The 561,208-nt window shown below is 37.5% G+C and overlaps 11 protein-coding genes across 22 annotated transcripts; 6 read left to right on the forward strand and 5 right to left on the reverse strand.

The window, feature by feature from the left end:
* Positions 1-10,209: 10,209 nt before the first annotated feature.
* On the forward strand, positions 10,210-32,446 carry LOC119779764 (retinoic acid receptor beta-like). Of its 2 annotated transcripts, none has more exons than XM_038279543.1 (8): positions 10,210-10,816; positions 15,313-15,473; positions 17,292-17,433; positions 22,059-22,231; positions 28,769-28,945; positions 30,836-31,040; positions 31,125-31,283; positions 32,142-32,446. In XM_038279543.1, the coding sequence occupies exons 1-8, from the start codon at positions 10,648-10,650 to the stop codon at positions 32,300-32,302; spliced, it is 1,347 nt and encodes a 448-aa protein (XP_038135471.1). In that variant the 5' UTR covers positions 10,210-10,647; the 3' UTR covers positions 32,303-32,446. The 2 variants fall into 2 exon arrangements, with proteins under 2 accessions (XP_038135471.1, XP_038135472.1); XM_038279544.1 differs by having other exon boundaries at positions 10,213-10,816; positions 22,059-22,225.
* Positions 32,447-40,622: 8,176 nt separating this feature from the next.
* On the reverse strand, positions 40,623-56,715 carry nek10 (NIMA-related kinase 10). Its single transcript, XM_038279577.1, has 34 exons — positions 56,432-56,715; positions 56,286-56,346; positions 56,036-56,166; positions 54,260-54,355; positions 54,091-54,175; positions 53,922-53,963; positions 53,747-53,828; positions 53,583-53,650; positions 53,285-53,364; positions 53,124-53,210; positions 52,782-53,006; positions 51,043-51,176; positions 50,537-50,598; positions 50,383-50,454; positions 50,239-50,303; positions 49,674-49,776; positions 48,891-49,019; positions 48,656-48,793; positions 48,520-48,565; positions 48,320-48,441; positions 47,638-47,740; positions 47,467-47,542; positions 46,516-46,645; positions 46,355-46,425; positions 46,065-46,266; positions 45,897-45,984; positions 45,189-45,213; positions 44,996-45,033; positions 44,545-44,645; positions 44,294-44,404; positions 42,299-42,404; positions 42,088-42,131; positions 41,735-41,790; positions 40,623-41,463 (listed from the first exon to the last, which is right to left on the reverse strand). The coding sequence occupies exons 1-34, from the start codon at positions 56,527-56,529 to the stop codon at positions 41,415-41,417; spliced, it is 3,126 nt and encodes a 1,041-aa protein (XP_038135505.1). The 5' UTR covers positions 56,530-56,715; the 3' UTR covers positions 40,623-41,414.
* Positions 56,716-57,167: 452 nt separating this feature from the next.
* On the forward strand, positions 57,168-82,821 carry sept7b (septin 7b). 3 transcript variants are annotated; one of them, XM_038279564.1, is made up of 15 exons: positions 57,168-57,312; positions 58,275-58,276; positions 58,931-59,033; positions 63,450-63,556; positions 65,637-65,737; positions 65,866-66,000; positions 74,085-74,202; positions 75,596-75,688; positions 75,802-75,898; positions 76,001-76,052; positions 77,594-77,722; positions 78,170-78,190; positions 79,544-79,679; positions 80,310-80,452; positions 81,684-82,821. In XM_038279564.1, exons 1-15 carry the CDS (start codon positions 57,309-57,311, stop codon positions 81,721-81,723), a joined length of 1,281 nt encoding a protein of 426 aa, XP_038135492.1. In that variant the 5' UTR covers positions 57,168-57,308; the 3' UTR covers positions 81,724-82,821. The 3 variants fall into 3 exon arrangements, with proteins under 3 accessions (XP_038135492.1, XP_038135490.1, XP_038135491.1); XM_038279562.1 differs by lacking the exons at positions 57,168-57,312; positions 58,275-58,276 and adding an exon at positions 58,711-58,764; XM_038279563.1 differs by lacking the exons at positions 57,168-57,312; positions 58,275-58,276; positions 78,170-78,190 and adding an exon at positions 58,711-58,764.
* A 3,906-nt stretch (positions 82,822-86,727) lies between these two features.
* On the forward strand, positions 86,728-97,600 carry si:dkey-256h2.1 (uncharacterized protein LOC337520 homolog). Its single transcript, XM_038279565.1, has 12 exons — positions 86,728-87,283; positions 89,122-89,264; positions 89,346-89,521; positions 91,019-91,179; positions 91,386-91,526; positions 91,959-92,080; positions 92,758-92,926; positions 94,221-94,366; positions 94,529-94,653; positions 94,742-94,868; positions 95,677-95,810; positions 97,387-97,600. The coding sequence occupies exons 1-12, from the start codon at positions 86,844-86,846 to the stop codon at positions 97,510-97,512; spliced, it is 2,010 nt and encodes a 669-aa protein (XP_038135493.1). The 5' UTR covers positions 86,728-86,843; the 3' UTR covers positions 97,513-97,600.
* A 2,155-nt stretch (positions 97,601-99,755) lies between these two features.
* Positions 99,756-126,659, reverse strand: col28a1b (collagen, type XXVIII, alpha 1b). Its single transcript, XM_038279578.1, has 34 exons — positions 126,650-126,659; positions 126,125-126,328; positions 123,142-123,707; positions 121,455-121,475; positions 121,322-121,372; positions 120,847-120,900; positions 120,719-120,763; positions 120,613-120,639; positions 120,489-120,533; positions 120,363-120,407; positions 118,322-118,375; positions 114,836-114,904; positions 114,452-114,520; positions 113,841-113,909; positions 112,402-112,470; positions 112,130-112,198; positions 110,490-110,558; positions 109,976-110,044; positions 109,590-109,661; positions 109,417-109,485; positions 109,266-109,337; positions 109,031-109,099; positions 108,883-108,951; positions 108,732-108,800; positions 108,580-108,648; positions 108,351-108,419; positions 105,805-105,873; positions 105,599-105,667; positions 105,422-105,502; positions 105,257-105,292; positions 104,731-104,767; positions 104,063-104,617; positions 101,038-101,225; positions 99,756-100,216 (listed from the first exon to the last, which is right to left on the reverse strand). Exons 1-34 carry the CDS (start codon positions 126,657-126,659, stop codon positions 99,989-99,991), a joined length of 3,426 nt encoding a protein of 1,141 aa, XP_038135506.1. The 3' UTR covers positions 99,756-99,988.
* A 3,671-nt stretch (positions 126,660-130,330) lies between these two features.
* Positions 130,331-151,321, forward strand: mios (missing oocyte, meiosis regulator, homolog (Drosophila)). The gene is made up of 12 exons (XM_038279566.1): positions 130,331-130,444; positions 133,564-134,430; positions 135,500-135,989; positions 137,008-137,106; positions 137,188-137,442; positions 143,451-143,620; positions 144,127-144,192; positions 144,291-144,449; positions 148,348-148,500; positions 148,692-148,896; positions 149,061-149,190; positions 150,624-151,321. The coding sequence occupies exons 2-12, from the start codon at positions 133,612-133,614 to the stop codon at positions 150,712-150,714; spliced, it is 2,637 nt and encodes an 878-aa protein (XP_038135494.1). The 5' UTR covers positions 130,331-130,444; positions 133,564-133,611; the 3' UTR covers positions 150,715-151,321.
* A 2,676-nt stretch (positions 151,322-153,997) lies between these two features.
* LOC119779785 (glucocorticoid-induced transcript 1 protein) lies at positions 153,998-186,089 on the forward strand. 2 transcript variants are annotated; one of them, XM_038279567.1, is made up of 9 exons: positions 153,998-154,158; positions 154,302-154,680; positions 160,755-160,903; positions 173,850-173,939; positions 176,864-176,989; positions 178,653-178,790; positions 180,961-181,153; positions 183,693-183,813; positions 185,628-186,089. In XM_038279567.1, exons 1-9 carry the CDS (start codon positions 154,114-154,116, stop codon positions 185,977-185,979), a joined length of 1,593 nt encoding a protein of 530 aa, XP_038135495.1. In that variant the 5' UTR covers positions 153,998-154,113; the 3' UTR covers positions 185,980-186,089. The 2 variants fall into 2 exon arrangements, with proteins under 2 accessions (XP_038135495.1, XP_038135496.1); XM_038279568.1 differs by having other exon boundaries at positions 176,867-176,989.
* Positions 186,090-189,389: 3,300 nt separating this feature from the next.
* ica1 (islet cell autoantigen 1) lies at positions 189,390-200,371 on the reverse strand. The gene is made up of 13 exons (XM_038279554.1): positions 200,215-200,371; positions 197,808-197,834; positions 197,546-197,717; positions 197,381-197,453; positions 196,953-197,076; positions 195,679-195,877; positions 194,584-194,709; positions 194,133-194,228; positions 193,941-194,041; positions 192,954-193,000; positions 192,468-192,671; positions 190,069-190,158; positions 189,390-189,959 (listed from the first exon to the last, which is right to left on the reverse strand). The coding sequence occupies exons 2-13, from the start codon at positions 197,819-197,821 to the stop codon at positions 189,838-189,840; spliced, it is 1,368 nt and encodes a 455-aa protein (XP_038135482.1). The 5' UTR covers positions 197,822-197,834; positions 200,215-200,371; the 3' UTR covers positions 189,390-189,837.
* Positions 200,372-225,525: 25,154 nt separating this feature from the next.
* On the reverse strand, positions 225,526-238,396 carry LOC119779770 (neurexophilin-1). The gene is made up of 2 exons (XM_038279550.1): positions 238,051-238,396; positions 225,526-228,837 (listed from the first exon to the last, which is right to left on the reverse strand). The coding sequence occupies exons 1-2, from the start codon at positions 238,153-238,155 to the stop codon at positions 228,046-228,048; spliced, it is 897 nt and encodes a 298-aa protein (XP_038135478.1). The 5' UTR covers positions 238,156-238,396; the 3' UTR covers positions 225,526-228,045.
* Positions 238,397-242,001: 3,605 nt separating this feature from the next.
* Positions 242,002-484,011, reverse strand: LOC119779786 (thrombospondin type-1 domain-containing protein 7A). Of its 8 annotated transcripts, XR_005280288.1 has the most exons (32): positions 483,077-484,011; positions 396,173-397,007; positions 387,108-387,356; positions 383,327-383,511; positions 364,009-364,077; positions 357,033-357,188; positions 352,456-352,659; positions 340,476-340,670; positions 340,100-340,138; positions 339,786-339,821; positions 335,639-335,879; positions 319,743-319,858; positions 318,847-318,982; positions 318,409-318,512; positions 316,711-316,905; positions 313,501-313,767; positions 302,277-302,455; positions 301,735-301,740; positions 301,234-301,367; positions 300,988-301,141; positions 299,193-299,334; positions 286,214-286,329; positions 285,775-285,892; positions 284,433-284,578; positions 282,729-282,903; positions 272,099-272,272; positions 266,772-266,870; positions 254,806-254,888; positions 252,835-253,048; positions 249,782-249,869; positions 249,328-249,603; positions 242,002-243,777 (listed from the first exon to the last, which is right to left on the reverse strand). XR_005280288.1 is itself a non-coding variant. In XM_038279569.1 (31 exons), the coding sequence occupies exons 1-31, from the start codon at positions 483,222-483,224 to the stop codon at positions 243,687-243,689; spliced, it is 5,094 nt and encodes a 1,697-aa protein (XP_038135497.1). In that variant the 5' UTR covers positions 483,225-484,010; the 3' UTR covers positions 242,002-243,686. The 8 variants fall into 8 exon arrangements, 4 of the variants coding, with proteins under 4 accessions (XP_038135497.1, XP_038135499.1, XP_038135498.1 ...); XR_005280289.1 differs by lacking the exon at positions 364,009-364,077 and having other exon boundaries at positions 483,077-484,010; XM_038279569.1 differs by lacking the exon at positions 249,328-249,603 and having other exon boundaries at positions 483,077-484,010.
* Positions 484,012-545,514: 61,503 nt separating this feature from the next.
* Positions 545,515-557,550, forward strand: tmem106ba (transmembrane protein 106Ba). Its single transcript, XM_038279574.1, has 8 exons — positions 545,515-545,632; positions 547,311-547,536; positions 548,411-548,474; positions 548,624-548,783; positions 554,226-554,366; positions 554,970-555,019; positions 555,104-555,157; positions 557,289-557,550. Exons 2-8 carry the CDS (start codon positions 547,338-547,340, stop codon positions 557,407-557,409), a joined length of 789 nt encoding a protein of 262 aa, XP_038135502.1. The 5' UTR covers positions 545,515-545,632; positions 547,311-547,337; the 3' UTR covers positions 557,410-557,550.
* Positions 557,551-561,208: the final 3,658 nt, after the last annotated feature.

A 561,208-nucleotide genomic window follows, 5' to 3' on the forward strand; every position in this document is an offset into this window, starting at 1 on the left:
ACAGATTTTAGCAGAAGGACATGAGTTCTCATGTAAGCCAGTGGTGAAGTGGGTTTATTTTTATCTTGTTTAAATATGTCTGCTTCTACCTCATGAAACCATCTTTCAAGAAACTATGTGAAACTGTTGCAAAGAGGAGTGGTCATTTACAGTTGAACACTTTTTTTCTCTGTCTTTACAAAATGACACATTTATAGACAACTTTTAGACAACATGTGTGCTTCATTTATATATGTGGTAACTAGATCAGCATAAATAAGCAATATTTGCAAATCAGTCTTCTTCAAGGAGAAGATCATCCTTTGTGAGGACTAGTGGATTGGTTAGATATGCAAAACTGTACTGTCTCATAATGACACCTGAGTAAGGAACAGAAACTATTTGGTATTAACAAAGACTGCCAAAATGAGCTTGCCCCTTATTAGATTGCTTTCCAAAAAATCTTTGATTCAATTCCATTTCACTTTCTACTGTGATGAAATATACAGCGATTTGACAAACTATTGGCATTGCTTAGTGTTTTTGTTTTTTTGCATTATAACAACGAACCTTGATGCCAGTTATATGGGTTTTATGTGAAAAAGTAATACAGAACTTTTAAGTGGAAAGAAATAAAATCATTTTTTTCAAAGGTTTCATCCAAATAAATTAATTAATAAACAGAAATCTAAACAATACGATAAAATGCAGCATTACCAATAGCTTTTATAAGTGAGCTCATAGGTAAATAGAGCCACGCTCTGTGTAATCTAATCAATATAACTATAATTGTTCTAGAACTTTGTTAGAGAAACATTAGTGAAAAAAGAGCATTACAAAGAACAGCAAATGAGACACTTCTAGCAATGCACAATGATGGCAAATAGATTGATGAACTTTAGATTGTGAGCTTTCTCTGTGTGAGTCTCTTCGGGTTGAAATACATTTGCTTAAAAAATGTAAAAACTGTACTCACACCAAGCCGTTCTCTGTAGTGGAACAGGTTGTACACTGCAAAACATTTAAATCTAAATAAATACATTTTTCTTAGAATAAAAGCATTTTTTCTGGAAATCAGTAGGTAATTAAGACAGATTGCCAATTGAACAACATAATTGACATTTAGAAAGACGTCAATTATTGCATACCAATCCATTCATTTTCTGTCACGCTTATCTCATTGCAGGGTTGCAAGGGGTGCTGGTGCCTATCTCCAGCTGCCTACGGGCAAGAGGCAGGGTACACCATGGACAGGTCACCAGTCCATCGCAGGGCAACACAGAGACATACAACCATTGATGCACACCTAAGGAGAAGGTGTGCAGAATTGGCATCATATTGCAGACTGTGGGGGGAACCCACACATGCAAACATGCAAACTCCATGCAGAAAGACCCGGGGCCAGGAATCGAACCAGGAACCTTTTTGCTGCAAGGCAGCAGAGCTACCCACTGTCCCACTCATCAGCTCAATTGCATATCTTCAAATCATATAATTTTAAGATTAAAAATACTAATTGCATTGGTAAATCATCATTATTTGCCTAATCAGATAAAGGGTTATTACATCTAATTGAAGAGATTTTTAGTTATTTCTAGATTGTTTTTGCAGTGTATGACTATCATGACTATCAAGCGTGCGGCTGCTCGTCAGCTGGGGCATATAAACTGGATCCACTGTAGGGATGGAAACTCAGGTTAGTGACTAGAATAAGGAGCTGATCACCACTATGAAAAAAAAAGTCACTGACCAGGTTCAAAGTTCTGTCCGATCCCAGAGGAAGGAGGTGAATCGGAGAGGGAGATTGTGCACTGCTCGCAGCAGGTTCCGCTCCCAGAGTGTCTGCAAAAGAGCAAAAGTGTCTGTGAGGGAATATCCATAGCCGAAGTTGAAGCAGAACCAGGTTTGCAGACCAGATGATCAGGGAGCTGAGGAGGTACCGGAGGAGAATCCAAGCCGAGGTCAGAAGAACAGTCCAAGTTCGGTTAATCAGCAGAATCCAGGAATTAGTCCAAAATAAACAATACTGACAGATACGACAAGGGCAAGGCCTAACTCTGTTATCCAAATGCAGAAACAGGTCAGAATCTGAAACGCTAGAGTTACTCTCACCAACCAGCTCGAATAATCTGGCACCGATGGTAGGCAAACAGGCAGCATAAGTAGCAGCAGGAACCAGGTATACAAGATGAGCGTAATGAGCTGCTGGGCCAATTAAAAAGGTGACAGGAGCAAATGATAATGATGCTTTTTGCAAATTATTTGCATACATTTTGCATGCTTTAAAAAAAAATATCAGCCTTTTAAGGAACGAAATAGTTTAATTTAAAATTTCCTCTTCCTAACTGCCACTCATACTAGTTAAAATCTGAGACACAGAAACAGGGTGGTAGAATGGCCAATTTCCAAATGTCACCACATGCATATGTTTGGTTATAAATCACAAGGCATGATCTGATTTTCTTCGAGCTAGATATGAGCAATCAATTGGTCACTACTAAAAATTCAGTAGTTTGATAGCCAGCATTCATTTTCAATTGGTGACCACAGTCTTTGCCAGAAAGGTAATACTTGTGTCGGATATGGTCTTTAAACTGTAGTTTAACCCTTCCTGACGAAAGCTGTGGTTATCCACTGCTTGTCAACTAGTCAAATGTGAAACTTCTCAGGTGAGGCTGCGGCACTTGACTTAAATGGCGGCGCTGAGCTGCAGGGGCTGTCCAACGCCTCTCGTGTCTTTACATAATATTAAGCTTGTTTTTATGGCGTGTATTTACTTGTGAAATGCAATAGATGTAGAGCAGCAAGAGAGCAATTGATCACTGAACATTGATGGGAGTCACTGGTGTTACAGGGATATATATTTTAGCTCACCCAAAATTTGTCTTTCTTCATTCATCTCAATTTTTGCAGCCGCTTAGCTGTGATTAAAGGCAAACCTCTTGAACATGTGGTATGCCAGTCCTTAAATAATACCATTACCAACCAGTGTCCCAGAACCAATGGGCTCTTTTCCTTTGGCTACTCAAAATGGAGCAGTTCTATAGATCAGCTACCCTGGATTACAAAGAGGCTGCTTAAGTAATTCCTCTGATTCAGATCCAGGGGTAACATTTCCCATTGCAGGTCCTCATGTTTTACTTCATTAGAAGTGCAATGCTTTTGAGAAAACCATCTAAGAGGAGTAAAGGACACCAGAGAAGTCTGTTTTTTGTGAAATAGATCACAGGGCTTTACTTTCATAAGTATTAATGTTTAACTATTCGTGTGCAGAACTTTTTTTGTTTTACTCACACTGAGTAACTTGAGTAAAATCAAGATTAGCATATTTCATTTCATAGCACACCCATAAACAATTTGTTTGTTGTAACATCTCTTTTCTAAATTATGTTTAGTTCATAAACAGATAATTTGATTTTTAGTTGTTTGAAAAATGTGTTAAAGCCAGAGTAATACAAAAATATTGAGACCTTTTCCAACTTAAATCAGTGGTTGAACAAAAATATACCCACTGTTGATTAAAGAGGGCTATATCTACCTTTTGAATTACAAACTGCTTTAGTTATCAGGTTCCTCTGCTGTGAAACCAACTACCAGTTTTAGTCCGTGAGGCAGAACGTTAACAACCGGATCCAGCAGGGTTGTTTGCCCTTGAATCGACCTTGGCCCTACTGTGGCTCTGCCTTTCGTATATCTCGTCCAAAACAGTCAGCCTGTCCTGAGCAATTTTCTATTTTTGTGCTGCTATATGTTTAAGCTGCTTGATCACATAGGGAAAACTTTTTTCTTATTCTGCTTAATTCTATCTTTATTTTCCCATTCTGTAGTATTTGTCAAGTTATAATAACTTTTTGTTCTCTGTGCTATTTATCTTCATAGTAGGCTGGTTTGGTCTGTTCCTTGTTGGCTGTGTAAACGCCTTTCTGGAATGAAATATCAGCTGCGCTGCTGCCGTTGACACCTCTGCTTATAGATGTTGGAGCTTGACCTGTTTTTCAGTGTAGTCCTGTTTCTTTTACTTTGACTAGCAGAATGGGCTTGGAGCTCGTCTACCTTGCTGTGTCTTTCAAGGACCACATGTGGAGCTGACGGACAGTTACCTTTTGTATGTAAATAAATAAAATAAAAAATGTCTGCTTTTGTCTCTTTGAAACCCAGTCGGCCTTGGCAGATGGTCGCTCACACTGAGACTGGTAATGCTGGAGGTTTCTTCTTATTAAAAGGGAGTTTTCCCCTTTACTTTCACTTTATGCATACTCACCTTGCGGGATTTTGAAAGAGTAAATGACAAAATGCAAGCGAAGTTCATTGCAGATGTTTCCTCCAGGAGGAGAATATCTAAAGACTCAATGGCTAGATGCAATCAACTGGTTTTCCAATCTGAAAGTATTATCTCTGTAAAGTGCCTTGAGATGACATTTGTTAGGAACTGACGCTATATTGATAAAGTGAATTGAATCAAAACTGAATTTCTGGACTTTTGTTTTGAGGTGCATCTGTCACAGAAATGCTCTAATTTTAATGTTAACAAATATCTAGTGAGGTATCTTTGACAAAAAAAAGTATTGCTCTGTTTACTTTGTGTTTTTTTTTTTATATATATTTATACTTTATCATTTTCAGGGGGTTGGTGCCTATGCAGTTGTGAATGGAAAAGTTATGGGGTACACCATGGAGAGGTCACCAATTCACTGCACCAAAGCAATGGAGGAACAGGACATACAACCCTACAAGCCCACACTCACAATTTAGATCTGGCAAACAACCTAAAAAAACTGGTGCGAGAAAGCTGAGGATTCTAGATGACATGTGTATAATTAGGGAAAACATATTATTTAATCTATATTAAGTCCAAGAATCTGGCAAAGATGTTTAAATCCGGAGTCTAAGCTTATTGGGTTACAGACATACTGTAATAAAAGAGAAAAAAAACTTGAATATTGACAAAAAGATTTGTTAAACATGTTTATACTGAATAAAAACTAAACACAAATTAAAAAGATACAATCTAAAATATTTGAAGATGCGAAACATTTCTTTCCCTCAGCTTTTTGCCCACACCTCACACTGTCAGTCATCAGTTCCATTGGCTGGTTTATATTTGTCTTGCACAAGATCATCTAAATCCATTCTTCCATTGGGTGCAGGTTGTTCAGTTTCGTTGATATCAACGTGATTATATTTTTTTCCTCTTAGTGAAGATAAACTGAACCAGTGAAATAGTTTTAGATTTCATCAATTTAACAACCCCGATAAAAACCTGTAGGAAATAAAATCCATCTTCACAGAGGAGTTCAACTCCCAAAGAGCCCCTTTTAAACCTGTCACGTTTGTGTCGTCCGGTGAGACAGTAAAAATAAGGAGATATATAGCACTAATAAATAACTCCACCATGGTGCCAAGCCCCAAGTTAAGGTTTACAACTGGCTGTAAAAACAAAGCAAAAGGAAGGGTAGGAATCTGTTTAGTGAGGTATAAATGGCCAACGGCGTGCCATTTGGTACATTGCTGTTTTTGGACAAAATGCTGGGAACGCAAAAATGAACACAAAGAGAATTATCCTAAAGGAGGAAGAGAGTTCAAAGCTACAAATACACTAAGTTCAAAACCTCCATAATAACCTTTAAATGCTCTTCACTGAATACTGCAAGGAAATGTAAAGTGTTCTTTTCTTTATTATTGTTTTCATGCAAAAATAAAAGGTAACATTTAACAAAAAACAAACGATATAACTTATCCTTCGAAAACACTGAAGGAATGATCGTGTTTACCTGAAATATTTCTGCTGTGTAATTACAAAAGTTGAATCCATATATCCATCTTAAGTGCTTTGGCTACAACAAATCCTGTCAAAAAGCTAATATGAAAAACTGTGTTCATCTCAGAAAGCAAATATTACAAAATGTTTTATTTAACATATTTTTTTAGAGTAAGACAATGACATTTATCCAGGACCCTAAATACAACATTGCCTCTTTCTTTGTGATCTTAATGCCAATCAATAGGCAACCCCTTACTATTTATTAGTTTAAAACATTTCTACCAACCCACATGGCCTTTTGAGCATTATTAAGCATCCAAACAGTCGGTCTTATTTAGTGTGACAAATAAATTTGAGGAAAATCTAATGCCAGCCTCCAGAGCAAGGGTGTCCAAAGTGGGGTCAGGGGAACATCTGTCCCTTTTTCATGAGCTTTTTCTTTAATTTACAAGAAAATACAAAAAATCAAGCTGAATCAAAATGCAAGATTAAATATTGCTGCTATAAAAAAACATATTTTTCCTTGGCTCCAAATCATGCATGTATATATAGAGATTTATTTATTTGTCCTGTTTATCGTATATAAGTCATAACCTTAGATACTGGGTTATTTGTTAAAATCTTAATGCAATAGAAAAATTACATTTCTATTCTTTGATCGTGAAAACAGGTTTAGGTCTGACTACCCCTCTTGATTTGGTTGCAAAAAATTTTATTTTTTTCAATCCCATTTTTTGCTACCATCATCTGACTTTTGTGAAGGTCGTGAAACGATCTTTCCTCTGATGTTTTCCGCCTCTACGTAAGGTAATGTCACTGCATTCCCACAACAAAATGCAGAACCACAAAGGTTTCAGAACAATCTAAGCCAGTTCTTACCCTAGAGAAAAAACTAATAATATTAGAACTTATAGTTGTTAGCCCTAAAATCCCCATCTTTGGAACCAGTACATTGTTTAACAATAACTAGATTTTTTTTAAATCAGCTCAGAAAATAATGTGTGGAATTTATCAAATTCATTATCTTAGCTGTTGTGGTCGTTTGCAATATTTTTTCTTCTTTTTTTATCTTTATCTTACCTCTGACTTATTGATATCGGTAGTAAGTTTAACTAAATATGAATCAAAATATACAGTATACTGTAATCCTTTTGGTATTGTTTTTTCAAAGGCTCAACTATACAGAACTGTGTAGTTGAGTCTACATTTGTTTAGATACATGTTGATAGAGATTTTTTGTAAGGAGGACATAATTTTATTTCTTTTACAGACACATTTGTAAAAGATTGTAAACTTGATCACATGACTGATTTATTTTTATCAGCATGGTTTTAAAAAAAATTCTGAAAACTATTGTTCACTTTTTGGGTCAGAATTATTTTCACAGTTTATGGGGAGAGGAGGTATTCATGATCAGCAGAATTAACTTAAGTCTACAAGTTGTCAATTTAAAAAAACAGCCTTTTATGTTGTGTTGTTAGTCTGGTAATGTCTCCATGTTGATGTCTCATACCCTCAGATAACCATCAGTGAAATTTAAATTACATTATATTATAATCCAAGATAAATTGATCAGCATTCAGGGATTCAAAAACTCATAATAGACTGGGCAGAAAGGACTGAATTTATAGAGATGACTGAACTTGTTGGGGCACATAAAAAAATGGGATTCCTGCCAAATGGAAAGAGGAGAGGGAACGAAGAGGAGCTGAGGGAGGATGAAGATGAGGAAAGAAAAAAGGGGACGGGGAAACACTGAGCTGGGAGGGAGGTCCATCAGCAGCGGCAGGCTGCAGGAATGTTTCACATGCCTGTCCTCTGTATGACCTCGCCTCCCTGTAGTGTGGGAGATACTGGGAGTAATTAGCCTCTTTTAACATTGGAGCTGGGCCGCCTTTCCGCCTCAATGGGGTTAGCAGTGGCATTGAAGGAGATCAAGTGTATAATTTCAAACAAAGTATCTTCAGCTTTCATTTTGGCCACTACAAGCAATGCATATGCAGATTCTTCTTGTGATTGTTTTTGTGTTAGTAGTTTTCAGTCATTTCCAGTTGAAAAATAAAGTGAAATTACTTCAATTAATTGAAAGCAGAAGCGATTTCCTTCCCCCACCCACAGAGCCATCTTGCTGCTGACCTACTTTATCTTTTGTTAGATTTAATTATGAACTCTCAGACTGAAAATATTTCTTACTTAAAGTCAAGGATTAAGGATCAAAACAGACATAAATTAAGAAAAACAGGGTATAAACTGTATTGATTTTTTGTAAAAAGGCCACGTGGTTCTAATCAAGAAATGTCAATACAGGAACACAAGAGTTACCTGCTTTACCTCAGTGCCTCCCGTTAAAAAAGAAATGTCTCCTCTTTAAACTTAAAATCTAAATTCAAGACCCCCATACACTCTGAGGTATAAGTATGAAAGTTGTTAAATGGGGAAGTTATGTCACCTAAAAAATGATGTATAAAGAATAAACCTAACAAAGTACAATCTGTTCATATCAAACAAATTGTTAAATTCCTATTATTTAAGATTTCATTATTTTATTTTTTTACATTTCATGAACCTGCAGTTTTTTTTTATTTAAATGATACTTGCAGCATTTAAATCAATTTTAATAATACTTTCACTGAGAAAAATCTGATCAAATCTGAGCTTTTAGCCAGATTTACTGCTATCAAATAAAATAAGAGCTTTCAAAACAATTTCAAAATGGATAACTAAAAATGATTACTATGTATGATAACCCGCCTCATCAAATACCATGCCTTTAGGTTGATCTTAGACTTAGCAGCACCTAAACTCTTAGAAACATTAAAATTTTATCTTTGGACATTTTTAAGCTGCATAATTGATAGTAAAGAACTTCAAAAGTTAACTGTATGAAACTTTATATTTAGGAGAGCCTTGAGTTACACTAATTTATTACTGAGTCCTTAAAACACACACAGTGCTTTCTAAGGTACACCCCTGATGGGCTTTACAGTTTAGACTGGCTTATATTTTTCAGCAACCTATATTCATCTTATCTTTTACTCAAGGTAACAGGAGCATTAAAAAACATATACCTGTGCATGAAATGTTTCAGTTTTTAAGAACTCAAGTGCAGGAAAGCAGGGATGTATGTTCCTCCTACTGGAGCATGGAAAAACTGGAAGGACTTCCTCAAAAGCCACACAGCAAATAAGGGTTCTGCCTAAAATATATATAAAAGTCAATCTACAATAACATTGTCATGTTTTTCTTGCTTTAATATTGATGTTAAACCTGTCGTAAGTCCTTTTATATATATATACATATATATATATATATAGTCATTTAATTATGAATCAATATAAATCATTATAATAGGGTGAATAATTTGAAATGTTAGGCGTGTTTTGGAAATAGTGCAGCACAATTCTAGTTATGATAGCAGTTTATGGATTTATTTTAATTTATTTTTTAGCTTATTTAGCGTACATTTAGCTTAACAGATGACTAAAGAATACAAAATCTGTAGCACTGGGCGTTATAGTAAATCCAGAAAAAGATAAAGTGGGGCTTTAAATACTGGTCAGTTTAAAAACATACCGTACTTGTATTTCATATATGTATCTTAATAAACTTTGTAATTTATTTGTGTTTTTAAAAGAAAAAAAAAACAATAGAATGATCAATTAAAATGCAGTTTCTTTTATTTACTATTTATCTTGTATTTCATTTACAAATAAAATAGAAAGGGAAAAATAAAGATATGTAAGTCTACATATGCACACAAGGATATAAACTATGCAGGAAAAAAAATAAAAAAAGTTAAGAACTTTAGACTATACAACAACACAGGATTTGCTGTAGTATCCTGCTTTCAGTAATAACAATTATAAAACTTTTTTCATTTTGTATATTAGGTTCATCACCTTCTATTCTATTCTCAGAAGCTGTAACCTGAATAAAGCACAGTATAGCCCACAACGAGATTGAACGTGTTTCACTTTAAATAAAAAAAAAAAATAGTGAAGAACTGGAGTTAATGGTATCTTAGATTCATCCTTTCTAAAGCATCTATGTTTATTTACAAAGTTATCCAATTAACCTCCTTTTGGCTCAGATATTTGTTTGTATTATTTCCTCGAGTCAATTTTCCAAGATTTTTCATACATTTTTGAAAAAAAATTGTGGCTCCTCCTAAATTAGAACCTGGCTTCTCTAATTCCAAGCTCATTCTGAGATCCAACATATAGCAGCAGCTTTATTGTTAATGCAGTTTGTAATGTAGGCGTTAGATTTCCCTGGTTAGTTGTTGGTGTTGTCTGATATTTTAAAGTGTAAAACGCTTAAAAAATGACAATTTAAAAAAAAAATGTTTGATGTAAATGGAGGAATCTAATATTTTTATCTCACACGACTGGTGACTGGAGGTTTGTTACTGGTTTTCAGAGCTGGTGATGATGTCACAGTGAAGCTGGGTCATATGAAGGGCAGCAGTGGAGGAGGTTCACGGAGAGTTCAGCCGCATACATTAGGTAATACCACCGCACGCCGTGACATAACTAGTGCGGAGCATGTGAAGTTTAGGCATTTATCAATGAAAAAGTGAAGATAAGAACAAATCGTTCAGTAAACTTTGTTATGCAAAACAACCCGCAGACCTGGATGCGTGGAAGCGCGCGGACTTCATTGCGCACGCGGCGCGCCAACAGTTTGTGAGCTGCGGTGGAAGAAATTAAAGGTCTGTTCCGGCGCGCGCACGCCCCTCATGGTGTGATGATCCTGCTGCCTGGTCTGCTGTTAAACAACCGGTTGTAAACTATAAACCTGGCAAAAGCGGACTGAAAGTGGTTATTCTCAGGAGGAACTCCTTTTTGTTCTTCTTCTATCTTCCATGTGGAGGACATCCTCTCCAGCAGGACTCCTCTGGCCAGGTCATGTTTGACTTCATGGAATTTCAGGTTTTCGCTCCAGGAGAAATCATAGATTTTTACTCGGCTTCCAGTCCTGGCTGCGCGCTGCAGGATCTGGACCAGGACCAGGATTTGGCAGCATTCTTCCCAGAGCTCATTGGGTCGGGCTGGCCGGAGCATCGCTGCTCGCAATGTAGGTGGAAACGCACAAGTGCCTGCATGTGTGAATAACATGGAAAATAACCTCTAATCTGATGCTTAGAAGGCTTTTTGGAATTGTGTTCTATTTTTTTTTTGCAATTTAATCCGTGCTCCCTCTTTGCAGAAGCGTAGGCCTATTATTTTAATAAATTATAGCACTGATGGACTAACTTATTAATATAACTGACGATGAGAATTCGAAATAATGAAGGAAAAGGTTGGATGTGCATTCATTTATTTGTTTGTTTAACTTTTGACCGCTTTCTGAAAACATAATTGGGTAAAAATACACACAAATTGAAATTTTATTTTCTGTCATAGGGGATGATAGCTGGTCCTGTATGTAGAAGGTCCTGTCTATGTGGTTTGGTGTTTCAAGGCCTTTTAAAAACTCCTTCGCTTTATTATTTTTATTTTTTTATTTTATTTATTTTTGCAAAAATAGGTTAACATTGGATGTCTGTGTTATATATATATATATATATGCTTATAAAGTTAGTTATTAAGAGAAAAGGTAAAACGTACAATATAATATGATGCTTTGAAAAAATTAAAATAATGTGCAGATAAAACACAAAGCACATTTTAAAACAATTAGATGACAACAAAAATTGTTTTAAAAAGATCCAAACCACTTTAATAACAAAATAATCATACAACTAACATACTGCAAAAGTGTCTATGTCAATTATAATATTTTAAATTTTAAAGTGAAGGATTTTAAGGTGTGTATTTCATGTTTTTCTTTTTCTTCTTCTTGGCTTTAAAGGGGTGAAAACAAGTTTCATTTAATTTGTGCTTTAAATGTCAGCTTTAAGCTCAAAGAAAGAAAAAGCTTCTCTGATTAAAATCTATTATAATACATGGTGTTAATGTGCACCTAAGCATCTATGAGCGAATGTGATTATGTAATAATATAAACAAGGTAATAAACCTTCCAGTGCCTTATTGCGCAATACAAGTCTTCAGAAGCATTGTGGTTGATTTTTAAAGCTAAACAGGAACCAAAGAGTGGATTTATTTGTTGTCCAGGTTTTTTTTATCTTGTCACTGTGAAGCTTGTCAACAACTCTCTTTATCGGATAAAAGATAGGAGGGAAAAACAGAGCAAAGAGTGAGAATGCAGTGCAGCTCGTGTCCATGTGGTGGTCTGCGTTCTGGATGGGGTTGAGCCGGTCAGTTGGGGGTCACCAGCGGGTTCACGGGACGGTCACTGGCTCAGGAGGTGAGAGGAGAGAAGAGACAGACTGCTTACCAGTGAAGGTGGAAGAGAAGCACCAGTTCAGTACCAGTTCACCATGCGTCAAGAGTAGAAGCATATAGAGGGATCCCATTAGGGAGTGACTTTCAATGTGAGGCACAGTCAGTGTTTTATTTTTATGAGACAGGGAATAAAGGGGTCCTTAAGCTTTATTATTTGGCTTTAAATTTTATTAAGATAAACCCTGCTAAAATAAAGTCAACTTTAAAAAAGCATAAATTCAGTAAACAGAGAAAGAGTTGAAAAAACTTAAACATTTCCATTATTTGCAGATGATTTTAAGATTTCACTCAGAATAAACTTGTTTTCATTTCTGTTTATATCAGATATGTTTTTTTCTTCTTTTTCTTATTATTTATTTCAATAGTGTTGAGTAAAACCTCTCTTTTTCCAGAGAATCATACTCAAAAGATGGTAAAAGTAGATGACAAAAATAAAATTTCTTTGCAATGAAATTAAATCTTTGTATCTGAAATGTAATTTAAACTATTTAGGTTAACAATTTTTCATTATTTCAGTAGAGGGATAATAGGGGGATAATAAAAAAAGGAAATCACAAATACTTTATTATTTGGGATTCCTTTTTAATCCCTGAGTATTTCATTTCATAATTAGTCACATTTTAAAATCAGTTCATATCAGGAGCATTTTTTTAATTCTATAAGATACGAAAATTCTTCAATTCAGTTGGATTCAGTTTATTTATATGGCCCCAATTCAAAATACATGTAATCCCAAGGCTCTTTACAAAGAATTAAACCAGATCATACAGTCAAATTGGTTCAAAGTTCTCTATCTGCGGAAAAGTTTATTTTGTTACAAATTCTTTTTTTTAGATTTCCTTTCTAATCTCATTCTTTTTGGAAACTGATATTTGTTTTATTTATTTTAAAAAGCCAGTCGTCTTACCATAGAAGATGTAATTAGTTTTTCTCAAAGAGCCCTTTCACTTTAAGTAAGATGTCTCATTTAATTACCAATAAGGTAAAGTGTTTGTCTGAGTAAACTTAGAGAAAAAACATTCTTCCCATGTGGTGAAATTTGATTCTTTAAAAAACGAACAAGCAGAAATATTGTATAGGTTTCTGTTTAATACATTATAAAAAAAAAAAAGGTTATGTTAATTTAGAGTTGTAAATATGTTTTGCCAGCATAAATGAAGCTACCGCATGTCCTAAAGTTCATGCAGCAGCACCTAACCCAACCAGAGGGGGTGTGATTGTTTACCCCCCTCCCTGATCAAATCACTAACCCATGCTCTCTGTGCCTTCGTCCTCTTCCTCATCAGTCAGCTCGGCTCGTGGCATCTTCCTGCATTGTTTGGTGTTGGAGAAACCATTGGCCTTATGGGGGTTCCCTCATTTAACCCGCTGTTTGTAGGTTCAGCCAGAGGTTCAGGGGGATGGAGATGAGCAATTTTTCTCATTTTGTCCTCCTTTTCAGAAGAAAAAAAGCTTTTCTTGGTTTTCTGGTGGGGAACACAGCAGTGAAGGTGATCAGACGCCCACTGGATAGGTCAAACCAAGTGAGACCCAAACTCTGGTAATCCCATTAGAAAATCAGTCTATTTATTGGAGGGTTGTGGATCTGAGTAATGCAGCAGAAGAAAGGTCCAGATGATACACTCAAAGTATTTTTCAGAAGAAGTAAAATGCAACCAGTCTGTGGTTCTTCAAATGAGTGATCTATCATAATAGAACGCTCACTCGGCTGGATTTTCTAAGTCAGACTTTGTAGTTTTATCTTTCTTTGTGTTTCAGATAAGCAGCCCCACATCTAACGTGTTTATGCTGGGCTGTTTGTGAGCATTAAGGGTGGCAGGAATGTCCTCCTCTGTTTCTGCTTCAGGACAAGAGATAAAGGCTGATAAGATTAGTGTAGATTTACATAAGATTTTTGTCATGATAGGTAAATAAAACCTCCCACATCAAAAAATGCCAAACTGGAATGTGTCTTTTCAATAAAAGCCAAAAGCAGGAGAAATGTTTACTTCACAGAGCCTCATTCAGCAGAAATAACAGTCATAACTTCACTTTTTCTTTTTTCTTTTTGGCTCAGCTCTTCTTTTCCTCTTTACATTTTATTTTATATAACCTCTCTTAAGGTCTGATAATCAACTTGACGGCATTTTATTTAGATTGAGGTTGCCAATTTTTTTTAACAGATCTGTTGCATGTGGTTTGTTCCAAACATGGCAGTCTTTCCGAGCATTGCATGGTCTAATTCTTAGTTCAGTTTTTGTGCTTGTGAATCAGTCTGGTTGTAGAAATATGGACACAAAGTAGCTCCTATAAGCATCCCCTGACTGATGAAAGAGCTAATCCTCTAAAGTCACTGCAGAGCACTTTTACGAAGTTATCATAATTCCTGATTTCAGGAAACTTTAAAATATTAACACTAACAGATGGTCTAGTAGTTAAAGCTATGATGGGGGATTGCCTGGTTGATGGTTTATTAATATTTGTGGAAGAATATATATTTTTTTGCCTTTTATAAAAAAAAAAGCAAAAACTAAAACTGATATTATACATTACAGACTTTGTTCAGCTGAGATTCTAGTTATCTTTTTAATGTCCTTTCTCTCCACACCAAAACAGAGTCTGTATGTACTTCATGTACTTCAATCTCAGCAGATACCTTTGTAAAGTAAACCCCAAAGGGGCTGGTAACCTTTGGTCTAAAAAACTGTCTCTAGTTCTAACTAAATATCCATGTGGGAATAAAACAGCCCTGAATGTTCACTCTTATGTTTGTCCTCTTGTATAGCACTCCATGCTACTGTGGCTCAGCTGGCAACTATCAAAGTTATTGGTTCGATTTCAGCTCTCTCCTGTCTCATTTCGTTGTGCTTTGGGCAGGACACTTCACCCAAACTACTAATTAGGGCTGAAATAATAATTGTGATTAATCGATTATTTAAATAATCGTCAAATTATTTATTAATCGTTAACTAGAGCCTGGAGACTCTAAAACATGCCTTTAGCTGACAGAGCGTCCCACTTACAGCAGTAATTATACCAAGATTGTAAAAAAATACATACAATTTTTGCATTTAAAATAGATTTTTTTTCTGACCGTATGCTCTATCCGGAAGTCCTCAAGAGGAAAAGTCTGAGTTTCACCTGGTTTAATTTCATAAAGTCTTCTTTAACAAATCTTTGGCTATCCCTCTCTTTGACATGCCTGATTGTCAGTGTTTACATCTTGTGTTATTTTTGCGTTTGTAGCAGTGGAAAGCCAGAGCTCAACCTCCAGCTCTAGCTTGGACGACCTATTTGCCAGCCCACCCTCCCCACCTCCACCTCCGCGCACATACAAGCCCTGTTTTGTGTGTCAGGATAAGTCCTCGGGCTACCACTATGGAGTCAGCGCCTGTGAGGGCTGCAAGGTAAAGACACCAGACCATTCTGATAAAGGCTGTGATTTATTTCAAATAAGCAGTCATCAAAGTCTTCTCTGAAAGTTAATTATATAAATGAATTACTGATTCCTGTACTTATGTTGAAAGGTCCCTCTTAAGCATAATATATTTCCAGTGGATTTGTTTAGAGCCTGCTCAGTCCTGTTAAAAGGCCTGGTCTATGTGATATTTCAATGTTAAAAACAAGAAAAATTATTTAAAGGGGTCATAGAATGCAAAACTGAGTTTACATTTTCATAGATGAAAAACGAAAATTCAGGGGGTGAAATAGATATACAGAAAAGTTCAAACCCCATCGACACCTCGTTTCTCTGCAAATCTCACAATTCTAAACTTCCACCATAAAACGGGCGAATTCAAACGAACCACCGAATTGACGTCAATTCGGGGATGTTGCCTTATTTGGTTCTGGCTTGTACTTTTGTCACGCCCTGAATTTGACAAACAGACCAGCCCACAGGTTCACTGGCCCAAGAACATGAATGTTTAACCTACAGTTGGGTTTACTTCTACAAGAATTACAAAGCAGGCAGTTTCACTATTGAAAATGAGCCAGAACCACAGGCATAAATGAAGTGTTCCAGGTTGCATGGAGAAAGGGGAACATTTTCACAGTCTTCCCAAGGATCCGAAGACTTGACAGGGATGGATTATTTTTGTGTATCAGAGGATCCCTGCAAAGTTTTGGGTGGCGTGGCTGGGAATGGACCGAGCATTTGAACTGAGCTGTGAGCTCCAGGGCTGGTCCAGGAACCCCAGTGACCTTACCGTGCCCTGAAGCACGGGGCCACTGGTGTCCAGGCTACCGTCACTGGGTCAGTTTTGGTCGCTCCATCCCTAGCCCCGACCAGTCCCGGAGATCACGGCTTGGTTCTGCTGCACTGTAGTCGACCAAAATCCCGGACGATTTTGAAATTCCCCCCAGACATTTTTTTAGGTATGAAAAGTAGGACATGTCTTGGAAAAAGAGGACGTCTGGTTACCCTACCATATCAATAATTTGATGTTTCAGTGAGCGAGTGCTTGTTGCTATGATGCGTCTTTGCTCAGCAGCTTTGCTCGTTGTAAACCAACCAATCAGCGCAAAGCTCATCTAAATATTCATGAGGATACCATAAAAGGAAGAAAACCTTTCGTTTCATTCTATGGCTTTTAACCAGGCTTGCATTAGGGCTCATAGAACAGCAAATATGCCATTTTCCGCCCAACCAGTGTTACACACCCTATTCAGAGACCTTAAGGACCAGCAGCAAATACCCTATAGAATCATTCTATGACCCCTTTAAAACTTATTTCCAACATTTATTTTTTCAGGCATTTTAATAAAAAGAAAGAGAATCTTCATCCATTTAGAGAAACTCAGGGAAAAACATTGACCTTACTAAGGACAAAAAATCTGGCAGCGAATGATGAAACAACAGGAAGAAGGTTAAAAAGGCTGCTAAGAGGGCCTACAGAACCTTTGAACAACTATGAACAACTACGTCTTGCCATTTTTTTTCAAAACCCCTTTGAAGTCCCCTAAGGACATGAGGTAATATTTGTTTGTACTGATGAAACCAAGATTTAATTATTATCTGTACAAATCCAAAAGCAAACTGCACATCACCAAATAAAAGCACATCTGCTGTAAAGCAAGGTGGTGGCGGGAGCATCATGCTTTGAAACTATAACAAAAACCCTGCTGTGTTAATGGTAGAGAGCAGATTTTTTGATCCACTGTAAATAAAATATGTCTGGGGTCTTTCTGAGATGTCCTCTCTGTCTCTGCTGATGTCTCTGCAGGGTTTCTTTCGCCGCAGTGTGCAGAAAAACATGGTCTACACCTGTCATCGTGACAGAAACTGTATCATCAACAAGATCACCAGGAACCGCTGTCAGTACTGCCGCCTGCAGAAGTGCTTTGCTGTGGGAATGTCCAAAGAGTGTGAGTGTTCATTTTAACTCTGATTCCTCAAGAAATTATTAATCTATCTTCATAAAATGCAAAATATCTATGAGAACACAAAGCTATATAAGAAAAATTAAGATATAAAATGCAAGAGCTTGAAGGGCTCTAATGTTTAAGTTGATAACAAGGTATATATGGAATTAATATAAGGGGAATTAGAATAAGCTTTGACCTATCACCAAATATTTACGTCTTACCTTATGAAATGTCTCATGTAATATTCAGCTTTTGTATTTTTTTTTACTGGTTCCAGTATTGTTTTTCCTCTGGGTATTTTGGTTGGGGATGAGGTTGGAGGTGGATCCATGAAGGCTACTACATAACACGTGGATTTGTACAATTTTAAGGATAAGGCAGCTTCAAAAAGGAAGCTGTTTAAACTATCCGAGGAATCGCCAATGTCCCAGGATCCATGTTGAAATGTGGTTGAACTTACTCCGGATTTGGCATAACTCTAAATGACCAGCTCAGTCCCTGTGCCCCATTTTACACCATGGACTCAAATGAAAATAAAAATGATCCATATCAACAACAAATCTTTAGGCCAGATTTGTTGTTGTTATTGGTGTGCAGTGGTTTTTAGGACAAATAAGGAAAACACAGAATAGCATCTTTACCTTAAAGATTGAGATAAAAGAATATAGAAATGAGACAAATAAATCAAAGAAAATAAAAGTTTCACTTTAATCTGATTTATAATGCTTAATATTTCAAGCTCTGTTGTAAAAGTCACAGAAATCCTAAACCATGCTTAAAATTAATGCCTTTTTTTGTTTGTTTTTTGATCCTCAAATTACTTAAAACAACTTAAATGCCATTAGTTCAGCTTTTCACCAACACTGATTGGTTTTTACTAAATAATTGATTTTAATGGATTTTGAATATTTATGATTGGTATCAAACAGTATCAAATTTAAAAAAAAACTTTCAAAAAAGGGTTTTTAAATCCTGGAATTGTGCAAAACCCCATTAAACATTGATTTTATCAATTAGCAAGTATGATTTTTTCCAGCATTTTTAATTCTCATTACATTGTCACAAGTACAGAGCAATGAAATCCACTCTCTGCATTTAACCCCTACCCTTTCGGATGCAGTGTGCCCGGGGAGCAGTGAGGGGTTAAGGGTCTTGCCAGAGTGGCAGTGGGTTTCAACTCACAACTTCAGGATTCCAAGCCCTATGCCCTAACCACTTGGCCACCACTCCTACATGTGTTTTTTTTAAAGTTGTAATTTTCTTGAAGGCAGAACTCACTCATGTTCTTCAGTCTGTTTCTATGCATCCAGCCAAAGAAGTGGATCCTTTCAGCTTCTATTCCAAATACACTCTAACTGTGCAGGCTTATGTAATCTGAACAGTCCTCTGAGCAAAAAGCGAAGTATTTTCCTCTAAAACACTCTGCCTGGGTGAAAATGATCAAACATTCATCTGAGTGGCCTATTTATCCCAGTGCATTCAGGGTAGGAACATGTCAGGGGAGCTTTTACCCTCGGTACTCACATTTGAGACAGAATTCAGGCTCTCATGTGATTTTCTTTTGGTTGAGGGTATAAGAGCCGAATTTAGCTAAACATAATTATTCAGAACTGAAGATGGCTTCCTTTATATCTACAGTCTAGATTAAAAGTGTTAGTTCAGTTAGGGACGTTGGTGGGTCCGTAATAACATTCATTATTACGTTGAGATAGAGGCAACACATTGGTAATATTAAAATATTGTTTTTAAACCTTAAACCCTATGAATAACTCTCAGCTAGTGAAATGTGTTAGCCCTCTCAGAGATCTCTGTTTTTACTTCAGACACAGATGACCAGAGTTAATGCAGTTCAAATTATTTTATTTATTAATGGACAAAAGTTACTGAAATCAAAATAACTAAGTATCACACTTGGCCAACAACCCCATCAAGCAGTTAAGATAAGCATAAAAATGTCTTTTAAGTCACTGTAAAAAATTTTTTTTTTGCTTTTTTGCTTTTTAAATTATTGTATTCCAGCCACAGTTCTAAAGAACTTTCAGTTTTGGTTGATTTTGGCAACAATCAGTGGACAAAAGCTGTATTGTTTTGCCTGAAGGAAGACAGTATTGATCTCAGTATTGCCCACAGGAGCAGACAAGTGCGGATCGCAGGAATTTTAAGATGAGCTTTGGATGCCAGTTTGCTTTAGTGGAGGTGTGGCTCAAAACTGATTAGCTGTGTCGCAGGTGGATGAAGGAGAGCAATCAGTTTCTTCAGTTGAACTTCCGCCTAGGGTCCATTTCCAAAACCTTACAAATAGCTTCAAACCCTTTCTGGACTGATAGGTGTCAGTAAATTTGGATTTCTTACTTCCAGGTTCATGTTCTAATATACAGCTAGTCTCTGTTAAGTTGATATCTGGATTCTACAAGGGTCTACAGTCATCAGCCCTGGGTGTTAACACATAATATGACAAAACCTTGGTTGATAGCTGAAATAAGTGTGACAAAAAAAGGAAATCCTAAAAGAAAAAATAATAAAAAGGGGCAAATAAGTCTTCACAAAAAGATTTCCTAAGTAAGCCTCTGCAATGGTGAACTGCTGCCTGGCACCCTACTGAAAGACCAAAATGCCATGCTATGCAGCGACCTAGATAAGAGGGAATGTGCTATTTGGTTTGAGCCACAGGACAATGCTGGAGGATCCACCCAGCTACAATTTCTCATTGTTACTCACCCACATTGAGACATTAACACATTACATAAATGCATCACACGTATCAGACGCTTGCATGTAATGTAACTGCTCCCAGGCCGCTTCAGTAAGCATGTGATACGATCACTGTCTGTTTACAAAATGAGTGCCTGATGTAGGGCAGGAGGAGGAGGAGCAGGAAGGAGGAAGGTAGAGGCCAAGCTGTTGCGTAATCCTGAGCTCCCTTGACATGTGCGTAGCTGCCTGAGCCAAGTCAGTGGGACGCACCAAAACGTGTTGACGCATTACCAAAATTATTATGAAAGGCTAACCTGCATTTTAAACCTGGTTCACATGTAACCTAGACTAATGGATGACCCACACAGATACCTGGTTACTGCTTTAATCTGAACAGAAAATAGTTTACTAGGTCGGAGTGGGTCTATGGAGGGGAGGGAATACATATTACAAGAATTAAGAACCTCATTCTATTGTAACAAGTCACAAGGCTTGTTGCACTGCTGTCTCAGGAAATTTCTGAATAATTTGTGAATTCTCTTTTTCTCCCTAAAATGTGATGCGATTCATAATGACAAATGCTTATAGGCAATTGGTTTTTCTGCAACAAGGAATAACATGGTTTTATTTTGTTTTAAGGGCGATCATCTAAATCTGAGGTTTCCAAACCAATTTTTTCTTCTTACCCATAAACAAAAGCACCAGAATGAACTCATGACCCAAACTATTGGTTGATTGCACGAACATTTCTGCAAAAATCAGTTTGGCCTAACCCTGGGTATATTAGCAATGCAAACAGCAGCAATAAACATTATATTTGGTTTTAAGTACTTTTAAGTGATGTTTTATCTCTCTGAACTAGGGCTGGGCGATATGGCCCTAATTTTCTCGTGATATTGTGTCGTTCTATCGTATTAATGGTACAAAACCACTTTTCATGAATTCTTTGAAGTCGTTCTAACTGTATACCTGTGAATTCATGCCACAGCCATTATAGGCCCATAATCACAAACAGCACTCTTGAAGAATACAAATCAAATATAGGCTTCTTCAGGACACCACTTAGATAAAGAAGTGTGATTTATATCACAAAAAATCCTGTAGTAACTGCATTTAATAATGTATTTCAAATTTCCTAAAGCCCTAATGAGGAAAAAAGTGAAAGCAAACATCCATCTTCTCCTACTTATTCCTTCGGGTTGTTTTGGGGCCAGTGCCTACCTCTATGTGCAAGAGGCAGGGTACACCTTGGACAAGTCGCCAGTCTGTCCAGGGCAACACAGAGAAATATAAAGTCCTACAGCCATGAACAAGCACTCACACCTAAGGGCAGGTTGTAGAGATGCCAACGAACCTAACAGTGATGTTTTGGACTGTGGGAGGAAGCCAGAGTACCCGGAGAGAACCCACGCATGCACGAGGAGAACATACCACCTCCATGCAGAAACACCACCTTCTTGCTTCAAGGCAACATTGCTACCCACTGCATCACATTGCAGCAAACAATATATCGGCATAAAATTCACATTTCATAAATTTTTTGGTCACTAATTCTAATTTATTGCCTTGAAACTGATAAATAAAATAATGAAATAAAACTAGTCGAAATTGTGATGACTACAGATTTTCAGTAAATGATGCAATACATTTCCACCCTTACTCTGAGCACTGTGACATAAATACATTTCACCATATTATGTTTTATTTCTGTAGCAGATATTTAGACCCTATAGTACTTGTCATCAAAATAAACAGGAAAAAATTCTTGAAACGCATGGAATCAATCTGCTTGACATTGGAGTTTTATCTTTTGAATCTTATTAAGGAAATGAGTTAGATACACGTTTGCAAAGTCAGAAAAAATATCTGAAACTATTTAAATGCCTTAATGTCGTTAACATATTTTTTACCTACTTCCTCCTTTTCCCCAGCGGTGAGAAACGACAGAAATAGAAGAAAGGGGAAGAAGGAAGCGGTAAAGATGACCATCATGGAGACGTACGAGCTGACAGCAGAGCTTGGACTGATCGTGGAGAAGATCTGCAGAGCTCATAGAGAGACATTCCCTTCCCTCTGCCAGCTGGGAAAATACACCACTGTGAGTGTAAGCGGAAGACCTGACTGCTAAATTAATACTCTTCAGAGATAAAGACCTGTGCTCTTAAACTAAACTTAATCTAAACATGAATGACAAAATAACAACACATAGGAAAAAGAAAACACAAAGCAGTGAAAATAATCAGGGATGAGAGTTGCTGACCTTGTAACATATAAGTAGTCTACAACAGAGCTTTTTAGGGGGGCTTATGGTGATGGGACGTCTGCTGTGATTTAAAATGATCGGTTTCTCGGGGGAATTTAAAGCTCTGCAGATCATATTGTTATTCAGGCAGCTTCTAGTTTCTAAAAGGTCAGAGCGGAAAAGAAGAGTGGCTGAACAAATGCCTGTTCCTGTTACTTTCTGTTTGAATCATCATGTGTGAGTAAACACAACATTCAGCAGGTACAACACAAGTATGACTGCAGAGAAAAACAAAAAAAGGGAAAAATGCTTGATTAGCACTAATATTTAATATTGATCCATAAGCCTTCTATGTTTACTGAAAAGGATTTGATTCTGAGGTGAATCGGGTTCGGGGTTTTGTTAAAAGACTATGTGGTTAGCTGATGCTGTGAGTTGGACAGCTCCAGCTAATGATGTCTGTGGGGGATGGTATTCGATCGTCTCTCACCTAAACAATGGTTTCACAAATGGAAACTCTGTTGTCCAGGCAGTGGAGCTAGTCACTCTGGTGGCGCTGATTGGTTGTTCATTAATCCTCCTGTGGTGCTCATCAGACCGATTCCTTCTTCTGTCAGGAAACTGCTGATCCACGTCACGTCTGCAGATGAAACTGTCAGCTCAGTAAACTGGACGGATCGCAATTGTTTCTAAATCCTAGGAAATGTCTCCTGTTTGTTAACTAGAGTACTGAAGTCTTTAGAATAGGCAATCAGGTAAACACAATCGTGTAGAAAAATAGGAATTGGTGTAAGACTGTACAATTATTCATATATGACTGCATCAAGTCAGAGTGAGTATTTGCTGACAGTTGACAGTCGCTTGCATTGTGTTGACTCTGCAGCAATGACTCTAAAGCCTGGTTTATGTTCAGAAACAGGTCATCTGTAAGTGTGTCGAAGCTAACACAGATATGACCCCCCCCCCCCCCCCCCCCCTTCCGCAGACACTCCAGTGCACCTCCCCAAAATTGTAGGTGACCGCAGAAGGTGCCGTAGATAGCGTCACAGGGAGGAGAGAAAAGAGGTCTCTGATTGGTCAATTTTGCATCCGCTCTACACTATGCATATTTCCTGTTTGGTACCCAATGGCAGAAACTCTGGCTGTTATGCCGTCCACAATGCCTGGCACATCTTGGACACTATCCTAGACACCCAACAGGACGCTAGTTTATAGCTCTGTGCGATTGTCTGTTGGTTTACACCCAAAGCCAAAACACACAGCGCCACAGCTCGTCCATGTGTCGGCTCGTCAAGCCGATACATAGACACTCACAATCCTAGCTAGTTCGTGATGCGTTGTGACGTGGAATAACAGCGCCGACCACGCTTCAAAATTGGGCATAAATCAAAAATATCTGCGTCTTACCTGCGGAAAGCGTACTGTGACATACTGCTGTGGGAGTATACACACCCCTAAGACACTTAAAGACCTTTATACTTTCAGTCATTCAGTGCAGTCTGAGATGATTGTTATATTATTAGCCAGTTTATGTCGGGTTTCAGATATGGAACACAACCACATAATCCACATAATGCAAAACACACCTGCAGAGCAGACGTGTGTGTGTTGGTGCTATATAAATACAATGAATTTAGTTGAATTAGAGGGCTTCACATCTGATCCAGGTTTGCAGAGTAGATCTTAGTTTACTCAGTGACATTAAAAACAGGCCCACACATTCGGCCCTCCATCACCATGCCTGACAGTGGCTGATATGCTGTTTGTTTTTCTCTAAACATGATTGATGATGATGATTGGTCTGTTTCTTCTACAGAGAGCATTATTTCTAAGGGCTCAAGATACATTCAGATTCATTCAACCCTTAAAGCCCAATGCATATTGCCTTTGAGATAGCAGAGATTTTCCTTATGCAATGCTTTAGGCCAAGGCATGTTTGCTTAATGCTTTACTAGTTGTCCTTTCCTAAATGCTATTTTGTTAACTGATATCTGTGATGTCTGAGATGAAACTCCATTTATTCTTTACTCGTATTGTTGCACAATCTGACATTTGATTGAATTTGTTTAAAAGTCTGTTAGCAAGATTGATGTTGTTTAGATTGCATTTATCAAGCATCAAGACATAAACGTATTAGAAAATAATGTAAATGATGGGGGAGTGCTGGGGTAGTGGTTAGGGCATAGAGCAAGGAATCATGAGGTTCCGAGTTCGAGCCCCCACTCCTACTGACTGCAACTCTGGGTCTCTGAGCAAGACCCTTAACCCCACACTGCTCCCTGGGCGCCCCATGATGGCAGCCCACTGCTCCCCAAGGGGATGGGTTAAATGCAGAGTTAAATTGATCCAATGTGAGATCAGTAAAGTTCAATTATTATTATTATTATTAATTTAGAAAAGAATAGCTGTTGCCTTTAGGGTGTCTCCCAGGCTAAAAGCTCTGTTGACATATTAATGCTTGGTATCAGGGATTACTGCCATGTTAAAAGGACTTGATGCATTTGACTGTTCACTGTTGCTTCCTATATGTTCAGGAGGAGGAATTTCTGCAAAGGCGATGGCCCAATGCAATTTTTTTTTTTTTTTACAACTGATTAATCTGACCTGGAAATATCTGAATTGTGGTTTTCTAGTTCCAGAAATAAAACTATCAAACAGTACCACACATGTGAACATGTCAACACATACTCTGATCAGTTTACTATCTGATTATACTTTATTTATTTGAGATGGGATTTTACACTTGGATTGGATTTTGTATTGATCATAGGACGACAGCAAACTGGTGGATGTAACAGATCCGGTCCATACGCCTCATACAAGGAAGGGAAAGCATCTGTGTAATAATGACTTCCTGTTTACTAATTATAGGGGTGTTGTTTATTCTAGATTGCCTTTTTTCCAAAAAAGTATATGATTATATAACTAATGAGTCACAGAGGGATCAATGCTTAGGAATAACCTTAAGATTAGTAAGTGGGATGCTAATAAACGTACACCTCACTCTCATGTTGAAAATGTAAAAAATGGTAATGCTTTTAAAGATGTCTTCTAGTTCATGTTTCTTGGCAGATTGTGAACTAATGATACAAGCAGGAAGACATTCACCCTGCTATAGTAAACACTTTGTGCGTTTAGCTCAAACTGTCACACACACCTATCAGTAATAGAAACACATGATAGCTTACTGTATTGTCCTCTTGGTTACAGGACATATTCTTGTATGTCCTGGAGCAGAATTATTAACCATCTAAGTTTTCGTTTGTTGATTTCAGAAAATAACTAGAATACTCGATGGCTGAGAGGCAGGGCCGGTTCTAGCCCTTTGGTTGCCCTAGGCGAGATTGAGTTTTGCGCCCCCCTGTGCGGTGAATTGTGCCTACAGCTGTGCAAAGTGTGTGTTACAAAATTGCTAATTGAGTGCAAAGCAGTGTTTGTTCTTTTAGTTTTGTGAACTCAGTGAGTGGATTTGCTTTAAGTAATAATAGTTTTAGAAATTGTGCTATAAGAATCAAGGTTGTGTTTAAGCATTCAGAAAAAACTGTAACTTAGCATGGAGTGATGCATAGACAAATACCAGAATAGGTTGCAGTACCTTTTCTTTTTTATTATTTTAAATAATTTATTACACATTCAAAGTTAGGACTGTGCAAAAACACTTTTAACCATCTGTAAGGACACTTAGGTAAAGTATAACTAAAAAACTGGATTGAATCATTGAATGAATTTATTTCAGACAATTAACAAATTTAACACACATTAAACAAATATTAAATAAATCAATTTCAGAAATTACCAAATAACAATAAAAAATAATAAATTTAAGAAATTCTTCAACCAAGGACTACATAAAAAAGTAATTGATAAACATTAAATTAAATTTTCTGTTCCAGTTCAATTAAATCATTTGAACATAAATAGAAATGAGATAAACAAAATTTTCCTCTAAATAAAATATATCAGGTATATTTACCCTGATTTCTGACATTGATTAGTGATTAAAGAAAGGATTAACCCTCTACAAACAAAAGTTCTTTTATGAATACCATTACAAAATTTGTAATGGTAAAGTTTGAAGTTGTTGTTTTTTTTTGTTCACATATTCTATGATGAACAGCCATAACTTCATATATTTTGATGATTATTTGTACATCCCTTTTGAATACTCAATGCAGATAATCACTACAAAATATTTTATTTATATTAGTATCTTCTACCCATTCTCAAGCTAATAATATAGCACATAATTCTGCTGCATATATACTGAGAAAAAAATGATGTCAACATTAGGGATGGGGATCGTTAATATTTAATGATATCGATACCTTTATCGATACTCCTTATCGATCTGAGTCTTTATCGATACCACTATCTATACTTTTCTGTTATTTGGTGGAAAGACGATGCAACAAAATTTTATTATCAGAACTGGTATTGCTTCTATTGCTTAACAAGTGAGCATAACAAAAACGTTTCTAGCCTTCAATAAACATGGCTAATGTAATAGGCCACTTGGAAATGACATAAAACTAACTAGAATATATTTTCACAATTGTTGGTTAATGTATTGTCTACTGTCACTTTTCATCATGTTTTTAGTGATTAGGAAAATATTTAACAAATAAATAATTGTATTTTAAATTAAATGTAATTTTTAATAAATGTTGGCATCAGTAGTTTAATTATATATAGAGCAATGTACAACTGTATTACTCATGTTTCTCGCCAAAAACTAAATTTCCCGTTTTCTTTACGTTACACTTGAATGCATCATGATAACCTAATTATCGTTTTACTGAGCCAATCTGAACGCATCATCACGCAGCACGTCTGAAACTTTATTTACTTTTCAAGCTAACTAGCTTGTATGCTTCCGATTACAAGACGGATTTCACAATTAATATTTTTAACTGACCGGACAAGCTACAAAGTCTGTGTGCGCTCACCAGTGGTACTCTGAGTGGATGATTAAGACGGGCCGACTGCAGCTGGAGGAGGAGAGGGGAGTCTTTTCCGTTCAGCCATCCTCGAGTCGCGAGCAAAGTTAAGTGTCAGACTTCACTTGTTTTACTTTTAATATCTGTTTGCTTACAATTTCATTCCAAAATATTGGTGTACATGCTGCAGTGATTGACGTCACGACTTCCGGGTTGGAGGGCGCTTGAAAAGTGATCAGAATCTTTTCCGATTTTCTCTTAAATGTGAAAAAAAAAATAAAAAAAACGGTGGTATATTTATTTGTTCATATTTTGCTATTTATTTATATATACGTAAGGTTAAGTCAAACTGACGGACGCTTCATAACCGGTTTAATTCGCTTTTTTTTCTAATTCTATGATTAATGGGAAGTAAGCCTAAGGGCGACGCTAGAGGGCGCCCCCAACACATTTGTCGCCCTAGGCAATTGCCTAGCTCGCCTGTAGCAATCGCCGGCCCTGCTGAGAGGAATAAATCCCAATTTTATCTCTTAAATTATTTGGAATTACTTTTATTTGTGGGAAATGTTCAACAAACTTCAATTTTAGAGACAAAAAGAAATTTTAGCGTGCACTTATAATACATATTGTTATTTCTTATTGATTTTTATTGATATTTATTTAAATACAAGTTCAAGTAACTGTTCTGCTCACCTTTGCAGATACAGATATAGCATAATGTAGTTTGTTTTTTTCCCTCTCGTTTTTTAAAACTATATTATACAAGTATATATACTATATATACAAATACATTATATATTTCTTCTGCACTGACAATTGGTAATAAATAAATTTTCATGTTTCATGTTCTAAACAAAACAAGTACCTTTATATAATATATATATATATATATATAATGTTTTATTTTTTTTTTTTTTTATTACAGAAAATAGTCTGCTAGCATAACAAAGAACTTTTACAAGATAGTAATGCTCCCATAAAATAAAACATAAATTTTTTTGAGCACTCTTGTCTTCAGATTTCTTTAGAAAAACCGGCAGAAATCGTTCAGAGTTTCTTCAACATCTTGACATTTTTCACAGATTACAAAAACAGAGTCTGTTGAATTTTTGTGTCATAGCAACAATCATATAATATCCATGTTATATGATTGCTGCTAACCTGTTGATGCTGACCATGGATCATCTTTTGAAATCCAGCTGTACCAGCCCTCTACCAGACTAATCTGCCATGTATAAGTCGAATCAGTCTGGTTGGCCAGGCTGATTTGAATTTGTTATTTTTTTTTTATTATTATGCTATCAGTCTAAATAAGGGGGCTACATGGATTGTTTTGTATTCTAAGTAATATTTACATGAAATGCTGCAGAGAAGCTTAAAATATATCAGAGTCTCTGTCACAAACAGAAATCATGTTGAGATAAAGACCGTTTACATCGTTTTTCTTTCCTTGTCTGTCCAGAATTCTAGTTCAGACCACCGGATTCAGCTGGACCTCGGCCTGTGGGACAAATTCAGCGAGCTCGCCACTAAGTGCATCATCAAGGTGGTGGAGTTTGCCAAGAGAGTGCCGGGCTTCACAGGCCTAACAATCGCTGATCAGATCACTCTGCTCAAAGCCGCTTGCCTTGACATCCTGGTAACCAAATTACTTCTGTTTTTATAGTTTTTCCCTAAATTTCACTCCAGGTATTTTTGGCAGAAATGGTGGCCCTGCTCGTTCTGGCTGGGAAACTGGTCTAAATATATATATATGCAATATTTAAAGGAGGCCTAGATGCATATATGCATTTATGTACTTTCAAATCAAGCATTTATCTTCAGTGTCCTTTTTGAGCCTTTGAATAATTTGTCCAGACTGATCCCTGACACTGAGCCTGGTAAAAAGGAGTTTTTCCTTCCCACTGATGTAATACATGCTTGGTCTGAGGGATTGCTGAAGAGACAAGAGAAAAATGCAATCATAAATTGTTGCCTCAAGCTCATACAGGAATTGCAAGTCAATGACTTAATGCAATAAGCAAATTTTCCTTGATATAAACTTTTAACCAATCTGACTGAATTTTCTCTGTAAAGTGTCTTGGAATGACATGTCGTTTTATAAATAATCTAAATTAAATTGAGATTAAATGGATCAGCAGACATGCTGAACAAAATCCAGAATCCATTAACTTTAATATCAGCAAAAACATTTTCTCAGAGTTAGGTCAACGTTTATTTTGTATTTCAAGCTCTTCTCGTTTCTTTTCCCTTGGTATCAAATACCTTTTTTTCACACTGGATCTAGAACCTTTTCACTTTCTTTTCATGCCTCCACTGGATGTCCCTGACTCGTTTGGCTCCATTGCATCTTTGTTTAGGCATACACAATATCATATCTCCGTCACTTTCTTTTGTTAGAGCAAACATACGCAAAGGGCATTGTTTACTAACAAATACAAGTAAAGTGCGATACACAGAAATAAAAAAAATAACCCAACATGTGATAATATCTTTTTATCCAACCAAAGTTAGCTATTTGCATGGAAATTCATAAAGTCATAGTACTTGAATAATCCCCTTTAAGCCTGAACACATGTGAAAAGTAAAATTGTAATATATGCCCTTTAAAGCACAATATCTGGATTCATGTTTACATCCAAGATCAGTAAATATTTCGAAACAGAAAAAATAAAAAAAAAGAGAAAAGAAACATGGCCCATATTGGCTAGGGAGTATTGATGATATGCCTAGAACGCCAAACTCTGACAGCCTTGCACCATACCATTCAAAGAAAAAGGTAATGTTTTTTCATTAATCAAAGCTTTCAATGGTAATTTGAGATCAATCAAACAAGCAGCCTACCAACAGATTTAAAAGAACTCTCTCAGCCAGCCTGGTATTCATAGTGGTTATTGGATGCATGTGACAAAATATATAATTTCAAGAACTAAATAATGAGCAGCATTGTTACTCTAATGTATTTCTTTAGTCTTTATCAGAATAGCGAGCCATGTGCAGTGGTTAAAAGTTGCTTTTCTGCAAGTTGCAACATGTTCAAACAAATGTTGCACACATGTTAGGTGGAAAGTTAGTTAAAATACTGATAAATAGAGACTGCAACAGTGGTAAGAATGAATTCATTCGGGTTAAGAACAAAAATTGTGCCAGTTGTTTATTTACTCTGTGAATTTCGACAAAAATGTCGAGGCACTAAATTGCTGTCCTTGTTTTCCTGCAGACATTTGTATTAACAGAAGACTCATGAAAAGTAAAGACAACAATTGAACAACATATTACCCCATGAATTGTCTGCTTTTCAGTTTCCATCTTGGTCTGGCTGTTTCCTTTCTGCTCAAGTAGACTATTCTTTCCATGGAGTGAACTGTTCTCAATCTTCAGCCTTGAGTTATTAATTCCTTTAAATCCAAAATTCCAGTAGATTCTTAATCCTGAGACTAAATGTGTTTCCAGCAGACAGTTTTCATTGAGAAAGAAATCTGTTCTTCTCAAATAGCAAATGTTAATAGTTTTATCTTTCTGCTTTCAGATACTTAGGATTTGCACTCGCTACACTCCTGACCAGGACACCATGACCTTTTCTGATGGACTGACTCTGACCCGCACTCAAATCCACAATGCAGGGTTCGGACCGCTGACGGATCAGGTTTTCACATTTGCTGGACAGCTGCTGCCTCTGGAGATGGACGAGACAGAGAGCGGGCTCCTCAGTGCTATCTGCCTCGTGTCCGGAGGTACTGGACATGTCTCTGAAATGTGACATAGATTTTGCTGCCGCCGGCCTCTAAGGTTAACCGCTTTTCTTTGTGTGGGTGTAGATCGGCAGGACCTGGAGGAACCTTCTAAAGTGGAGGTGCTGCAAGAACCACTGTTGGAGGCGTTGAAGATCTACTCGCGGAAGCGACGACCCAGCATGCCCCTCATGTTCCCCAAAGCCCTAATGAAGATCACTGACCTTCGTAGCATCAGTGCTAAAGGTTAGTACTTGGGAAATAATATTTGATTTTTTTTAAGCCCACCATTCTACTAAGAAAAAAAGAATATATGAATATTTTCTGCATAAGTAGAAAATACTTAATAACAGCAAGTCAGACCATATAATGCACAGGATTAACATAAATTCAAAAACTGCAGGTCTCACGTCCATGACAGGACAACTAGAGAAACACTTTTATATGGATGAATTAATTTGAAGGGTTTAAGGTAGAAGCCTTTCCTGCCTGTAAATAATAAAGCACCGAAAGCTCCCAAATAATATTCTAAGGACAGATGAGACAGATGTAGAGATGTTTGCACATTAGCATGTCTGGAGAAACCTTGAGCTTAAACCCGCCTCACTCAGTGTCAAGAACAGCAATGAAAGAGGGATGATTTTCGCTTTTTCTGCTCCCAGAAACCAGGCACCTTGTAGCCTGAGAAATTATTCTAGGCTGAAATGAATAAAAAGTGGCTCACTGCAGGTTCAGGTTTTGACTTAGATAGAGATGCTGAGGCGGGACCTGAAGAGAGCCTCTTCCTGAACCCTTTAGGAATGTCCAACAACTGCAAATGTAACTAAAACTTTGATAACTAAAGGTAAAACAGATAACCTATTCCTATAGGGACATCTACTGTTTAAAAAGATGAACTGCATTTAGCAAAATGGTAGCTTGCTCCAAGTTAACAACCGTGTTATGCAAACCGCCCACTGATCTGATACACAGACAGCTTAATATTTCATGAGAACTCTTTAAGTGTACATCTTTTTAAAATGCAAAACACTTCTTAATTTATGAGGATTTGTTTCGCCTTATTCAATATCTTTGGAAATTAAAACTTTGTTGGCATTCCTGTAGGAGCTGAGCGGGTGGTGACATTGAAGATGGAGATCCCAGGCTCCATGCCTCCTTTGATTGAAGAGATGATGGAGGATCTGCAGAACCTGGAGAGAAGCCAGCACTCACACACCATCTCCTCCCACTCTCAGCGTACAAACCATCCTTGTCTCCCAGTCTGAAGCTGCCCGGAGAACTTTTCTTCCTTCCGAGAGAGATTACTAATGATTTAAGTGCAGATGCAGTTTGGACGGTCACTAGTGCTTCAGAGTTTGAGTTAGATCTTGAGACATATAAAATGAGATTCAGCTGTCAGATTAACAACATGGAGGTTTCATTGAGATGCTATCCTACTTTGATGAAAGAAAAAAAAACCTAGAATGATGCAGTAATATGCAATGCTGTCGCTGGCACCTCATATCCACTGAGAATCACTCTCAGCTTCTGTTTACTACATCTGGTTCTTGCTGTATTTATATTTGCATGAGTTATTAATTTTTACCTCATTGAATAACGCCATCCGTGTTAGATTAGGAAGAAAAGGCACTCGTGGGACAACTTGTTAAAGCTTTTTAATGTTATTTTTAAAACCTGTTAGCTGCAGTGATGGATAGATGTTACATGGGAAACAAGTAAAGGGAAAAACAGAAAATTGGAAACAAAAAACGTCAAACTTTTATCAGAATTGGTCTGATATCTTTGTACGGAAGTTAAAGTCAATTGAATAGGGGACATAAATATGTACACAGCCTTGTTAAACTGCCAAGTTTTTTTTATGATCTAAGAAACAGGATCATTATAAATCATGTCAAAACTTTTAGCATTTTAGAACCAGAAGGTTCAGCAACCTGGTTGTATGTGTGTGCTTTCTTTCATCAAATAGTTTAAGTTCATTATGTCAGCATTCAGTTTTCTTTTGAAGAAGTTGATCCGCATCCCATAATTTGACCTGACAATATTATAAGTCCTCAGATTGCAAAAGTACCTCTTGCCCATCATTGTCTTCTAGTTATTCTGTCAGGTTTATGTCTGAACTTCCCAAACTTAACTTTTTTCTAGAGAAGACATCATTCCATTGGATGTATGAACCATGTTTCAGTGTAGGTATGGCTTTCTGTAGTAATGTATTGGTCCTTTCTCCTCACACCAGAATAATCTACAATTTTCTATGAGATTTAAGCTTGGCTTTGATGTTTTCTCCGAATACAAGTCTCATTCGTTTGCCGGTTTAAAAACCACAGGAACTTGCTTTGTTTTGCCGGTATTGCCGTCTGCCTCCCAATTGTTTATTTTGTTTTTTACAGAATTTTTGAGAAAAAAAAAAAAAGGTTCCTCTAATATCCCTGCTTTAACATATTTTATGCCTAGAAGAGGTGTGTGATTGGCTATGAATGTACCAAGATTTTTTTAATAAGATATTTTCCGTATATTGGTCAGGAAAACATTTTGGTAATTTCTATACTTTTTTTCCCAGCTAACATTTAGAACAGTTTAACTAAGTAGACATGCCCTAAGCTGCTTTTTAGGGGAGGCAGAAAACCAACTTTGCAGGCAAAATTATTAATAAAAAAACCTTTGATGAATTGCTCAAAGTGACCCGTCACATGGACAAACCAGTGCGCTTAAGTTGGTGCCAAATATTTACATTTACATGCAAAAAAGTTTTTTTACGATTTACTTTTTTTCTATTATTTTTCCATTGCGAAGAGCTGACAGTTTAATAAATATGTTTTACACTGTAAGTATAAAAAGCTGTAGCCTTGTATGAGCTCGTTTAGTTGCTGGCAGTCTGTTGGATCGCTCTCCAACAAAAGATTTATCACCATCATAGGGCCGGATTTATCAAGATCCAATTTTGCGTGCAGTAATTTGCGCTCGCAAAGTGGAATTTTGCGCGAGGGGCTGAACCATGGTTTGCGGGTGATTTAACAAGAGCGATTGCGTAACTGGTGGCAGGCGCAAAACTGTTGGAGACGCCCTATTTAAATGATGGTTTTGCGCGTTTTGTGGTTTGCGGCAAAGTAGTTTGTAGTTTGTGCAAACTAGTGCATTAAGAAATTTTAATCTTACAGTGACACCACCCCCTCCAAAAAAAGAAATATATATATATATATATATATATATATATATATATATATATATATATATATATATATATATATATATATATATATATATATAAACTTTGGCAACCTTTATTCCCTAAGGTGGTATGTGGCTGAATTTCTACTTCACCGCAGTAAGAAAAAAACACACAAACAAAAATAAAACAGGTGTTTTTTATCGGCCTGTAGAAAAATGCACATACCAAATGGCTCACAAGAAGTGACTGTGGATAAGATGACTGCATTGGCATGTTGCTCCACAGGCGCAGGGTGTCGGGGTTCTCCGGTAGGGCGTCAGGGCGACATGGCATTTAAAACGTCGGACAGCACTTCTGAAAAACGAGATTGGGAGATCCCAGATGCAAAAAAGTGCAATGTTGCAAGGAGTTTCGTGATATCTGGTATTGCGTGGGTCCTCCTTGTGCCTGGCTCCAAATCCATTCGGAGTTCCCCCAACAGCTCCAAAATGGCAATGCTGGATAAACGATATGTTTTGATGATCGTTTCCTCGTTCATTCCAAAAATATTCACACGGAGTGAAAAAATGCGTTCTCTGCGTCTCCTTGCTTCATTTCGATTTCTCCTTCTTGCGACAGTAACCGCTGCCATGTGTGCGCAATTACGCATACAGACCATTTGCACCTTCTTTTGAAACGTGTTAAATATAGAGTCAGATACCGTTAGCAAAATTGCTTTCAGGTTTGATAAATCACTTTGCGAGTGCTAAATTAATATATTTACATGTTCTCCTCCCACAAGACGCACTTTTGCGTGTAAACGCCCCATATTGAATATTCATTGCAGAAAAAGTACTAAATGGATAAGAGACGCTATTTAGCACGTTTTAAAGACCAAATCCTTTTAGCACGCTGTTGATAGATCAGTTTGTACATTTTTTTGCGTGCGCAGTGAAATAGCTCACGTTTTAATACACGCAAACCTTTGATAAATCCGGCCCTTAGTAAGCTAAAGATTATTATTTCTTCTTAGACTTTATGAATGAAGATCATTTAAATACAGATTATCCTAAATGAAATTGTTCCTGAAAATATTTTTTTCTATGTATGAGACATGTAAAGTTTTACCACAGACTGATTGTGTAGCCTTTGTTGCGCCGTGGCACAGTGTTCGCCTGCAGGTGCACCATTCGTTCCCCTGTAGTGACATCATCTTGTTACTTGATCTTTGTTTCCTGTATTTGCTTTCGTAACACCTGTAAAATTAGCATTGTTCTTATAAATCTGACCTTTTCTTTTGTTTTAATGTTGTTTACTCTGCAGTTTTTTTATGCTGACAAAAAAAATTATAACAGCCTCACACAGCTGCGAGTATAACTTTAATATAGTGATATGAATATCTAGTAAAAATGGCATTTTAGTAAAACCTAAAAAACATTCAAAATTCAAATATAAAGAAAATGTCATCATGAAAAATAAATTCTGTAAAAAATGACTGACTTAAATTAGAACTGTTGAATGAAAGCAGCTCAAACGCAACGTTTGAACTGTAAAGATTCACATGTGCCTGCCATTTATGTGCCAACATTTTCCAAATTTTAAGTTTTTTGAGTTCATGCCACAAAAAGGCACAATGCGATTATACTGTATGTACATATCATTTTTCATCTGTGAAATTAAACATTCATTGTTTTGTTGCTGTCTATTCATGTTTGTTTACTGAACTTTCATAGTTTATTTTTGGTATTCTTTCATTGTCTTTCCTGAGAAATTAGTTATCAGTTTATTGAATGGATTGTGCTGCCCCCTGTTGGTGCAGTGAGAGAGTGCTCACTTCAGTCCTGAATTAAAGTGTCCAATAATCTGTCAAGCAGTGAATAAATCCCTAAAATACAAAGTTATTATTGAGCTGTTCCAGATATTAACAAGTATTTTTTTTATTGTTGTTCTTTTAGAAAACTAATTATTTTTGTTAAATATCAACATGTAGGTTGAAGCCAAACCTTTCGTTGCAAAGGTTTTATAATGTAGAATTTCTCTCAATCAGCAAAACTTTCTTTTGAAGTGACCTTGATCAGATTTATTCTTCAGGGTATTTTTTATTTAAAAAAATAAAATATATACATATATATATATATATCTGTTTATATCTGAATATATTCAACAATGTACACAGTACAGGCCAAAAGTTTGGACACATGTTAAAGAGTTTTCTTTGTTTTCATGACTATGAAAATGTAAGATTCCCACTGAAGGCATCAAAACTATGAATTAATTATATACTTGACAAAAAAGTGTGAAACAACTGAAAATATGTCTTATATTCTAGGTTCTTCAAAGTAGCCTCCTTTTGCCTTGATTATTGCTTCGCACACTCTTGGCATTCTATTGATGAGCTTCCAGAGGTAGTCACCTGAAATAGTCTTCCAACAGTTTTGAAGGAGTTCACAGAGGTCCATGTTTGCCCCTTTGCCTTCACTTTGTAGTCCAGCTCACCCCAAACCAGCTTGATTGGGTTCAGGTGTGGTGATTCTGGAGGCAATGTCGTCTGGTGCAGCACCCTATCACTCTCCTTCTTGGTCAGATAGCCCTTACTCAGCCTGGAGGTCTGTTTGGGGTCACTGTCCTGTTGAAAAATAAAAGATTGACCAACTAAACCCAAACTGGATGGAATAGCATGCCGCTGCAAGATGCTGTGGTAGCCATGCTGTTTCAGTATTCCTTAAATTTTGAATAAATCCCCAACAAAGTCACCAGCAAAGCACCCCCATACCATCACACCTCCTCCTCCATGCTTCACGCTGGGAACCAGGCATGTAGAGTCCATCAGTTCCCCTTTTCTGCGTCGCACAAGGACACAATTGTCATGATCGGGCAGGATTTCTAGCCCAGATGCAGAACTCACAGACACACAGGCAGGATTTAAGTCCAATAATTTATTGGATTCATTCACACAGGGTTCTGCCCTGGAAGGCAGAGAGGACAGAGCAGGTTAGGTTCTGGTACAGGTGACAGGTTCTGACTTACAGGTTTTCAGGTTTAAGACAGGCAGGGTGGCTCAGGCTTGCTAGCATGGAAAGGACAACAATCCGGCTCAGAGGGAAGCTCTCACTCAGCTTATATAGGGAGAGCTCTTTAATCAGCAGATGGGGATCAGCTGCTTCTAATGAGCACCAGCTCTCAGGAGAAGATCCACAGCGCCCTCTGGTGGGCAAGCCACTGGATCCATACCGACAGCAGAACCCCTCAGAAAGGGATCCACGTCGCCCTCTGGAGGGCAGACCTCTGGATCCCAACAACAATGGTTCCAACCAAAGTTCTTAAATTTGGACTCATCAGACCAAATCACAGATTTCCACTGGTCTAATGTCCATTCCTTGTGTTCTTTAGCCCAAACAAGTCTCTTGTGCTTGTTGCCTGTCCTTTGCAGTGGTTTCCTAGCAGCTATTTTACCATGAAGGCCTGATTCACACAGTCTCCTCAGTTTTTCTAGAGATGTGTCTGCTGCAAGAACTCTGTGTGGCATTGACCCGCTCTCTAATCTGAGGTGTTGTTAACCTGCGGTTTCTGAGGCTGGTGACTCGGATGAACTTATCCTCCACAGCAGAGGTGACTCTTGGTCTTCCTTTCCTGGGGCGGTACTCATGTCATCCAGTTTCTTCGTAGCTCTTGAAGGTTTTTGCGACTGCACTTGGGTACACTTCCAAAGTTTTGCTAATTTTTCAGACTCTCTGAACTTCATTTCTTAAAGTAATGATGGCCACTCATTTTTCTTCTTAGTTGCTTTGTTCTTGCCATAATATAAATCCTAACAGTGTATTCAGTAGGACTATCAGCTGTTTATCCACCTGACATCTTCACAACACAACTGATAGTCCCAACCCTGTTTAAAAGGCAAGAAATCCCACTTATTAAACCTGACAGGGGACACCTGTAAAGTGAAAACCATTTCAGGTAACTACACTATATTGCCAAAAGTATTTGCTCACCTGCCTTGACTCACATATGAGCTTAAGTGACATCCCGTTCCTAATCCATAGGGTTCAATATGACATCGGTCCACCCTTTGCAGCTAGAACAGCTTCAACTCTTCTGGGAAGGCTGTCCACAAGGTTTAGGAGTGTGTTTATGGGAATTTTTGACCATTCTTCCAGAAGCGCATTTGTGAGGTTGCACACTGATGTTGGACGAGAAGGCCTGGCTCTCAGTCTCCGCTCTAATTCATCCCAAAGGTGTTCTATCGGGTTGAGGTCAGGACTCTGTGCAGGCCAGTCAAGTTCATCCACACCAGACTCTGTCATCCATGTCTTTATGGACCTTGCTTTGTGCACTGGTGCACAGTCATGTTGGAAGAGGAAGGGGCCAGCTCCAAACTGTTCCCACAAAGTTGGGAGCATGGAATTGTCCAAAATGTCTTGGGATGCTGAAGCATTCAGAGTTCCTTTCACTGGAACTAAGGGGCCAAGCCCAGCTCCTGAAAAACAACCCCACACCATAATCCCCCCTCCACCAAACTTTACACTTGGCACAATGCAGTCAGACAAGTACCGTTCTCCTGGCAACCGCCAAACCCAGACCCGTCCATCAGATTGCCAGATGGAGAAGCGCGATTCGTCACTCCAGAGAACGCGTCTCCACTGCTCTAGAGTCCAGTGGCGGCGTGCTTTACACCACCGCATCCGACGCTTTGCATTGCACTTGGTGATGTATGGCTTGGATGCAGCTGCTCGACCATGGAAACCCATTCCATGAAGCTCTCTGCGCACTGTTCTTGAGCTAATCTGAAGGCCACATTAAGTTTGGAGGTCTGTAGTGATTGACTCTGCAGAAAGTTGGCGACCTCTTCGCACTATGCGCGTCAGCATCCGCTGACCCCGCTCCGTCAGTTTACGTGGCCTACCACTTCGTGGCTGAGTTGCTGTCGTTCCCAAACACTTCCATTTTCTTATAATACAGCTGACAGTTGACTGTGGAATATTTAGGAGCGAGGAAATTTCACGACTGGATTTGTTGCACAGGTGGCATCCTATCACAGTTCCACGCTGGAATTCACTGAGCTCCTGAGAGCGACCCATTCTTTCACAAATGTTTGTAAAAACAGTCTGCATGCCTAGGTGCTTGAATTTATACACCTGTGGCCATGGAAGTGATTGGAACACCTGATTCCAATAATTTGGATGGGTGAGCAAATACTTTTGGCAATATAGTGTACCTCTGGAGCTCGTCCATAGAATGCCAAGAGTGTACGAAGCAGCAATCAGAGCAAAAGTTGGCTACTTTGAAGAACCTAGAATATAAGACAAATTTTCAGTTGCTGCACACCTTTTTAAGTATATAATTCCACCTGTGTTAATTCATAGTTTTGATGCCTTCAGTGTAAATCTTCCATTTTGACAGTAATGAAAATAAAGAAAACTCATTGAATGAGAAGATGTTTATAAACTTTTCGCCTGTACTATATATACACAGCACATTTCATGTAGCAGGACAGTTCAAAGTGCTGTAAATAAGATAAACATAAGATTTTAAAAATCTCTGGCTATGTTTAAACTAAATAAGACAAGAAGGTTGATTATGACCAAAAACTTTTGCAAAGGTCATTAAATCAAGTCATCTACAATTAAATCAAGCAAAAAAATCCCAAATACAAATTTGCCAAAAAGACATTTCTCTAGATAATTCTATGAGATTGGTTTTACAATGACTCTTAAATCCAATCTCTTGTACAAACTTAAAAATTGATACCAGATAAGATCAAGGAGGGATATAACCTACTATTACACAAAAAGTGTCCATACATCCTTCTGCAAACATTAAAGGTGTTAAAAGAAGTAAGAGCATAAACTCAAAAGACATCATTAATGAAGTTGATTCTCTTTGTTGGAGGCCTACTGTCTGGCTGAATGGTTTTCTAACCTTTAGACCTTAAAAAAACTTTAAAGAAAAGGTTGTTTATAGTGAATAACTTGTATAATTCAATAGTGGATGGTACAGAATATGTCTTTTTGTATCACAGTGCAGAAGAAATATCCTCCTTATTGCTTAAGATAATTACATAAACTTTTATACAGCACATTTTAAGAAGAATTTCTTCAGGTCAAATTTAAAAGTGGAAAAATGTACAAACCCCCCCCCCCCCCCATTTTCATTTTATCTGCAGCCACAAACTAAGATATGCTTAATCAAAATGAAAGCTTTTATCAGCTCTTTGACAGATATACGTGGAGGAAATTGTGGGTTGAAGGTAAAACAAACATGCCGTCACATGCAGCTCTGCAACAATGAGTTAAAACAGTTAGACCACGCAGTCTGTTCCTGAGAATTTAAAGCGGTACGGCCCGACAATTGAAACAGAAAGCTGCAAAACACAGGCTGAAACACATCAGTGAGTTTTACATTAATACTCAGGACAGCATTAAGTTGGTTTTATACTTCATTTTTTATACATGTTCAGTTAACTTTATTGGTAAAGTCACATTTCTCACATTTGTACAGACAAACAATATATGAGACAAAAAAACAGTTGAAAGTTGTCTCTGTGGTATTTCTAAACCTGCTAAAGTTGAAACATACATGTTTGCACTTTTATTACAATATTTCTTTCTAAATAGGTGAAGGTACTATACTTTTCACAGCAAATGTTCATTTCAGATTTTAGCATCATGCTGTGGAGATGCTTTTAATCAGCAGGAAAAAAGGGAGATAAAGAACTAGGCAATCCTAAGAAATGTTAAACCTGTTTTCAGACATTTCACATCTTGATTTGTTTTGGTTGATCACAATAAATTCTAAGTCAACATGTTGACATCTCTGGAAAGGTTGAACCGGTATGAAGGTTTGTGTTCTCTAAAATGGATTAGATCTTTATTTAAGTACCGTATAAATAATATTCCCATTAAAACGTATTTTTAAGAAAGTTGAGAGATATTTATTGTAGGATTATGGTCCCTGAGCAGGTAGATGCTAAAATATTATAGTCCTAAGACAATCACAGCTGTTTTTTTCTCCAAAACTGTAAAACCATGTGAAACTCAGAGACTCATAATGAAAAATAGCTGACTCGTGTAAAGGTCAGTTTGTATCTTATTAATACATACCACTGTTTTTCCCTCCTATGTCAACATGTAGCTGTGAATTTTCTTTGAGCTTATCAGTACATTTACAAGTCCTGCTGGTCCTGTTTTCTGAGTAATGTTACTCCCTGAGCCAGTTCTGGGCGAAGTGGAAAGCAGCTAAATATTGCTGTCAGTTCCTTTTTGGGCTGTTTCATTGGCTTTGGTCCTAAAATAAAAAAGACCAAATTAAAGGAGCCTAATATTTGTCCATTCAGGAGAAAATGTGATTCTAACTACTGGATGAGAATATCACCTCCAACCTACAAGCACAGAACAAACAGTCATGTCTGTCCATTTAACTCTAGCAAGATACAGAAACAGTTATGTTTCAAATGAAACACATCCGGGATTTGAAAAGGAAATGATCAATTGTGATTTTTAATGCTTGCCTTCTCTTTTCATTTGTAAGGATTGTAATGTTCTCATTTTCAGTTTACCTGCTGCTTGTTGCTTCATAGTAGCCATTCTCCTCCAGGAGCTCCTCAATGATTCCCTGAAAAGTACAAAATATTTCACTAGAAGTACAAGGACAACCAGCAAAACAACAGAATAAAAATAAAAATGATTTATAATACTGAAGCTCACTTCCAACCAAGTTTGTTCAGATTGTTAAGAGAACTTAAGCATCATATACCATTGCTTGCATGCATGGTTGTGGGACAGATTGCTGTATGTAACTAGAGATATCAAAATGTTGTGTTTTTGATATTAGACACATGTGAAAGATGTCGGGCTAGGGGGGATGTGTTTTGGGGGGTTATTGGGGAAAGGTAGGTCTGGAGAAACTGACCTGCATTTGCTGATATGTGACTCCATCACTGAGATTCTCATCACCTGTCAGGAAGGAGATACAATCAACTTTCCTTACCTTTGGAGTAATTTGAATAATTTAAAAACCTAAACAGCAACCATCGGATGCCAAACTGGCTGTAATAAAACAGATCCTATACATTTTTTATTATTCCTGCAGGAGCAGCATTAATTTATTGCTATTATTTTACCTGGATTATCACCAGTAACGTGTTCCACTCTGAAATGCTGCATCACGTGTCGCCAGTCTAAAGTAGTCGAGTTTAACTCCATCAACTCTGATGAGGCCTGGATCAGCTGAGAAAATAAAAATGAAGAGAATGCATTCCTGGTTATGAGTCTTGCTTCAGATAAAACTGAACAGGAGAAAATATGCATGTTTTATCCTTTATGGAATATAAATTCTGCTTCTTTATACAGAATCAGTTAACAAATTTCCAATTAGAAAAAAATCAAATTTATATAAAATTAACAAAACTCAAACCAAATCAAATTATAATACTATATGGTTAACCCTTAGTGCTAAAGTAAAACACTACTGGACTTATTCTCATGTTTCTTGGAGATGGCTCACCTTTCATATTAAAGCATTTAAGTCTTTGATAACTGAAAATCTGCTCAACATATTTCTATGTGGTTACCGGTAAATCAATTTGATAGAATGCCAGTTGAGAATATTTGACTTAATTTTTAGATTAGGGGCACAGGAACATTTTGAGGAAATATGTCTGGAAGAGACACAGAGATGGCATGTTCTCCCTGAGCATGCATGGGTTCTCTCCGGGTACTCCGGCTTCCTCCCACATTCCAAAAAAATGACTGTTAGGTTAAGATGCTTCCCTAAATTCTCCTTAGGTGTAAGTGTGTGTGTGTGAATGGTTGTTTGTCCTGTTTTCTCTGTGTTGCCCTGCGATGGACTGGTGACCTGTCCAGGGTGTACCCCGCCTCTCGCCCATAGACAGCTGGAGAGGCACCAGCACCCCTTGCGACCCCACTTGGGATTAAGCGTGTCAGAAAATGGATGGATGGATGAGACACAGAGATTCTTTTAAATCTGAAGGCCTTATATATCACCTGTTGAGCATGGTAGTAGCAGCATTATGCTTTGGGGCTGTTTCGCTGCAAGAAGAATACTCCAGCTTAACGTAAATTCACAGTGAGGTTATTTCAATTTAGGGATGCCTGGAATTTCTTGGATTTGGAAAGGAAAGAGATAAAAAACGTATCAAAACTGGATGTGAATAAAATAGACTTCTGGAAGGACCGTCCTGATCCCCAAACAAACCTTGACATTGTCTATTATAAGTGTGTAATTAAAGCACAACTTGCTCTGAGATATGCAATCAATCAAATATTAAGAAGCTTTGAGATTACAGTCAATATTGTGAAACTATTTAGAATAGAGACAATCAATTACAATTTGTGAAAATAATTCTTGAGTTGTAAGCATTATCCTTTTGTCATGGAAAAATATAACTTCAGTCATAAAATTAAGTGTATGAAAAACTTATTTTAGTGGAGAAATTTTAACTACTGTGGTTCAGACTAAGAAATGAGAAAATAATTTCTATAAAGTGCTTGGATAAAAGAATCTTACATGGCTTATAAATCATAAATGGTGTGACCAATTAAAAACACATTTTAAAGCTGAAGTCTGTAAGTTTTTAAAAATCACTTTTTTGTCATATTGGCTAAAACTGTCCCTATGCCCAGACAGCAGTACATGTGATATGTAACCTGTAAAAAAAACTGCTTCAATTGGTACCCCGCCTACTGCCTGTATTTCAATCTGGAAAGAATAATTCGGGACGAGTCAAAACAACCAATCACAGCCAGAGGAGCGTCTGATGGAGTGTCAATCACAGCTCACATACGCTGAATCCCGACCCCCACCCCCCCCCCCCCCCCCCCACCCCACCCCCCCCACCCCCCTCCTGGTCGCATGCGGTAGCCGCGCAGATGCTGTGAGAGGGGTGGAGCTTGGAGGTGGGGCATGAGTGAAGCAGAGAGGGTGGGGGAGTGGAGTGAAACCTGTTTTTCTTCAAATTTTCAGTCGAAGTCCGCTCTCTCCTCAATGTTACAGACTGCAGCTTTAAGGTTTATTTAAAAACCTGCACAATAAAAAGTTTTGTTTTTTCTTTTGTTTAAAAATACCCCTGAGACTGGACATGTAAAACCTTGCTAACCTTGCTAAGCTCCACCTTTAAGTTGTACGGATCACTGCCAAGCTGAAAGAGAGCCTTTTTGAATCTCTCAACAAGACGCCGTTTGATGTTGTGGTGCAATGTTGGTGGAAGCTGGAAATGAAATAAAACCCATAAAATGTTAATATGCTTCCATAATATCTTGTGGACTAACATGGATTTAAAGGAATATATAAGTAGCTTGTTTTTATTTGAGCTGTTGTCTTAATAAAATAAACCAAAATGTACTGTACTTGAGTTATAAAGATGATTTTGTGCAGCTGCACAAGCAGCCGCTGGATGGGATCATCAATCAGTCGCAGTTTCCTCTGCGACACACAGATTCCCACAGACACTGAAATTAAAGGAAAACAACTCATCTTGGCTGAGAAAATAAACACATTTTATATTACATGACGTAAACATGTCAACTGTTCCTGCACTCCTGATGTCTTTGTTACCCTAACTTCTATTCTAGTCCTGAGGAATAATCCTGCAACTTTTTGATGCACCCCATTTTTAACACACCTGAATCAAATGAGGCTCTGCTGAGCTATATGAGGGGATTGAGCCTTTAGATTCAGGTCTGTTAGAGAAGATATGCATCTAAAAGTTACAGGATGGCAGCTCTTGAGGATTAGACTAGAGCACCCCTGCTCTATTTTATGTCATAAATGTATTTAAAACCAGATGTTGAAATGGTACCTTTTCTCGGTTTTATGTTTGAAGCAGTAAAATCACCACTGAAAAAAGGAGGAAGTGAGAGAAGTATTTTAACAGAGTCATGCACCTATGAACAGGCAGCCATCTACTGTTGCGCTCTAACCAGAGGAGGTTATAAAGGTATGTTCAGTAAATGCGACACAAATGTTAAAAAGAGTGACATGTCCATTTTCACCTACCCGGCTTCAGTCTGATCCATTCTGACACAAACACAGGGCTCTTAGTTTAGATTAAACAGAAAAGGGTTGGTGATTAAAATCCACATAAACTGCAAAAAAAACCGACAGTAACAAGATAACAAGCTGTATAAATACAAAAAAAAACGATACTTGGATAAGAATAAGGACCTCTATATGACATCAATGAACAGCTACTTAGAAATGTATCACTACAAATAAATAAGAATAAAAAAAACGTCCTTCAGAGCAAAGGTAATCAGACTATATAAAACCCTAGTTGAAGTGAGGCGGTGTGGTACTGCTAGCGTGAGGCCAGTTTGGCCGATTACTAAGTATCCCTGGTGCATGCACGCTCCACTTTATCAATAATTCTGCTACCATTCTCCCTAAGCTGCACTCATGACTTCAATTTGCAGCAAGGCTAATCTCAACAGAAGAGTTGTTCCTACTTTGAAGTGCATGCTGGGAAACCAACTCCGGTCCTGAAAACAGCAAAACTTTGCTGCATTCTGAGTTACTTTGTCTGCTATTGGTCATACAGTTGCTGTATTTGGTCAGAAATTACAGCAAACATTAGTCGTAAAACGCTGTTTAAAAGGTCCATTTACATAAAAAGTTAACTCCTCTAAGATTCTCATAATAAATTCTAGAATCAGTAATCGACTGGGTTTCAGAATATCATCAGATTCTAAGCAGTGCGTCACCTTGACTGTTTGGCTGCATCATTTCTCCAGAGCTGCAGCCTGCAGAGGAGTTTTGAGCCAAATATTCTGACTCTTTTAGTCGTTTTTCCTACAAAAAAAATAAAATAAAATCCAGAGCACTTCTCAAAGCTATATGTTAAAAATATAGCTCTTAGAATCCAGGTTTACCATGACTGAGTGGCAGTAGTTTTTCTTGCTTTGTAGCCTTTCCATTAAACACTTCTGTGTTCTTTTCCTGTCTTTATCGGCTCTTCGCTGCAGTGCATTCTGGGAGGTGTAGAGTCCATCCATCAGCCTCATCATAATGTCAGTAATCTTGGAGCTGACGGCTACGATGTCCGGCCGCTGGTCTGCATCTGAACTCAAACACCTAACGGATTAGCAAACAGTAATTAAAAGTGTGCAAACTTCAGCTGGAGGACACTTGACAACTTCTGGGCCTTCAGCTGAAGTCTCACCATCTGATCATATCTGTGAGCCTCGCTGTAAACATTCCCTCTTCAACTGGCTTATAGGCCCCTTCAACAATCTGTCAGTACAGACCAACCAATCAAAGATGAGCTACTCAGAATACAAATAAAAGCATTTGAGGTTAAAGTATGTGACATATTCATGCTACCATGTTTGCAAGGGACAGCATATTGCTGCTGTAGAACGGAGGTTGTAGAGTTGCCATCTGGTACAGGAGGCAGCCCAAAGCCCAGATGTCAGCTTTCTCTCCATATGGTTTGTTCTGCACCACCTCTGGACTGTCACAGCAAGCACCAAAACATGAACACAATTGCAGAAAAGATAACTTTTCGCTTAAAAGCCTAAACTTTATCACAAGCAGCACTTTAGATTTTCAGAGTTTAAAGTGTTTCAAAAGAGTTGGGATAAAAACATGAATTGGAAGGCATAAGAGTGGAATTAGAATTATTCTTTCTATTAACACTCCTATTTGAAAAAGTCTGAGGTCTCCAAACCAAAACTTATCAAAATGAAAGCAAAAACTATTGCATACTATGATGCATTCTTTCTTACAGTCAATACTTGACAAAGAGTATTTCCCAGTTGAATATTTTTTCTTAAGAGCAGCTGTCATTTTGTGAGTAGGAGATAAGAGTACTGCAATAAACTGAATATATTTAACCACTTGTGGTTAGAACCAACACATTCTAACCACTAGTGCAAACAGTGCATGTGTAAATGTGATGGTGCTGTATGTCTGCTGCAATAGATGATCCAAACCAGTTCCAGAAAGACACTGACTATCCATGAACCTTCTAGACGTTGTTACACTTGACTCTTTATTTATTTTTATTTTTTTTTACTTGGCTCTATTTGGATCATGTTACATTTAATGTGGTTTTAAAATAATAGTAAAATACCGCTCTTTGAAGTATAAAAAAAGTTCACATCAGCATTTTGATTGAATTGATTATATTAAAAGAGCTCATACTAATTGGGTATAGGTTTGGTAAAATGCCATTTTCAGCCTATGAGCTGAGTTCGCTGTATCTCTAAACTGCCTCCAAATGGCAGCAAAAGCTCCATTTGGAGTGAGTGATTTGCTGAGAAGTATTCTCACCAGGAATACAGGATGGTACCAACCACTGACGTCAGCTCAGTGTTCTCCTGTTTCTGCTTAGCGAGCCCAAAATCAGCTTCAAGCAGAGGGACATATAAGGGTTTAATCCTTTGAACAAGAGAGGACAGGACTGCGATACAGAAAGAGGATGTGGTGATCGCTAACACTCACTGATGGTGACTTTATCTTTCTCCCCCAGCATGATGTTGTTTGGTGAGAGGTCACGGTGAATTATTCTCTTCTCTTTGTGCAGGTACCTTAAAGCCAGGCACATCTGAGGGGAAACAGAATTGATTTGACATTTAATCTGGATTTTAAAATGACTTTGGTGAGATTAGAATAATTCCACTCATTCAACCATCTCCACTATGCCAGAGGGGAATATCCACATTTTATTTAATGGGTTACATTCAGACCAAGAAAAAAATATGCACAGAAACTGATCAGAAAGAATTAGATTCAATGCTGAATTTTGTATCAGAAAGCATAAATAAATCAATTTGAAAATGTTGTGATATTTTGATGAAAGTGAATTATATTGTAGTGCTTCTAAGCTGGGAGTGCATTTTCTGTCACTCTAATTTTTACAACCCTTCTTGTCCCTCAGGTTCTGACTTTACCCCATTTAGTGAACAAATTCAGACCTTCTGTTTCATATCTTATTATTCCAAAAATTATGATTTTCCTTATTGATGTTGTTTCTTCCACACTACTCCTCTTAAGCTAAGATTTCATCTTCTTAAATCACATAACTTATGGGTCATAAATGTGTTTCTTTGTTGCTCAGATATTGCTGTAAAACAGGAACTTATCTAATAAGTTTTTCATGGAAAACTAAGTTCAAAACTTGTACCTGTATGAATATGTTCCAAATTCTGTCTTCAGTGAATGTTTGTTGTTTGTCCTTCAGTGAATTAAAATGTTGAGCCAGTGGCACACCCTCAATCAGCTCCATTACAATGTAAAGCTTGTCACCTATAACATAGAGCATGAAGGGTCTTTTTTGGTTTGAATGAAAACAGTCCTGTTGGTCCAGAATGCTATCATCCTCACCTTCCAAAAATGCTTTATAATATTTAACTACGTTTGGGTGCATCATCTAGAAACAAAATAAAAAAAAGATAATTACTTCTCAGCCAAATAAAATATATTGAAATATATCTGAACAGATGTTTACTGCGTTGTGTACCTGTTCTTTGATGATTGTAAGCTCAGAGATGATCTTTTCCACATTGCTGTCTCTGGATTTCTTGTCTTTGCCAAACACAGGATTACGCAGGTTTACCTCCTTTAGAGCCAGAAAGTTCTGCCCGGCTTGCTTTTGGACCTGTCATTGAGAGCATATTAGGTGAAATCTACACGCTCTGAAAACATTACGAGAATAAAAATACAATCAGCAGATTCTGATGGAACATTTACTGAACTTTAAAGACACTTCCAAAAGCTCCAGAGCCCAGGTGGTCCAGTATGGAGTAACCACCAATCACTCTGAGCGGAGGCCGGGTCTCGTCCACAGCATCAATATTCTCTCTCAGACTATTCAGCTCCTCTTCCTGCAATTAAATATTATTTATATGTTTGGAAAAAATCCCGCAAGAGTCAGCAAATACAGCGCCCTATGGATATACTAGCTCTTCTGGTGAAAATGTGTAAAAAACCTTGAATTAAACCAAATCTATTGTTTATTAAAGTCGCATGAATTTGTACTGAAATATCTAATAAGAGGGAAAAAAACTCTACTGAAAAAATACACATTTTAACCAATTCTCAGGTAGCACCAGTGACCTTTATTTATTTTTTTTTTCCTTTTATAATTCTTACCATCCTCATCATTCATTTTAAAGGGGCAAAAGTAGGTTCTTATCCGATCTGGTAGACTACTAGCAGGAGACTCGCAGAAAGTATAATCCACTAAACAAAGGAAGGTGCTAACGAAAAATAGTGCTTCAGTGAAATTTATTTTGGAGTTCTTATCAGATGTAATGATGACAATGGTAAACAAATACATATCTCTTTATACAGGGGATATTTTCCTGTAAAAAAATACTAAAAGGACAGATTTGGCTTAAGCACTGTGAGATTATGCTGCTGTAATAAAAGTTCAATTTATTTCAAGGTTTATTACACATCTCTGTCAGATGTTTCAACGATTGAGACATTATTATCACCTCATTCTAACCCAACAAACAATAACTCTTTGTTCTTACAGAGTATAGTGAAACTTTGGTCTGCAGCTCCTCGTAAACTGTGAGATCTCGCACATAATGCCCAACATCAATAAACAATTCAAAGAGGTCTGTGGGAAAGAGTCTGAAAGGGATAAAGGGTTAAAGAACAGCTGTCCATGATCAGAGTGTTTTTTCTGACAAATATTGAATACTACAGTTTAAAGATTGCATAAAAGTTTCTCACAATTTTTTTTTTTATGAAAAAAATGGTTCCAACAGACTCTACAGACTAATAGTGGATGGAAGATAGGAGCATTTAAAAGACAATTGTGCACCAATTATGCTACGTCCAAAGAAATACCCTCAAACTAGCATTGTAGAAATACTAAACTAAATTAGTAGAAATCAATATCTTGTCACATGTTAATGAAACATAATACAGACAACAAAATCTACAAGAAAGACCAAACAAACAAGTTAAATTACTGAAATTAACAGTAAAGTTGATCAGTAACGGAACATTTGACATTTGAAACCAAGAACCCAAAATGCAAAGTCAAAACCTGAAAGCAAAACTTGACCATGAATGTCACAGTGGCATTACCTTTTAAACAGATATCTGTTTCTTTCAACGCTAAAGAGGAATCTTAGAGCTCGGAAGGCATAGCACTGCAAAAACAAAAGGTTAAGGTTTCATTGACTGAATAACGAAACACACACCTCTTGATCTGCTACATGAATTATTTACCTGTAAAGAAATGTCTTCCGCTTCACAGTTTTTTGGCAAAATTAGGTTTGCAATGATATAGATACCATTTTCCTAAGAAAAGAAAAAATGCAGTTCCTTAAGAAAAAAATTTTTATGGATTTTTTTGTGTGTGCACTTTGCTTAAGAACTCTACCTGCACAATGTGGTGAGCAGACATGTCATCCAGACTCAGCTCAGTCAGAGCTGTACAGCAGGCTGAAACAGAAGCAGGAGCACAAACATAAACTGTTTGGCAAATCTCACACACAGCGACATTTACAACTGTTTAATTCTCAATAACAGAGTAAATCTTAAACTCCAGTCATGTACAGACACACTATTATAGTAGTTAATCAGTGTGTTTATTCCTAAATACAAATTCTGAGACAGGAAATGTACAATCAGCCTGTAAAGCTGTACAGTTGAAACAGCCTCAAATGCCTCAGGAAATATCTGTTTACATTCTCAACTACTGATAAGACTTCCCTACAGGGAGAATTATCCTTATTGTGCAGTAAAAATAAAAACTAGAGCTTTTTTATATCATTTTGCATTATTACCAGCCTGCTATTTTCCTTGGTAAATTTGAACACAATTGTTTTTTATAAACGATTACTGTGGGGCACATTGTGTGATAATCTACGGAGTAAGGTCACTGACCTGACTGTAGAGCCGCCATGTTCTGCACCTTCTCATATGGTCCAAGCTCCTCACTTGTAAGTTCTCTGGAGAACTGAGGGGGTTTGCTGGGAGCGGGAGGCATCTCCATGGCTGGATGATCAGAGATATGCTGCCTATCATTGAGAGAGTTAATTGCCCAGAGATTAAAAAAGAGACATAATGACGCTATTTTCTCCATTTTTGTACAACAGGGAAAACCTCTAAAAATTATGTTATAATCATAGCAGTATTTCAGTTTTTAGTTCAGTAAAGTATATTCTTTTACATTTGCTAGTATTGATAACCTATCCGATGTAGAACATCACATAACACAGTTTATCAAACCTGGTAAAGCTACTTTAAAGCCCTCAAATAATTACTTTTTATTACAATATTATCATTTTCCACTGAGAAATCTGTATATACCCTATCTTTAATTTGAGTCCATTGATTCATTAGGGTGAAACATCACGTTATAGGAACAATTGTTTTCAACAAATTTGTACCTCCACTTTAGACATCCACATATGAATACATGTAATTGAGCTTTTATTGTCATTACACTGTCATAAGTACACAGCAACTAAATTCACTCTCTGCATGTAACCCATGCCCTTGGGGAGCAGTGGGCTGCCATTCTCAGGCGCCCAAGGAGGAGTGTGGGGGTTAAGGGTTTTTGCCCAGGTACCCAGAGTGGCAGGCTGTGGGAGTGGGGCTTGAACTCAGAACCTCTGGATTCCAAGCACAATGCTCTAACCACTAGGCCGCCACTCTCAAATAATATGCCTTTTAAGTACTCAGTTTTGTGTTGATCTTGTGGGTTGAGTAATGAATACAAGAATATAGCTATATACCTTAATCTTAACCTGTATACAGTTAAGGCAGTAATCAAAAGTTTAAAACTATTTAAACTGTGACAAACAAGGCTGAATGAGGAACTGAAGTTAACTTGCAACCACACAAACCCCATAACAGCCATAAGATGGTATCTATGGCATCCAGATGCTAAGTGACCATTGGCCAGTGTGGCCAAATAAAAGCCTTTTTACATCCTTCTACCACAGACGTAAACATGCAGAGTCTGCTTAATACCTTCGAGGCTTTAACTGGTATGCATTTTGCGAGCGTTTGACCTACAAACATTCGAGGTAGACCTGGTGGTGAAACAAGAGCTAAATATGAGGAAAAGCACCTTATACCAAAGTATCTACTCAACAGCTGGTTTCACTTTCATATGAAATGGGCCGTCTTTCGCAGCATCAAGCATCTGTGAGGTCATAGATTGATGTTGGTAGAAAAAGCCTGGCTCTCAGTCTCAGCCCAAATTCCTACCAAAGGTGTTCCATCGGGTTGAGGTCAGGGCACTGAGCAGGACAGTCAAACTGACAAGTACTGCTCAGATATAATTCGTGCAACAAGACTCCTCTTGCAATTCTCAAGTGATAAGTTATGTGAAACGTTGAGAAATTTGTCTATACTTCATAAAAGAAAAAAAACAGCATAGAGTTAGCATGCTGCTTTTTGGCCTTTTCTCTGATATTAATTTCAATATTTCTTCACATCAGTTCTGCAGCAGTTTGAGTTTGCTGTTGGACTAACCACAAACCTTTATAAAGCAATCACACTTATAATCAGAAATGACTGCAGTGCTGCAGTACTAACTATAATCTTTGATCATAAACTCCTTGAAAACATAAAAGATTGCAATAAAATCTCATTTAGAAATTTGTTTCACTTACATGTTGAGCAGACGGAGGAGCTGCTGCACTCCCCCCCAGCTCCGGATCTCAGCCCTGTTGTCTGGATACTCGCATAGCTGGACCAGGACCCAGGTGACGCTCCACAGCAGCTTCAGGTTCCTGCAGTGCAGGAGGCTCAGCAGCACCGGTACTCCCTCCAGCTCCTTTAACTGGTCCCTCACATGTTGGTCTGAAGACAAAAGCCTCAGCAACTCAGCACTCATTCTGCAGGAAACACAAAGTTTTAGATTATTTGGTTCATAACTTTGTTACAATGTTTCTTCAAAAATGTTTCAACACAGAGCAAATTCATTAATAAAGATATTTATTAAAATGTCTCACCTCTTTAAGATCAGGTCATATTCCTGCAGTATAATAAGAAGTCTTTCCACGATTTGTAGCTTTCCGATTTCTGTCCTGTATTCAGAGCTACAGGAATCCAGGATATTGGAAAATTTATATATATTTAATATCATTAACTTTGATTGTAAAAGTATGCATACCTCTCAGCCAAAGCTGTAAGTGCAAGAATGGCTCCCTGTAACACACCACAGTCTGTCGAGGAGAGGAGTGTCGCCAGGGTCTGACAATATTAAAAGTAGAAACTCATTTTCCACTCTATATATGAAGTTTTTGTGTAGATATACTATTTTTGTTGATGTTTAGGTTGAAAGGTGTTTATATAAAGTCAGTCTGAGTCTAGCAGGAAATGACTAATTATGTTCAGTGTTCTAAAATGCAACTGTTAATCCACCTAAAAATAAAAATAGGCTTTCCTGAGCATATTGAAATAAAAATTACCCTGTGTGCACCACTCTGAATGACCCAGGACCTTTGATTATTAGCAGATGACAGCTTCTGAAATATGTCTGTAAAACAAGCAAAATCAATGATGCTGTTGTTTTTGAGAACAAACTCAGCCCCAGTTGTCAGCATCCGTGTAATTCTGCATTCAGAGCACTTACAGGTCATTGTAACCAGCCTCTGAGTATCATACACCACCTCCTCACCACATGATATGTACTTGGCTGTCACAGACTCCAAGTACTGCAGAGAAACAGAAGGCCAGTAAGCGTGGTATGAGATATATTTGGATAAAGAGGTTGCTTGAGGTTATAAATAAAAGCTTAAGGCATTTACCCTCGCAAGAAATCGGGTGCCGTTGAGCTCATGAAGAATTTTCTTTAAAAAAAAGAAGAAAAGAAAAATAAAGTCAAATTAATAAATAAAATAATCACATTAATTTATATTACAGTAAATGTTTTATTTAAAAACAACAACAACAAAAAAATTATTTTCTGGTTTTTACCTGATAGTTGGGATCTCTGATCAGCAGTCGAAGGCAGATAAGAACTCTATGAACCGCTTCAGGAGGTGCATGGTTGATCCACTCACTTTAATACAGGAAATTATGATAATCAATTAATGTCTTGAATATGAATAGCTATGAAAAGGTCAAGTATTTCATTTTAATTTACCTGCAGAGTCTATTTTTTACCAATGATGTAAGAATGTCCAGGAACAGTTTACTTAGAGGGTGACTGCTGAAAGATCTTTGATCTTTGAATGCTATGCTGGAAATAGAAAGTTTTTATCAGTAGCACTACAGGTAGACTGCATACAAAGATGGATGTTTGCTTTTAATACTTTAAGAAATTAAAAAGTAAAAGAGTGTGTTAGACAATTCAAAATATTATAGTTGTAAATGTAAATCCTTTTTTTTGTCCCACTATTGGGAAATTCATTCTGCAATTGACCCATCTCCTTGGGGAGCAGTGGGCTGCCATTGTGTGGCACCCGGGGAGCAGTGTGGGATTAAGGGTTCTGCTCAGGAACCCAGAGTGGAGGTTGTGGGGATCGCACCTGCTACTTGCAACCTTCTCAGAACACAAGCGTACTGCTCTAACCACTAGTCCAACAGTCCCACAAATATTATAGCTGAAAATTATAATTTGATGCAGGAGTTTTTTTTTAAGCCTAATTGTGCCTAGGCTGCTCAGGGGCGCAGTGGGTCGCACCGCTGACTTGCAGCAAGAAGGTTTCGGGTTTAATTCCTGGCCCAGGGTCTTTCTTCATGGAGATTGCATGTTCTTCCCTAGTACTCCAGATTCCTCTCAAAGTCCAAAAACATGATTGTTTGGTTAATGGGCTTCTCTAAATTCTCCTAGGTGTGAGTTTCTGAATGGTTGTTTGTCCTGTGTGTCTCTGTGTTGCCCTGCGATGGACTAGCAACCGGTCCAGGGTGTACCCTGCCTCTGGCCCTTACACAGCTGGTAATAGGCACCAACACCCCTCGTGACCCCAGCAGGGATAAAGCGTGACAGAAAATGGATGGATAATTGTGCCAGATTTGTACATGTTGCAACTTAGGTTTATAACACATCAATAAAACATTGAAGAGCTCCCCAAGTGTACAAATAACTCAGTTTATTAAAATTCTTGTATGGCTATTTTGCTAAATAGTTTTTATTTGATATTGAGTTTTTAGCTTACTAATTGTTTTTTTTTTTTTTTTTTTTTTTACTTTTTCTTTACATGTATGCATCAAATAAAATAACATAAAATCATGTCTAACTATTTGCATGAGTTTTTTCTAAAACAGAAAATTTTTTTGCAAATATTTGTTTATTCACTTATCTTTCTTTTGCTGAATTGGGAAAGGGCAGTTTACTGTCCAACCAAGCAAAGTGAAACCATTAGCTATTTGGGTAGTTTTAAAATCCTGCAGACAATGAAACCAGCATCTAAGTAAAGCCTGCCAGTACATCAAAGTACAAAGGGCTCAGCTATTGAACTAACTCAGGACTAAAGAAAACAAACTGGACCAAAACGTGAATTATATTACTCCTCAAATCTTTATTGACTGGAGAAACTTCAAGGCCTCAGCATACCTGAATTCTTACTCTCCTCTCTTTTTTCATCCTTTGATACCTCAAATAAAAATGTTGTTTTCACCTGAATAGAGAACTTTAAGCACCACTCCAGTTCGCTTTTCCTAAAGCATTACCCCCAAGCTGGAGACCTTCCCTAGTCTGACTCAAACTTTCACTTGTTTTTGATTCACTGTGCTTAGTTATTCCAGATTGGCTCCTTCTCCCTCTGTACCACTGTAAATAAACATTTACATACTTGGAAGAAGCACTCTAACTTTAAATTAAATAGTTTGATTTGAGTCTAAAGGCAGTATTGTGGGATAAATTTACACGTAATTGAGAGATACATATAAATGTATGCTACACATATATATATAAAACCTGAATTTTTCCAGTTGAGTCACTTCACTGCTGAGGTCGCTGTCATTCCTGAGCCTGCTGATGTGCTTTGGAGAATGTGAGGATCTGATGGTTCTGCTGCTGACGGCTTTACTATGAGTCGGTGATGATACCTTTAACACAAAGAAAATCTCACAGCTTAAAATATCTGACAGGAGAAAAATTAACTTATGTATATTATGACAGTGTTAAGACACGCTTCTTCAATGTGGTGTCATGTGCTGCCTTTCACCTCCTGTCTGGGGCTGCTTTTGGCAAGCAAGGATTGGAGCTTCCTTAGATCATAAGATGCCCTAGAAAACATGCTTATCAGATGATTTGCTCCTATCAGATCAGGAAAATAAAATTATAATTTGTTAAAAGAGAAAATAGTCTTACTTGCTTTGGATTAATGAGGATTTCAGGGGCGGCTTTTCTTCTTGTCTTACTTTCCTGGTCAAGTTGAACATTTTCTGCGTTTTACATTTTATTTCCATGAGCAGCACATGCTAAATTTAGCCAAATATATATATATTTTTTTATCTGGTCTGCTCAGCCAGACACTTCCCACTTCATCAAATAAAGAAGCCCCGAATGAAGGTACTCTCAGAGTTATCTACTTGGTCAAACAAAACGCAGTTTTCTGAAAATCTATTGCTGTCGAGGAGATTCTTTGGTTTCTCGCCGTTAAAAACACGGACTGTAAATTCTAAGAAATCCAATTGCTTCCTAATCAAATATCCCGGAGTTACATGGGCTATATTTCGTATTCGTAGTGGATCTCACGGCAAAAATACCAGTTAATGTAAAAGAAATGCATTTTCATCTCCAAATAGCCGTGGTTGCCATGGGTACAACTGACGCTGGCAGCTGTCTGTAAGCACTTGGCTGGTTCAACGTTCAGTTGTTGTTTGAGTTTATTAATTTATGAATATTTTTGTTTCAAAGTCTGTAATAAAAGAAATTAGAAAATATACGTTTTTATATACGTTTCTGAAAAGTTGCCAGTGCTGTCGTAATAAAACCATTTATTTATTTTCATGTGGTTTATGACCTATCGCGATAACGCAGTTCTACTCAAAGGAATTTTAAGATATCACGAGACTTATAATGCCTCCCCACTGCCTGTATTCACGTAGAGTTTACGACAGATTCTTAGCCGTAGCTGCGTTGGGTGTGAAGGCTCCTGCGTGACTCATTGTGCGTAGGTTAAGCAAAAGTTGCGAGGGGGAATGTCGGCTTGTGAATGATCGGTGTTTGAGGCGGCAGGGACGTTATGGGTGAGACTACACTGTTACCTGAGGTTACAGCTTAGGAGAAAAACTCCTTTTAAACGGTTGTGTGTATGGTTTTACTTAAAATTCGTTGCACTGTGTGAGCAATTTGCTACTGTTTAGCTACGACAGTTGTCGGAGCAACCAACGCCCAGTCCGCCTCCACTTGGATGGCTTGCTATGCTAGCAGGCTAGTTTTAGCTTCTGCTCGCTGTATAAACCAACGGGAGTGTCATTTCCTGTCGTTAGCTTTGTAGCGAACTATTTTAGCAAACGCCTCCTTCTGTCCTTTATCAGTTGTTTGAATAGTATAACATAATCATTGGTTTTACCTATCTGCTTTTGAAATTTCCTCTAGAAAAACAGCAGTCAAAAAATAACTAATTTGGTTCAATGTCGTATTTTGGATGAAACAGCTTGCTACAATGCTAAGTTTTATGCCCTGAAGTTACGGGTAAATGACAGGAAGCGTTTGCGAGCTGCTGTGGGTTACTGTAAGATTAAATTCACCCATTTAAGGTCCCAAAGAGCAGGAATTTGTTTTTAGATGTATGTTCAAGTTCTACTTCCATTAAGCTGATATGACTGGGTCATTTGTTTTAGCCAGGCAGAATCAGACCTGATGTCAGGTTAGACATAAGGAGGTTAAGGCTGCCATCTAATCTGGATTACAGTGGATCTAGCACCTGAGTGTTTATGCTTTGACTTTAAAGTTAGTTGCCTTTGCATTGAGAGCCGGTAAATTAAAGGACTGCATTTGATATATTGGTTTACTTTTAAACTGAACATATTTGTTAGTCAAGTAATAAGAGGCCCTCTAACTCTGCACAAAGACTCTACAGCTAAACTTATCTTCCACCTGCCACCACTTCCTCTGGTAGAACCCCGAGATTCTACCGGAAAGGAAACACGGTTGTGATTTGAAATTACAGCTATCTTTTTAGGTAGGTCTGGAACATCACGATTAGCTGTCAGGTTAACTAGTTTTAGAGCTTAGTTAAGTTGTGACCCCAGCCTGATACTACTAACACTGAGCTACTCACCCTGGAGACAAATCGGTATTATCATGTCTTAGAATCGCACTTGAGACGAGTGGGCTGGTTTTGGCAGGCAGAGGATGTTCTGGTATAAGAAGCAAAAATCCTCTTCTAGCCACAGGCTTACAGAAATGGCTGTATAAATGTACGGTGCTTGCTTTATGGTGCTGTTGACATTTAAGAAGCAAGTGAAGTGGAAAAATGTAAAAGTCTGGCCAACTGTATGTTTTTACAGTTGCTTGGATCATGAATATATTTACCCCAAAGCCCCAGAGCCTAAAACTCAAAAGTATGACATTTGTTTGTCAGATGATCTGATATTGATTTAGCTTTTTCTTTTGTTTCTTTTTTTGGTGACCTTGTGGATACTGAATCTTTCGGCATGCTGCAACCACATGATGATGATCAACACAATGCAGCTGTAAGTATACAATGGTTCATGATTTATGCTTTATATTACTGTTATTTCACAATAGTAACTATAATGCATAATGTGGAACAGCTGCTTTAATGTAGGGTACCATGCATAACCTCCAACTTAAGTGATGAATACTATATGATTTAAAACAGATAAGCTTTTCTTACAGCAACAAAAGAACCTGGAAGGATATGTTGGCTTTGCAAGCCTCCCCAACCAAGTGTACAGGAAGTCCGTCAAGAGGGGCTTTGAGTTCACCCTGATGGTTGTGGGTAAGAACACTCTCTGCTTGGCCCTCAGTTTACTCTTGTATTAATTGAATAATCTTTTTGTTCCTTGTGGAAGACATTTAATGTTGTTTTGTGTGTCTTTTTGTTTGTGTTGTTGTTTTTAAGAGAATGATGCTGATGTTCATGTCTCTCACAGTGCAGGACCACATCTTTGTCATCTCAAATAAGTTTTAGTCTTTGGATTTCTGCCCTGTTTTATCTTTAACAGATTCTTAAAATAGTCGTGCAATAGCAAAACGTTTGGTTTGGAGTTTTCTAGAACTACAGGTGCTGGTCATAAAATTAGAATATCATGAAAAAGTAGATTGATTTCAGTAATTCCATTTAAAAAGTGAAACTTGTATATTATATTCATACATTACATACAAACTAATATATTTCAGATGTTTATTTTGTTTAATTTTGATGATTACAAATGACAACAAATGAAAATCTCAAATTCATCATATCAGAAAATTAGAATATTGTGAAAAGGTTCAAAATTGATGGCCCCTGGTGCCACACTCTAATCAGCTAATTAACTCAAACCACCTGCAAAAGCCTTTAAATGGTCTTTCAGTCTAGTTCTATAGGCTACACAATCATGGGGAAGACTGCTGACTTGACAGTTGTCCAAAAGACGACCATCGACACCTTGCACAAGGAGGGCAAGACACAAAAGGTCATCGCTAAAGAGGCTGGCTGTTCACAGAGCTCAGTGTCCAAGCACATTAATAGAGAGGCGAAGGGAAGGAAAAGATGTGGTCGAAAAAAGTGTACAAGCAAGAGAGATAACCGCACCCTGGAGAGGATTGTGAAACAAAACCCATTCAAAAATGTGGGGGAGATTCACAAAGAGTGGACTGCAGCTGGAGTGAGTGCTTCAAGAACCACCACACACAGACGTATGAAAGACATGGGTTTCTGCTGTCGCATTCCTTGTGTCAAGCCACTCTTGAACCACAGACAGCGTCAGAAGCGTCTTGCCTGGGCTAAAGAGAAACAGGACTGGACTGCTGGTGAGTGGTCCAAAGTCATGTTCTCTGATGAAAGTAAATTTTGCATTTCCTTTGGAAATCAAGGTCCCAGAGTCTGGAGGAAAAGAAGAGAGGCACTTCATCCACATTGCTTGAAGTCCAGTGTAAAGTTTCCACAGTCAGTGATGGTTTGGGGTGCCATGTCATCTGCTGGTGTTGGTCCATTGTGTTTTCTGAGGTCCAGGGTCAACGCAGCCACATACCAGGAAGTTTTAGAGCACTTCATGCTTCCTGCAGCTGACCAACTTTTTGGAGATGCAGATTTCATTTTCCAACAGGACTTGGCACCTGCACACAGTGCCAAAGCTACCAGTACCTGGTTGAAGGACCATGGTATCCCTGTTCTTAATTGGCCAGCAAACTCTCCTGACCTTAACCCCATAGAAAATCTATGGGGTATTGTGAAGAAGAAGATGCAATACACCAGACCCAACAATTCAGAAGAGCTAAAAGCCACTATTAGAGCAACCTGGGCTATCATAACACCTGAGCAGTGCCACAGACTGATCGACTCCATGCCACGCCGCATTGCTGCAGTAATACAGGCCAAAGGAGGCCCAACTAAATACTGAGTGCTGTACATGCTCATACTTTTCATGTTCATACTTTTCAGTTGGCCAACATTTCTATAAATCCTTTGTTTTTATTGGTATTCAGTAATATTCTAATTTTCTGATATGATGAATTTGAGATTTTCATTTGTTGTCATTTGTAATCATCAAAATTAAACAAAATAAACATCTGAAATATATGAGTTTGTATGTAATGTATGAATATAATATACAAGTTTCACTTTTTAAATGGAATTACTGAAATCAATCTACTTTTTCATGATATTCTAATTTTATGACCAGCACCTGTATACTCAGCATGTCAGAAACGGTTGCTTCTTTTCTTAAATGCCTGAATGTGGCTGTTGCCTGAGCCAAGATGTTCCTCAGCCATATTTGGAGGGAAAAATGTGTCCCAGGGTCACAACCACTTCCTGTTGCGGGAATAACATAGTTTGTGCTCAGCATGCCTCTAAAGAACACTGCATCATGTTCACAACGGACAGTTATTTCTAAGTGACTTTGACCTTTTTTATTTCGGTTTTTGGGGTCATAAAAGTTCACTTTGAATTTGCTTTCACCCAAACTTAGAGATGCATCCATCAGTCTGCTGTATAATGGAAGTGGTCATTGATTGTCTCCGACTGCTAATTGGCAGGTTAAATACAGAAAAAACATTCAATTAAGGAGTCAAAATGAGCTACCCTAATTTATAGCTTGAGCTTTGATGTGCTATATATTAAAATAAAGTGACGGTTTAATTCATATTCTTCTCTGCACAAATGAGGCAAATTCTCTTATTCCCTTGTTTTGTTTTTGATTTAAATCTGCCTCCTATATCGGATAATATTCTCTGCATTTTTATTATCTATTTGTTGTCTTTAGAATAAATTTAAAAAAATCTCTGAAAAGATAAAAATCTGAATTCACAGACCTCAAAGAAGACCAGAAACTGGAATGATTCAAGACAAGCCTGATTGGTGCATCTTTACATGCACAATGCTTTGTTCTCTGTTTTTCTCTATATCAATATTTTGAGAATAATCCCTGAGAAGATTAAAAATGTCATGGCAACAAGGACAGAAAAGGAGGTCCTCTGGGCTTTCTGATACTTAAAGGTGGGGTATATGATCCTGGATAAACGGTTCCTGCCAGCTACATTTTTGAAAATACACACCTTCAGCCCACCCCACGAAACCACGCCTCCAAATTACATGAATGCGCCTGCTGTCAGTCGAGAATGTTCGGATGTTCCCGAGAACGAGAAAGAAACAGGCCGAGACCTCGCGAGTGCACGTGACTCGGGATGAGGCGAGAAGCTCATGTCTATTACTAGCTAACCACAACATAACAGGCTAACTTCCATGATGGCGTCGTCTTCTCCTAGTACGGTAAGAGTGTTGAACAATTCAATATGGTCGTAAACAAGTTGTCACGGTTGTCATTTCAAGAAGTATTGATTAGGGTGACCAAACGTCCGTATTTCCCGGGACATATCCGTATTTCACGTCCTGTCCCGGGCGTCCCGGGTTTTTTTTAGAAAGTGAGGAAATGTCCTGATTTCACTGCGCACGACGCTCCGTGTGACGTAATCCCTGAGCCGCGTCAGTGCAGGCAGCCCTGTTCTTAATCAGAGGCTCTGTTCAAAAACCTGGGCTGCATCCTCCAAGGACGCGGTCTACCTAGACTGGACCCTTCGAAGTCCTTGAAAATAAGGAGACCACAAGAGTTCTGTCTGTAAATTCGAACAGGTCCTCCCTTCAGCGGCACTTGGGGGGGGGGGGGGGGTGTCACGAGTCTGTGAACGCGCAGGGGGGAGGGGTGGGGAGAGCTCAGAGCTGACGGTTGATGGGCGTGCCAGAAACCAGTAGAAGTAGGGATGATAGTTACTTCTATTGGTTTGCGTTTTCCTCTGACTACGCCCTCTACACTGGACTAAAAGATTTCGTTTTTTTTCCAAACATTCTATCTCAGTTGGCGCAATGGGCTCGTGAGGAGGTTTTCAATCAGTATGGTAAAAACATGCTCCAGAAAACATCACATACCCCACCTTTAAATGCATGCCATTGTTTTCGCACACACTCATACACATAGTGTTCAGCTGTTCTTGGCTCTGATATGCCGCAGGCCCACATGTCCTGCCGTTCCCACATGCGATGTGTCACTTGTTTGGTATAAAAGTGGAAAGGAGGAAGAGAGATTGGTACTGCATTACCATCCCTGACTGGCACATCTAACATGTGACCCACAACCTGTTCACACATTAGCGAGCTGCTCTTTTTAGATTTTTATAACAATTTCCTAATGCATTAACTAAATTAATATACCTATGTTACACAGTTATAGGCTTAAAATGATATGTTAGGTACACTTTCAGTTAAAGCGCATCACGTTACACTTTAACTGTCACTGTGGGCGTAAATGGTGCTTCGTTAAATATTGACTTCTGGCCGACAGCCAAGCCAGCCTGTGCCAGTGGTCATTTCAACTAATGATCCTTTTCACTGGGATCCTGGAAACAGGGCACACAATGGTCGGCCAAGTTTGAGAGGGCTGAGACCACACAGCCAGTCGTTGACGCATAACAAGAGCCATTGTCTACATTGTTTTTCTAGCCTTTTAACTGTTTAACCCAAATAGATTGATACCTCTAGAGAAAATCAGTCTCTGGAGCCAAATTGCCCAGGATTGTCTGAGGGAGATGGGATTGAAGTTTGACTTGAACATTTTATTCAAAAATAATATTCTAATACTTTAGTTCTATTTTAAGGCATACATGCGAGTATCTTCAAATACTGATGCATTTTCCCGTTTTGTCTTTTTGTTCCCAGGTGAATCAGGACTGGGGAAGTCAACTTTGATTAATTCACTTTTCCTAACAGACCTGTACTCAGCAGAGTATCCTGGACCTTCGCACAGAATCAAAAAGACTGTACAGGTACAGTTCTTAGAGAAAATATGTCAGTTGTTTTAAGATAAGCAAAATATGCCTCGCTATAACCTGTAAAAAGAATAGAAATCTAAATCAGCCAATTTTACTTTACTTTTGATTTTATTTATCTGTGACTGGATAATCAAATATTGAAAAAAAGAAAGTTCAGGGACTCATGTTTAGATGTCTAAAAGGGATAATCTTTTAATTCTCTGCTCATTTTAAGCTGCTGCATGTCTAAGTATTCCAGTCCTTTCTGTTTTACGTCCTCCAGTCTTGAGAAAATAAATCTGATTCAGTTGGTCAGACCCCATAAAAAACTGTTTATCGGTATTAACCAGGAAAAATATGATCTGTCCCCCTTTTAATTTCTGAATTTGGTTGAGTTGGTTGAGTTTTCAGCTCACAAATGCTAATCGTATGCAAACCTATAATATATTTATAGGTTTCTTAATATTCATAATTTCTCTTTGATCATGCAGTTTAGGGACCCAGTTATGGTGAATAAGAGTCGCTGCTTCTTTTTTTGTGGTATTATTCATGAAACACATGAACGTAAAGGGTCTTGGACAGTAAAGCTGATTTTACATCTCACTTTTTGAAGTCCCTGACCTAAATATCCATGAAACAAATGGCAAAAATTGATTTGTAAGAAAAGCAATGCATAATAACAATATATTTGCCCATCCAAATAGTTGAGTTAACACAGCTGGTAACATCGACCATTAGTCAAAACACAAGCGGAAACATAAAGAAAACTCATTTGAATCTCAGGAATACTGCATGGAGAGAGGTGTTGTTTTTTTTATTTTCATAATAATGTTTGAATTTGGGTTCATATGTTAAAGCAAGGTCCAAGTTGTGTATAGATGAGATATCTTTTTTTTTACTATAAGGATTAAGTCAATGCATTTTGTTTATCCTTTGTTGTTTTAAGTAGCCACTTTTATTTCTGTTTTATTTACCTTTTAGAAATTGCTGATCAATTCATTTTATTTATTAATTTGTCTCCTTTGTTAAGGATTTCTGCCACTTTACTCTGTCTTGGTCTTTAAATTTAGGTGTCAGGTATAAATTAGGGATGAGAGTAGTTACATGAATAATCCCAAAATTCAGCTTTTTTTTGCGCCACCATGATTTTAAGTATCACTCTAAAAATAAAGATGCAACTGAACTATTGGGTAACCTTTGTCCTACTTGGCTCTACAGTGATGGGACCAAACATTGATTTACAGCATTCACATTGTTCAGTTGGATTGAGGAACAGATTTGTTTGGACACTAAATTTACCCCGTTTCACATGTCGAGTGAAAAACAGAAGCAGAACAGATTTGCTTAGTGTCTTTTAAAAAGCTCTCTGTTATAATCCCCTCATAAAATAGATGCAATCAAATTTATCAGCCCCTGAAAAAGATGTTTTTATGATCATGCTTCTTAATACCGTCTTGAATTTTAAAGACCTGTGGTGCTAATTCCATCTGACTCATTTCTGAAAGCATTGCTAGCTCCAGGTGCTTATATGTTTTGGTGGTTTCTCAGGCTAGTTAAGCAATACCACGATATAAGAAGGCAGGTTAGTACACGTCGTTGCTGCTAAATATTTTCTGCTGCACTTGTAATATTGCTGTCTGTAAAGATACTGGCACATGATGACTTTATTTCCCTGCTTATTGTGCTCATGTCTTTAAAGGTACAGTGTTTTGGTTTTTCATAGCAGTGCTGTTCTTGTTATGCTCACTATGAGATAACTTACCTAGCAATTGATTTTGATTTAAAGAGCTTAGATTTCCAGCTAATCTTGGTAATCCTGAAGGCAATTGGTTGCAAAGGATTTTATTTAAATCACAATTATAGGAGTTAAAACGAAATTAAGACTTCAGGATAATCGTTTGTGAAATAAATGAATTCATAAATAGGTTCACTAGGTTTAACTTTGTGTTATAATTATTAATAATCTATAAGAGGGGAGGTCTTAAATACTTTAAGGGGTCTGAATACTTTTACCTGACAACTATGGTGTTTTAATCTTACAGAACAGGAGCAGAGTATAAAATGGGGTAATCTAAGATGTCCTCTTCTGTTGCAGGTGGAGCAATCTAAAGTCTTAATAAAGGAGGGAGGTGTCCAGCTGCTGCTCACAATAGTTGACACCCCGGGGTTTGGGGACGCCGTCGACAACAGCAACTGGTACGGATTGCCACAGCTGCCCCCTCTGGCATCTCTGCTCCCACATGTTTTAGACGTTTGTCACACTTTAGCAATATAAGCCATACAGTTGTTCCAAACTGAAAATTCAAGTTCATGTTTTTCTGCAGCTGGCAGCCGATCATCGACCACATAGACAGCAAGTTTGAAGACTACCTGAACTCAGAATCACGGGTGAACAGACGACAGATGCCTGACAGCCGAATCCACTGCTGCCTTTATTTCATCGCTCCCTCTGGACACGGGTGAGTTTAGAAGACTGGTCACTTTTTATTTCTTAGATCGTTTTATTACAATTTTCCATTCAGCTGCTAAAATATATGTTTTTTTTTTTTTGGAAAGGCAGCGAAAGGAATTCAGGAATACTACTTTGGAGAGTAAACTACTGGGGCAGGAAGGGTGTTAGAACAGTGATAGGAAATGAAAACAGAAATGGAGCAAAGGGGAGAATACTAGATCACCCGTGCCACAAAGGTCAGAGCAGCAGGTTTTTGTTTGGTTGGGTGACAGAATTAAAATAATTTCACCACTTTAACCATTCGTACTTGAAGTTAAAATGCTTGAACCCCTCCTGGCCTAAACTGTAATTATAGTGTTAGAAAACCAGTTTGTCTCGTAAAACAGAGCTTAGAATGTGAAAGGAAAAAAGAGATGTTCTGATAAAATGCCTAAGAAAAGATGCTGACTACCATCGGGTTCATAAAGAGGACTGTGCATGATTTTAAAATGTGATCTGGGGGTCCGCGACCCCTAGGAGGTCCACGGAGGTACTGCATGGGGGTTGCAAAGGTTTTGGTTGAAAGTTTTTTTTTTATTTTTTATATTCCCCTTTGCAATTATTTCCACTAATTGAAATGTCTTTAAATACACATTAACATGAAGTCAACACACTGTAGTAAGCAGATACATGGAGGCAGAAGATGTCGTTCAGTCATCAATACTCACATTCAGCGACACACAGGAGCTCTTTCAAGCTGGGCACTGTTTCATTCACACCTGTCCCATCAATGAGGAATCTGAATCAGAAATATTTTAATAATCCCAGGGTGAAATTACTCTCGTTACATGACTCCATATGTAATAGAGTGACTATAGGACCAGTTTGATATAACACAATTTCATACTATATATATATTTAGGCGGTCCCAGCTCCATCTCGCCAATAGTTTGGGCGTTCTCGGCCTGGAAAACGTTAAAGACCCCTGCAGTAGACAGTCTGCTGATGGTTGATGGCCGATATGAGCTTTTGATCTCTGTTGATGAAATCAATTTCCGTCAAATTACCAAAATTGAGAAAGTTAAGTGCTAATTTTCTTCCTTTGATAAAATCTAGTCTCTGCTAGAATGATAGTATTTTTTCCACATATGTTACTGTCAGAGTTCTGCATAAGAGTTTGCTACTGTAGTGTGGGCTTTTTTATGCCAGACCTCATATTTAAAATCTGCTGTTTGTGCTCATGCCCTTTATTTGACGGCTGTCCTTCTGTAAACGGGGAAAAAGACGCCGTCTCTTTTCTGTCCTTCTGTTTTCCCGTCTCTCTCAGTCTGTTCTCTCAGGGAACATTGTGTTTGTACAAGGCTGTGCTCTGTATGCACACAAGCATTACTGTATCACTGGAGGATGGGCACCGTATGCCCTCTCAGAGCATCCCCTCTGCACAACAGCCTGCTGTTCTCACACAGCAAACACTGACCTCAAGGAGGTGACTTGGGGGGCCTTCCAGCTCTTTCCTTAGATAATTTTCTTCCTCCTCCATACACAAAAGCTTAACTATAACTGTATGTAAACTTGACAAGCTTTTGCAGTTAAGGCCCACAGGAATACTTACGTCATGATACATCAATAAAAAAATGAAGCCACTTTACTAGAGAGTTGAGGATGATTATGGATAAACATGAAAGCCACAAAATGAAATGTTCTGGTTTATAAATACAGCTGTATTCTCAGTTCTGGCAGTATTGTAAGATTACTTCCCAATTGGCCCCAAGATCACAGACTCTTTCATCCATGCATTTTTTTTCCGCATCGCAAAGGGAAGCCATTTTAGTAGATGCTGTAATCCTTTCATGACTGAGAGGCCTCATCCGTCACTGAGGTCAGGCTTGAGGATGACAGAGCAAATGCTAATATATCTAAAGACCAGCTGAGTCAGACAGGAAGTCACACAATAGAGTTAAACAGATCTGGACCATTTCAAAATAAAAGGGGTTCAGAGGTATGAATGGGATCCTACACACGTTCAGTGAGGATGGCTGCATGGCGTTGCTCGTGATGGATGACAGCCATCACAGAACATAGTGTGAACTCAGAGGTTTCTGTCCAAACACTGTGGTGTAAAGCCTGGGATGTACTGTGCATTATTTTCAATTGTTGCTTGCAGCCCGGACTCAAATCGTGCAAATCAATCTCAGGTTTTAAAAGTTTGCAGCTTACGATGTCCTCACTGTGCAAACCGCTACTCGGATGCGATCCGACTACTAACTGTGCGCTCTCAAAGACTGGTCGGCATCTTGAACAATGAAACAAATGGGGGAGAGCTAGTAACAGAAGAAGACACTTCACTTAAATTTTTTGGTTATCTTTGCATCCGTAACATGAGAATGAGGAAAGAGTTCTCAGTCTGGATGTGTCAAGATGCGATTCACTCACGAGCTACGACCAAAATATTGAACAGGTTTGATTTTCTGGCTGCCCACAATTTCTGTCCAGGAGCTGGTTGTGCCAATGTCCTGTGATCCCCCCAAGTATACTGCACAACATGCGATTTAGCCAAGAGTCAGCCTGATCCCCAAACTTCTTGCATGGCTTGGGGAAAAAACAACAAGAAATTGCAGTGTGTGTGCAGGGCTTAAGGTGACCTTCCAGTATCTGAATTCGATCTTAGGAGAAACATCATACTGCAGTACTATTGTTTTATATTTATTTTTTATTTTCATAGCACCAAGAAACAAGTCAACTTAACAGGTGTGCAAGTGGAGCAGTGGTTAGTGTGCACGACCAATGTACAAAGACCTTAGTCCTCGAAGAGGCCGACCCTGGTTCAAATACGGCGTGTGGTCCTTTGCCGCATGTCTCTCCCCCTCTCTCATACCCCCTTTCCTGTCAGCATACTGTCAGAAAAATAAGCCACTAGTGCCGTAAAAATTTAAAGAAAACAAAAAACAAAAAAACAAGTCAACTTAAAAGGCATGCATTTTATAGTTTAGTCAGACAGTTTTCTGACGAAAGAAACTTGGCAGATTGCATGAAGTCAATGACTAATGAAATGAACTCATCCTGTATGTGAACGTAGCTACAGTGGACATTGTGATGTTTGCTTTGCTGCTATTCTTCACACTGAGGAAACATTTATCAACAGAGGAGAGGAAAGCTCCCCTTTAATGGGAAGGAACCTCCAGTAGAACCAACCAGGCATTGAGCAGGCGGAACGGAAACAAGACTCTGTTGATGATTAGGGCAGTTTGATATGGTCCCAAAATAATGTTGTTTTATGATTTTGCCTCTAGGATTTTTATTTTGATTGTCCTCTGCATTAGATGGTTACATGTCTGAAGCAACAGACATGTAACCTTTAAAAGAGGTCAGCCTTACTTCCCTGCCTTGCTTAGCTTGGACCTGAGAGGTTGAGAGGCCAGATTCTTTCCTCAGTCTACTTCCCTCAGAATACACTGCTTTTCTGGATCGGTTTCAGTGAAATCATAGAACAGGGTTCTCGCCTTCGAGGTATGATTGGTATCCTGCCCCCTTTTAGATCTTTCTGCATCAACACACCTTAGTCAATCATTAGAAGGACTGTGGAGAACCTGACTGCATACTGAGGAAGTAATTCAGGTGTTATTGATTCAGGTTTGGAAGCAGAGACACATGTAAAAGATGGCAGTGCTCTGAACCTCAAGGCCTGGATTTGAGGAACGCTGTTAAAGAACAGTCTGTCGGACACATTTTTGTTATTATCATATCAGTTGTCCGTGCAATACCTATTGTTTTATTGCCCAGGCTTACCTGAAGATAAACATTTGTAGACGAGGTCTTATTAGAAAACAAAAAAATTAACATTTTTCTTTAGTGATTGATTTGTTTTAGGAGAAGAGCTTGGTAAGTTAAAAAGTGTTCCTAGTTGAACATAAAGTGCAGAGTTAGTTGCTTTGGATGCCCTTTTGTCCAAGGTCCATTGCTGCTGGACTTTACTGCTTCCTTAAAAAGTGCACGGATCCGAACATTAGCTGCCACCCCCTTCGTTTTTATGTCAAGGCAAACCCACTTAAAGCGTATTATATCAGGTTGGAGTGAGAAAGTGTCTTAATTTTTTGAAATGTTGTGGCCAAAAATGTAGTGCCTTTGTAATTTCAAAATTCTTCTTTTTTGTTTTCAAATTCAGATAATATGGGTAATAACATTAATTATGCAAACCTAATTATGATGTCCCAACTTTTTCCACACCGCTGATCCTTTTTATTGTCATGATTCCTCCACCCGTCCCGCCGTATGTTAAATATTAGTCATTAAGACTCACATAAGAGACGGACATAAATTTCAGAGGGAGCCCATTTAGTCGTAACCCATCTAATATGGTATCAAGTGAACACTTTTTAATTGTCATACTGTGATGATTTCATTCAGGAAATGCTAACTGCTGTTTAAGTTGTAGAACAATTTATGTAATACCGTATTTTTATGACCATAAGGCGCACCGGACTAAAAGGCGCAGTCTCAGTTTTGTGTGCCATTTCTGTAATTAACACACACATAAGGCGCACCGGACTATAGGGCGCGTTTTTTATATACAGGTACATGTCCTCTACTACCTTTAAATAGCTCTACTGCGTATTTAAAAATAGAGCGGGAGCAAAACTGAGTATGATTGTGCTTTATTCATGTATTTATTACAAAGTATTAATCAAACCTGGGAGCTGGCCGTGAGACAGACACATCGCAGATGACAGTGATCACTCCTAAATTAACTTAAAATCCTGAAACCTGCCGACGGAATATGTTCGCTTTTATTACCGGTATCCTGGTGCCTGCAGTTTAAATTATTTAGATGAAAAACACCTGCCAGCAGCCGCGGTGAACCCGCAGGCTGCCCGGCCTAGAAGCTGCTGTTGAAGGGATTTCTACTGTAGTCGCACCGCTGGTATGTGGAGGTCTGAGCGGCTCCGACAGAAATAGTATAGGCAGGATAATAATCTGGATTAACTGACTGCAATTATTAAGTTTTCAGGTGGACTTTCTCACTTAAAAATATATTAAAACTACTTTATTCCCACTGATCACAGCAAATATAGCTGCAAAATTTAGATTATTTAGATGAAAAAACACCTGCCAGCCACCGCGGTGAAGAGGAGGAGACCCGCCCAGAGGCTGCTGTTGAATTAAGTTTTCAGGTAGAAAAATAGAGCGGGAGCAAAACTGAGTATGTTTGTGCTTTTTTCAAGTATTTATTACAAAGTATTAATCAAACCCATCAAAGTCATCATCCTCTGTTTCTGAATTAAACAGCTGCGCTAAATCAGAAATGCCAATTTCCCCTTCTTCGCTGTCAGAGTCACTTTCCGTGCCGGGCGGCTCCTCAGAAATAATGCCGGCTTTTGCGAAAGCTTGAACAACAGTGCCAGCAGACACGTTAGTCCAAGCATCTACAATCCATCCGCAAACTGTGGCTTTAATTGCCCGGCGCTGCCTTCCACTTTTCGTGAAACTGTGGTCTCCGTCTGTCATCCATCGCTCCCACGCCGCTCGCAGCCTTACTTTGAACGGCCGGTTCACACCGATGTCGAGCGGTTGAAGTTCCTTTGTCAGACCTCCCGGATAACAGCAAGAACAGCGTTTATTTGTTTCACCATGTTTTTCACATCGGCTGTGAGATGGGCACGCATGGAGTCACGGATTAACGACGATGGTGATGCGTGGAAAAAAACCACCTGGTCTCCTCATACACCTGCCTCAGCCACGCTTTCATCATCTCCTCATCCATCCAGCCCTTTTCATTTGCCTTAATATCATATGTCATCAGAGCGATGTGTCTGTCTCGCTGTCAGCTCCCAGATCAGCTTCTCTGATTGGTTGATGCGGCGCGTCCAGCAGCAAAACTTAAATTTTTCCATCTCGAGCTGCAGCAGCGCGTTGGCGGCGCGTCAGATAAACGCTCCCGACGCGCTGCGCCTGCTGCATGACCTTTTGCTGCGTCTATACGCGCGCCAACCATTGACTTTGCATTTAAACTCGCTGCTTCTGCTGCACCTGCTGGGTCCGGTTCAAGCCGATGTTGAGCAGTTGAATAACAGCAACCACAGTGTTAATTTGTTTCACCATGTTTTTCACATCAGCTGTGAGATGGGCACGCATGGAGTCAGATTAACAGCGATGGTGATGAGTGGAAAAAAAACACCTGGTCTCCTTACATTCAGCCACTCTTTCATCATCTCCTCAATGAGGTGGTCTCAAAAGTCCGCAGTTACAACACACATAGGGCGCACCGCACCAAAGGGCGCACCGCACATTTTGAGGGGAAAAAAAGACGTTTATGTGCGCCTTATAGTCGTGAAAATACGGTAAATGCTAGACCACAGTATGTTTTCTTTATGTGGACAAACCAACAGTTGATCTTGGGGCAGCTGGCTTTTTTTCCGAGCTCAACGACATCTGAATTTAGTTTTGTTTGTGCTGTTTTATAGGACTCATATTCTGTAAAGGATGTCTCATTTAACGCTCAGTCAGGTTCATGTTAAAGTTAGTTTATCAGTAATGTCATAAATCTTGTAGCCAGTGATAGTTTCAATTCTAAATTCACTTAACTTGAATGTTTGTTAGAGCTGAAGAATTTTCCGGTTCCACTAAACGTTTGTGGGGTGCTGTAATTTCAAAGACAGTGACTTATTTGTTAGTTTTTTTGTACATGTACACACATGCATAGGCTTCTGGCCCTAACTGCTGCTCTGTCATGAGTATACTTACAATTATGCTTAATGCTAGGAGCTATTGCTTTTTCTGTAAATATATCTTAAATTCACTTTGTAGCCCATTTTACCTTGTATAAGGTTAGCCGTCTCTGAAGGAGACGGCTAACCTTTCCATCCAAACTAATTGTTGATGGCCACATTTTCCATCTGCATCTGAAGAAAAGCTATCTCTGGCTACAGCTCGTCAATTAAGGCTAAAGCGCCAATGCATCTAGAGCTGCAAAAGAGGAGCAATAGTCATGGTCAGGAAGTTTGACTTCTGTTTTCTCTTCCTCACCATTGTTGGGGGATCGTTGTGGTGTTTCTCTATTCCCAAACACCAGGGTAAGGGGTTGAAATACAGAAATAAATTCAGAAGGAGCAGGAGCAGCTCTGCTTAGCAGCCAGCGCTGTCCCTGTTGGATTGCCCAGCCTCACTTAAACCTGCACAAAATGGTGACTACAAACTAAAGTGTGATCTGCAGTCAATTTTTTCCCCCACAAGAGTTGATTGTCCACTTTTTCTTAAACTTATCCTCTCAAAGGAATGAAAAAAACTTGAGGCTGAGTTCCATGACAATTAAAAAAGCTGGTGATGCAATAATAGTAGCATAATAAGCTATCCTCTCTTTTCTGCAAAGAAAACAAATTTATTTTGCATGCCACACCCTGCCACATCTAAATAATAAAACATTAACCAAAAATCCAGCTCAAAACACTTAACTTTACTGACGGTCGAATGCTAGTCCCTTATCCTTATTTATTATAGTGTAACAGTTTATAATACTCATTATAATAATACGTATTAAAAACTTTAATGCAAATTCCCTATGTGGTATTTAATGTCGGTATTTGCTACCTTTGAAAGTTTTAATGCAGTTGATTACACTTAATTTTCTTATTCAGATTTCTTGTTCAATGTCCTTACATGGTTCCTCTACATTTAAACAGCTCAAGTTGTAGATTAGATTTGATCTTGGAGACATTTCTAAGGCTACCTCAGACGGATGAAAAGAAAATCTAATTTTATAGGTAAATATGGGAAATTCAAAGCTATAACTCAATAATGCTTCTCATCAAGTGTTATTTTTCGAGCCAAGAATAGGAATTATTTCTCATGACTTTAAGGTAGTTTCTTAGATGTAAGAGTCAGGCATCACAGAATTCTATTTTTAGCTTAAGTTATTTTATCTTACCTAGTTATGTCTAGGAAGAGCGTTTCCAAGAATGCATGTTCCTTTTGGGTCTTAAAACCAGTCCTTCAATAAAACAAGAGAAGATCCTTTAGAAGATTGATATATTTTGTGCCTTCTTGCCATGGTCACCCAGGCTGATTCAGCACAGTTAATCAGATCAAGTCTCATTGACTGTTTGAACTTTGTTTCTGCAGACTAAAGCCCTTGGACATTGAGTTCATGAAACGGTTGCATGAAAAAGTCAATGTCATCCCCTTGATCGCCAAAGCAGACACTCTCACCCCAGAGGAATGCCAACAGTTCAAGAAACAGGTCAGTGGTTTCCACAGCTGCTTTTTTTGCTCTAAATGGCATTCTTTGGAAGGTAATGACATTGGATCAGTTACTCTGCTATATTTAGAATAATTATTGTTTAGAGCACTTGGCAAGTTTTGGTGGTGAATTTTTCAAACTTAAATTGTTTTAAATTAGAACTTGTTTTATATAAGAGGTTATTTTTAAGCCATAAGCTAACCAGTGGAAATAATTAAAATTTTATTTGTAATTTGCTTTGTAATTAGAAATGTTCAAAGGATTTAATGCAAATTGTGGTTGAACAAAAGCACTGAGATTTCAAATTAAGAGCAGTAAAGAACACTGAAAATGTATGTCACCAGCAACAGTCATGTTATATGCCTCTAAAAAAAATGATCATGATAAAATAAGGTTCTATACACCAGGTGTCTGTCCTTTTTTTTTCAGCACCAGGTGTTATAAGCATGTATAAACAGACATGGTGCCATCTGCTGACAGTACCACAGAACTACCTAATAGAGCCGCACCGTCTAGCTTAGTCTTGCAGTAAAGCCACAGCTTAGTGTAGTTGAAGACGAACCGATATGAGTAAATAAACAGATCTACAGAAAGTCTTAACTTCTAGTGAAGGAAAAAGAAAAATTACATTTCTTAAAAATGCAATCAGGGACAGAGTATCAAAGTAAGAACCAATAAATCTATCAATCTTTTTTAATTAGATTTAAACATGGACAGTAGCGCATATGAATAGCATTGCTATCGCTAGTATCAGTAAATACGTTTATTCAACTATCAAACTTATCAACCTTTGAATGCCTCAGAAGCTTTAGCTTCCACTTTAGTCAAAATCAAAGTTCATGCTGTATTCCAAGCACAATTCCAGTCTTATCCCTCCTGGAATTTTTTTGTGGCTTTTTTAGCACTTGTTGTTGGACTTTTCTTAAATATTTCTACACTTTGCTGGGAGGTGCTAACTAACTTGGCTGCTCTAGGCTGATTCCTTGTTTACCGCTGCACACGTGCGGTGTTGTTCCTCTGGGTAGACAAAAAAAATTGCATTTTTCTTATGGAGGCCTGAACACTTGGACCGAATAACAGAAATCGGTAGCAATAGTTTATTCCCACAACATAACGGCTGCCAACTGGTTTAAAACCCAGGAAAGATGCATTTATCAACAATATCAATGGTGGATTGTAGGGTGCTTACAGAGACGGGGGAGAAAATCCCATTTTCAGTGGATTATGTCATATCAAAAGGCTTTGTTTGTGGGAAAAAAAACTATGACTAAAATTAAAATATCTTAAGTTCCATTTATTTTCTTTTGTTATTGCGTTGTTTTTGTCTCTGTGTTAAATGCTCTGTTAAGCGACTCTGCAGATGGTCCTCTTACACCCTCCCTTTTTCTTCTAGATTATGAGAGAAATCCAGGAGCACAAAATCAAGATATATGAGTTTCCTGAAACAGATGATGAAGAGGAGAACAGGCTGGTGAAGAAAATAAAAGTATGTTGCCTACCAAGTTCTCATGTTTGCATCTCAGGCTGTAGCAGTGTGATGCAAGCTTACATTTACAACCTTGTAATAGTTTTAATAAACTCTCCGCCTTCCTTGTTCAGGACAAGCTGCCATTGGCTGTTGTAGGAAGCAACACCATCATTGAGGTGAACGGCAAGAGGGTGAGAGGAAGACAATACCCCTGGGGGGTTGCAGAAGGTGAGGCAGTTTAGTTGAACATTAAACACCTGAATGAAAGTTGAATAGCTTTAAAGGGTTTTTGCATCCTGATCATTTAATGATTCTATTGTTTCATTTTAGTTGAAAATAGCGACCATTGTGACTTCACCATCCTCAGGGACATGCTCATCAGGTACTGAAACTTGCACATTAGAAACATGTTTTATTTAGGGCTATTGGGTTATTTAGGCTTTTAACCTAATGCATGTGTTTACAAAGAAATGTTTGGATGCATATATTAGTGATTTGATGCTACATGTATTTAAATGGAAACCTGATGGTACAACAATATTTCATATGTACATACACTAGGACTGGCATGTCTACAGGTGCAACTCGAGGACCGCTGTCCATAACTGATTTCTATTGATAGCTGATTAATAGGCTGTTGCTGAACTGCAATCATCAGAATCAGCTGTTTAAATGGAGAAACGTCTAAAACCTGCAGGCCAGCGGCCTTCTAGCACTGACTTTGGACATGCCTTCAGTAGGATGACAAATAAGTTATTAGTTATTAACTTGAGGCCTAACAAGAATAGAGTGTAAAATGTTTTTCCCATCACACTATCCAGTTCTTTTTACACTGCACCTCATTAGAATCAGAGTCCTCCATTTTTATGATTTAAGCTCGGTATGAATTCAACTGTTCAGTTGAATGTCGCAGAACATTATTGAAATGTATCATGAACTCTAATGAACATAGAAGATAAGAGGTTTAAATGGTTTAATCCATACAGAAAGATCCAGAAGTTTCAACATGCAATGTTTTAGTCGTGGACCTTCATCAGACAAATATCTTCCATTGATTGTTTTCTTTTTTTATTGGAAGCTGTTCTCTCTCTCTCTCAATCCCGACCAATCATCATTAAGGGCTTTTAAAATAAATGCCTCACATTCTAAAAAGTAGAAATATTAAAATCATATATCTAAAATCAAACACTTTGTTATTCACATATCATTTAATAATATTGAAGTCTAGTCTTCATCACCCCCCTAAAATGTTTCTATGTTAAATAAACCTTAAATAACCCTTCTGGCCGAATGTGCTGGTCCACATGCAAAAGGAAATGTGTTCCATTGCTAACACCGCACATTAGCCTTAGCCTACCATCCCCACACTGAGGAGGCAGCAGCATGAATTCTTCTGAATGGATGAGGCTGAAGGCAGGGCAGGATAAAAAATAATGAGACTGGACTTATGTTTACCTTTCAGCAGAACAAAGAGTGTAAACTAACTGTCAGAATTAGGAATGATATGGTTTCCATCGAAGCTTTCATTGATAAATCATCTCTAGCTGCTTGCTCATGCAGAGCTGCTGGGGTCTGGTGCCTCGTTCCAGTTGATATTGACCAAAGGCAGTAACTTCAGTCTGGTTTCCAGTCTCAAAATAGAGCAGCACAGATAAAATCAACATTTCATTTGCTGGAATAATCTAGTCCCCATCCAGACCTAAATCCATTTGAGAATCTGTTGCAAGACCTACAATTTTCTGTGATCCATCAACCTCTGTTTTTCTAGTTAGTCAGTTTGTTTCAAATATGGGAAAAGAAACCTTAAAACCATCTGGCCTCTTTTTTTGTGTCAATTAATGCCTTTTGAGGCTTCGGGTCTCCTAAAAAAACAGTGTCTGTATTTAGTAGATCACTGATATTCTTTTCATTGTCTGTTGTCAGAACTCACATGCAGGATCTGAAGGATGTGACAAACAACGTCCACTATGAGAACTACCGCAGCAGGAAGCTGGCCGCTGTCACCTACAACGGAGTGGACAACAACAAAGCTAAAGGACAGCTGTCCACCAAGTAAGTCCTAAGTTCATTCACGGTCCCACAGCCGTGTGATTGTAGCTAAAGGAGAACTGTTTAGTGCTACCCCTGACCTGAGCAGAATTTAGATTTCTGGTCAAAAGTGATTCCAGTTCTTCATTCACATCTTTGAGGTTTGAGAAGTCTTTTTCTTTAGTTTCTTCTTTTTAACGCTTTGCATAAAAATGCCCAGTTATGCCTTTTAATAGTTGAAAAAGCACAGTTGAACACCTAACTGACACTAAAGAGCACTGAATCTAACTCTCACCTGAGTATCTTAACACTGCTCTTAATGTGACACAGCCCATAACATCCACTTCTTCTGTTTTTCATTTGTAGTAAGAAAATAGCTTCATGTCACAGATTATTTTAATGTTCTGGTTTTATCTTAGTGCATGGCCTCATCATTGCATGCTGTGTGTGTGTTTTTTTTTTTTTTTTTAGTATGGACACAGTTGATGGAATGTAAGTGAACAACTTTTTCACCTCATTTTTGCACCGTTTGTTTACACGTTCCTCATCTTTCCTCTGTGCTCCTCCAGTGGCTGCCTTCAGGTGTTTTCTCCTCCTGTCTGCTCCTTCTCAGATGATGACTTTCATATGTTGCGGAAGAAAGCTGATTTGTTTCTATCTAAGAAGCTGTGTTTTCTGGTGTTTTGATTTGTTTTTCAAAGGGGGGGAATCTTTCCACCTTTCAAACAGACTGAGAGTCCTGTTTTATTGCATTCAAGGCCTAAGCATGGGATGTCTGGACTGGTTGCCAGTGTAAAACACACTGAAACATAGTAAGAAAAAAAAGAATTCAAAAACAGTTTGGCTCACGGAAAGCCTGAAGATTACTGATTTAGAAAAAATGACATTTTGGCTGATTTTAAAGCTTTTAAGAGAAAAGGTAGACTTAGACAACTTTTATTGTCATTTTATAAACACAAAGTGTACAGCTCTCATGAAATTTCCATTTCTTAAAAAGCATCAGTGATCAAATGTAAACAGTTTGGTAGCCCTAACGAGATCCAGTTAAACTGCACTGCAAAAAATTGAAATCTAAATAAGTAATTTTCTCAAAATAAGTGCATTTTTCTTGAATTGAGGAGTTAAGTTAGACACTTTGCCAATGGAACTAGATACTTAACATTTAAAATAAGAAAAAAAAACTTTTGCATTGTTTTATTTTAAGTGAATATTATCAAATTATCTTATTTTAAGAATAAAAAACTCATTCCATGAGAAAATCATTTGATTTACCTCCACAAATTAAGGGCAAATACACTTAATTTAAGAATATTTACTTATTTCTAGATCGTTTTTGCAGTGTGTTTGCCTGTTTTTATCCATTGTTGATTTTCTTACTATTCTCTTACTTCATGGCAACCGTTCCACATATTTCATGATGTTTCTTTAAAATTTTCAGCACCAATTGAGCTTTTACTAACTTTTCTTAATGAACTACTTCTACTAAAAGCGGCGTTAACTTTTCTCCCATACCTTGTGGTGCATTTCCAGTTCCTGTCTTTATCCTGTTGGATTCAGTCATTCCTAAAGCTTTTCCTCTTATTCCCGCCTGATCCTCTCATGTGTTGGATTTCCATGTCAGAAGATAATTGTTTTAAAATGTTACAGACAACTGCCTGATTTTGCTTGTAGTAATTATTATAAGACATTTTCCTCGTTTAATTTGTGGAATTACTGGTTTGTAGACATTCTTTCATCTTACTGATGAGTACATATTTGCTGCTGATTCATCTCTAAGTATTTCTGCCTTTTTGCTTTTTTTCCCCTCCTTATTTTCTTTTTTCTGCGCTTGTGGTCGCTCCACAGGAGTCCCCTGGCCCAGATGGAGGAAGAGAGGCGAGAGCATGTGGCTAAGATGAAGAAGATGGAGATGGAAATGGAGCAAGTGTTTGAGATGAAAGTCAAGGAAAAAGTGCAGAAGCTCAAAGACTCTGAGGCAGAGGTAACACACTCAGACAGTAATACTGTTTCAGTCTGGCTCCGGGTGTTCACTTCCTTAGTGCTGATGTGTGTTTGTGGTTAAAGGTGTGCATGAATCGTGTGAGGCAAACTGTCTGATTAGAAGCTACAGTTTGATCTGCTATTTGTGTTTCTGTGCAGTGAAACCAATTAACACTACAAGTACTGACATGAAATGTGCTGCACACTGTTTTCTACTTTCTATTTCACAATCTTCAAACATCCAAGTATGAAAACCATTTTGTTTTTCCATAAAGAAACATCTCTAACTTAAAATGTATGACATTTATATCACTTTTTAAAGACTCCTTGGCCGCACTGATTAGCGCACACGACCCATGTATGGAGGCCTTGGTCCTCGACGTGGGCGACCCAGGTCCAAATACGGCCTGTGGTCCTTTCCCGCATGTCTCTCTCTTATCCCCTTTCTTGTCAGCCTACTGTCTATAAAAACGAGCCACTAGTGTCTTAAAAATTCAAAAAAAAGAAAAAAAAAATCCTAATTTTGGAAAAACATAACTTCTTTTTTTTTTTTTTTTCTGTTCATCCAACTGACGTTAAAATTTGTATTTGTAAACATGAGTTTAGCTTAACCGCCTCTGTTACATTGCAGCTTCAGCGACGTCACGAACAAATGAAGAAGAATCTGGAGGCCCAGCATAAGGAGCTGGAGGAGAAGAGGCGCGTCTTTGAGGAGGAGAGGTCAAACTGGGAGCTGCAACAGCGGCTGGAGCATCAGAAAATGGAGGCTTCCAGGTAAAGATGACACTGCTTACTACACTGCCTTGGTTTCTGATTGAGGTTCCAGACTTCATATCTGGAAAACCTAAGTTGTTGCTTAACCTTTGTTTTTGTTTTTATTTTTAGACTTATTCATTTTTTTTTTTGTATTGGCTTTATTTTACATTAAAGTTAGCATTTTACATTTAATAAAATCAACAATTATTTATTCTGACTAGTAAATGCTTCGTACTTGCATCTCCAAATTGTCAGGAAAAAGAAACTCAAGTTAGAATAGAATACAACAGATTTTACTGACCCCAAGGGGAAATTTTTCAAGTGCGCAGTGCACAGTAGTGTATGCCATCAGAAACATAAAAACTAATACCAGCTAAAAATGCACACATAGGCTACCTACCGTCCATGAGAATAACAAATAAGTAAAAAATAACATACAATACTAAATATTTCTCCCTTACAGATCTATTTAAGAATTTGATTTATAAGGTTTGATCGCGGTGAATATAAAGAAGTATTTAAAGCAGTTCTGTTTGGTTTTTGGGATTTCCAACCTTCAGCTAGAAGGCAAGAGCTGATTTCAGTTATGAAGGATGTGGGAATAGGTCCAGCAGTACTCTCTGCGCCTGCCTGAGTACAGAATGCTCGAAGATGGACTGAAGGGAGAGCTTTTCAAATTGAAATGAAATATTGTTGTAATCTTGGTCTATCATTCCCTCCACCCATCCTCTACATAATTGATTGATTGATGATTGGTTGATTGCCTTTATTGATCTCACAGTAGAGAGATTTACTCGTTACATCAGCTCAAATAGTTTTGTTTTTGTTTTTTTAACAATAGTATCATTGTACAAGGTTACTGCACAGGGTTTACTTGGGTATTTATATAGATGGATATTTATATATATATATATATATAGTTTTCGCATTGGGATATAGAGAAATGTGTTATTTCACAGGGTATCAAATAGTAAATTGGACATTATACATTGCACAATTTATTGCCATTGTAATGTCGCATCGTAACTAACTGAGACATCACAGTGGAGAGAAATCCATCCATGTTTTCTCCAGGGACCCTCTCAAACTCTCCAAATTCCAAGCACCTCTGAGACCAAAAAACAAAATGCTTACTCTTGTGAACAATGCGTTTCTCCAGGGTGTTATATTAGTGCTGGTATTTGATAAACTGCTTTCAGTTTTCTTAAATATGCATTGCTTTATTGTTTGTGTGTTTTCTGTATCGCAGGACTCTGGAAAAAAAGCAAAAGAAAGGAAAGATCTTCTAAAGACAGTCAGCAAGGCCAGCCCAGATCCAGTTACTTTTGTTTGCCAATGTTGCCGGTCAGACCACCAGAATGTGGTGCTCTGAAACCACCCATGTCCTACCGTCATCCTCTTTTTTTTTTTTTTTTCTCCTGTGCTCTACCTGCTCCCAGCCACTAGAGGTCATACTTGGACCAGGTTTTTTTTTGGGGGGGTTTTCTTTTCTTAAGAAAGGCCAGAGGGGGTCTGAGTGTACAGCCAAAACCGCATCCACAGAGCCCCCTCCCACTGCTCCAGGACCCATGGCCATCATTAAGGACTGGGTTTACCTTTTTCAAGAATAAATAACTCCCTTTCAGTAAGGCCAAACCCAAATCATTTTAATTATTGATGTTATTATTGTTGTTGTTATAACTCAATACTGTCACCATCCTCAGCTACTGCTCTTCTTTTTTTTTTTTCCAAGGTGGCTTTTAAAAGACCAGTGTGTACAGATTTATGGAGAGCAAAAACAAATTCTTGTGAATTGTGTTTAACAGTTAGGTGAACAATCAGTTTCTGTTGAATTTCATGTTTACAGGAAAGAAACAGTGTTTAAAAATAATCTGATCTCACAACTAAAAAATAAAGAGGACAGGGTTTTTAATTGAGACTCGCAGACCTAGCCTCTTAAATAAAACGAGACGGAAAACATGAGATCAAGAGAAAATAGAGCATGCACCTTGGGCCTTTTTTATAGACTTTTAAGAAATGGCTAAAGTTCTTTTCTTCTGAAGTGTAACAAGTTCCTTTTCCTCTGTGTTTAGCTATTTCCTCTAGCCTTGGACCATCATTTATAAGTGTTATATTTCACTTTAGTTTATTTTTATATATATATACCGAGCCAGCTGAAGTTATAACTTTTGTATGTTTATTAAATTCTCACAGACTGACAGCAATGTCTTCTGTTCAACTTCGCATTTAAGTCCTGTGGGTGCTTTAAAAAGAAAAATTGGCGTCACTGTGGAAACGGATTAGTGGAAAATGAAGTCGACACCACACTTTGCTTTGGCTATGTACTCCATCTGTATTTTTAATTTTATTTTTCATTTGTAATGTCACTTAATAAACATGTGATGGTATTTACAAGTGTGATGATTTGTTATGAAAATATGGAACTCCTTCCAAACAGCTACAATGCTTTAGGGGTGTTTTTTTATGATCCATCACCAGATGTCACCATTGTACTTTAGGTGCTCTGATCTTTATAAATGGTTTTAGTAACACTAAGAGTAGAGTGACTATCGACAAAAAGTACATTTTTGTAATTTATTTCTAAGTTATATTTGTATAAGTGAGCTTGTATAATAACAGTTAATACAGCTAATGATGTCCCAAACTTTTAGAAAAATATATACCATCTGACCAATAAAAAAACTTAGATATTGATATAAATGGCTTATTAGAAAGTAGGTTGAAGTAGTTCATGTTATAGGAACATAGCATGCATCAATGCTGCATGGCATGGAGGTAATCTGTGACTTGAGCTGTTTGCAAGACTGTTTTACATTGTGCTCTATACGGAAGTACATGGATTCCCCCCCCCCCCCCCCCCCCCCCCCCCCCCCACCCCCCCCCCAGGTTTTGGTCTAGCTAGTTTGTTGGAAAGTTGAGCCTTATAGGTGTGAATTGTTTTTTTGTTTTTTTTTATATAGATCTTGTAAAATGAAACCAACCTTTACGTTGAGCCTAAAATAAGCATAAAAGGTGCCAAACATCCTAATAGACAGCTATTGTGGCTTTGGACATACACAGTAGAATACCTTGCTAAGTGCTGAACCTTACTATGGACCTTAAGGAACTGGGATGTTGAACCTCTCCTCTATTCCTAGACACTTTTAAATTGATTTCCAATCTGAACTTTGAACTGTTGAGTGAAAGTCCTGTATTACTTTTGCTTTTCCCAGTTAAGAACTTTCTTATTTAGTAACCTGTCCAGTGAGACAGTTGTAGAGCATGTTATGAAGTTTCCCTGTTGCAGCATTCTGATGCAATTTTTGACTTTCAACTTTCCATTAATATGATTGGATGTAGAGCTCAGCAAACTGCTAGTTTCATTCAAAACTGTGGAGGGTGTCATCGTTGACTGCTTTACTTAAACAACTAATGGATTGTGCTGGCCATGTCAGTAAAATTGTTATATTGGGCTTATAACATATTTTATCTTAGACTTATTTTTATTTATTCTTTTGTACAAGTGGGAGACATAAGCATCAAATAAAACAAGTAAACCCTGGAAATATACCTGGTAATAAATCAATACAAGTTTAATTTTTTAACTTAGCCGGTCAGTTTGTTTTTTAATATTTTTTGGTATGTACCTATAAGATTGACTGTTAGCATTTAATGAAATTTGTATAGAATAGAATAGAAAAGAAAATCCCTTTATTGTCCCACAATGGGTAAATTATGGTGTTTACATCCGCAAAAACATAAAAAAAAATGGTCACACAAATGTGGACCTTAGAAAAGTGTATAAGAATAACATAATAGTGAAGAGTTAAAACTTAAACAATAAAATACTGTACTATAAAGTGTTTCAACAACAAAAATTATTAAAATTAAACTGAAACAATTTTTTTCCTTTGTGTTCCTCATTCTGACACTCACAGTGCTTCTGTAGGCAGAGTGTCATCAGTTATTATTAGGTAGGTTATTTACCAAAAACTCAGGTTGTGGTATCTGCAAAATAATTACCTTAACTTTCAAGGCTCCTTTTACATTACAAGATATGTCTCACCTGTTTGATTTCTAAGCTCTAGTGATATCCATCCAGTTCTTAACTGAAAGTGTGTTTTTTTTTAAACAGGTGATCCACAGTTTGTATGTGGATAGTTGTAGGTCTACAGAGAGGCAAACATATTTGCATGCTTTTACGCACAGTCACAAGGTTCTACATTTGCATCTGTTTAGTGCGTGATTCATCTTGTTTCAATTACTCTATTGGCCTGTACCTACATCTTCACATCTCTTTCATCAAATATCATGATGGAGTTGATGCACATTAGATTAACATTATCTGGCCTTGTGGAAAAAATACATTTTGCCTCATTATTTTACTGTAGCCTACTTTGTTTTGCGTTATTTATTCTGTTAAATTTAAAAACCCACAAGACAAAGTTGTGTACAGGTGCTGGTCATAAAATTAGAATATCATGAAAAAGTAGATTGATTTCAGTAATTCCATTTAAAAAGTGAAACTTGTATATTATATTCATACATTACATACAAACTCATATATTTCAGATGTTTATTTTGTTTAATTTTGATGATTACAAATGACAACAAATGAAAATCTCAAATTCATCATATCAGAAAATTAGAATATTGTGAAAAGGTTCAAAATTGATGGCCCCTGGTGCCACACTCTAATCAGCTAATTAACTCAAACCACCTGCAAAAGCCTTTAAATGGTCTTTCAGTCTAGTTCTATAGGCTACACAATCATGGGGAAGACTGCTGACTTGACAGTTGTCCAAAAGACGACCATCGACACCTTGCACAAGGAGGGCAAGACACAAAAGGTCATCGCTAAAGAGGCTGGCTGTTCACAGAGCTCAGTGTCCAAGCACATTAATAGAGAGGCGAAGGGAAGGAAAAGATGTGGTCGAAAAAAGTGTACAAGCAAGAGAGATAACCGCACCCTGGAGAGGATTGTGAAACAAAACCCATTCAAAAATGTGGGGGAGATTCACAAAGAGTGGACTGCAGCTGGAGTGAGTGCTTCAAGAACCACCACACACAGACGTATGAAAGACATGGGTTTCTGCTGTCGCATTCCTTGAGTCAAGCCACTCTTGAACCACAGACAGCGTCAGAAGCGTCTTGCCTGGGCTAAAGAGAAACAGGACTGGACTGCTGGTGAGTGGTCCAAAGTCATGTTCTCTGATGAAAGTACATTTTGCATTTCCTTTGGAAATCAAGGTCCCAGAGTCTGGAGGAAAAGAAGAGAGGCACTTCATCCACGTTGCTTGAAGTCCAGTGTAAAGTTTCCACAGTCAGTGATGGTTTGGGGTGCCATGTCATCTGCTGGTGTTGGTCCATTGTGTTTTCTGAGGTCCAGGGTCCACGCAGCCACATACCAGGAAGTTTTAGAGCACTTCATGCTTCCTGCAGCTGACCAACTTTTTGGAGATGCAGATTTCATTTTCCAACAGGACTTGGCACCTGCACACAGTGCCAAAGCTACCAGTACCTGGTTGAAGGACCATGGTATCCCTGTTCTTAATTGGCCAGCAAACTCTCCTGACCTTAACCCCATAGAAAATCTATGGGGTATTGTGAAGAAGAAGATGCAATACACCAGACCCAACAATTCAGAAGAGCTAAAAGCCACTATTAGAGCAACCTGGGCTATCATAACACCTGAGCAGTGCCACAGACTGATCGACTCCATGCCACGCCGCATTGCTGCAGTAATACAGGCCAAAGGAGGCCCAACTAAATACTGAGTGCTGTACATGCTCATACTTTTCATGTTCATACTTTTCAGTTGGCCAACATTTCTATAAATCCTTTGTTTTTATTGGTCTTCAGTAATATTCTAATTTTCTGATATGATGAATTTGGGATTTTCATTTGTTGTCATTTGTAATCATCAAAATTAAACAAAATAAACATCTGAAATATATGAGTTTGTATGTAATGTATGAATATAATATACAAGTTTCACTTTTTAAATGGAATTACTGAAATCAATCTACTTTTTCATGATATTCTAATTTTATGACCAGCACCTGTACATGAATAAAAAAAGTCTTTTGAAGATTTAATGGCACATAAAATTAACAATAGTTCTATCTATCTATCTATCTATCTATCTATCCCCTTTGTTGTTCAAGCATGACACTGGTTTCTTACATTAAATCAGTTCCATCAATTAAAGATAATACAAGGAAATGAATAGCAGAGATTGCATTATCGTCAGTATTTTGTCCCTGCAGGGTAGCCATAGTGAGTGGCTTGCCCCGCCTCCAATTTAAAAGAGAAGTTAAAAAACGTCTGTTTTGGTCTTAGAGGAATTAATCTCAGGTTCAGTTTCTCGGTGATGAGGGTTCGGAGGTCTTGGTGGTGAGTTCGTGGTCCTCGTGCGGCGGTGGGAAAAATGGCTTTGCGGTCTGCGCTGCTCTGGTTCCTGTTTGTTGTGAGCGCTCATGTGACTGACGCTCAGTGGAGACCGAGGAGCCGGATGATCCTAACCGATGCCTCTCACCACCAGCCGGTCCAGTGGGGATTTAGTAGCGCCAGTCCTCAACCCAGTGCTGGCCCGGAGCCTGGTGACCGGGCCCCTGCCTTCCAGGTCCCCACTTTGGACGGGAAGTTTTCCTACGAGCCTGCAGATGCCCTGAACGGGTCTGTGGTCATTCACGCCTTCACCAACAAGTCCGGGTTTCTGGAAAGCCTTTGGAGCTCTGAGTCCTCTTTGAAGAGTCTGGTTGAAGGTCTGCCAGGTCGCACACAGTTGCTCTTCCTGTCGCTGGATGACTCAGCGGTCAGTGATGCTCTGTGGATGCGGGAGCAGCTGCACCGGGCCGCGGCGGACAGGTGAGCTGGGAGGACCCTCTGCTGGTGGGGATGGAAAAAAACAACAACTGCAGATTCAGTTTTACTACAAATTCTGCAAAATAATGCTCAAAATAAACTTTCCTACGTTACTTTTTTTCTCTTGCTTGTTACTTTTTTTCTCTTGCTTGTCCTGACTGTTAAAGATATCGCTGAGGTTTACAGTAAATTAATATCACAAACTTCAATTAATTTAATTGTATAATAAGGCAGATGAACAGAGATAGAATGGAACATTTTTAAGGTGAAACATGATTTTAAAATAATTACTCATTTGAAAAGTCTGGTGTACATTTGGCATGGACGCAGAGGCGTAGCCAGAAAATGTTAATAAGGGTGGCCAGGCAATAAGCAGTGTACACCAGAACCTCAGGGTCAATCAACACTGTTCCAACAGGACAATTAATGAGCAAAACATCCATACTTTCTAAATAAACTATACTTTCCTACAGCCTTTGCTAACCAATAGACGCATATATTTAAACATCTGTGCTTTCTAAATAAAAGGTACAGTGGATACAATTCTTTCAGTTTTGACCAATGGCGTAATGACACAACAATATGCCCGTAAGCAACATTATCTGGGTGAGCTCCCTATGAAGCCCCCATATTGTATGAGTGTATTAATTACCAATAACATAGTAATTAAAAGTACCACTGTCTGCTTTGCTATTGGTGTCGTGTATAAACAGCTCACCATCCTGTTGAAATCTGCCATATGTTGGGGTATAAATTCGGTCAGTCGGATCTATTATCAGGTCGGTTTACAACAAATTTTTTGCACCAGTATATCTGCAAAGAGACGTCCTAGTCCACAATTGCGTACTGCAATCTCTGCTTACCAATAGTTCTGCCATTGGTTTTGAGATCTGGGGTGTAAATCTTTTCCATTGCCATTACTTACCTACTTGTATCAATAAACATTCTGCATGAAATTGATATTTACAAGCACTAATATCTACATAATATGATTATTTGATAAGTTTTTATTAAAATTGTTATTTATCTATGAATTCAATGAAGACTCCCAGATGACTTGCAGAGACACATTTCCTCTTTACCCCATATGACACAAAATCTAGCTCTGAAAAGAGCATTAATTCTGTATTTATCATATTTGTTAGTATATTGATGTGTATAATTAACCACAAACATTTTTAATGTTTTGAATACTCCACTTCAGAGAGTATTACTGCTGCCACCATCTGTCTTAGAGGGGGAAAAAAGGGTAGGGGTGGCAAATAATTGGCTAAGGCCCTGGCCCCCCATCTAGCTTCGCCCCTGCATGGATGTAATTTTGTGGGAGGGACGAAGGGGACATGTCCTCTGCACTTTTTCAAACGTCCATTTTTGTCCCTACACAGACAATCGTCGAGCACTAGGAACAAGCAGAAAATGGCAGGTCAAACTGAAGCCTGCTTCCTGAGTTTAGACCGCCCACAAGCTCGTGATTGGCCCCCATCTTTTCTTGTTTGATTGACTGTCACCGCTGTCACTCCTGAGAAGCTCACTTAAAAACATCTAATGTGTCACTAAATCGGGTCTGTGATTGGACGCTTAAACACGCTGAAGTTATTTATATTAAAAATACTTTCATCCCCACCCCGACTTCTGAAATCAAAATTTCGTCAATGGTATTTGGCACCCTGTTAACACTAAAGAATTAACAAAATCATGTTTGTTAAGAAGCAAAATGTGAAACAAGTTAATGTGGTAATAGTTTTAATGCAAGTCTTCTTATGTCATTCTCACTGTCTGCTGAATAAAAACTGATAAATAAATATTCACTGCGATTTCTTTCCTTCGTCTCTTTAAACCAGTGCCAAGAAGGAGGTTCTGACCCGACTGCACTTCTCCCCAGTGCCGGTATTCGCTTTAGGTAACTGGATCCCCAATGTTCTTTACTACTGGGGCTGCATGGGACACAACTGTGGCCTCTCTCAGGCTGTTTTCACCTCTGATGGTAAGAAGACGCAGATTTCCTGTTAGTTCTCAGGCTTCTGTAGAGCAGGTCCCTGATTGCCGCCTCTGCTAATTCCTGCAGGGTGGAAAATGCCAATCGTTATTAAGAGGCTGGATGCCAGGTATGATTGGCTTATGGGGCGCTGGAGCACCAAGACCTATCAGCTGGTTGATGCTGGAGATGGCTGTGAACCCTCCCCATCGTTAGGGGGCGCTGTGGCCTGGGTGTCTGAAGGGAACTGTTCTTTCTTTACAAAGGTCTGATGGGCTGGGCACAGGTTGCTTCTCAGCTGATTTCAAAGTTTTTAATAAAACATTTAACTGCAGCATGATAAGGTTTTGCTAGCCTTAATTAAGCTAACTGGTTCAGAAGTTTGTTTCTATCTGTTGTTTAGTCGCCTTTAAGAAACTTAAATAGTATAATGGTGGATTTTCGCAAATATTTGAAAAGACTCTCCACTTAAAAAAAAATACACATGCACAATGCTGTACCCTCTCACGAGAGGGATCGCCTATTAAACGTGTGCGAGAGCATGCACAAGCCTATTTCTCCATGTGCACACTCTGTTTTAAAGTTGCTGTTTGCATCGCTCATACAAGCTTACTTTCAAAAAGAAGATTTGCAATTTTTCTATTATGTCAGACTCACCACCGGTAAGTGAAAATGGGGACGAGCATGTAGGACAGCCATACATAAACATATCACCATAATGATTAGGGCTGGGTAAAAAAATCGATTTTGAATAGATTCCTTTACATTTTTGCAAAATCAATGTCTAGGTAATGTGATCGATTAGTTCTATAGTGACGCGTGACGTTCACATCAAATCAGCAGGAAAGATGCTCTCAAGATGACTTCAAGCCAGACAGCTGCAAATATAGCCAATAGGTTGACTGAAGACATTAACAAATGGGGTCTGACCAGAAAACACCCTGTAGTTGTTACAGACAACGCTGCAAATATGGTTTGTGCATTGAAGATAATGCAGCTCATGCATGTCTGCTGTGTCACGTCTACTTGCTCAAGTGAGGCTTCACTTTTTGCACTTTTGAGACAGTTTTGTTCACATCTCATGTTTAAACAGTCTGATTTACAAGTTTGCACTTTGTGTTTAATGTTACAGGAAAAAACAAAATACATGAGTATTTTGAAACACAGTTGAACCACTTTCATTATTGTAAAAACAGATCGAATCGAAATTAATCGATTTAGAACTGCATGAATCAAAATCGAATCGACTTTGGCGTAAATACCCAGCCCTTATAATAATTGACAATTAGGAGGACCACTTATTTTGATGATCCACTCAGAAAATGAATACCCTCCACTATATTTTTAAGATAAAACCCAATGAAATATAATATGATTACTAAATATTGACTTAAAGGGATATCTGTATTTACCAAGGTACATTAATTATTGTTTCGAATTTTCAGACTACCTCTAATTCCCTTCTATTTACCTCCAGTTTTAGTGGTCTTGGGTCAGCAGCTCTACAGGTTTCTGGCTTATTCCTCATCTTCTGTGGCTTTAGCTTTAGCGTTCAATACTTTTAGCTTCATTGGAAATTTTGTTCTTCAATCTTACCTTTTCGACTTGTACCTTTGTAAGAAATTAAGCTAAATTGGTTTACTAATGCACTTTGAAAGGAGATAAAAAAGAATATTTCTATTATTTTCTCAGCTGAAATTGTTAATAACTGTTTGACTAATGTGAATTGATGAATGAAGTCATAGATTGATTTGTTCCTCCAGGTTCACAGCATGGCTAAGTCCAATGCCTCTGGCGTCCTTGTGTACTCGCTCCCTGGAAATCCCATCCAGGATATGAACTGTGCTGGAGATGAATGTTACTTTCCTCTTGGTATCCCGGCTGCCATGGTCCATCAGGAGGTTTCAGTCACCCAGGCGCTCTTGTAAGACAACTTCTTCATTTGCTCTTTTTTAAAGTTCAATATTTCTGATGCCTGATTTAGGCATCATCATGTCATTTAAACCAGCTGACCTAATTTAAACAGAATTTTTATTTTAAACTTTTTTTTTTTTTTTTTATTTAACTGCTACTACTGTTTTTAAAATTGTCTTTACTTTCTTTTTCTAATTTTGTGGTTCTGTTTTGTAGGTCCGGACAGGCAGTCAACCTTTCCTTCCAGACCACCCCTTCCCCAAATTTCTTCATCGGTATTGACCAACAGGGGGCGCTGGCTGAGATGGGCTGGTTTCTCTACCCATCATTTAGCTTCGTTAACTGGCAGGCTCAATGGTGAGGATGAGAGAAGGGCTCTTCATCTGTAAATCATTGAGCGGCATTATGTTTCATTGTTTTTTTTTTTTTTTTGTGTGTGTGTGTGTGTGTTTTTTTTTGTTTTGTTTTTTTTTTTGATAAAATCTTAGAGCATTGTCAGATTTTTCCTTTTATGGATATTTTGTTGTCCATTTTTACATGAATAACACCAAAATCCTATCCTAACCTATAGGAATTGGTAGATTTATTTAAAAAAATCAGATGCTGAAAATATGTTTCCCTTGGATCAGATCTCGGCCATGAGCTACCCAGTTTTGTTAGTCCCACAGTTCCACTGGCAGCTAAGAAACCCCATAGTATAATGCTACCACCTCCTTGCCTGATTGTCGATCATGTCTATATGAGCTCCAAGAAAGCCTCGTAATTTTATTTTATTGCTTTTGTCTCCAGGTTTGAATTCTCTGCTGGTCTGCAGAGCAAACTCCAAAGTCCTGCAAAAGTAATCCCAGTGTTTGACCAAGTCACAATGCAGGGAGACAAAGGAGCTGTTGCCACAGTCGATCTGCCATCAGGTAACCTAATCAGCTCTATTCATGAGATACCAAACCCACTGTTAGATGTTTGTTTAACTATCAGATAGTATGACTGGTCATGAGTAAAATGATTTAAATTCAATTCTCCCAATAGATTAAGGTTCGTTTTTAGGTCACATAAGAACAGTGGAGAATGAGGTGAACGTTTTCTGTAGAAAACGCTGTCATTTCAGCACCCATTTTTTGTCTGCCCTTATGTTGACCCATAGCTCCAAACATTTTAAACCTGTATTTAATGTTGCAAATTCTCACGTATCCATGCGATGAAAACCACAGATAAGGCAAAAATTCTTTCAGTTTTTTGAAGATTATCTCTTATTTTCTCCTCGTACCTGCTATGATGCATTAGTAGATAAATTATTATTTTCATGCTAATCGGTACTACTGTGCTTCTACCCTGTGAAGTTACCACCTTGCTTTTCCTTTGGCTGGAAGAAGTAGGCAGTATTTCCCTAGAGAGTGCTTTTGTAACTTATCTAATAAAATGTTATCTTTTTCCATTTCAGCAGTGATGATTTCTGTTATGTTGCATTAAATTCAGTTTATCCATATAGCGCCAATTCACAACACATCATCTTAAGGCTCTGTACAGACAAAACAGTTGAGTCAGACATTGAGGTTGGCTAATTTTCTATTTATGCTATTTTTGTCTGCAGATTTAGGGAACTTTGATATGCTGGAGCTGGATGCGTCGCTGTCATGTCCTGGCAAGAGGGACTCGTCCTGCGCTCAGTGGGACCACACCGTCCAGCTGTACGTGTGCTGCGATCAGCTGAGTCAGTACTGCAACACAGAGCTGGGACGGTGGATCACTGCGTTCCGAAGGTGACTGCTTACAGACGCTGCCGCTTCTTGTCATCTCCTCTTTTATTAACACTCTGTTTAATAGATGCATATAATTTCTCATAATGCAATGACATTTTGAGATGCCACACATGCTTTGAAGAACAGCTCTTTTTCTGCATGCTGTTGGCAACTTTTAACAGCTAAAATCAGATGGATCCACTTTTGACTTTTTTTTTTTTTTTGCTGAATTAAATTAGAGTGGACACAATTTGGGTCAAAATTCGGTTGAAATATTTCAGAAGTTCTTCGATTTTTATTCAGACTTTCATGTATTTAAAGAAATAATATATCGGTTCTAGGAAGCACAAACTCTAAACACCTATCCGTCCATCTCTGTATTCTATATTGATTTCTCATTTTAGGTAAATGGAGTCAATGAGGCTCTTTTAATGATAATTTCTACAAAAACGTCTCAAAAACAGTGCATAACTGTGGAGATGAAAGGAGAAGGTGGATTTTTTATTTTTATTTTTAATCAATACAAATTTAAAAGGTTTTCCATAATATTCCTCTTTTCTATTATTTTGCTCTTAGATACATTTTGTTCCAATTAGTTTTTGCTGTCAGAGTCAAGCTGTGTTTAATGTGAATCTAAGTGTTCTTTTAGGGTTGTTGGAGAACATATATGAATGAATAAGATCATGAGAACCAACAGGACACAGAGGACAGGCTCTGGAGAAATGTGTGGAGAAGCTGAAAGCCAGTTCTGGGTATAAAACAACTTCACAAGCCTTAAAAAGCTCAAAGTGGGCTATTTACTCCCTAATGTGAGAATGAAAATGACCAGAGAGGAGGAGCATTAATCAGAAAGAAGGTCCTGTAATGAGCTGCAGAGATCTTCAACAACCACAGATGTGAGAACCTGTTGACAGGAAAACAGTTTTTTGTTCCCTCCGTACCTGTGGCTCTGTATGGTGAAGTGGCAAAGACAAATTAATTGTTAAACAAAAGCCATAAGAATTTGATTTGAAGACACTTTTCACCTAGTCTGACTGAGCTTAAGCTTTATTTCCAAGAGAAATGGGCTAAAGCTTCAGTCTGTGAAGCACTGGTAGTGATATTGAGACTTGCTCAGCTCTTTACTCTGACCAGCTGAAAAAAGCCATGCTGCCCCCAGTGTTAGTTCTGTGTTTCCTACATGGCAAATGCACCTAACTGTTGTTCTACACATTGTTTTTTCTATGGGAGCTTAATACAAATTGAAGCCATACTTTTAAGGATAAAAAAGGCTAATTTATAAGCCATAGTTGTCTGTTTTGTTGTGTTTTGGCAGAGGGACCGGACACTGGCTGACAGATGTGTCCCCTCTCATCCCGTTGCTGGACAGCAACAAATGCACCTTCACGATGAAGACGGTCCCCTGGGCCATGCCTTGGGTTGTCTCCCTCAACCTTCGATTTAGTGCTCGCAACCAGACAGGTAAACCCTGTGGAGAAATTTAATATCCAACAGAAACTGGTCAAAACAAAAAGCCTCTTAAATGCAGGTCCTGAGCTAAAAGTATTTCTGGATGATGGAAAACATGTATTTGTTGTTTTTAGACATCAGTTTGTTGAAGCAGACAATTGTTTTGTGTCAAAGGTGAAGGTTTAGAGAATCTTCGTCCCTTCAAAGTGACGCCTCTTTACAGCGGGGGAACCTTCGACAAAGACTACAATAAGAGATACCAGCCGATGAAATTCGCCATCCCTTCCTCCACGAAGAAGGTAATGGAGGCTTTTGAAATGATCAGATGGTCACATCCTTCTCCCTCCTGTCTTAGGAGCATCTCACCAGCTGTGTGGACACTTTCAGGTGGAGCTGTTTGCTGTCATCACTGGGCACGGCAGCGACGAGAACGGCTGTGGGGAATTCTGCGTCACCTCGCATCATTTCCTGATAAACGCCATCTATAACAACAGTCAGAAATTTGACTCCGCAGGTGAGGAACGCTCACATTTTTTAAACAAAATTATCATTTTGATTATTTTTTATTGGTGATTCAACAAGCAAACTATTTTAGCAAATATCAGGGACTTTTGAACTAACAAATGTATTTTTAGGGTTTCTAAAATTCCTTAAAAAAATCCCGTTTTATGTTTCAAAATCTTTGCAGGTTAAAACCAATATTTAAAACAGTCATTTCAGGTAATATTTGGGGATATTTTCATCATAGTCTTTCTAAAGATTGGTAGAAATCTACTTCATTTGTTAAACTAATTATAATGTTTAAAAGTTTAAATATGTTTATTATATATATATTATTAATAATAATAATGATAATATAATAATAATGAGGATGAGAAAGATAAGGAGGCCGATGATAACGAGTATAATGAGGTTGAGGATGATGATGATGATGATGATGATGATGATGATGATGATGATGATGATAATAACGAGGTTGATGATGACGATGATGATAATGATGATGATAATGATAACGAAGATGATGAGATTGAGAATAATAATGATCACAAGGATGATGATGATAATGAGGATGATGATGATTTTTTAAAGTATGAGGAAATCCCTAAAGGACGTTTTCTAAACCAAATCTAAAGATACTTTTTGTAGTAATCTAGTCTTATTTAACTAATTAGTTTGATTTAAAGTATCTTCCATCGTTCCAACAAATTAAAGATAACAGTCAGCCAGATTTAATTCACCCTAATACCTTTCAATTTGATCCAATGCACTGGTTGTTTTTTGTTTTAATACGTTTTCTATTTTTACATCTGGATCAACAGGAACAGCCCTCGGCTGCACATTGAGGGTAAAGGAGGGCGCCGTACCAAATGAGCACGGCACCTGGCTTTACGGGCGAGGAGGCTGGTGTGATGGGCTGCAGGTCGACTCCTGGAGGATCGACATTACTAAACAGGTTTTCTCATTTTTACAGCATGTAATAATAAACGGTAGATGTCATGAAGACCTCTTGGTCGGGGGCAGTTTTACCACTAATATCTCTTTTGGTTACAAAGCTACTTTAGACCCTCCTTGGTTGTCTAATAGGAAAGCATTGTTGGCCCCTTGTTAGTGTGGCTGGCAGGAGAAAGCCGCCCCTAAACTTACAACAAAACACACAAGAAGACTTTTGGGACCAAAGAGATTGTGTCCATAACCTCAGCAGCATATTTGAAGAAACCAAACTAAACATATGCAGAGCCTGTCAGGCCTGAAGTTGAGGAGATGAGTAATATTTGTACAGTATCAGAACTGGTGTCTATTTAGGTGCAGATTTGATCACATGCAGTTTCACCTAGGATCCATCTGTTTGGTTTGTCCTGTAATACATTGATCACCCTTCTATCACAAGGCAACATCTCCTTTCAATAAATAACTACTGAAGACATTCACTTCCACATGTGACACTGCATTCATTAAGCAGGTGCTGAAAACCTGATGCCTTTGGACTCATATCCGCTCATAACACTGCAGAGCACCAAGTAGCACAGCTGTCTGGTACAGTATTGAGTCCATGGCTTAAAATGATGTCACCCAATTTCTTAGGCTATTCTTCCAGCAGACCCATCATCTATATGGGAACCAGGGCCAAATGCACTTCCCCAAAAACTCTGACATGAACAGCAGTTTAAGCAGTTCTGGACAAAAATGATTTTCATTTGATGAGCTACACACATAGTCTAAATGAAAACCAGCCCAAACTAGTTGGTTTACTGGAGAGTTGACACCAAATCTACTACAGGAAATGCTGTTAAGATAATAAAAGTTCTGTTAAATGTCAAAATTCACCGGATTGCAATGAGGTGGTAGAATTTTCGTTCAGGAATCGGTATCTATAATCGCAACGAACTAAAGCAATACTGTAAATGAGATTGGGACAACATCCTCCACAGTAGAAGGAGGGAGTCATAAAGTCATTTATAAAATGACTTTTTACAATCTTCTTTCTACAATTTTGAAAAACAATTGATGTTTGATGAAACTATTAAATATAAGGAGTCCCTAATTACAATGAAGAGAGACGGGGACCTCTAGAGGCTCTTCATGTAATTACATTAATTCCTGATGATCCTCAGTGAAAGCACTCTCAGGCTCTCAGTGGGTTTTTCAAAGACACTAAAGTCTCCTTCAAGGGTTTGATCAAAGATGTCGGGTGGATTTTATAACACATTTAATAATTATATGTTATCATATCAGTGTGGTAAAGTGAAGATGCATTCCTTAACCATATAGATGAATAAAAAATTCAGATTAGATTTATAAGTGCTGTCTGTTTGTTAAAAATAAAAACTATTTGAACCAATGTCTGCTTTTACACAATAATTAATAATTTATTAACCGTATAGTGTTGCTGATTAGCATCTTACCTGTATTTCAGTTGTGGCATTGGCTGTAAGGGTTTGTATGTGTGAGATCTTGAACGGCACCCAAAAGTAAATATTCTGTTGCTAATTCTTGTCTGTGTGTTTTTGCCTCTTTCTCACTTTTTTCAGGTGAACATGAGCGACTTTGAATCCAACACCGTTGTCTATTTTGGCTTGTTTAATGGACAGGATCCAAATCCATCTCAGCAGCCTGGATATATCATCATGTCGTCTTTTCTCATCTTTTACAAATGATTTTACTTGGAAAATTTTTATTTTTATTAATTTTGATTAACTGTAACTCAGAATGTGCAATCACTGAATAAATCTCTTTTTTACTTTTTTTTTTCAGTCTTTCCTTTACCCTGCTATCCTAGTCCTTAAAAAAAATAAATCCCTGACTAAAGTAGCAGGGCGCTATTTCCAGATCTTTACTTCAGATTCAACAAAAAAGAGCCTTTTCTATGTTGGTAGGCTCTTCATGAATCTGCTTTGTGTCTCAAGGGAAAGCTGTATTGAGGACATCCTCTTTTCCATAATTATGTTTAATTTAAAACTTTTGGTCAAAGATGGTGTTTTTCAAACCTATTCGTGATGCTGGTGTTTTTCAGATTAAAATCTGATTCCACTTCTGCTTTTCTGCTGATTCTTTTTATCATTATTTTCATAATTGAGTCCAAATAGTTTTGTTTTAATCAAACTGCAAAAGTAGTTTATTTTGACCCGGTATCCAGGGTCCATTTATGTTCAGAAATGTTCCTGAATGTTTAAACTCGCTTGTTATTAAACAGAACAATTCACACGTCAAATAATAAAAATGTTTTATTGAACCACTCCACTGTGATACAGATGTACAGGAGAAGGATTTATCCAAAAGGATTTGGAAATTAAAAAACCATGATGATCCAAATAAAAGTTTGATAGTCATGTATGGTAACAGTTTGATAAAGATCGTAATTTTTTTTTTCTTAAAGCAGACATTTCTGTGGGATTTTTTTCAATATAAACTACCCATGCAACAGTTGGGTAAAACAAATGATAATTTTATTTATGGAATAGGCTCTATAAATCACTGTAAACAGTTTTCGTATATTTGTTTAATAAAAGAAAAAATACTTTCCAAATTTTGGGGAAAGGTTGGCAAATTATTTTATTGTTTTGTCAATAAACATATATATATATATATATATATATATTGTGGGAAGTAGCTAAATATCTTGTGTCAGTACAGGCTCTGTATAGATCCAACACAACTTAATAAACTGATGCTGCTACATATTGAATCACTAGAAATTTCATTTTCAGATGTTAAGCATAGGATAATCATATGCATAGAACAGCTGTTGATATAGTGAATCAAACAGGATAGCTTTTAATTACCCTTCAGATGCTGAAGGATCTGACATTTACATATTCAAAAGAATGGGGACCTCTTATAATATATATTTTTCTGTCACTACATATGTTTAAATATCTTATAGTTTGATATCTAAATAAAACCCGTTAATTTTATAAACTTTTGGATGAATCTTTATTCAAACAGTAAAAGTAAAATATTAGTAAATTATAAAACACCTCTCCGTCAGACAATTAACAAATTAAAAAGAATATATATAAATGTAGACATACAGACAGGTAGATAAGTTTCAGAAAAGAGAAGCAGATTTTGAGTGTATTTCCTCCTGATTTAACCTTTCATCAAGTAAACACGCCTGTTGAAGGAGCTTCTATGAATTAAAAGAGCTTTGATTTTTCTTTCTTCTTTTTGTTTATTTCTCACATAAGAGGCCTTGAGTTTTCTCACACGAGCCTTCAGAAAATCTCCTGGTCAATTATTTACCCAGCAGGTTTACTTTTTCTGCCCTGGTTAATTTTTTCCATTCTAATAGGAGTTACCTTTTTCAATAAAAAAATAAAGACATCAAGCTACTGTGTCAGCAGGGCAAATAGATATGATATTTGAATTGCATCCCTACATAAAGCAAAATGAAATTCTTTACTACTATGAAAAAGTGTCAACTACGCTTCTTATTAAGGCAGCAATAGAAAAATCCTTATGTTTATTACTCAGTTTGATATGTTTAGGCCTGCTGTTGGTGTTCAGTTATATAACAAGCAAGAGTAAATCCTCTGTGGGAAACTAAGATTGGTCCCAGGTGTTTTTAAAACAAAAATAACTTGCTGACTGAACCAGTAACCATTTAAAACACCACATTTCCTCTAAACTGAGGAGAAATATATTACCTGTTTTAAGTTCCAGCTGAAGTTAACTCTGCTGTTGTGCTAACAAAGTAAAATTCAGCTTACATTGTATAATCGGGACAAACAATAAGGCTGATACAATTTCTACAAACATTTGATTTTTGCTTTCTTGTATTTTTGGAAGCCATTTTTCCTATTTAGCTTCTGTTTGTGTAAATCCACCAACAGGAGGGGCTGTAGTTTTGGCAGATTCCTCCTTTCCTGAGCTAAATTCCAATTCACACAATACACCAACCTTTCCTGTCAAAAGTATAAAAGAGACATTTATTATTAATGGTAAATGTGATTATATCCACTGGCGATTACAATCAGTTCATTTAACAACACAAATAGTAACGGGTACTAAAAGAGAGATGAAAGCACTAAAACATATAGTGGTACATTTTATGGAGCAGTCGCATATAAAGTTAGACCAAAAATGTTTTACTAGCTTTACTTAATAACATATATTTTGTTATTGTTAAGAGAATTAGAACTTTTCACAAGTCTCTCTACATTTCTGCTCTGAATCAAAGCGGTTTTGGTTTCCTTGACAGCCTCCAAACCAGAACTGGGCGCAGGAGTTCGACTTGGCATCATAGTACCACTTTGCGATGTAGTCCCGACATGGGCCTGGATCCAGGGACTGATTGCAGCCTGTTTCCGGTCCCTGTGAAAGGACCAACTCACCGTTGAAATGGGATTCTGGAAATCCTGGCTGTAAAAAAAGAAGTCTCTTAAAAAACAAAAACAAAGTAACATCTTGGTGTTATTAATGAAGTACATCCACTGATCTTTATTTTTTTCATTAAATTGCTGAAAAAACTGAAGTCACCTGTCGACATCTTAGTATTCCCTACTCTTACAGAGTTTAGCCATGTAAATGCCTATAATGTAATGTAATGTAATTATGATAACTATGTAATCAATACATGTATATTACATTTGCATCATCAATTTAGCATGCTTGGAACAACATCAGATAGTGTGTGTGTGTGTAATATTCTTAATATCTGACTCCAGTATTATTAGGCACCATCAACACAATAGTTTTGTTGTGATGGATTTGTATTATATGTTATATTACATGATTTATAGACTTTATACTGAATATGCACTGTGATGTACCTGTTTTTTCACCATAAATTCAAGTAATCTACTGATGCTATGAAACAGCAGGTGTGTCAAAGTAATAAATGTATTTTTATTTTAAAAGTCTTTAGCCTCCTCGTGGTTCGATGCTGTAGCACACGTATTGTTTACAGGTCCAACTACAGAATACCAATATGGCGGCTGGTGACTACTAACGGCTAATCAGCAATCCAGTGAATAAATATAGATCAGTGAGTACGCCTCATGATCTGCTTAATTCTAAGTGTTACTGCATCCACAAAAGGGGGGTCTGTTAGTGTGCTTCTTCAGAGATCATAGCTGTTGTTAAAACGTTTTCAAATAGGAAAGACATTAGCATTGATTTGGTTGATTTTACATATGCTGGATTGTCATAACAAAAATAAAAAAAATGTGTCTGTCTCTCACCACTATTTGAACACTCCTGAACTCTCCTGGGAAGGTCAGAGTGTCTCCATCCACCCAAAATGGAAGTTTATCATTGTTACTGATGTCTTCTGGGAGCCCAGGAAGAAGTATCTTGCTGATTGTTACTGGGTCAAACAACACAGCCTTTCCCTCTTCAAAGACGCAAGGCAGGAGTCTCATTTCTAGAGCTGCAGAACCAGAATATCACAACAGTGAATGTAGAGTTTTGTGGGGTTTTAAACAGTAGGCAAGTTTCCACACAAAAATTCTCTGAATCTGACATATGCACAGAAGCTTTATGTTTATATACTCTCAAAAAATAGAAAATGTGTACCGGAAAAAAAATCAGAATCTAGATAAGTATTTTTTTCTTAAAATAAGTGCATTTGTTTTTGGATTAAGGAGGTAAGAGAGACATTTTGCCAATGGAACTAGAAAATGTACCCTTAAAATAAGAAATCACAATTGCATTGTCTTATTTCAAGTGCATATTATTTAATTATCTTATTTTAAGAGTAAAAATACTAATTCCATTGGAAAATACTCCCATTACCTCACTCAAATTAAGGGTAAATACACTTAATTTAAGGAATTTTTTAATTATTTCTAGATCGTTTTTCCCTTGTGAGGACTTTTTATGTCTGTTTTGTATTCTATTCTTAACCACTGTGTAAAGTAAATATCAATGGACGCTAAAGCTAGTATGGCCATGAAGGACAAAGCATTGCCCAGCTCCAGCAGCTTATTAACAAGGTTTTTGTCACATATCAACAGCAACACTAAATAAGTCTACAGAATAATCTATTTACCATAACCAGATACCTAAGATATCCTGTCTTTGCTCTTGATCTCCACTTTAATCTCTATCAGAAGTAGAGACCCCAACCCATAAAGATTGTAAAAACAATGCTCAAAGGTGCATTACAACAGCTGCAGTACTGCTTTGATAACACAAACTGGAGTTTTGTCAACAGTATAGAAAGAGGGCGAGAAAGGCGTCCTGTCCAACTCATCATGGGCCTTTGCTACTTGGCCAAGTAGGCCTTTAACTGACTGGTCAGTGCACATAACTTTCACCCGGGAGTCTGTTGTGCATAGTAACACCTACCCATCATAGTTGGGTGATATGCAACGCATATGCAGTTATGCAGCAACGTACTGTACATGCTGGTGTGGTGGTGTGTCAATAACAACTTGTGCACTAACACAGCTAAGACCAAAGAGGGCGTCATTGACTTCTAATAGAGGAGTTCAATGACCTTTAGTCCATCACCATCACTGGGGTTTATCTAGAGGAGGTGTCCAGCCACAAGTTCCATAAGTGTGCACATACAGGCCTAAAATTGAACTCTTAACCACAGAGATTATACAGAAGACCTAGCAAAATCTCCACTTTCTGAGGATCCTCAGAAGACTACCTGAGGCAAGAGCTACTGAGTGTCTTCTACCACTGCTTCAGAGTGTGCTGACTGCACAATCTGTGCCATGGCATACAAAAGTGCAAGGACCATCAACACCATCCAGAAGATCAATGGCCATTCTTCATAAAAGACGTCTTAAGAACTTGTCTCAGGAGGGATCACAGCCTTCCCAGGGACTGTACACACCAAAGGTGTTTGGGTGAGTGGCCACTTTATTCCAATAAAAAGTTATGTGGTTCCAATCTAATAGACTCAGGAACAATTTGAACAATAGTGCTATAATTTCAGTCATCTTTGAAGTGGATCATATGCATACAGAGATGCATATTTATATTTTTATTTTATGAATGCACTGAAAATTTATTCTGTACATAGTTTTATTAGAGTTCTTCTGCACCTCATGACGGTCACTGGACCAACGTTGTTGCACTGCTACAGGTTGTAATTTAATACAATGGCAATATATATCTATCTTATCTAACTTCATTTTCACAGCTACTTATGCTCTTCAGCTCCATCTTGTGTCAAAATGATACTTGTATATTTATTCTCTGAAATATTCCCACACCGGACAGTCCGGATTACCAAAATTATTCACATTTGGTTAATGTTTGAATAACATTCACACACTTTTTTCACCTCTATAGTCACACGTCCTTTTGAATTGAGATGTTCTGTGGAGGCCAATCACCATCATTCTCTTTTTTGTGCTATATTCCTTTTTTTACTTATTTGGACCCAGGGTGTAATTTCCTGGTTAATGTTCTTAGATGTTGATTTATTTTTTCTACCTTTTTCCCTTATTTTTTTAAGGATTTTGCAAAAAGTATCAAGCACTCCTGCAGAAAAGCATCCCCATAACACGATGTTGCCACCCCTACATTCAACAACTAAGGTTCTCAGGTTTTCAGCTTTACCCTTTTTTCCACCCAAACTGGGATGGTCAACATGACACAAAACTATTTAAAATTTTGCCCTTTAGTGCATCTTGTGTTTTAAATGTAAAGCACTTAAATGCTTTAGAATTAATTGCTTTAGAATTAATTGCTTTAGAATTAATTGCCCTTTTCTCATTTAAATTTAGCCCATGTTGGTCAAGAGGAAATTGTTTTACTCTTTTACGAGCCTTAGCATCTTCACAAAGTGTTGTAGTTGTTGTTTTAGGGTTGATGTGCACATTTTACACCAACACCTGTTAATTCCTAGGACTTGGAAGTAGGGCTGTTTGGCTTTCTTAGACATCCTTAAATTGTAAAGCAGGATAAAACACATTTGTGAGGTCCCTTAATTCTCTTTGATCATTTTCATTGATGTTTACAGAAAGGCAGAAAAAAGAAGCAAATTAATGTCTGCTATTTAACTCAAATTTGTGGATAGGCATATTAAAAGCCTGCAGTGCCATGACAACCCAATCTAGACTTTAGTGTCAAACTATGATCTAAATAACTTTGGTAAACTGATCTGATTAAATAGGAAAGGTTTAGAATGATTAATAGATAATAAGAGAAAATGGTTATGTTTATATAGTGTATTGTAACCTCTGCTTTCAACTGTAGCTAAATGTGAAGGTTTGGAAAGATGTCATGAGAGTATTGACTTATCACCTCGAAGCTTATCGAAGTCTGTGATCAGGAACATGTGATCGCTGTCAGGATCTGAGGCAATGAAGTTGAGCTCCTCAATAAACTTCTTGGAGTTAGAGTCACTATTGTTCACCACTCCAATTACAAACATCTCAACATTACTGTCTTTAGCCTTTGTCACAGCACTCTCCAAGCTGACAGCATCTCTCATATCGGTCTGTCCATCGGTGATGATGATAGCCACCTTCCTCACATCTGTCCGTGCCGCTTCAAACACCTGGAAGGCTTTTTCAATAGCACTGCCGGTGTAGGTGCCCTCACCCAGGTAGGTCATGGCACGGACTTCAGATTTGACCTCATCTCCTGTGGCTTCCTCCTCAAGGCTGAGCACAACTAAATTACTGTTGCTGTAGAGGACAACGCCGACCCGCGTGGCATTGGGGCTGACCGTGGTGCGATCCACCACCGAGTTCACAAAGTCTTTGATCACATTAAAGTTCTGAGGGCCCACGCTCTCTGAGCTGTCGATCACAAACACCAGTTCTAGCGGTTTTTGGTGACAGGCTTTGCTGCAGTCTGAAGAAGAGGCAGACAATAGAAAGGAGGGCGGAGATGTTTATATTAACAAGAGCAAGTAAATCTCAACATTACTGATTGTTTATGAGATGGACTATTTACAAACTACTTACTGCATATGGACCTGATTAATTCTATGATCTCACTCCTCTGTAAAGAAAAGATCAAAGATACAAACACTGTTATTTGCAATGCAACAAACTTCTACAACAAGGTGCTTAAGTTTCTGATAAGCCACATAACTTCAAATAGTGTACTACCCAATAATACTACCGAATTGTTAAATAATAAAAACAGTAAATATTTGAGGATCGAAATACCTGCGGAAACATGCAAAAGTTGGACAGGAAGTAGCCTAATGTATTATTGTTTCCAGCTGCAATGCCATTAATGTTGTTTCTTCTCCGTTGATGATGGCAAATGTTAAAATAATCCTCACCTCGCCAATTGATAACATGTTTAAGACTTATTTTTCAAAATAAACACACATTTTACATTTTTCCTATCTTCCTGTGTTGTTTTCCAGGAAAAGATGTTTCATAGGCATAATTTGGGGCTTAACTTTTGTTGATTTAGGGACCAAATAGCTTTGGACTGGATAGTTTTAAAGATCTTTTATTACTGAATCTTTACACTTACTGTTAATCCCGGCTCTCCTTTCTGTCCCATTCGGCCCTGTTATTCAAAAACAGGTAATGTAAAAAGAGAACTATGATCACTTTTAAAACCTTAAATACAAAAATCACATGCTGTGGTCCTTAATTATCCACCCATGGTAAATTCTCTGGAAACAAAATGCAGTACCACAGGGCCAACATCTCCTGGCTGTCCTGGCAGTCCTCTGTCTCCTTTTTTCCCAGCCTCACCTCTGAGTCCTCTGTCTCCCTGCAGGAGCAAATTAAATACAGTTGTCACCTTCTAGTCAGGGTCAAAATAACCAAACTTTCACTCTAAAGAATCTGTCAGCATTAATAGTAACACCTTGTCTCCCTGCAGACCTTGTCCTGGAGGACCTCTGGGTCCAGGAATTCCCTGAAATCCAGGGTCCCCCTGGAAACAGACAAACACCCTTTATTTTCCCACTATATAACCTTATAGGAAGGATCTGGTTATGATTAAATGACTAAATGATGATTATTTTAGCTGCTTGTTACATATTTGAATGAATCACAGGAGAAATTTGGTACCTTCTGTCCTTCTATACCTTCTCCAGGTAATCCCGGTAGGCCAGGGGGTCCAATTGGACCTGGAGAACCCTGGAGAGGAGAACACTTTTTAAATTAGAGACATTAATTGGAATTCTTATTCATAAAAAAAAAAAAAAAACAATTGTGCAAACATTTTCCACCTTTAGCACCATTGTACATATTGTTTTTTTTTGTTTCCACTATAATAAAACATATTTCTGAATCAAGATCTACGTTTATCTCATTTTCTTGTTTAGCTGTAGAGGCAGAAAGAGTCCCAGGCCATATAATGTCACGATTTGGTTAAAAGGTTTAGATTGGACCCAAAAGCAGAAGCTGGGAGGCAGAGGTGAATTCTTGGAGGGTTTATTGCAAGATCAGGCAACAAAATCAGGTATCCAAAAATCCAACTTAAAAAATGTTAAACAAAAACAGGAATCCAAAAATCTAGTGATGGGCTATCTGAAGCCAGGCTTCGAGGCTTGTACCGAGTAATAAGGGGGCGTGTCAATGAAGCCCCGCTTCGAGGCCTGTGTTGTCTTGTTGAAAACCACGTGACTGGCAACAAACGAGGCCTCGCATTGCATTGGTCACGTGACTGCTTCATTTTGCGTGTCGGTTTCCAAAATAAAAGCGCGATGAATCCTGTTTCTTCGTGGGTTGTAGTAGGTGGTTTGGTATCAGCAGAACAGTTTTCATCAGTAGTGGTTGTAATGGAGCCGTCAAAAAAGAGAAAAACCTCTCATATGTGGGAGTATTATGAGATGACAGATCACAATCACAACCTGAAACAGTGAAAAAAGTCCTATTCCTAAATAAAAAAAATTAAACCTAAATTCCGTAAAAATTCAAAAAATATCAACTGGACTTGGTTTTCAAGATTTGAAGACGTTTCGCCACCTCTCCAGGAAGCTTTCTCAATTCAAATGTCTGGATCCGCAGTGAGTTTGAGTCTTATATAGACAACGGCTTGTATCGCTTGGAAACATGCAATAGAAACCGATGAATGGGTCGTTAGTTCCATCGTTAGCCTGTAATATCTGAAACTGTCTATGATTCTAGGGGTCGGTCGTTAAAGGGGGGATTGTCATTAAGGGGGGGATTGTCTCCTGTAATACCTGAAACCTGTCTATGATTGTTAAGGGTTGGTCGTTAAGGAGGTATTGTTCACCTCTCCCCCTTAATGACAATCCCCCCTTTAACGACCGACCCCTAGAATCATAGACAGTTTCAGATATTACAGGCTAACGATGGAACTAACGACCCATTCATCGGTTTCTATTGCATGTTTCCAAGCGATACAAGGCGTTGTCTATATAAGACTCAAACTCACTGCGGATCCAGACATTTGAATTGAGAAAGCTTCCTGGAGAGGTGGCGAAACGTCTTCAAATCTTGAAAACCAAGTCCAGTGGATATTTTTTGAATTTTTACGGAATGACTATGACCTGGATGACTGAGAACCTTCATCAGCAAATTAAACCTAAAATCCAGAAATTTCTATATTTTCTTTTGTTTAATCAGGAGATGCATCAGAATCACACATCAAAACCAGACTAAAAGCCATTAGAAGAGGCAAACTCTATGTGTAACTTAATATTAAGAATCAGAACTAGAACTCCTAGGAAGAGATGATTTTAAACAAATTCTGTCTTTAAGGACGCAAGTTTCAAGCTCAAAGTACACAGAGTCTGCAGCAACAGTCACTCAGTTCTCAATACATTAAAGTAACACATATCTTCATTGTCTAATAAGTCCATGACATAAAAGAAAACCCAACACCACCACTGATGGTCAAGGATTAGATTGGCTACAAATCATTTTAATCATTAAAACATGACAATTGAATAGGATTCTCCTCTTACTAAACATGAGTTTGATGAAAACTTTGTGACAATATTGCATTTCCTAATATTTGGAAGTATGATCCAACTGAGTAACAAGGCTGTTACAGTTTCACCAGCAGATGTCACTAGTGAGTGATGAATGAAGCATCGAGTAATGAACTTTTTTCAACACTTTGCGTTGGAAAGCTTCATTGCTTCATGAGGCTTCACTTGCCCATCACTACAAAAATCCAACATAAAAATCAAACACTAACCAGAACCATGGAGGCATCAGGGAAAATCCAACAAGGAGCCAGGGTGAGGAAAGGTAAGACGAGGAACCAGCAAAGAGGGACTGCAGAGGGAGTGTATTTATGGCTGACTGAACAAAGGTAGAGCTAATGAGCTGATAGGGAACAGGTGTGATTAGAGCTGACGAGGAAGCCAAGGGAAAAGAACACAAGGAGGCAGCAGGGGACAGACAGAAAAACCTAAGCAACTTAAATGAATCCAGACACCAAAAAAGCTAGAAAACAATGAAAAACCTGGCTAAACTTGAAACAGAAAACTTAAAGAAAAACAACAGAACCAAGATCATTACATATAATGGGAGCTCGCTGCTCCCCAAGAGAATGGGTTAATGCAGAGAGGGAATTTCACCATTGTGGGACAATAAAGGGATTTATTTTACATTTTATAAACAACTAATCAACCAATTACCTTATGACCTATCAGACCAATTCCTGGAGGTCCAGCAGGACCAGGTGGTCCTGGAAACCCTCTGTCCCCCTGCAAATCAAATGCACTTGTAAGAGAGCATTTAAAATGAATTTGTGGACTTTTATTAAACATAAAATTTTATATATTTCTATGATCTGTACTCCCATGGTAGATAAGTGGTATTATATGTATTTTAGATGCTCTCATTCTCCAACTTTAAGATGTTTACCTTGGATCCAGGCAAACCAATTCCATCCAGTCCAGCCTCTCCTGGAACACCAGGAGGTCCAGGAAGTCCCTTTTTTTTTTAGAATGACACAATTCAGATCTTAATTGATCAAATTGGCTAAATAAAAGGTTCTTCAGTTGTTTGGTACTCACTGGGGGTCCAAAGAAACCTTCGCCTTTCAGTCCTGGTCGCCCGACAGGACCGGGTGGTCCTCGATCTCCCTACAGAAGGAAAGTACACGTTTTAACTGCGCTCACTTTAAAATTCCTATTTGCAGATTTTAACAACCTGAATGGGTCTTACCTTGGGTCCAGGTAAACCAATCCCAGGCTCACCAACTGCTCCAGCTGGACCCTGTGGACCTTGGTCTCCCTGAGTAAAAAAAAAAAAGTATCTAAACTGTTGTTTGGTTGAAGTATGGATATCTTTAGGGTTAGCGTCACCCACTCACCTTGGCACCTGGAATCCCCCTGCCTGGAGGCCCAATTGATCCTGGAAGTCCAATATTTCCAGGTTCCCCCTTAAGGTAGAAATGCTAATCAGAGGCAAATCTTATAAAAGAATAAATTTTTTTTTTTTTCATTTCAGGATAAGGATAGCAATGATATTTAAGTTTAAAACAGCTAATTAATGGATAGGTGACACCATTAACAGATTTTGGAGCTTTCTATTCGGACATTCTATACCTTTGGACCCATTTGCCCCATTGGGCCCGGTGGACCTGATTGGCCTCTGCTCCCTCGGTCCCCTTTGTCTCCCTGCAAAGTTACATCAAACTGTTCAGCTCATCCATCTCACAGCATTCTAGATTGTCTACAAATTTTCATGAATTGTTACCTTCCCTCCAGGAAGTCCTCGACCAGGAATCCCATCAGGTCCTCTGGGTCCTGGTAAGCCTACATCACCCTGTTGTTGTTTTAATGGAAATTTAGAACAAAAGAGGGAGAATTGACACATTAGTAGGAATTGTTTACACCTATCCTCACACAGAGAAAAGTGCTCGATGGTACCTTTTGTCCCGGGACTCCGTCCTCCCCTGGTGGACCAGGTAACCCTGATAAACCAGGAACTCCAGAATCACCCTACAGAAAGGAAATAGAAAAACTGACAATAATACTCTATGTGCAAACATGTACAAAATATCAAATTAGAAACACATTGATATAAAAAAAACAACAACAAAAAAACGTTAACACAGGAACTTTCCCTCTTAACTAAGAAATCCTTTTCTTTCTTAAACTACCAAAATATTTTACTGTTAGTTGTGGGCAAAAACAAAGTAATAAAATACAGATTGATTTTTAGAGTCCATAAATACAAAATACAAATGGTCAATTTGCTGAATACTGTGGATTAAATGGAGAGCAGCTCATTAGTGCCCATATTAAGGCCCTACCTTCGGTCCCGGTGCTCCCACACCTCTCTCCCCCGGTGCTCCAGGTGCACCAGGGAAGCCTTGGTCGCCCTGGAGATAAACATCACATAGTCTGTGAAGTATCGCTTTTACATGACTACAACTGATGTAACAGTCTGAGGTATCCTCATTGGTACAATCCTTACTAGCTCACATAAAGGACCCAATGAGACCCAAATAAAAAATACAGTTTGTGAAAGGTAGACATGTAAGCTGTTAATTTCTATGAAAACAAAGTTCATTTTGAAAATACTCTTTAAATTAGAGTTTGGATTTAAATGGAGGTTCTCAATCAAAAAAGTACACAGTGCCATAATATAAATTACTATAGGTTAAACTAACTAATCTTGAACTAAATGTAAAACAATATATTTATTTTAAAAGTGCTTTATCAATTGGGGTTTGTGAAAATTTGTTTTAGCTCCAGGAAAAATAACAATGATAGATAGAGCTAAAATGAATAATCTGCTGATGGACATCCTCTGGGCTTCCTCACCTTTGGCCCCATGATCCCAATTCCTGGAGGTCCTCTAGACCCTGGAAGCCCAACTGGGCCCTGGACTCCCTAAGAGACAGAATATTTGGATAAATACATGAAAAAGTAAGGAAAACATTTTTGTGTATTTCATTTAAGGCCATTATTTCTGAGTGCACAGATTTAAATAAGCTTTCTAACAGAAATGTTCTAATAATGTCACAAGGCATCAACATTCACACGAAAGAATAGACTTACAATCAAAGGACTAAAGAAGACCCTCATTTGTATTTAAAGATAGAAATAGATACTCCTGAATTAGTCATTAGTTTATTGAAACAAGCATAGTAGGCGGATAACTGTTGAAAATGGTTCTGTAAATTATTGTGGGCATTGAATGGCTTGTTATGGAGGATGATTGTCATGATCTTGGCACTGATGACTGGCTTAATTACTCATTCCTGCCTCTATTTAAGGTGTTTGAATCCGGTCATCACAGGGTGATCGTTCGTGTTCTCTCTAGCCTGTGGCTAGCTTTTAGAGCTCCTTGGTGTTTCTGCTTTCCTAATCCTGACCTGTTCTGTCTCTCAACCACTGAGCCTGCCTGTTCCCATTTAATCGTTTTGGCTGAGCTTGCTTCAGACTCCTGGACCACTGAGCCTTCCTGTTCCTATTCTGATCTCTTTCCCTGACCTGGCTTGGGACTCCTGCATGTTCTCCAGGGCTGAAGCATCTGGGACATGCTGGATGGCGCCCGCCGCATCTTGTTTATCCTACCTCGTTCTCTGGGCATGGACTGAACTTGAAAACTAGGTTAGTGACTCACATGGATAATCATCCTCTGTCAGATTATCATGGTCACTAACCTGTGTTTCTCTCCTGCAGAGGTTCCACCCTTAGGTGCCCTAGCTGCTGCTACTCAGATCAGACAGTTTTAAATAAACGCTTTTTGAGTGATGCCACTGTCTGTCTTGCCTGAATACTGGGTCGTCTGTTCTGTGTCGTGACAGTAATGAGTGCCACAATTCAATTAATACCCACCATAGATTTTGAGTTCGGCTGATTTTTGGTTTTAGAAATATAAGAATGTTATTGATGATCTAAGGGGTAATTTTTTCCAGATAAAAAGATCTTTGATGCAATGAAAACAAATTTTCTCCCATTAATTTACATACTTGTTTGTCATTTGTGTATTGGGAAAAAAAAACAAACAAACTCTTTGTTGCATCACTTTTTCCTTTTCCGTCTGAGCTTTTCCATATTAGATTATTTTGTTTTTTTTTTTACCTTCAAGTTTTTCCTACAATAATTCTAAAATTTGTTTATTATAGTCAAACTGAGGGAAATTAACTTTAACATCACACTATAAAGAAGTTATCTCACTTAGACAACATGTGGACTAAAAAGACAAGTGCATTGTTGCAAAAAATTATATTACATTCAAAAAGGCATCACATAAACACTTTATTGGACACAGATGGATAGAAAAGAAAAAAAATGATTTTGGATAATGTATGTTGACATTTTGTGAACTGTTAACATTTAGTTAACTAAATTGTTGAAGTTGCAACACTATACATACAGCATAACCATTGAATAGACAAAGTCAAGTATCACTATGTTTGTAAATCAGCACTTTAAGTAAAAAGATATCTTTATACCTTTTCCCCTGGAAGTCCAATTCCAGGATCACCAACTGGACCTTGGAGTCCTGGAAGTCCATGATTACCCTGAAATCAATAAGAGTTGGTTCTAAGCTATGTAACAGTAACATGAACAAAAACATACATACATATATATATATATATATATATATATATATATATATATATATATATATATATATATATATATATATATATATATATATATATATATATATATATATATATATATATATATATATATGTATATATATATATTATGTCTTTACCTTATCACCTTTGATCCCAACACCAGGAGGCCCACGGTTTCCTCGGGGACCCTCAAATCCTCGGTCACCCTGCATTAAATTACAGTAAATAACAGTCTCCAAGTTATAAACATGTATACTTTTGATTATAATTATGTTGCGAAAAAAAAAAAGAACATTTGCTAAAAAGCCTTTTTTTATTGGTCAGTTGTTATATTTTCAGCAGAAACTTTAGGCAAATTTCGGTGGGGACTTTTTACAAGGACTATTTGACTGCATCATCGAACAGGAATATAAATTTAGCATTAGTATGATTCAATAGGGCAGCACGGTGGTGTAGTAATTAGCACCAGGTTTCTGGGTTAGGTTCCCAGGAGAACCAAGACCTTTCTGTGTGGAGTTTGCATGTTCTTCCTGTGTTTGCGTGGTTTTTCTTCAGGTTCTTTGGCTTCCCCCACACAGTCCTAAAACCTGCATGTTAATTCGACTGGAGATTCGAAATTGCCCTTAGGAGTGAGTGTGAGTGTGGTTATTCGTCTTTGAGTGTCTCTGTGTGGCCCTGCAATGGACTGGCGGACCATCCAGGGTGTACCCTGCCTGTCGGTCATTGAATACTGGGATAGGCTCCAGTCCCCCCGCGACCCCATAAGGGAATAGGCAGTTAGGGTAATGGATGGATGGATGGATGGATGGATGGATGGATGGATGGATGGATGGATGGATGGATGGATGGATGGATGGATGGATGGATGGATGGATGGGTGAATCAGTAAACATGTTCAGTGAAATTACTCATAGAATTCCAATCTATCTGTTAGAAGTTTCCATGAAGAGCGGGGCAACTCTCAGCATCAAATGACGAGGTTTTTCTAACAAATGACGACATTGGCTTTACACAGAAAAGGTACTTGAAATCCATGGATGGTTTAAGCTCCCATTTTCCCTGGGGGAGCAGCTAGCTCTTTGAAAAGACCTCAACTCTTTCTTAAAGACATGCTCTAACAGCAACTATGGTTAATTGGGAGTAATGGTTGTCTTTCAGAAACTCAGTTTATTGTGGTTTTTAACACTAACATTTTTCTCTGTGGGTGACAGTGGTGAAGGAAGCAGTAATTTGTTCTGAAACTTAATTTCATTTTCCGTCGGTGTGTCCCATGGCAGCTGTGGCTACAATATGGCTTGTCATCAGTGTGTAAACAAAAGGGTGAATGATTGACATTTGTGTGTAGTGTTTACTTTGAATTTACCCCTGATAAGAGCTTAATTACAACTGCTGGAATGTTGTTCCAACTCTTCAGGCACTTTAAAAGTGTTTAATTTCACTTCTCAGGCATTCAAAAAAGATACTCAAAAGTCTCTGTGGAATAGTAAATAAAAACTTGTGCCCAAATGTTTTTTATCCATAAATATGAAAGATGGACATATATTCACAAAAGGGTTTTATTCAAGGAATTGCTCACCTTTGGTCCTGGAAATCCTTCTCCTTGGGGTCCAGGCTTTCCTTGGGGTCCAGTTGGTCCTGGTGGACCCTAGACAAAAAAAAAGGAAATCTTGGTCAAAACATTTGTTTATCAAACTGATTTGATTTTGAAAATGGGAAAGTAATCCCTTCTATTTTTGTTTTCTCCTTTTAATTATCCAAACTTTTGAGTTTGTTCAGACTGCTTTTTGCTAACTTCTTTTGGTCAGGAAAATACTATTTCAGAAATATTTTATTGTCTGTTAAGCTGACTGGCATTCACCATTAAGTTCTGCACATATCCTAAAATAAAATGGAAGAACCTGCAATCTATACATTTTGACAAATGAATCATTCAGACATGAAAATGATCCTAAATTCAAGCTTCAAGGCTCTTCTGTGTTGACGTAGTACATGGAATTAAGCAAAAAAACATCCACAAAGTTGGATCACTACGCTTTTTGCTACTAGTAGCCTGTCAAAGTACCAAAAGCCTAAAAACACTGTAAAGCATTACAAGACATGTCTGACAATTCAGTGTTACTGCTCAGAAAATGCAAAAATATTTAGTTAATCAAATGTTTCTGATTAGGTCAGTATATTCATTCTTACAGGTGGTCCAATGTCTCCTTTCCCAGTTGGACCCATTGGACCTGGTCTTCCTTCAAAGCCCCTTTCACCCTGTAAGCAGGCAACAGCATCAGGCCCCATTCAGTTTCACAATAAAGCCATACATTTTATGAAGCAAAACTTATTGAAAGAAGCAGGATTACAGTTTATTTTACCTTGAAGTTAAAATGTTATTTCATATTTTTCAGTGACTCACAAAATCTTAGCAGGGAATCTCAAAATGCACAGTAAAAACTGAAGTGTCATTCTTATTATACTTCATAATGAAAGTAGAAAAACAGGTTGACACATGATTTATACATTCATGTATTTAAAAAAAAAATCTAAGAAGTATAGATAGCATAAGGATTTAAATAAAGATGTCACCTTAGGTCCTGGACGTCCAATCCCAAAGTCTCCTGGTGGTCCACGTTCACCAACGGGACCTCTGTCCCCCTGAGGTTTGCAATGTTGCATGAAGATAAACAGACAGGGATGGCAAAATGCTACATAACACGGCAACCAGTAATCACCTGCAAGCAGCACTACTGATAAACCTAACCAGCACCATTTCGATACTGAAAATATAAGAATATACAAAAAATTACAAACTTTCTCTTTGTCTCTAGAATCAAATCTGTGTCAAGAGATTTAAAATACAAACTTTGAAAAAGCTGTTTAGGTACCAGCTCTGAACATTTTTTACATATGTAATATCTACAATCATGTGAAAACTCATATGCCATTAAAAATAATAGTTATATAAGGGAGCTTGGATAGACTTAATATTTTACAGATTTGAATTTTTCACATATGATAGAAAATTTTGCAAATTTAGAATTTTTCCATTTATTTTCTATTTACTACTTCTGTCAGAAAAGTGTGAGAAGACCTTTAAAACCATGTTTCAAATAAAAAAACATTATACGCAAAATTACATTTTCCTCATGCAAAAAATGTTTGTTAACCCCTCTCTTCCAAATGTGAAAACTATTCAAAACAATGTTTATCATAAATATACATGGGAACTTTAAGGTATTAAAGTTTATATTTACCAGTGTCACTGAGATTTGAGTTGTAATATTCTTATAGCAATTGCGCAATTGCTATGACCTGACCTGATTTCAAGATTTAATCATGAAATCAGGTCTAATATGTTTTTGTACAATAGTTAGAATTTTTATAAATAACTAAACAAAAATATATAAAGCAGGTAAAATAAGTATTGAACACATCACTATTTGTCTCAGTAAATATATTTCTAGAGGTCCTATTACCATGACATTCACATTCACCAGATATCTGTTACAATCCATATATTCAAAGAAATCAAACCATAGATGTCCAGAAATTAAGTTATGTGTACTAATGGGGAATGGCACAGGAAAAAACTATTTTAACACATGAAGAAAGGGAGGTGCAAGAAGGCATGGAAAGCAAAGACACCAGCCAAAATCTCTTAGAAAGCAACCCTGCCCCTTGTCAGTGCAAAAATTGATTTAATCTGGTTCATTCTGAAATGATGGCCTATAAAAAGTGTCTCTGGTATCATACAAGAAACATCTCATAATGGGTAAAAGTAAAAAGCTTCCTCAAGACCTTTGCATGTCATATACGGAAGAGTTGTACCCAGCATTCAAGGTGAGACCATCAGTAGGAACGTTTAAAACGATTATTAAAACAAATCAGAACAGAGCAGAAATGGGCTGCTGTGGGTCTTTGGACCTGCAGCAACTGCGGGGAAAGTGGGGCGATCAGAGGTTCCGACCCAAACGGTAACAAAGGGATCCAGGCTTCCACGAATCCTTAGAGTGTGAAGGCAGGTTCGGATTCAGACGGGTGCAGAAGCGTGCCCAGATGGACATGAACAGATGCAGACAGGCGGAATCCAGTAGGAGTCCAAAGGTGGTTCAGGGGAACAGATCAGACGGGGACAGACAGGGCCAGTGGATGAGAGGGAATGGATTCAGGAGATCAGAATAACTAGGGAAGCGCTAAAATGTTCTCACAGCTGGTTAGAGAATAAACTCGCCTGAAGACATTGGCTCCAGAATAATCTCCTCACTGGAATGGGGACATGAACCTCGGACCATCTTAAACTTATGAAAACAGAACATACTGTAAAGACTTCTAACAGGGAACAAACAAACAGCAAACAATGATCTGGCCCTGATAGCTGGAACTAAGCCCAATATAAAGAAACAGACGCAGGTGGATGAGATCAGTGATAATTACAGACTGGGCAGAGTTAGGTAGATGAGTGAAATGAACATTTAATGCCAGCTCTCAGGGCAGATCATGACATTGCATGATCTAAACTTCTCAATGTTCCAATGAGCGTTGTTGAGGCTATAATCTGGAAGTGGAAAGATTAGCCCATTCCAGCCAATCACCTGATTTGAATCCACTAAAAAATCAGAGTTTATAGAAGAGGCCCAAAAAACCTTCAAGATTTGAAGACTGTGTGGAAGAATGGGCCAAAACCACATATGAGCAATGCATTCAAATAATTTCATACAGGAGGCATCTTGAAGCTTTCATTGCCAACAAAGACTTTTGTACAAAGTATTAAATACATTTCGATAGTTGTGTTCAATACTTTTTCCCTGTGCCATGTTGCGATACATTGTCGCCGATCTCAACGGAACTACGCATCTCAGAAGACACAGCCCTCCAGCGTAGGTTTTATAAACACTAGCTTCACATATTAGCGTCCTATTTTGCCGGTGGCTCTGCACCGCTAACGGCTAGACAAAAGCGCTCACAGCTGAAGGCTACATAAAGTAGAGATAAAATCCCTCCGGAGAAGTCGGCACTTGCTGAACCGAGTTGCACTGCCTTATTCCTGCGATTTAGAAGGAGTTGAACACAGTGTTTTTATTTTTCCTGCGATTCACAAGGGGCTGAACGCTGTTTTTTTTTTTCTTCCTGCGATTCAAACCGAGTGAACTCAGTGTATCCAGGATCCTGCTGCAGCAGAGACAGAAGAGCTAAACCAACTCTGCTAACCGCCGAAGGAACCATTTGAAGCTGCCAGACCGTGACCACCTGCGTGCTAACCAGCGTAGCTAAATGGGAGATGTCCCATGCTACTGTAAGTTATAAAATTAACCCCCTTTCAAATCGCCTCTTATTCTTGCATCGGATTGATTCAAATCTCTTTGATTTGCTGTTGGACGAACTGACTAGACCAAAGAAACCGGACCGAGCCGAAGGCCTTCACTCCACTGAACCAAAAACAGTAACTGCACCCTTCCCCCTCCTTTCCATCTGATGCTTAATAAGTGCTCTGATCGGGTGAACTAGGTCGAATAGATAGTCGTGTTGGTGTTTTTATTTGAAATAAGTTTTCTGATTCAAGTGCTGATGGTTAAAGTTTTAAATGAATGCTAATGCTCACTACCCAGAACCCCTGGGGCCAGCTAATCTAACGGGTCTTTCAGCCTCATTATAGTTTAGTTACAGTTATAATTATTCAACTGATAATAAGAACTAATTTTACCCTTGATTTGAATAACCTATTAATTAACTAACTTTGCAGTTCTAGTTATTTCTCATTATCTTCTGGTAACCTGGCACAACAGCCATTTCACTTTATTACACATAACTTAATTTCTGGACATCTATGGCTTGATTTCTTTGTATGTGCGGATTGGATGGGTTGTTACCAACATCTGGTGAAAATGCCATGTCAATAGCAACTCTAGAAATATTTTTACTGAGAAAATGGTGTGTTCAATACTTATTTTACCTGCTCTATGTTTTGTCTTCATTCTTTCATCTTTTTAATTGTTACAAAAAAAAATATACATATATATGTCCAAAAAGGAGAGTAACCTTGATCACTGAATCTTAAGTATCTTAAAGTCTTACTTTAGGTCCTGCTGGGCCCTCAGGACCCATGTCTCCTACTGGCCCTATTAAACCCTGCAAAATAAACAAAAGAAAAAATGTCAGTCCAGTGTGGGAACATTCTTTAGCATCACCAAGAACGTTCTAGCAAGTTATTTTTTTGTGTTGGCTATTTGATATGAAAAATTAAATGATTTCTTGAATGAGTTTGGAATTGGGAGTTTGGTCTCCAACCAACATCAACTGGTATAGTTTTCATTCCAACTGATTCTCAGACCATGCTCATCAAATAACAGAGCTAGACTGACTCTTTGCCAATAGCATTGGGGAAAAATGACAGAATCCTTCAACTAATCTCATTGCACAAAGTTTGATCCTGCAAAAGAATAACATCCTGCAAGCCTGGGGTCATAGCTTTGGTGTCAGGATTACCTATAATCCAGTACTCACATTCCATTTGTCCAGGCAGGAGTAACATTTTTCAGGTTGAACGGATTGATAACAAACTGTCTAATGAGACCAAATCCTGATGTTTTTGTTTTAATATGGCTGCATGGTAGCAGACTACACATTAAGTATGTGTAAAAGAAAAGAGAAGAAACCAGAATTTATTCTGACATTAAAACATATTTGTTTCATTAAACCGTTTACTAGACTTCATTCCAAAGGCCTCAACACTATGAGAGGAACATTTGTAGAAAAACTAGCAGTAAGTTTGAAGACATCCTTAAACCCCAAAGATGACCTAAACTGGCTTGTAAAATACCCAAGGACTGTATTGTGCTTGTAATGGAGATTGTGGTAGCTTGCAGAACAATCCTCTAAATCAAATCCAACCCTACTGAATGTCAGTCAGGTGGTTGGCAATAAAGGTGGGATAGGAGTGAGTCGGTCAGTCTGAGGTCAGAACGTATGTGATCTTTGACAAGGGACCTCACTCTGGGCCAGGCGACACATTTTCTAGATTCAGAAAACAGACTGGATCAGGCTGAATGTTAGTATACTATATTATTGCCAGTGAATCGCCACAGACTGTGTATTTGGTACCAGTGTTGTGGTGAGCTGGGCTTTGGACAGTTGTAAATAAGCATTGGGTCAAGGGACTGGCTCTAGAACGGCAACTATACCGCATCATAAGATCCTTTCATTAGTACTTCTTGTCTGTCTCACTCAGCTACAGAAAAAGCTGGATCCCTTTAAAGGATGGAATAAATTGGACACTCCACACTTTACATGAATTATCTCCTGTCCAATGATTTTTATCATTTGCTCTGCCAGTTCTGGCTCCAGTGGTCAACATATTGTACTAGCTCAGCCTCAAACAGGTTTGCACATAGGGTATACAATGACATTTTGCATATTATAATGGGTTTTCCTGAGCCGTTGTAAGTAAGTGCACCTCCATTAATGGCCGACCTGATCATATCTTTAGAGGTAGGGGAAATCAGAACACCCAGAGAAAAACCTACGCAGAGACGGCGATAACATCCAAACCCCACACAGAACGGACCCCTTTAAAGCCCGGGACTCAAACCCGAAACCTTCTTGCTGTGAGGCAAGATTGCTAACTGCTTCTTCCACCATACTGCAGGACAGAAACAAGAGTTGATTATTTCAAATCAACATGAGCAGGTCAAGTTTGAGTTTTACATCAAAAAGTACAGTTATATACCACGGATTTGGCTCTAAAACCAATTGAAAATCCAAAACCATACTTCCATAGAATGACAAAATTGATCCTAAGGAAGAAGAAACTATAGAAACATTTGGCCTTTGGAACTGAGGGGAATATAAAACAAGACTCTGCTCTTAAGGGCTTTAGCCTTTTTCGAAGATCTCTTACAACATAGTGACCTTTTAACAGAAAAAAAAGAACCAACCAAACTGATTAATCAACCTACTAAGTTCTGTTTAGGATATCTGACAGATATATGAGAAAGAAAATCGAATGTCTTAGCAGCTTAAACCTGTTGTTGTGGCAGACCAAGTATCAGGTGATTTTTTGCATTTTACCATATGGATAGTGAAGTTAATCAGGCTTCAAACCCCATTATAGCTCTACCTTCTCTCCTTTCAATCCTGGCAGGCCTGGAAGTCCCTCACGTCCCTGCAAAATAAGACCAAATTCACTACAAAGCCACAATGTGTATGAGGTTCCTGAAAATATTCAAATAAACTTGAACCATACAGCTTCACCCTTTTCTCCAGGAGGACCACAGTCTCCTTTATTTCCCTGCAAGATAGACGCAGCTCCTAAATACTTTTGGAAAATCACATTATCAAATAAATAAATCTGTTTAACCGTCAGTTACCTTGTTGCCCTTAAAACCTGGAAGTCCCTGTGAAGAGTATTGTCATAAGTCATCCATCATGATGGAAATTAGAAGCTGAACAAACAAAGAAGGAACATATTTTTACCTGCGAACCGTCACTTCCAGGTTGACCATTTAATCCAGGCTCACCCTTAAAAACAACCCACATGGCCTTTAGTTACATAGTAAAAAACACTGAAACATTTGAAAACACTTATTTGGCCAATACTAAACCTTCTGTCCTTTCAGACCAGGTGGTCCTTCATCACCTGGGTCTCCTTTCCTTCCCTGCTCTCAGAATAAGCATAAAAATAAAGAATGAAGAAGCAGAACAAACACATTCTCCATTGATACTTACAGGGGGTTATTATTTCAATGCATTAAATTATTTATAAAACATTATTTTAATGTTATTTTAATGCAAAAGTTTGCTCTTTAATATCACTTTACAAAACAAAATCAACTCCCCTGAAGTTGCAATATTCACCAAGTATAAAGAAAATTGGATGACATTGTAATTTAAAGCTGGGTTCTCAGCATTTAAAATAGCCAAACAGAAAGAAGAATTGCTCTTTCACAATTATCAGATATTTGTGTTTTCTTCTACATGTATTTTTTTAAAATAAAGGTTATTCATTTCAATTTTGCATTCAACATTCTTGGTTAACAACAGGAACATATGTTGGTAATCAAATGAAAACAAACTCACAGAAAGGCCTGGAACACCTCTCTCTCCTTTTTCACAGACACACGGTGGGCACTGAGAATGGAATAACAGTCAGGGAAGTTTCCATAGAGGAGATTTAGGAAAGTAAGAAATGTTTAAATCGGTCCAAACTCACTTCTTCAAGTGCTACAGCCCCCTGCAAGGAAAGCAAAACAAAATCTCTTAAAAGTGGTTTCATACAGTGTTATTTATGTTCATCAGCTGGGAATTATGATACCTTTTTGCATTCTATTATTTAAATTATTTTTCTAATCTCTCCTCAGGTGTACAAATAAAGCCATAGATCCTATATTGTCACTGTTTATGAAACTAAATAGTGAAATATAAATACATTGTTATGTGAGAAACTGCTACATGAGTTTTAAAAATTGGAAGTAAGATCCCCCTATCATTTTGTTCCTCTGTGATAGGGGGTGTGGTGATATCTGGAAGGGATCATCTCTATAACTGAATTGTAGAGATGATCCCTTCCAGATATCATCACACCCCCCATCACAGAGGAACAAAGTACCTCCCCTCCTTAGGCGGTGAACAATACCTCCTTAACAACAGACCCTTAACAATCATAGACAGGTTTCACATTAGAAATGTATTAAATGAGACAATCCCACCTTTTAACGACCCCAACCCCCCCCCCCCCCCCCCCCCCCCCCCCCAAAAAAAATGACCGACCTTCAGAACCATTTATCGGTTTCCATTTGCATTTTTCCAAGCTATACAAGGCCTTGTATCTATAAAGACTCAAACTCACTGCGGATCCAGACATTTGAATTAAGAAAGCTTCCTGGAGGGGAAGCGAAACGTCTTAAAAACTTGGAAACCAATTCCAGTGGATTTTTTAAAAACTTTTATGGAATTATGAAAGCTTTATATTGGTTCACAGAGGACATTGTCTTGCTGGCACATCTACATAACATACCATTACTGTAAAGTGCCCTGAACTGTGTTTTTCAAGGCAGGCAGGAAATATTTTATACACTTTGTTTGGTTCCTCCTTCTTCTCCTCGCTTCTGTCTGTGTGCCCCATGGCAGCTTTGGCTATAATGTAGCTGGACATCATCAGAGAGTGAATGTGTGCATAAAAGGGTGAATGAATCAATACAGTATAATCTGCTTTACTGTCTACTGACTAAAAAAAAATATGTTATGCAAATCTCCAGCTGAGATTATTCACGGAGGGTTAAGTTGTTTAATGTCTTGGAGCATTTGTAAATAATTAAAGCCAATTAATTGTTCCACAATGGGAAAATATTTCTCTGCATTAACCCGTCTCCTTAGGGAGTGCACTGTAAAAAACGATCTAGAAATAAGTCTCCATCTCTTAAATTAAGTGTATTTACCCTTAATTTAAGTAAGGCAATGGGAGTATTTGCCAATGAAATGAGTAGTTTTACTCTTAGAATAAGATAATTAGAAAATATGTACCCGAAATTAGACAATGCAGTTGTTTTTTTTCTTATTTTAAATGTTAATTGTCTTGTTACATTGGCAATATGTCTCACTTACCTCCTTAATTCAAGAATAAATGCACTTATTTTAAGAAAATATGCAATGTGGCACTGGGGAGCAATTGGGGGTCTCGCTGAGGGGCGCTTAGTGGCAGGACGTGGGGTTTAAATAAGGGTCTTGCAGCCTTTCATAGAACAAAAATTCCTCTCAATTCTCCTCTAACTATAGGCCACCACTTCCCAAATCTCCTTAAGTAAAGAAAATTTATTAATTATTGTTTGAAAACAATAATATGTGTTAAGAAACATGCATCTCACAGGTAGGTACCATGTTTACCTGACCTCAGCACTCACCATCTCTCTGATCAGTTTCTGCTCCAGTTGAGGGTCCTCCAGATAATGAAAAAAACGTCCAGGAGATATGCTCGCGATGGCCTGGAGCTTCTCCTTACTCTCTCCCTGCATGGCGACATTGGACAACCCTATAGTGAAGACCTTGATCCCATAGCTTTTGGCATCTCTAGCAGCGGGTATCACTTTAGGGTTACGGGGATGATCAACTCCATCAGTCATGAGCACTGCAATCCTAACTGCGTCCTTCGATGTTTCTTCCAGCAGCATCTGTGTAGCGTTCTTAATGGCATAAGTGGTGAAGGTTCCTTGTCCAATGTAGCTCATGGAGTTAACTTTGCTCTGGAATGAGTCCAGGTCTTTCCAGTTGGTAAACCGCTGCTCTATGGAAACAAAGCTGCTGTACTGAAGTGCAGCCAGTCGAATCTTCAGCGAAAAGCCTTTCACCTGGAGCATGGACAGCGCTGTGCTAAATCTCAACACAAACATCTTCTCCTCTGTAAATAGCTCAGCGGTTGCACTCTCGGAGCTGTCCAGAATGAAAACCACTTCCAGAGAACATTTAGTTCCTGTAAGTAAAGCAAATGACAGATGCTGAAGCACATTACTTCTAATAATGGCTATTTCTAAGACCTTGCTCAGCTACACAACCTTTTAGGGAGACCAGAACACAAGCAAGTTAAGAAAACATCCTTTGATCCTGAGACATTAATGATACTTCTACTATCTTATAACTCCTCAGACATCTTTTTTCAGGGTATTACCCTTCTAAGATTCTGCTTTATGCGTATAGAAAATCTTCACATTGATGGCATTGCCTTAAATTCATGCAAATAAATGCTTGCTCTAGAACAACTTTTTCAGATCATGTTGAAGAAACGATCTAGAGCATCTCGCAATGTTACTACAACATTGCTGCCACTGATACCATGTTCCTTGCTGTTGGTTTATCTGCTAGCTGCCACATTTTCAGATCTGCCACACTTCTCTGGGCCTCCACTATCAGTTCTAGAGGATTGGATTGAGGGGAGTTGGCAGGAACAAGATTAAAAAGGCAAAAAAAAAAGTGGTTTTGGTTCATCTTTAAAGCTCAAAGGATTATGCAGAGCAGGCAATAAAGATTAATAGTGAACTAAATTTGCCTTTTTTGTTTCATGGACCTATTTAGTGCTAAAGACCAGCCCAAATAAAAGTATGGTGGACCTGAATAGTGGCTTTGGTTAAAAGTCATTTTGTGAAAAGTCATTTGCATAATTTTGCAATCATCAGCTTTTTGCTGTGCCAAATGGTATGCGCTCTTTTTTTTATCCTTTTTGACATGAAAACCAGCTGAGACCTCATCTGCTTTACTGCTTCTTTCCTCGGCAGAGGGCAGCTCAGTCTGAGCCTGGTTCTGCTGGAGGTTTCTACTGTTAAACTGAGTTTTTCCTCTCCACTGTTGCTGCATGCATGCTTTGTGTAAAGGATTGTTGCAGAGTTAACGACTCAAAGAAACCGAATGTCTTCTGTCACCACATGAAGTCAGCTGGGTTTCTTTAAACAGAAAATCTTTACCCAATTTATTTTATTTAGTGATTTAACTGTAAAGTGCCTGAAGATGTCGTGTCGTGAATTGGAGACTTATAAAAAACTTAATTAATTTGAGTATTTGAGTTTTTCCTTTCTCACATTCCCAAGGGATGTTTCTTAACTTCTCCTTGCAGTTCCCTCTGTTGTTTTTAGATTAGCATTACTTCCATGTTTAATATATTTCACCCAAATTTGAAGATTTATATAGATTTATTACAATATAAATTACCACCCACTTTTTTTAGAAATAAATTTAACACAAAACTATTAGATAAACCTTATATGATGCATATTCATTAATGTAATATAGATTATTTATTTAAAATATCTACATAAATGTCAGGTGTACAGATTTAGGATTAATAAAGTATAATTATACTTACGGCATACTAAAAACAAATACCAATAAGTGTATTTATTTCAAATTCATAAAGTTTATTTTTTTGAATTGCATAATAATCAGGCTACCTTTAAGTAGTTAAAACGATAAACTTTATGTATTTGAAATAAATAAACTCATTAGTATTCTGTTGGGGAAAGCATACTTTATTCTTACTAAACACATAAACCTGATGATTATGTATTTCAAATGAGTATGTTTTATTATACAAATGAATATAGATCATGTAAGGTTTGTTTATTGGTTTTATGTTTAAATTATCTACAGAAAGTGAACGGGAAATGGTTATGTAATAAATGTACTCAAATCTAGGAATTTGGGTGAAATATTTCAGTGATTGTGGCCACTTGTTTTTGTTTCCAGTTTCGAATCACAACGATCCAACAAATATTTTCTGGGATCTGTTCACCAGGTCCGCACACATGGGTTTAGGTTTTCCGTACATTTTGAGTGTGCGAGATGCTACAAATTAAACTCCTTTAAAAAAAAAAGAGGTCTTCTGCAACCCAAGACAGGACACTGTTGCAGATCACATGTGCTTTATATAAACAGCTCCCATTAGTTTTAACAAAGAGTTCAAAATGTTCACCTGACCTAAAAGGGAAGAGCAAGAAAAACAAGTCTGATCCATGTGGGCTCCTGTCTGACAGTTTAAAGAACATAAAGGATTTATTTAAAAGTCACAGTAGGCTATGTCTTCCTGGGAGTCATGAAATCCATATCCTGATGGTTCATGACTGTTTTTTAAGATAGTGTGGTAACTGGAATATTTTTGTCCAGAATTATTTTTTTCTTTGTTGTCTAGTTAGAAGCTATAAATGTAAAACATTGGTAAAATGAAATAACACCCAAATACATTTAGAGTTCATTTAGTAAAAAATAAACAAGAGGTATTAAAAAAAAAAAAATCAAATAATACATTTTAAAAGCTGTGCATTACTTGAACTCATCAGTCACCACCCTTGTTATAAAATGTGCCCTCAGTGATCTGACAATAACGGAATAAAAAGTTCTCACCTTTAGCTTGTGTAGTTCTGTCAAAAATAACACCATTCCCTCCATCATCACGCAGTTTGTAGTTTTTCCTGTGTGCCTCCTTTTTCCTCTTGCCTGAGGCATCCTGTGTGAGCGCTAACACCAGAAGCCAAAGCGCCAGTCCTCTGATTAGGCTTCTGTGCAGGAACATTTTCACACTGAGCTGTTGCAGCAGGTGGAGAGATTCTTACGGAAAAGAAGTTCCCTAAACACAAAACAAGAGCAAAATCAAAGAATCCTGACAAAAATCTATACAATAATTCAACAAGGTGATTAAGGTAGTAATGATTTCATAAAACTTCATGTAGATAACTCAAATTTCAAGACCAGAGTTTACTTCAGTCTTCAAACACTGGAAATATAAATACAATCTTTTAAAGTCCATGGCTGCTGTATATAAACTGTATATGTCTCTAAATAACTAAAAAAAAAAAGTTTAAACAAAATTACAAAATATTTTAGGTGGACTGGAAGGTTATTTTACCTCATTTAGTTATGGTCGGTTACTCTTGTCCATTCAGCAGAGGCTCTTTGGGAGGCATTTCGCTCTCCCTGCAGGATCGGATCTTTATAAACCCGGCTGAGATGATCAGAGGAGCGGCAGACGAGCTGATACGTTGTGGCTTACTGCCAGCATTTTCATTTTGGTCGAGATACTGTCAGGTTGGGCTTTGCTATTTAAGTAGCAAATATCACTTGATAAAATCAAATTATATTACATTTAACCATATCTAAAGTGTGAGTGCTACTTCCATCTGTATTATGTAACCATTACACTTTTGTGAAAGAGGTAATGAGACCGAAGATCCAAAATAATTAATATCAATGAGGAGGAGAACACATATGGACACATTTTTGTTGTTATTGTACTGAAAAAAACTAATTCTTATGCTTTAACAAGTCCTGTGTTCCTAGTTAAAATAATATGAGCATCAAATCAGTTTTTTGTGGAAAATATCTCTGATTCTTTGGTGTTCAACAAACACAAAGCTAATTGGAACCAACAAGATATGATGTTTGGGATTTACTTCTTTAAATTTTGTAATCCTGTTTGTAGGCAACTGTTTCAAAATTTCTGTTCTGGATTTTTTTTTTATGCTTTTGAAGAAAAACAGAATTTATATTGGTGCTGATGTTTGCATTTAGTTGATTAGTTTAATTATCTGCCTTGGTAGTAAATAATTTACAGATGTAGATGATGAATCCAAATGAGAGATATAATAGTAACTAGTTACAATTAATCAGTTAAATTTACTTTAATAACATTTTTGGGAAAACAAAAAGAAATAAAACAGCAGCAAAAGCTTTTCTTGCTTATTTTTTTATCTCTAGTTGATAAACATTAGTTTGAAGTAACACTACTCTGGGTTTTGGCTTTACATTCCTTAATTACCTTCACCTAATCCAACCTGTTTTAACCAACAATGCATCAGATACACTTGGATATCTACTATTTACTACAAGTATCAAGCATCCATCGAGAAACCATGCATTTACAAATAGTTCATGCAAACTCCATGAAGAAAGACTGTGGGCATGGATTTAAACACCTGCAGCTGTCCCACTCTGCAGCAAAACTCAGAACCACATATCTAATTCCCTGTACCTCCAACTTCATGTTTTTCCACAAGCTATTGGTCAATTGATCGTGAGTTCCTAACTTAACAGCCATTTAAAGACTTTTGCAAATTAAAGAGTAATTCTGTGGATGTCTACCTTTTACTATGGCCTTAGTACATAAATAAAGTGGATTGGATTAGTACAAACAAACTTTGTTAAAAAACCTGGGCTATTTTAAGGTAACGGAAGAGATAAACCGCTTTCTTTTATCTATATGGAATATTTAGGAATGGTTCAATTAGAATAGCACTGAAAAAAGATAAAGATATCTGTCTTTTGTCTAAATGAAATGCAAATGTAGTTTGTATTTATTAGATTAGTTATTTTTTGCTTTCTAACTTTGGACAAAGGATGTGGGCTGACATTTTTTATTGTTAAACATGTATATTGATAAATAAGTAAAATGGAAATGAGAAGATGTACTTAGATATTTATTTTAAGATTCTGTAAAAACCAGTTACTATTTCTAGGTTTTAATTGAACAAAAAATTCATTAACACCCCCAGTACATTTAACTTAAAGTTATTTTTAGTTAATCATTAGGTTTTATCTGGATTGGAACTGACACATGTGTCTTGTCAGGAAAAGACTATAAGTCTGCATCAGATGTTTTCTGGAGTCTCAGAGGCTACAGAACAAAAAATTATTAAAAAAAATACAAATTCCACCATCTTTGAGGATGGTTTGTGGTTGGCAGCTAAAGGTAATCCCAGTGCTGGCCAGGAAGATAGTGAAAGAGAGGAAAATAAATCCAAGGATCAGCACCCAGGCAATGGTGGTAATCAGTTTTTTTCATTTATTAACTCTTCAACAATACACAGTTTGTGAGAAAGATTATTCCCCCTAATGAAGTACCTATAGTTAGTCATTGGATAAAAATTTGAATCACACTAGAGATTAATTTTATTTTTTGGATAAACACAGGACAATAATTCTACCTCTGCTATTTTTTACATGTATTTGCATGTTTGTAATAAACCATTAAAATTAACACTGTAACACAGGGCCCCAAAAATGTTACAATGCAACACCTCTAATAATAATAATAATAATAATAATAATAGGTATTCGGATTATTTTATTTCTACATTTTATTTCTGCCTGCAGCGCCCTCTAGTGGTAAAACACATCACATCTGAGAAAGAGAGGAGAACCGTTACATTAGTAAATATTCATGAATTTGCTGTTTTACTTCATACTTTGTAGTGATTGGTTAATGAGGCATCATGAAGTACATTCGACATATTGCCAAACTATTGTAGCTGCCCCGCAGAATACCGACCCCTGCTGGACATTTAAAGACACAACAGGCTTATTTGACAGACTAATCTGAATTGATTTGATGACCTTGTACAATAATATCATTTAAATTGTTGTAAGTTACATTGTATTATTACATATCAATGTTTAAATTTAAAATATCTTTGATATTTTTAGATGCAGCCAATAAATAATGTAAAGATATATCATAACGTGAACATTTAGGGGAAAAATTTAAATGAGGATGCTTGTGGACTAGGTTTTTAAATCGTGATTTTAAAACAATAAGTACAGTAAAAACAGTACATAAACTGAGAGTCAATTTGAAATAAATGTTTATTCAGATAAGAGTGATCACTGGGAGGAAAAGTATGATACAATGAGAAAATTAAAATAAAAACGCAACTGCTGAAACGTTCCTGTTCATTTTTGGCTTCTGCAGAATTTTTTTATAATTTTAATGATAAACCGCAAAAGATTAGACTTTTTTTTTTTAGCAGATGCATCATGTGGTGAGATACATTTTTAAACACAGCTCCTGTATCTGTCACATGACTTTCTTGAAACGTCACGCGCACAGATACAGTGTTACACTCTATGGGCTCCACGCTGCACACATGCATCGCATTTGCTGGACCCATCACTAATATTTAGCATTAACAGACTACATAAAAACTAAAAAACTATTTTAGATGAGTTTTGCTACAAACTCTTGACAGGATTAAGATTTCTGTTAAAAAATAACTCTGTTAAGATTTCAAAAAAATGTGTTCAACCCTATAGGCTCCTCTGCTTGGACTGTAAAGATTTCTTTCCACATGTTTCACTGTTGCTGCATTTGCAATCAGTAATAATAACCTTTTTGATATTATATATTCTTCAGATCATATTGCATTAGTTCAAACAAAAAGAGATACAAAATCCAGTTTACACGCAAAACCTTTTTGATTATTACATAGAAACTTTTTTTTTTTTATAGTTGCTTATTAAAAAGAAACGTCAATAAAAATGCGAACTTGGTCACAATCTCGTATTACTTTACATGTGCCGTTACTGTAATTTCTTTTTAAGTCAAATTAAAAAAAAGCTCTACCTTATCCTGGACAACCGTTCTCTCAAATTTATAAAGTGCACTTTCCAAAAAAATACGAGACAAGTTTACAAACCTCTGATAATATGGCTTTATTTACAACTCACTATATTAACATCTAAATTTTACAATACGCAATACAGATACAGAGTTGTTAAAAAAAATATCTTTTGTTACGTTGTCATTCTTCTACAAGCGGAACCTGAAGTCAAACCGTGTCACGACACGGACTTGTTTTGGTGTAACCCATAACATATTTGCGGCTGCAACCTCGCTCCCAACGACATGTGTAAATCTAAACGTAAAGCTCTCTGTCGTTTAAGCTTTTTTGTGTAAGTACTGTTGTTAAATGTATCTTGTAACAATATTTTAAACTGTTATTTTAAACTGCTGCATTTACCGGTCACAGAAAGGCGGCTCATTTCACTTAACTCTGCAGTATTAGCTTAAATATGCTAGCCTGTCACCAAACTTGTTTAAAAAGTCAAACATCGACTTTTCTACGACTTCTAAATCATTTAAAAGCACAAAGATTGAGGACATTTTTTAGGAAACCTAGTCATATTAGTCAGTTATAACCCTGTAGAAGCAATCCGTTTGTTCAATGATAGTTCGGCTAATTAACACGTTGACAGTGAGCGCTGAGAGGTCTGTGTCACATGTCTAAAACCCTGAGTAAACCAACAGCCAGGATATCCTTGTTTAGCTCTAAACTGACATACAGAAAACGTCGTGTGTGTTATATATATGTGTGTATTTTTATATATATGTATGTATATATGTATGTATATATATATATATATATATATATATATATATATATATATATATATATATGTATATATATATATATATATATATATATATATATATATGTATGTATATATATATGTATATATATATGTATGTATATATATGTATATATATATGTATGTATATATATATGTATATATATATATATGTATATATATATGTATGTATATATATATATACATATATATGTATGTATATATTTGTATATATATGTATGTATGTATGTATTTATGTCAATATATATATGTATGTATGTATGTATATATGTATGTATATATGTGTGTGTATATATATATACATATGTGTATCGCAAGTAACCTTTCCCCGCAGTAATAATGTGTTAGAAGTAGGTGTAATTTAACGAATACATTTGACTGAAGATTTCTTTAGCTTCCTATGAAAAGTGCGTGTTTACATTAAATGTAGGAAAATCGCAACGCTTTATTTTCTGTCCAAATATAAAAGTTTTATCTGAAAGTAGTGTTGCGCTGATGCCATTCTTTGGCCCCGATACCGATACGATACCAGGCTGTGCAGTATGTGTCGATACCGATACCATTTGTTGATGTGTGTGTGCTTATATAAAGAACTGCATACTACTCGGATGTAAAATAATTGCCATCATAGCTTTGTCAAGCTGCTGCCTACCTTTGTGAAGCAGGAAAAAGACTAATACAAAGTGAACAGTAGAACTTTTTATTGCCTACCTGGAATGGGTGACAATAGTTGAATAAACTTTTGGCTCTCACAATGGTATCGGTGCACTATTTGTTGGTACTCGCTGATACAGATACCACCATTTTAGTGCTGGATCGGGACCCTGCCCGATACTGGTATCAGTATCGGTGCAAAACTAATTGAACGAGCAATAAAAAAAAGCTGATTCACTGATTACTCATGTTTGGTGAGAAGTGAAAGTAACAGCGTTTTAATTTAAAATCTTTTGAAATATTGTGTCTTCCTGCATTTACTTTAAAACTTGACTAAACCTAGGACCTGTTTTTTTCTTTTTTTTTTGCACAAAAAATGCCTTTATCTCTAGATTTTGATATAGTGATGTCCCAATCGGATATCAGCCTAAAAAATATATATGTATTTATAATGATATCGGATTATGTCATCGTGCACTTAAAATCTCATGTCATACAGTGCAAAGAGGCCCAGTTTAAGGGAGCCTCTGCTTTTGAAATGAAAGTTCATAAAACATCAACCAAGAAACTCTTTGATTAATAAAGAAAGACATTTCTCTGTTTTGGATAAATAAATAAAAATTAGTTGAGACAATGTTCATTTCTGAAGTTAGACAGAATAACGGAGTATGCAGGTTATATTTTTCATGGTACAAATGGTTCATTCTATTCCATAACATGAAAGCTTCTTTGGTAACATATGTTAAGATTTTGTATGATTCTTTCAGATTATATTAAGATATTTAGTTGCACAAAAAGAAGTAGATTAAGAAAAATAATCATTTATTCCAGCAGCCACATAATCTCTAAGAGAATAGTACCATCTAGCTGTTTATTGCTCTTTATTAAGTTTTAAGTCAGAGGAGGGGGACAGTAATTACTGCCTGTTTATTTTTTGTCTGGTATCCACTTCTGAGTTAATCTTAGCATCCTTATGTACAACCCTATGATGAGTCTCATCCAGTTTTCTGGCAGAATATGCTAGATTTATTTAAGTTGTCCTGGTATTTTAAATTTGTTGTAATGACCTGCATTTTAACAAAGCCCTGGTGTCTTTGGAAGGGAAAGAGGCCCATAACATCACAGCTCCTCCACCATACCAGGCTTTAAATTTATTGTTGTCTGTCCCACCTAATATTTTTGTTGCAGTTTTCAAAACTTATCTGTTAATAAATTTTTTTTATTTCGCTGGCAAGCCCTACATACAAATACCTGTCATGTAGATGGAATCCGATGATCGTCACGGGAACTCGGTGACCCCATCATGCCACTGTGCGATGCAGTTCTCTTACTGCTTGGAATTTACCGTCCTGCCACTAAGTTGAGCAAGATAAACTTGACTCTTCATGCAGCCTTTGTTGTTACTGTTCCACATGGTTTAAACTTTGCAGTTGTCATTCTGTCTTTAGATGCCCTGATTTGCCTTACATGAAAGATCTGTTCTTTTGATTCTCCCATTTTGTAGAGCAGCTAAGACAAATCAGCCTTGTTGTCATTTAATATTTATGCCCCAGGAAGCAGGAAGTCGTGTATGATAATAATAACTACACCAAAGTCAAGTTATAATATAGATCATAAATGTTAAAACAGATTCAGTTACATTTATTTTATAGGAATCATTGTAATCAGTAATTATGAGACTTGATTTTGTTCAAAACATTTCCTGGTGTTTTTTTTCCCACCTGAATATTTAGATACTGAAATGAAATGTTCTATTTATCTAAAATTGTCTGTGAGGTCATTCTTCTGCATTAACAAAAAAATAAACAAATTGTAAGGCCTTTTACACACCTTTTCAATGATGAATCCTTATATATTCCAGTTGCTGTACTTATTTAATATAACTTAGGCAATTATGTCATTTTTATGTCCATGTGAACTCAACTTTGTAAAAAATGTAAACGATTTTTATTGATAAATGTTTGATTTATCTGTATCTATATTTTTAGGTTACTAAAGGCAGACTCCCTTGAAATCCTCCTTGCTGCTTCGCGACCATGAGTGGCTCAAAGCCGGACATCCTGTGGTCTCCTCACCACCCGGACCGATATGTCATCTGTGACTCTGAGCTGGGCTTGTACAGCATCGGGCCTGTGGGCAGCACAGAAACCAAGCCTGGCACTCTTTCTCTCTCTGAGGAAACTGCTGCTACATTACTAGCCATAAACTCTGACACTCCTTATATGAAGTGTGTGGCCTGGTACCCCAAACATGAGCCTGAGTGTTTACTGGCTGTGGGACAAGCTAACGGAAGGGTTGTGCTCACCAGTTTGGGCCAGAACCACAACTCCACATGTAAAGAGTTGGTTGGGAAAGAGTTTGTCCCCAAACATGCTCGTCAGTGCAACACTTTAGCCTGGAACCCTGTTGACAGCAACCTACTGGCTGCTGGGTTGGACAAGCACCGCGCAGACTTCTCTGTTCTTATATGGGACATCAGCAGTAAATTGGCCCCTGAAACCGTCGTAGCAGCTGAGAAAATCCGTCTGTCCTCTGTCGATATGGACTCCAGCAGTGTAGTGACTAAGCCACTGTACGAATTAGGCCAAAATGATGCCTGCCTGTCCCTCTGCTGGCTGCTCCGAGACCCAAAGCTGCTCTTGGCTGGGATGCACAGAAACCTGGCAATATTTGACCTGAGGAACACAAGCCAGAAAACCTTTGTGAACACTAAGGCCATCCAGGGGGTGACGGTTGATCCACACTTTCCCGACCGTGTTGCCTCCTTCTTTGAGGGGCAGGTAGCCATTTGGGACCTGAGGAAGTTTGAGAAACCTGTGCTCACGCTCACAGAGCAGCCAAAACCTCTGATTAAGGTACGCTCAGGCAAAGTTCAACAGCTAACATCAAACTGTATAAACAAAATTGAACAAGTCAGAGTAAACGTAACAAAGGTAAAAGGTCCAGTACAAGAATAGCAATTTCCCTTAGCTGAGGTTTTAAAAAGAGCTTTGGACTGGGGGGTCGCAAGTTAAAAAGTAAGGCGTGTTTAAACCAAATAATAAAAGTGGTCATGATAAATGCATATTTATTGTGTAAAGCACTTATACATAGATTAAGAGAACATATTTTCTTTTGATGTTCTTGGTTTGCAATCATGCGCTTTGTGTTAATGCTTGTAAATTACACTGGTGGTCAAAGCCATGAAGTCAGTATTATTTTAAAGCTTAAAGGCTGAAAAGAACCTGCTGTTTGTCGTGGCCACAGGCTTAATGAAAGTGGAGGAACCACGTTATACTACACAGTGACGCATTGTGTGTCATTATTTAGTTTGGAAAAATAAAAGAGCAGTAATACAATGAAAAGGAGGATGTAGAATTATGCATAATGTGACCATAGTGTCTGAACGAGTTTGTTTTTTTAGACTTACAAAATTGATAAAGAATCAGTTTCTCTTTTTTACTAATTGCTTATTTTGTATTCTGAAAAAGAAAGCCAGAAGCTGTTATATATCTGTTTGCTAATACTCTCTTGGTTGAGGCTAGGAGGTGGAGATTTATAGAACACCATTTGAGGAGTTTTGGGTGGAGCATTTTTGCAGATAAAGATGGTTTTTCATCTTAAAATGCATAATATTTATATTTTTTGTCTATTACTGCTCTGACTGGATTTTCTTTTTTAACAGATGACATGTTTTAGAGTCTGTATGCTCCAGTTAATGAGTATTTGATCACCATTAATTGCAGATAACAAACAGATTGAAGTTAACATTGGTTACTTAAAATTGGCCTAGTTGTACATATTCGACCTAGGATTGTCTTTAAAAAACTGACCAACTTTGGCCAGTACTGATTTTTAAGCAGATATGTAGTGTTTTCCTTATCATGTTTGTTTTTTAGGATATTTCATTCTTTTGATCCCAGTTTTTCCTTGTCTTATTCTCAGGTGGCGTGGTGTCCGACTCGCACCGGCCTCCTGGCGACCTTGACACGTGACAGCAACATAATTCGCCTATATGACATGCAGCACACCCCCACTCCTATCGGCGATGAGACTGAGCCCACAATCATCGAAAGGAGCGTGCAGCCCTGTGAAAGCCAGATAGGCAGCTTTGCCTGGCACCCCTCCTCACAAAACCGCATGGTGGTGGTCTCTGCAGCCAACCGGGTGATGACCGACTTCACCGTGTTTGAACGCATCTCTTTGGCCTGGAGCTCCACCGCTTCGCTGATGTGGGCCTGTGGCCGACACTTATACAACTGTGTGGAGGACTCAGCTGAAAGTGCAGGAAATGCAATCGATAAAGACATCGCCACTAAGATGAGGGAAAGAGCTCAGTCCAGGTACGGACACGATACTGTCCAGGTATGGAGGAACCACCAGCTGGCTGGAGGGAATGATCCCCAGCTCAGGTCTTTATGGTTTGACCTGTCCTATATCCTTTCAATATAAATACACTTGAATCATGGATGTGACTGTTTTTAAGGTCCCATGTTATGAAAATTTAATATTTGAAACATTTTGTAACAGTCACGGATGTATAAGGTTCACAAAAGACCACCAAAAAACCCTTTACCTTCTCTCACTGCCTTTCTCCTCCTCTTAGCTAATGCGTGCGTAAAATGCTCCATTTAAAAAATCCTTCCCCTTATGATGTCAGAAGGGGAAATAAGTAGTCCATTGATCAAGCTACAGCTTTCATCTAATTCTTTATTCCACATCCTGGTCTATCTTTACAAACTCTGTCTGGTTGTCATGGTTGCGGGTTGTGGGGGCGTGGCCTTCGGGAGGCCAGGCACATGGAATCCAAAATGGCTTTTCCAGAGGAGGGCTGAAAGAGATTTTTTTGGTAAAGGCTGTCCGCTTAATCTGAGAGGTATTTTTCTGCACAAATGGCATAAACTTTGGGGCTCTCATTGTTCATATTCTTTTTTTTTTTATGCAGATTAATTTGGGACCTTTAAGCTGCAGGGTGAATACCAAAGGTGTAAAAAGTACCTTTTTAAAAAAAAATGTTAAAATCATGTTTGGGCAAGTAGGTAAATTCAACGGTTTTTAAGCCTTTTTTTTCCCCAAGTTAAAATCTGATGTACTAAGATTATTAGAAATCCTGCTTAGAAAATACATTAAAAACTTATTTTGATTTCAGGTAATTGCTTTTCAGTGTTTATTCCAGATACTTGTTCTGGAATCTCAAAAAAGTATGATAAAACTAGTTTTTCACGTTTCTAAATGTTTGTTTGATCATTTTTCTTGTGTTCAGTAAAAATGAGCAAATGCTTCATAAAGGGAATTAAAATGCATTGCGAATTTATTCTAATTTAAGAAATACAGTTTTGTCATTAGTGCATCAATGGGGAAAATGTGATCAGTTCCAGATATTATTAGGTTTTTTCCAGAGTTGCCACTTATCATACTTCTTTATGAATTTATGATTCCTATGTAAATGTCACATATGAAACAGTGTGCAGAAGACATGGAGCTAAAATTGCAAGGAAACAAACAGTCTGTAGTTTGTTCGGGCATTAAGAACATTGTCAAGACAAGTTCAGGTAAGAAAACAAACCCTGAAATCGAATCATTCAGCTGTTTTCTCATTGTCATTGAAGTTTGTGTTTTCCTGATACCTGAAGGCACCACAGAGACCCGCAGGTGTTGGAGCGGCTCGGACCGGCAGACACACGTAACCCGCTTTCACAGTGAGGAGCGCAGCCTCGCCCTCAGGCTGTGTGGCTGGATCAGCCGGGGGCCCGACATCGACGTGGAGACTTTCCTGCGCTCGCTGGAGCAGGAATGTGAGTGGGAGCGAGCTGCTGCCATCGCTCTCTTCAACCTGGATATCCGCCGTGCCATCCAGATCCTCAACAAGGGAGCCATTACTGAAAAAGGTGAGAAAAGGCTGAATACCTCAAGAGAAACCCAAAGATGTTTCCATTTTCACTCTGTAGGATAAATTGTTTTTTTTTCCTAAATTGAATCCTAAATTTCATATGATGAGGATATTTGTTTTATTCATTTTTTATATTTTTGCCTTATTAAATGCGTAACAAAGGTCCTCCAGCAGGGAGATGGAAAACTCTCTCATCAAATACTCAGATTTATTTCTATTTCAAGACAGTAGATGGCGATACATTCAGCTTTAACAAAAAACAATAAAACCTGTGTTAAACTGTTTCGTATAATTAACATTTTCAATTTAAAAATAAAGAAAAATAAAACAAATAAAGAAATATATTTGATGCCTATACTCAAGAAAATCCTTTTTTGTTTTTAAAACTGCTTAAATCTGCTTTATTTGATATGTTTTTGATATTATATGTTTTTGATAGGGTTTATTCAGTTGTAATTTGGGAAATGGTTTAGTTAAAATGCAACAAAAGAACAGCTCCTCTGCTCGCTCCAGCCATCTAGCTATAAATGGACCCAAAGATATTTATCTTATCTAATAGGATTCAGTTTTTCATATGAAGGCTTTAGTATACTCTTAGCTCACCTGATGCATGTTCAGCTATTCTGGGAATGTTGTTTGGAACGTTCAGGAATACGTTCATGGAAATTTTTGACTGTTCTTCTAGGAGTGCATTCATGAGGTCAGGCACTGATGTTGGACTAGGCTTGCCTCACAGTTTCTTCTCTAAATCCACCCACACTAAACTCTAATCTATATGGATGGATCTTATCTCATACACTGGTACCCAGTCATGTTGAAGCTGGAAGACGCCATCTCTAAACTGCCACACAGTCTGTCTAAGGTCTGGATGTTCTGCAGCCGCTCACTCAAACTGTGAGGTCAAATCCAGAATCTGAAAAATAACAAACAGTTAAAACAGGTACATTTAATGGAAGGACTTATTTCACAACCTGCTGGCTGGAATTCGCTGATCCGCCTGACGGCGAGGCAGTCTGCAAGACCTACCTGTCGCCATGAAAGGGATTGCGACACCTGATTTTAACGACTCGAAGGGCTCACACGGTACTTTTAACGATGTGGTTTATCCTGATGAGCTGTGGTGTTACCTTTTTAGAGTAAAAATATGTAAAAAAAAATTCTCTTTTTTACTGCCTGGAATTAATGACGCATTTACCTTTGTGTTTTCATTGGAGTATTATTACCTCCTAGGGTTGTCACGATACTAAACTTTTCAACTCGATACCGATACTAAGGAAAATATTCGATACTCGATACCCTTTTCGATACCACAAGAATAAAAACAAAGACTCTAAAATTCAACAGAAATATTTTCATTACTAAAAAAATACAAGAAATAAAAAAAACAACAATAAGAAATTGAAGTCTTATTGTCTGAAACTGAAAAATGCACAGAATTATTCAATCACACAGTGTTCAGAAAGTGCATTTTCCTCTATTCTGCACTTTAGATGGCTGTATCGATACTTTTGAAAATGAGTATTGTATCCGGATACAACGTTTCAGTATCGATACTTTTTTGAGTATCGATACTTTTGACAACCCTATTACCTCCACTAATGATCAGGTCTTAGGTAAAGAATTTTATATCAAACTGCACACACCACAATAATATAAACAAACATATTTTGCCGGCAGGTTTGAACTGTTTCATTGGAGTGATCATAGGGTTCTGCATCAGCAGTGCTGTGTCTCTCCCTACCAGCTCCCAGATCAGCTTCTCTAATTGGTTGATGTGGCAAGTCAAGCAGCAACAGTTCAATTTTTCCAACTCCAGGAGCTGCTGCTTCTGAAACGCATCATGCACGTCAGATGCTCAGAAGGCCATGAGGCACTGCTTCGCCTTCTCTGATGCGTCATGATGAGCTGCTCCTGCTGCTCGAAACGCGCTGCAGGACCTTTTGATGCGCCGTGATGCACGTCAACCACAGACTTTGCATGTATACCAGCTGCTTCTGCTGCTCCAGCAGTGTGCGGTCTGAACGTAGCACGCTATCCCTTTAAATAAAAGTTAAAATAACACTTTTAGCAGAAGTAAGAAGAAGCTAAGATGTTCTTTCTTTTGGTTTTAGTCTGCCCAGTATAGAAGATGGATGCATGGATGTTTTTGAATTCCAGTTTATGAGGAGGATACTTAAATTAATCGTTGCATGTGTTTTTTGGGGTTATTTTTATTCATCATGGAGATATCACTTGTAGGTTTGGGTGATTGGATGAATTTAATGAGTAAAGAGGATTTTTTTTTGAGTCACCGATCACTCTTTACTGATTTGACTGGTGTAAGTTTAGGAAATAAAATGGCCTTTTACCCAACTGTATTTCCCTAGAAGAATAGAAACAGTTGTAGGCGCCTGGGGCTGCCTTGCAGGAAGACATGTAACACAGCAATGTAAAAATTTAGTTCAAAATAGTTTTTTTCACCGAGAAGTATTTTTTAGACTCATTGTTTAGATTTAGAAGAACCATCTTTGGCATTACTCATTGAACTCAGTGTAATGTTTTGTATTGAATGCATTGTATACTGGATTTGTCATTTATATAACAAATATTCTTTCCAAAGTCCATGTTAGTGTTGATATAAATGTTGTTGTTAATAACCAGTGAAAAAACATCTGCTGAACCCTGCAACAAAGCAGCCAGTGTCTCCAAATGTGCTATGAATACTGGCTGTAAATAAGGTCAGACACCAAGCAGTGTTAGAATTTAGTCCAATAAAGTTTTTTATTCCAGAGAATAGTGATTCAAGGATAAAGGAAACTAGGGAGAGCAGTCTGCTGTTTACACAAGTGTGACAAGGAAAAAATTCACTAATGTAGGTCAAGCATTTCTCTGCTGTTTTCTGAGTGCTTCCTGTGCATGACTGATAGTCATTCATTAGATAAGGTGTGTCAACAGAGACATGTCAGCTTGAACCGTTGCTTTATTTCAAACGGAATGTGTTGATTCCTCTGCACATATCTGGACACAATTAAGAGGAAATATGATTAAGTATTTTCCAACCAAATGAACAACTCAGTCATTGTCAAAGCATAAGTCAACTACAGATTAGAGCTTTTTTTCAAAACAGTTTATTATTATTATTAGTTTTGCTTGGTTAAAATATGAGTTTTCTATTTTAAGTGCAGATGAATACATGATTTTTTTTTATATCTATGTGGTTTAGGAGCCAATTGATAGATCAAACTCTTGCCGAAACCAGTCGGGAGAAGAGCAAAAACATCTTTTCCTCTGAGAAAAGCCTCCAGAGCAGTGTTTTGCTCTTCTTTCAGTGAAGAAATACTCTGTCATTCCGATAAAACTTGCTCGATAGCCACGCTAACGCTAGTTTCATCGGCTGAAGCCGCCATGTTCTTTAGACTAAACTGTCGCGCTTCTCGTTGCGTCGCACCTCAACCCGACCGGCTCCAAATTTTCTTCAACGGAGAGTCTCCAGACTGATTAGCGAGTGAAATCTTGAAAGCTTGCGAGATCAGGATGGTCTCACGAGGCTAACAGAACATCAGTTCAACTCTAAAAATGATAAAGGATCTAAGTAGTTTATATGACAGGCCATAGGATTGAAAGGTAGTTTTTTTCCTCATACAGATAAATGTAAGTCCTGCACACACATTTCAAAAGAACCTTCTTTATTAAATAATGCAGCCACATTCAGTTTATTATTTTAAATATCATTAAAAGTCCTTCCTCCAAACAAAGATCAAGGATTTCTAAAAAAAAGAATTAGGTACACAAACCTCTGTCATCTACTTAGTATCAGACATACACATGCCAGCTCTAAAATGGTTAAATTCCCTCTTCTAATATTTAGTTTGATGTCTTCAGGCTAGTTGGAGATGTCAGACGAACTGCACACCTTTTAGAGCCATCAGCAGATTCTGGGTGGATGCTGGTTGGAATTTTAACTGCTCTTCTTGAGACAAGTAATTTATTTGAACTGGTTTGCTTTCAGCCTCGGGCCAAGCTGTTAAACATAGTCCATCAAATTTCAAGGTCAGGCTGTTGAAAAGGCCTTTTCAGGAGCTTATTGTTACACTCCAGTATTTTATCCACAACCAGGCTGGATGTGTGTGGCGCAGGTTTCAGGAGTTTGTCACGCAGTTGGAGAGTCGCCGGTGCAAAGCCTACTTCCACTCATCTCAGTCAAGCCTTGAGCAAGAGACTTCTCCTGCTTTACATACTGATGGTGGTCAGATGGCCCAGTGGTGACTCTGTACACCAGCCGTGCTTCTGTTATTGAGCCAAAGGGCCGCCATTGCTTAAATATACCTCGCCATCATCAGTATCTAAATGTGTGAATGGATGGAAGGCTGAATGTTGGCCCGGTCTAGACAAAGCTGGGCTTGAGTATATGTGCAAAGCTTCTTTATTGGTTCGTTCCATCATGAAGAATCGGCCTTAAAACAAACAATAACTTCAGCAAACTTTAGTGTAGCAGTTCTGTTTTAGAATCCGTGATTTACAAACTATTGTATTTATTTGGGATATTAAACATTTTACTGGCTGCTCCTCTTTGCAGGTCTCATGTTTTTCTCTCTTCTGCATTTATTCTATTTATCCTACTTCTACCTTTTTCACCAGTGTGACAGCACTAGTCTGCCACCAACTGGTGTGGCATAAGTATAATCACACCTATTACTGCTTTGTCAGCTTTAGGCAGATTCCTCTTTGCACTTAAAGGAGATATGTACACGTTTAACTCCTTCCAGTCAGTTAGTGCTACAGTTGGCTCGCCTGTTCTCGTTTCATACTGTTTGTCAGCCAGTTTCCAGGTCCACCTTACTTACCTTTCCAGATGGAAAGTGTTTACCGTTGCTTGGCTTCTGAGACCCTTTGCTTCCTTAAATGAGCACCAATTCTCAAAATCTAAACAGATGTTCAACATAGTTTTACTTCTTTCTTGGCTTTTTGGCTTGAATCTGAGAAAAGTAACGCCAGAAAAAGGGCCTTTTCTCACAGCTACTAGGATCTGGTAGCACCTGAGCTCACGTGACTTCTAACTATCCATATTCTCCGGCTTAGTCCTCTTCAGTGTCGCTGTGGGGCTGGTGCTTAACTGCGGCAGTCTACAGGCAAGAGTCGTGTCGACCCTGGACAGGTTGCCAGTCTGTTGCAAGGCAACACAGAGACACACAAAGACACACACTCACAGCTAAGGACAATTTTGAGAAACCAGTTAACATAAGAGTCAAGTTTTTGGACTGTGTGAGGAAGCTGGAGTACCCGGAGAGAACCAAAGCTTTCACAGGGAGAACATGCAAACTCCATGCAGAAAGACCCTGAGCCAGAGATTGAACCCAGAACCTTCTTACTGCAAGGCAACACCGCTATCCATTGCGCCACCATGCGGCCCAATAATTTCAAACGCTTATATTCCTTTTGGTGCAGAATCATTTATATCATAACCAGAAGTAAATACACAAAATCTACTAAACAATTATTTATAAGCTAAATATTTTTCAGTGAAATTGATTGTTTTATTCTGCACTGCTCGACTTTCTGTAGATGTATTCTTTAAAAAATTTAATCATATTAATTAAAAGATTTTAACCATGTCCTTTAGGCTTTTTCTGTGTTACTTCTTGATTTGTTTTCATGTAGCTGTAGTGTAAAGCACTTTGGAGTCCTCTGACTTAAAAAAGGCCCATTAAGTATTAGTTATTTACTCACAAGAAGCTCCTGCTGTAAAATGACCATCTTTAAAAGTAACTAAAATTTGTAGTTTCCAAGTTTCCATTCCAAAAAAAGTGGATTGTTTTTTTTTTTACCTTTTTTGGAATGAATTACGAGTTCTTGCTTTTAAAAGTGTTGAGGACTTTTTACCCAAAGCTGGAACAGAGAAGAATCAAACTTATCATTAAGAGCTTTAGAAACAGATGGGTATGAATCTCTGAATGGATCTTCTGACTGATTCTCCTCTCAAACTGCAGGCAGTGGATGAATCTTCTTCTCTTTGTTCTTTTTCTACAGGTGACCTGAACCTGAATGTTGTGGCCATGGCTCTGTCAGGCTACACTGATGAGAAGTCCTCCCTGTGGAGGGAGATGTGCAGCTCTCTGAGGCTCCAGCTGAAGAATCCCTACCTCTGCATCATGTTCGCCTTCCTCACCAGTGAACCTGGAGCCTACGATGGCGTGCTGGTAATAAATACCCCACTGTCATGGACCTTTAAAGCCAGTTCGTGAAGAAAAAACCCAATAATGATAACAATGGACCTTTTGTTCTGATTTTTTTAAAGAAAAGTTTATTTATGCTTAAGATGAATAAACTGAAGTATTACATCACTGGTTTTATGTGGAAAAGCCGCAGGTGCAAAGGAAGAGCAGTGTTTACCATTTTCATCATCAGTTTTATAGATCATAAAACTGTTGTGTAAAGGAGAAACCTGTGGGCCAGGCCAAAATCCATGTTTGTTTTCCATTTTAGTTTATCAGTCCAATTTCCCTCAAACCTGTTCTTGGTAAAAACTAATCAGAAGACCCATTGAGTCATCGAGCCATGCTGGTTTTTAGAACTGACTCAGTTTGGCTTTATGTTTATTTAAATCTGAATCTGGAGAAGGCTAAGAATTTGAAATATGTTAAAATCCAAGTACAACTAAAGTTCATTTAAAGAAACATCATCATCATCATTGTTTCTGTTTCAGTATGAGAGCAATGTTGCTGTCCGGGACCGAGTCGCCTTTGCCTGCATGTTTCTCAACGATGTTCAGGTAATTACAGAGGGAATCTTTCTGCTGCATATTTCTACAGATAGCCTGTCAAGACTATTATATGAGTTTGTGTCTGCCTTTGAATCTTCCTGTTGCAGCTGCCACGTTACATCGACAAACTAACCAATGAAATGAAGGAGGCTGGGAACCTGGAGGGAATCCTGCTGACCGGACTCACTAAAGATGGCGTAGATCTTATGGAGAGCTATGTGGACCGAACCGGGGATGTGCAGACCGCAAGCTTCTGCATGCTCAAGGTACTCAGCTGAATTGTCTAGAATTCTTCGGAAAACTGCTCATACCCATACTTTGTTATATGTTGAGATAGATCAACACATAACAGAGTAACGTGCTGGAAAAATGGTTTATAAAATTTTTTACAAATAAAATACTAAAGTTTGGTATTATATTCTGCCCTCTGTATTTAAAGGAGAAGTTCGGTTTTTTACACTTTAAGCCCATTTTCTGTAGTGTCCAGGATGAAATCGAATGATCGACACCAAAATTTTGACAATTGGTCCTGTCTCTGCTTTTTGGCTCATTTAGAATCCACCCCTGGCTGCTTCAGAACGGCTTCCATAGAGCATGTCCGATAATGTCCTTAAAACAACCTTAAACGTTCTTTTTTTTAAATATGCTACTCACTGGGTCGTCAGCGCTGTTCAATGACGTTCGCTTCACTCTGTGTACTCCGACGTCGAGAATCAAGAATCCACCTTTCGTATTCCATTTTCAGAGTTTTTTAAAGTGTTTAACAGAGACGTTAGCACCTCGACGTCGGAGTACACAGAGTGAAGCGAAAAGACTACAACTGTGTAAACAGGCCCCATTTCCGTTTCCGGTGGCAGGGGAATATTGAATATTCCAACAGAACTCAATGGGATTTACAAAATGCTAAATAAAACACTACAGGAAAGTTTTTTCTTCACGAAACTTTTTTTGGAACGTCATTGAACAGCGCTGACGACCCAGTGAGTAGCATATTTAAAAAAAAAGAACGTTTAAGGTTGTTTTAAGGACATTATCGGACATGCTCTATGCAAGCCATTCTAAAGCAGCCAGGGGTGGATTCTAAATGAGCCAAAAAGCAGAGACAGGACCAATTGTCAAAATTTTGGTGTCGATCATTCGATTTCATCCTGGACACTACAGAAAATGGGCTAAAAGTGTTAAAAACCGAACTTCTCCTTTAAGAGTCTGTAGAGTTCGGCTCTTAAAAACCTACAACAAATCAATAGAGTCGATTCCTTCCCGCTATCATCTCAACCCCCATCGCTGTGCAGGGGACCAAAACATCCTGCCTGGTTAGCCAGGCCAACAACGACCCTAATGACTCCCTTTTCAGAGACATAGGCCAGTATCGGGTTTGGCAGGCCAACAACAAACTCAACGACTTCCCATTACTAATGGGAGTACCTGTTCTTTTGGCTCAGTTTGCATGTTTTATAAGCCATAACAAGGCTTTGTTGGGCTACTGTATAAAGCTTGGAACGCAACGTTAATCCAGGCATTTGGAATTGAAAAAAAGCTTCCTGGATGGGGAGCGAAACATCTTGAAACTTGGAAAACAAAGTCCAGTGGGTTTCTTTTTTTTTTTTTTACTTATTTGGAAAGTCTGTAGAGTTTTCCGTTACTGCAGTTACTGCTGGAGTCTTTAGGGGTTCATCTCAACCAGCTTTGCTAATTCAAAAGCTTTTTTGTTCATTCCTTCTTGCTGAAAAAAGTCTTGCAAAGATTTTTTTTTTTTGTCTTGGTTCTCGGTTTTACTAGATCATTTACTCCTGCAGCCCTTACGCTAAGAAAAATTTAAAACAGCTGCATGGGTTTAGGTGTTTACTTTGAATGGCCCTTTCTAACGCTAAAACATGCACTGATTAAAAAAACAACTCGTTTTTATAATAACGTAAACATGCAATCAGTTCTGGATAACCCAATATTTCCTGACTTTCTTTTTCATAATTACATTTTTACCATAATTTCCTCTGATCTTTAACATATCAGCCTCCGGTATACACACAGTCTGCATCAGACATGATTAGTATGCTAGGTATGCAGCCAAGCCAAACCTTTTTCTGAAACTCATCAGTCTTCATGTTGTTTATGCTCCCATGTTCTTAAAGTCTGAATCATACAGAAAGATTTTAAAATGTTCTTTTTTGACCCTTTATACGACACTCAGTGAAATACTTTGAAAATATAAATTTCAAGCCAACAGTGTTGTTGGAATCCAGGACAAGACTTTATAACCTTTTTAACAATAAAAAAAAATGGATATTTTGATGGTAAAAATAAACGTCAATGTAATAACAGTAAACGCCAACTTGCCTTAACATAGTGAGAAAAAAAACAAAAGTGCTTCTATAAGAAATTCATGAAAAACACCCTTGAGAGTGAAAGAAAAACGAAAAGATATTTTTTTTTCGTACAAAATAACCTTAGAGGCATTAATGCTGATAATGGCACTTACATTTTTTATTACATTATTGTTTACTAGGCTTATTATATGTTTGACTTTACTTTTTAACTTTATGCTTTTAACTTTTTTTTTCTTGACTTGTTAACTTTTTTTTCAGCTTAGTTTACAGTATGTAATATATCATTCCAGGGCTCATCTAACTGGTCAAATGCCAAAATAGGATGTACAGACATGTAGCAGTATCTTTGCTGAATGGCTGGATTGGGGGGGTTCCATTTGTACGGGGTATGCAAGTGATCAAAAACGGTAACTTGTCCTATAAAGGGTTCAATAGACCCCAAAGATGACTTAAATATAGTAGATAGAACATTTTCACTCCTACAGTGTGTGCACAACGCACCACACACGAAAAAGGTTTTAATCAGACATGTTCAGTTGTAACACCAGAAATCTCCCAAAAACTCTTCAGATCTAATGAATTCGTTGAGCAATGGACAGAAAAGGTGTTGGTAATAGAAGTGAGGGGCAGGGGCACTGCTTGCTTACTGGTGAGTTGTTGTTTTTTTCCCTGGGAAACACTTTCTCATTGGCTACACGTCACTGCGTCCTTCTGTGTACTTGGGGAAACAACACACTCTGATGTATCAGGACAAAACAATCCATCATGTTGGATTTCTCCAAATTACACTGCGAGCCGTCCTGGTGTCCTTTTAATTAGAGCAGATAACTTAACACACAGAGCAGGATTATTTCATAAGGTTATCCTTAAAACATCCACATAATCTGTGCCTTTCAGAATTAGATCAATAAAATCGGCATCATTATCTTGCCATGTGAAGTCAGCGTCAAAAACCTCAGTTCACAGAACATCTGGATGTAGAATATTACTTGATTCTGTGCATTTTATTTCCATCACACAGAGTATGACCAGAATACAGAAAGTGGCCATTGGATGAAAAAAAAAAATCCCCCTGCAGCAGCGAAATAAATATACATTTATGTTACTTTTCTGTGTAACCAGGACTTACAATGACTTAAGATATCAGTGAACTGATAACAAAGTTCAGAATGACCCAGTGCAAAAACGAATCTAAAAATAAGTAAACATTTCTTAAAACTAGGTGTTTGTTTGTATTACTTCAACAGATAAAGGGATGATCTGCCAATTGGATTAGTATATTTGCTTTAGAATAGAAAATAATTATATATTATGGACTTGAAATAAGATAAAAAGTTGTTTTTTTTCTAATTTTAAATGGAAATAACTGTTCCATTGGGGAGTATCTGTCTGCTTAAATCAAGGGAAAACACACATATTTTTAAGACAAATTAGCCTACTTAGATTTTATTTTTTGGTACAGTGAAATAAGTAGTAAATTACAGTAGCATTACATCTATATTCCGGACAGACCTCTGACTTTTCTCTTTGGATCATCCCTTCTGGTACTATTAAAGAGAAGTAAGACTCATAGTAAATGTAAAAAATAAATAAATAAATAGATATGTTACCTAAATTTTGTGTGTAAACTAAACCTGTATTTCTACATATTTTAATAAATTTACAAGATAAATCAAGGGGCCGTTTAATTAATTTAGTTTTCTTGTTATAACAAGTCCTGCAGCCTGTACCGACAGGAGCTCGGTTTAGAGTGTCGGCTGCATGAGAACTGCCTTTCCCTGCGTGAATGCTCTCATATATGAAGGTGAAGAGGTTTTTCATAAATTATCACTTTTATCAGGGTTCACCTGGCGACGTGTTGAAAGACCCCAGAGTGCAGTGCTGGATCGAAAACTATCGCAACCTGCTGGACGCATGGAGGTTCTGGCACAAACGGGCTGAATTCGACATCCTCAGAGGCAAGCTGGACCCCAGCTCCAAACCACTAGCTCAGGTAACGCTGCTCATTACCTGGCCTGTATTTCACACCATGTTACCATTACAGTTGTTTTATCTGCTGCTCATCATTTGATCTCATCCAAATAAAAAAAAAAGTCCAGGCAGCTGCTGAGCCTGCAGTCGTTGGGTTTTACCTTCGCTGCGGCCAGGTTCTTATCAGCCCAGTGCTGTGTTTGTTCTTGGCAGGTGTTTGTGAGCTGTAACTTCTGTGGAAAGTCCATCTCCTACAGCTGCTCGGCAATGCCTCATCAGGGTCGAGGGTTCAGCCAGTACGGGGTCAGCGGCTCCCCCACTAAATCTAAAGTCACCAGCTGTCCTGGCTGCCGGAAACCGCTGCCACGCTGCGCCCTCTGCCTCATGAATATGGGCACACCAGTTACCAACTGCTCAGGTACAGAGGATTAGTGAAAGACATGCAATTACTGCCGATAAATAAATAATTAACATCGACCAGCATTTAAAACCTGTTTTCACCTGAACATTTGTTGCTGTGATATCAGTTCTACCAGCTCTGAGAGTTGGATTTCTGAGGATGAATGTTTTTTTTTTTTGCAGGAACAGGAAAGTCTGATGAGAAAATGGACTTAACAAGGGAGAACAAACTCGCCCAGTTTAACAACTGGTTCACCTGGTGTCACAACTGTCGACATGGCGGCCATGCAGGTCACATGCTGAGCTGGTTCAGGTAGGGGAGATTTTTCTAATCAGTTCGATCTAATGGTTTGTATCACATACTGACCTCTTCTCTCTAAGCTGTAGTGCACATTAGAGATGTACTGTGAACGCAGCTGAGCTCTGCTGTTTTTCCCCGTTTTTTTCCTTTCTTTATTAATCCTGTTCTGTGACTAGTTGGTTGGAAACTCAGAAATACAGTTTTATCACCACACCTAAGCTCTAGGTCATGTGGAAACATGTCAGTTTGGTTCATTCAGCCACTCAGAGAGAAGAAAATTAGTTTTTAAAAACACAGTCTAAACTTTATTTACAGTCTTTCAAGAAAATACTAAATTAAATCAGTATTGGTGGTCAAGGCTTTAGGGAAACTAAACTTTAGAAATAAACTTTAAAAGTTTGATCTGAGCATCTGTCACTTTTCCTGACATTTCACCAAATGTAATGGAAAATATTTTTTCCAATTTATTTATTGATCGCTTGTATGTTTATAGAACATTAGTTTAGTTTTATTAAACCATTCATACAAATAGAAAGAAATAAAGTAACAGTTATTCTGAGTCTCTTATGTTAAACTAATTTTATTCTGTTTTGCATCTTTTTTTCTCTTTTCTCTTTTTCTTTCTTTTTTTTCCACAAGCCTTTAATTTGAGATCAAACTAAATGAGTTTTCAGGTTTTAGGTTCTATGAGGTTACAGTTTGTACTTTGACTAGGCCATTTATCTGCCCTTCTAAACAAGGCCACATCCTCATGCATGTGCTACCATGTTTTACTGTTGCCAGGAGGTGTCTTTGCTGTGATGTTTTTAGGGTTTTCTCCTAATTTGGTCCTTGACATTACGGCTAAAGATCTCTTTTTTAAATTTGTCTTTGATGTCCAGGAGTCTTGTTGGCAACTTTCCTCATTTAACTCATGCTGCCATTTCCTTGTTTGGTTCTTCCAGCAACTCCTCTAACAAGCCATCCTTGTTCAGTTTTTTTTTCCTAATTTCCAGCCTTAAATTCTAAGTAAGATCCAATATATATTTTTTCCATGTTTACTGATCGTTGCCCAATCTAAATTTTGACTTCAAATGAAGTGGAAATAGTCTTATAATCCCTCCCAGAATTATGCACAGCAGCAGCTGCTTTGCTGAAGTCACCGCTGATGTCTTCCCATCCTGGCATGGTGTCGATTAACACCTGCAGGCCTCGGAGCTTCAGAGATTTAAACAAGTTATGAACAAAATCATTTTCCTATTCTGTCCTGATGCTTCAAACTCTCAAATTCAAAAAACATGAAGTTTCTTTTTTGCCATTGAAATGTATAATCTGAAGCTGGTGAATCTTTGGATATCTAGTACCCAGTTTATTTCTTTTTTTTGTGTGTGTTTTTTTTTTTTTTTTTAAGTTCAAGAATTACGTTGTTTCTTTAGCTTGCTTAAAACAGTCTGTATGTTTTACAGAGACCACACAGAGTGCCCGGTGTCAGCCTGTGCATGTAAATGCATGCAGCTGGACACCACAGGAAACCTTGTGCCTGCGGACAGCAGCTAAACGGGACATGCGTGTTGGAAACTGAAGCCTAACACAAACCGGGAGCCAACTGGTGCAGGCTAACTGCTACGACTCCACACCAGCTACTGGGCAGCTTCAACAACGTCCCTCTCCGAAGTGGCTGCTTGGATAGAAAGATATACTGCTAAATAATAGTCTAGGGAATGTTATCTAATACCAGAGCTCTATATGAAGAAGGGAATCAAAGTGTGGCGTAATGATTTGACTAACTATGTTAAAGGCAGAAAGGGAGCGGAAACTAATTTACTGCTCTACTAATAAGAATCACTCTCAGGAGAAGTTGAAGAGGACATAATGTTATTAGCCTCAACCAGATTAACCTGAATCAGGATGCAGTTTTATTTCCAGAGATCCAGTCAGATATCTGGTTTAGGAGATGTGATCAAATGTGCCATCATTTCTTAGGTTTGTTTTGTTGTGTTTCGGTCCATATTTAATGTGCGACGGGCAAAATCTTCACATACCTCAATAAAGTTTTATTCAGGGTTCGATGACAATGATAACAACCTCCTACTCTCCTCATCTGGCTTTGTGAAGGAGGGGCATCCAGTCTGAAAGGTTTGCCTTAGAGGGCGGGTTGGGTGGGGGGGGGGGGGGGGGGGGGGGGGGGATTAGAGGAGCTGCGAAGGGACAGAGAGGAGGAAGAGGAGGGTGCGCCTTCATTCACCAGCTTACTGCAGGCCTGTGGCCTATGAAAGAAGCTCGCCAGAAAACGGCAGCTGCTCGGCACCCTGACAAGACCCTCCAGATTGTTTCCCTCATAAAGAACCTCAGCTGCCGGAACACTATTGACTCAAAAAAGAAAACTAGAGAACAGACACCCTGAGCCCTGTACAGCTACTCCCCTCCCTCCTACAACCTCCAGACCAACACACTGCCCTTTCTTTCTTTCTGTACTCAGATGCCCAAATTGCACCCAAAATCTATGCATACCACACATGAATCCAAGGATGGGTGCCATCTGTGGGGTAGCTGTCGTCTGCAAACCACAATGGAAATGGTATTTATGTCTTTCTTTGCCACCTTCTCTGCACAGTCTCTAACCCAGGGACTTATTGTAAATAGGGCAGCCATCCCAATAGCTGGCTAACTCACTTAGTCATGGAGTGTTGAGGAGGAGTTGGGAGGGGGCAGAGCAGCTACTGTAGGCAGCCTTTTCAAAGGATTTTCATCTTGGAACGGGGCAGACAAATTGGTGAGCCATGTAGCGTCCTGGAAAACACAGTGGCTGGAATTTCTTTTTTTCTTTTTGACAGTTTCTTCTGTTCTGCTTTTTAAATAAACCTCTGCTGACAAATTGAAGTATTGTTGGATGTATATGTTTTCCTTGTTTCTATGGTTTATTTTAAAGTAGATTTCATAGACACAGATGGTGTGGGTTTGTTTTTCTGCCCTGCACTTACAGATGCTTGGCCAAGTCTAGTATGGAGACTTTATAGAACTTAAGCTTCCACTCCACTTCAGGAGATAAGCAGGGACTTCACTCCAAGAAATTAACATAAGTCCTTAGTTGAAAAAGAGGCTATTACCTTAACTGTCCAACTAAAAGCTGACCTTACAATCTGACACAAACCGTCAATTACAGTACTTTGCAAAAGCTTTAAACCAGCTCTTGCTTCTTTGTTTTAAGATCCCACAGATAATCTTTCAAACATTTTCTGTTCCATTGTACCTGAAAGAACAAAATATCTGCATGAAATACAAAAAAAAAAAAAAAAAATAGAGCATGAGGTCAAAGGATAAAGCTATCAGGCCTAAAAGTGATCTAAATCATCTTGCAAATGTTTTTACAAAGCAAACACCAGTTTATAGCTATTTTATTGAGATCCTATGTAGCCAACCAATCCAAAGAGTGTATTTGTAAAGTGAAGGGGAGATTAATCACGAATGTAAAAATCTAGAAAACAAAAGATTAAAGTTGCATTATCAGTAAAAGTCTAACAAAGTAATATATTTATTTATCTTTGGTGTTTTTCCACATAGTTACAAAATGCTTTACATCGCATAAAAAAGATCAAGCATAAAACGCATAAAACATAAATAGATATTAAAAGCATACAATGCTCATCAGTTAAAAAACAGCCTTTAGTAATTAATCATTCAAAGAACATATGGAGGAGGCTCGTCTGATAATAGGCAGCAGAGCATTTTATGAAAGTGGAGCCATGATCCTAAAAGCTTGATGGGCCTCTGCAGTCTTGCTCTGGGCACAGAAAGTAGCCCAGTGAGATGATCTAAGAGGTCATGGGGAAGTAAGCGACAAGAGGATGATAACCTGTTTATTGATTTTCAAAAAACTATTAAAATCCACCCTGAACATCACAGGTAACCACTGCAAAGAAACAAGAATTGGAAAAAATGTCATTTTTTATCTTGCCTTAGATAATAGAAAATCCCTGAAAGTTTGGCTCATTTCACATGAACAATGTGAAATTGAAGGATGATGCATTAGAGTAAAGTGCAGTGTATGTTTGTCTCTTTAAGTATGTTGGCAGGTTCTTATGGAATATTTGTGTGGAGCTCTCAGAGGTTGAGGGAGAAACTCTGCCCTGCCAACGGAAAGCAGCCATTGCCCGACTTTCTAACCACACTGGTTGGCTAAACATGTTAAGGCATAAAAGGAATTTGACTCAAGTTTCCAGAAGCTCTGAGCTCTTTTATGCAAAAAGAGGGGCAGAGACAAAACACAGATGAAAGCTGGATAAACAAAGGTTTGCCATAAAGATCCGTGGACTTGACTTTGTGTAGTTATGTTAGGGTGTGTAAACACAGCTGTGATCACTAAAATTTATTACAAATATATATATTGTGTTTAAGCAATTCACACAAGCCATAACTTAACTTTTTCAGATACATATTGTAAAGATCTGTTCCCAAAGTTGGGTTTATTGTGTTTACCATAAAATGTGTTAATGTACTTTTGCCTGGTATGGGGGGCCTAAGCACTGGCAGCTGTTGAATTACTTCAAAATAAGAGATCCTGAATAGTTAGGTTTTAGATTTTTTGATAAACTGTATTCAATCTGATACAGACCTAAACGCGTGAGGCTAAAATTTATAAAGAATATTTAGATTTTAACATCATTAAACGTATTTTTCTTAAAATGAAAACCACGGAAAAAAAGTTTAACATGTTGCAATTCTGATTGGTTGAAAGTGCTCGGTATACACCGGTGCAGCCTATCACAGACGTTACTGTACATTATGTTTGACCAATCAGAAACCCAGGCACTGGGAACCAAACCCTGCCCACAGAGATCAGCCAGTAGTCGAGCCGAAAAACTGTCAATCGAGTGAACAGGATGGGGAAGGTCTGAGCGCAGCAAAAACACGTAAAGATGTAACGAGAAGTTGTAAAAACAACTCTAAAAGTTATCCATGCCATGTTTGGAGTTTACCACGGCATGTGTTAATAACCCAGAGGTAAGTCTGCCTCAAAATAAAACATGTTGAATTGTGTTTTACCCATTGATACAGGAGTTAAGAGGTTTTAAAGGAAGCTAACGTTTTTTTTGCTAGCAGGCTGATGTTTATCTGAACGCTCCAACTTTTTCGTCCTTTTCTAGAAAAGCAGCAGTTTGGGGCAGTGTGTATTTTTCCCTGCGATAAGAGTAACTAGACATCGTCGGAAGATGTCAGCTCCCAGTAACTCCCTTCAGCAGCCGAGGGTGAGGCGCAGCAATGCAGGCTCTCCGGGCTCGTTCAGCCAGAGCAGCAGCAGCAGCCGCCTCCATCCCATCCGCGCAACCGTGCCCTACCAGCTCCTGCGTGGGGGTCCGAGCAGTCCCACACGGCCGCAAACCCTGCACGGAGGGGCAACGGCCAGCCGGGTCTCAAGCCCCCCATCCAGTCCTCCGCTCAGTTCAGGAAGTACCAACGCAAAGCAAATAATATCCCCTGAAAATAAGGAGGCTTCATGTCCCCCAGACTCTCCAGTTTCCAAAGGTAAAAAACAACATTTGAATACTTGCATAAACATGGAGGATCACATCACGTGTGGTCCCCTGGAGCTCATTACTATAGCTTCTGTTGTTGCTGTTTAGTAAAATAAACTTTGTGGTAAGTTTATATTAAAGGGTGTAAAACGAGAATTTGTTTTAAAAGTTTGTGAGCTGTAACCAAGGCTGGATTCAGAAGCATGTGGGCCCCTGGGTAGGAGCCAGCTTTGGAGGCCTCCTCACACACATTTCCTTTAGGCATGCAGATTACACCAGATTGTTAGTTAGGTTCACATTAGTTTATGGCACTGGTTGTCCTGCAGTGTTTTGTCAACTTTGTTCTACTGATATTGGGGGTATGGATGTTAAATGAAATTAATGAAATTCACCCAGCATTTGGTTGACAGCCTCATGGATGGATTGATATAGTTATGAAGAATAAAAAACTGATATAATTTTTTTTAAGGGTTAGTAACAATAGTGAATAAACTCAATAGAAAAAAAGTAGTTGAAATGATATCAATCATAATATTAATTGAGCAGCATCAAAATGTAATAGGTAATAAAACTAACAAGACGCAAATTAGTTCACCTGTCTACAATTCCATCCATCCATCCATCCATAAAAATATAATATCCATACAAATGTTGCATTTGTAACAACTTTCTGATATTGATATAGCTAAGAAAAACAATCTGATTATGATATTTTGTATTTATTGTGTTCAGTAAGAGATTACAAAACAAATACAGAAGTCCGTTTGTTCGTAAGTAAGCCAGTCGTTGACGTTTTTTGGTGTAAAACTTTTAAGTTGGGATATCTGTGCTAATTTTAAGAACACTTTTTTTATTTTTATTCTTTCCGTTGTTTGACTAAAACAAAGTAAGATCATTGGTCAGGTCATTAACTTTGCAGTCTCAATACCAGATTTTGACATGATATTATAAACACAGTTTTTTGTTTGAGTTTGTGACAATATATCCATGTAAACCTCGTCAGCTACTTATTTATTTTTATTTTTTTTTATTTTGACAAAAGCTATACAATTCAGTAAATCGAAGTTAGGGCTAGACTGTATATGGTCATTTGGAAACTCAAGGAATATCAATCATTGAATGTCATTCCTCAAATGCCATGTGTTCGCCTTTTGCACCAAGTATTAGATTTGGCCCTTTTGTCCAGACATTCATCGTCCTCTGCGTCCAAACCTGATAAATATTTCTAAGAGTGAGATGCATAAGATCACAGAGAGTGGTGAGCATCCTTTATTTAATTCATAACACTGTTATTGTGGTTTTCATTCAGCCCTAACCTGTTTGTAATGAAGCTTTGCATATTTTATGCAGACTACAGTCTAAGGGCATCATGACAGGAGAGCCCGCTAACACTGTTGCCTTGCAGCAGAAGAGCCATGAGTGAAATCCTGGCTGGAGCCTTTTGGGTATGGAGTTCTTCAGCTCTGCCCAAGCATTCTTAGGTCCTCTCTGGGTACCCTGGCTTCCTCCCACAGTACAAAATCATACAGGTTTCATTAACAAGCCACTCCAAATTCCCTAAAGGAGCAAGTGTGTGCATGCAGGGCTTTCTGTCTTCATGATACCCTACCCTACCATGCAAAATTTAATCTATGATAGGCTGGTCCTTCCAAGGATATACTTTGCCTTTTTCGACTGGGGTGAATACTGGATTTGGAGAACAGCTCTGCAATAATGAGGGAAATCTGCTGCTATATGCTTTCCACTGCAATATGGCAACCTAATGAAGGCCCCCTCTGTGCATACAGCTTTAAATATTAAGCACATACACAACAGATGATGCACCATGATGTCCTGCATATTTTACATTGTGCAGAAGGATCCCTCTAAGTTTGTTTAATGTAAGGTTTTCTTCTCTGACTACTTTTGATGCCTGTTATTTGGTAGAACTGTTCTCCTAGAGTCCAGAAAAACACAGCTCTGTTATTGTCTGGAATGTAGTTTTCTGCATGAAGCACAAGCATAGCTGCAGACTGTCTGGTAACTATTTTAAAACACGTCTCAATATTGAAGTGTGTAAATAAAACTGTCTGGAGACTCAGACTCCACTTTTGTTAACATCAGTGGGTTTTTCTGGATCAGCAGTCAGATGAGTCCCACTTCCATTAGGCACATAATATAGCTTCTACACTCTTACCTTTAACTGAAATGGCTCTGCTCTTTTCCCAGTGCAGCGTTGTGGTCATTGCGATGTTATAACTGTGGAATTTTATGTTTTTGAAGTGCCTCACATTCCTTGGTGCTTTGAACGGGATGACCTCCAGCCTTGATGACCAGCCTACCATGAAGGGCAGGAAGCAAAGTCTCTTCAATAACAACTCTGAAGTCACTTTTAGCAGGCAGGATGAATATTATCCGTGTTTGGTTAGCTCCTGGTGTTGCTGTCCTTCTTCAGCTGCATGCCCCACATAATTCTTCCAAAGGAGATGACCTCAAACCCAAACTAGTATTCCATGTCAGCTTTAATGAAGAACCAGGACTTCATTTTTGTATATGACCTTAAAAATCCAAACAACACAAAAGGTATTGACAATTAGCACAGATTTGAGTGCTATTTCTACTAAGACACTCCGTTACTTTGCAGAGCATACAAAAGTTCTTTGCATAATTTCGTTATGATTACTGTACTTTGGACTCTGCATAACGTTAGTCATGGTGATGGGATGCATTGTGTCTATAGGATTAAAGCATTACTTCTTTCTAAATGCATCAAAAGTGTATATTACATGCCCTGACCTTTAAGCTTCAGGATGACATCATTTCACTACATTATTGTTGCTTCTAGTCTATAAGCTAAGTGTGCTATGACTGTTTAATCTGCAGAGAAGGACCAAACTTGGATCTCAATTTCATGTTATGTTATGAAAATGAGTTTTTGCTTTCATTCTTATAACATTTCAACTTGCATTTAAGGGATTTTCACTCCACAGACCAGGTTTTGTAAAAGGTTCATTTGTTACTATTAATCTTTCCTTCACACTAGCAACAGTGTTGCTAGTGTTATCTAGGTTGGGATTAATATCAGAAATATTAATGTTCAAACTTTTAGGCCTTGTTGTAAAGGGGACTGCTATAAATGCTTAACAGTATAATGTGGATTTCATAAGTTTAGTCCTTAGTTGTTAAATATCTCTTAGAGTTAGGTAAAACCTTTTGTGGCCATATTGCAAAACGTTCTAGTAAAAAAGTTAACCGTTTTTCAGTGCTAAAGCAGTGTTTTGCTCATGCCCTGTGTATTTAGGTTCATTTATCCAAAGACAACTTAGTATATCTGTTATTGAGCACAATGTGCCATCTTTTAGTTGAGTCAGCAGCACCAAATGATAAAAAAGATGAGTCTGTTTAATCAGAAAGTTCTCAAAAGATGCCTGGATGTGAAAGTTTTGTGATATACTTGTCCAATATTTAGCTGATAACAGGGAAAAAAGTACTGGCACCTTTCTATGCTGCTTTTTATTAACGTTTGAAGTTGGAAAGTTGCTCCAGAAATAACATATAACCCTGACTGAGGTGTGTTATTATTGCAGGTTTAAAAGCAAGTCATATCTGCTTATTTTGAAATAACTGAACAACTATTGGCAAACGTACATTTTCACTTAAGAGGTAATGTAGAACAGTCAGTTGAAGTACCTGAATTGATTGCATCATTAAAAATGTCCGTCACACGCACATGCAAGACAGCCATCCTTGTTTAAAAAAAAACAAGAGTGGCACTACTGTGTTTAAAATGTTTTAATAGATGGCGCTCTTAAACTTAAAGATAATAACCATAACCATACACTTGGTTTGATCACACATTTTCCCCTGACTAAAACTTTAAGCAACTAATCTTTTTGTCATTAAGTTTACTAAATGAACTTAATCACAAAAAAAAATCATCAAAATGAGAAATAAACAGTTTTCTTCTGTGACCTTCTGCATCTTTTTCAGATCTAGATCCTTTTGCTGCTGTGTACCCTTATTTTGTAGCTATGCCTCATCCCTTTCATCTCCCTGTACTTTCATTTCGTACCTCTAAACAAAACACGTTGTACCCGTGTACTTTAAGTAAGAGTCAGCATCTTGCAGCTCCAGGCTCTTCACAGTTTTTCTCTGTATTCTGTAAAAATTAATAGAAAGATGCTAATTTGAGAAGTTTTTCTACATCTTTTATTGCAGTATCTGCTAAATAATTGCAAAACAGTATAACTCTGAAGCTCTAGGGAGGATTGATTTGTGAATTCTTGAATTTTTATTTCCATAAATATTGCCCTTTAAATGATAGTTCAGCCATATAGTCCTTTGTTTGGGGCAGTTAATGGTGACAAGCCCTATTTATGACTTAAATATAAACCCAGATCTCACTAAAACCTTTTATAAGTAGAAAACAGAAGTGTACTTTTAATTAATCCAATTGCATGATATGCTCTACTTGTTGGGAGATTTGATGCCTGGTTTCCTATTGGCACGATTTTGTACATGGAACTATTGGGTAGAAAATGACCAAAACTGCAAATTTCTAGATGACCAGCAATAAGTGATTATGACATAGTTCTGTTGTCTTCATGTAGCCGAATGCTTCAGTATGATGGGATTTGGAAATGTTAGCATTTACATCATTAATGAGAAGCAGTGGAAAATAAGAATCAAATTTTGAAAATGCCAGGAACCAAGTTACTGACCCCAGTTATAGCCTCAGTTCAAATGCTGAACTTGCAGTGAGTTTGGTTTTGTGAACGAGCTCAAATCTGGGAATTTTGTTTTCATATGGTGTCAGGATAAAGCCTTGTGAAAACCCACAGGAAAGTGCTGACCGCGTGTTTGTTTTAATATTTGCTTCTGCCTTGCAGATCATAAAACCGAACAGACCTAAGAAGCGTTCTCTATTTTCCTGCCTCCTGAATGGGTCTGAAGGGAAATCCTACATTTAAAATGAAGCTAAAAACTTTTCCTTTAGTGTCACAATCTCACCAATGAAATCGGCAGATGGTTTCTTTGATGTTTAAAGTTCTTTTTCACTGCTTCATTTTTTTCCCTCATGAGGAGATGATTGCCGTGTGGTGAATGGGAACGGGGGGTTGGTGGGGAGTGGAAAATAACCTCATTCCCAGTTCAGGGAGCACCGCGTTGGCTTATATCAATATTGATGGAAATTTAGCCTGCTTCCCTTGTCTGCAATGCTTCAGGGAATTTTACTGTAGCCCAGTAAGCTTACTTAGGCAATACCTTTGGGTGGGAAGGCCTGTGTGTTTTATGAACAAAGAACAACAATGACTGGCTGTGCAGCTCCACGAGGGAAGGGGTGCCTCATGTGGATGGTTCAGCCTGCGTGTCCTTTGTGTATGTGTGAAGGGCCTTTGACTTAGCTGTTCTGGCAAGAAATGAAGTAAATAAGCATATCTCCCGCCTGTCCTTCAGCTTTTGACGAAGTTGAACTATGAAGAAGTTGAACTAATTACACACCTGAATGTTTTCATTCAGGCTAATAAACACTTTTTTGCTGCAGGCTCAGTGCTTCTTCGTTTATTTTGGATTTGCATTTTTCATTGTGTTGTGTTTGTTCTTACATTGCATGCCTCTGCAGGAATGTTATGTGGATGCAGGCAGTATTGATGTGCATTGCAGTGTGGTGGCTTATGAGCTCTTATGTGGGTGGTGTATGCTTAGCTGCTCTAGGTCACAGCAGATTGCTCCCATAACATTAGATACTCCTGCTCAGCCCAGCATTTGTCTCTGCTTTCTTACTCTTTTTCTCTCTCACTCATGTGGTTCAACAACATCTCTATAGTTTTAGAACAAGAAAGGATCAAGATTAAAACCTCCTGCAGAAACTTGCTTAATTGAAATAGTTTGAGCTCTGGGGTCTTGTTTCTTTTTTTGATTATCTTGGAAATCAAGAATGTTGTTTAGAAATTGGTTTTGTTTAACTTTTTAATGAGTTGTTGTGGAGTTCTAACATAAATGCAACAGTTTGGTTGCAAATGTATAGACACAATGATGGAAATTTAGACATGTGAAGAAGAGAGAAAAACAATTAACAGCAAATGTTTCTTTTCTAATCCACAGCAGAAAGATCCAAACTTCAAGTGCGGAGTTCTAGTGCCATACGAAGAGCGTCTTCCTTGGACGCCATCACAGGACCTTACCTCACTGGCCAGTGGCCTCGGGACTCTCACACACCCTACCCTTCCTGTATGAAAGACAAAGCCACCCAGGTGAATACCATTCCAGTAGAACACAGCAGAACAAGATGTTTACATGAACTGTATGGAAAATCAGAATGCTTTTTATTTCACTGTATGTCTCTTTGTGATTTCATAATAAACCTTTAACCTCAGTTAGCTAAAATTGTATAGATTTGGTATCGTCCATGATTGGGAGAGAGGTGGTTTTATTCTGCTTTTCTACAAAGGCAGACATTTACAGGCATCATGTTAGTATTTTAACCTTTAAACTTTATGGTTTTGGTCAAAATTCAAAGGCATATTTTACAAGCTTCTGTGCCCGAGCTTTGATTTCCTAGCTGATACCTTAATATCTCACTTTTCCAAACCCACATAATGCTCTTTTAACTTGATATGTGCACCAGTCCTTCCTGAAGCAAAACATCTGCACAACATGATACCCTCACTCTTTTACATTACAGTGAAAATGGTTTACTCAGGTTAACAATCTTCTCCTAATTTCCTCCAAACGTTTAAATAATCACTCTGGTTGTTCGTCTCTGATGGCATTAGCAAACTTTAAATTTACCTTTTCTTTTTGCTTTTGAAGTGTCTTTTCAGTCCATATTGCTACAGGTCTTGTTTTATCCTCAGCGGTCTTTCCATCACCCATTTTTGTGTAAGGCCCCCTCACGCTGTTAGCTGAAAAAAAAAGGCACTGTAATCAGAAAGTTGCGGTGTGATGGCCTGTCTGTTGAAGGACATCACAGCGCTATGAAAACGTCTTATATTGATGGTACAGTTGCTCTTGTTTAGGTGTGCTTATCAGCTGCCATTGACATAAGGGGCAGCCCTCCCCTGCCCCGCCCCGCCAACGAGACCGCCTGCCTGCCCCTGCTTCATAATCTGCTCACACTTAGTCAGCTCCTCTAGCATGCAGACGAACACATTTGCTGTAACCTGCAGACCTTCGAAGACCGGGTTTGGATGGATGGGGAGGTTATAAAGGATTCCCACACGGCTGGTTTGTCAAACCTAAACAGCCAATGGAGAGATATTCATGTTGTAGCCCATAAAACGCGGCATAATTTCTGCGCCGATGTGTAGCCAGGTGATCTGGCCTCTACTATTATGAAGAAAATGGAAAGTATACAAAGAAACTGGAGTGGGCTAATTAGCAAGGATGCTAAAAGGAAACAAGAATGAGATCAGTGAAGCAGAGAAGGAGAATAAAGAATTATAATTTAAAAAAAGTCAGAATCCTGACTGTAGTTAAGGACATTTTGCTTCCAGCTGAGAGCATCTTTATCAGGTCTTTTGATTATTGGATAGATGCCCAGATCAACTGGATGCTGCTCTTTTTACATATAGCAATTTGAGTGAATGATGCTGCCTTTAAAAGATTTGGAAAATAGTTTCCTTACTTGTCAAAATGCTTCTCTTCAAAAAAATGAAGGGAATCAAAAGCTTAAAGATTTATTCAGGGGAATATGTGTGATCAATCCAAGTGTATGGTTATGGCTCTTATTTTAAAGTATATGAATTAATCAAAGATAGTTTTTATGTCAAGTATCTTCCCACTTTACAACTAGATCATCTTAAATTCTCCATTGCAACTCACTGTATCCATGCTTGGGTTTTACATTTCGCCTGATCACACTGTTGCTGGTGGGCAGCACTCTCATGATTTTCCAGTTTCAGTAAAAGGGCTTAATTTTTGAAGGGTCAGGGCTTGTTGCGGGCATGTGTTATGAAAGAATATTGAATATGTATGATTTAGAAGAGGGCAGCTCTCCCTATTTCTAACAGGAGCCTTTCAAGTGACTGAATGAAGACCGCCAAGCCTAATTTACATGGCTTCGTCCCTTTTACCCCTCATTTGCCTTGCATTTCTTTGTTTGTTCTGTGAGGAAGTGGCAGGGGGGAGCTAGTGAGATTTCATGAAGTGGCTATGTGCAAAGTAAACAAATGTAATTACAAGGTTCCTGTCTGGATCTGGAAAGTATGGAAAATCAGTTTGTCAGTTATCAAAGAGAGTATATAAATGCAGAGGAATATCTGGACACATGTATGCAGCTTTCTCATGGACTCCATGTGTTTTGACAGATGTTGATGTTGGCCTGTCCTGGTGAAAGGAGCCCAGTGTTACTTACCAGCTCCTAAAGATCAGACAGAATATAATGTGTAAAACCAGAGCTTAAAAAAGAGCCATGGAACACATGTTTTAGTGTTTTAAAAATCATGTTGTGAAAAAATGTGACTCAAATCACAGCTCCTAAACAATTTGGTGCTTGAACCCCCTTAAGGATAGTCATAGACCACTTCCTGTTTGCAAGTTCTGCTCCAGCCCAGCTCTTTTTAGAAGACAACAGCAGAAAGTGGCAGACAAAAGATCCCTGCTATCTTTTGTTTTGCATTGCGCAAGTTCAAGATGGGCTCTCCTTTGAGCTGTAATACAGCTCGGCATGGAGGTGAAGTTGTTTGCACCTGTCCCCCAGGCAAGGCGAGGAGAATTCCCACTGCTTACCACCTGGCCCTCGTGGCTGCCTGCCTTTTGTGTGGGAGTTGAGGAGCAGAGGGTCCATACATATGCTAATCACTCCTCCAGAATATGTCTGCAAGCCCTAGACCCTGCAGTTACAGAGCACAGGGAATCTGTATAAAGATTAAAGCTCGGACACACCAATTCACACACAAAAAAGCAGGCTGATCAAACAGTTTGTGTTGCCTCACAATCTACATTATTAGTTATAGGAGAGCACAATGCACAGATTGCCAGAGCTTATTGGTGTTCGCTTCCATGGAATAAGTTCAGCCCCATTCATATCACATCCGAATGAAGCCAAAGACTGCATCGGTGCAGATTAGTCTGAAGGTAAAGTTGAGCTATGATTGGTGTTTTATAGGTTACAGTAACACCGACATTAAGGGAAAGAATTTCATACTGTGAATGTGCATGAAATGTTAAACACAGGACAATATTACCCAGTGACTTCCGCTGGTTGGCTGGACTTTGACTGGACCATTGCAACTTTTAGCTGCTCTGCGAAACATCTCACGCTGTGTTTGGGATCAGTACCCTGCTGAAGACAAGCTTCAGTTGTTGTACATATACGGTCTTATTTGGGTATATGGGGAGTGTCGGCCTACTGGGTAAGAGCAGTGTGCTTGTGCTCTGAGAAGGTTGCAAGTACTCATTCCATCCCCACAGCCACACCCCACACTGCTCCCCATTAGCTGCACAATGGCAGCCCACTGCTCCCCAAGGGGATGGGTTAAATGCAGAGATAAATTTCTCCAATGTGAGATCAATAAAGTTTAATTATAATTATTATATTTGGCTATAGAATACAGTCGGTCCCGTGATGACCTCTACCCATCTCAGTCCGACCAGTTTAGGGACTGATGCAGCATTGAGGTTAAAGTCAAATCACCACAATTACCTTCCTGAGTCACCATGGTTAGGTCATCTATATGTCCATTTGGTTTTTAAATATGACCAACAGTGTTAGTTCTCTAATATAAATGTATGTTAGTGAACTTTTGGGTGAAACAGGACAGGGGGTTTGTGATAAGGCTTTAAATAACTGATAGGTTTCAAAATAATCAGCCCTCCTCCTCTGAGCTTCACAGTGAGTAATGGTTCTATGTGCTGATATGCTTTGTTGGACTGTTTTCTAAATGTGGTGTTGTACATTTGGATCAAACACTTTCACCATGGTTTTATTCATACAATACACTTCATTTCTCAAAAGGCTTGCAATATGTGCAGATTTCAGAGATTGCCAACCCAAGCAGAGCTCCATCATCTGCTTTAGAAAGAAGGAGGAAAGGCTTTTCCCACAATGATGTGAAAAGGTTTTGGTCTTCTTTGGTCTGATGGTTGTGTTCAACATAAAATTGCACCCATTGGATTGTTTCAAGAAAAAGACTACAGACCAAAAAGCAGTCAAAAGCCCTTCTTACATTTTCCCTCAAACACATTTTCCAAAATTTTTGGGGAAATATTCTCTGGATTGACGAGACAAAAGTTTTGGAAGTAGCTCCTATTTGTCGTCAGGGTGTCACTAGTCCCAGCAGAGACACACAGACGCCTCCTTCTCGTTTGGGGGAAGCCTGACACGTTCCAGAGCCAACCAAGAAACCAATCCAGATAGGTGTCCTGGGGCGCCCCCTGGACCTGCATAATCTCTTAAGAGAGGCATCAGGGGACCTCCGTAGCAGATGCCCAAGCCATCTTGGCTGACGAGGGCATCAGCTAAAAAATCCTAAATGGGAATATACTAGCATTTGTTTGTGTCCTGAAACTTGCTCTAGAATGTGTGCTCTAGTATTTAAAGAATTCAATGACTAAATGCACATCAGCAGGTTCCCATCTGAATGTCTCTAAAATAGAATAAAACATTGAACCCTTTCAAAAATGGATTCCTCATCACCTGGAGCAGGCTATTCAACCCAAAAACTCATCAATGTGGGGAAATTAAAATTATTCTTTATTGAAAAAAGACTGATTTTTATTAAACAGTTTATTAAACAGTTTATTAAACACTATATGGAGAGCTGTGCCTGTAAGATTGGGTTTGGTTTAATGCTTCAGATAATGAGTTGATTCATCGGAAATATGTTTTGAAATCCCCAATAGTTTATATGTATAATAAAATTCTTATGATTACATTTTTGAATATATTTGATTAATTTCAGGTCCAGTTGTTTTGTCTTGTTTAACCATAACTTGTACTAAATATTATTCGTTATCTAGAATTAGTATTAACTGAGATATCCGGTGTGGAATGTGTTCTGCTGGTCTGGCGCTGCCTCAATAAAAACTGAACACAGAAATGCCAAATTTCTGATAACTGTAGTTAACTACATATATTATTTGACAGTTACAGTGAATTTAAGGCATGCTCAAGTTATTAAGACAAACAAGTTACAAGCCAAGTCGAGACATCATGCTTTCCTCAACCTTAAAAAAAAAAATCCCACCAAATGATAGCAGCAGTGCTCTGCACGCATGTCTCGGTGTGCAATCTAAACAAAACAGCCCAAATTCCACTGTGATTCTATTGAAGCCCAGTCATTATTTCCTGCTTTGGAGCTGAGCTGGATTCTTGAGGATGTTGTCGGCATGTAACCCTTTGGGTGGGAATCACAATAGGAAGCAAGCTGCAGGCCATGAGTTTTATCTGTACACCATTATATTATCAGGCACAGCACCTGGCACGCTTGTCTGTTCACAAAGCACACAGTTATGGCTGCAGGTCCAAGACATTGCTTTGTAAAAACGTCCTCTCAAGTAAATAAAAGTGGGGGTATGTGACAAAGTTATGAGTAGAAATGTAGTCACTAGAAAAATGATAATAAGCAACATGTTTCTGTCTTGTAACTTAAACTGGGGAGAATTCAGAGATGGAATTTAAAGATGATATAATTTCAGACCTCATACTTTACAATCTGAGTATGTGTGTCTTTGTTTTTTAAAGGAATAGTACACCCAAAACATGATTAGCCTTCATTTTCTACTCACCCCCATGCTGAACAACACTCTGGAGTACTTTTTTGATATCTCAAATGCATCTGGAGATCTGGGAGGCTTCTTGCTGTCTGCTGACATTCAAATAATGGAGGTCTATGGTGACCGAGACAGAAAGGTCCAAAAAAGTCCACAAAAAACGTTTCAATATTCCTCCATACTGCTCGTCCAATGTATTCCAAGTGTCCTGAGTGGGTAGCATCCAGAATTTACTCGAAACTAAGTCATTTAGAATGTTTTTAGAGCATAAACAGTAGTGTATAGGATTTCCTGAAAGCGCGCACATGCGCGTTCACGACGCTACGGAAGCCGGCAGACCAAACCAGCGCATTCAGCTCGGCAAAGAACTCATGCTCTTCCTCAACACTGAAGTCCTCAGACATTTTGCTTCCGTTGTTTCTTTCTTTGCACAGGTAAACGGCAGATTTCTTCTTCTACGCTTGCATTACTGGAAGAGCAGACGCTGAATGCGCACTTTCATCTGGTTTGGTCTGCCGGCTTCCGTAGCGTTGTGATCGCGCAGGTGCGCGCTTTCAGGAAATCCTATACACTACTGTTTATGCTCTAAAAACATTCTAAATGACTTCGTTTCGAGTAAATTCTGGACGCTACCCACTCAGGACACTTGGAATACATTGGACGAGCAGTATGGAGGAATATTGACACGTTTTTTGTGGACTTTTATGGACCTTTCTGTCTCGGGCACCATAGACCTCCATTATTTGAATGTCAGCAGACAGCAAGAAGCCTCCCAGATCTCCAGATGCATTTGAGATATCAAAAAAGTACTCCAGAGTGTTGTTCAGCATGGGGGTGAGTAGAAAATGAAGGCTAATCATGTTTTGGGTGTACTATTCCTTTAAGACCCAATTTTAGATTAATTCAGTTACTGGCCAAAAAAAATGCAAAATATTCGGCCAAAAGCCAAAAGGTTGTGACTTTTCTAGAGGTGCAACTAACGATTATTTTGCAAATCGATTAATCTGTTGATTTTCTTCGATTAATGGAGTAATGATCAAATGCAAAAGGTTCCTTAAAAGAAGGCTTTTTACGAATTTAAATCAGGTGAAAGTAAAACTTTTCAACTTGAGGAGTTCTGTGGATAGAACATATTGACAGACGAAAAAGATTTTTTATCTTAAATGCAAAATGTTAACTTTTTTTTGTTTTTTTTACGTTTTGGTATAATTACTGTTGCTCTGTCAGCTAAAGGCAGGTTTTAGTCTCTATACTCCAGTTAACGATTAATCGATTACTGAATTAGTTGACAATTATTTCAGTAATCAATTAATCGTAATCACGATTATTCTGATTAATTGTTTCAGCCCTACACTTTTCTTCTCTGAAGTTTGCTGTCTGCTACCTTTATATGGAACGGTCAGGAGTGGTATAAACAAACCATCGGGTTTGCACCTGTCAGGTGTGCAGGCCGTTCCAAAGCCGAAAAGATAAAAAAAAAAACAATTACTATATCCCCCTGTTTAGTTTTAGTTATGGGAGCACTGACTGAACAGGTCTCTGATTACGTTTTCAACACGGTTCATACCTGATCAGCAACTCTAAAATGTCTTTAGACCCAAGATGGGACCATTAAAACAGTTTGTAAGGGCTGCTGATCTGTAATCATTTTTCTTGGTGTTTTTCCAAAGCTCAGAAAAGGATCTTAGATAAGAAGCAGGCAAATTGTTTATTTTACCTCGTGCCTCTGTATAAACCATTTCAATCATATATACTGCTACAAATAAAACCCTACAAGTCTTCCTAGACTCTTCATCTATTATTTTGGCGTATTTTAAACAAGGACATTGACTTTTTTTTAGTTAGTTGATGTCATATGGCTGTTAAAATAGTCTATAACACCAAAGTTTTTTTCTTTTCTTAGCATGCTCTGTGGTGTTTTGGCTCATCCAGACTAAAACAATGGCTTCTGCTTTTCTATATTGATCTGAAAGAAATTATTTCCCAGCCACTCATTGTTTTTTTTTTCAGACATTAGTCTGTTGCTGTCACAGGATTAAAAAGCTTGATGTGCTGCATTTGATTGCAGTATACATAATAAACGGAGTCATTTAGATGTTGATTAGAAGCTTAAAAATAATTGTAGTAAACGTGATGAAGCCTTAGCCCCAGTCACATTACAGTTCCACAATAAACACACAATAATAAACCCCCGTTACTGATCGCTTTGAGTATTTACATCATACAAGCTGATCCACTGAGATCAAGGAGGATCAAATGTTTTGATAAGAAACTGTTGGGGGAACCAAACACATAAATGCTCTGTGTGCAGTCATTAAGGAGGGAGGCGATCCATATTGCTTTAAACACAAACAAAGTTGAGTTATGCCATAGTTTGTGTGCTGTCTCCATCGATGTATTTCTTTAATCTGATAAATATTGGAGGATGAAACATTGTTTTCTGCTCTCTGCATACCTGCAAACTGTCCCATTTCTCCACCTTTTACATATGAATGTGGGGTTTATAATTACGCCTCCCCTGAGGTGAACCAGTTGATGTAATATTGCTGGGTTGACCAGAACCTTTACATTACGCTTCAGGGCCTTTCTGTTAATGGTATCATAAATGCACATTAAGTCACTGAATGAAGGAATAATCTGAGTGGAGCTTCAGTAAATCAAGTTCTGGCAAGAGAAATGGATGCCTTAAACATCTGATACAAGTCATTGATTTAAAGACTATTCTACCAAATGGGAGGAAACATTAGTAACGTTTTAATTAACAAAGTTAATAAAAAACAAAAAGGAAAAGTTGATTCGGAAATTATTAATAGCACATATAAATAATTTAGTTTTTACTGACTGACTTAAAATAAGAAAAAAGTTGTATTTTGATTTGATTTCACACACAGACGAGAAAGGATCCATATTTTGTTTTCTTATGTTCTAGCTGTATTTGTGTGTGTGTGTGTGTGTGTATATATATATATATATATATATATATATATATATATATATATATATATATATATATATATATATATATATATACACACACACTAACCCTATTAGAAAGTCCACAAAAATCCAGACATCTGCACAGAATCTTTTAATTTATTTCTCTCTCGTTTTTTAATTAGTCCAACAAGAGAAAGAACTAAACTTTCAAACTTATGACTTTTATAGTTCATTCAGAAACTTGTAGCAAGAGGTTTCAGTTTATCAATTAAACTTGCAATTTTTTTTCCTCAGGACGCAGCTCCAGGAAACCAGTGTGCCCTTTTTATCAATTTGCATTTAGGAAGAACAGATTCAACTCTGCCTTGAGTTCCTGAATGTTTGGCAGAAACATCAAACTGCTCAAGTCATTCCAGAGGCCATGGACGAAATGTTAATGCTAAAGGCTAGTTACACATCTGCCATCCAGCATGGCCAAGCACAGAGGTCCCTTTTTAAGAGAGCACAAGCACCCATTTTATATGTGTCCTTTTCTGGGGTAACCACTGCCAACGAGCCAGCTCAGACAACTTCATGGGTGTTCGACATTATCCACTGGGTGATATTCCACATTGCAGGGCAAGACTTTTTACGCTGTTTAGAGAAAGAAGATTTTGTTGTGCAGAGTGATGCAAAAGGCAGCGTAAAGGCGTTGACATTTACGATGTGTTGAGGCGCTGTGCTGGGGTTGTAGGAGCAGGGCCACCGCTGATAGACATAATCAGGGGGAAGTATGTGGTTTCTACCAGGCCTATGAAACATCCTCTCCTTTTTTGTTTTGTTTTTGCATTAATTTACATACCTTAACCGTTGCCTCGTCTTTTTCAGCACAGGTCCATGTTCATTGAGACAGAACTACCTCTGTGTCTCTAGGCGGAAATGTTTGTGTGCCCGCTGTTGTTTTGTACTCATCTACATACATCATCGTACTCCTCTATGAACAGCTAAATGTTTTATTAAATGGTTTATTCATTGTGGTTATCCCCACAGTTATACTCTGCAGTTACAGCAAATTGTAGTAATGCACAAAGGTAAAGAAACAAACAAAAGGAAAAAAAAAATTGTGGTAAATGTCATTTTTTTAAATGAAAAAAATGTCTTCATGGAAAGTAAGCTTAAATACTATTTAATTTAGAACTGACTGAGGTTTGTGAGGGTGGTTGTGTCGTCAGAGGACAAATATGCGAGATCAGTGTCTTGCAACACAAAGTTTGGTGCAACTCTGCTTCGTTATGGAAAAAAAAATTTTTCTCCTCGTTAAACAGCGTTTCCCTCAGGGACACTGTGCCATAACCTGAACTTTTCATTGATTCTGGGTATAAAACTTCCAGCTGAGTTTTTGAGCACTTTAACTAAAATCTTCAATTTTTTTGCATTTAGTTTTTATTAATCTGGGTTTTCTGAGCGATTTAAAAAGTAACGTTTTGTTTTTGATCATGTCTGTTTAAGGCTATTAATCAAGGAGTCCAAAGTGTTGTTCATTGGCCACTTGCAGTCCTCAGGAGGATATATTTTCAGCCCCTGATCATGATTTCCAGATGGTACACTGTTATGCATTAAGGATCTGGTAAATTTTTTTCAAGCTTTTTTTGTGTTGTCCTAATATAGTTGTATTAAAGAACAAAAGATGAAAGAGGTTTATTGGATCTCTCTTCTACAAAAAGCTCTGCTTACATATATGCAATGAAACATACCACATCTCTGCAAAATGAAGAATTTTTAAACAAAAGAATTAAACTCAAATAAAAAATATTGAATCAGGTTTATACTAGTTTTGCACCAATATCAGTATCGGGGCCCTAAAAAAGTGGTATTGGTAACGGCGAGTCCCAACAAATAGGGCACCGATACCATTTTGAGAGCCAAAAGTTTATTCAACTATTGTCACCCATTCCAGGTAGGCAATAAAAAACTTCACTTTGTATTAGTCTTTTTCTTTCTTCACAAAGACAGGCAGCAGCTTCACAAAGCCATGATGGCAATTATTTTACATCCAAGTAGTATGCAGTTGTTCATATATACACACATCAATTTCAAACAGTCTCGGTATCGACCGATATTGCACAGCCAGGTGTCGGGTATCAGTATCTGGGCCAAAAAATGGCATTGGCACAACACTAGTTTATACCACTTAAATAAAAACCACACAAAATTGAACAAAATTAAAACAGTCGGTATGTTCTCTAATCTGTTTATAACCGGTAGATAAAGCATTATTTTGCAAATGTTATATTTTAAATCAGAATTTTCCAAAGTAGAAATCAGGAATTTTTCTGACATTTTGCTCTTAATATTTAGTTGATTATGTATCTGAATTTTTTTCATAGAGTCATTAATTCCTAAAATCCCTTGTAAACATTGTGGCTCATGTGGTAACATCCAGGTTAGCATCTTGGCAAAAGAGTGAAACACTTTTAGCTTATTAATACCCTGTGGTTTCACTTATTTCTTTAACTAGTGTTACTATTTATGAGTGTAAGAAGACCGGTGGTGCATTCCAGAACAATTTAATGGATAAATGTACTACATTGTAAAGGAAGTTGATTACCTTTCAGGTAATAGCAGAGCTATACACAGTTAGCGCTACCTTCTGCACAGGCTCACACACTAAGCTAGCTGGGAAGGGCTGCTTTATATTTTCTTTTACACTGTTTACACTGAGGTTCCATTGGATGTGGAGCCAGTGTCAAAGGGCCATGCTGTGTACCTGGTACCCTAATCCATTGGGAGTGTTTTCACTGAATGGTTGAACTGTGCTCAAGCCAGGATTGCATCATTGTGCTATAGTGGTGTACCTGTAGGCTTTAAATAGAACAACAAACCAGGTATTTGGCTAGTAGCTTGCGTCTCATGGGTCTCTCTTCTTTTGTTTGGATCGAGTTTCGATTTTCGATTTGTTTAGATTTTGAGTTAAAATATTCAGATTTTGTAATGATACTGCCACCTGTGGTCAAAACACAGAAATGCAGCTCTCCCCTGCTTGATCTCGTAGCTCGCACTCATACGTGGCAATTATTATTTTTTTTTTTGTGAGTTGCGATTGGTGTCTGAGCTTAGCTGGTTTCTACTGAGTATCCATGAAATTCATCTTGAATGTATCCATCCATCCACCCATCTTCCTCCGCTTATCCGGGGTCGGGTCGCGGGGGCAGCAGCTTGAATGTAATGCTTCAATTTTTTGTGGACCTATTCAATATTAATGCGTATGACGTCACATCCAACTTTCCACCCAAAGTAGATTCAGGGAAATAGGCTACAGGCTTATAGATGTATCGGCGCTGCTCATCAAATTATGTTTTAGTCACAGTCTAATAAAAATGCAATTTTAAACATATTTTTTTATTAGAAACATGCATAATGTAACTTTAATGCTTGTGTCATGTATTATGGATGTCTTTTAACATCATGAAAATATTTTTTATTACATAAAAGTCCAGAAAATGTGATCCACTGTCTGCACGTGTAGTCTTTCATTTGTAAACTGGAAAGGACCCACTTTGCTTTTTATCAGCTGACTTTCTGCATGAATGATCCGTTCTGCTCTAGATTGATGTGGTGGCAAGCAGCAGAACGCATCTGGGGCACTTCAGAAATGCACTGCAGGGAACTCTGTGGTGCGGTTCTGAATCGCCACAGTCCCTGCACCTAGCTTACATACTGTTTCCACATCCAGTGTGACCGAGGGCTGAGGCCACTGCGCGTCAACATGATTAGAGACAGAGTCTCTTCTAGAGGAATCTCTGGCTCAGATTTTGTTCTGCAGCTCAGTAAGAAAGCTTAGTCAAACACCCTCAGTTTTTTTTTCTCTCTCTCTCTCATGCTTATTGATAAATGAAAATGCAAACTATAGATCTTGGCAAAATCTGAGGTATTGTAACAAAGTTTGGATCCAAGTTGAACAAACACTAATTTAGGAGAAAAATGTAACGGTAATGTATGTGCACATCTGTTTTTTTTTTTTTTTTATAGAACAACATGTTTGGATACCACTGCCTTAAACAGTCTCGGTTATACCCAGATTTTATATACATCTTTAAATATCTTGTTGGATGATGGGTTGTACAGTCTGTGTTTAGAAAGGGTCTGCTTAAAAAAAGTCTGCGTAGCTGTAAATGTTTGTTCTCTTATTTTAACTTTGAATTTGGTAATCCCTTTTTATTTACATTCAGTTTAATCAGGGTAAAATCCATAAAATCAAATGTGAACCTGTCTTTTTGTTTACATTCACCTAGATATAAAAAATATTATTTGAATACATTTTGCATTGCATAAAAAAGATTTACACTCCTTTTTGTCTGTTCTCCAGAAAATGTGTAACTTGTTCACTCCAATAAATATGTTAGACATATCAATTCAGTTTATTTATATAGCGCCAAATTCACAACACATGTCATCTCAAGGCACTTTACAGTTATATGTAAGCTATTTGCAAGCATATGTAAGCTATTTCTTCGTGCAAGAAGAAATTGTTTTGTAACATGCTGTTGTGTGTTTTATTATTTTTTTTAGACTCCAGGTCTCTGGACTGATGAGGCAGCTGAACTGGGAAGTCCTCACCAGCGGTCCGCCTCTTGGGGGAGCGCAGATCATCTGAAAGAGGTATTTTAACTTGTTTTGACCTTTCGATCTTTAAGGTCACTGCTGATTCATACAACTAACAAGTCATTATATTCACACAGCTGCTTAAAGAAAATATTTCTGCCATTCTTGAGGTTCTCCATTTACTTGGCTTGTTTTTATTTGTCAGAGTCTGAGGTCAGCCTAAATGTTACTCTCCTGAAAGTTGGTTTCCACCCCTGTCTATCTGCTGGCCTTGGCAGGCCATCCAGCCAACCACATGGACTCCATCCCTCCAGACCACAGGCTAAATTTAACCTCCGTCTTCCCTCTGTTCCTGTATGACTGCAGTGTGAATCTCATTATGGACGGTTGTTTTTTAAGCTCTGCCGGAGCTCCTTACAGGGCTGAAGGCAGTGCTCAGTTGGCTGTGTTTTTCAAAGTAAGCTAAGGAAGTTTTTTTTTCCTTTAGAGCTCCACCTGATTTGTTGTGTTGTAAAGGAAAAACTGTCTTTGCATAGAATAGTTTATGGAGCTACATGTTTTATGAAATACAACTGCAATAGTTTCTATACCATGACTTCCTCTTTTATTTAAGCATAACTCTTAAGTTGATGCAAATTCAGCTGCTTGAAAAAGACAATCCCCGGTACTTGGCCTGACAATCAATAACCCAGAACAGCCAGGAAAATCTTCCTTTTCTCATCAACTAAGATTACACATGGGCTGTCTGGACTTGTCATTATCGACTGCTTCCACTAAGTGAACGCTGTGACCTGGATTCTTGCTCTCTAACCTTTGCAATTTAACGTGTGGGAGGACATTTTTGAAAGGAACACGTCTCTTTGTTGACTGTGTTGCCTGGAGTACAAGATCTGCAGTGAAGAACCACACCTTTGTCTGCACAGCACAACCGTGTCTGTTGGTCCTACAAAGGGTATCCTGTTGTTTTGCTGATACTCGGCCAGATGTAGAAACACCCACTGACCCAACTTATTTCATCACCAGGCATGTAAGACTGACTCTAGAAATATTCTGACTTGCATCAACATTGAAGTCGAGTTTGTTTTGAAACCTTCAGGTAGCAGCAGAGTCTTGCAAAAGCACACATCACATTCGGTCATAAACCTCCAACTGTTTTATTGGGATTTTTTGTTAACGACGAACACTAAGCAGAAGATAAATGTGAAGTGAAAATAAAGATTCTCAAATTTTTTAGCTTTTTTTTTACTAAATGAAAATCTAAGTAGTGTCTCATTAGTTTGTCTCATTTAGTTTTAGTAAGTCTGTTTGGATATGTCTCTACTAGGTTTGCACTTTACGATTTTTTTTCTCTGCAGAATAGTTTGTTTTTTAAGGTTGGGTGATCGGTGTCCTCCATTTTATTTACATGTCCCACCCAAGGCTGCTACTGACAGTCTAGCTCAGGGGTGTCAAACTCATTTTCACTGAGGGCCACATAAGCGTAATTGCTGTCCTTAAAGGGCCAGATGTAACTTATAAATGTAACTAAATGTAATTGAATGTAATGTAAAATAAATGTAACGACTCCTTAATGTTAAATAACTCATTATTTATTATAACTTATTCAAGTGACAATTACAGTTGCATAGAAAACATATGCTTGCTTGTTGCTGTAACACACACGTGTCACACAGCCGCTTCCTACCTAGTCCTCCTCATCGGTCTCTCCCCCTCCGCCCGAATCACTATCATATTTTGAAGCATTTCTAAAACCTGTTTCACTGTTAGGTTTCTTCTGAACGCCACTTTTTCCATATTAGTCAAAAAGTTCTAGGTAGAATGTTGGTTGCTAGGCAACGGTACCAATCGTCAATCAACCGCGGGAAGAATTTACAATGCAACTAATAGAGCCGTCAAAATGGCGGTTGTGGGGGATCGAGGTAGAATTAACCATATTTATTTTTTACGTTTTAATTGTATAAAAAAAAAAAAAATTAAAATGAAGGAAATTTAGAATCAGGAAAATTGAGTTAACATGAGCAACATAAATTTAATTTTAAATATAGTTCTTTCCCTTTAAAATCTCAGAACCATCAAAATGACGGCTGTGGGAGTTCTAGCGGGCCACATAAAATGACTTGGCGGGCCACATCTGGCCCACGGGCCTTGAGTTTGACACATGTGGTCTAGCTAATCAATGTTTTTTTATCGCAAGGTTTTTTTTAATTGATAATTTAATTGCAAAAGTTGCTTTATGAGAATTTCAGAATTTGAACCAGCTAAAGATGAAACTCTGCCTCTTGGGGAGCATTGAATAGAGCCTATTTACACCACACACATTTTCAATCTAAAATTCAAAATGCATATTTTGTACATACAGTTGTGGATGCATAACAGCCCTGAGTTGGTTATTATTTTAGCAAATGGCATGTTTTCGAGTCTCTATACTCCACTTAACAATTAATTGATTACTAAAATAGTTGTTTATTTCAGTAATCCATTATCATGATAAATTCTTTTAGTTCTTGTTTGAGCTCAGCTCCCAGTCATAAGGCAGCTTATAACAGGTTGTCTTTCAGAATTTACCTGTTTAACTACATCCATGTCCTGTCTTGGTCAATAGATTTTATTTAAGGTTTTTAGGGTAAAGGGGACAGAATAAAAAAAACACAGCAAAAATGTTTTGTTTTTTTTTAAGCCATGTATTATTTTCCTTTTGCTTTACAAATATGCTGTGTCTTATTTTGTCATATAAAAATCCCCCCAAAAAGTACATAAAATTTGTTGTTATAATTTAACAAAACATGAGATAAGTATTGACGTTGATGTTCTCTGCCTTTTGCTATGATGAACCTTTTTAATCCATAAATTCCACTAAATATTCTGCTTATTTAGATTTATATCATGAAATAGTAGCTTGTAGCTTCCATCATAAGTTTTTCATGCAGTGGTTGATGATTGTGACCTGCTGGTTTACTGACTTGGTCTTATTTCCCCTTCAGCAGATTGCTAAACTGAGACTGCAGCTGCAGCGCGGCAAACAGGTCACCCGGCAGAGCAAAGACAGGGAGCAGAGCTCGCTGCAGCTGCCGCAACCGGCACAGCACAGTGCTGCATGCCAATCACAGGTAGGTTTCTCATGTCACACGGCTCTGTCATGCACTGTTGAGGTAAAAACATTTCCATTCACTCAAATTAGGTGGTGCAAGATTTTATCCAAGCTGCTCCGATATGATAATGGAGCTAAGCAGTTTGGATGAAAACACTGAAATGAAACGGACGGTTACAAAACTGCAACACAGCTGCTGAAGATTAGAAAACTGCAAACAATTTAGTTTAGGAAATCATTCTCCATAACCTTCTGTTATCAGCAGATATAGTGAAGTTCTGTACCAATAAATTCACATACTTGTAAGTTATTATTAAGTTAATCATATCTATAGGTTAAGATTTATGTATTTGTAATAAGTGAAAAAAAATATCAGAATATTTATTAGATATGTATGATATCTGTTCCACTGACTTAATTAAACATGCCAAGTTGATGTCAGCGGTCACTGAAGTCAAAAGGAGACTGAGGACGGGGAATGTGTCTGGGCATGCCTTTCCCTCTACTCAGCAGCTCATTCATTAGCAGATTTCCACCCAGGAAGAGAGAGACACTGAACTGCTTCACAAACTAACAGGAATACTGATATGTTTGTAACCATAACTCTCTTCTTTTCATCTCAGCCAGGATCTGGTTAAAAGCAGCCCTCTAACCTAGATGTATGCACTTTATGGTTCCAAACATATTTCTGACACTTCCAGTCATCATTATGCAACAGAAATGCACATCAACGATCCACTTCTGTTTACATGGTGTTTTTGTGTTTCATAATATAATACATGCAATAGAACTTCTGTCTTAATGGTTCAGCACATCAAAGCACCCAACACATTTAGGAGAATATAGACGCCACACAGCAACCGAATATTTACTTATCTGTAAGGGACTGTCACTAGAAATGTTCTAAACGGCTCAGAGAAAAAAAAAAAAAAAAAAAAAAAACATAACAGTAGATACCGGTGTCTTTATGTAATTATTTAACTATTGAGAAATAAGATATTGCAGTATAATAACCACATCATACTAATGAAAAGGAAGGTAAGAAAAAGCAGATAGCACAGGGCTTTGAATGCTGATGTAAGTCTGTAAGGACGCGTCGTTTTGCATTACATTGCGCTGATGTAGTCAGATAAAATGCTGCATAACTGTCCACAATGCTTTGAAAACAATAATTTATGTATTTTATTTAGTACCACATATGCAAGTGGCTCAATTCAGACTTTTTGAAAAGTGAAAATTTTGTAATATGTACATTCAGACCCCTCGCATCAGGACCTCTGCTGTAGAGCACATGGAGAGTACTCGGCTTTAAATGCGATTCATAATGTAAAGAGTTGCTTCAAAAATATATTTATGTACATAATGTATAATCGTTAATCAACAAAGAAAAAGCAAATACATTGATGAATGCTAATGTACCGCAGTATTGTTAACTGTTTAGCAACAAGCAATTATTTTTATTCATAAATATGAATCTGTACCTGATGAGTTATCACTTCTTCTGGGGGTATCACAATTCTTCAAGGAACATTTAAACCACTACCTCAACTAACTGGCAGAAATTATTGAGAGGTGTATAGGTTGCCTGGGGAATGGGATTATGTTTTAATCTAGCTCTAAAAAGGGTTTAATATTAGAGAACAGATCCCGTATTAATGGACAAATCTCATCTTCTGTCATAGTACAAGGGAACTTCATCAACTCTAACGTCAACCCCGGTGCACAAGTCGCTCATATGCAGAGTGCCGAGCAGCGTGGAGGGGATCAACCATGAGCTGGAAAACGTATTCATAAGAGACGACTGGGAGCCTGGCTTGCAGGTAGAAATTTGTGCTCGCACCAGAGATATATTTGGCTATGAAATGTAATAATTTACTGGGCAGTGATGGTTATATTGCAGAGCTATGATAAAGTCATGTAATGTTTTACTCACAAAGTTTAATATCTGACTAATGTGATAGATGGGTAGGAATGTTCACAATCTGCCCCTAACCGCATAGAAGAATAACCATAGAAAACAGTCTCAGAGGATCAGTGTTTGTAATCAGTCGTGGAAAAAAAGGCTTTGAGTCACACTGACCTCCAACACACTTCTGTGATTCAGTTATGACACAATTCTGCCTCTGCACAAGTTTTTTATCTCTTTCACAAATCGATAGAAAGAAATTTCCATATTGGAAGTAATTTAGTTCACAGCCAGACCAGAGATGGGTTCTTAAATGATTTATTTAGTTGAAGTGTTTAATGTGGGCATCTAAGAGGAAAGATGGTGGCATCACAAGTGGATTGATAAGGTTGCTGAAGGTTCAGACTGTCAGGAAAAGAAGGAAATGAAGTTCAGCAACCTAAGAGGCCTAGTTAAATAGCATGTGGGATATACAGACAACATCTTGTCCTGATGTTGAAAATGAACGACAGGATATGGAATAATTGCACATTATCATCCACTGGCCTCATGTAGGCCTACAATGCAACTCCTCGATAAGGAAAGTCACTGTGTGTACAAGAAATTCCCTAATCAGAAATGTGTTTTCCGATTTTTAAACACCAGTTTTACAAAGCCCTGACCTGACTATAGATTTGTTTTGTTTTTTTACATTATTATTTTTTTACTTTTAAGAAAAATAGGAATTAAAACTAGTATTTTTTCAATAAAATGAAATCCTATTTTTCCCGACATAGATTTAAGTTTCAGAGCTCATTCTTTCTGTATCAAAGAATATCTGTTTTTGTACATATTGCAGCAAATAATATATATATATACTTGTTTAAGACAGATTTTTAGCTCACACTAAAACCTTTGGGGTTTTAGTTTTTTGCACAGAAAAATGTAACGTGGCACATATCTCAACAGATGTTTTTTTTCTATTAGGGAATTTTAAAGTAAATTGTGTTTTTTAAAGCTGAGCTGAATCCCTGATTCAATGTAGGATTTTTAAAAAATATTTTTAAACTAAAAAAACCCTAAGCAGCATGTCTGTAATTGGGTGTCTAGTATCCATATCAGGACCAGAGGTGACATCAAGCCTTATAGGTTGAGAAAGCAGTCCCTGTTACACAGCTCTGCAGTTCAACTGGGTGTTTTCTAATGTTTCAGCTTTCCTTTGCAATTTAAAAGTCAGCTGTGCCTTAAATTTATGGGACCCTGATGGTTTCATAATTGTCCCCTGATGCCTACTGTCATTGTGCCAACTCCTTGCAAATTCAGCTATGTACAAACACCTCCCTGCTCGGCATCTATTTCTCCTGGGCACTTAAGTGTGCAAAAGTTTTGTTGCCAAGTGAATGTCAATATTTTACACATTGTCTCAGAATATGAGGCACACAGCTGAACTTTTTGAATTGCTAAAGGAACTAATAAACAATTAATAGTTGCCAAACCTTTCAACTTGTTAGTCATGCTTAAGATTTATTAGATTCATGCAAAGACAGGCTTATAAAGTTAGTTCTTACATATATTTCAGTCTCCTGGAGTTAACTTGCTTAGAGGCCTGTAAATAAGGGCTGATATGAGGTTGTAAACCTTGGCAGGGCTGTGATGCTCCTCACCCACATGGCTGAAACCCACAAACACACGCACTCACCTACAGATTTACAGCTTGCTGTGCACTCTGCCTTCTTCCTGCTCTCTCTTTTCAATCAGCAGAGCCAAAGCTGAACACAATTCACCTCCCGCTGTTCTCAAGCACCATCTGCTGTGGTGTTTGCTTCTCCAGTATCCCTTTAGACAAACACATCAGAGGGCTTTTAGCTGGAGATGTTTTAGGATTTGGAACATTTTCGATGGCGTTTTGGATTGAATGTGACGTCATGTAGAGAGTGAGCTGTTTGACTGAAAACCTCTCCATCTGTTGGTATCAGTACTTGAATTACTCTCTGAGGGTTGTGGAGGAAGGGCTGTGTCTTCTTTAAAATCCTGACCTCTCTGCCATGCTGGGACTCACAAACTTTAACGCATGACTTCTCACCATCTCCTTTTTGACCTTACAGGCCATGGAGGCGGTGGATGGCCGCCGCCCCCCCTTTCCCCCGCACCGCTATAGCAGCAGTAACGGTGATACACGTGACACAGACACCCAGGCCCCGTCAAGTGGTGAATCAAGCCCATCTCCCCTACCCTGCAGCTCTGACCTCCTTCACTCCCCTGATGGAAGTCCCTGCTCCACTGAGGAAACGGATAAAGGTAGGCGTTCAGTTAAAGTGGAAATGAAACGGTTAACCAAACTACCTTAATTCATGAAATTGCATCTTACTTTTTCTATAAAATGAAATCATATTTTTCCCGACATAGCTTTAAGTTACCAATAATCAATCATCTTATCAATAAATATAATTACAAAAGTGAAAAGTATAAACGTAAAAGAAAAAACAAAGCATTTTTTTGTGAGGGCATCGCCATGTTGCAGTGCTGCAAGCAGCTCTACCTCACAACCGTAAAACACATAAGCTTCGTCTTTCTTTGGCATGAAGAAAGACGAAGCTGAAAGGTACGGAGCCCCTAAAGGGACATGGAGGGGGAAAAAATAACTTTAGCGAGATCCCGCAATAGTTTTGCGAAAAAAGTTCATTTTTTCCCCTCCAAGTCCCTTTAGGGGCTCCGTAGAAAGGAACCTTGAGCGTATTACATAATTATTGATAATAGGAAGACGCAATTTAATGAATTAAAATAGTTTGATTAATCGTTTCATTTCCATCTTAAACTGATCTAGCTGAAATGTCCAGTAAAAGAAAAAAAAGCAGGGATCAAAGATTGGTCTGCTTTTAGACTGAAATTCCAATAAACAAATATATTGTGAACAATATAATCACTTAATGGACTTTTACAGAACATTTAGAGATTAATTTTGACTTGCTTTAATACATGTTTTAACAACTTATTGGCATCGATGGCTGTTTAAAAAAGAAATTAAAATCCAACATGGTAATTTGAGAATACATACTTGGTGTGGATATTCTACACATTATGAATCAGATTCCTAGAATGAAATCAGCTCTGCTGTTAATGGTTTTTATGGCTCCTTTTTATGACAGCAGTTTAGTCTTCTATAACATTTTATTAGGTAGGAGCATTTAGAGAGAACTATTTTTAAGCATTACCCTTGCACACACTCTATAAATTCAGATTTCAAGGTCTTCTCTTATTTTGCCTCTTCGACTCAACTCAAATAGAGATAATTAAATTTTTGATAATAATTCAATTTGATTAATCTCAATCTGGAGAAACTTGCCATTGCATTTAACCCATCCCCTTGGGGAGCAGTGGGCTGCCATTCTGTGGCGCCCGGGGAGCAGTGTGGCATTTAAGGTCTTGCTCAGAGACCCAGAGTGGAGGCTGTGGGGGTCAAACCGGGTACTTGCAACCTTTTCAGAGCACAAGCGCACTGCTCTAACCACTAAGCCAACACTCCCCCTGAAGTCCGTCTTATATCAAAGTCCGTCTTTGATATAATATTGACTTTTTTTAAAGCATTATATGTGTGAAAGGGGATCTTAAAATATATTCTGTATTTAACAGGGAGTCAATAAAAGGGTCCTTAAATAGGAGAAATATGTTCTGTTTTTAATTTCCAGTAAAAGCCCCAGTAGAGTTTGGGAAACGCTACATGTTTACATTTGTGGTAGGATGGAAAAGCATTTTTCCTGTATGCAATGCAAACAAGCCAGAATGTACAGTTTGTCATGGAGCCCTAGCAGTAAAAGTGAGTGAGTTTATAGATATTCTCCTGATTTATTTATGGTTAATTTGAATAAAGATCTATCTTGCAGGTTTTTTTATGTTTCTCTGCATTACACACCTGATTCAGATGACTTCAGCTCAGCAAAAGCCTGTTAATCAGTCATCAAATGAAATTACCCGTCCAATATAATTTTTTTTGTTGACAGTCACTTTAGCATGTGTTTTTCAGGGCCCCCTTGGTTTGGAGTTATTGGTTTTAATGTGGGGTTCCCTAATTGCATTATGAACACCAATATTCAAAAACCCTGACCTGTCAATTTTGAATACTAATTGTTTTAAAAGACTTAGTGTTTCCTAATACTAGTATTAGGATATATTTCCTAACTGCAAGTGAGGTATTACTCTGTTATGATTGAGGACTGAACTAAAATGGCATTGACAGTGACGGATTTTCAGACCTTTGCAGCGGTAGATAAGATCAGGAGATAAGGTTGGTTTCACATTTAATGATTGGTTAGATACTGAAGTTTTCAGTTATAAATATGAAGAAACGTGGATGAAAGTACTATAAAGTAGTGAAAGAGAGGGACACAAAGAGTCACACATTGAATAGAAAAACTTTTATGCTTTATTTTTTGGGGGGTCGAGGGTAATAATAGATGCACAGAGTCAGGAAACTTGCAGTTTTAGTTTTCATAATAATGTTTCTCCATATTTCCACTTTTAATTATTAATTTAATAACTAATAATTTAATTCTAGTTGAAAAGTTCAACTGAAACATTATTAGTTCATTTTTTTTCTTTTCTTTAGTCCAACTGCTTTTAATGTTCTTTCTTGTTTCCGCATCATTTTTTAAAATAATTTATTCTTTTATTTTTTCTTCTACTTGCTCTGATTCTGTTTTATCTTCCTGTATTTTAATCATGTAAAGCACTTTGCATTGTCTTTGTACTGAATTGTGCTATACAAATAAATTTGCCTTGCCAAATTTGCCTAATAATCTGAAAAGGCCTCACAAGCATTTCCTCTGTTTTCTGTTTTCAGACAACGGATGCAGTTCTCCTCTCCCCAAATTCGCCACGTCGCCCAAACCAAACAACAGCTACATGTTTAAACGGGAACCACCAGAGGGATGTGAGCGGGTCAAAGTGTTTGATGAACTGGTGTAAGTAGAACCAGGATGCCTGTCCATCATTTCATGTGTTTGGATAAAGTAAAGGTTTTAGAACATACCAAATGCTCTAACCCTGAAAAGAACCTTCAAGGTACTCAAGAAGATAAAGTTGTGTTCACACTGAACACATTTTGAATGTAAGAAAGGCGTCTAACACCTCAACTTAGACGTCCGTTTATATTGGAGTCAGACGCTGTCAGACGGTTTTATTTGCTTTGACGAGTTATTAAAAAAGTAAACGGTGCAGTTTATCAGGATTATGATCCCAAATAGAAATATTCTGTTCTTGTCCGGAGCGGCAGACCCACCACATACCGATGGGTGCCAGAGTCCCCAGTTAAAGCTTTCTGAAGCTCGCCAGGTAGTCGGGGTTTTCCAGCTGCCGTTTATAGCGACTGAAAGTAAATATAAAGAGTTTTTTAGATTTCTAGAAAAAACTATAAGCACCAGAATTTAAAAATCAAAACATTTTCCCTGACAGGTTTTGCAAATTTTAGTTAATGTGGGTATTTATAAACTGTAGTGGAGTAATAATGATCAGCACTCTCTCTTTTCCTTGTGCATAAAGCAACCCAATCTCCTGGCTTTTTAAAACCAGAGGAGTTTGACCTCATTATATGTATATACATTTTTCATAGTTTAATGCTTACAGCATTGCAGAAGTGATCACTGCTTGCATGTAGCATCCGTCTCTAGACAGCGGCTGGATCAGCTTCTCTGACACTCAACATCCAGCTGCAGAAATTGATATTTGCCAACTGTAGTGTCAGCCGCTCTAGAGGCTCTTCACACGCATCAAGCCAAACGTGCAGCATAAAACGTGGAAAGATTCCAAACACGTCGGGCAGGATGAGCGTAAGGCACTGCGAGATATCGTTAAGCCGCCTGAGGCGCGTCATTATAGACTTTTCATATAAACCGGATGCACTTCATTCAGCCTGTTATTTGCTCCAAGTCTTTTACTCTTTGTTGTTGGCAGCTCACATGAACCACAGACGTTTGAAAAATTTTGAAAATACAACTTCCATTCAATTTCTTTTATCTCTGCTTTTTAAATTTATATTTGTATTTATAAACACCTTAATGATACTAAATATAGCTTATGGTGAGATGATATTCAGTTTCATTGAAGGGAGAAAGTCCAAGAATATGGTGCTTTCTCTGGTTTGAAATATACAGGATATTTGAGTTTCTGATTTGCTGACCACTGCACCCATTTCAGCAGAGTATGGAATAAAAAAAATTGTTTTCAATGTGAAGGAGCAGCAAAAAATAAAAAGAAGCCCACTTATTGAACGTCCTGGATGTCTTACGTGCATCTTATGTGATTTTACACTGGAAGTTGTTTTAAGACATCAGTACCAGGGATCTGGTTTTTCTTAAACTTTACATTTATCTTCTGCTTTGTTTTTTATTACTTTTGTTGATACTGCTTTCAGGGGATGAAAGAACAAACCTCCATCCTACCTGTTATAAATATCCATTTGCACCTCATGTTTAAATTCAAAGCTGAAATTCAAAAGGACCCTGATTTTGGACTTTAAACTAAGACCTAAAGCGAAGTAGTGGCTTTCTAATTGGATCATGAATTTGTCATTTTGGGCTTTAGTTTCCTTTCCTTTTTTGTTTATGATGACCCCTTGACATCCAAATGAATTATGTTAATTGCATAAAAACTTTAATTTTCCCTTGATTCTTACTGGACAATAGGATTAAAACAACGTTGCTAACTAAATAAATGACACTATAATCTTGTTTTCAGTAAAAACAGTCATAATGTAAGTGTAACTTGTTTTTCTTTTCAGCTCTGGCAAATCAAAAGGCTTCCCTCTGTTCTCATGTCCCGACAAAAACAAGGTGAACTTCATTCCCAGGGGCTCTGCCTTCTGCCCCGTCAAACTCCTCTGCTCCTCGCTGTTCTCCCCCATCAGCCCCAGTTTTCATGTCAGCAGCGGCCACGCAACTCAGGTGACCCCGTCTCAGCCCACGGGGCCAGGAGCATTTTTGTCCTCCCCAGAAAGGAGCGTTGACCTGAGTGTTAGCCTGAGGTCAAGTGTAGGCACAGGCGGCCAGAGCGCTGACGCAGGAGACGGCTCAGCACATGTTGTCCTCACCAGCTGGTCCTCAGGTATTCATGACCAAACCACATACAAATAAAACATTGCAACTAGCCTGGTAGTTTGGAATGGGGAAAAAAAAGGAAGAAAAAAAAAAAACAACACAAAAAAAATCACACTGATAATCCTAACCTTAGCCAGTAGGGGGTGCCCACGGCTCTGGAAATCACAAGCGCCCTTTGAAAAGAGTATCAGCGTCCTGCTGCATGAAACTTCCTGTTAGGATTATTGTTTGATGTTTTAGGATTAATACTCGATGTTTGGGCATTGTTGCTGACCTTGGTCATCAGCCTCTCTCCTCCCATCCCTAACTAACCTCCTCTCCATCAACACACATAGCAGAAAATTTTTTTTGCTTATTCTGCAACAAATAGAACTAAATAATTAAATTATATGTAGCGTTGGCAATTTTATGAAGATAAAAATAAAAAAAAAAATCCAAAATTGTAACCTTGCAATATCAGCTAAAACTGCATCGTGTTCATGTTATCCAGCTAGCTTATTAGCTGTTCAGTGTTGAAGCTAATACACATATCGGAATTCTTATACTTTACCAAATTATGGCTGTTAAGGTTACAGGGCGTTTTCTTTTGCTCACATGTATGTTTGAACGTACTTGTTGCATGTTGGTAAGAAGAAAGCAGCAGTACTTGTATGTAGTTGTCCATCAACGGGTTTTTTAGGGCCAGGCCTAAACATGTACACCTAGTGTTATTACCAGCATAACCGGATGAGCCGAGCACAAAATGCAAATACGAGCTGTTTAATCAGTGGCCAGGAAACCAACCACAAACAAATGACTTTCTGATTCCCTTTTTTATTGGCCTTCCCAGTTTAAAGCAATAACTCAGGTCAGTTAGAAAGTAAACGGTGTGACTGCATTACCAATACCCAGTTTATCTATTCATAGAAATATTTTGTAATTCCCTTTATTTTTTATTTTATTTTATTTTGTTTACTTCCAGGAATGGAAGGTTCATTAAAACTGAGTTGTTTGTTTTTTTGTCAGATTTTTGACATTAAACCTGTTCAGGTTGAGCTTAAGGTGCCTACGACACATTCCAGGTTTGCTCTAATGCAAACCCACTTAGCTGCATAAGCTACTTTAACCTTCATTTGAATTGAGAATTTTCTAATAATGTAGCAATGCTATTCCACGTGTACCAAAGCAAAATACAAAAGGGCACAAAGACACAGTCACATTCGGGATGTCAGGGCAATTTTCTGTGCCTCAATGTTTGTGTTTTTTTTGTGTTTTTTTTTACTTCAAGGAACTTAGTGACGAAAGAGGCTCTGGGTTAATTTACCACCTTCAGAATCTGTTTGCCCATTTTATACCCCTTAATACTATTGAATACCAATGTATTTAGAGAGAGATCCTATTTTTAACAGCTATTTTTTCAGCTGTGTTCAGACTTAAAGCTTATAATAGTTGTATATTTAGTTCAACAGTCAAAGTGAGTGGCAGGATAATTACAAAATCTGAAAGAAGAACAAAAGAGAGCCTAAATAGTTTGGAAAGCCAAACTCTGGTGGCAGTACGTTACACATTGTCCACTTAAACAAAAAGAAGCAATTGCAGAGTTTTTAGTTTGGATGCGTAAAGCTTTATAAAGCAATTTTTTTTAAGTCACTCCTTTAAATTGACATTTGATCCCTGATCAAATCATAAAAAACTAAGGGACCTTCTGCCAGTAGATGCAACTTATCAGAGTCACTTTAACACATTTCCCTATATATAAGGAAAACTTTAAATTCCAGGTTGTTGGAAGCGGGTTTGAGCAGGCTGCTCCCTTTAAACTCTCCAAAATACTACAACAGAGCAACCCATTAAACGGGTTAAACAATCTGTGCTCAACCCATAAACATTTCAAAAACAACTGCTTTTTATTAATTAGCCCAAGCCTTAGCACTTACTTGGAAAGGAAAAGATGATCACTGTTCCATTCTGTATACCAGTTTGTTAATTAAAACAATCAGAAGAATGTGAAATTGGATTTTGTTTAGCAAAAAAAGAAGTGCAAAAAGTAGAATGTATTCCAGTTTGGGTTATATAAATAAGTGTAGATGTTTGACAGCTGGTATTACAGCAGGATTTTCAGCGCGTTTTGGAGATAATAAAGCATAAACACTGCAGGTTTATGCTAAGGACCCCTGATTGAGATTTATCTTAAATGCTTTGTTCAAACAAAAAGCAGGATAACATGTGGGACACATTCCTCTCTTCTGAAGTCTGTTCAGCCTGCAGTTTCAAGAGTTTTGACTGTCATTCACAAGCATGTTGTGCTGAACATTTAAAGAATCATTTGCTGTTGGCAATAATGAATCCATTCTTCAGTGTTTTACATGTTTTTGTGTAGATCTTGTGTTTTTTTTTTCAATAAAGAAAACAGAAAAGCCTCTTTTTGAGTTGATATGTTCTCTTTTTTAAAGGGCATCGGTACACACAAGGACAAACCCATCAGCATTCATTACATCTCACATGTTTAAAGCAAGTTAAGGCTGTTCATATAGTCGATCATAATGAAAATTAGAGCTTAGCAACACAGAATAGAAAATGGCATAAAGGTTGGTTGTTGTATACTTCAGACTCCAAATAAGTCTTATCTGTGTATACTTTAAGGCTTTCATGCTGAGATATATTTGTTTATGCTGCATCATTGTCAAAGTTAGAACATACTGTTGATATATTGAATCCTTCTAAATATAAATGTTTCCCAAAAAGAGGAGTTACTGTGAAACGCATGCATGTTTAATGTTATTTGGGGGGGGGAAAGGCAGCGACATCAACAGCATAACTTAAAGCAAAAGCATGCTAGTTGAACAAAGAGAACTTTATGTAAACATAAAAAGAAATAAACACCATCTGAATTTGTCACACATAAACGCTCACAGTGCAAGAACTTTAGGTTGGGTTTACTAAATCTTTGAACTGGGAGTAGAGGAACCTTCTTTTGGACATTTTTGTTTCCACAGTGTTTAACCTCAGAGACATGATAAGTTAAAGAGGCCTTCACTTCACAAAACAGAAATCCTATCTGTAACATTAATAAAGGGAGTGAATGTGACTTTTAGTTTATATCTAGGCTGATCGGATAAAAAATTATGCAAAACACCATTTAAAAAAAAATTGCATTTCAAAATCTACACTGACAGCTTAAAACCAGCTGTAAATCTAAAAAGATGTTGGTAAGGGCAATTTTTGATTCTGCTAAAGAATAAATCATAATTATTAAAACAATCAAAATGCGAGTTTAGTCTGGTTAAAAACTTTCAAACCTTCTGTGACTTGAATTGAACTTCTGATGCTGTTTAGTGCGGCTAAGCTGCAGAGATCCGGTTAAGCCACGACTCTCCTTCCTTTTCCCAAAAACCCGACTATTGTCAACATTTGAGTCTTTTGTTGACATTGGGCAATGTGTCACTATTACAAATGAAACCCTAGTTTTAAACGAGTTGTACCATTTTGATAATCAAAAATTTGTAAAATTAAAAGTTGTGACATAAATGGAAGAATATAAAGAAAAGCACTAAATAGCTATAGATGTAGCTTTGGTGCAGAATATTTCCTATATTTTAGGAAGAAGTCAAATTATTTTGGAAAACAAACCAGTGTAAAGCAATGCTGTAAAACTCAAATACTTGTGTATTATTTAAAATAAAGAAAATATCTCAACTTTTTAGAACGACCATTAAAAAATTTAACTGTGGTGTGTGTATTAATTTTAGAATCTGATTTCAATTATATGTACATTTTATTTTGTTCTGACTTGATTGTCTGTGTTTATTTTATCCGTTTTGGTGGAAATGAGAAAATTCCCCTTATAACCTCTGGTGTGAAATATTATATATGAAACAGTTTGCAGCGTTTAAAAAGGATCCCAATGATGAGGAAGAACTATGCCGTGTGAAGCTCATGCTCCCTGTTAGCTTCTCCGATTGCATCTGGATTGGAGAGAGGGTCCAAATCAGCGAACAGGTTGAACCACGCTGAAAGATCTTTGGATGTCCCAGCCGTTTCTACACAACGGGGAAACAAAATGTGTTTGTTGTAAAGCAGCACCAAAATCTTATTTCATTGAAGTATAGCCTTCAGATAGAAGATGAACTAATGAAAAATTAGTTTTACCTTTTGCAGCTGGTTTTGAGGGATTCTGTTCAGCTCTAGATGAGCACTCTGCTGCACAGGTGACTGGCTGTGGGACGGTGCTGGTCCAGTCTGAGGCAGGGAACCAGAATTACATTAATAATCACATAAATCAGGAAAAAAAATAATCTGACATCACACATCTGAACAGCAGAATTTGCAAATGTGTTAAAGTTTTTTTTTTACAGCACATATTTATTGCACATATGAGGAATATTAACTTGGCATTATTTATCCCTATTTCTCTGGGCGGATTGGATGGCATTATCTTCATTTTTACAGATATGTTTAACTCTTCTTTATCTTTTGTTTTTATAATTTTTCTCAATTTACACACAAAAAACTGTTTTCTGAGGTTAAAAGTGAGAAACAGAACTATAAAAAGATGCACAATGCTGCAAAGTGGAAGAGAATAGTAAATAGTTTTCATCTTAGTAACCAAATGCCTTCACATGTCACCTGATTAGTAGAGTCCCAATGCAGAGTGAGCATTTGAGACAACACCAAACACCAAGAGCATCTGTCCACCTAAGCTGACAGGCTGGACAAACAACATAAATGAGGAAACCGTCAAAGCTATGTTCTGAGGAGCTGCAAAGATCTGCAGCTTAGGTGGGGAAATTTAACAAGTATGTGTCTGATAATAGTTTGGCATATAGAGAAAGATTGATTAAAGAAAACTTAATTTAAAGAGCAGAATACATTTGGAATCCCCTATAAGCACCATTTGAAGATCTCTGGCTTAGATTTGTTAAGTAAGCATATATTAAAAATGAAAAATATTTAGTCTTTTGAGTGTTACTACAGATAAGTGCAAAACTTAACGAAAGCTAAGCACCACTGGGAGGATGCTGTTATTAATATAAACAGTATTATACAAACAGTATTAGAAACAGTTCATGGCCCTGTAGAAGCATTCAAGACTTGTGCAGGGTGGCCCAAATGATCAAATTACTCTGCATGTTACTAAATCATGGAAAAAGTGGCTATGTGGCCATCCTTGCACAGTTCAAGGCAAGACAAGGCAAATTTATTTGTATAGCACAATTCAGTACAAAGACAATGCAAAGTGCTTTACATGATTAAAATACAGGAAGATAAAACAGAAAGCAAGTAGGAAAAAAATAAATAAAATTGAATAAAAAAATGCAGAAACAAAAAAGAATATTAAAAACAGTTGGACTAAAGAAAATATGTTTTGGTTGAACTGTTTAACTAGAACAGTCGAAGGCAATCCTAAACAAATGTGTTTTTAGTCTTGATTTAAAGGAACTCAGGTTTTCCGCACTTTTACAGTTTTCTGGAAGTTTGTTCCAGATAAGTGGAGCATAGTAACTAAATGCTGCTTCTCCATGTTTAGTTCTGGTTCTAGGTATGCAGAGCAGGCTGGAGCCAGAAGACCTGAGTGGTCTGGATGGTTGTTAAACTGATAGCAAGTCTGTGATGTATTTAGGTGCTAAGCCATTCAGAGATTTATAGACTAACAGAAGTATTTTAAAGTCTATTCTCTGAGATACAGGGAGCCAGTAGATCTGGGGTCATGTGCTCTACTCTCTTAGTCTTAGTGAGGACACGGACAGCAGCGTTCTGGATCAGCTGCAGCTGTCTGATCCACTTTTTAGGCAGACCTGTGAAAACACCGTTGCAGTAATCAATTCGACTAAAAATAAACGCATGGATTAGTTCAGGAAAGTTTGGATCACTCAAGAAACAATATAGAACCAAACAATGTTGGTCTGTGGCATCCAGAGGTGCTGCTATCTGTTCAGCTCAGTGTTGGATGAAACGACTGATGTTTGTGCTTTCATAAACCCTTTCATCCTGCAAACGGAGCGTCGCTGATTCCAACAACAGCTTCGTATGTCATTGTTTCCTTGGGAAAGACACTTCACCCTGTTTGCTTACTGAAGGCTCTGTGGTTCTGTTAGTGCGCCCCAAGGCAGCTGTGGCTATAGACCTGACTTTAAAAGGCACCATATGAGCAGAGGCCATGTACCATTGGAAGCTCCACAGTGTAACCACAAAACTGTAATATCTACAATATGTACAAAGCTTCCGCTTGGTGTCCTTTTGTCAGTGTTTGGACCATTGGACATTCCAAGAACTGCCTCATTCCACCACTGATGCAATCAGATGTATTTCTTAATGACACCATGTGTGGTTGTTCCCCAACTAATAACCAAATGAAACCTTTTGCAAGGCTAACCATTTTATACTGACAACGTTTCCCCCAGTTCTGACCACCTGCAAATTCCTTTGATTTTTGCGTTTAAAAATTAAAGTCCAGTTGCTTAATTTTTGCTTCTTGCCCATAAGTGTCTGACTGCAGATAATAAAACGGAATCGACAGCTGAACAATCAGCCTGGGAGGGGAGACTTACTTAAGCTCTGGTCCAAAAGCTGTGATGGCAAAAAGAACGAGTTGTCCTGCTGCTGCTGGGTTTCAGCTGATCCGCCAGAGGCTGCGCTTGCCTCCGTGTCTCCAAACCCTTTTGTCCACTCCTGGGACACATCGCCGTCATCCACAAACAAACCGCCCAGGATCTCATTGAGCAGGGCCAGGCTGTCCTCCTCTCCATCCAACTCTGGGAAAGTAGAAAAGCCATTTTACTATGAGAATTAGAAGTTAACAAACCTAACAACCAATGTAAATGATCATTTCAATTTTGCTTTAGCCTAAATGTAAAACCATAGTAGCCCTTAGGGTTAATTAAAACATTCTTTGTTAAGCTAAATGTTTATTTTGATGATGAAAACATTTAAGTTTGTTTTCAAAATATTCTGCTTTTTGAATCACATCCCTTTGATATAAAGTAAAGTTGTCTTTTGGTGCAAAAACAATATAGAATAAATAAATTGCTTTTTACCTTCTCTTATCTTTTCGCACCCGTCTTCATGTCCTAATGAGATAAGTCTGTCAAATAAAAAGCAAAACAACCTTAGAAGAACTGGATCTTAATCACTGGTTCTACATATTTACGTTTCTAATAGGAGGATAAAAACATGCTTTTTTGTATTTTGCCACAAACATATGTTCATTCATTCTTGCCCACTTAATTATTGTTTTTTGTTTTTCTCTAAGTGTATCCCAGCACATCTTTACCAGGGGTGCTGATGGTAACAGAGGGCATCTTATAACCTGGAAATATTCCTTCATCCAGCAGCCAAGGTAGTATAACAATAGAAACAGCGGATGCACACAGAGATGTTGTCACTTTTATTAACAGCCAATATCACTTTAGCACCAGTAAATAAACCGAAGCCCCTCAGTAATTTGGTTTATGTATTTCTTCTCCTTAAATAAACTTGAAATATAACAGAAAGTCTATCTTTCTGTAACTGAGGCAACATTAAAATGGATGTATTTAAAAAAGGAAACCAAGTAATGTTTCTCTTTAAAAAAAAATTTCACAAATGATCTCTAAGTCACTTCATGTTTATCCCTACCCCTCGCAAACAGGAAGTCGTGGATTAACTGATTAGATCCAAGAAACTAACCAGGTTTTAAGGTTTCCGTATGATGTAGGTAACAGGTAACATGTAGAACATGGTTGGCTTGCATACTTTGAAGAGATCTTTCGATAGACTAATAATTTTGAATTTGAAAAAAAAGATAAACAAATAAATTTTAAAAATGCCCTCCCCTATACATATGTACTCAAGTTTTATTTTTCCAATTTTCTCAATGTATTATAACCCTTCTACATTCAAAGGTTATTGAATTTATCTTAAGGTTTTTTCTTAATAAAGGACAACAAGAAATGTGTCCATCTTTAAAAACTATTTTGCAATTTGTCATTTATTTGGTGAAGTGTAAACTAAAGTAAAATAAAGGCTCTGAGTGTTAAGCCTACTGATCTTCAGGTGTCTCGTCTCCTTTTTTCTCCTTCATGTCTTCCTCTGTTGATTTCTTTTCCATCTTTTTATCCAACTTGTCTGTGGAATCCTGTGAGGCCTGTAAAAAGAATTCCAGCTCATCAGTTCATTTCTTTTTCCTTCCTCTGTGATAGAACTTACATGTTTTCCTCCTGGACATGTGCTCTGACCTTCACTGTGGAAACCTCATGCTGACAGCTTTTAAAGCTCTCATGTATGGCTGCCATAGTGTGGGATGTCTTTCCCCAGAAGTGCAAAAGAGTCGTCTGAAACACAGATCATTTCTATTTGCTAATGAAGATTCTCAGTCATCCAGGTCATAGTCATTCCGTAAAAGTTTAAAAAACAATCCACTGGACTTGGTTTCCAAAGTTTGAAGACGTTTCGCTTCCCCTCCAGGAAGCTTTCTCAATTTAAAATTTTTTGAATTGAGAAAACTTCCTGGAAGGGAAGCAAAACGTCTTCAAACTTTGGAAACCAAGTCCAGTAGATTGTTTTTTAAACATTTTTGGAATCATTTCTATATATTCTATGATGGAAAAAAGAGCTGCCCATTAATGAAAATATAATATAAGACAGTTGTGGAGTTGAAGCAGGCAGCTGGGACATAGAGTGATTAACCTGGTATGTTGTCAGAACATGTGAGAGGAGGTTGCAGCGGCTGGCACCCAGCAGGTCGACCTTCTGGCAAACGTCGTTCTTTAACTTGTCAAAGCTGGTTTTAGTTGTGCGAACTTGAGCCTGGACCTGAGACATAATATAAAGGAAAAACAGTTGGTATTTCTGAGCATGTTCTGCCCTCTAGTGGCATTTTTTGTGACTGCAAACTGTTCTACTCTATTTTTTTTATTCTGCTATTGGTAAACAGTAAATCAAAGATTTAGTGAAGAAACATAATAATGCCATCTAACTCGTCATCTAATGACCAAACAAAGTCACCCATGAAGAGTTGGTTTAGGAAGCTCATAACTGTTTGACTGCTGTTATATTTTATTATTATTATTTTCCTTTTATATCTTTATTCTGGAATAAACCAAACCAAAGGAAAGACAGACATCAAATCTCCACAAAATATTAATAATAATAAATCTGAAAGGAAGGAATCCCCTTTGTGCTTCTGTTGCTGTCAGGCTTTCTGAAGGTCTATTAGCATTTTTCTTTAGACTTTGGCTGCTTTTTGGCTAATTTCAAGTCCATCTCTTGATAAACGGACAAGTTAAGGAAGAAAAGGGAAGATAAAGGACATGACAAATGCATTGTTTTCAGTTCATTTATTTTATGCCATTTTTTAGCTACTAGCTCTCTGGGAGTCCAGTTGGAGTCATGTTTAAATTAAAGGATTTATTTAAAAAAGTGTCCACCTTTAAAAGAAAGCTGGTAAATAAATGGATCTTACTTAAAGTTGGTATTTAAGTAAGCTTTTATCTTTAAATGCTTGGTTGTCATGCATTTTATTTATTTAATTTAAGTATTTTTAATCTAAATGATTTAAAGGTGAGAGTTTAAAACAGAGGAAACAACTAAAACCCAACAGAAAGTTTAGATATTGTTCATCAGAACCCTTAAAAAAGCTCTGAAAAAATCTGACAATATCTAGAGACATGGGCAATGCCTTTAAAACTGCTAACTGATGTTCAGCTGTAAACTGTTCACCATTTTGCAGACAGGCTGGAGTGTATAGTATAGACTGTAGGTCGCTCTATAGGAAGCACAAACCTTGCGGAATTTCTCCATCTGTTTATGTGTGTCCGGATCGAGCTCTTGAGATATGTCCTTCATCCAAAGCAAGGCTCCACGGTACTCGGTCCTGGACTGCTCCATTCGATTCACCGTCAGCCACGTGTCTGAGATGGCCCGATAACGGAACGTTTCAATCTCCTGGTACAGACGACACAAAGGCTTCCTCAGAGCCAGCCTGCAGGAAGAAGAGTTGTTCTTAAAATAAAGGTTCCACATATCTGTAATCCAAGCTCCATGTTTCTTTTACTCCACTCTAAATCTTCTAAATGTTGTCTAAAGAGTTCCTCCAGATCTATCAAAGGGATTTAAAAAAGTTAAAAGACTAAAAGACTAAATATTATTTTAAGTTTCTCATCAACAATACATCCCAGAGACAATATCTATAACCAACTGTGCAGAGGCTAATGTAATATTAATTTTAAACCTAGAATAAGCATAGATCACAGTACGTAATTTGATTCTTAAAGAATAGCGTGGACCAAAATGTGAAATTGCATATTTGCAGTAGGCCTGAAACAATTATTGAATTAGTCATGATTAATCGAATATTAAAATAATCGTCAACTAATTCCGTAATCGATGAATCGTTACCCACTTAGAGCAATAACTATACCAAAATAGTGAAAAAATATAGTTATGTTTTGCAATTAAGATAAAAAAAAACTTTTTTTCCTATCTGATTAATAATCGATTAATCGAAAGAATAATCAACAGATTAATCATTATCAAAATAATCGTTAGTTGCAACCCTAATTAGCAGGCTTAATTACAAACATATCCAACTAAATCTTTTAAAAATTGTTCAGTTGATCAACTTGAGAAGTCATAAACACTAATTTCCAGTTGATGACCCTGATTGGTTGCAGCTTTCTTTCTCTTTGCTAAATAACAATAGATCCATAAATAATAATAGATCCATATTCCAACACCGAGGAAAGCCAAGGACCTCAGTGGAGATCTATGCAAGAGGAATGCAGGTTTACATTCATTTGCATGTACATACATTGCCTTTACTGAAAGATAATTCAATATGAGTTTAATTTATTTGGATATGTTGCTACTCTGGTTACTGAATGGAAGTAAAGATTTGTTTCTAGGATTTGAATTATAAATGCCATTGAAAGTGCGGCTAAGATCAAAAGAAACTGGTATCTTCAGGAACAAACCAGAAACTCTAGACTACCTGGAAATGTTTTAAAAGTGGTTTATCTAGATGTCAGTTAAAGAGGAAGCTTATGTGTGGCGCCTACCTCTGCTGGGAGGAGAAGCAGAGAGCTTTCCCTGTCGCCTGCATGATCTTCCCAGCCCTGCTTTTATCCTGCGACCCATTGGAGCGCAGGAAACGACCCAACTCATTCTCCTCCTGGGAAAGGACTGAACAGTAAAAATGAAGCGTTTCATTTTAGAAAAGGAGATATTTTAAATACTGGTTTCATGTTTAAATGCTGTCTTCCCATGAGGTAATGTCTCCATTTGTATCTTGATCATACACACACCTTAACACTTAAACGTTTGCTATGCAAAACATACAGTCATGAACGACAATCTCCAGCTAAAAGACGAACAAACAGATGTTTTCCTGGTCTTAACATAACAGTGATGAAGCCACCAGCAGCAACCCCACCTGATGGGCTGTTTGATCAATCTGGGATTTCTTTTCAGCATTTTCTGAACTTACAACATATCCTCCTCTGGTAGAGCTCAATGACCTTTAGGAGCTCCATGCATGTTCTTTGGATGGAGTGGAAGACCTATGGATGAGACAGCAGTCATCCAGAAACATCAACATATCCCCATGTAAAGCTTTGTTTTTGATTAATATAACTCTGAACTCTTGACTCACCTCCAGCTTGGCATCCAGGTCTGCGTCTGATGCCACCACATGTTCATCTTCTTTCTTCCCAGTGACTTTGATCAGCGTCTGCTTGGTTTTCCAGTACTTCTTCTGAAACTTGTTTACCACTGATGAGTCTTGACTTTGAATGAAGCGGTCAAAGTAGGGTCCAGAGTAGCCGCTGTGGAGAAAGGACTTGATCAGCTATATATGTGGACAGATAATCCTATAAAGTATCCACTGAATACTTTCAGAGCAGAGGTTTACTTACAATGTTCCTTCCATTTTTCACAAAGACCTGTGAAGAAAGCAGTCACTGTTAATTAATTTGAAAATTGTTTCCTTGTAGGGCTTTCCCAAGATCGAAGGTTGTGATTGTCTGAGTTGGACATCCATCCATTTTCTGACACGCTTTATCGCAAGCGGGGTCACAGGGGATGCTGGTGTCTTATCTCCAGATGTCTACGGGCAAGAGGAGGCGTACACCCTGGACAAGTCGCCAGTCCATTGCAGGGCAACATAGAGACTTACAGGACACACCTTAGGAGGATTTAGAGAAGCCAGTTAACCTAACGGTCATGTTTTTGGACCGGACGCAGAAAGAGACCAGACCAGGAATCTAACCCACACCCTTCTTGCTGCAAGACAAGGGTGGACTTTTACTGTTAACCTCGCTTCTCTCAGTGAGCCCCAGGGCAGCTGTGGTTAAAATGTAGCTCACCACCATCAGTGTCTGAGTGTGTGCATTAATGGGTAAATGTAGCTGCACTTTATTGTTCTTTTTCACTGCTAAGCTGCTGCTAAAAAAATTCACTTTCAGAAAGCAATATAAACGAATTTTTGCTTTTAAATGACAATAAAGTTTGTCTAAGTACGTAGTGTAAAGTGCTTTCCTGTCCCTGTCTGTCTAAAAGAAAGGCCAGTCAACGTCTCAGTATCTCCTGCTCCTTTATGCAATTACCTATAAACAATATATTACCAACTGATATTAATTTAAGGCACATTTTGAGCTCAGTAAGAGCTTATACACTAATATTCCATCCATCAATACATCCATGAAAACACACACACACTAACACCTAACGGCAATTTAAAGATATTAATTAACCAAAGGGTTCTGTTTTTATACTGTGGGAGGAAGACGGGGTACCTGGAGATAACCAACACATGCACAGGAAGGCCATGCAAACTTCCAGTGTGGGTTCTTAGGCAAAACCCTTCACGCTAATGCCTGCTTTGGGAAGTGACGTTCTAGTGGTTATGGCGTTGCGCTTGGAATCTTGAGGTTCTGAGCTCGAGCCCCACTTCCACGGATTGCCACTCTGAGTCCTTTACTTAAGCCCCACACTGCTCCCCGGGCGCCACACAATGGTAGCCCACTGCTCCCCAAAGGGATGGGTTAAATGCAGGGAGTTAATTTCGTTGCTCTGTACTTGTGACAGTGTGATGACAATAAAAACGCTGGAAAAAAACCCAGGCTGGGAGTCGAGCCCAGGACCCACTTGAAGCAAGGCATCAGTACTATAAACTGCACCACCATGCAGCCCTGAAAAAAAAAAAAAACCCATTGGAATTAAATTAACTAAATTAGATCAAACTCTTTGTCCATCCTTCTGTTATTTACCTCTTTTACAAAGTCAGAGTAATTAAAGAAGCCTTGTCAAGCCAACTTTTCATCCATATTTATCCTCATTGTCACGGTCTTGGTTCTGTTATGTTTTCTCTTGAGTATTCAGTTTTACTTTGCTCCATGTTTTCTAGTTTTATTGGTTCAATTCCTATTTTGTTGTATTTTCTGGATATATTTGAGTTCCATCGTTTATATTTGTTGCCCTCTGGTGTTGGTCTCCTTTTTCCCTGGCTCCTTAGACCTGCTCCCAATCAGCTCATTAGTCCTCTCTTTGTTCAGTTAGCCATAAATACTCTCCTTGTGCAGTTCCTCAGTGCTGGTTCCTCGTCTAACTGTCTTACCTCGCCGTGATTGTTCTCCCCTGAAGTCTTCATGGTTCTGGTTTGTTTTACCTTTTTTCATGTTTTATTTTTGGATTCCTGCTTCAGTTGTCTATTGACCTTTCCTTCAATCTACAAAAACTCACCTCTGCCTCTGCAATTGGGTCCTCAAACCATTGAGCTTGAATTTTACCTACTCCGTGAGCAAAAAAAAAAAATTAAATATAGGCTCAAAATAAAAATGAAAATGACTAAGAGGATGGATCGTTATTTCCATTGAAGTGAAAAAAATATGTATTTTAAGAGGCTTCGGCTCGCTGTACTTTCACCATGGCAACGGGCTAATTGGTGTTCATCTTAAGCAGAATCCTACCTTGAATGTTTTTAAAAATGGCGCCCCCTGTGGAGGGTTTCCCCTGCTGCGCAGCGTCACCTGCAGCTCGCGCGTCACGACTCGGTTGCGTTCTGATGCCATTTCACAAAACTGATTAATCAAGCTTCAGACACGGACTTAATAACTATGAAAACTAAATGTGTTTATTAGTAATTTGCACTTTATAAATATGTCTTAATAAGTGGGAATATTTCGGTAGATATAAAATAAACACGGAGACTGACTCATTGTGTGAAAGCCCAGCGGCGCGTCTCTGTATCTGAATTATCCATGAGCTTCATCACATCAATAGGAACTGGAATTATTCTATAGTCACAAGGAAATCCCCACTAACCCGAGAAAAAGACGCACGCAGAGACATCATCTTCACATCCCCTCCATCGGTAAATAGGCTGCAGCGCTATCAGGATGTTGCTGTATATTTGTACACTCAGCTGCTCATTCTCTGTCTGCATGAAGCAAGATGACGTCAATCAGGGCGCACTCCCCTCCTCTTCATAAAGGATCAGCAGAAACAAACATCCCCGCATCCTCCATCCACTCTGCAAACCACAGGAGACAATTCAGGGTATTTGTCTGGTACAAATACTGGATGGAGGACGTCAATGGCTGCGGGGAAACTGGTTTGAAGCTTGAGCCTTTGGGAAAAAAATAAAATGAAATAAACAAATAAATGAGTAGATAAATTACAGTAGAGTGGATAAAATAGTCCCCAGACTGAAAAAAATGGGGAAAGCATATTCGAGTTTACTTCAGGTGCAGCTAATAACATAATGTTTAAAATGGAAAGGCTGTTCAGTTAACCGATTTATTAAATAATGATCAAGCAGATAATTTATTTTTATTTAATTGTGACGATTCACAAAAAATCACCATTCAAGACAACATCATTGGGGCAAAATATGGATTGTGCACAGACTGAAGGATCCTTAATGGGGTTTTTCCTCTCCACTGTCGCAACAAGCATTAGTGTGAGTTTTCCTTAAAAAACTGAATCAATTTGACTGGAACTGTAAAGTGCCTTGAGATGACGTGTTGTGAATCGGCGCTATAAACAAACTGAATTGAATTGAATTCAATGGATTTGGTCTCCCAATATTCGGACCCCATGGGTAGATCAAATTAAACCTATATTAGCAAAGGCACATTGAATTTTTCATATTAATCCACATCTAAGAGCATCTAGGACTTATGAATGGTCCCCCATTTTTTATTTCATGCTTCATCAAGCAAAGGAAATCTCAGTAATGCAGCTAACTAATGAAAAAAACCCTTAGGAGCAAATTTTAAGCCAAGTTTTTAGTAAAGCTTTCTTTTACAGTACATGAATAATCATCTAATAACAGGGTAATAACATTGTAAGTCACACAATATTACTTGCTAGCAAGAAAACTTTTTTGGGCGAAGTACCCCGAAATTAAGGTACCGGTATATAATTTCATAATAATAACCTGCATGTAATTATTACAATTGTATGTAACAATGGAGACTTTTGGTGGATAATTACCATTAGGTTATGCTGATGAAGGTTCTCAGTCATCCAGGTCATAGTCATTCCGTAAAAATTCAAAAAATATCCACTGGACTTGGTTTTCAAGATTTGAAGACGTTTCGCCACCTCTCCAGGAAGCTTTCTCACATTTGAATTGAGAAAGCTTCCTGGAGAGGTGGCGAAACGTCTTCAAATCTTGAAAACCAAGTCCAGTGGATATTTTTTGAATTTTTACGGAATACCATTAGGTTACCACACAACAGTTTCTATTATTGGACACCACCTACCAATTGCTTACAAAGTAAATTTGGAACTTTTGATCAGGTAAATAAAGCATGAATAAATTGAACTCAAGTTACAATTAAATAAGAGCTTAGTTAGGAATATTGGGTTGCTGTCTTCTAGCTTTGGTTTTCTGTTATACACCAAGTGATAAACTGCATTTTACCAGACAATCACACATTCATTTATTGCTGTCTGGGAAATTAATATGTTACCAGGTAATAACAGTTTGAAATCTAAGAACTCTGACTTTATCTTGTCTTCCTAAAATTTGAAGCACAGCAATTACCAAAATTCTCCATACATTTTTTCTTGTTGCCTAGTGTTAATGTGTGACTTGCTATGTTATTACCAGGTTATTACATGGTTATTGATGTATTGTAAAAGAAAGTGTTGCCCATTTTTTATCACACTGGGACCATATATAAATGCACTAAACCAGGATGGCATTTGATAAAACAAATATGTTCCGTGTTGTTGTTTATATCAAATAAAATGTCAATTTAACTATAGCATCCCAATACAATGTTTATACAGCTTTGTCCATTGTAGTTTGTCCAGTTGGGTCCAGGTCCAGCTGAGTCGGTTATTAATGAGGTTTGAATTACTTAAAACACATAAAATGAGGAAAGCGCATAGTACATGGTAAAGCTATTCGCTGAATATTGTCATTATTTGCTAGACAGAAACAGTTTTTTAAGGCTGATATTGATAATTTTGACATCTGTCTAACTGATCCTCGATATGTGCTGCTGATTTTTCCAGGCCGATTTTTAGAGCCAATATGGCATTTTCTTACTCCATTTAAGATGTCATTGATGGAATAATAACCATTACACTCAGTTTAAATCTCAGCTTAAACCAAAATAAACATTTATTAACAAATCAAACAATGGAGAAAGCAGTAATGCTGATGATTTCAAGGCAAGGCTGCTAAATCTACCAATGAATTGGCAAACGCATGCGCTTTTCAGTCAGTACAGGTACAAAGAAAAGACTGCTGATATCGGCCAAAAATCTTGACCAGGCTGATGTATCACAACCACAAATTGATTTATTGAGATGTTATGCTACAAATCAAATCATAAGATTTGATTATTCTGGTGCTGAATGAAAATGTAAAAGGTGTCCAAAAAAAACTGTCATTCTGTCAGTTTCTTTATTCTGATTCGCCAAATTAATGCTTAAGTTGTGGGGAAATGTAAAGTAGGTTTTATTTTAATAATGTAAGCTTTACAAAAAATATAGTACAGTTATGTACTTTGGTCTATTATGTTTACATGAAAAATGAAACCTACTTCAGTAAAAACTTTCATATGTTCTATGATAAGATTCCAGAATTTAAAGATACACCTCAGTTTTTATTATATTATATATAATAAAGTATAATGTATTACATTCATGTCCCACATAAGGGACAACCATACCTTGGAGTAAATTCTTTTTTTAGTGTTGCAACTGTAACCTGACTTGATGTTTTATATATATATATATATATATATATATATATATATATATATATATATATATATATATATATATATATATATATATATATATTAGGGATGCACGATATTGGGATTTTGGCCAATATCTGATATGCCGATATTTTAAAACTCATGTAGCCGATTACCGATATCGATACCGATGTTAAAGCTAGACAAAAATAAGTAGTCATTGAAAATAGCAGTTTTGTTATCCATTTCTGACACTTTGAAAAATAATATACTCAAATATATTCTCATATGCTGATATCAAATAGATTTTTAAAAACACGGTATCGATCTATTTTACTTTCAAAATCTCGTGAAATTTCATCGTTCTGTTACAAACTCTCGTGATACTTTGCAAATTCTTGTGAGATTTTGTTAAAATAGACTGATACCGCGTCAATATATCAACATATAAAAATATGGCAAAATTTCGTGAATTTTCGGGGGATTTCGTAGCATAACGATGACATATCGCAGTATTTCATTAGTAAAAGAGATTGATATGGTGTTTTTAAATGGCAATATATCAGCATATGAAGATATTGTGATATTTTAATGTATTAATGTTTTTTCCCTCGACTTTAGAAGTTTATAAGTCTGTAAAAAAAAAAAAAAGTTTTTGAGGAAGAAGTAGTAGTATTTTTTTATTTTTTTTTAGACTTTAGCAACTCAGAAGCTGATCAAATATCGGGTTAAATATCGGTGGGGTGGCCGATATTCAATTTTAAGGCAGATACAGGCCGATACCGATAGGGGGCCGATTATATCGTGCATCCCTAATATTATATTAGGGATGCATATATATATATATATATATATATATATATATATATATATATATATATATATATATATATATATATATATATATATATATTATATATTAGTAATATATAAATATATATATATATAAATATATATATATATATATATATAAAGAGGGCAATTCAAAATCCTATTAGTTTTACAGTTAAAACAAGTAAATCGGAGGGAGAGAGTATTATTAAAGAGAAATTAATGGAAAAATGGCAAAAAAGATGCGATGAAGAAAAAACAGGAAGAGGGTTTTATAAAATTCAGAAGATAGTAGTAAAAAGAAGAGTGGAAGATGAAATAGAAAGGAGGAGAGAGTGATAACAAGGTTAAGATTTTGGCATAAAGGACTTAATTATACACTTTTCAAAATTCAAAAGCAAACTACTGGCAAATGTGATTACTGTGGAAAATATGAAACAATAGATCCAGTTATACTGGAATGTCATAAATATAAAAGCGAGAGAAGATATATGAGGAGAGAGTTTGACTGTATTAAGGAAAAGATTGATTTATTAGATATTTTTGAGGAAGAATTTTAGGAGTAAACATATACAAATAATTATTCGATTTTTAAAGAAAACTAAATTATTTCATAGAATTTCATTATAGAGAGGGTGAATGTGTGTATGATATGGATGGGTAGAATACAAAGTTATGTTTATTATGTAGTTTTTTTTTTCCCTTAGAAATTATATATACAGGTGCTGGTCATAAAATTAGGATATCATGAAAAAGTAGATTGATTTCTAACCCTAACCCTATAAAATCTCTAAAAACACTGTGGGTATAAGGCATGCAAAAAATAGACTAATATATACACTTAGGATAAAAATATGGATAAAAAATATAAAAAGTAAAATATACAAGGTAGTGCAAATAGAGCAGTGTGCAAATAGAGCAGTGTAAATGGCATGGGCAGGTTATAGAGTCTGACATATTGTTATGTGTTCATGAGTCTTATGGCAGAGGGGAAGAAGCTGTTTTTATAGCGGGAGCTTCTGGTCCGTATGGACCGTAGCCTCCTCCCTGAGGGGAGAGGTTCAAACAGTCTGTGTCCAGGGTGAGAAGGGTCGGCTGTGATGCGAACTGCACACCTCCTGGTCCTGGAGACATACAGGTCCTGGAGAGATGGCAGTATATCTTTATTGTATAAAGATATACTTACCAGGTTTTCTTTTTTTCTCTCTCTGTCTCTTTTACAAACTCTGTCATTCATCCACATTTGTCCAGTTTACAAAAAAAGACTGCCAGCTGTTTGGAAAATCCTCCCATGGAAACTAAAGGAGTGAGACACCACTGCTGTTAAGGTAATACTTGCAATGTGGTTTAGCTTGCTAAGAAGCTAATAATTTAATTCAAAAGCTCAACTTCATTCAGTGTTCATTTTATATATTGCTTCAGTTCCCATGCACTGTATGCACAGAGAGATAAAACATTTTGAAATGACAATTTCTTTTAGGTGGCACTGATCTTACATTTATCTCTCTTAGTTCTGATTTATCTAAATTAAACTAGATGTCATTGTGAAATTATTAACTTTAGTTGCTGTGTGATGCAGATGACAGATGTCAACAGATGTCAGCACTCCCTGTGTTCTATCGCTGTCCATGTTTAAGTCTTAGGGGCCAAGACAGCAATAGATAAATGTGAAATGTAATTTTTTGGTGATTAAAAGTTGTCTACTATGTTGGTAAGACCGTATATATAATATTTGTAATGGGGAAAAGAAAACCTGGTCATCACAAACATCAAAACACTGCTTTTTGCCATCAGTTTTTCAACACAGTATGTTTTAGTGACTGTAAAATGTCATGGCAAAGGTTACTGTGTGATGCATTGTCCTCCATAATCATCCTTCAATTTCCACTCTGGTTCAGCCGGAAGTGTTGCTAATGTTGTAATCTTCTGGAGTGGGCAGGGAAATCAATTCAACCATTCAAAATCTAATCAATGCTTATGTAAGCAAAGTGAGAACAGTAATTAGTACATGTCAATTGATTTCCGTGTTCTTCAGAAAAGTAAGATTATAGCACTGTAAGCACTATGAACCATGTGCATGGAAACACAATTAAATTTCTTTAAATTTCTTTACTCGAGATCTTTTTACAATGTCTTTAAGTTTTAGACTCACTTCATTTCCTTAACCCCCTTTGGCTCTGATAGCCACGTTGAATGCTGTGCCTCACAGTGGAGCATGTCTGGCTCATGCTCTGTAGAACAATAATTAAAATGTAAAGTATGATGGTGATTTATCTTTCAAAGCAGGTTTAAAACATTTTTGCCTTTTCTTTTATTTGTAACAGCTTGGGTTCCTGATCTGATTTGCTCTTTAGCTTCCTCCAAGCATTAATGTTGGTGTTCTTTCTATATTCGATCTTCTGTATTCACTAAATTGTTAAGCTACTCTAAGACTGCCCACCTTATAAGAAATTCTTCCAACCTTCAGCCAAGGAGAAGTTGTCTGAGTATTTTAAGAATAAAAGCAGTTCTGTGGCATCAGGACATCAGCCTCACATTAAGCTAAGTCTGCTGTGTTTGTACGCTCCTCTGATTGTTGTAGAGGGATTTTCTAAGGGAAACCTCATTAACATTCACAAGAACTTATCTGGAAAGGCTAATAGCTGCCTGAAAATTAACTCTGCATGATTTGTAGGGAATGTTTGTTGATTTCAGATTAAAAGGAACTTGGAATTGGAAATTAGATTTATTTTCACACGTTTGCATACAGTCAATTAGACTATCAGACTTTAAAACGTATCTTTTCTTTAAAACACGGCATTGATCTCATTTCACTTTTATATAAAATTACTTGATATTTGTGCATATCCATCATATATCTATTAATTATAATTCTTAATTCTTGCACCACTAATTTATGGGTATTTGTTAGCTGCAATACCCAGAAAGGTAAAAAGTGTGTATATATATATATATATATATATATATATATATATATATATATATATATATATATATATATATATATATATATATATATATATATATATACACAGACTATTTAATAAACCATGGCTTTCTGCTTTCTAGAGTTATAGATATTATGTGATGAAGGCCCCATTTCTTAAACCAAAAACCCAGAGAGTTACCAGAGTTACCATTCAAAACGACAATTTTCTTTAAACAGCTTAATATGTGAAAATCAATGCTTGATATGGACCAAAGTTTTATTTGCTGCCAAGCATAGTGATGATGATCGAAAGCAAGGTTAAGAAATCTCCAAAACTAAAGCCAAAGGCTTTCAGGTCACCAAATCATACAAAATAAAAGCAAAGCAGAAAACCACTACTATTCATGCCTTCTGGTTGGTTGGTATTGATGTCAGAAAAGTGCCTTTCCATCTGTAAATCATGAAAAACACCTACTTTGGTTGGACAGCTGTACTTTGGTCAGATACTATATTTTCTCTTCAAATTTGTTATAAGGCATAGATAATTTTAAGCCATTAAACTGTATAAGAAATTAATTTGACATGACTTTTTCCAATGCTTTTAATGTGAAGCTCTCCTATAATAAGTTATGCATCATAAAAAAAAATACTGATTGTTTTCATAATACTAGTTATTCAAAATATTGACTTTCTTAGTTGAATAAATATCATTTAATGAAGTAGAAATAAAGTGCTTTCATTATCCAAGGTTAAAAAATGCACTCAAACATTATTGGTGGAACTTTATCCATAAAATAACAAATTGAGTTACATATTTATTCCTCAAGTAGTAGTTTCAGCAATTCAAAAGAGGTGTAACTTTATTTCTATCCAAAAGATGGCAGTGTAGTACAGAGGAATGGCAAGACGCCCTAATAGTCACCTCTCTGGTGTTTGGGGCCCCAAGCTTTCATCTGTTGGCTTCAATTTATTTCATCACAGTATACTGCAGCTGATCTAATGGCATGTACATTTTGTTGTCACCTAAAGGGAATTTCTTGTCATGCTCCCAAATTGATGTACCTGTTTGTAGCCTTGGACAGTATTTGTGCTGCAGAGTCTTGAGGAGTGTGTGAGCAGCATATAGCTCTCTCACTGAACAGTTAGCAGGAGATACATTTAAACAGCAGGTTATGGATTTAGAGTTGGAAAGTGAGCTCTGTGTAAAGCTTTGCAGACTTAATTTGATTATCACCGAGGGAATGTTGAACCCTTTGATCCTTCTGCTGCCGATGGTCACGTCTTTTACAATGCAGCTTGTTTTCATCCGATGTGCTCTCAGAAACGTGTTGTTGTTGGAATGTTTTGCATCTTTAACTTCAAAATATCTCTTGATTTGCCACAGGAAGTTTTTATTTTTGACACAGCTTCCAACCATGGCCTGCGATATCATCTGAAGGTCTTTGATATGAACAGAATGATAGGGCGGCTATTACGAAAAGGGAATGTAATCTCTCTAAATGCTCGTGTCCTTCACCCTATCTGATTTTCCTCGTCCACTTAGGATCCAAACTCCAGGTCCTACATGGTATTAAAGCAATTTGAGTTCACTTGAATAAGACAAGAACCAGTCACAGTATTCAATTAAGTAATGCTTTTCGGGCTTTCTAATCAAATCAAGACTGAGTCAAAGAAATTCCTTTCAGATAATCATCAGAGGCACTATTGATTTTCCACGTCATTAGATTTTGCTATGTCACTCTTTGGACTTTTCTTTTTTTAAATAATGAGATGTTTTTCAATTCCACCTGTTAAGCTGGACAATAGTTCATCTCCATACAGGTGCTGGTCATAAAATTTGAATATCATGAAAAAGTAGATTGATTTCAGTAATTCCATTTAAAAAGTGTAACTTGTATATTATATTCATACATTACATACAAACTCATATATTTCAGATGTTTATTTTGTTTAATTTTGATGATTACAAATGACAACAAATGAAAATCTCAAATTCATCATATCAGAAAATTAGAATATTGTGAAAAGGTTCAAAATTGATGGCCCCTGGTGCCACACTCTAATCAGCTAATTAACTCAAACCACCTGCAAAAGCCTTTAAATGGTCTTTCAGTCTAGTTCTATAGGCTACACAATCATGGGGAAGACTGCTGACTTGACAGTTGTCCAAAAGACGACCATCGACACCTTGCACAAGGAGGGCAAGACACAAAAGGTCATCGCTAAAGAGGCTGGCTGTTCACAGAGCTCAGTGTCCAAGCACATTAATAGAGAGGCGAAGGGAAGGAAAAGATGTGGTCGAAAAAAGTGTACAAGCAAGAGAGATAACCGCACCCTGGAGAGGATTGTGAAACAAAACCCATTCAAAAATGTGGGGGAGATTCACAAAGAGTGGACTGCAGCTGGAGTGAGTGCTTCAAGAACCACCACACACAGACGTATGAAAGACATGGGTTTCTGCTGTCGCATTCCTTGTGTCAAGCCACTCTTGAACCACAGACAGCGTCAGAAGCGTCTTGCCTGGGCTAAAGAGAAACAGGACTGGACTGCTGGTGAGTGGTCCAAAGTCATGTTCTCTGATGAAAGTAAATTTTGCATTTCCTTTGGAAATCAAGGTCCCAGAGTCTGGAGGAAAAGAAGAGAGGCACTTCATCCACGTTGCTTGAAGTCCAGTGTAATGCCATATCATCTGCTGGTGTTGGTCCATTGTGTTTTCTGAGGTCCAGGGTCAACGCAGCCACATACCAGGAAGTTTTAGAGCACTTCATGCTTCCTGCAGCTGACCAACTTTTTGGAGATGCAGATTTCATTTTCCAACAGGACTTGGCACCTGCACACAGTGCCAAAGCTACCAGTACCTGGTTGAAGGACCATGGTATCCCTGTTCTTAATTGGCCAGCAAACTCTCCTGACCTTAACCCCATAGAAAATCTATGGGGTATTGTGAAGAAGAAGATGCAATACACCAGACCCAACAATTCAGAAGAGCTAAAAGCCACTATTAGAGCAACCTGGGCTATCATAACACCTGAGCAGTGCCACAGACTGATCGACTCCATGCCACGCCGCATTGCTGCAGTAATACAGGCCAAAGGAGGCCCAACTAAATGAGTGCTGTACATGCTCATACTTTTCATGTTCATACTTTTCAGTTGGCCAACATTTCTATAAATCCTTTGTTTTTATTGGTCTTCAGTAATATTCTAATTTTCTGATATGATGAATTTGAGATTTTCATTTGTTGTCATTTGTAATCATCAAAATTAAACAAAATAAACATCTGAAATATATGAGTTTGTATGTAATGTATGAATATAATATACAAGTTTCACTTTTTAAATGGAATTACTGAAATCAATCTACTTTTTCATGATATTCTAATTTTATGACCAGCACCTGTACATCCTTAAGATGTAGTGGCCATTTTTGGTGGACACATCTGAATCGTCAGCCTCATTATTTATGTTATCCCCCCCACAGAGTGCCATTCATGACCCTAGAAATTGCTCAATTGACTTTTTCCATCCACAGTTCTGCGTAGTGATGAGGAACCGTGACATTTACATTTTCACAACTCTGAAGCGATATGTAGCTCTGCATGAGTTTTTAAATGGAGACTTCAGGCTCAAAACAGGTCACAAGATCAAAAGTGTCTTTCGCCCCGAGGAGCCATCGAGTCGATACTTTCCATTTCTGCATCAAATGGTATTTTTTCCCTCTTTTGCTCTTTTTATTTTTTTTTTCTATCTCTTTCTAACTCGGTGGAACACATTTAGATCCTGAGTAGAACTCCTCGGTGCCCACTCATCACTCTGCGTGCTGTTTGAAGATTACTACGCTCAGAAACATCCGCACTGGGCATCCAGGCAGCTTAGAGGCCAAAATCCATAATCCCTTACCCTTCATGGGAATTCTCCATGCACTTCAACATGCTGAAATACAGCCCTGCCGCAGCAGGCACTCATGGCCGAGGAGCTCCTGGACCCGGAGGCTGAGATAGATGGATGACATGTCTCAATGAATGTGGAGGAAGTTAAAGTAAAAAAAAAAAAAAAAAAAAAGTCAGATACTGATAATAGTCTCTTCCCAGAAACTAAATTGGAAAGCAGAGAGTAAAGGGAGGGTTCTTGCTTGGAAGGTGTTTTATTTCTAATTTTTGTATGCACACTATGTCTCTTAGTCCACATGCTTTATGTGTACCATAACAGCCTAGAAGACATTTTGCTCTGAAAATATAGGTTCGCTGGTGGCTCCCAGCAGCAATGCAGTCTCCCCACCAGTCGTCTCAATAAAGAATTTCCTCCGAGGCTGTGGCGCCTTATTAAAAAGCGTAAATAAATGTAGTTCCTTGATTTAGTAATCTGCATGAACAAGTATTATGTAAAGTTCAGCTGTTGTAGCTGAAGGACCGCTGGGGTTTTAATTTTTTCCCCCTTTAGGCTGCACTCTAATACTTTGTTAGTCTGCTTGCTAAAACCCATTTATTAGCTTGGGGAGTAAGTCCTTCAGTGAGGAAGAATAAGAAAAGTAATTTCATATTCACATTTGGTGTGTTCTTATTATGAAAGTGCTTCTTTCGTTTAACCCATTTCACTCTTTCTCTTCACATTTGAGGGAAAATGGAGAGTTAAAGAGTAAAAAGTCAGATGGTCTGACATCAATGTTGATTTTTATCACTCTTGACCGACTGTGAAGATAGTTTTGATTAGTACTACATTCAAGTGATTGCAGAGGTTATTTAGTCTGAGAGGGTTTCTGAGAACTTCTGACTCTGTCCTTTTCATTAGGGTGCTTGAAAGACTGGATAAAGCACAAAGTTACACAGACATGTATACTTTGCTTTCATACAAAAATCATATGATTCATTTAACAACGTTTAGTCATTGTGATACAAAAAATGTTTGTCATCCATTAGTACAAGACTAGGAAGAAAAATGTAAGATACAAGCAATACTTACTTTTGACCTTGGATAATGGAATGCTTTTGTTTTTTACTTCCCTTGAAATACAAAAAAAAAAGTTTAAAAAATCCAATTAAGCATGTCTGAGTCAGGTGCCTGTTTTTCATTTGTTAAATTTTTAGATTAACTTTTAAGTTTGACCAGAACAAACATTCACTTTCTGTAATTTGTTCTGTAAAAACTGAAGAAACTATAGCCAGGGCTCAATATTCTTATCACTTAAAATGTTTGGAGCAATTATATTTGCTTAATGTATACCATCTTTGTGTGTGTGTGTGTGTGTGTGTGTGTGTATGTGTGTGTGTGGCCATGTCTTTAATACCTGGTGGGGACAATTTCCTAGGAATATGCTACATTTTGGGGACTCATAGGTACTTGTGGGGACCAACAACTGGTCCCCATAAGGAAAGTTTCTCTTCTTGGGGTGGGGGTTAGGTTTAGGACTAAGGTGTGAATTGAGTTTAGGTTTAGGGACAGGTATGTGTCGGTAATGGTTAGGGTTAGGGCAAGGGTCATAGTTAGGCCATATAAATTAGTGGGAAATGAATGGAAGTCAATGGAAGGTCCCCACAAGGATATTGTGACACATGTGGGTGTGTGTGTGTGTGTTTAAAAATATGGAATGCTTGTTATTAGACATAATAAATGCAACATTTTAATATTTGCTGACGAAATGGTGAACTTCTCTCGAGTCTGTTCTGTTTCCCCTCCTTCACTTGCCACTTATCTTCATGATTATATCCCACACCACACAGAAAAGGCTCCAAAAGTTGGGTAGAGGGGAGGAAGACAGTGGGATGCATTGATGTATGGAAAATGGCTTGAAATGGGTGCTGTCAAAGTTAACATGTAAATGTTCTCTAATGCAGTTTCCTTTTTAAAGCTTGATTAAGGCGTATGCCTCAGTACATTTCAGAACTGTTCTGTGTTTTAGTTTTCTTACAGTCGGGAAGAAGGCTTCACCCTCTTTGCCTCTCCTCTTAATCAGTGGGCTCATATCAGCTATGTGTGCTAAAGGGCAGGGACTGAGAGGGAGAGGAATAGAAAGAAACCTTTGGAGTTCTACAGTATGTGGACTAGAAAAATACATGGCAAGCATAATTTTAAATGCAGTTATTCACTAGTAGTAAAACACCAGACCTTATCCAAGAAATGGAAAAGAATTCTCAATGCAGAAACAACAGACATGAGAAATGAGCGCATGTTTAGCCCATTACATCTGTTTTAATTACCTCTGTTAAGGAGGTGTTCAGAGCACTTAACAAAATAAATGCATTTTTAATTAACATTTTTTTTTGTTTAATTTTAGGTCCTGTTGGCCAGTCTTAAAACTCTAGTCCTGTTGCCTCAGATGTGCCAGCAGAGCAGTTATACAGAAGATTTACAATTGCATTACTGTTTTTTTTCTTTTTATTTACCAAACTACATAAACAGAATCCAGTAATTAATTATGGGACTTGTAGATAACGGAACGAAGGGCTGCATTCATTACGATGTACGTGTAATATTGAGGCTAGCTAGTCTGAGTCGACTGGTCCTGCTAATGATTCTAGGCAGTCATGACGGATGATGTGCTTGTTTTGCTGGTCATGACTGAATATATGGTTGGAGCCATTGTAGTCGGCCCACATTCATTTTTTTTTCTTCTTTTTTTTAGGTAGTTATTTGGAAACCTGGCAGTGCTTTCATCAAATCCCACAGAAGTCCCAATCAGGAGCAGATGCTCAGGCGGCTCCCCCTGATGTGGTCTTCTCTGAATCCACGGGAAAGAGAGTGAGTTGAAAGCACACAGGGTGTTTTATATTTTTTTTTAAGCTCCTCCTCTGGCAGTGAATGTTTTAAGAGGTCTTGGCTCATAGTCTGTAAAACACTGCTTACAATTTAGCATATTGGAATAAGAAATGTTCAATATTAAACCATGTCCATATTGATCTCATGGCTTTGCTGCCCAACAGAGAAAAAAATATATATAAAACTTGCTGGGCAATATTTAAGGACCAGGGTTAAAAAATCTACAAGAGGTGTTTGATGCACACTAGAAAATATGGCATTGTTTTTCTTAAAGCAACACAAAAGAGAGAGATCTGGCTGCTTACAACCATTTCAAAACACTTGCTTTTTTTTGTTGCTTTAAGCTATTACTACTTGTAGTTCTGTTATTTCAGTGCAGCATGTCCAGGATGTTATCAGGAAGAATTTGCTGCGAATAAAACTGCTCACTTCACTACTGCAGTCTTCTCCCAGAGGATGATTACAGCCCTTTAAATTCTTTAAATGCTAATGTGGTACAGCAGTGCTATTATGGAAGGTGAGCTCTGCTTTGTGATGTCTGCATTCACCTCACTGGCAGAGAAGAAAGACGATAACGTGCACACAGACGCACATATTCCATGTGTTTATGCTTGTATCAGGAGCGTCTATGTTTTTAACTGCATTTATGTTCACAATAACCTTAATCATTGCTTGTATGTATTTTTTTTATCCTAACCCATCCTTAATCTGAACTTAATTGAGACCGTAGCACTATCTCTGAACTCCTACCTTAAATATGTAGACCTGCTGCATTAAAACATGTTCAGGATGTTGAGTAATAATACATCAGGAAAAAAACTGTATACATATTAACATTCAATCTGCATAGATCTACATGACCTGTCATAACTAATTTAAAGAGCACTTTTAGTATTCAACGTTTAACTGTTTTTTTGTAGCCCTATGTTTTGCTTTTTGTTTGAATGAAAGGATATAAAGGATTTTCTCTGTTAAGATTTCTTACCTTCTATTGGAGGGATTCCCACCAATCAAAACCTTTTCAAGGATCCCCCCTCGCCCAAACAAATCCACTATCCTTTTAGTATATTGCAATAAAAAAGGTAATAGACTTTTAAACCACACAATAATCCATCCAGTGACATTTCTTTTTGTTTATAAAGTTCTTAGTATGGAGAAGGGTATATGGAGGTGGTGTTGCAAATTGAATGCTTTTATAGGATAAAGTTAAATGATGTTTTAGATTTGAATATTGTTTGTGTTGTGTGAGTTTTTTCCTGATATTTTATTTGATAAATAAGAGATTTAGAAATATCCCCCAGGATTATGAATAGATTTACTTTTATATCTTTCAATAAAAAGCAGTTCTTTAATAAGCAGAGGGTTAGTTGTGTTTGAGAAAGCATAAAAATGGCAGAGGTCTAGGAATAAATGAATTATTTAGCTGGATTCCAATTTTTTTTTGGTCTCACTGTAAAAATAAACAAACATAACTGATATCTTTGGAAGTGTGATTACAGTAAAACACTATTTATTGTGAAGGATGAAGTGTCACAAGATATCCTTACATATAAGTGTTTCATGTAGTTGACGCTATCAGTACATGTTGCTTTGACTAGGACAGAATGTCAGGGTGAGTGGCCTTGGTCATGGGGGAACTGGACCGCCATCCTGCCTGAATGACACCAAGCTCTGAGGACAGAACGTGTCACCCCGTCAGCATCAGCTGAACTCCTTCAAGGTTACTCTTTGATTTAATGGTGATGCATTTTTTAAAACTGCATCATTCCTCCCTCCTGCCACCGCACCTAGTCAATCTCTGTCACCAACCCTTGCTGGGCATCTCACCTTTAGCAGTGGAAGCACCAGGAGAGGTTGTTTAAGATATAAATCAATAGCAAACGAAGCCTCAGCTCAGACACGAGCCGGCCCTGATTGTTTTACCTGCCGACCTGTTTGAAAGGCAGGACGGTGAAGGAAAACCGTTCTATATATTTAGGCTATGACAAGGAAAGGTAGCCTACCCATCATGTAGACAGCTTCTTGTATGGGCACTTAAAATGAATGCAGGCTGCAAAGCCTTGAAGTTTTCATGCACAACCAGATGCTGTGGAGTAGTGTTATAGTTAGTTGTTTTTTTTCCTTTCCATTGGGGCATGTAAATGATGGAGAAAATGATCTGTTTGTTCTCTTATCACTTCTTCAGTTAGTATAAATAGCATCACCTGGCTCTGTTCTTCACTGTTGTTCCTGACAAGATGATAATCAGCAATCATCGTTCTGTCCTGCTTTTGTTACAGCAAACCTCCTCTGACAGCGCAGGGTGTCGTAAAAATAGATTTCAAACCAGTTGCACTTTTCATCAAAGGTGTAGCTGCTTGTGAAACAGTGTAATTGTTGGGGCTTATCAGCACTCACCCACCACAGAAACGCATATACATTTAGATGATCAGAGACATGTTTAACTCTTTTTCTTGTCTTATCTGAACTCTGATCTGAGTTATTCAGGCAGGAGAACATCAGCCTTTTGTATCGCGTTGCAGCCTGCTGTGGATAAAATGATAAATAAGAGGATAGAAAACGGGCCAGATTCATGAGCCGTGTAATCCTCTTACATCTTGTGTCATTTTGGAAAGCAAACACATCTGTGTCACATATACCCTAGCGTCTGGGCTGTTAACCCCAATCTTTGAGAATGTAGAAAAAAAAACAAAAACAAAAAAAACAACTTTAAGCCACTATTATAAGATGGTTACTTGTGGGACAATTTCTGCAGCTCTGCATAAATGTAACCAATCGATAAGGCAGTTAGTTGTTTATGTTCGTCTTTATTTTCCTTCAGAAAATTTCTCTTCTTATATCCTTAGAAAAAAAGCCCCTTTCACTAAATTATTCTAGACTCATGTCTACTAGGTTTTTAAACATGTTTGCTAATTGAGAAAAATATCAAAGGATCATTTTTTCCCCCCTTTTATTTTTAGGATTACCATAATTTAAATATTAATCCAAGCTTTCTTATTTATAGCAAGTGAACAAACTTGGTAAAATAGGACTGATTCATAATTCCTTTATAAAATATGAATAATATACTTGGGTAAAGTTTTAGTCCGTGAGGCAGACGCCCTGTCTACTTTTAAGGCTAGGCTTAAAACTTTCCTTTTTGATACAGCTTATAGTTAGAGTGGCTCAGGTTATCCTGAGCTATTTCTATAGTTATGCTGCTATAGACTGCCGTTGCTACCAAGCACCCTATTCCATCGGGAGTGTTTCAGAGTGAGCACTTCAGAGTGCTTGGACTTTGATCCCATGAGGATTTTATTATCAACAGAAGTAAACTTGTAGGCTTTGAATAGAAAAATAAAGTGGTTATTTGTGGTTATTTTAGGTGACGAATATAATGTTACCCACATTCAGCACTGAATTTTTCAGCAATTTCAACTAATGCTTTTCCTTTCTGGGATCTTCTTCATAAAACAGATGAGTCATGTAATAAAATGGCGTTTTTTTGCACCTCCAAAGTGAACATTTCTTTGTCCATGGTGTCATGTGAAATGTGATTTTCTGACGGCTCTGTGCTGGAGCCGCAGGTAATGTTTTGATGTTTTAGAGTAAAATGTGATCCACAGTCTGCACTGCAAGTTTACCATTGAAACGCCACCAGATCCATTTTGCTTTTTGGCAACTGACTTTCTGCCTGAACAATCCACTCCACTCAAGATCGATGTAAAGTTGAATCATGAAGTGTAAAAATGAAACAGAGGAATTTTAGAGAAATGTCCAGCAGCTGATGCTTCTGGGACGCCTTAGGACGTGCTTGGCAGAAACTGCGGCGCTTGCTTTAAAGCTAACTTTGGGGTTGGCTTAAACTTGATGGAATCAAACAGATGTTATTTATAGAGATATAGAGTAACTTGTCAAAATAATACCTGGGACAAGTACACAGCACTATTTGTCATCCATGTATTTATTTGCAAAAGAAAAAGTCAATTTGGGGTATGTTGTCGTGTAAGTCTGCAAAGTGAATAAACTGAGTGTAGGACTTTTTGTGAATGTTCCTTTACTATACATTAGAAGTTCTGCAGAGTGCTGATGATAAACAATTTGATTCAGATGTATTGAACCAGGTGAATATCTAAAACATGGACAGGACTTCTAGGTCTTAAGCATCTTAGACACAGGCATAACTTTCTGAAGAACTGGAAATGTCCCCCCCCAATAATTCTTTTTTCCCCCCTTTTCACTCATTGTCTTTAGCCAAAGGTAACAGAGGTTGGGTGCAGCTATCTGTGTTCAGAGCGTTTTAATTTGCAGTTGCATTTCACTGTGTACAAAGCAGCTACGTGGTTGGAGGAGAGCCCCAGAGCAGAACTCACTGAATATTAGCCAGCAGCTACTTTCTTGTTTTATTAAAAGTAAAAGAAAATTAGGGATGCCTCCGAAAAATCCATTTGTTATACATACGGAACTTTTTTCCGCAAAAAACACAAAAAGATTGTAAGTTTATACAAGTTAGTATTATGATGCAAGAAGCTAGAGAAAATATAGTTTAAATGTGTTCTTCTTTACTATAAAAGCTTGGCTTCACAGAGGACTATGACTCTCAGTTACAGGTTAAAATTAAGACGTTTTCTTATTGTTCTGACAGAATCAGACTACAGAGCTTCTACATATCTTCATCATTATGTTAGTAAAGAGGTTCATAAATCTTTTTAAACAGAGCAGCAGAGAGACAAGGACGGCTGCAGATTTAAAGGTGAAAAAGATTTACTAGGATATGCAACATGGAATAAAGTATATTTCCAAGTTTACCAGAAAGTTTAAAAGAAAAGAAAAAAATGCTATGATATATATTAAATGCAGGATATTCATATTTTTCCGAATGGATTGATGGAATTGAAATTGTACTTCTAGGGATGCATGGTATATTGATTTTGGCATCAGAATCGGCTGTTGTTCATTACTTTTTTTATACATTTTTTTGGGCCCTATATATATATATATATATATATATATATATATATATATATATATATATATTTTAGAAATATACTAAAAGGCAACTCTCTATCTATGAATATAAATAGCAGTGTGTTATAGTTATTTTGTGTTCTCAACAAAAGGAATGCATTCAACAAATATATTTTATAAATATATAAATATATAGCTCATTTTTGGAATATAAAATACATAATGAAAGCGTTCGGGTGGAGTAACTAGGTCCATCAGCCCCCACCTGAGTGTCCCTACCAACTTTCATCACAAAGTTACTCCCTTGATCTTAGACATTATAGGTCTGTGTATGTTCAGGCTGTTCATTTGTTGCTTTAAACAATAATTGGAAAAACAAAAAAAAAGACAAAAAGTTTCATTTTGGATAATAAACCATTACCTCGCTCTCCGGAGAAAATGGATAACAAGCGCGTTTCTCATGATTTGATTATCATATTTTGACAAGTTCCCTGATACTATGTATTTACATAAATCACGGAATAAAATTTATTTAACTGTCGCTCACAGGACACATTATTTTCTGATTTCTATATGGGGATTAAAAAAACTGAAAATTCTGAGGAAATTTTGTCTAATCTTGCTGATATTATAAAGAATAGACCCCGCATTGGCTGTGGAGGTGCAAAATTGACCTGGGGACAGCCTAAGGATAGCAGAGGCATAAATTCACATGCAGTTGTCCAGTTGTCTTCGGTCAGACAACTGGGCTTATGAAGTAAATAAAAAAATTCGTTTAAAGCTTGTAATACATTTTTTTCCATTTTCATTTAGTTCAAAAAAAAAATTTTAATGTGCAAATGAAAAATGAGATAATGGTTTATCCATTTTCCCGTTTTGGTTTTGGTTCCATATACGAAAATTCAAATGTGTTTTTTGGCTGTGTCCGAACGTCCGCCCAACCCCTACATGGAGCACTACACCATTTTATGTGTAGTGAATATGTAGTGGAGGAAAAAGTAGTGGACTCAAAATTTCCCACAATGCACCTTGAAAAGTAGAGTGTAACTGTCACTACCTCATCCTTACCAGAAGCACGAACCGTACCATCGGCTCATTTGCGCATGTGCAAGTATATATAAATCCAGGTCAGCACTTTATACTGTGAGGTAAAAGTCAGGAGATTTACCAGTTGAGCCAGCCAGCCAGATGTATACCTGGTTGCGCATGCGCAAATGAGCTGATGGTACGCATCTTGCTACTGGTACGAATTGGGTAGTGGCAGCAACCATAGTCACTAGATGTGCAGCTATATCCCAGAATGCCTTGCAAGAGCTCTCTTCTCCAAGCATTACGTGATTTGCTTTGTGGACAGTAATGACGGAGGCACTGTGCGGTTGGGGAGCCGAAGTTGAGTGACGGAAGGGGAGCGAAAAGTAGCGATCATCTGAGTTCACTATAAAATCCACTATATAGTCCCAGCTATAGTGATCGAGGGGTTGGGTGTTAGAGCGAACGTTCGGACACAGCCTTTGTTTTTTAGTTTTCGGTTTCAGACATACCAGCTGCCTGAATGTACCATGCCATTACATCAATCTGAAATATCACTTTAGAATTGTGTGAACTGTATTTCTTTTAAGAGTCACTTTACAGGTCCTGGTTGAAGTTAGTTTTGATTTGATTTTCAGGGTTTTGAACCCACACTACAGGTTTAACATCATGATGCATTTCAAACTGTTGCATTTGTCACCTTTTGTTGTACTGTTATGAATCTGTAACATTAGCAAACTGAGCATGTAAGCTTCTTTGGCATTCAACTTAATTTCCACAGCGTCGAGAGCTTTTCCGACTTCCCTCGTGCTAGAGTGTGAAAATCCTGACAGAACATGAGAAAAGGGCTTCAGCAGCTTGGTAAAATGTGAAAATTACTTCATGTATTGTGGTGAAAGGGAGAGGCTTGGAGACATTTGGTGTTTGAAGCAGAGAACCGTCTGAAAGACGTTTGAAAGCAGCGTAATTTCAGTCTGATTCATGATGGGTTGAGTTGCATTAAATCATAGATGTGCTAGCAGCAAAATGGGAGAATTAGATGGAGGCTGATGTCTGCTATTATCCTGTGCTGTAAGAATTGTCAGCGCTAACGTCCATAAGAGAAATTAGCTTTGGAACACAGGTGTCCTATATTTCAGTCTGCAGGATGTTCTGTCCAAAATGTTTTTAATTTCCACACCTTACCAAAGAAAAAAACTTTACAACAAATGGAAAATAAGCAGTGGTGAAGAACCAAATAGAGCATGAACTTAATTTCATGTTGCCACAATTCATTCGATTCATATGGGCTTAATAGTATTGTTCATTTTCCTGCATATTTAGGGGTGAAGTGTTCACACCTGGTTATGTCTGGGGGGCATTAAGTCTGACTAATGAAATGACTCTATCCTCTGCGGCGTTTTAATCTATTCACTGGGAAAGTAATTGACAAGCTTGCAGTGTGTGCATTAGGATAGCTCCAGCTCCAAAGGACAGCTGTCACTAAAGCAATTAAAATGACAAAGGTTAATTAATTCTCTCCAGTTTTTACCTGATATGAGACAGTCACAATGAGTGAGTTTTCATTTTCAGACGAGTAATAGTGTTTTGAGGAGAGTAATTTATTTGTGATTTAAAAGCAGCAGCGTTGTCTGATGGAGCCCTTAATATGTCAATACGTCACGCAAAACTGTGCCCCTAGGACAGCTTTCAGCACCAGATTTGAAATGAAGTCTGCGGCAGGACATGATCTGAAACGACAATTTGTTGTTTTCTTTTCCAAAGCCAGTTACTTATTATTTCTTCTGTGGCAGCAGGGAAAAAAATGTGATTTGTTTGTAAATGAAGCGCAGGCAGGCAGGGGGGGAGGGTGTTCACACTTAAACATTTAATCTGAACAAACATCCTTAAGTGGAAAAATTAAGCTCCTTGTTTTCCTTGTGGTTTGGAGGTCAAGCGGAAGCAAAGCAAGACGCAAATAATTACCGCACCCAGCACCTCTGACACCGGGAGAGCAGAACCCAAGAACTTTCTAATCCACCTAAATGTCAAAGCAATGTTCACAACCCTCCCTCCATGTGAATCTCCGAAGGCTGCCAAAAGGCCAGTGGTTAGTCATCTGTTTACTCCTGCAGCTGCTGGGTGTCATTGGGACTCTGAAGGAGAAATCCCATGATTCTCTCTGCCATTTCTGACAGCTCCCAACCAGACCACATTAATCAGGGATTGTGGGCAAGCTAGGGGTTAGACGGCAGGCATGGATGGCTCCGGCCCAGGACAACTGAACCGAGGGATCTGGGCCCAAAGATAACCAAACCCTGCTCTGATTCATTTGCACTGAGCTCGATCAACTAAAGTACACGGCTTTCCCCCTGATGTCTGCTGAAATCAGGCTCTGAAATTAAACTGAATTTCTAAAATAAAACGATAATCCAAGCTCCACCAAGAATATTTCAGAGGCTAATTTTCTATATTTAAACCCCCCTTCCTAATGTTAATAGTACACAGCTGTATTACTGCAATTAAGGATGACTTTATTAGAAGCCCCTGCAGTCTGAGGTCCCCTCACTGTCACAGATGCATGAAGGAAAAATAAGTATTTAATATTTTCTCAATGTTTTCTCTTAATTTTGCACATTTGATAACAAGAAAAGACCAGTGATGGAGCCTGAAAACAGCTGGTCATGAAAATGTCTGCAAATTATAAATCTTATGCAGAATCATTTTCTGAATATATATATAGTGCTGATTATTGCACAGGTGACTTCCAAGGCTAATATAATAAACTTATTTTAGCAACTTTGGAAAAGCAAAACTATAGATTAAAGGTATGATTATAGTTACAAAAAGGTAAATTCTAAAAAGAAAAACAATCAAGCTTATTACGGATTGCATTTATAATGTAGTGAAACTCTAAATTCTAATTTTTTTTAAGGATTCATTTTCCTTTAATACTTTAAAATCACTTCCTATGCCTTATGAGCTTTTTGGCTCAATAAGCAGGGAATGGATCATATAGAATAAAAATGTTATCAGAATAGTTTGCGAAATTCCCTGTTATGAGTGAATTTAACTAAGTAACTAATGTATTTCTCAATTGAGATTAGCACTATTTTATTATCCATTTTCCTCAAGAGGGAAAAAATACATGGTAAAATGGCTACTAAAGTACTTAGTAACTTCTGTTGTATCTTCTGAATAAATGTTTAAAATGATCTAACCAGAAAAACAGAAATGTGCAAATTCTGGTATTTTAGAGTATAAAATAAAAAGAAATAGAAAAAGATATGTTTAGAAAATAACAAACCCCGGCAGAAGAAACACTTTTCTAAATAACTTTTGAGTGTAAACTTTTAAAAGTGATCGTTAACAGTGAAGTAATGCACATACACTTCTCAAAAAATAAATAAATAAATAAAATAAAATAAATAAATAAATAAGCATCACTGATTGACAATCAATTTCACATGCTGTTATGCTAATTGCCTAAACAGTAGGTGGAAAGTATTGGCAATTAACAGGACACACCCAATTAAGAAGGGTTCTGCAGGATGGGACCACAGACTACTTCTTAGTATCTATGCTTTCTGGCTGATGTTTTGGTTAGTTTTGAATGTTGGTAGCATTTTCACACTCGTGGCAGCATGAGGCAGACTCTATAACCCACACAAGTGACTCAGGTAGCACAACTCATCCAGTATGGCATGTGAATGGAAGCTGTGGCAAGTAGGTTGGCTGTGTCTGTCAGCCTAGCTACCTCTGCCTTTGAGCAAGAAGTAACAGGAGGAGCTCTGCCAGAGCCATTCAAAATAACTTCCAGCAGGCCAAAAATGTGCATGTGTCTGCACAAACTTTTAGAAACCGACTCGATGAAGATGGTACAGTATCAGCCCGACGTGCAGATGGAGATTGTGCTTACAGCCCAACACTGTGCAGGACCCTTTTGGCATTTGCCAGAGAACATCATGATTGGCAAATTCCCCAATGGTGCCATGTGCTCTTAAAAGATCAGCAGCAGGTTCACACTAAGCTCATGACAGATGTGAAAGGGTCTCGAGAAACCGTGGAGAGCTATCTGCTGCCTGCAACATCCTTCAGCAGGACCAGTTTGGTAGTGGGTCAGTAATAGTGTAGGGTGGTATTTCTTGGAACGGCTGCACAGCACACTAGGTGCACACCAGAGGTAGCATGACTGCCATTAGATACGGAGATGAGATCCTCATACAACTTGTGAGACCATATTCTGGTGTGGTTGGCCCAGGATTCCTCCTAATTCAGGAAAATGCTAGACCTCCTGGCTGAAGTCTGTCTGCAGTTCCTGCAAGATGAAGGCATTGAAGCTATGGACTGGGCGGTCCATTCTCCAGACCTGAATCAGATTCAGCAAATCTGGGACATCATGTCTTGATCCATCCACCAATGTCACGTTACAGTACACCATTGACTGTCCAGGAGTTGCAGATACTTTAGTCCAGGTCTAAAAGGAGATCCCTCAGGAAACCATCAGTCACCTCATCAGTGCATGCCCAGGCGTTGTAGGGCGGTCATACCGTCATGTTAAAGCCACACAAAATTTGGAGCCTCATTTTGGCCCGTTTTAAGAAAATTACATCAAAGTGGAATCTTCCTATAGTGTTTCCTCTTTAATTGTGTTTTCTGTCAGCACACATTCAGCTTTGTACAGAGCAAAGTATTCAAGAAGAATGTTTCATTTACATCTAGGATGTGTTATTTGACGGTTCCCTTTATTTAATTTTTTGCTATTTAAGAAAGGATAAATAAGTTAGACCAAAAATATTTACTGTTTACCGTATATTTACCTGATCTTAAATAGCTCAAGTTACTCTTAGATAGTTGAGTAACCTGAGTTACTAATAATACACTTAAGTACATCTATTCCTAAAAGTACAATTTTTTTCCCGTAGTTACTCAAGTAAATGTGAATAAATGCAACTAGTTTTGCCAACCGACTCTTTTAAAGTAGAAACTATGTATTGAATTGATTAATCCACCTCTGTCGTCATCTTAGACTTGGACATAGACAGATTTTATTTGTCATTTTGTTTACACAAGGGTAAAAACAAAAAGAAAATTTGTTTGGAAACAGCTCTCTATGGCATAATGTCACTTAATCATTAATGGAAAATGCCAACCATGCCTGCTACTGTACACGTTGGAATTGGCTGGATTCAACAAGAGTAACGTACTGCAGCGGGAATTTTACACATTAGAAGTTGGTTGTGAAATCAAATTCTATCCCAGCAGTAATTTAATGAAGTCATATTAAATCCACTAAACTTAAGTTTAGGTTTCTCATCCAGCAATGTTAGGATTAGCACTCTGGGGACGGTATAAACCAAAGGCATTAAATTAGGTTTAAGTATTAAGTCTGCTGATCATTTCGGTATTCTTTAAAACTTCCGGAGTAAACTTTTTTTGTTTGGGATCGAACTTTAAGAGCAAAAAATATCATGTAAACAAAGAGCCATTTTTAAACACCTCTAAAAATGGCAGTAAGCGATCAATAATGTAAAAAAAAATCTTAAATGTGTGGTATGAATTAAAACTTTGAATTACCTTAAGTTTTGAGATAAAATAATTCTGTGAAAACTATTTGATTAGTCGGCTAAATAACAGTTTAGTATACATTTTTGATATCATTTCTAATACTGGCAGCACACCTCCCCTGCATTAAGGTGTGTCTCTGTTTCAAGTTATAACAGTTTAAAAGTATTTAGCAAAACTCAGAATGTCTCCGAAATTTCATTCTGAGGTTCAAACTTAAACATGCGGTTTAAACGTGCCAAAGCCAATGTTAACTTTAAATGCCACTACCTTAGTTAGCGTAGAATATTTTTTTTGGACAGAAAAAATATTCCATCTACTAAACATTGTTACTTTAGACATATTTAATATTTAATAAAAAATATCTAACCAATCTGGGTGAAGTAAAGCAGACACAGGGGGCATAAGATGTGATGTGATGAATCAAGTAATGAGTTAGAGAAGAGGCCTCCAAACAGCTAATAAAAATAGTGAATGGAGGTCAGCTGACATAGGAGCCCTGACAGAACCATTGGACAGTGTTTAAGAGAGTTTAATAGAGGTAGTATTTTAGGTTTGCCAAACCCGGGATGTCTTTAATGAATATAGAAAAATCACAGATTTAATTAGTGATTTAAATAAATCAGAAAAAAGTCCCATATTTTATCCATTAAGAGTCTTTTTGGATGCTACCATATTTGGGTTCAGTAAGTCATTATATCTTCCCTCAGACTTGGCAAAGATTTTCACGCTGTAGCCCTTCATAAAGCAACCAGGTTTAGGAAGACTAAACAATTGATCCATTCATAGGTTTAAATCAACGATCACAGCCTTCTTTATTTCTATGATCTTTGATTTGTCACTAATACGGTTATTTTTGTCAGGGTCTTAAAGGGTACGCAGAAAAATATGCTATTACAGTTGTCTCTTAGCAGCTCTCACACCCAACATTTCCCTTCCAGACTGTTTACACTTGCCAGATTATGTGCATAATGAGGCTGCATTGTCTTAGCAAAGTGCCGCTTTAATTCTTTGAAGCTTAACAAACTGTCCCTGGCACATTTTTCTATGGGCGGCAAACTATCAAAGTCACTTTATTGAGATGAAAGAACTGGCCCAAGCAGCAATCTAAAACATTAGTTATTCCTTCTTCTCACTGACAGAAACATGCTCTCAATTTACGAGTCAGGTGTTTCCAGTGATTTCTGCCAGCCTCGTTTCTCCACATCATAAATTCCTCTTTGCTCTCTCATCCCACTGGCAGATGAGTTCTTTAGGCCGCCTTGTCAGAAAATTCAGCCCTCCTTCGCATATTGGAAGTGGTCCAGGCTGCTATTAACAGCGGCGTGCATACGACTGCATACACAGTGAAAGAAGACTGAATTTAAATAGACAGCAGTGATTGTGCCCCTAGGTCCACATTTGTACTTTTTTTTTCTTTTTTTCATACAGGTTTCCTATTGGCATTTTAATTCATTCTCTACTCTTTGCTGTTGACTCTGCAGAGCTCCCTCTTTTACTGTGTTCATTTTCTCCAAATGCCTCGCATGGAGCCATTGGCTCCCAATTTATGTAATGAAGCTTTAATAGCTGATCGCAACATCCAGTGTCATTAGCAGAAGTGTTAGTCTGATGCATAATCTGCCTTTTTTTGATAACCAGAGGTGCAAACATTTGATATGTGATCAGCGCCTGCTGTTTTAATTCGCATTCCCTCTGTTGGAGAATGAATCTTGATTTTTATTGCGTTTTTAAAATGAACCTACAGATATCATCTGACATTCATTGTTTTCATTTTATTCTATATTTTTAAACAAACTGTTCTTTTTACTATTTGGTGCAGATGATTATCACAGCGTGCTAAAATGGATACGTCATTTCTGCAGGGTTGTAGCTGCTATTACAAATTTCACAACCGGCTCCTTGTTGTGCAGCAGGAGCTGAATTTTATTACAGCATGCTTGTTTTATGCAACAGACAGAAAAGCAACATTTAAATTCCTAAGAAAAATTAAATTCATCACTAAGAAAGGAGCAGATTTAGAACACAGTTATTTTAGAATATTTTTAAAGCACTGCACAGAAAGTAACCTTCTGTATCTCTGTCATCTTACATGTCTTCTGCAGTATTTATTCATTTATTGCAACATTTTTGATCTGTTTGGAGCTCCGTGATGGTGTCATTCAGTGCCGCCCAAGAACCTCCAAACAGACGACACAGAATTGAACCAAAAGTACTGTTTTCTCCTTGTTTCCTGTCACAGTTGAGACTTGACGAAGATTTCTTTTGACAGGTGCAATAAAATGACAATATAAAAGGGCCCTATTTAGCAATTCACCACATTCGGTTCATGCATGAACATGGATGAGAGTCCGACAACGATATCAGAGAGATATACTCACTCTAACGAACCACACTGCAGAAAACAACACCACTCGAAATATGTTTGCTTTTTCCATTACGCCCTCTAACACACACTGACAGATTCTGCTTATTTGCATTGACATTTATGCGTTTGCAAAGATTACCAGAGACTGATTGAAGAAGACACAAAGCATGATTGAGACGGAAATACACCATCAACATAAACAAGTAAATTAGCAGGAGGAAAAACATTAAGAAATTTGTGGTCTTTTTTTGTATTGGGTCCAGAATATTTACATAATACAATCAGCACACCCTCACAGTTGGCTTGAGAGATTCCTTTCCATGTAAGCAGCTATGCATATAATATGGGTATTGCAAGCCTAGAAGTGCTTCCCTAGATGCTTTCACAACGACCTCAGGCTGGAGTTCCTCACTGGAATCATATCAATCTTGTCACAAGGATATAAAAGAAAATCTGTCAACATCTGGAATTGGATTCTGAAATGGATCCGGGCCACAGCCGTTGTCTTTTCTTGGATCCTGTTTGATCATGTGATCACCCGGTGGGAAGGTAAGGGGTGTCGCTGTGGTAGTTGTAGTCCGGACACACCTTCTGCACCAGCTTGTAGTCAGTGCTGTAGAAGGTAATGAAGATGCAAATGACTTTAAATGGTTTAGAGCACAACCAGGACACATGGCTCTGGGTCTGCTCCTGTGGGCAGCTCTGTGAGGGGTCATGGGCGCACAGCGAGTTCCTGGTGCCCTTCTCCACTTTTTCATACTCCACCCTGCAGTTGAACAGCTTGGTGTCCTTGGTCTCCAGGGCCGTCTGCTGCTGCTGGTGATGATGGTGGAAGTGCTGATGCTGCTGGTGGACCTGGAACTCCACTGCCTTTGTTGGAGGAACGAGCCCAACAGAAACGTTGCCCTGGCCTGTTGAATTGTGCCGGAAGTAGACACTAAAGGTGCCGTTTCCATGATCCACAATTTTACCTGTGATGAGCAGGTTCAGCTTTACAGTCTTGATGTTGGAATGAAAATCACCCCAGCCAAACATCTTCTTGAACTTCCCAGTCTTGACAATAGGCCTTCTTTTTGTCCGAGATCGAGGATCACGTGGAGTCGAAATGTTGTAAAGCCAGTTCCACTGCTCCTGTTTAGAGTAGGAGTCTGCCTCATCATAGTTCAGATCCACAGAGGTAAAGTTCTCCTTTCCATAGATGGTTTGAGACAGGAGACGACTTATGGAGACAGCCTTGTTGCTTTCAGTCCAGTAGGTTTTTACTTTGGATTTGGAGCTCTGTCTCAAGTCTGGACTTCCTGAGTTTGGAGAATCAGCACTGGTCACCTGGAAAGACAAACATGATTGGTTAAATAGAGCCTTCAGCTCGAGAACATCATTGGAATCTGTTTGCTCAACTGGAGATCAAAAGATAAATAACATAATTTTAAGTGAGCAAAGCTTCATTATCCTTGGCATCTTTCTATTACCATTTTGAATTATAACTTTAATGAATATTGGCAGTAAAGAACTACAAAGATTTTACTGACCAATACCCATGATACATGAATAAAACATAATAAAAACACAGGAAAGAAAATGTCATTGTCATATTAAGGACATTTAAAGACAAGTTAGGCTTTAGACAAAACTTTCAGTTGGCAGTTTGATAATAATTGAACTTTATTGATCTCACATTGGAGACATTTACCTCTGCATTTAACCCACCCCCTTGGGAAGCAGTGGGCTGTTTAAATATAACATCCACAGGCAACTCTAAACAAATAAGTTTTTAACCTTGATTTAGAAAAAATGTAGGGTTTCAGCTCTTTTATAGTAAATTTGTTCCAGATTAGTGGAGCATATCTAAAAGGTTCTGTATCACATTTGATCTGGTTCCAGGTATGCGGCATAGACTTGAATCAAATTAGTAAAATATTTTTGTGAATGCCATTTAGTGAATTTTAGACTGAGAAGCATCTTAAAGACTACTCTCTGAGATATGGGGAGCCAGTGTAGGACTTTAGAAATGGGTTGATGTGCTCGACTTTAATGGGGACACCGGTAACAGCATTCTGGATACACGGCAGCTCTATGATCAACTTTTCAATCACTTTTCACACCACTGCAGTGACCAAAGCTAAGCTCGTGAAATAATCTTTCCAATCTTGTGACATTATTCCTTTAATTCTAGAAATGTTCTTCAGGTGATAGGTCTACTTTCTAATTCTTTATATGTGCCTTTAAATGTTCAGAACTGAGTATAGCACTATAATTACATTTTCTGCCTGATCATTGGTTTACAGCTGCTGGCTTACCATTATCGCTCTTCTTTGGTCCAAAATTATGACTTCAGTTTTGTTTGTATTCAGCTAAAGAAAATTAAGGCGCATCCATGCATCAAGTTCTTCCATGCAACTACCTAGTACTTAAATGAGTACATAGACACCTGGTGATATTGTAGTGTAACACTGTGTGTTTTCTGCATAGTTAGGGTGATTTTATCTAAATCGTTGTAACTGAGCTGGGCTGGCATGTTTTTTGTGGTCTCAACTGTACTTTTTAATCCCAGTTGAAAATTAGCCAGATTTTTATTGACAGTACAGTGAGTCCAGGTTTCTCAATAAAAAGGTGTGAATCTCAGTTTATGCTTTTCTCTATGAAGCTGTGTCAGCCCATCTCAGCTACTACATCTTTCCCTCAGAGTCTAAAGAACATACAGTTGGTAGCAAGTATTTAATAAACTGCCAGTTTTGCAGATTGTCCCATCGCATGTAGAAGCACATTCTTTTTAATTTTTTTTAAGTTATGTATATACATTTCAAAGCACGACATAAGTATTTTTACTCCTATCAACCAGTAATAGTGACTCTCAGAGGCCTGTTAGTTCTAGTCTAAAAGTCCTCCACTCATCACCTGTGCACCGGTTTTAACTTACAGTATTTGTGTAAACAAGACACCCGCATTATCCAAAAAAGCCAAGACCAGAGAGCTATGTAAGGACTTCTGGGATAGAATACTAGACCTGATGGGATGGGCTACAGGGAAATAGGCAAACGGCTTAAGGAAACAGCTGTTGGAGCAGTTGTAAGAAAATGGAAGAAGTTAAAGAAGTCAGAACTTAGTGTGCGGCTCTATGGTAGATCTCATCTGGTGGGGCAACAATAATCAGCAGGAAGGTGAGGGATAGACAAATTGCTACACAGCAGGACCTGATCAATGACCTGAAGAGAGTTGAGGTCACAGTCACAAAGACTGTTAGTAGCAAAGTATACCACCACATGCATAGTCCCTTTGCTCATTTCACTGCAGTGTGTTGTCTGTCCATTAGATGTCACCGAAAATGAAACACTGTACTTCTGTTATGTAGTGGAAATGAAATATGTAAAAATCACACAAATGGACTTAGGGAATTTATCGGATTAGACTCAGTTACCCACTACTGAAAACAACCTATGATAAAAAAAAAAAAGTAAATTCTACGTGGCTTGCAAATGGAATGACCTGCAAAATCTGCAGTATATCAAATACCTCTCCACCCTGCATGTGAGGTGAAATATTAAGTCTAAATGGTGGTTGGATGGGAATGTAAAATTCATCTGATGTCTGCAACTTCCTTTATTCCAGTTCAGGATTAAAGGAAAAGAGGCTCAAGCCTATCCAAGGAGTAAGAAGACAAAGGGCAAAGTCTGACCTGAACAAGCTGCCAGCCCACACGGTGTACTAGTCTTCTGATAAATAGAATGGCTAATCAATTAAGTTTTTTTTTATGAATAATATGTTTGGTGGAGCTACAATAAAAATTTAATCAGGTTTGACATTCCCACTTATATTGGAGCAATATTCCCAAACCCAAGCAAAACTAGTTCTGAATGGTAAAACAGTGAAGGCATCAGAAGTCTTTACATATTCAGTTTGTTAGCTTTGTTAAAAGATCTCTAATGCTTATGTTTAGAATTTAGATTTTCATTATAAGAAACAATTAATTCAGATCCTTAAACTAATGTTTCAAAGCTTTAGGATCAATTCAGCTTATTCTAAAAATGTCTGCAAATCAAGCTGCTCCAAAAATACATGTATCTGTATTAAATAAGAGCCAAGTTAAATAAAAAAAATGACAATGGATATAAGAGAGTAATTAAAAAAGAGAAGGAAAAAAAAACCTTTATGTAAATTTTTCTGTAAATTACTTTCAAACTCTAGATTTAATATCACACTTTTAGCCTCCAACCAAATAGCGGTGGATGGTGGGTGTGCTAGGTTTATTGCTGTAGTTATTTTTCTTTTCGACTGCATTAAGTCGGTCTAAAATTGTATGTAAAAGTCAAGTTTTCTTGTGAATGTTGTAAAACATTTTTGAGATTTATATAGCTGGATGTATGGAAGCAGAATCTTTCAAAAAAAATAAAAATTGATAATTCCATATTTATCTATGATCCTTATTGGTGAAAACCAAGAAAACAGCAGCAGCTACAGCCGTGCTCCCCCCCCACCACCACCGCCCGTCAGCTCCTGTAACATATCATTTAAAGGTATAACTACATCTCACACATGTGAAAATGTCTTAATCAACATTAAAGGGGTGTTTCTGTTATACACTGAGATGAATGACGAGCGTCTTGGAGACGTGGTCCAACAGCGGACTATTACCTGCCGAATGTGCCCTGAATGGATGATTGATGGTTCATTCTGCCTCTCGTTTAACAATCACACAGATGAGAGCGCGAAGATTTCCCTCACACCCCACAGACAGTGATGTCCACCCGGCAGCCAGCCAGTGTGACAGTAGATCCATCTGGTCGAAGCGTTTACATTTTGTACTTTTCACCCTGCGATCGATGTGCTGGGAATAAGGTCTTCTCTCTTTGCGAAAGTTCAAAGAATGACATTGTAGCAGTGTAGGTCAGACTGTGTGCAGTGTTCTCAGAGAGTAAACTGTAGTAGGAGCTGTGATCCTCCTCCAGAAGCATGCGTTCATTTCATGCGCTTTGCTTCAGAGTGCAGCAGTTTGAAAAGATGGCCTCCAGTTGTTTTGAAGAGGTCTCGATGACAGATGTCCCGATGAAAGCAAACGGTGATATCTGGCAATGTGATCTTTCAACCTGAATGTTTCTTCTCAGCAACCTGGTGCTGAGAGTTAAATGTAAATGTGTTTAAAGATAGAAACTATTAGTCTTAGCCAAAAGTGAGAGCGAAACATATGGAGATAAAATGAACAGGTAGATAAGTAGAAGTTTTACAGTTAAAATGTTAATTAAACACATTTTTTTTTAGCTTCAATAGGGATGTATTCATTACAGACACAGGGAATTTGGTGAGGAGGGAGAAAAGTTTTATTTTCTTTTAATTTAAATATATATTATAATTAACATATTGGAATGGTTCGATTTGAAAGGAAATTACAACAGGTAACTTTGAACAATGTGTTTATGATCTGGCAGGAAATACCAAGGTCAAATGACAGCAAAACTGCTCCCACGCCTGTTTAATTTATTTTAGACCCTTTCCGTAATCGTAAAAGAATAAACTATCTCCTAATGGACCTTTGTCTGGCAATCCAAGCTGTAAAGCTCATTTATTTCTCATGACTATATCTATTCTGAGTTGTTGAAAGACTGTAGTCTCTAATCACCAAATGAAATATCGTTTTGGTAGCTCAGTAATTACTGATGCGTCGCTGTAACTGGGTTTCTGCTCTCAGTGGAATCCTGAAACCAGATCCAAGGATATTAGTGAGCAAGTCAAAGCTGGTTTAAATGCCTGTCAGACTTATCACTGGAAGTAGGACTTGTGTTTGTGTGAATATTTTTTGAAGCATACAGCTCCTATCAGGGACTCCACTGGCGCACACTTTTTTAAATAATAAAAACAATATTTTACTCTTGTTTTGAGTAACTTAATGTTCGATATGAGTGAAAGTCTGTTTTCTTCTTCAAAGATGATCACATTTTCCTGAGTACATCTGAAGTGTGTGTGCCCAGTCATCCTCAGACCTAATTCCCAGCTCCAGAAGCTCTGCACTGTTGTTGCCAGCGTTATGTTTGGTCCCCAAACTGTGACATGCAATTAGCTTTCATCTAAAGCACCTGACAGTCTCTGGATTAGGGAAGCACACTGACAGAGACCCCCACTTCACGGATTAGAGCCCAACCTGTAATCCAGCCTGGGGAGATTAGGTAGATCTGAGGCAGTCCTGATTTAAGCAACGTTTACATCCGCAACACCTCGACTGAATGCACCAGCACACGGCGGGCCAAGATTCCCTTATGCTCGGCTGGAGAAACACTTGAGCGAGGTACAAAGGGAGTGTGTGTCGGAGGCGTGAATGTGCCTGAAAGAGATACTCCCGAGTGGAGTGAAGAGAAACTGCAGGATGGAACAACAAAGCTGGCAGCGTAAAGGTCAACAGTCACACTTTGATAACTCTGGGCTTAACTGATATTGGTTTGTCAATACATCGTTTTTATGAATATAAGACAAGGATAAACAAGATTCCCAAGTTTATTAAAGGTGAAATTGCTACTTAATACACTTAATACACCTACACTTAATCTTCATTATTAATTTCATATGAAACTTTTTAACATTTGGCCAATGTGATCCTAAAGTCTAGCAGCAAAGATGGTTTAATTTAAATATTTTAAACCACCAGAATGTTTATATAATATCTTAAACTTTCTTGGTACATTTATGTTGTTTGGCAAATAGTCAAAGTGGTATTCAATTAACAAACTAATTGGATTGTTGGACTGAATTGATAATTTCTGTATAAAACTTGAATTATAACTTTTTTTTTTTTTTTTTTTACTGTAACTACAACAGACATTTTCTCTTTAAAAAGTGGCACCAAATCGCTACTAGAAACTAAATATGTAAAGATCAGGTTCTTTAATCTGTAAAATTTTATTATTAAAAACATAAAATGTAATTTATAACGGAAACTTAATCTAAAACATGTCATTAGATGAAAGCTTTATAAGTGTTAAAAATATGACAGGTGTAAATATTATCCTGAAAAAAGATTGCGTTAAAGCTCAGTTTATTTATTTATATAGTGCCAATTCACAACACATGTCATTTCTAGGCACTTTACAGTTCACCAGATCATACAGTCAATTAGCTTATTCTGTATCAAAATGCAGAGGAAAATAAATGCTAAAACGTTTGCTAAGTCTGGAAAGATTGAGCTGAAGATCATTTAGGAACCAGATCAAGTTCACTTTTATTTTAAGTTTTTTTGCAACATTAAAAATATATATATTTATATCAAGGGAAATCCATCACTAAAATGAGATCTGCATCATCAGAAATCAATGTGGGTCTGATTAAGAAGGCTAAGTGATGAATCTGTCAGTTAATTTCCAAAGAGAAAACACTACAGAGAAGAAAAATGTATAAATAATCTAAAACTCACACCATGAAATATCTTACAAGTATAAAAACCAATGTAGTGGGACTAAGTAAATATTAACGCCTACAACAAAGAACCAGGAAACATGTTCACATTAATTACTCGGAAAAGGAAATCCACATAGAAATGTCTTCAATGAAAGAATCTAAACACTTTTTATTATTAAGCAGCTACAGTCTTCACTTCATTAGCGCACAATATCAGCATCTATCAGCATCACTCATAAGACTGGGATCCTTCTTTTTTTCCCTAAAATACCAGAACAATCCCTGACAAAGGTTCCCCGTTGTCCATAAACTGTTAAAAATCACAGATGCATAGTCCTGCGTCTGCATCTCATAAAATAACTACGGATAAAACTTTTTGCCAGTTTCAATGAATTAAAAGCACACTTTATTTTTTAAGCTCAAAATGTGCAGGAATAGACAAGCTATAAAAAACAAACAATTCAAAAGTTTAACCACGTTCTAAAATCTGTCAGAATAACAAATAGAAGAACCCAGCTGCTTTAAAGCTGCAGGTAAAACATTTCTATTTGAGTTCCTTTCATGTTTTGAGCCACTCAAACTGTTTTTCCTAAAACGCTCTCTTTTCAAATTAATATAAATCAACATTTTTTAAGGCAAACTGACCTTTAACCACAGAATCGCTCAAATTTAGGGCTTACAATCTAAAGATGTTAAACAACTCTCCAAATCATTTTTTACAGGTTTTTCTTTTCCTACATTTCTACCTCCAGTTCATTCTGCAACCCTCTGAAAAGCCCATTTAACTACCTGTTAATATTTTTTCTATATGTTCAGCTTGCGAAGCAGAATCCCTCGGTGAGATAACGGCAAACGGCTTCGGCATGCAGGAGTCCTTTAGGAAACGACTCTCAGATTGCCAGATGCAGCATGCAGGCAGGCTTGTTGGACAAACCTTAATACTATCTACTCTTGGCGAGGCTGTGATAAGGTGCAGGCGTCCGCTCTTTGAAACGGGAAGATAAACAACCCCCCCCCACCCCATCCTCGGTTTCCCCCGGGAGCTCGGAGAAGATTCTATGGGCCGGACCCCCAAACAACCAACAAATTCCAACCGTTAATAGAACCGCCGGAGGAGCCGGGTGGCACTGCGGTGGGCTCGTACACAAAAACCTTGCGAGGAAGAAAGAAAGTGTGTGTCAGTTTTCATTTACCTGGATGTGTTGGCTGCTGTGTGTGGAGGGAAGATTTGTAGTTGTGGTTTAACAGAATGGAGAGGGAGCCTTGATTGGGAGCTGTGTATTTGGAAAATTAACAGATGCTGTCCAGGCAGAGGTTTGACAAATGGATGCAGGAGATGTGATCACTTGGTGGGGTTCAGGTGTTAGAAATCAAATCAGCTTAAAGGGTAAGGAGGTTAGAGTTTTGCTTCAGGAGGAAGCACACCTCACACCTAAAGCCTATTTTAAAATCACATTCAGGACTCTTGGATGACCTGAAAGCTGGAATGTATGGAAACCTTTATGTTTCTTAAGATGAGGAAGTAGTTAAGGAGTGTTTTTTTTTTTAGGCTTCATTTAGGCTGAACTTAACTTCTGTGGTTTGGACTCCTGTCGCCAAGATGATGGATCAAATGGGGGCATTTGAGACCCACTAAGAGTTTAGGTCCACATTCAGCAAGTGATATCAAAGTGTTACCTGAGGGGGGGGTCTGAGATGATGACAAATCACAAAGTGTGTCGAGACATCACAGGCAGCTGAGGAGGAGACTGAGTCATATCGCTACCGCTTTGCTTTAAGAGACCAGGGCATGATTACCCACCATGACTTCTGAGGAGGATAAATACTGTACGCGGACAGACTGCAGGATATTAGCGAGGGGCAGTTTGAGGAGAAGGAAGTAGAAAGGAAGAGAAGAGAGGGGCAAAAAAAATCCTTAGCCACTAGTTTTCCAACTTACCCAGAGGAAAAATGCATAATCATATTATTTCACACACGACTTGGTTCAAAGGCGGCCAAAATAAGTTTGTGAGGTTCCCATGGGTCTGTCAATCTGTTGAAGGAGCTGCAGGCGAAAGCTTAGGATGCAGCAAGTACGAAACAATTATGATCATCCCATTAAAGCATGGCAAAGCAATTTGGCAGCCCAGTCTGGAAAAAAAACACACACTCCTGTCTGATGCTGGGAGATCAGCTCCCTCTTCCATGATGCTTCTTTTAAAGAAATTAGACCACCTCTAATAATTAATGTTTGTCTTCGGTATATTGTGACAGAGGGGGGAAACAGATGATAGGGAATGTTGTTGTTTGTGGAATCGAGGAATTGTTTTCCTTTAAAGCATGATGGCCTCCATAAAATAAGAAAAGAAGGGAAGGGGGGGCAAATGATTAGTGCGCTTAGTCAGCTGTGAAATTGAGTTTATGGTTTTCAAGACGGTGAATTCAATTCGATAATGGGTATTAAGTTGTAGGGAATAATTAATAGTAATTGACTTCTTTCCATCACTATGCAAATTAAACACAGATAACACCACAGGAGCTTTTTAAGGCCAGTCAAGTTTGTAGGGATTAAGTTTGTTGAATTTTTTCTTTTTTTTAATGTCTGAGAGGGGAGTGGCTCCTGCTCCGCTTTGATTGCTTTGTTGACAGATTTATCAGCGGGTGAAGGGTTACCGTCTCTTCGGGGATTAAAGGAATTGGGTTGTCACAAACTGTCAAGGCATTGAGCTTGCAAGCATTCTGGTGTATTTGTCATAATGGGCTCAGGCTGTTCTCCTTCGCCCTGTCAGATATACTTTCTCCAAACCACATCTGCAAATTGGAGAAATGAAAAAGGGAACTATTGGATGGATGGATGGTGCTAAAGAAGATCCAGCGGGGAAGGTGTTTCTTAAGGAATCAGGCAATTTTCTTTCATTTGGTGGAAATATAAGTCTGCATGCAAACGTATTAGAAAGCTGTAAAAACAGGACTTTTCTGGAACTATGATCCTCATGTGTCATTAATGTCAAAAACAACAGAACAGAAGGCTTAAATCATCACAGAAATATTCAGAAAAGATTACTTTAAGCTTTACTGAAGCTTTTTTTTTTATTTCAGGAGTGCACAAATCATTTATATAGATCTAAAAATCTAGAATATAAATAACAGAAGAAGGTCAAATCAGAATGACATTTAACTCACAAGAGAGATGAGTGACAGAAGAGCAGCTGCGGCCCACAGACATGTGGTCTTCATGCCTCTCTGTGGAGCATCCCCTCTCATGTCAGCTTCCCCTGATCTTCTCATTTTTTTCCAAAACGAAAAAAAAAAACCCTTGAAAGAATCTCCTACAGACTTAGTCGTTATCAGCTTTTAAACTTAAGGAGGAGACTCAGAGTGAGAGAGGTGGTGTGAAGGAGGGTAGGATCTTCTCAGGCTCATCCAGGAGGGGTCATCCAGGCATCTGCTGCTTTAACTGGCTCTGCAGTCACAACAGAGGCGCTTTCACGTCTGATTGTCAGTGTGGAGGGATGTTTTATACTAGAAGGGAGAGAGTTGGGGAGGACAGAGAGAGAAATGGAGTGGAAAAGAGGGAGGGGGAACAAGGTAGGAGGCTCACATTATTGATTTTTGAGACACAACTTTTCTGTTTGCATCATCAATTGCTGACATCTAGTGGTGGTCATCTGGAAAGGCACCTGCTCATTGGATCTGTAAAAGAGAGGAAATCGTTAACTGTGCCTCCACCATAGAGACAATATGATTTTCTTAGCTTTAGTTTTCTATCTGGAAACAAAAATACAGTTTTCTTTACAAATGCAAACATAAAAAAATTGGCATCCATATGTATTCTGCCCCTATACTCTGAGGCCTCTAAATAAATCCAAGGCAAGCAAAGAGTTTCAAAAATCATCAAACTCGTTAAGAGGATTAACCTGTGCATTATTAGTTTCAGCTGATCAATACATGCCCCTCAGTTTATCAGAGAATAGAGAGTAGTCCAGACCTGAGTACAGCAGGGAATGTGATAAGGCTGGAAGGAGCTGTAGCTTAAAAAACAAAACAAAAAAGAATCCCCTTCAACAAAACTTTCCCTCAAAGGGGCTGAGTGTTCTTTTTAACATACATTTAAAATGTTTTATCTTTGGAAAAATCTGCATTTACAGTACATTTAGTGATATAATGTTGATTACTCTGCCCTTTACCTCATAGAGGGATGAATGAGGCTTTCAAAATGCAATCCTGAGTTTGGATAAGACTCTAAAATCATTAGACCCAGCAGAACAGCCTGATAGCATCTTTTGTTCCCTATCCAAGGAAATGCCCTCATCTTTTATTCTCTATCTGCAGGAGTGCAGAGCATGTTATCTTTGAAACTTGATACTTTAAAAAACTTTTACTCTTGTCACTGAGACCCCCTTCCCAAATTTAATGTCAAGAGAAAAGTGTCCCATTTTCCATTTAAATATGTGTTTGCCATATAACCTTTTATTTTTCCTTTTGATATCTGATTCATTTACCGTTTGAAGTTCTTTTGTGTATTTATTTATTTTTTAACAGTTGATTACTCAATATACATATTTAACCACTTAATAAAAACCTCATTTGTAGGCTTCATAAAGAATAAAGCACTGAATGAAGCTGAAACTGGCTTCCTTTTTTAAGGTATAGTGTTGTTTTACTGCTTTTATTCCGTATCTGGAGTAACTTAGACCACCTCTGTTTCATTTTTTTTTTTTTTTTTTGTAAATGTTCTCTATTCTAAATAACTCTAGAATAATGTTTACAAAATATTTATTCTTTAAAGTGTAATTTTATAAACTTTACATAGTTGGTAACATTAAGAAATATTCCATACTGCATTTATTTAAAACATTTTTTTCCATGCTCAATTTTTTTCTTAGTTTTGACTTTTTACAGGTATGGAAAATGTTTAAAGACATTTTTTTTTTTTTACAATTTTAAGAATGAGTAGTTATCCAGAAAATATATTTTTAAAAGAATAATTAGATCATAAATTTACTTTTTTCAGATAAAAATATGCACTGTATGCTTTTAGGATAGAGAGATCTGATCCATTTATTTCCAATCGAATACCGATACATGGGCTGAGCATATCAGCCGATATCTGATAGTGATTTAATACTGCTGCTAAATTAATTAAACCATATACCTTGCCTTGTGAGTAAAGGCCTCATACTTAAATTTAACACTGATAAAAAAAGGTAACAAATTAACAGAGATACAAATCATCACTAGCTGCTGTGTGCGCTCTGCGTGATGTGATCAGCTTTCCAATCATAACACCGAAGTCACTTAAGCTCAATTTTTCTGAAGATGTTTAGAAACCTGTCCCTGAGTCTTTAATTATTTCGGCTTCCAGTAGAGCGTTGTGATTGCTATGACTCAGATGACTGAGAATTTATACAGGTAATTTGATATAGGTCTACATCAGATTGAGTGTTACTTTCCCTCACTCAGTTCACATCCCTGCTTATCCCCCTCAGCTTATACCTACATTTGGCTGGTCTCTTACCCACTTTTGTCACTTTTTTTTTATTTTAGATCTAAATAGTCTGGTCGGAGTTATGTGTTTACATTGGCTTTAGATCCAGTTTAAATGAAGAATCCATTCTGGTCCTATTTGGAAAAGTAACTGGATTAAACCTAAAACCCGACATCAAGCACGTGCAACAACTAGCAGTGAGTCTTCCTAGTGGCTTTGCAGGAATTTTCGGTAACAGATTGTTTAAGGTGACGTCCCACTTCATCAATCATTCAGTTGTTGACTTTGACTAGGCCATTCCAATTCTTGCTTTTTAACTTTAGCCATTCGATGGTGAACTCGCTGTTATACTTTCAATCATTGTCCTGCCCCATAACCCAAGTGTCCTTGAGATTAATGTAATGGACTGATGGCTTGGCCTTCTCCTTCAGGATGTCCTGATAGAGGGCAGATCTCAGTTTAATTGGAAAGTCACCTAGCTAGTAAAAGAGCAAAGCAGCCGACATTAAGCTACAACTAGTCTTTTAACTCTTATAAAACAGTTTCTTTAAAAACTAACTGGTAGTCTATTTGCCCTATACATTTCAGTGTTTCCCAAAACTTTGTAACATATCTAGAGTCGGTCATAAGCCTGCTAAGTTTGACAAAGTTTTGCCTAACTTTTGTCAGCAAAAAAAATTTTTTAAAACCCACAATTCTTTACTTTTTGTATCAACACCATTAAATGTTGAAATCTGTAATATATTTACAATGTTTTCATGAATGTCAAAAACACATGAATGACTAGAGAATAAATAAATAAATTGCTATTTCCTTTTTCTAATGGAACTGTCTAGTGGTGAGCATTTCTTTTAGAACATGCATTCGTTATTGGCTGCAGGGTAGAGGTGTAGTAATGCATTTCTCCATCCACACCCTCCTGTCTGTGCATGGTCACTGGTACTGTACCTTTCTCCCGCAGTCATTGGATCAGTGCTGCCATGTGGAAGTTCCTAGATTTTGACAGATAGTGTCTGGTATGTTTAATGCTTTTCTTTTGTAGATACAGGAGGGCTGCTTTACCTTCTTAAATTCATTATAAACATCAGTGCGTTGATCCTAAACTTTACAAAGTTTGTAGACTTATTGGCATCATTCGGTCATAGCATCTACAAGGGGTCATCAACGCCCTTATTCTGTGTGGTTGATGTCATTTATGGACAATAAAACTTTAAATGATTTTGACTTTCTTTGACAAAAAGGCTACAGCTCGTGCTAGAATCTGGGGTGTGCATGCTCGGGAGCGGGTACAGGGCTGCGCATGTGCTTTTTTTTTCTTTTAAAGATGAGAGCGCAGGTCTTTACAAAAATTCACGAAAGTCCTCCACAGTACCTTAAAGCTAAAAGTGCAACAACTTAATTTTCCATCATCGTTAAAACAAAAGTGAAAAAATTATAAATAAATGATAGGTCTAAGGGACCTATCATGTACGGTTTCTATGCTAGCACATATAATTTTTTCATCATACATTTAGTTGGTATTCTGTCTTTACTACAGGGGCTATAACAGGTCTAGAACTGCCCATGCATCTGCTTGTTCTTTTATCTCCTTTAAAGTAAGCCTTTTGAGACACTTTAATTTTCAAAAATGACGCAGTCACAATATGTTTATGTTGACAACCGTGTCCGCATTTATTTTCAGTAACTCTTTCCATATATGAACAACCTGTACAGAACAACCACCTCTCTTCCTCTTTTCATTCCCCTCGGGGTTTTTTTCTTAGTCACAACATACAACTTGCATCATGGTTACAACAATCAGCAATATCATACACCCACTTTGCAATAATCAAACTAACGTTTTCTGTGCAATACAAAATAAATTTACACATTTTTTTTTCTCCAAAAAAATAAAAAAGTCATTGTTATTTACAGATTTCACGAAAAAAAGTAAACATTCTCCACACAAGTTTGCTTTTACACTGAACTCAGAGGCATATTCTTATTAACATATTGTATAGTTCATTTGTACAGGGTATCTTTTATATATTTCATCTCAATGTAGTGAGACTGTAACATTAGAGCATCTATAATGTGCGTATTACATGTGAAAGCTAGATGAACTGATTCGCCTAGATGAGGGAAAATTTGTCATTTTTTCTGCTTGTACTGTATATTATCTGCCTAATCAAATATTCAGAGCAGCTCTTTAATTATCTTTAAGGCAGAAATGATGTTTGCATGACATGAATGGCTTCAGTTTCTCTTTCAAAGCTGTTGCGAAACTTCCCTCTCTCCTATACATGTTTTAGTTCAGGGAAACAATCAATAAATCGTTTTAGAACTGGCAGTTTTTTTTTAAACGCACTTACATCTGGGTAAAAATAAAGTGGAAACACCAGACGGAGTCTAAAAAGAACCCACAAAAATGTACTTTACTAAACCAAAAACTCTGCTGCAAAATAATGAAATCTATACAGATATTTACTGGTGGATCACACCTGTTTTATTGGACTGTTTGTGTTTCGTGTTCCCCTGTTGCTTTCGTCGTCCCTCTGCTGTGTGGTTCTGTTTGTGGTAGAGGCAGTGTTTTATGGCAATAGAAGGTAGAAGTCACATATGCATATCATGCTGCACTAATATAGTGCAATGTAGAGCCTGAAACAAAGCAAGGGTGGAGGCTGGCAGGCAGTGGTGTCCGCCAGCAAGTGATAACGGGCTGCTTCTTCATCAGCATCACATGGATCAGTTTATCCCAAAAACACAGGCCTGTGTGCCTCTGAATCAAGCAGAAATAAAGGAGAAGAAATGCCTCCCTTTTGTTCAAGACTGAAAAAAAGAGATTTGAGTCAAAACCCAGTTGAGGATTGAGGGGAAAAAGGAATCCAAACCTTTTGATGGAGATTTTACTCTCCCTCCTCCTCTTCCCTGCGGTGACTTTTGGCAACATACAAACAGTCAGAGCGTCCAAAGCCTCCAGCTACTCAGCATTTTCAGGGACAAGCAGAAAAGCGCGGGGGTGAAAGAGTTGGATCTGGTGCTGCCATGTTTGGAAAAGGGGGAGAGATGGAAACTCCCATCTACTGTACACTCCTGAGTCTCAGTAAGGGACACATCAGGGGTTAAGAAGGCTTTTTACTCAACAAGCTGGAGGTCATGAAGGTTCTGGTTAAGAAAAATAGAATAAGACTTAATCAAGCTCAACTGAAACCATTTAACCCAGCAGTGTCTTTGCTAAGAGGATTTGAAGTGATTTCTTTTTTCTGTTGTGTGTCCATTCACGCTTCTAACGTCCATGTCCCTCACTGTCATGGCGTAATGAAGGGGGTCTCCTTTGACGGGTGTAGAGGCTCTACATGTCCGTGTCACCGTCGTAGGCGAGCGTTAGAGGTTTTAGCCGGTTGTTCTGCTGCCTCTGTCTCTGAGGTCTCTTTGGCTTTTTGCTGCAAGAAATATTAAAAGAGGTTAGAGACTCTTAACTCACTAACAATCAGGATCAGGGGGATGGAATGATGAGTGTCAAGCAAATGAGGATGGAATAAAAGAAGTTATGAAGCTGATCCTGGAGAGCTCATTTAAGTGTTAAAACTTCAATGCCTTGCTGATTTCTTTTCTTTTATTATAAAGTAGTATACAAAACCTGAAGCATGATTCAGATTTTTTTTCCACCTCAATTGCGACCTGATTTTTAAATGTTAGTATTAAATACAATCCTGAAATTGGAAAAACAAAAAAAACATTGTTTTATTGCACCAGAAGCACTATGACATTCTTTTTGAATCTTCGAACCTAGAATACATAAAAACTAAATTCTAGTGGAAACAAATTATAAACAAAGGTCCCAACCAATAATATTAAAGAATTTCACACATTTTAGTGCGACAACCAAAAGAGGCTGTAATTTATTTACCTGTAAATTACATGTTCACATAAATGAACTGAGTCAAAGTTTGTCATTTGCTAAATCCTCCTTTAGTCATCGCCTTTAGTAACTGGTCATTCAGCCCTGTTTTTTAAATTACCAATAATTCAAGTTCAACATGGACTGGTCTACCATAGTTTTTAATAGACTGAAGCGTCTCTTTCGGCCATCTTTTACAAAACAACAATAACCATGTAAGTTGTAACAGGTTAAAGAAAACTAAATAGGTTAAAAATAAATTTTTAATCTGTTTTACAATTTTTGTGATTGGATCTGAAATCAAAACATTAATATAAACTAGATTAATTGCACAGTCCTATTATATGACAAGGTTAAATGCATTTTAGAAATAAATTATACATATTTTATACTATTTTGAAATATTTTCTCTTTAAAAGGAATGGTCCCTGTACAGTTTGTCTTTGCATAAATAGTTTAAAAAGTAAGCAGTGGCTTACACGGCTCAGAAGAATCAAAAGAATCTTTACAAAAGCCTAAAGTCATTAAATTTGCATGTAAAAACTCCTCACTGGCTAGATCTGCTCCTTTTGCCTCCTGGAAAAGAAAGACCTTTAGAGACAGATGTAAAGACATGATACCATCCATTTATCTGAGCTGTCAGCTCTGCAGGAGTCATGTCTCAGAGTAATGTGCTGTAAAATTATCCTCCAAGAACAATCTAAAATGACAAAGACTAATATTTTCCACATAACTAGTTTTACAGATTTAAAATCTAGATTCCTTTAAACATATCTTTCTAAAACCCTCTGTACAATAAGATGTGAAACAACACCTTGATCAGTACTGAGAAGCGACTTGAAAAAAATGTTTTTATATTTATGGGTATATGTTAAGTTTATTCTAGAACAATTGAAGAGTAATACGTTTGCCAAAATATTTGAAAAGGTTTTTAATTAAACTCTCAAAACAGGCATTGCTCTTTAAGTTTAAACTAATGATATTAAGGGATCATGAATAATATGTTTTCATTTTAAAATAAAGCTAAAGATAGATGTTTACTGAAGCTTAGACAGGAAATGGGGGATAGACTGTAATTCATCATTTGAACACAAGGGGGTAGTGTTGCATCATGCTTCAGAGGAAATTGAAACAACCAGGCCGATATGAGTAACTTTCAGCTAATGACTTTGAATCTGCTGTTAAAAGTGGGATCTGAAAAATAAACAAACAGAAAATTTAATATTGAAAACTTATGTTAAACGTTCATGGGTGTTCAGAAGTATGGGGAAATACTAATACTAATAAAAGTAAAAATTATTGATAGGTTAGTTAAGTTGCAAAAAAAGCTGTAAGGCTTATTAATAAGGTGGGATACCGTGAACCAACTGATAAACTCTTAATTCAAAGCAACACATTGAAATTCAAAGATATTTATATAAAAATACGGGAAATTATGTATAAAGCAGTGAACAAAAGTCTTCCTTCTGGTATTCAGAAATTATTTGAGTTAAGAGAGAATAAATATAATTTGCGAGGTGGTTTTATATTTGAATTTGCAAAAGAGAAGAGACGGATAAAGTCTAGATATGTTTGTTATTGGGGTGAAACTTGAATGAATTGAATGATGATTTTATTATGATAAAAGCCTATGTTGTTTTGTAGATTTGAATATTTATATACGTACTGTGAAGAACCTGGTAGGTTGTAAGTATAGAACAGGCGTACGCAACAATAAGCTTTGCCTATTGCTTTTTTTTTTGGTAAATTGTGGGTTTGTTTATTGTTGTTTCTTTTACTGTTTCCTGTGTTTAATAATGGATAATTTATCGAAAATAAAACATATGTTAAACAGAGCAGCACAGAAACAGACATCCTACCACATGGATTGAGAGGAGCTCCAGTGTTTCCAAGGTGACACTATGCTCTGGGGTGTATATGACATTAGATGATATCTGGTGCTGTCTCCAAGTAGACTGCAAATCTTTTTAAATGTCTTTTTTTGTCTTATCCTGGATCCTATCCATGACACACATCCTTCCTCAGTTACAAACTGTACAGCCTTAAATATATATTACCAGTCCCCACTATGCTACTGATTCTAAACTTTTAGAAAAAAAATCTGACTTATTTTTTACTTCTGTTTGTCAATGGGGAACCTCACATCAGAGAACAGAAAAATGTGGGGTTCCTCAAGGCTCCGTTTTAGGGCCATTTCAACATCTACATTCTCCCCTTAGCTCAGATCATAGCTAAAAACATCAGTTTCTATAGCCATGAAGACGACACACAGCTTTATATCACAATGTATCCAAGTGAACCCATCAGAGCGTTGGCTCGATGCTTAGAACAGATCAGTATGTTAATGCGTCATCATTTTCTCCAACTGAATAAAAACAAAACTGAGGTAATAATCTTCAGACCAAAGTAAGAGGGATCCACAGTTAGCTCACAGCTTCATCTACAATAGCTAGAAACCACTGATTATGGCCAAAATCTTGGTGTCATGATTGACTCAGACCTGAAACTTCAGAGGCTCATTAAAGACAGCTAACAGGTCTTTATCACCTGAAGAACAAGTCCAGGATTAAAGGACTAATGTCCGAACAGGATCTAGAAAAACTCATTCATACATTTATGTTTAGTAGAAGTAATGCTGATAACTGCGAAAGTGTCTTCATAGGTTTGCTTAAAAAGTCCATCAGGCAGCTGCAGCTGATCCAAAACGCTGCTGCCCGTGTTCTCACTAGAACAAAGTAGAACACATAGGGCCGGTTCTGAAGTCCTTCCTCTGGCTCCCTGTTGCTCAGAGAATAGACTTTAAAATATTTCTGTTAGTCTGAAAATCACTCCAGTCTACTCTGTTCACCCAGAACAACAACAAACTCCCAGAAGACTGGAAAAGTGCTGAAAGCCTGAGTTCTTTGAAGTCAAAATAAAAAACTCATTTGTTAATGGCTGCCCTTAACTGTTGAAGTTAAACTGCTAACTGAGGTATTGTTTGTTTAGGTTTGTGGTCCAATTATGTTATTTACTTTAATACTGTTCCTGCTTTTATCATGTTTGTTTTATTTGCTTTTATTCTGCTTTCATTTTTCTTACTTTCTTGTTTAATGCATTTTAAGAACTTACTTTGAATTGGCCTTTTACTGAATTGTGCCATATAAGTAAACTTACTTTGTAGAAATGTAGAGAAGATAAAGTAGAATAAAGGATCTATGACAATAGAGTTTAGTGCAGTCTTCTCCAAAAAACTGAAATATAACAGAAAAACTAACTTAGTGTCCTGGAAATCCATAGACTGGCTTTATAACAAGTTGGTCTTTTATTCATTTGAGTAAAAGACCAGATGAGATGGGGAGATGAAAAATTATGCTTTTAGTATCTACTAAATACTTAACTAGCAGCTAAGAATCATCCCAGCGACATATCCACTTAATACTGTGTGTTTAATGTTTGTGGTAGTAAATAGTTCTTGATTGTGGCCCAGCATGGACTGACTGAACAATACAACAAATGTGAATTGGATTTCTCCCAAAATCCCTGAGATCTTTCATGAGAGCGTATAATCAGTGCTACCTTAAGCTTAATCTGATTGAAGTTGGTCCTAATGCAAAACAAAGAGCTGTGAAGTCACACTTGTTTGTGTTTTTGCTAGAGTTCCACAATACATCAAAATTAAATTGGTGTGAATTCATACTGTGTACAACAGAGATAGATTTAGCCTGTTGGAACTGGGTGGCAGAAGGCAGCTTAAGGAAGGTAATGATTCATTACAACTGGTGTTAAAATATTAATCTACTGTAACTTGCATGAATATTTTCTTGATGCTGGGCTGCCCAATTTTCCACAGAACAAGAGCATTACATTCCTATCAAAGTTATAACGAACAATCTTCTTTCAGCTTAGTGTTCAGGGAGGATCGTCATAAATAAACAGTAGTGCTTCTAGTATTTGTATATCTAGTTAGCTTAGGTAAGGCCTCAGAGGAGAAAAATAACGAGGACCTGGAGTTATCCAGGTCAGGTTTGATTAGTTAGTATCTTAGCTTTAATAATTTATTTCATTTGAACATTGACTTCCCAAATTAAGTACGGCAATCATTTTTACAGTATTTACATAATGCTGTTGTATTCTCTGTTTATCTTTTGATAAGGGACCCAAAACACTCCTATGCACGCATTTTATAGCGGGTTTTGGACTTTTTCAATGCATTTAGCAATAACGGTGCTAAATGTGAAAGAATTGACATAACTAACTGTTATGTTTCCTAATAAGTAATGTAACAATGCAATTTTACAAGGTATCTTTAAATCCCTACAATATTGATAATTTGGATCAGTTTAACTTTGCATCCGCTGATCATTTTCCCTTCATGATGTTTGCTATTAAAGTGTAAATGTCAATTTGAAATTTAAAGAACCAGCTAAACATTTTATGATATATCCCTGGATACCTACTCCAAGAAAAAACAAACAAAAAACATACGATTAGAGTATATAATTGTCCAGGAGTTTTTACGGGTAAACTTTTAGCTGGTATTTCTTTAGATGGGGGCATTATTCACTACTAAATAAAACTTGAATGTTTTATCAAACACCTGATTACAAATGAAACACAAATTTAAAACAAGTCAATCAGATATTAATACTTGGACTAGATTCTATGAAAATAATTCATCCTAAATAAACGGGGGTTATTAGGATCTATATCAGGCATCCCCAAACTCTTTCCTCGAGGGCCGCTGTCCTGCAGGTTTTAGAGGTTTCCCTGCTTTAGCACAGCTGATTATGATGATTGCAGTAGAGCAAAAGCCTGTTAATCAACTATCAATCAGCTGTGCTGGAGCAGAGAAACCTCTAAAACCTGCAGGACAGCGGCCCTCAAGGACCGAGTTTGGGGATGCCTGATCTGTAACAGGGGTGCCCAAGTCTTGTCCTGGAAACCTCCTCAGCTCTGCAGAGGCCTGCTAAATAACCATGAATCTGATTCAGGAGGGTTGGAGAAGGGAAGCATCTAGAAGTTGTAGGATAGTAGCTGTGGAAGACTTGACTTGGGCGTCCCTGATCTATACAAACTATGACAAGTTTACTGAGGAGCTACTTTTCCTCACCTGTACCTTCACCCGGCTACTCAGGCAGAAAATAGGGCACTTTTTTGAGCAGTCACAGGGAAACCCTGGGACTGCTGCTGCTTTAGAGTGGAGGGGGGTGCTGGAGTGGGTCCGACACCTCCACATCCTCTTTAGCTACTATTGCTTTGAGCCAGCTCTTGGCACTCGGGACAGGTATAAACCATCTCATGAGAGTTCTGGCCATTCCACACCACCGTCCCGTTGGCGTCAGATTCTTGGGCCTTTAAAGAGCGATGTACCTTGACACAAAGGCTGCTGCTCTCAGATAGCAAACGCATAAAGGAAGCAAAAAAAATGATATAAAAATGAAGCCAATGATATGAAGGAGGGACACGGATGAACTCAAGGAGGGGGGATGGATAATAATGAGAGGCGGTTTGGTTTCAGGATTGGGGTTGATGAAAAATACTGAAGATAAAACTCATCAACTCACCAAGCTAGGTATATCATAGACACTATGAAAATGAGGAGTACAAAGGCTCCTGCTGCTACACCGTACACCCACATCTTCAGCTTCCCATCTGTGGAAGAGGAAGCTCATCAGTTAGTCATTTTTTAAACTCTCTAGCTCCTGTTTTATCTACTTTGATATCAAAATTAACATTGTATACAGATAAACAATGACAGTCCAACTAATTTAGCTCAGTACAGTTTTTCAAACACCTTTTGGAATTCAGGATATCAAGCAGAAGAATTTAAACCTGGAATTCTCAACCGTTTCTGAAGGTTTTGTCTTTTTTTTAATTTTTCAGTCTAGGTTTGAATGCTTCCTTTGATCTTGAAAGGATCATTGGCAATCAACTGAAGTAGAATATCAGGTTTGTGTCAAATCTTTGATCACCTTTTTCTTAGAAAGATTACCTGGAGTTATCTATGTCAATGCTTCTTTAACATCTACTTGGTTTCTTTTTTCTTTTTCTTAACCAGATGTGCGACAGTCGGGTACAAAAACTGGATTCAAAGAGTGACAAAGCCAAACTTCAAATGAAAGACCTTCAGAAAACCTGGAGACTTACTGATCGAGACCAGAATTAAAGATTACAATAATGAGTGACAGCTTTAAACTTAGCATGGCCTCGAGATATACCAAGGTTTGTAATTCTAAGTTTCAAAACCACATAGATTTTTCATCAAACCATCCTGACTGTCTAAAGCAGGGGTCTCAAACAGTTTCCAGAAAGATTCGTGTGGCTGCAGGTTTTCTTTCCAACCAAGCAATCGCACACCAGACTCCAATCATCTCATCAACTGAGGGCAATCTGAACATGATGACTTGATGAGATAAATGGAGTCTAGTGTGCTATAGCTTGGTTGGAAAGAAAACCTGCAGCCACACGACCGTTTCTGGAACCGGTTTGACACCCCTGGTCTAAAGCAAACTCACAGACTCCAGTCTTTAAGGGACTGTGTCCTGTAGCTTTTATAAACGTCTGGTGTAATTCAATTTTGTTTATTTACATAGCACTATTTCACAACACCTCATCTTAAGGTAAATACCATCAAATTGGTTCAAAGATTTCCATCTAAGAAAAACCATCTGATTGCTTCGACTCATTGACTTGAAAGCAATCCCTCACACCAAGAATGCTTTTAGCAACAGTAGAGAGGAAAACTCAACACACCTGAATAAAGCTAAACTTTTGATTCAGGTAGGTAGGGCAAGGAACACGCATTCAAGTCACAGAACACCAGCCCTCCATTTGAGTTTGAGACCACTGGTGAAAAGTACTGTAGAAGCTGGAGTTCACCAGGAGCAACTGATGTTGCTGCACACAAAAGGCAACTCTCTAAATGAAGTACTAGATCTTACCGCAGCTTATGAGACAGAAAAATGTGGTCATTTTAAAATTATTATATTTATAGAAAACACAAACAGTCAGAATCCAGAAAAGAGAGGATGCCCTGTCAGTCCAAGTCACACTTTCCGAACTTCAGGTGCATTTTAGCTGCATTTTTTAAGAAACCAAGGATGATATTCAGAAAAAGTAAAGGCTATTACATATGCTGGGAATTTATATTATTTTAGGTACTGCAAAATCAAAATATCAAACAGATTAAATATATTGAACAGAAAATATGTTGATATCAATAGCTGTAACAGTGAGTTTTACTAGCAGAACAGAATCTAGTTGTATGGCTGCTTTAGAAAATAAAGAAACATATCCTGTGATACATTTTTATCCAAAATAACTAAGCCAATACAGAAAACAAACCAATTAAAGCTGTGTCTGCAGTAACACAATGTTATTTAGTATTGATTTGTAAGTAAATACTTCTCAATATTATAGATAAACATTCTTATCTGATACCTGGAGACCAGTAGCTGTAAAGGTCAGATGGTCATTGCATATCTCAATAACAATATGTACACTGATTTTACTTTTATGTCTCTTAAAACTATACATGCTCATATTTTATACATCTGCAAATCTTCAGCCTCATGCTGCTCCTTTGATTTCCACATGATTGGCATATTTACATAATTGCGAAAGGATATTTCCCTCTTTGGAAGAATGCTTTCTATACTTATTTGGTTAAAGTTAATGCAGAGAGGTTTCAAAGAGTTCGAACGCAATGACAGGCCTCAGCAGAATCACACAGATCTATGCAAAGCATTTGAGATGCAAAGTTAATTTTCATGCAGAACTTGTACACAGAAAAATGTACATTTGCAGAGTAGAAACATATTTAAAACAGCTGTTAAATCAATGTAAAAGATTTGTGATCTTGGACTACAGGGGGCAGTATTGCTTCAGTGTGCAACTCAGCTAACCAAATGTAGCTGTTTTCATTTATATTTCATCCTTTTTGTGCCATTCTTTAACTCAGGGAAGCAGAATAATTGTAAAACATACTAAAGATTTGTTTTTCTTTCATTGACTAATTTATTTCTCTGTCTCTATTTTTGAGATCAGTCTCAGGTTAATGTATGCGATAGGATCCTGAGTTCCTTCAACCTAAATGTTTCCTTTTCCCTCCATCAATGATTAGTGAGGAAGCTTTGCAGATGCACTTTTCAAAAGTTAATGTACCAGCAGTAGCAGAGGGCATGTAGTCAGTGCATTCACACAACGTGCATTTATGAAAAACCCACGTGATGGTTCATGTCTCAGTTTTTCCTTATGCCCTGTTGGAAGTGTAAATATGTTCACTTTTAGCTTGACACCATACTGCTTTGCAAATACTGAACTTTCTGTTCTCTGAAAATGGTTCCTCTAAAGATCCAGAGACTAAAACTTGAATATTAGAACGTCATATTTTGATTTTTTTTCCTATTTTTGATAACACAAACTCAAATATGTATTCAGAATTACACCTAGGTTTATTTTTATAATCTCCCATGGCCTCTGTAACATTACCTTGGTTAATTTAAATGTACTAAATATCTAAAAATGCAGCATTCCAATAAAATGTTTTTAGTTCAGTGCAACAAAGCTAATAAAAAACAAAGAAAAAAAAATTTTTTTGTTTTTGTGCTGAACTGACCTGGTCCGTAGGGCTGCAGGTACCAGGTCCGCCCGGTGCGACCGGGCTGGATGGTGGTGGGCATGGTGGGGTTAATGGCACGACTGGTCTTTACATCTCCTTTCTTGTCCCCTGCAGTGGGAATCTCCAGGATTGGGATGGGGGCACACTGGTCCAACTGTCCAGCAGCAGATAGGACCTCAGTAAAACCCTCCTCGCATATGCACACCCCAGCCTGCAGTGGGCAGTGCAAAGTATTGTTTCATTTATTAAGAATGTGAATGGTAGGTTGAAAGTTCAAGTACTGAGATCCTGTGAAGGACTCAAAATTCTAGATAGATTTGTTAATGTTTGATCACAGGCTGTACAGCTGTAGCTCAGTAAATGCTTCCTGATACGTCTTCACATTTCTATTAAACTCTTAGAAGAACAATATAATTTTAACAGATTCTCTAAATTTTTTATTTTAAAAATTAGGGCTTGACCTTTCTAGTGAGATTTACAATGGTTAGCCTTATAAGGGCTATTAAATATGAAACTGATTCTCAATAATCTAAATAAAAAACTGAGCACACAGAGGTAAGGAATTGCTTTTTCCACCCCTGAATTCATATAATCTGTTTAAATTCTAACATCTTTTCACTGCTCAGTTTAAACTCAGCCAATACAAGCCTAGCTGTGCTTCCACTTCAATGTGCTTTAAATTTCAAAGGAAATTATAAAAAGAGAAAATCAACATCTAAAATGTGATGCTTTTGGATGAAATTTTAAAATAATGGTTTTGTTAATTATGTTAATTAATAGGAAGTTGATGTTTAATCAGTTCCCCAAATTATACAGTTGCAAAGAGATAAGGATCAATGAGGCACATCTTTTCCTGCTTTTTTCAGGCTTAGAAACTGAAACACTCAAGGGAATTTAAAGGTAAGTTTTGATCAGCAAAAAAAAAAAAAATAAGTCAGTACTTGTCAATACTTATCAATACTATACAAAAACAACAACAACAAAAAACCAACTTGCAGTACTATAAGCTTCAAATCTCTCCTGCAATGTCCATACCTTCTTTGCACAGATCCAGGAATGTATTTGGGTCTGGATGGGTTGCTTTAAGAATTTTCTTTCTGCTAAACCTCCACCCCAGTCTAAAGACTCTTTCCTTCGGAAGGTTTTTCTTTTGGCTAAGTCTTAAATGGAGTGCATGACTAATAGGTTTTCTGTCAGATTGTTCAACCTGGCCTTGGTAGCCTCCTCCAAACATACCATGAACTTCTAGGTTACTTTTCTTATTAATGCACTCCAGCTCAACTATTTAGTTTAGGTTTGCAGTTGTGACATACTCTTTACTTATTTGGCCGATTTAACACAAGAATCCTAGGATTAGAACTTACTAACACCATGCATCATTCCTTCTCTAGAGTTAAAGATAATTAGCGTTATAATATCCCCCTAAACAGAGAGAGGTTGCTGTGATTTTCTGACAGAACTTTTAAAATGGTCCTGGTGGTATGAATACTTTTGCAAGGCACCATTTTTACCAAACTCATCCCAAACAGCATTTTATCCATATTCTTGCATAATCAAGTCGCTATCATATTAAGTAGCTTTAATTCTTGTGTCATATTTTTATTAATTTCATTTAACAACCTTAATGCATCCCCAAGGGGGATTAAAGGAGGCACCTAGAGAATACACAAAGTAAATAGGCTGGACAAATGATTAAAAATTGAAAGTTTTGCCAGCAAACTTCTCTTCCTTATTCTGGTGCAGCATAGCTTAGGGACACATTTCAGAAACGGATTTTACATTTTGATGCCACCAACATTTCCTTTCCCATCATTTATATTCAAACCTGTAGGTAGGAAGCGACAGACTGCCAGTCTTCAGGGCCACCTGCACTTTCAGGTTCAGCTACTGGGTTTACCGGGTTTCTGATGTGGATTCTAAAAGATTTTGGCTCAGGTTTGTTTTGATACAAGAATGTTAAAGGCTTACTTCACTGCAGAAGGACTTTGGCTTGAGACAGGGAGGGTCACAGGAGCTGTTGTCTACTGGAGGGTTCATTGCAGGACAACCACCTGCATGTCAGAATAGAAAACAGCTGATGTTATATGCAAAACAAATCCATCTGGCACTGCCTGCTCCTTAAATCTATGGGTAGTGTTCTTTTATTAAGAGGCCTTAAAAGTCATCTGTAACTTAAGTATAAAATACTGCAGCCTTGTTTGTTTTTTAAACAGTTTCAGGTTAGCATCATGATGTATTATTCATGAGGTAATCGCAGCATGGTGTGCCATCACCCACAACCTACACTCCCAGCAAAAACAAAGTCTCTAGTCTCTGATTTTTTTCTTTTTCTGCTGTATTTTTGACATGTTTTGCTAATTTCACCTCCTACATGAAACTGCCACCAGTGGTTTATACTTGTTAAGCCTTGGAGCTGCTGCAGTTTCTCACCTATAAAAGATACAGGTGCTGGTCATAAAATTAGAATATCATGAAAAAGTAGATTGATTTCAGTAATTCCATTTAAAAAGTGAAACTTGTATATTATATTCATACATTACATACAAACTCATATATTTCAGATGTTTATTTTGTTTAATTTTGATGATTACAAATGACAACAAATGAAAATCTCAAATTCATCATATCAGAAAATTAGAATATTACTGAAGACCAATAAAAACAAAGGATTTATAGAAATGTTGGCCAACTGAAAAGTATGAACATGAAAAGTATGAGCATGTACAGCACTCAGTATTTAGTTGGGCCTCCTTTGGCCTGTATTACTGCAGCAATGCGGCGTGGCATGGAGTCGATCAGTCTGTGGCACTGCTCAGGTGTTATGATAGCCCAGGTTGCTCTAATAGTGGCTTTTAGCTCTTCTGAATTGTTGGGTCTGGTGTATTGCATCTTCTTCTTCACAATACCCCATAGATTTTCTATGGGGTTAAGGTCAGGAGAGTTTGCTGGCCAATTAAGAACAGGGATACCATGGTCCTTCAACCAGGTACTGGTAGCTTTGGCACTGTGTGCAGGTGCCAAGTCCTGTTGGAAAATGAAATCTGCATCTCCAAAAAGTTGGTCAGCTGCAGGAAGCATGAAGTGCTCTAAAACTTCCTGGTATGTGGCTGCGTTGACCCTGGACCTCAGAAAACACAATGGACCAACACCAGCAGATGACATGGCACCCCAAACCATCACTGACTGTGGAAACTTTACACTGGACTTCAAGCAACGTGGATGAAGTGCCTCTCTTCTTTTCCTCCAGACTCTGGGACCTTGATTTCCAAAGGAAATGCAAAATTTACTTTCATCAGAGAACATGACTTTGGACCACTCACCAGCAGTCCAGTCCTGTTTCTCTTTAGCCCAGGCAAGACGCTTCTGACGCTGTCTGTGGTTCAAGAGTGGCTTGACACAAGGAATGCGACAGCAGAAACCCATGTCTTTCATACGTCTGTGTGTGGTGGTTCTTGAAGCACTCACTCCAGCTGCAGTCCACTCTTTGTGAATCTCCCCCACATTTTTGAATGGGTTTTGTTTCACAATCCTCTCCAGGGTGCGGTTATCTCTCTTGCTTGTACACTTTTTTCGACCACATCTTTTCCTTCCCTTCGCCTCTCTATTAATGTGCTTGGACACTGAGCTCTGTGAACAGCCAGCCTCTTTAGCGATGACCTTTTGTGTCTTGCCCTCCTTGTGCAAGGTGTCGATGGTCGTCTTTTGGACAACTGTCAAGTCAGCAGTCTTCCTCATGATTGTGTAGCCTATAGAACTAGACTGAAAGACCATTTAAAGGCTTTTGCAGGTGGTTTGAGTTAATTAGCTGATTAGAGTGTGGCACCAGGGGCCATCAATTTTGAACCTTTTCACAATATTCTAATTTTCTGATATGATGAATTTGAGATTTTCATTTGTTGTCATTTGTAATCATCAAAATTAAACAAAATAAACATCTGAAATATATGAGTTTGTATGTAATGTATGAATATAATATACAAGTTTCACTTTTTAAATGGAATTACTGAAATCAATCTACTTTTTCATGATATTCTAATTTTATGACCAGCACCTGTAAATTTAGCTTCACCATCTATTATTCAAAAACACTATGAAAATGTGATTTCATCTTTTCCAACTAGTAGCTTCCTTAAAATACACAAAATATTTGATGTTTCCATTTCACATAACGGTATGACTTCAGTAAGTTAAGAAGATGACACAGATGGGGAATTTATTTCCTCTATATTTTGATAATCAACAGACAAAAGTTAGGAAATGCACAAATCCAGGTATTTTGAAGCATTAGAGCAAATAATCTTGGTCTATAAAACCGTTTTTAACTTTCTGTTATTGCTTTAAACCTTTAGCTAAATAAACACAGGAAACAACCTGTAGCAAGATTCTAAAAATGATTTAAATAAATGTTAAATCATCACCTGTTGATTTCATCCACTCAATTTAAACAAAATAAAATTTAGTTCTGGTAAAATTATCTAACTAATGAAATGTAATTTATTTGAAATAATTTATGCAGCAACTGTAAAACAAACTTTTGGGTTATACAGAAAAAGTTAGTCGTTTTAGTTGAATAATTGTATTGGAAAATTCAATGTAAATAAAAAATATATTCTCTATTTTAAAAATAAATATGATTTCCCAAAGATTTTGCCTGCAAAATACCTAAAGCTTATTGCAACAGATTTATTCCTTCATCTCATTTGTTCTGATGTCTTTGCTTAGAAGCACAACTGACCAAATGTTCGAGTCAGATCATCAAAGGATCAATTCCACTGACACATTTCTAACTTTGTAATCCCTCAAGCTCGTTATCAACGTAACAGAAAGCCTACAAAGCCTGATAGCCTATAAAATTGTCTTCAAATCACCACAATAGGACTTCTTATATTTTTAGGTATTGTACCATTGAATCCATATGTAGAATTTGTATTGCTACTTGAGCATGAGTGTAAAGTGTTGAATGATAAATTGAAGGCATAACAGAAACTCTTAACTCATTAAGACCAAAGATGAAATAACTTCTGGGCACAAATATTTGCAGACATTCAATAATCCTATTTTTGGATTATATTTAGCTGGGATTAGCAGAAATAAAAAAGTACAACTGGTTTAGGATGGTTCAGTGGTTCTGGAGGGCTGATATCATGTATGCTGGAAACTTTCTTTACTTTAATTAGATTTCTGGTACATTAACAGTTTCCTTCTGAACTTAGTGAAAAATGTGTCCATTTGGTAGGGGACCAAATGCTAAAACTTTATCAGCAGCGCCCCCTGCATGTGGCGCCCTCTGCTGGACCAGATACAAATTTGCAGAATTAAAAAAACTTAAATGTATGTATTATGAAATGCAATCTTTATACATAGTCAACATTTCCCTCCAAGAGACAATAAAATTAAAGCTCAATAGTTATAATTCTTTGCCATGATCTGCCCTGCTCTTACTGTTTTGACCATGGTTATGCAATGGTTAGCGCTCTGGAAGAACATCGGGCTCAGTCGTGATGTGTTACACTTTTCAATGATTTAAAGCTGTTCCTACAGGAACAGCTTTATGAAAATGAAGGAAGTAGGAGGAAGAAAAATAGGCCTAATGCTGAGGTATGTAGACTAAATAGATTTAGCAAAAATGGTATTCCACTCAGCTAGCAGCATCAACAATGCTGTGAAAACATGCCGCGTCACAGCTGTTGATCCTACCATGCATAGACTATCACTAGATGTTTAAATGATACATAAAACAGTCTCCTAACTTTTGACAATTAAATTTTCCTTTGAATCGTGTCCAGATGAGACCACGCCCGCTGACGGGCCAGGTTATAGGGTGTGGGCCCTGAACCAGCCTCCTACTGTACAGTAAATATATGGCCAATGTAGCAGTGTGATGTTATTACACTAGATTGTAAAAAGAGAAGCTATTCCGGTAGGAAACTTCCAGCTTTTATTTTGAAAAGTCGGCAAATCCATTGCGGAACAGCAGGTAACTTCCTGTTTCAGAATTATTATTTTTATTAAAATTGAATGTTTTGTGAATGAAAATGCAAATTATCATCTTTACTGTTGAACATATGGAGTTCATAGAATATTGTTTCGAGTGTTAGTTTAGCATTTAAAAAAAAAAGACAAGTTAACGGGTGATACCATTATAGTTGTTAAGGGTTTTTCCACGCTCTCGGTCGCGCTCTTTCTGTTCAGATTCCGTGGGAGAAGGAGCTGTGGAGCACTGTGACAACAAAGCCTGTTCTGAAATACTATTTCTATTTGAATGCAGGAGCATTAAAAGTATCATCGGATCAGCTGTTGTCCGGCTATTATTTCTCAAAAAGACACAACGCAGATTCAACTACGCTACAAAACTGGTGCCGTGACCCGTCGTCTGGTCAGCTGAAGCAGACCACCGGTGCTGCTGAACGACGTCGTCTGGTTCCACCTGCGCCTTGGAGACGTTGGCAACAGTGAGGTCTATCCATGGAGGGTCAGAATGTGAATGAACTGTCAATCCCTAGTCATGGGGAATTATCCATGGGTAGGGGCAGAGGGGTTTTGCGGCTAGCTGCTGCTATGCAGTCTACTCCAGAAAATCCAGGGGTTCTGGGCTCAAAACCTTTTGGGTCTGGGAGGGAAAAGGGGTTTGACGACCTGACAAATCAAACTTTTAGTTTTGCTCCAGGCTCGAGCCCAGTGACTCTTTCGCCCTCGCACATGTTTTCACCTGATGGGGAAGCTGCCTCTGCTCAATTGACTGATCTACTCAGATCCATTGGGTCAGAAATAGGAGAGTCCATCAAAATGTCCTTGATGCAGAATGCTGCTTCGGAGTCTCCAACCGTCTCGACTCCGGATCACATCAGGAACTCTTCTCAGTCATTTCAAGGTTACACTACTGTTATTGATGCATCAAAACTTAATCTTGTGTTACGCTCTGATGTTGATGTTCCACCTTATTTCAGGGGTGACAAATCTGATAAATGTTCTGTTTTTGAGTGGGAAGATCTCATGCAGGCCTACCTTAGACAGAAATCTTCCACCAATGCTGAACAGGTTGAAGTGGTTATGAACAGATTGATGGGGAGGGCAAGAGATATCACTAAAGTTTGGATGCGTAGTAATGCAAAAGCTACTGACGTTTCTGTTATCTTTAGCATCCTCAGGCAACATTTTAGTGACACCGTCCACTCAGATCTGCCTCTAGCTGACTTCTATGCTACCACACCATACACAAACGAGGGACCTCTTGATTACTGGATACGGCTTAACAAAGCCGCAGAGGTTGCTGAAAGGTGCTTGGGTAGTAAGGGGGAATCAATGACTGACCTGAGTTCCCATCTGGTGCTCATGTTTATTCGCCATTGTCCGGACAGAGAGCTGGCGTTGGTTTTTAAAACCAAGCCTTCTCGCGACTGGACAGCTAGTGAAGTGCAAGACCACTTGGATGAGTATCTGAGAGACCATATGGTTGGTCGGAGCCGTGGGAATCGGAAAGTGGCGATTACCGAGCTTTCACACGAGAAGGTGGCTGTCAATGAACAAACTGTGTTGCCCACTTCTAAATGTGTTCCAGAGCAAGAGTGTTCCAAAGCAGTCCTTGAAAACACCACAATGGACAGGGTCTTGAGTCTGCTGGAGACTGCTCTGGTCAGTAACACACAGGCTATAAACTACAGGTCCAATAAGCAGATCTCTAGACGCTCACGAGAATGTCAGGTTTGTGGCAACTTGCAACATGACACTAGATCACACTGTAGGATGCACAGATTATGCTTTCGATGCTTCTCTCCAGAGCACATCAGTGTTCACTGCACTCAGACTCAAAAAAAACCTCAAACACACCCGATTGGTCAGCGACAGACTGATTCACCTCAGGAAAACTAGATGGCCCTCATTTAGCGGGGGATGGTGTGGGCCTCTGTAGTGTTTCCCCCAATTTTGATGATGACATTCAGACTGTATACATGGTGGCTTGTAACACAGTAACTAATGATAAAACTGTCATTTTCCAAAATGTGGCAAAACTGCCTATCGGTGACGACCTGTTTTTCACTACGGTGCTAGTTGGCAACAAGATTGCGCTGCGGGGGATGTTAGATAGTGGGTCTATGGCTACATCTGTACGTGCAGACATGATCCCTCAGCTACGTAAGGCAGGAGTGGTGATGGGAGATGTAATCCCTCCCAATGACATTGTTCTTGTTGGGTGTGGTGGCAAGCAGACCGTTCCGATTGGCATATGTGAACTGAAACTTAAGCTGTTTGGGTTTGATTATGTTGTCCCAGTCTTGGTGGTCGACGGTCAGGCTGATGAGCTCATTGTTGGCACAAATGTGATGAAACCGCTCATAAAACAGTTTAAGTCTGATGAGGCTTATTGGAGGATACTGAGTAAACCTGACTCCACCTGTTTGGATGAGAATAGTCAGTTTGTCAGATTTTTGGCCAATCTTGACAGGTGGAGGGGAGAGGAAATCCCAGAAAAAGTTGGGACCGTCAAACTGAAGAAGGCCGTGACTCTTGAACCTATGATGGAGCATGTTGTGTGGGGCCGCCTTCCACCTAAGACTGAACTCTCTGTGGGGAGTACTGTTGTTGTTGAACCGAGCACATCACGCTGCGTGCACCGTAGTGTGATGGTCGGCAGAGTAGTGACTCCACTTTGGGGAGGTGGGTGGCTTCCTGTGAAGATCATCAATCCTACTATGTCGCCGATTGTGTTGAGACGGAACGCTAAGGTAGCTGATGTGTATCCATGCATTGCCTTGGAGGATTTTGATGGTGGTATGGAGGGGAGGATACACCAGAATGTGGGTAGAGTGGGCAGTTCCCATGGCAGCCTTACAGTTGAGTCAAGTTACAGTGTTGATACCACAGGTGGATCTGGCAAATTGGCTGATTTGGGGCTACAGGATCTGTCTGTCGGTGACTGTGAAGTCTCCGATCATTGGAGAGAGAAGCTGACTGATTTAGTCGTACAGTATGAAGATGTGTTTTCGAGACATCACTTGGACTGCGGCAAGGCTGCTGAATTCTGCCATCGCATCAGACTTACCGATGAACGCCCTTTTCGTCTGCCTTATCGTAGGCTTTCTCCTGCTCACTACCAAAAGTTGAGAGAGACTTTAGATGACATGGAAGAGCGTGAAATTATCAGGAAGTCGAGTAGTGAGTATGCTTCTCCGCTCGTTCTTTGCTGGAAGAAAAATGGTGACTTGAGGCTGTGTACGGACTTCAGATGGTTGAACGCCCGTACAGTCAAGGATGCACACCCTTTACCGCATCAAGCTGACATCCTTGCAGCGTTAGGAGGTAACGCATTCTTTAGCTCAATGGACTTGACTTCGGGATATTACAATGTCCCTCTTCATGAGGATGATAAGAAATACACTGCTTTCTCCTCTCCTCTCGGACTGCATGAGTATAACCGCATGCCACAGGGTCTGTGTAACAGCCCTGCTACTTTCATGCGAATGATGCTCACGATTTTTGGTGACCAGAACTTTTTAAGCCTTCTTTGTTACTTGGACGATCTGCTGGTTTTTGGCAAGACTGAGGAGGAAAGCCTGCAGAGACTGGAGATGGTGTTTCGGCGGTTAAGAGAACATAACCTGAAGCTGTCTCCATCCAAGTGTCAGTTTTTGAGAAAGTCAGTCAAGTTCTTGGGTCACATTGTTACAAGAGACGGAATTGCAACAGATCCAGATAAAGTGCAGGCAATCGTAGGTGTGTCAGAAGCGGATCTTATGGAACCTGATGGCACCACGCCTTCTTCTAGGAAAATTCGTTCTTTTCTTGGAATGGTGGTGTATTATCAGCATTACATTGAGAACTGCTCTGTGATTGCCAAGCCATTATTCCAACTGACTACTGGGGCTTCCAAGCCACGGAGGGGAAAGGGCCGAAAGAAGCAAGCTTCATCGCGTAAGCTTGTCGCGGCTGACTGGACCCCGGAATGCAGCGAAGCATTTAAGACTTTGAAAGCTGCTTTGACCGAGCAGGTTCTTCTTGCCCACCCCGATTTTACAAAGCCTTTCCTGCTCTCTGTTGATGCGTCATCTTCTGGATTAGGAGCTGTGTTGTCACAGGTTCAAGGTGGCCAAACCATTGCCAGGCCCATTGCATTTGCAAGTAAGTCTTTGAATCATGCGCAGTCCAAATACCCGGCTCATAGGCTCGAGTTCCTCGCCATGAAATGGGCTATCCATGATAAGTTTAGTCATTGGCTGCGTGGACATAAGTTTACTGTTTGGACTGACAACAATCCTCTGAAGTACATTCTTACCAAGCCAAGGCTGGACGCTTGCGAACAGAGATGGGTGGCCAAACTGGCCCCCTTTGATTTTGACATTCAATACATTCCAGGTCCGCGAAATGTTGTGGCAGACGCATTGAGCAGGGAACCATTTGCTCAGCAAAAGATGATGCACCGGTTGACAAGGACTCCATATGACACTTTGTTAGGGGAGGCCAGAGGTTTGCTGGTGGAAGATGTTCAGAACATGTTTCGCCTTTCTCGGGAAGAGTCTGTGGATGAGAAGCAGAAACTCTCTCCTTTGACTCAGGACTCTGCCACAGGCAGTTTGGACCTTGAGGACAACGGTGGGAGAGTTTCTCATGATGAGGTGTCAGCCTTATTCAAGTCTCACCGTTGTTGGAGTGAAGGTGCAAAAATGAGGGCAACCTGCTACACCCAACAGTTGGAGGAACTGTTGCCAGTGGGGCAGAGCCCACTGCCTGTCCTCACTCATGAGGAGTTGTATGATAAGCAGTGTCAGGATCCTGTGGTCAGCCGGGTTTCTTTTTATGTAAACAGGGGACGTCGACCATCCCGCCGTGAGCGTGTTCATGAATCACGGGAGACAAATCGTACATTGCGACAGTGGGGTAAACTCACGACCCGGCTGGGTGTGTTGTACCGCATTTCTAAACATGTGGTGAGCAAGAAGAAAGTGTTCCAATATCTGGTACCAGTTGCGTTGAGAGGTCAGGTGTTGAAAGGGGTGCATGATGATGCAGGCCATCAAGGTCAGCAGCGTACACTCTGGCTGGCCAGACAACGTTTTTACTGGGATTCGATGGAACACGATGTCAAGGAATATGTGAGTCATTGCAAGAGATGTGTTTTGAGCAAAGCACCCGAACCTGAGGCCAGGGCTCCACTTGTTTCTGTTGTCACATCAGCACCACTAGAATTGGTTTGTATTGACTTCTGGTCAGCAGAGGATGTCAATAACAAGTCCGTCGACGTTCTAGTGGTGACAGACCATTTTACCAAGCTCGCATGTGCTTACCCATGTCCAAATCAGTCTGCCAAGTCAGTGGCTCGCGTGTTATGGAATAATTTCTTTTCCATATACGGGTTTCCAGCTTGTATTCACTCTGACAGAGGGGCTAATTTCGAGAGTTCCCTCATTGCCGAGCTACTCCAGATGGCTGGTGTTCGTAAGAGCCGTACAACCCCGTATCATCCTGCGGGAAATGGCCAGGCTGAACGTCTAAACCGGACTTTGGGTAGCATGATCCGTGCTTTGCCTCCTCGGGCAAAGGACAAATGGCCTCAGATGCTGAACATACTGACTTTTGCCTATAATTGCACGGTACACGAAACAACAGGTTTTCCGCCGTTCTTTTTAATGTTCGGGCGAACTCCTAGGTTACCCGTTGATGTGATGTTTGGAAGTGTTCTCTTAGATGGAGAGACTGCCGACATGGACAAATATGTTCAGTCATTGGGCACGGACCTCAGGAAAGCAATGATCTTGGCTCAGCGGCATGCTGAGAAGCAGCAATCGAGACAAGCTGAGGTGTATAACCGAAAGATTAAAGGACATTCTTTGGAGAAGGGGGACAGAGTTTTGATGGCTAACAAAGGGGAACGAGGGAAAAGAAAATTGGCTGATCGTTGGAAGGATACAGTTTACATTGTGGTCCATAAGAACAGTGAACTGAACACCTATGTCATCCGCCATCCTGTTACGGGACGAGTTAGGACAGTTCATAGGAATCTGATCATGCCTGTAAACTTTTTGCCATTGCCATCATGGGATGACTCTGTGTCTCAGGCTTCCTTTTCAAACACAGTTTCAGAAGGCGGGTTGTCGGATGATGTGGTTCCAGGTGAGCAGGACAGTGATGCTCGAACGGCTCACTGGGTTTCCTCCCTTCCTGAGTCTAGTGTGGTGATGACTACAGGTGGAGCGACAGTAGCTAGTGAATCTGAAGTGATTGGAGGGGATGGTGGTAGTGTTCAAGGTGGAGGGACCCTGTCTGTCTGTGGGGACCAGAGGAGCGGGGTGGATCATGGGTCGGAGAGCTCACACGGTGAGGATAACAGTAGTGACCGGCTGGTAGACTCTGTAAGCATGGGCTTACACCCAAGTGACACTATAGGTTTAGCCAAGGCCATTAGTGGCTCACAAGTGTCTAGATGTGACTCAGTCGTTACAGTTGTACCTTCAGGGATTCCTTCGGTTGTTCAAGGGGAAGGGATACGGACAAGACTGGGTAGACTTATCAAGCCTGTTAACAGGTTGATTCAGACAATGTCCACACAACGAGTTAAGATTTTGTCATAGATCATTTAAGGGTCATTTATTTCGGTATATGTGTGATTTATTTATTTATTTTTTTTTCATTGGGACTTCTTTCACTGGGGTTTGGCCATAATTTTATTTAGGTTGTCCATTGTATTGGACACATTTGGGTGATTTTGGGTGTACTCTAAGATAGATGTGTACATGGCATGTCTTCTGCGGTGAGGTGGGGACTTAGCTACCCCTCGTCTCTCCTAATTCTTCATTGAATAGCTCTTTGCTGGTCGACCATTTTGGTCTTGTATGGGAGGGTATACTTGGGTTACATGTATTGTTATGGTCAGATTTGTAAGTTTTTTTTTGGTTGTTTGTTTGTTTGTTTATTTTCTGTTTGGTTCGTTTTTGTTTTTCTTTGTTATTTGGGTAACATGCCCGCAATCTAGTGTAAAACAGTGGGGGTGAATGTAGCAGTGTGATGTTATTACACTAGATTGTAAAAAGAGAAGCTATTCCGGTAGGAAACTTCCAGCTTTTATTTTGAAAAGTCGGCAAATCCATTGCGGAACAGCAGGTAACTTCCTGTTTCAGAATTATTATTTTTATTAAAATTGAATGTTTTGTGAATGAAAATGCAAATTATCATCTTTACTGTTGAACATATGGAGTTCATAGAATATTGTTTCGAGTGTTAGTTTAGCATTTAAAAAAAAAAGACAAGTTAACGGGTGATACCATTATAGTTGTTAAGGGTTTTTCCACGCTCTCGGTCGCGCTCTTTCTGTTCAGATTCCGTGGGAGAAGGAGCTGTGGAGCACTGTGACAACAAAGCCTGTTCTGAAATACTATTTCTATTTGAATGCAGGAGCATTAAAAGTATCATCGGATCAGCTGTTGTCCGGCTATTATTTCTCAAAAAGACACAACGCAGATTCAACTACGCTACACCAAGAACATTCTTTCTTCCAAAAAATGTTTGCAAGCACATACAGCTTTATTCTCAAGATACATCAAATATTTTCCTCTTATTGGATTATTTTCTTCTGATTATTCACAGAATTAGGGAAGTACCTCTACCAGTCATTCCTTCAAAATGGTTATGCCTATGACAGGGGACTATAATTAAACAAATGTAATATTTTGCTCAAATCTCACTATTTTCTTTAACTAATAAAATAATCAGCTTATATTCTAAATATATATGCAAGGTATAGTGTTGTCGGAAGCAATAGTGATACTTATAACAATGTTATGCAATCGGTTTTATTCTTTATATTTCTAGTTTGTAGAGTTATAGCCATTGCATATGTGTGAAGAATTTTGACACAATTGTCTAAACTGATAAAACTTATAAAATAAAACTGCCCCAGTTGATTGCAAATGAATATTTCTAAATGTATAAAACCAATATCGTACCGGTGACATTTAGTCCATCTGAGCGTTGGCACCAGATAAAGGGACGGCTGGAGTTTGGACGAATGCTGCTGAACCACTTGTACTCGAAACATTCTCCTCCTGCAGACAGAACACAGACAAAGTCAGCATCGATAACCACAGCACAGTTAGAGTTGGAGTGTGGAGTGGAGACCATTAATCACATGTGTGACAGATTAATAAAGCAGCTGCTTCATTAATCTGTTATTTTACATAATAAGCTGCTGTCACATATTGTCCAGTTAAAGTTTTTAATCTTGACTGAGAGCCTTTGCTTAATAACTTTCTATCAATGCTATTATAACTTTATCAATATCTCCATCAAGCCAGGAAATGACTGTATTTCCCTCTGGAGTCCTGAGTAACCAATCATAATTGCAGCCAATTCAGCTGCGTAAATGAACAATTTAGCTTTGAACAAAAGAAGGATCTCCTCTCTGCAGGCCAGGCTACAGTTGCCGTGACTATCTGCTGCTTTCACAGGACGATTTTTCAGCAGCTGACACGACTTCATTCTTAATGTTCATCCCTTTTCAAATGTCTTTAATTTGTTTTCTTGCTCTGCAGCTGAAGTTGTTTTTCAGATGTGTGAAGCTATCACTGATCTCAGCTGACACCTCCCACCATCTTTTACCAACAGATTAGAGATTTACTGAGACACAAACATTTATTTTAGACTAAGAGTACACATTATTTCCAGTGGCAGAAAAAAAATAAGTGAGAGGCTCTTAAAGGCTAAAAAATCTAAATGATGATAATTTTAGACCACAAATCACTTGACTTGAAGATTGAACTTTTACGCCATAGTTCCCAGCTGTACAGAGTGCAAAGTCCCAGCAGCAGAAAGTCCCAAGCGAAGACCCAACTCAGACCTTCTTAGCACTAAAATCTGTGTCAGAACAGGTAAGATGTTGGTGTTTTTTAGAAGAAATGTAAAGATTTTTGTTAAATAGAATTAATTTTTTAACAGCCACCATTCTTAATGTCTGCAAACATTATATCCTATGTCAAAAAGTGTTATCTTTTCACTGATGAATATTTAGCATTTTTAGCAGCATCAGGTTTGTTTATTTTCTTCTATTTTTGATCAGAAAAAATATATCATGAAGGAAATGGAATATTTGATCTAAGCTGGATCTTCTGTTGGTTTTAAAATCTTTAATTCTTGGCTTTTTTTATTGTCTTATTTTTGTGTGTAGTCTGTAGTGTCTTTATTTTATATTTCTTCCAGCTATCAGTTTATCTGCTTAAAGTTGTGTGCAAGGAAATAGTCTGATCTATTCCTTATATTGTATTGACCGCAGATCCATGGCATAGTAGGAATTGATGTACGGTAAAAGTATGGAAATGGAACATCTGTTTTTTTTTTTTTTTTCATGTGAGCATCCCATCAGTTCCCTTCTTTTGTCCGTCACCGCCCTCTTCCTTCTAACGCCCCCCACTCATCTTGGCAGGGCCTCTACTCCCCCCTCTGGGCCTTGAGTGAAGCTGTGAAATCAGGTCAGGATAGCAAAGGCTGCTTTGGAGCTGTGTACAGTAGCCAAGGAGAGAAGAGTGGAGGAGTTGGATGCCAGGGTTGGAGGAGGAGATGTGTGGGGGAGTGTGCTTTGCTCTGCAGACCTAAGCCATTGCAGCTGCATATGCTGATTCACAGCTCATCAACACTAAGAATCAGAGATCACAACAGTATTTGTGTAGCGTAAGCTCACTTTGGAGATCTGATCTACAAAGTCCCATCTGAAAAGGCACAAATTAACCCGACTTGCAGAGAGAAAACAAGGTGAAATCAATTCCACTTGTTCTGCTTATGTTGGGGCAGAGTACCAAAAGCTGCCCTGTGGATAGCACTGCTGCCTCCCGAAGAGGAAAATCTCTACCTGAATCCAGTCCTGAGCACAAATGGAGCATGTTTTTCCTTTGGGCTTCTACTGGTGTCCCAGATTCCTCCAACATCCAGGTTCAGAGAGAAGGAAAAGCCTGCAGGTGAATCCAAGTGTCTCTCTGCGTTTACCCTGTGATGCATTGACAAACCATCCCCTGCCTTCAACCTGTAATAACCTGCGACTGACTTCAGCTCACTACCAGAAGGCAGATTAAATTCTACAAAAGAAAACAGCAACTCTAGTCTTCAGCCATTAAATGTGTGCAACACATCTCTTGAATACTGGTTTCTTACATATCATTACAAAAACTTCTGTTGGCCATACTTGGTATACCTTAATGATGACAGAATACTGTGTATTTTAATGACTGCATGATTTTTTAAAAAGGACAGCAATGATAAAATTACAGTTAAAGTGCTTAATAAATGTTCAAGCAAATTATTTACTTGGTTTTCAAATATTTACAATGAAGTTCGAAACCCTGTAAATGTTTGGATAGCTAAGGTATGAGTGAACCAACTGATCGATAAACTTCTTGAATATTATTATCTTGAGTATTTTCTTAAATGTATCTTGTAGCAACCAAAAACTTTGATTTATTAGATAATTACTGCTTAACTGAAGGTAAAGGTAATTTTGTTTATGGATCTGGACTTTCTTCCTTCATCCATTTTGCTAATTTATCTGAAATTGAATGTAGAGCAGCTATGAAGGGAATTCTCCACCCCATTGCCTTTATGTGCAATTTAACAAAATTCTTTGCATTTGTATCAGTTGGACAACATTTTATTTATAAGGATCAGGAGAAAAGGAGCCGAGTACACATCACCCTATTTATATTTTATAAGTAAATCATTTTGAGACTCCACAAAAATGCACAATGTTGAGTAATCACTCAACAAAATGCAGTGAAGATAATAGCCGTAATTAGTAGCCTACTAAACTAGCCCCACCCGCCAGCGGCTCACATCATCTTTGCCTGTGAGTGGTCTAGCCTCGATCAATGCCCCAGGCCCTAGAACTGGCGGGCCAATCACAACGTAGAGATGTGTTTTTAATTTTTGCAGCCAAAGAGGGCGGGGTTTCAAGGGCGTGATGACAAAGCTGGAGAAAGCACAACAAGGAATATGGCAACAACTATTGAACATTTTTTATGCGACTCCGCTTTGGAATCAGTTTAGGAAGGATTAGACTTGGGGTTTTTCGTTGAAACATGAGCAGGAAGAGGCTCTACGCTCATTCATTTTTAGGAAGGATGTATTCGCCGTTTTACCAACAGGCTATTTTTCTCAATATTGATTGACAGCTGTCCCAGCAGGCACTGTGGCGGCAGCAGCAGCTTTCAATGGAGCGCTCCAATGAAAGTTAAAAGTCTCTTATGTTGTCCAATAAAAGTACATTTTAAAGGAATAGTACACCCAAAACATGATTAGCCTTCATTTTCTACTCCCCCCCATGCTGAACAGCACTCTGGAGTACTTTTTTGATATCTCAAATGCATCTGGAGATCTGGGAGGCTTCTTGCTGTCTGCTGACATTCAAATAATGGAGGTCTATGGTGACCGAGACAGAAAGGTCCATAAAAGTCCACAAAAAACGTTTCAATATTCCTCCATACTGCTCGTCCAATGTATTCCAAGTGTCCTGAGTGGGTAGCGTCCAGAATTTACTCGAAACGAAGTCATTTAGAATGTTTTTAGAGCATAAACAGTAGTGTACAGGATTTCCTGAAAGCGCGCACATGCACAATCACGACGCTACGGAAGCCGGCAGACCAAACCAGCGCATTCAGCTCGGCAAAGAACTCATGCTCTTCCTCAACACTGAAGTCCTCAGACATTTTTCTTTCGTTGTTTCTTTCTTTGCACAGGTAAACGGCACATTTCTTCTTCTACGCTTGCATTATTGGAAGAGCAGACGCTGAATGCGCACTTTCATCTGGTTTGGTCTGCCGGCTTCCGTAGCGTCGTGATCGCGCATGTGCGCGCTTTCAGGAAATCCTATACACTACTGTTTATGCTCTAACAACATTCTAAATGACTTCGTTTCGAGTAAATTCTGGATGCTACCCACTCAGGACACTTGGAATACATTGGACGAGCAGTATGGAGGAATATTGACACGTTTTTTGTGGACTTTTATGGACCTTTCTGTCTCGGGCACCATAGACCTCCATTATTTGAATGTCAGCAGACAGCAAGAAGCCTCCCAGATCTCCAGATGCATTTGAGATATCAAAAAAGTACTCCAGGGTGTTGTTCAGCATGGGGGTGAGTAGAAAATGAAGGCTAATCATGTTTTGGGTGTACTATTCCTTTAAGATCATTTGAGGCGAGAATTTTAAGCTTTAAAGCGTCACTATACGGCAACCAGCGGACCTCCGAGACTAACGGCAGCCAGGGCTAACCGCAGCACATCTGCAGCAGCCCTCTCTCGGCATAGACCTGTGTGAAGTACCGCTGGCTCTGATGAGATGACAATTTTTTTGTTTTATTTGCAAACTGCTCATTTGATTTGTATTTTTCAGACTGCGTTAATTATTATTTCCCCACTAAATGAAAAAAGTAATAATTCATTATCTAAATACTATTAATAACAGGAGGTGAAATGCAGCGCTAGACGACCGAGCATGTGGTGACGTCACGAGTATGCATATTTATGCTGCGTGCTCCCATTCTCACCAAGTCCAGAACTTCCTGTCTTCTATTTAAGAACATATATGGCAAGGACACAAGTCCGTACCGGCGTTCTACTGAATTGACATCAGCCATGGCCTTTGTTTACACTCCCCCACCAGCTTTCTGTCACGCTTCCTACATCACAGTCAGTTGCACTCATTGGTCAGAGCGTTGGCCAATAGGCACAGACATGGTTTGAAAAAGAAAGGGTTGTTCTCATCAACAATCTTCCGATGTCTCATTCATCGGGGCCAGACTAAATTACACATTTAATCTCACATTTAGTCTGGTTTATCAGTCTAAGCCGTGATGTGATGGAGACAAGCAACTATTGCATGGCACTGTATTCCAGTGAATATGGAAGAAGTTGTGAAACATCTTTGAGAAGAAATATTTGACAAAATCAGCACTCTGCCCCTTGAATGATGTTTGGGCCAAACACGTCACTGTCAGGATCAGTAAATACATCAGCAGGTGTCAAACAGGTGACAGTGCTTTTGGACTGCAGGATGCAGACATATCTGGTTGGAAATCTAACCAACCATTTAAAGCTTAGTTTTTTAGGTGGAAAAGACTGACAGGATCTAACTTGACCTCAAGGTCATAAGTCTGTATTTAACCCTTTTTGGCAGAACCATGGCTACGTTTAGACAACAGTCACCTTAGCAGTGAGGGCAAAAAAAACAAACAGAAAAAGGCAATTAAAAATGAACAGTATCAAAGTTTTACAGAAAAAAAATCATCTTACCTGTGCAAGGCTGCGACTCCCACGCCTGGTCTGGACATAGCTGCAGGTTTTCAGGCTCCTGGGCCAGTACGGCGCGTGACCGGACCTGAACCGAGCCAAAGTCCACACCAGCTCCTTTTACACAGATGTTCACACATGAACTCCAGTCAGACCACTCCATTAGGTAGCATTCACCTGCAGCAGAGAAGAGAAAATATGATACCACGATTGAATCTTATATACATAAGTTTAACTTCCAGTCATTTACAACATATCTGATTATATACATCCTGACACACAGTCTTTTTAAGGTTTGGTTTCTGTTTTCTCCTCCACAATGAACAAAACCCTCGGTTACTGATTTAACACAATGACAGCATTTAACAAAAAAGAAAGAATAGAATAAATTAATTACAACAAATGCAGAGATCAGAAAAACAGATGCAAATAAATAAATACTCAAAAAGAAAAAAGCAGACATTTCCACAGACATTTCCTCTACTTCGCTGTTATTAAATGTGTCTCCTTCATGTTTGAGCTGCAGTTTCACTTAGTTTTTATTGTTTTCACAATAATTCAAATATTTCTTCATCCCAGCTTTGGTTTGGATGTTTGGAACAGAGTTCTGTGTTAAGTTTGTCACAGAAATGCTTTACCATTTTATCAAGTTAAAATGCGTGATGTGTTTGGGTGTTTATCTGCTGGGTGTGTATTTTGATATTGTATCAAATGGCTGAAATGCTTTGAAGAGATTCAGGAGGTGTGGATTTTAAGATGAAGGAGGGGTTGGATTTGATCAAAGCTGACATCCACTGTGCATCAAACAGTTGTGGAAACAGAAACAGAACATTAGGTGAAGAAGATAGTAGTAGATAGAAGAAGTGTATTTGTTAGTCTGGAGATGCAGTCTGCTTAAGTTACCAGACTAACGCCCTGCCATGCGCAAAAAAAGGAGCTCAGCTTTCTTTCCCCCTCGCCCTTAGTCACGTTCTCTAAGTTTTAGATTGCAGTTTGATACTTCAGTGTTCCTGCAGTTTAGCAGAAAGGCGATGAACTCACTTGCTATCTAGGGCAGCTGCTCAGCATTTTCCATCTCTGAGAGCAGTACTTATGAGATGAGCTGTTTTTGCTTCACAAAAATGAGAAATTAATCAGTGGAAACACTCCTAGCACACAGAGTCTTAAAAAAATAAATCTTTTTAAACAGTGGTACTTTTAAATGAGCTGTGGGTTGAATACAGGATACGTTGTTTTCCCTTCTGCATGATGAACAATCAGTTTTGACCTAAAATAGACACACGGCTCTTTGAAAATGAACTCAGAAATTGTACTTTCTCTTTTGGCAGAGGAAAAGAAGAATAATCCCTCCTTCAGGGACTGGTGACACTGAAAATAACAGCTTTATAGTTAAGCAGCACTATGCAAAAATGCACTTTTTATCTGGCTGGATCATAAACTAGGGGATAAGTTCATTTTTGTGTCTCTTAGAAATGTTGAAGATTTGGCCCATTTAGCAAAAAAAATAACAAATACGTTTCTCACTCAGAAGTCGTTTTTTTGATACGGTTGTTAAAGGAAAAGTCCGGTCACATTCAGAATGTAAACTTCTGAAAGTACTTATGACATACTTTTCAATTAATGATATGACATACTTTTCAATTAATGATAAGACTTAGACTTAAGCTTAGAGATTTTATTATAATTTTATAAACACAAAGTGTATACAAAAGGAAATTTCGTTGAGTACAGCCATGATAAAGGTAAGCAGTGATAATGTAAACATATGACTGTATATTAGTTACAGTTCCAACATTTAGGGTTTTTTTTTAATCCAATTTTATATAACATTCAGCAGTCTAATGGCAGTGGGGAAGAAATTATTCTGGAATCTGCTGGACCTGCATCGGATGCTTCGAATTCTCATTCCAGAGGGCAGCAGGGAGAACAGTCCAAATTGATAAGCTTTTTAAATTACCGTAAGAGCAATTTCATTTGAATGTGCTTTACTGGAGACATCGATGTTTTAAGCCAAGTTGGTCAGTGAGCCCTTCCTACTGTCAATAAAATCAGATTGTTCCTGGGTTAAAACATGATTTTTTTTTTGCCAATAGGAAAGGGGTATATGTTTCCTTGACAGGTTCTTCTTTCGAGAAATGCTTATACTTCAACCAGTGGTTATCAGATCCTGATAGACAGATCCTCATTTGCATGTGAGCAACCACTTTCTGTTGTTACAATATTTTTTATGTACAAATAAAAGTTAATGTCTACTGAATGATACAAATGCAAAGTGACCTTCATATGTTTGCTTCAATTGTGTAACTTGACATTTTTGTTATTTTTGTAAAGACTGTATTCCTAATTAGACAAACATCATCCATGAGCATTTCCATTATGTAATGTCTTTAAAGGAATAGTACACTCAAAACATGATTAGCCTTCATTTTCTACTCACCCCCATGCTGAACAACACTCTGGAGTACTTTTTTGGTATCTCAAATGCATCTGGAGATCTGGGAGGCTTCTTGCTGTCTGCTGACATTCAAATAATGGAGGTCTATGGTGCCCGAGGCAGAAAGGTCCATAAAAGTCCACAAAAAATGTGTCAATATTCCTCCATACTGCTCGTCCAATGTATTCCAAGTGTCCTGAGTGGGTAGCGTCCAAAATTTACTCGAAACGAAGTCATTTAGAATGTTTTTAGAGCATAAACAGTAGTGTATAGGATTTCCTAAAAGCGCGTTCACGAGTCTACGGAAACCGCGGCAGACCAAACCAGACGAAAGTCTGGAAATCCTATACACTACTGTTTATGCTCTAAAAACATTCTAAATGACTTCGTTTTGAGTAAATTTTGGACGCTACCCACTCAGGACACTTGGAATACATTGGACGAGCAGTATGGAGGAATATTGACACGTTTTTTTGTGGACTTTTATGGACCTTTCTGCCTCGGGCGCCACAGACTTCCATTATTTGAATGTCAGCAGACAGCAAGAAGCCTCCCAGATCTCCAGATGCATTTGAGATATCAAAAAAGTACTCCAGAGTGTTGTTCAGCATGGGGGTGAGTAGAAAATGAAGGCTAATCATGTTTTGGGTGTACTATTCCTTTAAGGCTGACGGTTGTCAAGATTTGGCACAGCAATATAGGAGATGTCCTCTCCTACCCCTAATAGTGTTTTTACTGTTGACCCACAAACGTTGAGGGAGCTACTGTAGCAGCAAGAGGTAGGAAGTACATTTTGGACTATTTGAATTAGCCTGAGTTTACCTCCAACTCCTCAGACTGAACAAGTTGATTGGAGAAGAGATGAAACCTTTTTAGAAGAAGCACCAGTCCAGACAACTTATTAAACTTTCTTGGATTTTTCCACCTGAATTATTGAAATGCATCAAGACTTCCCCTCTTTGTCTGAGTTTATCTCCACTCAAAAGGGAACATTAGATATGTTATGCAGGTTTGCACTAGTTGTGACCATTTGAAAATTATTTAATGCACCAAGTTTTACAGAAATAGCAAAGTTTTACTAAGTCAAACAGTTTCTTTACTAATAAATACAAAATACAGGTAAGTATTTTTATAATTCAAATATTTTCCTGACTCTGTTAGCAGAAAGATTCTAAAGGTATGACAAAAAAATAATCACTTGGATTGTATATTAAAACTTAGTCTTCTTATATAAATCAAATTGCAAGTATGTACTGTATGTCATTGCATTTACAGTCATAAATTATACAAGTTAGAACAGATGTCCTTCACGGACTACAAACTGTGCCAAAACTTAATCAGTGACCGAAATGAAAAAAATAAAATTGGGCATCCTGTATACAGGTGCTGGTCATAAAATTAGAATATCATGAAAAAGTAGATTGATTTCAGTAATTCCATTTAAAAAGTGAAACTTGTATATTATATTCATACATTACATACAAACTCATATATTTCAGATGTTTATTTTGTTTAATTTTGATGATTACAAATGACAACAAATGAAAATCTCAAATTCATCATATCAGAAAATTAGAATATTACTGAAGACCAATAAAAACAAAGGATTTATAGAAATGTTGGCCAACTGAAAAGTATGAACATGAAAAGTATGAGCATGTACAGCACTCAGTATTTAGTTGGGCCTCCTTTGGCCTGTATTACTGCAGCAATGCGGCGTGGCATGGAGTCGATCAGTCTGTGGCACTGCTCAGGTGTTATGATAGCCCAGGTTGCTCTAATAGTGGCTTTTAGCTCTTCTGAATTGTTGGGTCTGGTGTATTGCATCTTCTTCTTCACAATACCCCATAGATTTTCTATGGGGTTAAGGTCAGGAGAGTTTGCTGGCCAATTAAGAACAGGGATACCATGGTCCTTCAACCAGGTACTGGTAGCTTTGGCACTGTGTGCAGGTGCCAAGTCCTGTTGGAAAATGAAATCTGCATCTCCAAAAAGTTGGTCAGCTGCAGGAAGCATGAAGTGCTCTAAAACTTCCTGGTATGTGGCTGCGTTGACCCTGGACCTCAGAAAACACAATGGACCAACACCAGCAGATGACATGGCACCCCAAACCATCACTGACTGTGGAAACTTTACACTGGACTTCAAGCAACGTGGATGAAGTGCCTCTCTTCTTTTCCTCCAGACTCTGGGACCTTGATTTCCAAAGGAAATGCAAAATTTACTTTCATCAGAGAACATGACTTTGGACCACTCACCAGCAGTCCAGTCCTGTTTCTCTTTAGCCCAGGCAAGACGCTTCTGACGCTGTCTGTGGTTCAAGAGTGGCTTGACACAAGGAATGCGACAGCAGAAACCCATGTCTTTCATACGTCTGTGTGTGGTGGTTCTTGAAGCACTCACTCCAGCTGCAGTCCACTCTTTGTGAATCTCCCCCACATTTTTGAATGGGTTTTGTTTCACAATCCTCTCCAGGGTGCGGTTATCTCTCTTGCTTGTACACTTTTTTCGACCACATCTTTTCCTTCCCTTCGCCTCTCTATTAATGTGCTTGGACACTGAGCTCTGTGAACAGCCAGCCTCTTTAGCGATGACCTTTTGTGTCTTGCCCTCCTTGTGCAAGGTGTCGATGGTCGTCTTTTGGACAACTGTCAAGTCAGCAGTCTTCCCCATGATTGTGTAGCCTATAGAACTAGACTGAAAGACCATTTAAAGGCTTTTGCAGGTGGTTTGAGTTAATTAGCTGATTAGAGTGTGGCACCAGGGGCCATCAATTTTGAACCTTTTCACAATATTCTAATTTTCTGATATGATGAATTTGAGATTTTCATTTGTTGTCATTTGTAATCATCAAAATTAAACAAAATAAACATCTGAAATATATGAGTTTGTATGTAATGTATGAATATAATATACAAGTTTCACTTTTTAAATGGAATTACTGAAATCAATCTACTTTTTCATGATATTCTAATTTTATGACCAGCACCTGTAGGTCGATTGTAGTCCAGCATTGCCAGGTTTGTGGCTTAGTCTCCCACTGGGACAACTCATGCTGAAAATGTGTCCACACATGGCACACTGACACGTTTTCTATGAAGCACACTGCATTGAGCTCTCTTCTATTAACAGCTATCTACATGTCAGATGTGGAAGAAAAGAATACTGGAACAGAACCACATCTGACGCTGCCATAAAGTGTTTGAATGCTTAAAAGGATATAATTTGTAAGGCCTAGCTGGCTCTGTAGTTTGGTGATGATATGTAACAATGACACATAATGATCTGTTACACCAGCCACGACTCAACGACAATCACCAGTTCCTACCAGTTACACAAACTGGACCAGTTCAACTAAAATGCAGCGACTTACAACAGATTTATGGCCTTCAGCTTTGGCAGTTGGAGGTGGTAAAATGCCAGATGATTCTTACATGACTAGCAATAAAAGACGGAAATATATGCATTGAATGCTTCCCATATGTGTCTCCCTTTAAAACAGGAGATCTGACACACATTTCATCTTTATTGATGAATGTAGACCCGCTGAGTTGCTCTCCATGTCTGCAATTTCATCAAAGTCCCTTCAATAATAAAAGCTAACTTCTGTGTGGGACATGGCTCCATTCATGAGTTATACATAAACACAGACAGTTTAAAGGGAAGCTAGTCTTTTAAACAATGCAACAAGGTCTTCTGTGCAGAAACTTTACAGTCATGAGTAAGGGATTAACCCATGGCTCCTTGTTTTTACATTACCATCCTATTTTTTCACATTCAACTTGTTCTCTTGCAATTATAATCAATTAAAGAAGGAATTTGATTAGAATTTCAGACATAGATTTATAAAACACTTAACTCCCCTTAAATTTCTGCAAATTGCAAGACTTTTGGGGTTAACCTTTTTAACCCATTATCATCAAGAGACTGCAGCTTCTTGCCCATTCTGCATTTCACAATAGCCTTATTTGGTTCATTGAAAATCTCCATTATTCCAAAGGGAAATAACATGTAATAGTAACTCCATTTATGAAAGTGGGGAGTGATTAGTTGGGGACAGCTGTAAGACAGAGACAATATGCTGCATTCCCAGATCTGACTAGGTCACTTTGTTGTTGTACTCCAGCCTCCTGAGGAGGATGCTCAGGGTTGTTCATCTTGTTCTTAATTTTTTGAAGCATCCTTTGTTGCGTGATCCTCTTAAGAGGCTACAGAGTAGTAACTTGAACAGCGACACAGCTGGGATTTAGCTGGGTGATGTGAGAACAGCTAAAGGCTGTGTCTACCTGCTTCTTTTAATCATCTGCAGTTTCCTGAATCTTAGATCAACAGATTAATTCTAATTTTATTTAGATAACTCAAAGGGTATAATCCTAACGGAACCCTACCTATTCTACTTCAGCCTGTGTAGATAACTTACTGTTTTTTAATGTAATTCTGAGGATTTTTTATGTTATGCTCTTTTAATAAAGTACACTAGTTTCTGTATATATCTTACCTCACATATGTTCCATATATAATTATTACTGATATGTTATTTTAAGTCTAAACTGTGATAAAACCTAAAAATCAAAATCTTAAGGGGCTTTAAAAATGCTTTTTGATAGATACAGCTGAATCTCCAATTTTTGTATAATTTTTCTTATACCTCTAATAATATAACCAATTATTAAAATGTAAAAGAAGTAAACCGATGCTTTCTACAAGGATTCTCATTTAAGCCAAACTTCTTGCCTTTAGCTGGTGTTTTAGTTCCTTACTCTGCAGATGCCAATAAAGTTTGCATAAAACAACCATTTTTCAGGCTGTTTTAGGAAACAATCCCAAGAAAAAGGCAGTGGGAAACAACAATTTTTAACAATCTCCCAGAGCTTGTGTTTACCCTGGCATCAGGAGAATACAAATCAATGTTGGAGCACTTAGTTTGCTTTCACTTTCTAAAAGACAAATCAGCAGTGTCAAATATACCGTAGAGACACACAGAAAAATATTTCACCCATTAGTGAAAGGGAAACAGTGAAATCAGCTTCACAAGCTCTTGCACAAAAGTACTGTATAAACTTAGCTTTACGGTGAGTAAAATAAATATTGAGCTTGTCAACATTTTTCTCATTAAATATATTTGTAATATTTCTATGTTCAAAAAATTCAAACAAGATGTCAGAAACAGCCCAAGTATCCACAAACAAACCAAATAAAAACAAATATGTCCACTATGGAAGTGATGTAGCTGTTTTAGAAATAAGTATTGAACAAAATGAAATGCATTAAATGCTGCATAGAAAATACTTTTTTGGGTAATAACTAAGTTAAGTTGGGCTCTTGGACGAAGGAACCCTTCACATGCATTGCTTGTCTTTGACCTTGTCTAATCATCATACTGCAAACTCATCTCTATTTCTACCTGAACAATAAGTCAAGCTGGAATGATAGTTCTGCTGATTTCAGTCGATTTCAGTCTCATAATGTACACAAATATGGCCGTAGAAATTTGATTTAATTTTCTCTAATTAACTATTACTTTAATGAAGATGATTGAAAATGCAGGTGCCATATTTTTTTATAAGTTTATATCTTGTTGGATTAAGACATGGGCCGACATTCTGCAATTCCACATGAAGCAAAAACAGCTATTCTCAGTGGTGCCCCTGGCTTGGCAGAACACCTTAACACACTAACGGCATCTGCTGCTAAGAGATCAGTGAGGATTCATCAGACTGCTGCTCAAGTGAACACCTTGGTATGTCACACTCTTCTTGGGTGGCTCTCTGCAAGCTGACAGGCTGTGTTTCAGCTGAATCAAACATCCCAAGTACAGCAAAGGAATGTGTCAAAAACTGCTCTTAAATAGAGCCAAATATATATGGCTGTCATGATTTGAAATGTTGCAAAAGGAGATGATAAAGTGGCCCGTGCTGCTGCAGACAAACACATAAATTTATATGATGATTTAATCAGTTTATTTCAATGTCTACCTCTTATTTGAGAAATGACAAATAAGGACACAGAGCTGCTGTATGGTTCAATCTACCCTGTGACTACAGTAGGGGATTTTAAATAACCTTTTGAAATAAGCCATAGATATTCAGGACCAGATGCAATCTGGTTCTTACTTCTTCCAGAGTTGCTAATCACACATCCACTCCATAGTGGGAGATTTTCAGTCACAGCTGGTGATGTAAAGTGAAGGATTGCAGTGGAGAGTCTGGTCAAGAGGCAGAAAATGCTCTGGATTGACTTTTTTTAGCTGCACCTCGTTAATTCAAGTTAGGTGCCCTTTTTAATACCTGAGCCTTAAAGTTTCACCAAATAAAAAAAGCAGGTGTAAAACAAAATTTAGATCAGCAGCAATCAGTGTTAAACAGCAAGTTAATCAACATGCACACTTGTCAATAAATTATCTTCATAAACAACTGCTGCAGTCAGAAAAAAATCTTAAAAGTTTATTTTGGAGCCAACTGGATCCAAAGTAAAATTTTAACAGAGTAAAAATTAACTGAGTAAAGTAAAAATTAACTAAACCTTAAATCTTCCCAGTATTCAAGATTCTTTTTTTTTAATCTTTTGAAGTCATACATCAGTGTATGGAAACAAAGGTAAACAGAGCTAAACAAATGAAAACTATAATAAAAATCTTAGAAATGTAGAAAATTATTCTTATATATTTACATGCTTATAGCAGCTCTGAACCTCAAGAAGAAAGGACAAAACCTTTTGGACAAATGGTTTGAAAGATGGGTGAAGGAAGCCATCTTTGTTAAGAGATAGTTCATGGCTCCTAGAAACATCAGCCGTCCAACTACAGGTTGCTCTGCTGCGATCTGACAGAATGGACAAATACTCCTGGATAGGTGTCAAAATGTTTTCAGAAAAACAGCAAAAGTGTAAGTTGCTGTTTTTTTAACCCTTTTTTTTGTTGTACATTTACATTACCCAACCTTTGCATTTGCTAATTTTATAAAGTCCTTAAATGTATATAATTAAAGGCAAGCATTCAAGGCAGCCTGGTATCAAGGATCTATCCCGCCCTGCCACATTTGGTCCACACTTTTTTTTTTTTTTTTTGCAGGTGCGATTAAAGACCAGCAAACTCTGGTCCAGGCCAAACATCCGGACAGAGATCAACCTTTTGAAGTGATCTTGATCTACTTCCAAACAGACTTTGAGGCTGTTGACTTCAGGTATATTTACAAACTGAGCTCGGCCTGATCCAAATGTAGAGAAACATACATCTGTTTGGATGTAGGTAGTAGTAAACGTATTATAGAAACCATACCTGCTCTGCTGTCTGTTGCTTAGCAACTCTGCTGCCAGCAAGCAGTAGATCTCCCTTAGATTGGAGGTGTCATTATATGACGTGAAAGAATTAAAAAATCTTTAAGTCTAGATTAAATAAGCTCTTGAAACTCGTAACAGCATAAAGAGGCAAAACGAAAGTCCTGCATGAAGGACTGCCGTTGTATTTTGCGAGTTTCTGACCTTTTGGAGCAGCAGTCGTCACACTTTGCGAGTGAGTTATAGGCCACTTTTTAAATGTACAATTTGAACACAAATCGGATCAAAGGGGAAAAACAGTCTGTGATTTTATATTGACCAAACAAGCAAATCAAAGGCTTTCCTTTGAAAGTACACCGTCAGAAAAAAAATAAAACATTAAAAATTATGGAAACAAAACTTGTGGCCTTTTTAAGAAGCAATAAGTACATTTTTTTTTTCAATTTTTAAGCTAACAAGAACTACATCTTCATGTTAAAAAATCCACCAGTTTCATTGATGATAAAATAAATGTACCAAACATTCAACCAATGTTTGCTGTAAGAGAAACAATAAACAGAGCATACTGCATTATAATGCAAGAAAAACAGGAGTGAAAGGCAAACAGCTGTGCCAAGGAGAGTTGTTACCATCTCTCCAATTTCCTTTTTGTGGTAGGCCTGTCATGGATGGTTTATATGTGACTTCACATAACATCTTTGTTGTTTCCATAAATAGTACTGCTAGTATTCAGTAAAGTGTAGAGAAAAAATGTTTGCTACTGACAAGACAACATTATTCTTAGCATAGGATGGGAATAATGTACATCATTGTACTGTCAAGCGGAAATTATGATTATGGAGTTCTGACAATAACCCTTTGCAAGATGAAACAGGCCTCGCAAACAAATGATATTCCCCATATTTCTGAGCAGTAATGTGTTACCTGGACATGGGAGGGTGCAGGCCTCTTTCAGTATGATATTCTTGTTTCCATTTACAGCCAACTCCAGGCTGCTGCACAGCTCTTCGTCCACCATGCTGCTCTCGCCGTCACTGGAGCCATCTGACACAAAGCAGGACAGGTTCCTGTAGCGCGTCCCATGTCCGCAAACCACACTCTGAGCAAAGAGAAAAACCATAAGAAGTGATGGAATATCCCAGCCGCTGAGAGATCCTGTTAAAGGAGTTTTTCCTCTCCACTGTCGCTACAAGCATGCTTGGTATCAGGGATTCCCTTCGAGTTAGTGAGTCGATATAACCAAGTGGTTTTCCTTGGATAGAAAACTCTGACTCAATTTGACTGTATGATCTGGTTGAATTTTCTCTGTAAAGTGGCTTAAGATGACCTGTGTTGTGAATTAGCGCTATATAAATAAACCAAATTGAATTGAGAGACAAGTTGCTGGTGAAGGTTCTCAGTCATCCAGGTCATATTAATTTCAAAAAAAGAAAATGAAAAACAATCCACTGGACTAGGTTTCCAAATTTGAAGACATTTCGCTTCCCATCCAGGAAGCTTTTTCAATTCAAAATGTCAGGAATAGTGTTGAGTTTGAGGTTTTATACAGTAGCCCAACAAAGCCTTGTTTTTGTTTTGAAAACATGCAAATTGGAACAGACGAAGGGGTCTCTATCATCTTTTCATACCTATAGACAGAATGTTCCTCTCTGTAGCTTATGCTGATTCCTAAACTTTGGAGCTGAACTTTAAATGATCTATTTTAAAAGATGAAATGTACTTTGAGATAAACTTTTCCACTCTTGCTCTGGCTGCATGTTTTCATGGGTCTGATATAAGGTGAATTTCTGCCCCAGTGTTTTCCTTTTTTAATGTCTGTTTAAGCTTTGATTTGGCTGTTTTTGTTTCCCTCATATGCACATAGAGAAATAAATAGTTAGATAATCACCTTAGTATAAAACACAATTCTGCTAGATTCATTCATTCAATCAGTGTTTGTTGACCCGGGGAAATCTAAATGAAGGGGGGAAGCTTCCCTTGAGCCCCAGTGTCTCGCAACTTTTATCTAAACATCTAAATCAAATGGCAGAATAAACTCTGTTGTTCATCAGGTTTAGCAGAGGCTTAGAAATGACCCTTTTTCCAATCAGTTTTGCTGAAATTGGGAAACCCTAAGGACAGTAGTATGAGATCAGAACTGCAGTGAAAACATTAAAACTCACATATTAAGACTCAACGTAGAAAAATATTTGATCAAGTTAAATGGAAGTATTTGTTTGCATCTCTACGGAAATTCCGCTTCATCCATCTCTGCTTATAAAACATTGAAATACATTTTTATTCTTCTGACCTAAAGGTAAACAAATCAAAATGAAGAGTTCAGGCTGCCAATGTTCTTGGCAAAGTTGTAGGTTTTCAGTAACATTTTAGCATTAAAAATGCATTAGATTGATTTCTGCCATCCATCTAGCAGAATAACAGTACGAGCAGGAATATGATTAGGTCGTTCATCAATACTAAAGACTATTATTTTTTAGAGGAATCATCCTTTTGGCTCCAGCCCTCCCGCTTATTGATCCAACACAACAGTCAGAGTTGCATTCCTTTTTTCTACTGCCAGAGGTCGATGCACTTACTAAAATTTAATGTCTGTGGATTGTTGTACATTGCAATGATTTATCGACGTACCTCAACCCGACACTCAGACCAGGGGCTGTACTCCCATCTGTAGCAGGGCCTGACGGGGCAGGGCTTCCACTGCTCCATTTGGGAAGGACACGGCCGGCCGTCACCTTGCGACGCCTGAACCACCAAGCGCTGCCTCCGCATCTTACCTTGGGAGAACAAAAAGCACATTTTCTTTGTGTTTGAGCTTTTATAGAGACCTTTGGCGTTTTTTAAAGCTAATATATTTTTGCATCTTTGGTTTTACTCACAGAGATGTAAATTATGTATGACTAAACCACTCTCTTGTTTTTAAGCCCAATGAATTGAATGCAAGCTGTTTCAACACATGTGGAAGTCTTTGTGGTTTGCTGCACAGCAGTCATTCTTTCCCATGTAAACGACTTATTTTAAGTGTTTGTTTGTTTTCAATGTATTAAATTAGTCTCACCGTGAACAACAGCACTTCACTTAGAGCAGGGTTCCTCTAAAGGGCTTGAAATGCTGTTCTTATGCTCTGAAATCTTTATTGGTTCTCGGTCAACCTGAGTGAAATGGCTTTTATTCCACATCAATCAGCAAATCTTGTCTGGTTTAATTTGATGCATCAGACAGACTCTGAGCCTGTTTGATCTGAGTGCAGAGGGGATGTGGTGAATTAGCTGTAAGACAACAAAAAACTCTTCTGTGGCATTTCTGAATTCAAGCCAGCTGTGCCGTCTGTCTTCTTTAAACCACCCACTCTCAAAGTTTCACAACCCTCCTCTTTTTCAATATTCCACTTTTATTTCCACACAACAATCCACTCGCCCTGGAATGTACCGCTGCCATTATGCACCACCTTTCAACACAGCATATCCTCTGTACACACACTGTCAAAACATATATCCGATTTTATCAAGAGAACCTCCCACACAGCCAAACAGAAACATCTCAAATCTGCACCCCTTCCTGCTCTTGCTGCTTTCACCTTAGGAACCTTTCACATATCTCCATGTGGCTTCTAGAGCTCAAAGGAAAAAATAAAACACAAAACAAGATGCAAACCAATGTGAGAAAAGCTTGAATCAAAACAAGCAAGGAAATAGGAGGACAAATGCCTTCTGGTCATTATTACAGAACTGCTTTCTCCTAATCACAAACCTCATCCTCTTCTTTTTTATTTTTATTTTTGCTTATGAGTTTTTCATGACAAATTAGCCCCCTATAAGCAGGGGATGTTTAATGCGGGTCTGTTCATGTCATTAAAAAAGTTTTGAGCTGGACACTAAAAACATAACCAGGACTTATTTGGAAGGAACAGCTTCATTTACGCAGCCTGACTGTGTGGAAGAGAGCAACACAAAAATCCAGTTAATAAATGTACCTTCTAGTCCACAGGTTTGTGAACACTCTGACCATGCCGACCACTCTGACAGCTGGCAGTTAACCGGACACTCAACTGTGCAGGAGACGTTCATCTGCCAGTTCTTCTCCAAATTTAGCTGGAACAGAAGTTATAAATGCATAGAATTAAAAATTTTAAACGATGCACACCACAGCTATAGACTACCTATTGCATTAAAATGTTGGAGCTCTAGGCTAAAAGATGCAAAAAGCTGTTCTTACACCAAGCATAGAATAAAAATGAAAGGTGTGGTGAAAATCAGTTTGCTAAATGTTAAAGCTGAGAATCACTTTTTAAACCCACAACCTCCGAATGAGAAACTAAATATTTCATGATGATGTATTCAGTATTCAGCCAGTATCAGAACAGAGGAGCGTAGTCATAAATGGTGATATATCAAAATAACTTCCTGTCTCACCTCCTCGCAGTATTTAATATCTACAGATTTGCCGTCACTGCGAACGCAGTCAAGCATTCGGGTCTTGATCCCGCTTCCACAAACAGCATTGGGACTCAGCTGACAAGTGCTCCAGTCTGAAAAATAAGAAATATCTGATGTCAGATAAGCTACAACTGATAACAGGACTGAAATACTGGCATAAGAGTTACATTAATGGGAAAAATCCCATTAATTATACTTTCAATAATGACAGCATATGACAGCTTTCAAACATTTCTTTTAAAGAATAACTTTACACACTCTCATAAAAGGATATGAAACCAGTATCAATGTTCTAAGGCAGAGGTTAGGGGTACATATTTTTATCTTAATATACATTCTATTAACACCCCAAGACATTTTTTTCTATTTGATTAATTAAATCTTATCTTTAGATAACCAATCCTGTGTTAAGAAAAAAACAAAAACATTACATTAATGTTTTTTATTGTTCATAGAGAGCAGGATTTAACAGGGAACATACTTTTTATATAGTTTCTCTGCTTTAATTCTCGTCCTCAAACTTATCTTATTTTCAGTTGGACTGCTGATGATGCTCTTTTGGCAGCACTCCACACAAGGAGAAAAACATGTTTTTCTTTCGGTGCATTTCTCTTTAGTCCCTCCCACACATCTCATTTTTCGTGCCAGAACAGACTTGGATGTCTGTAGAAGTATTCTCAAAAATAAAATGCCGTGTTTTAACCAAGAACAGAGATGCCACAGTAACCCATTTTCCAGCTGTGTCTTCAGCCAAGCTAGTGTTGTCTTGCCATGAATATATATATCAATATTATTTGTCTAAAGTAAATACATTCATAGTCTGTTTATGTGAAAAAACAAAACAGTGTAGTTAAATCAAGCTTTGTTAACCTACTAACTTTTGCTAAAAGAAACTGGGAAAACTGACTTTTCTGGAGTCAAGAAACTACAAGTATATCGTAAATTAATAGAAACATTTCTTGTTTTTGCCTAAAGCAAATGAATAATTTTGACCAGGCAATGCATCCAAGCTGGTTCCTAAATCGTTTTTTAAATTTCCAGCAAAGAAGCAGTGTAGTTTTTTTTTTTTTTTTTTATAAGTAAAGAGCCAATTTAGCACACATGAAGATATATGTGGCAATTTGTACAGTTAAGACAACAAAGTAAGAATAAATATCTGAGGGCAGTAGCTTGGAGACCAAACAAACCTCTCTTCAGAGGCATTAAAAGTACTTTACATAACTAGCTCAGTCAGCTGGGCATTCAGCAAAGTTGCTGAAAGCCTTAAATAAAAGTGAGTAATTTAAATAATAAAGAAAATGTAACAAGATTCAGATTAGAATTTCTAATTTTTTTAACCAGCATTGCTGTTTGATGCTCAACAGCAGCACTTTCATTTCTCCAAACAATTAGGAGTTAACTTAGTAGTTTTTTTTCCTTATCAGTATTATGCCATCTTCATATTTTACTTGTAGTTTGACTTCATAACTATGACTCACACTAAAGCTTCCACCTAAACAAGATTATTTGGTCCTAACATTTCACTATAAACTATTGTTGCCTATGCGATTAGATGGATTGGAATTTTAATTACTTCAATAGTGTTTGCATTCAAATGTTCTTTTATTCATTTGTTCAGTTAAAAAGGAAAGAAGAAAAAAGTAATGCCCCACCTAACAATTGTGGATATAAGGAGGATCATCATTGCACGAGAGTGGCTATTTGTTTAACATGATCTGTGCAATCTTTACATGTACTAATAAATATAAAAAAAAAAGGTAAAAAAATAACAAAACTTAGAATCAAAGAGCATCTTCTTGTTTGTCAAATCTTAAGCTCATAAAGAAAATATAAAAAAGCATATTTTATTAGTGTTCAAATTACACTACAGTATTTTGCCAAAATGCATTTGGGGGTTCTCAGTCATCCACATCACAGCAAATCCAAACCTCTAGAATAAAAGTGTAACATCTTCAACTACTAAAATTGAAGTCTGTTTGTCTTTAAAAACTTTTTATGGTTGTATTTCCAAAAGCATTTTTTCACTTTTCCCTGTTCATGACTTTTGAAATCCTCCCTTTCTTAATCTATGGGGTCCAATTTGTTGACGGACCCCCATTCCAACAAAGTCCTTTAAACTATCCTATCAGCATCTGACCAGAGGCCCCCCAGCTGAGAGCTTTGGTGATCTGACCCCATACTTATCAATATGTAGAGCATTAACTATCTGTCTTCCTTAAATGGAAGATTCTTATTTTTTTTCACCCCTGGGGCAAAAGAGGTTTCCAACTCAGAGACTAGTGTGGGTGAGGAGAAATCTGTCCCCCGTATGTATCTCTATGTTGCCATGGAGTCATCCATGATTGCTGCATGGAATATTTTTCCAGCAAACCTGCTCACTTAATCCTGTTTCAGTGTTGCTAAATAAGCATGAAACATTAATTTGATATTTTCTTGGGAAAAGTATCTTTTATATTTTGCTGCTCTAGATGTTCGGTAAACATCCACATCTAAAAGCTTTTGTTAATCCTCTGCTTTAAAAAAGCATGGAAGACTGGTGTGTGATTCTTATGTTCAAAATGGTTTTTCTTTTGTTTTTTTTTAAATATATACTATTTATACTTTTGTTAATTTGTATTAATTTAAAAAAAAGAGTGGAAAAACTTGCAGTTATCTCTGCCATTTGTCCTTTTTAGCATTCATAGAACTGTCACACAGAAGCTTTAAAAGAAAATAGATTTAGTTAGAAGAGAAAACATGCATTAGCATTCAGCAGGTTGCCACTGTTGATTTTACTGCTCAACATGCACAGTGAGATGAAAAGGAGGTGACTGGGAGTCATGAGATACATATAGTTATTATGTTCCCAATTCTATTCTTTTGTAAAACTGCACAATGGAAATGTGATGAAACACTCAAGCTTTGAATACGGTCTAACCTTTCAGGTTTGGTGCAGAAAATGTTTTATTCAAAACATTTTTCAGCATTTATTCAAATGGTTTGATGAAAAATATCCCTATTAACATTCAGCAGTTGGTGCAATTACCCGAATGAACTGGCAGCTGAATTATGTTTAACTGATAAAGAACTAAAGGAAATGTATAAGTTAACAATAGTGTGGAATCACAGACTGTTGGCATTTAACGATGATGCAACTTCTGACAGAGGCTGCAGGGTTTTGTTTTTCACTGACATTTAGAGTGCTATACTTTCGCCTCAGACTCAGTCAAATCCTGCAAAAGTGACAAGACAGCTCATTCCAGGACAGAAGGATAATAACTCAAAGCACTCAGCAAATCCAACTTCAGAGTTAAAGAGGATCCGTCAGCCGCCATTACTACAACTTACAGTAGGCCTGCTAAGTATGATAACTCTAAGAGATCTGAAAACCATCCAAGGACACACCTTTATACTGTGTTTATATCAGCTTGGTCAAATAGCTGTTAAAAAGAAAAAAAAAAACAGTGTTTAGAGGACACACTGGAACACTTTAAACCTTTTCAGTTCAGATTATTTGGTGACATGGGGAATCTAAAAATATGTCATTTAGCTAGTGCTTGGACCAGTTTAATAGAGCATTTCAAGAAGTTCAACCAAGGATTGTTTTTAGATCAATTTACATTTGTAGCAAAAGGTATAAAGTCATGGGAAAGAAAACACTAAAAACACTTAAAGAGCTTCAAGCAGCCTTGTTTCATCAGAGAAAAAGACACAGCTAGTTAGTTGCTAATTTAAACCATCTAATGAGCTGATCCGTCTGTAAAGGCAGGAATTGTGTCTGTTTGCTGCTAAAAGAAAAGTTATCATGCTGTGCTCACAGAAATTATAAATGAAAAAAATAGCCCCCATCTTTGATTGTCTGGTATTCTGCTTCTTATTTGTCTGACACACCTGAATCAGGCAATAGATAATTAAGAGGACTCTGGAGAAATTGGGTGTGTACAATTTCAGCGGCTGCATCCTCTGTAGGACCAACCTGGACTGAGTCCTTCGAAGGCCATGAAAATAAAGAGGTCAGAAGAGTTTGGCTATAGATTCAAACTGGTCCAGCTTTCTCAGGGTGTCACCGTCCCTCGCTAAGCGTAAGCTCTCTCACCTAGCAACTGTGACAGTTGACTCAAAAAGTGGACAAAGAATGAATACTGAACTTCTCACTACTGATCTGTGTGCTAATTACATTTTTGAGGAGTTTCAGCAGCAGTACTGTCGCTTGTAGTTCACACACTGCATAGATACTGGAATCTGAGCTTAAATGTCAGCCAAACCCATTTGCACAAGGACAGATAAAACTTTCCAATAAACAAAACATTTCCTGCTGACTCTGTATTTAAATTTATTTTTTTCACTAATTCAAGACGAAATTATTCATATGCTTATATTATATCATGATGCACTATAATATAATATTCACAACTGTTCATCGCCATTTCCCTTTTTCCTCTTAGCGTGGAGCAGACGGCTTGCTTGGACTTAGACTGAATCATGGGATACCCAAGGCTATAAAAGATACAACGGACCTGTTCTTCATACCGGGCGAACAGTAGGCTTTACATGTCAACCGCATATGAAGGAGTCTTTTAATCCATTTTACCAAGCCACTGCACTGTGATGTACAGTAATTGCCTTGATGACGAATCTGGCCTTAAGAAGATGCAGCTGCCGGAATCAAACACAGACACTGAGTGCTAAGGAGATAACTCAGCCATTTGTTTCAGGTGTGTTGGACCATCCAAAAGTAGCAGGATGTTGGACACTCAGAAACTGAAACTGTCCACCCGTGCCATAATTTTTCACTATGTTAATGTCCATGACAGAACTACTAGTAAGACATGACAGAAGAAGGAAAAAAATACTAAAGAAATTACTAAAATCAAACCCTATTAGTGTTTGAACTTCCCAGTGACAAATACACAACCAACAAGAGACCCGTAACTTGATTTTAAAATAGGTGAGATTTATATTTGTAAAAACACTGCATTTACACTGTTTTTTTTTTTTGTTTTTTTTTAGCTCTGTCACTTATTCTGTTATTTTTATACAGTTTTTAAGGTTTTGCTGTAATCTTTTGCTGTTGTAACACCACAATTTACCCACTGTGGGACAATAAAAGGATTCTCTATTTCATTTACATTCTAAGAAGCACTCAAATATTGTTAGTTTTGAATAATAAAGCTGCAGGTTTTTATAATTATTAGACCTTTTTTATAAGACCATAACAGAAAAGTGAGGACTGGGCAGGCAATTTACAGAGGAACAGTAGTTGAAGCCATGACAGGTTAGAAAATAAGATCAAGAGACCTACAAAAAATAAAATAAGAAAGGCAGTGAGAAGCTACTTTCAACTCGTGGAAATATCTGAAAACCTTCATTGATGAACTTTTTATTGATGTCAAGCCTCCAAGAGTACTAGGGTGCATGGATTGTAATACAATACAGAGCCTTATTTTTTTTTTTTGAACTCGCAATGGTTATGAATTATTGGTGAAAGTGTCGTTTTTTAAGGCTATGTGGGTATGACCAGCTAGTCTCTATGCCAACACAGACAAGGGCTGCATGATATCAGAACATATTGTGATATTATTGAATATTTTAGGGATGCTATTATTAATTCACATTCTCCCAATTATCGTCATACATTTCATTCAACGCAAAGACCAGTCTCTCTTTCTGAGCAAAGCATCAGTAAAGCGCTATCCAGCTGTGAAACACACAGTGATGAGAGCACCGTGCTCCTAATGAACAGGACATCAATAGTATCACAGACTGCATCACCGATCACATTAACTTCTGTGTGGACAGCACTGTGCCCATCAAAAAGATTCGTCACTCCTCTAATAACAAACTCATGGATCAACCCTGAGATAAAGGCACTTTTGACAGAAAAGAGAAGATCCTTTAGATCAGGGAACAAGGAGGAGCTGAGAGCAGTGCAGAAAGAACTGAGGAAGAAAATCAGGAATGGGAAGAATAGCTACAAGAAGAAGATGGAGGATCAGCTGCTGCAGTAGAACAACATTAGAGGGATCTGGAAAAGCCTGAAGACAATCTCAGGCCAAAATCAGAACACACAGGCTTGAAGTGGGATAACGATCTGAACCAGTTTTTCAACAGGTTTGACCAACTACCCACTCCTCCCCCAACCCAGAAACACCTGCTGTTAACTTCACCTTATTTTATTCTTATACACTTTTCTGAGGTCCACATTTGTGTCACAATTTTTCTATAATCTTTTGGCTGCTGTAAACATCAGAATTACCCCATGGTGGGACAATATAGGGATTTTCTGTTTTATCTATTCTATTCTATCTAGATCACTAAAAACATACATAATTGACATATACAAGCAGGCAAACATATTGCTGGCATACAAAATAAGCATGCAAGATATATAAATTATAATAGGTGATTAAAAATGCAGTTTTGATTTTAACAAATTATACCTCATAGGGAAATGGCCAATTGTGTTCAGTTCTCAAAGACTGAAACTCCACGTCCATGACCAAGACTCTTAGCCCAAAAAATTTACAAAAAGGAATACCCCCAGTTTAGATTCAAGCCTCCTTATGTGGGCTTTCAAACTGATTCAATTTTCAATTCATGAGTGACACTTACTGTAACAAATGCTGTAGAATGGGAGAATCTAGATAGAATGAAGCAGGATGAGGAAAAGTTGTCTCTACGTCAACCAGCAGCCCAAACATATAGTAGCAAAAAAATGAAAATAGCTTCGGACAACTACTTATATTGGATGAGATATGACTATGGTAGCACCACAGTAGGGACAAGTTCAAGCCAAAGAGACACGTCTGGACTGAAATTGTCCCCCGCTGTTTCGGCTGTTAAGTCTCTACCTCCATCTACCTCTCTACGTACCCAGAGACTAACATTACTCTGTTTTAAACTATAAGCTTTAACAAAAAGGAAAGTTTTAAGCCTTGCCTTAAAAGTAGACAGCGAGTCTGCATAACAGACTAAAACTTTTTAAAACTAAAAGTTTTTCCACAGGAGAGGAGCCTGATAACTAAAAGATCTGCCTCCCATTCTACTTTTAGAAATTCTAGGAACCACCAGTAAACCTATGTCAAGTTCTCTGTTAGGAACATTAGGAACAATCTGATTTTCAATAGAAAATGGGGCTTGGTTATAAAGGGTTTTATATGTGTAAATACTATTCCTAAAAGTAAGCCAATGAAGAGAAGCTAAGGTAGGAGACATAATTCTCATTTTAATATACATCAGAACACTGGCTGCAGCATTTTGGATCAGCTGAAAGCTTTTAACTACAGTTAGTGATTTGCTGATAGTAAAGAATTACAACAGTCTAACCTTGAAGTAACAAATGCATGGACTAGTTTCTCAGTATCACCCCCAGACAACTGATCCTGCAGCCCACTGCAGTCCTCTGTAGATAGCACAAAACCAAGTCTGGAAGGTTATGCAAAGAGAATATTATCAACTTCTGAGAAAACATAATTACAGGGATCACATACTGAGAAATCCTTGCACCATATAGGAACTGGACCCAGATGGAGTTTTTAGGATATACACGTTATGCATATAAAATGAGCACCTAAAGCAGCCAGATGATCTAAGCAGAGTAAAGCACAGATATGACTTACAGGTGCTGGTCATAAAATTAGAATATCATGAAAAAATAGATTGATTTCAGTAATTCCATTTAAAAAGTGAAACTTGTATATTATATTCATACATTACATACAAACTCATATATTTCAGATGTTTATTTTGTTTAATTTTGATGATTACAAATGACAACAAATGAAAATCTCAAATTCATCATATCAGAAAATTAGAATATTACTGAAGACCAATAAAAACAAAGGATTTATAGAAATGTTGGCCAACTGAAAAGTATGAACATGAAAAGTATGAGCATGTACAGCACTCAGTATTTAGTTGGGCCTCCTTTGGCCTGTATTACTGCAGCAATGCGGCGTGGCATGGAGTCGATCAGTCTGTGGCACTGCTCAGGTGTTATGATAGCCCAGGTTGCTCTAATAGTGGCTTTTAGCTCTTCTGAATTGTTGGGTCTGGTGTATTGCATCTTCTTCTTCACAATACCCCATAGATTTTCTATGGGGTTAAGGTCAGGAGAGTTTGCTGGCCAATTAAGAACAGGGATACCATGGTCCTTCAACCAGGTACTGGTAGCTTTGGCACTGTGTGCAGGTGCCAAGTCCTGTTGGAAAATGAAATCTGCATCTCCAAAAAGTTGGTCAGCTGCAGGAAGCATGAAGTGCTCTAAAACTTCCTGGTATGTGGCTGCGTTGACCCTGGACCTCAGAAAACACAATGGACCAACACCAGCAGATGACATGGCACCCCAAACCATCACTGACTGTGGAAACTTTACACTGGACTTCAAGCAACGTGGATGAAGTGCCTCTCTTCTTTTCCTCCAGACTCTGGGACCTTGATTTCCAAAGGAAATGCAAAATTTACTTTCATCAGAGAACATGACTTTGGACCACTCACCAGCAGTCCAGTCCTGTTTCTCTTTAGCCCAGGCAAGACGCTTCTGACGCTGTCTGTGGTTCAAGAGTGGCTTGACACAAGGAATGCGACAGCAGAAACCCATGTCTTTCATACGTCTGTGTGTGGTGGTTCTTGAAGCACTCACTCCAGCTGCAGTCCACTCTTTGTGAATCTCCCCCACATTTTTGAATGGGTTTTGTTTCACAATCCTCTCCAGGGTGCGGTTATCTCTCTTGCTTGTACACTTTTTTCGACCACATCTTTTCCTTCCCTTCGCCTCTCTATTAATGTGCTTGGACACTGAGCTCTGTGAACAGCCAGCCTCTTTAGCGATGACCTTTTGTGTCTTGCCCTCCTTGTGCAAGGTGTCGATGGTCGGCTTTTGGACAACTGTCAAGTCAGCAGTCTTCCCCATGATTGTGTAGCCTATAGAACTAGACTGAAAGACCATTTAAAGGCTTTTGCAGGTGGTTTGAGTTAATTAGCTGATTAGAGTGTGGCACCAGGGGCCATCAATTTTGAACCTTTTCACAATATTCTAATTTTCTGATATGATGAATTTGAGATTTTCATTTGTTGTCATTTGTAATCATCAAAATTAAACAAAATAAACATCTGAAATATATGAGTTTGTATGTAATGTATGAATATAATATACAAGTTTCACTTTTTAAATGGAATTACTGAAATCAATCTACTTTTTCATGATATTCTAATTTTATGACCAGCACCTGTATGTTTGCTCCTTTGACATGTCAATTTTTCTCATGTAGCAATCAGCCTGAAAGGATCGTTCTTCTCTTTTTTTTGAAGTCAAGCTTTATAAAGTATTTGGCTGCTGCTAAACGGCGATAACAAATGAACCCCTTTGTGTGAAAAGAGGATATTTAAGCAGTTTGAAATATCCTTACAGCCAGTGAAGGAGGCTACAGTCTCTGTAAATTCTGCCAGCAAACACCTTGGCCATATGGATGTATTTAGGTTCAGACTTTGGAAAAATATGGAATACTTAAAGCTAAATGTAAGCAGAAATATTGAGAAGCCTAACTTCCCCCCAAAATAATATCAGCGATGAGAACATTTTACTCCAAAAATTGCGGTGCTGATTCTTCCAAAACAACCTGGATGTGTTGTAAAAACCTTCTTTAACAACAGAGACTGAGGTATCGGCCATAAAACAAGCCATCCGCTAAGAAAGATGGCTGTTTTTAGCAGCAGAGAGCTCATTTGCAACTTTGGGAATTGTGCCTCCGTGTGCCAAGCAGCCTTGTGTCACTCTGGGGACCCAGAATAAGGAGAAGGAAACAAGAAGGAGCGACAGTAAGAGAGAAAAGCAGAGGCGCAGCAAAAGGTAGAGAAACACTGAAGGATGGAACGACTATACAAAAGAAAAAAAGAATGCTTTACCCAAATCTCATTTGTTATGTACGCACACACAGAGATACATGTGTTTCAATGTGCATCCTCTGAGCAGGATTATACCATCTAACTTAGTGTAGCAAAACACACAAGGATTGATTGTAGTCTGCTTATATAAGAGACATTTAACCACAAGAACATTTTAACACATAAAATATAGGAATAAAATAGGAACCAGTTCTAACCTGATATTTAATTCAGGTTTCTGAAAGTTTTAAGACAAACATCGAGAGCAACCTCTGCCTGAATGATATAGGAGCTTGAATTCTGCAGATTGGAAAGCCTTCAAAGACTTCCAGCTCTTATTGCTGCAAGCAGTTTTTTAGTTTATGGTAAATTAAATATAAATATGTGGCTTAATTATCTTAAAGCAAGGTCTGTTAACTACTTGGCATCATTTCAGCTTAATATTTCTAGTGGAGTGGATCTTAAAGCAAGATTTATTTTGCTCTTTTAAATCAACATTTTAAAAGTAGAGATGGACTGATAAATAACTGATAGCTAAAACGCCTTGCAGTAATAGTCATACTCCTTGGATTTTCACATTTTGTTACATTGAAATTAAACTCTTCAGTGCATGTTATTTAGATTTTTGTCATGAACCAAAACCAAATACTTCATAAATCTAAAGTGCAGGGATTTTTTTAATTCATAATGGGCCAGCCTTGAGTCATAGCCTACAGTCATAGTTCCAAGTCTTTTAGGACACAGCCATTTGAATAAATTGTATACCAAGCCAAAGTTACAAATGATATTTATTATTTGAAATTAAAACATGAAAAAATGTTTTTTCTGCCTTGAATAAAAAAAGAAATTAAATGCAATTACATTAAATGCCTTTTATTGCAGTAAAAGTAGTGACAAAACATAACAAAAACAAGGGTCATATTTTAGAAAAATATATCTGACCAGCCAAAATCTTTCTAATATTTGAACCATTTCAGTTTGAGGCTACCCGGGAGAAATGCAGTCTTACCAATATCAGTGGCACATTTACTGATAAAGGATTTGTAGCACTCTAAAGTTAAAATAAAATACTACTTTCTTTTGAAACTGTTCTGCTCTCACACAGGCAAGCTTGATTATTACTTGTGTACATCCTTTCACTCAAATTAAACACAAATTTAAAGGATACAGGCAGATGATATGAAAACCCTATTAGCCCATTACCATGCCCATTAGAACCCCTGGCTTACATTAACAGCTAGTAGAGAGTTAACCACACATATGGCAAAGTTCAAGTGAATACAGAAATAGTATGGGAGGCTAATATCATAAAATCAAATACCTCTTCAAAATTATGTCACAACATAGGTACATTACTGTTAAAGATATTCCAATGAGACTTTGTACCATCCTTTCTTGTAGACTTAAGTTTAGGGGTTGAAAAACAAAAGAAACTAACTAATATCTGGCCACTAAAGGGTAGCAAAGAAAGACAATGGTCCACCTGCAGGTCACATGTAACTTAAAGGAGCTAGCCTTTTATGAAGATTTTATACTACTTTTTTCTTTTTCTCTGAATGGGATTGAGGGCTGGACGTAAGTCACCCATGGGCCAGAATCTCAGGTTGATTGCCAGTTAAGTAGCCCTATTTTGAGGCATGTCTTTGCCTGCAATGAAAGATTTTTTTTCTAATTTATGCCAAATGGCTATATCTCGGTCAGATTAGATGGAGATAATCTGTATCATCAATTTTTAAGTCATGAAAACAATTTGAAATTAGATTTAGTGATTGGAAAATCTGGGTGTGTGTGAAGGATAGTTGTCCAACCAAAATGTTAACTTCTGCCATCATCTCCAGTCATTTGCAGCCTCTAAAATGTTTCTTTTCAGGATTGTCCCAAGTGTAGCTCCCTATCCATTCTACTTCAAGCTGATGTGCAGTTTTTCCACCTCGCTGCATGTTGGCCGGAAAGTTTTGCCTCAGTCTCATCTCACCAGAGAACCTTCCTCCAGATGTTTCTATACAAGGCTTGCGGTAAAATTAAACAGGATGTCATATGACTTTCTTTCAACAGTTGATTTTGCTTTCCACTCTTCAATAAACACACCATTCATGGAGAGCATGAATCATTAGTGTTCCCTCAAAAGCTAGTACCACGGCTTTTGCTCCATCATAACTTCAGATTTATGATGGACTTTCCTGGAGAGGACCTGTGGTGCTAGTAAACATTTGCCTTTTGTATCTCTGCTTCTTGTTGTATGTCTGCTTCTGTCTCCTTGAACCCAAATAGACCTTAATAGAAGGTCCCTCACACTGAGCCTGGTTCTGCTGGAGGTTTCTTCCTATTAAAAGGATGTTTTTCCTCTCCACTGTCATTGCATGCATACTTCATGTAAAGGATTGCTGAATAGTCAACAACAAAATTCAAGCAAATACTGTCACCACAGGTTTACAAAGTTCTCCTTCAGGAGGAGCATGTCTTGCATGTCAATCACTCAGTGTAATCTGACAGAGACTTTTAACTAATCTGACTCTAGGATCTGATGGAACTGTTTTGATACAATATAAACAAGGTGATATGAAGTAAATTCATATTTATACTTAAAAAGACTTATACTTTAATCTTTAGAATGCACATACATTTTATTTAAATATTTTTGTCTAACAAGCTGAAAGATAATGCTTGGATTCAAAGAAAGCTAGCAGTGGTCAGAAGTTCCCGTTTCTCGGTTTTGTGTAAAAGTGTATAGTTATGTTGCTTTGTAGTCATAAAAGGTGTGCTTACACTTGTTTACACTTGGGGAAAAAAATATATATACCAGGTGAAATACAAAACTTCAAAACTAAGATCATTTTGCAAACAATTTATCCAAAGCAGCAAACTTAATTCTAGGGAAAATTAAAAGCAACATCATGTATTTATGTATGTATGCATTGCATACCCTAGTCTTAAAGAAAGCACGTCGAACTGCAGGCTGTGCTGCTTTTTGAAAGTGGTTTAGTTTTTATTTATCCATAAATATTCAGCCTGGCTGTTTAAAAATCTGAACATTCAGCACAAAGCAGCAGCAGAACTGCTGCTCTCAGGAGGTACTTGGTTGCTTCCTCCTTACCTGTGATGTTGTAGAAGTAATTGAAGCAGTTTAGGTTCAGACTGCATGGCTCTTTGTCAGACAACTCCGGGCATTGCCTGCCCACACCAGGGTATCGAAGGGTGTATGCTGTCCGCACTCGGCTGTTGTTTCTGGTACAGGGCTGAAATGGATGAAAACATAAAATGATGAAACAGAGAGAAATAGAAGTAATCTTCAAGAAAAAACCTACAAAACCAAAGTTGAGCTGTGTAGCAGAGAAGACAAAACACATGATTTCTGATTAACTTTCTCAACCATTAGGGTACATTTAAAACCTCCTTATCCCTGTTCCTTATTAGGGTGTCTAAACATAAAGACAGTTCATCAAACAGTACATTTTCTCCCTCTCTCTTTCCAGAAAGGAATCAGATTTTTCCAGCTCAAAATCACAGGGAAGCTGAAAAAGATATTCTGCTCAACCAGCGAACCATCAGATTCTCTGGGTTTAAGGGAAGGGAAACAGTGAAAGAAAATGATAGCTTTCTGAATGGCTCCAAAGCTGAATAGATGAATAAAACATGTGAGAAATTCCACTAGTGCCACTGCAGACTCCACGTTGAGAACGCAGTTGTAGAAAGTTAGAAAGTTACTCTGTGTTTTTAATTTTTTTGGGTGGTAGGTGGTGAGGGGATTCGGGTGAAGCCAATGAAACCACTTCAGGCGCTGAACATGATATTTTAGCAAGTTGTTTAGAAAGCAGCATTTTTAGCAGCAGGTTCTTAGACATCTCTGGTCTTCCAAAAATTGCATGGAGTGGACCCCGTCTTCAGAGTAATTAATTGACTACTATCTACTGTACCCACACTGTAAATCCGTATCAAGTGGCAAAGGTTCACCTAAGACAGCTAGGTGAATTTAAGTATGGAAAAAAGAAAAATGGTAACATAACACTAAAGTAAGATACTCTGTAGCACATAATGCATTTTATACATTTTATCCAAAAACAAACATTCACAAAAAAAAACTTTAAAGCTCTAAGCCACATCATTATATTAACCAACATCACAACAAGGAAAGAGAAGGCAAATATCAACAGCAGCTTTAAGAGCTTAAACAAACAAAATCCATTATGTTATTAACTTTGTTATTAGGAAGAGCTTGTGTCTACATTTTAGACTTCATACAGGAGGGAATTTCCTTCTACTTTTTTATTTTTAGTTTAGCTAAACTTAGGTAAAATTAGCTTTGATTATTCATTTTGATCAAAGAAGATTCTACAATTTTTTTATTTGGGGTTTGTGTTTTTCCTTTATTTTAATACATGTTTCTCAGTAAAACAGGTTTCAGAATTCAGTACATTTTCCTAAGAAAATAATTATTTGAATATTTGTGGCTGTCTGCCAAACCAGGCACATTATTTCCAGCTTACATATGCAGGTGTGTGTGCATCATTACATGTGAGCTGGAGACCTGCTTTGAAGTTGTGAGTCTTTATCATACATCATCTGCCTCCCTCGCTGAATGCACACTGAGCACAGAGTAATATAGGTGATGTATAAGCCACTTTGTCTTGCTTCCCCAGTTCATGGATCCCCTTTATTCCTCCTTGGTGGACTAGAAATAACCTGTTGACAAAAATTCACACACTCCTCATCATAATAGAGTACAACTAAGCTTTGTATCCTCAGCCTCAGGGAAAATATTTGAGACAAGAAAAAGACATCAAGATAAATCTCAATGGGCTTGCCAGAAGTCCAAGTCCTCTCTATATCTGCTCTGCCTGGTAGCTGATCTGTTGCATTTTTCCCTCCTGATCTGGATTCAGCACACTCACCATGCTACAGCGGCTCCAGGGGCCCCAGTCGTTGAGGACACAGTCCTCTGGGCATGGCAGCCGGCTTTCCCTGGCCCCTAGGGGCATCTCCTCCGGGTCACAGAGGTAATCCTCCACAGCCTCAGATGGGCCATCCACAGTGTTCAGCATGCACCTGTGGAACCAGTAAAAAAACAGTAGTATTTTCTATTTTACGTATAAAAATGATAGAGATTTTAAATAATTAGAAATGCATTTTGTAAATACCTGACTTTTCTGGTCTGGACACCCTCTCCACAGTTCTCCTTCAGATCCACATTGCTGACCTTCCACACACTCCACGGCTCAGCGACCCAAACATACTGTGTGCAGTCACTCTGACAGGGTACCACCTCATACACCTAAGAGCAAAGGTCACTTTTAACTGTGCTTTTAGTTTTTAAAGTTTCACACTGTATGAATAAGCTAAAAAATATAATATGATTTATTTTCTTTATGCCGTTATTGTGGACTGTGGACATTTTTCAGCAAAGCTTAATACATAGTGACGCTTTGACTCAGCTCACTGAGATTTAAGCTCCATCCTTACTGGGATAATTCTGAAAAAGAGCCTGTTTAATGCTGCTCCAGTAAGCTTCAGAACTTTGTTCATTTACTCTCAAGTAATCACATCTGTACAGTATGTGTGTATCTGTCATTGACCCACTGATGCGGGTGGCATTTTACTTCTGTGCTAAACAGCAAAGAGCAAAGCAGAGCAGCTCTTACCTGGGCCTATGGCAGCAAGTCACATCCAGCAAGCATCGCGGTGGATCAAAAAGAGACAGATGGATTAATGGGGATTAGCCAACAGCTCATAGAGCAGAAGTTTTAAATGCAACATTTTAGAAAACGTAACCAGAAAAGCCTCTGGCGTAAATACCTGTGTGTACTAAACAGACAAATCTGTGAGGCTGAAATCAACACAACTCTCAGTATGAATCCATTGATACTTCAATGCTCTGGATGGCAGCTCTTTCTTTTTTGGCAAATTTAGGGATTCTCAGAGATTTACTTAAATGTTATTTAGTTGCAGGACCAGCTGCTTTTCCTGATTAACAAAAGCCGGAGTGAATCTCATATGAGCAGAAGGGAAAGGACAACTCTGCAGACTTAAATTCACTGTTCATTAATCATGACTCCCTCTCATAATGTACCAGAATTTATGAATAAATAATAAGCAATACTAAGCTGAAGAAGGCTTTTTTTCTTCCTATCAACAACGCCAGACTTCTTGCATCACTAATGAATAACTCATGATGTCTCCACACCTGGTTGACGTGGTCCAGTTTTGGACATGGTCGGCCTCCGTTGTACGGCTTCTCTCGAAGCCACTTGGAGCGGACTTTCACTCCACTTCCGCACGACTTGCTGCACCGGGACCAGTTGGACCACTCACTGAGTTTACAGTCGGATGGGCAGGGAATGATGCACGCTTCCTCAATATAACCTAATAGAAAAAACAAAGCATAATTATCTTATTAATATTTGGCTTTCATTCTTTTTCTCACTAAATTGCTGAGTACTATCAAATGAAGTGTGGTCAGTGAACGTACTACTACTACTTTCAGCTCTAGAGTTTTAGAAATTAGACAAAAAAAAAAAAAACTTAATATCTGTTATTTTTACCATGTTGTTTATCATAATCAGAGTTCAAATTTACCAAAACACAAACCATATTCAAGTCTTGGTTCTTCTTTCCAACACTCCTTCCTTCTTTAAGGTTTACCGACTTTTGTTTCTACACATATCTTTTAAGGTGAAATCACATTGTTTCAATGATGGGGTCTAAACTTTGACTGGATCAGTGCCACAACCACATTTTCCATTTTAGCCAATCTATTGTAGATTTATAGCAGTGGTTAAGATCATGATGATGTCATATAAACTGTCTCACATTATATGTAGAGAAGTTTATAATTGAGTGCAAGGTGCAAGCCAAGCCAACTTTATATATATATATATATATATATATACACATTTGTGCTTGAAAGTTTACATATTTATTTCTTATTAAACAAAATAAATTCACACTAGTAATTCAAACAAAAAAAGTTATAAAAAATAAAATTTTACTAAATTATAATTTACTAAACTAAAATATTGTTTTTGTATGCATGTAATGGTTAACATATCAAACAAGCCTGCAAAGAGGCTGTGAAAGTGCATCCCTTTGCAATAGGATATTTTTTTCTCCCACGGTTTATTAAAACATAACCATATATGAAACATGGTTTTATTTTTTTTCCTGTTACTTTTGTTCACAGCACTTTGAGATAGACTAAAAGGTGCCCTATAAATATAGTTTACTGTCCAAATCATCATTCTTTTAATAATGATAATCATCTGCAACTGGATGGACTGCTTTGAACCTTATCTGTATTTTACATCACGTCTAAACTTCCTGTGGGACAAAAATCTTAATTGGTCAAACCGAAACAGTTTGTACATCTTAACTTTGCACAGTACTCTTTGTAGATCCCATGCAAAACACCCACTTATGCACATACTAAAAAACAAAAAAAAAAACCCTGCAGATACAATTTAGCACTTCTTCTTACGTAGAATATTTAAGGATCAGATCCCAAGCAAGACCTGTAGAATCTATGTTTAAGCTTTTGGGTATTTTGCCGTTTCTATTGGTAATTTACCATAATTTTACTGCCAAGAAACATCGTGTAACCTTAAAAACTACTGAAATCTTCCCATTTGTGAATAGTTTATCTAACTGTAAAATGTTGTTTAAAAATGACTTTGCATCTCATCTAAATTTGCTCAGCAAATTGTTTCCTTAAGGTTAATGCTGATTCCTACACTTTTGCACAGATAAAATAAACTTACAACACCTCTGCTTTTTAAATGGCCGCTCCTGCTTCTGATTGATTTTAACTGCCCACATATTTATCTTAAATCTAAGTTTTATAAATGCTGCTTTTGCATCTGAATACCAAACCCTGATACATAAAACTGTAGGACTAAAAGAGGGTGTACGTTTGTTACCATGGTTATAAACTGAATCCAGCTGTTTGAACTTTTAACCCTTGTTTCATGTTTTAACAAAATCAGTGTCTTAATTTTTAGTCAGTAAAACAGCAATCTAATTTATTATCAGGTACACAAGTCTAAATTCTAACTAAAGTAGTGGTTGGCTCTGTCATAGAGACAGTTTTTTTTTTTTTTTTTATCTTTTTTGCCTAGATCACTGGGTTATAAACCAGTGAATCGGTGCTGCTCTTTTGGAGATTTTTCTAAACCATGGCTCCTTTTTTCTCAGTTTTTTCCAAAACAAATTATTTTCCTTAACATTTAGATTTGTATGTCACATCTCTGTTCAGAGCAGAAAATCTATTTAGTGAAGAGACTATAATACATTGTAGCCTTTGTAACAGGTCACTAATTCTGTTTAGTTTTAGCAAGAAAATAAATGATGTGAGGTAAAAAGGAGAAAGCCCATCCCTGTCTGTGTCCAGCTACTTCCTCCTTATGACTGCTTTACTAATTATTGACCATTTTGTGACAAAATTTACATAGGCAACAGAATCCTTGTTGTTTTATTTTGTTATGCAATCTAAATATTTTTAGAATTTGCATTTAAAATTGGGTCATATTTGGTCACCGTGTCTCACATGGACATATACGTATGGACATATGCGTATAATTCTCAGTTACTTTAATAATACTTCTCAGCTACAGTATCACAAACCAGGATGGTAAAACATCCATGCATGATAAATACTAGGTTTTTTGGGGGGAAAAATTAAATGACGTACCAAGGGAGAAAAAAAATACACCAGGAACTTATAATTTGCAATCATGAACAGATTTACTGTAGATGTAAAGAGCTACTTTTAGGCCATTTACCATACATTTATAGATGACCTCATGCTGGAGAAGTTGTCCAGCAGCCATAAAGCACACTACCAAGTCCATGACTAAATAGCCCAGAGGAACCAGAATAAGATTTTAGAAGGTCCCAGTCAAAGTCTGGGCTAGGAACCTTTGTTTGGCCATGTTTATTGAAAACCCACAAATCTGACAAACAAGCAGCATCACAGGAGTTGGTTTACTGGGGGTCTTCAAACTATGGTTCAAGCCGAAAACCTGAAATTGGTATGGAAATCTAAGCTATGGCAAAAGGGCCACAGCTTATAAAAGCACTATATATCTGAACAGTGCTGGCAGTTGGGAAGGAGCAAGGCCCGGGAACATGGATTAGTTGTTAGTAGCTGGCTTAATGACAAACAGTAGCCTCAGTGGCAAATTTTTAAATTAGACTTAGACAGGTTTTATTTGCCATTTTGTTTACACAAGTGTAAAACAAAACAACAGCTTTCTGGACAATTTCATCTTTTTAAAAGTGCAGCCTTGAAAAATAGTTTTAAATATATATATATATATATATATATATATATATATATATATATATATATATATATATATATATATATATATATATATATATATATAGACATACGACTTACAGATTTACAATTCTAACTTTTTTTTTTATTACACTAAATGCTTCACATTGAGGAGCAATTGTTAAGCAATGCTTTATGCAGAGCTGAACTCTCATAGCTCTATCAGTATTGGAAAGGAAACTTCATCCACTTCAGGACCTCACACTGCTGAGTCCAGCATGAACTCTAAATTGCTCCTTTACTTTTGACCTTTAAGCACTTTGACATTTGTCATTTTATATCACTGACTCTGTCACTTGGAAGCACAGTTCGTGCAGGTTTTGCAGCAGCTGAGCTTGCACTTCCCTTTAAGTTTAACTGATGTGGTGCCCAGCTTTCTCTGGAAGGTTTTTAGTCCCAGTCCAGGCAGGACTTCACGTTGGATTTCTTTAAAATCAATTTGCAACCTGACACAAGTGTCTAACGTAGTTCCCAAGCACATATCACTGCTGCAGCGAGCTTTCTTAACTGTCAGGAAACCAATCTTACCTGATAGGGAGTAGCTTTTACTGCCAATAGCCCTAAATGCTCTAATGGCATTTAGGATATGTAGAAAACTGAATTCAGGAAAGGAAAAGCTCTGAAGAAACATCAAGAATCTACCTCTCCCTTTTTTAATGCATTAGAAATAGTACATTCTAAGTTATTTAGAAAAAAATAAAAAGTATAAATAAAAACAATGGATGGCTTGACTGCTTATTGTACTTTACAGTGAATATTGAAACACAGGTATGGAAAAAACATTTTAGAGTAACTTTGTCTTTTTTGCCCCTCATATTTAATTTTGCTCTTTTCACATAATATGTAAGATAAGAAGACAATGAAGAAAAAAAGGGCGGTGTATTATTTTTTCAATGTCTGGCTTTCTGAAAAGCATTCTGTTTCCTGAGATTAATTTGTGACTATTCAGATTAGCTGAAATACACCAACATACATTCATTGCCATTTGAGCATTGAGTGGCTGAGTCAGTTAATGTAAAACTTTTAGTGCCAGGAAATGACAAATGCCTGAATCCAACCTTGAGGTCTTTCTACTGTACCTACCTAACCCAATTTCAAAAGAGTAATCTCTGTTGGTCAGCAAATGAACTGGAGAATAAATGTTGAATAAATTGTTTTCAGGTCTTTATTAACATTAAAGGGATAGTTCGGTATTTTTGACATGAATCTGTATGGCATCCCCATCACCAGTGGCATGCAATCACACTGACTTACCCCTGGCAGCGTCCTGTGAGCAGAGTTATCGTCCAGTTTTGGTCAAGCCGAAAGTAGTCCGGCAGGTTTTTAGAGCCAGCGAAATAAAACGTTTCTCTTCCCAAAACATTATGTGTTCAAAAGAGCGATATTTTTGCATCCCAAAAACATTGTAGTGGAAAAAGTCACACGTCGTTATCAATTGGTCCTATTTTCTCTCTGTTCGTATCAGTGCGCGCCGTCATTCAGACAGCTAGGGCCTACTAACCTGACAACAGCCAGATGCATGTCTCCCTCCGCCCAGCTAGGAGCTAGGCGGAGGGAGACATGCATCTGGCTGTTGTTGAGCTCGCTGTCTGAATGACGGCGCGCACTGATACGAACAGAGAGAAAATAGGACCAATTGATAACGACGTGTGACTTTTTCCACTACAATATTTTTGGGATGCAAAAATATCGCTCTTTTGAACACATAATGTTTTGGGAAGAGAAACGTTTTATTTCGCTGGCTCTAAAAACCTGTCGGACTACTTTCGGCTTGACCAAAACTGGACGATAACTCTGCTCACAGGACGCTGCCAGGGGTAAGTCAGTGTGATTGCATGCCACTGGTGATGGGGATGCCATACAGATTCATGTCAAAAATACCGAACTATCCCTTTAATAGAAAATCCCTTAATTTTTTCCACAATAGGAAAATTAGTAGTTGGTTTTATAACAGTGAAATACTCAGTCTCAACAGGGCAAGTGATCTTTGTACTTCAAGTTGCTAAGTTTCTTTTTCACTGATTCTGCAGACATATAGAACCCAGCATTAAGGGAGAAGTGCCTATAATGCTTCTCCAGATACAACAATTTTGTTTTCATGCATCAACAGAGGTGTTTACTCATCTCTCAATCGTATTTATATAAGCTGGAAGCATCCTTGCTATTCTTTATGGCACATTGACTTCCCTCTTTCCTTTTTTAATGAATCCACAAAGAGACTAAGGCATTCAGAGGGCTGTGTGTTATTGAAGTTTTGAGAAAAAAAAGAGGTACCTCTGTCTGATGAGAAAGAAGAATCTTGTAACAAAAATCTCTGATGCCATATTTATCCCCCCAACAAATCCCACAATTCATTACTGTACTTTAAACTATTTTTTTCTATGTCTGATTTTCAATTTTAAATGTCACCAGAATATGTAGGATCTTTAAACCATGTTCCCTCCCTTCCCTGGATTCAAACCCTGACTCTTCACAAAGCAACATTTTCTACGGTGGGGAAAAACAAGATAACATGCTATTCCACACAAACATTGGATGATCTTCAGTAAACTCCTTACACCTACAGTATAGTTAAGTTTAAGCTTATTTCCCCTTATGACATCATGAAGGGCATGCTTTTCAAACAGACCATTTTGGGCTCACTAAGCTTAGATGTTGAGAAAGGCAATGATAGAGGTGAAGGTTTTTCATTTTTGAACCTCATACACAGACTTCAGGACACATATGATTGTCACACAATGTTCGTGATGTGAACTTTGCAAAGAGTATTAACCACTCAAAATGTCCCCACTTTCCTTTATGGGCCCTTAGCTGGCCCCCCTTCAATTCCTTTTTAGACATCAGTATTTGTACTAAAATATTCTGTCATGATTTTACGGACATTAAAAGTCAGAGTATAAAAAATATACAAGAGGAGGGGATTTCGCTAGGAGTTTGAGGGAAGTTGGTCATTTGGCTGGCGTTTGACTTGGAAGGGCCATTTTGAATGGCTGCTACTGTGAAATGGGACCTTTACAATAATGAAGTGTGACAAACAAGAACCAACTTGAACAGAAATACCAATAAGTTAGTGGAACAACATTTCAAGGTAGCAAAATGCTGTTAGAAAGATGCTTTAAACATCGGCTGTCATCTGCACGGATCAAGTCTCTATGATAGGTGATGCTAAGTGTTCAGCGTCTCCATAGAAGCCAGTAAAGGAGAGAACGAGGAAAACCATGAAAATGGGAAAATCTGAGCCCCTCTGGAATGCTTCAGCACTGGGGAACTCAGAAATACTCTTGGCAAATGATGAGCTTACACATTCTTCAAGCAAGGGTTCAAATACAAGTGATTTTTGTGAAAAATAATGATAAACAAATAGACCAGTAAATGTTCTTTTGGATCAAGTTTCAGTTTGATTATAGGATATCAAACACGTAGCAACTATAAAATAGTTGCTATGTATAATTATAAGAGAAGGTAATGCAGAAGACTCAGAAGAAGACTCAGCCAACAGTCCCCAATGACTATAGACTTGTTGCCATGACATCCCACATCATGAAAAGCCTAGAAACCTCTGTTGGTTTATCTCAACAAACAAACAAGCAGCTATCAAAAAACCCCTGCAGTTTGCTTATCGCCGTGGAGTTAATGATGCCATCATACACCTTCTTCAACAAACCTACTTTAATTTAGACAGTGCAGCCAGCACTGCACTGACAACACTGTATATCATCTCAAAAAGGCTGTTGAACATCAACATTTGTCTTCAGTCAGAGGCTTGTCCAGATCAGTGCAAGAAAGACCGCTACAGAAGATCCTTCCTGCTTACAGCTATCTACATCTACAATAACTCGATGAACAAAGGCAGATGAGTAACTTCAACATTTAATTTCCCTTGAGGATTAATGCAGTTTTTTTTAATTTAATATAAATAATATATATATTGTGCTGAAAGTGTCATTCTACATCTCGATTCAGCATGCACATTTAACACACTTTCCTTTTTTATCTGTTGGGATGAAGAGATCAGAGGGGCAAGGTTTGCCTCATCTACATCACAGCCAAGAGAATTGTGTCAGCTGCAGAGTCTACAAGGGACCATTCTCATTTTCTTCTATCAAGATCTCAAGTGATGATGGCTAAGATGGAGGGAGCAGATCAGAAAACTGGGGAGAGTAGCAGTGCAAATAAGGAATAGAAGAGATTTAATGATTGCTTTGAAATTCACATGAGTCAACACTTGCTCAACATTGCTTGGTTATTGTAAGCATCTCAATAAGCATTTGTCATTTGCTTAATTACTCCTTGAAATAAACGCATGGACCCACACAAGCAAACACTAAATAGAAATCACACAGGTGTAAACATGTACAGAAAACACTCAGATGCAACCTCATCCTGAAGATGAGCTCCTGTCACACCCACACTCAGATTAAGTATCTGAATCTGTGAGTCACACAAGGAGACTAAAACCCTGTTTATATATGCACAGCGCTGATGTATTCATTTAAGCATCTCCCACATTCTATTTCACAGTAATTTTTCCAACGAGTTTTGAAGGCACAAGTCTTTGGTTGAAATCCTCAGGATCTAAGATAAGACTTGAAAAGGAAAACACAAGTAATTTGATCAGAAAAAGGCCTGCAAATATGAAATTCAGGATTTAAGATAAGCTCCTGCTGCTGTGAAGAAGAAGTTTTAAATCCACAAATATGTTGCTCTTCAGATGAATTTTGAACATAGAAATAGTACCCAGCCATGTTGGGTCCTGTTATAGTAAATTTCACACTCTGAACCAAGAAGTTAAGGAATAAAAGGAGTAAAATCAGATTTGATTAATGTCACACTACACCTCTGGATTATAAGTCTGAATTGTTTATACCCCTTAAAGACATTAGAAACCATATAACTTTTTAAAGCACTAAGATAAATACCCCAACTAGTCAGAGGAAAGAATATCCTTAATGTTTTATGTGCGAACAAAGACCCATAAATCTCTTTCCCGCTGTCCACCCGGGTCAAGCGACTCAAAAAGTGACCCGTGTTAAAATCGCCTCGGCTCTGATCAGCATGCTGAAGGAACAACAGACCTGGGTTGACGTGACAGATAAAGAGACAGACAGATAAAAGTGCAAAACAAAGTACACTCACTACGCCCTGCCTTCCTTACATTCTTGCGCTCCATTGTTTACTTCCCTGATTTCTGTCGCATTGGTGACATCATCAACTCTAACCCTACGCCATGGTGTCACCAGATATGCAGCAGTGGGGGGACAGAGACCACACAGCCAGCGGTGAGTTAGACCCAGCTTTTTTTGCCATTGGGAATGAGTTAGTGGGTCGACACATGTTTGAAAAACAGACGTTAAATCGCTATTTTTAGTCGGAATGAGGCTGTAGATTCTAAAATTGGAACTCCAAGATGCTTTTTATACCCTCCACTATGGCTCTTACTATACTGCAAAAACAAAACACTTCGCAATCATTTCTTAAGAGTATTTATCTTTAATTTAGTAGGTAAATAAAATTATCTTCCAAGGGAATAGTATTTGTACCCTTAAAATAAGATAATTAGATATTATGCACTCTAATTAAGAGACTGCAGTTGTTATTTTTATTTTAATTTCATAGCGTCTTATTCCACCTGCAAAGTATCAATTGAAAAAAGAATTGCACATATTCTAATAAAAATGGACTCACTTAGATTTGAATTTTTGCAGTGTCCCTTTGACTTGAAATTATGAACGGAGTATTGTTTTAAAATACAGAATTAACATTCATTAGTAGCACAGTGTGCCACGGCTCTTTTTTATGCTCAAATAATGACACAGATGTAATTTACAACAGTTTTACTGCATTGCTCTTGTCCTTGACTCTCAATATTCATTGGAATAAATTGCCTTGTCTGGAACTATCAAATCTTTATATTAAAGTCACCTTAAATATTCATTTTATAAAAACTATCATTTTAAATTTTACACATTCCACAGAACCCAATGAAATACACTTTAAATACAAAATATTGGAATTATCAACCATCTATCATCTGCTGTCCTTGGCCACAGTTAAACAGATACATGAACCATATGGTAAGTGACACTAAAGAAGAAAGCGGAACTGTGTGAGGGGGTCTTACAGCTTGGAAACACGTTTTCCCTCTGAGAAAGCCTTTGAGGCTGTTATTTACTCCTCTCATTAAAGAAAAAAAAAACATGCACTTTATGCCACCAACACATGTCATGCTTGCAGTAAAACATCAGATGCTTCTGGTAGGTTCTTGTGCAAAACTGCTGCGCCAAAACTCTATGCATCAGCAACAATAGCAAGCTAAAAAAAAAAAACTTGTACATCTGTGCTTGAGCTGTCAATATGATTAATTACAAATAACATTAAAAGAATTAGCATAACAGCTTGAACGTAAACATATATAAGGAAATTCTTAGATCATAACAGAATGGTTCATGTCCTAGGTAAGGCTTCCTCTATTCTGGCCCTTTAAGTTCGGTGTCCTGCTCATTTTAGTTGCATCTCTGCTTCCACAACCATATTAAATTGCTGAATTACCTCCTCAGCATGTGATCAAGTTCTCCAGAGTCCTGCTAATGACCTGATTATTTGACTCAGGTGAGCTGAAGCAGAGTGATATCTAAAAGATGCAGGAACACCAGGCCTCAAGGGCCGAAATTCAGGAACCACATACTAGGTTATGGGTATGCAAACAGCAAGTCTGTTTATGTTTTTAGCCATTATAAGATATAAATAGTGAATCCTATAAAGAACAACAAAAGTGAAAAAACAGTAAAAAAAAAAAAGGTTACGGGAAGGGAAAAAATAAGAGGAATAAAAATGCTTCAATTGAACAAGATTCAGACCTTCCAGTCATTATGAGGTATCTGTATAGTTTACTGAAACAACAATGGATTTGAAAACTAAGATTTGTATGATATCCTGCAGTGAGCAAAGAAAAACTGTGATAATTGTTTTTTCCCCCAATTTATCGTGTTTACAGAATAAAGCTTTTAACAACACAACAGGAAAACATGAAGAAACTTTAACAAATGACTTAAAATATCTACCATATTTGGAGTCTGTTGAAAAAATATTGAATGAAAGCAGAGAACAGCAAAGAGGTAAAATAATTCTGTTTCTACTGCATTGCTGAGTGGCCCTAATCTCTGCAGTAAATGCATTGCAATTTTTAGCTTGCAGACCCTTATATTCTCCTTAGCCACCAGGTCAAGGTTACAACAACAATGATAAATTATTTTATTTTTTTTTTTACATTTTTTGCATATTAACAGACTGTTGAAACATATTGTCCTTTAAACACAAGTAGCCCCTGACTTAAAAAGAGTTGCTGCAAATGACCAGCGTAGGAAAGTTTAACTACTGTTAATGTGAGTAAGACTTTCTGACGTGTAATACAGACTTTCTGGGGTGTTCTAGTTGAAATCTATGACTTGGAAGTGGAAAATTTCAACTTTGATGGCAAATTAATTGCACAAAATCAATTCTAATGTGAGAAAAGAGTTTTACTATGGTAACATATAAACAGTGAACAATATTAATGCAATGAGCCCTAAGGATGCTGTTTGGAGACCACTGCCAAGGGAGATTCAATGGCCACATAAGCAATAATAGGAGCTACCTGGAGTTGGGGAACTGATAGAAAAGGTCTCTCTGCTTTTAGTCAGGCATGTTTTTTGTTGTTTGACCTATGCGCTACACATGGGCTTTCAGCCTCAAACATTTGGCTGGATAAAAAGTGTACTGAGCCTAGTAAACATATGACCCTGAGCAAGGTTTTATGATTGATGTCCCAATATTCTGGCCTGGTTTGTGTCAGGCACAGAGATTTTACTTATTACCCTCTTGCAGACAGAGTCAGGGGAAAATGTCTGACAGACTTATTGAACCAAAACTATTTCTGAGCATAAACGGACACAGTTTGGGAAGTTGCCAGATGTGACCTAAATGGGTCCTTTTCAGGGCCTCGATTGGGACTTTGGATTGAGAGAAATCTTTCCCAACCAAGTACTTTGTAACTTTTCAATTCAGCAAAAACTAAATACTCAGCTACTTAACTCACCGTGACTGTTGCAGCGCGAGGTCTCCACCAGCCGATTGTCTTGATCGTAACACACCATAGCCTGATAGCGGTAACCCTGTCCACACTCCTTGACGTCTCCCTGGACCTTCATCACTCCAGTGATCTCTGGCCTGCCTCCCTCTGGCAGGATGCAGTCAGACCACCTCCCTACTGGCTGGGCGTTGTACTTATCGCAGGGACAGTACTGCGTCTCACTTAGAGGGTACATTTGTGTGTTTTTACACTTGTCCTTCTTTTTGCTTCTCCCTGAGGGTTGAAGATGTATAAAACAAACACAAAAATACATTGAAATTAGGATTCGCACATACAACATCCTTAGTGCATCTTGTTTTGTAGTCTAGTCTGAATCATCAAAGACTACGATTTTTTCTGGGAGATTAGGCTCTGTCCGTATCCTCGGACACAGGAACAGTGAAAACATTAGGAGAAGCACATCAACTTAAACAATCTAATTCTTCTCATCAGATCCCCCCGTTTAGAGCCGTCTTTTCACTCGAGCAGTCTATCATTAAGCAGCAATTTCATATGCAAATGAGGAGATGATTTTCTTTTTGGAAACCAGAAATATCTTTACCTGCTGTTTTGTTTTTTTTTAGAAAATCATTTCCATGTTTTGTCTTGTTTATGTCCCCATCCAGAACAATGTTCTTTCTTAATTGCATTTCAGCAGTGTGCTGTAATTGTCTGGAAACATCTCTGACAAGCAGGAGAAACGAATACATTATGTTCCACATAATGATCCTTTTTCCTAGCCACCCACTTCAACAGTGACATGATTGCATCGAGTTTGAAAAGAAGATTTAATATAAAATTCTGTTTTAAAATTAAACCAAATAGTTAATATTTAGTGTTTAATGAGTTATGCATGTAGATTTTGTAGAAAATCCAGGACTTTATTGTTTGACAGTGTTTTTATAAGTGATCTTCCAAAACCTATAGCTCACCATGAAGAGAAGAAAAACTAGTTAATAAGTGGATAATTTGAACAGTGTTTTTTTTGTTTATTTTTACTTTGGTAATCCCTTAAAACTTATAATACTGTTCTCGTTTCCTAAAAGATGATGTCAAAGTTTGTAAGTTTTTGTTCAAAACCAGAGACCTTAAAATAAATCACCCTTTTAACATTTGCGTTGATAACTTCCAGTTATCGCTCTTTTTAGGTAGCGGCTTTGCAGACGCTGCTTAAACAGAGCTAGTTGGTATATTGAAAGCTTCCGCTTTTTCCATTTTCTTTTTTTTGCATGCATTGTTTTCACAAAATATCTTTAATTTCAGTGTATAAATAACCATTACCTCACTTGCACTTGATCAGGTTGTACCTAATTTAAACAATACTGTTAACCACCTGCTTTTCCAAGAGGATAATTCAAACTCCTGTTCTTGTTAGTTATGGCTCTTAAAGCTTCCTTTTATCATTAGGTGTCTACAAAAGCTTTGAGGAATAGCTTAAGTTTGCTCTGATCAGCACAACACTGCTGACCACTTTCAGCCAGGTAGTGGCAGTTCTCATTCCCAAATTGTTCTGTGCTACTCATTCCAGCTCTGACCTCAGCTTCTCATACATTTTGACATTAGATCTGGCTCCAAAAACTAAGGTCCACTTTGTAGAGCTTCTATTCCTACTCTAACCCTTGTGGCTGCTCCACAGAGCAAGTCTCCCCCTCGTCCTGTACCATATGGTACATCTTTAAGGACCAATTCTGGGACCTCTGTCATCAAATAGAAGGACATTTTATCTGTCGCCTGCCGGTTTTAATTCAGCAAACCTCACTGCATGTAGGAACCAGATAATACAAGAAAACCACTGCTTGAAAACATTCCCAACAGGTCTTTCAGAACCAGTACGCTGAAATGAAAACTACAGTTGGACACTTTTCTTCTTTGGCCACAGACTTTAGAACACTTAAGCTTTGGACATGATCTTGGTAGAACATGTAGTTTGTTTTTTAAGCCAGCTATATCTTTTTTAATCTGCTTTTGTAGAAAAATCTTATTTCTATTTATCAATTCAATGAATTCATGATTTAATGTCTTACAATGTGCTATGTAGATCAAAATTCTTTACTTGTATCAAAATAAACTTTGTTATGATAACCCTAACCCTAAATTTTTTTAGAGCTTGTTTCTTTCATTGCAGAATTAACAGACTGGCAGTGAGTGATGCAGAAACTGAATTCTCCTGTTGGTCTGTAAGGAATTTAAAATAAAAAGGGAAGATTACAGCTAAAAAAATAAAAACTTTCTGGATCAGTTAATGTATGAACAGTTCAGTTGCGGTGAGGGAAGCTTCAAGAGTCCTGCCTCTGTGCAAAATCTACTTGTGCACTCATGAGCAGAGCTATCCCAACCCATCTAGTACTAGAGCTGACTTAGGTACAGTGGTCAATTGACAAGAGGGATATAAGTATTACTCAGAACAACATTAAAGATTGACAAAAAATAAATAAATCTACAATGATGAAAATAAAATGGCTTCGAGGTGGTTCCATAATCTATAAAACATTGGTTCAGAGGTAAAGGTGAGACCATTCTACAAAGATTTCTATTTTTCAAAGGTATCCTGATGCAGTCCAGACGGAGCGTTACTTCTGATCTTAGAATGTGGAGCATTACTTCTAAGAGTCATGCTACGCACTGTATTAAGAATGGCCTTTCCATTTCATCAGATGAAAGTGGCTCAAACCCATATCCTCAAAAATCAGATGGAATAACAGAACCAAATAAAACTGATATATTCCAAGCTCCAAGGAAAGAATAATGAATTACCACCAAACATTACTTTGTCTTGAAGTTCCCTTCTAGCATATGAAGTATGAATGTAATAAAAAAAAAATAAGCATCTGAATTACTGACTTAACATCATGTTGACGTGTTAGAGATAAAACACTTTAAGCTCTGTAAAATGTAAAAACTTTAAACCCTATCTGGCAACAAAAGTTTAGACCAAACTCAATGCCTTTTTCTATTAAGCTTCGGTGATGTCATAATGCAAATGGACAAAGACTGTGATTAGATTCTTGTGATCATAAGGCTGACCCTGCTGAAAATGATGGACAATTTTAGCTTTTCTTTTTTCCTCTTGAAATATTCTGAGAGGTACCTCACCAACACTAATCTGCAGAGAAAATGAGCTTCTTTGAGACGGGTTAACAACAGCCCATTGTTTGAGCCGTCTCACTCAGTTCTCACCTATCAATGCCCTCTTTCTGGTGCGGACCCCCACACAGTCAGCTGTGCAGGACGAGAACTTGGACCAGTTGGTTAACTGGCAGTCATCCTGGCAGGGGAGCTGACAACGCTGAGTGATGGCGGGCATGGCCTTGGCGGACCTCAGACACTCGCTGATGTCGGCCTGCGTCCCGTCCAGCTGGCGGCAGGAAACAGCTGGGACAATCAGAGGAGAATGAGGGGAAAAAATAAAAACAATGAACATTAATCATCATTTATGGTTTTAACACTGATTGCTGTCTATTAAAATATTATTTAAGACAATGTTTGTGGTAAAAAATAAAAGTTCATTAAATAATTCAATTGAAATATAGTAGATATAGTAGTGAATATCACTGAGATTTAACCATAATGTCACGCATTTTCCAATAAAGCCTCAGTAAAATGTGTGTGCTTATGAAAAACGACTCAATACCTTTCATTTAAAAAACACCTGAATTAAAAATAAACCTGAGGAGTGAAATTCAGATTGGATCTCATGAGAGGTTTAAAAACAATTATGACAGGAGCAGACACAAATGCGTTGGTGCTTCGATTGGTTTAAAACGCCACCAGTCAATTAGCTTTTAACTGCATCCTCCTGCTCTTTGTTCCCTCAATAAAGGGTGTTAGGAGTGCTGCTACAGTATTTCATTTTCCTGTATCCAGACATTCTGCAGGGCTATACCTTTATAGAGAAATCAATCTCACTGCACATTTTGTCAAACCCCCGTGGGTATTGCTATTGGTTCGGAAAGCCTCTATCTACTGGTGTGTGAGGTCACGTCTTATTGTTTGCGTGTTTGTGTGGGCTTGAGGGAGAGAAGAGCCTGTGGCTTTGTGTGTTTAATGGAGCCACCACAGGGTTTTTTTTTCTCCCTTCAGGTGAGGGTCTCTAAAGGTAAATATCAAAATACATCCTGCTGAAAAAGAGTTGTAAGGAAGTAGCATCTTATTTGATCAAAGTCGATAACAAAAATGAAGGAAATAAAACAGAATATCTCAAAATGAGTTTACAAAAGGTATAAAATCAATGAGAAGATAAAGGATTTGACCGCTGTGCTGAATATGAAATAGACCTTAAAGCACATTAAAAACAGATTGATTCTATCTGGTAATAATGTTAGCCAGTGATGAAGAAACAGCAAAATAAGAAGTAATAAAAGCTTCCTATTGGAGGTGGAACTGATCATTCTGCGTGACCCCTTGAAATTGGATTTTTATGAAAGCCTCCCAGGACTCTTTGTTACGGCAAAGCAGTAAGAAATCTGCTTTCTGCTTTTAAGTACTTGTCACATATGCATGAAGTGTGTATAAAATAGGGAATGGACTGGTGTGCTCTGAAGGAAAGGTGCAGAATCTTATCCTAAATTCCAACAAGAGACGTATGATTAAAATTGCATGACTCAAGCCTGAGGTAGGGGAAACATATAATCAGAGAAACAACTCTTGACTGCGAAACCAGCCTCAAGAGGAACACATTGAAAAGTGAGAATGTTTCAGTCCAAATCTCAAGAGAGTTTTGTGATATTCATAAGAGCTTTACCCTGAATTTTGCCTGTCATATAAAAAACTATCTCTTTCCTTAATCTAAAACTTAAGCCTGGGCTGAATTAGTGAAAAAACAGACATATATTAATAAAAATTATTGAAAAAAAGAGGAAAACATATCTAAGTTACCTCGAGTCTGAAGTCCTGGTCCACATGTTTCTTGGGCACCAGGAGTCTCTTTTCTGAGGAACCATGGGACCAGCTGACACTTCCTCCATTTGTGAGTTTTCCACCTTAAAATACAGTCAGGTGAGTTATGAATGTTATTGTAAATCACTACAGTTCTAGCAGTGACACAAATTATGCCTTTTTTGGCTCCAACATGTTCATATAGTTTTTCATTTTGTACATTACAGAAGAATAAAAAAAAACTGAAAAGAGCCTGTACACTGATTCTTTATACTATTATTGCCATAATCAGCTGGACCTGAACGAACCTTTAAGATGCAGCCTATCTGTTGCTATTAGTAACCAGAAAGTCGATCCATACTTAAAATTTAAAGGTAATATTTTAAAAGGTAAAATAATAATATAATTTTAAAGATTTATTAAATATAGTTGTACTACCTGAAACCAGGACAGACTTTTGGAACCTCACAGTCCCTTTCCTCCTGAAGCACCAACGGACACTCCTGCCCACCATTAGAAGGCATCTGGATGACAAGACGTCTCCTTGATTGCTTTCTCTTTGCAGGGTCACCAACTGAAGAGAGAATTGTCGACGTTAAGACAGAGAAAAGTCTTGAATTAAGAATAAGAAACAATAGAAAATGGAATGCAGGAAAGAATTAAGTCTAATTGGACAACTGTCATACATCTCACATAGTAAATTAATTTGAAACTCAAGTCAACAGTAATAACAGATTAAACAAAGAGTTTGACCTTGATAATGACTATGTTTACCTCTATGGAATTTATACTTAAAGAGATTAATTATCTAATATAATTCAAACAACCATTTGAACAGTCCTGAATCTTTCATATGAACTCTTAAGTGGGTGGAGCACCATTCTCTGCATTATCAGATTACAATTAAAATGTAAATCTTTTCTTTTTTACATAGTGAACATTTGCATGACGGTTGTTATACAGAGCCATTATCAACAAACACGCATGGATGATCTGAAGCTGCAAGCTCACAACTTCTTAACAGCCAGAACAGTGAAAGTCTGACCAGAGACCTCAGCTGAAAAGGTTTCTCTCTCATCACATGAACACAATAACACTATATACTCTCTGAAACATGTTGCCTGTGGCAAGCTGATTTGCTAGACATACTAAAAGAGGTCAGCCCAAAGGTTGTCTGTTGTGCCAATCTGTCAAATTAATTATGTTAACAAGAAGTGAGTGAGGAAGCAAAGGCCTGAGGCTCAGGTCCAAGGCTGCAAAGAAAATTATATATATATTTTATGTGAGGAAGAGTTGGATGGGACCAGCTATACATTAATTATATGTCAGTATACCTGTATCACAGTTGACAGGACATCCTGTCCAGTCACTGAAAGGGGTCACAATACAGTCCTTCTTGCAGGGAAGCTGACATGGCCGCATTGTGCTCGGGCGAGGGCCTTCTGGACACCTGTAACACACAATAAATATGAAACTAATAAGAGCCACATAGCCATTAAAAAAATAAGGGTGACAGTTGAGATCCTATATTTCATTTTTTTTTTTATGTTTTGAGAACGAAAAACAGAGCTTTTGAATGCAAAACTTTGAGCAGGTACTGAACAATAAAACCTCCAAATAATGAAGTTTTTAATACAGAAGAAGATAGTGGGCTTAAAGAGATAATAGCACGTTTATTTTTCTTCTCTTTTCTTCAGGGTCAAACATTTGGTTAACCTCTTACTATGTTGTGCATCTGATTGACCTGAGAGACTTTATAATAGACTTTTTATGTATTTCTTTTATTTTTTGTCACACTTATGTTTCAAATCAATCTAATCAGAGAAACATAACCTGATTAAATTGCATTTTTAAACATTTCCTGCAACCTCCCCACACACCATTATTTCCACAACCAAAAGCTTTGTTATTGGCAGAGGATCTAAAGCAGTTTCCTTGGTTTTGTGAAGTGTTACAAAAAAAAAGACAAAGACCGGGTCAACAGGTTAGAGCAGGCATCCCCAAACTCGGTCCTTAAGGCGCCCTGTCCTGCAGGTTTCAGAGGTTCAGCTTTCAATTAAAATCAGCTGTGCTGGAGCAGGGAAACCTCTAAAACCTGCATGACAGGGGGCCATGAGGACCGAATTTGGGGATGGCTGGGTTAGAGTATTATTTTGTGCACTGTAATGTTTATTTCAGTATTGATATAAGTGTCAGACAAAAGAACTTTCTCTGTCCCAGATGGAAGTGATTAAAACATTTTGCTAGAAAAGGAAAAACAACTGATTCAACAAACCATGAAAACCACAAACAGTTAAAGTTACATGATTCTTTAAACATTTAAATGCTAACATATCTTTGTATAAATAATTGCTATTTAATGCAAAGCATAGATGACATCATTAAAGTCCTCAATACACCACTGATCTGACATAACAGTTACTTCTTTGGGTAAGAGCTTCTCACAGAAATTGATTGTGTATTTTCTAAACCACTTTTCCCTCCTCAACCTGAAAAGGCAACATTTCACTTGTAAACGCAGAGTTTGTACTTGAACAATAAACTTTCTATGAGAAAAGAAAAAAGTGTCTCTGTATTAATAATCGACATTCTGTTCAGCCTTTTATATTCTAAAAATCATCAGAGCTTGATAACTTACAGAAAAAATGAATACTTACAAAGAAAAGCTTTATTTTTCTCTCAGTCTGCTTCTGTTGATACTTATGTCCATGTAAACAGTACAATCAGATCTTTTTTGTGTTTTTTAATACATTTCATTGTGAAATTCTGCATTTAAACAGTTCATAGCTATATCTATGTGGACACAAATAATTGAGTGAAGGACAGATGAGGTTCAAAATGTCGCACAGAAGATACTTATTTCATTTGGTTCGATGGGAGAAAATTTCAATCTGAAAGAGAAAGGTGGTTTTTGCCGATTGCCACTACTATAAGTGTAAATGCACACACCCATTGGGAAATTTGGAGTAAAATAATTTCCACTGCATGTGCCTGCCGGTTTTAATTAGACAGTTCTGGGCATGCTTAAAAATTTTTAATCTGTGTATATTTTGTACACATACACAAACAACATGATCGGATCATGTTATTTGGTGTCCATGTACACAGAGATTTTGAGCCTCCATTGAACAGAGGTAAGCTGAAAAAAATAATGCAACCACTTTTGACATTTACTTAATCACATATAGTTACTTTAACACAATTGTTTTATGTCCTACCCTGCAAACATGAAACAATTTTTTTCAGTGCTGGACCTGGGAATTTTTGTGCATGTAGCTATAACTCTCAATGCATTTCTGAGACCTGTTCTTCCTTCAGTTCAGACAGAGCATAGTGTCCCACTAAATAATTTTAACACAGTTATTCCGAACTCTAAAAAGGCCAGTTTTGCTTATGGACCAATGAATTTTGTATATTAGTAATGAAAAAAAAAAAATAAATTAACAATCGTTCTGTAAAATGCAATAATAAATGTCATTCCAACTGATGGTTTTCTTTTTTTTTTGTTGAATTTAGCTTGGTTCACCATAAAGCATGTTGAAAAGGATTTAAATAAGTCTTCAAAAAAACAAAAACAAAACCATAATAGGGTAAACATAGGACCTTCAAAAAGCTCTGCCTCAGTCAACATGACACACATTATCAAATGAGTCTAAAATTAAAATGAGTGAATACCAGAACAGCGGATATGTTCGACATAAACCAATTAACCTGATAGGAAATGTGCATCATAGAGATGGCAGTGCCAGGGATCAGGGAAACCAGACACCAGCTAGACTTGGCAAGCTCAGCATCAGAGAATCCACTATAAATTCTACCTACACTTTGTAGAAACATGTCAAGTTCAGCAGAAGTGGAATCCTACAACATTACCCAAAACGCATACATTTGAACTATTTCATAACGGAAACCAAACCATTGCTAGATTGATTGATTATACTGATAGACGGCAACACGAAGCATCTCAGCAAAATGATTTCAATCAAATGATTCATGCATCATCTATCTATTAGAGGGAAAGTGTCCTACATATTTTTCATTTAAATATTGTTTCCATTGCAAACAACACTAACTATTTAATCATTATTTGTTTGGCCAATTATGTCAATAAAGCAATGGAATTTTGAATATCTAATCTTGCTTTCCAACTTTTGGCTTGTGGTAAAATTATTTTGTTAGATGCATGGCATTACCAATGTAGGCATCACTGGAAGTGTTCAACATATGAGGACTAAAGCTGCATCAGTATATAAACGCCTATATTCAAAAGGATTCAGCTATCACTGAGCAATAATCCCTTTGAAGCCACAGAATATGGGGTCAAGCTGATGTTGTTTAGGCCAAGGATGGCGGTTAATCTTCCATCATTTAAGCACCTTAGGTCTCCTGTGGATACCAATGGAACAAGATAAATAGGTCACGATAGACATGCTGGTAGTCATCGAGTAATCTCATCTCTCTGGGTCTGTCTAACTGGTCCACCAGTTCCAGGTTGCCGTTTCATGTGCTAATCTTATGACTGATTCAGTCATCATCTGGGTCAGGGTTAATGTTGTTGAGAAGAAGCACCCTCCTCACATCACTGCTATCAGTAGAATGATAAAGAGCCAAGCAGGCAAGCTGAATGTACAGTACAGGCATCACAAGGAGATGTTTAATGTTAATAATAATAGATCTAAATCCCACTCAAGCAGAAAAAAAACTATCTTGGTTTTATAAAACTGTAAAGGTCCATAAAAAAACAAAAAAACAAAACAAAAAACAAACAAAAAGGATGTCTGACAGAGCACTGCATTCAAATATTTCTGCATTTTCAGTTTCTTCTATAAGAACAATGACATCAGTAATCAGGTGTCTCTCTTCAGTTAATTGTTTTCATAAAAAGGGTCACAATTTTAAACCAAAGGCTGTACGTTAGATCCCATAGGGAATCTAAATTTAGTGCGTGGAAATCCTAATCTCCATAATCTCTACTTTATAGATACTGTTCAAAAAATAAAAAAGAGAGAAAGCAAATAGAGACAAATGATACAGCACTTTAAGATCCAAATAAATGAAGCTCCACACAATCATATAACATATTTACAGACATAGTTCAAATAATAATTAAAAAAAGTCTCAGTCATATCTGTTTTAGCAGTATTGACCCATGAAATGGTAATTAAAATGTGACATTTCGTGCACATCTATACATACAATGAGTAACAATAAGGTTTTTTTCTTCACTTGGGCTGCTTAGACTGAAGGAAAAGGCAGCATTTTATGCCCATTCTAAAAACATGTTACTGCCTTTTGTTACAGCTTCCACATGAAGAACCTTCAATTGTCCACAAACGATGCCTCAAAAAAAAAAAAAAAAAAATGGAATTTGTATTTGTATTAAATGGAAATTCTGCATTCTAATTTTTGTGTAAAATATGCCTTCTGTTTAAAAACCACAAGCAGTTTTATTTGTAAGTACATCAGCACCCACATGTGCATCAGTGACTTACTCTACAACCTTAAGCAAGTTTTTAAGAATACATAGACCTCTAACAGAGGGTTGGAACTACCTAATATCAAATTGTGTATTCATATTTTATGATCTGGAGTTTAATACTTGTGGGAAATGTTCAATCTAATTTTTCATGTGTCTATGCATACACACAAGCCCCCTGAGTGGACTAAGGATCAATGTGAGCAGCATCAACATCAACATCATACAAACTTACAGTACATTGTTTATAAAAGATTAAGAGATTACAGCAACAATTTCCCAACAATTTTGGTCAAATCACTTAAATTTACAGTTTACTGTTAATTTAAGCTTTTTACCGACCTAAAATGAAAATAAAAAAGACTTGTTCATCAATTGTGTCGTAAACTATATGTAAGAGCCCAGCTTTGGCGAGGCCAAAATGAAACAATACACCTTTCAGACAGAACTTTTTGTTAACATTAAAACATTCACATTTTGCACTATGAAATGCATGCTGTTGCCTGTGATACAGTATAATCCTGTAACTCTTTGCTTGTAATTTTGTTATTACACAGCTTTTTTAATGTCTTTATTATATAACATTATAAGCACTTTATGATTAATATCATAAAAAAGTAATAATTTCACTAGAATATCAATTACTTTAATTGTACGCATTTTTCAGGTCTGTCCTTCTAACTTTTTTTAATGGTTGTCCAAATATGCTATTTTAAGACTATCAGCATTGCATCCTTGAAATGTAGCACAAATCCACAAGCTGCAGCCAACATATCTGAGAATGTGCTGATTCATCCCTGTTTATGTTTTTACTTCATTAAATACCTGAATTTATCCACACACAAAAAAAAACATATGAGAAACAGCTGTTTCTTTATTGATGGTTTAAGTTAAAAAAGATTCAAAATTGTATTGATCTTTTGATTTAGAGTTTATGCTGGATTTTATTTTATGTGCTGCATAGCTTTTCTCAGCTTAGAAGGAACATTGTTGTGGGTGTTTTTTTTTTTTTTGGATTACATCTTAAATAAACATTCTTAATCTCAACTGTATGAGCATTTTTTTCTTCCTCTCAAACAATGAAGGCCTTAATTTCAAATGAAAATATAAAGGTGCGATCTAGGTGGCGCACTGTTTAGTGCTGTTGCCTTGAAGCGAGAAGGTTCTGGTTTGATTCCCGGCCTGGGGTCTTTTAGCATGGAGTTTGCATGTTCTCAGCATGCATGCCTGGGATCTCTCTGGGTACTCCCGCTCCCTTCCACAGTCAAAAAAACTTAACTGTTAGGTTAATTGGTATCTCTAAATTGCCCTTAAGTGTGTGTGTGTGTGTGTGTGTGTGTGTGACTGTGTGGAGGTGGGTTTGGAGTATGCTTGGATGGTTGTATGTCTTTTTGCTTTCTGCGTTGCCCTGCAACAAATTGCCGACCTGTTGAGTTCGAGGGCTACTGTATAAAGCCCCGAACTCAACGCTATACATTTTAAATTGAAAAAGCTTCCTGAATGGGAAGCGAAACATCTTCAAACTTGGAAACAAATTGTAGTGGATTTTTTTTTTTCTGATCTCTTTTCAGGAAAAGAACCGGAAATAGAAAGCTGCAAGTGGAAAACTGGGCGTTCCCTAAAATATTTAAATCATCCAATGAAATGGTGGACTGGTTCCTCTTTCTTCCCTGTCTATATCTTTCTCTCTGCCCTTAGTTCTTATCCCCTCTTTCTTTCTTACCTCCCTTTCCATCTCTGTGTCCGTTGTATAGAATTTTACTCCCTAAATAATTTTCCATAAGTTCCATTTACAAGTATCAACAATATTATGGCAACAGTCATAAACGTCTGATTGTGAAAGCAAATCTGTGGGGCTATCATGTAGCTCCAGGAGCTCTCTTCCCAGAGCTCTATTGGCACGATAGGACACACACACACAAAAAAAAAACAATTATATGATGATCATCCCAACCTCCCTTCAATTCAATTTCCTATCGGTCAATTTCCTATTGAATTGAACTGTTATACATCTTTCAATATATTAGAATAACGTTTTTCTTTCTACTGAATACACTTAAAAGTACAAGATTCAAGTCTTGAAAGGCAAACAAAGCTAATGCTTAAGAGTGCATTTTTTTTTCTCCCTTTTTTAGTTATTTGGTGTTCCTTACCATCTGATGGTCCACTGCAGCTTTCAGGAAAACAACAGTATTGACCGCTGGTTTAAAAGCCACAAAGTGCATGAATTTACTTGAGTCTGTGTGATTTATCGGGGCTCTAGGGAAATAAATCTTCATCTAAATTTATTCTTCTAAAAACTCCAGGCAGTCAAGTTCTATAAATAATTAATCAGCTGGTGTTCAAATCAGTTTGAACAGAATTTAGAAGCCATATCTGAGTTTATATGAATAAAAAGGTCACAAGTAATAACTAGTTGGAATTCCATTTGTCAAACCTGGTTCCTTGTTGAGTTGTGTTGCAGAGGCCTGTTTTTGAATGCCAGTTTTTAGGAAGGTTTGTCCCCATTCCCCACAGTATTTGCATTTTCAAAATGAAAGTTTTTACTGTATTGTTCAACAACAGTAAAAGTTGACTGAATATGAAGTTCTGCCACATAATGGAGAGGCAGAGAAAAAGAATGTTCTTGATGAAGAGGAAAGCAAGCTCAGTGAAGTGAGCTGTTTTATTTAAACCCTCATAATTATTTTCCTCTTCATCAAGCAGGCTGTAACACCTTTTGAAAAAATGATGTTTTTGGTTGAGTTGCAGACTGTTCTTTACTAAATTTAGCTTGTGGGAAAATATGCAGTCATTCTGTTAACACACTGCTGCATACAGTATATATGGCTATAGGGATATTTTTCTATTACCCAGAAAAGCATATTTTTTAAACACAGTGTTGTGCTAAGAGTTCTCTTTTAGACATTTTTCTTCTGTTTTGAGTTTGTTTAAGAGTAGGGTATGGGGTGAATACTGAAAATAGTTTTAAAGTTGGTAATCTAACAATTTAAAGTGTTAACAATAATGATAAAAAAGTAAATTATATAGTTTAAAAAATAACTTAACTTTGCAAAGCAGCATTAATGTGTTCTAATGTAATTCTTTACTATCAGGAATTCCAGAAACTGCTGCAGCTGGAGTTCTGATGAAAATTAAAAAGAGAGATCATATCTCTCCTATCCTAGCTTCTCTTTATTGGCTTCCTGTTAAATCCAGAATATAATTTAAAATCCTCCTTCTCACATGCAAAGCCTTAAATGGCCAAGCTCCATCTTATATCACAGATATGATTGTTCCTTATATCCCTAAAAGAGCATGTTGCTCTGATCTCTCTCATCTGCATGGTTTGCTGGTGGTTCCACATAAGACATGACCTTTTCTGGCCTTTTCCACTATAGGAGCCAAAGAGAAAACTAAGGTCTGCACATTCCTGTAATACTTTGGAGTGAAAAGTTACAGACTGTCAGTTTATTAATTTACAGTCATGACACATCACATAAGCAGTACAAAAGTAGATGACCTCTCCTGAATGAGACAGATGACTGCCTTTGGCTATTGTTCGTCTGGCTGCTTCTATTAACACTACTGATGCTCTTCTGGGTGGACTCACACAAACTTCGTAAAATTCAAAAACATAACATGCCTAAAAATTGATTATTCTGGTTGTTGAGCATGGTATTAAACAAATCCTCTCTGTTTTCTGGCTTGAAACAATAAGTTGGTTAAGTCTGCTATCATTTTAGATTAAATTGTAGATTTCTGAGTTAAATGCGGTATCACATATCATGCAGCATCTTAATATTAATAAATAGTGTTATTATTGTACAATTTTGAAGGGTTGAGTGGGATTTTAAAATGCACTTACAATATTTGGAGACTTTTTTTCCCAGTTTCTTCTATTTTAGAACATGCCCTTTCAAAAGTAGGTCTTTGTAACTTTATAAGAAGGAGTGTATTTAGGTTTCAACGGTTGCAATAGAATTATTAACCAGTGTCATGTAGAGATAAAAGAAATTTCTGAATATAGTAACAACCTGAATGCTAAGTTCTTAGGAACACTACACTCTCTGTGGGGGTGGGAAGTAAGTTGCATTGATGTCATCCATCTATCATATTGCATTTTACTTTTCTTAGCACCTATTTTTGTTTGTGAAAATCATTCATCTTTATTTATGGTGATTCTATCAAACAATGCAGATGCAGAAGGACTCTTAGATTTCATAGCAGTGGAATAAATAAACTAAATGTTTTAGATGACCTTGTGATTTGGTTAATTTCATAAATCAAAAGATTATTCAATTCAGCAAGATTCCATTTTAAAGCCCTGCCTTGCTGGAAAACAGATAAAACTAATACATTCAATTAAAAAACTTGTTCTGATTAGTTGTAAATGAAACAATTACAGTTCTTCAAGTAATAATTTAGCATTTTTTGATCCTTAAGTTATTTATTTTTTATTTTTGTAAGATCAAAAACAAAAAGCCCCAAGACAACATGGCAGGAGTAAAGCTTACAGAACTGAAGGCTGATGTAGTTTAAATTAATAACTATGAATCTTTCAGTCCCCATTTTCACATATTCCAATGTTATTATACAAACACCCATTCGGTAGCAGTCTGCTCACAGACTGTCAAAATCAATAAGCCAACATTGTTGTTTTTACCCCCCTCCCACAATAACAGCTTCCTTGATAGGATGATAGCAGACCAAGCCTGAGGCACTGACATATTTTTCTCTGTTGTGTCCCACGTTTCTATTGGGCTTTGACAGAAAATGTGTTTTGTGTGTGTGTGGCAAGAGAGACATGCCCTCCATGAGGTTCATTGCCTTAGGCTGTGTATGTGTGAATGAGAGCGGGGGGGGGGGGTGCGGGTTAAAAAAGCTCCGACCCATCTGTGGATGAGATGGGTCACATCTGCATTAGAACGGTGAAGGAAGTCCTGTTTGTTCCATAAAGATGCCAAGCATGAACTAATCAACAATACCTGCTGGTTTGATTGTGCCAGCTGAAGATACAAGATACAAAAAAGGCAAAAAAATAAATAAATAAAACAGAACAAAAAGGAGGTTTTTGGAGCACCAGATGGTTAGAACATAAAATAAATCTACATAAATTCTGGCATAAGCCCAGTAATCTTTTAAAGATGTCTTGAATTTTAGTTTTCATCTGTTGTATCTCACACTTTTTTTGTGAGCTCCATAACACAAAGCTATTACTCTACATCTGGAGGCTCTAAAACAGACGATTAGTTTTCTGACAAAACTTCGACAATATGTAATGACGAGATTATCATCAGCATCCCTTTAAAACAGGTGTCAGTCAGAGAGACATTAGGAATGAGCTTTTAGATTGCATTGTTGCTTCCCAACAACTGGAGATGCCCAAATAGATTGTAAATAGAAAACACTTGAAATTCCCTGCCAGCTTAACTCCTAGAGAATGTCTCCGCCATCAGTGTGAGGCCACTCAGGGAAACTAGCGTTTACACGCTGCTGATGTGCTTGTATTGGACGCATTAACAGGACACTTGGTTTGTTTGTGCTCTCTGCAGTTATAACTGCTTTCTGCGGCCATTTGGGAAAGACAGCAATTACTTAACTGTATTCTAGATCGGTGAAAGGTAATACACACTGGAATAACATTTCATGCCATTCCAAGACATTTAGCAAGCTGTGTATTGTTTCTATTGCCATTAAAGAAAGGTTTTGAAATAATTCTGGTTATGATATTTCACTACTACTTTTGACAAAATTTGGAAAAAAAACAGTCAGTATCTTGTGTGACCACCATTTGGCACATGCAATGCATCACATCTCCTTCGCATAGAGTTGAACAGGTTGTCAATTGTGGCCTGTGGATCGATGGTCCACTCCTCTTCAATAGCTGTTCAAAGTCGCTGGATATTGGCAGCAACTGGTACACTCTGTTGTATACGCCGATCCAGGGCATCCAAACCATCCTCAATGGGGGACATATCCAATATTAAATAGTTTTTTAATATTGTAATCTATAGGTTAAGTTGTTTTTTGAAGTAAATAGTGTAGGGGTTTGAGAATAGGGACAAGACACTATTAATGATCTGCAATGCAATTTGAAAAATCTGAATTTCTTTTTCATTTTGAGGACCTGAATTCTGAGCACAAATAAAATAAGAAATGAAACTAAATAAAACAAGGATTTATATTACTCTTAAAAAATATTAAGATCGCTGTTGTATTATTTTCAAAAACACTAATGCTTAAATGGTAAATTTCCAGTTATCAAATAGCATGTTTTCAAGTCAGGTTATTTGAAAGTACTTTATGCTAAATTCAGTGATTCACGCATTTAAAAACTGATGGTGGCAAGCTACTATGTAGCACCAGCTGCCCTGCGGCACACTGGCAGAAATGAGGCATCCGCCATCCGGTCAGAGGCGCCACCGGACACTCTGGCCATCAGTAAGCAATGCAGGTGAAGTGTGGCCAAAGACAGCGACTGATGCAGACATAGGTGGGGGTCTAACTTGGGTTCCTGGACTTCTAAATCCTAAAGTTATCATGGTGGTCATTTAGCATTGTGCAGCAACAGAGGAATATGGAAAAAGTTGTAGAGGATTGCCTTTGTGCTACTTTTAGGCCCATTCAAGCTAATCTTTACAGACGATAATCATATAGATATGCATATATTATATTCTGGAATTAACATGCTTTTCTCTTGAGAAATCTAATAAAATGAAACAAAAAAAAGTTAAGCATACTAAATTTATTTGATGGTTAAAAACCTAAATTGTTCCAGAGTAAAGCTATGTTTGCAGAGATTTGCTTTTTTTTTTTTTTTCTCTCTCCCAACCTGATGGTATTTTCAGGAACAAATAGGCTGTGTTCTGCCTTGCTGAAGCATAACACAGAGCATAAATGAAAATATAAATATGGACAGGCAGAAGATTGATGGCAAAAACTGCTTTCTTTATTCATGCACAAAGTGGTGTGTTAGTATATGTGTGATTAGCGATGCAGCTCACAGAACAGCAATTTAAAGCTTCACTTTTAAACGAGCAGTTTAGAGAGCCGACATTTATTTACAGCTTGACAAACCTTCACACGTTGTGTTGTTTGGGCTAATGGACTATTTTGAAGTCTCTTTGAGATCTTAGCAACTCTGCATCAATTTAAGTATTACAAAAAGAGTCCACAGAGGAGGACATGTTAAAAACCTCAATCAAATGACATCTTCAATTGTGTAAACTTCTCAAACTGTGAATAGATTTAGCAAAGGCCATTTATAATAATAATAATCCTGTAAGAACTTGAGTAGGTGCTTATTTGGACACTCATTAGTTATCTTTCATCACACTAGGCTTTGGCTCAAAATTATAGTTGATTATACAAGGTTATTGACAAACAAAAGAAGAGCTACCGTACATCACCATTTTACTCCGCCCTCGCTTTCAGAGAGCTTTTGTTTGATTTATTCTTGCACATTTGCTAGTGCATTAAAAAAAAAAGAATAACACAAAAAAATAAAAACAAAAACCTTTAATAATTTATCTGGATCTGATGTACAGAAGTAGAGTCTTAGTCAGCAGACAACTATCACTGACAGGGTCACCTGTCCTCATTTTTGCTCTCCTCTATTGTTCCTCTTAAACACATAATACCCCAAAACCTTAAATCATTTCTATTCCAACCATCCATTTAATGATAAGGATTATGGTGTTTTATGGACTTTAGTCTTAAAGTTTAGATTTTTTTATTAGACCCATTCTTTTCAAGAATGAATGACTGCGGATGTGCATCTTAATAAATACCTAATACAAACTCACCAAAAAGTTAATCCATTCTAGACATTTACTTAAAAAGCTTAAAATGTTTGTTTCTTGAATTGGTAAATGGCTTGTACTTTTACAACGCTTTGGTCAAGTCTCCTGACCGCTTTCCACTACAATCATTCATTCACCCATTCATTCACACACTGATGGTGGCAAACTATGTTGTAGCCACAGCTGACGGGGGGGCTCACTGACAGAAGTGAGGCTGCCGTACACTGGTGCCACCAGGCCCTCTGACCACCATAAGTAGGTGATACGAGTGAAGTTTCTTGCCCAAGGACACAACAATACTGAAAGCTGGAGCCGGGCTCAAACCAACAACCCTCCAATTGCAGGGCGAACTCCTACACTCGATGCTACTGTTGTCCTAGTCAAGTCAAATTTCTTAGAATAAGGGAACTGTAATTAAGACCTAAAACATACGTTTTAAATAAACAAAAATAGTAACCTACTGAAAAACCATTAACTGTACGGCACAGGCAAGTCAATGTAACTGAGTAAATGTAACTAGCTGCAATTAGGGCTGATACAATTATCAAATTAATTGTGATTAATCGAGTATTGAAATAATCATCAACTAATTTAGTAATCAATTAATCATTAACTGAGCTATCTCTATAGTTATGCTGCTATAGGTTTAGACTTTTGGAGGACATAGGGACCCCCATTTCATCATTCTGCTTCATTCTCTCTCTATTCTCCTATTCTGCAGAATCTGTTAGTTCAATCTCTAACGTTCTGCTCTCTCTGCTTTTCCTCAGAGTAGCTTTGCCTCGTCTGTTCCTGTTTGGCTGTGACGCCATCCTGGAGAGAAACAACAGCTGTGCTGCTTCCATCAACACCCTTGTTTATAGATGCTGGAGATCGGCCTGTTTTCCAGTGTGGTCCTGTTTCTCTGACTGTGACTGGCTGGATGTGCTCTGTTCGTCCTCTGGCATGGGAGCTGGCTCGGAGCTTGTCTGTCTGGCTGTGTGTTTCCTGGACGGGGCTGCCTTTTGCAGCTGCTTTTTGTGTCTCTGCTTCTGTCTCCTTGAACCCCAGTCGGCCTCGGCAGATGGCTGCTCACACTTAGCCTGGTTCTGCTGGAGGTTTCTTCCTGTTAAAAGGGAGTTTTTCCTCTCCACTGTCGCTACAAGCATGCTTAGTGTGAGGGATTGTATTTGAGTCAATGAGTCAATGCAATCAACTGGTTTTCCTTAGAAAACTTTGAATCAATTTGACTGTATGATCTGGTTGAACTGTAAAGTGCCTTGAGATGACATGTGTTGTGAATTTGGAGCTATATAAATAAACTCAATTGAATTGAATAAACTGGATTATAGAGACTCTAAAGTGCATTTAATTGACCGAGCAACCCCCTTAGACCAGTAATTATACCAAGATTGTAAAAAAAAAATATGTAAAACATTTTGCATTTAAGATAAAAAAAAATTTTTTCATGTGTCAATATGCTCTATCCAGAGAAGTGGAAAAGTTTTAATTTCTCCTGGTTTGTTTGTGTAAAAAAATCTTCTATAAAAACTTTGGCTCTCTGATTATTAATTTAAATAATTCTCGACAAATGAATCAATTTGCAAAATAATCGTTAGTTGCAGCCCTAGTTACAACCCGTCTCTGCATAAACTAATTTGACATTCTTGTTCATTATGACTACAACTGATAATCAGAAAACTTTGACTTTAGCTTCTGCATCCTTCCATTGTCAATGCGACCAGTTGAGCATAACTGACAGGGACTGAGCTAAACTTTTCGACTGATGTTTGGGTAAACTGCTCTACTTTGAATTCTCCTCATGTGGTGTGGTCCTCGCAGTTAACCGCAAACATCCTTCCTCTCATCTGCCTCCTGATTAAATTGCCTTAAAGTATCAATCCCATTTAATTACCGTCATTATCATCAATGAGAAATCACCAGTGCCCAAAACGGTAGGGTTAATTAGGCTTTCAGGGACACAGAGATTATTTATCTGGGGTCGCCTGCAAAGGAAAGATACGAACTGGGACTTTAACTCATGTTGGTTGTGCTCAGTTTACTAACCAGCTCACTCAGTCCCCTTGTTTTCACTTCGACTCATTATCCTCAAGCTGCTGGCTCTTTGTTCTACTATCCTGATCTCTTTCTCTCATTTCTTCCCTGTTCTCATCATAATCTACAGATTTCTGCAGGTACTGTACCAGCCCAGTTTAGTTTTCAGCTGATATCCTTTAGTTTTTATTAACCCGAACAGATTAACACAACTAAAGTTTCTTTTATTTGTAGCAAACAGTTATTGTAAAAGGATCATCATCACAACTAAGGCTACGTTCACACCGCAGCCTGAAGTGACCCAAATAGGATTTTTTGGGCCATATGCGACCTGTATCTGAACTTTTCATGGCTGTCTGAACAGCACAGATCCAATTTTTTCTAATGCGACCCAAGCCACTTGGCTATGTGGTCCTGAATCCGATATGAATCTGATCTTTTCAAATGCGAACTGTGTCTGAACAGTCAGGTCGCATTCATCCGACCTGAACGCAATTATTACCCGACAAAGTTCACTATTCTGGGTCTTGCTATGAAGAAGCGGCACGAAAAACAACAGCCATGGCGGACGATGATGCGGAGAGCAGTATTTATGTTTAACCATCTTGAAAAGATTGAGTTTTTAAGATTGGGAAAGATTGCTAGATGCGCTCCGTCACTATCATCCATGTTTACTTCCGTAAAAAAGAGCGCGCTGGCCTGTGATGTCATTACGTCCTCTACTGCTCATGTGGGACACTTCCGTTGTATGACTATAGTTCACACAGGAGATCACATACAAGTCGCATATATTTGAAAAAATAAATAAATTACAAAAAAATCTGAATTGAGCATAGAGGCCTGCAGTTTGACTGTAGCCTAAGTTTAATACACATGTTAAAAAAAAGAAGCAGCTAATTCAAAAAGCAGAAACAGCCAAATGCAATTTATTAACTTATTACTAGTCTATTAAGTTTAAAAATGTTGGTAGAAATGTCAATAATGCAGTACTTATTTCATTAGTTATCATTTTTAAGACATTTACATTATAACATTTTTAACATGTAACAATTTTAGAACATTGATGAGCAGCTAAGCAAATCTGATTAATATAATTCCTGTATTAAATGAAATATTTCCCATAATGAATACACTGATGTAAAAAATGTGCATCTCTGGCCTGAAAGTGATTCATGTACAGATCAGACTGATTATAGCCTGAAAGAAACTGCCTGCTGTCCAGGTAAGAAGAAATAGTCACCTGTTTCGCACCACCGACTGTGTCAGCCTTCACGATCAATCTTCTAGTTCCCTCTTCTCACAGTTTATCACTCAGATGCTTAACTGAGATAGTCACACATTTTACTGGCTGGAAGCTGCAGCTTTGGCAGCAGAGAAGAAGGGGTGACTGAAACAAGTAGCAGGACTTTGATTACTTGCTTCTAAAGACATTAAACCTGAGCTGACTGAGTACATCACTGACATTTAACTGCTCATGGCAGTTGGTCCATTTTTGCACCGATGCAGTTACTGCAGGTTCTGTGACCTTTGATGTCTGTAGAACAGCTGTTTTCAGCAAACTAAGGGTAACTCCAAGTAAAAAGTATTTCTGACAGGGTGTTATGTATAGTTGGTCTGCCTTAATTGATAATGTTTTGGTCTCTTTAAGTGTTCTTAAAAACCTTTATAAGTAATTTGTGGTAGAAGATATATGGTTTATTTTATAAGACGACAGAAACATTTCTATTTGTGTCTAATATTAAAATCTGATTAAACTTTTAATGTTTTACAAAGCTAAGGATCCCCATAACTATTTATATTTACACTAGATTTGTAGGGAATATATGAAGATTGACCTTATATTACTGATTTGTGTGAGTTATTAATAAATGTCAATCTGCCAAACTTAGTTTGAATATTTACTGCTTTACTGTATATGAAACTGAAACCAGCTTACTTTTTGGGTGGCACCTGTCCCACGTTGACCCGGATGCACATGACCTTGCGGGTTTGCACTCCCATGGAGCACAGACCCTGATCCTCTCCATTAGGACGTGCAGAGGTGTTCAGGGATGCTGTTGATGGGTCTTCTGTGCATGGCCCCCAGGGTCCTGTCTGCCAATGGTAAACTATACAGGCATGTTCATTACAGTTCCGCACCTCCTGAAGTGCACTGCTGTTTGGACACAGGGAGCCACCTGAGAATGAAAAATAAAAAGTTGTTTTTTTTTTACTTTAAAGCTCAGTTTAGTGTGAAAGGAAAAAACATGAGGCTCTCGAAGTTGGAATTTGTACCTAAAAATAAAGACAGGTTTCATAAACTACCACTATGGATACTTCTTACATATAAGATGACAGTAGTTTAAATCATAAATAGTCAATTTGTAAACTTATGAGCTTTTGTCTCAAATATCAAATTTTCTATATCAATGGGATTTTGTTTCTATTCTTCTTTCACATTGTCTGAGATTTACTTTTTTGATTAAATAATACAAGTAGTCTAAAATTGAGGAAAACAGGAAACATTTCTAAACACATCACTTCAAAAGCAATTTTTATGAACATGCTGACAGATATTGAATTAAATATTCTCTAATTTCTTAACATCTTGTACAGCATATTCAAATTTTTCAGTTTTTTGAATGAAGCATTGTTTAAGGACAGGTTTCCTCTCACTGAACTAAATAGAAAAACTCTCCGCTTCATCGTTCATCCATCTATTATATACCATTAAAGGCCAGTGTTCCTGTAGTTTTCATTAACTGAAATTTAAAACCTATTAAGACCTTTTTTGAAACCATGATGAATAAATTCGTACATATATCCTAACATATATATGTATATTTAACACAAAAGTTGTTTAAATTTCAGAGTTTTTAAGACATAAAGTTAGATAAAAAAAAAACAAAAAAACAATTAAGACCCTGTTGAAACTGGAAGATTAGTCTCAGCTGTGGACAAACTTAAAAAAATGTTGGCATTTCAAACAGTGACATTTCTGCATTAATTTTGAGGAAAAGGATTTAGTGGATTTGTCAGCGGATGGATAATTCACTGACAAATAAATGTGAATGAAAAAACTGATAAGTTAAGAATGCATTTCAGTTCACTTAATCCTCAGTTGGATTTTCTTTTGCATAAAGAACTGCTTATATGCAGCGTGGTTTGGAGGTGATAAGCCTGTGGGAGTGGTAAGATATAATAAAAGCTTGGCAATAGCTCCTTTATGGGTTCCAGGTCAACTACTGGCCAACCATGTAACACCAAAATCACTAAATTTGTTTGTGGTGGCAGTTTACAAATCCAAAAATTATTCTATCTTCATAAAGCTTGTAAGCAGAAAGAAGAAAGGAATAGTCTTAAGATGGTAGAAGGCTTCATTGACTGCAGACATCTGAAAATACAGCGAGTCTCCACCAGTAAAATGACCAGACATCGAAACTCATCAGTGTTTGTGTAATCTTCACCCTAACAGATTCTGAGCCACTTCTCCCTTTAACCACACTGTAGGAACTTATTAAAAATTAAAATAAAACTTTACTTTCATCTGAAAAAGATGACATTAGTGGCTTACAATAAAGAATGCATTGTTTTGAGCTCATAATTAGTGTTGATCTGATTGCGGTGACTCCAGCCTCAATTCCTTTATTAAACTCATCCAAATACTTTAAATAATTTTTCTTGACTTAGACTTCGACAACTAGCCTATTTTTGTAGAGTTCTAGCTATTTGTAGCATATTTTGTGGAATTGTCGACAGCCATACCAAGCCTAGAGGCGCAGCCATCTTCCATTATGGCAATCCTAACCTCCCATTATCCCTGTTGTACCTTTTCCTACTACAGGTTATCCTTCCACTTAGCGTTACTCTGAATATGCCTGGATATAGCACTGCTTGGGAATGGTTCACTGGTTGCCTTTTGATGACCTATCAAGTCAACAGCCTTTCCAACGATTATGTAGGCCATCAATTTAACATTATGTAACATCCATACATAACATTTATTAAATTAAATTTGTGTTATGTAATGCTGAGATTGTATAGGACACTGAATTTTGGGTTTATATTGTCTGTAAGCCATAATCATCAATACAAACTACAATTATTTCACTCTGTGTAATGAATCGATGTAACTCAGTATAGGAGTCTCAGTTTTTGAAATCAGTTTCAAAGTCTATTTAACCTTTCAGATGAATTTATGTTTTCACCCCTAATCAACATTTAGCAGAAATCAATGTTGCTGTAATCACATCTTGAAGTATTTTAACATTGGGACCTACCAACATTTCATATAGGCATTTAAAAATAAATTTGTTAGAAAATACGTTAAGCTCAGTCAGACCGGATGTGTAAACACCAGTAAGGAGTTTATCAATAAGTTGCTTTCTAAAGACAATTTATCCCACTGATGTTTTGTAAGTTAAGAAGACTAAATACTAATGAAAACCAGATGATTTATATCTTTATTTGCAAAAATCGGTGAATAAATAAAAAACATTTCTCTTCTACTTAAGTCCTGTGACTCTTTTTGTTGTTAAATAAAATTCACAGGATTTTATCGCAACATTGCAAATAGCTGCCTCAATGTTTAACACCACTAACTTTATTTAGATTAAATAACATATATGTGGTTTTAATTCAATACTTCAGAAAAAAATACTAATCTAACGTGATTTTGATATCTCAAAAACAGTTTCTCTCTTTCTGACAGTCTGCTTTGTATTTTGGGATCATGACTAAAGCCACTTAAAGCTTTCAGCAAAGATTTAGAAGTATTGCTGGACAGAAAGTCCTTTACGCCAGTAGATCATAGCTGGACTTGTCAAGAAGGCAGCTTTGAATAAAGCAGTGGTGTTGTGCCAACCTTAGTCCCAAACTACAACTCATAGATCTCCCTGACCTCCTTCCTGCTGACTGTGCTGAAAAACCTAAGCTGACTGAGCAATAAGAGTCTCTAGACAAACATGACAAGTGAAAACAAACCACTGACAGCAGAAACATAGAAACAGCAGCAGATGGAACATGGATAATATGTGAAGCCCTCAGAAAAACTCCACTCTTTATTGTCGTCAAACACATGTGAAGGAATACTTTTAGACTATTTTTAATCAAAATGTAAAAAAAAAAATCAGAAAATAAAATACATAAATTAGTCAGTATATTCATCATAACAATAAAGTTAGAATAGGTATGTCTAAATTCTGACTTTTAAAAATACAACCTGGAAAAACTGAAACTATACAGCAGGACTGAATGACAGAAAAATATTAGAAAATAATAGACTGTTATCTTCCCTGATGGAGGGACAGACAGAAATAAGTGAATGGATGGATGGAAGGAAGGACGGTTAATTAACAACTTTACCTCAATAGTATAAAAAGCATCAATTCAGAACAAATATTTAAAAAACAAAAAGTTTGAAAATATATATATAATAATAATCTCTGCTTTCCAAAACCTCAACAACAAGTAAAATAATAAAAAAATATATATATCCACACTATTCCAGACTGCTAAACCCTCAGTATTAAACATAAAAAAGGTGTCTCTCTTATGTTTCGTAGTTTTGGTCAAAGAACAGCTTTTTCTTTTTCCTCTATTTATTTTAAATTGCAATAATTTCCAAGATAAATTATATTTTGTAGCTCATTCACAAATAGCTTAACATGAATCTTGAACATCATTCAAACTGATAGGTGTCAAACAGTGAGACCCATGTTGGGCTTTCCAAAGTCCCTCTATAATCACCACTGAATAGGCAGTTATGCTAATTAGGTCATTAATTTGCTAATTAATGCTCTAAATAAGACAGAGTCCTGTGCAAACATGGGCGGCTGCATATTAAAATGATCCCTGCGTCTTAAACTTGAGTGGTTCCTGCAGTTTCAACAAATTCTTTTCCTTCATTAATATTCCAAAGCTACAAAATCTATCAGGAGCTAAAATCTAATCAGATAATCTACTCTACTATGCAGAGGAGGAGAGGAAAGGCTTATTTTTTCTTAAGCATGTTTACTTAAAATTATTAGACAGAATAAAATCTGGTTTTATGAAGGCATTTTCATTCTGATGCTACAACTAGCCTAATAAGAATCAAATATTACCATAAAGTTCTGGGAACTTGGGGACCCGTGACAGACCTGGATAGGAAATTAATTCAAATGTTAATATAGCAGTTAAGGGCCAAACAAACTAATACTACAGCAGCAGAACAACAGTCAAGCTATTTTGCACAAGACCAACAAGGCCTGTCTGATTTAGAAAGCAACATGCTGAATTAATTCCGAATCAATTATACGTTTCCCTTAAGGGACTACGACAGCATTTCTTCTGAACTCCAAACAAGCCAACTATTTTATGCAAACACATAGCTAGAGGTTTAAAATAGCTACTGGGATTCTTTAATTAGAATTGTTACCCTCCATCACTGTGATCCATGCCACAACCATTGCAATGACTGTGAGGAGAACACAAACCCAGATAAAAACACAGAAAACAACAACAAAAAAGAAGGAAAGCACAGCTTTAAACTCCAGAGAATATAAGCATATGAAGATAATCGATCTGATTGAGAGTTAAAAAGTGTCCGTCCGGTGAGAAGACAGACGGACAGAAATAATTATCATGACAAATAAGCAGAATGTGGTAGATAAGGACAGATGCACAGGCAGACAAGTGTAAAATCAGATTCTTGGAGACTGACAGCAAAGGACAACTTATAAATGACTTTATCTGCATGTCTTCTCAATAACAACAGTCAATAACAACAGTGTGGCAGGCAAGTGCAAACTGACCTTCCCCGGCGTTGTATGCCAGAATGGAGCGGGTCCTCATTTGTTTGCCCTCCACGGTTTTACTTGAGCATGTCTGAGAACAGGTTGACCAGGGTGTCCAGTCGCTGAGCACACAGTCTCTTGCGCAAGGGACCTCACAGGAGATGGGCTCCAAAGTTGCAGAGGATGAGCAGAGACTCCTATCCACAGGCTCACCTGAATAAAAACAAGAGGGTCAAGGTTGGGAAGTTTACAGCTTTTATTGTAAGGTTACTGTAATTGTAAGTCCAACAGAAATTTAGATAAACATGAAACTCTTCTCTCAGGTTTGGGCTTAAAATACAACCCTAAATAAAAGACTTTCTGGTCAGAGTTTTTTTTTTTTTAAGGATTTTTTTTTTACAGATACTAAGATCACACAAATTCACACCAACAAGGAGCTGAATGTACAGGCAAAGCTTGGAATTTACCCTAGACGTTTCAACTCTCACAAACTTTGATGAGCATCCAGTGAAGGTTTCCTAGATGTTTCCAACTGAGATATTCCCAAACACCTAAGGGCAAACTCAAGAGTAGTGGGACAAACTATGTCTCATGGCTCCTTTGAATGATCTGCAGGAGTTGGACAATGAGAGAGGTATTGAAATGTCTGCAAGAGCTGCTGTCAATAGAGACATCATTGGTTGGAGCCAGAGATGGTGGAGTGGAATACAAAAGAATAGAACAGATATATCCTTTATCATTCCTGTAATTTGGGTCAACTACTTGCAAATTGGCTAGAGGCATGCAGACTTCCAAAACTGCATTTAATAAGATACCCTAAGGCACTTTCCCTTCGAAAGCGTTGATGATGTTGATAGTGCAACTGAAATCAGGGAAGTAAATAATGGAGAGCAACATGGACAGGAGCCAGAGCGTAGTCAGTGTGCATTATTATTTCGCTCTTATATCTTTCTGAATCTCTCTCACCAGTGCTGTGCTATGCTTATCGAATGTAAACAGTGTTTTTTTTCGGCTTTTTAGATCAGACATGGCATGCGCGGTTTGTTGACCTCCATATATTGTAAGCTGTTCCCACTGCCAATAAAAGGTAATTGTTCCCGGATTTTTTCTGGCCAGTGTGAAAGGGGTATGACAGTCCAATGTTTTAGTCAACAATCCAAAAACATTAAATTGACAAAGCTTTTTTTCGTGATAATTCTGAGATAATTATAAAATAAACACAACTCTTGGGTAACTAAAAAATGATAGTGAGATCAAGACTAGACAATAATTTTGAAAAAGATTCTTTGGAAAAACACAATTAATGCCATTTTCCCTTTTATGTTTTTAATCTGTCATCCTGTGTTTATTTTGCCCAGCTTTCCATCACCTATAGGGCAGCAGCTAAATGTTAAAGGCTTGGTGGCCGGACACCACAAAAGGTCCTGCGGATATACTTTAAATATGATCAATTCAAAATAAAGGCACATATATTTTAGAGACAGACTGTGGGGGAAATAAACTGAGTGAGTAGCTGTCTTGTAATTATGATAAGTGAATCTTTTCATGTTTGTTATACTGGGTTGATCTTTGCCATAATCAATGTAGCAATGGTTCAATTCAAGTGGTGACCTGAAGTGTCTATTTTAAGAGCAGTTTTTGAGTAACTTTAATAATCATTGTGATTTGTGAAATACGAGTGATTATTTGCTAAGTTTGGATACATGCGAGTTAAAAATGAAAGGGGAATAAGAGGTGTACTGCTGTAAAAAGAGGTAGGGACTCCATGGACAAAGAATGAGGAGGAAGAGAGGATCACATAATTAAATGTACATTTCTTCTGCTGTATTAGCTAGTAGCTTCAAGTTTTAATAAAAATACATAATATAATATGTAGTGTAATATGTAATATAGTACATTTTGGCATTTTATTAGTTGAATTAACATGAGTAATAATATAAAATATGTATTTAGTCAAAATACCCACAAAGTAAAGATGATGAGTTAGATGATAAATATATTCACATGGATATATTTAATAAAAAAGATGATACATATATTTGTTTTATATTCACTTACTTTATAATAGGTTTATATACAAAGTGTAGACTACACAGGAAACGTATCTTTTTTCAGACTAGAACTTGACTAAAACTTTTGTGTAAAGCCCCTGTCACACCTTGATGATTTAGACCAATGTATGCATGCTCAAAATTTCCCAACATATACCAGCATACTGTATGCTATACGTCGGCCATAAGTAAGAGGTAAGTTATCTAATCGTTGACATACTTTTAGCATAACTTACTCATAAGTCGTGGTTTCCAGCTTACACAAAACCTGAGTAACATCTCCTCTGGACTGCATCCCCATCATAGTGTGAGCATGAAGGTGAGTGTGATGGATCCTCCCTGCCTTCATACCAACGACCAACAAACTTCCTAGCAGACATAACGCTGAATCTGCTACTACTGCAAATTCTCTTTCTTTCCTTTTCTTTTTCTTTTTATTTATTCTGTTTTTTTTTTTTTTTTTTTTTTTTTTTGGTGGGTTGTATCATCACTGCTCCTGAGGAGAGCAAGGTGTGACAGGGCCCTGAGAAATGACTTAACTGTGACAGGGCAAAACTGGACTAAGAACTAAAGGCTCCCAAAAACAACACTGTCATGTACTGATTGTACATGTAAAATGTAAAAAAGTTATTCAAAGTAGCTTAGTCACGTTCATCTGTGCCTGTAAGGTTCAGCTGTCTGATACTGAAAGATCAATGCTATGACAGAGGGATTTTTTTTTTATGTACAAAGGTTTTTTTGTATTATTATAGATTTAGTGTCAGCATTATTTATAAGCCTTTAGCCGTAGAAACTCAGAATAATTTGCTCCAAAATGGAGAGAAGGATTATCAAGACTGCCTTTCATATAGCAGAGGGCACTTGTCACAGAGACAGCATTTGAAACTTGGTCTTTCAGACTAGCACAATTTAAAAAGCAAGAGATATAAAATAAGATACCCCATGGGGTTGAACAGGACATTGGCCATCACATTTTTCCCTAATGCATGAGGGGCAGTAGAGAGTAATCTTAAATGCTTTGTTGTGAAGAAGTAGTAAAGAATGGGCATATGAAGATGTTGCTCAGAGTTGTTTATCAGCCTACTTTTCTTTATCCCATCAGCAGGATGAGGTTAGAATGAACATTAACTTGTTACCAGCGAGCAACGAACTTGAACTCAGGTCAAGGTTAGCAAGTCTCTCCACCAGCGTTAAGAAAAGCCTTTTCTGGTCATAAAGGTAATGATTGTATAGCCCATCAAGGTCATTTATGCATTTAAAATTTTTCATACTGAAAAATAAAGTGCCACTGGATTCTGCTTTAGTATTTTATAGAAAATACAGGAAATATTTAGAGTAAGAATACTCACCTCCAATTTAAAGTGCTTCTACCTAAATAAGCTTTAATCTGTCAGTCAGACCATGTGTGTTTACCTAATATGAAAGAAATTGATGAAAAACTAATTTGTGCTTAATTTAAAGACAGGTGGCTTTGCTGTTAATTTACTGTAGCAGGCAATTTATTTCCCTGTAGACTTTATAACTTACAAGCCACCATCTGGCTTTTTATGTAAGATCTAGTAACAGCCACATTCTGGAGGCAAAAAAAAAGAAAAAAAAGAGGAAAATTAAATGTGCGAACATAACCCTAAATCTGTAAGATGTTTTGTAATTAAGCAAATGCGGCACCTTTATATCTTTGTTAAATGAGGTGGATTCTAAACTGTAACTTAAGCAGCAATTTATATTTAAAGTGAGGAGTCGCATTTTAAAATGTGTTAAAATGAATGAAAACAAAGGAAAAGTAGGCCATTATGTCTGGCCATGAATAGGTATATTCTTAAAATACCACAGAAAGGTACAGTTGTTTGTGTTTTATAAAATCATTAAAAAAATTATGCTAAAGGTGTTAATTTAGAAAAGGATCATTCTTACAGTATGCCCATGTGTTTCCAAATCATCAAAATTGGGCCCATATCATGAACGTAACTTGTTCTCTGATTTTACAAAAGTTATCTAGTCAATTTCACGCAAAATATATAACATGTTGGCAGATGAAAGCACATCTAGAGCTTAAATAATTTTCTTCTAAAATGACGCTTTCACATTAATTAATGTATCAGATCTTAGACTGTTGAAGCAGCTAAGAACATGAACAGCTCTGTCCTTTAATTGATGGCCACATGTGAAGCGCACAGCTGAAATGAAGTGAAGACGTGTTGTTTTTCCATAAGAGCTTGAATATTTCAGGAAGTATGATCTTTCAGCAGGTATGAGAAGAAACTAGAATGTATAATAAGCGAAGAAGACGGTAAAGAGACACCATGTTTAACTAATTGATCAATTTTAGAAAATAATACAGAAAACCTTTGTTGTACCTGAGTAGGGAATTATATATGTCCCAGTAGCAAAGCAAAACACAAATGGAAGACTATGGATATACATGAGGGGATGGAGATAAAAAAATAAAAGTATGGTAAAAGAGACTGCAGTACGAGCTATGTAAATTGAGAAGCTCAAAGCCATCTCTGAATCGGTCATGTGACCTAGAACGATGCTTTATGGGAGTCTGAGTTCCTCTTGGGCACTAGAGTGAACTAAGCTAAAAGTTTATTTAACCCAACAAAACAGATATGATTACTTATCTGATGTAGGCTTGAATCTAAAGGGTTGAACCTGGCCTTGTCTTTCCAAAGCAGGTCCATGGCTTCTCAATCTACAGGCCCAATATTTCCCTCTGAGTTTCAAAAACAAAAAGGGAAACTGGCTTTGCATCAGTGCAGTGTTGCAAGTTGCTTTCAGGGGTACCAAAACCTGAAAGTTACAGGTCTAGCACCCCTATTGGATTAGGTTTTACAGTGTTTTTTTTTTTTTTTTTTACACAATGTTTGAGTTGTAGATAAGTAACTTAGAATTTTGGAGGTTAAATTTACCGTGCAAATGATGTAGATTGGCCATGACTATAAAGGTAAATAAATGTGCCAATATGCGTCTCTTTCTGGAGTGCACACACCCCGTCTGACCATTCAAACAAAAATGAATGATTCTGGCATACAGTAGGTGTGCATGTAAGAAAAGTTTTGGGAGCCCATCAAGCCACTTTAATCTAATTTAAGTTTTGGAAGGTGTTTCTTATAATGAGATTTTGTTGGGAAACAATAACCATTGAGGCGTTTAGCCATTGAGAGACAAAAAACAAAAGAGCCGTGAGTGAGGATGTTTTAACAGCAGACAGTTCTAGCTCTAGCAGTAAACAATCTGTATATCCAGCAGATAAGAGCCCCGGAGTTAGCAGCCCAATAATAATTTTTAAAAACATGCAGATCCCAACATCGCTTTTTGGTAAGGTTATGTAGTTAAAGGTTTAGATATTCTCTGTGTTTAGTAACCTCACTCAGTGGATATAGAATTAAGCTTCTTAAATAAAATCTATATTTAGGAAAATGTATTTACCCAACCAATCATATATAGGGGTAAAGTTTTCCAATATTAGTTTTGAGTGTTTCTACCTTAAATTTATGCACAGGGTTTTTAGTCAGTTTAAGACCTAAATAGGTGAACAAATGAATGATTCTGGCATACAGTAGGTGTGCATGTAAGAAAAGTTTTGGGAGCCCATCAAGCCACTTTAATCTAATTTAAGTTTTGGAAGGTGTTTCTTATAATGAGATTTTGTTGGGAAACAATAACCATTGAGGCGTTTAGCCATTGAGAGACAAAAAACAAAAGAGCCGTGAGTGAGGATGTTTTAACAGCAGACAGTTCTAGCTCTAGCAGTAAACAATCTGCATATCCAGCAGATAAGAGCCCCGGAGTTAGCAGCCCAATAATAATTTTTAAAAACATGCAGATCCCAACATCGCTTTTTGGTAAGGTTATGTAGTTAAAGGTTTAGATATTCTCTGTGTTTAGTAACCTCACTCAGTGGATATAGAATTAAACTTCTTAAATAAAATCTATATTTAGGAAAATCCATGGGCATATTTTAAGAAAGGTGTAAGAATCTGGGTAGGCAAACTATTTAAAATGTATTTACCCAACCAATCATATATAGGGGTAAAGTTTTCCAATATTAGTTTTGAGTGTTTCTACCTTAAATTTATGCACAGGGTTTTTAGTCAGTTTAAGACCTAAATAGGTGAACATTTTTATTCTTATGTAGAAATTATTGAAGACATTTGCTGTTCTTTCCATAAGTGGCCATCCAACAAATGTATCAAGGTCTGGCCAAGCAATAATCTGACAAAATTATAAAAACCAATCTCAAGAGTTCAAACTTAGACCCTGCAGGGTTCAGCAAGCACAGCAAATAGAAACAATTAAAAAAGGAAATCAGAAAAAAGGGTCAAATAAGTACTGCTTGCTTGTCTTTTCTCCTAAAACAATATTGTACCAAGAATTCAGTTTGCAAAGTAGCCTCCATACTAACCACACACCTTGTAGAGATGTCTAGTATTTTGAAAAGATACAATTTTTTTTTAAGTTGTAGGTTTAATTAGTATCTTTGATAAATTAAAACATACAGAACACAGAGAATATATTGAAGACTAAGTTAAATATAGAGAGAAGCCAAGAATGAACTAGGAAACGCATTCATCAAGGGAATGAACAAAAACGGCAACAACAGGGAAATAATGAACAGAAGAAAACTCAAACTCCAAACACCAAAGGATTTTAACAATGTTATCTATTTTTGGAGAAAATACAAAAAAAAAAAAAGAAAACAGCAAATCATTTCAAAAACTGTCAAGCAGGATAATAGATAATGGTATATACCTGCTTTATAGGGATGGGACCTCATCAAATTGCAGTTACTGTGTAATCCTTAAACCTTCCTGTACTGATGAGTCGAATCTAAACATATAATGATTTAGTTGGATTTCTTCTCTACTGAATAAAGTCTAATATTAGGCATATTAGTCAAGTTCTTTCTAAAGACATCTGAATCCAACAATGAGAGGAAATTATAAGGTTAGGTGCAGTAGTAGCTCCTATAGTAGCTTCATATATAGAAGAGAAGCTACAGTAAGGAGATGAGCACTGAGCCAGTGTTAAGGACAGAGACGAAACAGAACCTATAGTCACAGTAAAACCCAAAAGCTATGAGGACACATGATGAACTCATTAGTGGTTTATCACTATAGTGGAGGAAGTTTTTCCAATGATAGAGCTTTGCAATATTCTAACTGGGAAGATTTATGAGCCAAAAGAATTTAAAGTACAAAATGAAATGCGGGATCAAAAGCCCTACATTGCCTGTTTGACATGTACTAAAGAAAATGAAGCAGAATTTAGTCAAGTCAGCTTCATCACTTATTTTAACCACTTAGGCTCAACCCTGTAATTTACATTAATACAAAGGTATTATGCATGTTTCTTTTGTTTTGGTTTAATGTTTATTTGATGTACATTTTAAAATGCAGGTAACATTAGGAATTCAGTTATCGGTACTGTACAACAAAAAACAACTAGTGGATGCTCCCGTTTTTCTGTCTTAATCTCCCGTTGTTCATTCAATACAGCTTTCAGGGTAGGCCTGATCTCCACATGAACACACAGCTTACAACTACTTAGCTGACTTAAAAAGCATTTATCTCCAACTTGACTGGTTGAGACAGATAATCATTTAAGAACAGATGTAAGATTTGCAAGAAATTATTCATGGGGCATTTTTGAAGAATTTATAATAAATGTAATCCCTTGAATATATAAAGCAGCATCTGGTATGCAGGATCTGAGTTGGTCTGATCTCTTTCTATATGAAAGAGTGAAAGAAAAAGAAATCCATAGGGTGGATTTGTAAAGAAGGGGATGATCTTTGGAGATTGTTCAAATATAGTTATCGAGTGTGTCACTATTAGAGTAATTAAACTCCGTATATAACTTTGGTTATCTTCTCATTGAACGATTGACTGGAGACTCTGTGAAGCCACCTTAAAGCAGGTGCTGTTCTTCTTAAGGAAGCTTAGGTCCTTCAGTGTTTGCAGGAAGATGCATTATAACGTTAATACTATGCGGCTGTTTTGGAGAGTCTGATCATCTAGAACAGGGGTAGGCAGTTCCTGAGGCCCAATTTCCTGCAAGATTCAACACACCTGAATCAGGTAAAGGAACTGACTGCATACCACAGAGGTAACTCAGCCATTTGAATCATGTGTGTTGGAGAAAGAATTAATCCAAAAGTTGCAGGATACCAGCCCCCATGAAATTGAATTCCACATGATTTTACAAAGAAGAATTCTTTATAAAATGAAGATCATTATGGGCAACTGTGAGCATGTTCTTCAGAAGACTTTAAAACATCAGCAGAGTGTCTTCAGTCAAACGTTTCTCCAGATCCGGGGCAAGATAAGTTTCTTACCTTATCAGGGAAAAAAACAAAAAAACAACCAAAATCCAATATGGCCCTAACTTTGACCCAATAAAAGTGTCCTATGAACTCACTGGTACTCTATGGATCATTTTACTGTTACATGATAAGGGTGCTGAAACTCTAGGTCAAAAACTGATTTCTACACATTTTTTTTTATAGTAGAGAGCAGTGTTCATAGTTTATCAATAACAACCAGTCTCTCAGGCCCTGAATAAGTCCCAGACACAGCATGTTATCCAGTCAGGGTGATGTTTGTTAACTAAGATACTCTGTTTTTAAGGCCTTTTCAGAAGGTTCCACTTCTTCCCTTTCAGTCCATCGGATAATTTACCCAGAGACTTGAGCATTACTGCGAAGGAGTTTTGGCCTGAACTCTCCCATGAATTAAATGTTTGTCAGGCATCGCATTATTGTTGAATAATTAGCACTCAGCTCAAAGGTATAGTGGAGGAGTTTTTTTTTTCCGGGTGGATCAACAAAATGAGTGATCCTCCTAATTGTCAATGAAATTGGTGATATGTTTATGTAAGGTCGTCCAAAGTGCTAGTCCCCAAAGGTAGCTATCTTTTTCTGTGCATGCGCACTTTTAGGCATATATTTGTGATGTGCTACAGTTTCAACCAGTTCTTTGAAAATGGCCAAGGTTGCATGAGAAAAAGTGTGTACGAAGTGTATGAGAAGAAGAGAAATGAAGTCATCCTTCCTACTCATTATTTCTACCATAATAACTCATGAGTCCTTGTCTAAGTTTTTTTTTTTTTTATCCGAGTGCTAAGCTTCAATTGTCTGCTAAGATTCCTTCTTTTGCTGCAGATGTATTACGCACAGAAGACATTTTTGGCTAATAAAAATTATGTAAAAAAAAAAAAGACTTAAGCATTGAAATTAAACACGGAAAATATCTGGAAGAGCAGCCTTATCTGAAATATTGTAGGCTGACTAAAGCTGCAATTTTGTTTTAACATAAATCTATTAATAAAGTAAAAACACTTTTTCACTTTGACTTCTCGATATTTCAGCACAAATTCTTTGTAAAATATTCATCATGATGGACCTTAGCTCCAAGAAATCTCCATAAAATGGAACACTTCAGTTGAAAAGCGCAACTTCACATTGGATTCCCATGTTTCATTGCAACTGTTCATGTATTATTAATGAGCTTGAAGTAGCTACTATAAGTGGATTATATGAAACCACATATCTGTCTGAGCTGCTTGATGCACTCCACAAATCAAGCGGTTAAGCAATACATGCACCCTGGAAAATAATACAAACCTTTAAATTACTAAATTGAAATTCCAAACCAAAGAAAAGCTTCAAAAATCTCACTGCAGTTGACTTCATATTGAGATGTCACTTTGAGTGAGATGCTGTGAACTCTCATGACTGAAATGGAAAAGCATGAAAATCCGAAAAGACAAGGGACCTGAGCATTTCACAGGCTCCAACAAAGACATGAATGAACTGAACCCCCCACCACCAGAAGAAAAACCTCAACCGTCTGTATGCAGAGAAGAAACAGCTCTCCGCCTAAGTGGCCATGCAGTCAGCTTTGGGAATATCAATAGCCAGTTTCAATAACATTTGTATCGACCTTCTCCTGCTGTCCAGGGCCCGGCTGGGTGGCCTTTTGTTTTTATGACCGGTACACACTCAGAGAGAAAAAAAATTTAAAAATACAGCCGACGTAGCAGTGAAAACCCGCTGAGGCGAAAAGCAGATCGAAAATCCAAAGAGAACAAATCAATTCTCATCAGATAAGGGACTGAATGCGAGGAAGATCAATCAGCAGAATGAGAGGGAGAAAAGACAAAACGGGTTTCTGCAGGTAGAATGTTACTGAATGTCAACAGTTTATGCATGAATAGTTTAAGATTTATAGGCAACTGCGTTAGACAACATCACTAACATTTATGGTCTGGAACTAGTTGAGGTTTGAAGGTAACCTAAAAGGCAGCAGTTTAATGAGTATATCTGTAATAAAAATAACATTATGGTCTTAATTTTTACACTTTAAAATAAATTATGTCTTAATTTAATGTTTTAATTTGAGAAAAAAAGTTTATTTTAGTTAGATCTGCTCTCGTGCCCATCTGTTTAAATGGAACAAATTTCTCAGCTGTCATGATAACAAAGACTAACTTCATATCCTCTATGAGCATCATTGAAGAACATTCTCAGTTATACACTAATGGTGACAGTATGGGCCAGAAGCTTTACCTGTTTTTCCCCCTTAAGTGGATTCACACTTTTACCTTTAGGTTTCCCCAGTTTCCCTCCTACTGTACTGTATGGAGGAAGAATCACTGAAATAAAAAACGAACAAAGTGTTCAAAAAAACATATCTCTATTTAAGCCTTTAGTTGTTTAGCCGGAAATATTTGGTGTAGCTTTTTATTTGAGTAATGTGTGGGGATGAGTGTAATGGTTCTACAAATTGTATCTGTACTCTGCACACATACTGTAGGTACAATTCCCTGGTGAGGAGGTAATTGAACAGAAGACTTAAACTCATTAAGAGAACCAAAATATTTGGAGTCTTTTAGGCCTTAAGCTTTTCGAATAGCATCTAACTTCTCAGCAATTTTAACACAGCATGAACTGAAGCCCAAACTTCAAAATAAGAGTCTAAGGGATAATGTACAGTAATCTGCACTCCACTTAACATAGTTAATAAAGCAGCTCACTCTATTCTCTACACTCATTAAAATACAACTCTGAATGCAGCCTGATGTGTGCGTTTAAGCCGTAGAATTAAATGTGTCCGTAGCATCTAATAAATGGCAGAAGTTTCCCATATGTTTATCTAATTGTTGGGAAACAGTAGACATAGTTTTAAACAGTAGTTCTAGTACTGATGCTAAATCTTCATATTGTTTCATCATTAAATGCAATCCTGAACTTTTTTTCTCTTCCATTTTTAAAAATATATCTAACAAAGACATGTCATTTAAATCTCTAGATTTATTCTTCCACCATTAAAAGACAAGGAGTAATAAAGAGCCACATCAACAATGTAAAGGAGCAAAAACGGAAGTTACTCCAACTCCCAGAGTTTCCGAGGACTGATTTGATATACTGAGAGTGAGGTTTAATTGTGCGTGCAGCGAGGAAGACTGTAATGAGACCGACAGCAGGGAGACGGGTGGAGAAGCTGAATCAAGCAAGCGTAAAAGCAGGAGAGGTTTAAAAGAGAGCGAGGAAGGAGGTACTGAGGAGAGGGGAGTGTGGATATTACTCCCGCACAGGGAGTTGTGTAATGAAAATGTGCACAGCAAAAGCTAGAGGGGCAGCAGATAAGTGACCTTGAAAAATGTGTTTTTCTTGTATGATCAGTGCATCATATTTTTTGCCAAATGAAGGTGAATCAAAAAGGAACGACAGAACAGGGAGGAATAATTTACCGCTCGTTTGCTTGATGACTGTCAATCATGAGATGCTGCCTCTGAGAATTGATGTGCTTAATTTGAAAAAATGACCCACCATTTTGAACACACAGCGTAATAAAGCATCATTGCCATCTGCTCAGCATCTCATCATTCTGCAAAAACCGCATCATCTGCCTGGACAATGAGATTAAATTGTCTCCCCTCACCATTGCTGTTGATGCATTGCACTTGTGGCAGCTGAGTTCCCGGGCCACACTGCTTCCCATCATCAGGAACACACTTATCCAGGCTGACCAGCTGCCACTTGTAACAACTGGGTTCATCACATGGCATGGCCTCCACTAGGTGAGGGCAGCTTCCCGGGCCCCCTGTTGGTTCGTTGGTAATCTGCCGTTTCCTCAGTTTGAAACCTGCAGTTAGATAAAATTCATAAACTCTGTCATTCTAGAATTCGTTTTAGTTGGCATACAGACTTTTTAAAATACATTTTTTAAATTCTCATAGACTTTAACCCTTTAAGGTCCGCACCAAGAAAACTGCAATGAAAAAATTTTTTCTTTGTATTTTTTATTCCTTTAGAACATCAATAACAAAGTGCATAACTTCTTTTTGCAAACACCCCCATAGTTTTTAAATCACAAGCCTCTACCAAACGGTTGAGAATTCCGTTTATGGTAAAACTTTGCATACAATTACTCATAACAAAAAATTATTAAAACTCTTCTTTAATCTAGTAACAGAGTAGGAAAAACAGGCAAAAAGAGTTGTAATGCATTAGAACCAACTGCAACTGCAGTTTTGATGTATCGGATCAACCTTATTTCTGGTGATATGCAACAAAGCACTGCTGGTGGGCATTCAGGCACAAGAAAACGTTGCACTTCTGACACTTCCACCTTGACACTCCTTTTGGACAGAGGTTACACCGGCCTCGTTTGTCACAGTGAAGTGGCAAGTGTCCAAAGTTGTCATAACGCACATCTGGCTGGGGCTGAGTAGGTCTTGGGGTGTAACGTTTCTTCTGATGCAACATTTGTGGTGGAGAAGAAGATGGTGGTCTTCCAACCTTCTGTGCTGGCTTGTTGACCTGCATCAAACTATGAGCAACTGCCAGACGAAACCTTTTGAGGCATAGAGGCTTCTCATTCAGTAGGGCACAATCCCTCTTATGAATGAGCCAGGCATTTGAGATGCACAGATCAAGAATGTAGCCAAACAGTGGAAAATACCATCGCCTTGATTTTGCTGGGGTCTTGTACATGTGTACCAGCATGTCTGAGAGATCGATGCCTCCCATGTGTTGATTGTAGGCAGGAATAACTGATGGGCATGGCACATCAATCTTTGTGCGGGTGTCTTTACTCCATCGTTTAACACTTCCAATAGGCATGATCCCACATGCATTGCTTAGAATGTTAACACATTTGTTGTCAAACCATTTCACAGCAAGCACTCCTTCAGAAGACCTAAAGTCAAAGGCCCCACGACCTTTTTTCATCAGTTCTTTGTCTGACATCAGTGAAGCTTCACCCATTCGGTTTGATCTGACAGTGCCAATGCATTTGACCCCCAGATTTGCATGGAGGTTTTGTATCAAGTCAAAGCTTGTGAAGTAGTTGTCACAGAAGACAACTGAGAGGTGGGGCTCTGTTATGGTCTTGCATAATGTCATTACCACTTTGGATCCAAGAGGTAGCTTTTGTTCCTCCTCACAAAGGGGAACATTGAAGAATGTTGAGGCACCTTGGTAAAGCAATAAGTCATGAATGATGCCAGAGGAACTTGCACGGCAGAACAGTTTAAAGCCCCACTTGTCTGGTTTGTTGGCAATATATTGGCGGAGTGTACCGGCTCTCGTGCCTTTATATGCAACCATAACCTCATCCACACTATGTTTGTGAGAAGATGGAATCAGAAGACATTGCTTTCGAAGCATTTCAAAAAGAGGGCGTATTTTGTAAAAGCGGTCTGTGCTGTTGTTGAACTGGTAATTGTCATTGAAATGAATGAAGCGACGTAGTAGCTTGAATCTTTTCCTTGGCATGATGTCAGCTATCAGGTTGTAACGAGAATCATGATGCCAATAATCCTCCATGGCAGGGAAACTAAAAACACCCATGACGAGTAGCATTGCAAGGAAAATTTCTATCTCCTCAGGACTGCAGTTGATTGGATCCCCCAATTCTTGGGCAGAGTAAAGGTTGGTGTGGTTAGCAATATGTTGAATCATCTCATCTGTAAAAAGTGACTTGAAATACTGCAAGGGTGTTTTCACACATTCAGGAGCTTCAAATACAGAAGCAGGAACATTGATTTTATCAATGTCTTCATATTTCCAGATTTTTCGAGTGGGTTTCTTTTGGTTTGGAGGTGTACTTTGCTCAAGAGTTTCGTCCAGTTCTCTTACTGATATTCTTTTGAGAGTGTTTTTTCCTTTACGTCTTTTCTTGCGGGGTGGTGGTTTAGAGGAAGAGCTTGTGTTTGGAGTCTCCTCATCTTCCTCCTCTTCACACATGGACTCAAAAGAAGTTTCATCTTCCTCTTGTGTGGGATGATAGTCAGGATCTTCTATTTGGTCATCATCATCATCACTCAGATCAGCATCAGAATCTTGAGGGTGTTCTGGTATCAGAGCCTGGGAATTGTGTGTCCTTGAAGCATAAAAGGTTTTGCTGTCCATCTAGAATTTTCGATAAAAAAGGAAAATGTATATACAAATATAAAAGATGTAAATCCATGAATCAATGAAGTGGTTGTAATATGTTAGCATTAGAATAAGTCAATAAGGGATATAACAACTAAGAAAATGCATGTATAAGTGATCCAATCACTGAACCTTACAAAAGAAAGTATTTTCCAACTACATTAGTATTGTGCCTATGCCTTCATTATAAATGGACAAATCAACCATTTGGTAACATGTGTTTTTAGAAAATTATTTAACCCTTATAAGATTAACTTTTCATCATAATATTACTTTAGAATGTTTAGTAAAGCCTCTGACATTGTTTCATGTTGAAAAAGTATGCCTACCTTTCAAATATTTGACAAAAAGAGCTGTCTTTTCTTAGCATGGTCATCCCACTGCTAACTTCCTGTGTGGACAGTTCTTCAAAAAGTCAAAATTTCACTGACACAGTGCATTCTAGTGGAGTTTATGTGTATTACAAGTCTAAACCAATTGGTAGAAAAGACTCAATAAGGTATATCAATTTCAGTGTATGCCTGAGTTAGATATAAAGCCTCAAAATGTGCTCTACCAATTTGTTGAGCAGAACGCTAAAGGGTTAAAGTACATTTTAATGAAACTGAGGAATTGTTAGGTTTTCTTTTTATTTCTGTTATTTAAAATAAGACAATGCACATTAAAACCTGTAAATGTACCTAATTTAGTAGATCAACCAAATTCAACTGTAGTCGCAAACAGATTGATGAGAGAAATCAAAAAGACATTATACATAAGAGGAAAAAGAAAAACACTGATAAACAAAGCTTCATAGTGCTAATAGAGTTAATGTTCCTTTAAATTAAGACAGAATAAGGAAATAATCAAACATGCTTTCCTTGGATCTTTTTCTGTACACAGAAATAAAAGTCTTCTACATGCATTTCGACATTACAACTCAAGAGGATATGTGGTGAACTGTACAAGTATTGATAAAAAATATTCCAAAGATGAAGACCTGTTAGACCCTCAAAGGGAATAAAAGGTAAGATAATTATTTAATTGAAATAAAATGTATGGAAGACATTTTTTTAATCAGTAAAATGTGGATCGAAAACATCCCAGTTTGGAAAGTGTATTTCTTTAAATTCTCACAATATCTTCTCTGCTGTTAATTGACAGTATGCTATTGTACGTTACTGTTACATGTTTTACACCAGTTTACAGGAGCAGCCATTCAAAATTACCCTTTCCAGTCAAACGCAAGCCGAATGGCAGCCCGCTTCCCTCTAACTCCTTTCCTATTTGACCTGACTTAATAAAACATTCAGGTTTAGAATAGTCAGGTATTTTAGTCTCCATACTTAGAGTAATCTGATTAGTGACAAATAAAAGCAAAATAATATGTTCTTTTAGGTTGTCTAAATACTCCAATATTCTTGTTTGGGTTTTAGACCTCTGTAGAGTCTTATTAAGTGATCCTTTGCTCACCTGTTATTTTGTCAGCTGTCATATTAATATTTAGTTTACTACAGTGTGAGCTTGAATTTTTTTCACATATCTAACAATGCACATGTTCTAATGAATTCAGAGGTATTTTATTGATAAAAAAAAAGGAAAAATAAAAAGATGGAAATGTAGCAGCACTGCGATTCCCAGTGATTTAGATGGTCAGTGTCTCTGGAGACATTTAGAAACTATTTTTTCCTGGTTTTCCCTGAAGTTCAAAAGTAAAAGCCACTAAAAAAAAAAAGACTATATTCAAAGTTAAAAAATATGCAGATTTGTATTTTCTCTTTCTAAAGGAATTTTTAGCTGAAGAATTTATTACATCTTGCAAACAAATTTTTATAAAACTGTTTGTGGTATTCCACCTCATTGTGAACTCTACTGTATTGGCTTGCCTCTTGGCCAGGTTTGCTTGATAACCTAGCCAAGAATAACCTTATTGAATTACATAATGAATGACAGACATACTGCTTATACGAATGTAAAAAAAAAAAAAAAACATCCCTTTTAAAGGGCTAAAAATGCAGCTTTTTCCCACATCAATCAAAATCTTGCACAAAATGTGACAAATGCAGCCTTTAAAGTGATGCATCTGTATCATCGATTTACCTTTCTTTCCGGTCTGATCATCACAGTTTTCAAAGATGCATGGCCCCCAGGCACCCCAGGGTGATACCTCACAGTCAATGGGACAGGGGATCTGGCAGCGCTGGGATCTGTTTGGGATTGGGCCCCTGCAAAGGTTGTTTTCCACTGGGCGGGAGGCTGTACAGGGTAAAAAACGAAAAGGCAGTATAAGAAGCAGGCAAACAAGCTGACAAACTTGATATGATCAGGAAACAAAAGATCAGAAAATCATTGTTTACTTATTATTGACACAAGAAATTCCATTGAGTTTAGCTGAGAATCACGTTTAGAAGAAAGAAAGAAAGCATGCCTGCAAGGTATACACTAGTATTCCTCTGTTTGTTTTCCCCCCCCTCCCTGTTAGCATGTAAGAATGATAAATTAGCAATGAATATCTCATGGAGCACCTTGATAGCAACAAAAAACACGGAGGAACTCTGCTCTCTGACTCTCAGTGGAGATGCACAGAAAGGATATAATACAACACTAAAGGTGCAGGCAAACACAGAGGCTGTCTTCGCTCATGTTTATTTCATTAGGTGTAATTTGGCTTCCTTCCCCCTCCTGGTGCCATGTTAAATTTAGAACCTCCTTTACTTGAAGCCTCTGTTAAATGGAAGGTGGTTTGAAATCTCAGTGAAATTTCTACAAAAACAGATGTTACCTGCATTCAAACCACATAGTGCTGTTTTAAATATACAGTCAACTGAGCTACAGTAAACAAACTTGATCTGCTTGTTTTTTCAAAGATACAGTACTGGCATATTAATTTACTTATATTTCCATACACACATTTTCAGTGTTCAGTTTCTTTACTGTGCATTTTTTTGTTCTGAACTGTTACATCAAGGTTTTTAGACACTGAGGGGTTTTCCATAGAAAGCCAAAGTAAAATCTTCTTTGAAAAAAGAGAGTAACAGTTACCTTCAATTCTTTGTAATAACAAAAGTTAGCTTTAAAGCCTACATTTTAGTAGGGATGTCAATTTTAAGTGCTGTATCCTGTTAATGGCATTTTTAAATTGTTGGTATATGTATTCATGATTAAATGGATCTTATGATTCATGCTGGGGGAAAGTTTGTGATCATATATAAAGTGGGGCGACAGCATTAGCCAGAAGGCTCTGTGGTCCAAAAGTGAACAGCCAATTCAGAGCTTGTGGGACTGTGTTAAGGGTAGTGCACATTACTCCTTGTTTAAAGGAAAAATGATTTTCTTCAATAATCTAATGGTATTTCATACTTCAGGAATATAATTAAAATGAAAAAGACACTGTACTGGCTGCTACAGTCATGTCTGGGTAAGGAACTGTTCTGCTCAAGTTTTCCAGCTGTATTAGATGAAAAGAACAGAAAAAGATGTTTAAACAAAAGGATACTTAGACTACTTAAGCAATAAGTTAATTTTGTGACAAACCAATTACCCCATAAAGACAACAGCTTGGACAAATTGGATAAATGGGATTAGGTGAAACTCTGTATGCAGTTAAGGCCAAAAGGGGAAATAACTGTTATCAGATTATTTTCATTTGACTAAGATGGGTTTTTTTATATTAAAGTTAAAGCATTTGAAAAGGGGTATTAATTTAACCCCAAATATTGTTTTATTTATGTGTTTATACAAAATTGATGTTAAAACAATCCATATTCCTATAAACAAATCTGTGTTATAACTTTTGTTATAACATTTCCTGAGCATTTTTTTTTCAGTTATAATTTTATTTTGCTTTGATGGATTTAAAGGGTTGGGGTCATAAAGTCTGTTTGCAATTACCCTAATCTAAAGTGTACCCCATAGATTCTGCATTTGTTTATATTGATTTGGTGTTGGCCATACCAAGCCATTACAAGTAGAGAAGTTTAGGTCAGAAGAGTCATCCTGCCAAGATGTAAAGACTGCTGCCCTTTGAACAAACACTTGCTATGGTGAGAAATCGTTTATAGCAAACTGTAGGGAGCTGAAAAGAAATTAACTCTGATTGAAAGGGTTTAGTTTTATACAAATCGCATTGTAGATCTTTTTTTATTTGTTATTAAAGCTAAATCATGTTCTAAATGCATAGTAAACAGAGACTATTAAATTCATTATTAAATTATGAAAAGGTGCTTAAAAGTAAGGCATTTTTAGGTTTTTCTAATATGTTTTGATTGTTGGCATTAGAATTCCCATTGCTATCCAGGCGAATATGCTCTGAAGATCAACCTTCAGGTTATCAGGCTACAGCCTTTCAAGGACATTCCTGTAAACTGTAAAAAAAAAAAATCTGCACAACTTTGCCTTTAAATCACATTAGACCTACTTTTCAAGCTGTGCAAGGTCAAACTGAACATAAGCAACCATTAAGCAATGGTAAAGGGTCATAGTGAAGAAAAAAAAAAAAGAGGTCTTAGGTAAAAGTTGATAATGCAATTGATTTTAAGATTATACCTATAAAACAAAGAACACATGGCACAGCAATTGAGAGCGAGAAGCTCTGGAGAAGACTGAGCTGTTCACTCGCAATTCATTGAACCCATTCCAAAGAAGTGACATAAACACTCCGATTATGATGCAGGAGACCAATCAAAGAGCCCCTGCACAACAAAAGGCTCCAAAATTCCAGAAAAACAAGGGGTGGTTATTTGATTTGCATCTGACTTGAAATGTGTGCATGAGGATGGACCTCAATGCTGCTTAAATACCAACTCTGATGTGAGCCAACAATAGACAAAGACTCCTGGCGAGGTGTCGAAATGTCTTCAAAACTCGGAGCCAAAGTGGGGTTGTCTCCCAATTTAAGCCTATTGTGGTTGCCATGACCCGGATGACTGAAAATTTATACAGGCTGATTTTAAGATTCCTTTTATATCAATATCAAAAGGATATTTAAACTGCATTTAGATGTAGAGATGATGTTTGTTATTTAAGTTAACATATTTCATGTCATCTTTCTAAAGGTGGCAAATAAAAATCCAGATAATCAAAGTTTCTATTGAAAGAGCTGTACGTTTTCACCATCAACTAGTTCATTCCAATGCAAGGAGCTGGTTTGGTGATTTAAATGTGTAATCTGTTCTAAAAATAAATACTTTTGATATGAAGGCTTTAGAGAAGGTAACAAATACAGATTCCCACACAAATCTTCAATCTTCTGTTTAAAGGTTAGGTGAAGGTGTGTCAGGAAAATCTGACATTTAAAGCAGTCATTTTGAGGTAGGCGGGATTAAAGGTTCTTTAGTTAAAACAAACAACCACACTTTATCAAATATCCTCCACCTTAAAACCTCAAAGTTTAACTGATGTTGCAAAGAAGGTGTGAGTTCACATTAGCTAAAGCTGGTAAGTCATGAAAAATGCAAAACAATTTTCATAGCACATTTTCCACTGCCTGGAAACAAGACATAACATTTTATAAAAGGAAATAATTAACAGACCCAGGTAACAGAGTTGCTCTATAGGATTATTTATTCTACTTTGTTTATATAAACCGCTTAATGTCCTTTTAGCAAATAATGTCAAATCTAAGACAACATAAATGACCAAAGCAATGAAATGGTCATTTCGGAATTAAAATTAAAAAAAATTAAAAAATGAGGTAGTTCTGATCCACTTATCAAACACAGGACTATAGAACGCAAGATTTTTCTAAGAGATTACGCTTTAAAATACGTAAATTATTTCACAGCAGCCTTTTGAAACAGTAACCAAGGCCTTTGTTACACCTTGGCTGGACTACTGTAACATACTGTACTTTATTCTGGGGTGAGCCATTCCTCCCTCACACGTCTCCAGTTGGAGCAAAATGCACACCTTTAACTGGGGTACGTAAAAGGGAGCAGATAACTCCCATTCTGGCTTCCCTCCATCTGCTCCCTGTGTATTTTGGAGTTTATTTTAAGATTGTTTTAAAATATTTAATTGGCTATGGCCCCTCCCTATCTGTCTGATGTTTTTCACCACTATGCTCCCATGCGGGGGCCTCAAATCAGCTGACCTGCTGCTCCTGGAGATACTGAGGTCCAAACAGAAGCTCAGAGGAGACAGAGCTCCCCTCCTCATCAGATAATCCAGCATGATACTCTGTTGTTTTTATTTGCTTTAACTAATTTATTTTATTCTGTTTATTTTATTTTTTTGTTTGTTTTTTTATTATCAATTATGTAGATATTGGTATCCAGCTACAACATCCCCATTTAATTTCCTTGAATTCTGATGAACTCCTGATGTAAATATGCTAACCGTTGTATGCTGCCCTTTTCAGCTTGTCCCATCAATAGTTTCTAGTACAGAGTTCGGGGCTTATGTTAAACAATTTTTCACATACCAAGCCATAATACCTTCTTTTTAGAAAAGGGTAATGTATTTTTATGTCATACAGAATCTTTATATTTCTTTCTTTTCTTGTATTTTTTTCTTTCACTTTATGTAATTTGTGGGGTACAGAGGTTACCCATATAGCATCTGCTTTTTCAAGCCTGTTTTAAAATGTTTAATTTCATTTAAATTAAATTTGTTTTGTTGAAGATAAATGGCCATAATAAAGTTGAGGAACACATATGTATGTTTGCAGCTTTGGTGGCTTAAAAAATAGAAAATGACTAGGTTTTTGGTATACTTTACGTTGAACTCATTGTATAAATCATTTAACAAAACAATAAAAAATAATAATAATTGAGGCTTTGAAGTTACTGCCTGTAATCAGCAGATGACATCTTGGGTCTTCATCAACACCTGCTACTGTGAAAAGATTTGTTTTATTTTAATTACAAAACCTCTGAGGAAAACACAAGCCTGAATTGGCACCATCTGTTCTGTTAACTGGAACAGTATGTTTCAGTGGTATAGGAGAATAAACTCATGTCAAAACCAAAGTTTAGTTAAAGGCATCAGATGCTACATAAATATAGAGATATATTTCCAATGTAAATAGTTTTTTTGTTTTTTTTTTTAAAGTTGGATCCAATTTTAAACATCTTTATGTTATATTCCTTGTTTAAATATTCAAACAGTAAAATTTCTCCACATGTTCCACCCAAAGCATTACCAGCTGTTTCTACAACACATCTAAGAGCTTAAAGTCTCACTTAGGAGCCAAATCAACATTCCATGGGAACTGTGGAGACAAGAAGGAGCTTTTGAAATGCAAAATGTCTTATTCCCAGTTAGAAACAGACTCAAAGTCAAATACTAACTTTGCTGATCCGCTGTTAATCCATGCATTACTGGGGAATCACTGACTTCAATCTTTACAACGATGAATATTAAACAGAAGACCAACATAATACCCGTTCTTGATGTGATGAAGAAATAAAACATCCCTGTACTCTGGTTCTCTCTAAGTCCATTTGTAGTTCACTCTCTCCTGTGAGCCGATTCTCCTTTTGCACAAAACTGACAGCATTGCAAAGGAATCCCTCATGTGAGCGTGGCTTAAAGCCTGCAGAGGTATAAAATGGCTCGCCATCACTTACCATTTATATTCTGTTTGTGTGTGAACAAAGTTTTTCCTTTTTAAGTCCCTTCACAGCTACAACTCCACAATTTGAAATAAAATACAGAACTTTGTTGTAGTTTAAGCTAGCCCTGTGTTTGATTTAGGAACAGCAGTCAATTCGCTGTTGGAACTCTTCTAAAAAACTGTTTTGATCACTTTAACTTACTAGACACAGAAATAATCATGGCTGCACTGAGCACTTTTGAAGTGATGCTAAAATCAATAGTTTATTGTTGATGAAACAATGCTGCGTTCAAACACAGGATAGAAAAAAAGCCATCATACAAAAAAGAACTGGTTTAAGGTTTGAGCATGAGGACAAAATAAAGTGGAGAATATTGCAGTAGGAAAAGATTACAAGGACAAGGAGGAAACAGGGAAAAGAATGGAGTAAATAAAGACAAAGGAAAAAGTAAGAAGAGAGTGATAACAGACCTGTCTGATCTGAACACCGTAGAGGAGACATAAGGAAAAAACTGCTGCCATCATGTCCATTTTTATAGAAAATAAAAAGGGAATATTCTATTGGGTAGTTGCTTCTTTAAATGCAAGTGTTTGTCTTTCAGATTGTTTTTTACCAGCACAGTACCTCTGAAAAATTTGCTTCTTTGTTATTTTATTAAAACTATTAAACCACCTAAGCGTTTAAATGTAAAGATTTTAAAGTATAATCCCTTTAATATAAGTTTAAAAATTATGCAGGGTTTTTTTCCTCAGAATTTTTTTTTTCTTAGCTAAAAAATATTAAAACTCTTGCTATAGATTATTGAAATTTAGGGATACAAGATCTAATGATGATCAGACATAATGCAATTTCATGTTAAAGTGAAGTCCTTCCCATGAAAGGTTATGCTGCTTCAGTTAGTGGTTTAATGGTAAAGTTCACTAGAAACTTGGCTTCTAAATTATAAAAATAAATTTTAAAATCTTTTCTTTTATTAAATACATTTCAATGTGCTCTTTGCAACTCATGTCTAAGAATACTGTAATGCCTCTAATGCAGAAGCAAGGGTTAAATTATAGACATGAACTAAGCAAGACCTCAAAAAGCATAGCTTAAGTAGTTATGAAAATTCTCCCAAAACATGCACAGTTTTGGGAGAATTTTGCGATGCTTTTGCGATAAACGTTGTTAGCTTGAAACTAAAGTTGAATGAAAACCAAAACCAAAGGGAGACAAGTGTGGGAAAAAAAATAAAAACTGCTTAAATAGAAGATGAATTAATAAAACAATTCATATACAGTAGAATGTCTACAGAGAAAACGAAAACTGAGATATGAGAGTTATGAGTGATCAGACTTAGAGGCAAATTGAGTTGGCTAAGAGAAAACTATAGGAGAAAAAACAGAACAAATGAGGCACCTGCAGTGCTGGAAGCAAAGAGAGAGGGAGGATAAAAAGGAGCAGAGACGATCGAAAAGGGAAACGGTGGTGCTGGGAGGGACGGGGCAGGCTTCATATTCAGTCTAGCTAAAATTACCTACCTGTAATCTGGAAGGTGATGGAGAGGAGAGGGGGGACACTAGGCTTCTGCTGTCTTTGGGTCTGACCCGCTGTAATTACAGGGGAAATAGCTCTATTAGCTACGCACACAGAGACAGAGACACCATCCAACATGCACACAAAGAGACGGGAAAGAGCAAAGCAGAGACAGGCAGAGAGCAACAGCAGGAGAGGCCATTGAGAGTCAGTCCTCATGACCCCAAAGTGTTTATGACTAAACACAGATCAAATGGTCTCATTCATGGAGGGTTTTTGTCGTTAGATTTTTATTTGTTTTCATTCTTTTAAGTCTGACATAATTTTTTTATTTTTTTTGTTTTTGATTGAGCAGAAAGTTGACCAATACCTTTTAAAACACCTTTCTAAAACAATAATATACCTACCTGATCAACTATAAAAATATAAGACAATTGCACTAAAGTTTGGGAAAATGATACCCTTGATAGTCTTGATAGTCTGTCGTTTTATCATATATAGTGGCTAGGTTTCAATGCAATTTAATTTTGTAAAAACTGTTTGTGGGTATTTGTTTCAGGATCTAAAGAGTTTATAGGGTTGCCAAAAATGGAAAAGATGACTGACAAAGCTGAAGGTAAAATTCTAACATTTTTAGTTAACAGTTTACTTTAACTTTTCAACAAATGTTGGGTTATTTTTCCCCAAACTAGGGTGCTTTGCAGTCTTTGGCTGTGCCTATGGGTGTTGTATTTGACTATGTTGTTCTGAGCTTTAAATTTTAAACATATTTGGCAGATAAAGTGTCTGATTTACTTAAACCAAAGCCTTGAAAGTCCTTGGACTCCGAAGTGTTCAAAAGTATGCAAGGCATAAGGAACAGGTTTTGGTGCTCTGTAAGGGTTGGTTGGTTACCACAGCAACAGAAGCGCAGTGCATGATGAGCATCTGCAGAGATGACATATTTTCCCATTAAAAAAAAAAAAAATTATAGCCCACATTTGAATTATTAATATGGCTCTTGCATGTATTAGTGTGCAGATTTCCAGCAGTGAAATGAATTTCCCTTCGTTTGATTTAAAGCTACAGTGTGTAATTTTCAGCGACATCTAGCGGTCAGACTGCAGACCGCAGCAACATGAACATCTCCCCCCCACCGCTTCTCCCCCCCAACAGTACGGCGAGCGTTACGGGACAAAATTTCTTCCACGACGTCCACATCACCTACCTTCTCAAGTGATGAGGTTTGTTTACATAGATAATTTTACAGATAGTATTTCATTAGTCTGAGTAGGGTATAGATTTCATGTAGACTTAAGATAATAAATATACCCGTTATTTTTTCTACATCGTTGTGACGTTTTGGTGAGCTGCTTTGCATGGTGATATAAACAGACGAAGTAATTGTAGTCATTAGTTTAACAGCGAGATTGTGTTCGCTGGAAGAATATATATTCCCCGTTTACAGAGTCTAAGTCATTTTGGTGGCACGGGGGTTACAACGCGAGGAAGAGGGAGAGGACGAGGGCGAGGGCAGGGAGGCCGTGCAGCTAGGGCCAGGCGAGAGAGGGGAGCCAGCGGGGTGAGAGCAGAGGAGGAAAGGCTTGAAGATCTCCAAAGGAGCCGGAGAGAAGTAACCGAGGTATATATCCAGAAAATTATTTTACAGAAAATTACTGAATCATTACCTGTGAAACGTCAGGGACGTTGCTGAATAAGTATACTGGAGAGGAACAGCATCATCACGCCGCAGCATGTTATTGTTTTAGACAGGTCTGAGCATCCTGTACTCCAAAAACTGCAGTGATATTAGACAATTGTGTGTGTAGGATTAATTACCTGTCCAAGAGAAAACTGGCAACTTGAGCGTCACTTTGAAAACCTTTTTCCTCCATCAGTGACTTCCACCGTGTAAATGTCGTGCCAATGTTGATCCGTGTTTTTTGCCGTTTCTTGTCACGCTTGCGTTTATTCTCGTCGTGTTTCCGCTTCTTAGATGACGGGGGTTCGGTGTCCGCCGCTTTTCGTTGTGATACAGAGTAGGCATGATCCTCCATTCGTCTGATGTTTGGCCACACAGTGCCAAACAGTTTGCAAAGTCACTCACGCCTGCCGCCTTGTTCACCTTTCTTGTTACTGAGGCGCAGTATACCTGCTTCTTCTTCTTCTTCTTTGGTTTCAGGCAGACTAAACGCTTCTCAGGCATAATACTGCCATCTACTGTTCAGTACCGTCTCAGTTCATCTCTCTCAACTTGCCGTAGTTATTTTTGAGCGTCATGGGAGATCTCGCAATCGCTAGTTTGTTGCCTCTGCGCTTGCCGTAGCGCAAAGATGTCAGCCTCCATGGCTGCGAGACCCGCTCCTATGTAATTATAAATAACGAATTCTAAGGCAACGCAAATATTATGGTTAAAAGGCTGAGCTCATAGGTGATGATAAATAACATAGTTATGTATAATATATTAAATTTCTGACTTTATATCCCTGTAATTATTACACACTGTAGCTTTAAAGACATCTTTGTTTGTATACATTAAATTAATATCAAAAGGGGTCATATTTAAACCAGACAGAGCTCATGTAAAATTAATTTGACTCACTGGTAATTTACAGTCTTGCAATTTTAATAAATTGTTATAAAACTCTTTCCAATAGAGTAGCACTCATGGCCAAACTAAGCAATGCTTTTGATTATTTCCAGGTAAGGTTATCATATAAATTACTTTGAAGACTACATAAATACCTGTAATGCTTGAAGTGACACTTTACACATAGAACTCATGCTTTAGACAATAAATCAGTTTCAATGCAAAAACAAATGCAAACTTTTTGCAGAAATAATTTCATTGAGAAAAAATAGATTAATAATCGGGTTGTAGTTAATTGTTTACTAAACAAAAAATAATAACCTTATTTTTTTTTGGTTTGAATATGAGAAATGCAACACCAAGAAGCAGACATTTCCAAGCTCTGTCAATCTGAGCTACAACAATCTGGACATTCCTGAGCTCCATTTGATCTGACATAAACCTGCTATTCCTCCCTTCATGGTGATGTTGATAATCATAACCAGAAGTAAATATGTTTACATTTTGGACCTTTCAAAATTAATAAAACCATAATTTATTCATTACCGTATAATAATTTATAGCTAAATTAATACTGTTGATATAATCAAGGCATTCTGTGGATGTTTAAGGTTTTAAGTATTTGTTTTGATGAAAAAATTGTAACTATCACTTTTAATCATTATATAAAAGGAGGAATTTTATTCACTTTTCAAATTTAGTCAATTTTCTAACGTATTAAGTAGTTGCATGTTTTTGTTTTTCAAATCAACTTCTGTATCTTCCAGAAGTCTCTTGCTTTGATTTGTTAATACAAATTCAAAGAGTCATTTTTGCAAATATTTCTATATTTTCAAGTGTTGGATGATTTCAATAAAAGTTATTCCAATTTTGTGTTTCATGAAATATGTAGGCTTTTACAGTCATTTAATTATCATAACCTAACATTTCTTCCATTGCAGTTTTGCGCTGACATGGAGTATGTCCAATTTCCTATTTCTTTCCTTTTAAGGCAGTTTTGGGTTGCCTCTTTGTCTTAAGGAGCTGAAACCAGATGCTGTGTCTGTGCCCAGCCTCCTGCAGCTTCATCGTTGAAAAGCTGTCTGGTTAGATATGGCTGTAATGTCCACAAAGCAACAGTGAAACCTGTCTTTTGATGCAGTCGCTGCAGGTAGCTGGCTGCCAAACCATAGCACACATCCCCATGTTACAGAGATATACATGTAAAAAAAAAAAAAAAACTAAAAAAACATGTTTTTTTTTTTTCCTCATTTGCAGAGCCAATCAAGATTTTTTTTTTTTTTTTATGTTTGGTCTTTTTGTTGGGTAATGGGTGGAAGGGTGTGGAGTTGAACAGACATTGTTTGAATTTTTCCTTCACTTGTTTACTTAAATAAATGCTTTGTGTTGCCAGTAAATCTTCCTAATGAATAGCATATTGGTTTTATAATAGTGTTCAAATGAGCCGCAGCTTTAGTGGAAATATGTATGTAAAATGAAAGATTGACTTGTTGTTTGTTTTGGTTCGTATTTTAATGTAATGCATCAAAATTCAAAAATGCATTTGTGTTCTTCTGCTTCATATGTCAGGGTCAGAGTGGTGTTGGTGCCCATCTAAAGCGGTCCATGAGCAAAAGGCAGGGAACACTCTGGACAGGTCAGAGGGCAGAGAAACAGCCATGCCAGTTAATCTAGCAGTCAAGTTTTATGACCATGGAAGGAAGCAAGAGTACCCGGTGAGAACAGACACGTGCAGAGGGAGAACATGTAGTCCATGCAGAAAAACCCTGGGCTGTGATTCAAATCCACGACCAGCTTGTTGCAAGACAATCTTGCTACAAACTTTCTCAAAAAGCAGCCATACTGTACATAATTCTTTTACACAATTTTCTTAGCTTTGTATTATTTTGAAAACACTTTAACAATCCTTTCACATCACTTCATAAGTAACCAGCTGTTATTATATTCAAAATGTAATATTATTGCAACTTTGAAAAACTTCAAAATAAAGAAAATTTAAATTCAAGAGAAACTTGCAATATGATTGAGAATTTTTATTTTTCAGATATTTATTTCTCAACCCTTTATTTTATTTTGTGGATTCATTGTATTTGTTGGTTGTCCCACAGAACAATTTTTGTGATGTGCTCACCAAACACCATTGTATGTAGTCCATTCCATTACAATAATACTCTCCCCATGCTTAGTCAGCAAGGTTTGGGTCTTTGAGTGAGGTTAGCAGCCCAGTAGCAGAGCTGTGCACGAGGTCAACGGGGCTCACACACAAAACTCCTTACCCCTGGAGAGCAGGAGAGGAGGTACGATGGTCTTGCGCATGAGCAGTTATTAAAGTGACTGTCCTTCTCATTTGATGTTAAATTACATCATTTGAGTATGGAACTTACAGCCATAACTCAGAGAACATTTGTTATTATGTAGAAAATATAATATCTCCTATAAACGTTTATTCCCCAAAGAAAGCAGGGGATACATTAGTTGGCAGGGCAAAGTCCTAAACTGCTAATATGTGTACCTCCTCTCTTTTAACCCCAGAAGTGTCAAACTCATAAAACTTCCAGCTCTATCTCGGAATACATGTGTGATTGTGATAATGTAGAGAGTGTGACACCATTTATGTGACTATTCCTTAAACAATGCAGAGGGTAGTGATCATTGAGGCTTAAACAAAAGTTTTATATTTTGTCTTCCATTCTTTTACACTTGGGGAATCCTGATCAAGCTGGAGAACCATTTTTAATGTCACTTTTTTTAAAATATACCGTTGTGTTTACACTGGGAGAATAAACAAAACCAAGGAGAGACAGAGCAACAACAATTTACCTTCATAGACCATGTTGTAAAATAAAAATAAAAAGTCAGCTATGTTGGTTTATATTCACAATTGTTATTGTTTAAACTAACAGCTTGCTGTATAGAAGCTTTTTAACAGTGTAGTGCAGTTAAGAGTTTGAAAGGCTCCTCCTATAGCTATAAATAAAATAATAAAATATAAATATGCGTCATGATAAAGTAGAATATTTAGATAAGGAAGTATTTAGTCAATCTACTATAAAAACACAGAAAATATCTTCCAGCAGACTAAAGAAAAGAAAGCTTTTTTTTTTTTTAACAAGATGCTCTATCAATTTCACACATAAGGTCATTGAGCTTTAGCTTGGGAAATGCTAGATGAAAAACAGTATGTCCGATACTGATCTGAGGTCAGATCGAAGCTACGTTTCCATAAAGATTAGGGTTAAGATCCAGAAGGTGGTAAGCTGATTCAAAATCCTAGCCTGGGGGTATCTCCCACCCTTTTACATCATGTCATTTATGTATGAGCAAGAGGAGAAGCAGAGAGCTGGTAGCTGCAGCAGCAACTTTCTCTAAGCCAAAGTCTGGCTCTCTGTCTCAGTGGTGTGCTGGGAGATTACCTCCTGATGGAGAAGAAATCCTGTGCCAAGTAGATAAGAACTCTATCCCTGTATGTGCTCATCTAAACTCACGAGTCACATGTTCAAGGTGCAGTGACTCATTGCATCACCACTTTAAGTGTGATTCAATATGTATTTCATTGTTGTACGTCAATGCTGGCTCTTTTATTTTTGCCAAAACAGGAATACTTGCACTGGCTCTATGATCAATGAAGCATATCTGCTCAGGGAAAAGAGTCAGAAGAACTAACCATCTCATGAGTTAAACATTATTCCATTATTACATTGTCAGCCTGAACTAATAAATCTAATTTGAGCAGACTTATTATTCATTAATTAGGCCTTGTACACCCACAGAAAGACAATCACAACCACTCACACACAAAACCGAACAACTGCAGATAAATTTGACATCTGAAAAACAAAGCTGACAGAATGCAGATGTACTACCAGCTTTCTGCTCTTTACAAATTAAACTGACATATCAAAGTATCCTAGATGACTCTTAACTATTGGAACAGAATCAAAACAGCCTAATAAAAAAAACTCTGCTACACTTTCAGCAAAAACTGTTGTAGCATCAGAGCTCTGAATTCCCAGTGAAGACATTGTTTGCTTATCCTAAATTCTAAATTTACCCTTTAAAATTCATTCAGCACATTTCTGCTTGGAGTACTACAATACATAATAAGGGCTTTTTATCTACTGAGGAGAGCATTTTCATGACCTTCAATATTCTGAATGAAGTTGCTTCCACTGGATTCAAGAAAAAAGTGTATTGACACATGTGAAATGAAATGCACTAAATTATCAGCAATTGTGAACCCCCTCACAGAAGCAATAATTTTAGCATTGGTTGGTCTGAAGGATTGAATATATTTCGAATCAGTGCTAAAGAAAGAGCATTGAGCTGAGAGGAATAACTTGCGCTGTCCATAAATCTAGGATAGCTTAACAAGTATAAAGCATTTAGGGGTTCGTTCACAATTTCATTGTTTTAACAAGTGTGAATGAATGAATGCTTTTATGGAGGGTATGGGTTGGGGGATGTCCAAAAGTAGTATGTCTTGTAGACTTGTTATGTAAAATGTTGTGAACAACCTCTTAAGATATCTGTCAATCTTTAATCCAAGGTCAGATTATACTAATGCATAGAGAAAGAGGTCAATTTGAGAGTATGGACTAAAACCTCAATCTGATAAACTTCATCATATAATAAGGATATTAATTTGAAATATCCTTATGCTAAAGGAAACATTCAAGCAGCTCCCAGGTATGCCGTTCCTGAAATACCAAAACATTACACAGGTAAGAAATTAATACATGACAGGTAATTTAGGAAGATCCCAGGTAAATGCTCTTCTACCTAAAACAGTATATCTGTTGCCTGTATTTGTAAAGTTATGTCTGAATGCACTAATAAACCTCTAAAACCAAGTTCTTTTGACAGAAGAGGTTAAAATAGGAAAGTTTACAATAAATTGAACCAAACACAGCATGACCACTCAGTCTCTCTAAGAATTGTGTGATAGTCATGTTGGTCAACAAAGAAAATGTGGCACTGTCACATCTGTCTCCTAAAAATACCCTGCTGAGCAAAATAAGGGGAGCATATAAACAAGACAATATAACTTCAATCAAATCAAAATCAGTCTTCTGTGAAATCAAACTGTAGGAAGCAACACAATTGACAATCAATTTCACATGCTGTTGTGCAAATGGAATCGACAACATATGGAAATTATTGGCATTCAACAGGACACACACAATAACGGAGTGGTTCTGCAGGTGGGGACCACAGACCACTTCTCAGCATCTATGCTTTCTGACTGATGTTTTGGTCACTTTTAAATATTGGTAGTACTTTATCATCCATGGCAACATGTGAAAGACTATACAAGGAACACAAGTGGCTCAGGTAGTGCAGAGCATCCTGGATGACAGAAGGTTTGTGGTGTCTGTCAGTGTAGTGTTCAGAGGCTGGAGGCGCTAAAAGCAGACAGGCCAGCACACCTGGAGATGTGGAGAAGACTGTAAGAGGGCAACAACCCAGCAGCAGGACCATTACCTCCACCTTTGAGCAAGAAAGAAACAGTCACTGCATGGGGTGGCATTTCATTGGAGGACCGCACATCCCTCCATATGCTCACCAAAGGCAGCATGGCTGAGACCATATGCTGGTGCGGTTGTCCCTGGGTCCCTCCTAATGCAGGACAATGCTAGATCTCATGTGACTGGGGTGTGTCAGCAGTTCCTGCAAGATGAAGGCATTGACTATGGACAGGCCTGCCCATTCCCAACACCCGAATCCGAATGAGCACATCCTATTGTGTTAAGAACCTCAATTAAAACAACTGCAGTTATATGCAGTTTGAAGATATTCCAATACTGAAGCAATGCAATATACTTTATTTTACCTAATCTTCCTTCCAGGAATATTGAAAATCTTGTGTTACAAAGTTTTGCCAAAGAGCTCCGTGTCTCCATAAAAAAGTGAGGCAATATTACAACAATGTCCTTACAATATTATTAAGGAGGTTGCTATGGATACTGCAATGGACATTACAGTTCCACCATCATTGATCTGCTCCAACATTTCCTTTTGAACCTCATTTGGAAAATTTAACATATTAAACAAATTATCTACATTTATATTCATTTTGATGATATTTCAAGTGAAAGACATGCATAAAATACTGTACATTTTTGAAAGACGTTGCTTAGGACAATCTTTCATGCATTATTTTTTTTTGCAAAATATTAGGTTCTTAGAAAAACATAAAAATATCAAATGTGCTGCTGTTGTTAAGGTCGTTACTATAGAGGTTGCGTTCACATTGCATCTGCTAACGTCAACCCCTGTATTTTCAGAAAAGGTATGCAAAAACTTTAAAATTTAATATGGAGTTCTATAAATCTTGATTATATTTACAGGTAAGATATACAAAATGTTTCTCTGATCTGCATTTAAAAAATATATGAAACATTTAATTTATAAGTTTTGCAAAAGATTTCAGTATCAGGAAACAGTTTCTGTAAACAAATCATGCTAAACATGAATCAATATACAATCATACTGAAATCAAATCGTACTGTCAGGAGGTTCATAAGCATAATGAAGCATCCATTTAGCACTATTATACATCATGCAGTAAATAAATTAGTGGTGCAAAAAGAGTGAAATATGATGCTGTAAATGTTGTTGTAACATATATGGGTTTCTGCAATGAGTTGTTATAGATGCTGAAGTATCTTTCACAGCCACCTGACTGTTAGTGAATCTGGAGAAGTCTGACTAAATAAAGTTTGTTTTTAGGTTGAGACAAAGGATACTTAGTGCTGTTGAGAAAGTTCTTAACTTTATGAAAGATTATTTCTACTTACATCATGTTCAGATGTTTTGGAGAACTTCAAGACACAGAACCATACTTCTTTATCAGCTTGTTGAGCTTCTTAAAAGCTTCGACACTCAATAAAAATATAAATGCATCACCTCTGGTTTTGTTCCCATTTTTTATGAGATGAGATCAAAGATCTAAAACTCTTTCAACATATACAATAACATAATTACCCTCAAATATGGTTTACAAACCTGTTTGCCAGTCTACCACTCTTACACTTCCTCTGGCAACCCAGTCTCATGGGAAAATGTACCCCCACTACGTTGGTCCACACTGCACAACGTAGTGGAGGTACATTAATGGCCATTTTTTTGTGGTACTGTTACGTTTCTCCTGCCTATACGCTTTCTATTGTTTTACGTCCTGGTCACGTGACTTTCAAGATTCCAGCTGGGAGAAGAAAAAAATATATATAGATGGCCGACATTCGTTAATTTTTTTTGTGGAAAGATTAATAACTTGAGTTTGTTTTTGCATTAAAATGAGTTTTGATTACATTTCTAGTGAGAAATGTATAGTTTGTTGCCAGAATATTTACTCAGGGAATGTACATATTCACTTGCTTGTTCGTTTCTTGCAAAGATTTTTCAAGATAATGTGAAACTGTAACATTTTGGTATAAACATGGCTGAGATTTCTCTAACTTTTAGTGGGAAAACCAATAATTTCAATCAGTTTCTGCATTTAAATGGGTTTTGATTACATTTATAGCGAGAAGTGTAGGGTTTATTTACATAATATTTACTTAGTGAACATACATAATCACCCGCTTGCTAGTTTTTGCTACGTTTTTCGGATCTCGTCAGGATTATGTGAAACTGCAACGTTTTGGCTGCTACCTATCGCCTAGCATTTAGCTGCCGCCCCGATTCAACATTGAATTCTTTGTGATTTAACTCCATCTGACGGATCAAACCCTCGCCACTGCGTGCGTTGCGTGTGAGGTTGATTTTCAGATCAATGCATTACGTCGTGGCATACGGGAGAAAATAATTAAACTAGTTTAAAAAAGGATCATGGGTTAAGATCGGATGTGTTTTATTTGGAAATCTACCGGATCCTTTGTGCAATTAACTTCCTGTTTGGTGCGATCTCATTGATGGGTTTTGACCAGATTTTGACCAAAGAGGAACTAAAAAAAAACAAAAAACAATTTGAATACACAACCAGCATATCTGGAATCAGTGACAGAGAGCGACTGGGACCAAAAGTTTATTAATTTCTCCCCACTGATTTCCATTCAAAATGTTTTCGATCCCACCGGGCTCTAGGGAAGTGGCGGGCATACCGCCACCTACTGTTCATGAGTGTGTAGCAACATTGTTTTACATCTATTAAATTCTATTTTTTTATTTTGTATTCTGAAGATAAATAAATAATGCTTTCCTTAATCTATAAATATCTTTTATATTTCCTTTATTTCCCAATAATCCTTTAAGACTCCATTCTTGGCCTGTCCTTTCAACTCTTTTCAATTTCTTCCTTTCAGGTCCAGATGTTTTAAAGTTCATCAATACGTGTTCTATATTTTCTATCTCTCCACATCCTCCACATTTATCATTATTTTTCCTCCCTATTAAGTATAAATTGTCATTTAAATAAGTATGACCTACTCTTAATCTGATCATTATTATTTGTTCCCTTCGGTTTCTCTCATTAATATTTCTATTTAATACTGACTTTTGTACTTTATATAACCTTCTTCATTTTTATCTTCATTCCACCTTTTTTTTTGTGCCATTTTTCAATTTCTTTCCTCTTAATAAATGATTTTCCTTCCCCTTTCCCTAAAGGAATTGTAATTGTTATTGCCTCCTCTAATTGCTAATTTGTCTACTAATACTACATTTTCCCAATTTGACCTTTTAAGGTTAGTATATTGACCAAAAGCTGACACCAAAAATAAAGCAATCGATTATGTACAACAATATGCTACATTTAATGAAGACTAATACAGATTTTACTCTCTTATAAGAATTAGTTTTAGGTTTTATAGGGGAGAGTTTGTATCGGCAGTCATCTGGGAATCTTTTATGTATTTACTGGTAAAGAACAACCTCTCAACCCATTTAATGTAAATGTTGCGTCGAACCAGAAAGTTATTTGAAGAGCATAGATGCATAAATATATGCATAGCTTTAGCAAGGGCCTCATGAAGGTCTGTTCTGTTATTCTCTTTTGGAGAATATAGACATTGTGGGCATTCATTTCCCTGATAAGCTGGTGAAGATTCTTAGACATCCAGGTCATAATCATTCCAAAAAAAACAAACAAACTTTGGACTTTGTTTTTCAAGTTTGAAGACTTCCCATTCAGGACGTTTTTCAATTCAGAATTACAGTAGCCCAACAAATCCTTGTTTTGGCTAGGAAAATATGCAAATTGAACCTGATGCCTGATCCCAATAGCTTGACTCTGAACCGAATTTGATCCCTATTACTTTTTGGCCACATGCACATTATTGTGCTGCCTGGTCAACCCTATGAAAATGTTCTGGAACTGCCACTGAACTGACACCCAATGCATGGAGGGTAACCCAAAAAGGGCCATTGTTAGAGAAACTGGGTGCCTACAAAGTGCTGTTTTCAAGCTAATTAATGGAAAGTTAGGTGGAATGAAAAGTAGACAAATAACAATTACAATTCCTTTAGGGAAAGGGGAAGGAAAATCATTTATTAAGAGGAAAGAAATTGAAAAATGGCAAAAAAAAAAAGGTGGAATGAAGATAAAAATGAAGAAGGTTATATAAAGTACAAAAGTCAGTATTAAATAGAAATATTAATGAGAGAAACCGAAGGGAAGAAATAATAATGATCAGATTAAGAGTAGGTCATACTTATTTAAATGACAATTTATACTTAATAGGGAGGAAAAATAATGATAAATGTGAAGGATGTGGAGAGATAGAAAATATAGAACACGTATTGATGAACTTTAAAACATCTGGACCTGAAAGGAAGAAATTGAAAAGAGGACAGGCCAAGACTGGAGTCTTAAAGGATTATTGGGAAATAAAAGAAATATAAAAGATATTTATAGATTAAGGAAAGCATTATTTATTTATCTTCAGAATACAAAATAAAAAAATAGAATTTAATAGATGTAAAACAATGTTGCTACACACTCATGAACAGTAGGTGGCGGTATGCACGCCCCTTCCCTAGAGCCCGGTGGGATCGAAAACATTTTGAATGGAAATCAGTGGGGAGAAATTAATAAACTTCTGGTCCCAGTCGCTCTCTGTCACTGATTCCAGATATGCTGGTTGTGTATTCAAATTGTTTTTTGTTTTTTTTAGTTCCTCTTTGGTCAAAATCTGGTCAAAACCCATCAATGAGATCGCACCAAACAGGAAGTGAAATGCACAAAGGATCCGGTAGATTTCCAAATAAAACACATCCGATCTTAACCCATGATCCTTTTTTTAACTAGTTTAATTAGTTTCTCCCGTATGCCACGACGTAATGCATTGATCTGAAAATCAACCTCACACGCAGTGGCGAGGGTTTGATCCGTCAGATGGAGTTAAATCACAAAGGATTCAATGTTGAATCGGGGCGGCAGCTAAATGCTAGGCGATAGGTAGCAGCCAAAACGTTGCAATTTCACATAATCCTGACGAGATCCGAAAAACGTAGCAAAAACTAGCAAGCGGGTGATTATGTATGTTCACTAAGTAAATATTATGTAAATAAACCCTACACTTATCGCTATAAATGTAATCAAAACCCATTTAAATGCAGAAACTGATTGAAATTATTGATTTTCCCACTAAAAGTTAGAGAAATCTCAGCCATGTTTATACCAAAATGTTACAGTTTCACATTATCTTGAAAAATCTTTGCAAGAAACGAACAAGCAAGTGAATATGTACATTCCCTGAGTAAATATTCTGGCAACAAACTATACATTTCTCACTAGAAATGTAATCAAAACTCATTTTAATGCAAAAACAAACTCAAGTTATTAATCTTTCCACAAAAAAAATAACGAATGTCGGCCATCTATATATATTTTTTTCTTCTCCCAGCTGGAATCTTGAAAGTCACGTGACTAGGACGTAAAACAATAGAAAGCGTATAGGCAGGAGAAACGTAACAGTACCACAAAAAAATGGCCATTAATGTACCTCCACTACGTTTTGCAGTGTGGACCAACGTAGTGGGGGTACATTTTCCCATGAGACTGGGTTGCCTCTGGTGATTAGGATTTTCTGTCAGAGGGCTGAACAAAGTCAGAGAGCTCTCCAGCAAAACCCTCAATGTCATAGCTAAAAAAGAACTGTTGTCACTGTGCAGATTAGATTCTGAGAGAGGCACTTCGTCTTAACAACACGCAGAATGTCAAGACTGCCTTACATCACCACTTGCAGATCGGACAAAGTGGCGGAGCGTTTGTGTAGGCGGATAACCACTGTTTTATGTAGAGCAGAAGTCATTAGGATTACTGAGAAATGCACTGATCAAGGAACCTCGCCTTCCCTTAATGCAATGGGAGCCAATGAAAAGGTTTCAGGATCAAAGATAAGGGCATGGGGTCCTTAATAATAATAAAAAATAAATAAATAAATAAATAGCTGTTTTTTCTACTTCCTGACTTGTGATGTCGGTATACCAGTGTCAGCCTGGTATCATTTCGGCATAGAGGTAATTAGGGACTAGAGAAAGGATTATAAATTCTGACAATGGTGTTTGATACCCTCTAAACACTGAACAGAAACAGTTATTATAACATCGTACTTTTACAGTAAAATCTAAATTCCAGGCCAAATAAAATGATGCTAAAGAGTGATAAAACCCCTTTATCCTCATGAGCAGGAATGGATTAAAATACTAAAGGATGAGATCTCTGTTTAACAGCTGCCCTGAACATAGTCCAATTGTCTCTACAGATACCAACTGAGATTCTAACCTACATTCATTATATGATAAAAGCTGCTAAATAATACTTTAACTTGAAAAAAAAGTTACTCTAACATTTTTATATACAGTCAACTAAAATGTTTGTTTTTTAAGAATTTCTCATTGTTGCATGCACGTTGCAACTGGACGTCTCACCTCTCTGTGGACTATTGCTGCCTTTTGTGTTCAGAGTGATCAGCCACATTGGCTAAACCTCAGGTTATGTTCTCAAATGCTGTCAAGAGGGCAGCTTTGTCTTTAAATTGGCTTGACAAATTTCAGAAATTAAGACCTTTTTCACTAGTTACTAAAAATGGACATGCTGCAGCCGGATATACAAATCCAGCTATATCCTCGTGGCAAATGACTCAGCTTCCAAACTGTTGGGAGCTGGAGAAATCCCATCTTTCTCCAGCAGAGTCCGCCGTGGATCCTCTGAGGGAGCCCCCTGCACAGCTGCAGCTCGTCAAGATCATCAGAGGATCCACTACTTAAGCTGTCTTCAGACCTTGCCTCAACGCCGCAGTGTTGTTCCAGTTGGTCAGCGCTAAAGCCTAGATCCTCTGAGTATCTCCATGACTTTGAATCCAGTCTGGATTCTAACTATTATCTCTGTCTTCCAGGAAACCTGTGCCTCCTCTGAGAAAGCTCTGGAAGAGCTAACCTGCCGAGCCGACCCTCTGAGCCAAACCCTGAAGATCCCTCTGAGAAACCTCAAGCAGCTCAGGACTGAGCTGGGACTTCCAAGCCAAGGTCTGTTCTAACAAGACGTGAGACGCTGAAGCAGCTAACGGACTCTGCTGATGAACCCTTCTCCAGAACCAACAGAGACTCTCCCAAAGTTAGCCTCAAGAACCCTCAAGGTACAATCAGTGAACTTCTGGAAGTTATACCCTGCCAGCAAACCGCTAACTGTGCTGTCCCTCACGCAGACTCCGGTGAACCAGTATCCAGGCCCCGAACCAGAATCAGTACATTCTGTGTGTTTGTGCTTTAATAAACTGTTGAACTCTTCATCCTTGTGTCCGTCAGTGGTGTTCTGCATAACTGGGTCGCCTTCAGTGAACCCATCATGACACAAACAGGATGTCAGCATGTAAGCATATCTTCACCTACTCAGGTTGCAAGTTAAAAACTGCCATCGGATATTAAAATTTAGGAAGAAGTCTTTAATGATATTACAATACTTATTGATAACATAGGCTTCCATATAAAGGGCTTTTAAGATACAATCAGTTGCTGCCAGTCCTTTTTAGTGAAAGTCTCTAATTTGTTTTAGACACACTTATAAATTAAAATGATGTATATTTCTTATATGATGCAATATAGTATGACAAGATAAAAGAGATTTAAGCTGGTGTGCATTTAACATCATGGTTGTTATGTTTAAAAAATAATTAATATTCTTAACATTAGAGAACAAATTGTCAAAGATGTTAAAGTAAAAAAAAATGTAACACTGCAAACACTGGTTATCTGTCTTTGGTAACAAAAAACAAGACTGTTTTATTGTGGTTCAGTATACTGTACCACATAGACTAAAATAATGTTGAATATTATTTCAAAACTAATGATAAAGACCAAAATGCAAGATTTTTGCTACTGCAAACACTTTTGGCTATAGACATATTATAGATAATTAAAAAGATAACTTCAAATTTTTTTGAATCCAGGTTTGAAATATCAGTTCAGTTTCCCATCATATCAATATTTTTTTATTGTCATTATTTATTTCAAACTATGTTTTTAGTGGGTATATTTAAAAAAAAAACTGTTTTAAATTTAGTTTATGAAAATATATTTTCTAGTGTATAGATTTTGTTTTGTTTTTTAAAGGATGCACATTTGTGGGATGTCAAACAGTTCCAACAATGTCTACTAAAACTTTAAAGTTTTTTAATGATAGGACTTTTGCTTATTATCTTAGACAATCTTTACTGACATTTTGTATGCAGTGTACAGAGCTTACAACAGCGTAATGATATTGTACAGTAGCTGGAGTAGATAAACATTACCAATATGAAGTGCAGCAGTAATAGATGTAAACAATGTAAGGGAAAAAAATAAACCAGTATAAATATTGGTGCAAAAGGCATTAATATGAATACCTTCAGTACAGTGCAAAAATGAATATGATGCAAAATGCAGTATTATAAAACATCAGTTACAAATGACTTACTTATTTTTTCGTTCAGATTTTTGCTGGTACCTTAGGGGACCTATTCAAAATGTAATTGATTGTGAACACTGGAGGGCATAAGATGTTAAAATAGGTGAGCTATATATTCTATAACATGCTCTAAAAAGGACTGCTGCTGCTGGCAAGACCCAAAATTTACAGCTTTTTGCCATCAGTGGTTCAAGGGTAATAATAAAGATCTGAGGCCATTTATTCACAGCTGGTATAGACTGACACAACCTGAATTTTATTGAAACAAGAAGTAAAGTCCTCTGCAAAAAAATGTGAAATGGGATAAGAATATGTCCTTAATATTTAAAGTGCAGCAATGCAGCCAGTATTAAAGATAAGATATTTCATTCAGAAAGAAGCTGAAACACCAAAAGCAGCTGATAATTCAGACGCCACATAAGCTGACAGAAACGCATAAAGAAAAAAAAAGATAAATGGAGTACATTTATGTTTTTTTTTCTTTTGGTCTTTCTGAAAAAATATATTTTTTAAATAGTACTGAACAGATTTACACACACAAATCCTACAGGCCACAGCCTTCTTTCCTACTGTCCATACACTAACACAGCAGTTAAGGCCTCACATCTTTTATCCAATGGAGTTCGGCATCCAGAGCTAGAGAGCCGAGGATTAATTCCACAACCTTCTGCCAGACAATCATCCAGTAAAAAGTATCAAAATCTAACAGCCCTGTTTTGATGTCAAGAAAGTCTGCACACTAGATTGCTAAAAAAAAAAAACCCTACAAGCCCAACAAACATAGATAAAAGAAGCAATATTTGGAATTAAAGCAGGAAGCAAGAAGTATTTGAAGTCCCAGAGAGGGTTTTTTTTTTAACAGAAAAAAATAATAACTGGAAGAGGACAAAAATCAAACTGACATGCACCAATTTATTTTCTTGCTAAATTTAAATTTGCCAACACTATTTCCCTTTTAAATACAAAAAACTACAGTGAATGAGAAATTATTGATAAAATACAGATTACATTCTCAGAAGGTTTAATTTGATTCATATGTACGTAGTTTGATGCAGAAGCAGAGCAATGATGGTGTGTAGCTGAATCAGTTTGCACTGACCTGGCATGTCAGGTAAGAGCAGCAGGGGACATCAGAGGTGGTACAGTACAGTATGTGGAGCAGTACTGTTATAACTGGGGCCCTAAACAGTTTTCCATTTAGACTTCAAACTATTGTAGACTCAGATTAGTGTTTCTGTTTTGAAGAAACAAATATCAAACTGCTCCCTGACTTTATGGCCATATTGATTAATGGGTAGATACATTTAGACAAGATAGGTTACAAATGACAAGAATATGTCATTTGTAACCTATCTGACAGATACTACTTTACTACTAAAGTCAGAGGTTTGCCATAAACCAAACATTTTTTATCCACCAAAGACCATCCAGTGTTGAATGAGGCTGTAATCTGGACCTCATAAATGGACAGTGAAGGCTGTAGCCAAATATTTACAGTCCTCACAGGGGTTCAGTTGGTGCATTTAACTAATTACCAGGTTGTCAGATTTATTAGGCTGCTGTTAAGATTGCCGGTGGCTTGCTTGCACCCATAATTGCAGCCAAAATGATGCCTTTAGGCTTTATGCCTGAAGCTGTTCAAACAACATTTTTATTTTCTTCACTGTGTCCACACAGAGGAGTAACTAAGACACAATATCACAATATGGGCCTTCAGGGTTTCATGCGAAGCTCTGGATTGTCAACATTCATCTTGTTATGTTTTTATTAAATATTCAGCTTACAAGGAAAAGAAAGTTGATCTTTTCAACAAAACTTGTATTTTGTTTGTCCATTTTATTAGAGTTAGAGTTCGTATCAGTTTATTTTGTAACAAATTCATTATAGAATAAATAATTAATAAATAATTTTTTTTTTTACAATTATTCATAAAAAACGTATTTCTTTAAATTTTAGCTTATTTATGCAGGTATGCTAAGACAGGACGTCTCACCATAAATATCTAAAAAGCAGCCTGTTTGATAGATGACGCCTATCATAAGTTGCCATCATTCCAAAGGTAAACACACATTTACGAAGGCATTTGTATTCTTATATTGCCGATGCTGATAAAGTGTATGCTAGTCAGAAAACATTTGCTCATCAGAAAGCTGTTAATTTTTGCCAGGCGTATGTCAACTGACAACATATAATGACAAGACAGAACAACAGAGCAGTCATTAGAGAGAAACGATTTCTATCCAATGTCTTTACCTGAGGGACAAGAAATGGGTAGAAAGAGAAGAATGCCATTTGGAGCATGCAAGTAGCTCTGAGCCTAATTGGTTTGAGATGCTGACTCATCAAGAATACGACCATAGAATGGGGACATTTTCTGATTAGTAAGCTGGCATTAGAATTGTATTTGTAGATTGAAGTAAACTTTAAAAAGGACATTTAGACTCCCCTCAACTCTCTATGGAAGGATGTATGATACAGAGCTGCATTTTGCATTCCACAGGACAGAGACAGTCCTGCAATAAAAAGAAGGCCAACACAAAAGCAGAAACAGTACACCAGTTTAAATGAAAGGAGGGTCCCAAACACAATGATCTAATCACAAAAGCAGAATTGCAATATGCAATAAGTTGTAAAAATAACGTCCTGAAGATGTAGACTGCATCTTAACACATCCAAGTATTTAGTTTATTAGTTTACTAATATAAAAAATAAATAAATAAAATAAAAATGGGGTTAGTTGTCCTTCAAGACAAAAAAATAAAACAACAAAAAAAAAAAAATCTTATTTATGTTTGTCCCAAGATTTTGAAAAATAAACCTTTCCCAAACTTAAATACAATAGAAGAGTTGGAAATGATCTCAGATTTACCTTTGTCTTTTTCTTTCAGGTTGCTGAGGTATTTTAGAAGCTCTGCATTGGCCTGGACACAATAAACTTCCCTTGTTTGCAGGCCTCCTCCACAAAGCCCCGTCAGGTTGCTGCGCCGTCGGTCCTGTTGGCTTAGCAGTAAGTCAACCCGACAGTCACTCCACTCAGTTGTTCTCCATGTGTAACTACAATGTTGACATTAAAACAGTAGAGAAAGAAGTACAAGAGTCAGACAGCCTGTTGTGAGAGTAACTGTCAAAAGTGCACATTGTAAATCTTGCTGATGCAAAAGAATGTAAATACATTTTACAAAATTACATAAAACAAAAATAACAAAACACAAAGATGTTTCTATGGCAGTGACGATTTATTTTAGTCATTATTTGGTTGGAAGGTTGTTTCAGTATCACTATAATGTTATCTAATAATGATATGACATTTGAACACTGTATTCCAATATATGCTGAAGGTCATACAGTAGTTATAGTGTTCGCCACTGACTGACATTCTAGGTGCAGGCGATAAGCCGAAGGGAAGGAGCAGCAGCACAATGATAATGACATACAGAAAAGATAGGGAGCCTTTGCTATGCAGCTGTGGGCGGCTAAGCTTCAACATAGTAAGTTGTAGCTATGAATGATGCACTCAAGATAATGTGACCAAACATCGGCCGTTTCTTGATTCACATGAACATGAGTATAGACATGTTCTTGTTAAGTATGTTCCTGAGAAGAACGCAGGAAAGTATGGACTTGGGGAGAATGCAAGCACGCAGCATAGATATTGGTCAGTTGGAACAGAAGCGTACTCGTGATGTCACGACAGACTCGGCTTGTCTGGAGCTGAATTTCGCCTCCTGTTATTAATAGTTTGTAGATAATAAAAAATTCTTACCGTTTTTCATTTACTGGGGGAACAACGATTAATACAGGTAGATAAACACAAATCAAATTAACATTTTGCCAAATAAAATAAAATAAAAAAATAAAATAAATCTGCATCGCACACTGCTTTGTTGAGAGAGGCTGCTGCAGACGGGCTAAAGTTTGCCCTGGCTGCGGTTAACCTCGGAGCTCGGCTAGTTACCATGGCCCTCTCAGCATTGGAATTTTTTTTAAATTACGCATTGAATCACTGAGTGGACTTCACAGTGATGCTTAAAAGTGGAATTTTCTCGCTTGAAATGATCTTAAAACATACTTTTATAGAAAAACAGTAACAGAAAAGAGAAATTTTAACTTAATACTCCGAGCTCTGTGAGCGCTCCATTGGAAGCTGCTGCAGTGCATGCTGGGACAGCTGGCTGTCAATTCCGAGAATAGGCAAGTCTTTTCTGATGCATACTCGCTAAAGAGGGAGGGGCGAGAACAACATCCAGGGACTTTGTCAGTTCTTGGTCTTGTGTTCCTGTGAATTGGAACAGTACTAGTGCTGCGACTGATGACGTTTCATGAGCACGCCATTGTGTTTTTAATGATGTGTGTCCTGCAGAAGCTGTCCTGCAAATGTCTCAGACTTTATCGTCTGGTGAATGAAACAAAGATTGTTGGGTGAAGATTATGCTTGTAAAGCGACAGATGGTTGCACAGCTCAAAGTTATTCAAGGTAGAAGAGTTGAGCACCACGTGAGCAAACATTGTGATTCCTGTAAAATGTGCCTGTACAAGAATAACATACTGAATTAAGTATTTTACAGCTAATGTAAACACAATCATGCCATTATATTAATGCAAGCTTTAAGTTAAAACCAAATTTTTACACAGCCTTAAAAATATGACACACTGTACCATTGTTTAAAGCCTAATATTATTGCAAATTAACCTTATTTTCTTTTTTACCCCATTTGGTATAACCAAAACTAAAACAATTATGTTTATTTGATGAAGATTTTTAGAAATAGAAACTGTTCATTCACTCAGATTAGCCTGCTTTTTAAAAATCTTGATGATAATGTCATAGTTTGTTAGGCTTCTGATTCAAGCAGGTATATCAGTATTGTCCATCTAATTTAGAAAACTAATCTCAATAATAGCTGCAACATTGGGATTGTTACATTAAATTGAATATAAGCAGGAAAGCATGAATCCAACCTGCTTTATATTATTTATTGCTACCCTTTTTTAATCCTTATTTACCAATTCAGCACCTTATTCAAATATTCCCGCTGACCATAATCATGCTTTTATGACCACAGAGGAACAATGTCACAAAGCCATCTCAAATGGGTCATCTCAAATTGGTTTCTTGAGTCGACATGGACATACTGTTCTCCAGTGGTCTCCAAAGTCACCAGATCTTGACATAATTGAGAACCTTATTTGTGTGGTGTAATTTGAGACTTTAATCATAAGTGTTCCTCCAACAAAGAAAATAGATTTATTTTTCCCACAGAGTGCTAATGAGAGTGTGAGAGTGGCAAAAAACAAGTTGACAGAAAATTTAAGTGTTGAAGACAAAAAGGAATAATATGAAAAGACCAAAATTGTAAAATGAAGCTGCACAGGAGATAACAAAAACATGTCAGAAGGGAAAATGCCAGGGGGTCATCAATGGAGAAAAAAAAGGGTATATTGCAGTATAAATGAGAAATGTTCAAGTTAAAAATGCTTTTTTTTTTAAAAAGTAACCAGTTTATAGGAAGATAAGCAAGTGGTAGAATAGACATGACTGTAGAAGCAAACATTTTGAGAACAGTTACAAGTTAAATAACTTCCAGCTTCTTGTTTTATAATCCCATATGGCCACCACTCACTAACAATGTTTCTGACACATTGTTAAATCTATACCACAAAGAATCAAGGAAATTCCTAAAGCAAAAATGATGCACCAATTAAAGGACAACTATCATAATTTTAACACAAGATAATGGTTGTCCAAAAGATTATGGGATTGTAATACAAAATACGTACACTTCCGACCCAGAACAAAATCAAAATTCCTTGTGAAGAGTGTTATTATCCAGAGTGCAAAAGTCTGTATTATTTAAGTCTGAAAAAAAAACCCAATGAGGGGGAAAAAAACAACACAAGTACAAAGTTTCCAAATGTACTCAGGGATAAAGCTGTTGATTTTTAGACATGTTCTATGGATCGAATCGAAAATGTGTCTGTCCACTATGACCTTTGTTACATTTTGGAAATAGAAAAAGAAGATTGTAAGCCTGATAACACAATCCCAACAGTAAGATAAAAGCTGGCAGCATTAAACGTGGTGTCTTGGCTGCAGTATGGACTGCTGCTTTTCACAAAATACATGGGATATGGGAAAAGAACAGTGAGCAAAATACTGAAGCAAAATCTTAAGAAATCAGACAGAAAGTTAAAGCTAGGGCACCATTTCACAAAAATGCCCAACTAAGTATTTAGCAAAATCAGTTACAAAATGGGTTATGATAACAATTTCAAGGCCATCTCAAACCCTCTGATTTTCATTTCATTGATGATTTTGTTGTTCAGAACTTCTGTATAAGGGTGGTATAAGGGGGTCGAGCCACAACGGCAAGTCTCTTACCCTTAAATACTAAGAGAAGCATGTAAACTTATATATTTGTAGATACATAGGAACATTTCAAAAATAAACTTTTGTTCAATATCTTTACACTGAGAAAATATAAACAATTTTAATGATTAAAAGAGGAAACATAAAATCTAATCTAATGCCAGATAAAGACATGGTTAGTCACTTTATGTGTATACAAATATGTAGGAAAAATCTTGTCAGCTCAACATGCTGCAGTGATGACCAAGAAACAAACATCTACACATAGTCTAAGAGAAATTACCTGGCACAGGGAGGGATGCTTCCACCTTGGGGTTCACAAGGCTCCGTCTCCTCCAGTAATGGACACTCAATGCCCTCACCAACGGGGAACTGAAGCACTTGTCGCCTTCGAGTCCGATTTCCTCTTGGAGTCTCAGGATCCACACAGGTCTTGGAGCAGGAGCTCCAGTTGGTCCATTCGGTTGACTGGCAATCTTTAGGAAGAACGCAGGACTGGATGGTGAGCGGTAGTTCCCGAGGTATGCACAAACTGAGAGGGAGTCAATATGAAAAAGACAGAAGCAGGGTTAAGTGTGGTGTTATCAAAATCTAAGGAAATTCAAGGTATCTAGGCAGAATAAAAAATGTTTAGAGTGGGCAGAAAGGAGTGTATTATGGTAAATCTAGAGTTTCATCAGACTTAGAAATTCTTTAACATAGGAAGATTGGATATCCCCAAAAATCTGAATTCAAAATTAGAAAGTCAGAATTCCCGAGGACCCCAAGTTCAGATTCAGTACTTCTGTCAATCACGTACGGCACAATCAAACTACAATTCTGTTTATTTTTAGCTACAGATCATTGAAATTAGTGGACCAAATAGCAACCCTTCTATAAAAATATATCTTTAATAACTGTTCTGTATTTAACAAGAGATTTATTAAGTGAGATAACTCCAAAATTCTTCACATTACATTCAGTTATTTTCACATTTCACCCATTCATACACAGATGGTGGTAAGCTACATAGTAGCCACAGCTGCCCTGGAGCAGACTGACAGAAGCCAGACTGGCACATAGCCGATGCCATTGGGCCATCTGAGCATCAACAGCAGACAAAGTGGTTGAAGTGTCTTGCCCAAGGACACAACAACTGGGACAGTCAGACATAAGGCCTGTAGAGAATGAAAGCTAGTGGTGTTACTCACCATGCTTTACAACTTAAAACTATAGACCATTATATCATGGTGTTAAAATCATTGACCGATAAATGTTTTGACTTCTAGAAAAATGTACATATCTGCATTAGCAGGGTAGGTACAATTTTATATAAATAAAAAACCATTAATTAGTTAATTAAAATGTTCCGTCCTATAAAATCAACTTAGGATAGATTCTGTCTTCTGCATTGTGTTGAGAGCACCAGCACGTCAAATTCCTTTCTAAAAATGAAGGTAATTTGTTATTGTAAGCCAAATTGTTTTTCATTGTTTATGCTAATCTTCTGTAACAGGAAACAGCATGATTTCAATGAGATCAGAATCAGCATCTTTGTCTGTTTCGTAGCCAAACAAAAGGTTTTTGAGGAACAGCAATGTGGGTTTGTATGTATACAAGTAAAATTAGGGAAATAGACGTTGCTTGGACTCCAGAACATATATGAACATTGTTGCGTTGTTGTTGGAGGGAGAAACTTTTTTTTAAAAGGACTAAATATGATGGCTGACAGGTGTAAACATGCAGCAAAGGATGAAACAAGTAAACACCATAAAACTATATAATAAATATAACATTAACATTTTTATCCTGCCTTTGACAGAGTCATTAGCTGTTCTTATTAACATACAGGGTGCATAATGAGATTCCCATCAAGAATGAAACAGGAGTCTGTGCACTAATAAGTCAAGTGTTAACACCACTACAACAGGCTGTGATCCATTGTCCCCCCACATCTTTTGATCATCTAACAACATTTAGTGGTAATGAGTAACCCGTCCTCCTTCGGTCCCTTTCCAATCATTAGAAATTTGTTCAAACCAAAGCCGGCTGTTTTCTGCGACATGTTCTAGAAGCCCTCTCCCTCGAGGCAATGCAGCTGACGAGCTATTAGTGCTAATTACAGCTCTGCTTCATTTAGAAGCCTCTCATTTAGACGCTACCACCGCACTTCACCTCCAGCATCTCAGACATTTTGTATAAATCAGGAAACATATGAGGAGTATTTTTTCTTTATCTCATGGCTCCTGTGTCTTTCCAGATTAAAACACCACTGCAGGGTTTGAAGTACTACCAAAGCGACACTGTGAATAATCCCAAGTTTGTTTTTCTGCCAAGTGCACATGGTGTGCTGGCTCATTTCTGGTTTGGAGGAAAACAATGAGAAATTTAAACAACAGTCAAAGTGGCGCACCGAGGGGCGATGGCTCAGTTTACGATTTCAGATGGAACCTCTTTCAAAAAGCACCTAATGCAGCAAGTGACCCATTTTCTCTCCCATCTTTGAATCCTTTGAGACGCTTGTTTTGTGGATGTATAGGCATTTTTATGTAGACCTCAAAGCTGTAGATAGAAGTCATCATTTTTTTATCCAAGTCATTCAAACAGAATAACGACATCCTTTTCTAGTTAACATGTAACCTAGTTTAGAGGAAATTTTCTTTTTAAGCCTTTAGGTTTTAAGCTTGCTGCATATCTAGCAATACAAAGCAGGTCACAGATTTCATACTTTATCTCTTGTGTGGTGCTGCTGAAAGAGTGTGAAAAACACAATTCTGCATGAGTCCAAAGATTAAAGAAAATATTTGTTTTCAAACTTGAAAGCCCAGAAAGAAACAAATCGAATTGTATGGTACTACAGTCAACTGTTTCCTATAAAATCCTCCCCCACCCAGCAGCAAATTAAACTGATGAACCAGCAGAGAAAGCTAAAAACTTTGTTTTAAGAAAGCTTCCTATGTGGAACAAGTCAGGCACCATAGAGAAGAAAGTGTCCCAGCGACAGATGTTCATCAAACAAAATTAGAAATTAAGCCAGCAAGATGTTTGGGGGACGTCTGGCTAGGACACGACTGGATCTTTGCTTCTCTGGGAAGTTTGCTCTAGTTTCCATGAGCCGCAAAACAACTATGAATATTTTAGAACAAGAAATAAACAAGTCAAGGATTAATATTAATGCTCCTAAGAGTATGCAAGTTGGTATTCATGGTTTCTTTAAAATTATTGATCCCAGCCAGTGGTAAAAGCCCAACCCTAACAAAGCATCAGTGACTAGATATTTAAGAATTAAAACTTTACCATAAAAAATGCGTGACTTTAGGCTTCCAGCTGTTTCTACCAGGAAACCCTGGATAAACCTTTCAAAATCGAAACCTGTAGGAAGCAGTTATAACCTTTAATAGATGACTAGCGTCTAAATAAAGATGCTGCAACAACTAAAATAGAAAATCGCATTAAAAGAATTCAGAGCTGCCCTGAAGTTGTGCTACAGTGCTTAATGCTCATTATTCCCAAGATTAATCACCTTCATTAAAAGAATAACCTATAGCAACTTGATCTTTCATTAGCTTAAGTTAAATAAAAGCTGTTACGTGTGTTAGTTTCAGCAGCTATACATATAATTGAAGATCAGTCACTTTTTTCTTAGGAAATAGTCTCATATCAAATATTCTCCAAATCAAAACAAGTCAGATTAAGTGTATTTTTTATATAACCTTTAAAGTATTATAAAGTATAGTTTTAATTATTCCATCATTCATTCTGCAATCAATCATTCTGGTGATATGTTTATGTAAGGCCGTCCTATGTGTTCGTTCCTTGTCTTTTTCTGCACATGCTGCATTTGGGTGTATACGTATGTGTGGTGAGCTACGGTTTAAGCCAATCATTGAAGCTTGTCCAAATCTTCTTTTGGAAAGTAAGCTTAAATGAGCAATGCAAACAGCAACTTGTAAACAGAGTGTGCACAAGGAGAAATGGGTTTGTGCATGCTCTTACACACGTTTAATAGGCGTTCCCTCTCGGGAGTAGGTACAGGGTTGTGCATGTGCATTTCTTTTTAAATAGCAGAGGGCAGGTCTTTTCTCAGAAGTTAGGGAAAATCCTCCCCTATACCTTTAAGTTATTCTGATGCGACACTCTAGTTCTAAATGTTGTGTTTTTTTCTGTCACACAATGAAAAAAAAAAAAATAACATAAATAAAGCTTAAAGACAGAGTGTGTGCAATTTGTTTATAGCATTTAATAAAAATCTTTATAGGTGTTGCAAATATACAGTGCAACGAAAAAGGTCCTTGTTGAACCTATCTCTTATGGAGCGATGAGCAGCATGTAGGATCTGGGGAGTACTGGCATGACAAAGGTGTTTGTAAGGGATCCAGAGTGACAGTGTGAGGTTTGAACTGCGATCTTGCATTCTCTTCAAGACATAACTGCCTGCTCTCAAAATAATAACGACTGTATATCATGCTAAACCCTAATGTGGTCATTGCATTGTAATTTGTGCAGATGCATCAGCTCGACAGTTTTCAGAGTGTGAAACGTTGGCTTCTGTATTCATTTTTAACAACCCAGTTCATGTAACCGGTTTGCATTCATATTCTGTCATAATAACAGAAAAATATATTCTGTTACAAAGACAGGTGTGTACACCAATGGTCTTCAACTAAAGAACTCAAGGTCCTGTGTCCAGCACCTTTTAGATGTGTCTCTGCGCTAACAAACCCAGGTCAAACTACCAGTAGGACTTCTGAAAGGATATGGGGGAGGCAATTCAGCCGTTTGAATGAGGTGTATGGAAGAAGAGACACGTCTAAAAGGGGCAGGACATTGGAAGCATGGGGACTGGAATGGAAGAGCCATTAGGATTTTTGTAAATGAGAGACTTTCAGATCAGGAAAGTCATCTTTATTTGCTCTTTGGCTGTATTTTTTTGTAAATTGTACCTCCTTGCCTCTCCCGATTTGTAATCTTGATCCATATTAGGGATGATTACATAACTCAGTACTGTTAAAGTCATGACCAAACTTTGTTGGAACTACTGAGTAGACCAAGTGTTTGAGATGATGTCAGCTTCCAATCCTTCAGTGTAAGATTTCTCCACAGAGGGGGTTATAGTCAGTGTGGAATGAACTTTGGTCTTACCCAACAACAAACAAACAGATTTTTGTTTTAATAGGAAAAAAGATAAAAAAAAAAACAAATGCACTTTGCAGCAAAGAAGTAAGCTGCACATTCATTTGCAATAAAATTTTTTACATTTATCTTTTTTACTTAAGCTTCTTTTGCTCATGAGTTTTACATTTATTCGACCACCATGGACCCCCATCACACCATTTTTCTGAAGAGGAAAGAATAAAGATAGGAATAGGTGGAGCTGGGTTTTATTTGTGCATTATTATGCACATACATCATCATATTGAACACATTTAAAAAGAAAAAAAAAAACGATTGTGGTCTTAATACTTTGGGTTTTAAAAATATTTGTTTAAATGTTAAACTGGAAAAACTGAGCTGTTATTAAGCAAATTTACATTTATAATCGCACAGACACACATTAAAATAGGAACCATTGAGTCAAAAAGCCTATTCCCACGTACCGCACATAGGTACCTAATTGGTGCAAATGCAAAAGGTAACCGACTCTAAGAATGACATCGAAATTAATCAGATTTACTTGTTGCATTCTATTTTACCACTGCGATTGTAATACATATCTATACTCCATCTGTAATATGAATTTAAGTGAATTTCTGAACATAAAGCAACAGTGGCTTACTTTAATTTTGTTTTATAACCTTTCTCTGTGCAGGTCTTGGAGCGTGCAGTCCAGGATGTGGTTGTTTCATGTTTACTGTTCTAACCAGAATAAACAGAGAACCGGCCCATCTCCCTAAAATCATGGCAAATCCTTGAAGTGTAACCAGCATGACTCAGAACTGATCCAGTTATGTTCAGGCACATTTGTTTTTGCAATTATGCCATTTGAATATTTCTCTTCTTACCACAACATGACAGGTAACAAACAGGCTTAAATCTGAGATTTTGGCTCAGTTTTTCTGAAAACACCTATGCAGAAGTGTTTATCAACTGGTTGTACTTTTGTACCTTTTTCAGAAAAACTGAACTAAAGTCCGTTTGTCTCTGATACACAAGCAGATCATCATGATTTAAATGGCTAAACAGAAAACCCTTACATAACAACAGACTCCATAAAGCCAGGAGAACGATGGGTGGGTCATTAAATTGAATCTTTCTTTGGAGGTTGGGCTTCCAGATGCTCAGAAACAACAGTGCTGCAAATACAGTTTACTCTGGTACCAAAAACTTTCAGAAAAATGGAGCCAAAGCCCTGTTGCCTCTGATTTAAGCTTACATGGAGGAAGAATTGTTAACAATTAAACAGAATTTGCTTTAAAAAATGCTTTTTCTTTAGACAGAAAGATATTTTTACTATGATCACTGACATTAACCTATCTTTAGCATAGATTTAGGTCTGATTTAGTTTCTTTTTTGGGAGGCCATTTTTATCTCCAAATAGCTTTCATACCAGGAAGTTATTTGCTCCATCCAGCTACTCAACCTTTGAAGTTTACCATATTGCCTACAGTACATTGCTTCCATGACAACCACATGCATGCTGACATTATAACACACACAACATTATTTAAATATAGGACTTCTTAAGACATCTTAATATAACTGCATTGAATGTCAATAAGTAGAATGAGATCAAAGCACAGTATACATTGCATAAGTGCAGAAAGTCTGAGCTCTTTAAGTCAAAGTAAAAAAAAAAACAATTTGTTTAGAGCTGCCTTCAACTGTTGCCTGAGGTATTATTAGTTTAAGGTTGTGGTCCAACTGTTTTCTTTGTTTTACTACCTGCTTTTATCAGGTTTTGATCTTAATTTGCTTTTACTCTGCTTTTATTTTTGTTTTATTTTATTGTCCAAATCGTGTAAAGCTCTTTGAATTGTCCATGTACTAAATTGTGCTATACAAATAAACTTCTGTTGCCTTGCATATTTCTAGTCATACACAATGTTAATACCATTCATCCTTTTCCTTCTAGCTCCATGTATAATCTTGATTGTTTCTATCAAAGCCATAAGATACCAATCAAACCCTTTATAGTTTGGTGTTATATCATTAAAAAAGAATTCTACCAATGTTATTTTTTGAGCAGTTTAAGACAACCAAGACTGATTTAGTTTCTTTTGCACAATCTGAACTTTATGGATTCCTAACCCAGACAATGGTTAGTATGTGACAAACCTTACGAGCTCACATAGTTGTAAGGATACTTCTATCTACTGCTTATATCAGGCCAATTTAGCAACAGTTAAACAAAAACGCTGATACAGAAAATAAAGGAATAGACTTCATGCGGATTATTGGATATAAACAAATGGGAATATTGAAGTTTCCTTCAAATCTAGACTTCCAGGAGGTTCATTTCCCAAAGACTTATAAAAAGTAAAATATCTTGTCTTCACGTCATGTCAGAGCAAGTTCTTTATACTATCCCTGTCTGCCATACTGTCTCTGAGGGGTTTGATAAAAACATACAAATACAAGATTTCTTCAGAAATGTTGATTTCAAACTACTGGAAAGTTCATATGACAGACCTTCCTGTCAGACATTGTGCTCTCAGATACATTGTCAAATAGAAAATGTGTGCAGCAAGTGAATGGAAACTGACAGCCATTAATCTTTCTTATTTTCAGTCAGACAATGTGCCTTTGTAGCTCTCAGCAAGAATAATGACAGGTCAAACAGGTTAGATCCGACATGAAGCAACTCAGATTTAAAGCATGTTTCTTGAATAATAGTTCACTACTTTAAGTATTTTGAAAAGCTACAATTTTTTACTTTCTTTTCTTGGGTAAAATTACTGACTTGTCTCACTGCTCTTAATGTGTTGCATCAATCATTTTTTGTCCTACCTCAAATCATTTTAGTCTGACCTTTCCTTAAATCGCCAAATACCAACATGTTCTAGAGGAAGACAAACTAACAATTAAAAGGCAAAAATATCAGTAAGCCTTCAGAAATTTTTTTAGAAGCAGAAAAGTTTTTTTGAAACTACTGCTTTTAAAGAGGCATGTACTTAGATGACGATCTAACATCATGACACATTGGCCAAAAGAAAAAAACAAAACAAAAAACGGTTTCATAATAAAGACACTTCAACAGTAAAGTTAAAAAGACAATGGACTGAGTTCTCTGGCTTTCTCCAATGAGCCCCTATGGAAAAAATATATAAATTAATAAAATAATAATTAATTTTCTTACTTAAAATAAAGATCTCTTTGCTTATATTTGTCCAAAGATAAACTGGGGAAGTCTATCTTTGTTTTCACTTAGCATGTCAGAAAGGTGAAGGAGAGACCTCTAAGCTCCAGATGCAGCTTGATTTTAATTTAAAATTCCAAACATATCAATGGGAGAAATGTTCTGGACGGACTTAGGGGGGAAATAAGGGATTAAAAAATGTAGACAGACTTTTGGAGTTTAAGCCGAGTAACTCTATTAAAAAGCACAGAAATCCCTTATTAGAAAACCAGCAGGGAACATCATCACTCTTCAGAAACTTTCAGCTAGCTTTCTGCTGCCTTGTATTTTCTGATTTCTTTTTTTCTTTTATGCTTTGGTACCCATTTCTCAATTCTGATCATGAAAATTAACTTGTGTTGTTAAGTGCTAAAATTGAGAGGTTTTAAAATAGTATCCTGCAAGTACAAAGGCTTTTACAAGCCTTAAAAAAAAAAAAAAAACTTACGCTGAGTTTTATTTTAGATTTATGATTCCATTTTAAACTTTTATGACCTGGCAATAAGTTCTGGCATATTGAGTAATGCTTGATTTCTTAATGAAATAGCAATTCAAAATGCAAGGAGAAAAAAAAAAAGGAAAACTATTTTTTGTGAAAAGCAACAAAGTCATGGCTAAGATTGATCTTGTGTCACAGAGGGAGCCTTTTTGTGCCACTTCCCTCTGCAGAACTCTACATCAAATACACTTTAATGACAGTTGTTCCTCATTGCTTTGGCAGCGTGGCGCTGACAAGGACCCAGCCGACAAACATCTCCCTGAATGTGTCACCTCCTGACAGGAAGCAACCAAATTCTGTAGGATAAATGTTTGGCTGTCACGAGTAACAGCTGTATTAAAGAGGTAAATGACCATCAGGCAGGAAAGAAGATTAGAATCCAGATGAAGGTATAAAGTACTGAAAATAAGGATCTACTTCATGTCTAGATTTATCGTGCATTATAAAACACTTGCTCTAAAACTGCAGAGATTAAAAAAACAAAAAAAACAATAACAGCTTCACAGAATGAATAAGAAAAAAGTCTGTCACCTACTTGCGTCCCACTTTGCTCCCGTTCCTGTGTATGCAGTTCACTTCCCGGGTCTGGTATCCAACCTGAATGTCCCAGAATGGACTCTCTTGCCGGTTAAGGCGGTTCCTGGTCCGTTTCTTTTTAATCAGCTCTCTGGTTTCAGGATCTTTCACCCCTCCTTGCTCTCTCAGTCCTTGGCCTTTCCCTTTCCTTCGCTTTGCTTGCCGTGTAGTTCGAGTTTGTGGTAAGGTGCAAGCGCTCCATGGTCCAACCATAAGGCTGTACACTCCCTCAGGACCCAAGCAAGGTCCTGGTTTACAAGACTCAAATTCAGTGAGATTAGGACAACCGGATCCTCCAAAAAGTGGAGGAACCAGTACGCTGCGTATTCTGTTCCTAAGGCCTGTTCCACATGTTTTGGAGCAGGAGGTCCATGGAGAATACTCTGATACAACACAATCCTGGGGGCAAGGGATCAAACAAGCCTGCTCCAGGCGTGGCTTGGGCTCAAAGTATTCACAGATGGCATCCTCTGCTGGAGACCCATCTGACTTGAGCATGCAGCCCACCTCCCGGGTCTGAATGCCCTCTTCTCCTCCACTGCATGTGAACTGCCGTGGAGCCCCAAAGGTCCTTGCTGAAACTGGCATGCACTCATTCCAGGCACCCAGTTTCCAGTCATACAGGTCCTTGTGCCAGTCACACACACGGAAACAGTTCCTCTGGTTGGAGGGACGCTGACCCTGGTCACAGTTGGTGTGAAGAGTCGTCCAGCCGTCCACGTGGGCGCACCAGACAGCGCGGCTTTGGCTTCCTCCTGGACCGCAGTCACTGCCCATGCATCTCCCCCACGGACCTGCGAATGAAATGGGATCAGTTACAGTGAGGAAAAGGAGCATCATACCTCTTTTTTAAACCATAAGATAAGAATATTTATTGAGATATACAGTATATATATTATTCTAACATTGTTTAAGAAAGGTCTAGACATTACTGTATCTCAAGATTAAACTGTTTCAAAAGAATAGGCTAAGAATTAAGAAATTATTTAGTCAAAAAAACATTTTATTTTGGATATTTGACAATTGATTAAAAACCTTCAATTGACTTTTAATTGATAACTTTGTAAGTCAACAGGCTCTTTTATCCCCGATCAAAGACACATGAATCTATAATTGAATCAGGAAAATAACTAAATTATAAGCATATCACAGACAGTTGGCAAATAAATTTTATTTGGTATAAATTGGGGTAGAGGCAAATGGAAAAGTTAGGCTCCACTTATACTTTTTTTTTTTTTTTTTACAAGTGGCAACCCCCAGGTAAGGCTGCTTTTATCTGAAATAGTTCAATAGCAAAGATAGTACTTGATCAAAGTGAAACATCTGAAAGAGCAAAGTGCTGTGCATTATCTTTTGCATTTAACAAACCCTATTGGCAGCCGGTAGATGTTGCTTTAAACATTCTATATCACCCATTTTTGGTGCAAACATCTTTGACAAAGACCAACAAGAGATCCAAGCTTTTAGCAACCCCCACCAAATGTTTCAAATTACTGTTTTCAGAAAAAATTGACTTTTTCATACATAATTTCATAAAGTGCACAGATGATTTATAGAACAGGACATGCTTTCAAATGTTGTAATAATTGACTCATTAGTGAGACTTTAAAGTTCCCATCTGTGCCATAATTAATCGCGATCTAAAATATTGTAATTAAGGGAGGACAAAACAAAAATATCCTCAAAACTTGTATGCAAAACTTAGATCTATTCTTGACTTTTGGATTAAAACTTAATTAAAAATTAAAACTTAAACTGTCATTTTGTGTATTGTCACAAGGTTCTTACAAACTCAATGATCTGACAATGATCTTCTGCATTTTGTTAGATTTAAGGCTGAGTTATCACAGGGGGCATAAAAGCAACATCAAAGGTTAATTTAAATCAGTCTACAAACTGTTTACTCTGAAAAAAAATAAAATGACAAAAAAAACCAAGTCATCTTGCTTTTTATCAAAACAAATGAACAAACATAGCTATTCTTTTACATATCAGAGCTTAGCAACATGTCTTCAAGTGCTCTCTTGACTTTTTCTATCTGGTATTAAACGTCCTGTGATCCAGGCACATTGAGGAAGTGAAATAACATTAATTAACACAGTTTGGCTGCACTCTGACTGTGACATGCAGAGGGTATTAACACCACAACAGGAGAGAAATCTAATGAGATAGAAAGCTTCACATTTCAACCAGCAAACTGATTATGTTAGTATGTGGCAAATCAAAATGTTTCTCGTTATAATTGGATCACAGTGACAGACCGTGAGAAGTGGTGATGGGTGACGTTTCTCTGTAGCCTAAACTAACCGGAAGCAGTATACAGGAACTGGGACTTGGTTATCCAAAGAGTAAATACAAAGATCAACCATGTGATTATAGTTAGTAGTTATTAAAGCCAGTGATTAGTACATTGTTTATTAAAGCATGTTACATGTTAATTTGTCTCACATCCTTATTAATGTGAACTAGCCGTGGTGCATTTTAACTATGATCAGATTGGGCTAAACCTGCATTGAATCAGTCTTTATGATTGGAAAGATAATCTATATTTCTAAAATAATTTAATCTATGTGTTTTGTTAAGTCCCAACAGATAAAAAATTGTGAATTGAAGCTTTATATGCAACTTTAAAGGCTTTAAGGCAGATAATATTTATTTTGACATTAGTCTAACCAATCCCTGATCTGTGCTGCTGGTCGAAACATGTACAGTACCAGTCATTCAAAATGGCTCATCCCTGTCAAAAGCCAGCCGAACGGCAGCAAAATCCCCTCCAACTTCCAGCCACTGGGCTTCTCATGGGCGTGCAAATATTTTTGCTCCAACTCCACCCTAGTCTGACCAGGAGATAACACTTCTCTTTAGATCTTAATGTCCAAAAATCATGACAGAAAGAATATTTTACTTTCTCTTCACCCTGACCAGTTTCGATCGTAGGCCTCCAATACATTGCGCCATTCTTGCTTGTTCTCGGCCCTCAACATGTTCCTCTTCACGCCCTTCTCCCCTGTGATCACTTCCATGTCGTCAATCCATATTATACGTCATCTGCCTCATCCTTGTTTGGCATGCACTTGAGCAACCATCATTTTCCAGTCCAGACCAGATGAGGCCGGGCTGACATGATTGAAGTACAGGAACTTTTTGGAGAAACTCTTTGTAGAACCTCCTCGTTGTGCAACATCTCCGTCCAACTCATTATGAGCATGCGCCGGTAGTACCAAAGCTTGAATATTTTACATATTTAAAAAGGAATTGAAGGGGACTAGTCAAGGACCAGCCAAGGGCTCATCAAGGAAAGTTGGGACATTTTGAATGGCTACTGCTGTAGTGCTTTTTCTTCCTCCATTTTCATCAGAAAATGTGACACAATGGTAACAAATGTTACATAACTTTAAATAAAAAAAAATGTTATTCATTAACAAATTATTTACATTGATTAGTAAATGGATGGAGCAGCAGGGCATGTGTTTCACATGATCCTAAGGCTTGGCTGCTGAATGCACTAATGAATGAGCTAACCTGTGCATGGATGAGCTGATGCAATACAGGAAAAGAAAAACCACTATCAGCCAGGTGATGTATCAGCGTACTTTAAAAAACCAACAACATTACAGAATTATTCTTAAAAAAAATCTCTATCCCATTAAAGCAAAGTTAGCAAAAAAAAAGTGCATAAAGCCCTCTAAATTCCCTGCTATTTTAGTGCACAAAGAAAGGTTCAGCTAATTCCAATTTGAGATTTTCTTCTTTTATCTATGATTTTTTTTTAATGAAAATTCACTGAAAAGTTGCTTAAATTAATTGGCTTTATGGTTTGGAAATCGCCTCAAATCCCTTTCCAGCCTGACACATCTGCTTTTCTAGTGTCGTGATAATATCTTTCTATCTTAGTATCGTAAAATCTTTCCTGTTTGTGCCAAATGCATTCAAGTTTGCCTTCCTCTGTTGTCATGTTTTTTAGGAAAAGTGATTGCTCCATACTGTAGTCCTTCTATAATAATGATAGGCATCAAGCCTTCACATTTTACCAGTTTGCATTATAGTTTATTGTAAACCGTTTGCATTTATACACGACTGAGCTAAAATGTACAGTATGCATTTAAATTTTATCTGATCGTATATTTATCTTTAAAGTATCTTTAACATTGGTGATCAAGAATTTTTGCAATAAAGTTAATCAAAAAGAAAATCAAATAATCATAAACTCCTAGATGAAGGAGGGTTCTCATACTACCTGAGGTTGAGTTAATCAATAAGCTTTTGTTAGGATGAGGGCTGCTCATTGAAGGCATCTAAAGTTTAATAGGAATTTAAGTGCTTGAGATATTTAAAAAAAAAAAGCTGGGCTGGGAAAATCTGACTTTGCATTTTAACCAAATAAATCTATAAGTTACTATTTCGGGTTTCAGTCAGGAGAAGGAAATGCAGTATGTTCATTAGGTTTCCAAAAGAAAACATATAACATTAAAATCTAATTAGTGTCAAACAGAACTGATGTCTGACACACCATGCTCTACTGGCTTACAAATCTGAAATCCAACCTGTAGTCAGTAAAGAAAGTCAAACCCTTTGCTACAATCAGTCTGCACCGAGCTATAGCAGTGACAATCCTAATCTGGTGATTCATCCTGCCCTCCCATGCATGGTGCACGGCTCAGTGAGCAATATGTCACAAGGTGTGCCAGCAACAGTGCGAAACATCTGATCTGTGTCTGTACTGCCACACATAGTGAGACACAGAACGTAAGTTCTTCCTCCAACTATAAATTTATGTGAAGCATCAGTAGCCTAAAGCTAACTTTTTAATATTGTATGAAGCATGACGGCACCATTTGAATTTCTGAAAAACTGTTTCATTTCCATTTATCAAGTTTGTCAGTTAGCATTCAGGATGACAAATTGCTGCCATCCATGCTGCAGATTACACAACATAAAAAAAAAACATATCCTTTGAGTTCTAACCAGTTTTCATGTGCTCATGTCATTAATTTAGACTGAATGCTGATTTAGTCTTGTATTTCTGTTGTCACATCAGAGGTTTGCAAATCATATTCCTGTTAGGGAAGTTTTTATTCCCTCCCATCCCTTGGATGTTCTTGTCATCAGATAGTCTTACACTACACTTCTTTAGTCCTTTTGAAGGTCAGAGAACAGCTACAGGATTAAACATCAAAGGAAAATGGCAGAAGAAGAAACTTCAGAAAGCATCTTAATTTAGAGCCACCTAAATGAATCTATCAAAATCTTGCTTCCTGGAAGCAATTTAAGAAGTGATTAGTGGTTCAGATTAGCACTGCTTTCTCTTGTATTTTATATTTTACTACAAACTATGGCAAAAAAAAAACATCATGTAAAGAATTTCTGAACCTGAAGTTTAAAATTTTGCACCTTTCCCATCCCACATGAAATATTGTTTTCTATTTAATGATTCACCTCCTTCCATAGTTCTCTTATCTCTGACCAGCTTCTGAATTCAGGAAAAAGACCTTCACAAAATGCTTTGCTCTACTGGATTGTGTGTTCAGACTGGTGGGCAGTGTTTTCAGAGGCAGGCTAGAAATTTGAATTGGGGCTGATGTGAGCAGAGCAGCTTCTCCAATGTTTTCCTTTATCCTCTTGTATAGCTAGTGGTAAACTGCAAACAGAGACTATTATGGATGTCGTCTTTTTACTTTATCATAAAGGCCAGATTTCTAAAATGCTAAACAATATTGACCGAGCAACCGGGGGGAACAGCAAAATCAGCTTAATGTTTTAAATAAACTTAAAAAACGCTATCAAGAAGAGGCAAATAGCACAAGGACTGTGACCTCCTCCTGGGATATGGCCCCCCCCTCCTCTTTGCTGTATGTGAATTGTAATATCCTCACCGTGAGGGCAGGAGTGTGATCTCTGACTGGGCCTCAAGTGTCCATTTAATGAACAGGGTCTTTGTCCCTGCAGGGTCAGCCTGACTGATGAATGGGTCACTGTGTTTCCCTCTTTCTGCTCATGTTTGTTTATTATTTTTTTGAGCACACAGTCCTTGCTGCAGCTCTTGAAGACAGATCCCCTCTCTCTGTCTGGGCAGGGTCAGGGTTCGTCTGAGGTCCATTTCTGCTTCCTGGCCGCCACCGTGCAACAGGGTTTAAGCCTGCAGACGTGCTGCGACTTGAGAACACTCAGTTTCACTGTGATTTAAAACAATATGGAAAAACTGAATAAAAAATGAGCTGGTTTGCAGCAATGTGGAGGCTTAGTGTAAGACGGCAGAATAAGTGTTCAGAATATCATATTTTATATAAAATACATTCTAGCTAAAAGGAAATCAGTCTGCAGCTTGGCTCTGTCAAAACTCCTGCACAGTTTAGTCAGAGTGGTTCTAGATTTGCTGCAGAATAATTTAACATAGAAACAATCTGAGGGGAGAATGGATTTAATAATGAAGTAGGATAACTTCTTCAATTCAGTCAAGTCAAAAATGTATTTGATTTGAAGGCTGTTTCTAATTATTTCACACCTTTGGATAGTATTCTATGACAAGCAAAAGCAGTTGCTTAGCTACCATAATTCAAACTCATTTGTTCTGTAAAGATGAACCATTTTCTTAAAAAGCCTGCATTATGCAAAAAATAAAAAGAAGATATGTCAAATTAATGCCTTTTAGTTTAGTGGACATTTATTTGCATAATTTCTAGTAAGGTTTCGCACATCGTTTTTTCTCCCTTGATCTTACTGGTATACTTTTTGACCATTATGTACAGTACAGTATATGTTTGGCTGAAACTTAATTATTCATGATCATAAAGATTAAAAGCTGATCCAACAACAACTTAACTTTTGTACGAGGTCAGCTTTTTTCTACCTCATACTTTGGATAAAATTCAATGTGTGTCTGGCATCAACTACTTCATTATCAGGCGTCCTTGTAAAGAGGGAATTAACCCTGCAATTCAATAATTGCATGTTTATGTAGCCATTGGGAGGACAAAGTGTTTCCATATTGAACTTTCCGCCTGGAGTCACATTAACCTCAGCAGTGAATTCATTTGCCAAGAGCGACAAAATAAATCTGGTGTGGATGAAGCAAACAAACAGAAAAAAATATTGCCCGTCACGTCATTGTTTTCCTTGTGGAGTTTAGGGAGAAAGTTATTTAGTTCCTTATCGACACCAGACCTTTTGTCTTTTAATGGCTGAAATCAAAGCACAAGACGTTGATATGGGAAAAAAAATAATAAAAATAAAGCTGAATAGAGAAAAGAAAATGACCAGAAGCTATTACTTTATATCTGAAGGAATATTTTCTTCAACTTAGCATTCATGAAAGACTGTTAACCCCGACCTGCTTTCAGTGTGAAAGGTGCCCTGGGCAGCACAGCACTGAGCCACATTGACTAAAACTCTCTGCTCATGCTGAGTGTAAATTTCATTAACTGTAATACTACGATTATGTGTGCATGGCTTGAAGGAGCTCCTTTGATGACGCCTTATTCATCGCATCCATGCAGCAGCTGCAAAACAGACATTTTAACCTGATGTTAAAGAGCCTCCTCCATTTTTATCTGAGCTGCTTTCTGCATACAGGATCAGGATTACAATTTGATGACAGCCAGTGGGCTCTGCTGTAGGTCCATTTAATGTGCTCATTACCTCAAACAGACTGCTTCAGCTAAAGACAAAATATGGGAAAAGTTGGTTGTCCTGATTAATGAACCAATCAGATTTATCCTCATATCTGATAATATGAAACCAATTATAATGAAAATTTCAGCTTTTATATTACAGAGGTTAAGCAGTTGCTTTGGGAAATATTTGAAAGTGTTCTGGATCCATAATAATTTGAACTGTAAGGGTTTTTCTATGCATTTAATTATTTTTGAGAAAGCCAAATATGTGATGGTAAAAAAAAGCAATCTTAAAATCCTACAACGACTCTAGGCAAGAGCATACAGGTTCGTCATTTGTCTGATCTATGCCAGGTTTAAAAAAAAATATGAAGGAATCAACATAATGGAGCAGATTTATAATTTTCTTCTTGTATTTCCCACACATGTTATTAAAGCAATTCAGCAAACTCCCTGTAAAAAGAAAATATTTCAAATGGGGTCAGTTGTAGAACTAGTTGATTTTTGGCTTGGATTTAGGACACCTTTTTATAATCATTCCTAAATAAAAGCGTAATGCTATAAATAACCCTCCTCTAAATTCAAGCAGGTACTAGACTAAACAATAGGTGAAAAAGCAACAAGGCAGAAAGGAAAGAGTGTTTAGACACCTTAAGTTTCAGACTCTTCCAGACTTAAAAAAAAGCTCAACTTTTTGTCATTTGGACTAAATTACTCCAAATTTTGTATTTACAAAATGAATATTGTATAATTCTTTAATAAATGCAAATTCTTTAAATCACCATTTTTTCTGTAAAAGTATGCCTTAATAATAATTTAGAAGTAATAATGTTACACCAATCAATTATGTCTTTTTCATTTGTTTATAAAGGCTTACAGTCAGTTGTCAAAAGTCCAAAATAAAAAAGATATTGATTTAAAATTTTAAATACACATACTCTATAAAAAAAATAAATAAACATATTTAAGAATAAAATGTTAAAACCAGAAAGACGTGTCAAATAAAAGATAAAGATTGCAATTGATTATACATAGATTCATGCAAAAATTATAATCTTGAGCTTTTTTCTGATTAAAAAAAAAAGTTTTGGAAGAGCAACAAAAAAATATCCAAGCTTTTTTCAAAATTAAATCTTCCTAAATTTTGTAAAAAATAAAGATACATAATAGGATAAAGTCTATAGTTTTAAAGGCTTAGTTGCGTAAGAACCTTGGAAAGACATTTGGAAAATGTGTGAGTTTGCAAGAATGTCCAATTGCTTGGAAGCAAAACGTTAGATATAAGAGATAACACTTTCTTTTCTGTTTAAATAATATTCAGTCTGCAGTGATAGGAGGACAAAGTTCACATACTGAAGTATCATTACCTGGTTTAACCAACCTCACATAATGAGACTTCAAATCAAGCTGAAGCTGTTAGCAGAATCCTTTTCTGGATAAAACTGAAATTATGAAGTTAAGTTGAATAATTTGGTTTCTAAGAACTTGGAATCATGAAGATGCGACTGTGAGCCAGAAGGGCTAAGACACAGCTTTCTGCTGCAGTTTACAGATAAGTTGTTTGTTTGTGAGCTCATAAACAGCCCCAGAGGATGGATGAGTGACAAGATAAATGAGGGAAAACATGTTCTCCTCCTAATAATATTCTCATGCTCTGGTGGGGACAAATAAGGCTTTTGGCAACATCAAAGAGGTTTTTGAAACTCCTCCAGCCAAAGGGTCAGAGATGATGTGCAGAGCAAGTCAAATACCTGCAGCTTGCAGCTTTGTATTGTGCATGCCTAAAAACCTCTTCTATTCAAATTAGCTTCTTTCGTTTCTCAGTATTAACTGTCAGTTCCCAACACTAAGAGATTCCAGCTGCTCTGAAGTAACTGTCAGGAAAAATGACAGGGCTGCCAGTAAAATAAACTCCATAATTTCCAACAAAAGACTTTTATTCCTTGTGGGCTTAGCGAACAAGTATACACAACAAGTATGATAAAGATAAATCATACACAGATGCTGAGTACAGATGCATAAAATACAACAAATTACAAACAACCAAAGTACGATTGAGGTACTGTAATCCAAGTAATCAGGCCCCATGTAAACATAAAGAATCGGACACTAGGAGGAAATGGTGTTGTTAATATTACCGCTCAGCTTTGTTTGACAGTTTTGACAGTTTAAAATACTAAGTTCAGAAACATCTCTCAAGTTTAAGCAAACTATTTGAAGCTTTATCAGTTGCAGGCTGGGAGACGGCTGGAGCCCAATGCAAAATGCCCAACCCATAATCCATCACAGTATCTCAGAGAACAGATGCTCTAAGGTTGACGTCTTCATTTATCAAAACTTTTAAAAAGCTATTTATAAACGTTATCCATTTGTTGAACTTGGAGCGCTACCTGCAGTTAAGCTCAGTGCTTACAGCAGGTGTTAGGCAAAAGCTACCACCTGTTATGCACATTATTGTTATGGAGTAGTTTACCCACATGCTAGGCAACTGTGTGATCCAATCACCAAGCCTCATCCAAACTTCAATGGAAAGCCTATTAAACTTCACACATTTTTCAAAGGCTGACAAAAAGTTGGACTTCACTTAACAAAACTGTGATTTGATGTGTTGAGACATTATGATAATTACAGTCTAGCAGCATCAAAACTGGCTAAATGATAAGGGCCGTCTATCTACTTTAACCATCTAATGAAATTCAGTGCTTTTATTCAGTCTTCAATATTATCCTCATGCATCATGTATTGTTACTTTTCAGTTGCTGGATAAGAGTCACAGAATATACAAATATGTTTATGTGTAAGAGAAGTTCAATCCAAACTTTCCCTCCTGCAATTTACATCGATTAATTCAATCTAAAATCATCCCATTATAACACATCGTCATTTACAACCTATTTCATTAAGCTATCAACTTGCATCTGCTGCATATTTCTATCCTTTTAAATATGTGATGCTTATAAAGAGATGTTCTTCTATAATTTACAACTTTTAAACAGTTAGTTTGTAGCTTCTTGTTTGATTTTTAAATAAATACTGTTATGTGTGCTGATTATAGGTAAAACAAAACATTACAATGCCAACATGCCCCGAGGATAAAGTGCTGCCTTTCACTTTTATGCAGATAACAGAACCCCACGCATCCTTTAGGTTTTGCCGTGTTTAGAGGTTGTTTGACAGAAGAGAACTGAATGCAAATTTCTTTCAACAGACGTCAGACAAATTGTTTAAGTAAAACCCTGGGACTCAAAATTCATCCTCCACTAGGAAAGTGAGCTCTCTACCCGTAAACCTCTGTGTAATGTTCCACCAATACTCAAACATCCAAATTAGAGAGAACCTGACACAAGGATTTCTTTTTCTTTTTACCCCATTTCCTTCATACTGCATGAATGATTTCCAATTTACAAGCCAAAAATCAATTAATGGATTATAAAACTCTCAGAAAGAAGCAGGGAGTTTAGGTTAACTGAGAACCGCAGATCATTTCATACATTTTACTGACTTTGTCGTTTTACTGAAGGCTAATTGATTTCAGAGAGTATTGCATGATCCTGCTTCTCAGCCCTGTGGCTCTGTCACTGATTGCAGTTTGTTATTTAAATCTCTTCATCAGATTTCCTACAGACTGATGTCCTCAGTGTTACAGCAACATGATCAGATATTCCAGAAAACAGCCATCATATTAGGTTTTATGATAAGACCCTACATTTTGAAATAGATCCAATACAAAGACAGCAAGCTGCACAAAGCTACATCTGCTTATACATATCTGCTAGTTTACTTTTTCCCCTTTACATTTAGTTTAATAGTTTCTTTTCATCAAATGTTTATACATTTTTGACAAAAACATTAAAAACAGAAAAAAATATGAATTTTGATCAGGATTTTTACCAAAGTCAACTTAAGTACATATTTTTTGCATGTACTGGATCTTAAAATACAGAAACCCCTCTGCAACCTGAACATGTTTTTTTTCAAAAATAATAAATATTAACGAAAACAATTTAGAAATTTAAATCCTTGCTCAATATTTGACAAAGTCAGAATAAAGGAAAAGTTGGAAGTCTTACCTTTTAAAATGAATATAATAGCATGCTAGAAACGTCAGACTTTTTATATAGTTTATGCTCTTTTTAAAGACTTTTTCTATTAAACATAACTCTATTCTTACCTGTTGTCTTTTGACATCTGTTGGTGACACCTAACCTGACAACAGCCAGATGCATGTCTCGCTCCGCCTAGCTCCACTCACATACATCTGGGAACCCGCCATAGGAATTGCCTTTACTGAAGGCTGGGCCTTATCAAAACTCCTTGCATATGATTGGATAAGCCACTTGTCTATCATCTTTATTGACGTGCTATTTCAACCACTCACACCGAAGCTAACCCGTGACGCTGTGAGAGGAGGAGCCATTGGGTAGATCAAGCTCTTGCCAAATCCGGTCGGGAGAAGGGCGAAAACATCGTTTCCACCAACAAAAGCCTTCAAAGCCGTTCTCTGATGTTCTTTTAATGAAACAATATCAGATAGATTGGACAACACAGAAGAAATAGCAGCATCAATGCTAATGCTTGCTTCCTCAATGCGAGCCGCCATTGTTGTTGGAATCTCACGGTCGCTTCTCCACTCCAGAACACACCCACCCTGCGTCCTGATTGGACAGACCATAAATTCGGTTGGGGAAATCACTTTCAATGAGCGGGTTCCCAGATGTATGTGAGTGGAGCTGGGCGGAGCGAGACATGCATCTGGCTGTTGTCAGGTTAGGTGACACCCCCACAATAAGGTCAAATGTTAGAGTTACTTGGGCTCAAGTAGAAGTCACATTCTATCAAAAAAAGTCTTGATTAGTAATAAAGGAAAATAAATCCTGGACACTAGGGACTCAGTTTGTTGCATCAGTAGCAGTCATTCTTTTGAGCCACTAGTTGCGACAACAATTTGAAATAATCTGATGACCAACATTTAAACCCTCTAAATCCACTTCCTGGTGCTTTACTGTAGGCACACATTGCTCAATTTTAATTCTATTTATTTTTTATTAACATTTAGGTCATTATTATGCTTAGTAATGTCATTGTTCTGTACGTCTAAATATAGTTTTTTCACAGAAAACTATTTGCCTCAAAAGTTGATGGTAGAATAAGTATACTGTAGCTCTCTGTGGATGAAAGCAAGAAGATTACCCAACAATAAGGGGACATATTTCACTTCAGCTACAATATGTAAGCAAAACTCTAATACATGTTGGAGGACATTTATTAGAGTTTTGAATCTCTTGCTAAATCTTTCTTTGTGGAAAAAAAAAGTCTTTTCCAAGTCTTGTTTGTAGACTTCAGCATAGCCCTTAACATTATCAACCTAGATGTCCTGCATCAGATGATCACTGTGCCTAGATCTACCTGTCAGGTAACAGCCACCAGAGTGCAGGACCCCCCCTGGGTTCCTCTAGAGTCAGGAGTCTGTTTACAAAGAGCAGGTGGATCTCTGGTCCACTGGTCAACATGATTTGTCAGAACCATCTGGAGCTTAATCTGCTCAAGGTTGTGGCCAGAGGGAGGATCACTGAGTGGAGCCATCCTTATTAATGCCCAGCCTGGACGGTACTTCCTGGAATAACTCAAGAAGTAAAACATTCACGAAGAAGGATGCTGAGACACAGAAGGAATTAGATGTTTTTAAGTAATTGCTAACTAAGCAGAATCTGAACTGTGGAAATAGTCAGCAGGAACAAAAGCTAATCTGTATACTTAATTGGAGGAGGAAACTGAAAACAAGTAAGTGGCTGTGCGGTGACTGTCACTGAAAAGGTAAAAATAAATTTGAGCCACTGTTTTCTCTTTATCTAACAAGAAAGAATCCTTCCTTATCAACAGTGAGGTGATACAGACATGAAGATGTTTACTCCCACAAGCTGACCAATAAAACAAGAGTCTCCTCAACAGTGGCCAATGAGCAGCGTTGTGTGCTGGTTTTCTTTACTGGTTGACTTAAACAAGAGTTGACAGGCCTGTAGACGTCTTACCGGAGGGGGTGTGATAGGCTGGCAAGGCGACACAGGGGTGAAGCAAGCCTCAGTGCCACTCAGGAAGGCAAACAACCTCCATGCGGCCTGTGGAATCACCCTACGGTCAACAAGTTGCAGCACTAGCAGCTTCCCCAATAGCAAAAGTGACACAAAACATTCCTGACATTTTATAAAAGTGAGAATACCAGAAGAAGGACGATAAAGACGCACAGCAGTCAAGTTTTCTATTCAGGGCGTGGCATTTACTCACTATTTCTACCATCACACTATTTATTGGCAGTTTGCTAGACAACACTTGTAATCTAACTCAAACTGTGTGTCAGTCAGGCACATTTTTGTAAACCGCACTCCTGATCTGAGCTAGATTTATTCATGCAGTCTTCCACTCAGGGGCGTTGCTAGGCACAAAGCTTTACTGGGGCACTGGCCCCCTAACGCATATGCCCCTCCTTCTTCCATACACAAATACAGACAAGCACACTGCCCCACCCTGATACATTCCTACCAAAATTACCAGTTGAGATATTGAGTGTAAAAGCATATTTGTTTTAACAGACATGAACATTTTCAACATTGCAGCTATAAAAAATAAGACATCAACAACTTTGACAAATAAAAAGTTTCCTTATACACATTCTGAAGTAATCATTAATTCCTAGGTTACAGAGTTTTAGTTCGGGGGAAAGTTTAACTCATCCTGAGCTAAGTTTTCCTTTTATTTTTTGAGCATTAAAGTGTACCTCCTATTTATCATTTTTGCAAAGTGGTCAATCACTAGACTGTGACTCAGCTTAGAAAGTTCTTCCTTTTCAACTGATAAAATAGCAAGATGATGGAGCCTGTCTTGTCCCATTGTGCACCTCAGCCAAGTGTGGATCCTTCTCAACACACTGAATGACCTTTCACAACTCCAGCTGTAGACTGGGATTGTGAGGGAGATCTGGATGACCTGCATTAGTGTTGGGAACATGATGTTATCAAGCAAGTTGAAAACACACTGCATATCCTTGATGACAAGGCTTTCTTTTTTAACCAGGAAAAGCTTTCAAACCATTTTGAATTAAATGAACGTTTTTTTACTCCAAATTTGTCCTGGGGATAGTGGGACAACTTCACTTGTTTCGGACCATCATGCTTTCCCCCTAAGTCACTAATGTCCCCTTCTTGTTTGTGGACGCTGGTTGTTGCTCCCTCATCACCTTCATGGTCCTGTCTCTCCTGTCCTTCACCTGTCTCTTGCCAGTCAGTCTCGCCTCCTCCTCCCTTTCCTACTCCAGCACCTTCATTCTCATTCTCTACAGCAAACATTAAAAAAACGTAAATTTATAATTATGTAAATATCTATCATATTGCTTATAACGTCCCTAATGTAACTGCTTAGCTTAAATCACTAATTCATTACGGGACCTTACCTTCCTCTCTCTCATCTTGTTTTAGCCCTACTGCTTCCCTGTCTCTGCTTCGTGTGAGGAATTTCCTGATATCCATCTACAAACCAATGCAGTAATTTTCAGTTAGTAGCCTATAAATCATGTGGTTTCACTGGGAAAATAATAAAATTGACAGGTAAGAAACGTTACCAGAACTAAAAATGCGTCGTGGCCGCACAGTGTCCCATCCAACTCAGTTGAGAGCAGCGTGTTAGTTTACCTGCAGTTCATGCAGTGACATGCGCTGACGTGGGGGCGCTATTACATTCTCAATTTGGAGTTACCAACACACTTGCTGCGCATTTGAGTAGAAATATACGTCTCCTCCCGTTGGAATGATCTAAATTGATGCATTAAAAAAATGTAATACTGTTGCAAATATTCATGAGATTTATAGTGGGGCACAGCTCATTTATACTGGGGCACGTGCCCCAGTAAATGGGGTCTGGCGACGCCGATGCTTCCACTCCTATCTGATCATGGCATGCAGAGGTATGTATTACAAGAACACAAAACACCAGGGCAACAGGAAAGGGAGTCTAAAGCCATTGTTGGTGGATCCAATTACACTGTAATCCAGCTGGGTAATAACCTCCAACGCTGGCAACGTGAACTGAAGGTGGGTCTTAAAGATGGTTTTCCAGGAAGCTGGCTTTATCTACGTCAAACCTGCATCACCTGTTACAAAAAAGAAAAAAAAAAGATGGATGGACAGTATTGCCAAGGCATGCAGTCAATGAATGAAGAACATGTTTAAAGTTATCAATCGGATTAGTATATCCAATCTGTTTGTTTCATTTAATCTGAAAATCTCAAAAAATGGTTTGTGGGTCTTAAAAAACGTGCAGACTTGTTTGAACACGCAGCGCTTGTCTGAATCACTTTGCACATGCATACCTCTGCATGTGCAAAGTGATTTATGTTTGCAATTCCACAAACAGTGTTTTTAAGGCATTTTTTGCATTGGAGTTTTATTAAAATGCAGCTTTTATTCTAATGACCAAACTGTGCACATTTATGGATGGCAGACATCCACATGTAAACATTTACCACATGCAAAGCATTTTTTTTGCAAATCTGAAACTCAATTGCAGGTTGCTCAGTGACGCAGTTGGTAGCACTACTGCCTTGCAGCAAGAATGTTCTGGGTCGATTCCCGACCCGGGGTCTTTCTGCATCGAGTTTGCATGTTCTTCCTGAGCATGCATGAGTTCTCTCTGGGTACTCCGGCTTCCTCCCACAGTCCAAAAACATGACTTTTCTAAATTTTCCTTAGGTGTGAGTGTGAATGGTTGTCTCTGTGTTGCCCTTTGATGGACTGGCGACCTGTCCAGGGTGTACCCCGCCTCTCACCCACTTGAAACCTGGTGAAGGGCACCAGCACCCCTCGTGACCCCACTTGGGATTAAGCGTGTTAGAAGATGGATGGAAGATGGAAACTCCATTGCATCCATAGTTTTTTAACACTTCAGAATAATAATAATAATAATTCACATACTCTGTGCACACATACTTGCAGTTATTAATTATGTTTACATGAGCAAAATTTCTCTGATCCGATCTAAATCTTCATTAATCGTAAGTCTGTTTACAGTCTGTTAATGGACACTAAATAAAATGACCCAATCATGATGTGAGTATACATGTATCATACTAAATCATTTGAACATATGCAGAACTGTGTTTTCCTGAAACACCATATGTAGTCCGAGAAGAAGTAGCTGCCCGTTTTAAAAAAAAATTAAAAACTTGTCTGCTTATCCTCAATTAAAGGTACGTAATCATTGTGCCTGCTTCACACAATTTGTTTTCTTCAGTCTGAATGGGTGTGTACATGGACGCCAATCAGAATGGCAATGGGAAAAAAAAAAAAAAGTCCCATCGGAATGAAATCTTTTTCCAATCAGACCGACCAGAATCTTCAATCTGACATGGTTACATGACATATTTTTGATCTGATCAGGCCTTCAATCTGATTATTTGTGTCCATGTAAACATAGCTAATGTAGCTACTAAAAAGGCATTGGGACAATGCCAGACACAGAAATATTCTATGTGTGTTTTAAATTATTTGGACTGTAAAAAAATAATATAAAAATAATAAGAGAGGAAAAAAAATTCCTACGGAGGTCAGCAGAAATAATGGAGCAGGACGGCAGACAATGATTAAAAATGAGGGAAAAACAGAAATAAACTTTTTGTCATGTTTGATAAACAAAGTAGAAAACAACAGAATAATAAAAGCATTCCTTACAGTGTCTACTGTTATAAGAAGATAGGCCTATGATTAAACATCTCTTACTCATAGCAGATTTATTGCACGTAAAAAAAAAATACAATGTATTGTCTTTATTTGGAACCTTTGGAGATTAAGTCCCAAGTCTTTATGGATCATTATTGTCCTTAAAGACTGATTGTTTAAGAGAACAAAATGGTCAGACAGATTTGATAAAAGTCAGACATTTGGTTAAAAAATATAAATACATTTTTCATTTTTAAAATGCATTACCTTAGAACATGAAAATATATATTCTGATGTTATAAAGTCTTCTTGGTGCACAATTTGAGCATAGAGTTTCTTCAACAGAATCTGGATTAAACACCCAGACCATTAGCAATGTGCATGTTGCTTTAAGTCTATCAGTCTGATTTTCTCACATTTCTTCTTCCTTCAGTTTTCCACTATTCTTAAACAGAGACATAATTGAATCACAATAAACAGTCTCAGAAAACATTAGAACCTGACCTTTACTATACTGATAATATCCAGTTAAAAACTAAAATATAATTTATTTTTCTATACAGTCTGGTAGTAGAAAGAGATGGAAAGTGATGCATAATAAAACGCTTATTTTTCCTAAATATTTCAAATAGTTTAGGCCTGAAAATGTAAGCTAATACAGATAAGTTATTCTATTAAAAAGATTTTAAGGACATCTTTTCTACCATATGACTTTTAAATGGCCATCTGAAGCTTGTTTAATTATGTTTTCTTGACAAAAGTGAGAAAAACTTTAGATGTGCAACTTTAGGAGCATCATTAACATGAATGAATTGGCGGTAGAAAATGATCTAAAATTATCTTTGTTAACCTTGTATCAGATTTACCAAGGAGTTAGGTTAATTTAGTAAACTAATAGCTGAAACGTTCTTATACTGTAACAGCCATGCTAACTGCAGGTACCGGTTTATTGTGCCTCCTCTGCACATTGTTTCCTCGCCACCACCACTCTGTCCTTGTAATCCATAGTGTATCGTTTCTACCCTTGATAGCATTGCAACAGAGATTTTTTTTTTTTATTTCCCACACTTTTTTTTTTTTTTTTTTGTTACTCCTTTTGGCTTATCTCCTAAAATTGTAAAATAGCACTATACATGGGTATATTGCTATATACTGTATTGTGACCTTAGCCAAAGATAGAGTATGCTCTGTGATACTTTATTATAGGGCAAGCCTCATGCAAGTGAAAAAAATAACAAGAGCTGAATAGTGGCGTTTATCAAGTGCCAGGATCATAGATTTTGGTGTAACACTTGAATCCATCCATGATTAAAGCATATTTAATTTGCACTCTTATACAGCTATGGTAATCAGATTGTATATGCATCATTTTTGTTCACATTCATCCGATGCTAAAATCCCCAAAAAACGGTCTAGTTTGTTCACCTTACCCCAAACTTGTCTGGAAAAAGTAGCAACTAGAGTTGTTCTTCCTTCCATAGACTTGTTTTAATAAACACAAATGGCACCAAACCAACAACGCTGCACTCTTCATATTGTTTAATTGTGTGTGTACTGATGGTGTGCTGTATGCTTTGGAAGTTGCTGTCATAAGTTATAGTCACATGTGATAACTGATAGTAATCTTGCATCAAACTTGATGCTGCACTAAAGTTAATTTGATCCACATCACCTAATTAGACATTAGACAGTGTTTATAAAATCTTACAATTTAAAACAGCAATAAGACTGATTGAGGCGACTACCTAACCGCTTCATCCCTCTGATTAGTTCATGATAAGTTAACATGTCAGTTTCTCAATCCACATTCTTTGAATTATTTAAGGATGTAATAAAAATTTTGAACATTTCTAACTTTTGTAAACATGTATTTTGAACATCTCAGTTTTTCTTAAAAAAAAAAAAAGAAAGAAAAAAAAAGATTTACATTGGTTTACATAGTTTCAATATGCCATTATAGGATATAAACCAAGTACATGATACCACTTTCCCATTTCCCCCCAAAAAATCACTTCATAATGAGCATTTAAATGAGCATACACTTATATTTATAACAACCTTTTAGTGACAATTTTGGATTAGTCATACCTAAACATGTACTGTACATATTTAAATGCATCTCCAACTGAGATTTCCATTTTGATTTAATCCCAACTAGATACACAAAGTTTCTTATGGTTTAAATGTGTCCGTCACATCTGACAATTTTTCACTGGAAATACAGTTAAGAGTTTCTGCAAAAACTGCTGACAGAGTAACTGGGGCTCTCCTTCTGGAAAGAGACATTGTACTGTTTAGCTTTTTCAATTTAATACTGTCAGTCCACCTCTGCTCCAGTGGATTTGAGGCTTATGAGGCAAATCTATCAAGCTTTGCTGGGAACAGAATAGGTCAAAAATAATACCTCCTATGTCTTTTTCTGCAGCCTCTTTGCTTCACCTTGATAGAAAATATCACAAGGTGAAAAAAAGGAGAAAAGGTATTTAGATAGAATTAGGACTAGGATAGATGGGGCTATTAAGAATACAGACTAACAAATTACATTCATCACAATAAAATCATACCGCATAGTTATGTATGTTTTCATAAAAAATATATATATATATTTTAAGACTGAATTATTAGTAGAGACTTATGTAAATCAAAATGCTTAGAGAAGTAAACTTAATAAAGTAATTTTATCACAAGCACATTGTGAAGAAAAGCAATAAAGTTATTAAATGCTTTTGAAAAGTCAGCTAAATGAAACTCCCTGAATGCCATCCTTTTTAATTTGGTTCGAGTAACAGCAAATTCATATCAGAATATGATTGAAGGCTTTAACCCTCAGTGAGTTTTTCCTTTTAAAAAATTATATATATTTCTACAGGTTCTGCTGCTGCAGCTGGTTGAGCAGAGAAAGTGAGTAAGAAAGGCTAAATTATATCTAAAGCTGTCTGCTAAAACTTTAGGGGACAGTCTGGAAGTACTTATTATAGTACTATATTATAGTACTAAACTTATAGTTTTTTCGTCATTGGTTATTCGCACAATAAAAAAAAAAACAGAACTACAGAGCATAAATACTTTTAAAGATTATTTTTATATTGCTTAGTTAAATTTTCTACCCTAGTCAGGTCCCCCAGCTTTATCAATGTGCCTCGTTTTTAGAATTTCTAAATTAAAGTGTTTGTTGTTGTGTTTTCTTAGCTTACTGTACTTTTTTGTTTCATCTTAATAGATAATTAATTCTGAGCATAATGCGGCGTCTCTCATTCGTTAAGCTGCCCATCCTTCTGTTTCCCTCCAGATTCTCCATTTGACCCTGTAAAAGTTTAAATTTTTATTTTGCAGATTATCATTTGTCCAATTTGAATCTTCCCTTCTGCAGAACGCCTACATATCCCTAACACAATCAGGCAATCATGGTAATCATCTTCATTGTAATACCTTGAAGCCATTGCGTCAGCTCTTGGCAACCAGGGAAGTCCACAAGAACAGCTGCACAGCATGTCCTCTGGTACTAAGATGTTTTTCAGAGATAACCATGACACAAGACACATCTCTCTGGCATGACATGAAGTGGAAATCCCTGAGCGCTGGCCAAGATAATGCCTGCAAGAATATCCTGGGTTTTGAATCTATTTTCAACTCATCCATCTGCTACATAGTCATGACCTTCTCAAAGGTAAAAAATATTTTTAAAATGAAAATATAGAAGTATATAGAAGTTGTAGTATTGGTTTGGTATTTTTGAACACCGACAGAGATGGATGCCATTTTTCTTAGACTGTGCATTGCAGCAGTGTCTTATTTCACATTCTGTCAGTAGGGCTCAGACAGCCACATGGAGGAACCACCTACTAAGCCAACCTGCATGTGTGCAAGCAGCGGGTTTCCACTACAGTTTCTCTTTTGCTGACTTGAAGCCTGTAATAAACAGATACTGGGTAATAAAATAAACAGGGTGCATTACAGTTTTCCACTGCTTACCTTACAAATTTTTTACAGTGAATGCTAAAAACAGTTCCTTCATATTTCTGTATAAATGCTTAATCAGAACAAATCCACACAGCTTAATAAGCTCAAGAGGGTTCCTGTGACATAAATAAATACCACATTTGATTAGACTTCTTTTTAAACATCAAGTCATCACCGGATATTTAATTTAGGAACATTACAATTATTAGATTAAAATGTTTCTATAGAACTTCAGCTCATTTAATGATTTCCCAGAATTCAGATTTCTCAGTCTGTCATCCATTCATTTTCTTAATCTCTTTAAAGGTTGCTAGAGTTTGAGTCACTTAAAAAAAGTAAAAAAATTACACATTGTACATAAGCTTATGGAAAAAAAAGTGTAGCCAAAAAGAATGACATAATCTGGCCATAAGTTCGTACACTAAACAATCACACACATTCTGTGTGAGGCAGCAAAGGTACGGACACTGATTTATTCATTCATTCATTCATTCATTCATTTTTTTATAATTTAAGAAGCACCATATCATGCACCCAACTTAAACTAACCTAACTATTCCTGATTAGCTTTAACCGTGAACATCCATAGGTCAGCTGTAGCCATGTTCTAGATTAGAAAACAGCATTGGGGAGTTGGTAAAGAGGAACAAGCAAATACTTTTGTATTCAATAACAATGTATTATGGTTCCAATGGAAACTTGGGATAAGTATGTAAAGGAATGCGTTTCTGACATTCGGACTAGGGTTGTCACGATACTAAACTTTTCAACTCGATACCAATACTAAGTAAAATATTCGATACTCGATGTCATTTTCGATACCACAAGGATAAAAACAAAGACTCCAAAATTCAACAGAAATTTTTATATTTTTATATATTAAGCAAGCTTGATTAAAAAACTTACAAAATTAAAATTAAGTGTTCCTTCCTTGGCTATGCTTTACACACATAACAATGACACTAGCCAAACCAGTTAAAAAATAAAAATAATTCTCAGCAGCTGCACCTGTTACAGAAAAAATGTCTGAAACCGAAAAGTGCACAGAATAATTCAATCACACAGTGTTCAGAAAGTGCATTTTCCTCTGATCTGTGCATAAGATGAATGACTGTTTAGGTGCCACTGGTGGTAGCACTGTATTGATACTTTTGAAACTGAGTATTGTATCCGGATACAACTTTTCAGTATCAATACTTTTTTGAGTATCGATACTTTTGACAACCCTAATTCGGACACAGATGATATAAAACGGGGATGTCATAAACAATGACACTAAAGCAGGAGAAATGATGCAAGTCAGTTTAAAGTGCATGAGAGGGTCAGCAGACAGGAAGGATGCTTCATGGATATGTTATACAGGATCAGAGACTGATAATAAGGGTTGCATTTTGAGTTAGCATTTGACATGCTGTAACAAAGTGCAAACTCTAAATACATTTAAATAAAACTAAATATTAAGTCTTCTGAATCTGGAATGTTCTTAAATGTCCCAAACTTGTTTTGTGCCTACCAAAAATGCAGGATACAGAAAAAATATTTGAGCTGGCCTGAAATATGCACCTCTTACAACCCCCAGCTTTGTGTTTTCAGTGGATTCCAAATGTTGCTGCTACAGACATGCTGTGTTTCTGAGTTGTGCTTTTCCTGGCTCTCCTTTGCATACCAGGATGTCTTTTGAAAAGGCAGATAGTTCTGGAGAGGCATTTGCTTCAAGAACCACTGAAGGGGTGAGCACAAAGTGGAGAAAACCATACAAACCATCTGTGGTCAGTACAACCAGACCAAATCTCACACTCAGCCATAAATCTGTAGGGACACTTCTTTATAGACACATTGAAAATGAGCAGCAGCAAATGTTAAAGGACCAAATTCTTCTGTAAAAAAAAAAAAAAAAAAAAAGAGCAGTAAAATAAAATGCTAATGCTACCAGAACTTGTAGCTACTGTTTTGGGTGGCTGACATTTCTCTCAAGTTGTAATAAAAATAAAATATATTTCCCTCTAAGAGTGAATCGCCTTCCTTCACCCTTAGGTGCATCATGCTACAGCATCCCAACTAGGAGGGCATCTTATAGAAACTGTGTTCTGTGTTACTACTTTTTTAACACCATCTATTACTTAAAAAAAAAGCAACATGTGCTCTGTTGGGTTGTCAAATGACTTAAGTCCACAGCAGGATAGTAGAATGATAAGCACTCTGTTACTTCTGTCATTGCATCTACCACCCAGATCTCTCGGGTCTTTCATTTGAGCTTAATCCCAAACCGCCTCCTATGGACTTTCCCTTAATTATGGAGTGTCAATCCCAATGAAGTCACTCTCCTAGCTATGGAGGGCATGTCCCTTGAAGGTGGTGGGGAATAAATGAGAATGGGACGGCCTTTTCCACTTCAATGGAAAAGGAAAGCGGTCATTGCTATGGCAACAGAGTGATATCAAACATTAAGCCCCCTTCTTAAAAATATAAATGTATAAAATGAATACGGGCGTAATTTGGGGTGGGGCAGGCACTTTTTCAAAAGTCCACTTTGGTCCCCTGCACTTTTTACTGTCCAAGTAACTGGAAAAGTAATAACTACTTGTGTCCCCCCACTTTCGAAATAAAAATTTCGTCCATCACAACGAAAAAACTTTTAAAAAATTCCTTTTTTGAATGAATGACATCCTTTTTCTTTTTTCTACCAAACCAGCGGAATTCACATTTGAACGCACGTGTTTCCTCCGCGCTGAGTTCATCGTTACATCTGCTGCCAAATTCCAGCCAATCTGCACTGATGCAGACTCACTATTTAACAGGCACTCACCCTACATACTAAGGGACCCTCCGCTGATTAGTGTTTAGGGGCCAGTTTGGGATTGGGCCAATCTACTCTGCATACCTTGCATCAGAACAGAAAATAGAGAAGCAGCATTTAGTTCTTATACTCCTTTAATCTGTAATAAACTCCCCCAAAAAAACTGTAAAAGTGCTGAAACCCTCAGGTTCTTTCAACCAAGATAGAAAATGCATTGGTTTAGAGTGGCATTTAACTGTATGTATGTATGTATGTATGTATGTATGTATGTATGTATGTGTGTGTTCCTTGCAGTTTTTATAAATTATATTTTTTCTTTGAATCTTATCATCTTATTTAAGTTAATCGGGTGTATTCTCTTTAATTGTGCTGCTTTTATGCCACTGCAATGTACTTTTCTCTTTTCTAATGTACAGCACTATTTTCTTAACAATTAAAAGGGCTATATAAAAAAAATTTCACTCATCTTGTTTAGGTCTACATATGATTTAATATTGTGTCTAAAGCTCTAGATTGCATCTGACTGCTAACTTCTTTGCAGTCTTTCCTCTTTGCATGCATACTAGGATGAGTCTTATTTGAGGCACCCCGGTGATATCACAGAAGACTGCCTAAATGAAAATTATCTTAATTTGAGCATACGGTGGAGGGCGGCATGCTCAGCAGTGCTAATCCCAGCTCTATCGTAAAGCTGCACATACAGGGGTTTACAGTAATAGGAGGTTTCCTAGCCCAGAGCTGCTATTATAATTAAATAATACTTTTTCTTGAAAGACACACATTTCTCATTTGATGAAACTATATATATATATATATATATATATATATATATATATATATATATATATATATATATATATATATATATATGCTGAGTTTTCACTTTAATGTTAATATTGTGCAGGACAAAAGAGCTTTAATTTGACATCTGCCTAAACCACCTGCTATTATAATTAAATAATACTTTTTCTTGAAAGACACACATTTCTCATTTGATGAAACTATATATATATATATATATATATATATATATATATATATATATATATATATATATATATATATATATATATATATATATATATATATATATGCTGAGTTTTCACTTTAATGTTAATATTGTGCAGGACAAAAGAGCTTTAATTTGACATCTGCCTAAACCAAATGCAGGGCAGCTCCATGATTTGACCTAACCTCATAAATAACCCAAATATGACCCAAAACAAAGAGGGTCGGGTGCTGGAATTTTGAATCAGTAAATCTCTTCTGAGTGTGACATCACTCAGTGTTTCAATGGACAGATGCTGGGCCACCTGTGTTCATTATTTCTCTACTAAACCTATAATCCCTGGTATCTGTTGTAGAGAGCAGCTTCTTGCAAACTAAATTAAAATATACTCTTTAGGTGTGTAAATGCACATTGACTGTGTCCATAACAATGGCTTCACGTTTATAACTGAGGCTGAGTTTAAACATCCATCCTAACTCCATTCTTCCCTTGGTCCTGGTCCTCTGTTCCTGCAGCCTGACACTGCAGTCGTTTCCTCACTTCTATCACCGGTCATCCCTTGTGACTCTTGTGGACGGCTTTGGTTCTTTCATTCACATGAAATTGTAAAAATGTATATGAGTATACAATTTTGTAAACTTTTTCGTACATTTTGGATCCAAAACACTAAGTTAAATAGTAAGGTCACTTGTGTCACTTTAAATGCAATTAGAGGAAGAAGAGGTATGTAAAATAAGTTTTACTTCTTCATGCCCCTTTTCAGATAATTTACATGAATTAATCAATCAATCAGATCTCAGGCTATATATACTAGCAAGTTTATTAAGTGGAACATTTTGTTTACTTTATTAGCTTCTGTCTGTGTTTAAATTAATTGTATTTATTTGGACATAAAAAAGTTTATCTATTTTGATGTTCAACCTGTAATCAATGCCTTTTTTGTGTGGCACAAGGTTGTTTCAAATATTTTCGGAATCTTATTTATCTATTATTTTTATTGTTAACTGTCTGAAGTGAATTTTCATTCAAGTCCTACTATATATACAGCACTATATAGGAGTTAGGGTCAAAATGTCTAGTGGACTCACAATGCAACTTGAAAAGTGGTGTACATCAATGGTCACTCGATAAACAATAAATGTATCCCAAAATGTTTTGCAACAGCTCTCCTGGCTAAGCATAATGGGATTTATTCGGGGGTGAGAGAGCATAAAGATGGCGCAGGCACTTTGTGGGGAGTCACATGACCAACAGGGAGCTAAAAGTAGTGATCATCTGTCCAAACCATCAGTTAACTGAGTTCACTATGAAGTCCACTATATAGTCCCTGCTCTATATAGTCATTGAGGGCTTAGGGCAGACGTTCGGACACAGCTTTAGAGTTTAACAAACTGAGTCACTGAATGTTATATAAACAATATAACGCAAAAAGTGTAGTTCTTCAACTTTTTATATTTCACAGTTTGTCGTTATGGACTTGTTTCTTTGCACTGCAAATACGTAGAATACTAACATCAACATGCAGTTAAAGCCAACCTGTGTAACAGCCTGGAGCAATAACGGAGTGATGCACAGCAGGTGTAGATTTCAGTGTCTGGCGTCTGCATATCAGACTCCTCTGACTTACATAAATGTTTTCTTTAAATCCTGTTTGTTTTATTGGAAAAAAAATGTAGAAGTTGAATAATCCCTTGTGTTTTTTTGGTTTAAACTCACACGGCGTGGATTGCCTCATTGTGGATGGAGAAGCAGAGACAATGTGTGAATGAAATTACTCAAGGCAACAGTAATAGCAGCGTGAAGCGGAGCCACGTGGCTGAATGTGAGTGGAGTGGGATGCACTTTGCGAGAGAAGTGAAATCTCACAGGTGTGTTTTTCTTTTATCATCATTATTTTTTGCAACATACGAGCGTATCTGCATGTGTTGTTCTGTGCAGGCGCATCCGTTGCTCAGAGGGGCCGCACCTAGATGATGTTGCTGTCACGTTATTGAGATAAATGGTCCAATCACACACCAAGATCCTGCACCCTCAGGAGGGCCAGCAGCATGGATTAGATTACCACCTCCCACAATGCACTATGCTTTACATCACAATCCAATAGGAGAGAAAAAAAACAGAGTGTTTAGGTGGGGTGGCTCTGCAGCCAAGCTTTTTAAAACAAAAGGTCTAAAATTAGCTTTTAATGATACATTAAACCAAAACTATGAGGGAATATTTTGTGTAATGACATTAATATTTAGCAAATTCAAAACAGCTGTTTTCTTTATTCATACATTGTGACATAAAGGCTTTTATTAGCTACAAGACAGCTAAATGACTGTGCATATAAAGAAACTAGCACAGCAATTTGGATATTTAAGTCTTAGCTCGCATATATAAACAAATAATTACTGTTCAGTGAAGCATGAAAAACAAGTGTGTCTATATACATCAAAAGATCATGTGGGGGATCCAGGGAATCATGCCGCCAAATATGGTTTGACTGTTCCAACAAGTATGATGTTAGAAAAGGCTCTAGAAGTGCCTCCCCTAATGAAGCATGTCATCTTTTTTAATATTGTAATGTTACAACAATACCAACAATTGTTTTAAGTGTTCCCGGACAAAACAGGACACATGAGACCATAAATTACAACTGGAACATTTTAATTTTTTCTGCTTTATCAAACCTTGGAATTTAAGATAAAATGTCCTCCATAATATATCAGCAATCACCTGACATTTTAATAACAAAAATGTTTAACAGAGCTGGAGCCTTAGCTTTCAAAGGGAAAGAAGAGCAGCACTGATTTTCAAATAGTTGCTACCCGGCAGATATAATCATCGGGTATTAAATTTCCAACTTAAATGTTTATTAGTAAAGTCAAGTGCCTTGGCATCGAGACAACTCATGCAAAGGATCTTAGAGAATCCAGCTTTGTACCTCAATAGGAAACAAATGATGAAGAGTCACCCTGTGAAATTCTTTTTCTAGTATAAGTATAAGCATAGGGTTCAGACTTAGCGGTATTCCAGAATGGCTGATGGTTCAAATGTCTTTTTATTACAACACAAAATGTTGCTTAAAGCAGCCATGTTGCTTACAAAGTGCAGGTCACCCAGTGAAATATCAGACTTGCTTTATCTAATATTTTGCATATTATAGTGAAAAGGGTCCTCTCCCAAAAAAAAAAAAAAAAAAAAAAAAAAGAAGAGGAGCAGGTTAAACAACTAAAGACACCAAAAACAGGACAGGAGGAAAAAGAAACAAACGCGGAGGAAAAGGAGAAGGAGTAGCAGAAGAAGAAGCAGGAAATTAGAGCAGGAACAACCAAACTGTGCCAGCTGCAGGTGCACCAATGAGGACTGGACCAGTAGTAGGTCTTGTAGAATTGTGTTGTAAACTTTTCTAAATTGATATATGTTGATGTTATTTACATCATTTATTAGGTATACATACACAATTTGAATTGCTGAAAAAAGTTTTTTTTTATACACTAAAAATATAATATTAATGCCAATATTGCAGTCCTACCTGCAACTTTTGTAAAACTCGATAAAAGGACTCTTCAAGCCATGCTCGTAGGCTGACTTTCAACCCCAGCCCCCCCTGCCTGTTAGCAGTAATAAAGCTAAGAGGAGAAGGGTGGGAACAATCCAAATAAGCATCAATTTGGTTGGCCAAATACACACAGCAACGTCAGAGGAATACTGGGCGGATGTCTAAAACCTCTGCCATCAGTAGATTCAAACCACCAAACCGCAATTTGACATCAGCTTAGCTCAAGAAAAGGGAGTAGGGCACTTTACTGAATTGGTTACCATAGCCGTCTTACATCAGCAGACATCAGATGAAGAGATTCTCTAGAAGCCAAGAATGGACTCTAGAGGAATAGGGACGTGTTCTCTGTATTGACAAATAATGCCTCTATCTGAAAACTCAACAAGTCTGAGTTATGCAGTTGAGAGGAGCTTAGTACACGCTTCACTACATTTAAGTGTGTGTTCACAGAAGAGCTTTGATTTTGCACAGTTTTATGTGCCCAGCTTTGTGGGAGCAGTATGTGGACTGCCCTCCTCTATTCTAAAAGACAGTCTACCAGAGTTCAAAGCGAGGTCAATAAGATATTGATGAGGGAGTTTGCACATAAGTCTAAAAAACACCTTTCGGAAGAACTAGAGAAAATACCAACCCGAATTCGTGTAACATCAACAGACCTCAAAAATGACATTTTTGAATTGCGTGGAAAAATCCCTATAAACAACCCCCTCCTTAAACATAGAAGAACTCAGGACATCATAGTTGTAAATTGGAGCATCAATATATTATTAGATTACATATAATTAAAAAAACGATTACTTCTCCACTTCATCAGAATCGGCTTCACTGGCCAAGAATGTGCACATAAACAAGGAATTCGACTATAGTTTCAAGTGCTCACAGCCCACAGACATTAAGTTTAAATATATAAGCTCCATGTGCTTTTGTGAAGGTAATACAGTGTGTTTTAAATATAGTAAAACTACATCTCATTCTTGTTTTTCTATTTCTTTTAATCCCGAATGCATCTATCACATCTATTGTCCTTTTAACCATAGTTCTTTTTATTTTTTATCTCATTCATGTGCTTTGTCATAATGATAAAATATCTACTTTTCTAAGCTGGAGCAACCTTAGAAAATTCATTTTCAGGACCCTGGATCCAGAAATACAGCAAATGATTAAATAGTCTTTTAAGGCAGAGTTGTAGAAAAACAAATCAAAGCCTAAAGTCTTACTCCACTGCACAGACAGATGAAAATATGAGCAATAACTCTAAGCAAAGATGGCCAACCACAACAGAGAAAACCACCCCAGAGAGGTGACAACACAAGATTCCCTGAGCACATTTGAAAGCAAAGCTCAAGTGTCATTTGAGACACAGCCTTAAATAACTGTGAGCCAATGTATGTTTCTTAAAGTTACTGTATTTCTGATGCATCCAATTATAACTAACAGTTCCCACTGCTGAAAAAAGATGTTATGCTCCTCATCATCAGTGTGATCTAAGACTTGAGTAATGATGAACGGCGGCAAGAGAAAATCATTCTGGAGAAGCATACGGTAAAAACGATTTACAGAACTCTTGAGAATAGACAGACAGAAAGACCTTCTTAATGAGTCGAATAATCTCATTTTTCATAAAGAATTGTCCAGTGTCCAGTTTTCCCCATTTCCCATCAGTCTTTTGTTTGTTTTAGTTAGGCTTGACTGCCTGCTGCTTTTGGCTCAGACTGACAGACTTGTAAACTATACTCTTACTCAGATCCTGATGTAATAAAATACACAATTAAGGATTAGTTTCCACAATTTAAAGCTCAGAGAAGCTCAAAAGTGTATGAAGCAAACCTATTTGCCATCAACTCAACTGCCATACATTTGATGCCCCGATCTTACATTTGGGCAGAACCAAACTACCAGAGAAGAAGTTTAATCGCTGCCATTACCGTCTAGTTGAAGGCATTTATTTAAACTTGGACTGTTGTATCAATATGAGGAGACAAACGTGGAAGTATTTGTAACCCAGCTGTAAAAAGATTGAATTCTGGGGCTTTATACTAAATATGTATATAGATTTTTGTTAACTGAATGAAAGAGATGAGACTTAAGGAAAAAGAATCATTAGATTTATGAGATTTGACTCATCTGCCAATAAAATGCTCTTCACTTTATTTAGAGGCATAATCCATCAAATTATTAGACTGTGAATGTGGGGTTGTTCTATGTAAGAAAGCATATTAAAACCAGAGGTTTGATATCAACAAGCAGCAAATCACCCAGAGAACATATAGCTGAACATACACTCACCGGCCACTTTATTAGGTACACCTGTCCAACTGCTCGTTAACACTTAATTTCTAAGCATCCAATCACATGGCGGCAACTCAGTGCATTTAGGCATGTAGACATGGTCAAGACAATCTCCTGCAGTTCAAAGCGAGCATCAGTATGGGGAAGAAAGGTGATTTGAGTGACTTTGAACGTGGCATGATTGTTGGTGCCAGAAGGGCTGGTATGAGTATTTCAGAAACTGCTGATCTACTGGGATTTTCACGCACAACCATCTCTAGGGTTTACAGAGAATGGTCCGAAAAAGAAAAAACATCCAGTGAGCGGCAGTTCTGTGGGCGGAAATGCCTTGTTGATGCCAGAGGTCAGAGGAGAATGGCCAGACTGGTTCGAGCTGATCGAAGGGCAACAGTGACTCAAATAACCACCCGTTACAACCAAGGTGGGCAGAAGAGCATCTCTGAACGCACAGTACGTCGAACTTTGAGGCAGATGGGCTACAGCAGCAGAAGACCACACCGGGTGCCACTCCTTTCAGCTAAGAACAGGAAACTGAGGCTACAATTTGCACAAGCTCATCGAAATTGGACAATAGAAGATTGGAAAAACGTTGCCTGGTCTGATGAGTATCGATTTCTGCTGCGACATTCGGATGGTAGGGTCAGAATTTGTCGTCTACAACATGAAAGCATGGATCCATCCTGCCTTGTATCAACGGTTCAGGCTGGTGGTGGTGGTGTCATGGTGTGGGGAATATTTTCTTGGCACTCTTTGGGCCCATTGGTACCAATTGAGCATCGTTGCAACGCCACAGCCTACCTGAGTATTGTTGCTGACAATGTCCATCCCTTTATGACCACAATGTACCCAACTTCTGATGGCTACTTTCAGCAGGATAATGCACCATGTCATAAAGCTGGAATCATCTCAGACTGGTTTCTTGAACATGACAATGAGTTCACTGTACTCAAATGGCCTCCACAGTCACCAGATCTCCAATAGAGCATCTTTGGGATGTGGTGGAACGGGAGATTCGCATCATGGATGTGCAGCCGACAAATCTGCGGCAACTGTATGATGCCATCATGTCAATATGGACCAAACTCCCTGAGGAATGCTTCCAGCACCTTGTTGAATCTATGCCACGAAGAATTGAGGCAGTTCTGAAGGCAAAAGGGGGTCCAACCCGTTACTAGCATGGGGTACCTAATAAAGTGGCCGGTGAGTGTATGTAGTTTTTAAAAACAAACTATCAATACATGCGACTATCCTTACCACAGTACACAATGGATTACTGTAGGTCACATGCTGTTAATGTAGGGGACCAGCAGCCTATTCTCCATTTTTAAATGCATCAGTTTGGCCTTTTTTCAGGTTAGAAAGTTTTTAATAGGTGAGCATGTATTCCAACTGTTTGGTGCTCTCCTACCACTTGTTCAAAGGCATTTACAGATGTCACTGTTTGTTTCTTTTGGTTATTGTTTGTTTTAAGATGTTGTGGCACTATGGGCTTATATGCACTGACAGGACAAAAGTCAAGACAGTGAGCTGAAGTCCCAGCCAATAGCCTCTGCATATGGAGCAACTACTGTACCTTACTGCTACTCCATGAATTGTCCCAACAGACATCTCAAAGCCTACATAGAAACTTCACAGTGCAGCTAATCTACCTAATCTTGACTGGTTGATGACAGTGATAATGTGGTTAGTTTGCAAATAAAAAAAAAGATACAAAGCAAAAAGTGGAGAGTATTTTTAAAAATTCATGTCAATGAGTCAATGATGAAAAAATGGGTTTTGTTGCTCACTGTTGAGTTTCTCAATAGGTTTTAATCCTGTCTTCTTCCTGAAAGCTTTAAATAATTAAGCACCAAGTCTGATTGTCTTCAAGATGGAAGTCATATTTTATAGAAATGCACTACATTTTTTTTAAAAAGGGAATATCTGGGAATTCTGTGAAAACAGTGTAAATATAAATAAAGAAAAGGCAGCAGTTAAATAAGATGACAATACAAAAATATACCAACAATCTTTAGGCTAAAATCCCTACAATATCATTGACTAGAGAAAAAATTCCAGTAATCATATGAGAAGTGTGGCAATCTATCCAGAGCCCCATTTGAACATTATTCAAGAAATAATATAAGTACCATTTTGCTTCTAAAAGTGACAGTTTAAACAAATAGGTAAACATGTGTGACATCAGAAACTAACCCTTTCAAGGCCCCAGGAGCCCACAGAGGCACAGGAGAACTTTCAGAAGCCTAAGGTTGGTTGTGTTTTGGACACCAATGTAGCAGCAGCAGTAAGGATGTGGGAGGTGTTGGAAGAAAAACCCACATACTAGAGCCAGGCTTCACTTGAAACATGCACACACATTCATGCGTGCATCCATGCACACACACACATCGCTCTTTGCAGGCCAAATCAGACAGACTGTGACTGTCCAACCACGATGACCCCACCGCCTTCTGTCAGATTTTTATGCTTCCCTTTATTTCATGTTAGATGATGTTCAGAATCAGGAGGTGAAATAACTGGGAAAACTCACAATGATTTTAGAAGAGCGCTGTCAGAAATGGCCGCTTATATCTCTCTTGCTTTGTTTTATTACATGAAATTTTTACTAATAAGTGACGAGTTTATTTAATGAGCAAATCATTTTCAGACTAAGTTTATTTGACTCCTCAGTTAAAATGGAGTAAATCAGAGACTAATTTAAATTCTTCATCACTGAAATTTAACAGATTGAAAGCTTGTTAATCTTTTAAACTCGCAGATTTTCATTTTATAAAACCAAAAAACAAGAGAGTGGACAGATACCTTTGTGTGCAACACATGCTTGAGGTCTGTCTTCCCTTTTCTGAGCAGCACTCTGTGTAATTTATTCATTCTGCGGACTGAGGTCAGGTAGAGGTAGCGTCGGATCCCTTGGGTGCTTCCTTTATAATGACTTTTTCCTGGATGGGACGCCTCATGCAGAGGAACTTTGCTTCGGTGAGTCTCTGCCCCCTGTGCTCTGCAGAGTAATGAGACATTTCCAGCCGTCTCAACGACCAAATTGACAGCGTCACAGGGTGGTGGTCTTCTAGGAGGTCTTGTTAGGATGTTGGGCTATAATTGCACCGTATGTTGGCAGGGAGAAAACATGAAGCGAAAGGGCAGGAGGAAAACGTGTCTGCTGTTGATAATGGCTAACCTTGCGACTATTTATTTTTGTCACAAGTGGCCTTTTTTTCTCCTTCGTGAGCAGACCTGAGGATTTTATAGCCATGGTCCACCTTTGGCCCTAGACAGGCAGGAATGTACATCTGAACTGAAAAATGCATATAGAGTGTTGAATCTGAGCACATACTGGATGTAGTGCCACTTTTAATTTGAAGGCATTGTTTGTATTACTTACAGATGTGTTAGAAGAAATGTCAGCTCGTGTTGAAGTTAAACACCATCCAGGAAGCTTTTACAATTGAAAAAGTGGATTATTTTTAACTTTTTTGGAATGACTATGACCTGGATGACTGAGAAACTTCACCAGCAGCTGGTGTTAAAAATAAAAAGATCAATACTTAAACACATGTTAAATGATCAGTTCAGTTTTTGGAAATAAAAATTTCAAAATATTTATTTTAAAACTAAGCCCACCAAGTCCGATTTTTTAGTAACTGCTTTTTTGTGGGTTTTGGAGTGTTGTGGTTTATTGTTTAGCATATTGAGATAAATGCATTCCACACACTAAACCTGTTATATAAGGAAAATCCTTTAATAGCTAAAACTGGCTTGTAACAGGATACAAAAGGCTTAAATGTTATAATATATGCATCTGTGGCTAGATATGTTCTTATTGTGTCAAATCAAATAAATATGAGACAAAATATTTAGATTTTGATCATTTTTGTGTCGACAGAACCAGGTGGAATAAATCAAAACTTTTTGCACAACAATTACAGTTCATTAAAAATTATGGTTTTGCCAATTTTGGAAACTTATGCCCTCAGATCATTCCAAACCAACAAATTCCAGAGAAGGTTCACATTTCAGACGACTCATTAATAGAGGTTATGTATGAGAAATACGTTGTAGCAAATTTGATTTTGTACAAGAGAAAGAGCTGGAGCACAAACATATAAAGTTAATTCTTTATAGAAATATTAATCTCAGCTTGCAGTATACAGGGTCACATTTTGTTCAGTTACATTGTTTACTATAGCAGGAAAACAATAAAAGGTGAAAGTACAATACCTCAAAGAAATTGTGTTTGGTAAATGGCTCAACATTTAACAGTGGTCACAGTTCCTTCTGTGACACTAGGGGAAAATAACTGCCTACCCCTGGACTTCATCCATGAAAGCAAGAAACAGAGATCCTCTCTGATCACCTGGCCCTCTGAGTCTTCACCGATATCAAATGTTGAGGAAGTCATGAGACAAATGATTGATTACTATAAAAAAAACTGTCAGGTGCCCTCACTCTTCCAGCTGTGCAAAGATCCCCTAAACCAGAAATAGATCTAAAGACTGACAGCTGCCTTTCCCATAGGACGCCAGCCTCTAGCTTGCACTAATTTGTGCTTTTGCCTCCGCATGTGGAGGTGTGAGCACATAATACCAGAGAGGTTTGGGCACGCTTGTCAGAATTGCTCAGTGTTCCACGATTCTGAAAGCAAAGAGTTGGAATGTAGTGCAGCTAATATCACATGTCATATTTACTATACAACACGAATGAGCCTCTGCATTTTGCCAGAAGTACAGTATAGATGTCCTTGTTGTGCAATCTTGCACAAGATGCTGTCCCTTTACATTACCTTAAGGGTCTTCTGCATCAGGGTATTCTGAAAATACAGAAACAACACACAACCAGCTCAATGTCAGCTCTGCTACTACAAAAATGAAAGTCCTGAATAATTTATAGCAGCTGCTCGATGCAGTTTGAGCACCAAGAAATGGGAGCAATATTACCATCAAGGCACCCCTGTGAGATAAAAGAAGCATGCGGTATAGAGCACTGACAATACCGTTTGCCTTTCATAGAGGTAGTGCAAACTGTCAAACTGTGGATGCAGATAAAGGCCATCTATACGCACACCTGAAAGATGGTCCCAGATGAAGACAGATCCGAAAGAGATGCTGCAAACATAAATGATCAGCAGGAAGCTCTCACTCTGTCAGGTTATATCACAGGTGCAGGTAGGTGTTAACAATTCCAGCTAGGCTACTCTGAGACATAAATGACTTCATGTCTGGCAAGCGGCCAGTGATCAGTGGCTACCTGATAAACGTAGAACTGGACTGGCAAAGGGAGTTGCACCTAATCAAATCAAAAACTTGAAATGAACATGGTGAGAAACCTGCAATTCGAGTGTCACTGAAATCTCTCTGGTGTTGAGTAGAAGTGATGAAACTGTGATCTCCCTCCAGAGAATCTCATTCTGTGTTCCTCTGATCCCCTTCACACATTGCTCACTTAATTTGTAGGAGATTATGGTGCTCCTCAGGGAAGGTTGCTAAGTTATTTTCATGCCATTTTGCTCCAAAGGTCTTTTTCCTATAGACACATGCAGAGCATAGAAAAGTGCAAATGTCAATGCATTTTAATAGGATTTTAAGTGATCACATTAGAGTTTTGCCTGTATGTTAAGGGTTATGCAACCTCCTAATAAACCCATAGCATGATTCTGTCAACATTGTGTTTAACCACAAGATGGTGTCATTTTTTTTCTGGATTTTTGGATATGCTGTAAGAAAATCGTGGATTTATGTCTCCATCTTTCTTCACCTATAACTTTTGTCGCTTATGTGCCTTGTGAAAAATGTGAACAAGACTTTTATGTTTATTTCAATAATCATTGAACAATTATTTGCTATTAATGCTTTAGTCAATAGTCCTTAATTTGTCTTCTTGACAGATCGTTCACTTTAAGCTTAGGATTTCTGTTCTTTTTTTTTTACTTGCCCAAAGCTTTCTTGATCCAATGTTTCTGTTCGCTGTTTCTGAGTTCGTAAAGACGCCCAGGTGGATCTACTTCTCAATTCTGTGACTTCCAGCTTTGGTGAGACTATTAACGTCTATAATTAACACAAACCTATTGAAAAAGGAAATAATTCCTGAGCTCTAGGATTGATCATATTCCTTTAAAACGGAGACTTCCCACTCTCACTACAGACATAATTTACTTGAGGTTCATGGATTGCCCAGAGGGCAAATCAATAACAGCAAGTGACTGTTTGTACATTTCAGCAGTAGCATAAATCCCTGTCCAACAACACGAAGTGCCAATGCTCTGTCACACACTAGCAGTTCCAGTTCTAAGCTGATCAGTTGTGTGAGTGATGGGGAAGTTGCCATCTCTTCCATATGGCTAGTGTGCTTAGACACATTTGTTTACTGCAAGCCGAGGCAAGACTTTTTAATCAGTCCTGTTAACTTAAGCCGGAAAAATAAAGGATACTTGTAATAAGAAATGACCAATCAAATAAATTAGAGGCCACACAAAGTTAAATAAACAACTGAATAATGTGCTCCATGTCATGTTTTTTTTTTCCTTTGTAAAGGTGTGTTGTTATTAGAGACAAAAGGGATAAATTATCAGATTTAGTAAAACATTATCAAATTATTATTAATGTACTCAGAAGATAAAACATTCAGTCTAGTTTGTGGTTTTTCACAAGGGCAAAAATCAGTGACACAGAGCTTTGATCAGATCGATTTTCCAGAACAGTACTTTACTTTATCTAGAATATTGCATTAAAAGAGCTTCTCAGCAAAGCTAACGATGTTACTTTTTCCTGACAAAAAGGGAGGCTGACTCATGTTTAAGCTTTCAATGAAATATTGACATCGACTGTAAAAACAACAAAGCTAAAATCAAAACAGACAATAAAAAACTGTTTTGTGAAAATCTATTTTGTTAGCAAAATACTCAAAAATAATAAAAAAACAAATTAGCCACTTTCAATATAAAAAAAAATGTTTAAACTGACTGACCCAGTCATAAAGTAGTTTAATCCAGGTTAAAGAGGTGGGTTCAGCCACATCTATTTAAAACCACCTACCTGAATAGATTATGAGATTGCTCAGGAGACTCCTAAACCGGCACTGCACACATGTTTTATCATGTAGCTCTCATCTGATTCTCTTTACGGCTACCTCGTCTTCTCTTTCATTCAGATAACAAAAAGTGGCACCACAAGGAATATCACTATCCATAAATGAGCTACCCACTGATTCAGTTTCTATTATGAATTTGCTAACATAAAAAGAACAAAGCCTTGAAGGAAAACTGAGAATGTTAAAATCCCTTACTGCAAAGAGAAAGGGGCTAATGGATGGCTCACAGCAAGCCGCAGAGACGATATCATTGCTCGGGAGATCAGGTAGAGCAGGAGGTCCAAGGTGAAGGTAAACACGTACCAACTCACACCACACACATCCAGAGCGCTCTGATCACATCAGGGGGTAGGAGCTGCAAAAAACTGCCACCTCATATCTGAAGCCAGTGAGATAAATGAGCACACAGCTCCATGTTTTTGTCCTTTGATTTCAGAGCTGAGGCGCTCCAGGTGAACAAAACAGGAGAGTATGAGGAGATGGACCCACTGAGCATGGCATCCAACACAGATATATCTGCACACCAACTAACAGTAGCAGACTGAAGATGAGAGCAGGAAGCAAATGCCGTTTCCTGCATTACTCTCAACTGAATGTACATACTGTCTGTTCACGCATTTCTCCAACTTCCATTTGATTTTTTTTTTTCACCCAAAAATGATATTAATGTTGAAGGTGTTAAGATGAGCCTTATGTGATAGCCCTGAGCAAAAACACTATGTACTGTACTGAAATCATATTTTCTACAGCAATATAAAATATGAAACATTGAAGCAGAAATTGTTCTTTCTATATATAAAACCATTAAATGCCCCATATTTATAACTAGGACTGTCATTTCCCAATACTGATATCTAAAAATAGGTCCAATATCAACCAAGAAATTAATATCGGGATATATTGGCCTGCTCTAAAATATCCCCTATTAGAAAGCTCATAGAAACAGTTGGTGAATAAGAAAGGGTTTCAGTTGTTCTCATACCTGATGTTGTTGACTATTGATCTCAGTTTAAGAAATATAACTGTCAAGCTTTTACAATTATGCCACACTATAAAATAAGCAACAAATGTATGCATGATTCATGCTGATATAATCAGTATTGGTAAATACTCAAAGCTAAAATATCAGTATTGTATAAGAGATGAAAAAGTTGTATCAGGACAGCCCTACTTATAACACCTTCTTACTGTAAGTCAGTGTGTTCCAAAAAGCTTTCCTCCACATTCGGTCAGTCACACACTGATGGCGGTAAGCCACATGTAACCACACTTCCCTTGGGAACACTGACAGAAATAAGGCTTGCCCACGGACATGAGGACTGCAATGGAAGGATGGAAGTAAAAAAAAACAAAAAATAATAAAAAGCCTCCTTCATTTAGCTCAGGGAACAAGGAAAGGGGTTTGGGGCTTTTGCAGAGGAAAAAAAATTTCTCTTTTCAGCAAATTGTAAAATAGCCTTTTTTTGGCAAGTATATGCCTATCTGTTAGCGAGTCAAAAAAGAAATAATTTATTGGTATTAGACAAAAAGGAAGTTATGTTGCTGCACACAAAATCCTCTTAATATAAATCAATGTTATAATTTTATATTTCTTAACTTCAAGATAACAAAATAGGAAGTAAGATTTGGACACTCAAAAGCTTTTACATGCCTACCTATATTTTTCCAGGCAGAATAGGAAGCCGAAATTAACTTAAATTACTTTCATTCAACTTTATTAATCACCTAGAGGTGGAAATTTGTGTGCTATCAACCACCATCACCTACATTCAATATAAAAGATATAAAAAGACAAATAAGAAGCATTAAAAAGAGCAATATACTTATTCAGTAGAACACTGAGGCAAAAAAAAGATGCTGGTTAAAAGAGCTTTTCAGACTTAAACTGAAATTAACTGTACTTAAAACAACAAATGGTGTAATCAATAGCAGACCATATAAGTTGTTTGGTTAACCTGTTGTGATGTGATGAGACACTGACTTTCTCAACTTGAACACTTTTTTGTTCAAGTTTCGTTCACTGCTGATTTTAGGTCAACAGTCAATTGTACAAGTAAGGAGAAAAACAAATAAATCTACCTCTATGGGAACTTTACCCCTAAAGTAGAAAAAAGCAAACAATATTCATTGGTTGGGGCTGACTTTTTGCCATCATTTAAAAATTAAAACATCAGAAAAAGCTCTGTAGGTGAATGGTCAAAACATAGGGGTAATGAAAAGTGGTGGAGGCAGTGGGAAAAAAGATAGACTCATTCTAAAATAGCTTTTTCATATATTTAAGTTGGGCTATAGTTTCCAGTTGCACCCCTATTTGAATAAAACTCTGTCTATGTCTGTTATTAAAAGAGGGCTTCCCTGTGAGCCAATCAGTTCACTCAGATCCGATGGGAAAATTCTTCAGCTTCGACTCGTCCTGCAGCTCTCGCTCTCCCACTATCCAGTTGTAACATCTGGATCACCACACAGTGGAGTTTAATCAACAACGAGCATCAGGGCAGGAGGGGGGTGGTAGTGGTGGTGGGGGGGTTGTATACTGAATCCATTAAATATGGATTAGAGTGGTAATCGCGGGAGAATGGGACAGGAGGGCAGACTGCTGTAGGACTGATGCCAGGTGGGTCAGCTGATGTGATCCTGAACCACAACAGAGGAAACGAAGAGGATGAAAGCTCCCAAAGGTGCTGCTGCATTGCCCTTAACATAGATGCACAGAATAAACAGAAGAGGGAGTTTGCCACGTGCTAAATGTGGCTCAATCTGGGCATGAACAAACAATGGAGCAGATGAGAGGAAAAATGCTAATGAATTTAAGATGAGAACATAGATGGGGCACAAAATAGTGGGTGTTTGGGATTAGTCTGTGCAGCCCTGGGAGGGCATTACATCTGGGAATAAATGTGGGTTAATGATGCAGGAGACCAGATGTGTCTCACTCACATGTTGCATTTATTACAGAAAAATATAAAAAAAAAATGAATGGCGGTGTATTTTATAACAGCATCAAACAGTAAAATTCTAAACAATCAGGAGATGTTTGAGGTGTCAGTTTGAAACCTGCACAATCATACTGTACTTGGCATGCATCAATTTATAGTGTTTAACATATTGTAGTAAAATATGATTCTAGCAGATTCTGATTTGGCCTAAGATAAGAAAACTTATGAATAGATTTGCATTTGATTATGACAAACCCAGGTTCGACTGCACATAAAAAAAAACAGACTGTAGTTCATCGTTTTTGTTTATTTTTTTACTAAAAAGAGACACATGCAGGACACTTCTAATAAAAATATGTTGGAGGATGCCTCATTTATAAAAGAAAAATTTGCATTGTTTGTTGGAGCAACACATCCTTCAAGTTTTTGTTTGCACAATCAAAGCAGTCTGATCAAAATCTTTAAAACAGTCATGAAACCTTTACTTTGTTGGTTTTCAAAAACAAAAAAATATATATTTTAAAAAGTAGAAAAAATCAGCTGAAAACAAAGAGGGGTCTTCACTTGATCTTTATTTTAAAGTTTAATACCATTAAACAAGCCCCAAACAATGCTAATCAAAACAGACAAACATCCATAAACAATCTGCAACATTTAGAAAATTCACTTCCAATAATTTACATTAAATAGTCTACAAAAATAAATTACACAATTCATTTTAAAAAAGCTATTCACCCAACTATCCATTAAACTCCATTTTATATTGACATCTGGCCAAATTTAGCAAATGTACTTCTTGTGTTAAAAGTCACAATTTTGTTAATGATTTGATTTAGATTGTTTTGAATTTGTCAACCTATGCACTATCCTACAATGACAAGCATGATTTTTTATTAAAGTGTTTCTGCCACAAATAATCCTTTTTCAGAGGCTCCCTAGTAAGTGGAGGATGAAAGCAGCTCAATAGCTGCTGTGGACATATTAAACACCATGTTTCTTTTCTTACAGAATCAAACTCTGCTCCACAACAACAAGAACAGATATAAAGGAATGATTTGGGAATATGATGGTGTGTTTTGACAATACAGTATTTGTGGAAAACATAAAACAAAGATGTTTTCTTATGGTATGACAAAGAGAAAAAAATGGTCCTTTGATGTATTATTCCTTTACTGTTCAGAGGATGTTGCTGGATTCGCTTTGGAAATAAAGTTTTGCAACCTAAAACTGAATCGGCAGTGAAATGATCAAACTTGATTTCCTTTCAAATTGTGGTGCGTCAAAGGCCAGCATGGTATCAGAGGGGGGAGTCTAATGCTGGCAGCTTGAAAGTCAGAGTCTTCCTTTGACAAGTAGGCTCTGACGGAGATATCAGGGAACACTAGTGATTTTGTAGATAAATTGAAGCTGACGGATAGAAATAAATTTGGGATTAAATTGAAGAGTGCTTTTCGCTCTCATCTCAGAAGTTATGTCGGAAAACCCTGCTGCTGGTGCTATATGATCGGTGTTAATAAAGAGCGGAGCTTTGACTTGATCAATCATAACATTTGGCAGCACAGAACACTGCGGGAAGGCTTATTACTTCTGCCGCTCCATCCTGCTGCAGCCTGGATTCATTTTCACACCAGGTCTTTTTCGTCTCTGCTGGTCTCTTCCTCTTTCACACCCATTCCATCAATTCTATTCTCTTAGGCCTTTTATCTTCCCCCTGTTTCCTCATAACATTCCCCCATTTTCCCTTTATCAACAGCAGAATACTAGTGGCTGATCCCATATGCCAGCGCTCTTCTGTAACAAGAGATCATTAAAGTGAGGGGCAACAATAAAGGTTAAAATCATCAATTTTCAAGCTAGGTACAGTAGTCCTCATCATTGTCAAATCAACTTTGTCGAGATTTTTCTAATTTGGATCACCATGGTCTGTTTTTTGTGTAATATAAATGCTTTTATATAGAAAAAGAATATAGAAAAAAATAAATAAAACACTGCCGCAATTTAGCTGTTGTTTACCAGTTTTTTTTTTATTTGCAGAATTTGTCATTTTACTCCTACTTTCTTTAATTGCAGCATTTTTTGTTGCATTTGTTTTTCAGTCTTTATGTTCTATAGTTTGCATTATTCATCATGCTATGATGTTTAGCTTCTTCAAAAGGACCCAAACGAACTGAGGCAGAGTTGAATGACAACAGCAGCACTCTGAACAGTCTTTCACTACACAAGGAAACAGTGGTTAGGGACAAAAGTTGGTATTAGTGCATCCAACAGGGAAAACTGACGCTGTTTAAACGCCTGTGAAACATGTTTGGGTAAAGGTTGAGATCAGGGGTTATGCCATTAGAGGGGCTCTTAGTCCAAATACTGAGTGATTTCCTCCCCCTCCCTGTTATGAAATTATTTGTCAGTTCATTTGTTTTTAATTATAATATAACCCAAATATCAATATTTTTAAAAAAGCTACTAAAATTTAGTGAATCTAAAATTCTGGGGAAAAAAATATTTTGCACCAACAGTGGAGCATACAGCTAGACACAAAATAAATGTTTAACCAATCAACAAAAAAAATAACTAAGATAATCGATTTTAAGAGGGCTAAAATGTGGAAACAAAAAGTGCAATAAAACAAGCAACATAGGGATATTTAGTATACAGTAGAACTATGACTCATCCTATGAAGTGCCATTAGAATAAAGACCAAACCGGAGATTTCAGACCGGAGATCTTTCTGAAATATAAAAAATCCTACAGAGATGATAATGGCTCTTAATGATTCTAGCTGCACAGTGCGATAGATGATGGGGTCCATCATTTGTATCCAAATTATTTCTCCATCTCTACAAACTTTTCTTTTTGAAGGCTGAACATGGAATCATTTCTCATGTCTGCTGCTTATGTGTTCATAACTGATACTATTAATTTAATCATAGAAGTGTAGAGCTGCTTTATTTGTGGATAACTACATGTGAAATCATGCATTGCAATATTTTGTTTGCATTTAAGTAAAAAGCTTCAAACCTTCTTGCTGTTTCTCTAACTCTCTCTGGGACCGACCAAAACCATTTCCTGACTTTTTAAGAAACCGTAGAAAAAAAAACTGAAGCAGAAAAACTAAATAATGTTCAAACTATAGATCAGATGAGGTCAAAAATGTATGGGTGCATGTGCGTAATCACATAATAAAAAACTATGCAGTTATAAAGTTGGGTTATTGTACATTTACATGTTGATGATGACAGCCCTATTTTATAAGGTTTGTATGCACTCTTGTCATGCTTTATTCATTAACTCTTGACGTTTTTTTCAATACTGCTACCTAATTACATAATGGGCTTATGAGAGGGGGGCACCAAAGGAGAGGTAAGACAGAGGTCGTTCTTTTTCTTGAGCAAAGATTTTTGTACCATTTATGTCTAATAATATAGTTACCTAATCTTACTTTAAATATGTATTTATTATTACTATATTATATCATAATATATCATTACTACTTACTATTACTCTCATCGACTCTGCAGAATGTGTTAGTTCAATCTCTAACGTTCTGCTCTCTCTGCTTTTTCTCATAGTAGCTTCATTCGTTCTGTTCCTGTTTGGCTGTGACTCCATCCTGGAGAGAAATATCAGATGCGCTGCTGCCATCAACACCTTTGTTTATAGATGTTGAGCTCTGCCTGTTTTTCAGTGTAGACCTGTTTCTCTTGACTGTGACTGGCTGGATGTGCTTTCCTCATCCTCTGACATGGGAGCTGGCTCGTCTGCCTGGCTGTGCGTTTATTGGACGGGGCCGCCTTTTACAGTTGCCTTTTTTATCTCTGCTTGTGTCTTCTTGAACCCCAGTCGGCCTCGGCATATGGCCGCTCACACTGAGTAGTAAGGTTTCTTCCAGTTAAAAGGGAGTTTTTCCTCTCCACAGTCACTACAAGTGTGCTTAGTGTGAGGGATTGCCTTCAAGTAAAGGAGTCGATCTAATGAACTGGTTTTCCTTAGTTAATCAATTTGTCTGCATGATCTGGTGAACTGTAAAGTAACTTGAAATAACATGTGTCGCCAACTAGCACTATATAAATAAACTGAATTGAATTGAATAATTATGGTTTTTCGCCAGCCCCTTTTTTGGTACCTCCATGGTACAAGGTGCTCAGGACATGCTGTATGACACAGGGGTGGGAGCAATGGCACTCAGTAAAAGGATATGGCTTTAGCATCATAGGTCTATTGATCCTGAAAAAAAAAAAATAGTTTTACAGAAGGAAACCATAATGAGTTTATTGAAATTTGAACTGGAGTTCTCAATAAAACTATTGATCTACATGACGATTTTGGAAATAAGAAACATAACCTTCGTTTTGTACAATATTCGTAAAGTCCAACTCGACAGTAACTGATGTGCTAAATATAATGTTAAGTTTCATTATTTCACAGTAAAGTAGGTGCAGCATTGCCTGAATATCAACCCTACACACTCTTAGAGAAACCATCTCATCAACTTCCATCTTGTGTGGAGGGGTTACTGGCACCTACTTCAACGTTGCTTGGTGCCAGGGGAAGAGATACAGACTCCCTCAGGCCATTAAGAGGCGTCATTCAACTAGTTGGAAGTGGGTGTATGATCACAAAAGTTATAAAAGTATTTTATGAATTTTGACAAGTTATTTGGTGTTGGTTTTAGTGTAATATACCATTCTAGTAAAACTCTGAATGCAACCTTTTCCTGCAGTACATATATGGAGAATCACCAACCTGTGCACCTTTTGTTCTGTTTTGTATGCACATTATTCCAGCTGCAGAAGCTGTTTGTTTCAATACATACCCTGTGGGTTTTTGGACAGAAGGAGCAGGGTTGTGGCATACACCACACCAGAATGACAATTTTTTTCTGCAGCTAATGCATCATGCAACCTCTGAGATTATTACAGAAAACGGAGCAAAAGCTGAAACCTGCTCCTGCTAAAATTATTTGAGCAACTTGTGAGAAAAACAAGCCCAAAGTCACTTATGATGCCTTCTGTTAAGTTCCTAAATCACTGTTGTTGTCCTTCTGTTGTGAGCTAATTTTGGTTTCAAACAGACACACTGTAGAGTATCGTTATGGTTATCATTTATTTCATTTTCAGTCCTTTGCAATTTACTATCTCTTTGTGGTTTTCCTTGTGATTTGTTATTTTCTTACATTTGGTCTGACAAGAATAAGAATAAGCCATGCTGGAAGAACAAAGCAGATTATGTAATAACTGCATGTTCACAGCACTTCTCATCCTGAGCACTAGCATTTGGATTATTTTACATTTCTTAAGTGGTTTTGCTGTAAAGACTAATTAATTTAGCAGTAATTTAAAGAAGATCAAAAGTAGCAGCTTCCTTTCTATTGTCTCCAGGGGCTTTGATATCCTCCTATGCTACAGATGTCCTTTTATACATAAAGCAAACATTCAGAAACTAACTATTCAAAGGGACTACTTTATGAACACAGCTCTTTTATTAAGGTTTCCTTTCTGTGGTTATCGGAAACAACTGCCAGCTGTAGAATAATAACATGATTTATTATATTTTTCAAATGGAAAAAAAAATGGATGTACTGAAATAATAAAGTCCAGAGAATCTAATACTGCTCCGCTCTGTTGTCCTTTTCATATTTCTCTCCTTTGAAAGTTTTCTTGTTCTTTCTCCAATAATATTGTTTGAGTTTGGATTCGAGTTTTACAACTTTTATAAAATCTAAATCTGGAAACATGACATCATGGAGAGAAAAGAATATGAATCAAATGTTGTTGTTTTTTTTGGTTAATTGGATGATTAAGATTTCTGATTATTTAAAGCTAAAGCCTTCTTCAAGTTTGGTTTGACACATTATTCATCTGAGACTTTTCTAATCTAATAAGTTCAGGGAAAGGAAGAACATTAACCAGAACCTTCCTTAGCACGTATCACCCATGTATGAAGGCCTTAGTGGCATGTCTCTCCCCCTCTTTCATACTCCCTTTCCTGTCAGCGTACTGTCCATAAGAACAAGCCACTAGTGCCGTTCCAAAAAAAAAAAAAAAAAAAGCAGAACCTTCCTTAGCACGCATCACCCATGTATGGAGGCCTTAGTGGCATGTCTCTCCCCCTCTTTTATACTCCCTTTCCTGTCAGCGTACTGTCCATAAGAACAAGCCACTAGTGCCGTTCCAAAAAAAAAAAAAAAAAAAGCAGAACCTTCCGTGCTGATAAATCAAACACCTACTGCCCACATATCAAAATATGGTTTTAAACAATTTGGCAATGAATGAAAAAGCAATGGATGCCATGAGAAAGCACAACAACTAAAGTTCCGGACACACTGTGTGAATTTTGGCTGTTTTGGCAGTGATTTTCCAGTCGCGTAACAACTTTGGGGAGCAGGCTGAGTCTTGGCTAAATCATGCGTCGTATATCGTGCTGTACACAAGGGGGCCACAGGTGGTGATTGGCACCTCCCAACAAGCTCTCAATCAGAGATCTTGGTTCGCAAGAAAATCAAACCTGTTGAATTATTTGGTCATGTCTGGTGAGTGAATCACATGTTGAAGCGGTGACATGACACGACTGAGAACTCTTTCCTCATTTTCACATTACGCATCAGCAATACAAAAACAGAAGTTACCTCCTTCTTCTTCTGTTACTACAGTAGGTACCCCTATTTATTGTGTTGCATGTCAGATTTGTTCAAGATGCTGACCTGTCCTTGAGGAAGTACAATTTGAGTAGTCAGATTATATCGGAGCGTCGGTTAGTACAGTATCAAGACATACATCGCAAGCTGTAAACTTTTGAATCCTGAGATTTATTTGCATAATTTCAGTTGGGGCTGCGCGCGACGACTGAAAATACTGCATAGTATATCCATGGATTTAGGCCTTTAAGCTCCTGCTTTTAATTTTTAAAGATGACGTTGATTCTGACACAACATATATACACACATTAATCCTCCAGCACTGCTGTTGGTTGGGCTGTAGGCTTGACACCTCTTGGTTTCATCACACCTATATGTTGTGCCTTCAGCCATGATACTGCTGACCCATTTTGCGTTAGTCCGAGCGGTTGAAGCGGGAGGTGGAAAAGATGGATTTTCCTTTGTTTTTAATGCACATTTACCATGAAATTTTTTTTTTTTGCAGGCAAGGTCAACATTAGCTATTAAGTGAGGCATTTTTTTCCCTTTGCAAAGGATCAAACCTACTCTCTCCACTACAAAGTCCTGCTGAAATATTTATTTAAATTTTCCTAAAAATAGAACAAAAACGTGAAGCATATGTTGTCCAATCAAATGATAAAAGGATTTTGAAGCACTGGGTAGAAATATTGGGCTGAACAGTGGAAAAAAGTGGGTAGCACTGCTGCCTTGCAGCAAGAAGGTTCCAGGTTCAATTTCCAGGCCCAGGGTCTTTCTGCATGGAGTTTGCATGTTCTCCCTGTGCATGTGTGGGTTCTCTCCGGGTACTCTGGCTTCCTCCCACAGTCCAAAAACATGACTGTTAGGTTAATTGGCTTTTCTAAATTCTCCTTAGGTGTGAGTGTGTACGTGAATGGTTGTTTGTCCTGAGTGTCTCTGTGTTGCCCTGCGATAGACTGGCAACCTGTCCAGGGTTTACCCGCCGCCTCTCGCCCATTGACAGCTGGGGATAGGCACCAGAACCCCTTGTGACTACAGCAGGTATAATTGTGACAGAGGATGGATGGATGGATAAAAATAAAAGACAGAATGGGTGGCAAATCTTGAAACAAAAGATGTGAAATAAGTACTCTCTGCATATAATTTCTAATATATTTCGAGACTGAAGTGGAGAAAGTTCATGGAGCACAACTGTTCTTACCCAATAAGCATAGTTGAGCAACTTAATTAGCTAATTGATTTTCACAAGGACAGATCTATTTAAGGTTACTGTCCTTTATTTTGTCAGCATTGGTTACCATTTAATATTTATTTGCAACCCATATTGCCTGAAACTGCTGATATCTACTGTAACAGAAAGAACTTACAGCTCCTTGTATGTAGCGGTGTTTTCAAACATCTGTAGCAACATGGGCATGTATCACTGAAATGTGTTCAGGAAAACTGTTCTTGCAGTTTTCATTCTGACCATTGTTCGAGCTTAGCGTATGCCGACTCCAATGAGTGCTTGCCATGTTCTAACTTAAATGCTTTGCAGGCTAGTGGACATATGCTATCAGGGTAATCCACCATTGCACTTAGCTGATGAGTTTCCAGAAGGGCCAGTCCCACACTGTGAGGCTGACCTTTGCACACACTGTGAGAATGGATGAAAGAGCTCAGCTAAGTTCTGTTTACAGTCAATCTGGGTAAACATATTAAACATTCAGATTGAAAAAAAGTTTGTAGAAAGCTGTTTTTTCAATCAGGTTATCACACTAATAAAAAACTGATTTACACAGAAAAATAAGGTCCTCTTACTGTTTGTAATAAGATGAATTACATGTGTGCAAATTGTTTTTTGCAACCTATGAAGAACTAAATACAAACAATGAAAAATCAATGGTGGTTTGTTATAAACTAATGCATTCTGTTTGAATTGAATTAACAGATAAAATCTGCTCAAATCCTGTTTCGGAACTGCTCCCAAGTCTCTGCACATTATTATTCTGAGAAGTAGTATGCTTTTAAGGTACTCTGACATAAAACTCTCTTTTATCATGGGGAGACTCCCTCACAGTCCTCTCACAACCTTCACCATCAATAAAAGAAGTACGTAGATGTATGCATAAACCGCTGAGAAACATTAAAGACAACCAGCTGAAGGTTTTTCTTCTCTGGGAATATAGCGGCCTGCTTTGTGTCCCATCTTTTAAGTTAAGTTCAGGCACGGTTTTTACTTTGTTGAGTTCAGATGCTTTTAAAATGTGACTCAAAGCTTCTTAACTCTCAATAATAGTTTGGAGCTTTAATTAGTAAACTGATCAGTATTCTTCCTTGACATCAAATCAGAAAATAAACTTTCATTTTCATGAGCGTGAGTCAGAGAGCAATCTGAGGTGTAGGATCTCTGCAGAATCTGGAACGCTATGCAATAAAGGTGATTGAAAGCACCGAGCCCTTTTGAATACATTGATGAGCAGGAAACAGGCACAAGACGAGTTTGTTGAACCCACAACACATCCTTTATCCGCACTATGAGCTTCTGCCTCTTGGCAGATTTGTAAATAAAGGAAAATAAAAGCAGTAAGTGGAACAATTTATTGAACTTACCAAGAGGCGACAGTAATGTTTTTTCCAGTTGCACAGACAGACAGTCATTAGTGATAATACCTCTCGAGAAGACTTTAAGCATCTGCTGAACTGAAAAAATTCAATTTTCAGTTATCATTTGCTGGTAACCAGCATTGTGCTTATATGTTTTCTTTTGATTATTTGTTTCCTTTACTCAAATGTGGAATGATGCATTTAGGTAACTCTTCTGCATCAACTGCTACAGTAAGCTCACATCCCAAGGGCTTTCATAACTTCAGTTTTGAAGTTATGAAAATCCATTTTTGTTGTAAAAATCCATTTTTGTGTAGTGCAGAGGAATCTGGAATGGTGGCCTGGTGATTAGAGAGCAGTGGATTAACATCATGGAGAGGCTGTAAATTTGCTGGTTCCAGCCTCAGAATAACACTCTGGGTCCGCGAGTGAAACTTTAAACCCACGATGCTCCCCGGATGCTGCAAGCTACTCAGTGCTCCCTGAGGGATGGGTTCAATGCAACATTAACATCCTGCATTGTGCAATTCCTATGAAAAATAAAGGTGCTTAGTAAAGTAATCGTGTGCTAATAAATCACCAATTATTTTGACCGTCTTTACACAAAATAATCAGTCAAATTAATTTCATTTGATTGGCCCCATGACCACATGTGAAGCTATGAAACACCCCAGTTAAAACAATTTAAGAAAAGAAAGGGTAAAAGTTTAGTTGCAGCGGTGAAGCAGGAAGGTTTTGGAAGGTCAAAAAGGCTTCAACATGAAATAAGACTGCTCTCCTGCTCAGTAGAGCGCTCCATTACCCTAATGCCATTAGTTTAGAGCTTATTCAGCATTGGCAGCTGGTTGGTGTGAAGATATCTGCACGCAGGGTGAGATGCAGGCATTTGGACACAAGCATGGTGACAAGAAGGAGAGCAAAGAAGCAACTTCTGAACAAAAACATGAAGAATTTTCACTGATAAGCATCAGGTTATCAGGTTCACTATCAGCCAGGACTTGTTACAACATTCAGCAATTTTTTTCTAAGTTTTTTGAATAGTTTGAAATAGGGCCAGGCGGTGTAGTTATAAAAAAAAATCTAATTTCTGATTTTTTTCCCCCTATCAAATCAGATTCATACTTCTTTTTATAACCCTTGAATTTCATAATAAAGTGGCAAGTAAAATACATAACTTTTTTTTTTTAATCATCTCCTCTGGGAGATTACCTTAAATTAAAGGGCAACGAAATTCAAACTGTGAACATGCTTGTAAAACAATGTTTCACAACAAATACTGAAAATATAAAATCTGAATTGCTTGCATCTAGTAGTATAACACAGAAAGCTAGTTCATCAGTTCTGAGTAGACATCCAAGAATGAAAGGTGATGAACTGCTGTTAGTCAGAGTTATGTAAGCTCAGGCAGTGGATTGGTGGAAAAAGAAAAGAAAGTGATTTTCCAAAGATTAATAATTAACTGAATTGCTCTTCATGGTACCAGAAATAGCAAAAATTCTATCTTTGATCATGGCTCTACAATCAGATACTCTACAGTGTCACTTTGATGGTTTCTACCATTATTTAGGCCTTTCCTTTAACAATTTGGATTGTCTTTTAACCTCACTTTAAACATTGCATACTGTACATCACAATAGGAAAATACATAGCAATTATACTATGAAAAAACAAAACAAAAACAGCTTTTATAAGACTTGGATAAAAAAGAGGAATACAACAGAGGCTTTGTAAGCTAAACCCAAACATCGCTTAGAAAAGGTTTCAGATTTATGTATCGATTTTAACGGTTAAAAGGTGAACTGTTAACAGTGTAGATGACCAATATCTACAATTTCTACTACTATAGATGAATAGAACATGCTGATACAGAAATCAGCCTCCCTTTGAGGCCTGACCTGCTGATCTGATGTTGACTAAATCAGATTGTTCAAAATACTTGATAACAGAATCACTTTCTCTCTCCCACAGCATAATTTTTCTGTCTTACAGTGGCCATAGCATACTAATTGCATACTTATGTCAGACAATCACAAATTTTCTTACAGAGTTATTTATGTATAGAAACTCATAAAATGAACCAAAACATTTCGCCTGGTGGCAATGAGAAAGTTTTCATTTGTGTTTTTGAAGAATGTGTAACTTTAAGCAATGTAGAACTCTCCAGTTCAGATTAGGGCAGCCTAATATTTTTAGATTTTTAAAAGTTGCCAATTAAATGTAGTCAAGACTCAGAAGAAGGAAATCTCCATTCATCTTTGAGCCCATAGGAAGCTTTAAAGCAGATGCTGACTTTAGCTGATGTCAGCAAATGTTAGCCATTGGCTCCATCTTTTCACAGAGTTAATAAATTGTTCATGTCTTGTTTGACACCTTTTCTTTTTCCAACCGAGTGCCTCTTAACCACACAGTCAGTTGCAGAGAGATGGGAGCTTCCTCAGTGCTTACATAACACTTTTATCAACTGACCCTTTGAGATCTTTATTAGCTGACGTAACCAAAAATACACAACACAGGGTATTTACTTTAAAACATTTCCTACATATTCCTTAGAATCCCATTCTTACTAAAAACATCATTGTGACACGAAAGATTTCAATATTGTACTTATAGAATCAGTAAGCAACCAAATAGGAAAAAAGTAAATAAATAAAATTAACATCTTTATTTTATCAAGGTTTGTCACATCTATTACCAATAGCTTCATCTCCTTTCTGTGCTCATCTACTCCATCATTTCCTCCTCATCAGCAGTCTCACTTCACACAAACATCAGAGCTTTGCTGGGTCTTCCTAGTTCTCTTGGGATCATACCAATTAGTGAGAAAAGTTATGGACATGAACAGCCCGCCTTTATTGAACCTAATCATTTGTATGTTAACAGTAAACTAAGTTTGATCAAATAGGAACCAATTTAAAATGAAGGGCTCGCCATGATTTAAAGCTACTTGCACTGCTCCCATGCCTTTTTTCCTACTGTTTCTATAAGACTTATTAAGTAGTTTGATATTAGACAGCAGCAGGGTCTTCACAGGTTTGCCAAAAAAGTCCATCAGACAGCTGCAGATGATCCAAAACTCTGCTGCCTGTTTTCTCACTACAACTTAGAAAGTACTGCTCATCAGCCCGCTTCTGAAGTTGTTCAACTGGCTCCCTGTAGCTCAGAGAATAGACTTTAAAATCATTCTGTAGGTTTATAAATCACTAAATGGATCAGCACCTCAATACATAATAGATTTGTTATCAGTGTTCCAACCTTCCAGACCTATCAGGTTTCTAGTTCCAGCCAACTCTGTACACCCAGAACTAGAACCAAACATGGAGAAGCAGTATTTAGTTCCTATGCTCCACTGATCTGGAACAACCTCCCAGAAGACTGAAAAACTGCTGAAAAACTGAGTTCTTATAAGTCAAAGTTAAAAACCCATTTTTTTAGAGCTTCCTTTGAATGTTCCAGTTAAACTGCTAACTGGAGAATTACTTTGTTGCGATCTAAGTACTTTACTTTCTTTATCATGTTTTTTTTTTTTTACTTGTTTTATTCTGCTTTTTGTGATCCAATTTGTTTTACAAATGTTTTTGCTTTTAATCTGCTTTTATTTCTCTTCTATCTAATACGGGTAAAGGACTGAATTGTCCATCTACTGAGCTGTGCTATACAGATAAAATTGCCTTGCCTAGACGGCAGATACGATGAAAACATTCTAAAAAGTACATCAATGGCGTAGTACTCCTTAGAACGCCACGTGTCCATTTACAATCACCCTCATGCCAGTTCATATTTTCCGCAGTCTGAGTGGTGGGTTCACCAGCAGGGTACAACAGCAGGACTGACCTACATTTCACTCCTATACAGACAGTCTGGGCAGCACACACACACATCCTCATCTTACTGTATGAAGCGAAGACCATGTGTTGACTTCCACTGACTTTCATCGATTTTCAGTCATTTTTAACCCTTTCTATACCCTTTTGAAAATGTTCTTTTTTACTCGTATTAGCAATTATTTACAGAATAGTGAGTCATTTTTAAACTTAAGAGTTTTTATGCTTTATACTGTAAATACTGATATGTTTTTCTCACTATTTTTCGATAGTCAAGAAGGTGAAAACTCAAAAAGGATAACAAAAAAGAAACAACTTCCTGTATTCAATTTTGATTTGTGTTTTTTAGCAGCCCCTCTAAAACCTGGAGTTATTTTAGGTTCTTTAAAGATGTTACTACTTGAACATCCTAGTATGTTTCACATGCAAAACAACAGATACTACAGTTCCTACTGAAAACCCTCAATCTAAATAATCTTTCATATCTGACTAAATTCATTCATATATATATATATATATATATATATAGCTCTTTAGCTATAAGCTTCAACTTATAGCTAATCATGACAGTCGTGAAGAATTTTGTTTCCATTGCAAGTTATTTTTAAGAAAGCAAGACACCCAAAAAATTAAAACCATGCAAATGATTGCGTTGTTTTATTGATTGTCTTTATACATTTACAGAGGATAAGTGAAGAGGATAATCATACTCTATGGAGTATGTTATCCTATTAGCCCTATACATTCCACAATGTAATGTATCTCCTAAAAACATTTTTCGTTTAGCCATTCCAATCTTTTTAATGTTTTGCTGGATGGAGTCCTGCACACTTTAATCACATTTTCACTGTGGTTCTCTCCATGCTGACCTACAGGCACTTTGATCGACTTCCAGGGTGTATTTAATCACTTGTTGATTTGTAATGACAGTTTAATCATTTATAAATTAAATTTCTAGAAGAGTTTAATAATTTCAACAAAAAAATATTCAGGGTATGATTGGAGCTTTAGTTTTTTTTTTTTTTTTTATCTTAAGTTGCACCTGAGTGTTGAACTAGTTACTGCATCTTGCTGCATAAGAGATTTACGTTCAGGTACCAAAATAGTAACCTATCCTAGCCTAACCTAACTTAAGGTACTGCAACCTAACTTGACCTTTCACCTAAGCTCTATCAACTTCTAATACTTCTTAGCTTTATCTTACTACATTAGACTGTTCTGGATTAAACAACGAAGCATAATAGACTATGCTCAACTCCACTACTTCCTCAGTCATCCAGTAATGAAAGACAGGAAACAAAAGAGCTGCTTTAAGTTCAAGAGGTGGTGGAGTTGTGCATAGAGTCCATTGGGAGATATAATTTCCCTTTTTAAAGAATAGCTAATTTTATATTTTCTTGTCTCAAAATTAAGAACACAGTGTTTTAATTATAATTTATTATCTTTCTAGCCTAAAGTAAATCAGTTATAAATAAATATAGCATTGTGCCCCATAACAAGTCCATTTAAGTGGGCTTAAGAAAAGAGGATCAAAAGGCAATGTAGGATTGTTTAGTTTTGATAAATACAAAAATTAAAAGCATTTTAAATAGAAAATATATAAAATTTCCTTCTTCGGATGTTTATGCTGTACTTACTGAACTTACTAACCCCTTGAACGATTAAGTAAAGCCCAAATTATGAAGCTATAACTTTGTAACCCGCATAGTTTTTACAATATTTGATTCCCAAGGAGATTGATCTGTTAATTTGGATTATAAGGGAACACTTCCAACACTCTGCTAAAATGAATGATGCAATGATAAAAAAAAAAAAAAAAACTAATTAAATCAGGTAAAATTTCTGATTCATGAAGAACAGATGTATAATAAAAAGGTCACACTAATCTGGTCTAAAGCCTTATAAAAACACCATGTGGTCGGCCTTTACTACATACTTATGCACTTCACAAAAGAGAGCACCATCAGAAATACAGTTATGAAATGCATTTTTATCTTAATCTGGCACAAATAGGTCCTTCAAATTCACATTAAACTTAAGCATCAACAAAACGACTCAAAATCTATGTGCGTAAATGAAGTTGGTAACAAGCCCGACCTGATTTTCCATGTTCTGTACTAAAGAATGGGCCAAATTTGAAAAAAAAAAAAAGACCCACAATGTTTAACCCAGGTTGCAGTTTCAAAGGACTTTCTGCCACAGGAAACATATGGAAAAAAAACTCCTCTCAATCACACCTTTATGCAACAAAAATGTATATTTTATCCTATATTACCCCTTTTCTTGATATCCTTCAGCCCTACATACGATAATGAGATAGAGCGGTGTGTATGAAATTATAGCAAAACTGTGAACTTTGTGGAGGAGTTTGGAGAAGCAAGGGGCTTTGCAACTAAACCTGTCACCGCTAAATGTAGCCGGGAAAAAGAAAGCTGTGGTTTTCTGCATCCCTGTGGTATTTTTTAAAACACTTCACAGAAATGTCATTAGGACCTCAAGAAAATGTGTCACCTTTTAGAAAAAAGGGCAAAATAAGCCTCCATGAATCTAAAATGTCAACTGCTCTTGGTAAAATAAAAAATCTATACCGACTTGTTCTTGAAATGCATAATCCAGCTGCACTAAAAACACCAAAATCCCTCAGAGAGCAATCAATACTGATGCATGATCAGAGTGACATGCTGGCATTAGCCTGATCTCATTTTCCAACAAGTCTTACAAAGGAAGCCAAGAACCATCGGCTTCACACTGTTAACCACTTACATATTTCTGAACTCTGAGGCATAAATATGCAAGGCAAAATGACCTATACATGTTTTAACCCTCAGCTACTTGGTACAACTAGGTTCATCTAGGGGGAAGCTTGACTTCCTTTTTTTAAACAAATTTTTAAGGGAGTAATGACATTGAAACAGTGTTTGCTTTGAGTCACAGATATTCAGCTAGTTTGTGACACCAAGAAAGGAACCATGTCCCTTTTGATATACCACTAGGTTAAAAAAAATATCTACAAATAAAGCAATTAGAACACACCCTTACAAAATAAAGTAATTATTGGGTGGTAAAATGCATTTTTTAAGTGGGTTTTAGTATTCATGTGTCCTATATCAGCAGAAAAATCTTGTCTTTCCATCAAATCATTGCTTTGCTTTAGATCCAAGGTTTTTTTTTTCTTTGTTTTTGTGTCTAAGCCAAGTGCGAGTTTTTGATTGCAGATATTTGATTGTTACCATTTCTAACTACGGCTGAAAGATTTTGCTGGAACTCAAAATTGTGAATATTTTCAACAATATTGTATGTAGATTGTTTTACTTCAGAGTTTCAGTTTTTAAATACCTTGAAAGCTTACATTGTTGCAGAACTTTATTGTAACCTTTGTTTGGAAAAGTGCTAACTTCTGCTTGTACGCATAGATCAGTGCTAGCTAGAAGTTTCTCTTTCCTTTTTTGTGGCAGAAAATCAACTTTAAACATAACTGCCACATACAGTGCTGGAGTGGTGGTGTTGACCAAAATAAATTTCAATTCAATTCAGTTTTTTTTATATTAATATATATAATATATTAATAATTAACAACACATGTCATCTCAAGGCACTTTATTGAGTGCCTCTGCAATTTCAAAATTACTATTTCTTAAATTACATATTGCGAAAGCAATTCATTGCTCAGCCCTATTTCTAACTCTGTTCCTTCCTTCACACATCTAGGTGAACCAACCACATGAATGTATAGAGCTTTACTGACAGCCAACCTCCTTGAAATCCCATGTTGACAGCTACATTGCTGTAACATATAAAACCATTAGGAGTTCATCACTGACTAATAACGTTAGGTAATGTTGTTGTTGTTTGGTTTAATTTGAATTTAACAAATTTCTTGATTTTGACTATGAAAATTAAAGTAACTAAAATAAGATGAAAGCAGAACACAAATGAAAAATCAAACTGTAAAAACATCAACCCTTCTGCACCAACAGCCAGAAAGAAGCAGAGGCGAATTACATAAATCTTTTACAATTTGCACGCCTGATTCTCAAAAACAGAACAATAATTAACTTCACTGTGCTTCAACATCTGCCCATTAAACACATGTCAAGCATTTGTGAGTGGAACATCCACAGGTAGCACGGCAGAGGCACACCAATACACACAGTCATATTATCGCTGTAGCTATGACAACAGCTGTCAGGAAAGCACAAATGGAGCGGGAAAGGTAGGGGCTGGATGTGTGGAGGTGGAAGGGGCAGCTCAGGCATTGATTGACAGCTGTGACAGCTATATAATCCTGTCCACTGTGCACTGAGGAAAACATAATATTCAGCCAGGCAGGTGTGCCAGGTTGAAGTAGGGCTGGACGATTGCTGACATCTGATGAGAACTTCTAATGACTTGCATCCCCATAGGGCTTGGGGCCTTGTTCATAGGGATGAGTTAATTAGGCCCGAGCAGCAAAGCGCTGCGAAGGCCTATTGTATTTCGAAAGTTTCTTATTATTATTATTATTATTATTATTATTATTATTATTATTATTATTACGATTCTTGTAGCACTTTGAACGCATTTTACGGGGACTTCGCATATTCAAAAACTCAGGAAAACGTGGCAGTAAATTGTCCCCCGCGTGAAATAGCCGTTCTATAATGGAATCCAAAATGGCCGACCCCAAATTACGCCACAGCGCCACCTAACGTGAGTTGGGGGAAACTGTAAGTCCCAGAGATTTGAATTTTGGCACATAGGTAGATCTCATCAAATCATGAAAAAAAGTCTCTTGGAGGTATGCCCTAAAACCCACAGGAAGTCAGCCATTTTGGGTCAAAGTGCGATTTTTGGCCATTTTTCATTTTCGCTCATGTCGAACTTTAACGAACTCCTCCTAGGGATAATGAGCTATCGGCTTCAAACTCGGTCATTATGCAGTTAAGGCATTAGAGATTAAAAGTTATCAAAGGTTTTCGTTTTTGAGCATGTTTAAGGGGTCCCCAGGGGCCCCAAAGTTAGGCTACTTTTGAAGAATTTCAAAGTTGAATAACTTTCACAAAAAAAATTCAAATCAAACCAAGTTTGGCAGTAAGGAGCCCCTTTGGGTGCTTGACCATACTGGATGGTCAAATGATGACATCATCTAAGCCCCGCCCCCTGAGGGCAGAAAGTCACTTTTTTCACTTGGGAGGGTCCCTTTCAGTCATTTTAAACACCAGCACCTTGAACCTTTGTCAGATGATAGAAAACATGTTGGTCTAACTTCGTTTAAAGCACAAAGTTTTTGAGTTAAATGGCGTTGCCATGGTGAGCTGGCAAAGTCAGGCGTTTCGCCGTGACCATACTTTTGGTTATCATCTCCTCATAGATCCTTCAATCTGCACCAAAGTCACTAGGATGGAACTTGGTCCAAGTCCACACAATAATCTAGGCCAATAATCGATGGGCGTGGCTTACTTTCGATACAGCGCCCCCTAGAAAAACTAAAATGACCAGCCCCAAGCCATGCAATTACGTAGGATTATGAAAGTTGGCACACATGTTAAACACCCCAGGACCTACAAAAAAGCCTCTTGGACCCATGGTCTAAACCCCACAGGAAGTCGGCCATTTTGGATTGAAGTTCAAATTTTCACCGTAATTTTGCACTTTATAGCCTCTATATTTGAACGAACTCCTCCTACAGCTTTTGAGTCACAGGCTTCAAACCAACTCCAACTTGACTTGAGGCATTGGGGATTAAAAGTTATCAAAGGAATTTTTCTACATCAAAGCATGTGGGCGTGGCCAAGCGTCAAACTTGGTCATTAGGCAGGGAAACAAAGGGTAAGCCCCATGTCATTTTATGACTGAGAGTTATGAAACTTGGACCACTATTGTAACCCCTCAGGACCTACAAAAAAGTCTCTTGGGGCCATGGTCCAAATCACACAGGAAGTCGGCCATTTTGAATCAAAGAAATCCCTTTGCTTTTTTACCTTTGTGACCTATTTGAGCGAACTCCTCCTAGAGCTTTTGAGTTACAGACTTTATATTCACTGTATAATGACTTGAGACATTGGGGATCAAAAGTTATCAAAGGAATTTGTCTACATCAAAGCATGTGGGCGTGGCCAAGCGCCAAACTTGGTCATTAGGCAGTGAAACAAAGGGTAAGCCCCGTGCCATGTTATGACTGAGAGTTCTGAAACTTGGACCACTTATGTAACCCCTCAGGACCTACAAAAAAGTCTCTTGGGGCCATGGTCCAAATCACACAGGAAGTCGGCCATTTTGAATCAAACAAATCCCTTTGCTTTTTTACCATTGTGACCTATTTGAGCGAACTCCTCCTAGAGCTTTTGAGTTACAGACTTTATATTCACTGTATAATGACTTGAGACATTGGGGATTAAAAGTTATCAAAGGAATTTTTCTACATCAAAGCATGTGGGCGTGGCCAAGCGCCAAACTTGGTCATTAGGCAGTGAAACAAAGGGTAAGCCCCATGCCATGTTATGACTGAGAGATGTGAAACTTGGGCCACCTATGTAACCCCTCAGGACCTACAAAAAAGCCTCTTGGGGCCATGGTCCAAACCACACAGGAAGTCAGCCATTTTGAATCAAAGAAATCCCTTTGCTTTTTTACCTTCGTGACCTATTTGAGCGAACTCCTCCTAGAGCTTTTGGGTTACAGAGTTCAAACTTACTCTACCTTGAGCTGAGGTAGAGGGGATCAAAATTTATCAGAGGAATCTTTCTACATCAAAGCATGTGGGCGTGGCCAAGCGTCAAATGTGGTCCCTTTGCTATAAAACACAATGCAAGCCCCAGGCCATTTTTTAATGAGAGTTATAAAATTTGGTACACATATGTAACCCATCACGACCTACAAAAAGTTGTATTGGAGCCATGGTCCAAACCCCACAGGAAGTCCGCCATTTTGAATTGAATCCATCATTAGCTTTTTCATCTTTATATTGTATTTTAGCTAACTCCTCCTTGAGCGATTGAGCTGCAAACTTCTAACTTGCTGAGCCTCGACTTAAGACATAAGGGGTAAAAAACAAACAGGACGCACAAAAAAGTCAATTGGAGCCATGGTCCAAACCCAACAAGAACAACATTTTCTTTTTTTAAGTCATGACATATCTGAGTGAAGGGCTCTTGTCTTTTTTTTTGAGTTAGAGAATTCAAATTAACTTTTCATGGACTATAGTCATAGCCGATTAAAAGTTATCAAAATTATTATTCTACATAAAAGCATGTGGGTGTGGCTATGCATCAAACTGTTAACTCCAGTCATACAAAGCCATGCTTTTAGGAGGAGGAGAAGGATGATGAGGATGAGAAACAAACAGATGCAGTGAGAGCAGCAGCAGTAAGAGGATTATGAAGGAAGGAGCACAGGGGGAGGAGGATGATTAGGATGAGAAACAGCAGAAGGAGAATGGAGGAGGATTAAATGAAGCAGGATAAGGAGGATGAAGAGGAACAGGAGAAGCAGCAGCAGGCAGGGGATGAAGAGAAAGAGCAGCAGCAGGATGAGGAGAAGGAGATGCAGCAAGAGCGACAGCAGGAGGAGGAGAAGGAGACACAGGAAGATAAGCAGAAGCAGTAGGATGATGAGGAGAAGCTGCATTAGCAGGAGGAAGATGAGGAGAAGCTGCAGGAGGAGGAGAATAAGAAACAGTGGCAGCAGCAGAACGAGAAGGAGGGGGAGGATGAAGAGAAGCAGCAGCAGGCATAGGCTGAAGAGCAGGAGCATAGGCTGGGAAGGAGCGTGGAGGTGGAGGTCGCTTGGTTCCCGCGATCGCAACATACCAGGCGGTGCGAGCTGCGAGGGCCGCTCAATGCCACTTGTGGCTTTAATTATTTATTTTATTGTCTGGATTTTACACACTGCCTAGGAGAAACCCTAATAAACAATTGATGTATGACCAAATAAATGTTCAGGGAAAGAGTTCAAAAGCAGCTAAAAGACAGAACAGAAACTAATATGCCAGAGAGATAAGATTCAATAGTCCCAGAGGGAAGATTTGTTCTTTATTAAACACTGCTGGCCAAATATTCCTTTTCTAAAAGTAAAGGTTGAAAAAAATCAATAGTTAAGTAATATGGATGCGTTTTTCTTTCTATGATTATTTCTGCTGTTGACTTAGATGAAAAGCATGCAGACAGGTCACAGAGTAAATTGGAAATGTCATTCAAGTAAAATTCAGATTTGTACAGCTGCCACTGATGTGCAAAAGTCACACAGAGGGAAAAGATTTATCAGACTGCAGACACACAAAAAAAAGAAGGAAATGAAATCCACAGACGTATCTTTTAGTCAAATGCGTTTCAGTGGCGTTTGCTCAACAGGAACTGATAACTAACATTCTTGTATTTTACTGAATGTCATTTTGGAACACAGAAATAGAAAGATAAATACACACAGGCAACCCAAAAAAAAAAAAAAATTCATACTCCTGATAAGGAACCCTTTACTGACTGATAATACACACAACCTAAAGATCATTGAAGGTTGTGGTTTTCATTTAAAGGTCATAGCTAAAACTCTTTCATCACAACAATGATTTTATAGAAAAAAAATACTACCTCCAGAGAACATCATTTAACCAAAAAAATTATGTGTATAAATAATTGTTTTATACATTTTGGTTAATTCTGGTTATAGTGCTAGCAACAAGACCAAAAGGCTTCTACAGGAATAGGAAAAGTAGGTTAAACTCCCATGAGACAGAGCTCAGGCTTTGCCAGATAGAAGTAGAAATGAGAGCTTAGAAATGTTTTCCTCTCAGTGTGAAAATTCAAGGCGAGAAAAATAAAAAAAGACACTTTAGCATTGGTGCAAGTAAGGTGCAGACTCATAGAAATAACGTTACTAATAGAAACTACAAGAAGGTTGCAACTTTTCTCTTAAACTGGCTGTGAAACGGTACGGAAACAGAGCAGGCAAGCGTCGATGCACCACTGACCGGCCAGAGATTGCAGCTTTAATGGTAAAAGGTCTGGAGAACATGGCAGCATGTCCTCTGAAAACTTCTGGTAAGGGTGAAGTTGAAACAAAAACATATTTCTTATCCATTGTAAGAGTGTGCCAGAAAATGGATAAAGGTTATAAATAAACTGTTTTTTTGTTTTTTAACAGTTTACCTATGAAATCAAACAAAATCCTTTCCTTCCTTGTTTTGATAAATTAATGTTAAGAATCCAAAAAGGAAGATAAATGATGAAATTCTCAGATTCAGTCTTTCGATTGTGAAAGTTCTTCAATGTCAAAATAAACATTTCTTTTTTTAATCAAGTGTTTCCATTTTTTCTATTGTTACACCAGTTGTTCTCAGCTACACAGACAAAGAGAATGCTTTGTAAGGCTAATGCTTACGCAGGACAAATTATGGACTGGAGGATGGGGTGGATGCAAGCCACAAGTGTCTTACCTGCATATCACAAGCCATTCGCTTCCCTCAAAACATCAGAACAATCAATATCCTCCACCATTCTTCCACAAAAGACAGACCACCCAACCAAGCTCCTCTCAGAGCCAAACAAAACCCATGCCACTTATGATGGAAACCATCTTCCACAGACAACAGCAGAGCCAACTGTGCACAGAAGTTCTGCAGCCAAATCACCAGGTACATCCCCTGGCCAGGCTACAGCACCATATATATGTTTACCTGGCTAGTTTGTGCATAAACGTGGAAGAGATGCTTGTGGTTCAGTAATGTTTCTTCTCTATTAAAGAAATTAATAAATCCTCGTATGTTGTGGGTTTCTGGCTGGTAGCCTTTTGTTTTTACAGGATGCACTGAAGAAAATGTGAGCTACAGGGACTGGGCTGAGCTCCTGCAAGGATTGGTTCCTTTTAGCCTTCCAAGGCAGACAGTCAGGTATTTTTTAAAGCAATCTTTTCTGCGACTCCAATAATGAACAGAAAAAAACAAATGCACAACTTTGTTTTTTGTTTGTAAATAGCTGCTACAGAGCAAAAATGACAGAGTATCATTATCAAAAAGGACTGCTGCTAAAAAAAAATTGATTTCTAGCTTTTCTCAATACCTGTTCAGGCTAGCTGTTGCCTTCCTAATGATGTTTAACAATAAGAACATCTGTTTCAAGAAAAGTGCAAGTGTTTGTTTTTTTTGTTTTGTTTCTTTTTATTATTTTCAAGGAATGCTAAGGCCACATTTATTTTGGGAAATAAGGGAGATAAATGGATATGAAAATTATCCATAATGTCAGTCCTGACATTAAGGACTTCATTCTGCATTTAAAACTGCAGTAAGGATCCAAAACACAAAGAGTGTACTTACAGTATATTTAGGGGTCAAAATACATGCATGGTATACTAAATGATTCTAGTCTTTCCAGACATGCAGCACCATCCAAACATAGTGACTAATCCATTAGATGAGACGAGCTGCAGGAGTACAATTTGCTCAATCTTACCTTCCATGGTATGATAGTTAATGATGATGGACAGAGGCAAGCTACGATCGAATTTTAAATAAAAGGTTGGAAACACAGATATATAAATATATTTTTATCTTGGAGAGTTTGTTTTCTCACAATGAATAAGGGCACCGCAGGATCAGCCAGCAGTAGTAAAAGGAGAGAGGTCACAAGTGCCATGATGAATTACAGTACACACGCTTGTCACGGCTGCTTGTTCATTAATGGGTTCTCTTCTTAGGGGAGTATATGCGACAACACAGAAGGGCACTTCATCACTACATCAGATCTCATCTGCCTTTTGGGCCGTGGTGTACTGCTTGTTTCAGATCTAATTGTCTGCTCTCATTATTGAGCAAAGGTCGCTGGTTTTTTATGACAAAAATTAATTTGCATATTTTAGGACTGGATTCTTAATTTGATTGCAATATTTATGAATCCAAACTCCACATAAATATTATAGGCTTCATCCAAGACCTTAGTTTTCTTCATTAATTGTTCTTCTTAATCTAGTGATTCACAAATTTCAAGACTGCTTCCTAGTCATGTCTTGCCTAAGTGAAGGCACACAATGACTTCTTCATGCCCAAACTAAAGCATGCAGCACACGATGTCTCTAAAGCAGATACAGTTATGTTTACAAAAATGGAAACAAACCTACAAATCCTGCGAAAACACTTCACATTTGGAGCCAGTTCATTTTTTTTTTTATTGTTTGACTAATTCAAAGTAATTTAGCATATAACTTTTTTTTTCTTTAATTAAAACTAAAAACTAAATTAATATTTAGTTGTATTACCACTGCTACTGAAAGGAAGATCAGAGAATTTGAGTCATCTCTATTCTTTTTTTTTTTTAGGATTTTATTAATTGCATTGTAGAGTACTTTGGTTTTGTGTTTTTAGGGTCTGTAAATAAATAAATCATGTTTTTTTGCCTCAGAAACAAAAGGCCTGTTACAACATAAATTTGCTGTTGAATTATGGCCTAGGGTTTAGCCTACATAAGGTCACCTTAAAATCAACATTAAATCCTCTTGATGTGGAACGAAACTGGCGCTTGCTTACTGGTATTTTTTGGGCTATGACATTGAAGCAAGTATTGCAAGGGCATTTCTTTGTCACTTGATGTATTGAACTGATACATGATCGCTGTTTGAGATAAATAAGTCTGACATAAAATGAGAAGGGCCCCCTTAGCATTTCTGAGCCACCTTGCTGTGACTTAATGTTGGTGATTTGGGGTTGTCCGAGAAATCGCTGGTGACAATTTCCCCGTGTTTTCAGTGGCAAAAATGAAATTTCTCATGCAAAATATTTTGAGCAATAAAAATGTTATGGTAAATCTGTCTTTCTGAAAGAGTTTACCTTTAGAGTGTTGTAACTATTAGTCATCATTTCTGATCACCTTGAAACTGATTAATGGCTGGTCTTTATCATTTTGGCTAAAATTTAATCCAACGGAAATTGTGGTTTTCTTTCTGGGTTGGGATTTGTGATCAAGCCTCTTATAATGTTTCTGAATTTCTTTATGTTTTTCCCACTCTAACCAGGTTGTTATATTGTCCTACTGAACACATCTAAACAGCTAAAGTAATTAGTTACTAAGCAAAGTAATGATGTAGCTACTTTCCAAAATTTTCAATGAATTTAAATGATTTTCAGGTTATCAAAACTTGAAATGCAACAGTTCAAACATTATATATATATATATATATATATATATATATATATATATATATATATATATATATATATATATATATATATATATATATATATTTTATATGACATTACATAAAGCAAATAACTAAACACTATCTTAACTCAATCCTTTTATTTTAGCAAGTGCGCAGAAAGGCTGTGTTTCTCTATTTGTTATCATGAACAAAAACTAAGAAATAGAATTTCCCATCCGTCTGTGGAAGCTGCCCACATAAACATCACCAGAATAAAAGGACACAAGGCTGAAGAGATGACCAGATAATTCCTTCCATTTAAAATTCACTAAACACTGTGCCAAACAATAGAAATCACTCCAAATGTTTAGAAGTAGGAACCATCAACACAATCGAGAAGACGAGAAAAATACAGATTATAGTCAGAAAAAGTGATTTAATAATCTATAACTTTAGCATACATGTGTACAGGACTTAATTCTGAAAAACTGTTTTTTGAAGTTCCATTTTTGACACTTATTTTATGGCTTGCATGATTTTATTGCCGAGTCCTATAATAAAATATGCTGCCATTATTTTGAACGTTTTCTACTACAAACAGTGACAGCGAAAATAACCAATGTCCATCTTTAATTACTTTGAACTGTATGTATGTTTTCTCATAACCCAGCTCTATCATTAGAAATTTTATTCATCATTGCAAAAATAGTTTTGTATAGAATATCTTCTGCCAACACAACAGAGAAATATTTCTGAAAAAGGAAAAGATGGTCCTAAAACACATGATAGAAGAAACCAACCTGCTTTGTGTTTTTGTTTTTTTTTTCTTCACAAAACATGGCCAACTGATTTACTCTGTGCTACCCACCTGCCTCTCCAAAGATGTTAACATTGTGCTGCATTTAATGGACTCTGCTGCAAGGAGTGGAAGCTAACCCAGAGTATGTCAAAGGCAGCTCCACGTAATATCCTTTTTTCTTCTTTTTTTCCAGTTGAGGCAGGTCTCAGCTCTCTGGAGGTTTCTTTTGAGTCATAACAACAAAATGTGCCTGTCAGACTACTGATGAGTTGAGAGACCAAGAGAGCTCCTATTGTCAGGGATTGAGTGGGAATTATTTTGGTTTTAAACCTTCGAGAGATTTAGAGATTTGCAGCAGGAGCCTATAATGGATTATTTTCTGTGACTCAAAAATGACCAGAAAGCAAAATGGCAATTTTAAAGAAAAAGCTATGAAGAAATCTTTATATTACAGAAATTAGTTTTAAATATCAAAAAAGATGCATTTAAGAAAAATAAACCAGAGTGAAGACTTGACTTCTAAAATTATCACTCAGAATTGTAATTCAATATTTATAGTCTTAAACCATATCCTTAAGAGTCCCTATGTTCTTATTCATATCTGGTTCATTCTGAGAATGTATCTGTTTTAAGTCTGGGCGTCTAGATTTTAGGAAATAACATTTATGTTCCATTACCAAAGAAAAAAATACATAAAGAGTATTTTTGTCACACCAAATATATAATTTTGATTTTAGTTGTAAACTATTATTTGAAAACCAAACAGTATAACAATATTCATCTTCCCTTATTGGCTAAAACCGGACAAGCATTTTTTTTTTTATCTTTAAAGGGTAAGTTCTGCAAATGACTGGGCTATCCTGTGTACAAATAATAAAGATTATAAATGTGGTTATGGCAAACTCATTTAACAGATTTGTTTTCTGCAGCTTTGCTGAAAAAAAGGAAAAAGATAGGTGTACACATTCTTTGCAGCAGCTACCTGCCCTGCATTGCAAATGAACAATAGTAATAATAGCCCAAAATTGACATCCTGATATTCTAATCCTAATAATGGAATCTTTTATTTTTTTTAAATATGACTCCAAAAACTTTGGCTTTAACTCGGGGTGACATACCTTGCCCAGGAGCATATCAACATGTGACAAGAGGTAGCTTGAATCAAACCAACAGCTCTATTTTTATAAATATGGTCAGCTTGTCATTTACATACTAGGGTCCTAAAACATGTTAATATTTATTTGTAAAGCTTTCATAAAGCATGCTCTATCAATGATATAAAGATTTAGCTGAAGACGGTAGACCCCTTTCTTCCAGATTTTAAATAATTCAAAGGGATCTCAGGGATAAGAACAGGATACAAGGACAGATCACCATCTGTTGCCTTCTCAACAATACATTAAACAGCCAAGTTAAACAGGTAGCAGACAATAGACAAATAAATGTTGAGAAAGCCTCCTACAATCTGCCATGGACCCAGCCAAATGTAGTTGGAGGTGCAAAGCTTGTTCTTGGATTGTAAATGCTAAAACACGTTAAAAGCTGTCTGGTTGCACGTTGCGTTAACCAGAAAAGCCAACATTGTCTCTGTGGATTGAAAATGTGGAGCTGCTGGTTTTCACAGTGTGTGCGCGACTGTATTTAGGGAAGGGGGTGGGGGGTAACGTTTTGGGCAGAGAAAAGGTCTGAAGTGACGCTTACTGTGTACACCCACAACACCGTGGGTAGAGAGGGGAAAAAAGCTAATGGATCAACTGATGAAGAGTTGGATGGTATTCAAGAGTGTTATACAACCTCTTAAAAGCAGCAGAATACAGTTAATTGTTGGACTTTATATAATGACGTCGTTATTAGTTCTGTTTCTCTCTATTTTTTTGGGTGAATTAAAGCAAATTAGATTAATGGCAAGCTCATATTACATCTAGGGAGGTAGACGCATATTTTCTCTTTGTTTATGCATAATTCTGACACTATTGTTCCCTCTAATAGCTAACAGGAGGGGACGCATGTTGGTCTTCTGCAGCTGAAGCTCAATGTTTTCAAGGTGTAGTGTGTTGTGCATTCAGAGATTTTGCATTTCTTGGTTGCACTGAGCTGATATTTGAGCTATTGCTACAAGTCTGGGCTTTCTCCTCTAAAAACAATACGGGCAACAAAACAACATCATCTACAGAACAGTCAGTCACTGCCTATTTTCCTTTTTGTAGTTTCTGATTACTTAACCTGCCCTTCTGACACCAGCAACAATGCTACATTCAAAGTCACCTTAATCTCTCATCTTCCATAGGCGGATGTTTGGTTTAAACTGAAGGATATCATCTTTATGAAGCTGATGCTTAAATGCAGTATTTGCTACCATTTGACTGTTTGGTCATCAGTCGTAAAGAACAATTAAACAGTTATAATTCACAAAGAGACTGGTTAGTGCAGTGTTTCCAAACCCTTTTTCTCAGGAACCCCTTTCCTGCATGTTTCCTTGTTGCTTCCCACTAGAAAATAACTATGATTAACAGGTTTCTGTAGCACTTGATTGGAGAGGAGGAGCCCTGATTTGAATGAGGTGTGCTGGAAGAGAGACATATATAAAACATGTAGGCTAAAGCCAGTCTGGCGACCAGGGTTGGGAACCACTGTTTTAGTGACAATTATGCCTTTAATGCCAAGAGATCCTTCAGAGGGAGCTGATGAGTAGTTTCTTTGTTGACCGGTTCTATTATGAAAAACAAAGTTGATTTAAGATTCATTTAAGATTAGAGATTCATATTCATGTGTAAATATCAAAACATGAAAGTAAAAATGTCATAATTATTCCTAATACTGAACAGCCCCATATCCTGTTTAGCTTGTGCATTTATGAAAAAACACCTGCTATGGGTGTTTTTGATGCACTCTGCAGCCATGAGTGATTTCATTACCCACAATGCAGCCAGGGTTGGATTGATGGTTACTGATTTTGCTGCATCAGCTCAAAGCCTGATGCAAAAATAGGAAATGGAAAAAATAAGCATTATATTAAAAAAAAAGTTTTTTCCAATTTTCAAGCTGTTGAACATAGACAACTGCAAGTAAAAATCCCTTTGGGCAATTTAGCTTTTGAGTCATTGACACGCTTTGCAGACAGAAAATGTAACATCAAAATTAGTTTTCTTTCCCGCAGAGAATAGTGCATCTTAAAAGAAATGCCCTTTTTGTAGACATGTTTCAACAACACGCTGAGATATTTTAGAATGGTCTGATAGTGGTTAGTTCAGTCTAGTTTGATCAAAAAATAGGAGCTGCCTTGCGATTACTGGCCAATAATAGCAGACAGGGCCTTTGAGGAAAAAATGTTGTACGAGACGGGAAAATGTTAGGATGTCAACAGGAAGAGCAAAAATTGTGCTGCAAAACAAAAGCTGGTGTATTAGCCTTAGGAGAAAAAAAAAGCTGTCAATTCTGAAACAAAATATTATTTCATTTCTAGTAGGATTAAGGATTTATTAACTACATTAAAAGTATATTTTTATAAAAAAAATAAATAAATTATGTAGATGTGCTTTAACATAATTTGGTTTTATTTAGGTGTGCCTGCTTTTACCATCAAGCAAAAAAAGATTAGAAAAGAGCTATGGTGATAATCAGAAACCAAAAATATATCCTATGTAGAAATCAATCTCATAGCTAAATAAATTGATCTTTTTTTAATTTACATAAACAGGACAACATTTAGTTTTGTTTGTTTCAATTTAGAGTATATCTATCTAAATATTAAAATTTTTGCAAGAAAATTGCAATTTGTGAACCTGCTCTAACTACTGGTAAATTTAGTTAACAGATGTTATGAAATCTTCACAGGCAAACACAGCAAAAACACCCGTTAGTCAAAAAGAAAACATATCAACCAAGCTACATAATAAAGCAGGACCTGAAGCCCTTCTTTGTCACAAATTTTTAATAAAGTGATTGGTAAATTCGTCAGGAGGCACTTGTACTGATTTTTTGTGAAATCCCTGCAGGTGTTGTTTGGTGCTGATAATCAGAGGTACTCCAGTATTATTACTGGTTTTATGAAAGGTCTCTCTAGTTAATGAGATAATTAGTCACCAGAGATTTTCCTGTATAAATAAAGGCTTATTGACAGTATAAAAAAAAAATATTGCAAATAGCACATGCACTGCACGCATTAGGATGACTTCACTTGACCAAACTAGATTTTTTTTTTTTATATTTGCCTCACTATACCTGGTTTTGCCAGGAGCAATCTGCCCCTCTCACTTTAATCCGGTAGGTTACTACTGGACATCAGTCAACACGCCATTACCCTCTCCTCACCTGCAGAATTATATATTTGCAGCTTATTATGTTGATACAGCTATTGAGACATCTGTGTAGCAGAGCCTCTTTAAAGGAAGAGCTAAATGGATATTTGATGCCCTCAAATCCTTCACACCATCTCCCTTAGCGTCTGCCCCCCTGCTTCCTTCCATCATTCATTTCAAACTTCAGGTTATAGTGCTGATGTTAGTGGCTTAAATGTGCTTAAGTGCTCTCCGTCTCTCCCAGTTCTTATCCATGTATTCTGACCTATTTTCATATTCTTATTAAATATCAAGAGCCAAGACTTCCTGGGCAGAAGGGGTTTGGAGCAAGATCAGTTTCAGCAGCAGTTTCAACAGACAAACTGTCTATTTTTATCTTTATCTCTCGTAAACTTTACCGTCTTCCTCTTTAGGTCAGTTCAGGTAAAGCTTTGCAAATAGATGTGCATGTGGATAAAAACTGCAGCCCTTTCAAAAACTATACTTTGGAACACGTCTTCCACGGCTTTCAGGCCACTTCTGATGGTCAAAGTACCAGACATCTGCAGCCAAAAATCACATTTTCATAACTTAGACTTAATTGACAAAGGAACAGTTTCTGTCACTGAGCAGATTTGCTGCTAAATGAACCCCTTTGTGTCACCATTGAGTTGAGCTGATCATGCTCTGCCTCACTTTACCACTTGCTGAGCAGAAAAAGTGAACACGTTTATATGGCAGGCAGACTACATTCAAGGCAGACACTTCCTGGACAGCTCAACATAGGCTGATCTGCGTCACTCGTTCTTCCACAGCAGGGAGGAGCTGCTTATAGAGCAGAATTCACGAAGATTATCCAGACATTCATTAATCAACTGAAATATAACTTCAGGTATAATTTCAGTAATGTAATAGCATTATAGCATAGTTAAAAGCCCAACAAAGTTGACTTGCATGATATAGGCTCTTTCAAAATGTTTGTTGACAGTTATGTTGAAAATTAATATTTTTGAATTTAACATAGTCTACTTAGATGGATACATTTCGTTGACTGCGTCCAAAATAAATGGGCCATATTCTCTAAAGGACCTGGGCTGGCTACTTCAAACTAACAAAGGTAGAGCGCAAGTGTTTGGCTCTGAATTTGGACAGTCTAGCCTTCACAAGCTGTCATCTTGGCTTAACCGCTGTCACCTAGCAACCTTTACTGAGTAGTCTTACTAAAAATAAAGAAAAGCATCACATCATATGCACGAGATTACTCTAAAAGTTGCACCATGTCAGCAGAGGAACATTTTCATTTCCTGTGCCTGTGCAAACTCTCAGTCATCAGATTCATGGCAACCACAAATCAGGATTAAATCGGAGGAAACTTTTTCAGAAAAACTGAATGAAGTTTGATGTTATACATTTGCTTATCTCTGGCTCAGTAGTAATACATTAAGGTTAAATACCAGTATTCCAGTATAAAGGTAATTTTTGTTTCGGCCAAAGTGATTTGGTCAGTTACAAAGGTAACTGTTAAAGCTACAGTGTGTAATAATTACAGGGATATAAAGTCAGAAATTTAATATATTATACATAACTATGTTATTTATCATCACCTATGAGCTCAGCCTTTTAACCATAATATTTGCGTTGCCTTAGAATTCGTTATTTATAATTACATAGGAGCGGGTCTCGCAGCCATGGAGGCTGACATCTTTGCGCTACGGCAAGCGCAGAGGCAACAAACTAGCGATTGCGAGATCTCCCATGACGCTCAAAAATAACTACGGCAAGTTGAGAGAGATGAACTGAGACGGTACTGAACAGTAGATGGCAGTATTATGCCTGAGAAGCGTTTAGTCTGCCTGAAACCAAAGAAGAAGAAGAAGAAGCAGGTATACTGCGCCTCAGTAACAAGAAAGGTGAACAAGGCGGCAGGCGTGAGTGACTTTGCAAACTGTTTGGCACTGTGTGGCCAAACATCAGACGAATGGAGGATCATGCCTACTCTGTATCACAACGAAAAGCGGCGGACACCGAACCCCCGTCATCTAAGAAGCGGAAACACGACGAGAATAAACGCAAGCGTGACAAGAAACGGCAAAAAACACGGATCAACATTGGCACGACATTTACACGGTGGAAGTCACTGATGGAGGAAAAAGGTTTTCAAAGTGACGCTCAAGTTGCCAGTTTTCTCTTGGACAGGTAATTAATCCTACACACACAATTGTCTAATATCACTGCAGTTTTTGGAGTACAGGATGCTCAGACCTGTCTAAAACAATAACATGCTGCGGCGTGATGATGCTGTTCCTCTCCAGTATACTTATTCAGCAACGTCCCTGACGTTTCACAGGTAATGATTCAGTAATTTTCTGTAAAATAATTTTCTGGATATATACCTCGGTTACTTCTCTCCGGCTCCTTTGGAGATCTTCAAGCCTTTCCTCCTCTGCTCTCACCCCGCTGGCTCCCCTCTCTCGCCTGGCCCTAGCTGCACGGCCTCCCTGCCCTCGCCCTCGTCCTCTCCCTCTTCCTCGCGTTGTAACCCCCGTGCCACCAAAATGACTTAGACTCTGTAAACGGGGAATATATATTCTTCCAGCGAACACAATCTCGCTGTTAAACTAATGACTACAATTACTTCGTCTGTTTATATCACCATGCAAAGCAGCTCACCAAAACGTCACAACGATGTAGAAAAAATAACGGGTATATTTATTATCTTAAGTCTACATGAAATCTATACCCTACTCAGACTAATGAAATACTATCTGTAAAATTATCTATGTAAACAAACCTCATCACTTGAGAAGGTAGGTGATGTGGACGTCGTGGAAGAAATTTTGTCCCGTAACGCTCGCCGTACTGTTGGGGGGGAGAAGCGGTGGGGGGGAGATGTTCATGTTGCTGCGGTCTGCAGTCTGACCGCTAGATGTCGCTGAAAATTACACACTGTAGCTTTAAATAGGCCAAACACCAGTTCAATATCATCTGTCTGATTATACAGTATATCTGTATTTAGCTTCTACTCAACAAAGGCACAGAGAAAGACAGCAAGACAAATAATCAATGTTCGATGACACACCACAAAACAAATATGAAGACGCTGCAGAACTGGAGAGCACATTAAATAAAAGACTGCTGCATCATAGGTGCACAAAGGGCAGGCTGCAGATCTTTCCTCCCAGGAGACAAGGGGGGCAAGATTGCCCAGTCAGCTAACATCCAGCGAGGAGAGTGTGAGCATAGTCCAATCTAGTACTGACAAAGTCCTTTTGAAATTAAGTGATATCTTGATAAACGGAGCACATATATTAGTTTTAAAAACTATAAAATCTTAAAAAGTTTATTTTGGGTCTCAAAGTCTAATGCAGACATATTTGGTCAATGTTTTATTCCCCCTTACCCACCATTGACACCTAAACATGACCAAACTGCAGAGGTGTCAAGTAACGAAGTACAAATACTTTGTTACTGTACTTAAGTACACTTTTTAGGTATCTAAAAATTTTAGGTATCCATTACTTATTTTTCTTCCTACTTCTGACTTCTACTCATTACATCTTCACACAAGAATCTGTACTTTCTATTTATTACATTTTTAAAACAAACGTCACTCATGACTCTTGGCTTCGGTTTAATGTTTATAAATATTTATTTCACGTCATGTGTGCCATCCAATGCAGATCATTGGATCATCTAGTGAAAACTAGTGTAATTGGATGAGTCATATATTGCAAAAACTCATTGGTTTGCTAAAGGAAATCATCAGAAGCAAGCAGGTGTTCTTCAAACTGCAAACGTGTATTGTCTATGCCATGCTACAATGTAGGATTCAGAAAAAGATGTTGAAATATCTGAAAAGTCGGACACAGGCGAGAGCGTATCGGGAGATGGAGACCAACAAGACCTCCCTCATCCTTGTCCCTATACCAAAGAATTTTCCAAAATAGTCAGAAAATTGAGCTTTAAAATTCATATAGTGGCATCTGGCTGTTTTTTTTTTTAAAGTTACTTTATACTTTTATTCTTTAAGTTTTTGGAACACCAGAGTGTTTTTAAACTGCAGTATCTATACTTCTACTTAAAGCTACAGTGTGTAATAATTACAGGGATATACAGTCAGAAATGTAATATATTATACATAACTATGTTATTTATCATCATCTACGAGCTCAGCCTCTTAACCTTAATATTTGCGTTGCCTTAGAATTCGTTATTTATAATTACATAGGAGCGGGTCTCGCAGCCATGTAGGGAGACATCTTTGAGCTACAGCAGCGCAGAGCCAACAAACTAGCGATTGCGAGATCGCCCATTACGCCCGAAAGTAACTACGGCAAGTTGAGAGAGATGAACTGAGACGGTACTGAACAATAGATGGCAGTATTAAAATTATCTATGTAAACAAACCTCATCACTTTAGAGGGTAGGTGATACGGACGTCGTGGAAGACATTTTGTCCCGTAACGCTCGCCGTACTGTTGGGGGGAGAAGCGGTGGGGGGGAGATGTTCATGTTGCTGCGGACTGCAGTCTGACCGCTAGATGTCGCTGAAAATTACACACTGTAGCTTTAAGTAACAAATGTGTGGACTTTTGACACAACTGCCAATCTGTTTTGACCCATGGTCATCTAGCAAACACGTGATCCATCTTTAAATCTGGTAAAAATTAGGGACACATCTGGAGGAGCATCTGAATTTGGACAGCCTGTGCTGCACTGAGACTTACTGGGCCTACATTGAAGGCTGGGGAGGATGAAGCCCCTAAATTTGGACAAAGCCATTATGTAAAGGAAAACATACATAATCTACTCAGTGCTGCATGGTCTGGCTCCTTCTCCTGCTCCATGTTTTGTTCATTTCAAATCCCCTTGAAATGAACAGAACATGGAGCACAGGACAACAAGATAATCTACTGTAGAAAATACTGTATCCATTTCTTTAGAATATCCATGAAATTCTACACCCAAGAGTCTTTTTATTTAACCTTCAAATTTAATGTGAAGAAATAGTTTTTTTTTTAATCAAAACTGCCTGCAGTGGAGCATTTTCCATATTACATGAATTAACTGTCTGTTTAATATCATTCACATCATATGTGTTCTATATTTTTAGATTAACATTTATGTTATTTACTCTTTAAACTTAAAATAAATTTTCATTGTTTAGGGGGAAAAGAAAGAGTGAGGGATTTGGGGTGGAAGCCAAATATACAGTCTTTTTGCATTTTTTCCTTTATGGTGTCAACTACCTTTACTCTCTCCCTTCTGTTCTCCCACACACCACATGCCGCTCAGCCACTTGCACTGCTCTGCCCGCCTATTTAAAACACTCCTCAAAACATAACGATTTGCTTAGAAGGCTAAATATTGGAGAAATACTTATTAAGAATAGCTACTCTAGTTTATATTGATATGTTGCATTAAGGTCACAGGATCCAACCCCTGCTCCCCTTCAATTTATTTTTTTCACTTTTCGTGTTTTATGGGTAAATATAAAAAGAAAATTGTGTAATGCATGTTATCATTTTAAATGAATAAATAGAACGAAAACTATATAGTAAAATGCTGATAGCAGAGTAAACAGGCGAGTTCCAAAGAAGGAGATAAGGGAGTAGAAAAGGGGCTGCAGGATGATACGAGGATATTTACTTCAATCTCTTCAGCTTTATGAGAATAGCAGCTGAGAAGGCAGTAGGGGCTCTTTCAGTTAAATGTCACTGCTTTATTCGATGATAGCACCATTTCTCTCAACCCACTGAAGCTGCCTGGTTGGCCTCTCTAGGAGTTAAGGGCCTGTTCTGAATGCCACTCCCTGGTTTCTTCTGTACGGCCAGATCTTTTTTTCTCTTCAAACTTCAATCACTGTGGATGGATTTAAGCCCCTGTTTGTAAGGTAACGTTAAATTAAAGTTCATTGAAACAAATAATTTCTTGGTCAGGTCTATGGCATCCCCCCCTCATTCTTTCATCCTTTCCTCACAGTGCATAGGATCTGGTTTAATATGTTTATTGAGAAGGCTTTCTTAGGAAAACTTACTGAAAGTACTTTAATCTCTGCTACAAATCCCTTTATGCCAACATGTGTCGGCATTGGTTCAAAGATCATAATCGGGAAGCAACCGTCTCTCTGGAACATAAATCTACCACTGATCTGCTTACTCCACACAAGCTGTGACCATTTAAAAAAAAAAAAAAAAACCTCTGTAGCACAGTTAGAGTGCTTCATCTCATATTTATTATGTGCCATGGAATATATTGTGGAATAAGGTAGTGGGAATCCTCTTATGTGAGTCTAAATAAAGTTTTTTGGATGAAGTGTAATCTCTAATCCCGCCATGCCCTCCTATATCAGTAATAGCAAGGTCTTATCGTAAGCACTGCCATTTAGATTAAACAAACAGCGGCATCTCTTTGGTATCTTTCTGTGCAGGATGGATGGGCAATTTCAGAAAAAGGCTAGCAGTCTGGCCTGGTAGGAAAAGCAGAGTAATATCTCCAAAGCCACTAAATAGATCAGTGTGGGTCAAAGCTGACGTATTTTTTTTTGTGCAATGAATGCTTTTAAATCCAAGTGCGACGTCATGTTCCTGGCCAGCTGTGTTATCTCTGCTGCAGAGACAGAATGACAGAGATCTAAAGCTTCAGCCTCACACATTTCTATTCCTCTGGGAGTAAATGTAAAAATAGTGCAAACTCCAACCACAGACACATAAAAATCCTTAGTGGTGACTCCAGCCCAACTAAAAGGAAAACAAAAACAAAGCAGGAAAGCCAACTTCAAATACCCATTGGCTTATAATGCAATGAAAAGTCCCAAGAAATGTTTTATTATTTATATGCCTGGCCTAAATTTGTTGCCTGTTGCTAAGGATTTTTACCAGCATGTGGCCAATTACAGTTCAGACTCCGAATTGCCCTTAGGTACAATGTTAATTAGGGTCAGGAAGGGTCAGGTTGCAAAGCACTCTCTAAAATGAGCCGGGGAATCTCCGAGGGATATTCTCATTTGGGAAGAGGCCAGTTACATTCAGTCTGTGCTGCCTGTTGAGTGAGAAAGTGTCTGGCATAAGGCAGGTACGCAGGAATTAGCACACAGCTATTTAAAGAAGAGGACTTAAACGGCATAAAGAGAAAGCAAGCATTAATATATACATACATAGTGCTGCAATGGTTGTTCATCCCAGTTCAGGATAGCGCAAAACCCAAATCATAAACAGCTGAAACCACCTTTTTATACTGTCAAAATTATTGTTAAATACAAGGTGGAAAAAAAAATATATATATATATATATATTTTTATTCTAAGAGGGAACCTTTATTAATCTCTTCCAAATTAGAAGTTTGAATATGACATTTCAAAACATTTTGGTTGAGTAAAAGCCCATCCGTGGATATAGTGCATCTGAAAAGTATAACCAGTAAGTTATGTGACACCTTTATTCCAAATAGTATTTAATTACTCTCTTTCTAAAAAATAATATACACGACATCACATTATGAGTAAGGCTGAAACAATTAGGCGGATTAAATCGTGATTAATTGATTACTGAAATAATCATCAACTAATTTAGTAATCGATTAATTGTTTACTGGAGTTTATAGAATATAAAACAAGTCTTCAGCTGAGAAAGCAAACCCACTTTGAGCAGCAATTATACAAAAATAGTAAAATATATAAAAATTTTGCATTTTTCTTCTGTCAATATGTTCAATCCACAACTCCTCAGGTGGAAACGTTTTAGTTTTACCTGGTTTATTTTAGAGTAAGTCTACTTTAAGGAAGCTTTTGCAATGAAATTATTAATCGGAAAAAAAACTGACAGATTAATCGATTTGCAACATAATTTTTAGTTGCTGCCCTAATTATAAGAATGATTTTTTTTTTTTTTTTTTTTTGGAAGATGCCTTAAAATGAGTTGAAGGTTTATTTTTACTGTCCATCCTTGAGATGTTTCTACTGCTTAAAGTAAGTCAACCTGTGATAGATCCAGCTGTACAGACCTGATTAGGAAAGGCAGACACCATTCTATATTAGAGGGACGGATACATTGGCCTAAATATATTTTTTACTGATATTAGCAGCCAAAACCATTCACACATGCAAAACCATCCTCAGGAAGATATCATCCCTACAATAAAGCGTGGTGATGGCAGGAACGAGCTTAGGGATGTGTTCAGCACTAAGAACTAGTAGACGAGTCTGAACAGAGGGGATATGGCAAAATTCAAGGACATCCTGGATGAAAAGTCTGCTCCAGATTGCTCTGGACCTCAGACTGGGAAAACAACCACCTAAAGCCTGCAAGTCCTAAAAGCAGTAGTTTCAAAACCACTCTGTGATTGTCGTAGAGTGGCCAAGCCACAGTCCAGACTTGAATCTAACTGAATATCTCTGAAGAGATCCTGTTGGCTGTGCACAGATGTTTCCCACCAAACTTGATGGAAAGTGATTTTGATCAACTACAAAGTAAAATGACTACAGATTGTTTTCCTAATGGTAAGGGGCGTTAATAATTGCATAAGTATGATTGCTTAGTTCTCTATATGTATTTAAAATAAAAAATGTATATTCGGGTATTATGTATAGGTTTTGAGGAAAGAGATTATTTTAACACCATCTGGAAAGAGAAACAACTAAATCTAGAAAAAGTGTTTAGATGCACTGTAGCACTTATCCAAGCTGGTTCAAAATAATTTAATCCAATTTAATGCCAAGCAATTACATAGAAACGGAACGTTTTCTATACACTTCATGTAAATATTCTGTTATTCTAACTGTATGCAGTAGAAAGAACTTTTTCCTTAATTTGTCCAAAGCACCCTCTAAGGATCAATAATACTCTCAAGAGTCTATTTATCTCTGAGCTTTTCTTTTTAAACTCTGCTTGTTTCTCGTGTCTGTTTACCACAAACAGCTTGGCCTGAAGCCACTTTACCATATAATGACCTTGCCTTGCTGAATTGAACTTGTGAACCCGTCACACCTGCTCTCCTTCAATTTCCTGGACGGCCTCTTGAGTGAGGGCGCCATAATAGAAGGTGATTGTGAAAGAGCTACTATCAACCCTCCATGACTGTGACATCCTTCACTGCTAGTACCGCTGTGTAGGGAGGAATGCATTCAGCTAACGATGGCCTGTCAGTCCTGCTCGGCCTATTCTTATAAGGTGACATCAGCTGGTCTTGGTGACAAACAGCAGCAAGTTTGTGGTGTAAAAAACAGGCGTTGTTACCTACAGGACTTACTCAATGCGAGGGCGACAGTGCTAACTATCACACTGCCTTGTCACACTGAAAAATACAACAAGCTGAGGAAATACTGACTGAAACATACAGTACAGATTAACTGGGGGAGCACAGATCATTTGTACACAAAAAATTTTCTTAAACAAAAGCACTGCAGGGAGCATTCAAAATCTGGAGTGTCTGGTTGTTTTACAATAGCGGAGATACACTTTGGTCTTGGCAGCATTCATGGTGCGTTCACACCAAAAGCTTTTTGTGCATCAAAGCATCTGATTCATTTGATTGGTTGGACATGCGCTGCTACAAACAACAGAATATTTAAGTAGAATCTTTCTCGTTTAAAAAAAAAAAAAAAAAGTGTAAAAAGTTTTCCCAGCTTTGATAAGTTTCCCCAACTTATCAAAGCAAATAAAGCAAAGTCACTCTCTAGATTGCAACGACAGAGAGTGCAGCTTAACAACCAGAGCATCGAGGATCCAGAGTGTCTACACTCAAAATGCACAAGCGTCCAAGTTGAGACACTGGTTCACTTTTCAACTCTTAAAACACATTCAGTGCATAACTGTTAGCAGAACATTCCAGGTTAAACCTCTGCTTGTTTAAAACCTAGGTCATTGAAGGACTAATGATAAAATGAGGATTCATATACTACAGTCTACAGAACTTTCCAATGAAAACAGCCTGAACTGTCATTAATGTTAATGCATGCCAATATAAAAACAGAGCAAAAAAGAGATGATTAGATAGGATTTAAAAAATTCCATATATACCTAGCATTTTTCTGATAGGGTTTTTAAAGTCATTTTAAGCCTAAATAGAATTCCAACTCCAAAAACAATGAGCAGAAATAAACAAATGTTGTTAAAATAAAGATATTCATTTTGGCCTGCTGTTAGAACGCTACAGCTTCTGCAATCCACCCTTAGCTGACACTTCCAAAATACTCCCACAGGACATGCAATCCTGCCCCACATTGTGTTTGAGGAGAAACACCCAACTTGCATGAATCCTGTCTCTGTTCCATATGACTTTCCTGCGGATCACATTGGAAGAGCAGTTATCTAGGTGCCACTCTGGACGGACCAATGGCTAAGTGGACCTGGTGACTTTGGATCCACACTGCTGGGCTGCAAACCATACTGTTCGCAACATTTCTCGCTGAGTTTCAGGAGCTTTCAGACGCCTGAAGAGACTGGAGGTGTGAAGCTCCTGAGAACGAAGCACTTCCCTCTTGTGAGGCTGACACATTGAGCTGCTAAACACTGGAGAAACCCAGCTTTTTTTAAATGGATATCAGCAGAGTTAGAGGTCTGGCACATTTAGGGATAGATTGTTGAGTAAAACTATTTGTCATTTTGATGATTTTTGATCATTTATTGTGTTATCTATTGTGTAAAGACAAGTTAACGTAACAAGATGGGCCCCATGGTAAGCCACGCTGACAAGTTTTGAGCTGTTATTTCTAAAGCGAAAACAAGCTTTACTTTACTTAGCGTTAAACGATAATATAACGTTCATGTGTTTCCTCATATTCTCATCACATTTACATAACAGCGTTATCAAAAGTTAATTTGATCATGTTCCAAATTCTTTAAGATAAAATTTGGTTCTCATGCATAAAATCCATGTTAATCTGTGATATCATGGCATCATTTTAATCATTATGGTATTTACCACCCCTACTGGGGTAGGCAAGAAATATATCAAAATTGCAAAACACAGACGTAGTGGCGATAACTACAAGTAGCGCAAAACTATGAAAAAGCTGGGTGGTGACAATGAAGGCAGCTACTGAATATAAGTTAGTACTTCCTAGTAAATCCTGCAAAAAAACTTGATCAGAACATCAAGAAAATTCCCATTCCCACCAACCGGACACAGCATCAATCTAAGAAATATTCAAGTAAATACATATTAAGAATTAATTGGCTATACCTTTGGATTTAAATGAACACAAATCCAAGGTATTAAATGCTGTTTTCCTTGTAAGTGTTATTATAAAATTGTAAATATACTTTATGAACAAAAAAATAACAAAATGAACATAGACAAACTATACAAAAATACTAAATAATATGCTAGCAGGACTTGGTAATCTTTCAGAAAAAAGTGGTTAGAGCATACAGCTTGGAATCCTGAGGTCTTTAGTTCCCACTCCCACAGACTCACACTCTGGGTCCCTGAGCAAAGATCTTTAACCCCACAACGCTCCCCGGTTGTCGCACAATGGCAGCCAACTGCTCTTTAAGGGGATGGATTAAATTAAGTGAGTTAATTTAATTGTTCTGTACTTGTGACAGTTTAATGAAAATAAAAGCTGGAGGAAAAAATAGAAAAAACGCTGCATGCGACCAGAGTGGACTATAGACACATTTTTAAAAAACATCACATGTGACCTTGCCTTTTTAATTTGGTATATTCTGAAATCTTTTTTTCTGTTAGAATAGTTCACTTAAAGCTCTGTGCCGATCAAAAGTACAAGTAATTAACCGGTTAGAGCATTAAAATACTGCATAGTTCAAAGCTTTAACCCAAAATTACTAAAGAGAACATCTGTCACTATAAGTCTTCATGTGGATTTGCTAGATGTGAACTGATGACATACAAACCATTACTTTTTCATATCTAAAATATTATTAGGGTTCCTAATTTACATGACCAGAATTTAAAATTAATTTATCTATCAATTTATATGCAGTTATTTTATATTTGCAGGAGTTAAAATAGTTAAAGAAAGTAATAAAAAAGAACAGAAGAAAAATTTGGACTCCCTCTTCCTCATGCCGGAAGTGACTCATGCAGAATCTGAAAAAACAGATAATCCAGATTTCAAGAAGAGATTACACTTCTCTTTTGTAGAGGGGTAATGATAAGGAGCGATCTCACCAGGAGACCAAACTGGTAGGTGAGATATTACCTACTGAAGAACAGGCCAGTGATTTCAAACCCAGTTACATGGTGAAGGAAAAATAACCAGAATCAGAGACCATGTTTGCTCAAGGTCCCCAACCTGTAACTAACTGCTTTGCTTTAACTCAACAATGCAAGATGTGGATTTAATGGGGAATCTAAAAGTGTACCTGAGAAGATCATACAGCTCAGCAATTAGTTACATAAATAAAACAATATGTACACTTACTACACTTAGTAATATATTTTTTCTTGTTTATGTCTTAAAAGTAATGACCCCCAGAAATTCAGCTTTTTAAAATTTGAAAAACACATCTGACATCTAAAAGATGTTTTTTTTCCTAATATGTCATCATATGTTTTAGAAGTAGACTGCAGTATGTGGACTATATACAGTTTTTTTGGTTAATTTGATGTGGTATGGTTGTGGTGTTATATAACTCCAGGTCACTTTAGTTTCGTTGGCTTCGGTGTCTCATACTCCTTTGTCATTACCCCACAGGTTTTCAGTTGGGTTTTGGTCTGAAGAGGTTTCTGGGTGTTAAAAACTGGGAAGCTATTGCCATTTAATCAGGTATTTGGGACTTTTGTCAGTGTGGGCAGGGGCCGAGTTTAGCTGAAAAATCAAACCAGTATATTCGTTAAATTTTTCAGCAGATGGAAGTGAAATATGGCTGCTTTAACTTTGGACTTCACATAATTTGATCAGCATCAGTAAACGATCAGCAGCAGATCATGGCTGAAGTAAACATCACACTTAACCATGAGCAAACTGATTTCCTTGCCTCTCACATTTTTATTCAGATTCTGACATCTTTATTTACGGAAGAAATGCCCGATTAAAATTTGCCTTGAAAGAGAATTATAGACAAAGGAGCAACAGTAAAGCCCTTTTCTCCTTGGCAGAGGTCAGAAACATCTAGCATTGCTTCACCTAACATAGGGAACTGGACAGATGTAGCAAATTTCCTGAATATGTCTGTGATGGTGACGCTTAAAGCTGTGACTCCAGCTTCAGCCTAGGCATTTTGAATGTGTGAAGCTACAGTTTCCATTGTTGCACTTTTTTCTACAACATTTAATTCCTTCCACAAATTTTCCAACAAAATGCCTTAAAGCACTCTGAAAAGCCAGGTTTATTGTTAATGGACTTCTGCAGCTTATGCTTCCTTTTGCAGGTGACTGTGACTGTAAAAGGGAAAAAGTGTCCAGTCTGCAATCTTTTCAGGATTGCAGGCCACACATGCCAGAACAGATCTCTAATAATATTGTTTCTTGAGTAATATCAAGAATTTAAGAATTACATTTGAAGTCCTTTATAGCTGTAAGAAAATAATCAAAATGCTCAAAAAGAAATGCTAGAAGAAAAAAAAACTCAATCTTTGTGAAATAATCTAAACTTCACCTTTTGATCTCAGTTACTAAAACAGGTTGACTTTTGCTGGCATTCTAAATTTTTGTTTAGTGAGTCCATATATGACTGCATGATTCTCTACTTTACAGGAGTACTTATACTGTAAGATCTGTGAGCACAGCCAACAGGGGAAAAAAAATTAAAAGTTTCTTTCAAATTTCATCATACTCTCCTTTGACAGAGGAAGAGAAACTGCAATATGCAATTAAATGCAGAGGAGGAGATACAGAGATGGTGTCCGATTGTCAGGAAGTGACAAAGAAAGATGCTGTGAGAATCTGAATGTGAGAAACTCCCAGCAAGGCCTCCAGAAGAACTGTGGAGCATCATTAACACCATCATCTTCTTCACTTTCATTATTGTTACGTTTAGTCTTGTGGGGCTTTTTTCCCTTAGATAAATCCTTCACATCAATTGTCTCCATCAGCTTCATTTAAATAGCAAAAAGGCGGCACTGACCTGTTTAGCCTTCCAAAACAGATGCATGATATTTTCACAGAAAGTAATAAAAGCAGAAACGGGGCCCAATTCCCCATAGTTTTGAAGACAGGGGTAGTATTTCAGCTACACTCATCAATATGCAAAACATCAGAGCATATTTTGCCGCAAGAATTTTCACCACTGCACCCTCTAAAGATGTGCATAAACATCATATTTTTCCTCCTTCCTCTTAAACAAGCCTCCTTTGGCGAAGGGGAAGTATGCAAATGCTGCACAAACATAATCACATTTTGATGAAAAGCACCGGGATTCAAAGCAGCAAATTGCCCTATGTGATTTTAATACACTGCAGGCAATTGTCAAACGAAAAGAGGCAAAGAGAGAAAAACTCCAGGGCTGGAATCAATGCGCTACCTTTTATTTGCAAAGAGGTGAACAAAGTCCCAACACTGGATTACATTTCAAAGCACAGAGCCTGAAGTTTTCCAGTGTGGGAGCACAGAAAGGTGGCATAGCGTGGGAGAGAGGCATAATCATTATGACCGAACGGCAGGGTGGATGTTGGTAAAGGTATCCTCACTCTTCCACTTTCTGTGTTCCTCTCTGCCTGCAGTGTTCACTCTTCCTTCCTCTTTCTCAAGTTAGTTCCCTGGGCTGTCATTCCTGGGTTGTTAAATCCCCGCTCCTTTAATCTCCTTACTCAGCTACATCCTCTTTAAGGATGCACAACCACCAAGGAGAAACGTGGGATATGTCATCTTGGGACTGCTGCGTAGCAAGGCAGGGCAGGACATAGAGTTTGAGAGAAATACGTCGGCTAACATTGAGAAATTCTATCCTTGTCACAGAAAGTTAAAAGAAAATCAAATGTCAGTCTTTGGGTCAATAAAATATTGTTTTATATTTATTTTAGTTCTTTAATGACTTGGAGAATGCTGTTAAAATATAGTATATTTTTTAGTATGGCTGTTTCTAGATCTGGATTGTGTACACTGCAATGTCTCCAACCATTCATGGCTGGCTCCATCCTTTCTTTCCCAGAACCCAATTTTGACTCTTCACTCCATTTGCTTCTTTCTCTGAGGAAAAAACAGTCACTCACGGGTGAAAGAACAAGCATGTGCAAAAACAGTCACCTAATATTCAGAGCTAAAGTCATGTCAATGCAATCAAAAGCGATCCAAATTCTTTCCCACAGAGCACTGCTGTGAGGAAGCACCCATCAGTCATCTACAAGCTGTAGCACACAGCAGTAACATTTCAATACTGGTGCATCACCTGAGACTCTGGGAGATAAGTGTAATCCACTCAAAAATAGATCACAGCTTGCCCTGCATGCCACATTCTATTCTGCATGAGGAGAAGGCTCTAATGTAGATTTCTGGGTCATCTTTCATATGCACGTATTCCTTGAAGTTCAGCTGCACAGATTCTGATAACTCTTATTAGAGATTTATGTTGCATCCAGGAGCATTGTTAATGAGTGCAGTCAATTTAAGCAGGAAAACAGTTCCTAAACCCTGTTTTTTTCCCCTGCTACAATCCTCAACATACATTTTCTGTAAATAAACAGCAGGCAGTGCGTGGAGTTTACATACCATATCTGCAGCAACTGCACACACCAATTCCTGGCAACCTCTCATAAAGAGCATATATGTAAATAAAGAGCTCAATTTCAACGTGCAATTAGTGGTTTAGTGGTACCTGTTTCCCAGAAGTAGACAGATTTCCCATCGTCTGTCTGCGAGTAAGCCATCCAGAAACCACAGAGAAGCAATGCCACCAAAAGGTACCTGCTCCCCCCTGTCCTTTTCGCGGGGATTCCTCCTACACCCTGCCACCCCTGCCCCATGGTCCACCACAGGAGAAAAGTAAATCCACTCAGCTCGAAAGGTCAGCAAAAGAAGCAATGATGAAAAAACAACCAAAACAAGTCCAGAAGGCGACAGGAAGAGCAGCAGGCTTCAGTTTGAAGGAGAGGGTGTGATGAGGAGTGTGGGCGTGTACAATGGGAGAAATTATAGTGAAGGGTGTGAACGATTGGTCCTGCAGGAGTTGAGCTCCAGAACTTGTGATCTTGTGAAGGACAGAGATGGCAGTTTCCCCCCTTTTTAATCGTTCTGCTCCAAACTTGGATGGATGTTCTCAAGGAATGTGGTCAGTTGTGGGGACTGAGCCACAGTCGGATGGTGCAGCCGTCCTCCTCCATCGTACCCGCTTCCACTGATGCCGGCACTGCCTCTGTCCTCTGGCTGCGGAGCAGTGACAGTGGATGAGTGTCTGCAGTGTTGTTCGCCTCCCTCCCTTCCCTTCTTACTCTCTCTCCTCCTCTCCCATTCGCTCACTTATTCCCTGTGCCACCCTGCATTTCCAATTCCAGTTTTTTCAGGGGTTTTCTGCTCCCCTCTTCTTGTTTCATCCTTTTTTTCATTGTCTCATTTTTTTCTACTCTGAAATTCAAATATGCTCACACTTCTTACTTTTTCTGTCCCTCTGTCATCTTTTTCTCTCTCTCTACTGCATACTCCTACTCTTCTGCTACCACTCGTCTTCCCACGTGCAGCGCTGAGAGGGCGACTGGAGACCAGCAGGGATCGCACTGGACGGACGAGCTCCTGCAGAGCAAGGCTCCAGGGATCAGAGAGGCAACGAGACGAGATGGGCTTAATGCAGAGTGAGAGAATGTAGAGGGGGGAGGGGGTGAATGGGGGTAAAGCAAGAAGGAGCAAAACGGAAAGCAACGAGGGAGAGAGCTTCTCTAAAATGGAGTGGGGGTTTATTGTGCTTGAGAGAGAAGAGGTTGTGAAGAAAAAAATGATGGGGCAATGATACCAAGGACTCAGTTGTATTATATTTATTTCATTTAAAAACTTTTAAACCAGGATTTACAGAAAATTATTAAGAAATGCATCTACAGTATATTTGATATTTAACTATTAGATTATTGAAACAGAGCTGCCAGAAGAGATGGCATGTCCCATTTATTGAAGATTTAACACATCACTTCCATCTTTGGATCATTATTAAGTAGCTGTTTTTTTTAGTATGTTCCGTTGTTCGAAAGAAAAAAAAATAAAGAAATCTGAATGGCATATTCCAACAACCCGTTGCATTTAGACATCTAAATTTGGAAAGAAAAAAAAAACATGCTGAGGATCTACAATAGTACAGAAGTAGAGTTAAACTGATTTAATGTGGCTTTTTTTAAGTTAGAGGAATATTTATAATCACAGACATATTGGAATTTCAAGTTAAGCCAAAGCTCAAGTTTTATGAGTAGTTTCATATATTCAGGCTAGCTTTAATGATGTAGTGGATACAGTTAGCTATTTACACAATTTGAGAACCTAAGTAGTGATTTTTGCTTAAAAGCAACAGACCAAGTTTTGGTGCAGACCATTTCTATCCCTGTTTGACCAGCCCATGCAATTTGTCTGAAGATGCTTTCATCTGGATAATGCACAATGCCACAAAGCTCAAATCACCTCATACTGGTTTCTTGAACATGTCATCAAGTTACGTGTACTGCAATGGCCTCACAGATCTCAAAGCAACAAGGCAAATCTGGAAAGAGTGGAACTTTCTATCATGGATGGGCAAATTAACTCAGGAATGAAAGCAGAACAGAACTAGAAAAGTTCTTATGATAAAAAGTTATCCTAGCAAGACCAGTATAATTATTATTACTGAGCTATCCTGAAAACAAGTACTTCCAAAATAAATCTCTATCTAAATCTTTGCTCCACTTGCCTTCAACAAATGCTTTTTAATCACATGAAACCTTTCAATGAACTGGTTTCATCTACATCTCTGTTGTTAACTCGCATAGAGGGGAACAGAACGAGGGAAAAGAAGCTTAGACATAAAGATGGGTTTCCTTTTGAAGTTCTACAAAAAAAAGAAAGAAACAGAGCCATTTGTCTTTTATTACCTGACAGATGAAAGCATACACCCCAAAAAGACTACACTATTAAACTTTGCAGCTTGTGTAAGATACAAAGGTATTCAGGAGAAAAAGGTGACTTAAACCTTGTGAAAAATAAAGCTTTAAAGTGACATCAGCAGCTTACAAATAAAGCAGAGATATTCGTTTCCATGTCAGTGAGGCTGTAAGATGTTCCTTTTTTTCATATTAGTCTTATTTGCAAAAATAATTTTGCTGTCTTGCAAGATGGTAATATTTAACAAGTCATGGCAGATAGAACAGTTTATTGCTGATTTGGTTTAGCAAAGTGCAGAAGCTGCTGGATGCTGGATGCCACTTTAGAGTAGTAGCTGTGTTTATGGCAACTAAACAGACATAGGCAGTAAAATAAATGGTAGGTTTAACTGCTGCACACAGAGAGAGGTGACAATGGGAAAAGCAGCCTGCCTGTGAAGCCCATCCATTTTTTTTTATAATAATAAAAAAAAAAAAAAAAAAAAAACATGGTTTTACTAAATAAAAATGAGTGCATTATATACTGTGCGTTGTTGTTTCAGACTGGAAATGGAAACAAAAATCCTTGTTTGTATCCACAAGCTTACCCAATAAACTCACTCCTGAAAGTATGCCTGTGGTTTGCATATACTGTTTTCAGTCACTGAATAGGGAGTAACAACACAGCATTTAAAAAAACTGTGCCATCGGAACAATGTGATGTAGTAAAAGGCAAAGTTGTTCATGGAGGACAACTTTATATCCTCGCCATTGGAACAAGGCCGACACACGATCAGCATCAACTTACAACTGTTTGGAGGTGCGCAACCTAGCGCAAAGGCTGCTCGTGTAGGGCAGCGATGGCATGATTGCATAACTTGTGGTGCTTGGACCCCCCCCCCCCCCGCTGTGCTCAATGCAGTGAGTATAGAAAAAGCCTTAAAAGATCCTAGGAGATGCATCATGTCTTTAATCTCTTAAATTGAATTTACTGTGGTTATTTATACCTACTGTAGTTCCTTAGGCCTAACAACCAACCAGCAACAATGTGCTGGTAAAGATTCTCAGTCATCCAGGTCATAGTCATTCCAAAAAAAGAAGTTGAAAAAAATCCACTGGACTTTGTTTCAAATTTTGAAGACATTTCGCTTCCCATCTAGGATGCTTTTTCCAATTCAAAATGTCAGGAATAGTGTCGAGTTTGAGGTTTCATACAGTAGCCAATCAAAACCTTGTTTTTGTATTGAAAACATGCAAATTAAAATGGACGAAGGGGTCCACCCCTTGGGTATGGGGCATTGCAGGCTAACAAAAGAAGCCAAACGGCCCCCATTCCAATCAAAGTGTCTGAGAGGGGGGTCGTTAAAGGGAATTGTTGGCGTGGCTGAATTGGTGAGGTTCTTCACTCTCCTGTACAGGGGCTGGGATGATAACGGGAAGGGATCAACTCAATTGGTGCATTGTAGGTTTTTCAAAGCTAAAACCTGAGTTCACCCCCTCTGTTTAAGGTTGGTTTTTCTTTCTTAACATAAATGACTTCCTTCACGCCCCTCTCAAACCACCTATTTTCTTTGTCTAAAATGTGAACATTCTGGTCCTCAACAAAATGTCTTTTGTCCGTAGGGTGTAGATGTCCCACAGAGTCTTGTCCCGAGGAGGTCGCCCTTCTGTGTTGGGCCATTCGTCTGGAGAGGTTGTTTGGTTTCTACAGTATAAAGATGAGAGCATTTCTCACAGCACTGAACTGCATACACCACTCTGCTCATATTAGGTCTGGGGGTTATGTCCTTAGGATGCACTAGTCTCGGTTTAAGGGTCTTGTTTTGTTTGAAATGTACTGGCATTTTGTTTTTGAAGAAAATCCTCTTGAGATTTTCAGAGACTCCAGCAACATAATAATAAATGTTTTTGCATTTAATCTTCTCACCGTTATGTTCTGCTGCGTGTCTTTTCGATTTCCTTGCTGATTTGACAAACACTCAGTTTGGGTATCCGCAGGTTTGGAGAGCATCTTTGATGCGTTTCTGTTCTTTATGCACCCCTTCTGTTTTTGTAGGGATATGCTCAGCGTGATGTTGTAAGGTTTAAAGTTTGTGTTCCAGTGGGTATTGCGAGTAAAAAAAAAAAAAGATATTGGTCTGTGTGAGTAGATTTCTTATACAATTCCATGTTGAGGTTTCCATCTCCTTACATGCTCACCAAACAGTCGAGAAAAGGCAGCTTATTGTTGTTGGCAGGAAAAAACTTCCTGGATGGGAAGCGAAACCTCTTCAAAATTGGAAACAAAGTCCAGTGGATTGTTTTTAACTTCTTTTTTTGGAATAACCAGCAACAATCTTCCCTTTTCCCATGTTACTGTAGCAACAAGCAATCCAACGATTGCAGCTATGAGATTCAGCAGCCTGCCTCTAAGAAGACATCATGCAAAGAGTTGTTTGCCTTTCATTTTTTTAACAATACCTTGGCAGGTAGTTAAGTAGAAGTAGAGATTTACACTGAGGCTTACTTTAGGAGAAGTTTGCTCAAATCTTTAAACTGAATGTTTTTATCATGCGATTTTAAACTGAACACTCAGTCTGCTTCACCAACTTTAACCCTTTGAAATTAAAATATGAAATGTGGCTGACGTTTGAAAAAGGGTTTACAGTACAAGAACAGCTGATACCAAAATTTATAAATTCTGCTGATCCATTTTGTTGTTTCTTCATTTTGAGAGGTCTAGTATGAGTATTTTGAAAAACAATAATCGCTTGTAACAAGGAATGAATTGTGTTTAATTCCAGCATAAATAAAGGAAATGTGTTTTACAAGTAATCTTTTTCACCAAAAGCGGGTGCTAAATCATTCTGTTAACAATTAGATTTTATAGAGATATTTAATATAGTTTGATTAATTATCAATAATTACAGTCAAAGACTGAAATTGTTGACATTTACTTGTGCATAAACAAAACTAATTTCCACAACTGGTTTGGATCTCCACATTTGTTGGTAAATTGAGGTAATAACCACTGACTGGTAACATTTTGTTTATCAAAATCATTAAAGGCTGTTAGTTCTGAGAGCAGCGCTTTTCAGACCAATTGTTTATTTGCTTCTTTTATAATGCTTTTATTCCTTCTTTTTGTATTATCCTGTATCATCCACTCCGCTGTTTGATTTTTACCTTTTGATTTAGTCTATGTTATGCTTTACATTTTTTGAACATTAGCTTCAACTTTTTTCATTTAACATTTGTTAGAGTTTTTATAACCCCTGATTTTTTAACCCCTGTCGATCTTTAACCCTTGTTGTAACCAATCATATGTACTACATCTTCAAAAAGGTATTTTATGCAAGTGTATTATGTGCTTTGCTCAGAAATGTTAAGTGCCGTCATACCTGTCAATCTAATTAAACGTTCAACCATAAAGATTTACAAATGCCCACATAATCTATGAGGTTCTGTTGAAGAGCTACAATGGTTTGTCTGTTAATGTTGTCCTGTTTGCATTCCTAAGTGTGAGATGAGGCTGAGGCTGCATGAGGACGATGCATTCATATGCTCCAGCTTTGGCACAGTGAACCTGTCATACAGAGTTTAAACTCAACTGTACTTGAATGTGGCAGTTAAAAGGATTCACAAATCTAGTTAGTAGTAACTTTATTGCAGACTTGACTTGTTCCAAATAACAGCATTGAAATAGATCAATACAACTAAAAGGCATGGCTACAAGCGTTCATTGATTTTTTTAAGCCCATATAAAGAGCAACAGCCATTTACTGAGGGATTAAAGAAGTTCTTTCCAAAGGGGTAAGCTTTATTAACTGTATGTCTGGGAAAAAAAAAACCTAAACCTCTGTCCCCGTCATGCAAACTTATTTTCAAAAGAGTCCCAGGAATTTCATCTAACTGTACAGCAAAAGCACTTAAAAAAACCATCAATTATCTACACAGCTCAAGAAAATAGAGGGGAGACACAAATAACACATCCTATATCTGAATGAATAAAATATTCTCATTGAATACTTTGTTCTGTACAAAGTTGAATGTCCTGACAACAAAATCACACAAAAATCAATGGAAACCAAATCAGCCATGGTGTAACAGTTTGCAGCACTGAGAGCAAGAGGATTCCGGGTTAGATTCCCGGCCCAGGGTCTTTCTGCATGGAGTTTGCATGTACTCCCCATGTATATGTGGGTTCTCTCTGGGTACCCCAGCTTCCTTCCACACTCAAAAAACATTGCTGTTAGGTTAATGGGCTTCCCTAAATTGTCCTGTGAGTGTGGGTGTGCACGATTATATGTCTTTGTGCATTTCTGTGTTGCCCTGCGAAAGACTAGGCACCGGTCCTACCGTGACTCTGAAAAAATAAGCAGGAGGGGATGGATGGATGTCAAATGTATTAACCAATCGAATCCTGGATTTGGAATCACAAACAAAATTAAAGTTGAAAAACCCAGTCTGATCAAACTTCATTTGAGCACTAAAGAACCAACAGTAACACCTTAAGATATGTATGATCAGCACATTATTGAGAAATACTGCCCCCCAAACAATCTGACAGAAATGCAGAATTGACATTGTCAAAAAGTCTATGAATGATGGTATGGTATTTTCAGTTTAACGATTCCATCAACTACTCTTTGGGTTAGACCAGCAGTAAGATTATTCTCTAAATATTATAAATATATGTTAGATGCAAAAGACAAAATTCAAAACATAACTAATTAACTTCTTTCGAAACAATAAGTGGTCATTAGAGCACTAAAGATTGGTCATTGGGGTGCTGGTCCTGCATCTGAGCAACTATTTTCGATTTTTAACATTAACTTGTTGAACTCGGAGTGAAGAAGTGTCTTGGAGAAAAGAAAGTGTTTCAGAGAAAAATCCATCCACACAACCCTTACTTCTTCAACTACTTACTAAATTTATTATGGTCTTTGTGATTATTAAAATGGATGCCAGTGATTATTAATAGGTCAGTTCTTCATTTTATTACAAAGTAGCTCCATTAAATTTCCCCCTATCCATCTTTTGTCACTGATATGTGTGGGTTGGTGCCTTTCTCCAGGAGTCTATGGGTGAAGGGTGAGGTAGTCCATCACCGCAAGGTAGTCCAACACAGCTAAGGGCAATTCAGAATCACCAATTAACCTAACAGTCACATTAGGACTTTAGAAGGAAGCCCGAGCACCAGCCGAGAACCCACGCCGAACATTCAAACTCCATGCAAAAAGATCTCAGGCCAGGAATCCAACCTTAAGCCTTTTTGCTGCAAAATTAAAAATAGTACAAACTGCCCAACTAAAATTCTGATTAATATATCTTTAGACAGATATATGTATTGATATAGATACCAACAATACACCCTTCAAATCCTCTTTACTATCTATCATCTAATGAGTTGAATATTTATTGTGACAAACCGAAATCAAAGTAAAGAACACTGGCGAGGTGCTTTAAACTTTTTATAGTTTTTTCGTTTACTTGACACCTGTGGAGCTGGTGTTCAGTTTCTTCTTTCTGTATGACTGATTCTGTGGCAGATGGCAGCTCACAGTGGGCCTGGTTCTGCTGGAGGTTTGTTCCTGTTAAAAGTGAGTTTTCCTCTCCACTGTGGCTACAAGCATGCTTGGTGTGAGGGGTTGCCTTGAGTGAAAGAGTCGTTGCAATCAACTGGTTTTCCTTAGATAGAAAGCTATAAACCAATCTGTCTGTATGATCTAGTTGAATTGTCTCTGTCAAGGGCCTTGAGATGACATGTGTTGTGAATTGGCACTATATAAATAAACTGAATTGAATTGACATAAGAACAACTAATCATCACAATAAAATGTATTTTCCTAACCTATATACCCAAAACAATTATGAATTCTGTACCAAATACAAAGACTTGACGCTATTTAAAACAGAAGGGTCCTTCATTTGTATGTAACTCAGAAAACCTTGCACTATCAATAGTTGAAGAAATGCCAGCAGATGATGTTATGTTGGAATGTTTCCTTTGCTCCATTTCTGCTGTAAAAAGTCAGCTGTGAACAGAAAACTGCAATTGGACAGATGGAGAATCAGATGGAAGAAACGTGTGTGTGGAACCAGCAGGGTGCAAACTTATAATCAGCTGCCACCAAAATACTGGCAAAGAAATTTATCAGCTGATGACAAATGTGTCTGTGCTGCAAATCAGATTTGCAGCTGATCTGATTATGAAGAGAGCATCTCTCAGTTTACAAATATTTAATCAGAGAGGTTCTGAAAAGAGCCGTTTCAGTCTCCAGTGGACATAAAAGCTGGTTCAACAGCGTCATTACATGGTAACCAGACAAACAGTTTAACACTTAATACATTCGCCTTTTGAATCACTGCTAACATTTCACATCAATGTATTGCAAATGACAAGTATTATATCAAATAAAAGTTCACTTGTAGCAAGGTCTTCCTTCAGGTTAACAAAGAATCTTCCCATTTATCAACTATCTCATCTAGCAGAAACTCTACTAAACTGATTAGATTTTACATTTTTGGATAAAATGTGGATCCAAATGTTTTCTATAGGGCCTCAACATACCATTTATTGTAAAATGCACAAAATAACATAAATTAAACTAGAATTTAATGTTAAAAAAGTAACTGATTTTAACAGTTACTATAACGAAGGGATCTTCTATTCTATTGTATTTTCTCATTACATAAAATTCAGTTTTTAAAAGAAAAGATTTTTTTTATCTGCCTTTTGGAACACATCTGAAAAAAGCAGACTGGGGCCATTCAATTTTAACACTACAGAAAAGGGTGCTCAACCAGTAATTAGAGCAGCACATTTAACAAACAGCAGGGAAGGCTGCCTCTGAACAATTTGCTCTCATACTGCTAATTTACAGCAAGACCGAAAACAAGGAACGATCAATCCTTATAGATGTCAGCAATTTAGATGATTAGTCAACTTAATACCCTTGCCTAGTGCATAAACAGAAGCCAGCTGAACATTACTTGTTGGAGTTTAAATATTTTCACCTACTGCCAAAAGGATCCGTTCATCAACAAAATCCTGTTCTTTGATTAGGAGGTGGTGTTTTCGTTTTCACTGCAAAGGGGACTTTAGGCTGGATGTGAATATCTACTTAAAGTCCTCTGGTTCTTCTAAATTAAAAATGTTACTAAAGCAAAAGATACTTTTTATATATATATATATATATATATATATATATATATATATATATATATAAAAGCCTTTTCATAAATCAATAAAAAAACTTATTTTCAGAGAGCTGCTTGTTAGCAGAATGTTAATTAAGGCAAGAGACCTATAAACTGTTTTCTAAAAAGGATTGCAAAACAAAACTACATTAATGTGGAAGTAAAGCTACTAAGCACAAACTAAATTACCAGTGAACCCTTGAAGGCAAAGATTAACTTTTTAAATCTCTTTGTATTATAGATTTAAATATACTTTCTCCAATTATTCTACTTCCTCAAAATTTATTTTTGATGCACTTAATTATACCATGTTATTTTAAGGACATTTCTTTTGTTTGTATTTTTTGTGTTTGATTTAAAAAATGTTGCCAATTTATTTAATTCCTTTGGGAGTGAAATATCTCTGGCAATTAAGATACTGGAAAAAGTAAACTAAGACAGAATGCTTTACTCAATTTTGATCCCATATCCTCTTTGTTTATGGTAGCTGCGTTACTCAATCTGCTGAATATGTGTTTTTATATTGATCAACATTAATAGCATCACAATCACATCTTTGCATATATATGGAAATCTGTTAGCTTGTCTATATGAAGCAGATTTTCATGCTCGGAATAGTTGCAAAACAAAGAAAACAAACAAAAAAAAACATAACCAGTTGTCTTGGAAACTGGCTTTCAATGATTTGATTTTCTAGATATAATTTTAATTATATACAGTAGCTTACTGTTCCATTAAAAAAGCCATGCAATATTCTTATCAGGATAACATTAAATGTGAATTTTAAACAATCTAGCTTTTACTTAAAACCTACTGTTAATAATTTCTGCCCTATACAGGTAAAACGCTACCTTTAATTAGTTTCTTTTTTATGTTTTTAAAGAGAAAATATATCACAATGTTTGTATTTACTTGCAGCAATAATTGAACATGATATTGAGTCATGAGATCCACTGCAGGGTTCCAGTATATAAAAGGCACTGGACAACATGTAAACTTTAACGCAAAATTATTCTGCAAAATATTTTTGTGTTAAAAAAATCTACACTGCTTATCTTGCTTAGATGCAACAGTTTTCTGTGATCTCCAGGATCCGATTTATAACAAAATATTTTTAAGAACAACAAATGTATATGCACACCATTCAAAAGATGAAAAAAATGCTCTGATATTTTGTCTAACTCATTTTTATGATAAATTTTTCTTTGTTATAGCTCTGAGGCCATAACATAAAGCTACTTTGACGGTTAAAAGAAAGATAACACTGAGAACTGTGATCCAACTTATTGCTGAAGGATTATACATTACTTCTATAAAAGGCATATTTTAGATACATGTGATTAAAGGTGACTCAAGGTTTTTAAATACACATAAAATATCAGTCAGTATAGCTGTCTTGTCTCCAATGATGTGCCACTTCATAATTAAAAAGAGCTAAAAGTTAATTTAACACAGATGAAAATGAACTAGCTACCATTCTTAGTTCACAAACCTATAAATAAACTAGTTTCAAGTTCATTTGGAAAATTGAGCAACAATCCTACACAAATCAAACCTCATAGTTCACTCTTTAAACACGTCATAATATGTATTCAGAAATGGAAACTACTGGATACAGTCAAAGTGCAGCAAAGCCTTTATGTAGCCATTAGACAGAACTTACAGGTACAGGTACATTCAAGTTCTACTAAAAGGATCTGAATCAAAAAGGATTCTTACGTTCCTTATTCAGTAGTAAATATTTCCGACAATAGCTTGGATGCTTTAACTCAATGTGTTACTTTAAAATTGAAGTGGAAGTGGCTGACATACATACTTGTTTGTAAAGTCCTGTTGTCACAATTTGCACAAAAACATGAGTTTTTTCTGTCCAAGTTTTCCTGTGTTCATTCATAAAACTCTAGCTTTAAACTCTAGCCAAGCGCTCTGAAAAATTGGCATCAGAAATACCAGTAGATGAGCCTGAATCGAATAGACTAGTACTAGCAGTAGACCTGCTGGTCTGTCATGCTGTTTGCCGTAATAAGTGCTGTAAAACTAGTTATCCAATGAAAAGTGTCATTATCAATTAAACGCAAATGTGAGCTGTATGTGTCGCTCATTATTGTCAGAGTGAACGTAGCTCTTGTTCACATCCATTACTTTAAAAATTACCTGTTCAGTTCACAGTTCATTGAACGTGTTCATGCACAACACTTTTTGTCTCCTTCATAAATGTATTTATCTTTGTTCTCATAAAGGCTGTGGAGACATAAGTTCTTATTCTAAGAGTTTTTCCTCTGCTTAAAAGAAATCCTGGATGCAAAGTTTCTTCAAACTATACATTAGTAGAGAATTGGAGTGGAAAACACTATTGTTTCTGAGCTATTGTATATAGTGTATGGTGGAAACACCAGACACACAAACAGCCATTTCAAAAATTCCTGCATATACAAAAATTAGACCAACACAGCAACATGAAAAAAAAGTTCAAAGAAAAAAACTGCACAGAAGAAAAAGCTATAATCAAAGAGAGCCATATACACAAATAATGTTAACACACAAACTCTCAAAACACACTAAAGGGAAAATGTTGCTTGCAACAAAAGAAAAAACAAGTTAAGAAAAACTGCAATCTAGCACTATATATTTGGGGTGCTCTGGACCAATAGGGCAAGATCTGTCAATTCTAGGGATGTACAGATATGTTAATATTGTCCTCATGGCCAATAATATATATTTACCAATATCATAACTCAATAACTCAATTTCCTTAGTCCTGAACCTCATCCCTAACCATATAACAGCAATTCCCCTCATAGGGTCCAAGCATTCCAACAACATGCCATTTTTACAGAAAATATACCTTTGGGTACCCAAAATGTAGCCTATTTCTGGGAAAGTGTTTCCACCAGGTAATAAATATATGGCCACACACAGTTTAAGGCAACAAGTAACCCAACAGTTATGTTTTTAGACTGTGGGAGGAAGCTGGAGCCTCCGGAAAGAACCATGCAGAAGGATCCTGGATTTACACCCAGGAACTTACTGCAAGGCAATGTTGCTACAAAAAAAACAAAAAAAGAAAAAAAAACACAAAGAAATGCATTTAAATGACTTTAAAATGTGATATTGAAATTGATATTTATATGCCATGTTAAAGATAAGCAGATATTCATTGTATAAGAAATCCCTTCTAAAAAGAGTAAATCCTCAGGACAGAACCAGTGTGTCGTACTGTATCTTTTCAACTGGTTAAATACTGTTAGCTAAACATTGCTTCAGACAATGTTGATTCAGCAGAGTTCATAGCGGGGTTTGTACCTTATTGTTAAAAACAAATGCTGACCAAGTACTGGTACGATTCACCTTTCTCACCCCAATTATAGCTGCATGGGGAACCTATAGCTGACTTTATTACCTGGAGGTTTCCTTTTGTTTTGCTTGGGTGTCACTTTTTAATGTTGGATGTCAGACAATGCACCAAGCACTTGTTCTGCATATACATATTTTGCATTTGTTCCAGTATAAATACAGCGTCTTTGCTTGGTACATGTCTGCATTGGACCTACAGGGCTGTACCGGATACTGCTTTCCCATTGTTTACCATAAACAGTTCATAGGATGTAGTTTGCCTGTTACCATATACTTTCTCACGAGACTGCAAGACTGTGATGAAAGGTTAATAAATAGAAGCCATTAGCTAGGCTGCCTTAAAGGAAAAAAACAAAAGAAATGTTTTTTCCAATGAGCATTAAAAGTGGATTTTGACTGCCCTGTATTATAACATTGAAACAATGAAAACATATGTCATTCACCTAAAATATGTTTTTATACCAGGACTGAACTGATCTAATTTGATTTTACATTTCTTAATACAGGGTGGACCCATTGTCTGCTATTGTGCCTCATGATAATATTTGTTGTAAAATGCCACAAAATAACCGGAATTAAACTTAAATTAATGTTAAATTAAATTATTTAAATATTTAATCATCTGGTTACATAAAATTCTGTTTTTGAAAAAACAATTTAAAAGCTTGTTTAAAACCACTTTAGGCGGAAATGTTTTTCTGTTCTGTTATGAAGACACAATGATGACAATATTCTAAATTTACATAGTTCAAATGTGTAAAGATGTATATTTGTTTAGGGGATTCAAATATGTTTCACTGTAATTTATCTTTTCAGTAAGGCACTTATTACAGGCTACTTGTCTCAATTTCTTCAAGGTTTAAACTTGTTTACCACCTCTACTGTAAGCATGTGCTGAGAACAATATAAACACCCTCTTTAATGCTTTTCTTTTAATTTGCAGTAGAAAAACATTTTCCCCGGAGTATCCTTAATGTGTTATTGTTCCATTTTCTGCTGTTGTAGGTTCCTGTTATTTAATTCATCATTAGCCCTTAGTTTGCAGAGGTTATACTGCATTATTCAAAAGTGCTTCCTTGTTTTTTTCCCCTCCTTGTAATTTGCTTATCAGGGATTTACGGTTTGTTCTCTAATAATTAAGAACGGACTGAAACAATCCATCAGCAGTATTGGTGGTGCACTGAGGTCATATTATATTTTTACCTCTGAGCAGGGCTTTAGGCAAGTGTTTGCTAGTCCTTGTGTTTAAACATTTAAAATGTAATTCTACATCACATTCTAGTTATAGAAAACACAATCTTAAACAACTCGTTTGTAAGATGAGTTTTTTCATAGACCACAAAATGGTCCATCAAGGTATATACCATCAAGGTACAGTATATCTGAAAGACATGAAGATATGTTTCCCATTAAAATAGGGAGACTGGAAACCTAAGCTAGTTTTATTAATCTCTCTCATCCATTTAGAAAAGAATTATTATAAAAAAAAACAAATGTGAGTATACATCTAAGCAATGCGCTGACACAGGAAAAACAAAGTAGATGAATAGTAAGCATATTTAGTTTATGATTGTGAGCAGTTATAAAAAGAGTGAGATTAGAGACTTAATTATATTTTGTTTTTAGTCATAATTACTTAGAAGGAATCAAAAAATGCAAATGGGTACATTAATCATTTAAGAATATTATGGTCAATATCTGTTAAAAATTGAAAAAACTAAACTATAACAGTCTTAAATTATCCAAACTTTAATGTTGCTGTAATTTCAGTGGATAGGAGACCAAGAAGGCCATAATGAGGAATTAATGAATATATATAAATTATACCAATATTTAATCTAAATGTTTAGAAATTATATTTAGTTTAAAAAGTTTTAACTCAATTAACTACAAAGTAGCACAAATCCAGAGGTTTTATTTTTTGTTCAAAAAAACATACCCTTGAACAAACTAAGTAACTTTTCAACCTTCATAATATATTTTTATAACTTAAGATTATACTTCAACTTACATCTAGTTAAAATGACATCTCTCATGGCCCGAGGGGTTCTGCATCTCTTTCACCGGGACTAAGAAGCTTTGAGGAGGATGTCTGTGACACTGCCACACTAAGGGGCGGTACAGGAATACAGACAAAACCAAAATTAAACGTTTCTTATTTTCAACATCATCATATGACTTTATTAATTATCTCATTTCTGTTTCCATTGCCACTGGAAACAGAAATGTATTTCAATCCAACTGCAGACCCGGAGATCTGGGGTCCGTTTCGCAAAGCAGGTTTACTGTAAACTAACCTTTCTAAACCTGATATCAGGGATACTCTAACTTTTCCGGTTCACAAAGAGAGTTTTCTCGACCTCTGTTCCAGTCACCGGAGCAACATTCTCCCAAGCTAACCTGGTCGGGAGTAGGTTTTGTTTAATAAACCCAGTCCGCTATCCTTACAACTGATCATTTTGTTTCATTTCCTGATTTAGTCAAGATACTTTTTGTACTAGTGTTGTGCGTAAAAAAATAAATAAATAATTTGCTAATATCAGACATTGCATGTCCGTTTGACGAGGATCTTATTGAAGAATGATCAGCATTTTTTTTTTTCACTGAGAATTTAATATGCATAGGGAGAGGATTATACAACTCAGTTGGCAGGATACTTGTTTTTCATTTAATATTAGCAAGATGAAGATAATTTTATTTTTATTTATTTTTACAGTTGTCTACATGAAGGACATCTGAAATTATTTTCAAAATACACAAATTAATTCCACGGGCGGTTGGAGTACTTTAGGGTTAGGATTGGGATTCACTCTGTGATAAATACCTACTGAGCTTACTGGCACAATCTAAAACTATTCAATGGGACTGAAAACCACTAATGATGACCTTTTATTGGGATGATAATATCCAAAGTGGCTGCAAACAGACACTCATATTTACTGTGTGATGGAAGACAGAATCATATTAAAGAGGAATGCCATGAGATGATGAACAGGTCCTAGCTATTAGAACATCTTTATTTGCGCCTGCTGGCAGATGATTTTACCTAAATACGTACATAGATCCACTACCATTCAAGACATAAAACTGTAATGTTGCGGCAGTTGCGACATACTATGGCAAGTTGTTTTGATTTATATTAGTTTCAATGAATATGTATTCCTGATAATTGTAAAGGAAAAAAAACTCCTTGCCAAAATGACAATTTCAAAGTAATTGACATTCTCTACATCTAGGGATGGGGATCGTTAATATTTATTGATATCGATACCTTTATCGATACTCCTTATCGATCCGAGTCTTTATCGATACCACTATCGATACTTTTCTGTTATTTGGTGGAAAGACGATGCGACAATATGTTTTTAACAGAACTGGTATTGCTTTTATTGCTTAACAAGTGAGCATAACAAAAAAGTTTCTAGCCTTCAGTAAACATGGCTAATGTAATAGGCCACTTCTAAATGACATAAAACTAACTAGAATATATCAGCAGCACCAAATGAAAAATAAAATGTCATAATGTATATAAATTAAATGAATAATATGCTGTGTCAGAAAAAAAGGAAATAAAATATCAGCCCATAAATTAACAGGTATTTTTTTGCAGAAAAATTAACATGTCTGTCACTTTTCATCAGGTTTTTAGAGATTAGGAAAATATTTATCAAATAAATAATTTTATTTTAAATTAAATGTAATTTTTAATAAATGTTGGCATCAGTAGTTTAATTATATATTGTAAAATAATTACAGCAATATACAACTGTATTACTCATGTTTCTCGCCAAAAACTCAATTTCCCTTTTCTTTACGTTACACTTGAACGCATCATGATAACCTAATTGTCGTTTTACTGAGCCAACCTGAACACATCATCACGCAGCACGTCTGAAACTTTATTTACTTTTTAAGCTAACTAGCTTGTATGCTGCCGATTACAACACGGATTTCACAATTACCATTTTTAAGTGACCAGACAAGCTACAAAGTCTGTGTGCGCGCTAACCAGTGGTTCTCTGAGTGGATGATGAAGACGGGCCCGACTGTGGTGCGGCGGGGCAGCAGCAGGAGGAGGAGGAGTCTTTTCCGTTCAGCCATTCTCGAGTTGCGAGCAAAGTTAACTGCCAGACTTCACTTGTTTTACTTTTAATATCTGTTTGCTTACAATTTCATTCCAAAACATTGGTAGACATGCTGCAGTGATTGGATTGATTAGATTTAAATGCTGTGACGCGACTCGAGGGACACACAATTATGTTACAGGACCTCCGGGAAAAAAAAGAAAAAAGACCAGACTCGATAGTGGTATCGATAAGCCCAAACGTTATTGATTTTCGGGTTTTGAAAAAACTGGAACCGGGTCCTTGATAGAACCGGGTTTCGATCCCCATCCCTATCTACATCTGGAATAAACATTCTGGATTTCTAGAAATTCATTTCAGATTTACATTTTCCTATTGTTAGTAGTCAGCATTTGTAATATTTTATGAAGAAATGTATGTCAGATGTCATAAATACATATTCCAAGGATAAATGTCAAAACAACCACTTAAGTGTTGTAATTTCTAGGTATATTAAACTTAATTCTTACTAGAACAATTGTTTTTTTTTTTTTTTTTTTTTTACTTTCTAAAACTCAGTTTCTGCTGCCAAAAAAGGAAATTTTGAAAATTTATTACTACAGTTCAGTCTAAGAATGCGATTTTAATCAGGAAGAATCTTATTTTAATGATCTACAAATGGAACAACAGAGAGGAGAGTGCTTCAATAATTGTAAAAATGCCCTGCCATAGAGCACTTAATATAAAGTTGCGGATTAACTTGAGCAACAATCTATTCTTTCAAAATCTTCGTCACCTTTTCAGCTGTAGCTCCATCATTTAAATACATTCTCGATTTTGGGGGGGAGGGGGGGGCTGTGAAATAGGCAGTTCCTGTTGTCTCTGTCGCCATGGTGACTCCGCTGATAATGTCTTTTCATACTTGTAACGCACGTGTTTAACTCTGAGTGGACTTAGTTGGAGTTGATTTAACTAATTCATAGCGGCCGCTGTGAAACACGAATACTCAGAGTTCCCGACCTTAGGCTAGATCAATTTAGAGTTGCGTATTTAAATCTGAGTTTGTTAAACCTGCTTCATGAAACGGACCACAGGATTTTATCACATTATGTGCTGGTCCTCATGGGAAATGCTGTCTTCCTTCAGGCAAAACAATACATCTTTTGTCCACTAGGTGGAGCGATACTCAACCAAAACGGAAAGTTCTTTAGAACTGCTTAAATCATCATTTCCATAAACATATTTATGCTGCTATTAATTTTTAAACCTTAATTTTTCCATGTAAGCATTTTTTTTTTGGTTTCCAAATTCTAATTCAAAGGTAAAACAAAAAGGAAAAAAATACTTGGACAACAAGATGATTAATGGCTACACACCAACACTGGTTCTAATTGTTAAAAGTGAAATGGAATTGAAAATTTTAATCTTAAATGCAATATCTGAATCAACAAATTTTTACGCCATTTAAGAGAGACCAAATGCTAGCCAATGCTAGCCATCTGAGGAGGGTCCTTGCTTAGTCTCAATCCTGGGCTGAAAAACATTGAAGATCCATGGATTAGTAACTGTGCACATTTAGTCCGCATTAAAGGACATTGGGTCGAACTCCATTCTATCATATTTAGCCACCTATTCCATGTCAAACACAGCTGTTGAACTCAGCAGCATTTATAATAAGAGCATGATGGAGGAGAAAGTTATCATTGTAATCTCACAGCACACCAAACACAATTTTAAATCTGCCTATAATAATGAGGTTGGAAATAAGGAAATACTTCTTGTTTTAAAGGACAAATGGCACCACTGAGCAGGCTGCAATGCCCTGTGATGACTTGGCCAAAAGACCTCATATGGCTATCTTTCTTTAGTATTTTGGATTGGCCCTTTTCCAAAAACGCCAGATTTGTTAAGTGCAAAATTAACTGATGTCCTGTGGACAGATTCTCACACCTGAGCTGTGGATCTATGCCACTCTTCTAGAGTTAGAATAAGCCCCTGGCTGTGTTTGTCAGCACTTTAGTTGTCCATCCTGTCCGTTTTAGGCGGACAGCCAAGCCTTCATAGGTTTGCAGTTACTCCACAGTCTATTTTAAGATAAACGCTTCCCTGTAAGATGTTCTAAGTACAGGATATTGTTTTCACCTAATCCTGTATTAAGCTTCTCCTCAACTTTATCCCTTGCCTGTCTGTGTCCTCTGGTCTTCCTGATGCTGTGTGCTCACTAATGTTCTGCAATAAACCTCTGAGGGTTTTATGGAACAACTGTAGTTTAATTCAATATTGCATCACAAGTAGATGAACTGCATTTACTGATTCTGTGACTTCCAAAGACTATTTATTGCAGCCAATTTCATTTATGGGGTTCAGAGAAAATGGGCCTGAAATAAGAGACTAGTATTATAGAGAAGGGCTGGGCAATCAATTAATATCATTATATATCGTGATAGACAACTAATCAATATCAACAGAAAATATATCCCATAAAGTTTCAAATAACTGTTTTTTACTCCATTTAGATCCACATGGTTTTCTGGAGGACATAGGAAGAAGACTTTAATTTCTTAACCTCTTAGAGCCAAACTATGCAGCGTTGTGGGTAGGACAGACATATTTTTACAAATTAAAGTTTACATTCAATTATGTTTATAGTTATAATTTAAATTTGGGCTTTTTTCCCATGGTCCATATTTATAATAGGCTAGTCCAATTCAATTCAGTTTATTTACTGTATAGAGTGCTGATTCAAAGCACATGTTATCTCAAGGCACTTTACAGATATAGTTTTATCAGATCATACAGTCAGACTGGTAAAAAGTGTTTAAAGAAAAGCAGTTCTTGCATGAAGTCACTGACTTGCAGAACAAGCTCCTCACAGAGCTTGTGGACGACGATATTTACTCGTATTTTAACATTGACACCAATTTGTCAGGAGACAGCTGATATGAAAGGTTTATGATACATTTTTCCTCCATATCACACAGCTTTAGTATAGTGATAAATTTGGTTATAATGTAACAAAATATTAGGTTTATCAGGTATTAGTAATTTTGCAAAGCACTGCATCAGTATTGTCTTGTCAACTCAAAATGCATCGTTTCTGTTCAACACAGAAATTGTGCATACCTTATATTTATGCACTTTCACTCAGCATTTGGAATGCAATTATGTTATGGTGTGGACCATTTCTTTCAAAGTCTAACAAATAAACAGTATTAAGAAAACATGACAAGGTACAAAGGAAAGAGATAGAATGGGTTATACAGACCAGCATATCAGGAATACATTAAAAAATAATTACATTAATTTTATGTGTGGAAACATTTCATTTTGTGATATTTTCATAGTGGCCATAAGCTGTTCTGAACAGTAAATTAAACTAAGAATGTAAACTGTAGATTATAAGCAAAATGTCATTATTTTAGATAAAAAGAAGAACTTCTTTTTGTTTTATTTTTTCTATGGCAAGACATCAGACACAATCTCTCTGTGTTGCTCTCCATCTCATGTTTACATCGCTGTGCCGGCTGCGTGTGAATGTACCTGCATGTTAAACAGCTGCCACTCTGGGATTTCAAGTGTAGCACAGGAATAAAATGGCAGATATTGCATCCAGTAAACCAAAAGGTTAACCTAAAGACAATCAGGACTCATTCCCACAGAAAATAATTTTAAAAAAGTATTTGACAAAGTAGTTGTCAATAGAGAAAGCGACAAAATGAAGATTGATATTGGCATGGTTTTCCCAATGTAGAGAGTACTTCTAGAGCAGAAGCAGCCCCACTTTGACCTTGAATGGACTTTTCTTATCCTGGACTGCTGAGTAACACCACAAAGTCAAATGTTATTTTTGTTGGTGCAACAGTCTTGTTAGGTTTGTATTATTATGTTAATTTGGTTCAGTGAAATGCTACAATTGTGGAATGTGAGTTAATTTTGGGACTTTGCTGGATCAGCGGTTGACTAAATATTACTGTTATGTGAGGCAAGTAGCCAAGGCAGTTCTCCACATCCATTACACAAGATCAAAATAACATTCTAAATTACAATGGTTACGTTAAATTGCATGAATAGCATGTGGCTGCACCATGCTCTTACTTTGAGCTACAGGCAGGGTGCCCGAATGTTCAGGTGGGCTCTGGGTTCGTGGAGATAAAGTCTCCCATGACCAGATGAATCCGAAATGCGTTTCTGTGCCATATTTTCTCCTCGTTTCTAGTCTGCTGCCACAAGCCAGATACCCCTTTTCGAGGTGACCACTAGCATGCTTGACGTTGCCATGACAATGCAACATCCTTGAACTTGTGTTGATTAGGCCTCAAAATAGCCAATTAAGATCCAAATACATGCAATGGCACAATAAAAAAGTCAAAATCATTTCTCCTAAGATTCCGATATATAAATTGTGCAAAGCTTTTTAAAAACATTTTTTTTTATCTCACTCTCGCCACTAGGGGGTGGTGCAGCACCCCCAGCATCCCCACTTCCCGCGGCAATGCAAGTAACACTTAGCCCAGCAAGCAAATACCCCTTTCGCTCGTTATGATCGGTGTATGAGATTCGTTGCAAGGTTTCAGGCATCCTTCTTTGCAGGAGTGGGTTAGACTCGGCTTTTCTGTCAAATAGGAAAAGAGCCAGAAGTGGATTGGTAGCGGGTCAACCCAGTTTAGAAAATAATGGGTTTTCAGTGTGAAAGTGGCTGAAGTAAGTTTTTTTTTTTTTTTATCAGTGAGCTGCACACCATGATCCTCATGTGCTTTCAAGCCATTCTCTTTCGGACAAATAATCTAGAATTGAAACACAATTGGAAGTTAGTTTTTTAGATTTATTTAAGTCAGTCCGCTGGTTGTCTGCTACTTGTTTTCTGGGTAGTCACGGTGAGTCTTTATACAGACAGCAACTTGAGTGAGTCATCTCCTTTATTGTAAATCAAAAAGACGAGATGAGGAACACAATAGTGATCATATTGTATGAGACAATAAAAATCAAATATATAGACTCAATAAAGTCAGTAGTAGGTTATTTTACGAGTGGCATAATGTAAAGTCAGTCTGTTTTTCATGGGGGTATTTATTAATTAGTATATCCAAATTACCTCTTGTGTGTATCATTAAGCTGGTAAAAGGTTGTAATAAAATATAGCGCTGTTTTGCTCTGCAGACAGTGCTCAACAACTAATTTATTGCTCCTTTAAACGTTATAAAGACATGGCTCATCATTGTGTTTACAAAATGTTTCTTTAATAATTGCTATGGTTTCTAGATCAGGAAGAATTTCATGTGGGTGACCACATGACTCACAGCACAGAAGCACGACAACGTCACACAGCGCTTGCCGTCAACTAGGTCTCAAAACGATGACTCACGAGGTGCAGAGGGGACACAGTAGCGCCACATCGCTTTGACTTCCCAAGTCAAAACATACCCTTATAGGAACCGTGTTGAATCTCTTCTATATGGCACCACTTGTGACACAATGAGATCAGCATGCCAGAGCTGTAGGAAATGTTTAAGAATATTCTTAACTTTATTATAGTAGCTGAATTACTTTGCATTGAGAGTGAAAGCAATATAAAAAGTCATAGAAAACAAGAGTAGGTAACATAAAATCATTCTATAAGTCTTGCATGTGAAAGCGCCGCAGGCAGTGTACAGCATGCCTCTGCTCGTAGTCTCATCCTTCAAGTACTAGCTGCAATATAATAAACAACTAAATAAACATATCTGTTAGCAATTTTAAGGTATAAATCAAATTTAAAGCTGAAGTTATAAAATACCATCTTTTTTGTTTCGTTTTATTTAATGTGTTTGGAAGTCTGACGATTAAGTAGTAGACTGTTATTAATACGATTTTTTTGTCATTCCTGCCGTTATACCAGTATGCCAATTCTGGTATACATTGTTTGTCCAAATCTCTATGATAAAACAAAACTTAAATGAACAGCAGTCAGAACATAGGGATTGTAAGAACCAAGAACAACATAGTATTTGTTTTTGTTTTTCTGCAGACAATCTGACCTTTCTAGGAATATTTACAAAAAGCAATGTTCACAGAAAAAAAGTCAATATTATGTTCAAAGAGGCATAAACAAAATGAACAGAAAACCTTTCTGTGTTGAATGTGTCTGAAGTGCTGTCAGAGCTATAATGAAAAGATGTGAAGCTTAAGCAATTGCCCAGAGCGATTACTGTAAGAAATCTCAGAACGTGTCAGTCCTAAACAGAAAAGTATCACAATAGAGATACTTTGATTCAGAACACATATTATGCAGTAGCTCTCTGTCGTTTAATAACTTCACCCAAAGATGCATTAATCTGATATTTTAGGCAAATTTCAATCTATCCATCATTTTCTACTTTCCCAAAACTGAGTACAAATTGTTCTAAATGTTGTTTATAAGGTCAAACGGGTTCTATTGTCCCTGTGGTGTAATGTGGATCTGCACCAGGTTCCTATAATCAGCTGAATAGATTATCTTCCTAGATTGGCTTCCTGTTAAATCCAGAATAGAATTTAAAATCCTCCTTCTCACATATAAAGCCTTAAATGGCCAAGCTCCATCTATATCAGAGATCTGATTGTTCCTTGTGTTCCTGTGGAACCAACTACCAGTTTTAGTCCATGAGGCAGACACCCTGTCTACTTTTAAGGGTAGGCTTTAAACTTTTCTTTTTGATAAAGCTTGTAGTTAGAGTGGCTCAGGTTATCCTGGGTTATCTCTATAGTTATGCTGCTATAGGCTTAGACTTCTGGAGGACATAGGGACCCCCATTTCATCATTCTATCTCTATTCTCCCACTCTGCAGAATCTGTTAGTTCAAACTCTAACGTTATACTTTCTCTGCTTTTTCTCATAGTAGCTGTGCCTCGTCTGTTCCTGTTTGGCTGTGGCACCATCCTGGAGAGAAAAATCAGTTGTGTGGCTGCCATCAACACCCTTGTTTATAGATGTTTGAGATCGCCCTGTTTTTCAATATAGTCCTGTTTCTCTGACTGTGACTGGCTGGATGTGCCCTCTTCATTCTCTGACATGGGAGCTGGCTCGGAGCTCATGATATATATGGCTTTTATATTTTATGTTCTTTGACAACCATACAAGTTTTGTATCACAAACGAAGCACTCTTATTACCTAGGCACTCTCATTATCTAAGTTTCTGATTCCTTGAGAGCATGATATAATTTGTTTTTGTACTCACAAGCTCTCGGTGCCATGCTCTGACCATGATGTAATGTGTTTTTGGTTTCGGCTGTCCACGAGCCCTGGGTGGGTTCGCGGGATGCCGGTTCCATATTTTGGTTTCTGTAATCATCCGCTCCAGGCGTGAGAGGGAGCGATCACTTTTCCTGATTGGGTGAAAGATTTTCCTTTGAAGTTTGGCATAAATGATGGATGGCGGTTGGCACTGGCGGGGTCTGCTAGGGTTGCGTACGGACGCCTAGCTGTGCGGGTTACTGCTCTGCCAGGATCGCCCGGCCCTCCGATCCTTGTGTCACTGTAGGGGGACAATATATATTGTATTGAGACAATATAATTTGTATTCAGCACTGTGCCTTGATTGATGTGCTTGCTTTGCTTTTTTCTGTGGCTGAATAAAACGACATATTGTAATTCTAGCAGAAACAGTTTGTGTGTTCATCTTTATTGCCGACTCATCCCGATCCTGCCTAAATTTCATAATACAGCTCGTCTGCCTGGCTGTGCGTTTCCTGGACGGGGCCGCCTTTTACAGCTGCTTTTTGTATCTCTGCTTCTCTCTCCTTGAAACCCATTTGGCCTCGGCAGATGGCCGCTCACACTTAGCCTGGTTTTGCTGGAGGTTACTTCCTGTTAAAAGGGAGTTTTTCCTCTCCACTGTCACTACAAGCATGCTTAGTGTGAGGGATTGTACTTGAGTCGATGAAATCAACTAGTTTTCCTTATATAGAAAACTTTGCAACAATTTGACTGGATGATCTGGTGAACTGTAAAGTACCTTGAGATGGCATGTGTTGTGAATTGGCACTATATAAATAAACTGAATTGAATAAACATGTATCTGCAGTGGTAAAGGCTGTAAAAACTTTCAAAACAAGGATCATCATCAGAAACCTAAACAGTCCTACCTAATATCTATTCATGCAGAGAAGCAGGAGGTCCACTTTCAGCTCTTCAGAGATATCCTCACATTCTCTCAAAAGGTAAGCTCATCCATTACTACAGAGAAGGCTGATTTCAGCTGCATGCATCCAACATCTCCTTAATTTGGTCATGATCCATATCTTAATAACGATAGGTCACAGTCGGAATGGAAATAGGCCAAAAAATCTAAAGCTTTTAACATTTTTGTCTGAATTCCTTCTTTAATAAAACAGATTACAGCAATAGGCACATTACTCCAAATGAGGCCCCATTTGGCTTATAAATCTACTACTCCATCATATACCACTTAAAGAAACCAAGATACAAGAAATCTTTTGCTTGAGGCAAATAATGATCACTTACTTGATTCAGGGACAAAAAACTGAGCCAAAAAAGTGAGATTGTCTTCAATTTAACCCTGATTTGTGGTTGTTATTACCTAAGTGACAGAATTTACAAAAGGTATGGTACAAATAAGACTGTAGTGCTGAAGGCCAAAATAAATAAAAACAAAATACTCAAATTGCAAAGATTCCACCAACATAAAGTCCCCTAACAAAACAATCCCTCAATATCACATCTAGGCCATGCTTTGAAATCCAGTCCATGAACAAAGGGAAGACACTCAGTAACAAGCTAAAGCCAGGGAAAGAGCTCAACCTTGTGTCAAGAATGCAGAAAACTCTGCATTTGAGTTTAAAACAACCAGATAACCTTTAAAATCAAATTTGTTTCTTAAAGAGTTATAAAGAGATAAGCTTTTTTTTAAACAACATTTTGAGAAATCACGGATTGGGGTTCAAATTCTTTATTCTCGAAATGATTGAATTATTTTAGATTTTGAATTTGGGAGGTCTAAGTGTAGTCTCATCGTAATAAAAATAGAGAAATCTTCATATCAGCCCTAATGTAGGGATGATATGCTCTGAAGCAGATGCCAACTATGCCTTTCTTCATCATTTTGTTGCATCATCAGAACTTCTAACCAAATACCAAAATTCCTGCCAAATTGAAAATGGCCAGAAGCCATACAGGCATACTGAAGTCTTATAAGATATAAGAACATCAAGAATAAAAAATATCACAAGGTCTTGTCATACTGTTGGGTAACCTCCCACAATGTAGCTCATCCGATTATAAACAAAGCAGGGCGAGAAGGCGACTGCTGGTCAGTGTCTACGCTGAAGGTATAATGGTCTTTCTAGGGCTAAATTAAAACGGCTTTAAAAAAAAAAAAAAAAAAAACAAGCCTCTTAAGAGCATCCCCGCCTTGTCCTTTGCCAAAATAATTTTCTTTCATTCTTCATCTTTTATTGCGATTAAAAAAGCTCATCTTTGTTGCCTCCTTCTCTAAAACTGTGGTCAATTCATGATACTTTCTCGTCTCCTATAACTGTTGTTGTCCATGTAAATGAGAATTTATGGATTTGATGCTGTGATCTACAGATATTGATCTTTGTGAAGGTGAATCTCAGCTCCCACGGTCCTAACTGGTGCATGTCCAGTATAGAAAGATGTGTGATGTAAAACCATCCATCCATCCATCCATCCATTTTCCTCTGCTTATCCGGGGTCGGGTCACGGGGGCAGCAGCTTAAGAAGGGAGGCCCAGACTTCCCTCTCCCCAGCCACTTCTTCTAGCCCCTCAGGAGGAACCCCAAGGCGTTCCCAGGCCAGCCAAGAAATATGGTCTCTCCAGCGTGTCCTGGGTCTTCTCCGGGGCCTCCCCCGGTGGGATGTGCCCGGAACACCTCACCAGGGAGGCGTCCAGGAGGCATCCTAACCAGATGAACGAGCCACCTCAACTGGCTCCTCTCGACGTGGAGGAGCAGCGGCTCTACTCCGAGTCCCTCCCGGATAACCGAGCTTCTCACCCTATCTCTAAGGGAGAGCCCAGCCACCCTACGGAGGAAACCCATTTCGGCCGCTTGTATCCGCGATCTCGTTCTTTCGGTCACGACCCAGAGTTCATGACCATAGATGAGGGTAGGAACGTAGATCAACCGGTAAATCGAGAGCTTCGCTTTTTGACTCAGCTCTCTCTTCACCACGACGGACCGGTAAAGCGCCCGCTTCATGGCAGACGCTGCGCCAATCCGCCTGTCGATCTCCCACTCCCTTCTCTCCCACTCCCTCATTCGTGAACAAGATCCCGAGATACTTAAACTCCTCCACTTGGGACAGGACACCCCCCCTGACCCGGAGAAGGCACTCTACCCTTTTCTGGCTCAAGACCATGGCCTCGGATTTGGAGGCACTGATCCCCATCCCGGCCGCGTCACACTCGGCTGCGAACCGATCCAGCGAGAGCTGCAGATCACGACCTGATGAAGCCAATAGGACCACATCATCTGCAAAAAGCAGAGATGCAATCCTAGGCCACCAAAATGGATCCCCTCAGCACCTTGGCTGTGCCTAGAAATTCTGTCCATGAAGGTAATGAACAGAATCGGTGACAAAGGGCAGCCCTGGCGGAGTCCAACTCTCACCGGAAACGAGCCTGACTTACTGCCGGCAATGTGGACCAGACTCTGACACCGGTCATACAGGGACCTGACAGCCCGTATCAAAGGGTGATGTAAAACCTTTGAATAAAAACTGCTAATATTACATATTGCCCAACAATTTGGAGATATGTTAGACATCAAGGGTTGCCAAACTTAAACACACAGCAGCCCAAAATTAAAAAACCTGGAAAATTACAGGTCTGTCTTTATATCCATTCATATATAATTAAAACTGAGAACATCAGTCCTTCTGTTCTTAGCTACAATAGACATCCATCCATCCATCCATTTTCCATCACGCTTAACCCAAGCGGGGTAGCGAAGGGTGCTGGTGCCCATCTCCAGCTGTCTACGGGCGAGAGGCAGGGTACACCCTGGACAGGTCGCCAGTCCATCGCATGGTCAACAGACATAAGTAATGGGAATATACGACTAGCATGTTTACTTGAGACATTTTCAAGGCGATTGGCTGTTTATCCCCCCAAATAGACATTAGTAATGGGAATAAACAGCCAATCGCCTTGAAAATGTCTTAAGTAAACATGCCAGTCAGAATATTCTCATCCGATGCGGCGGAATCTGAATGATATTGTCATCAGACAAAGGGATGGTTTATGCTGATTGACAATCCAATCCACATACATACAGGTGCTGGTCATAAAATTAGAATATCATGAAAAAGTAGATTGATTTCAGTAATTCCATTTAAAAAGTGAAACTTGTATATTATATTCATACATTACATACAAACTCATATATTTCAGATGTTTATTTTGTTTAATTTTGATGATTACAAATGACAACAAATGAAAATCTCAAATTCATCATATCAGAAAATTAGAATATTACTGAAGACCAATAAAAACAAAGGATTTATAGAAATGTTGGCCAACTGAAAAGTATGAACATGAAAAGTATGAGCATGTACAGCACTCAGTATTTAGTTGGGCCTCCTTTGGCCTGTATTACTGCAGCAATGCGGCGTGGCATGGAGTCGATCAGTCTGTGGCACTGCTCAGGTGTTATGATAGCCCAGGTTGCTCTAATAGTGGCTTTTAGCTCTTCTGAATTGTTGGGTCTGGTGTATTGCATCTTCTTCTTCACAATACCCCATAGATTTTCTATGGGGTTAAGGTCAGGAGAGTTTGCTGGCCAATTAAGAACAGGGATACCATGGTCCTTCAACCAGGTACTGGTAGCTTTGGCACTGTGTGCAGGTGCCAAGTCCTGTTGGAAAATGAAATCTGCATCTCCAAAAAGTTGGTCAGCTGCAGGAAGCATTAAGTGCTCTAAAACTTCCTGGTATGTGGCTGCGTTGACCCTGGACCTCAGAAAACACAATGGACCAACACCAGCAGATGACATGGCACCCCAAACCATCACTGACTGTGGAAACTTTACACTGGACTTCAAGCAACGTGGATGAAGTGCCTCTCTTCTTTTCCTCCAGACTCTGGGACCTTGATTTCCAAAGGAAATGCAAAATTTACTTTCATCAGAGAACATGACTTTGGACCACTCACCAGCAGTCCAGTCCTGTTTCTCTTTAGCCCAGGCAAGACGCTTCTGACGCCGTCTGTGGTTCAAGAGTGGCTTGACACAAGGAATGCGACAGCAGAAACCCATGTCTTTCATACGTCTGTGTGTGGTGGTTCTTGAAGCACTCACTCCAGCTGCAGTCCACTCTTTGTGAATCTCCCCCACATTTTTGAATGGGTTTTGTTTCACAATCCTCTCCAGGGTGCGGTTATCTCTCTTGCTTGTACACTTTTTTCGACCACATCTTTTCCTTCCCTTCGCCTCTCTATTAATGTGCTTGGACACTGAGCTCTGTGAACAGCCAGCCTCTTTAGCGATGACCTTTTGTGTCTTGCCCTCCTTGTGCAAGGTGTCGATGGTCGTCTTTTGGACAACTGTCAAGTCAGCAGTCTTCCCCATGATTGTGTAGCCTATAGAACTAGACTGAAAGACCATTTAAAGGCTTTTGCAGGTGGTTTGAGTTAATTAGCTGATTAGAGTGTGGCACCAGGGGCCATCAATTTTGAACCTTTTCACAATATTCTAATTTTCTGATATGATGAATTTGAGATTTTCATTTGTTGTCATTTGTAATCATCAAAATTAAACAAAATAAACATCTGAAATATATGAGTTTGTATGTAATGTATGAATATAATATACAAGTTTCACTTTTTAAATGGAATTACTGAAATCAATCTACTTTTTCATGATATTCTAATTTTATGACCAGCACCTGTATACATTTATTTTTTATCAGAATAGTTATTGTGAATGTGACAAGCTTTTGGTGTAACATATTTCTGCTTTGAATGGTTAGACTGCTGTGGCTGGAAAGCAAAGTGCTGTGCATGGCCAAAGGCCAGCAGCATGTGTTGCTGAGCGTGTTGCTTAATTAGCCAAACAAATTCTCAACAGTGATAAAGGCTTAGCAATAAATCAATATTTGTATATATCATGATAGACACCTAATCAATATCAGTAGAAAACATGTCTGATACATTTATCTATAAAACTCTGATTTAGAACCACATTGCATTCTGGGAGATGTAGAAAAGGAAAGGATCTATTCAGAAACCCATTTATGGTGACATTAAAAAAATTATAGCACAACTACAAGGTTTTTGGATAAGAATAGCTCATTGAAAGAAAAAAGCCTGGTCAATTCAAACCATTTTGTTCAGGACAGGATTTTGATTTGTTCCCCTAAAATGCTGGGATATTAGTTTCCTTGAAAAACTTTCATTCAAAGCCAGCTTTTAGATTTTTTACAAAGTGCTGTTATATCTTAAAAGCATCACTTGATTTTGTTAGTCTGGAAAATTTGCAAAAATTAGGACAAATTTCATTTGATGCTAAGAAAGGATTTCCCAAAAGCACAGGCATAATCGTATAAGTTATTTTATTATACAATCATGGGTGTCCTCTTCTCAGAACTGTCTTTAATATCGGTAAGCCCCACCTATCTGGTCAGCGTTGTATGTCAACTGACTAGAAACATAAATATCCATTTCTGGTGCACTTAGACTGAGATCTGATTACCTTTCTTTTGAAAATTACAATCTTTTTGTCTAAAAGCTTCTTCAAAATAATCCACAATGTGCATATGTGCCCTGCAATCTCTGATCTTCGTATGTGACCTGTAATCCATGCTAATAAAGCTTTAAGACAGGATAATAGGATGTGGTTTATGACTTAATGAGATCAGTCCTGATTTTACAAAGACCTTAGCAGGTGTTTGCAGCCGGGATGGTTATTGCAGTCTCAAGTAGAGGGGAGACTCAGAACCAAATCCAACTATCAATTTATAGCTGAGATTTTTATTGTATTAATATTTTTTTTTCCCACAAAACACACTAATGAAGAAATATATACGTTTCATATTTAAGTTAAATAACATACTTTGTTATTATAGATTTTCTTTGAATTTACCCTTGTGGTATTAGGGAAGTATACCCCCACCTCAGAGTCTTACAAAATGGTTCGGCTGCCGACACATCAAGAGTTTATTTAGCTGCTCCAGTAAAATGCTGGATGCTCACTGGGCTGCAGCCTGAACATGATACACCAGAACATTATCATTTTAATTATTTGTACTGACATACATACATAGTTTTACCCAACCTCCATATGGCATATACATCATGAATTTATTTTATCCCTTACTTTACAAATTAAAGTTATTGCAACTGACTTTCAATATCAGTTTTAACACATGAAGCCCCCAAGGTCATTTAATACTGTAAATTTTGGCCAAGCCTTTACCCAGTAATTAATTCTTACATAATTACTTATATTTAATGAGAAATACAAATCTGGATTTAACATGGAGGAATTGTGAAGAATATATAAATGTGTCTGTGGGGGATCCTATCCAGATATTTGTTCTATTGATCACACCATCTTTCCAAATCGATTCACAAAAATTTAAATTGTGCTTAACTGGTTCATCTTACATTTCAGAACAACAAAAAGTTATCTGAAAAGATAACTGATTTGTAATTGAAAAGCTATTTATGACTAATGATTTACCTTGGCAAAATTTTAGATAACACTTTTCATTAGCTGGTTGACATCATCGGTACAGATGGCATACATTTTCAGTTACATGCCTACTTACTGATTCATTTTCTAACTGCTATTTTTATTTTTAAGTGCTTGGTAAACACTTTGAAAGAGAAAACCTCACAACCAAACACACTGGCAATAAACTCTATAGCTCATGCACAATTTCTATGTGATTTATTTGACCTATACCTTAACAAAACCACTAAGGGTAGAAGTGAGCTTAATCATTAAACAGAAATTACTAAAACTGTTACACAAAAGCCTTTTATATTGCTGGAGCATTGAAGCAACAGTTTATGTCATGTCTTATTTTGCTTTACAAAAAAAATTTTTTAAGGAACGGATTGTTGAGCCTCCAAAATAATGTAGTTTTTGGTTTCGATGCGCTTCACAGAAGAAAACATATTTTTTAGTGTTAACCCTGTAAACCACTGACTAAAACTGAAATGGAACTAAGAGAAACACACACACACACACACACAAAACATAGATATTTTACACACTCCTATTGCTGCTGTATCTCAATTTTTGGAATATTGCTGCATAGTGTTGCAGTTGGCAGCACTGTTATCTTGCAGCAAGAAGATCCAAATCTTGGTCTGAGGTCTCTACACAGAGTCTGTATGTTCTTCTTGGCCAAAACATGAAAATAAAGTTCAATCCTTCCCAATTTAATAAGCAATCTCTCAAATTTCCAAATGTAACATATAAGGCAATTCGTTTGTTTTGTTTTTCCTGCCTGTAGGTTTAGTGCAAGTTCAGTTTTATGCGGTTTGATAGGATCAACTATTTTTGCTGGAAAGACTCACTGACTTTTGAATATATTTCTTATAAAGCAACTTTAAAAAGTCAGTATTCCTTTATAGATTTTCTTCATCATTTAAGAGCAGACATTTAAACGGTAATCCATAGGTAGCTAGAAGGATGAGGGTCTAATCATCCTTGCAGAGAGTGACCATTCCAACTTGAACTAATCAAGTGATCACTTGTCAATCCAATTAGTGTGATGACACAGGGGGGACATGGTTCTTTCATCATTTCAAAGTGTCCATTGTGCAGAAGCTTTTTACTTTATTTAGCCCGACATTGATTACACACACAGTTTCACTCACTCTTCAAAATGAGACAAAGCAGTTCAATCAACTAAACTCCTCAAAGCCTCTGAAGACAAGGATGCATATTAATGCAATCATTCATTTGGTGGCATTTATTTACAGCTCCACTCTAAACAAGCACTGTTTTTTTAAAGCTGATAATGAAAATTCTAGTGTATAACATTTGTGAAGCACAAAGCCTTAAAATTCCACAAATAAATCTTCACATCAGAATATTTACAGGGTTTAACCAAAGAAATGAGTCTTTCAGACCCGCAGCTGCTCAGCTTAGAACTGACTGGATGTGACGCAAGAGTTACTGCATCTTTATTGTAAAAGAACTAAAAAGCTCTTAGGGTTCTTATTTTCACCATTTTTCCTTTTTTTTTTTTTTACTACTGCCAGTATTTGATGGACTTCAGAAGTCTATAGCTCTCAGAACAGATAGAAAACATTTTAACTGCAACTCAAAATGGACTCAAACTCACCAAGAAGTATACTGCAACTCATGGCCTTATATTGTTGGCTGTAGATAAGAAAAATATCTGAGGTGTGTTAATGAGTGCGGCCTTCTTTCTGACCAATGCCAGTATTCACAAATCACAGCTTATACCCAAAAACACTTTGTCTTTCAGTCAGGACTTTTGTAAAAACTACAAAAAAGATAAGGGGACATTAAAGAATGGTAAAATAGTATAGATACACCTAAATGTTCAAACTTAATAGCTCTTTTTTTTTTTTTTTTTTTAAGAAAAAAAAGGTAGAAAGTGCAACAACAATCTAATACTGACCTCTCATGTAAAGAAAATTAAAGTACTCTGATGAAAATATTAAGAATACTATATTCTAATTTGGTCATATTTGTCTGTAATTGGGGCATTCACAGCTTAAAGTAACACCTTAGGTCATAACTGGGGGAGAATCATGAGTCAGGTATTTACAGGTGCTGGTCATAAAATTAGAATATCATGAAAAAGTAGATTGATTTCAGTAATTCCATTTAAAAAGTGAAACTTGTATATTATATTCATACATTACATACAAACTCATATATTTCAGATGTTTATTTTGTTTAATTTTGATGATTACAAATGACAACAAATGAAAATCTCAAATTCATCATATCAGAAAATTAGAATATTACTGAAGACCAATAAAAACAAAGGATTTATAGAAATGTTGGCCAACTGAAAAGTATGAACATGAAAAGTATGAGCATGTACAGCACTCAGTATTTAGTTGGGCCTCCTTTGGCCTGTATTACTGCAGCAATGCGGCGTGGCATGGAGTCGATCAGTCTGTGGCACTGCTCAGGTGTTATGATAGCCCAGGTTGCTCTAATAGTGGCTTTTAGCTCTTCTGAATTGTTGGGTCTGGTGTATTGCATCTTCTTCTTCACAATACCCCATAGATTTTCTATGGGGTTAAGGTCAGGAGAGTTTGCTGGCCAATTAAGAACAGGGATACCATGGTCCTTCAACCAGGTACTGGTAGCTTTGGCTCTGTGTGCAGGTGCCAAGTCCTGTTGGAAAATGAAATCTGCATCCCCAAAAAGTTGGTCAGCTGCAGGAAGCATGAAGTGCTCTAAAACTTCCTGGTATGTGGCTGCGTTGACCCTGGACCTCAGAAAACACAATGGACCAACACCAGCAGATGACATGGCACCCCAAACCATCACTGACTGTGGAAACTTTACACTGGACTTCAAGCAACGTGGATGAAGTGCCTCTCTTCTTTTCCTCCAGACTCTGGGACCTTGATTTCCAAAGGAAATGCAAAATTTACTTTCATCAGAGAACATGACTTTGGACCACTCACCAGCAGTCCAGTCCTGTTTCTCTTTAGCCCAGGCAAGACGCTTCTGACGCTGTCTGTGGTTCAAGAGTGGCTTGACACAAGGAATGCGACAGCAGAAACCCATGTCTTTCTTATGTCTGTGTGTGGTGGTTCTTGAAGCACTCACTCCAGCTGCAGTCCACTCTTTGTGAATCTCCCCCACATTTTTGAATGGGTTTTGTTTCACAATCCTCTCCAGGGTGCGGTTATCTCTCTTGCTTGTACACTTTTTTCGACCACATCTTTTCCTTCCCTTCGCCTCTCTATTAATGTGCTTGGACACTGAGCTCTGTGAACAGCCAGCCTCTTTAGCGATGACCTTTTGTGTCTTGCCCTCCTTGTGCAAGGTGTCGATGGTCGTCTTTTGGACAACTGTCAAGTCAGCAGTCTTCCCCATGATTGTGTAGCCTATAGAACTAGACTGAAAGACCATTTAAAGGCTTTTGCAGGTGGTTTGAGTTAATTAGCTGATTAGAGTGTGGCACCAGGGGCCATCAATTTTGAACCTTTTCACAATATTCTAATTTTCTGATATGATGAATTTGAGATTTTCATTTGTTGTCATTTGTAATCATCAAAATTAAACAAAATAAACATCTGAAATATATGAGTTTGTATGTAATGTATGAATATAATATACAAGTTTCACTTTTTAAATGGAATTACTGAAATCAATCTACTTTTTCATGATATTCTAATTTTATGACCAGCACCTGTACTGTAGTTATGTTGCATTCACACAGAGCGTAGCGTCTGAGGCAGTGGATTTACAGAATCCTTACAAAAATCCTTACAAAAACACTGGCAAGAGTTGTGAAGCAGCAAGCATTGAATTCCACGCACTAAGAGCGGTCATTGCCACCTGGTCAGAGTGGAGCGATGACCGCTGAACTTAAAACATCTGAAACAATATATTTTTTTTTTGTCACGGCAACCAATCAGGCACTATTTGTGGTTGCAAAGTAGGTTCAAGGAGTAAAACAGCGTTTGTTGACAAAGGATGAAATAAAGAATGGTCTTAAGTCAGTCAGTCAGGCACTGTCTCTCCCAGCACTAGTGCTCTCTGCCTGGCTAGACACAAGGAAGTACCGTTGAATTCGACTGTCATCTAGTTGCAGCCCATAGACTAAGTGGTGGTACTCTCTTCAAGGAAGAATCGGGTGGACCCTAGACATCGACCCCAAAGTTTTTGTTTTTTGGCTTTCCCCAGCAAAAAACTCACTCGATAAAATCATTATCCACCATGTTCAGTAGAAATTGGCAGCCAGCTAGAAGCTGAAGCTCCTCCTATTTGATGATGAGGACCGTGGTGAGCACACTGAAGCCATTGTGCATCTGAAACGGTCAGCGGCCAACTCTCCACAGTGCAGGCGGCTATTACCAAATGATGAGTGGAAATTACCCATTATCATTTTGACCTGACAGTCAAAATGATGAGTTTTGATGAGTGCAGCAGAGGAGCCTTTGTACACACAGTACATAGCATCATCTGTGCTTGGAGAAGTTCAATAAAGTTTGATTTTGGGTTGAATTAGGACAAGTGATCTTCCATGGTGATGTATACCATCTGTGTGACCTCATAAACCCTGTCCAGTCAAATACATGTTGCCTATGATTTATCCTCATGCGAACCAAAGACATAATTCTCTGTCAATCTGTCAAGTGCTGTAATCCTGTTTAATGCATCTATGATGCACCCAATGTTACACATTTGAGCTGTGGCACTTTAACTTCATGAACGCACAACTTAAGGTGGCTAACAAAAGTGAAAACATCAGTCACAATTCCAGTTTTTTGTAAAAACTGACTTTTCATCATTTGCAGCCTTTGCAATAAAGAGATGATACTGAATTCAGTTGCATTGCACAAAGGTAATTATTGAATTCCTGCACATAGGCATTGTGCTAAGAGTGGTGATTAAATATATCTTACATCTCCAAATGCAAGCAACATAAGAAATTCTATTAGCTGGACTGTGGGGTCAGCAATCATGCAAATACTTAAAACTTATTCACTATAACCTCTCAATGTACCAACTTTACTTCTAAAAACAGATATCAAAATAGTAGGCCATTTTCTATCACAATATGCCTTTAAACAGCTGAATTCCTTCTAAGTATGAGCCATGTATGATGATAGGAGCCAGAAACGATTGCAGAAAGAACTAGCAACAAAAAGAGACTGCTCTATGGAGCCTGGGAGTAGTCCAATTCCACAGAAGTTTCTCTGTTTTGTCTTTGTTAGATTTTAATCCATAAAAACTGTCCAAGAGAGTTTTTAAAACTGTATACCTTAAAATCAGAAACTTTTCTAAGTCTGCTTAAAACACTTTTTTAATTACATAAGACTTGAACAGACATAGTAACATTTTTAGACTTTGCTCGATTGCTTGTCTCTGTTTTTGTTGCAGAGAGTAACATTCTTACCAATAGTGTTTGAATTCAAAACACTGAACAGTAAATGGATATGAATTGGGGCAGCGAGACTTAGGGGTGTGGGAAATAATCGTTTTGGCGATATATGGTGATATTCGGCTGCCCAATATAATATCGATCTTTCACTTCTTAGTATCGATTTTCAAAAAAAAAAAATGGTTACATAAAACATTGATGGGAAAATGGGCTACCTCTGCACCACCACTCTGGCAGAAAGCGCTGTGGAGCCCTTTAACTGTGCGTGCAGCACCAAATCTGTATTTGAGGCAGTCACAGTGGAAGAAAACCCCAAACAACATGGATAATAATACCTAATCAATATTTTCTGATGAAAATATGCAGCACTTGCTGTTTTATCTCATCATTTGATTTTGATAGCTGGGGAAAATATGGCAATATATAGTGATACTGAAATATCGTGATAATATCGTATTGTAACCCAAGTATCGCGACATGTATCAAATCGCAACACTCATGCCAATACTCACCTCTAGCGAGACTGCACCAGTACCCCAGAGTGTTTCAGGAGCTGCTCTATATTTATCAACGCAGCAGGTTTTATCTTAAAGAGACTAAAATAGCTGTCAGTGCATCTATCATACTGGACATGATGTAAAAAAAATTTGTTTTTTTTTACTCATTAGCAACAAAAGATATGTACAGTAAGACAACATAAATCTCGCAGTAGTAACCCTGTCCTATTGGTCACTTTTTGAAACATTCACTGGGATCAATACAAAACCAGTAAAAAAAACTATTTTTTGACTCAAAAGACAAAAGAATTCAAAGTTTTCCATAAGCATAATCTCTGAATATTGCTTTGAATAAACTGACACACATAAATGGCTTCAAGAAACTGCAGGCGTGTGTGTAAACAACACATTCAGAGTTTTCTTATGAGCCAGAGCGAATCTAATAAGTCTGAACACAGGCACTCTAAACATTACAATCCAGCAGCCATGGTGGTTTTTCCACATTTAGCCAGTCAGACTCAGTCATTGAAATTTTTGTAAACAAGTTCCTGAACTCAACAGCTTGTCTTAAATTAATACACTTTGGTGTGTGAAGGTCTTAATGGAGTTACAGGCCATTTCCATGATGGGAAACATGTGCTTACATAATAAAGCTATGTCATTCTACAGAAGCCCCCACTCACCCTCCTAAATCCATGCTCTGATGCTTGGCCACAGGTTTTTGGATAAAAACAAACAAGTTAAGTCTGGTTTAAAAATATTTGGAAAAAAAATTTAATCTAGCAGCTTAATCTTTTAGACTAAAGGATTTTAAACAACGTTGTTTGCTTTTAAATTGTATGCATAAAAAACACCATCAGCGTATATATTCTCCCTCTTAGCATGGGAACCTTTAAAGGTCCAAAAGCGAACTGCAGTGGTGCTAGGAAGCATCCTTCTTCAAGGTCCTAGCTCCTTCCTCACTGTTTATTTATAGGAGCGCCAGTTCACAACATGTCATCTCTGTAAAGGAGCACTTTATAGAGAAAACACAATCAGATCACTCAGTCAGTATGGTAAAATGTTTATACTTAAGGAAAAGCAGTTGATTGTATATATTCACTGACTTGCAGGACAGCTAGGCCTAGAGGAGCTTGTGTCGACGATATCCACTTGCATTTTTTCATTTATTCTGCAGCAATTCCTCACACCGAGTATTCACACAGTGGCTGTAGAGAGGAAAAACTCGCTTTTAACAGGTAAAAACCTCCGGCAGATCCATGCTCACTGTGACTAGCCTTCTGTCGAGGCCGACTGGGGTTCAAGGAGACAGAAGCAGAAATATAAATTTTAACGGTAAACTAGCTCCTCGGGTGGCTCTGTCAAGGAAAGAAACAAAGCAGACAAGCTCTGAGCCAGTTTTTATATCAAGAGATGAAAAAAAGTAACTACAGTTAGTCACAGTGGAAGCTGATCCCATAGCTATGTCTAGGAGAGAAATAGGACTAGACAGAAAAAAAGGCTGAACTCTAAAAATATATAAAGAAAGATGTTAATGGCAGAAGCCCAACGGATATTACTCTCCAGCATATTGTCACAGCCAAACAGAAGCAGACCAGATGAAGCTACTATGATGAGAAAAAGCAAAGGAAGCAAAGTTTTGTGTTGAACTAAAACATTGTAGAATGAAAGAATAGAGATAGAGTGAAGTAGAATAATGAAAAGTGGCATTCATAGCATGTACTCCAGTAGTCTAAGCCTATAGCAACACAATTGTAGAAAATAGCTAAGGATAACCAAAACATTTGGGATGAAGCATGAGAAAGGTAGACACACTTTCACCATTGCGTAAATGTTTTCACCATATTGAAGCCAGACAGTACCTCCCATCTATGGCAAAGCAGCGAAGGCCTTACAGCTATAAGATAATGGCATACCTTTCTTCCACAGCTGGATAAAAACCCTGAGAACTTAAGACATCTTCTTAAATGAGAGAGTTGCGGTGAAGGAGAACATTAAACCTTCCTGAACAATGTCTAGAAGGCTGCTGTGCTGCTGCAAGTTGTTTAATAATTCGTTAGGGTAATATTTATCCATTGTGTGGTAATACATTTTCCAGGACAGAACAATACTTCACCTTCATTTATCTTAGCTTTTATGTTTAACATTTCAGATGCAATAAGACCACTACTTGCCTAGGGCTGTTTAGAGTGTTTCTACAATAAATGATTCTGTTTTTCAGATGTTTGTGGTGAGATTAAGAAAGGTCTACTGTCTCTAGCATTTGCACCATCCAAGTTCCATGTTTCATGACAACACCCGAATCAACTTTAACGGCCAAGTTTGTGCACACAAACAAGAAATTTGTCTTCACTTTTCAAAGTAGAATCAACAGTTCAAACAAAAACCAAACTTTGAAAAAAAGCTTACTAAAGGGGGAGAGGACAGGAAAAAAGTTTAAGAGGTGAAGAACCAGCCACTGTTCTAATCTAAACCCTTATGTGGAAAAGAAAGCTGTGACTGAGACATTACAAGGTCAATGACCAAGGCAGGCCGAGGGGGTTGGGGGTTTAAGAGTGGGTTGAGAGGCCTTAATTCATAATGACTCTCTTGATTGTTAGCTGCATCAACAATGAGTCTTTGGGCAGGTTAGGAGACAGGCCAAAGACTACTGTAAAGCATTTTCCTGTTCACAAGCAGGACTGTACACATCCCTCTCTAATTTATCTCACACTTTCCTTAATGTAAACAGCTTGTTATATCAGGATCCTACAAATACTGGTGGCACTGTACAGCCTAATTAGGAGGATAAAAAACTTGGCATCTATATTTTTGTTTATAGTATACCATTAGTGACAATTTGACCTCAACAGATGATGGCAATGTTAACATCTGACAAATTAGAAAATGTAATTACACTCAAGGTTTTAAGAACGTCAAGAACCTGCTATTTGAGAGTGGCCAAATTTGTATTGTAAATTTAAAATATTGGGTATTTATTAGCACAGAGCAGCAAGTGTTTAGGATCTCAAACACTTCCGTTGGTAGCTTTAAATAAAATAAAAGGAAATAAACTTGATTTAAAGGGCCAAGCTTTTAACAGGCACCGTGTCTTAAAAGATCCCTAATTCAGTGAAGCATGGTTATCTTCCCCACTTTTCAGCTACACTGCATATTAGTTTGTGAGGGCTGCATGAACACAATCAAACTTGCATCATACCGCTTGAAAACTCTGTGGGTAGAGATCCGGTGTACTGTAGCTTGCCAAAGCACGGTAAAAAGCTCCTCTTTTAACTTCAGTCAGTCTCCTCTACAAAATGCTGGAGAAAATCTTCACAAGGAGGCTGGCAACTAAGAAAGAAAATAAAGGACCGACTACCTCAAGATCGTCCTGCCATTCCACCAGCCTTGTCATGGTTCTCCATTTGACACTGAAGAGATCTGTCAACCATGACAGCACTCAATGTCGAAAACCTTCAGCCTGTCATAGCTAGTATCCACTCCTGCTTTCAAGGCCTTCAGACCTCTGAGACCTCCATCAAAGTAAAAGATTAGAGGTTGTCCACTGATAAAAAAAAACAGAAAATCATCTGAGAAGTCCAAACCATGGTAAACAATGGCTTAAAACACTAACCTAAATGAAAAAGATTTTAGCAACACCAAGAAAACCAGAAACTGAGTAGTAAAAAAGTTCAACATTTAAAAAAAAAAAAAAAACTGATTTTCATTTTCAGGACTGCTTTGGAAAATTAAAGAGAAAAAAATCCAAGCAAACAACCTTAAGGTTGGGTTTTGACAATACATGCAATTATTAGAATGGATCTTGAATTATGCTTTGACCTCATTAAGGATGACAAATTACTTTGAAATGTTGAAAAAAAATTGAATTTCAATTCAATAATAAATGTCTTCATCTAATCTTTTTTACATTTTGTACCGATCCGATGGTGCTGCTATGCTGTCGACGCCTTTAGCAGCAACCCTAGGCCCTCTTGCTGCTGCCATGGCAACCATCTTAAAAAAAAAAAAAAAAGGAGCCTGACCTGATGTTAATATGAAATGACAGGCGAGAATATGCTTGTATGTATGTGTAGGTGGATTTGTATTATTTCTTTAAATTAGACTATGTAAACACTTTTCTTGTGGCTTTCCAATGTCACGTTTGAGCGTATCCATGTTGCTGAGGGAAGCTTATTAACAACTCAATGTGCCGACGCTACGCTTCTTAGCTGAGATTTAAATGAAAATGAGGGTACGGTGGCGGCTTTGAGTCCTCTCCCAAAAGGTTATGAGGGTTGTATCAATGTACTGCACCCCTCTGTGCCTGGGAAAAAAAAAACAAAAAAAAAACTACTCACTGAATCTTTATACTATTGACATTTAAAACCTGTATAGACTACCGATAGGATTGTGGATTGATCATTCCTTAAGTTTTTTATGTTTTATGATCATGTTTCACTGTATTTAGAGGAATGTGCGCAGTTTACAGCAGGGTCTTCAGAGTTAGTATTCTGGCAGTTGTTTTGATTCAAGAAAAAGCCTCACCCTTACAAAGCAATCCATTCCTCCTCGCCACTCCTCTATTGCAGAACAGCACATTAGGCTTATTATCCATCTGTCTCAAAGAGCAATAAAGAGTTCAGGGGTTCAAAATTAGAATAATAGTGTGAGAACGGCTGTTTTTGACATATTAAGCACTTAATTACAGATTGAATAAATCACATAATTTTTTATTGAACTATGGGCAAGTTATTTTGCTGCAACTTGCAAAAATTGGTTACAATTAGTTCAACAAACAATGCCAAAGATGCCTGTAAAACTATGTACATCTAAAACAGGGGTGCCCAGCTCAAGGCGTTGAGAGATGCCATTTTGCAAATTTAGATGCAGGCAGCTCCTCATGAGCAAGACTGCATCCAACATCTAAGCTTTTCCGCTTTAGAATATATCAAATGTAGCTCCTGCACCCTGATCCAAAGTCCAGTCTATTCACCTTCTATGGTGTTAACAGAACGCTATCCACTGTTCTGAATCTGGACAGCCTTTAGCCTTTTGTCTCATTAGGCAACAAACACATTAATGATTATGACAGAGTATTAGAGCCAGGGTAGAAATAATTTTTTCTTCTCATTCAAAATGAAAGTCATAACATTAGAAGAATAAAGTCGTAATATTACGAGAAACAAGTCACAATGAGCATAGTCATGAAATTACAAGAATAAAGTCATAATATTAAGAGAATAAAGTCCTAAAATTACAAGAAACGAGTTGTATTTTATGACCACTCCTACAAGAAGCACTTTCTTCCCTAAAATGAGGAATGTGGAGCAATATGTGAAGTTATTCTTTGGCTCTGGTTTGACAAATAATCTTTCAGCACACCAGCATCAAATTGGGCAGTACTGTAGGTCAAAGTGGACTCAGGTTGCCGTTTGGTGGAGCTGGTCGGACGTCATATGCTGGTCAGAGCTCAAAGCTTTCTTTCTGAAACGGGATGTGGTACAATGACATTCTCATAATTTTAAGACTTTATTCTCGCAACAGAAAAAAAAAAAAAAAAATCTCAAGCCTGGCCCAAACACTCCGTCGTAAATGATACTGATCATCAGCCTTCTTGGGGGAAAAAAACTACAGAAAACAAAAGTTACACAAACAAAGCGAACAGTTGACGCTCTCACTTATAAAACCCCACACATAAGAGGCAGTGCACATTAGCATGTGTCACAGAGTAAATGTGAATATATAATGTATTTTAGTTCAAAATCCACCAGGTAGGCTGTGCCAATATATGCTGTCAAGCAATAGATTGTGGGTAAGTGTATAGCTCCTCATCACCAGATAGCGTTACTTACTACCTCCTTCTATAACAGCAGTACTATTCGGATAGCACTTATCACAGCTATGGCTGATGCACTTCCACTTTAGTGTTCTTACCAAGCTCAGAAGAGGCCTGGTAACGAGCCAACAATTAGATTCAGGTGTGTTGGGAAAGAGATTTATCTCAAATTTAAAGAGTTCAGTGATAGTTCTGAAGGTTTACTTTGGTACCCTTAAACTTAAAAGTAAAATCTTTAAAAACATAAAAATAAAACAAAATAAAAAAACAAAAATAACTACAAAATAATCAAGAAGCTTTTTCAGATTAAATTGAGAACTGGTGCTAAATGGCTGGTTTAGAGCATCTTACAGTGTTTTGAAGCATATATTTAGCAAAGAAAAACCTAATTAATAGAGTTGCACTTTTTTCAAACATTTTAAAAGATAACAGATGGATAGTCATCCTTAGTAATTAGAAATGGGGGATATTATTAGATCTTTATTTTCAGTCACATTTTAAATAATTAAAACTAAATGGAAGGGTTTCTAATTATCTTTTTCTTTTTTTGCTGAATATGTGCGAGTTTTAGATTCAGCATTCATTCCTCTTTATTCTGTCTTTAGACTTTCAAATATACAACCATTTTAAAGAGGAAATGCCTAAAATGTATGAAGAAAAGAAAAGCTTTAAAGCTACAGTGTGTAATTTTCAGCGACATCTAGCGGTCAGACTGCAGACCGCAGCAACATGAACATCTCCCCCCCACCGCTTCTCCCCCCCAACAGTACGGCGAGCGTTACGGGACAAAATTTCTTCCACGACGTCCACATCACCTACCTTCTCAAGTGATGAGGTTTGTTTACATAGATAATTTTACAGATAGTATTTCATTAGTCTGAGTAGGGTATAGATTTCATGTAGACTTAAGATAATAAATATACCCGTTATTTTTTCTACATCGTTGTGACGTTTTGGTGAGCTGCTTTGCATGGTGATATAAACAGACGAAGTAATTGTAGTCATTAGTTTAACAGCGAGATTGTGTTCGCTGGAAGAATATATATTCCCCGTTTACAGAGTCTAAGTCATTTTGGTGGCACGGGGGTTACAACGCGAGGAAGAGGGAGAGGACGAGGGCGAGGGCAGGGAGGCCGTGCAGCTAGGGCCAGGCGAGAGAGGGGAGCCAGCGGGGTGAGAGCAGAGGAGGAAAGGCTTGAAGATCTCCAAAGGAGCCGGAGAGAAGTAACCGAGGTATATATCCAGAAAATTATTTTACAGAAAATTACTGAATCATTACCTGTGAAACGTCAGGGACGTTGCTGAATAAGTATACTGGAGAGGAACAGCATCATCACGCCGCAGCATGTTATTGTTTTAGACAGGTCTGAGCATCCTGTACTCCAAAAACTGCAGTGATATTAGACAATTGTGTGTGTAGGATTAATTACCTGTCCAAGAGAAAACTGGCAACTTGAGCGTCACTTTGAAAACCTTTTTCCTCCATCAGTGACTTCCACCGTGTAAATGTCGTGCCAATGTTGATCCGTGTTTTTTGCCGTTTCTTGTCACGCTTGCGTTTATTCTCGTCGTGTTTCCGCTTCTTAGATGACGGGGGTTCGGTGTCCGCCGCTTTTCGTTGTGATACAGAGTAGGCATGATCCTCCATTCGTCTGATGTTTGGCCACACAGTGCCAAACAGTTTGCAAAGTCACTCACGCCTGCCGCCTTGTTCACCTTTCTTCTTCTTCTTCTTATGAGATTTTATGGCGGTTGGCAAACTTGTGAAATGTGCATTACCGCCACCAACTGATATGGAGTAAAGCAAGGAAACAGGAAACGATTCACCCCCCCCAAAAAAAAAAAAAAAAAAAAAAAAAAAAAAAAAATACAATAAAATAACCTGTGTAACTTAAACCCACATAATACTAAATTATACTAAATTACATTTGCCCGTATAATTTTAATTTACTCTAGGTCATCGTACCTCTGCCAGTTTCTGATGGTCCCATTGGTCTTTCCATCATGCTTCCAACCATCTCCCAGTTCATATCTTTAACATCCAGATATTTTTCTGCAGCCTTCACTATTATTTTGATTTTTTCTGTTTTTTTTGTCGTCTGAGCAGTACAATTAATCACTTCCACCATGAAAAGAACAAAATTTGTCTTTTTAACAATTAGTGAGTCTTCATCAATTTTTGGAGATTTCTCTAGAGGTTTGAAATTTGCCGTGTGTTGAACTGTAGGTTTGGGTTTTTCTGACTGAGATGGGATCCTTTTTGCAGCTTCAGCATAAGTTATTCCAAGCTCAAATTTCATTTTTTTTATTTCTTCAGACCTTTTGCTTGCTTCACAGCCGCGATAAGCAGCAGTATGTTCTCCACCACAATTACAGCATTTTATTTTAGCTTCTTTTCCACATTTACCATATTCATGTTCTCCTGCACACCTTCCACACCTCTGTTTCCCTTTACAAACTGCTGCAATGTGTCCGAATTTTTGACATTTGAAACATCTCAATGGTGGTGGATTGTAGATTTTGACATTGTAACTGATGTAACCGATGAATACTTTGCTTGGTAATTGCTCTTCCTCGAATTTAATTAGTACAGATAAACTGTCAGATCTTTCTCCGTTTCTTGTTGTTTTTAACCGTTTTACTTCTTTTACTTTTGCACCGCTTATGTTTTCCAGAATCTCTTTTTCAGAAATTTTCAGAGGAACTCCTCCAATGACTCCCCTGCTGATCTTTTTGTTCTCCATTAGGCTGCACTGAACTCTTATCCCGTCAATTTTGTTAATACGTATTGCTTTGCCTTGCTGGGCGCTGTCTCTGCAGTTAATTAGCAGGTCTCCACTGTACAGAATTCTGGCACCTCTGACTTCTCCAACAAGTTTATTGATGGTTTTTGTTAAGTGAACCGGATTCCAGTTTGTAAAAGAGTCTGCCTGATTAACGACTTTGAATATGACTTTGAATTCATTTTGTTGTGCTGTGGAATGTATGGATTGATCATCACTGGATTGTTCTGAACTAGATTCCCCTTTAACTGATCTCTGTTTTTTCCGCTTTTTCTCATTTTTTGATGCTGCTATCTTCCAACCTTCATTGTCACTATTTCCCTCTTCCATCCCACAAGAATCGCTTCCTGTTTCCTCACTACTCACGGCCCAGGACATTTCTCCACAAGCAGAGCAGCTTCAAAACACGCGCCATGCACCAAACGCCTCGCCGCTTCTTCTTCTTCTTCGTCTCGTTCACCTTTCTTGTTACTGAGGCGCAGTATACCTGCTTCTTCTTCTTCTTCTTTGGTTTCAGGCAGACTAAACGCTTCTCAGGCATAATACTGCCATCTACTGTTCAGTACCGTCTCAGTTCATCTCTCTCTTCTTCTTCTTCTTCTTATGGGATTTTATGGCGGTTGGCAGACTTGTGAATTGTGCATTACCGCCACCAACTGATATGGAGTAAAGCAAGAAAACAGGAAACGATTCACCCCCCCAAAAAAAAAAAAAAAAAAAAAAAAAAAAAAAAAAAAAACCTGTGTAACTTAAACCAACATAATACTAAATCACATTTGCCCATATAATTTTAATTTACTCTAGGTCATCTTAACTCTGCCAGTTTCTGATGGTCCCATCGGTCCTCCCATCATACTTCCAACCATCTCCCAGTTCAAATCTTTAATGTCCAGATATTTTTCTGCAGCCTTCACTATTATTTTGATTTTTTCCGTTTTTTTTGTTGTCTGTGCAGTACAATTAATAACTTCTACCATGAAAAGAACAAAATTTGTCTTTTTAACAATAAGTGAGTCTTCATCAATTTTTAGAGATTTCTCTAGAGGTTTGGAATTTGCTGTGTGTTGAACTGTAGGTTTGGGTTTTTCTGACTGAGATGGGATCCTTTTTGCAGCTTCAGCGTAGGTTATTCCGAGCTCAAATTTCATTTTTTTAATTTCCTCAGACCTTTTGCTTGCTTCACAGCCGCGATAGGCAGCAGTATGTTCTCCACCACAATTACAGCATTTTATTTTAGCTTCTTTTCCACATTTTCCGTACTCATGTTCTCCTGCACACCTTCCACACCTCTGTTTCCCTTTACAAACTGCTGCAATGTGACCGAATTTTTGGCATTTGAAACATCTCAATGGTGGAGGATTGTAGATTTTGACATTATAGCTTATGTAACCGATGAATACTTTGCTTGGTAATTGCTCTTCTTCGAATTTAATTAGCACAGATAAACTGTCAGATCTTTCTCCGTTTCTTGTTGTTTTTAACCGTTTTACTTCTTTTACTTTTGCACCTCTTATGTTTTCCAGAATCTCTTTTTCAGAAATTTTTAGAGGAACTCCTCCAATGACTCCCCTGCTGAACTTTTTGTTCTCCATTAAGCTGCACTGAACTCTTATCCCGTCAATTTTGTTGATCCGTATTGCTTTGCCTTGCTGGGCGCTGTCTCTGCAGATAATTAGCAGGTCTCCACTGTACAGAATTCTGGCACCTCTGACTTCTCCGACAAGTTTATTGATGGTTTTTGTTAAGTGAACCGGATTCCAATTTGTAAAAGAGTCTGCCTGATTAACGACTTTGAATATGACTTTGAATTCATTTTGTTGTGCTGTGGAATGTATGGAATGATCATCACTGGATTGTTCTGAACTAGATTCCCCTTGAACTGATCTCTGTTTTTTCCGCTTTTTCTCATTTTTTGATGTTGCTATCTTCCAACCTTCATTGTCACTATTTCCCTCTTCCATCCCACAAGAATCGCTTCCTGTTTCCTCACTACTCACGGCCCAAGACATTTCTCCATAAGCAGCTTCAAAACACGCGCCATGCACCAAACGACCATCCACATGCAATCTTTCCGGCCTTCCACCTCCGACGTTTCTTCTTCGTGGGAAATTTTAGTGCAGCGTTTGCTGTGACTGACCCTCCGTTCATCTCTCTCAACTTGCCGTAGTTATTTTTGAGCGTCATGGGAGATCTCGCAATCGCTAGTTTGTTGCCTCTGCGCTTGCCGTAGCGCAAAGATGTCAGCCTCCATGGCTGCGAGACCCGCTCCTATGTAATTATAAATAACGAATTCTAAGGCAACGCAAATATTATGGTTAAAAGGCTGAGCTCATAGGTGATGATAAATAACATAGTTATGTATAATATATTAAATTTCTGACTTTATATCCCTGTAATTATTACACACTGTAGCTTTAAAAGGATACATTCTTTTCCCTTTTAACCCTTGCTCTTTTGTAAGGTAATGGAGCAGAAATGTTCTTACCTGCTGTTGTAGAAAACTTCCTGAACCAGGTTATTTTGGAGACTCGGTTGGACACGTGAGCTGAACATTTGGTACGAGAACCACTTCCAAAAAAATACATAATTTTTTTGCTCTATGAGCGTTTAAATCACCAGAAGATTTGCTTTACATGGTTATCTATTAAAAAATGGAAAATCATATTGCAGACGGTCGGTCGGAGTTTGCAGGTGAAATCAATTAGTGCAATTAGGCAGCAGACCAGCAGGGGGAGAACAGCAAGATATAACATATAAGAACTTTTTATTTTTAATTTTATTTATATATATATATATATAATATATAAGAATCAAACTTTTTAAATTTTTCATCCTATATCATTTAAAGTCTGTTAAATGATGGAGGAATAAAACAAAAAAAAATGTGGTCTGGTAAAATTTACCCCTTCATACTGATACAATGTTGAATCACCTTGATATTAATACAATGTTTGATTTTTATTTATTTATTTATTTATTTTACTTAATCAGAATTTAACATCTTAACTTGGTGTCGCAGTATCTACCCTCTCTTTTCTATGCAAAAAAATCCTCCTATACTCTGTCACACTGCTCAGCCATCTATTGTTCATAACTTGCATCACAGATCTGACATTTCTTTTTTATTTTTATTTTTTTTTACTTACTCTTTGGACATTTTCCCCTTTTTTGTGCAAAATTTAACAAGGCTTTGATATTTATCTTTTTATCTTTTAAAGAAGAAGATTGAACATAATGCCTTAGATCAGACTCCATCCTGCACAACAGGACTTATATCCTTCACAGCCACTTATACCAGAAATTCATGCAGCTCCTTTGATGTTGTTTTAGACCTTTTGGCACCCATCCTGATCATTTTCCTCTCCTTTTCATATACATTTCAAAGGGATGTCCAGTTATTGATAAACCTATTGCTTCAGATGTTTTCAAATCTATAACTTTTGCTGCATGCATGGGGTAAACTAATACCTATACTATTGTTCTGTAGCGGCCTGATGCCAATTCCATAATGAAACCCATCAGATGGTGATGCTGTTCATTACTTTTTTTATGAGATGCAACATGGAAAAAAAACTGGGGAAAAAAAAACATACTGAACTTTTATTTTGTTTAACCAAAGGGTTATTAAAGAAGGTGGTTGTGTACTAATTCCTGTTTAAAATTAGTTTAAATGAGGTAATTAACTCTAAGATAATACACACAGTCATGCAAAGAACATGCCATTCACAGACAATCACAAATTTGTGAAAGAAGACACAGTTTAAATTGTTTATTAGTTATTAAACTTAGAATTTATTTGCTGTTGAATTTATCAAGACTATTGAAATATCAGATTAGACTGCAAGTTGTTCCCTCTATCTCATCAACAGTTTGTCTTCCGATATCTTCTTATGCTTTAACAAAAATGTTGTTGTTTTCATGTTTCTGATTTATATTTGATTATATTTATATTCTGTTTCTAACTATCCTAATTTTGATATCAAACTGGTAAAGCAACAAATCACAACACTAATGTGATGTATGGAATTGGCATTTTAAAAAATGTTTCTAGAGAAAATAGTAAGCAAGACTGTCAATATGACTGAATTACTGCAATATCAACCCAATGCTGTTCTAGCAATGGGAGCTAAATTCAAACTGCATGAAAAGTACACAACAGCTTTTAAAACATGGAAGTTAACTATCAAATGTTTTCTGTTCTCTCTTTCCATCCAAATTGGTCAGAGTTCCTTCAAATAAAGGTCTCACCAATGCAAAAAAAAAAAAAACAAGCTCTTGAAGCATCTTATTAAAGTTTGTTAGATATGCTGAAACAATTATAATAGTAGTAAGAGTAGTAAGTAATTCATGGTAGTAAACTATGAATACATTTCTTATTTTAGAGATTCAGTAACTGATTTGAATGACTTCAAAAGGTTGATGAAGCATTATTGTAAAATATGGGTGCAGAACGAGCCTGAGAGAACAAAATCTAATTTTTAAAACAAAGGTAAAATGCAGCAGAAGAAAACCTTCAGATTCTAATGACAGCAACAGATCAATGAATTCATTACAACACAGCAATTAAAATATACTGAATAGATACATTTCAATGACCAAAATACTTAAAAATGCTTAAAGTTTTTGCAAACATAGAAGCACATAATGATTTAGCCCTTCTACCTACCTGCTGCCGTATCTAAATTTAACATGGAATCCTCTGGTTGGGCATATGACTTTGCCAAGAAATTAGACTGTAAACCAAAATTCCCACTGCAAATCTAGGTCTCACTAATCCCCTTTGCTTTTCATAGAAGCTGGGTCTATTCTTTGCATAACAAAATCAGGATGGAGCAGATATGTGACGATAACAAGGTTACATAAATGCACTGAAAACCGCTAAAATGCAAAACAGATCTGCAGCAGCAAACAATTGCTACAACCTCCCCTGTTCCCAATTCAAGTTTTGGTAAATTAAAAGGTGATCAAGGAGATTAGAGTAAATGCAGACTGCCACATCCCATTTGACAGACCAAGACTGCTGCCAAAACAACCATGTTTCAAACAGCACTGGTACAGTCTATGGAATGTACTAGCAGCCTCGGTTAGGTAAAATAATAGCTTCTATAAAGAAAAATCTTTACCTTTTGAATTTAAGGCCCTTTTTCCTTGAAATTCAATGATACTGGAGAAAAACAGTATCCAAAACAGTTAGAGAAATCGATCAATGGACCTTTAGGATCTATTTGCTTTTTGAAAATGTTGGTTTGATATTATCCAGTGTGCGCTATATCAGCTCGGATGAGAGTTTCGTTTTTGTTTCGGCCCAGTAGATTGATCTGTTTAGATCTCTGTCTGTAGTTATCTTTACAACAAATATAGATGAAGCAAAAGATGGGTAAACAGACTGCATACAGTTTTTCCGGCACAGCAGGTTGTTTCCTGGACTGTTGTGGTGAAGAAAGAACTAAGCCAAAATGAAAAGAAATGTTCATTATTCTGGATGAAGGGGTTTAAATGAGCTTCCTCAGTAGGGTAGGTTATCTGAAATCTCTAGTGACAAACAGTGCTGAGTAACTATCGTTATGGATAAACACAAACACTTTCAGTACATTCCTTTCCTGATGTTTGCTCTCAAAGATTTTTCTCGATTTGAATTTGGAGGTCTATATCCTGGGTCTATTTCAGGAAGCAATCAACCGTTTAGAGTTTCACAACTTGGCTAAAACTTTAGGTTCTCATTATGAGTCCTTGACCCAACACCCATTTGTAATGTAGCACACAATCTAAACTGCAAGTGCACATTATTCTTCCAGTGGTAACTTTAGAAGCTCCACAGGAAGATTAATGTAGTGCAGCCTGGATGATGGGCTGGGTAATTGACCCGAACCTGAGAGGAATCTAATTAGACCGCTCTGTGCGCCATTCAGACCATTCCTAAGGAGATGTAAAACAACTCAGAACTGGAAGTCCTCTTCTAGGTTGGCTACTATGGCTTTCACCACATCCATAAGGTACATTTCGGGAGGTAATTTAATATTCCTTACTTAATGATTTTAAATACAATACTGTGAAAATATTCTGCTGCAGTTTTTACTTGTTTTTTTTTTTTTTGTCACTTTTATATTTAAAAAATTAATTTAAATATCAGTAAAAGATGGCTGTAATAAAACAAAGTTTACAAAGGATGATTTCATCCGTTAAGCGAAAAAAAGCAACCAAGAACAACCTGCTGCTATTTGCCCCTTTTTGAAGCAATGGCAGAATCAACCATTTGTGATTACTATGAATGAGTCTATTTTTCTGGAGAGGAATTTTAGCCCTCTCATTTTAATTTAACCTCACTGGATGGTTTTTAAACAGGAACTGTCTGTTTATGGTCAGCATGTCACAGCATCTAAGATTTAAGTCCAGCCTTTGAGAATCTTAGAGGTGGACTTGCCTGTGAGCTTCGAATCCTGGTCCTGCTGTGAAACTTAGGTAGGCTTGAGCTTAAAAGGACAGTTATGGAGCTGAAGTGTTGGTCCTATACGTTGCAGCATTTCTTCCAGGTCATGGAAGGAAATAAGCATTCCTTGACCTTCACTGTTGTTAGGATCTTTTTCTGAACTGTTGCTCCAAATGTTATTCCAAAATGTATAATTGCCGTTTTTTATAGATTTGGAGACCATAATATTTTCTTGTAATTGTGAGATGGGCACTTGTTTCTTTGTAAAATAATAATCTGTGAGGTCTGCATGGTATTGGATTTTGTTTTTCTTTCTTCTCTGACTTCCTAGATTAGTTTTTATTATTTTTTCTAAATATTTTTTATTTTCTCCTTACTTATATGGGGCTTAAGTCAGTCTGGTAAAGCTCCAATCTAAAGCAGGCTGGTCCAATCATAGCATGGGAGGTGGGCCCATAATGTAACAGGGCTTTTCTGTAACCATGACAGTCAAGATTATAGCTGCAACAGAGCAATGTTTTAGAGATTCCCCTTATTATGTCCTGAAATAGCTGTATATATTATTCAAATTTCACCAACTGACTGTTGTAAGAGATTTTCTTGTTAAAATAAGTTTTTTTGTCTCATCTGTAGTTATCAGATCGGCTCTAAACAGTTTCTGCTGACTGTGTTAGTCCCACCTTTGAAATTGGGCCTATGGCAGGCCAATGCAACTAAACAGCTTTAGAAATATTGTTAGTAATCACAGTACATTACTTATTTAAGAGGGAAAGATTATGTTCATATAGGTGCGCTTGGAACCTTTTTCTCTTTAGAAACATTTTTTTTTTTTATATATTTGTTTTTATTTATTATCCTTCTTTAGTTATTTTTTATTGATATTAAAAAGTATTTAACCTGAAACATCTAAAAGTACAAAAAAGGCAAACATTTATTAAATATGAAAGGTAGCAAATACTTTTTGCAGCTCTTTCATTCAGACTTGAACTTTGACCTGTAAATGAGGGAAACTTCTTAATGAACCCTGCTAACTATAGAGCTATATTATATATCCCTCGTTTTAGATCTTGTTGAAGAAAACTCAAGTCCTCCCTTTTTGTTAAAGAAAATGCATCATATTGGATTCCAGCTGGAGTTTAGCTGAAATGCTGGACGGTGCTGGAAGATGACACGGTTTACTGTATAAACAGGGTGAAAAATATCTATCATCCTTCAGAAAAAAAAGAAATTAAAGGCTGAAATTTTGAATCAGAAACTGGGATGCGGTTCAGTCATCCATTAAGGCAGCCAAGTATGGATTAAAGAGATATATTATGTGCTTGTAAATAACAAAAATCTACAAACTGTGTCAATTAAAAACAACGTCTAAATGGGTTCTCTGTGTCTTTTAGACCATTTAACTGGCAACAAAACCAAACAAATTGTGTCCTTTTGTAGAAGAAACCCACACATTACTAGCGGAGTTTGCCAGAGTTGAATCACAGGTCAAGTGTAAAATAACTAAAGGACACTGCAAGTTGCCCACACAACATGCAGCACATCTGCTAGGAATTATGTGACAGACCCCATGCTGGGACTTAGACGGTCTCTAAAGTACCACAGCTCTGCCAGTGATGATTGCTGCTGATGTGACTGAAAGTATAAAGAAGCCCCTGCAAGTTTTCTTCATTGTAATTCTTTTTTGCTACATCAACTTAAATTCTCCCTCCAGTTTTATCAAAAAAGAAACATCTGAGTATGGGAAGATAAAAAAGTAGTCTCAAACCCATAACCATTGGTTCTATTTAGAAGAATGGAGTATTGCATTAGCAGTCCACTATCACCTATGAAGTGATTATGGTGCAAAACACACTTTTTAAAACACCTTAAGAATTCATCTTATAAAATTGTGGACAGTGCATCCAGAAAAAATAAAGCCAGGTTAAAAGTCATAAAATAATTGGATAATAAACATTTAGTCATGGAATGTTTCCTTGTGATACAAATAAAGCAACTCTAATATGTTTCCCACAAATAAAAAAAAAGTAGTAACATTTTAGGGGGAAAAAACCAGAAATAACTTGAAAAGCATGGAAAAACAAATAATAGGACACCAAAAGCTGAAAAGGTTTATCCTGTAATAGTATTTTTTTCTAATACTTTTAAAACAGATTTGGGATTCTAAAGCTGAGATCTCTCATTAATTACTACAGTGTTTGTCTTTCCTCTAAAATTCACACATGGGAGGCAAAATTAATAATTTAAGGTAGTCATTAAATTATAAATATGCAGAAGGTAACAACGATTGATACTTTAACATTCCTACATTTTACTGTCACAAATCGGTTTTACACAAATTATTGTCACTGTTAAAGAATCCAATTTGAATTTGAAATATTTCAGACTCAAAACCAGGAACTATTAAATGCAAAGTTAAAGTGTTTGAGGTGACATGCATCACCCACAAAGAGGGGGATAAATATGGGAAAAATATACTTACAATAAACCTTATGCATGTCATAATAATAATAAAGTTGGTAATGAATCAGTTTCCTTAGTTCAAAGAAATGTTAATCAACATTGGTGGGATAACAGCCAGCATAAGACTTGACATTAACATGATAGAGCTTTGAATACACAACAACACAGGTGAGTAAATTGTACAACAGTCACACTGCTTGGTTTTCCATATGAATGGAAAATATTTGATCATCAATCATCAAGTTTACCTTTCAGCAAAGAGATTGTATCTGTTTGTTTTGTAAAGTGTCTTGACAACATTTGCTGTGAACCAATGCTATAATTAAGCTGAATAAGTTTAACAATGCAAGGCTTAGGAGAAATGCTTGAGTGACTTAAATGCTGCTTTAAGGAGCTCCTTCAGAGACGTTTATGCTCACTATCACTGCTCTTTTTATGAGCCTTATAGCTGTATGTGACTGGAACCAATAGTAATACACCTCTCAGTGATTCCCTGTAATTTCTCATTAGATCCAACTCGCTCTGTGTCACATGCTTGCCAAGTAAACCGTGGGAACTCACACTGCAGCGCTGGAAATTGCTTTTAATATACCATTAGAGGTCTGTCAGTCAAATGTGTACTATTACGGCGTATGAAAATTCTTTGAAAGCAAAAACTGACTTACTCTATGTTTTTTTTCTCATTTAGGTTAAGAGCCAGTTGACACCAGACATGAAATACAGCCGACTCAGAATATCCTCCACTTCACCTCGTCTATGGGGAGTGTCAAGCATCCCCTCAGAGCCGTGTTCCTGGTTTGAAGTGCTGACACCTGAAGTAGGCTGTCATGTCCTCACAACTCGCTGCTTCTTATCGAGGACGAGCAGGCAGCATCTTCACTTAGCAGACCTCCAACCAGAGCTCCTGTTTCGCAGGCTTCCTTAGACATGTTGTGGACCTAGTCATGTGTAGAATGAATAAATTCACCAGCAATGGTCCTGTGAGTTGGAAGGACATAATATTTTAAAATCCTGCTGGCACCTGTAATCAGGACTCAGCCAGTTTGCTTGATTTCTGAGAGCAAATTTACTCAATGCTATCTAACTAAATGCTATTCCTGACATTTTGAATTGAAAAAGCTTCCTGGATGGGAAATGAAATGTCTTCAAACTTAAAAACAAAGTCCAGTAGATTGTTTGTTAACTTTTTCTCGGAGTGTCTTGCAAAGCACAAAAAATTTCCTTTTTTTTGTGCAAATAGTTAATAAAGTTAACTTAAGATCTCTCAGGATACATTTTAGGACCAGTTCTGCCATTTTTTTCCTCACTGTTTTAATTGTATCTTTTGAACATCTCCAATCCAACCCTGATTTACCTTAGAGCTGTTTCCACTCCCACAGAGCTCTCACAGTCACTACTAGGTGCCCTTCAAATGCTCATTCATAAAGAAAAAGCTTGTAAAGTATAGATTTCTTACGATCTTACACAAGTTTAACTATAAATAAGACATAATTGTGTGGGCTCATCCATTCACTTGGAGAAAATGAGAGAAAGAGGCACTTATGTGCAATCACTGAACGTTTTTTTAACAACTAAACAACATTTACATTTGTGCAGTCATACAAACGTGCTATTGACAGAAAAATCTGATCTGCTTCTTATTTACATAAGTGCTGTTTCCCTTGCACACAGAGCTCCTCTGTTTGGAGGGTTTTTATTAAATGAAAAAAACTTGCCATAGTAAATCACAATCTACACTATTGAGTATCGGATCCTCTGCTTGAGGCCTTGGTACAAAACTAGCTTGAGGATTCTTTGCAGCATCCTAGCTGTCCCTAAAACTGCAAACTTCTGGACTGAGATGTCTAACGTTTTTCTGGGTATCTGTTTGAGCCACTTCTCTGGTGTGGGGGTTACTGTCATGAGTGTTATAATGACGACAGCCACCACAATTGCATCCAGCTTCAGAGTTCTTTCTTGTTTATCCCTGAACCTCATGTTCTTTTTTCGTCATAATTAAATCATTTGGAATGGCCATATTGATCACTACAGCTTATCAACTGTCACAATGTCCAGCTGGTTGGTAACTATCAATTTTTCTGTATAGGATCCTATCTCTCTCATTCTCTACCACTTAGGGGGGTGGTTCCCATTTTGACCTGGGGGTCTCCAGTTTGTCCTTTGCATAAATGTCTCTGTACACTATACCAGCCACTTGGTTATGATGTTCCATGTATTCCTTTCTTGCTAGTATCTTGCCCCCTCCTGTGAGATACTGGTTTGTTCTGTGCTGCCTTCGGCCCGGCCCTCTCTAGATACCGGTAGGAATAAGTCATATTAGCCACTATAGCTATCTGTCGGTGGTACATCCATGCCCTCTTCTTTGCACTTAGTGTTTAGCCTGCAGATGCTGGATTTGGGGTTGAACCCACCATTTTAGCGATTGGCTTGAAATTAGCCTCAAAGTTGTTTTCTTTTTCACAGTCCCATGGAGTTTGCAGTAAAGGCTCTGAAAGTGCTTTAGACCTTGTACAACTTCAGGCACTACAGGAGATACAGAATACAGAATCTATAGGTATATACAATATAAAACTTACAATATTCTATATGCAATATATAGTACATAGCTAAATATTGGATGGGCTGTATGGGATACATGTGTGGGGCATTTATTCATAGGCTTTATTTTTAATTATTGGCCTTTAGCCAGCCATTTAGGGTGTTGCATCATTGTTGTTATGTAATGGCTATGTAATGGCTTGTGTTCACCTGAGCTGGGACAATGAAGATCAGCCTGTCAGGGTTGAGAAGCTTATAATGGAACCTTGATCTTATTTAGGTGGTTCTCCCATACAGTTTTTCTTGCATCATTGGGTCTTGGTGCTCTAAAGCAGGGGGGTTGATGTTGGCACCACATCTGACCATGTTTTTTTGTCCCCATTTTTTTTTTTTAGCTTTTATGTGTTGGATCTCCTGGCCCTCTAATTATGAAACCAACTGTTGTTTGTGTACGTTGGAATACCAAGGTACTAGATGTTTAGATTTCAGTTTGGACTGTGGGTACGCACCTCGTCTTTTTATGTGGTCTCTCTGGCTGGGGTTGCTGGAGTTGTAATATTCCAACAGTGCCTTGTCTTGTTCTCATGTTCCTGTTGTGCCTTCCTGTTTCAGTAGCCAACTTTTCATCATTGATTCATGAACAAGCTTACAAAAGTAACTTGAGGAATTGAGGAAACTATTTTCATGTTTTCACAGTGAGTTGAACATCCTAAAAAACTAAAATACGGTATTTCCATCATATTCATAAAAAATCTACATTGTCTTTTAATAGCATATTTAAATATTGAAGCATAAGCTTTCAATGCCTATGATACTATAGCATATGTAGTATATATTTAAGCTTTATTACATATGTTGTATATTTCAAAATATTTCATGGCATGGGCATTGCTGCTCAATTACCATATATATTGCATGTATGATCCCATGTTATGAATTTTTTTACTTGTCGCAGAAAAAGCAGCGAGACAATAATGCCAAGACCTCATATCATGCAAAGTCGTGCAGACATTATTTGCACTGATAAAAATGTTCTTGGTATTTACTTGGTGGAAGAGAAACAGCGTTCAACCTGTTCAACATATCTAATGGGTAAACAGGAACTTTACCCTTAATTCATGGATTAGCCTCATAAAATAAGCCAATGTTGGTTCTTATAGAAGTTAAAATTTAATGTAATTCATCACAGGTTGCTATGCTGCATAGATTTGTTAAGCATCAAAACTGGACAGCAGCAACTTAGAAGAAGATGGCCTAGGACAACAAACAACATTTGGTTTTACATTAGCTGGATGGATGGATGAGAGTGGCTCACTTACCTTGGGAACAAATAGCACCGGGATGCAATCCATGAAGGTAATCTGGTGGAGGCTGTGACATAAAAAATATGGAAATCCTTGAGTTCTGTCATCCATGAAGATGTTGACACACACCAGCCACCTAACATTGCCGGACACAGTACCACCCTTTCATGGACATAGTGTTCCTTTATGGCAGACCTCTCTTTGAGAAGGATAATGTAATCTATCACAATGCAGAAAAGGTTCCGGACATGTTTAGGTATATCTCACAACTTCCAGGACAGAAAGTACCTGAAGCTGATGTCCGATGCCCCCACTTTTCTTCAGAGGTCTAATGGAGTCCAATTCTCATCCTGATGCAGCAGTTTTGCCAGTGCTGTTAGACACTGTAACATAATGTTATGCCTAATTAATGTATACTGATAGTGTAAGTAGTGTAGAGTTTGTAGTAAAGAGTTTGTACTGCATTTTTTTGTTCTTTTGTTTTTTGTTGGAGATACAGTTTGTAACTAATGACATAAGGGTTAAACTCTGTATACCAATTAAATAAATTTAGAAGAATATAATAAGGTCTATTTTTAAGCCAAGTTGCATCTAAATTAAGCTTTCAAATAGTCTAGGTGCTAAAATAATGTCCAATGTTTGATGTGGCGATAATATGTCCAGAAATAACCCAGGAAAAAAAGGAAAGAAAATTCTTAATAGAAATATTGGAAATGGTGAATAATAAGCATAGACATCAAGAGGGAATCCAATATATATATATATATATATATATATATATATATATATATATATATATATATATATATATATATATATATATATATATCCAATACATAGCAAAAAAGTAAAGAAATCTCTAAACAGATCGGAAAAAACTAAATATTCACATTGTTTCAGATCAGAGAAAATAGAAGTCAGCTCACTGTGCTGTCCTCCTTTCAACTGCAACAATCACTGCTTTTTTGCCAGGGAGCCTAGTGAGCTGACATTCCCACCAACGCCTGCTGGCACATCAAGAAGCCGGTGGTAATTTCTTACTTGGTTAATAATAGAAGAGGAAGTGATCTGATCCCGAACTCTCAGATCTGAGCTTCATCTTTTTCATGTCAGCCCCCACCCCCCTCAGGTTCAGCCCTCAGTTAATGTTGTTTCTTGCTGTACACTCATCACACAATCATTGTGAAACTCTGAGGGATTCGCAGACTAGATGGTTGGCAGAACATTTAGAAAACACTGTGAGTGCACGTCATTAAAATCATATTTTTCTCAAGCAGTAAATCCGTATTTAGGTGGGGATATTCGAAGCGGCTGCTGATGCTGATTCGTGTCGTTTAGATCTGGCACTTGGACAGAGGTGATGATGCCAAATAGGACGTCTCAATCTGCATTAAACAGCATTTGATGCGTGTTTATTTGGATTTCTATGACACTAAGAGAAGAGATATATGATATAATATGATCAGAGATGGACATAAACTGTTTGAAAAACAATAAACATTTTAAAAGGGAAATCTATTGGAACCTTAAAACAAGATTAATATGGTAAGGGTGTAATTTTTCAGTCTCCAAGTGAGCAGCAGTTATCATTTATATTAGCCACTCACTGTTTTCTCCAAACTCACCTGTGTTTAAAGAATTCAGAGGGGTCTCTCTGAGATCACAGAGATTATAGGACAGATTAAAATAAATACATTACCAGTTTGTTCCTGGGATCTAATGACCATGTTGTTTACAAGAGATGACACCAGGTTCACTGCTGTCAACAAGAGGATTTTACTAAAAGCAGCATAGCGCCATCATCTGGAGGACCGGGGTCATACATTTATTATGTAGTAAAATGATTTCCTTTAGAAAATAGCTTTTCAGCCAAATTATCCATGGAATAATTATTGCTACTCTTGCTGTTCATGCTTTGTAATGTATTTCGCTAGAATCCAAAGTTCTGGATCCTTTCCTATACTATCTTTTCCCCAATAAATCTATTTTATTGATGAATAAGTCCAATTAAATTGAGGTGAGATGTCAACAGAACAATGTTTGCATCCATAAAACCATTTCTGTGATAAAAAAAAAAACAGGCAAAGGCAACTAGACATTTCTGTGATATCTGGCCATATGATGTGGATCATTAACATCATAAAAGATGCCAAAAAACTTCTCTTTTCCATTAAAGTTGACATGTTTTTTTATTTAAAATTTCAGTGTGTTTAAATCAATGCAATGCAGTCTAACAAGGATTAATCTGGCTTTTGAAATCAACAGACCAACAACATTACAGACCCTCCACTGCACCTAAAAGGTCGGCAATTTTTGTAAAGTTTCTTGGGTCACATCAACAAATCAGTGAATTTGGATGTCAAAATTACATCCATGGCTGAATTTATATAATATATATCATGGACAAACTTAACTGTCCTGCACAGATGCCTGAAGGGAACCTCAAAAAACACCTTGAAGGTGAGTCATAGAGGCTGCTGCTAATGTTAACTTTTTTTTGTAATCAAATACCACAAAAGGAAAGTCTGTTTAGTTTAGAGTATAATAAAAGCTGCTTCTAGTATAGTTTCTGTCTAGTAGAAAAAAAAAAGCTTAAATGTTTTAGAAATGGTGGCTGCATGGTGATGCAGTGGTTAGCATCGTAGCTTTGGCCCAGCATCTTTCTGCATGGAGTTTGCATGTTCTCCCTTTACATATGTGGGTTCTCTCCGGGTACTCCGGTTTCCTCCCACAGTCCACAAACACGACTGTTAGGTTGATTGGTTTCTCTAAATTGATTGTGTGCACACCGGCATCTGTCTCTGTGTTGCTCTGCAACAGACTTGTGAGCTGTTCAAGGTGTACCCTGCCTTTTGCCCATAGACTGCCAGAGATAGGCACTGGCCCCACTGTGACTCTGACGGAACAAGAAAAGATGGATGTTTTTAGGAATGAGCATTTGTAAGGTAAATATTTACCTAACTTTTACAAAAGTTTTAAAAGAATAATTTACTCCATGTGACAATATATCCAGTTTACTGGATATATAATTAACCTTCTTGTGGCACATCAGCTTCAGCTGAAAAGAAATGTCACTTTAAGATAAAGTATAACTGTGTCTCCATGTCTGTTTTTATGTTAATGTTCCCTATTCAGGAAACTAACTACAATATCCAGAAACTGGAGTCATACAGTTGCATAATAATTGTAATCAATTATACATTAAAAATTATGGTGAAGTAAAACTACTCTGTGGGAAATATTGTTCAATTATATGCAACTGAGTTAATACATCCGGCTTCCATTCCAAAGGGAATTAATGTAAAATTATGACTTGAATAAAGTTAAATAACAAAAAAAAAAAAAAAAAAATACCACTCTGATCATTTTAGCATTAGTTATTTCTGATTATAAATGTTTTTTCAGTCCTTTTACAAAACGGATCTTCCTTTCTATAAAGTTTATTTTCCTATGCGCTAAATAAAAAAGTGGATTTTACAATAATAAAGGAATAAATAAATAAATATCGCAAATATATCAATTAGATTAAGAAAACTACAGAAGTATGAAACTGATCAAAGCAAAATATTTTAGAAACAGTGATGTTTTACTTTTGCTCATCATGCTTAGACATTTGGTCATCCCTTTTGACATGAAATAGGTGCTTCAGAAACATGCATGCATGAAAATAATGTTATGTCACAGTAAAGGAGTCGCTTTGAACCGCATCTGCAGACGCAGCCAATAAGAGACCCCCTCGATCTGTTCTGTCCAATCAGGAGAGAGGAGGGGCGTTCCCCAATTCATTCCGCTCTTCTGGCTGAACCACAACAAACGCCGAACAATTACAGCGGATGGGAGACGCGTTATTATAAAAAACATTAAAGGTAAGCCCTTAAATAACACATTAACCTGGCTTCTTTCTCTTTATTAATATTTACTAGTTTGCGTGAGACGCAATTTTCGTGCGATATATGTGTCGTCAAGCTATCCTTTATTCGTCAAATGTATTTTTTTTTTGTGCACCTTAAGAAGTGTTTCTTTTAAATGTTTCATAATGAAGCAGATTAAACAACAGTCGTTTTTAGTGGTAAAAATAACAGCGTTTTGATGTTTTTGTTCGCCAGGCTGACCGATTGGTTGTGTTGTCGGTTAGCTCCATCAGGCATCATGGCGGAGGCCTGCCTGCTCCTCACTGGTATCACCCAAACATGGATAAACTGTCCGCCTCAACCTTTAAAACACACTTTGACTGGTTCTTAGTTTAGACCGTTCTCAGTTCACCTACTGAGGCTAACCTACAAAGATTATTGTGACCTAAAAATCTGCAGCCTGCAACAGACTAAACCTATTAAACTATTAGCTGGAAGAGGCCATGTGTCTGCAGGCGGTTTAAACCTGTTTCTACCATATAGAAGAGAAATTACCTTTAATGTCTGTTTGTGGGAAATTTCAGGTGTTCCTCCATCAGAATGAAACTCAGATGGAGGTAAAAAGATACAAGGGCTAGTATAGAAAAGGGGGGGAAAAGATAAACACCAATTTGATATAAAGGTTTTTAAAGAATAGAATAGAAAATCCCTTAATTGTTCTACAATAGGGAAATTCTTATGTTTACAGCAGTAAAAATATAATAGAATAAATGATCACACAAATTTGGACCTTAGAAAAATGTATAAGAATAACATAATGGTGAAGAGTTAAAAAAAAAAAAATAAAACACTGTACTCTAAAGTGTTTTAACAATATAAAACTATTCACATGGAGAATAGATAACTTTATACAGCTTTGGAGATTTTTACAGTAAAGGATATTACATAGGAGATGTGCAAAATGACAGCAGCATGAATTAGAAACTGAATTAGAAACTGTGCAAAAAGCATTGGCAATTTAAAGAAGAAAAAAAAACTATTTTAGAAGTTTGATATGATGGAACCTGAAAGTTTGATTGACATAATAAAAAAGGGCCTTTTTTTTTTTCTCCCAAACTGATATCAATATTGGTTTGATACCAGCCAAAAAACTAATTTTAGTTTATATAAGCCTGCACCTAAAATATCCAATATTGGGATGATGATTAAAAACACAATGCTTGGGTCAAATGTTCTTATGTTTACTATTGTTCTCCATTTGAGACATCTCACTTGATCAAACCTTTTCTAAAATGTCTAGGGTGTATGTATTTAAATAAGAAAAATACAAAGATTGTCTTTCAGACTTGGAGCATATTAATGAAACCGAGACTCCAGGGAGAGGAGTTTATTATTTATAAAGGTCAGTTTTTTATTATGTAAGGATTAATTATTTCTAATGCTATCACCCTTGGAGAAAACGCAAAATAGTAAAAAATACTCATAAAATAAAGTTTATTAATTAATGTCTAGTGTCACAATGGATCGTTTCATTTGCACCAGCTGCAGCCTCTTCTCCTGGGGAAATATTTCCTGGAGTCTGTCCAGGTTCCAATTTCACATTCAAATGGTTCCCTGGCATGTTGTTAGTCAGCCAACATGCTCTTCTGTGTCAGTTCCTCTTGCTAATGTGATCTGTTTCTGTTTTCTGCAGTCGACAGAATCAGCAGCAGCAGCAGCCATGGGCCGGGCCCCGTCACACTTGGCCAAAAACAAAGATGAAAGTCAAGACGCGCTGACGACAAATGGCGAGTTCAAAGACGGTCACACAGAGGAGGACGGGAAGCATGCACACGTGTCTCAGTTCCCGTATGTGGAGTTCACCGGACGGGACAGCGTCACCTGTCCGACATGCCAGGGTACTGGTAGAATCCCACGAGGTAAAAGCTTGAATTCGAATAAGGATAGAAATATGGCTCATTTAAAATCTGAATCATTCCAGTCCAAAGTGTTATGGATGATTAAAAAGTTTTATTTCAGAAAAGCTGGCTCCAAGACTTTATTCAGGTTTTTTTTTATTTTAACTCCAAATGTATGCAAATGTATTTGAGTTGCACATGAAATTATAAGCACCATCTTGTTTATATTGTGCAGCCATATTTAGCAAGAAACTCTTTACTAGAACTCTTTAATTGGACAATTTAATTATGCGATTGTTTGCAGCAAAGTGCTGATGTCTGCAATTGAAAAGCCAAGATTTTTTTGTTTCTCTGAGTGAAAAACCTTCCTGTTTCTGGTCTGAACCTACTTGTTATCACTGTACCAGGGTTCGCTCCTGGAGGAACCACTGAGGGGGATTGAATTAAATTGCACACAAACATTTTTCTAGAGATCCTCCTTAAGATAACGTGTTTCTTTTTTGACGTCTGAAGTAAAAACTCTCCGGCATGTGGTATGGAGGCAGGCAGGCAGTGCTGCTTCCAATTAGGCCCTTCGTTATATGCAACTTCTTTCTTCCACTTTCTATGGCCTTCCTAGTACAACTTTTTATCCACGGGACTCATGTCTGCAGGAAGATGAATTTTAAGAACATTTTAAACCTCTGAGCTGCAGTTACAGTTGCTACTTCATTACTTTTTCTAGTGTAAACAAATCATTCTTCTGGTAGTTGAAAATATACAGATAAGCTTTCCCAACCTGAGCTTCTTGACTTTAACAGTAATTCCTATTTGCTTAAAGATTAACTCGTCAGTGAAAGGCAGAAGTAAATAAACACTGTTCAATGTTAAACTCCTATATTGCTTTGCTTAACAGGTCAGGAGAACCAGCTTGTGGCTCTGATTCCATACAGCGACCAAAGGCTCAGGCCAAGCAGGACGTAAGTCTGAACTCTGTCCTTATTTTATGGATTAGCAGCTTCATTTCCCTGTCTGAAACAAAAAAAAAAACTCAGCAGCTGCAGTAGGAAGGGGTATAAAACCATCGTCTGGTTTCAAGTTCCCACTTCTTTTTTCCTCTTTCCTCCAGAAAACTCTATGTCACCATTTCCGTGGCCCTCTGCCTGCTGCTGTCAGGCCTCGCCGTTTTCTTCCTCTTCCCGCGCTCCATCGATGTTACTTACGTTGGCGTGAAGTCTGCATATGTTTCCTATGATCAGGAGCAACGGATTGTCTATCTCACTATTACAGTAAGAAAAAAAACCTGTCAGTCATAAAAGTACAGCTGTGAGGCTGCAGTTTATATTCTTTTAACACTTGTGGTATAACCTGGTTGAACTAATCAATGTTTTGGCAGGAAAACTTGGAACATTTTTATTTTATTCTATAAATCCAGCAGCAGATCTCCAGCTGACACATAAAAGCATCTACAACACTCAGAGGTGTAACGGTGCATGTAATGGCAACAAACTGTCATGGTACGGATGTTAGTCATGTGTAACAGGAGTAGGACAAAGCGTATGATCATATAAGGAGAGCACCGTGACTCAGAGGACTGCGTACTGAGTTTAATTACTTTTTGAGGGCCTGACAAAAAATTAGCTGATTAGGGTGCTGCAGGGGTGGGCAATTCCAGTCCCTGGAGCTGGTGTCCTGCAACTTTTAGATCAATCTTTGGTCCAACACACCTGAATCAAATGGCGGAGTTATCTCCTCAGTATGCAGTCAGTTCCCCCAGAGTCATCTCAATCATTGAATTACTTGATTCAGGTGTGTTGAACCAAAGGCACATCTAAAAGTATCAGGATACTGGCCCTGAGGAACTGGAATTGCCCACCCATCGGCTTCTATCTAAGGCTGGGGTCTTAAACGTTTTTCAGGCCAAGGACCCGCAAACTGATGGCGAGATGGAGGAGGGACCAACTAATAATATATAGTATGAAATTGTGTTATAGCCAACTGGTCCTACAGTCACTCAATTACAGATGAAGTAATGTAATTAAATGAATTTCGCACTGGGATTATTAAAGTATTGCTGATTCTGATTCATAGTAGATGGGACAGGTGTTGTGAATGAAACGATGCCCAGCTTGAAAGAGCTCCTGTGTGTCGCTGAATGTGTGCATTGATGACCAAAAGCCATCTTCTGCCTCCATTTATCTGTTTACTTCAGTGTGTCAACTTCATGTTAATGTGTATTTAAATGTTTCAATCAGTGGAAAAAGTTGAAGGGGGGGAATGTAAAAAAAGAAAAAAAAAAGTCTAATCAACAAAAACTTTTGCGACCCGCATGCAGTACCTCCATGGACCCCGTGTTGAAGTCTATGGCAGCAGATCCATGTCTTTCAGCCTGTGACCCTGACAGTTACCAAGAAACAGATGAATACATGCAACTAGTTCACTCCATCATATTTATGGATACAAAGTGAACATTTACATTCACTTTTAATTTTATTCTTCATAGTATTCGATTATCTAAATTATTTAAATGATGCTGATGAAGATTCTCAGTCATCCAGGTCATAGTCATTCCATTCCGTTTTAAAAAACAATCCACTGGACTTGGTTTCCAAGATTTGAAGACGTTTCGCTACCTCTCCAGGAAGCTTTCTCAATTCAAATGTCTGGATCCGCAGTGGTTTGAGTCTTTATTAGGGGTGGAACGGTTCACAAAATCACGGTTCGGTTCACGGTTTCGTGGTCACGACTTACTGTTCGGTTCGGTATATGATGATTGTTACACCGAAATCCCATAAAAATTAATTAAAAAATCCCCCAAAAAATAATAAATTGTAATTATTTTTAATGATCCGCGGAAACCCTGGATCATTTCCACATGTTTTGCTGCTTTGAATTTAATCATCTTGCGCATGACCTCCACAATCTCCAAGGAACTCAGAGTGGAGCGGACAGGAGCCACAGCGGAGGCTGTGTGCTTTGCTTTGTGCAGGCGGTCTGGAGCGGGGAGGAGCGGAGCGCTGACGGAGTATGTGAGATTTCAGGGTTAGCCTGACATGTTGGTCGTGTTGCTGTTAGCATAAACAAACCGTGTTGCACAATGCTTGCACACTGTTGCACTTTTATCCACAACTTTCTTTCCGCCGTCATCGTAGGTCACTCTAAATGCAAAGCGGTCCCATACAGCAGACCTATAAAGTGCTGCTGGCACGTCTTCCAACTCCTGTTCTTTCCCACTCACCGTACCCACACAATTCTCCACAACAACTGATTTTTTTCTGCTACACTCGGCTACGCTGCTTCGCTTCTTCTTCCTGTTTACTACTGGTGGTTGGCTTTGGTTGCAGTACCGCCACCTTCTGCTCTGGAGTGTAAACGCTTCGTCTATGAGAAAAAGGAGCTGCGCATGAACCGAACGCAACACACGTGAACCGAACCGAGACAGTCGAACCGAACGGTTTGCATGGTTTTCATATACCGTTCCATCCCTAGTCTTTATATAGACAAGGCCTTGTATTGCTAACCTGACAACAGCCAGATGCATGTCTCACTCCGCCTAGCTCCACTCACATACATCTGGGAACCCGCCATAGGAATTGCCTTTACTGAAGGCTGGGCCTTATCAAAACTCCTTGCATATGATTGGATAAGCCACTTGTCTGTCATCTTTATTGACGTGCTATTTCAACCACTCACACCGAAGCTAACCCGTGACGCTGTGAGAGGAGGAGCCATTTGGTAGATCAAGCTCTTGCCAAATCCGGTCGGGAGAAGGGCGAAAACATCGTTTCCACCAACAAAAGCCTTCAAGCCGTTCTCTGATGTTCTTTTGATGAAACAATATCAGATAGATTGGACAACACAGAAGAAATAGCAGCATCAATGCTAACGCTTGCTTCCTCAATGCGAGCCGCCATTGTTGTTGGAATCTCACGGTCGCTTCTCCACTCCAGGACACACCCACCCTGCGTCCTGATTGGACAGACCATAAATTCGGTTGGGGAAATCACTTTCAATGAGCGGGTTCCCAGATGTATGTGAGTGGAGCTGGGCGGAGCGAGACATGCATCTGGCTGTTGTCAGGTTATTGTATTGCTTGGAAACATGCAAATGGAAACCGATTTAAATGATGCTGTTGTGTTTAAACCAACAGAAAATCTATGGCTGTGTCCGAACGTCCACCCTAACCCCTCCATAACTATAGAGCAGGGACTCTATAGTGAACTCGCTTGACCGACAGTTCGGACAGATGATCACTACTTTTTACTCCCTGTTGGTCATTTGACTCCGGCTCCCCGCACGGTGTCTGTGCCATTTTTTTTTTTTCTCTTGGCCAAAAAAACAAATCTATTGATGCTTTTTGAGGGGAGCTCTTGCAAAGCATTCTGGGATGCTAGAATGCCAATTTTCAAGGTGCATTGTGGGTAGGGCTTGGTACCGAACTTCGGTTCTTTTATGGTACCGACCGAAATGCTTCGGTTCTACAGAGTATCGAAACATGCCTCGTCTTTTGGTACCAAGTTTCGGTGATTGGCTGTAACGCTTAACGTGATTGCGTCATCCAGGAAAAATACACAGGTGGTCACGCCTACAGCCAGGGCTCATGTGTATCTGTTGTGAACTGGTTGCGAGCGTCATGGAACCCCTTTAAAATGCCCCCCAGGTCAAAAGTGCGGCTTCACTTTATTAAGACTGATGCCAATAGTGCGCAAAGCAATACATCGCGCACGGAAACAATTTAAGAGCAGAAAGTTGCTCGGTGTTTGACTGCAAGAAGAGGGGACCGCAGCCGGCGCGACCATCCTCCTCTCTGCAGCCCGTGGGCAATGCAAAGCCAGAGCGGAGTGAATCATGCTGCTTTCAAACTGGACACAGCAGGAGCAGCAAAATCACGTCTGCTGCTTCCTTTTTTGCTGCTTGTACCAGCTTCTGACGCGCGGCTGAAGCATCTTTGCTGCTCTGGCTGCGCGGTCGAAAAGTGGCTCTGACGCGCGTTGGGCGGAGCTACTCTATCCTTTATTTGCCTTGCAGCTATATTTGCTGTGATCAGTGGGAATAAAGTAGTTTTATTATGTTTTTAAGTGGGAAAATCCACCTGAAAACTTCATCAGTGCAGTCAGTTCATCCTGCCTTCCAATATTTCTGTTGGAGCCACTCAGACCCCCACATACCAGCGGTGTGCTGTCAATAGGATCCCATTCAACGGGCTTGTTTGTTAGACATGGTAATTTTTCTAAAGGAAAACTGCTAAGTAAAAAGGTCCTCACGATGTAACAGTGAATATTAGACACTGATTTTTTTTTTTTATGTAAGAGGAAAAATGTAAATGGAAAAATCAGAGCTTAAAATAAAAAGATTTGTAATTTTTTATGTTGTGTAATTTTCTTTATCTTCGAATTGATATTATAAAACTGGCATCGAAAAAAGTATCGTTCAGGAACCGGTATCGAAGTGAAGGTATCGGTATTGGTACCGGAACCGAAAATTTTTGAACAATACTCAGCCCTAATTGTGGGTAAATTTTAGGTCTTCATAATTCATCGCTTAGATATTGGAACACTGTATAAATGGCCTAACAACTATATAATGGCCCGGCTAGCCTGACTGATATGATGTATATATGACATGTCAGTCTGGTAAAAAGCTGATGGAGCGTTAGGTGGGACTAACAGTGTCAGCCTCATCAGGTTAGAACCAGTCGGGTAACTACAGACGTGATGCAAAAACTCGACTTTTGTAATTTTGTAGTCTGTGAAACTTAAAGCAGAGGAAATCAAATACTTCCTTTTAAAAAAATAAGTTATGTTAAAGCTGTGCGTTGGAAAGACTTCAACGGTAGTCGGTCTCTTAGGACATCAGGAAAAGGCATCAGTAAAACATTGCTCTGTTGCGTTTGCCATCTTGCTGTTAAGCTAGCAGCAATGCAGAGAGTGACGCAGCGTAAAGTCCCGCCTACCGTGCCGTGATTGGTCCAGACAGATCTGTCTGAAATCAACAGGTGCTTTACCTGACTGAATTGAGCTCCATGTAATCCCCTCTGGTTGTGCTAGGTTAGCCATGTATAACGCTTATGGCGCACATTCGCACACAGCCATTGGTTTGTATTTAAAGTTGGTTCTTTAGTAGACCGATCCTCCCTCATCCAAACCTCCTCCCCATCAAATAGGGATAATTGGTGTTTTTCTAATTCCTGTTTCTATTATTCAGTTCAGCTTTTCTTTCTTGAATCCCCATAGATGTTCCAAATTAGGCCTTAAAATTGTGACATACTGAATGAATGTGTTTTCTGTTAGGACCACGGCTGCAGCCTGCCTATTGGTTGTGGTTAAAGTGGAACCTGTCTTTCCCATCACCCTCGGCACTCACACCGTAAATTTGCGTTCACAAAGTATATTTATTTTTAAATGCATCAGATCGGATAAATGAAGGAGAACTCATTTGTTGCTGGTTTGAAACGCGATGCCTGACAAAGACAGTGAAAAGAAGGAATAGGAGAAACTATGTATGACTAAAGCAGCTTCATGCTTCCTTTGAAAGAAATGGATGTCAAACAAATCCTGGGGCTAGATGCTTATTTTAGATGGTTATGCTCCAATACAAGAATTTATAGGAGTTAATGCAGCGTATGCCTGCATAATGGATAAGAGAACATCAACTAAAGTTATGACATAGTTTTCGTGTACATCCGTGTTGATCCCACTTTTTTGTGCATTTCTTACTTTTCCTTCCAACAGAACACTCTAAACATAACTAATAACAACTACTACGCCATATCTGTGACCAACATAACAGCACAAGTTCAGTTCTCCAAGACAGTGATAGGAAAGACCAAGCTCAACAACATCACAGTGATCATGCCTCTGGATGAACGGCAGGTAAGTTCCACACTCGGCATTTAGCTTTGAAAAAAGAAAACGTCTACAGGGCATTGAGGTTTGTAGGACAGTTCTTTCACCATCAGATGGAACATGCATCATGAATTTGGTCACCTGTGAACAGTTTGCATGTTGGCCAGGATCTCCTTCCCTGGAGGTTTTGAAGCAGAACAAGAACAAGTCTGCTTTCTTCAGGGTAGAAGTGACTCATAGCTGTTGATCTCCTTTAACCTAACTAGCAACATTTAGCTGCTATAATGTAAAAATGGGAGTCAGATCTCCACCAAGCAAGATATTTTGCCCTATACTGTGACTGGCTAAAACTCTTTGGATAAACACCAAAGTTTAAGGAAATGTTCATTGGACCGGTGCGCACCTCTGGTGGAAAAATCATTAAAATCTGTTCATAACTTCTCAAGTTTTGAACAGACATAAACCTGTTTTTTCTTTTTATCACAGATGTTATTTCCTTTTATTTTAAGGTTTGATTAACTGATTGACATGAGTTTCAAAGTTTTAGACGCAAATTTTAGCTTGAATGGAAATAAAGGCCTCGCTGGTCTTTAGAAGTTATTAATTAATCTAATTTTCTGTGTTTTGAAGCTGGATTACACAGTTCCCACCACCATTGCAGACGAGATGAGTTATATGTTGTGAGTATCCATGTTAAAATAGTTTTTAATTCTTTATGAATATGTTTCTTGCTAAACTTTTTTTTTTTTTTTTTCACCCCTTAGTGATTACTGCACCTTGCCGACTATTAAAGTCCACAACATAGTGGTCATGATGCAGTAAGTATGGTTTAAATCTGATATTTATATCATAGGATTGGTTCAGCCTCATTAGTCAGGGAACGCTCTCACATTGTTTCACCCACACCAGTTGAAGATCCGCCCAGAGCAAACGGAGCTCTCTGCTGTGGAACAGGAGCAGCCTGAGGACCTTTGGTTGCTTGTTGATTTATCCACACTGACATGCAAACCGGCTTTTACTTTATCCCAGCAAACGTTTCTCCAGAATTAATTAGCTCACCTAATTTCATTTGCTCAGTCATGCAGCTTGTTTCTAGCCTAATGTGATCAAACTGAGCTGTTGTGGAAATGAAAGAAAGACGCAGAGAAAACCAGAACGTCTGCTGCTGCTTTCTATTAGGCTACGTTCACACTGCAGGCCTTAATGCTCAATTCCGATTTTTTTGTGAAATCGGATTTTTTTGCGTGTCCGTTCACACTTCCAAGTATATGCGACTTGTATGTGATCTACTGTGTGAACTGAAAGCGTTCAACCGAAGTGTCCCGCATGCGCACTCGAGGACGCGATGACGTCACATGTAGCAAGCGTCCTCAGTGTTTGCGGAAGTAAACATGACTCGTAATACCGCAGCGTATATTGCGTTCTTTAAGTTCTTCTCCAACAGGAGCAGGCACATTACGAACGAAATCTTTTTAAGAAGATCAAAAAGAAAGAGAGCCAGGTTCCGGTAAGACCCTTCGAGTTTGGTCTGAAATCGAGCTATCTTTCCAGATATGAATTAAGTCAGCAACCTCACTTTCTCTCCATTGACTGCTCTCTGTGTTATCTTCCGCCATGGTTGTTAGTTTTTCCCGCCTCCGCTTAGTAGGACGCAGATTAGTAACGTTTAGTAACATTTGTCAAGTATCAATGACGTGTAGGTCGGATGAATGCGACCTGGCCGTACAGACACAGGTCGCATTTGAAAAGATCAGATACGTATCGGATTCAGGACCACATATCCAAGTGGCCTGGGTCGCATTTGAAAAAATCCGATTGGTGTCGTTCAGACTGTCATAAAAAGATCCGATACAGGTCACATATGGGCAAAAAAATCGGAATTGGGTCACTTCAGGCTGCAGTGTGAACGTAGCCTTAGTTGTGCAACTAAACCATAAAATCTATTTGGACAACTTGGCTCTTAAAAAAATGTTTTTAATGGATTTAATATGAGAAAATAATGGATTTTTTTTTCAGCCTTCTAAATGAGACTTCTGTATTTTTAGCCTTACAAAAAGCTAAATGGTGGCACAATTCACTGTCATGATTGCTCAAAATAAGTTACGTCTTTGGTATATTTAAATATCAAAATTTTTAGTCCCCTTGAATATTATAATTTATTAAACTCCTGTAAATTTAAATATTTCATTTTGTTCCTCTATTTTCTGGTCAGTCTGATCTTTGACATTTGAAACATGACTATTCAGCTTTTTAAATATTCATTCTTTTAATCAATACGTTGATTTGTTATAACTGAAAGGAGACTTTATATTTGGTACTTAAAGGTGTCTAAAGTATTTGTTTAGATTAAGTTTTTTCTAGTCAATAAATTTGTTTCCAATTAGAGAATTAAATGAAAAATTAGTTTTAAAGATAAACAAGAAAGTAGATTATAAATCAATCCTAGAAAATGTCCTAACTGGCAGTATTAAATTGTGATTCCAGTTTTTATTTTTTAAAATATTATTTTTTCAATTTTTTTTCCAAGTTGTAAAAAACATCCATAATTTTTCTTTCAGTCAATCCATCAGTTGGTCCATCTTTATTTTTTTTTATAAATGTCTTTAAGTCAGTAAGATTTTTAAAACCGTCTAAAAAATACATTTAAAATGTAAAACAAAAAGAAAAATGTTGGCATCATAAATTTAGGGGAAGCCTGGTCATTAGAAACAAACCAATAAAATCATCCAGCTGTTTTCTGTGGAAGTCATTGTTCCCTCAAACAGTTTTAAACTTCAAAAACATTTGATTAGCTAAAAGGTCCGGTTAAGTGTTTTTAATTTCATCTGTGTACCACAAGAGGGCACTCACACACTGTTTTAGAGTTATAGACATAGGACTCTAAATCAAGCTTTAATATGTCTCCTGTAGATAACTGGCTTTTAACAAGTTTTGTTTTTTGATTTTCAGGGTAACAGTAACGACGTCGTACTTCGGTCACACGGAGCAGGTCTCTCAGGAAATGTACCAGTACGTGGACTGTGGGGGGAACACGACCTCCATGCACGGCCATGTGCAGGTCTACCAATAAAAGGGAGAAGAAAAAAAAAGAACCTAAACATGTAAAGCACAGCCCTCTGTGAAAATGGATAAATGTTTCTTTCCTAAAACACTCATCTGGTTTTAACTCCTGCTTTCCTTTCCAATCACACTCTTCACAGTCAGTATTTGTTAAAAAAAAAAGTGCTTTAAATGTTGAAATTTCCCCAGGCCGACTGCAAACAGGAACAGAGGATGGAGGAAGCTCCTGGTTGATAATTTTTCATGCTAAACATCCTGGAGAGCAATAGATTTGATACACTTTAGTCTGATGTTTGTTTAGGAGGAAGTAATAAGTGTTTCAGAAGAGTTTGATTGTTGCATCTGATTATAAACCACTTTACTCTGACGGTAGCTGAGACGGAAAACCACTGAGCAGTTCTCAGCTACACTTCTTCACCTACCTAACCTCTTTTTATTGTTTTATTTCACCTATGATCTTTTCTATGTGAATTAGTGCAATATTAACCACAACTATCTCGTGTCATTTGTTTGTTTTTCTCCCGTTTCATCAAAGCACAGTTAAAGAGAACTATTTTTAAACTTAACAGATTTTATGGAATAATTAAAAAGATAAATAATGTAGTAAAAGGGAAAATAATGTTTAGGTCCAAACCGACACCTGAGCATTTACAGAAAGCTAAACATTCAGGAAATGTGTTCATTTGCTTTGTTTTAAATGAATCTGAACCTACTTTACCTACTTTACTTTTTTTTTGTATTCACTTGGCACTGTATAACTTTAATCCGTTATAAAATCATTTCCTGTTTCTATCATTTTGATATATATTCTGAAACTATTCTTTCCCATCTAACTTAATTTATCATCCGGGTTTGATGTTGAAACCTTAATGTGACTTTTCCTACCATTTTTACACCAAATCGTTCTTATAATGATAACAGAATAGATGTGCATAGTTTTTAACATCAGTTTGGTTTTGTGGCTTTCATGCATGAAATTAAAAATAAAATTATAACTCTATCCTATTAGTTTCTTTGTGCTTTTTGTTTGTTTTTAATGCCACTGGGTGGCGCTAAGTCTAATTCTCCTGCATTTACATATACAGAGAAAATGTACTTTAAACGCTACCCCTTTTTTTTTTGTTTTTCAGCCCTAGTCTTGAAAAATGTTTTAAAATCTTGATAAATATGTGGAATTCAGAACAATGTGCCCATTTTCAAACAGTTGAACATTGTTATCTGTTGTTGTATTGTAGAAATTAGAGTAAATTACTTTTTTGACTTGTATTCATACTGTTAGACGTTCAGAAATAATAGGTGCTCGACAACCTGTCTGATTAAGCAGGCATATTGTCCTTTTCTGGTCTAAAATGGCTCTGATTATTATAGAAAAAAAAAACTTTTTCTGGAGTTAACAGCCCAGTAAACATATAGATCAATAAGAAAAACTATGGTTTTGTTCATCTTTCTTGCTTTTGACATTCTGGGTCAGTGAAACGAATTCAGTCTAAAAACGGTATGCCTTGGTATGTTCACATCTGGTAGAATCATCAGACTGCCAGTTCTCTTGCTCAGTTGGACCCAAGTCAGTAATTGGATCCACATCTCAGCTTGAATATGTGTAAAAAGAAAAACATGCATAGAGGGACATGCATTATATTTAGGAAGAAGGAAATTAATTTTCTTTTATCCTGCAATTGTCTGCACTTAAAATCATTTTCTATTGGTTCCCTCCATATAAGGACTCTTGTCACCTTTATTCTAAACGAGCACAAAGTTATTCCTCAGCAACACAAAAACAAACTTAAAACTAAACTTTCTAGTGAGTTTTTAGTTAAAGGGTTAAACATTCAAACAGATGCCTAAAACCTGTTATTCTCATTACAGCAGACCTTCCTCCAAACTCCATAGTTCATGTATATGTCTGACATTTCTCTTTAACAAGCTGAGAGGAAATGGATTTCCCACATGTGTCCTCCCTGAACCGGCAGTAACCAATGATGGAAAGCCTCATGCGGAGGCATCTATGCCTGATGTCAGCGTTTTTGCTTGAAGCTACATCAACCCTAAAATTGTAGTTCAGATATAAGTTATATGGTGAGCTGCAAATGTCTGTCTGGAAAGAAATCAAGTTTTTTTTTCTGGGAAAACTTGTAACATAAAAGCTTTTAAGTCAAATGTCACCATCTTTGGCTGTAACAACTCAGAGTAATTGTAATCAGTCACTGAAATAACCAACTAATTTACCGTAGCAATCAATCAATCAATCAATCATGAAGTGGAATATACAGACTGTTGTTAGAATTCAAACATACAGTAGATGACCAATCTAGTATTGAAAGTTTTCTCATTTTGTGTCTATGGAGGAGCTAAAGCTGAAGGTCATAGCAAGAAGGCCCTTCAGTTTCTGTCAACATATACATCTCTAAAATAGTTTTATATTTTGAGATATACCCCTTCTATTTCCTGCCAGAAGCAAACTGACTTGAATGTAAATGATTCTACATGGAAATATTTGAGGTGTGTGAATAATCTGGAGTTTAATACCTCTGTTAATATCTCATCTCCCTAACCCACTTCGCTCTTGATCTGCAGGTTTACTAGTGGTTTCTAGAATTTTTAAAAGTAGAATGGGAGACAGATCTTTTAGTTATCAGGCTCTTCTCCTGCAGAGCCAACTACCAGTGTTAGTCTGTGAGGGAGACACTCTGTCTACTTTTAAGACTAGGCTTAAAACTTTCCTTTTTAATAAATCTTATAGTTAGAGTGGCTCAGGTTATCCAGAGCTATCTCTATAGTTATGCTGCTATAGGCTTAGACTGCTGGAGAACATAGGGACCCTCATTTCATTATTTTGCTTCATTCTATCTATATTCTCACACTCTGCAGAATCTGTTGGTTCAATCTATAACGTTATGCTCCCTCTACTTATTTATCATAGTAGCTTCTCCTCGTCTGTTCCTGTTTGGCTGTGACTCCATCCTGGAGAGAAATATCAGCTGTGCTGCTGCCATTAACACCTTTGTTTCTAGATGTTGGAGATCGGCCTGTTTTTCAGTGTAGTCCTTTTTCTCTGACTGTGACTAACTGGATGTGCTCTCTTCATCCTCTGAAATGGGAGCTGGCCTGGAGCTCATCTGCCTGGCTGTGTGTTTCCTGGATGGGGCCGCCTTTTACAGCTCCTTTTTGTGTCTCTGCTTCTGTCTCCTTGAACTCCAGTCGGCCTCAGCAGATGGCCGCTCACACTGAGTCTGGTTCTGCTGGTGGTTTCTTCCTATTAAAAGGGAATTTTTCCTCTCCACTGTCGCTACAAGCATGCTTAGTGTGAGGGATTGCATGCAATCGACTGGTTTTCCTTAGATAGAAAATTAATCTGACTGTATGATCTGGTGAACTGTAAAGTGCCTTTAGATTACATTTGTTAATTGGCGCTATATAAATAAACTGAATTGAATTAAATATTAAGAGACATCTCTTTTTGTCTGCTCCTGCTGGAAAAACTCCATATCTTTCTGCACATTCATACAAATTATTTACAACTTCACAATAATATAGATTAGTCAGTCTACAACAGACCAAGGATTTCAGGAGGTTTAAATGTCCCCTTTTTGACTAACTGCGGCTCATTGAGCTCTTTATGCTGTAATTAATAATGTACTTTAGATTATATTTTTATTTTTTTTGCTTTTAGGGATATGTAAAATTTATGACATGTTCTACCTGTAAGGCACCTTTACTGATGAAAACCTCACAGAAACACCAAACTAATCATTTAAAATGCATATTTCTCCAACTCTGGGCCCTTTAGAGCCACCATTCTCCTGCAATGT

This window comes from Cyprinodon tularosa, unplaced genomic scaffold (assembly GCF_016077235.1).
Source record: "Cyprinodon tularosa strain WSP-4 unplaced genomic scaffold, ASM1607723v1 ctg151, whole genome shotgun sequence".
Taxonomy (NCBI): Eukaryota; Metazoa; Chordata; class Actinopteri; order Cyprinodontiformes; family Cyprinodontidae; genus Cyprinodon; species Cyprinodon tularosa.

Bases quoted from the DNA above. Each gene is read 5' to 3' on its own strand.
- LOC119779764 (XM_038279543.1), top strand. From the start codon at position 10,648: ATGTTTGACTTCATGGAATTTCAGGTTTTCGCTCCAGGAGAAATCATA. The intron at 10,817-15,312 runs GTAGGTGGAAAC...TTGCGTTTGTAG, and splicing joins GGAGCATCGCTGCTCGCAAT to CAGTGGAAAGCCAGAGCTCA. The intron at 31,284-32,141 runs GTTAGTACTTGG...GCATTCCTGTAG, and splicing joins TCGTAGCATCAGTGCTAAAG to GAGCTGAGCGGGTGGTGACA.
- nek10 (XM_038279577.1), bottom strand. From the start codon at position 56,529: ATGGAAATAAAATGTAAAACGCAGAAAATGTTCAACTTGACCAGGAAA. The intron at 53,007-53,123 runs GTGAGACATTTT...TGTTTCCTGCAG, and splicing joins TATGACCTGATCTTAAAGAG to AATGAGTGCTGAGTTGCTGA. The intron at 50,304-50,382 runs GTAAATAATTCA...TTGTTTTTGCAG, and splicing joins CGGAAGACATTTCTTTACAG to TGCTATGCCTTCCGAGCTCT.
- sept7b (XM_038279562.1), top strand. From the start codon at position 58,726: ATGCTGCAACCACATGATGATGATCAACACAATGCAGCT. The intron at 74,203-75,595 runs GTCAGTGGTTTC...TTTTTCTTCTAG, and splicing joins GCCAACAGTTCAAGAAACAG to ATTATGAGAGAAATCCAGGA. The intron at 75,899-76,000 runs GTGAGGCAGTTT...GTTTCATTTTAG, and splicing joins CCCCTGGGGGGTTGCAGAAG to TTGAAAATAGCGACCATTGT.
- si:dkey-256h2.1 (XM_038279565.1), top strand. From the start codon at position 86,844: ATGGCTTTGCGGTCTGCGCTGCTCTGGTTCCTGTTTGTTGTGAGCGCT. The intron at 87,284-89,121 runs GTGAGCTGGGAG...TCTTTAAACCAG, and splicing joins CACCGGGCCGCGGCGGACAG to TGCCAAGAAGGAGGTTCTGA. The intron at 89,265-89,345 runs GTAAGAAGACGC...TAATTCCTGCAG, and splicing joins GGCTGTTTTCACCTCTGATG to GGTGGAAAATGCCAATCGTT.
- col28a1b (XM_038279578.1), bottom strand. The intron at 120,408-120,488 runs GTATGGTTCAAG...CTTATTTTGCAG, and splicing joins CTGGAGAAAAGGGTGAAGCT to GGACGTGAGGGACTTCCAGG. The intron at 100,217-101,037 runs GTGAGAGACAGA...CTTTTTTTACAG, and splicing joins TCAGGAGTGTTCAAATAGTG to CCAGGATTTCCAGAATCCCA.
- mios (XM_038279566.1), top strand. From the start codon at position 133,612: ATGAGTGGCTCAAAGCCGGACATCCTGTGGTCTCCTCACCACCCGGAC. The intron at 143,621-144,126 runs GTAATAAATACC...TTTCTGTTTCAG, and splicing joins GAGCCTACGATGGCGTGCTG to TATGAGAGCAATGTTGCTGT. The intron at 149,191-150,623 runs GTAGGGGAGATT...TATGTTTTACAG, and splicing joins CACATGCTGAGCTGGTTCAG to AGACCACACAGAGTGCCCGG.
- LOC119779785 (XM_038279567.1), top strand. From the start codon at position 154,114: ATGCCATGTTTGGAGTTTACCACGGCATGTGTTAATAACCCAGAG. The intron at 181,154-183,692 runs GTAGGCGTTCAG...TTCTGTTTTCAG, and splicing joins CACTGAGGAAACGGATAAAG to ACAACGGATGCAGTTCTCCT. The intron at 183,814-185,627 runs GTAAGTAGAACC...TTTTCTTTTCAG, and splicing joins AAAGTGTTTGATGAACTGGT to CTCTGGCAAATCAAAAGGCT.
- ica1 (XM_038279554.1), bottom strand. The intron at 195,878-196,952 runs GTAGGCGCCACA...TTCTTCCTGCAG, and splicing joins TGCTTCTCCTCCCAGCAGAG to GCTGGCTCTGAGGAAGCCTT. The intron at 193,001-193,940 runs GTAGGCTTAACA...TTTATTTGACAG, and splicing joins GACGAGACACCTGAAGATCA to ACTTATCTCATTAGGACATG.
- LOC119779770 (XM_038279550.1), bottom strand. From the start codon at position 238,155: ATGAGAAGATCAGGGGAAGCTGACATGAGAGGGGATGCTCCACAGAGA. The intron at 228,838-238,050 runs GTGAGTTAAATG...TTGTCTTTCCAG, and splicing joins TTCTGTCACTCATCTCTCTT to GTGACCAGTGCTGATTCTCC.
- LOC119779786 (XM_038279569.1), bottom strand. From the start codon at position 483,224: ATGGGGCAGGGGTGGCAGGGTGTAGGAGGAATCCCCGCGAAAAGGACA. The intron at 318,983-319,742 runs GTATACTGACAT...TTCTCTCTTCAG, and splicing joins TCCTGTCAACTGTGATACAG to TTGGTGACCCTGCAAAGAGA. The intron at 301,142-301,233 runs GTATTTACAAAA...CTGGTTCCACAG, and splicing joins GTCCAGACCAGAAAAGTCAG to GTGCATGCTGAACACTGTGG.
- tmem106ba (XM_038279574.1), top strand. From the start codon at position 547,338: ATGGGCCGGGCCCCGTCACACTTGGCCAAAAACAAAGATGAAAGTCAA. The intron at 548,475-548,623 runs GTAAGTCTGAAC...TCTTTCCTCCAG, and splicing joins AGGCTCAGGCCAAGCAGGAC to AAAACTCTATGTCACCATTT. The intron at 554,367-554,969 runs GTAAGTTCCACA...TGTGTTTTGAAG, and splicing joins TGCCTCTGGATGAACGGCAG to CTGGATTACACAGTTCCCAC.